Consider the following 548,253-nt stretch of genomic DNA (forward strand, 5'->3'; position numbering starts at 1 on the left):
ACTTCACGGAAGTAATTTATTAAAGGGCTTTCTGCAATGCCAAGGATAGAGTGTGGAACCAGTGACAGCAGAAACAACGAACCGTTTACCCACAGATGACCTCTGATTTTCTCTTCCTGAAGGTGGAGCCCTGAGGGAAGGCCGGCCCTGGTTCCCATCCTTGGCCTTTACCAGCAACTTCTCTGAGAATCTTGCCAATCTTTCTTATTTGTGGCCCTTCCCCCATAAGTCTCTGACTTATGACTCTTGGGCCCTGTGACCTCCTGTTTTGTCTCATATGGAACTAGAAATGGACATGCCAATCACCTAAGGGACTGTAGAGTGAGTGACAGGCTGCCAAGGTGGCGGCCTGTTCTTTTCTCAGCCAGGGTCAACTTGATGGTATTTGGCTCGTACAGGTGCACAGAACCCTGCCCAGAGGAAGGGCCCAACATTGATTTCATGCTCTGTTGTTCCTGTCTTGAAATTCTTAATCATTTTTTGAACAAGGGGCCTCACATTTTCACCACTAAGCTGGATCGGCCTGCCAAGGTAGGGCTACTCAAAGTGTGGTCCTTACGCCATCGGTGCAGCACTTCCTGGGAGCTCACTAGGGATTTAGAGTCGTGGTCTCTCCCCAGACAGACCTACTGCATCAGGCTTAGGAACCTGGGTTCCAGTATGTCCCTCTGGGTGATTCTGAGGCTCATGGAGGTTTGGGCAGCATTACTTCTCAATAGGTACTTGTCATCAGCCACCTCGCTCTCAGCCCTCCAGGCCCCATATGGACCTCCTGGGACTCATCCTGCCCTCGTGCCCCTCCAGGGAGGTGGAATGCACCGGCTGCAGAGCTAGCCCTCCCCTGCCTATCAGGAGAGTGATCGTCCCCATCTCCACCTGGGCAGCCGTGGGCCGACCAGTCCTGCTTAATTAAACAGGGAAAAGATCAGGTCAGTGCCAGATAAGCAGGCAGGAGCAGGACAGACAGAAAGAATGGACAGGCAGGGAGCTGTCAGCACCTGGCCTGTCTAGAGTGATTATTAATAACGATAAGCAGGAGAATGGGAATAATAAAGGACTAATGAACTGGCTCTGAAAGTGACAGGAGATGGAATCTGATAGGAGGCTGAGCCCGGGTGCCGCTGCCCTGGGAGGTGTGGTGTGGAAGAGGCCAGAGGAGCCTGCTGGGATTGTGGGGGAGGCTCCCCGGGGCCCTCTGCCTCCAGGAGGCTGATTTGGCCAGAAGTTCAGTTAACCTACATTTAGTCTTTCCTCCAGAAGACCCTGGGCCCTCATAGCTGGGACATTTTAAATGCATATTCCTAGGGCCTGCCACAGGGATCCTGAGGCCCCAGGTCTGGAATGGAGCCGGGCATCTGCATCTTGTGAGCCTCTCCTGGAGGTTTGTGGACTGTACTGGTTTTAAACCAGGGAGGGTACTTGACCTGGAGTCAGGGCACATTTCATGTCTCAATCACTCCAAAAGCCCACGTGGTAGCAGCTGCCAGAAGACAGACAGCAGCAAAGTTGGTCTGTGCCTTCCCCACAAGCTCAACAAGCTGGACCAAGATGCTACCCGCATACAGAAAGGAAGCGTGCACCAGAATTGTCCTTGTCAAGCTCTGGTCACCAGGCGCGGGTGCTGATCCGTGTTAACATCGCCATCTCCTTCAACCAGTGGACACACACTCGAAGTGTCCCGGAAGCCAGAAGGAAGAGACCTGACAGGGACTGGAGGAAACTGGAGCCCTGCTGGCCAATGGGTTGGGTATGTTCTTGGACTACCCCCATTTTCATGATGGCTCTCTACCATGACTAAGGCCCTCGCACTGCCATAGAAGGAAGAAAGCAAACTCTCTACCTTCCTGTCACTGCTGAGGTAGAGACACCACAGGCTCCTGGCAGCTATTGGCTCTGGAAATGTCCCATGACTCTGCTTAAACTCTTGTCAGATCCGTGCAGACACAGGCTAGGTGTCCTGATCTGAGGATGGATCAGGGAAGGTAAGCTGGACTTCCTACAGAGCTCACATGACTTCAGTTGTCCATCAGGCCAAAGTCCTGGTCATAGACAAAGGGCGCTGGCCTGCAAATCTGGACTTGAGTTCCAGGTTGAGGAACATGACTCAGGGAACAGAATCCTCAAGCCCAGCGCTCACAGTGGCCAGGCAGCAATGTACCCAGGGGTGGCTGCTGAATTACCACTGCTTCCAGGAGCTGTTGCTTTAACACTCAAGTCATTGCCACCAAAGGAACCAAAGCCCAGGATGGACACATCTCCTGCTTTTCTAGGACAAGCTGGGAATCCAAGTTTTAATAAGAAACCTTTCTGTTTTAAATGGCAGTAGGTAAGTAAATGATTACAAGAGTATGTAAGTCATATGGAACGTGCCCTGTGGGTCAGCAGAAGCCTGTGGGTCTCCAGTTTGTGACCTTGGGGTAAATGCCCACTGGCCTTATGGGTGCCTAGTGCACCAACAATCAGAAGCAATGAGTGACCATCACCTGCCCCTTCAGTGTGACCAGAACTAACCTTCGCTGGGGCTGGCTCCGGGCCAGCCAGATCTTAGCTCATTTAATCATCACAACAGGCCCATGAGATAGGAGTTATAGAGAGAGAACTGAGGTTCACAGAGGTGTGGGGACATGTCAAGGTCGTCTGCTATGGTGCAGAAGAGCAAAGAGGACATCTGGTATCATTGACCTCCAGCTCCCGAGGTGCACCAGGCACCCCAAATAGCATGCAGGGGGAATACTGGGACTGTACTTAAAAGAAAGTTCCTGATTCCAGGGTCTTTCCATCCAAGCAGGGGTTCCCCTCCCTACTGTCCCTTGCAGTTCATGGCAGACCGTGTGGCCACTGGGTTGCGTCCACTGCAACTAATGGTCTGGAAGGGAGCATTTTGCAGGCCCCTCCTGGTCTTCTCCCCCTCCTCCACCAGACAGGTGCTTTCTTTCCGAGAGCAGCAGAGGGGACTCGGTCCCTCCTCTCAAGGAGGGGCTGTGCACTGCAGCTGCAGCAGATGTTGCTGGGCGGGCTGGCCAGCCATCCTGCCGTGGGAGCCAAGAGCCCCTGCAGCACGGGAATTCTGGGCTAATGCTCAACCCTGGCGTGGTCCCCTCTCTCACTGACCCCTCCAGTCCAGGTCACCATGACAGATGCTGGGAACATATGCCGTGAATTAATTCACTCCGGCACAGCCACCGAGGAACAGCCTCTTCCGCTGTCGGCCTCCACCTCCCCTGCCTTCTGATTGCTACCTCGCCAGAAGAAAAGTCAGATTTTCCCTGCCTGCCTGGCGCCTCGCACCCCCTCCACTTCATAACCCTCAGCCCACCGCCAAAGGCACTGGACTCCCGGAGACCCCCCCCCCACTCCACATCTGGGCTGAGAGGGAACCCAGAAGTCCCCCCATCTTATCTCCAGATAGTTCATATCCCAGTTTTCTTGAAACGGATGGTGCTCATTTCCTTTTCCTGAGGACTCTCTCCTTTTCTTAAGGGCAGTTCATCTCTCTTTCAGGGGACGGAGTCTCTCCACCCTTCCAGTCTTTTCTTCCATCTAACTCAAATCGTTCCTGCTACAGTGGATTTTCTGAAGAGAAACAAACAACTGAACTTTGGGAGCATGTGGAGGCTGCTATTTCTCATTTTCATCTTTTTCCTCTGGTTGGAAACTTTTTCTGAAGGAGGCTTTGTGGGCCAGATGGTCTATGTTGCAACTAGGTTCTGCCCATTCCACACAAAAGCAGCGACGGTCCACATGTAAACCATGAGAAGAGCCTCGTTCCAGGAAAACTTCCCAGAATGAGTCAGGGGCTGGATTTGGCTCATGGCTGGAATTAACTGACTTCTCCTCAAAGCAAATCAACCCACCTCTGGTATTTCTTGGTGTACACACGAAGCTCCTTTGGGTCTTTCCTCTCCTCTGCACTTGGGAGCAGACCCTGGGGGCTCCACTTGCTATTCCTGCAGAAAGCTTCTCTCTCTACTCACTGGAGCTCCTTGGGGTCAGGACCGTATGTTATTTGGGACTCTGAACTCTTCAAATGGAACTTGGTAGAAATGCAAACCACCCAGTCTTCTACCTGAAGAATTTATAAGTTAAAGGCGAAAAAGTTCTCAAAACAGATAAATTCCATGACAGAATCAGGAAAAGAGGGAGGGATCAGGAGAATGTGCCCCTGACAAACCCAATAGTGAACTTTGAAAAACCTAAGGAAGAAGAAAAAACATTAAGTGAAAAATTAACCTTGATACCCTAAAGCACTGAAAGCCAAGCAAATGCAAAAATAAAACCCATGCCTTGGAGACGTTTGGTGGTTTCTTCTTAAACCTGAACACATAAGCATGCCATGTCTTCCAGCAATTTCCCTCCCTGGAATCAGCCTAAGAGATGTGACAGCATTTGTCCACGTGAAAACATGCACACGGAGATCATAGCAGTGTAGCTCATCATGGTCTCGACTGAAGCCACCCAACTATCCACCGACTAAGAAATGGTGGTGTTCGTGTGTACCAGGAAATACCATTCAGCAAGAAAAAGAACTACTCAGGAGGCTGAGGCAGGAGGATTGCAAGTTCAAAGCCAGCCTCAGCAACTTAGTGAGTCCCTTAGCAACTTACTGAGACCCTGTCTCAACAAAATAAAAAAGGGCTGGGGATGTTGCTCAGTGATTAGTGCCCTTGGGTCCAATCCCTGGTATCAAAAACAAACAAACAAACAAACAAAACTACTGATAAGTGTCGCATCGACTCAGCAGACTACCTATGGTGTGAGTCCAATTCTAGGAAATGTCCAGATACGATAAATTTATGGAGACAGGAAACACATCAGCGGTTGCCCAGGGCTGGGGATGGGAGCAGGGATTAACTGAAAGTGGACACAAGGGACTATTGGAGGTGATGGAAATGTTCGCCAGCAGCATTACCGTGATGGTGTACAACTGCCTGAATTTACTAAAATCACTGAATTGTGCACTTTCAATTATATATTTTCAATTTTATGATATGAAAATTATATCTCAATAAAGACGCTACAAATAACAAAATGGAACAAAACCTGGTGCAAACCATTGTTCTGTGCAGGACGGAGAGAAGCTGCAGGAGGGGAGACTGAGGTGGTTTCCCCAGCAAAACATGGGTGCCATCGCTATAAAACATCCGACGTGACTTCACCTGGACTCATTTGTCAATCCCATTCAGTTCAAATGCCCAATAACAGCAGCCAGTTTTCACTGGGCACCACAATCCTAAGAGGATGATGACTAGTATTATCCCATTTTCCAGAAAAGAAGTCAGGATCAGAGAGGGAAAGCAACGCACTCAAGGGTCCACAGCTCCTACGTGGCAGAGCTGGGACAGGAACCTCATCCTGCCTGATTCCAGAAACTGTGCTCTTTGCCAAGTTATTTGCTACCTACCTACCCTTCCTGCCTGTCCTCTGGCCACCAACTCTTTGGTCCCAAGGAGAAAAGCATGGTGCCACTGGGCATGCAGTAAGCTTCCTTGTCTCTCTGTTGCCAACGTTGGCTTGCATGAGGTCTCTGGTAGCCATGGGCCCACATGCCCTCCCAATCACTGGGCAGAGTGGCCTTGATGACGTGGCCTGATTTATACAAGTAGCACATTGTGGTCACTTGTCACTGTAGTAGCTGACCTCTGGAGCATGTAGTGGCAAAAGCCTGGCTGGGCTTCCGTCAAGGTGAACCAACAGCCAGGGAGAGAGTCTCAGGCTGAGCCGCAGGCCTGCCCAGTTGGATTTCCTTGGGGCTCTTCATCAGGAACTGTGAGTTTCCAGGGAATGGTCATTCCGTGCTGGGGCTTTAGAACTGGCTGCTCCGCCTGCCCTGTGCACTGGGCACACCTGCCCTGGCAGGGAGCTGGCGGCCCCATCCTCTTTTCTGCTGTGCAACAGGGGCCATTGCCCCGCTCCCCTGAAGCATCAGTCAGCTTTTCTGCCCCTCTGGGCCGACCACGCAGGGACATGCAGTAGTTGGAGGAAGGTCTTTGTAAGACTGCCTGGCACAGGCCCAAGAATGCCTGTGACACGGGAGGAGGGGACTCCCACACCCAAAGGCCTCTTCTGAGATGAGCCAGCCTCGGGCACGAGGAGGCAGAGCATCTCCTCTTCCCTGGTCCCTTCCACCGCAGGCACCAGGAGCCCCTGATACTCCCCAGACAGGCTGGGCCCCGCCCCCCTCCTGGCTTCCTGTTCCTTTTACTGGAAATACCAGTGCTTGGACCTTCACCCTCTTCAGCTCTCTGCACAACATCACCCTCTCCGGAGGCCTCTCTGACTATGCATTTGAAATTGCGGTCCCACCCCAGCGCGGCCTTTTCCACTCTGCCTTGCTCTTCTGCACAGCATCCACTGCCATCTGAGGCGCCTGTGTTTTACTTCCCCTCTGCAACATAAGCTCGATAAGGGAAGGGAGTTCTGTCTGGCTCTGGATCTGCACAGCCTTCTACAGAACCTGGCAGGTGGCAGGTGGCAATAACCTTTCATGAGGAATGCACTTCCCCATCAGGTCCAGCCTCTGAATAGCATCTCTGCAGCTATCAGCCAAACACACTAGGAGGATTTCATTGAGCCCAGCAGGGACTAACCAAGCCTACTCAGAGGTGACAGGAGCCAGCCTAGGAGAAGTGGGTAAGGAGCCAGTTAGTATGACATACGGAGGAGCAGCACCCAGACTCAGGAGCCCTGCAGGACACCACAGGGCTGGAACCTGCGGATACTTGTCTAGTCTGTCCTACACCTGAAGGCCATCTGCTGGGGAGGTTCTCTGAAGTCTGGGCTATGTGACACTGCTGGTTGTCACATAAGGAAGGGGTCTTAGGAGAAGGATTGGACAAATATAGATTCCAGGGTATCTGCTTAGAAGATACTTCACCTGGGTCTACTGTGCCTTACCTGGTCTGCTGGCTTCGTGCCCCTCTCCCTGGGGACAGGCCTCCTAAGCTCAGCCACATGGACAGGGCTCACACTGCAGGCCTGAATATACTCCAGGGACGAGAATGGCATCTGCTCTGGGGATGGTGGGCGGTAGCAGGAGTTCCTCCTAGGGAACTGCCCATTGTAATCTGCAGCACTTTCCTAAACCAAAGGCAGCAGGGGTGAACAACAACACAGGTGTCAAAATGTGCTGCAGTCAGGAAACTTGGTTCTGAATTCCAGCTCTGTACTGGATAATCTTGGGCAACCTCTTCACCTCTCTGAACCTTGGTTTCCTCATCTGTCAAATGGGACAACCACAGTACTTGTTTCACTGGGAGCACCCAACATGCTGAGCCTAGTAGCTGGCACGTAGTGAGAGCTCAGTAACAGAACTTGTAGCTACTACTGTTATAAAGGGAGGAAGGAGTCAACCCCAGTCACTTGCTCAGGCTGGCTGAAGACCTCCAAGGTTATCCAAGTCCTGAGGCAGTGGAATTTGCCAGTAATTAAGAGACCAGCAATTCAGCCCTTCTCCTTTGGGTTTCAGAATGAGGCAGGCTCAAGAAAAACCAGCCCAGATGGAAACTTCTCAGTGGCCACAGGAATCATTCCAAAGAGGGCCTGACTAGGGCTGCAAGTGGGACTCTGGAAAAGGAGGAAACAGGACCCCCAAGCCACTAAGACCCTGAGTTTATTAATTAACAGACAAGCATTTGCTCTGCCTGCTCCAAACACATGGCTCACCAGGGAAGGGCACCTTAGTCACACAAAAATAACCCCCCAGCGGGTTTTTGATGTGTGGAGCCTCTTTGTTTTTCTGAATTTTAATGAAGGGCTTTCTAGGCAGGATGAGAGAAGCACTCAGGGCTCCCTGTGGCCAAGGAGTGGGCCTCAGTCAGCTGCGGCCACCTGCATGGGCCTGAGCCAAAGCAGGGGCCTGGAGAGGCTGGCAGGGAAGGTCCCTGTCCTGAGATGTGTCTGGGAATAAGCAAGAAAAACAAAAACAAGAGCATCCGCTTAGGGGAAGGCTGGGCTCTGCTCCCTGTCAGCACGTGGTGGGAGAGACGGGAGGGTGCGGGGCAGAGCAGAGCAGCAGCTGTGTACCCAACGGTCAGAGGCTGGTCAGAGGCTCCCGACAACGGGTGGGGAGAGGGCTGCTCCTGGGAGAATGTTCTGTGGTGTTCTCAGGGAGACTCGGTTTGCCCCTCCCAAGGAGCATCTGGAAGGGGGCTCTGGGACCATGTGGCAGAAGGGAGGTGTGGGCCTTGGAGCTCAAGGCGTGGGGTACAGGCGGGTGGGGTCGGTGGTGGAAGGGAGAGTGTTATCCCAACAGCCACCAGGCCCTGAGGTGACCCTACTCATCACGCCCCCTGCTTGCTCCTCAGCGCCAGCTGCCTGGAAGACAGAACAAAGCAACAGTCCCGCCACAGGGCCCCATGGCGCTCAAGGGCAAGTCTGAAGGCATCATGCCAGGCCAGGCCCTCCCAGGACCACGGTGGGCAACTGTCTGCAACCTCCTTTAGGGCGCACTACCCGGGCCCTGTGCTGCAGGGAGAGAAGCTGCGACTGCCAGTGGGGGCCACTCCTCCCACACGGAGCTCTCCTTGGGCTCTTCAGCTCCCTGGAGCTCAGAGCTGCCCTCAGACTGCTCACGAGTCTTTCCAAGACGGGGCTGGAAAGAAACCGAAGAGGCATCCACAGAATAAAGCCATTTATTGCATGTGAATGACCCAGTGTGGTCTACTGAAAATATTTTTATTACAAAATATTCCATATAGAAATTCTCATCCGCTTGTAAGTTTCCTTGGCTTGAGGCCTACTGCATTGCTCCAGGTCTGAGGCAGAGATAATGCGTTCAGGTGTTCCGAGGTGGTCCTGGGGGGTCCTCCTTCTCAGTGTGCATCTGGTCCCACTCGGTGAGGAGCTCCGAGGACACCTCCGTGTATAGATGGTCCCAGTCCCAACCAACATCGTCCTGACAACAAGGGTATCACTTGGTAAGACAAAGAATGGCCTTTCCCCTCAATGGCAGTCACCTTCCCATGCATCTAGGCCCCAGGGAAGTGCAGGCCAGCCTGGAGGGACAATGGCGAGTGGCATCTGCTACCGTACCTCTCGTACTTCATGCTCTGGAGCCAGCACTTTGGTGAGGAGCTTCAGGTCAATCTCACCATCCTGTGAATGCACAAAAAGCCAGTTGGGACCTCAAGGGCGGTCAGGCAACAATCTCTTGTAAAGCAAGGACAGGGCGATCGAAGAACAGACCCAGGGACACGCCCTCATCAGAGTCAACACCTGAGGGGGCCACAGGGCCACTGAGAAAGGAGGAAAGGCTACATGCTCCACGCTGGGCAGTGTTGGCAGAAGGGCCACACCAGGAGGCAGTGCGGGTCCTCAGGTGAAAGAGGGCATGGCAACAGAGCAGCAGGGCCTGGCCCTGGGACACACTGGAGGATGGTGGGCCTGGGCACGCCACGAGATCCCTGAGGACACCACCTCCCAGGACAGTGGACAAGTCGCTGTACGGCTTTGGGGGAACTGAGAAATCTCTCTACAGAGGCTGTGTGGAACCTGCCCCTCTGTGCAGAAGCCGTTCCACTCACCAAGGTCTGAAAGGCCGAGTACTTCATGAGGTCATTGTCCAGGTCGCGGTAGGTCATCACCCGGTTCACCTGGATGCTGAAGGACAGGAAGTGTGAGGAGGGACCACAGGCAGGACAGGATCCAGGACTGCTGCTGGGCTACTGTGCCCAGAGCCTGGTATGCAGCTGGGAATGACCAGGGTGGGAATCAAATGTGTGAACTAGTTAGGAACTCGGGAGGGAGCCATCACCAGAAAGACTGCCTCTACACTGGGGGACAGCAAGGCCCTCTCCAGAGGGTGGCTGGGTGTGTTAATCTGTTCTGTTTCATTGCCAGTTTCTGACCTAACTGAACCTACCTCGGAGGCGATGCCACCTGCAAAACAAAGTCCTCCTCCTGCACTTCTTCCAGATCCGGGATGATGGGAATATCTGCAAGGAGAGGAGGAGGCTCAGCGGTCCACAGCACATGGGATCTTGCCAGCTTCTCCGTTTACCATGGATTCACCTTCCACACCCAGCTGGGGGGCTGTGCGCTGGGGGTTGAATGGAGTCTCTGGCCTCCAGGAGTTCCCGGCATAGAACTGTGGTACAAACTAGGGCACGCATTAGAATCAAAAGTGGAGCCAGGCGGGTGGCGCGTGCCTGGAATCCCAGTGGCTTAGGAGCTGAGGCAGGAGGATCCTGAGTTCAAAGCCACCCTCAGCAAAAGTGAGGCCCTAAGCAACTCAGTGAGACCCTGTCTCTAAATAAAATTCAAAATAGGGCTGGGGATGTGGCTCAGTGGTTGAGTGTCCCTAAGTTCAATCCTGGGTACAAAAAAAAAAAAGTGGAGCTTCAGTAATTTGTGACCCCCAGGCCTTTCCCCCATAATGTGCTGAAGGAGAACCCCCTGGTGGGGCTCATTCATCTGTACTTTTCCCTAAGATTTCTTCAGTGACTCTGATGCATGCAGCAGATTGGGAGCCTTGGGGTGATCTCCAAAGAGAGAAGGAAAGAAATGAGAAGAGCCTCCATTCTGTCCCAGACAGCATTTGGGGCTTGGAACAGAAGAAAAGGAAAAGGAACAGATGCATGAGCCTGGCGTGGTCAGAGACAGAACCGAGAATGTGTAGTGTCACAAAATCGTGTCATTGTGAGCACCACCTGATCATGACCAATACTAAGGCATGCATTAAGACTAGAAAGCAACCGTCACAGTCTGGGTCACAGCACTCAGCTGCATCTAAAGGACTTTTTACACCAATGATGCAACCTGGATCCCCAACTTTGTCTTGGTGTTCGGGGCTCCACCTGGCAGGCTGGGGAGAACAAACACCACCCAGTCTAATCATCACACTTCTCTGGCTGTCTCGCGGGGCTTCCTTCTCTGAGACACAATTAGAGACATATGCGGAGACCCGAGGCCAGTCCTTCTATCAGCCTAACAAAGTCACACACACAGACTGAGAGACGGTGCGTCACTTCATTGTGGCATCTTGCTTCAGCCAAAACTGCCTGCCCTCATGGGGACAAATTAACTCCCTAAAGAAACAGTCATTACCAGCTCCAAATGAGCATCACTGGCTGGTTGAGGGGTTTCGCTTTAACCAATCAGGAAAACAACTAAAAGAGGTGGGGCAGGAGAAAAGGTCAAGTGGGGTAAGAAAGTCCAGCAATTCCCAAACCAACTGCAAACACCAAAACGAGGAACATTCCAGAGGAGACAAGTGAAGACACCCCTCACTTCTGCTTCCAAGGACTGAGTTCTATTTTATTTCCAAAAGAGGCACACGCTCACTCCAGCAACAGCTGGGAAGACCCTTGTCACTGTCAGCCCCCTGGTTATTTAGACTTTGTGAGAGCTCTGGTCCAGCTCAGCCAAGTATACAGACGTCGGATTCAAGCTGCTGCCTTCATTACTACTTCTCACTACAGACTCACAGCTGTTGCACCTGGAAAAAGAGAGAGAGAGGGCAAGAGAGAGACGGAGACACAGAAAGAGACAGGCAGAGAAAGGAAATAGTGAAAAGGGATAAAAATAAAGAGAAATTGCTGATAGGGATAAAGAAGAGACACATACACCGCCCCCAAAATAATGAACCAGGTTCAGCAAGTCCAATGTCTATAAAGAAGCTGTTCAAGCTTAGATCATATCTCCCTGGTCTTGGAGAGAATTAGAGATGGAATTTGCTAATAATCTATTTCTGATGCTAATAGAAATTTAGCTTCTTTTCTCGCTCCCCTTCTGAGTGATTCATACAATCCATTGTGTGGGCTGCTCAGGCTGCTCTGCTCCTTGAGCCCAGGCTGTGTGGGGCTCCCTGGCTATGAGATGGCACAGGCCCTGCAGAGGGACGGGGGAAGCTGGCTGTGCCACGTGCCATCAGCAGTGTGACAGTTTTGGAATGAGCCAGTTAGCTGCCACTAGTGGCTCTCCCCGGTGTGGAGTCCAGCCTGAGATGAATATTCAGAAGTTGGTAAGGAAATGCCCCACGCTGAGTTTAGGGCCCAGGACAGGGTCTTCTCAAACTCCCCTTTCCCTCGGCAACTTTAGCATTTGGGTCCTGTCAGCTCTGCCCAGCTTCTCTGAGCTCGGAGGAATTGCACTTCTGCCCAATGTCCACTCTCACTCCCCGTGGACCTCCCTCTTGGTACCCACCCCCCTCCTCCAAATGTGCACAAAAGAATGTGGGGCTGGCCCATCTGTGACAGATCAGAGGTCAGCGCGGGCCTTGGCAAAGGGGCTGCTCAGAGCGGCGCTGGCGGGGCTGGCCGCACAGTGGGATTTCTCTCTAATTGGAAAGCCTGGTGCCCAGTAGAACCCAGTGAACCGCCTGAGTGGGACAGAGCCAGCGATGACAGCCAGGCCAAGGCAAGCTGGAACATTCCGGTGCAGTGACAGCTTGAGCCATCGCAGCAGAGGCAGCCCATCCAATTCCCCGCCCCCAGTGGAACAGGTGGCCGTGGAGCAGGTTTTGGGCAAACTTCAAAGAACTTCACAATTTTACAGTTTCTGATTTACAGTCGCAGACAAGTGTCTGCTTATGTGTACATGAGATGGTCTGGGGACCTGCTTCTCTCTGTCCCCCACACCCCCCCGCCATATCTACCATGAACAAACCTAGGAGAAAAGAAATGAACTTGATAAATCTGCTTCCTCACTAAATCACCCACAAGGGATGATCCAGCCCTGCTTCCCATCAGAGACAGTGACCTGACCGGCAAATGTGGCCTGGTGACCAAGTCTTGTAGGTTGGGAAGGTTAACATACAAAGCACATAGTTTTAACAGAGCCGATGAGAGGAATTGAGTACTAGAGTACTGGTACTGTTGAAAAGCTACCACTGTTTTTATTTTTTGCAGTGTCGGGGACTGAACCTAGGTCCTGGAGCACATTAGGCTCTTACTACAGAGTTACATGCCCAACCCATCTGCTGCTATTTTTAAAATCCTACTATTTTATTTTTAATTTATTTATATCTTGCATTTTAAAAAATTTGTTCTATTTAGTTGTACATGACAGCAGAATGCAGTTCAATTCATCAGACACAAATGAAGCGCAACATTTCAAATTCTCTGGTTGTACATGGTGTAGAGACACACCAATCATGCAGTCATACATGTACCTAGGGTAATGATGTCCATCTCATTCCACCATCTTCCTACCCCTCCCATGACCCCTCCCCACTTCCCCTTTGCCCAATCCAGAGTTCCTCCATTCTTCCTATTCCCACCCCACCCCCCCAATTATAGATCAGTATCCACTAATCAGAGAAAACATTCAATCTTTAGTTTTTTGGGAAAAATCTCGCGATTTTAAAAATCCAATAATTATATTAACTTTGTTCTCATTTCCCTCTATGCTGATATTACTCAAAGAACATTAACAGTATCAACAAGATTAATAAAGTAGGTACAGGATTCCCATCAACAGCTTAAGAGAGCAGGCTGGAGACAGGATGGCCCATTTCAAATCCTGTCTCCGCCACATACCGGTGGTGTGACTCTATCCTTTCTGAGCCTCAGTTTCTTCATCTGTAAAACGAAGATCATTACATTCACTTCATATGGTTTTTCAAAGTATCAAATGCAATAAACTTTGTAAAATACTAAGCACTGTGCTCAGTACATAATATTCACTATTCTTAACAAATACTATAATATTGTGCATCCAGAAAACCCAGATGCTCCTACCTTGACTTTCTCATTGAATCCTGCCCAGTCCAGTCATTTTTTAGAAGACAACAAGACTAAATCAAGATTAAGCAACTCATGTGAGGTGAAACCACTAATGATACTATTAATAATGCACCGCCAGGGCAAGGGTAGGCTTCCCTCTCCAAAGTGGCACCCACCCTACTCTGCACCCTACTCTTTTAAATGCAAAATGGCTTTGAAGACACATCCTCCCACAGTGGAGGGGTGAGGCAAGGCCTATAGTTAGGACACCTTTATTTTTGCCTAAAACTTAATGTCCTTTGTTCTTGGATAGTTCTCTCATTCCTATAACTGTAAATAAACTAAGTCCTCTCTCTCACAAGCCCTGACTTGCTCCTTCCCTCAAGGTCAAATGAAACAGAATGGTAAAAATGCACTCACCACAGAACCTGGAAATGCCACCCGCCATGTCTTACTAAACTAGCTCTGAGAAGGACAAGGTGGCCTGGTACCGGAACAGCCCCGGGGGAGACGGCAAGGCAAGAGAGCTTTGAGTGGCCCCAGTGCCCTGGGATGCAGGTTCCCCTCCTGTCCCAGTGCCACCCTCCCACCCAGCATCTGCTGTGTGGTCCCAGCTCAGACCCCTCAACCCAGAGTCCTTCGGGGCCTTGCGCTTTTTCCCTGCCCCTCGGCTCTCCTGCAAGCTGCTCCACAGGCTCCTCTGCCCCACTTGGTGCCTGGTTGGCCACACTCTGGGAGATGCTATTTGTCTACTTGTTCCCTCAGTTCATTCATTTGGGGAGCATCGGCTGAGCACCCACCAGGAGCAAGAAGCCAGGAGAGATGGTGCCAATAATTGGCAAACAGAACACAGCTTGCAGTCTTCAGGAGCACCAGCCAGATAGGACAGCACACACAAATAAACATCCTGCTTATGAATCAAAATACACAGTGGGAAAATTACACAGTGGGAAAGAAACTAACTGAATTCCACGATAGACAATACCAGGGAGACCTAACTGTTTTATTTTTCTGAAGTAGAAGTCACATGACAGGTTACAGGATGGGTGTTATAAATTCAAATGCTATAAAAAAGTTTAGCATGAAAATTTTCCCTTCCTTCTATGAGATCCAGTCATCTCATCTCCCTAGAGGTAATCACTCAATTTCTTATATGTTTACTGAAAAGCACTTATGCATATCATAGTATATATGGCCCCCCCTTTTTTGGTACCAAGAATTAAACCCAGGCGCCCTTAACCTCTGAGCCACATCCCCAGCCCTTTTTTAATATTTCATTTAGAGATAGGGTCTCACTGAGTTGTTTAGGGCCTCACTAAGCTGCTGAGGCTGGCTTTGAACTTGTGATCTTCCTGCCTCAGCCTCATGAGCTGCTGGGATCACAGGTGTGTGCCACTGCGCCCAGAATGTGTGTCCTTTTAGAAATGTCTGCAAATGGGATCAGGCTACTTATGAGTTGTTCTGAAACCTCTGTCCTTGTCCATATGTCGATGTATCTCATTCTTTTCTATGGCCACCTTGTATTATATTAAATGCTCCCTAATGCATTCAACCCAGTCCAGGAAGGGTGAATTGGGGGCGTGGTGTGAGGAGCCAGGCAAGGTCTTTGAGTGAGGGACAAAGTAGCTAAGAGCTAAAGGAGAAGCTGGATTGAGCTACTCAGGGGACAGCAGGTGCAGTAACTTGCAGCATTAGGGAACCTGAAAGCAGGCTGGCACGGCCAGGAGAGCGCTATATGGATGAGGCAGGAGCAAAGGCATGGGACCAGGAGAGAAAGGCCCTGCACATCAGCTGGGGGACTCATGCTGGGTACCTGATATAAGTGAGATCCCACAGAGGCAATTAGGGATGACCAAGGTGGACTCAGTATGGCAAGGTTACAAAGGGAAGCTCTGTTCATAAAAAATAATAAATCGGGCTGGGGATATAGCTCAGTTAATAGAGTGCTTGCCTTGCATGCACAAAGCCCTGGGTTCAATTCCCAGCACTGAAAAAAAAAAAGCGTTTGCTACAAAAAATTAATAATTAATCAAGAGAAAAAGGAAATGTACACCCCCTCCTTGTGAATATCTCTGAACCCAATGGGCAGAATTAAGAGCTCACTATTGTGTGCTTCTATAATCCATTCATGGCCACAGGTGCACCTCACTTTGCAGGAAGTAGGAGAAGTGAAATTTGCCTCGGCCCCTTGGCTGAGGGCAGAGACACATTCCAGTCACCTCTGCATTCCCAAGGGCTGGTGAAATACAGGATAACTGAGCAGAACTGAATCAAGAGAGGCCCCTCAAATCTGAAAAGTCACATGTGCAGAAGGTCAATCCCCTTTGTATAGTTCAGTTACAGTACAGTCCCAATGGTGCCTCGGTAGGAGTCACTCCCCAAGGTCAACCAAGGAGGATCCATGGAGACTTCTCGGATTTGATCACATCATGGCAAAGACTCTGCCTCACTTGCAAGCTGGGCCCATGGGGAAAGTCAGTGAATATCCAAGAAGCAACGGATGAAAGGGGCAGAGAAAGAGTCATTCAAATCTGGTGACTCTGGACCCTCTGGCTCTATCCCAAGGCTGGGCTGCACTGCTCTTCACCAATCTCCATGTTCTAGAAGCACGCAACAGAGGCCTGCTAACATGGGCAACAGCCCTGAGAATTTCTTTCAAAATGAGAGATCACCAAATAGGGAACTCATTTTAATACTGGAACTGCTGCCACCTAACAGAGTCCTTAGCAAACCAACACATGAAACCACAGAAATAAATAAGTGGTGCCCAAATAAACAGCAAATAGAAATGTACAGAAACACCCAAAGATCAATTACAACTGGTTTCAAAGATGCAAGAAGCTGCCATTCGCCCTGAAATATGTTCTTTGGGAATAATATCACGTGCGGGGATTAAGATGCTAACTACCCAGAGAAATCCCAGAGGGACCCTGTTCTGCTTCCGTGGCCTGACAGTAAAAAGCCGAGCTGCCTCTTCTGGTGAGGTGGCCTCACTGTGGCAGCCCGCACTCCCACCTTGATTGTTTGGGAAACACTGGAACAGAAAGGGATTTCTTAGGTGCACTCAGCTAGTCACAGGTGACCCAGGCTCTTCACCTGGCAGACACTAAAGTCCCACAGGAAGGAGCAAACAAAGCAGGCTCTGAGTCTGCGTCCCAACCAGGCAAAGGTGTCTCAAGCAGGAAGCCCCCTCCTCTGTGTCCCATCGGGTTCTAGTCTTTGATGATTTCCTTTTTATCTTTTTCTTCTTTCTTAAAAAATTCCTCTCGACCAGTGCTGGGGATGGAACTCAAGGCTTTGCGCATGCCAAGCTGGCGCTCTACCACTGACCTCGTGGGTGGTTTCTACAGAGCTACATAAAGTCTATTCTGTATCCCAGCACTATTTTTTTTTTGGCACCAAGGATTGAATCCAGGGATCCTTAACCACTGGGCCACATCCCCAGCCTTTTTTAATTTTTTTATTTGTTCTTGTTAGTTATACATGACAGTAGAATGAATGTGTTTTGATATATTATACGTATATGGAGTGTAATTCCCATTCTTCTGGTGGTACACGATGTGGAATTACATTGGTCGTGTAATCACATATACATATAGGATAGCAATGTCCAATTTATTCTATTATCTTATCTATTCCCATTCCCCCTCCCTTTCCTTCATCCCCCTTTGTCTAATCCAAAGTATTTCTATTCTTCCATACCCTCCCCTCTCCCTACTGTGAGTTAGTATCCACATATGAGAGAGAACATTCGGCCTTGGTTTTTTCACAGGGTCTTACTAAGTTGCTTAGGGCCTCACTAAGTTGCTGAGGCTGGCTTTGAACTTGTGATCCTCCTGCCTCAGCCTTGTGAGTTGCTGGGATTACAGGCATGGGCTACCGTGCCTGGCTCCCAGCACTTTCTCTCACCTTGTCGCCTTAGTAAACGATACAAGGGGCTGGCTTACCTTTCCTTTACTGGGTCCCTTAGGTGTTTACTGATGACATCTGTCCTCTCACTTCATCTACTAACTCAGCTCCCAACCTCAAACACCCTTCTGGGCCACACACAGTCTCCTCAAGCTTCTTTCTCACTTGGCCTTGGCCACCGCAGGGTGTCCATCACAGGCTGTGAGGGCTAACGGCCACCATTCACAGCCAAGTTCAATAACCAATCCACATGAAAGAAATTTGGACATGCCGCCTCATGACACCCCAATAAGAGCAGTCCTGACAAACCCCTAATTCTGGGCCAAAAGTCAACAGACAATAGCAGAGCTCGCGACCGAAACAAAACAACGTCCATATTTTTAGGAGATGGCAACTTTAAACTAGAGATCATTATGATTTTTCTCTGCAGCTGCAAAACTTTGTTTTACTGAATGCTGTTACCTTCTGCATCACGTATGGGGAATTTTAAACAGGCAAATGGAAGAAGGTCTGATTGAAGATGAAGTTAAGTGAAAGAAATTGGTCTCATTTAGCACATGACAGGATTCATCTGTGTTCCCAAGTCCACTGAGGTGGCATCATGGGCGTTTCATATTCATGAGCTGCTGCGACACTATGTCCCCTCATTTACAAAGAGCCGTGTTCAGCAAATTCTGTCCCTGTGGACGCCCCGTGCATTTCATGGTCTTGTCAGAGAGACATCAAACGCTCCAGTAACCAAATACCAGAAAATGGCTTTAATTAGTGGATCTCAATCGTATAAATAATTTTTTTCTAAGTGAAAAAAATGGAGAATTTTTGAAAAAGAAAAAGAAAAGAGAGAGCAGCAGGCAACAGGCTTCAAACACCCGAAGGAACAAGGGAAAGAGGCGGTCTCGAAGGAGCTACTGAGCTGTCCCCTGTGCTCCCTGGATTAGGGACGAGGGGCACAAATGCATCTCCAGGTCCCTGGCAGGTCTACCTTAGGAAGACTTGTCCCTTGTGCTTTTGACTGATTAATACTGGGACCTTGCTACATCTGTCTGGCAGGTGAGGAGAGAGTATGAAAGCTGTGACAGTGGCCAGAGAGCCACACTGCTCAAGTGGAGAAACAGGGCTGACCACACACACAGTCCTCAAGACAGAGTGGGACATGGGGGCAGGAGTCGTGCACGGGCAGCTCCCTAGGGAAGCCTGCGATGGGGAGACAAAAAGCAGGTGCCCGTCCTATGGTGCCAGCTTGGGGTGGGCGTTTACGTCTGTGTCCCATGTGCTGAGACACCTCTGTGCTCCTGCCAAAGTGAATCTCTCATGATGCTGGCGGAGGAGACGGCAGACCTTGAGAGGAGCAAGGTCAAAGTGGTTTTCCCTCAGCCCTCACACTGGGAGGACTCTCAGCGGACGATGGGCTGAGAGCACTGGCGTGGTCCCTGCCTGGCCTCTCCAGAGTGGGTTTCTGGCAGAGAACAGGGCCTGCTAACAGCGGTGAGTGGGCTCGGGTGGTGGGTGACCTCCTTACTGCACCTCCAGTGAGGCTGCAGAATGTTGAAGGAGCTATGGGCACAAGGCCATGGATGGAAATGTTCCCCACCACCCTGCCCAAGCCTACTGAAGGCCACGCGTGTCCACAGCACAGCCGGTCGTTGACCAGGTCCCCACCTTGCAAGCAATCCACAGCCAGCGCTCAGGAGGGACACGCGGGTCCCCACAGGGTTCTCTAGAGAGGGACTCCGTTCACCCAAGAGCCTTAAGTGATGTGATTCTGAGAAGACTTCAGTGTCACCTGCCAGGGTGGCCTCTGGGGACACCGTGAGTGACAACTGAAGGAAACAAGAAGCAAGGCCCCTCCGCGAGCTCCCGCGAGCTCCGAGCGGCTCTCTCCAGCTTCCATCTGCAGAGCTGTGTTAAGGACAAGGAGGGGGGAAGGACTTTAAATGGGACGGAGGAATGAAGTGGCTGGAAGGAACAGAAAGCTGCAGCTCCCCACTGTTCAATGAGGCCCAGGATGAATGACACGGTACTAATGTGACAGAGCGCCTTCTTCGGGGCGCCAGTCCAAGCATGTTAGAGACGGGCACATCTGATTCCATTTCATCCTCTTCATGTTTCGCTGGGAAAAACAAGACAAACTACACTGCTTTCATTCCCAATCCTCGGGTTTTGTATTTTTCCTTATATATATTTATTAAAAAAACGCTCCTTTGATCGGTGCCACCCGTGACACCCCCACATACGGAACGCTTCTGAGCGGTTCCCTCCGTGCAAGGCCACTGCTGGTGACAGCCAGCTGGTTTTGATCACAGCCATCCTGAATCGGATTTTCATAAGATAGATGAGGAGTCTTACTGCTGCTCTCTCTCTTATCAGATGAGAAATGGAGGGGGAGGGGGAGGCAGGGTCCTGAGGGAACAGCGCAACAATCAAGGGCTGCGAGGTTCTTTCTCTGTCCCTATGCTGCTGCAATTTTCAAAGGAGTTTGCCTCGGGCACTTTTAAATGATGGTGTCTCAATTCTGTAATCATCTTTCAAGAGCTTTCTCTTAAAGGGTCTTTTAGGTAAACCTAGTCCGTCAACCACACTTATGGACTTGGGAATCACATTCCCAGTGTGTCCTCCTGCGTGAGTCCATGTGCACCACACGCACAGCGACACCTGTGAAGAGAGGAAGGAAGATCCACCAGCTGCCCATCATGATTGCCTCTCTCTAGGGTAGGAGGATCCCGTCACCTCCCCAGATCTCTGCCTTCTCTAGGTTTTGCGGGCTCATGTCCTTCTTTAGAAACTAATCTCCATTTTGAGCATCAGAAGGAAAATGTTTCTCCAGCTGAGGGCTAGGTGATGTCCTAAGTCCAACCTCAGATGCATAAACATCCCTGTCCCCTCCCATCTCACCTGAGCTCACCTGGTTGTCAGGCTTCAAACTGAGAAAGTGAACCACAGCTGTGGGTCCAGGAATGTGTGAACAGTCACCAGCCATCCGGGCTACACCTTGCTGTTTTTGGACAAAGACTATTTGGTGCAACCTGTCTTTTTCCACGGCAGCCAGCATTAGGCTTTTTCTTTATACAGTTCCCATCACTTGAAAGAGACCTCGTAGGACACTGACCCTCTATCTCCTTCTGGTCAAATAAAAATCTAAGGAGTCTGAGATCTCCCTGAACAGTGCTTCTCCCCAGTGTGGGCCTGTGTGTTTAGGATGTCACCTGCTCTCATCCCTTAGCTGCCCCTCTCTTCACAACTTCATGGAGAAGTGTCCCCGTCCTTCCCCAAGGGCTGAGACCCAGCTCACAGCCATGCATGGGCAGCTATGTGACACTGAATGGGAGTATAACTCTGTCCTATCCTGATCCTGTCTTCTGAATTCATTGAGGACAGAAGCCAGGGAGTCACAGAACAAATACCCTGATCTCTGTAATGATTTCAGGGAGATGTAACTCTTTACTTCTGTTGGCGTTTACTGTCAGATGATTTGCTCTTAATCACATTCCTCCAAACAGACCACAGGCTGCTGATGGCGTTTTCCTAGTTCCTGGAGGAAGGTTATGCACGTGTGCGTGGCACAAGACTTTCTGTTCGTTCTTCCCATTCCACCTCTTCAGATGGGCACATGCAAGGAAGCTACTCACAGAAACAAAGAAAATGGGATCCCAGAGGAGGTTACTACCATCATGTTTTGGGCAGAGATGTAATGATGGTAATTCGGGGCTCCCAGGTGTGACCTAAGTGATTTCGGGGCACCCCCCACCCTGGGGCATAAACGCACTCCCCTCCAGCTCCATCAGTGCAGCGGGGGGTCTGGTCAGGACTCTGGGCTTTGCTGTGCAGCGCAGCAAAGGTAAGGAAGAACATGACTGAGCTGACCAGGAACTAAAACCAAGCTTAACACAGTTCTCCAAACTAGAATTCTGCCTTTTGTAGCGGAGGGGGCCAAAAGAAGACACCAAACCAGTCTCTATCCTACTTGCTGAATCAGGTAATTCCCAACATCTCTCCCTCCGGTGGACTTCCAGAAACCTACTCTGTGATGACGCACGCTCTTGTTAGGCTAGGGTCATATTGCCTTGCATCTCATCCTGCAAAATCCAGAGCCAAGTGAAAACCACTTCTCTCAATTAAAGAAACCCTTAGGAAGTCCATGTAATTTCTGCAGTGTCTTGCTCACTCTGGGGCCCTGCTCTGGTTAAACCCAAGCCCTTGTGACCTCAAGGATCTACATCTATTACGAGTTCATTTTTTTTTTTTTTTTTTTAGCTGCCAGGAACTTGGCTGTAACCACCTATCGAGAAAGAACTAAATTCAGATCCCTGGTCTAGAAGGTGTACCCCATTAGGAATCAGGAATCTTGGGTCCTAGATCTGCCCCTAATTGGCGGATCTTACACAATTGCTTGGCAACTCTAGTCCTAAGGTTCCTTACTACGAAAATGAGGTCTCTAAGACAGTTGGGTGTTCACTGGCATATATCCATGAGATTAAAAACAAAAAAACAAGCAAGACCCTGTCTCTTAGATTCATCTATGGTAGTCCTTCGAAATATTCCACAGTCACAGCCATGGCATGCAAATAGAGCACTACCCCTTTTGTAAAGCATCAGTGTAATAAAAATCTCTCTTCTATAATGCAATCAGCCAGCGATTCCACCTCTATCCATCACGGACTCTGTTCAGTATTCCCACCATCACCTGTACCACTTCCTAGCATCCTCTTACAGTCCATGCAGTCTTTCAAATGTCGCTCTCTCTGTGCTGCTGCTTTATTTCTTCTGCTGTGTCTCAAAGAGGTGGGCTGCGGGGAGCTATAAACATGGCACTTCAGAGCCCAGGCGGTACCCTGGGGAGCCTCTGGGCTCACCAAACCTCCCAAATTTCCCCAACCCATCCAAGCCCACAGAAACTCCATCCTCTTGCCTTAAAATAGGTTCTCTCCTCTGAAAGATTTGGCATAGACACAGGAATTCATTATGCAAAAGTAATCTCAGTGGACTTGATGGAGAAGAAAGGATAACAAGAAAGAGAGGACCGGTCAAACCTGAAAATTCTGTTTCCTGTGACAAGAGCTTTAACGACCTGGCCTCTTTAGCTTTTCTTTGTTCAGCCCAGACACTGTTGTGGACAAGACTTCACAGGAAGAGGATCAGCAGAGAAGAGGACACCAACGCGTGACTCTGAGAACCAGTGGAGGAGAGCAAATGTGCAACAGGGTGCTGGAAAATCGCGCAGAGGCTGCTGCTTCAGTAAGTGAGGCCGAAGAGCAGCCTGGAGCCGCTACTAGCCGAGTGAGGGCAGAAGGATTAGGAGACGCAAGACCACATGAGAACCCCAGCTCTGCGGCTTACCAGCACGGGTAAGCTGAGCAGTTAGCACAAAGCCACCCGCTAAACTTACAGGAATTTTGCATGTGAGTCTGCTGTAGTTTCAATCATAAACAGCTCTCCGCGTCTGTGTTAAAGGCTTGGTGCCAGGTTGGTGGAAATGTTAGGAGACAGGGCCGAGGAGGTCCTTAAGTCATTGGGGTCATTTCCCTGAATGGGATTGTGGGATCCTGTTATCTTTCTCTTTTTCCTGGCTTCTTGGCTCATGAAGTAAACAGTTTGCTCTGGCATGAGCCTCTTGCACTTATCAACCAACACCCCGCTGAAGGCCAAAAGCAATGGGCCTCATCTTAGACTGGAGCACCCAAAATCATAAGCCAAAATAACCTTTTTCTCATTATATGTTAATTATCTCAGGTATTTGGTTATAGTAATGGTAAACTGACGAAAGCCAGGTTGTCAAATACAAACATCAATGAAGATGAGGTTATACGATTATAATTAAGTTATATTAAAACCAAGATAACCGATCCTCAAACTCACCACTTTCTATATGCTAATATACTTTACTTCACCTGTGCTCTCGAAATTATCTACATACGATGTACTTACAGGGTGGAAATATGATGCAACTGTGACCTCCTAATTTTGTGGACACTGACGTCATGGTAGTAGCTTAAAACCAGCTGTGGTGGGAATATCTGCACCATAGAAACTGGCAAACACTAACAACCATGACTGTTTCTCTCCTGGAAAGCTGGCTGTTGATCTGCCATCACATCCTGGCTTACTGGCCATGTGACCTCAGTGAGTTCTTCAACTTCACAAAGCTTTGATTTCTTCCGCCATTAGATGGTGAGAATCACAGCGTCTCTCAGAATTGCTGGGGGGGGGGGGGTAACTGAAGTACTGCAGGTAAGGCACAATACCTGGTGCGTGGCAAACACAAACATTAACTGTCAGAACCACTTCCTACAAGAATGACTTCTTTTTCAAATTGCTTACCAGGATCCTATGAATAGAACCAAGCACTGACACAAGAGAGGGCAGCTTAATCCAGGAACAAGTGAGTGCAAACCCCCACCCCTGCTGCAATTCCTGCTCCTGTGCTTGGAAAGGGGAGACAGGCAGGGGTTTGAAAGACTTTAGTGACTAGTCCCAATAACTTTGAAGTTCAAAAACACAAACCTCTTTGAAGAAGCATTATTTAATAAAACATCAGTGGTACTTACAGTAGTTTAAATAAAATCAGGGAGGCAAAGGAGCTAGGTTTAGGAGCCACCTAGGAAGTTCCAGAAGCTGTCTTAAGCTTGAGAAAGGAATGCAGTACATGGTGGAATGTTCTAAGGGAGAATGGAGTTGAGACACCAGGGTTCCAATTCATCTGTCCTTTATTTTTTGTACTGGGGACTAAACCCAACAGCGCTTAACCATGAGCCACATCCCCAGTCCTTTTTATTTTTTATTTAGCAACAGGGTCTCACTGAGTTGCTTAGGGCCTTGCTAAATTGCTGAGGCTGGCTTTGAACTTGAGATCTTCCTGCCTCGGCCTCCCAAGATGCTGGGGTTACAGGTGTGCGCCACTGCACCTGGCTAACTGATCTTAAAGAATTCTTCTACTTTTTCTTTCTCAACATTAATGCTGTTTAGGCTCAGAGTGACTCTGATGTTTGCAAGAAAAGGGTTGAAGAATATAGTCAAGGGTTAAGCAAGGAATGAAAAAGAGCCCAAAAGAGAATCAGAAAGCCCAAGAGAGAGATGAACAGCGAGTGGAGGACATGGAGGGGTGGCGGAGAGATGGTCCTCTAGAGATAGCATATTTCCAATCCCACTGACAGCCCAGCACTTCACATCTCCTCCAGCCTGGCTGCTTGGCTGTGTTCAGCCACTTTTACCTATTTTCCCTGTTGACATGGATAGAAAATTGAGCAATTACCCTTAAACTCAGCTCTCAGATCATAGATTGCTACACTTGCGGAATTAAGTCCCAATTGCCCCTGGCTAGAAGTGGCTCGCCTAGGCTTGTCCTTTAGGAATTAAATACTTTTTGGTTGGCCAGAAGGATTTATTGTTCCTAAGGTTTTGAGATATTCAATTCTGTCAAAACTGTATCTTAGAATGCAAAGGAGCCCCATCTCCAGTGGAGCCCAGGCACGCCCAAGAGCCAAGACTGCTGGGAAGGGGATTCCACTCACAGCCCTGCACGACACCAAAGGGCCATGGTTAAACACAAGAATCACTGATGGCTTTTTTAAAATTTTAACTCATGCTTTCAGAGACCTTCTACTTTTTAAAGACATACTGTGGGGCTCACAAATTCTTTTCTAATTTGAATTTAGCTCTGAGTAAATGATTTGAAAGTTGAGTTCTTGTCTAATTGCACATTCACTCGTTGTTTTATCCTGAATATTCTTCATCCTTTTTTAAGATAAGGAATTTCCTTTCTTCTATCCACGGCCTCTCAATGCATTTTGTTTTCTGTGCTGGGATCAAACCCAGAGCCTCTTGCATACTAGGCAAGCGCTCTACTACTGAGCTCCGTCCCCAACCTGTGATGTTCTTTTGTTAAAGGTTCACATTCTGCCCCGAGTTTACTTTCTGTGAGCTGGTTTTAGAGCTGGCCTTCAAGAGGTTAGGGAGTGACATAACCTGGTCCTTGCTCTCTCCCTCCTCCCCACCCAGCCCTACTACCACCTCTCCTGAAGTTTACATTGAAGTTTGAAGGTCCCTGCTTCAGAGTGGCCTTCCCGCATCACCTGATCCACATCAGTCTTTCAGATTTTCTTTCTCATAGGGCCCTGCACTCTTCCTTTGGGGCACTCAATCACAATTGTGTGTTTGATCCCTACTTCCCTGACTGGATAAACTGCATGGGACAAGGACGGTGACGTTTCCTTCACCACTGCATCCCCAGAGCCCAGCCCTGCGCATCGCAGGTAGGAATGTTCAGCAAACAGTTGCTGAAAGAGTCAATGAGTGACTTCCCCAAAGTCACCCGGACAGGCTGAGTTCAACCCTATTCCAGCTCTGACCTTTCTCTAATGCCATTCAACCTTTCCATGACAGGAGTCCAGGGCCTTTGGACAAAGCAGGAACTTGATTCTCAGAATGGACGATGATGCCACTGAAAGATGGCCATTTCAAGACCAGTTTTACCTCCCTATAATTTTGGGACCTTACTGTCATGTTGGGGTCTGTCTTGTCATCTTTCAGCTGTTCTCTGTTACAAATTCAATGTCCCTGAAGCACTGCGATGGCGACAGCTGGGAGTGAGGCTACCTGGAATCATCAAGGTGGATGACTGCTGGTCTTTACAACTGCATCCAAGGCAGAGCATGTAGAGTGGCTGAAGACTTGTAGTTGAGGATGGATGAGACGCAGGCTTGGCTCGGCAGAACCAGTTCTCCTCTGGTCACCTGAATTCCCTCTTCACTCTCCAGCTGGAGTCTCCTCTCGGACCTGGCGTCTTACCTTGGGAGGCGTTTCTCATTTTTCTCTAGCTAACCAAGCCCTGCCCATCCTTCGGGATCCGGTACGAGTTCTTCCTTCTCCCTGAAGTGCTCTCAGCCCACAGGGATTTCCTCCTCTCCTCAGCTCAAGGCCATTAGTAACATAACCCACCGACATGGCAATCACTGGGGGCTGCCTTGGCTACTTAACTCTTGTAGTGCTTTTGATCTTTTATCTTCCAATAAGGTCCTGAGTTCCTTTACAGCAGAGGCCCATAAGGTCTTGTGAAGGACCTGCGGACCAGTTCCCAAAGGCCTAATCCAACTGGTAGATGCATTTCATTCTGTTTACAAAGTGCTTTTATAAAATTCTTTCTTGGGGGCTGGAGTGTGGCTCAGTGGTAGAGAGCCTGTTCACCATGTGCAGAGCGCTGGGTTCGATCCCCAGGACCAAGAAATGAAAAATCAGTCATTTTTTCGCCCCAGTTTTTATTTTTTGGTGCTGAGGGTTGAACTCAGGGCTTTGTGCATTCCCAGAGCATGCTCTACCATGAGCTGTGCCCCCAACCTGTCACTTTTCAGAGATACATTTGAAAACTTTGAGGATGTGCCCCCTCCCCTTCTACCTTGCCGTTTCGCAGGCTCAGATCATCCACCTGGACCACACAGCCATTGGGCTGACAGCCTGGCCGTGGTCTTGCCAACAGTCCCCACGTAGGACATTCTTGTTAACCAACATAGCACAAAGCCACCTCTGATCATCACTGACTCTTCCCCTTCTCAGTTTGAAGACACGCCTCGTCTACCTCCAAAGCTCTCTCCTCCCTGTTTTTCTCTTCTCTTCCCTGGGAAGCAGGAGGCATCAGTGGAGGGAGGCCATGCTTCTCTTTTCTCCGGAGGCACCAGGGGCTTGGAAGGAAGAGTGTGCCTTCCCCAAGGAAGAATGAGCTGCGTGTACCAAGGGTGAAGCCAGGGAGCCTGAATGCTGACAAGTGCATCTAGAGGGACATGGCTCCCGAGAGTTCACCATGAGAGACGGAAAGAAAGGAGCGAGGCTCTCTCCTCGCCAGACCAGAAGCCCCAGAGGACAGGGACTGCACCAAAACCTGCTGGCTTTCCTCAATGACACCTCCAAGTCTGCTGGTGGAAGGGGACCATGGAGGAGGAAGGAGACCCGACCTCTGGTCTTCATTTCTCCTTTGGGATTCTCACCCATCACCCACCTCCACTAATGTAAGAAATGATCAGTCCCCTCCCAGGTCCTTGCACTGACAACCTCGAAGAACCTGGATGTGACTTTTATTAAGAGAACCAGCAGGTTTCCTGACAGGTGTCCAAAGAGCTATTGAAAGTCTCCGCTGAGTGAGCGTCCATGGATGATTGAGGGGAATCCGCCTGGAGTCTCCTCGCCCACTGGATATTCCAAGTTCAAAGGAGCAGCCTTCATCAGCCAACCAAGTAATTCTCTGAGCAAAGATAATTCTAGAAACTAGCTATATGTAACATATGATTCTTACTGCATAATGGATTCTAAACATTCACAGAGAGTGAAGTGGACTAAGTCGAGTGTGAAGTGTGACATATGAACTGAGTTTCCATTAAAGGGCCCAAGCATGACTGCATGGAAAACAGATTTATGCTGGAGAAGAGGCATTCCTCCAGGAGGGGAGAGCACGTGCGATCTCTGACAAGGAAGGGTTTCATGCTTCAAGCCTCCAGCGCCCAAATAAAGGCCGAATCATGAATTTCATGTTGCAAGTTTATGAAGGGGGAAAAAAATACTAGAGGTGTTCTCTGAAAATAGGCATCTTTCTTTTTTCCTTCCTTAGTGAAATTGTTGTTAAGCACCCCATCAATCACTCGAGGCGCTCTATGTTATAAATCTGGAAACTGACATCAGTACAAATTAACTCATTGAATGAGACACCCGAAGCCTCTCTGAGGGTCCCAGCATCTGTTACAGAGACTAAGAGTGAGGGCTCTGGGGTTCAAGACCCACCTCTAAATCCTGGTGCTGCCATTAACTAGTTGTGTGACCTTAGAAAAAGTTATCTTTATCTTGGTTTGCTCATCTTTGAAATGGGGATAATGAACCTTTCATATGTCTACTGACAGGTGAACATACTATGGTATGTCCATACAATGGAATACTACTCAGCAATAAAAACAAACAGGCTAACAACATACAATAATGAGGATGAATTTCACAATCATTATGCTAAGTAAAAAAAAAAAAACAGGCACAGATGCATGTATACTTATGCTTTCACTTACATAAAATTACATAAAATGAAAATATTCTGATAAAAAACACATCAGTAGTGGTCTGAGACCAGGGGCAGAAGAGGGATGGACAGGGGCATGAGGAAATTTTGTCTTATAGCGGGAGGGTGATGGGAATGTTCTGTATGTTGATGGCGGTGATGGCTACATAGGACTTGTATATTGTCAAAACTTAAATTATGCACTTTGAATGGATACAGTTTACTATATATAAATAAGATATCAACAAAGATGATTTAAAAAAATTTCTCATGGATTTGTTTTGAGAATGAAACAAGAGAAAACGTAAAACGCTAGGCCTGGTTGGTGGCACATAAATGCTTGGTAATACCTGACGATGGTAATGCTAGTGGACACTGAGGTCCAATAGCAAGTGTTCTCTTGGGCGTCAGAAGACCAGAGTCTCCCTGAGTCCCACTATATTGTATAATAATCTGTAAGCCTCTATTTCTTAATATGTTTCCACATGGCAGGTTTGGTCAAGAGGGCCTACAGAGTTCCTTGCAGCACAACAATTTGCTTTTACAGTGAAATCTCTCATGGCAGCCCATACAACCTTCTAATAGCATGCATTTATCACGTGGGCAAACGGCGGCATTCAGAAAGTTTTGCTGTGACATTTAAGGTTACTCCTTGAAATGTACCATTTTCTATGATGATAAAGGTGGAGAAAGTAGGATTTCTGAAGTCCTTTCCAGGGAGTCGAAAAGACAGAGTATGGGAAAGCTGACTAGCCCTCCAACAGGACAGTGACTTTAATTGTTTTCATTTGGAAGTTTTGGCTGAAAAACTCTTAAAATCTTTCTCCTGAAATGTAATGTTTTCTTCCCTACATCACAAGTCTCTCAGTGTTTTGACAAATACACGAGCAACTGGGGACTGAAGCTATCCCAAGAAGACCCACAGCTGACTTGCAGTATGCTCACTCCTATGTGCCATCCCAGACTGGCCCGATCCTCATGCTATGAACTACCTGCCTTCATCACCATCTCCCTCTCCCTCGTTCAAATCTGAGACTCCAGAACCATTATTCTAGCATTATAAAAATTTTCTCACATGCTGCTCCTTAACCTCCTAACACTTTTATTTTGGGGGTGGGGATTGAACTCAGAGGCACTTGACCACTAAGCCATGTCCCCAGCCCAATTTTGTATTTTATTTAGAGACAGGGTCTCACTGAGCTGCTTAGCACCTTGCTTTTGCTGAGGTTGACTTTCAACTCATGATCCTCCTGCCTCAGCCTCCCGAGCTGCTGGGATTATAGGCATGCGCGACCACGCCCGGCTGGCTAACACTTTTATTAACATCTAGAGGAGGCCCTGTTTCCTTGAGTCCTTGGCACGTCCTCCCAGTCACCTCACTGTCCTGTGCAATTAATGGCTGAAGCAGCTGACAGTCTGTTAGGACAGTCAGATCAAAAGCAGGGCCAGCAACCACCAATCACCGAGCTGCCAGTTCAGGGCTGGCAGGACATCCCAGGTACAGGTCTGAGAAAACAGACTTCGAGAACAGAAATGCAGGTGTCTTAGTTACCAGGGTCACTGGAAATTATTAGGGATAAAGTCTGGCAGCGGAAAGGAGATTAGTGGCTAAAGCTAAAGGAAGAAGATCTGGCAAAAAGGAACGAGCTTGTCGACAGGAGATACTGAAAGTAAAGAAAACTGCGGAGGAAAGACAAGAGCATGCTCAGAGGCTTCCCCTGCTCCCACAGGTAGGCTGCCCGTCTCACCTCTAGTGCTGACTCTTCTGCTTTGGAACCCCTTTGGGATGAGATGAGGTGGAAGTACTTTTTCACATGACCCCTATACTCTCCAGTGCTCAGTCCTGATGTTCAGGGGCACCACAGCAAGCAGGTTGCAATCTTTCGTGTGCCAAATACTCACCCGGGCAGCTTAGCTAACTTAATTCAGTTCTCTGGCCCCAGTTAAGTGTGACTTGAACAAGGCCGGGGAAGAGAAGACTGGGAAGCTGTGCAGAGGAAAAGCTTCAGGATCCGGACTGTCTGTAGGTAAGCCATGCCTATGTAAGGTGAAAGGCCACAGGCTGGGCAAAGAATTAGCACCGGGAAAATGTGAGCTGAACAATCCCCAGAGCCGTATGGAACTGCAAGAGGCTCAGCTCCATCCAGCCAGAGGGGAGAGACCTTAGTGAAGAACAGGCACTCAGCAGAGACCCCTTAGTGTCTCAGTGTTTAGGGCTAACTCCAGACCTGCCCTATCAGGCTCCAAGACAATTCTCAAAACGAAGAGATACATTAACTGCCTACCAAAATAAATAGGTCAGTCATTCAAGAAAGACTCAGAATCCAGCCATTCAACACAGGAACATCCACAATGTCCAGCATCCAGTCAAAAACTACTAATTGTGTGAAGAAGCAGAAAAATATGACTTGTAATCAGAAGAAAAATCAGTTAATAGAAACAGGCTCAGAAAAGATAGAGACAATGGAATTAGCAGCAAAAGGACGTGAAAACAGCTACTATAATACCTATCATCAAGAATAAAGAAAACCAGCCAAGAGGATGGCGCAGGCCTGTAATCCCAGCTACTCAGAAAGCTAGGCAGGAGGATCCCAAGTTCAAGGCCAGGCTGAACAACTTAATGAGACCCTGTTTCAAAATAAAAATAAAAAAGGCTGGGGATATACCTTGGTGGTAGAATGTTCCTCAGCTTAACCACCAGTAACCACTCCTCAAAAGGAATAAATGAAGTCTCTAGAGCTGAAAAGTCTATTAGAAATAGTAATTCACTGAATGGGCTATTTTTTTTTTTTTTTGGTGCTTGGGGATTTGAACTCAGGGCCTCATGCATGCCAGGCAAGCACTTTACCACTGAGCCACATCCCCAGTCCCTGAATGGGCTATTTTAATAGTTGATTGGACATTAAAAAAAAATCACAAAAAAGAAAAGAGCAATTACACAGCAAGAGAACCATCCAAACAGAAGAAAAGGGAAAAGCAGACTGAAAACAAACAAATAACAGAAAAACCACTGCCTCGATGACAACAGTGTGGACAAACATAACTAGAGCCCCAGAAGGAGTGGAAGGAAAAACATACATAAAGAAATATTGGTGGGGCTGGGGCTGGGGCTCAGTGTGGAGCACTTACCTAGCATGTGTGAGGCACTGTGTTCGACTCTCAGCACCACTTATAAATAAGTAAATAAAGGTCCTTCAACAATTAATAAAACTATTTTAAAAAGAAAGAAATACTGGCTAAAATTGTTTTCTGAATTTGATGAAGATTATAAATCCACAGACTCTGGAAGTTCAAATAGAATAGACACATACACAAAAGAACTACATTGCACAGAGGGGAACAAAGACAGAACGACTACTGATGTCTCACCAGAAAGAATGTGGGACCAAAGACAATGAAGTAACTAAAGTGCTAAAAGAAAAAAAACAAAACATTAGCCTAGAGTTCTGTGTCTGGTGAAAAGTGAAGACATTTTCAGGCAGGAAGACGGTGCTGCTGAGGACCTGCTCCACCAAAAAGGATCAAGTTCTGAAGGAAACGGATGCCAGGGAGAAACCAAGATCTCCATAAAGGAGTGAGAAGTATGAAAACGGTAAATAAGTAAGTTTTTTTTTTTTTTTTTTTGTAGTCCTGGGGCTCAAACCCAGGGCCTTGTGCATGCAAGGCAAGCACTCTACCAACTGAGCTATAGCCCCAACCCAATATGCAGGCGTTTAAAAAAGCTTTAGTAACTTTAGGTTCCAAACATAAGCTCCCCTCTAGTAGGTTGCTTTGAGAGAGTCACACAGACTACATCTCTTCCCTTGAGTCTTGAACACAAGGTGATGCGGAGCCACAACCGCTGGCCTTTCTAGTCCTTATTTGTCCTTCACTTCCACAGTCAGTATTAACCGACTACTATGTGTCAGTACTGCAGATGCCAAGTGAATAAGTCAGAGTGTCTGCCATCAAGGAGCTTAGTGTCTGGGGCAGATGATGGGGAGGGGGCAACCAAGTCAACAAAGACTCAGAGTAGGACCTCCTAAGTGTACTCAAATCCTAGCAGCGCTGTGACCTCAGGCACTCTCTTGGTGCCTCAGTTCCCATCACTGTGAGATGGGGATGACAATGGTACTGTCCATCTGAAGAGTTGTGGTGAGGTTCAATGTTGTAACCTACAAACTGTCAGAACTGGCAGTGCTGGTGCCTGGTGCACACTGAGCACCCAGGAAGGTCTAGCTATTGTCGTTACGGTGGAGATTTGCCAAGGAGGCTGTGGGGGCACAGAGGACATCTGAGAGAGAGGATAGGATGGAAAGGGAAGACATTCCAGAGGAGGCGACACTTGGTTAGGTTTTCAAGGACAAGCAAGGTCAGTGGATAACGATGGGGGTAAAGTACTCCGAGCAGAGGCAAGATCATTAGCAAGGCATGGAGATGGGACTCTGTGCATGAGGAGACCATTGCACATGAGTTCAGCAAGGCTGCAGTCCAAGAAATGCCCAGGACTCTGTGCCCTCTCTAGATGCCTGACTTCCTGCAAGGTCATCTTACCTCCTCCGTCATCCATTCCATCCAGGCTGTGCCGTCTGAGGCGGTGGCTGCCCCCAAAAAAAGGAAGAAAAAGAGAGAAGATGATAAGTTTTAAACCCCAAAAGGAACTACCCATTTTTTATTGCAGCCACTGTTTCTCTTAGGTGGCGATGTCCCTACGCCAGCTTTCATCCCCCATCGTGGTCAGACCTAACTGGGCAACTGGCTCTGCCATGTATGGTTCCACAGCCTGCCTGATGCTCCACTCTGAAGGCCATCCTCACGCATCATGACATGAATGCTCCCTGGCCCCTGGAGGTGTGACATTGGTGGCCTTGCTTTTACAGTCACATTTATCTAGAAACTTCTTTTTCTTTTTGAGGTAAATCTGAGGAGGAGGTAAGGTTTAGCAAGCTGGCATTGCTTCTGCCTGTTTCTGTCAAGCTTAGGTCAGCATCCTGAGACGAGCACACAGCAATTCTGAGACCACTAGGTGGGAGAGATGATGTGGGCACCGATGCCAGAGTCCAGACCGTCAGCCAGGGAGGCAGCACTGTCCAAGCCCTTGACCCAGTATGCATGAGACCAGCCCCGGTCTACAGCCAGATTTGTGCTATCTTATTTCTAAATGCTGTGTTCACCACAGGCTGAAGATATAATGACCACCAGGGCTATGCTGTTGACAAAGGTCACCAGAGGATGCCATAGGAAAACTGGATACATACTCTTCTATCTCTTCTGAAGCCTTCCTCCCAAACCTGCAAAAGAGAAGATGAGGTTTCTGAGAACACACGAGTCTCACATTTGGGGTAATGTTCTGGGAAAGGGTTTCAAAGGTGGGGACAAATTAGTATATCACAGTGCTTTAATTATCTGATTCCTCTTTTTTTTTTTTTTTTGCCTTATGCTGGGGATTGGACCCAGGGATACTCTACCACTGGGCCACACTCACAGCCCTTCTTATTTTGAGACAGGGTCTCTCTGAGTTGCTGAGGTTGGCCTTGAACTTGTGATCCTCCCTCCTTGGCCTCCTGAGTAGCTGGGATTCTACCTGTGTGCCACCATGCCTAGTTATCGTATTCCTCTTTCTAGACCAGCCCCATAATCAGCACAAACAAACCACAGATGCTACAGCGCCTTGTTACTGCTTTATTCTAGCATAACTACAAGTGAAACTGTCACGATGAAGAGCAGGTTCAACAAGGACCTTAAAACCGAAATGGACACAAATGATATGGCACTCTCCTTTCAATAGTAACTGTCCCATTGAAAATCAAAGTGTTTTCTTATTTGGAGGTGGTAATTGTCAGCATGTCGAGCTTCTTGGGGGCAGAAGTTTAGCCTGTAGGCTCGGCCACTAGTTATCTGTGTCCTCCACCCAAGGAGTGCCCCCATGACATTCCACGAGGAATAGGCTGCATGGTTGACACATACCCAGTGGCACAGGAAACATCTGGGGAAACTGTTAGACATGACTGCTTTTCCAGCAGTGGGAAGTCCCTGAATCAGCTGGTTTGGAGAGGAAGAGCCTAGGACTATGCATTTTTTTTTCAAAAAAGTTCAGATAATTCTAATCTAAGGAGGTACTACTGACACTGTGCAAAACCCCAACCTAAAGTCCTCTAACTGTGGCTGGCAAATTACTGATGATGATAAAGCCGGGTGCTGTGGGCATGGTGATCACATATTTAGTCTAAAAATTCCTACAATAAGAGTTGTGTGTTGTTTAAATGAATTTTTGGGCCAGAAATCTAGCATGGCGAGCCAGGGTTCAAAGAGGTGGTGGCCATGTCCCTAGAGCCCAGAGGCAGGATGCATGAGAAAGCCCTTGACAGGGTGGGACCACGGACCTCACCAGGAAGAGCTGTCCTGAAGCCAACCACCAATTCCTGCAAGGTGTAAATGATTCTCCCTGAGAGTCTAGCCATAATTTCATTTTTATTAAAAAAAAAAAAAGCCAAAAATAAAATATATGCTAAGCCTGAGTTTAAAATAGAGTAACTTCCATGAAATATAGACTACATCAACTGGACTATTTAGGAAAAAAAAAAAAAAAAGGATGGTTGACACCAGGAGGGAGGAAAGAGTTGGGGGTTGCAGAGACCTCCCAGGCTGCAGCTTTTGGCTCTGGAGGGCAGAAGAGGGGCCCAGTGGCTAGGGTAGAGGGAGGCGGAACAGAGAGGGCAGCGGCAAGCAGCCAAGGCAGGCTGTACCAGAGGCCCTGGGCATCGCCCCTATTGCTGGGTGACATGGGATATTCTAAGGCAGGATGCATGAATATGAGACACCATGCAGATTGTCGGTGTATTCACATTTTTCACAAAATGCCTGTTCTAGTCAGAGGACCATTGAGCCAATGCTCCGAGCCCCCACGGCCACCTTCTGTGTGGGAGGACGAAGTCATCCTAGTTCCTGTCATGCCTAGAACCACTGCCTCTAACCATCCTCAAGTCAAACTCGCTAAGCCTACTTTTCAAATGACTTGGCCAACATGTCACGAATGGTGGAAATGCCTGAATGAAGAGGGGTAAGAGAAAAACAGGTAATGGAGGTGAGGCAGATGAGACCCACCCTCACTTTGTACATAAGGGACATACTCGGCTGTGACTGCCTTCAGGAGCGTGGCTGAATCGTTCCTTTCCTAAGCAATGTGCTTGGAAAAAGCAGTGGCGGTTTTGTCTGAAGGAAACAGTAATAATGACAGTGAATCCTTGGGGGGAGTCTCACGAACTGCCACTTATCCACCCAACACCCAAAAAGGGGGGTGAGTTTAATATTCATCTTAATTGCCAGAGAGCCCACATCCTGTTTTCTCCCCCTCTAGAGGGAGCCCAAGGACTCTGCCCAGACAGGAAGGAGGGAGCTCAAAGGAGTCTTCAGGCAGCTGGGGTTGTGGCTCAGGGTTAGAGGGCTTGCCTAGCATGCGTGAGGATCCCCAGCACTGCATTAAAAAAAAAAAAAAAAGGTATTATATCCATCTACAACTAAAAAAAATATTTTAAAAAAAGGAGTTATCAGGAATGGGCAGCAGGGCATCTCTTAGGTGGCATGCTCTCTCTCTGCCAGAAATAACAGGTTTGGGTACTTCCTCCTTGTGGACAGGGAGCCTAATGGGATAGAGCCCCTGCCTCTGATCTTCATCACAGATGGAAACTGGCCACTTCTGGACTTTACCCAGTGTGTACGAGAGTTTGGTTTGTTTATTGTTTTGTTTTAACATAAATTTGTTGCCCAAATGGGGAGATTTTCTTCATGAAAGTTCAGATTTCTGCTAACGCTGGTCCCTACCTAGGGCGCCCTCCCACCAAGCCCAGGACTAGCTCCGCAGCACTGAGTCTTGCTGCTGGTTCTCTCACAAGAGGCAGTAGGTGGGTGGAGAGGTTCCTACAGCTCCAGGGGATATCAAATGTGAGAAAAAAGGAGGCTGAGGGGAAGCATGTTTTGGGAGAATAGCTGGGAGAGTGTTTCTCTACAGAAACGTGAACACACAGACAATCTGCATGGTGTCTCAGAACAGAATCTGAAGTAAAACCCATTTCCGAATCACTTTATTTGTTCCCAGAGGCACCTGGGGCCAGCACAGTGACAGGCTCAGGAGACAGAGCATCTAATAACAGGTTCCTAAAGACCCCTTAGAGTCATGAGATAAATTTAGTAGATGGCCACCAGCCTGCTTTGCTTTTGCTTTCCTTCCTTCCTTTTTCTTTCCTTTTCTTCTTTTTCTTTTTTATATCCTAGAAAAGAGTGTACTGCAAACTGGATAAGCTTTTTGTTTTTAGTTTTACTCACAACCTAACATAATGTAGGGTGTATTTTTAATTATTGGTGACAGGTTAAAAACAACAATTAATGGCTGGGCGAGTGGCTCAGGCCTGTAATCCCAGCAGCTCGGGAGACTGAGGCAGGAGGATCATGGGTTCAAAGCCAGCTTGGCCATGGGGAGGCGCCAAGCAACTCAGTGAGACCCCGTCTCTAAATAAAATATAAAATTGGGCTAGGGACGTGGCTCAGTGGCAAGTGCCCCTGGGTTCAATCCCTGGTACACCAGCCCCCCTCCCCTCAAAAAAACCAAGCAAACAAACAAAAACCTAAACCAGCCTGCCAGGGGTGAGCCAGAGAGGGGTTTGGTGCTGATGTTCTGCTCCCCACAGGGGCTGAGGTAGGAGAACCGTGGATTCTGGGTCACCTCCTCACAGATGTACTTTTTCCCCAACTTGAGGGAACTGATGCTGTCACTGAAGCCCGCGAGGTCTGGTGGCGGCAGGCAGTCTATGGAGTGCAGGCCTGGGCTTCCAGTCCATTACTGCCCCCCAGGACCTCATGCCTGGCTGCCTAGAAGTGGCTATTAATGCTAGTAAGATCACCCCACAGAGACGGAGCACTGTTTCAGACCCTCTAGACTCCCACGTCTAGGACACCGTCAATTGAGCTGTGGAACAGAAGTGCAGCAGGATTCAGCAGAACCCTTTACACCCAGGGACCCTGGGCGCCGCGGAGGGGGGCTTCACCCAAATCACAGAGCTAGTTAGTGACGAGGCTGAAACCAGACTCCCGACTTTCACTCAGGTCCCAAACACGTTGCCCCCAGCTTTTTCAAAAGTGGATCCCGCCTGATTTCCCAGTGTCCCCGGGCACCCAGACATCTGTCTGGATTGACTGCAGCCACTCCCTTCTTGACTCCCAGAAGGCAACAGAAGGCTGTGACAACGGAAAGCTGGAGTCCTTTAAGCAGGTAGCTCTTAACCGAATCACACCTGGGGAGCTTCTTCAATGAACATGTGCTAACCACCCCCCCATAGTAATTTCCAGAAATAGGCCCCAGGCACTACTGTGAGACTCTCTGCCCTAACCTTATTTCAGATATGAGGCTGAACGCTCCAGTTGCTAAGCAGCAATCGGAAACCTACCTGCCCCCTCCTTCTGAGCCGCCTACTTTCTTTCCCCAGAAGTGTTAATGAACTTGGACATGGCCTGAAGGCTGAGGTGAGGAGGGAACAGCCAGAGCCCCCGAGTGGTCAGTGGAGGGAAGGAAGCCTCTGTTCCTGGATGCCGTCCTGAGATGCACACAGGAGCCCACGGTGCTCACACCAAAGCACAGGCGCTCTCACCGCGGTGGACCAGGGCAATTCACACCTGATTAGAGATGCGCGTTCACTATGCAGAATGTGTGGCTGGAAGGCTGCTGAACCAGTACTTTGAAAAGTTAATTAAGTGCCAGGTTTCTTTTTAAGAGCTCCTCCATCACTTGCTGATGGCTGTGGCCATTTTGCAGAGTGAGGCCTCACCTCTGGACACCGGGGGTAAACCTCCTCCCTCACCTCCACCCACTAGTTGCCTTCCTCCTGCGAGGGAGGCACCCTCCTGGTCAGTGGCCTGGCAAAGGGAAGTCATGGCCACCTCTGTGTGGTCCTTTCCAAACTGCCAAAAACACTCAGCCACAAAGCCACCCTGTGCTTTAAACATCGGCTCCTCGAGCAGAGGTGCTTAAGGGTGAGGGGTGGTCCTTCTGTAGAGTCCTGTCCCTCAGCTCAGCACTCAGCCAGCCCCTTCTTCTTTTCACCCCCATTTCTCTTTCTTCGGCTTGATGCAGTTACTCGCTCTTAATTTTTAGGAAAACCCACTCCCAGGCTGCAGCCGGCCTCCCCATAAACCTGCCAGAGAAGGAAGACGGTCAAGCACTGGGCTAAGTGATGTTATTTATACGTGCCTGTGGTTGGCATAGCTTCCGTCACACACAGTATTACACATGGCGTTTCTGAACGGTCACATTATCTTATTTAATTTGCTCTGTTTTACAGGTGAGGAGACTGGGGTTCAGCGAAGTCAACTTGCCCAAGGTTACTTACCTAGCAGGAAAAAAAAAAAAGCCCAGTGTTCGGAGGCAGGCCAGCGGCTCCACCAACCAAAATGCTCCCTCTAGACTCTACTTCCATTCCATCAATATTTTCTCTAATGGAGACACATTTCAACTTACATAGGGATACAGCTTTGTCAGGCCTCATAATACAGTAGTTAATGCTAGTTTAATTATTCTGTGTGATTTATTATGTACGTTATTATTTATAACATGACACCTTGAGTTATGGCAAAAAAAAGAGATCATGTCTGTAAGTCACCTTCCCCTCCATGTTCCCTCCTTTTTGCATTTCTTGTGCTTAAATGCAATCTCTTTCCTTGGTACTCAGTGACTACACTGACATCCATTTGGTTGGATAAGGACAAGCTTGTCCCAATGGTGTATCCCATGACCACAGCCCCATGAGGCCCAGTAGACTTCTGTGTGCGTGCATGTGTATGTGTGTGTGTATGTGTGTGCGTGTGTGTGTTTTTTACTGGGAATAATCCCAGGGGCAGTCTACTAGTGATCTATAGCCCCAGCCCTTTTGATTATTTATTTGACACAGAGTCTTGCTAAGTTGCTGAGGTTACCCTTGAACTTGTAATCCTCCTGCCTCAGCCTCCCAAGTAGCTGGGATCACAGGTGTGTACCACTGTCCCTGGCTTCTGGTGAACTCCTGAATCCTCAGGGTTCCATTCTGGGGCTCAACGGTAAAGATGTGAAAAAAATCCTCCCCTCCTGTGGAGTCTGTCCTTGTCACCCCCTTGCTGTGAGGGGTCTGTCCTGATCATCATGATCAAGAGTCCACACAAGTAGTCATGACCCCAACTGCAGGGACCCCACTAGCTTCTAGGGGAGAGGCCCTGAAGCACCCCAGATCCCTCGAGTACTACCACCTGGGTTATGTGCCAGAGGCTGAAAGGCAGTGCTAACGCAGACATCAACTCAGGTGAAATGTTCCTCTCGTGTCTAATGGAACACTGCAGAGATCTAAATGGAGATAAAGTACCATGGCTCAGAGGACAGCCGGGATGCTATCTTTATGCAGCATGACAATGTTCAGTGGTTAATTAGACACCGTTAACCTATTTTAGCAGGGGACATAACTGGGATAAATGGGGGGAAGTGTCCTTGAAGCCTTTTAATACCCACGGCACATACTGGACCCTAGACTCACCTTCCTGCTGCAAGACGGAACCAGCTTCGGATAGACCGAGTGCCAGATCCCTGACTGCCCAGGGGACCGCCCTCCTGGGCCCACTCCTCAGAGCTGCCGCCTCTGATCTCAGGGGAAACGTGAAGGGTTTGGACAAATGGTGACAACTACAACCTGTTGCGGACAAGAAACCTAAAGCAACACAGGGCACTCACATGGCCCATTGCGAAAAGAAGACATTCTTCAGCCAGGGGCCAAATTCATAAGGAAAAGCTGGCAAGGGCAGTATCAGAAATAAGATTAACTACTAAACTGGCACCAAAGCTACTTCACATTTTAAAAACATATCACTCCTCTGGAGGAAAGAGAGATCAAAATGTCATTTTCTTGCAAAGTTTTCTCCCCTCGTGATTATAAAATGTCCAATAAAAATTTCAACTTGCTCCTAAACCACGTTGAGATAAATTTTATCCAGGCCTAAGACAGAGAAGACAGTCCCAGATCACATCACTTAGCAAACCCCCAAACAAGGATCTTAATAAACTATGTGACCCACCAAACAAGCCTTTGCAAGGAAAACAAGAAGAGGAGGTACCTGACACTGTAATGGTGGCTACGCTACCCCTTCAGAGTCAGATTGTAAACTGGATGCTCGGGGACCCTTAGCTCTAAAGGTCCCCATTCACATAGTGCTGGTGAAAAGCCAGCTGTTTCTCATGAACTGAAGTTTTCTTGGCCAACAAATTCCTTCTCATTCAAATCTCTCCTGAAAGCTAAAGTGCCCACCCTTTCCCCCTCAGTTCCTAGTTCTTGCCTTTTATCTGTTTATTATCTAAAATGTATTTTCTCCTTTCTTTAATGACAAACAAGAATTCCCTAGCACCCAAATTTTGGCACTCCGGGGTTTTAGGACACAGTGGACCACATTTGGCTCCTGATGGCATAGTTCATCAATAAGGTATCTGGTAAAGAAATGAGAACCCATGTCTGCATCCTGAATGTAGACCGCCAAAGCCTGTCCTCCTGAAGAGATAGTGAATTACAAGGCAATTTCTGGGTGAAGTCTGCCCCCTGCTGGGTAGATTAAAAATAACATCTTTGTTTTGATTCAAACAATATTTATCAGGAAAAAAGGTTGAAATATAAGAAACCGTTTCAGTAGCTAAAAACAGTAATGGGACTATATAAAAATTGCACATACACATGCTATCAGAGAAAAGTAGCAGAGACAGAGAAAAAAGAGAGACAGCGCTCTAGACTTTACTTATCTCAAGTGAACATTATTTTATTCAGGAAATAGTTATTGGATTGCTAATTATGTCTTAGGCACAAATAGGAGGTGTGGGAATTGAGGATTTTTGCTTAGGACATTATAATCTGGTGGGAGAAAAAAACATTATAGAAATAACACTAATACCTCCATAAGCACACAAACTTCAGGGTCTAAATGACATCTACCACCATTCAAACTGCAGCTGCTAGAGTGGAAATGGGAGACTTGGATTCAATAAAGGGACCTGAAGAAAGCCCCACAGTCAGCGGGATGCAGAGCTGGAACTAGACATTAGGTTCACAGCTAAGCATGGCGCATGCCTGTAATCCCATCAGCTCCGAAGGCTGAGGCAGGAGGATCATAAGTTTGAAGCCAGCCGCAGCAACTTAGCAAGGCCCCTCAGCAACTTAATAAAACACTTTCTCAAAATAAAAAATAAGAATGGCTGGGGATGTAGCTCAGTGGTTAAGCGCCCCTGGGTTCAATGCCTAGTACAAAAAGAAAAGAAACTAAGGTCCACACATACCCCTTGGTTTGTGCTGCTGCCCCTGGTTCTACTATGCCCCTAACTTAGCAGGACAGGGAGGCCAGTGTTAGCAAGATGTAGTGGATTCCAGAGGACACTAGCCTCTCCAGTTGGCTGCTCTGGGGAGGCTTGTAAGAAAAGCTCCAGGAAGGAAGGAAACTACCTGAACAAAGGTCAGAGGCACGAAGGGGCCAGGTGTGCTCAAGCAGCAACAGGGGACCCTGGTGTAGCCAAACACAGGCACGGTGGGTAAAATGCTGACTCACATGAGATGCTGCTGCCCGCGAGTCTCAACTGTAAATATATACATTGATCAGGAATCGGGAGGGAGCTGCACAGCTAGGAATTAATCTTCAATGGATTCTTTTTCCCCCAGTTCAAGTCACTGAAGCCAATATACAAAAAGAGATTTCAATGAATAACGTGCAACTCATACGTGAACGTCACTCAGCTTGCTACTCTGCAGTGTAAAAGCAGCACAAGGGTTAAGTGGACGAAGTTGTGTGCCCCCCTCACAAACCCCCAAACAACAGGAGGCAAAGCAGCGGACAGCTGCCACAGGACACCATGGCTCAAACATCTGCTGTACTCAAGTGCCACCTTCAGGGATTCCACTCCAGTTGTAGCCTTTCTGGACCTACTTCCTTTTACTTTAATAAATGTATTTAAAAGAAATTTTCTTGAGGGCAGGTAGACATGAGATTTAACCCAGAGATGTTCTACCGCTGAGCCACATCCCCAGCCCTTTTCAGTTATTTTGAGACAGGGTCTCCCTAAGTTGCCCAGGCTGGCCTTGAACTTGTGATCCCCTTGCTTTAGTCTCTTGAGTCGCTGGGATTACAGGAAGTGTCACACATGACACCTGGCTTCAATTCATTTTTAATTGCTGGATAAATGGGTCTTTTATTTCTGGAGAGAATTTTTTGCTCACCATCTGAGAAACCTGTGAAGACTACTTCCTAGGTAGATTTCTTTCCTCTCTGTTGTTTTCTCTGCTCCTTTTTCACAACCTTCCCCGCCACTAAAGCCGCAAATACACTAAAATAGCCCAAGGGATGAGGTGTGCAAAGAGGAAGCACTTGAGCTACTGGGAGACACATGCTAGGCCAGGGATCAGGCAGGGCCATGGGGTGCCTCCTGAAGGCTTATGGTCCCTGCTGGTGAATTTCTGGTAAATAGAATGAAGGACACTCTGGCACTTCTAAACATGGCCTCTTGCATAATGACCACGGTGACACCAGGAGACAATGGCACTGCCACCAGTAACCAGCTCTGGTCAGGACAGCAAGGGTCAAAAAGTAAACTCACTCAAAAACCCGCTAGGTCAGACAAAACTCAGATCTGTGAGGGGCCTTCCTCCATTTCATGTGCATATTAAACCTACGATGCCTGCGTTGCTGCTGCTTATATTAAAACTGCTTTCGGTTATTTCTCGATAAAGGACCAAAAAGAAAAGGAAAGAAGTAGGTGTGATGTTCACAGATGCATTTTATTTTTGAGAGCGCGGATCCGTCAAAGGGAGAACAAGGAGATCATTCTGTCGGGAGAATTTTAACCAATGGCGGGCGCCTCCCATCCTCCCCTCCTGGTCTCTGGCTGCTCACGCTGCAAGGCAGCCGTCCCCCTCAGCACAGGCAGCTGGCTCAGGGGACACAACTTTTTTCCTTGAAAGTTTTTCTGTTCAATCAGATTGCTTCATATGATCAACATCTCATTTCTGTGAGGGTCCCAGAGGATCGCAGTAAAGGCGCTTCTATTCTAACAGCCTCGCTCTTGCACAAACAGTACGGTGCACGGCCGCTCCGTGAACTTGAGATGAATGGCCCAGCTCTCGAGGTCTGTGAAGGGGCAGGGATGTGGGATGTGAGGCGCACGCCACTCTACTAATTAGTTGTGTGACCTTGGGCAGCGGGGCAAGGTGACATTTAAGGGCCGTTTCTAACTCTTAAGATTCTATGATTCGGAGTTAGTAAACCTCCCCAGGCCTCATTCCTCCCTCTGCAAACAGAGGGGGCTGGACTCCGACACTGCTCAGGTCTCTGCCCAGCTCTGAATGATCACCAATCCTGCCCCGGACCCGCCTGTTCCCTTTTCTGACAGCCCCCTAGAAGCTCCCTCCCCTCACTGGTTTATCCTGCCCTAAAATTTCAGTCAAGCCAGGACAATATGCTTGTCTGAGCTCTCCAAGTCCATGTGGTGGTGGTGGTGGTGGGAAACAGGGAGGAACGAGAACGTGAAAGGAAGCCCTCTTTCCTTTTTCTTTTTTTGGTATCAGGGATTGAACGGGGGTGGGGGTGGGGGTTAACAACTGAGCCACTTCCACAGCACCCTCACCCATATATATTTTATTTTGAGACAAGAGTCTTGCTAAGTGGCTTAGGGCCTTGATAAGTTGCTGAGGCTGGCTTTGAACCTGCAATCCTCCTGCCTCAGCCTCAGCTGGGATTACAGGCATGTGCCATGATGCCCAGCTCTTCTTCCTTTTTGAATAGCTTTAGGGACAACAAAGTTAACTTGAACTCTCCTCCTGATTAAGAACTTAAGGCCTTTCCTCCCCAGCCCATCCTCTTCTTTCTTAGTTATGGCTGAAACTTGCTATAACTTTCGCAAGTGCATGGAGAAATCCTGTTTCCCTGACTCCTCTCCCAAACTGCTCACGTGCTCCTGACATTCCCACTGTTTCTTCCTACTTAATGTGACTCCAGTTCCCTTTCCTGCCACATAGCTGGGAAGAGGGCACCTGCTAAACCCTCCAGGCCTCCAGACACAGGCAGCTCAAAACCAATTTGCCTGTCCTCTGGGTCAGGGGGACTCAAACTACCTCAGCATAAGTCCAGAGTCGGCTGGCCAAGGTGCTCGTGCCCAGCTCTGCTCTAATGGGCTGATACCAGTGGTTCTGAAGTGAGAGGATGCTGTGGTTTGATGGCCACGTTTCCTCCAGGATTAATGATGAAATAAATTAGGTCATGAGGGCAGAGGGCTCAGTGTCTTACAAAACAGGGAGGGAACTCAGGAGGCCCTTTTGCCCTGTCTTCCTCCATGACACAGCAATGAGGCACGATATGAGAAGCAGAGAACAGTTCTCACCATACCACAAATCCGCTGCTGCCTCACCCTGCCCTTCCCAGCCTCCAGAACTGTGAGAAGGCAATTTCTATGACTCATCTGGGGTTGTGGCTCAGTGGTAGCGTGTCCGCCTAGCACACGTGACACTGGGTTTGAGCCTCAGCACCACATAAAAATGAAATAAAGATTGGGTGTCCACTACAACTAAAAAAAAAAAAAAAAATCACCCGATCTGTTGTACTCTGTTATAGCAGTATGAACACTCCAACACAGAGGGTCTAGGGTCAAATCAGTTTCACCATTTCCTAGCTGTGTGCTCGTGGGCAAGTCACTTAAACTCTGCAAGACTGGTGAGAGGACCATATTGAACTTCACAAGTTTTCTTCTAAGAATCAAATTAGTTAATTCAGGCAAAGCATTGAAGAGTGTGCTGTTGGTGTCACCTGATGATGGAGAAATGTTCTGTGAGATGCGTCCTCAGGCAGCTTCGTCACTGGGGAACAGCACAGTGTGCTTACACCAACTGAGTCAGCTCTGAAGTTACTAGGTGATATGACCTTCTAGGACTACTGTTGTACACAAGGTCTGTTGCTGACCCAATGTCAACGGTGTGGCGCATCACTGTACTTGGCACGCAGGAAGTGCTCTGCAAACCAGAGCTGCCGCTGCCATTACCCTCATCAGATCATCAGTTTATATTTCCTGTGCTTTAGCTGCTGTCTTTCTCCATGATCATAACTGAAGACCAGCCCCAGACAGATACTGGTGAGGTGTGTCAGCAGGTCTCCCTCGTACCTATTGTCTCCAGGGACCACCATTCCCCTGGCTTCAACACGCCCCAGTTACTGCTTGCTGAACCTGCCTGAGCACCGTCGGTCACATGCCCAGCAGCCTGCCCTCCCCACCTGCCAGCTCCTGCCTACAGACTCTTGTGGGCACGTGACACCTGCTGCCAGCTCCTGAAGCCTTGCCACAAGCAGCCACTGTTTCAACAGAAAAATCTACTGGACCCCCTCTCAGTTTTCCATCCCTGCTTTACTGTTTCTGCCTCTTGGGTCCCTTCCTTCACTTCAGCTACTTCTGTTTCATCCCTGTTTAAAAGGCAGCTTTTCTGGCATTCAGATTCTTTCTGAAGGATTCTCCACTTCTAGAAAGATTCCAGAATTAGGTGAAATTGCTCCTGTGCTTGTCAGCACAACAAACCCTCCATGTCACAAGACACAGTAGTTACTGTAGGACAGCACCATCCAGGGACTTCTGAATCTTAGCTTGATGGCATCAGATCACAAAAAACAGTTTGCCACCTAGCCCAAAGTCATCTTCCTGCCCTTTTATTCAAACCCCAATTTTGCTTGGGGTGATGATGAACCCAACTAAAAATATTCCATTCCCTTGCCTCTCACATTGTGGGGGGCATATGCTCTATTTCTGACCAATGAGAAAGAGGCAGCAGCCCCTCGAGCGTACGCCTGTCTCCCTCACTGACAAAAGCCAGATGTTTTCTAAGGGGGTGTTCTTCTCTTTCACCTCCAAGTCATTCTCCCTTTTTCCTCCTGGAAAACGGGGTGAGTCCTGGAGGGGCAGCAGTCAGCTTGCAATCATGAGGTCTGTGCATGACAAAAGCCACATACCAAGGACAGTGGGGCCAAAAGATGAAAGAGCTGGGTCCCTGCTGCCTACAGGGCTGCCATTCCAGCCCTGGTCTTCTGAGCCCTGGTCTTCTGGTTCTGATGCCTTCTGTATAAGCCTCTGCTGATGGGGTTTGGGGCCTACAGAAGACACAACCCCACTACACAGCTCGTCTGGTGGCAGATGAGAACCCCTCTCATCAAGCAGGAACAGGCAGCTTGAGAACACCAATCCCAAGCAAGCATCATGGGATAACCTTAATGCAGGTTTCTGCAGAGAAACCAGCGGATTGAAATGGGCACCAGGGAGTGCAACTCTCAGGATACGACTGAGAGACTTCGCCAACATGTGTGAGAGAAGAAGGCCTTGCACTCAGGAGGAAGAAGGAGGGCAGACCCCTCTGTAACCTTGCAGCCTAAGGAGGGGACAGCCGCTATAGGGAACGGCCATGAGAGCCTTTCAGAGTGTGCCACTGTGACTTCTAATAAGAAATATGTGTACCTGGTTTCCTGGCCCAGGGCTCCCCAAGTCCTCGGATTTCTGAAGTGAAGATAGCCTCAGGATGGAGGGCTGGTTGCCAAAGGAAACAGCTATGTGATTAAAGGGCTGGAACTTTCTTTCAGTCCCAGTTCCCCAACCTCCCTAGTCCTAACATCCAGACCTCTGGGGAAAGAGGTTGAGGGCTGAGTTGATCACCAAGGCCAATGACTTAATCAATCATGCCTATGTAATGAAGCTTCCATAAACACTCAAAAGGACAAGATTCCAAGAGTGTCCAAGTGAATGACAGAAAGGAGCATGCCTCATTCCACGGGGACAGAGGTTCCTGAGCTCATGACCCTTCCTAACCTCATACTATGTATCTCTTTGTCTAACTGCTCATTTGTATCATTTAAAAATACTGTGTTAGCTTTGTGTTACTATGACAAATACCAGAAAAATAAATTTATAGGGAGCTAAGGTTTATTTTAGCTCACAGTTTCAGAGTTTTCTGTTCATGATCGCTTGGCCCTGTTGCTTTGGGCCTGTGGCAGCACGATACATCATGGCAGGAGCATGTGGCAGAGGCCTTCACCTCATGGTAGTCAAGAAGCAAAGAAAATGACAAGAAGGGGCAGGAGACCCATTGTCCCCTTCAAGGGCACACCCACAATGGCCTAATCTCCTCCCACTAAAGGCCCTATCACTTAAAGATTCTACTGCCTCCCAACAGCATCATGGGCTGGGCACCAAACCATGCGCACATGGACCTTTAAAAGACATTCCAGATTCAAAGTACAGTAAACATGCTTTGAAATAAACCTGCAAAAGTATTTTCCTGAGTTCTGCAAGCTGTTGTAGCCAATTAATCGAACCTGGAGGGTCTGATGTTAACTCCAGGTGGTCAGTGCCAGGACTGAGGTTCTGTAGGACACTCGGCTGGTGTCCACTGGAGAACTGCCTGGTGTGTGTGGGACTAACCCCACACATCTGGTGTCAGAAGTGCAGTACTGAGTATAGTAGGAGAAGAGGGTTCGTTCTCTCATTTGACAGAGAGGATTCTACTTGGGGACAAATGGATTTCCTTTTACATTTGCAAATACCCTAAGATGGTGCCATGTCAAAAAGGCATTCACAAGAGGAGTGATAACATGTCCCCTGAATCACTGATCACACACCTATCCCCCACTTCAGTGGCAGCTCAAGGCCCTGCCTGCAGGCCCCCCCTCCACCCTGCCCCTTGGCCCCTTCTACTTCCCTATACAAACCTGGGGTCAGTCACTGTGGTGTGCTCATCCTAACACTCTTAACACACTGTGGTTTATCTGCACCTCCCCTCTCCTGGCCATGCCTGGAAGGCCTGTTCCCACCTCACAGTCAGCTACTTCATTTCCAGGCTATAACTTAGACTACAAAGACCTGTTCCCAGCAGCCATCCAGAAAGTGCGTGTTAGGTGCTCACACACACTTTCTGAGTCAGGGAAGGCCGTGAGACCACTTGGTTTTAGTACTGAGAAGACAGAGCTCAAGGATGCTGAGCTGGCTGCTCAAGGCTACCCTGTGCCTTGGCCCCTTTGCACGTCCTACCCAGGGCTCTGTACTATGCCCACTGCCTTTCCTTGTCCCCTTCTTTAAAGATGTCCTCCCCTGCTGAAAAGAAGGCTCAAAGCTTGATCTTGAGCTTTCTACTCCATGAAGTGTGGATAATGTGGGACTCACTTCCCAGAATCATAAGAGCCTACAGGTCAAAAGGGAACTTTGAGATCATCAAGTTCAAACTCCTTAGGGAACTTTGGGCCAGAAAGTGGGCATGATATGCTCCAAGATCATGCAACCCTGAGAGCCACAGCATAGGGCGGACGTCCAGCTCCTCCACAGGTCAGGGGAAACAGTGGCCCTGGCACAGGAGGGTGGCTCAGTAATAAGCTCAGGAAACAGCCTCACAGGACCCAAAAACAAGAGGCGGGGGCTGCCAAGGCCACAGAAACTAGTACCCGTCTCCCAAGTCAGCTGCCTGGGAATGGATCCAGTTCTTGGAGGGCACTGCAGTGTTACAAGGGAAAATTGTTCCCAATGCCTAATTGAACTTAATGACTAGCCTAATAAGCCTTTTAATGGCAGGGCTGGCATGGCCTTGGTTTGTGCCCCTAAGAGCTGGCTGCCTCCTTGCGTTTACCAGATGTGTGGGGTTAGTCCCACACACACCAGGCAGTTCTCTGGGGGCCTGAGTGGCTGGACTGCAGCTCTTGGACAGGTAGGCCAAGGGAGGTCAGGGAGGGCCACCATGGCTCTCCCAGCTGAGCTGTGTCAACTCATCCCATGGGAATGCCTGCTGAGGTGCCACCTTGTGTAGGGACACTCAGATGCTAAGGGGCAAAAAACAGGGGGTGGTGGAGCACCGAAGAGCATATCAGACTCACCCAGTTCCAGTTCTGGCTGGTGACTTACCAGCCCTGTGACTGTGAGCAAGTCATTTCACCTTTCTGAACGTCAGTTTCCTCATCTGAGAGCAGAAATAATAATAGCACCTACCCCATGGGGGTTGCTTTAAGGACCAAATGACTGTTTTTGAGGATCAAATGACTCCAGGGCTCAGCTCAGAAGTCACAAGAGAGGAGGTGTCTGTGGACTTGTGCTACTTGTGTGTGTGGTGTGTTCACACGTGTGTGTTCTTGTCTGTGCAACAAGAGGGCTGGCAAGATGTGAGCTATCCAGCTACAGGTTTGGCAGCGACGCCCCAGACGGCAGAATCTACTTCTGAGGATGAAACTGTCAATTCCCTAAAAAACAGAGCTGTTGAAAAAAGAAAACAGACACCATCAGAGGTTTGATCATGGGGTGCATGGGGGCATGAACAAAAAGAACCTTCATGTCCACCCAGAGGGGAGTAGTGTCTCCTACTATTATAGGAGGGATTATTATGGAGCAATTAGGAAAAGGAAGCATGTCCACATGCACCGAAGGCTCTCGAGGATGCACTCACTGCTAAGTGGAAAAGAAATTCAAACACAGGATGCAGGACACTGAATACGATCTTACTTCTATTTAAAAAAAAAAATACTTATTTTGGTCAGTACAGATAGATTTACAGGGGTTAGGTCCTGATAAACCGATTTGCAAGTGGAAAATTCATTTAACACACCTCACCTATGGAACACTATGGCTTGGTGACACAGGTGACACAGGCTGCGGGCCCTGTACTCTATGGGGGGTGGAGGGTGCTTGCTGCCACATCCCAGCATCACGAGAGGATTGTACAAATCCCTAGCCAGGCAAAGATCCAAATTCAAAATTCAAAGTACTAAAGTACTATTTCTACTGAATACATATTGCTTTCACATCATTGTAAAGTTTAAAATCATAAGTCAAACCATCAAAAATAGGGGACAATCTGTGCATCTGTTGAAGTGTGTAAAAGATACCAACAAGGAGAGAAAGGAGGTACTGGAGAACAAAACTGACCAAATTATACTGGTATAGTGTGTGCATGTACAAATCGTAACCATGAATCCCACTATTATACAAAATTATAATGCACCAATATTTTCTTAAAAGATACCAACAAATGTTTCTAGTACTTACTTTTAGAGAGATGGCTAAGAGTGGAGATGGTGGTTGCAGGTAAGTTCAGTTTTATCTGTCTTGTTTGAATTTTACATCATGAAAATTCTCAGTTGGCTTGAAAACTAAAAGGGACTTTATTTAAAAAAAAAAAAAAAATCAATGAGGCTGCTTCTAAGGAGTCCCCCAGCAATGCAGGGTTCACACAGACCCCAACCAGCTCTTACAGCAACACTAGAATTTGACAGGACAGGACACTGGCTCTACCCTCCAGTCTAGAAGAACTGCACTATGCAGCAGTCCAGAGAAACAAATGGAATGTTCCACCTCCGCCTTTTGACTGTTGTTATTTAGAGAGAGTTCTATGGACTGTTTATTCCTTTCCTGACACCAGAGACCCTTCAAGCTCTACTCTTCTACCCCTGGCTCCAAGAAACGACCAGCTCCAGTCACCAGGGGGCTTTCATTTTTGCAAAACCCGAGACTAACAGAGGCCAAGTTAAAGCCTTCCAGGGTCATGCTGAAAACCCACTCTAGAAGTACACCTGGTTTTCAACTGCAGTGAAGGTCAAGGGTATCTTCATGAAGAAAAGCGAAGGGCAGAGAGGAAGCTGAGAGCAGGCTTCGGGGGAAGCAGGAAGAGGGCCTGTGGCTGCAGTGTGCTGGGGCCTCCCCTCAGGCAACTGAGATGTAATTCTGCTGACTGGGTCCCTGGGGGGCTCAGCTGTCCTGTCCCTGGGGCACACGCACAGGCAGGTGTGCAACTCAGGTGCCACTGTTCTCTCCTCACTGCCTCCCTGGTGCCTCAAGTGCTTGCCTCTGCTCCGAGGAGAGGAGTGACAGGGCCACTGGTTAGGTAGACTGCTCCACTTTTCAGAGAGGCAAGCAAAGTATTCAAGTGCCACTGGAATCAGAATGCAGTTATCTCCTGCCTAGTCATTTAAGCAAATCGGTTTTGTGACACTACACAAGCCATCGAGGCCCTAAACTGTAATGAATACAGCCTAGCACACCTGTTTGTTCTGCACCAAACATCCCCATGTCAATCCAGGGGGAGTGGCATGAAAGTACCCCTCAAATCACACCAAGAGGAAAGATGATGCACACTCCCTACCTCTTCCCTAGCCTATAGGATCCCTAAGTACCACATTTAAAGCCTTTACGAAACTTTTCAAGGGTCCTGATATGGCTATTCCATGGGTAAGTACCGGAAGTCTGCCTTCTCAGCCTGGGAAATATCACCCCAACTGTCTGATCGTGGTCCTCTTCGTGGAGATAGAAAATTGTGACAAATAGACTTTCAATTCTTCTAATCTTGTTTGGTTTTTCATGAAAACCAAATAATCAAAATTGTGCTTATCAATGAAAATGTGAAGATCAAAGATTATGTTGTTTTACTTCACTGGGATTATGTTCTTTTACTTCACAGGGTCCCCCTCCTAATGACTGGAGATCCTAAGAAACATCCAAAATGCACTCACTGATCAAATTCACACCATGCACCTGTGTGTGCCAAGCGCCACAGACCAGAAGTAACGAGACACACAGCCCTTGAACAGTAACCAGCAATTAGTTACTTGTAATGCAAAGGCAAAGGCAGCTACAACTCCAGAGGGCTCAGCAAAAATAAAGACAAACAAAACTAGAGATTGAGGAGGAGCCCCAAGTATGCAAGGTTCACAGTGGGTCGCTCAAGGAGCAGAGCGCCAGGGAGCTTGTACTGTTCTTGCAATTTTTTTTTATGGGTTTGAAGATTTTCTAAATAAAAAGATTTGGGGATCTGGGAGGAGGAAGAGGCAAAACTGCAAGCATAAACTGTACTTCACACCACCAAATGGCTGATGAGAGGAAGTTCTTTACAGAAAGTTCTCTGTTCATAAGTGAAAATTAGAAAATCACCATCTGACAACCTTTCATGAGATCCTTTCTCTAGGCAGCTGTCACCCAGGGACACCACGACCACCAGGGGGGAGTCAGACAATGACCGTGAAGTACAGGATCCCGCACCCCAACCCCCGATCAATCACAGACTCGCTTAAGTGGAATAACCAGACACCTGTGCCCTCAGGAGTGCTGCAGTGAGACCCACACGGCGCCACCTACGGAGTACGCCTGCCTCAACAACGAGCCTCAGCTGAACTGCCAGTCTGACCTAGATCTAACCATCCATTTAAGAGGGGACTTGGGAGACAGACAACTAGAAGAAATGGGCCCAACCCAGAATGTGGGACACTCCACAGGACGAGTTTCTTACCAAAAAAAAAAAAAAAAAATCAATGGCACGGGGACAAAGGCAGCCGTGAGTGCTGGAGGATACAGAGAGCACGTGAAGGCAGATCACAACTCGAGCCAACACGCGGACCTTGATTTGTCCTTTTTGCAGCTCAACTTGACAGACATCTTTGAGACAATGAAAGTAACTGAACAGGACCTGGGTATCAGATGACATTAAGGAATTATTATTAATCTTGGTAGGTATGATAATGGCACAGTGGTTAATAAACAAAAACAGTCCTTATCAATTAACAGAAATTACCTCCCGTGTTAAAGGAAGGAGGGAGGAGATCAATGACATCGTTCAACACTGTCAGGCTCCTCCACTCACCACTGGCCTCACAGAGGATGATGGATCTTTCACCTCCATCCGTACATCTTCTTAAGACTAAATAACGATGCAGCCTCACATACGTTTAGCTGCGTTATTCCCCATCTTTCAAGTCATGGAGCCCTTACAAATAACAGTTAAATGGTGAACCAGGGTGATGGGCGAGACTTCTCACAGGCAGAGCTAACCAGCCCGGGGGTCCTGGCAGCACTAGGCATGACCAAATGGGCCCAGGGTAGATGGTGCCCGCATCTGGGCACTCCTGTGATCATGTGCAGTGTGCGGCTCATCGAAGGGGAAGCTCCAGTGACCTCCCCCTGTGACACCTTCCTAAGAGTCCAGCCTCTGTGGGGATGGACAGCCTGCGACGGAGCTGGTGTAAGAGGACAAAGTACGTGTTGGCCACTTGCTCTCAGAGCTGGGAGCCCTCCTGCTCACTGAGGTTTGCCTTTCACACTTTTGTAGCCTAATAAGAATTAACTACTCGCTGCTAAAGAGAAGGTAAAGGTTCTGACATGGCAATGACATAGATGGAGAGGACAGAAGCCCTTTAGTATTCTTGGAACATCTATGCCATTAAAAAAAGAGAGAGAGAGAGAAAGAGAGGAGGAGGAGGAGGGAAGGGGGGTAACCTCGGGACTAGCACCGGCAGTTCTCCCGCCATCTTGATGTCCTTGACACGTGCAGATGGTGTGGAAGTGGCTGGCACCAGAACAGCCCATGAGGAGGAATGAGCGGCCAATGGAGATTTATGTGAGGAGAGTGAGATGGACAAGGTAAAATTGTCAGGAGGAGTTGTTAGAAAGTAAAATATATTGTGACAATTCCACTCCTGCCGTTCATCAATAAACTGACAGATCATTTAGTGTCAATTAGGAGTGATAGATGGACAAGTCCCCATGATCCTGGGCCAAAATTAATGGCTGGGAGGGAGAGGGTGATTGAAAATGACGGCTGACATTGAGAGCAAAGTCCTCAAAGTCCCCGAGGGGCCATTACTTGCCTCATTCCCTTGCAGATCAATGCAGGGACAAACCCAAAAACAGACACTTTGAGACAAAACTTAATCAGACTACCTTTCCCTCCTCTCACTACCAAGTCTGGTTCCCTCTCATTCAGCTCTAGTCCCCATGGCCAAGTCAGTGACCCATCAATTGTAAGTGTCCCAAATCAGGCAACTTCAATGCCAAGGACAGCTGCTTCCAAGACAGAATCTTTGGCACAGCTATTACCCTGGTGCCAGGAGAAAGGACAGTTGGTGATTCCAGGTCCCGAGCCTTTCCTGAATTCAGCCTTTCCTTGTGTCTGGGGCAAACATAAGAGTCCTGGCACCCATGATCTCCAGCCAGTGAGATGGCCGACAAATGCCCAGTGCTCTCTCAGAGAGTGCTACACAAATAAAGCAAAGGTGTCCGGGAAACTCGCATTTTTAGGCTATGAGCTTCTCATCCAGATCCATGATCAGTCTCCCCACTTCCCACTGTGACAACAGAGCTGGAGACCTCTCTTTAAGTCTTACTTTCCTTAAAGACACCGGCAGAGTTGAATGGGGCCTACCTGCACTGCTGTAGAATGAATGTTGTGTCTGGTCCCCCCTAAATTCTTTTGTTGAAATCCTAACCCCAATGTGATGGTGTTTGGAGATGGGACTTTTGGGAAGTGATTAGGTTTAGATAAGGTCATAAGGGTACAGTTCCCATGATGGAGAGGCGGAAGAGACACCAGATCTCTCCCCCCATGTACAGGTACCAAGAAAAGACCATGTAAGATCAGAACCAGGAAGAGGTCTGTCGCCAAAATCACCACTGTGCTGCTGCACCCTGATATTAGTCTTTCAGCCTTTAGAACAGCGAAAAGTAAATGTTTGCTTTTAAGCTTCCACTATACAGTAATATGTTATAGCAGCTAAGACAGGTGCCTAGCACAGAGTACCATTATCATCCAAAAAAGGTTTGAGGTGGGTACACTATCTTCCCGTGTGCACTTTCTGAGAGTGAAAATAAGGTCACCATCCCCCAACACCAGATCTTAAACCAGAATGTTCTCCTGTCCTCTCTGCTCATCAGAAGTCATGCAGCTTGATCTCCATCTTCTCCTCCAGGTCCCACTTGGGCTTAGTGATTACCTCACTCACCCCGGCTCAGGATGAGTCCAAGGTTTATGGTCTCAGTAACTAGATAGATGGAGTCACTGTTTACTCAGAGTTGAGAGACTGTGGAGGTATAGTTTGGGGGTGGGGGACCGGGGTGGAAATTAAGAGGACCAATCTGGATACCTTAGGCTTAAATTCAAGTGGAAACATCACAAGTTTATTCCTCAGTGAAAACACTAAAGTTTTTTCCTGGATCATTCAGTTTCCTCTTGGAGTAAAATGCTTTTCTTTCTCATGTGCCGTTTCCAAGGTGTTCCCTGCCTGGCCTCTCAGACTGTGGTCTGTTCTGATGAAACAAATTTTGGAGTCATCAGTGTTAAGTTGACAGTTAAACCTGAGACTGGCTGAGATCACACAGAGTGAGTGTTGAGAGAGAAGGGAGGTCTGAGTACCTGCCCAAAACAGACAGGCTGAGACAAAACACATGCAGACTACCTTCCTTTCTCTCTCCCCCAGGTCTGGTTCCCTCTCCTTCAGCTCCATTCCCCAGGGCCTCCAACTCTAGAGGGGTCAGAACAGGCCCCAGACTGAGGTGGCAAACAAGGGAACACCTTGGGAAATAGCACATGCAAAGGAAAAGCATCTAGTTCCAAGAGGAAGCTGATTTGATCTAAAAAAATCTTTAATGTTTTCACCGAGGAATAAAAACTTGTGACAATCTTTGTTTTCTTTGACACAGAATTTGTCTTAGTCTATATTTCAAAGTGAATTCTAGATATTCCAAACACTAAAACCTCCTAATAACTTAGAAAGATGTGGCTTCTAAGATTCTCACTAGTATGAGAACTGCATTTGAGAGTTCTGTTTTTTCCTTAACACTAAAAATTAGTGTATGTTATAAAAAGAAAATAGTGTGGGACTCAATATATCATATGAATACACAGAAAGACCACAGAACAGAACAAGCCAAAAAGTAGACTCATGATTTATACAGTGATTTAGACTATGACAGGGGTGGCTTCTCAGATCACTAAAGGAAACACAGATTATTAAAAAGAAAAAAATCATCAGGGCTGGGACACAGTCACTCAGAAAAAGAAAAAACTGGATCCACACCTCATACCATATACCAGAATAAATTCCACATGGATCAGAGATGTGAATTTCAAAAATGAAAGGATATGGTTGTGTTCCAAAGAAACTTCTCTGATTAAAAAAAAAAAAAAAAAAATGGCAGGAAGCTTGTGGGCAATAGTTTGCCACTTTCTGATATATAGAAATAAAGAAGAAAGAATCTGAAAACTTACATATGTATATATGTTTACTTTTGGAAAAAAAAAAAAAGTATAGGAAGAAACACCAGAAACTTATAAAGAGATTACTCACAGCGGATGGATGGGAACCAGGTAGAGGGAAGAAGGGCGTGAGCAAGACTGAGGACACCTTGGTACATAATCTCCATTTCTGATCCATGTAAGTGTTTTACATATGCAAAAGTCAATTAAACAACTATGTAAACCTAATTGTGTATTAAAATTTGAGCTCTTAATCCAAATGAGAAAGAATTCAAGTAACTTCTGAAAGCAGCATCTAAACCTCTAGTGTGCTATATTTTAAGGACATGAAGAACTGCAAAGAAATCTTGAGCTTTACTTAGAGGTTTTTATTGGTATTTCATTAGTGATGTAATTACAAAACTACTTCAAGTGTGTGAAAGGACAGAGCCTATTTTCAAAAATGTGTTTCCCAGCTCTGTTCACTGAAGGAGCCTAGAAGCAATGCTGTCCCAAGAGCAATGAGCAGTGTGTGCTCAGGTCTTGAATTCTAAAAGTGTTCTCCACCAAAGGGGCCAATGCTCTTTGGAGCAGTGGCTGACTCAAGGACTAGACAAGGAAAATACAAAGTAAGTTTGGAATATGACTACTGTAGCAGAAAGCAAGCAGGTGCTCAAACACTAATAAGGAATAGCAAAGGAATAAAGGCCACCCTGAAGGAGTTCCCTGGTTAACCTGGGACAATCTGAGCATTAATCATTATTATTATGGGAAAAAAATGATGGAAATGAACTACAACACAATGAATAACAATAAAATCCATGGGTCTACAATTTTTAAAAAAAAGGTAATTCGGAGAGAATAATGAAAGCTCTTCTTTATTAAAAAACAAAAACAAAACCAAAAAACCCTGTAATTGATATAGAATAAATGATGGAATTAGAAAATTAACATTTTGCAATCTTTGACTGACTCACATGAATGGATACTAAAACCATTAGGTGAAAGATTGTAGAGAACAGAATTCAAAGCGGCACCCCACAGTGATTACTAATTATCATAAAGGAAAAAAAAGAAAACTTCACACTGGAGAGTTCTCAAGGTCACCACCTAAGCCAAGTTATCAAACTCAGCAACACCAATAAAGAACCAGTTTGATATGCCAAGAAGCACGCAGTATCACTCATTCTTGCCAAAAACCTTCAACTTGAATCTAGTCATGAACAATTTAGAGAAATGCAGAGTGTGAGACATGCTACAAGTCAGCTGGCCTGCATTCCTCAAAAGGGCAACATCGTGCTGAAGCTAGGGGCTGCGCTGAGGTCAAGAGAGACTAGAGACAAGCACCAAATACAATGTATGAACTCTGACTGGGTCCAGGACCCATAAACGACACTTTGGTGGGGAAATGGGGAAATTTAAATATAAACTATGTATCAAATATTATTAAATCACTATGCAATGACCTAGATGAGTTCATGATACTGTGATTATCTGGAGAATGTTCTGAATCCTAAGAGATGCATGCTGAAATATTTGGAGGTAAAATGTCATGACATCTACAACTTACTTTCAAATGGTTTAGGGGGGAAAAGTAGAGGAGAGGTGCTGGAGGAAGTAAGGGGAAAGGGTAGAAAGAACAGGAACAAAATTTTAATAGTGCTATTTTGAAAGCGACAACTGGAAAGAAATTTAATGTCTATTCTTTGAGAAAAATAAAATATATTCCTGTGTATATCATAAGAGAAACTGATGTGGAAAGAATCCCAATGATGTGGTAAAAAGTTTTTTTTGGCTTACCTTTCATTTAAGACTTAGTGCAAGGGATTAAGGACCAACATGATATGTAATCTTGCCTTTAGAACTGGACTCTGAACCAACAGACATTTAGACTGGTTCCCTCCAACTCATAGGAACCTATGACTGCACTCATTGCATCTATAAAATGGGACGAAAGGCAAGGACCAGAAAAAGTCTCAGCCTTCACAAAGCATTCTTGGTGTCAGACTGGCCTAGGTAAACTAAGAGATGGATTAAACCACAAGGAATCACAAAGACTCACCGCAGTGGAAACCTGTTCAGTCTGGAAGCTACCTGCTCTAAAATCCCTAAAAATCCACAGAGGCTAACAGAAGTGGCTAAAGGTAGCAGCCATCATGTCATATTCTAGAGGCCACTCTCTAGAACCACGTTATACGACACTTCCATGTTTTACAGTTGCAGAGCTCAGAGGCCTGCATTATTACCTTCTTATGCACCACTGTTAATCACAGGTACTAGCATCACACTTAGTGCTTTTCCTCTATCATATGTTCAAGCCTCAGAATAACTCTTCCCAAAATGTATTATTATTGCTACTTTATAGGGGTAAGTAATTTCCCCAAGTTTATACAGGTAGCTAAGTGCTGAAACCTGAATTTTAACCTAGGTGAGTCTGAACCAGATGTCCACAGTTTTAAACTTATTGTGATGCTGCTTCCTGTGGGGAAAACAGGAGAGATGATAACTGCCACATCTTGATCAGCAGGCAAATCCTGCCCTTTTGAGGGTGGGAGGAATGCAGGAAGGACATGTGGAAGCAAGTTGGAGGACTGCTCTCTCCTCACTCAAAACAAAGATTCTGAAATTATTTCAGAGACATGGATATTCATTCTAGATGGTCCAAGAGGGCCGGTTGCCACTCTAGGTCACGAGCGTTCCCAGATGCTTATAGTAGCTCCAGAGTATCTCATTCATAGTTATGTCCAATCCTTAACACCAAAAGCTAAGACTTTGGCAAAGTGATACGCCTATTCTTAAGGCTCTTAATGGAACTTGCAGTTAAGGAAGATTCCTGATACTCAAATAACCTTTGCTTTTCTTGACCTGGTATTGCTTCTCCCAAACAGATCCTTCTGTAGAAGGTCCTGCAACTCATTGGAGGGATGAAGAAATTGAGGCCAGATAGGTTAAAACACTTGTTCAAGGTCTCTGAGATAACAAATGGCACAGACAGGATTTAAAACCATACAGTCTGGTTCCAAAACCTGCGCCTCTCAACCACCACACTCTGCCATCTCACTCAGAACAAGGGATCAGCCTCTGGTATAAGCAGTAGAAAGGCCGGAAGGCTAAGCCACATTCTCACTGCATACATAATTTTCTTCAATCCTTATCCCTTATACTTATCCTTATCCTTACATAGGGAGCACTAGTATGTCCATCCAGAGGCTCAGCAATGGTAAACACTTTGCTCAACACCATCCAGCTATGTGATAATGGAATCTGCATCCTCAGCCCCACAATGCAAGCCCCATGCTGCTCAGATAGTGCTGCCATGTTCACTGTGACATTAGATTATTCTTCCCAGGAACTCTGAAGCAAGAAGATAGGTCGATGAGATAATACTGGATGGTCATAGCATCAATACTTGTGCTGCTTGCAGCAACAGCTTACAGTAAACACAAGACATCTTCTAGGCAGGGTGGTGGTACACTGTTAGAGTCTGTAAACAAGTCAGGATGGCTCCTGGCATTTTTCCAGAGAATTGTTAGAGTCTGTAAACAAGTCTGGATGGCGCCTGGCAAAATGCCAGACGGAGTGGTTTGTGAAGTAAAGCCAGCGAGCCATTAAATGTGGAGATTCCTTATTGGTTGACTGATGTATCTAGTTTATGCTAATTAAGATAAGCTATGTGGAATGTATATATACCACTCCTGTCCTACAATAAACGGCTCCTACTCCTGCTGTATCAATCTACACAAGTTGCTTGTCATCCCCCAGTTATTCTGCTGCAGCCGGACTGCGGCAGTACACCTGTACCATTCTCTGTGAATGAACAGTGTGGGGTGGACAAACTACAGAATTCACCCACAATAACTAACAGGCAATTCCATTCTGCTTAGAAAGTCAAGAACACAGAATGCTACCATATGAATGAACTTTGAAAATATTATGCCCAGAGGGAGGCAAGGCATAAAAAGAACCACAGACTGTATGATTCTATTGATAAGAAATGTCCAGAATAGGCAAATCAGAGTCAGAAGTTGATACTGCCAAGGGCTGGGAGGTTGGGGGCATGGGGGACATGGAAATTGACTACTACCAGATACAGGGTTTCTTAAGTGGTGTGATAAAAATGTTCTAAAATTAACTGTGATGATGGTTGCACAACTCCATGCTTCTTCGAAGAATGATCACATTGCACTCTGTGATGCGTGAATGATTGGTATGTGAATTGATACTATCTCAATAAAGCTGCTACAAAAAAATAAAGCAACAACATAGGAGTGACACCCGCGTCCCACCGGCCCACTGCCACCCACCCCCAGGAGTTGCTGGTACTCACTTTGACGCCTTCATGGAATCATCCGCCCAGCCGCCCAGCCTGCGAGGAGGCTTGGGAGGGGGAGCCTGTGATGAAAGAGAAGCCAAAATGACAGTCACTCGATGTGCACATTCAAATGTGGCTGAGGTTCAGGTCATCTAAACCAACAGTTAGCATATCAAAGCACTTCCCTGAGAAAAACACAAAAATAAAATGTATATGAATAAAAATATATAGTAAGCTTTCTAATTTACTATGAAAATCTGGGTGTTTTCAGAGCTTCCTGGTGGATAGATAAACTGGCACAGGGTTCATGGAGGACAATTCTCAGATGTGCACTGAAAGACTTAAAAATGCTCACACTTGTGTGTGTACACTGGGGCTGGAACCCAGGGCCCTATGTATACCAAGCACAGACTAACTGTAACACTGAGGTCTGCTCCAGGCTGCTCCTGTTTTCTTAGCCAGTGATTCTAATCCCAGGAATTTATCCCAAGGAAATAATCAGAGGAACATGAATGCTGCTTCAATGTATAGTTGGAAACAACCAAAATGGTCAGCAATAAGGAATTAAATGGTAGAGTACATATGAAAGTAATAAAGACATGACTGAGCCTTGCTTCGAAGACATAAACATAATTCGTGGGTTCAAAGTCTATTTGCCTAGAATGGACACATTCAGAAACCCACGTGCATGAATTCCTGTCCAGCACGTTTTAACTGAAAATACCAAGGGCACAACCACCAATCCACTGAGTCGCTTGAGGGGGGTAAAACAAGATAGAACATTGCCTAGTTTGACTTGCTCAGCATTTTCCCAAGACTGGTTTCTGAAATTGTCAATTTTCTTTTTCTGAGAAATTTATAGAATTATAACTGTGGCTCTCAGTCTAAGGAGGTACACTGATAAAAGGACTGAAGAGAGGTGGGGGAACTTTCTACAAAGGGCTATAAAAACACATTTTTTTTATTTTGTGGGGCTCATGATTTCTGGTGCAACTACAACAGCCATAGGGAATAAGCATGCAAAGGAGTGTAGCTGAGGTTCAAGAACACTTTACAGAAACAGGCAATGGGCCAGGTTTGGAGGGAAGGACATGGTTTGTTGACCCCTGGACTACATTGTGTGTCACAGAGGCCTTCTTTTTTAAAGTGGCTTAAAATCACACCTGGAACTTTTAAAGTGAATATCCCCTTCAAAGTGCCTTAACACCTTTATACTTTTGATATTTTAATTTTATACCAAGATATGTCTTTTTTCCTGCTTCTCAAGTAGCGCTCCAGCCTGCCGAGGATAGGCTCCATGTACTTGTGTACATGTACTCTGTGTACAGGCTGCCTGAGCCGCAGCCTGCTGGAATCACTGTTGCGAATCCAAATCCTGGGATGCCTGCATCCACTAAGCCTCTGGGAATGTAAGTAGCACTTCAGAGAAAACATGCCAAAGGCAGACAAGAGCTGCTTGAAGGCTCCCATATACGTCAGCAACAATACAAATATTGAAGTGGAAACCAGCTACTGTTTGACCATGCAGGAGGGAAATTCTAAGATGTACTAACTGATTATACCACTGCTTCCCTAGTCACTCCATAATCCTCCATCCATAGGCTGGAAGGGGAAGCCCTCTATCCCATAATTCCCCTTCACTTTTGCACAACTGACTGAGTCAGGGCTGTACAACACTCCATCAGAACCAGCTGGATTCCCTGTCCCAGGAATCTGGAGCTGAAGCACAGAGGCGAGGTGGCTCACACTGGAACTAAAAGGACCCTAGAATCCGAATAACCTAAGAACGCCACAAGCCAGAGCTGGGTGTAGGCAGAATCCAAGGACCCTGTCTGGAACTCTTCCAATGCACAAGGTACAGTGCTGGGGAGACAAAATGATAAAGTGAATTGAACTACACTTAGATCCCCTGAGTCTGGCCTGCAGTTATCTTTCCTGTGCTTTTGTGAATAATATCCTATACTTTACCCAAGGATAGGTCCATCTTGTGATAATGTAAGTAATGTCATAAATTGATAGCCATGTTTTGTTTGGCCACACAATTTTTTGTTTTAAATTTAAGCTACCGTTTATAATATGGAAGATTTCCACATAAAAAAGTCGCTTTCCAGCTTGTGAAAAACTGGAATATCCAGTAATGCTTGGGTTGAGCGGGAGCTGCCCCCTCTAGGCAGGACACGTGTACTGCAGTTTGCCACAGGTCCCACCCTCCCTGTCTGTCTCCTTCCTTACTTTTAAGTGACACTGCCATCCATTATTATTGCGTTGTGCTATTCTTTCTCTCTCAGTATAGAATTCTCTCTTTGTTCCTCCGAACATCTGAAGTGGGAAAATGAAAACTATGTTACATGTTTTGAAAAAAATGGGAAATGAGAAAAATGGGAGCGTGTTGATCTTTCTTACGTGTTCAGTGTGCAAACTGAAAGCACATCCGCCTTAGCCCTAGTCCCGTTCACTTACTGACACCTGGGTGTGTGGCTCCTGAACTAGATTCCCAGTACCAGGATCCTCTGCCTTCTTCTCTTTGCTCCAGATGTTGGGAAGGGCAGAGGAATCCAAGTAAAATCCATGGTGCCACGATGTGGGGAGTGTCCCAATCTATACAATGCCAAGGGTCCACAACAGGAGATGGCATGTGTGACTCCTAACACCACCTCTACCTTCTATAGTAGGGTGTGTTACAATGATAACAGGAGGAGCAGAGACTGAACTGGGACGGGATTGCAAAAGATTAGGCAGTATGGAGGAGGAGCACCGAGTAACCCCTAAAACTGGGGAGGATTCAATCAGTGACTCGATGTTAAGAGCTTAAAACAGTGCCTGGCACATAATAAGAGCTCTAGCTTTCCCATGATCACTGCCATCATTATTACTTATACCCACATGGGACAGAGTAGACCATGTGTAGTAAAATATGCAATCATTCGGGGGTGGGGGGGGGCGAGGAAAGACTCCTTTATGTCTGGCCTGATCTTGTAGTTACTCTACTAATGGGTGTCACGTGACTGACTAAGAGAGCTCCCTAAGAGTCTAAAAACCAAAATGATCTGCTTTGTCTCCTTGAACCAAATCCTAGGAAGCCATGGCTACTGGAGGGTGAGTGAAAGTCCTCTCTGCTTTAGGAAACACAAAGCCACATTTTCTTTCATTTTCTCCCCATTACAAAATGGTGCTGGCAGCTGCAAAAAGCTCAGCACATACAAGTCACTCCTTCATATCTGGTACAGTTTAATAACTAGTTCTAAAATCAGAAGTTTTCTTTACTAAGGACAGATGACTTCAAGAGTTGACATAATATTATAAAAATTGTGTAGGCTGCTAATTTTCATTTCCCCCAAACATCAAGAGCTCCTAGGAGAGGAAGCCCAGAAAAGGTACAAAAAAATCCTGAGCGAAACATGCTAGAGACTACTGGGATCCTCTCTGCTTACCCTACCCCACTGCCAGTAAGCCTCAGGAGGGCACTGAGGCAGGGGGAGATGGGGAGAGAGAAGCAGAACTTAGCTCTCTGCAAAGTGAGGCGGGGGCATCTAGGGAGATGTTAATCTCCTGATGGGGAATCCTTCCGTTCGTTCATGGTTTAGAATTCTGGGCCCTAGGCCTGGAAATGTTTCTGTAAACACTGGAAATGTTTCTGTCATGTCTACATACAGATGCCCTGGCTGGATGACGCAGGCTTAATTAATTACTATTGCCAAATTATAAAGGCTCTTCCCTAGAGTTCAACTTTGTTCCCTTTTTATGGAGTCTGGCACTGTCCTAACTAAAAAAAAAAAAAGACGACATCACCCTGTCCCCAAATGTTACTCAGTAATGAGGTCAAGGAGAGGTAGAATTCAGCGAGTACCAGGTAGGTGAACTCTGTGACTGGATCAGGATCAATCTGAAATCCAGGAGGACACAATGGAGGTGGCAGGTGGGAGGGAGGGAGGGAGGGAGGCCTGGCATTATTCCAGGGAAAGGCCCCTCCAGGGTCCAAAGGTGAAGCTGAGGTGGAGTCTCTCAGCCACAGGGCAGCTCTACTGACTTCTGCAGTTTCCTTGTCACCCTGGAGGACTTTACGGGGCCACTTTCTCCTGGGGCATCATTAAAGCAGCGCTCTGATGAGCCTGCACACAGCTTGCAGTGCATGACCAAAAGCTAAAAATAACTCTACCCACCAGGGAAGTCCAGACAAGAAGAGAGGCCAAAGAAGCTTTATGGGAACTGGGGCTTGCCCTGGATTGGAAAGGTAAAGGAGAAAGCATTCCAAAAGCAACTGGATCCAAGGGTAGAGTGGGACCAGGGGTAGCACGTACTTCGTCACCATCGTGGTGGGGGTCCCGGGAAAAACCGCTGGGCTGAGCCCTTCAACATCCATTACTTTTACATACAGGCCTTAAGTGGAAGCTGATGTAACAAGATCATAATGCGGCAGTTTGAAATTGAGTGCAAACGACCTGTTTGAAACAGAAGCAGACGCTGTTCTTGGTCATGTCATCAAAAAGGTCTGGTGGTTCCTTTAGCTTGGTCAGCCCCTGAATGCCTGGCTGCTCTCCTTAGGAACTCTGGTGATGTCTAGACACCTTGTTAGCTCTGTTCCCAAGAGAGTCCCAGGGCTCCCTCCCTGGTGCAGTCTGAAACACAGGACATACACCTAGACCAGACCACTGTGGTGACTCCTTCTAGCTGCCACAACTGCTGTGCTTTCTCTTCCCAGAGGTGGCAGACAGGATTCTGGGGACCTGCAGGGGCCTGAATGCCACCACCAGCTCAAAGGTCCCTTTTTGGACTGATGAGAAGTTAAAACCCTTTAGTCAGGGACCCTTCCATCTGAGACAGGGTCCTTCCCTTTCTGGTAGGGTCAGAGGAGACACAAATGCAGGGCTTATTTTTCTTGGGTTTGTGTGCTCACATTCTCTGTATACAATCTTTAGGGCTGTAACAGGGCATTTTCTTCCTGGAACCCATCTCCAGAACCAAACACCTGGGGGCACATTGCCAATTAGTTTCAGGGTGTGCTTTGGAAGAAACTGATTTGTTATCCCTGTAATAGAGAGGAGAGGGGGGAAAAAACTAGATAAGATTAGAGCTCAAATGACCTTAAGTGCCATAAATAAGAGAAGGCCCGACCCTAGAAAAGCACTGATTTATTCTTTAAATGACTCTGCTTCTGAGATCCAGGGGCACAGCCCCAAGATGTCAGCTGGAGAAACAATTTCCAATTCTGGCTGATTTACTGCCAGGTAACATTACCCCAACTTTTTTTTTTTTTTTTTAATAGAAAGAGTCTTAAAATATGCAACACCAAGAGGGACAGAAATAGGAAGGGTGACGTAGCCCTCGCAGCGCATCCCTCTGTTCTCTCTTGAAAGCGGAGTCACGTCTCGGAGTGTGGGAAATGAGCAGAGCCTGCCGGGGCTGCCGCCCGATGGACGGAGGGGGCAGGACCCTGCATAGCTCCTGAAGAGAGGCAAAAATGTGCTGCTCCAAAAATAAACAGGGGCAGGGACGTGGGCGAGTGAGGAGCTGCGAGCACGTGACCGCGGTCCTGAAATACCAGCTCTCTACAAAAAGGAGCCTGTGCGAGGCAGAGCGCGGGAAATTCAGGAAATGGCCTCTTTATATGGTCCCATCCGAATGGGCCGGGATTCAACCAACTGGAATGACCGTGTCAGAGGGAGCTTTTCAGGCCAGACTTATTTCTGATCTTTATATGGTTCCCCCAGATTCTTAAGATGCCTACACAGAAAAGATGCTGGCAGTGCCAAAAAAGGAGCCTTTTGAGTTTAGAAACTTCCCCCACACTCTCAGGAGTCTTGGAGAAACCCCCCTGTCCACCCCCAAAATATGAACCAGCCGAGAGCTCTGAATCCAAACGGCAACCTGTTTCAAAAAGCCAGTTCCAGCACTCGCATAAATTCCCCTCAGAAAGACATTTAGTTAAGCAGGATCCAGCACTAATGCCGCACCTAAATAGCTTCCAGCTTCTAGGGAGCAGACAACTCCCACGTTCAAACCTGGACTCCTAACTAAACACAAGCTTCCCTTTCTTAATCCAGAAGACAGATGACAGATGCTTACTAATGGGTGCAGACCACACAGGGGCTGGCACTGGCTCCTCCAATCTGTCCCATTTATTCATCCTGCCCCAAACCCTGGATCTCACCCAAGTCTTCCCACAGTAGATTTAAGGTTAAGGAAGGTAACGGATCATCTGAGCTTTCAACGAATCCCTGTGAGTAATCCCAATTCTCTCAAGTCGAAATGGATGCATCTTAATACAAATTGATCATGGATGGATGCTAAAGTGTTAGGTGAAAGATTGGGAAGAAGTGGGCATTCTAATAGTTACAAAGAACTGTCCCAGGTATCACATATGAGGTGCCAGGGAGATGTATATCATCACCCTACCCTAAAGATCCGACGTAGCAGCAAGCATTAATGAAGGGAAGTGACATCCATCCCTTGAAGTATACAGTGCCATCCAGGAAAAACTCTGACTGCAGTGTTCCACTGGAATCTAATCAAGGCTTCCAGGAAATCAGGTGAGAGGGGAATAAATTCAATGACACTTAAAAGAAAGAATAAGACAAATCTAGAATGTGTGAAATTAGTACCCCAATCTCTTCAAAAATTCAATGCCATAAAAAGGTGGTGGTGGTTGGGGGACTACTACTCTAAAGTAAAAAGAGACTGTAAGAGAGAAAAATGTAATGGTTGTAGTTGGACACAATGCCTTTATTTTATTTATTTATTTTTATGTGGTTCTGAGGATTGAACTGAGCGCCTTGCACATGCTAGGCGAGCGCTCTACAGCTGAGCTATGACCCAGGCCCCATGGTGTGATTCTTGATTGAATCCTGGATTAAAAAAAATATATACCTATAAAAGACATTTGGGTACAAATGGGAAAAATGAATACGGACTGCATAACATGATGTTAAGAAATTGTTAATATTGTTAGGTGTGGCATTTTTTTCCTAGGAAAGTGTCCTTTTTTGGAGAAATATGCTCAAGTGTTTAAGTAACATGATATCTGTAACTTTGTGGAAATAACTCAGAAAAATATTATACATAAAACATAACAATTATATTTTTAAATATTGTGTAAATTATAATTCAGGCAAAACGCTAGTAACAGTTCAAGCTAGGGGATGAGTGTATGCTGTTAACTGTACTATTTTTTTCTCCTCTTCTAATATTAGTGAAAAGATGAGCCGAATAAGAAAGAAAGTAGATGCATGAAGTTTAGGTTAACAAAAGAGAAAAAAGGCATAGTTGGTGTAAAGAAGGGCACCATTTTGATGGGTGTATCACTCGAGTGAAGAACTATTTGAAGAGGAAGACAATTTCCACTTAATTGTCAGGAATTCCTAAAAGTCTCAGCACCAGAATATAACTCTACACACAAAACCTCAGGTCTTAAGAGCCCTGCTATGACAGGAAAGATGGGAAACGTGCTCGTAGATGGAAGTGCCTCCCGCTTCATCCCTTGCAATTCGCTGCAGATGGTATTTTAATTGTCTACATACACATTGTGAAGTTTTGGTAAGGAAAAAATGTGGTAGAAAGAACACCAGGTAATCTGGCATCTAGACCCAGCTCTATGAATAACTAGCCCACGACACTGGGTTTTTCATGGCAGCAGGGATTCTTCCCAATCATACAATTCTATAGTTCTACAAGCCTATGATTTGTAGTATTTTAAAGACAGGAGAGGGCACTTAAGCCAAAAAAAAAGGCCAATGATGACATCTGAATGGGTATGAAGGAAACAGGAACAAAACAGAGAGAAGTCAAGGCAACAGAGAGCAATAAGAAAACAGAGACTTGATCAAAGGCCAGCAAGCCAATCTAGGCAGTGAGACAGCGCGTGTTAACGAACTCACAGTTAATAATGATAATAATGGCCAACGCGTATTGAGGGCTTGCTCTACACCAAAGCTCTAGAAAGATTACTTTGTTGAATCCCATGACTTGATGTGGTGGGCACAACTATATACCAAGTTTACAGATGAGGAAACTGCAACTTAGAGGTTAACTCACCTAAAATCACATCATTTGTAAACAGTAGAGCAAAGATTCAAACCCAGACCAGTCTGATGGTAGATCTTTACTGGATCAGCTGAGGTGTCACGAGTTCCCAGCAGCTATAATGTGTCAGCTAACATTGGCTTGGAAGGGATCCACAGCCACAGAGGAATCAATCTGGGTTGGAACAAAGTTCTGAAGAACAAGATAGCCTAGATCGGTACCATCCAGCCTGATGTGGAGAGAAGACTTGGGAAGTCCAAGATACAAAGTAAGGAGTATCTACTGATGGTATAGATACATTCAATAAGACAGGAGAACGAGAAAGCAGCTTGGGCTAACCCTTACCCTGTGGGTAAGGCTGACACTGAGAGAAGGGTTAAGGGCAGAGTCAGGATTAGAAAGTGATGCCAAAAATAAGCTGTGACAGCTGGAGCGCTGTGCCAGACTGTGCAGGGCTGGTTACAGTATAAATCTGTGCACTTGAAAGTTACTGGGTCCTTAATGCATGTCACAAGCCAGACTCCTCACACCCACAGGACAGTAGCTTTCGAGAACCAGGAACTAACTTGAGGGGAGAAGGGAGCGTACAAGTGGGAAGCAAGCATGGGAAAGCTGTAGTTCCTGAAGGTGCAGGAATTGGGGACAGGGAGGAAAAAGGGGACGGGAACAGTCCTGGGTTCAAATCTAGAACTGCCCCTTTCTAGCTGCACAGCCTTGGGCTGGTCACATCCTCACTAAGCCTCTTTTTCCTCATTTGTAAAATGAAAATGATAATGAGTCCTTTGGAGGTCTACTGAAAACCCCGGTGACACTTCCTGGCTCAGAGGAGACATTTAATGAATGGAGATGATAGTGCCTATTATCATCATCAGAAATAATAATAGTAATAACATGCAGACTTCAGAGAAGAAAGGCTTAATGCCTAGGGTTGAGACAAAGGGAAACTTCTGGTAGTCAAACATGGTAAAGTCTTTTATTTGGGCTGTCCTGCACATTGTTTCAGCCTAGGGATCTAATTCTTATCTAGCCTACATTCCCTAAAGAGAGAGAGACCCTTTAAAGTTGCCCAATCAAGAGAAAGAGCTGGGTGCAGCATGCTGTAATCCCAGCAGCTCAGGAGGCTGAGGCAGGAGATCTTGAGTTCAAGGCCAGCCTCGGTAAAAGTGAAATGATCAGCAACTCAGTGAGACCCTGTCTCTAAATAAAATACAAAATACAGCTGGGTATGTGGCTCAGTGGGCAAGTGCTCCTGAGTTCAATCCCTGGTATTCCTCCCCAATGCAAAAGAAGAGAAGGAAACCACAGCTCCTGCACTCACTGGGACATAAATGTGAGGCTTGGGACAGCCACAGTGTCTGGCAAATGCTCCGGTGGTGTCTCCCTTCCCCAGAAACATGGTAAAATAAAAGGACCCAAGCCTGGTGTCTCAGCACAGAATCATGGAATTGCCCGCTCTGTGTCACTTGTGGGTTAGGGCTGTCAGCAGTTTCTAGAGAGGCTGAATTGAAGAGAACAGATTTCAGTCCTGAAAATCAACCTTAAAATTCACCCTGGATTTTCCCATCTTGGATGGCAACCTCTTGATCTCAATTTCATCCCCTGGGCCCTTCTAAATCAGCTCTCCTCTCTTCCTCTTCTCGGGTCTACATACCTTCCAGACACTTCTAAAGACGCGCCCCGTCCCCCACACTTTTTGCCATTCAGCCAACATAAACATTCTTTTCAACTTTCATCATAAATCAAAACCTACACATTTTTGTCATTCTCTTAACTCCTTTCTATTTGTTAAAATTAATCCAGCATGTGTGTAGTCAGAAATGTGCACGATGTCAGGCTGTGAATTCTTAACACCCTAAGCAGCAACCCCTCCTGGCACCTGTGACTTCATGAGTTTGTATAAGCACAGTCTAGACTTGTTACCTCAACCAAGTCCAGAGCAGAATAAGTTGGAGCGAGTTGAGAGCAGCAGAAGAGTGCTGTAACCATGATGCTTTAAGAGGCTGATCTCGTACCAGACTCCTCGAGGGTGATGACGGAGATGAGTGGGGCTAGCTCAAAAGAACTATTAATGCATGGGCTGTGGCCCCCATCCTGTGAGACCTTGAGAGGCCAGGCTCTGTTTCATTTTATGCCACCATGTGGTGGGACCCAGGACGCTGAAGGTCTCACATGGCTATTTTTCATCTTGCTTCAGTTGTGAGAGCCCAAAGAGAAAACGCTGTAAGCACAGAGCAAGGTCAAGGCTGGCAAATCAGCACACATTTCACTAGCCCTACTAGGCACCATTTCAAAAGTGGCCCCAATGATCAATAAAATTTTTTTTTTACACTTCTAGAACTGGTTCTCAAGCTTCTAGATTTCATGAACTTGTCAATATTTCAAAACATAAATTTTTGTTTGCAGAGGTGGGGAGTAGGGTATGGATAGCTGTGTAGGGTTAACAACTTTTAATTTATTTTGTTAAAAACCTCTTTTAAAAACCACCATTTCGGGGCTGGGGATGTGGCTCAAGCGGTAGTACGCTTGCCTGGCATGCGTGCGGCCCGGGTTCGATCCTCAGCACCACATACAAACAAAGATGTTGTGTCCGCCGAAAACTAAAAAATAAAATATTAAAATTCTCTCTCTCTCTCTCTCTCTCTCTCTCTCTCTCTCTCTCTCTCTCCCTCTCCCTCTCCCTCTCTCTTAAAAAATAAAAACCACCATTTCAAGCCAGGAGCTGTCGCACATGTCTGTAATCCCGGGGGCTCAGGAGGCTAAGGCAGGACAACTGTGAGTTCACAGCCAGCCTCAGCAGCTTAGTGAGCCCCTGAGCAACTTAGCAAGAGCCTGTCTCAAAATAAAAACTAAAAAAGCTGGGGATATAACTCAGGGGTTAAGTGCCCCTGGATTCAACTCCTGGTAACAAAAACAAAAAACAACAACAACAAAAAAAACACCACCATGTCTTCTCACTATCACTTCATTAAAGAATGATTCTTCCCAATCTCCCCAAATTATAAAGGACATAAACCAGGATAAGGAATGGCCTCTAAATCCAATAAATTTAGTTCATGAAAAACTTATTACATTGTCCTTGTTTTCTTATTTTGGTAAATACTTTCTCATTTACCAGGGATAAACATGGTACAGTCTCTTTTTTTTTTTTTTTTTAGCTTTTCAATCAGTCCAAGCCAAAAGTCTAATTTCTCAAATAAGAAAGGCTGAAGGCCAGTTCTCCTTTACTATTCCCAGGTGACAATGGCCAGTCACAAAAGGCATGGACCACGTTCTGTCCCTTAAACCATGAATTTTACTACTCAGCAGGAGGCTGCACAGGAAGAGCTCTTTCCATTAAAATCGCACACTGCCAATCTCTTCAACTCTAGAGGACTTTTTAGATTAGCTTTTCAGAGTGCTCAGCATGGCATCTGTCTGAATGGATGCTTACATCCTGGTGACTTTTTCCTGGACTCTGGGCCTCTTTTGCATCTGTGTTGCTGATCATCAAGGGCACCACTAATGTCAGAATACTTTCTGACTCAGTAACTGATGTACCCAAATGTCTCTGTCATTAATCTCAAGAGAATGTTGATACCATCTGTCTGCAACAACCAGACTCATTCTTTTCTCACCAATATTACAACTTGAAAAAAACCCAGTGTATTCTGAAAGAATCCAAAAGCAATTGGCAGGTAATGGGGACTTATTTAAACATATAATATCTGAAATTACAAACAAATTTCAGACAGATTAGAATTATGAACTCTGAACAAGAGACACAAAACCACTATTTGAAGGCACTGAAGGACAAACAAAAGCAGGTAGAAATTGAAGGATTTGATCTTTGAAAGAAAAGTAATACACTGGGTAAAAATCAGTGTTTGAATGGATTGTCCCCCAAGTGCACACTCCAGTCTGGGTGACAAATGGCCTGCTAGAAATCAAGCAGAAGGGCTGGGGACGTAGCTCAGTGGAAAAGCATTTGCCTAGTATCATGCATGATGTCCCGAGTTTGATCCAAAACATTGCAAAAAAAAGGAAGCAGAAATCCTCAGTTAGCTTGAGAACAAAAGCTTCAGGCTACCAGAGAGGATAGAAAAAGGAGGAAATCCCAGGATGTATAGAAACACCAAATCTGCCTTAAAAAGTCCCCTAAAACCCTTAGTCAACACTTACAACTGCATATGCATGGACAAGACTTCGGGAAAGCAACTGCTGAAAGACCAACAAAATTTGAGCAGAGACTGAGATTTCAACTGCTGCTCATTGAAGGGGAGACAGGTTGGAGTTTGAGCTTCACCAGGTTAGAGGCACTTGGTATGTGTTCTGAATACACCACTAAAATCCCAGGAGGGTCACACCTTCGGAGAGAAGACCACGACCCAAGATGACGGAATCTGCTCTAGTACCAAATGTAAAACCAAAGTAGACCTGACTTAACAAAACCTAAAACCAAGCCTCCAAAAGTTTGAGAGATCCACAAATAATTTAACTACCTGCTAAAAGAAAACACTTTTTGGAGGAAGATAACATAATCTGAATTTCTACAATGCACCATCCACAATGCCTTGTGCACAAACAGAAATTATTAAACTTGTGAAGCAAAGGATAGTGTGACCCACAGTTAAAATAAAAACTGACCTCAACTGACCCAGATGTTAGAACTAAGAGTCAGGGCTTTAAAAAGGCTATTTTAAATATATTCAAAGACTTGAAGGAAAAGATAGTCACAATAAATGAACAGATGAGGAATCTGGACTTGAAGGAAAACATAGTTACAACCAAGGAACAGATGGGGAATCTAAGTGAGAAAAGAAGTTCTATATTAAAAAATGAAAGGAGGGCTGGGGCTGGTTGTGGCTCAGTGGTAGCACACTAGCCTGGCATGTGTGAGGCACTGGGTTCAATTCTCAGCATCACATATAAATAAATAAAATAAAGGTCTATCAAAAACTAAAAAAAAAAATGTATTAAAAAATGAAAAGAAAAATAAATGGAAATTTAGAAGATAAACATATAGTATCTGAAATGACAAATTCAATGGGCTTAACAGTAGCTTAAAGACAGCAGAAGAAATAATCAAGACAGATCAACAGAAAATATCCAATCTGAGAGAGAAAAAAAAAAGATAAAAGAGGGAACAAAATGAACAATACTTCTGGAATAAAAAAAAAATACAGGACAAACCTATGGGACAATTTCAAACAATCTAATATAAAAACTGGAGTGCCAGGAACAAGGAGAGAGAAAATGGGGCAAAAAGCTATTTGAAGAAATAATAGCCTTTTCCTAAATCTAGTAAAAAGTATCAGCCTACAGATGTAAGAACCTCAGCAAATCTCCAAAGAACAAATACAAAGAAAATCACACCTCAGTATGTCACAGTCAAACTGCTGAAAATCAGAAACAGAGAAAATCTTTAAAGCAGCCAGAGGGGTGAGAAAAGACTTACCGTATAGGTGAATAACGATGAGATACAGTGAAGGTCAGAGGTCAAAGGAATGGCAATCTTTAAGGTTCCGCAAGAAAAAAGTCTCAGTCTAGAATTCTATATCCAAAGAAAATTCTTCAAAATGAAGGAGAATGAGAACATTTTCAGATAAAGTAAATTGAAAAGTTGTTCTTGGCAAACCTATTCTTCAAGAAATGCTAAGGGAAGTTCTTCAAACTAAAGCGAAATGATACAATAGATGGGGTAGAGAGAGAAGATGGGAGGGGAGGGGAGGGGAGGGGAGGGGGGATAGTAGAGGATAGGAAAGGCAGCAGAATACAACATACACTAGTATGGCAATATGTAAAACAGTGGATGTGTAACCGATGTGATTATGCAATCTGTATATGGGATAAAAATGGGAGTTCATAACCCACTTGAATCAAATGTGTGAAATATGTCAAGAACCATGTAATGTTTTGAACAACCAATAATAAATAAATAAATAAATAAAATAAAGAGAAATGATAACTGATAGAAATGGATCAACAACATAAATGGTAAAATTTCTGCATTTAAAGTAAAAATGACAATTGTCAGAGTGATGTTTATAATGTAGGTATTTTTTAAATATATGACATCAATAGCACAAAAGATGGATTGGGACAAATGGACTTACACTGTTGTAAGATTCTCACATTTTGTGTGAAGTGGTACAATATTAACCCTGAGTAACTGGTGGTAAGTTAAGGATTCCTATGCTAATCTCTAGAGTAACCACTCTTATATAAAAATTATATAAGAAGCTATGCCCAAAAAGCCAATAAAGGAACTAAAATGGAATGTAAAAGCAATCATTTAAACACAGTGACATAATTCTCTATTATACTGAGTAAAATTATGTGAACAGAAATGTTTTAGTCTATAACTGATGACTTTCAACCTTAGTACCCCTCTCCTGCAAAGCATCACTATTAAAATAATATTTTACTATCATTCTGCTCCTTCTCAGTAATTATTGATAATTATTGACATGTGCAGAATGAGAAATCTAGCCTAGCTCATGATTTCGATGAGGCTTTCTTATGGTTCCTAAGCAGATTCCACATTCTCCATTCCCAGCACCTTGCCTCCAGGTCCTTGCCTTCCCTTGAATAGCATTGCTCTTGGAGGTCTTTCAAGTAGAAGCCTGCTCATTTCTTATCCCCATAAACCCCAGAGTCCGAAGACCCTACTCCTGCCTCACTCCCTCAAGTCCCTCTAGACCGTTACTCTTCCAAACTATTACAGAATATTCATTTTAAAATATATACCATTCAGCCAAACCAGCTCTCTTCTTCATTCCTGTCACTAACAACTTCCTGAGCACGTACTGGTCAAAAACTGGGCATCTAGCTCCCTCTCCACAGTCTCATCATTCTAAGCAAAGTCACTGATCATATGAACTGATGTTTAGCTCATGTTTAGCTCATCATATGTCTGATGTTTAGTTCCATGGTTCCCTGACCCTTTAAACACCATTGACTGTGCTGTTTTTTTCAAACCCAATTATAACCTGGAACTGCTTCATTTCTGAAATACCTAACACAATCTGTGAGTTCACTGACAAAGTTTCCTTTTAAAAATAAATTTATTTAATAATATAAGGAGAGGGTTTTTTTTTTTTAAGTCAATAATAATGTAAGTGGTATGTGGATACCAAAAACTGTAAAAAAGACAGTCTGGGAATGCCACGTTCGGGAACACTGCCTTGGTCCATACTGCACCATCCCTCATGACTGCTCCAACTGCATTCTACTGATCTCCCTGCCAACAAGCTCTTCTAGACTAGTCTTCTAGACTGTTCTCCAAGATAGCTGCCAGATTGATCTCGTAGGAAAAAAAGACTCAATAATATCACCCTCTGTTTAAAATCTTTGTGGGCTTCCTACAATGTAAAATAAACCCCGACTTTGCTCCCTGGAACATAGACCTATATGCAAATACATTAAACTGCTCACCATGCCCCAAATATACCAGGACCTGCTCTTGGTGTCACTTCCTTTCCTGTCACCCTAGCCTACTTTGAGGTCCATCCCACTGTGCCTAACCCCACTGTCTTTACTCTCCCCTAGAATCCTCCAAACTCTGGATGAAGCCAGCCACGTGCTCTCCGGGTATCAGCACCAGCCTGTTGAGGGGCATCAACATGCTCTGCCTTCCCACCACTGGGGCCTACCTCAGAATGGGCCCTGCCCACTGTCACAGATGTCCTTTGCCCTTCCCTCTCGTCAGAAAATTCCTATTCATTCATTTCTACCCATCCCATAAGTCATCTCTTCTTCAACTCCAAGGCAGGGTCAGTTGCTCCCTCTGTGTTCCCATTCTCTGATACAACTTTGGTGTTCTAATTATTAATCTAAATGTGCTGTGGCACACACCCATCATCCCAGGGACTCAGGAGGATCACAAGTGTGAGGCCAGTCTCAGCATCTTAGCAAGACCTCAGCAACTTAGTGAGACCCTGTCTCAAAATAAAAACATTTTTAAAAAGACTGCTGATGTAGCTTGGTGATACAGCTCCCCTGGGTCAATCCCCAGCATCAAATCATCATCATCATCAAAAGTGTGACACCTCAGGCCTCAGGTAGAATATGAACCTATCTTGGACATCTTTGTATTGGAAAATATATACTAAATATAGGACAAATGAATGAATGAATAAAATTCTTAAGTTGGTAAAAATATATATGAATGAATGAGCAAAAAGAAGTATGGGGGTTTGAGTTCTGCATTATCACTGGTTAAAAGAAAATGCAGACAGTCATTAAAGAAAAAAAGAAAAAGGGGAAGAATAAGGAAAAACAAAGGAGGGCTCAATGAAAGAGGAAAACCCAGAAAAAGATGCTGGAAGGAAGAGAGGAGGCCTTCATATCTGGTGGAGAACGTACAGATGTCACAACCTAGTTGCTGGATTCTTCCAATAAGCAATGACTGAGAACCCACTAGGTGTGGCTCTGTGTCGGGTACACATGGCCCCCTCTCTGACTGTTCCCTGAAAACTGCAGGGATCCCCACCCCCCATTGCTAAATCCAATAAACTGCCTTCCTGGTCCCTCTAGGGGGCGTGAAACACTGCTGACCCCTTCATCCATCTGGGCATTCACTTCCCTTGGCTTCTGCACACCACAGGGGCCTGGCTTTCTCTTCCTGTCTGCCACTCCACCTCAATTTCTTTCTATGATCCATTCTCTGGCCAAGTGTTCCTTAAATGTGGGCAAGCCTCAGCTCTGTCCATTCCTCACCTTCTGTGAGAAGGCCTCTTTGCTTACTCTACAAACTCAAGCAGAGAACTGGGTTTGCATGAACCACCTCAATGCTAACGACTTCCAACCCTCCAGCCTGGAGCCCAGCACACCTGAGTCCCACACACTGTAGCCTCCTGGGCATCCCCTATTGGTGGGGGTCTCATAGGCACCTCCAACTGGCACCTCCCCTGGATGCAACCTATCATCCCTTCTGCACCTGTTCCTCATTCACTTGGCCAGTACCTTCTCCGGGTACTGGCCAAGCATCAGGCTCAGGGGAAGCAGAACAGGCACTTTGGGAGCTTGCAATCAGTGTTGGAGATGGGCCTAAATAATTACACAAATGTAATTACACACTAGTTAGGGTGATAGAAAAAAAATGACAAAATACTACAAGAGTATAATAAGGTGACCTAATTTAAATGAGAGAGTAATACTTTTTTTTAAACTTTTTCCCCCCATGTTTTTAATTGGTGAATTATAATTATATATAATAATGCAATTAATTGTTATACGTGCACACAATACAACACTATAATTCAGTCAGTGTGGTTTCCCAGTCTTTCCTCTCCCTCCTCCTCGTTCGCGCCCCCTGCTTCCTCCTGGTCCCTTTCCTCTACTCTACTAGACTCCCTTCCATTTTCATGAGCTCCTGCCCCCCTCCCAAACCTTTCTTTTACTTTTTTCTCTCTAGCTTATACAGAGAGAAAACATGACTCTTGATCAACTTTCTGAGTTTGGCTTATTTTGCTTAATGCTCTCAAAACAAATAACATACTTTCATTCTTCTTTATGGTTGAATTAAACTCCACTGTGTATATATACCACATTTTAATTATCCACTCATCTGTTGACAGACACCTAGGCTGCTTACATAATTTGGTTATTGTGAATTGGGCTGCTATTAACATGGGTAAACAGGTATCACTGTAGTATGACGACCTTAATTTTTTAGGATAGACCCTGAGGAGTGGTGTAGCTGGGTCATGTGGTGGTTCCACTTCTAATCTTTTAAAGAATCTCCATACTGATTTCCATACTAAGTTGCAATCCCATCAATAGTGTAAAAGTATTCCTTGTTCTCCACAAGAGAGGGTAATGTTTTTTAAGTAAAGCTGAGCCCAAAGAATAAGTAGGAGTCAGTCCACCAAAGATGTGGATGTATATTTAGTGAACTCTTCTATTCTATGGAATTATACTATCCTAGGGAACTAGGCAAAGAGCTTAGCTCAATTACAATATGTTGACAGCTATGAAATGAAGCTAGAGATATAGGGAAAGTCCATACCACACAGGGCCAAATTTAGGGTTTGAAATTTTTGTATCCTATGTACGGTAAGTATCCATTAAAGGATTTTTTTCCCCTTTTTTTGTGGTGCTGGGGACCCAGGGCCTCATGCATACTAGGTAAGTGCTATACCATTAAACTGTATGCCCAGCTCCATGAAGGGATTTTGAATGTGAAATGGTTATAAGAGTATGTTAGCTGAACTTCAGGAGGGAGGGAATTGAGAGGAGACACCAGTTACCAGGCAACCACTGCAATCCAGGCGTGATCACAGTGGCTCAAACCTTTTCTCTAGTTCCACTTGGTCCCCTTAGCAGAATGCTATTTACAGTCATAGATTCTGAGATGTCTTTGCTCTGGGATCCTTGCCTAAATGGAAATCAATTTTCATCACCACACAAGTATGATTACCATGAAACATTTCAAAACCAAAAAAAAAGAAAAGATTTCTCAACATAAGCCAGTAGTCTACTCACTCCAAACAGAAGTCAACCAAATTCCAAATTCCAGTATGACAATAGGATCTGAAATTCTTGAGCACGTCTCAGAGGTTTTCTTGACTAGCAAACACAAGCACAGAGAGGAGCATAATGGCAAAGGGGCTGGTTTCAAACACAATCACTGACAAGCCCCACTTCATCATCTGTATGGTCAGTTGTTCCATGCTCTCCCTTGCCTCCAGAATGTGGCACAAGCTCATCCCTCTACTGGGAATATTCTTCCCGACTCTTCCCCTGTTAACATCTACTCACCCTTCAAGTCTCAACTCAAGCATGTTTTTTTCCTGAACAGCCTTTGTGGATGACCATGAGACTAACAGGGCTCACTGTGAGTCCTCCTTTATGTACGTGATCCCTCCACCTGGCACTCACTTCTCTGTAGGCCCCTAGATCAAGGCTGCGGAAGGCAGAGGACATGTCTGGTTGATCACTCAATTGCTACCTTTCCAAGCACAATGCTTGGCACCTAGAAAACTTTAACCCCATTTTCAAAGTGAATAAATGAATGAATGCCACCGTCTATCCAAAGACTCTAAGATCACAAAGGTCTCTCCTGCCCTCCTCATTTTTTACTTATCCGCCCCGAGAACAATAGGAGACTACAAGTCAACAATTAAGGGTTATATTTTGGAAAGTCTTCCAACCTCTACACAGACAGTGGGTTGTAAAGATGGACATGTAACTGGCTGATGTTAATAGAGGAGACAAATAAAACAGGTCTCACATGGCCCACAGAATCTCACCAAAAGGATTCTTTATCTAAATGCTTCTTGGCCCTAAGGGCCAGATAGTTCTATGAAATACAATTATCTCTGTATCTTGAACAGAACTGCAAATTTAGGATAAATTGGTAATATGTTCTTATTCTCATGTGTGATACACATAATGATGATAATAGCTAGCATGTGTTGGGCACTGTTTTGTGAGCTTTATACATTCTCCCATTTATCCTCCAACAACCCTGTGACATAAGTACAACTATTATCTCCATTCAGCAGATGAGGCACCAGGCTTAGAGTGGTTGAGAAACTTGCCAGGAGATACACCTAGCAATGGGCAGAGATGGGAATAAATACAGAATGATAATCTTTTCTGCTTATCAAATTAGGTAATAACAACAATAGTGACATCCTGGCAACAATAACTGACTGACTGGAGCACTGGCCTCAGCTCTTCATACATCTAACCTAGAGGTGAGGAAGAGACTCTTAAAGTGCTCTGTAGCATCCACCCTGGCACATGGAGGAAGCAACAAGAAAGTGCATTGTCCTGGGGCACCCAGCCCGAGTCAGAGCCAGGCTCAGTGCTGAAAGAGAATCTGAGGTGTCAACTCAGAATTACAGGCTCTCTCCTTGACATGACATTCCCTCCCACACAGTGGCCGGCCGTGGGGCTGGGTCAGTGATGTACATCTGCCCACCCCAAGGGAGAGTTCAAAAACTGAAGCATGCAAAGCCTGACATAAATATGAAGTGTGGAAAACACATTCCTTATGAACAGCTCCATATCAAATTCCCCACATCCCTCTCCGGTAACGTTATCAGAAGCATCATTCAATCTGGCTGATTGGAGAGAAGCTACGAAAAAGGCTGAAAAATGTGACCAATCAAGAGAGTTATTTTTGTGAGAAAGAAGAAAAATGTCACCAAAAAGGGTCAGCAGATAACCCTATTGGGCTGAAAATAACTGCCCAGCTGGCAGGCCAGTCAGGGAACAGGCAGAGGGTGAGGGACGTACTGCACAGCACCCAGGCGCTCGGGCTGAGCGAAGCTGCCGGGGGATGAGGAAGTTGGCCTAATTTGGGAACATGAGTCCAGCAGCATTTCTCAGATTCCTTCGAGAGAATCTGGCTAACTTTCAGTTCTGCGTCCTTGGAGGAAAACTGAGGGAATGGGGGTAGGGGGGACAGCTGTGACTCAAACACTGCTCTCTACAACTGGACGAATAAGGGTGATCAAATGAGAACTCCCCCCCACTGCAGAAGGTTCCAAGAGAGTAACCCCAAAGTCTCTCTGCTCTCTCCAAAAACCTCTGCACTGACAGAGGTTTACCTGGACAGTGCATTTACCTGGACAGAGTCAGAGACTGGCTGAGTAACACTGGACCCATCACCCAATCTCTCCAGTCCCAGTGTGCTCACAGGTAAAACAACAACGACACCTACTAGGTGAGCCCTCTGAGGCTTCGCTAGGATGCTGCATGTGTCTCACAGAGAGGCTGCACTGCTCCAGAGTACGCTATAGTTATAATTATCAACAAAAGGATCATCTACAAAATAAAAGCGAAACCAAAAAGGGATCTGGAGCCTAGTGAGGAATGCTCGTTCAATGACAAGCCTGCCCTGGACAGGCTTCGCCCAAGATTACTTCTGTCCACATAAAGCATAATGTAACGTTATGGTAGAGAATGTTGGGTGTTTTCCTAAAAGAGCTATATAAGAGCAGAATCATCCAAATCAACAGAATCGCTGGCGTAGGTAGGGGATTCCAGTGTAACTCTCAGAGCTGCTTTCCCTGGAGAAAGTTTGATATTGTAGACTTGTAGACAGGAATTATAACTATCTTCCAGAAAAATCCTCAATAACATGGATTATTGACAAGCTGAATTGCTAACTGAATTATGCTTCTGATGATCCAAGCCTGATTTGTGTGACAGGTCCCTCCCACCCCGCCAGCTACCACCACATACACAAAGGTGGAGTCTTAAGCTATCTTATTGCTTACCACTTCTTGGGAATAGGGTGGGGGGTCCATATGGTACATACTATGCTAAGAACTTTACCTGCATCTCCAACTCTGAGCTATTAAAATAATCCACAGGGCTCCTCTACCTGGTACTTCAGTGAAATTAAACAGTTCTTTGAAGTTTATAGAATGACCAACTAATCAAGAGACCTTTCATCCTCTCTCAAGGCAGAGGAATAGTTTAATTACCTGGGGGGAGCCACCAGTATCCTGTAGGCAGAAAGCACTTGTGGTTAAGGAGGTAGTCGAAGGGATGAAAAGGTAGAGGAGGGAGTTACCTGAACAACTCGAACAGGTATCCTGGAATCCAGAACATACAATGCTTTCACTGAACTCCACACAACTTTAAATTTAAAAACTTAAAGAGAGGAATGTGAATTTTTTAAGCCATTAAAAACAAGTCTTTTCTTTCTTATGTATGGAAAAAAACCAACTCTACATATAAATTCTATTTTTAAAAATTGTCATGAGTTTTGTATTGCCTACTCAATGGCCACTCTTCCCTTACCAAGAAACTCCAATGTTAGGATGTAGCAATATGTCCAGTTAATAACTCCCATGTGCAGGCTGGGGATGTGGCCAGGGTTACAGTGCTTATCGAGAAGGTGTGAGGCCCAGGTTCAATCCCCAGTACTGCAACAAACAAACAAACAAACACCTCCCCTGAAGCTTAACAGTAGTGGTTAAAAACACAACTCTAACCTAATAAAACTCTTGAAAGTTAGGGTAGTTGTAAAACTCAGTTCTGACAAGTGAAATGTGACTAGATGTCTACTTCCTGAGGCTTTTGGCTACTGTTTTCCTAGTGAGAAAGGGCAAATTTAATTAGCATGCACTTTAAACTCTTCAACTATTCCCTCTCTTCTTGCCTAGAATGCAGATCTGATCCCTAGACAAACATCGGCTACCTTGCAACCATAAGCACAAAAGTCACAAGCTCCAGATGGCAGAGTAGGAAGCTGGAAAGCTAAGGTGACACAGGACATCCTCCAGTGACTACACTGCTCTGCCCTCCACTGGACTCTTTGCTGTGTGAGAAAAAAAAAAAACAAAAAAAACTCCTTTTTGAATGAAGTATTGGAGTTGCATTCAGCTAAATTCAAAACCAATAGGCACCGAAGATATTTGAAATTAATCCAACCTAAAAGAGGGGGAGTTTTAAACTCAAGTGGAAATAGGAGCTGGGCAGATCGAATGAGAAAATCTCATCAGGTGTATTAAAGTAAGAAGTGGTGAACTGGACAGGGCTAGCTGTGTGTGAGTAAACCCCACCAGGACCGCCAACCAACTGCCACCATGTAGGAACACCAGCCCACCATTCCCACGGGGTCAGAATTTCAGATTTTCAAGACAAGTCCCAAAAATGGATTTTTGTGTGAAATTTCCCAATTTAAAAATGTTAACCAGGGGACTGGGGATGTGGCTCAAGCAGTAGCGCGCTCGCCTGGCATGCGCCCATATGGTGCTGGGTTTGATCCTCAGCACCACATACAAATAAAATAAAGATGTTGTGTCCACTGAAAAACTAAAAAATAAATATTAAAAAGAAATTCTCTTTAAAAAAAAAATGTTAACCAGGACTGGGGCTGTGGCTCAGTGGTAGAGCATCTGCCTCGCACATATAAGGCACTGGGTTTGATCATCAGCACCACATAAAAATAAATAAACAAAATAAAAATGTTGTGTCCATGTATAGCTAAAAAAAAAATTTAAAAATGTTAACCAAATTTTTAAAAGCTTTAACTCTGTACAAATCAACCAAAATATGACTGCAAGCTAACTTCAGCCTGAGGGCAGCTTTCAATCTCAGTGGAGAGTAAGGGCAGAATTAAAAGAACACATAAGTTCTAGAGAACACACAAGTTCTAGAAAAATAAATGGTTAGCATCATACTGAGCACTTCCGTGTCACATTATTAGGGGCTTTCCACATATTATCTCATTTTTCTTTCTAGCCACCCTACGAAATACATAGTTATTATCCCTATTTTACCAATGAAGAAACTGAGGCTTAGGGAGACTTCTCGTTGTGGGATTCATATGTGGCCCAGCCAGGACTTCAGGCCAGGTCTGTGATTTACACGCCCTTTGTAAGGAATACATGGATCACTGCTGAACAACCCAGGGTTAAATGAGTGACAATCCTCGGGACTTCCGAATCAGCTCTTAAAGAGACCCTGGTCACATTCTCTTTTTTTGCTGCCCTTTAATAAAAACAGCAAAGCTATCTAAATACTCATTCACTAATGTATTTAATAAGTGAATGGATGCTTACACAGTGCTTTTCAGTTTATTAAAGTGCTGTTAAACATGGGTCTCGCTTAATCCCTGCATCAACCCAGGAGTATTATTAGCACTACATGACAGATAATGAAATAGAGGATTCAGGAGATTAGTGGATTTGTTTAAGATCCAGGCAATTAGCAGTGCCCAGACTCAGCCCTGGTCTCCTGATGCCAAGTCCTGTGTTCTCTCTGCTTCCTTCACCAGGGTTCCCAATGCCACAACCTCACTTTAAAATAACTATTTGTTTGAAACTAATTCCCACTTCATTCTAGTATGTCTGACGGCTCCCAGGTACCACATTTACATTTTCATGGATATCTTCACAGACAATTAATCCAGTGAGAGGACAAAAATAAATACATCAAGTAGTATACTCAGAATTGGAATGTAAATGGGCACACACACAAGTCCTAGGATCTAATTTTAGAAAGAAACAGCCCCAAAGTCCCACAAAGCCCAGTGCATCTGGCCCCCTGGGAGGCTGCCTAAATCCTTGATTAACCCAGGAAGAGAAGGGATCCTGGAATTCTGCTGGCATTTTGCTTTCAGGGGCACTAGCTGGATGAGGAACAGAATGATTTTGAATCATGTGCTCCCAGAGTCAAAAAATAAAAAAAATAAAAAGGTAAATGTCTCTGGGGAAGTAAGTAGGTTTTCCTGAAAGGTTGGAACCCTGAAGGGCTCAGGCCACTGACTGTGAAGCTGTGTTCTCAGTGCACTGATTCTCAGCTGGGAAACCAGGGAAGGAGATGGTAGGTAAGCAGTGCCCATGACCTCAGCCTTAGAGCCCATCTGGGACAAGGGTCACCTTCAAGGGCCCATCAAGACATTCCTGGACACCTTGGCTTGTCACAGCTCTCTCACCTTACCATGACAGTGCTTATAACCTCCTTCACAATAAAGGAGACTTTTAATTAGTCTTTCTGGTTGCCAATGATGGAGAGAACGTAAGTTCTGTTGCAGCACAATCTTGTGACTTCTGTTCCCTGAAGTATACCAAAGTCCTAAATTGATACCCAGCATACAATAAGCTCAATGAATACTTGTTCGATAAATAAATGAAGGATCTGCTTTCAGAATGGATCTGCCTAAACTCCTGTGCAAGAAGAGGCTTCCTGCAACCCCTTCCCTGCTTCCTCTTTTTTTCTCTGAAGGGTCAGCTGCATACACTCCTGCAGTTCAAGCTGCCCAGAGATCCAGGCTGGGTTCTGACAAGTCTGCTTTTACCAGCTTCCTACTCACATCTTATGAGAGTACTTTAATAGGGTATCATGGCCAAAGTCACAAAATGATCATCCTCTGGCCCAATCTAGAGCCCACACAATGACTTTATATTTCCATATTCAGCTGCTAATTTCTAAAAATTTGCTGCTTTCATGTAACACTTTAGACTGACAGCATGTCTCATAACTCTGGAAGATCTGGCAATATTGATCTTGCATTCCCCTAGCATCGACCAGCTTCAGCTACACAGTGGTTACCCCTTTAGAGATGTCAGTGGAATGTATTCCTTATGAAAATGAAGAATATTCCTGCAGATCTGACATATCAGTACAGCATGTCTGTGCTGGGTACCTGGCACACTTTGCTCATGCACCTGCCTGGCCCATTAGGTTTCTCAGCAGGGGTCCCTCATTTGCTGTAAACCTATCTTGTATCTACAAATCCGGCAACTCAGAAGTCAGGGGTCCTACCATCTGGGAACTCTGTCTGGTGGGACAGACAGACACATAAAAAGATAATTAACACAGAATGTGACCTTCCCCAGAGGAGGTACTATGGAATTAAAAGGAAGGAGCCCTAACTTGCAGAATTTAGGGGACAGCTAACAGAATGGAGGGCCCTGGGTTGACTCTTGAAAGTCAAACAGAGGAAGATAAAAAAGGACTGTGAGCCAACTGCCCAAAATAGTGCCTGGTCATTAAAACGTACCACTCCTCAGGGTGACCCACCCTCCATGAAGAAGCTGGGTAATTTCTCATAATCCCAGGCCACTCAGAAAATTTTCCAGGAAACTAAGTCCATTAAATGATCCTCTTCCTGCCTGAAAACCGCACAAAGTATAGGTCACCGCTGAGAGTAATGTCCAGTTGTGTCATCACCCTTTCGTCACCAGCATGCCTCACTAGTGTTCATTCAGGAGAAATAAAAACCCATATTTCTACTGCATTTTGAAACTTCACAGTCCCTTGTTTCAGCTAACATTAAAAATTCTATACTAAGACTATGAAGAAATGTACAGAAACCAGTCTGGCCTTAAAGAAAACTGTTCCCCTTTCATTTCATGGGACAAATGTCAAGGATGGGAATTCCCATATCCAGATTAAAGGAGGGGCTGGCACTGAAGAAGAAATGTGGAATACGGAATCCTTGCTCATTAAGGAATCACTAAGTCATAACTTGCATTTCTGCATTTCTTCACATTTCTCTCTCTCTCTCTCTCGTTTTTGGCACTTACCTCACTGGTCAGAGTCACCGAGGCATTCCTGTCACTGAAGTGATTCTCAGCCTGAGCTGGCTCCTTTTGAGCTCGGCGACCCATCTTGGCCCCCTATAAGGAGAGATGAAGGGCACTGCTGGCCAAATGTCATTTGAACCACTATGAGGATGACAATTCTGGGGAGGTAAGCAAGGACTGGATTTAGGATGTTATGGTAGAGAACAATCTTTGACCTTAAAGCAAAGCAGCTGAGATCCATTCTACTTGATAGGGGAACAGGACATTCACAGGTTATTGCTCATGAGGTTTTCTTTTATAGCCATGAGGACTGCAAAAGCAAAATCACTTTTCCATTCAAAGAAATGTAGTTAGAAATGCCTGTAGACTGGGCAGAGACCCCATGTCACATGACTTAATGTCATAGAGGGGGTGGCCATGGCTTCCACGTTCCTAAGCAGAATTTTATGAAGGCCTAATATCACAGCTGAAAATAGTTATTAAATAGGCTTCTGGAAAAAATTCTAAATTCCATGGCAACTAATGCCAGAGAAATATAGAAAACATTTGCTTTGAAATATACACTAAATGGATTTGCATTTACAGACAGTAAGGGAAGTCTACTGCAAGAATGTTGAGACATCAACTTTGAAAATTAGAGCACCTTAAAATTCTGAGTCATCAAATGCACCATTTGCAGGTGTTTCCCAAGACCCTCCTCGTGTGGAGGTTCTGGTCTCAAACACTTCCCAATACACAAAAAGACTTGGAGACACACTAGTGAGTGTTGAAATACATATCATTTTAATTGCTTATTTTTAAAAAACTATTAATATAGGCACTTGTAGATCTCATTTAATGTGGCTTTGCTTGATTCTCACAATAACGTGGGCAGGGGCTAGGACAGATGCCATTTTATAAATGAGGAAACTGAGGCCCAGTATTAAGTGGCAGACATAAGTCCAAGAATGAAGTCTTCTGACTTCAAATCCTGGGTCTTTTCCCTGTGCCAAGCTGAGATTTGTTTGAGAATGTTCTAAGAATGAAGAAAGAAGTTTCAAGTTGCTGTATCAGAATTCTTATTCAGGGTTCATGCTTCAAATTGTAATGTCAATGGTTTAGGTTTCAGGGAGGATTGAAACATTTTTTTCTGATAGTAAGCAGCTCACTTTCTTTTCAAGGCAGACAATTCCATCCCTTCAGACATGGTTTCCCTCTTCCATTTGTCATAGTGTCAGGTATCTGAATACTGCATACTACATAAATACAGGGACTGTGTTAAAACAAAAATTCAATGATCTTGTCTCTAAATGCTATTTACAGATAGTCTCTCTAATAACTGTAAAATATTTTTAAGATTTTGAACTTTTTAAAGATGCTGTATAAATCCATAGGATAGAACACCACTTTATAACCTGTTTATATATATAGTCTGGGTTCCATCTTCCCACACAAAGACATGAGTTCCACAATGTTTTAGTCACTGCTGTGATCTAGGACAATACCTGAGATACGGTAGGGCTCAGACATTCATGGAAAGAATGAAGAAATAACCACATTCACATCCACGTATTAAACAAGTTCATATTTCAAGGCGGGCACAGTGGTGCACGCCTGTAATCCCAGTGGGTCAGAAGGCTGAGGCAGGAGGATGGCGAGTTCAAAGCCAGCCTCAGCAATGGAGAGGTGCCAAGCAACTCAGTGAGACCCTTCTCTAAATAAAAATACAAAATAGGACTGGGGATGTGGCTCAGTGGTTGAGTGCCCCAGAATTCAATCCCTGGTACCCCCTCCCTCATAAAAAGTTCATGTATCAAAAAGGCCTGGTGACCTAATATTCATTCTACTTAGTCAAGCAGGCTGCTTCACTCCAGACCAATTTGCCTCCCTCAGAAAAGTGCTCCTCTATGGCCCTGTGGAGGACATCCAGTGATATCTTTTTAATCTTGACTAATTTTAAAAGCATGCTGGGGGTTGTGATGGAGTAAGAAAAACACTAAATTTAGGTTTTGATGGGTAAATCCCAGCTTCAGGCAACTACAGCTAATCTCTTCTGATAACTTAGCACATGCCAAGCCCTGCAATGTCAAGTGCTTACCATCGAGGTTCAGAGATAATTTTTTAAAACCTACCAACAGCTTTATACTCCATCTGACTTCAGGGCCCGAGCACCCCTCACCACCATCCCATATGTTATAAAGTCTTGATTCCCCACAGGAAAAGTGAGGTAGTGCCCGCCTCCCCAGGGGGGTTACAGGGAGAGAGGCCCTGGCTTCCTCCCTTGCGTGCATAAAACGGGGCGGCTTTTACAAGAACTTCTGGGGTGAGAAGTGCCAAAGGAAAACCTGAGCATGGGTATAAGTGCGACTCTGGCCGGGACCCTCCTGTCACCCTCAGATCTGTCCGGTCCGGGTGAGTTCGCACTTGGGGCTCGAGGCGCAGAGATTTCGCATGGTCCCAGAGGCCAGCGGGGACAGGACCTGTTTTCTATTTGGGGGATTTTAAAGAAAGCAACCCCCGGGGGCGGGGCGAACTGGACGCCTCCTCCGGGCCGCAACCCCGTGCGGCTCGACTTGTCCCGCCCGCGCCGGGCCGGGCCTCAGCGCCTCAGCGGCCCCGGTCCAGCGGGGCTGTTCTTCCCCACCCGCCGAGTTCTGGTCCAAGCCCCCCGCCTCGGTCCTCACGGAGAAGGCCGAGCTGCGGCGCCGCTCCTCGCCCAGGTCCAGCTCCTCGTCCATCTCCGCGGCCATATGACGTCACTTCCTGGAAACCAAGCGTCCCATTCGCGTCCCTGACGACGACTCCGCCCTTCCAATATTTAAAGGGACCGCCGCGTTGTTCCTGGATTCTTCAGGCCACCCTCCAGTTTAAAGTTTCCTAAGCCTACCTTGTCTGATTTACAGAAGAAAGCTCCCGCTAAGACTGCTCCTGTGAGACAATGAAAAAGGGTTGTGCTTAGTAACTGTCTACATTTGTAACTCTGTTTAAATACATTGGTAAGTGCAAAGCATTACTGTTAAAAGTAGTAATTACTACTCTGATCCCTTCCATTTGTATCCCTTCTAGGTACAGAGGGCCTTCAGAGTTATTAGCTCAAGTGAGGGGCATAACAACCTGTAATCCCAGTGGCCTCCCTTTGTGGGAAGCAAAATAAATTGTATTGTTTCTATTTGACAGATGAAATCAAGTGCAATAAATGTTTTATAATGAATTACAGAAAATGCAATATATATAATATCTGTCTTCAAGAAGTTTATGGAGAGGCTGAACCAAAATATCAAGAACCTGGGTGATCTCATTTAATTTCAACAACCCCACAAAGCAAGTAGCAGTAATATTTCTATTCAACAATGAAGGACACTGAGGCACAAAGAAGTAACTTGAGGAAAATAACCTGAGTGCTGAGCAGCTGAGACAGATTACAGTAGGAGTATTTTTCTCCAGCATGTACTAGTGGGTGCCAGCCATTGTACTAGGCCAACAGTCAAGTTGAGTCTTCACTGACTCACACTTCATAAAAGATCCCCAAATCAACACTACTGGCCAGGTCCCTGGCACTGTTCCCTGAGATTCACTGATAATGGGCTTGTGGCTCTAAAAACAAGCAATATCCCCAGTTTGGGGGTAAGGCCTGGATGGCTTTGTCCTTAAAAAAGGAGGACTTGGAAATGGGAGTAGCATCCTTAAAACTGAATTGTGAACATTTCTTAAATATCCAGCAAATTTCACACGATTACTGGGTAGGATTATGAGTTAGCATTCCTAGTAATGGCAAGAACACGGGCAAGGACGTCAGAAGAGTCAGGTTCTCATCCAAGCTCTGCTAATAACTATGCAGTCAGGGCAGAGCCTCCTGGACCTCAGTTTCCTCACTTGTAATGAGAGGGCTTCTAAGATCCTTTACTTACTTACTCTGCTTCTTGGCGAGGATATTCTGTAAGATTTTAATCTGAAGCAACATAAGGTGCCAAAAATCTAAGACAGCCTGAGATATCTGCCAATGAATCACTTGTTCCCTTCTTTCTTGGCACCATATGAGGAAGAAGGGGTTCATCTTTGGATCTGTCCATTTCTTGTCATCTCACAGCTATCCCTCCACCACCTTCTAGTCAGTCTATAGAACTTCATGCCCAACTCCCCAACTCCCTGGAAATAAAAGAGGAACAGCACTCACCCTGAGTAGAGAGAAGCCCTATTATAAGACATTTCAAAACTTGATGAGCAATTGAATCTAATGAGAGGGGTGTTTAGAAAAACAGGTGCCAGAGCCCTATCTCTAGAGACCAACTTGGTAGTGATGGAATCTCTATACCCCATTAAGGTATAACTTCAATAATTTTCTTTTCTATCTGTAAGAATTAGCTCAAAGGCCTAGTAAGGCCTTCCCTGATCACCCTATTTTAAATTGCAACATTCCCCAACTTAGGTACTCCTTATCTTCCTTGCTTTATTTTTTCGGTGTGGCACTTATCTTTTATCTGAGTACATAATTTACATAATGATTTAGCTTATTGTCTCCCCACTGCCCCACTCCTGCCTCTAAAATATAAGCTTCCTGAGAGCAAGAATTTGGTGGTTTTTTTTTTTTTTTTTTTTTTTGCTCATTGATATAATCACAGGACAGTGCCTGGCTTATTGTAAACATCAGAACTATTTTTTCAAATTCCAGAGGCAGTGCAGTGGAAAGATTAGGTTCCCAGATTCTAACAATGAATCTAAATCCCAGAGTTGACACCTAAGAGCTATATGACCCTAGTTAGCTAATCTTTAAGGCGTCCGCACCTAGCTTTCCCTATTGGTAATGCAAATGAAAATCATGCCTATCCATTAAATATTACCTCCACTACTCACAAGCAGAGTGACGTTTAAAAAAAAAATCTCCCTGTGCCTCAATTTCCTCAACTATTAAACGATCCGCCACTGTCCTGGGGATGCATTAACATCCCTTGAATTAGTGATCTAGGAACCAGACTTCTCAGGAAGGGTCCAAGAAGGCTGGAGGGAGAGGTGGGAGAGGGGCAGAACTCATTCTCAGGAAAGTGATCAGAAGTCCTGGGTTGGGGAGGCAAAGGATGTGTCTTGCACTCCCTAAGCTGCTCGTGGGAACAGAACCAGAAGCTCCAGGCTGAAAAGAGCCACGAAAGCGGAGCGCAAGCTTCCCCTCACCCATCTGGGAAATGGGCTCGGGCCAATTGCTGACTTCGCGCTCGCTGGCGCAGCTCCCTGCGGAACCCTCGGCGGGGAGGGAGGCTGCGAACATCTGGATGACATTGCGGCGCGGAGCTGCTCGGGAGCCGCGGCTCCGGCAGGGAGAGGTGCACTTGTACGCACGTGGGGCCGAGAGGGAGGCGATCCCCAGGGCGCCCAGGCTTGTTTTTCTCGCCCTCTCCGACGGCCCCTTCTCCCGCCCCCGCCCCGGCCCTCCCGCCTGCCCGGTTCCGGGCCCGCCGAGCCTCCTTCACTGGCGGCCAGGCCTCGCCAGAGGGCACCCTCGGTCTTCCGGAAAACGCCACCATTTTTTCCATGACCCTGGAGAGTCTCCAAGCTTCAGCCGGCCGCGACTCCAGGCTTGTCAATGAGGAATCTCGGCCAGGATCGCCGCAGAGCCCAGGCCCCACTCCAGCCCCGCTCGCAGGTCGAGCATCACCCCGACCCAGGGTGGCACGGCCGCCCTGCCCGGTCCCGCGCCCCCTGCGGCCCCTGCCGGGTGTCCACCAGCCCAGGGGCAGCCGGGCACGGGGGACCGCGAGGGAGAGAGACGGGCGGAGGAGAGCATAGACTGACAGCTGGCCAGAGCGCGCAGGGGCTGGGGGAGAGAGGGAGGGGGCTCGGCGGAGTAACTTTCCAGAAAAACAGCCAACGTGTTGCAGGAGTGACTCCAAGAGGGGAAAAAAAGTTCAGTTACCACGTCGAAGAGAGGACTCGCAAAGTATTTTTCAAATGGGCTCGGCTTTTCCTGTGCCTGTTTAAAACATTAAAATCGTGCAGCAGAAGAGGCTGCGTGCGCTGGTCCCTCCCTCCCTCCCCCACCCCAGCCCCGAGACGTCATGGGAGGGAGGTATAAAATTTCAGCAGAGAGAAATAGAGAAAGCAGTGTGTGTGCATGTGTGTGTGAGAGAGAGAGGGAGAGGAGCGAGAGGGAGAGAGAGAAGAAGAAGAAGAGAGAGAAGGAGAGAGAAAAGGGAAGGAAGCAGAGAGTCAAGTCCAAGGGAATGAGCGAGAGAGAGGCGAGTGGCAAGGGAAGGAGAGTGCAAAGCAAGGAATGACCGCTTTCCGGAGCCAGCTGCAGTGAACTGTCTTCTATTTTCTTTTCCTTTTCCTTTTGATTTTTTTTTTTTAAGAGAAGCAGGGGACAGAAGCCATGGCCGAGGGAGAAGACAAACTGAGGTGCTGGTGACCGTGGGCGTCCAAGTGGATTACTGGGGCTGTTCTCCAGAGGTCTGTCCGTCTTGCCTTCCAGTGGCACATATCCCCACATGCCAGCCAATGAAGACAAGAGGCAGCGTGAACAAAGTCATTTAGAAAGCCCCTGAGGAAGTGTAAACAAAAGGGAAAGCATGAATGGAGTGCCCGAGAGACAAGTGTGTCCTGTCCTCCCCCACCTTTAGCTGGGCCAGCAACTGTGCGCCCTGCCTCTTCCCACCTACTCACTGCTGATCTGACTTTTGGGTATTTTTTTAAATATATTTTTTTTCTTTTCTTTTCCATTCTCTTTTCTTGTTCTCCCTCAGGGCAAGGTGAGGATTTTGATTTGGGGGCCCAGCCATGGTCCTTCTGTGCCTTCTTTAAAATACCCACTTTCTCCCCATCGCCAAGCAGCGTTTGGCAATATCAGATATCCGCTCTATTTATTTTTACCTAAGGAAAAACTCCAGCTCCCTTCCCACTCCCAGCTGCCTTGCCACCCCTCCCAGCCCTCTGCTTGCCCTCCACCTGGCCTGCTGGGAGTCAGAGCCCAGCAAAACCTGTTTAGACACATGGACAAGAATCGCAGTGCTACAAGGCCCACAGTCCGCTTCTTCGTCCTCAGGGTTGCCAGCGCTTCCTGGAAGTCCTGAAGCTCTCGCAGTGCAGTGAGTTCATGCACCCTCTTGCCAAGCCTCAGTCTTTGGGATCTGGGGAAGCCGCCTGGTTTTCCTCCCTCTTTCTGCACGTCTGCTGGGGTCTCCTCCTTGCCAGGCCTCGCCGCCCCCCTGGCCTCTCTCCCCAGCTCGCACATGAAGATGCACTTGCAGAGGGCTCTGGTGGTCCTGGCCCTGCTGAACTTTGCCACGGTCAGCCTCTCTCTGTCCACTTGCACCACCTTGGACTTTGGCCACATCAAGAAGAAAAGGGTGGAAGCCATTAGGGGACAGATCTTGAGCAAGCTCAGGCTCACCAGCCCCCCTGAGCCATCGGTGATGACCCACGTCCCCTACCAGGTCCTGGCCCTTTACAACAGCACCCGGGAGCTGCTGGAGGAGATGCAGGGGGAGAGGGAGGAAGGCTGTACTCAGGAAAACACCGAGTCGGAATACTATGCTAAAGAGATCCATAAATTCGACATGATCCAGGGGCTGGCGGAGCACAGTAAGTCCAAATGCTTGCTGGGTGTCTGCTGTGGAGGGGAGCCCCACGGAGGGGGCCTTGCAGTGGTCACACAGCAGGATGCCCTGGGGTTCACCAGCCTCAGCCTTAGGAGGTGTGATGTGCAGGTGGGGCTGGGTAGGTGGGTAGGGAAGGGAACAGCCATTCTGGTAAGAGCCGAACCCTTCTGGGAGGTCAGGAGCTCTGGAGCTAAGCGGTTTGCTCAACTCACATCACATCCTTATGATGTGATTTTAATTTGGAATTACATCGTGCCGCCCAGGGAAACATATGTGTTCTCACGCATGTGACCATATGGGTAATGGTAAGCATATGGGTGCCATTGAGGGGCAGGCCGGCTCGCTGTATCCAGCCAGAGCCCTTATGATTTCAAGAGCCTGAGCACCTCAGCCTTCTCCCTGCTTTTCACAGCTCATTGTGACACGTCTCCATTTCAGTTTTTCCAGCTCTTGGGAAGCAGAGTACCTGCTCCAAATGAATGTCTGTCAAGCTTGTGGAAGGCCAGGCAAGAGACAGCTTCTTATTTCCTGGGCCTTTGGTCTACCTCACACATGTGACCCATGTGAACTGGGAGGGGGCTTTGCACATATGTTCACATGAACTTGGACTTCAGGGCAATGCAGACTCTCCTGCTGTACAGTGGGCAGATTCATGTGTGGAGAGCAGGCCTTCTGGGCCGGTGGATACAGGACAGCAAGGTCATGGCTCTGGGTGTGTGGAGGAGGGCTGGTGGGCCTCTGGGTCTGCGTGTCATGGGGGAGCTTGGGGGGTGACTGTGGGGCCGTGTGTCTGGGATATTATGTCTTCCCAGAGGCTCCTGTCTGTGAGGAAGAGCTGGGAAGCTTCTGGGTGAGACGCCTGTGTGTGTTTGTACACGTGTGGAAGTCATGTGTGTTTACTGAACGGGGATTTAAAAAACCTCAATACAAGAAAGAAATTTGGCAGATGTTGAGAAACTGACAGCCCAGGAAAGAGGAATGTGAGCCACTCTCGGCCAGACTCGGGGAGCAGCTCTGTTTGCTTTTCCTACCAGCAGGTGTCCTCGCTGCCCTGGCTACCTGGGCCCTGGCCCACCTGGGAAGTGGGCAGTCCCCAGAGTGGGGATGGGAGGATGGTATGGAGACCTCCCTGGAGGGCAGTCATGGGGTGAATAGCAGGGGTCGAAAGGAACCTGTCTGGAGAGAAGGAACAGGAGAGGGTGCCATGGCTGGACCTGCTCTGAATGAAGGCCCCATCCCCAGCTGGCCCACAGCAGGCGGAGGAGCCTGTGGTTACTGGCGAGGGGTTCCCGCTGCAGTTTCCTGTGGCTGCCTGAAGCGCCCTTCCTTAGGATGTGGCTGTGATTGGGGGGTGGAGGCTGAGGCTGAGGCCGAACCAGAGCTCCCTGCCCAGGGTCCTCTGGGTGGGGCTGGCTATGGGTCTGCCAGGGGCCTGCAGTCCCAAAGGCTCCCAGCAGCTGGATGGCTGCTCCCTGGTCACACAAGGCAGGTCCTGGTGGCCACAAACATCAGAGGAGGGTGGAAATCTGAGACCAGCAGGAAAAGTCTGAGGAGAATCCAGGACAAGTGGAAGGACTCACACCTTCATGGGCCGGGTCGGGAGGAAGAGTCCAACGGAGGAAGGATTCTGAGTCATAAGGGCCCACCCAGCCTGGACCAATAATGGGCCAGATGGTTGCAAGGCTACACAGGTGTGCATGTACATCAATTTTGTGCCGAGATTCAAGGGCACAAAGGTGTCCTTAAAATGTGTATTTTTACATGTACATTGGTACTTAACAGCATGCATTGTGCAAGCATCACAGAGCCTTAGGAAAAGCCAGGACAGGGCCCTACAAGTGCTGGGCAGCTTCCAGGCTGCGGCACCAACCTTTACCACTGCTGCAGATGGGGGTGGCCGCGGGCAGCAGAGCAGAAGCTTGGGCTACCTCGGCACAGTGAGCAGGGTGCTGTTGGGGTGCTGAGGAAGAGCCAGTGCCCAGTGAGACACAGGCAGGCCATGGAGGCTTGCAGGTGCAAACAGGAAACAGGCCCCAGACTCTCTGCAGCTGTGGGAGGTGACCCAGAGGCTGAGCAGATGCAGGCCTGGGGCCAGCTTTGCAGCTGATCAGGTGTTGAGCCTGCCCTGGATGCACAGGCCCACTAATTATGAAGAAGGCAGTGGGCAGATGCAAATGCCCACCAGATGCCGAGCCAGAGGGAGGCATCATCAGAGGTGCAGGGGGTGGGGGAAAGGCTGTTCTTAACTCCGGAGGGCAGACGGGGGTGGCTCTGGGTCTGTGGGATGGCACTGGCAGGGCCCCCATGCCAGAGCTTCTACTGGGGGACAGGGTAATAAGATGGCATTCTCTTCCATGTTTTGTCACTCCCAGCCACCCCCTTATGTAGTGGGTGGGCACTTGGAGGGTAGTGACAATTGGATCTGGGGCAAGGGGAGAGGGGTTTCCAGAGAGGGAAGTGAAAGAAAGAATACTTTTCAGTGGTACAGAGAAGGGGCACCAAGGTAAGAGTGGAGAGGAGGGCTGGTCCTCTGCTTCTGCCCTGTCTCAGATCCCCTAATCTCCTACTTTGTAGATGAGGAGACTGAGACATGGCCCAGCTAAGCCATCTATGCACAAAGAGCAGGGCCTCTAACCTAGACGTGCTGCACACACAACACGTGCTATCAAGCACAAATGTACGTGTGAAAGACACTTTTTATGTCCACCTTTAACCTTTAGGCCCCAGTGAAACTTTGATTTATAACACAAACGAATCCCACATTAGCCCAAGCAGAAGGGGACAGGAGATATTGCCTTAGTAACTGGCAGATTGCACAAAGACAACTGGATTTTCCAGGAGACTCAGACTGTTACAAATGTTCTCCCAAATGCAATAAAACGGTTTCCTTTACTTAATGAAGAGTCTCAAGCAGATTAATTCTCAAGCCACATGAGAGTTGTTTCTCTAAGCCTCAGTTTCCCCATCTGTAATGCTGCAGTTGATTTCTAAACTCCCTTTCACCTGATAGAATTTTATAATTACATCTGGGTGATTTGCCTGAGTCTCTGCTGGGATGTATGGGCAAGGCGCCACTCCATAATCCTTTTCTAATTCTACAGGAGTTTGCTATGGAAAGTGAGCAGGGGCTTGTTCTGATCCACCTTGGGTGGGTGGGGGAGGGGAGGGGAGGATGCAGCCTTCCCAGTTCTGTGGTCCTTCTTACAATACATCATCAGCATAGGTGTCGTTTTATCTTCTAGCTTAGAATTCTCTGTGTCCAGGGGGAAACTCTTGTTCTAAGCCAAGGGCAGTGTGAAGACAGCCAGCAAACCCAAAATTCCTGAGCAAAGAGAAAATGCGGTATTTTAGCCTTTCTTTTCTGGCTGCTAACTATAGATTTTGGAAACTATCTTTTGGAAATTAGAAGGCATTTCATGTTGAAAGAACTCATGGGCCCTAAGTGCCCATGCTCTGTGCATGGTTATTCAAGGGTGGCCCCGAGGCAGGTGAATGTGGACTCCCAGGTCCCACCTCACTCTTACAGAATCAATCTCTGGGGGATATGGATCCTGAGGAATCAGTATTTTCATTGAGCTGAAGGCAGAGTCTTTTCTTTGGAGCAGGTGCAAATGTAAGTTCCTACCGAGAGGCAGGTAATGCACACAATCTGGAAGAAAAACCGTGATCTAGGCACCGTGACAAAATGCACAGGACACTTAGCCTCAGGGATAGGGATATGGATAAAGTAGTTGTGGCCAGGGGAGGGAGGGACCTGGGCTCCCCACTGTCCTGTTGAAAGAAGCAGCCACTGCTCAGCTCCTGCTGATTTTTACACTCAGGAATGTGGGTCCAGCTTGACTCCATCTTACCACTTTCCAGAAGAGCAGAAAATCTGGATCTTTCTGTGAAATCTCTCAACTTTTCACATGGGCTTAAAATGTTTACGGGCTTCTAATTCAAAAAATTTAAACATGGTACATTGGCTAAACAACACTTCTAATTCATTTAAAGGTTAATCCATTTAGAGCTTCAAAACCATTAATCCAGTGGTTTCTCAAACTTCCAGAACATCTGAAGCCATGGCACCCTTAGCAGAAAACTATAAACTGTGGTTCTCCATCCTGGCTACACATTTAGAATCATCTGGAGAACATTTTTTAAAATGCTGTGGATTCACCCTGTATAGACAGAACTGCTGGGCAGCAAGCCCAGACTCCACCTGGTTTTAAAGCTCTCCAGGTGGTTCCGCTGCAGAGATAGAGGAGAAGCACGGCCACTCCGACATACCCGGGCGGACATACCCGGGCCTTCACCGGACCAGCAGGAGTGACCTATATAGGCAGAGGCACACCTAGCGGCCCAGGTGTCTGTAAACATTTTTAAAGGCAGTTAAGTAAACGTGGATACCCCACCTGATGTTTTTTGCTTGCTTATTCTTTGCTTGCCCCCCTAAAGCAAAACAGAGAAAGTGGCATCCATGCATATCTATTTTTCTTGGTGCAATGGAAAAAGTTGGTCATAACTTAATTTGTAAACATAGACTCCCCTAGTCCAGCTCTTCAGAATGCTCATGTTCCGTGGAAAGTCTGGCTTAAGAATCACAAAATGGACTGGCCATTGGCTCTCATCTGGGGCACAGGCTGGTACTCTAGGCCCATTTCAAGGAATTCTGCAACATTTTGTTGATGATATTAGCTCTTCACTGGAGGACCTCCCAGGTCCCCTCCAAGTTCCAGAGTCTCTGCTTCAGTAACTGGGGAGTGGACAGAAGACCTGGGTTCCAGTCCCACCTCTGCCTCCTGCTAATGGAGTGACATTGGGAGTCGTTTAACTTTTCTGATGTTCGCTTTTCTCATTTGTAGAATGAGAAATTTTATATACTCTCTTTATTCTCAAGGGTTGTTACAGGGTCGTATGAGTTCATGAGAGCACTATAAAATGTATGGTGGTGTTATTTACACTCATTTATTTTGTTTATTTCCTTATACTCATGCATTCCACAAATTGTTTAAAACATTATTCGGCAGATGTATTTGTCAAGACCACACTTACATTTTTCTTTTCTCTCCCAGGTAATCCTGTTTTTTAATCACCAATGATTGTGTCTGAGCTTTGCTTACTAGTGCCAGTTCACTCATGTCAGTTAATCCATGTGTGACTCTGACCAAGACTGTTCTGGATATTCATTTCTTTATCTGAAGAGGGTCACACAGGATGATTTCTAATGTCCTTTCTAATCCTGTTGGAAACAGTGATAGAAAAAGATCCTTCCTACCTCTTGAAACCTCCTTCACATTCTCAGAAAGAAAAGTCATCTTGGGTACAGATGTATGATTGATGGGCAGGAAGAAATCAAGGAGGGGTGGTCACTAGGGTGTCCTGAGAACTCTCTTAGTGCCACCCCCCCCCCTTCCTCATCTTCTGACTTCCCACTGTGTGACCCCGCTCTGACTCTCCTCCCTGGCAGGTGCTATTTCCACTCCCTTCTCGTCTTGAGAGCAAGGTGAGCAGTGCCCTGACTTGCCCTTTATTCTCTCTTGCAGACAGTACTGGAGCTGCTGTTAAAACTGAAGCCAGACCGATGACAGCTCCTTCAAGACCCAACTCTGTCGGTCCTTGAGAGGGTCAGCAGACCCAGTAGCTTATCCATGTCCCGAGTTATAAACCTACCTATGGACTTAAACATTAAATTGCCCTCCCTGGGGCTGGAGGTGCATCTCAGTGGTAGAGTGTGTGCTCAGCATGTGTGAGGCCCTAGGTTCCATCTCTAGCACCAAAAGAAAAAAAAGATTGCTAACCCAGATTCCTGTCTTTGGTTCTTGCTGAGATGGTTTAGGGAATAGTTGGCAGTATTTGTTCTTTCAAGGTCACTTATTAATCAGGGATTCATTAGCTGGCATTCACACATTTGTTCTCCTCACATCTGTTCCATTCATTTTCTAAGAACCAGTGTCAGGCCCACCAGATGGCAATTTCCAGAAACACTCACTCATCCTTTCCTAAAGATCAGTAGCACATTTGCTTGTTTCCAGACTCTGATCTGTCCCGCCTTGTCCGTGACTTCCTAAACCACCCCTCGGGGTGATTATGATCTCATTCCAGCCATGTCCATTATGTGTGGAATCTGGGTCCAGGAGCTTGAATTTCAAGTTCTGGCCGTTGTTACCAGTTGTGAACTTTTTCTGTGGGTGTCGATGCTGCTCAGATCCTGAGATTGTCAAGTGCGCTGGAGTAGCTGGAGTAGAGGAGAGACGGGGCTTTCTCTCTGTGTCTGGGTCAGCTCTGATAAAGATCTGGCTCTGAAGGGTGGGAGAGAGCATCTGCTGCCTTCTGTCTGGTGGATAGGGGTGAAGAAGTCAGCAGGGTGACAGAGGCTGGCATGGCACGTGCCGTCAGAGACCCTTAAAGAGAAAGGAGCCAATGGCAGCTGACCCCTGTTCAAAGAAACCTGTGTTTCTGCCAGGACCAAGATGGTCTCTTTGCCATACAGACCCTGCTTCATTAGGTGGAGACCATGGTGCTGATTCTGTTTTTGTGTTATTCAGCATTAACTCTGCCACTTCCCATGGCTCCCTACTATTTTGGGATACAACCCAGCCTCTAGGTCTGACACGTGGGTCTCCCTACAGGCAACACGCACTCTGCTGTCTTGACCCTCTCACCAGCTGCAGCCTAGATGCTTTGGGTCCCTCCTCCTCTCCTGGGTTTGCTTTGCTCCCTGCCTCTGCTCCAAGTGTCCCTCCCTCCATGTGAGGTCTCTTTCCTTCCCATCCTCATGCTCTGCTGTTCCTGCAGGGCTCAGATTCCTGTCATTTCTTCCCCAAAGTGTCCCCTGCTCTCTTCCTCCTCCCATCCCCTGCAGCCTCTCTTTGGCATTTCCAAAGGCCCCTTCTCTCTGGTCCTGTAATTTGGGTTCATGTGTCAGTGACCTCCCTTGGATATTAATTCCCTGGGGGGCAGTGGCTGCATCCATTTGTTCTTTCCTTCCCCGTGTTAGCATCTACAGGGTTTGGCATGTCGCATTGCTCTCCAGTGTTCAGGAAGTGAATGAATGCCCCAAACTCACAAATGAGTCCATGAGCTAAGCCACTGGGGGGCGGGGGGACTGCTATCTTTTGAGAATCTACATTTTCTAAAAGAGCAGGCAAGTCTGGCTGAGAGCTTAGCAGATGCGGATATCCAGGCAGTGGGGGGAGGGGCGGTTGTGTTTTGCCATCCAGTCTTGGTGCTACGTCCAGGGTCTCTGAGGTCTCCCTGCTCCTCTCTCAGGACTGTATGACTCGAGGGTCACCAAGACTCTTTCTCCTATCTCCACTTTCAGGTCTCAGGTCTCAGACCTCTGTGGAGGTCACAGGTGGGACTGTGGCCACTTGCCACCTCTGCTGGCAGTGCACTGTTCTCACAGGTGTCACTCATGCTGTGCTTCTCCCCGTTGCTTTATCCCCTAGACGAGTTGGCCGTCTGCCCCAAAGGAATTACCTCCAAGGTTTTCCGCTTCAACGTGTCCTCAGTGGAGAAAAATGGAACCAATCTTTTCCGGGCAGAATTCCGGGTCTTGCGCGTGCCTAATCCCAGCTCCAAGCGCACTGAGCAGAGGATCGAACTCTTCCAGGTACCCTCCCAGGACAGAACCACCGACCAGAGTCAGTGCCTCTACCGTGTTCGGCTTCCACCAGGGCTCAGAGTTCAGCAGGTCTGGGTCTGAATCCTGGCTCCTCTGACCCTTAATTTCCATGTCTGTCTGTCATTAAGAGGACAGAACTCCCTACAGTGCTCCAAGGACATGGCACTCTGAAACTTTTGCTTTCTCACCTGTCTTGTGACCTCTCCTATGGCACTGTGTCCTGGCCTCAGGTACTGACCCTGTTCTCTGCCCTGTAGATACTTCGACCAGATGAGCACATCGCCAAACAACGTTACATCGGAGGCAAAAACCTGCCCACACGGGGCACTGCGGAGTGGCTGTCTTTTGATGTCACGGACACTGTGCGCGAGTGGCTGTTGCGAAGAGGTGGGTGGAACCTTAGGATGAGCATCTCAGGAATAACCTCTGTTCCCTTCATCTGTCACGAGAGGGAAGAAGACAGAACTAGGGGAGCCACAGATCTGGGCTCAAAGCCTAGATTTGCACAGATTCTCTGCATATCCACCGATTATCTACTCTACCTCTATGGCAGGTCCTGGGGGTTCCTCACTGAACAAGACAGGTGGGTCCCAGATCTTATGGGGCTTTCATTTTGGTGGGAGAGACATGTCTCAATAAGCAAACATATGGATGAGTAAGAGCTTCAGATAGAGTGCCATGTGATAATGGCCCAGTGGGTCCTATAGTGGCTGCTCAGGGAAGGTCTCGGTGAAGAAGGAGTTCCTACAGTGAGATCTGAGGGGTCACAGGGTCAGGATCAAGGAAGTCTCAAGTAAAGGAGACTGGGAAGCCCCAGCCCTTAGGAGGAAACCAGCTTGATTTGTTCCAGCAGCAGTGACAGACTGGTGTCCCAGAGCACAGTGAGCTAGGGCCCTGTGATTTAGGACCTGTCGGGCCATGGTAAGCTTTAGGACTTACTCCAAGTGTGATGAGACACCACGGGAATGCTAGAAGCAGAGCTGGAGATATGGGTGAGGTGATTTACTCACCCTTTTAAAGATCCTTCTGGTTTTCATGAGGTCAAAGGAAGAAGCAGGAAAACCAGTTAGGGACCATTGCAGCAACTCACATGAGGACAACAGGGGCCTAGATTGGGGCAGGAGGAGTGGAAATTGTATGAATTTGTTCCATATTTTGAAGATAGAGCCAATGGGGCAGGCTATGAGGACACAGGAGCAGTTGCGTTTGACTTCTAGATTTTTGGACTGAGCTATCATGTATTGGAATAGGAATTGGATTGGAAGAAGAGCAGGTTTGGGGGCGAGTCGTGTTTTGGCCAATTAAGTTTGAAAGGCCTGAGAGTCAAAACCCTCCGTGGAAATGTTGGTTGGGGACACATCATCCAGCACCATCCAATAGGTCTATCAAACCTCACGTGTCCCAAATCTCTTACCCACTCACCGTCACCTTCCCTGCATGCCTCACAGAGATGTTTGTTTTTTGATACCAGGGATTGAATCCAGGGGTGGTTAATCATTGAGCCACATCCTCAGCCCTTTTGTTTTATTTTGAGTCAGGGTCACACTAAGTTGCTTCGGGTCTTGCTAAATTGCTGAGGCTGGCTTTGAACTCTCTATCCTCCTGTCTTGGCCTCCCGAGCCGTTGGGATTACAGGCTTGCACCATTGCACCCGGCCTCACAGAGATGTTTGAAGGATCGAACGTATTTGAGAGAACTTCATGGTTTTCAACATGTTTTACAAGCTTTTATTGTGTCCAGTAAGGAAAGCGAGGTCCAGAGAAGTTAAGTCATCCAGCCTGGATTAGAACTCACGTGTCTCTTGACACCTGCTGTGCTCTCCCCTGACTTGGCTGGTACTCTTGGTTTGACTGTTCAGTGGGCAGAGGTCACATGTGGCAGTCCCATCTGCTCCTTCTCTCCCTCTTCTGGTGAGTTTTCCACTATTCTTAGCTGCTATAAAGCCACAATCCACATGTTGATGGCCAGAGTCCCTGAGACAGGTGGATCCTCCTGTGCCTGTGGTGTTTTAGGAATCTAGGGATTAAAGCTCAAAGGCAGAGGTCTGAAACTGCTTGGCCACCATATTGTTTTAAGTTTTAAGTTAGGAGATTTCATATAAAGCATTCATTTCTGCCTTTTTTTTGAAAAATTGAAAGTCTTCCTTGTAACAATCCACCAGAGATGAGTTGTGGCCTCCCCTGGGGGTGGGGTGTGCATCCTTCTGTCCCCACACTCGTGTTCCCCAACAGTGAGGCTGGCGGTTCTACTCCACACCATCTACTGGCATGGCTGGCTTCCTCGTGTGACCTGCCTGGGCTCTGCAGGCATCTGAGTTGGCAATCCTCCATCTAAGGGGCCTTGTTTTGGTGGCTGAATTGGCAGATGGTGGGTTGGAGATCCTGTCCCTGTCCCTCCTACCAAGCATGAAGGCAAGGCCTGGAAGAACCCACGTGCTCTGCTGACTGCAGTACTCACTGTTGGGAATTCTGACTCAGACAGCGCTCTGCTCAGAGCCCAGAGCCTGCTTGGCTACAAAAAGGAGGGGCTGGGGAAATTAAATCTCTTAGCCTCCTTGTCTGATCTCGATCTGCGCCACCTGGATTTCTTTGAAGCCCTGGGCACTTGGAGTTCTTATTTTCACAGCTGCAGAATTCAATGAGAAGTGTGCATTGAGAATGATTTCCATCTTCTGTGAGACATCAGAAAAGATCATTTCATAATAAAACCTATGGGTCCCTCACCCACCACTCCACTGCTGCCAATTCTGAGGTTAGTTCTTCATTAGAACCTTCAGTTCCTACTTAGACAGAATCTGCCCAGCCCTCTCCTCCCACAGGGGAATCAGCAGAGGGTTTTGCTTATTTGGAGCTCATGAATCTCTTCAGAGTTCATGGCCCCAAACCAGGCTGCAAATGGTTGGACAGTTGGTAGTATGCATTGATGAGGAACTGGGTCACACCTGTGTCTTTGGATTGATTTGGCAAGCATCTGAGAGCCTACCAGCTGTCCAGACTGTGTTCTGGGTCCCAGAACTGGTTGGAGCCCAATCCAGGATGCAGGCAGGGCCCAGGTCCTCATTTCCTGGGTTGTTACTCATATAATCTGCAGCTTCTCAGTTTCGGAGCCAGGCTGCCCCTAGGAGGCTGGGCAGGGAGCACTCTCAGCATCATGGCTCAGGACAGGTGGAACACCAACAAGCACAGTCATTTGGCATCTCGGTGAATGTGTGGACACGTTCCTCTGTGCTCTCTGCTGCCTGCTTTTCTCCCTTCCTGTCTCTAACAATTAGGAGTGTGGGATCTGGGCATCAGAACACTCAGGCTGTGTTTAAAACCTGGAACTACCACTTATGGTTGGATACTTTGGGCAAGCTATTGAATTTCCTTAAGCCTTGGTATCCTTATCTGTACAATGAGGAACAATAATTTCTCTTCCTAGGATTATCAGGACTATTATAGAGATAAAATGAGTCAATGCTTGTATAGTCTTAGAGCAGTGTTTCATATATGTGTAATGTTAAAAAATGGTGGTGGTGGTTATCTGCTCTGAGCCCTTTACCTAGATAGAGCCTGTTGGCCAAGCCAAGCCACTGTCTTGTGCTGACCACCTGTCCCCCAACCCCGACTGTCCCCAACACATCTGTATGCACACTGGCTTCATAACTTACAGACTTGTAGAACTCACCCACCTTAGACCACCTCGAGCAGGAAGTACGTGTATTGATAGGTAGCAAATTTTAACTCCTCCGGCCTCCTCTTCCAGGGAGAGGGCACTCCTTTGCTTCCCTCTGTATTCACTTCCTCTCTTGCTGAGTTTCTCTCTGCTCCTTGATAGAGTGGTCCTCCTCTCCACTTGTTTTACTCAGGTATTTTGCTGCTGTCACTAAAGGATCTGACTGAAACAATTTTAAAGGAGGAAAAGTTTATTTGAGGGCTCACGGTTTCAGCGATTTTAGTCCACAGAAGGCCGGCTCCATTCCTCAGGGCTCCTGTGAGGCAGCCCATCATGGCAGAAGAGTGTGACAGAGGGAAGCAGCTCATATGGTGATCAGAAGGCAGAGAGATAGACTCCACTCCCCTGATACAAATATATACCCCTTGGCCACGCCCCCAGTGAACCACATCCTCCAGCCACACCCCACCCTCCTCCAGACACCACTCAGTTAATCCCATCAGGGATCAATTCACTGATTAGGTTAAGACTCTCACAGCCCAATCATTTCTGCTCCAAACCTTCTTGTATTGTCTCACACGTGAGCTTTTGGGGGACACCTCATATCCAAATTATAACACCCCTCTAAGCTAACTTTCTGGAACGGAGATCTTCAAACTTAGCAGGTGTCAGTGTGTCCCAGAGGTAGCCCTGATTTGGAATAGAACAATTCTAGCTAGCCTCTGGAGTTTATAGGAGAAACGGTCTGTTTTTTTACCCGTAGGTCTAGGATGCCCAGGCCCACAGAATGCCTGCGAGTTACTGAGCTTGTACCGTTCTGCCCATGAGAAGGGTGCGAGGCCACACTGGACTCCAGGAAATCAATTAGCTCACTGAGATGCTAACCCTGAACCCAGAAGGCCCCATTCCTCGGGATCTTTCCTATACCTGGCAACAACTGGCTGCCACCCAGGTTCAACACAGCGTCCCTAATTGAGTCTCACTCACCCAGATGGATGCGATGCCAGATCAGACCTGCACAAAACTACTTGATCATTCAAACTTTTTGTTTTTCTTTTGTGATACTGAGGATTGAACCCAGGGCCTCACACAGGCTCAGTGGTAGGCAAATGCTCTACCACTGAGCTGCAGCCCCTGCCCTATTCAGACTTTCCATTCACTTCTTTTTTTCCTTCTACTCCACTCATCCTCACTTACTAACTGCCCTGCTTCCTTGATTCTGGTTGCCCAAACAGATGAGATGATCCCACAACCAACCTGAGAAAGAATCAGAGTTGGCCTAGTGCTAGAAAGTCTGTCACCAAACTCTGGCACCTCTGGGCTGCCTCATGCTCATTCTCTCTGAGACCCGTCATCTGGACCTTTGGCCGTGGCCCACCGTCATTGCCTCTGGTTTGTTCTCTAATTTCACAACCATCTTCCCCAGCTGTTCATCTTGGTAAGCCATCCACAGCCCCAACTTTCCCATCATGGGAACCAGGAACTTCAAGGAAGAAACACCCATAATGAGGTAAAAAATAACCCAAGTTATTTTTTCACCTCATTATGGCCTTGTTCTGTAGGGAAAATATGGCCAGGTGTGACCTGGATTTTCATCTTATCTCCTCTGGAATCTACCACTTCCTCTACACCTGCAACCGCAGCTCCAGTGGAAGAGCTGGCACCTTCCATTTGGACTGACTCTGCATCTCATTTGCAGGGGACCTGCCTCTAGCATGGATTCCCGACTTTTAATCCTGTGGCTCAGGCTTCCTCCTGAGGCCCTTTGAATGGAACTGGATCACTGTCTCTCTGCTCTGAAGCTCTTCAATTACTCCCTAGTCCCTTCCTGTGCCTGTCCCTTCCTTTCATCTGTGTTCAGCAGGTTAGCTTAAGTATCTCCTCTCCCACCACTGAGGTGGTGCTTTTTCTTTCCTTCCTCTATACTTGTCCTTTTGCCCCTGAGTAGATAAGCTACAATTTTCCCTTAATGCCATCCTTTGAAAATGGATGGTTATTACCTCTCTCCTTCGTGGTGCCCACTGTTTACGCCTCTGTTTGGTGGTTCATTGTGTAACAGAAGTATGTGGAACGTGGAAACGTGTGTAGGGCTCCACTCTGGGCTTTGGAAGGACTTCCAGTCTCCTGTGACCCTTCCTATAACTCCGTTCCTGTGAGTGCTATGGGAGCAGAGGCCCTGGCCCCACCTTGCAGGGGGGTGGGCAGACCTTCCCATCATGCAAAGTGCTTTCTCACCAGTGCCATGTCTTATTTTACAGAGTCCAACTTGGGTCTGGAGATCAGCATTCACTGTCCATGCCACACCTTTCAGCCCAATGGAGATATCCTGGAAAACATTCACGAGGTGATGGAAATCAAATTCAAAGGTAAATGTGTGTAGTAGGCTGGGGAGGGTAATGGAACGGGAGATGCCTACCAGACCCCAAGAAAAAGAAGCAGTCTCCTTCTCAGAGATGGCCAACGGTTTTTCACTTGAGTAATTCTGCTTTGCCCCCAAAGCCATGAGGGTGACTGTCATGGGAGGGAGAACACATCAGCCTCTGAAAGACCACAGGATGCTGGGGAGAGTGGAGAAGGCACGCAGGCCACTGTTCATTTCCTCAGAGCCTATTGTTAAGGGCTCGAGGCTGCCTCTTTGGTAGTTAAAGGAGATGCGGAATGTGAAACCCAGGGCCAGGTAGGCTCCACAAATTTCCTAAAGAAATTAACTTTGGTGGCTCTGAACATTAGTGCCCTCTTCCTGAGCTTTCCAGACACTGTGGCCCACCTGATCCTTGCCCAGGAGGCACGTAGGTTTGAATGATTGCTTCAGGGCTCAGGGTATTTGACCACTGGTGTTTGTGTAGAGGTCAGGATGTAGCTGAGAGTCACTTCTGGGTCTACAGTATGTAGACCAGGAACTTGGCCTTGTTAGTCTCTGGAGCGCAGGGAGGTACTTTTCCTCCTGTACTCCTATTTTGGGTAATGGAGAGACCCCTGTGGTCAGAGAAGCTTCTCTTGGCTCCTGGACCCAAGTGGTCCTCTTTACCTGCATGGCCTCCATTTCAAAGCCCTTTTTAAAAAAAAAAAAAAAAATTAAAGCCAGGGATTTGTCAACTTCATCTCAGAACCTCAGAGCTCAGCCCTTCAGAGTCTCCCCTCCAGGCCAGGTCAGGCTGAAACCTTCCCACTGCCACAGACACGTACCTTGTTCATCAGGCTTTTCATAAAGGGAATTTGAGATCCAGGTCTCCCATTTATCTTATAAACCAAGTGCCCCTTCCTGAGATCCAGGCCCCTCCTGATGGAGATAAGACCTCTTGAGTTTCTGCCCTGGCTGACAGCTGTTCTTTGCAAACTAGATCTCCAGTCAGTTTTCAGTGTTTTCCTTTTTAGATGAAACACGCTCTGATGGACTCGGGCTTTCTTCCCAGAGCTTGTTTGATAAGCTCTTTATCCTGGGCTTTATTATCTCACCTGAGTTTTACAAGTGCAAAATGCAAACACTCCCAGAACTACAAGCACAATGTGAATGTTCACAATCCAAATTGTTTCTTGGGCTTCCATTCAGCCTACCTAAATTGTGACACCTTGGATTAACCAATTTAGATTGGAAGAGGAAACTCTTAGAATTCCCCAAGATTCTAAGTCTCAGAATCTAAACTGACAACCTGTGTTAGTACCCGCCTGGGAATAAGGATGCTTCGTGGATCCATGAAGACTCCCAGGAAGCATCCCGTCCCCTTTGGAAGACCCTTGTATGGAGTGAACGTGGCCTGTTGCAGTGGCATCCTTACGTTGGGAACTTTTGATACCAGTTCCTCCCCCGAGTCATCCCTGTCCTATGGCGGGACATTAGAATGTTAGACATTAGAATGTCCTTCCCAGCAGACAGCCCTGCCCTTCTTCCTGGGCAGAGATGGGCTGGGATGAGGAAGCAGCCTCCAAGGGCTCTGCTTTCCTTAGACTGGAGATTGTCACCTTCTCTCCCTTCTGCAGGTGTGGACAATGAGGATGACCATGGCCGTGGAGACCTGGGGCGCCTCAAGAAGCAGAAGGATCACCACAACCCTCACCTGATCCTCATGATGATTCCCCCGCACCGGCTCGACAACCCAGGCCAGGGAGGCCAAAGGAAGAAGCGGGCCCTGGACACCAACTATTGCTTCCGGTGAGCCTGGGCCCCACGCAGACCTAGATCTGCCCCCTGGGCACAGGCCCCCACCTGAGCCTCACTCGCCCAGGGTCCAGGATGATGTTCGCAAATATCTCCAGGAAAGAAGACTGGAAATCGCTCACAAAAATCTTCCTGTTTTTCCTGGGAGCCTCACTGTTTTTCTGCAGCCCGACTCTGTAAGGGTCCAGATGCAGTAAAAGAGGGAAACTTCAAGGAGGACAGTGTTGTGAGAATAGTTTGGACTGGGAACACTTGGCGGAAGCCTCTGTGGTTTTGAGTTTTAAGTATTTGCAGGGTGTGTTTGTGTGGGAGAGATTAAGGCAAGGGTTTCCAGTGAAGACGTGCTCAGTTCCCTGGGCAGGCTCCTGGCGAGCTACTGGGTGGGGGGAAAATAGTGTCCATTTATAGGGGAAATCTGATCTAGAGAAATCTACAGATTCCGAAATAATTGGGGAGCTCCCATGCAGAGATGGGAAAGATGTAGGTTTCCCCCTTCTTCGGGAGCATGGAACTGCTGTAGGAGGGAGGTGGATAAAGCCTGCAGACTAAATATTAAAAGGCAGAAAAAGTTCACATCAGGAGAGGGTCTGAAGGATAAAGGACTTTAGCAATTGGGAGCAAGGAGTTCACACATGGATACAGGAAAGGCTTCAGAAGGGTGTGGAATCTGAGCTTGCCTTTGGGATGGGAGGGATCTGGGCATGTGGGGATCGGGCAGGAGCAGGATGGGGTCAGTCTGACTGGAGAAGATTCCTGAATGGAGTGGGAGGAATGGACTGGAGGAATCTTTGATGTGGAAACTGTGTCTTGTGAAAAACAACTGGGTAAATAGGGACGTTGGGCTTGGGAACAGAGGCTGTGGGAAAGGCAGGGTGGCTGTCACCACCTGTCTGAAAGCAGGCGGAGGGCTGCTTAATTACACCATTCAGGACGCGGCTTTCCTGTCTTCTGGCCCGCCCTACGTGGTACAGTGGCGCTTCATCCTCTTGCCTATGGCCGCAAGGGATTGCTGGGTCTTCAGGTATCTTGCCCCTGTTTAGGGCAAGGAGAAGGGGAGACGGAGAGGAGCCAGCAGCTTTCCTTTTCCTTCTGTTACTTTTATAACCAGATGTCTTTGCCCAGAACTTGCTTTCACGAACCCCTGCACACTTCTTATTCCTGTGGCTGGCCATTACTGGACCACAGGACCATCCATCCCTACCTGCTAGGGAGGCTAGGAAAACGAGTATCTGGTGTTCCAGACTCCATAATGGGAGGTGGCAAGGGAGAGGGCACTAGGGATGTTGATTGCATAGATAACCAGTAGTTTCTGCCACGGTTCAACCTTGGAACCCTCCAGAAGCCAGACTTTGTCCAATGGCGGCCCGAGAGGCCTGTGGAAGTACCAAGTTCTAAGTCGCAGAAGAGACCCGTTAAAGTGAGTCTTAATGCCCATGTGGCAAGGAGTCCTACCAAGTGGATTTCTGCAGGCAACCAAATCGGAGGGGCCCGTCACTCACATTTGTGGGACCTGGGGATCATGATTCTAATAGGAGGCTGTACCTTATTTTGGCTAAATGGCCTCAAGATTTAGTCTGAGCAGTCATCTCTAGTAGGATACAAGCTGCATAATCTGTGAGCTTCTTTCTGGCTGGGTGTGCAACAGAAGGGTCACGATAAGCTGTCCCCAACAAAGCGGACACGGCTGATAACGTAAAGTGAGGGCTCGGTCGTGTGTGGGACAGTTTATGTCTGTTTTGATGTGTGATGTAAAAGGGGACAGGGTCACTTTTAGCTCTTCACTTTTCCTTCTGTGGCATTTATATCTACCTATTGCATGGCTGAGATCCTGCTGCTCAACACAGGGAGACACCTCCTGGTCTCTTCTATACCATGTGCTTGTGTGAGGGATTCTGTTGAAGGCCCACCTTCAGTGGTAGCATGGAAGGATGCCAGGGGGAAATATGAAGGCATCTGTGAAGTTTCTCTTATTGGTGGCTTCCATTTAGGTTGATCTTCTGTTTAATGTTTTCTGTTGTAGCAACTTGGAGGAGAACTGCTGTGTGCGGCCCCTCTACATTGACTTCCGACAGGACCTGGGCTGGAAGTGGGTCCACGAACCTAAGGGCTACTATGCCAACTTTTGCTCAGGCCCTTGTCCTTATCTCCGAAGTGCAGACACGACCCACAGCACGGTAGGGAGCAGGGCACGGGCCATCTGGGCACTGGGGCTGAGCTGACCAGGCCACTTGTTAAAACAAATGAATGATTGAATGTTAAATGAGCAGATGATAATTTGGGGTGAGTAAAATCTCTTCATTAAAGGTTCTGGCCTTGTACCCTGGCCTAATTCTACTTGATCACATCCTGCCTTTTAAAATTCCCCCCAGAGCCTGGTGTGGTGGTGCATGCCTGTAATCCCAACAACTCTGGAGGTTAAGGCATGAGGATCGCAATCAAGGCCAGCCTTGGCAACTTAGCAGGACCCTGTTTCAAAATAAAAACTAAAAAGGGCTGGGGAATGTAGCTCAGTGGTAGAGCACCCTGGGTTCAATATCTACTATTAGAAAGGAAGAATCCTTCCACAGGTGCTGGAGGGACATAGCTCTGTGGGAGAGTGCAAGTGAGTATAAGGGCCTGGGTTGGATCTCAGCTTCAAAAACAAAAAGTCCCTACCTTAGTTTCAACCAAACTTTGTATTTGCTTTGTCTAAAGCTTTTGTACCAGAGAAGTTAATTATATGTCAGAGATGTGTGTACATGGTTGGCAGGGAATGTTGGGGAAGAAATGTCACCACTACCAAAGAACTCTGACAGCTGCAGTCTCTCGAATGTGCAAACATAGTTCTGAGAGACAATGTAAAGCATATTCTGAAGCAGCTCTGAAACTCCAGGAAGAGAAAGTGAGCAAAAGAGTTCACACCTCTGCAGCATGTCTTTCCTCAAGGGGAATTAAAATAGGGCAGTCTTCACAAAGCACGTTTCCCTATAGCTCATTAGCCTGCATCCTGTGTGGGGGCCCCGCACCCTGGCACTTCCTAAATGGCCCCTGCAGTCATTAGCGAGACCATTTTCCACCAGAGTGATCCTTTATAGTAAGGAAGACCAGTATAGGAGTATTTTCTTACCAGCCAAAAGACTTTCCTTATTCATTGAAAGTCCTCTGATAACTGTGATATGCTTAAACTGATAACCCTCAAACAGTGCATGTTCTGCATTCTGCCTTAGGGGATGGCCACAACTAGTCATCCAAACTGTTCCCACTAGTCCTGTTACGTAGCATCATCAATGGCTGTTCTACCACTTGCCCTGTCTTTGAGAGCTTGTAGAGTTTCCTGGGCTGCAGGCCTGGGGCGTGGCTCTCCCACCTCTAAATGCTGTTTCCCCAAACTCCAGGTGCTGGGGCTGTACAACACCCTGAACCCGGAAGCATCGGCCTCACCTTGCTGTGTGCCCCAGGACTTGGAGCCCCTGACCATTCTGTACTATGTCGGGAGGACCCCCAAGGTGGAGCAGCTCTCCAACATGGTGGTGAAGTCGTGTAAGTGTAGCTGAGGCCTGCGACAGATGAGGGAGAGCTGCCCCTGCCCGACTGCCCGCGCCTCGGGAAACCAAAGTGACAGACCTCACCTAGAGGCCTGGCGTCCACAACCCTCGGCTCCTGGCATTTGGCCAAGACGGAGGCTTCCTTCTGGAACATTTCTTTCTTGCTGGCTCTGAGAATCACTGTGGTAAAGAAAGTGTGGGGTGGTTAGGGGAAGGCGAACTCTTGGGGACACAGGTTTTCTGTGGTGCAGACAGAGGTGGTGGGGCTAGAGGAAGAGGATGGCAAGTTGACATGTCATGTGGCAATGGGACTTGGGTACAATAGGGAGGAGGAAGGACAAAGGATGGCTGGGTCAGGCTCAGACTGGAAGACGCTTCGGATCTGAGGTCAGCTTTGCTCATTGCTGTACCACAATCGCTCTAGGGGAATCTGGATGGTGTCATATGAGGCAAGCACTTTCCTTCAGACAGGTCACCAAGACAGAGTCCCAGAATTGCACCTGTACTACCTGGGATTAAGGACAATTTCTTTTTTAATTGTCGTTTCCACAGTCAGCATCATGGGTCATTCCAGGTAATGTAATATGGTTCCTGGGCCAGCAACTGTATTGGCCCCTGGAGATGCTGAACTCAGAAGCAAAGGGTGGGAACTGACCCTTTCCTGTCTGCCCTCTGGGTCCCTCCTCTTGCCTTCATCCTCAATCACATTTCCCCTTGGACATTTGGCTGGACACCTTCCAGGCCAGGGTGCACATATCTGGATTCTGGTTCTGTGCAGCCTCTGAGCATGAGGGGTTCCTCTCCTCCAAGTTCTCGAGACCTTGTGTCCACCTGGTCTTCCTGGAAGCTGGTGCCACACGGGAGGCATCTGGGGAGGCTGCACCACATGTGCCATGTGGTGACTTGGCCCAAGATGAGTTGTCTGAGGTATAAAGACAAGTACAAATATTACTCTCAAAATCTTTGTATGAATAAATATTTTTGGGGAATTGTGGATGATTTCATCTTCTGGAAGATTGTTTCTAGAACAGTAAAAGCCTTATTCTAAGGTATATGTCTCACTCCATTCATATCCTTAATGACCATTTTCTTAATTCTATGTCAGCCTCTTCTAATTAGTGGTAACTGGAATCTGGGCAGAGAATCTCTCAAGCATTAAATATATCGCTTAGCATGAATCTGCTGGACAGAGGGACTGTGCTGCCTCCTGTCACCTGAGAAAATGGCATTGTTGTCCGTGTGTCCCTCCTTGCACAGTATGTTATTCTCAGATACACACAGGCAGTAGCTCAGATTCGCAGAAAGCCTAGAATTTGACGTCCACATCACTGGCAATGTGAACCCTTGCATATGGAAATGTGGCTTCTACATTCAATCTAAATGACCAACATCAGCATTTTTGGAAATCACATCTCAGCCCCCCAGATCAGCTGAACATGAGAGAAACCGTCTGTGATCAATGGCCTAAGAATGAGGCTAATTCTGTTATTGGGTTGTCTAAAGGAGCCACCCAGGAGCCCTTTCAGACTAGGGGCCTCTTGTTAGGACTTTGGGAAAAGAACCACTAGTGCTCTTTTGAGGTCACAGATCCCAGAGCAAGGCAGAATTCGGCTATGGCACTGGTGTCCACCCTGTGAGTGTGCAGAGTGAGGAACCACCTAGCAGCTCCTAAAAACCACCTGCCCCCGGTGAGCTCACCTTAGCACTTGGAACAGTCTCTCTGAAGCACAGTTTGCGTGTTGAAGGATACACACCATAGGCTCAGGCGGTTTGTGGGTACAGGCCTCTGCCTTTCTGCTCCTCCGACTTTGGTCACCAGGAGTTCTTTTCTGGCTCCATGTGTGCCCAGCCAATTCTCCAGGCTTCTCTCTGTCTTCATCCTGTGTCTTTCACTGTCCTTCAGAGGGGCTATAATGTGTCCCTGCCCTAAATCCTGATGTGGGAGCGAGCTCCATCTTACCTTTGGAGCCAGTGGGGTAGAGAGGGTGGTCGAGGAGGCCAGCTGTAGCTGGTATTATCCCAAATGTCACAGTGCATTCACTTGTGGCTGCCATTCTCAAATTTCAGTGAGCCTGAGAATCACCTTTGTGTTTAGGGAAAATGTACAATTCCAGGCTGCAGCTCAAGAGCTGGCTTTATGAATGGGGCAGGGTTCAGGATGCCTAGGAACTGCATTCTGAAAAGTGGTGTGTTATATCCGACATTACTGGGCCTTATTTGGGATTTCAATAAGAAGCAAATAACCTTTTTGACCTTAGACTAAATCTCTGTTTTAATCCAACCTCATAGAAAACCATTAGCACAGCTGGTGGTCCATCCTAATGAACCAACACAACTAGATGTGTTTCCTGAAGTATCCCAAAGAAAACAGAACACACTGCAATTCCAAATGTTTTCTTTTCTTTTCTTTTTCTTGGTACTAGGGATTGAATCCAGGGGCACTTTACCACTGAATTATATCCCTGGCCCTTTTTATTTTAAGACGGGGTCTTGCTAAGTTGTTGAGGCTGGCCTTGGACTTGAGATCCTCCTGCTTCAGCTTCCCAAGTAGCTGGGATTATAGGAGAGCACCACTGCACCCAGCCCAAATATTCTTTGTCAGAAAGCTACTCCTCCATTAAGCAGCTGATAGGGATATGAGCAGAGTCTAGTGTCCAGCCTCCCCTTTCCACATTATCACTTACAGGCACTACAGACACTGGGATCAATGTCTCCAAAAATACATGCTAGTTTTGGGGAAGGGTACAGTGACATTGAAAAATGATACCTAGGATTGGGGATATAGCTCAGTTGGCAGAGTGCTTGCCTTGCAAGCACAAGGCCCTGGGTTCAATCCCCAGCACCACCACCACACATACACACACACACACACACACACACACACACACACACAAAGATACCTCTATTGGAAGAAGGCTTCAATAATCTGGTTTGTTACCAATAAAAATGAGGGGACATGGGTACAGGAAGGGAGGTCAGGAATCTGGTCTTAGCACCTGGTCAACACACAGCGAATGAAGAAAGATATTAATTTGAGCATTTAAGTCTGATTAGTTATGTAGCCAATTCCCAGTATCACAGTTGCTTTCAAAGTTCTTTTATTAGACTCATACCCTCTTACCCCTTTCCACAAGATTCATTTGGTGAGTTTCTCCAAATCCCTTATTTCCCAACTCTATATATCAGCAGGAGATTATGGAGGGAGGAATTCTAATTTGTCTCTTAACCAACTCCCAAACAAGTGAGCAGAGTTATGATGGTTCTCAAACCATGATCCAGGAGTCCCGGGAACATGTGGAATGAGACCTCAACCTGCACAGGCACAGTGCTTCAATGTGCCCAAACCTTTTTTTTTTCAGTCCCCGAGAAGTCAATAAAATCCCTTTTAATCTCTGTATGTCACTTTCTCTTTGGATTTCAATGCTGAGCTTATAGGACCTTGTTGTAGAAGGCCCAGATTCTGGATTCTAAAGTAACTCCCCAGGACAGCTAGGTCAAGCCTGTGGCCCGGTTCTCAGCCTGTTCTCCAGCAGAAGCCAGAGTGAGGACCTAGGGAAGGACAGCAGAGGCCAAGTGCCGCGTGGTCCAGGCAGAGCTGCTCTGTCCACATGGACTTTGAGGGAGGTGAAGGGCAACTGGACAGATCACATGCCACTAGAGGACCACAGGGGTGAGCCTCCAGCTGCAGCCTGGCTGTGGAGAATCTGTACACAGGGCTTCCCAGGTGCTGCCCTGGGGAACAGCCTGACCCATCATCTGCTGAAACACAAGTTCTTGAAAGCTTCCGTTTCTAACATGAAATTGAAAAAATTGTCCAGCAATGGAATGAAATGAGAAGTTGGTTCTATTTCAGTCTTGATTGTGAATACTGATTGTTGGGAATTAGTAAATAAAAAAAAAAGAAAAGAAAAAAAATAGAATTACTTTATTAATCTTAGAAATCAGTAATTCCAAAGGGTGCCTTTACCCTGGCTCATGTCAGCGGCGGGCCAACTTGCCTCCACGCTCTGGGAAACGGGTGATGTGCGCTCCCTTCCCCAGGAGCCCCAAAAGGGCAGAACAACTCTGGTAGGTACTGCTATTAGGGCTTTAAGCTTGTACAAAGCAAACAGAGCTCAATACTGCAACCTGGAAAAGAAGAGGAAGCAAGATGCGAATAGCCAAAGAGCCTCTTTTATATCATCTCTGTGTGGCAGCAGGAAAGGGACAGAGGAGACCTGAGCAGGCTGGGGGGGGGGGGGTGAGGGAAGGTGAAGACACACGTGTGCTCGGACGAGTAGAGAAGGCCTCAGTTGAACGTCCCCACTGCCAAGTTCCACCCAAACCCAGAGGTTCTGTTCTCCTGTTGTCCCAGTCAGTGTCTCGCTTGGCTGATGGCCACCATCTACTGCCACTTCTGCTTGAAGGCCTTGGGGACTCTGAGGCAGCAAAAAAATACTATGGACCCCTGGCAGCACTGGCGGATGCTTCACCCTCAGTCACGCGCCCAGGAGCAGTGGACAGGTTCTTCCTCTGTGCATTCGCGGTTCATCTGTTAGTGTGAGCAGGATCTGGAAAGAGAATGCCAACCACTGAGTGACCGGGAGAGAGCGGCTCATGGCTTCCCAGCAATGGATGGTTTTCCTAAAGAAGTGCCGCCCGAATGTTCCCCTGGAAGAACAAAACTCTTGTTTTAACCACTTTTGCTGGAAACCTTCCTAAAACATTTGATTTGCTGCTGCTTTTTTGATAGTCTTCTTGGTTTTGTGTTTTTCTTTCTCTTGTAAAAAACTGTATTTTAGCTTATCTATTTATTTTTAAGACTCCACGCGGCTGGAGGTGTGACTCAGTGGTAGAGCACTTGTGAGGCACTGGGTTCTATTCTTAGCACCACATCAAAATAAAGAAAGATACTGTCCATCTGCATCTAAAATAAATAAACCTACAATTAAAATAAACAAACAAACAAACAAATAAATAAAAGAGTCCAGGCCTCATTATGTTGCCCATGCTAGTCTAGAACTGCTGGGTTCAAGTGATCCTCCTGACTCAGCCTCCCAAGTAGCTGGGACTACAGGAGCTCACCACTAGGCCCAAAGCCTGGGCAAGACAGTGAGACCCTGTTTCAATCCATCCATAAACAAAGCCCTTGATTCTCAAATATGTTCATCTTTTCTAGAATCTCAGAGTCAGCGTTAGCATTTTGAGCTGCATGGAAAACTGTATGATTCCGTGTGTTTTGAGATTTTCAAAATCTTTCCTCAACATCAGCCTGTCAGATAATGCTGTGTGTTCTACCCCCGTGCCTGCCTCCCCATGTGTCCCCACCACCAACTTTAAGGAAACGGAGATTCCTCCTCAGCATCCCTGCTAGACCCGCTCCGGTCTTTCCCATTCCGACTATCCTTCCCTTGTCTTTAACAGTGTTTGATCACCACGTCCACGTGTCCCTAGGTAACGTTTGGTGGGGTTCTTAGTGGTTTGGGTTTACAGTGCTCCTGTGTCTCTGTCTCTGTGGCCCAGTACGCCCCTGGAGCCCCTGGGCACAGCTCTGGGTTTACAGAGGAGAGGAATGCAAGGTCATCCACCTTGCTTCTTCACCTCTCTAAATGACAGTCCACGCTCTCTGCGACAGGGACTGGGCTTCCCTCACTTTCTCTGCATCCCTTACAGGTAGAGAAAAGGCCCTGCTCAGTTTACAGTTTTTGGTGACTCAAATGAGTTTACATAGAAAGAAAAAATGAGTTTTTCGCATCTCACTGTGTTTAGCTGGCGTTTTCCTGCTAGGAAGGAGGCCGAGCCTCTTTTCAAGTGTCTCCTGGGCATGTGTGTCTCCTCCGTGACATTCGTGTTTCCTCCGTGACATGCCTGGAGTTGCCTTGTTTATTTTCCTGTTAAGTTATTATTGCTTTTTAAAAGCAGCTTTATTGGGAGAATTCACATATCATACAATGTGCTCATCTAAGGTGTACAATTCCACAGCTTCTACTATGTTTAGAGTCGCACCTTTATCACAAGTTCAGAACGTTTTCATTACCCTCCAAAGACACCCCGTATCCCTTAGCCATCACCCCTCTACTTCTCATGCTCCAGACTTAGGAAACCACTAATCGACTTTCTGTCTGTGTAGAATTCGCCTACTCTGGACATCTTAAATAAATGGAATCACACAACATACGGTCATTTGTGACTACCATCTTTCTCTTTCTCATAATAGTTATTTTTGGGGGGGTGGGTACCAGGGATTGAATCCAGGGGCACTTAACCACTGAACCACATCCCCAGCCCTTTCTATTTTTTATTTTGAGACAGGGTCTTGCTAAGTTGCTTAGGGCTTCGCTAAGTTGCTGAGGCTGCTTGGAACTTGTCGTCCTCCATCCTCAGCCTGCACCATGCATGCACCACCATGCCTGGATCACATAATGTTTTAAAGTTCCTCCACACTTTGATACACATTCATACTCTATTCCTTTTTATGGCCGAATAATATTCCATTGTATTTATATGCTACATTTTATATATCCATTCACTAGTTATGGACACTGGGGTTGTTTCTACCTCTTACCTATTATCAATTATGCTGCTATAAATAAACATTATGTTTAAGTTTTTATTTGAACACGTTTTCATTTCTTTTGAGTATAAGTCTAGGAATGAAATTAATTGCTTGGTCATATGGTAGCTCTATGTTTAACTATCTGAAGAAATGCTCAACTTTTCAAAAGTACCATTTTATAGCTCCTATATTTGTTATCATCTCTTTTTGATTCTAGTCATTCTAGTGGGTAAGAGTATATTCTGCTGTGGTTTTGATTTGCATTTCCCTAGTGGCTAACGATATTGAGAACCTTTCCATGTGCTTGTTGGCATTATATCTTCTTTGGATAAATGTCTGTTCAGATCCCTTTACTTATTCAAACAATTTTGTCTTTTTATTATTGAATTGGCAAGGTTCTCTGTATAGTCCACGTTCATACGTACATGACTGTCACATCCATGATTTGTTCTATTTTCCCCCAGTCTGTGTGTTGTTGTTTCACTCCCTTTGAAGCACAGACTGCTGTGTCTTTTTTACCTTGTTGACAATGCTTTTGCTACCACATCTAAGGAACTGCTTATTGACTTGCAGGAGTTCTTTGCTTAATATTTAGACACTGATCTTTTGGTTCTACGTGTTACAAATGTCTTCACCTAATTTTAAAAAATTGTTTTATGATTTATTAATTTGTAAGGAAATTCCTACTCAGACTGCATTTAGATATATACTTTAACAAACAGTCTTTTCAGAAAACAATTTTTTTGTGTGTGTGGGGTACTGGGGATTGAACCTAGGAGGGCTCTACCCTCAAGCTACTTCCTGAGCCCTTTTAACATATTTTTAAAATTTTGAGACTGGGTCTTGTTAAGTTGCCCAGGTTGGCCCTGAACTTGTGATCCTCTTGCCTCCCTCTCTAAGTAGCTGGGATTACAGGTGTGTGCCACTGTGCCTGGCTAGAAAATGATATTTAAAAAAAAGTTTACACTTCTGAACAATCTGGGCATTACAATAAATCTATGATGGTCAATTTAAAAAAAACCCACATTTTAAAAAATATACAATTTCAATTATACACACAGAAAATAGAGAGGTTAATACACTTCCTGTTCCCATCTAGCTGTAAGGGTCCCGGCCTGTTGCCTAGGCTGGCCTCCCACCCTGGTCCTCCGCCTCAGCCTTCTGGGTGGGTGCCCACCACTGCATCAGGCTAACAGTCTACCTTCTGGTTTCCTCTCTCTTTGCGTTGTTTTCTGGAACAGTTTCAAAGCAGATGCAAGATCATTCATTATTAAATATTTCGGAATGTGACCTTAATGGATACAGACTAAATCCATGGTATCTTTGTGGTATCTTAGATGGTCTTAACTCTAATAAAGTCGAATTTATCAATTTTTACCTTTACGGTCTGCACTTTTTGGTGTAATTTTAAGAAATCTTTCTTTATATTGTGGTCATAAAGATTCTGTATTATAATGTCTTCTAAAAGATTTATATTTTTGCTTTTTCATACTTACATCTTTAATCCAACCTGAGATTATATATTCAGTGTAAAGCTCAGATCTAATTTTTTTCCTATACAATTACTAATTGTCCTAACGTTATTCATAGAAAAATATGTCCGTTCTTCCTCTGACTGAAACACCTCTTAGTCTTACATTGCTTCCATTTAGGAATTAGTTTTAGATTTCTCTATTTTATGCCAACACCATACAAGTTATTTTAGCTTGATAATTCTTTTCTGAAAATTTTAAATTTTTTAATAGTTCACTTAGTTATACATAATATACAGTTTTTAACATAATTATACAAGCATGGAATATAATTTGTTCTAATTCAGCCCCCAGTACTTCCCCTTTCCATTCCCTTCCTTCTACTTGATTTTTTATTTATTTATAGTTTAAAATTTTTTCCTACTATCTTTCCTATTCCTATCCACCCTCCTTCCCTTTATTTCCCTTTGTCTAATCCACTGAACTTCTATTCTTCCCCTCCCCATTGGATTGTTGTGTGTTAGCATATGCATATCAAAGAAAACATTTGACCTTTGGTTTTGGGGGATTGGCTTATTTCACTTAGCATGATAGTCTCCTAATAAATCCATTTACTGGCAAAAGTAATAATTTCATCCTTTCTCATGGTTAAGTAATATTCCATTGTATATATATACCACATTTTCTTTATCTATTCCTCTGTTGGAAGGCACCTAGGTTGGTTTCATGGCTTAGCTATTGTGAATTGAGCTGCTATAAATATTGATGTGGCTGTGTCATTGTAGTATGCTGATTTTAAGTCCTTTGGGTATATGCTGAGGAGAGGGATAAGTGGTCAAATGGTGGTTCCATCCCAAGTTTTCTGAGGAATCTCCACACTTTTTACCAGAGTGGTTGCAACCATTTGCAGTCCCACCAGCAATGTATGAGTGTGCCTTTCCCTAACATCCTCGCCAACACTTATTGTTACTTGTATTCTTGATAACTGCCATTCTGATTCTTGTCATTTAGTTAGGGCAAGTCCCACATAGCACCCTACTTCCATCCCCATTCTTTAAGAGTATAAGAGTAATTCTTTTTTTCCTTCCATATAAATTTTAGAATCACTCTGTCAAATTTCAAAAAAAAAAAAAAAAACTTAACACTCCCTGGAATCTATAGATCACTTTTGTTAAGTAGCTACTCTGTTCATTCTGGCAGCTGTATAAACCATGTAAAGTTGAGATCAGTATCTTGACCCTCTATTGTACAACAGCAAGTGAGACCACTTTAACTCTGATCATTCCTCCCCTTGATTTACGTGGAATTATTTGGATGCTTGTACTTTCCTATTCCTCTAATCCATGAGAACATTATCATCATTTTATTGTCCTTATCTTTCCACATTCTTTGCTCATAATTCCTCCTGCATCTCAGACCTTTCCTCTGGTATCACTGTTTTCTGAATGAAACATGCTCTTCAGACTCTGCTTTGGGGATGGCCTACTAGTGACAACTCCTTTGAACCTTATGTGTTGCAAAATGTATCTCATCCTCACTCCTGAAGGGTATTTCTGTTTGAGGTACAGTTCTGGCTGGTAATTACACATTCCGTGGCTTTTCCTTTCTACTTACTATTGCGGAATTAATGGTCAATCAGATTGGCATATTCCTTGGGAATCCCCCTGCTTTCTCTATCTGTTCTGACGTTGTTGTCTTGCGTTCCAGGATGATGTGTCTTTTGTGATTCATTGCAATATGTATTCTTTCACTAGTTCTGGGAAGTTTTTAGCCATTATCTTTTCAAATACTGTCCCTTGCCCATCTTTTCTTTCCAGAACTCTAATTATATAGCTATTAAGCTTTCTCAATTGGTTTTCTGCTTTTTTTCTCCCCTGTGTTCTATTCCAGATAATTTCTTTAATTACATCTTTGAGTTCATTAAATCTCTCTTCAGCTGAGTCTAATTTACAATTAGGTCCACCCACTGATTTTTAAACTATAATAATTATTATATTTTTTAATTCTGAAAGAGTTACTTAGTTCATTTAAAATATGCATGGTCATAATATTAATCTCTTGGTTTTACTCATATTTGTATTACAATTTCTCTAGTACATGATAAAATTTCTCTAGTACATGATAAAATTAATTTTGCATTTTAGTATTTTAGTTTTTTCAAGTTCAATACTGTTATCTGTCGTTTCTGCTGGCTCATGGGTATTATTTCCTTGCTTGTTTTGTGATCTTAAAGTATAACCTCACATTTCTTAGAACTTTACCTGTGCAATTATTTGAGGTTTGGGTTTCAACCCAAACCTCAAATAATTCCCACAGGTAAAGTTATTCCTCTAGATAAAATACGGATTTGATTCTGCTAGATGCCTGGGTCCTTGTCAGCTTAAGACCACCTTAAACTAAATTTTTAGTCTTAAGTTTTCAGGATACCTAGAGAATATGAATTCATACTCCAGGTGAGGGCAGCCTGTGGTTACAGATTATCAGAGGAGGTTCCCCTAATCCCCTTCTCCACAGGCACCAAAGTCAAGATGGGCTATTTTCTTTCAGTGCCTGAAGGAGTAAAATGGAGTGAAAAGGAGGCTTCATTCTATCCTAGCTGTTTCAAATTCTCCCCCCACCCCTCTTTCCCAAGGATTGTACCCAGGGGCACTTAACCACTGAGATCCCCAGCCCTTTGTATGTTTCCTTTTGAGACAGGGTCTTGCTAAATTGTTTAGGGCCTCACTAAATTGCTGAGACTCGCTTTGAATTCATAATCCTCCTGCCTCAGCCTCCCAGGTCGCTGGGATCACAGGCCTGGCCCTGGTTGACTTTTATATGAAGACTGCAGCCCAGCCTTTGAGGGCCCATCCTTATATGATGGGTCTCCTATGACTCCACACATTGGGGTTTGTTTGTTGTCCCTAACACCTGTGGTAATTCTGATCCAGAGCCACTTCAATCCACTCTCTTGCCTGATAATCCAGTGATGGGACTTATTAGAGGAAAAAAGAAATACAGACAATTTCACATACTGCCTTTCTCCCACTTTTGTTAAGTAGCTACTCATGGCCTTTAAGGTCATGATGGTAGACTTGCGCACGTGCTCGCTCTCTCTCTCCTTTCTCTCTCTCTCCCTCTCTCGTCTCTCTCTCTCTCTCTCTTTCTCTCGGTAGGTCTTCAATACCAGCCACTAAAGTTCCCCATTTTCTTCATTTTTTGCCTTCAAGTCCTAGCCTGGAAATTAATTGATTGATTTTTTTCTTTCTTTTTTGGTCAGCTGTGTATGAATATAACTGTCCTTGATAAGCTGAGTTATGTTTATAAATAAATGGAGTTGCATCTTATTATCTTAGTTCTAAAGTCAATAAGCAACACAAACAAAATATATTCTGAGTCACCCTTAAACACCTCACAGCACCTATGAAATGCCTATACCAGTTTGGCCATTTCAGAGTCCTGTGAACCCCGTTTTCCTCTAGCCTGCTGCTGTTCTCTGGACACCTGGCTTGTTTTAGGGCCACAGTGAATGAACATAGTTTTAGACACTGTGATCGACATTCTCCAAGGTGAACTGCACTCAGGATCACCTCAACATGGAAACCTGTGCAGAATGCGCAGGTTCACACTTTACGCTCAGCAAGGAGAACAAACGCCCTGAGAGGAAAGGCAAAGACTCTTCAAAATGATCAAAATCGTCGTTTTTTCCAAGTTTGGAGGGACCATGGGAGAGATTTTGTCTTGCCTGTGGTAGCGGGGACTGAACTCAGGGGCACTCGACCACTGCGCCCCATCCTCAGCCCTGTTTTGTATTTTATTTAGAGACAGGGTCTCACTGGGTGGCTTAGCACCTCGCCCATGCCTAAGCCTGGCTTTGAACTTGCAATCCTTGTGTCTCTGGGGTTACAGGCATGTGCCACCGCACTCGGCTTTTATCCCTCCTTTTAAGTGAATAATAAATAAAATTAAAAATTTAATTTTAGATGGGCATGGTGGCCCATGCTTGTAATCCCAGCGCCCTGGGAGGTTAAGGCAGGAGGTTAAGGCAGGAGGATGGCATGTTCAACCCCCCCCCCCCCAGGGAACTTAGGGAGACCCTGTCTCAAAATAAAAAATATAAAGGGCTAGGGAGGCAGCTCAGTGGTAGAGCACTTGCCTTGTATGCACAAGGCTCTGGGTTTAATCCTAATATTGCATAAACAAAATAACTTGATTTTTAAAGTTACCTAAATGCAAAGACTTGTTTTGTTTCTCAAAATTGTCTCTACAGCTTTCCCACAGAAGGCCCGGGCAGTCTCTTCTGGTTTGATGAGAAAGGAAGTGAATGAAGCAATTTATTTATATCCTGAGTGACATTAGTAGAAAGGGACAGCTGGGGAGTGAGGGCCAACCTGCTGGCCCCTCACCTTCCTGGGCACCGCTCCAGTATGTAGGAATGAACAGGGCAGGCGCAGGAGAATCAGATCCATTTCACGAAACCCTGCCCGGGTGACACAAAGGCGCCGGGCACAGCTGCAAGGGGTTTGCTCAGAGCAAAGGCAGCCCCTGGGTGACACTGAAATGCAGCTTTGGGGCAGGGAGCTGCTGACCACAGCAGCACCGCAGAGCACAGCGCGTGTGTCCTTCCAGAGACCCCTTCAGATTGCTAACGAACACGTGTGGTTCACGACGCGATGTCAAAACCAACAAGATCAAGTGTCCAGCTATGGGGGAGGATTCGCTTTCTATTTTGCAAATGAGTTTTGATCATTTTAATAAAATGCAACTTTAAGGAATTCTACTATCGTCGTTTTTATACAATAAGCCTAATTCTTCTAAGAAAAATGCATATAACTTATTTCAGAAAATATATTTATTTAACTCTTACAAACACAAAAAACCTACATTTCCCTTTTCTGGTTCAGTTTCTTATTATAACAAAGCAGTGGATGGGCGTGATAAAATTACATACTGGAACACAGAGAGGTCAACTTTTTAAAAAACATTTTTTCCCATGCTGGAGATTAAACTCAAGGCCCCATGAATGCTACGCAAGTACTCTGCCACTGAACTACACCCCCTGCCTTTTAAAAATTTTTGTTTTGAGACAGGGTACCCAGGGTGGCTTTGAACTTGCCATTTTCTTGCCTCAGCCTCCCAAACACAATTGCACCCAGCTGAAACATGTTTTCTTTTTGTAACTATATTCAGATAGGGACTATCCTAAGGGCAGAGCAGACCATTTAAGATGTTTGACAGCTGTTTTGCATGAGGAAATTTAATAACTACACTTGATGAAAATTTAAAAATTGCAAGGCTGATCTAGATCAAAGTTCTCATTCTGTGATCTAACTACCATGGTAGTTTTGAAGCACAATCTACCTATCTATTATATTTGGTCAATATGTAATATCTAGATTTACCAAAAAATGACTCAATCATTCCAAGGAAATGACTTATGAGAACTTCTTTACTTTCTTAAGAAGATTAGTTTGCAGAGAGCTCTGGTAATGGAGAGTAGCACAGTAAACAATGAATGCAAGGGGCTTTAATCTAATTTCTGCCTTTCCCTTGTCTCACCTTGGGGCTTTAATACTACTAATGATCACTGTTTCCCGCTGTCTGTAGAAAATCTTTGGGGTTTTAGAATGGAGTCTTACACAGTTTTGAGTTCTAAAGAACAGACTGACATTGGTAGGGATTTTATCTGTTCCAGAACAATAACTTCTACTCAGAGAAATGTTCAGCCTGGTCTTCCCAGAGGAGATGCAGCACTGGTAGGTTACAGGGTGCTGGCTGCCAGTTCTATGGATCAAAAGAGCAAACCTTCAACTATGAGGAAGAGCAGGAGTAAGGAAGGAACTCGGACTGGGGTGGTGGCTCAGCGGTAGAGCGCTTGCCTAGCATGTGTGAGGCACTGGGTTGGATTCTCAGCACCACATGTAAATAAATAAAATCAAGTCCATTGATAACTAAAAATATATTTAAAAAAGATAGACTACTTAAAAGAAAAAAAGAAGGGACTCTAGACAGTGGCTTTGAAACTTTTTTTGGACTGTATAGTAAAAAAATACGTCACTGAACAAATGCATTCATATCTTTATGACTCAAATAGAATTCTCACACTACTTTATTATACACGGATCCTGGTGGTTTTCTTTCTACTCCATTCTGTTCCACTGGGGAGGTGGGGCAGTTGGTGACTCTGCCCCCTCCTGTGCTAGTAAATGTTTAAGGGCTTTAGATGGTAAAACAAAAGTCCCAACTCTGTGTTGTTGGCTGATTTCCACCCCAACTGAGCTCAAAGAACTAACGTGAAGCTTCTGAAGGCATAGCTGGGAAGGGACAAGTACCGCCACCTCTCTGGAGCCTACATGTGACTCATTAAATTCATTTGATGGCTCACTAGTAGGTCGGGTCCCAGGTTTAAGACCTACCATTCTACCCTGCATTCTACCATTTCCTACTATTCCAGAGGGAGTGAGAGGGGCCAGTACACACTGTAGGCAGGCAGGGCGTGGCTGGAGGAAGCAGGTCTCTGGGGAAAAGCCCTCAGGACTACACTTATCGGGGCTCCTTCCTCCCTCCCTGCATCTATGAGCAGAGCAGCTTTCCTCTGCCACACCTTTCTGCCACGAAGTTCCTGCCTTAGAGCCTCTGACCATGGACTTAAACCTCTGAAACTGTGAGCCAAAAATAAAACCTTCCTTCTCTAAATTGTTCTTCGCAGGTATTTGTCACAGTGAGGAAAAGCTGACCAACACAGGGGCCACTCTGGTCTCTACTAGACCGAGTTGCTAGTGCTAGTTGGCATTTGGTAGAAAATTAATTTTGGAACTATTTTTTCAAGAGAACCACAGAAAGGAATATGTAAGTCTCAGGTGAAAAAAAAAAAAAAAAGGGAAGTAAGAAATATTCCTCATGTAATTGTTGTGGTGAATAACTAACAATTATGTAAAAATTATAGCACCTGGGTATAGCAGGTGCTCAATAAATAGAGATTACCATCAAGATCATTTGATTTTTTTTTTCAAACTGTAGTAAAAAAAGGAGAAATAGAAAACTCAAATTACTGTATGAGACAATATAGCATGAGTTTAAATCATTGAGGAGTTTACATCACTAATTGAGGAATTTATAACATTTCTTCTAGGACTCTTAAAATTCCTATTTGTGTTGTTTAAAAGTGATCCATGAGTGAATTTTTTAAAAGGCCAAACAATACCCCAGGGCATTCTTTTAGCCTTGACTCTGGTCTCCACCACAGACTCTGCCTGGTATTAGGGTTTGAGTACGTATGTGTACGCATCCTTTGCAGGGCAGTCTATGCAGACATATGCATATATATATCTCAATGCATCTCAAAAATCATCCCTTATTCACAGAAACATCTACTTCACAAGAACTCTTTAGGTAGCCCATAGAAATGCCCAAACCCTAAGACACCTGCTTGGTGGTCTGGTGAGACCCTCCCCTCCTCTCTCTCTCTGGTTCCACAGCTGTTTTTGTAGTAAAGGTTTAGCAGTTTAGTGGGAAAGAAAATACTCTCGAGAGGAAGAGAAGAGGAGAGGGGGTTGTCTCTAAGGGGAATTGGAACCACACGCCCGCTTTGTTCCACAGTTTTAGTGGGGGGTTCCACAGCTTTTTGTAAGAAAAACTGAAATGGACCCTAGAATCAGCCTGTCATCTTGTTATTGCAACTAGGAGATAACAGGAAATGACTTCTTCCTCTCTTAAAATGAAGGCTCACCTACAACAGTTCCTCTAGCAGGAGTTAATTTATTGAAGCGTATTATTTGGAGATGTAGTGGTCTGAAAAGCAAAGGTAAGATTTTCCCCTGATATTAGCATCACTTAGGAAACACAAAAGAGCCCCGTTGGTGAAAGAAGTTTGACTTTGGCTGAGATCTGACAGCTGGGCCACATAGATGCTGATGGTTAGACAAACATTAGACAATCAAACGGACAATGTTACTAATTTTAGAGGCTACCGTGATTGGGAACCCAGTGTACTTACTGGGGAATCAGATGTCAGCTCGCTATCTCCACAAAGCAGATGTCCTCTGGATTCTTTGAACTAAAGCTTGGGGTTCAGCCATCACCAGTCTCTTGTCAAGTTCTTCCTATAAGTTCTCAAAGGCTTCTGAATATGTCTGCTATTTTATATTTATCATCCAAGCTAATCCACACAGCCCTTCATCATTTTTCTTACTCTTCCCTGGTTTCCTAAGCTGTCTCGTCTCTGGGGATCACGGCGTGCTGCACGCCCACCTCCCACCCGTTCCCATCTATCCCCCTTTATGTCCACGAGCCACGAGAATGATCAGTTTCTCAATCTCTTCTGACCTGTGTTCCAACAGCTGAGAAGATTCTCTTCAGTTTTACTTTCTGTAGTTTGTTTTATGAAAGCTATAAATTTCTTTGCACTCTCCATACATAAAATTATATTAGAGTTTGACTCCACTTTCTAAAACTTATGATACCCCTCCTCTTTCCCGTCTCTCCCGTGTGGTATGCACACCCCTGGCTGAAAATCACTGTATTACACTAAGACTTAAGGATTCAGTGGACCATTTCTCTTCAGCCTGGTCCATAAAATGCTCTTGTTCACTCTCAAAAAACCTCAACCTAAATGGTACGATAGTCTACAGATGAACCCAGCCAGGGTAGCCATGTATTTGGTGACGTTGAATCTACTTGATTGTATTAAAATTTCCAAACTGTTAATCTCTTTTATTTTTTGGTAGGGGAGCACCAGGGATTGAACTCAAGGTCACTCAACCACTGAGCCACATCCCCAGCCCTATTTTGTATTTTATTTAGAGACAGGTATTCACTGAGATGCTTAGCTCCTCATTTTTGTGGAAGCTGGCTTTGCACTTGTGATACTCCTGTCTCAGCCTCCCCAGCCACTAGAATTACAGGCATAGACCACTGTGCCCAGCTATGCTTTATTTTTGATTTTTTAAAAAACATGGCCATTGTGAGAGTATTCTATAGGACGGCCTCCGGTGATTCTTAACTCCTGGTATTCACACCCCTTGAATGTGTACTGGACTTTTCTTCTAAGAAAGAGAACCCAGAAAAAGTTTTGGGATGTTACTTCCAGAATTAAGTTATAAAAAGATTATGGTTTTGGCCTTGGCCTTGCCTCATGGCCTGCTTGCCCAGGGGAGACCAGCTACCATGTCACAAGGCAGCTGTATTAGTTTGCTAGGGCTGCTATAACAAAATAGCACATCCTGAGTAGCTTAAATAACATAAGTTCATTTTCTCTTAGGTTCTGGGCTAGAAGTCCAAGATCAAGGTGTTTCCCAGTTAGTCTTTGTCCTTGGCTTCTAGATAGCGACTTGCTCATTGTGTCCTTATGTGTTTTTTTTCTTTGTGTACCCACATTCCTGGTGTTTCTGTGTGTCCAAATTTCATTTTCTCATAAGAAGTCAGTTTGGATGACGACCCAGCCTAACAGTGGAATTTTAACTTAATCACCTCTTCAAAGGTGCATCTCTGAATACAATCACATTCTGAATATTGAGGACTGCAGCTTTGACATACAAATTTTGTGAGGACACAAATTCAGCCCATAAAAGCAGACTTTGGAGAGACCCAAATGGAAAGGGGCTTGCTAACCACCATGCCAGTGATCATACAAGCAGACGCCCACTTCACCCTTCAGAGGAGATCACACTCCCAGCTGACAGCAGGACTGCAACTTCGAGAGACCTTGGCCAGAGGTTCCCAGCTAATTAGGAAGCCTGACCACAGAAACTGTGAGACAATAAATGTTGACAGAACCAAAATTTTGGGGTAAAATTTTTTATGCAGCAATTGATAACTAATATAACCAATAACCTCACCTATCAACAACTACAACTGTGGAATTAACTGGAATTAACTGCATGAAGATGTGTCTACTTGAACTTTTTCATTAACTGGGGTTAAAGTCAAATATGTCTTTATTTCAAACCTTGATACAAATGAAATCAGTGTACTTTTCTGCCAAAAGTAACTGAGTCTTTAATGACTGAAGATTAAGACTGCTGTAGGTGTCACTTGATAGTAAAAAGGGCCAACAAGAACACTGTCACATGCAATACCTCATCTAGCTTTCACAGTGATCCATGAAAACAACACTACAACTACTTTAATTCATGTGTAAGCAAAGCATATAACATATAATAGGTCTTAAAAATTATTTCCAAATGAAAGTATTTCCATTTTACAAGGACAAACCTGAATCTAGAGAGGTCAGCTAAGGTGTGAGATTGCACAGCTGCTAAGTAGCAGGTGGGGGAGGAGAATCCAAATCCAGGAAGCTTTCTGCTCCACATCTCCCCTTAGGTATTAGCTGTCTGCATCACTCTTCCTTAAAGTTATGGGTAAAAACATGTAAGAACATAATACAAGTGTTTTGTTAACTGACATTTTTACTTTTTTCCAATGTGGGCTGTGCTGGGACGAACAAGAAGTAGACAGAAGCAAATAACTACATTCTTTTTTTTTTTTTTCAAACTTTTATTTGTTCTTTTCAGTCATACATGACAGTAGAGTGTATTCTGACATATCATACATACATTCTTGTGGTTGTACATGATGTGGAGTTTCACTGGTCACGTATTCATATATGAACACAGGAAAGTTACGTCGGATTTGTTCTACTGTCTTTCTCATTCCCATCCCCCGTCCCTTTCCCCATTCCTCCCTGTCCAATCTGGTGAACTTTCACACAACGGACCGGGCCCCATTGTGAGTTAGCATCTGCATATCAGAGAGAACATTCAGCCTTGGTTTATTGGGATTGACTTATTTCACTTAGCATGATAGTATCCAGTTTCATCCATTTGCGGGCAAATGTCATAATTTCATTCTTCTTTATGGCTGAGTGATAGTCCACTGTGTATATGTACCACATTTTCTTTATCCATTCATCTGTTGAAGGGCATCTAGGTTGGTTCCCTAGTTAGCTATTGTGAGCTGAGCTGCTATAAACATTGATCTGACTGCGTCACTGTAGTACGCTGATCTATGTCTTTGGGTATACACTAGGAGTGGGATAACTGGGTCAAATAGTGGTTCTATTCCCAGTTGTCTGAGGAATCTCCATTACTGCTTTCCAGAGTGGTTTCACCCATTTGCAGTCCCACCAGCAGGGTATTCGTGAACCTTTCCCCCACATCCTCACTAACATTTATTGTTACTTGTATTCTTGGTAATTGTCATTCTGACTGGAGTAAGATGAGATATTTTTCATACATTTGTTGATCATTCATATTTCTTCTTCTGTGAAGTGTCTGTTCAGTTCCTTTGCCCATTTATTGATTGGGTTATTTGGTTTTTTTGGTGTTAAGTTTTCTGAGATTTTTATATATTCTGGAGATTAGTGCTCCATCTGAGGTGCAGGTGGCAAAGATTTTCTCCTATTCTGTAGGCTCTCTCTCTTTTCATATTCTTGACTGTTTTCTTTGCTATGAAGAGGATTTTAAGTTTGACACAATCCCATTTATTGATTCTTCATTTGATTTTTTGCGCTTTAGGAGTCTTGTTGAGGAGTTTGGTTCCTAAACTGACATGATGAAAATTCAGGCACAGGGTCCCTGGTCTAATGCCTAGGTCCTTGAACCACTCTGAGTTTTGTGCAGGGTGAGAGACAGGATTCTAATTTCATTTTACTACATATGGATTTCCAGTTTTCCTAGCACCATTTGTGCAAGCAACTACATTCTAAAAATATTCAGAAATATGGGCACACATATTCTAGCTTGCTACTGAGTTCATTCTAGAATATTTGTACCTAACTCTCCTAGTGGATGTAATGCTCTTAGCTGATTAAAGACTTTTATGTACTTTAATAAGACTCATATACCTAGTCATATATGAGTGAAGTAGCACAGTCTCTTAATACCAAGGGAATGTGATTGCAAAAGTAAGCAGAGTTTCTGTTTCCTTTTAGAAGTCCAAGGGACAAAAAGAAGTATAGAAGCAGTTATTAAAACACTCACAGGGGTTGGGGTTGTGGCTCAGAGGTAGAGTGCTCGCCTAGCATGCCTGAGGCACTGAGCTTGATCCTCAGCACCACATAAAAATAAAATAAAGATACTGTGTTCACCTAAAGCTAAAAAATAAATATTAAAAAAACTCACAGTAATTTACAGGGAATGAACACTGTTTAGATGATCTTAATACTAACCAGAGACTTATGTGATAAATGTTAAATATTATAATATCAATAAAATTTATCTTTTATCCTACATTCACTTACCCAAAATCTACTAAATGTCCAGTGCTGGGAAAAGCATCGATGATGCAGAGGTGAATACCGTAATTCCTCATCTCTTTATAAATTTATATTGCAGGTAGAGGCCAGCAAGTCAAAATCAAATAAATCAAATAAAATATTCTATTCCAGAGGCAGGGTCAGGGTGCTTCAGGAGTGATGGTAAGAGACAGGATTTCTAGAAAGCAACTATCTTGTGCAACAGTAGGGAAGCTGGAGACAGCATGGCGGACCATCTAGAATGACTGGGATTTAAAGGTATGGCTGGGGAAGATGCGAAGACAAAGGGCAGACCACGAGGGCTTTGGTAACCCCAGTAGGAGTTTGCACTTTCAACAGAGGCTTGAAGACTGTTCAGTAGGGAAGCATCACAATCTCGTTTGTTTGTTTTTGGTACTGGGGAATGAACTCAGGGGCACTCAGCCACTGAGCCACATGCCCAGCCCTTTTTTTTGTATTTTATTTAGAGAAAGGGTCTCACTAAGTTGCTTAGTGAGCCTCAGCCCATTGCTGAGGCTGGTTTTGAACTCGTGATCCTCCTGTCTCAGCCTCCCAGGCCGCTGGGATTACAGGTGTGCAGCACCACACCTGGCCCAATTGTTTTTAAAGATCACTTTAAAAGCTGCAAGGAGGGGAACAGTGGGCTAAGACTGAGGGTGAAGAGATCAGTACGGAAAGCTTTTGTAGTAATTCAACAAAAAGTGATTATGCACTAAGGCACTGGGTAAAAAAAAGAGACTGGACCTGACATTTCAGAGTTATTAAAGGGGAAAGTATAATTATTGATAACCATCGGAGGTATTGGGGAGGGGAGGAGCTAGAAAGACTCAGGTTTCTGGCTTCTAGGGAGAGGTCACAGGAGGAGGGGGCTGAGGGGATGACAAGTTCAATTTGGGACGTCGTGCTTGAGAGGCCTGTGTGACCAGGAGATGCCTAGAGGTGGCTGGGATGGAGAGCCAAAGAGAAGCACGGGCCAGAGAAGGGCTGCTGTGTCCGTGTCTAGGAGTGTGGTGCCCCCAGAATTGGGCAGTGAATAACCTGCCTGGCTGGAGGTTCAGGGTGAGACTGTCCTCCATACAGGAGGTCAACTGGAAAGAAGGGAGAGGACCAAGGACAGGATCCTAGAGAATAATGAAAATTCCCAAGTAAGCAAAGGATGAGAAACACAGAAAGGGTGGCACAGGGTAAGCAGCATTTCTCAGAGGACTTGACTGTGGAGGCCTGTCGGTTATGAATGCACTTCGGGAAACATGGCTCTAACATAGCCGAGGACCCTGCGCCCACAGAGCTTTGGTGACCGACCTCAGGGCACACAAACAATAGCCTAGTTGAGATGAGAACCAGTTTTTCTGATTTTAAATTGGGTCCTCTTCATCACCCTGCTGGTATGCGACTTACTCTTTGTTCTAAACCCTTCACGGAGAGGGCAGAGCCTAACAGTGATACCACTGATCCACAGAAATTCTGACTTCCGGGATGTAGAGATTCCCTCCTTTGGTAGCAATGACAAGATGATCTCTCTGTGAGCCGTCAGCTGCTCTGTGGCCATGAAATAAACTGGGATGGTGGGGAGGGGGCAGGAGGAGGAGCTCCTGGGATGCTTTAGGATGCTTAAAAGAAAAATGGATTAATGCCGAGGATAATTCCTGAACAGACGTGAAACCGAATACTTCATATCACGATACTGCCCTCACTCTGGAAGGGAAATGAAATAGCAGGATTAGCCTGCGCTTCATCTGACCGTGCTTTGTTCCTTTCAGAACTCCCATGACCAGGGCACATTCCGCTTCCTGCTCCTCCCTTCCTACAGCAACTAGGGGAGAGCCCTGGGCGGGGAAGAGGCTTCCCTTCCTTCCACCCCTCACCAGGCACGGCCCTCCCTTTACCCCAGGACAGGCGGGTGCCCTGTCCAGGGCCATCAGGAAGTGGTATTTACAAATGTCATTTAGAATGCTGATATCGATCTGGGGGGAGGGAGAAATTACAGTTTAATTACAGTGCTCTCATACAGACCAAAAACTGACTCATAATATTTTTTCTTCTCTTCATAAAAGCCAGGTTTTGTGAGATGGATGAATTTTTAAGTAAAACCCTAACATCTTGATCAGGTAATAACAAGTAGAGCAGAAACACACACAGAGTCCACACCCTGTACATTACACGCGTGCGCATGTATATTTATATATTTTCCCATTCATCCAAAGGTGCTGGAGCTATGATCTAATAACCCAAGTGTCAGTGCATAAACTCTTCTATGAGTGACAAAAAGGACTGAAGTTTGGTTTAGCTAAGAAACGCTGTGTCCCTAATGATACTGGCAGCAAGGCCAGGATTTCAGAGGGAGCTAGGGAGCAGTCACCTCCTTTTCGGGACCAGGCTTGATTGGAAAGGGTTAGCCCAGACACGACCTCTGGTGCTCCCTGGAAATGAACACCAAGAGCATCCTGGCCAGCCAGGGGCTGGGTCATTTCAGGTATCTCTAAGAGTCACCTTTCAAAGCCCAAACCACTTGTTCATTCATATCACAATCAGGCAAGGGACTGTGTCAAAGGAGGGTTGCCCAGGAGCTGCAGAATTAAAGGGATTAACAAAGGGAGAGGAGCAACGGGTGGCAGTGCCTGCCTCATCTGCAGCTGCTCTTGTGGATTTGGAGCACGAGGTGAAGCTTAAGGGCCTGAAACTATAGTCAAGGTCCTCCTTGCCCTGTGCAACAGAAAGACTCTGGAGCCTGACACCTTTAGGTCGGGCCTAGGGACAGCTGCCAGCCTCCAAGTGCACCACCTTCCTTGGAAGCATGAAATGCGAAGGGCAACCTTGGGACTCAGGTCTCTCCGCCTAAGATCTTATAGCACTCGTACTGCTCAGGAGCTGGTCAGATGCCTGTTGAATTTATTAGCCTTTTAAGATTGAGATACATTTTACATCTAAATAAAATCCACCATGTAAAGCCTACAATTTGCCAGGCGCAGTGGCGCATGCCTGTAATCCCAGTGGCTTCTGAGGCTGAGCCAGGAGGATCGCGAGTTCAAAGCCAGCCTCAGCAAAGTGAGGCGCTAAGCAACTCAGTGAGACCCTGTCTCTAGATAAAATACAAAACAGGGCTGGGATGTGGCTCAGAGGTCGAGTACCCCGGAGTTCAGTCCCCAGCACCCCCGTCCCCCAAAAGCCTACAGTTTGGTGACCTGGGTTGTGTAAATCACCACGATCTAATTCTTAACCATTATTTTCATTATTCCAGAAAGAAACCCCACTTCCCATTTCTTTCCCTAATCCCAGTCTGGGACATTCACTAATCTACTTTCCGTTTTTATGGATTTTCCTATTCTGGATATTTTACACAGACATCATGTGGCCTTTTGTGACGAGCTTTACGTGCATGGCATAACACTTTCAAGGTCCACCCATGCTGTAGCCTGTGTCAGCACTTGACTCTTTTTTTGTAGCTGAATACTATTTCACTGTCTGTATATACATTTTGTTTGTCCATCATCTGGTAGACATTAGGTTGTTTCCACATTCTGGCTGTTACGAGGAATGCTGCTATGTATATTCATACACCCACATATACGTGGACATATGTTTTCATTTTTCTTAAATATATACGTAGAAGCTGTATTGCTGGGTCATATGAAATCTGTATGTTTAATTGAGGAACTGCCCAACTTTTTTTTTCAAAGCAGCTATATCTTTTTACACTGCTACCATCAATGTATGAACATTCCAATTGCTCGACATCCTTACCAACTCTTATTATCACCTATCTTTTGATTACAGCCATTTTAGTGGGTATGAAGTGGTATCTCATTGTGCTTTTGATTTGCATTTTCCCAATGGCACATGTTGTCTTTATTTTTTGTACTGTGATACAGCTACATCCCTAGGCCCTTTAAAAAAATTTTATTTTGCAACAGGGTCTTGGTTAAGTTGCCAAGACTGGCCTCAAACTTGTGATTCTCCTGCCTCAGCCACCTAGCCGCTAGGATTACAGATATGTGCTGCCAAGCACCTGGCATCTTTTTAGGTACCAAGTGGCCATTTATCTATCTTCTTTGCACCAACATCTATTGAAATCCTTTGTTCATTTAAGAAATTGGGTTACTTGTCTTTTGATTGTTGAGCTGTAGGAGTCTGGATTATATTCCGGATACAAGTCCCTTGCAATATATATGATTTGCAATGATTTCTCTCTTATTCTACAGACTGTCTTGAAGCACACAATGCAAAAATTCTGATGAGTTCCAATCTCTCTGGTTGTGTTGTTGCATGTGCTTTATGGTGTCATATCTTAGAAAGTGCTGCTTAGTCCAAAGACATGTTGATTTACTCGTAGGTATGTGTCTAGGAATTTTATGGTTTCAATCCTTCAGGTCTTTTATCAATTTTGGGTTAACTTTTGTGTATGGTGTAAGGTAGGGGTCAAACTTCATCCTTTTGCATGTAGATAACCAATGTCCCAGTGCCATTTGTTGAAGAAACCGTTCTCTCTACACTGTATTGTCTTGGCACCCTTGTTGAAAATCAATGTCCACAGATGTATGAGTTTATTTCTGGACACTTTATTCTACCTATCTAGTCTATGTCACACTGTCTTGATTACTGGGGCTTTTGTGTTCACTATTAGTTTTTAATGCTGTTTAAAACTCTGGCTCAGTACTGCTCAGTCGACTGCTATTTTGGATCATCCATGCTGTTCCAGGTCTCAGTGCTATTCTTTTTGGAGAACCTCCACAAAAACCTGAGTACAAGGAAGCTTTTCATTAAATGAAACAAGAGTCATTAAGAATCTCTCTCAGTCTTTTCTTTTTTCCTTTGGCCGAACTAGGGATTGAACCCAGGGGGTGCTCTACCACACGGCTATATTCCCAGCTATTTTCTTAGTTTTTGAGACAGGGTAATTTGTTAAGACTGGCCTCAAACTTGGCGATTCTCCTGCCTCAGCCTCCTGGATAGCTGATATAGGTGTACGCCACTGTACCTGGCCTTCTGTTTTTAAAACAGTTGTACTGTGAACAAAATCCTGAGATAAAACTTGGAGGGAGAATTTCATATGGTTAAAAATATTATGCTTGGGCTGGGGATGTGGCTCAAGCGGTAGTGTGCTCGCCTGGCATGCGTGCGGCCCGGGTTCGATTCAGCACCACATACAAAGATGTTGTGTCCGCCGAAAACAAAACAAAACAATATTAAAAAAAAATTCTCTCTCTCTTTAAAAAAAAATTATGTTTATGTCTATGTAATTTAAGAGTCCACATAATCATTATTCTGTTGCAGGATAATCAAGAGCAAGTAGTAAATAACTTATGTAAATAGATGTGGTGTGTCATAATTTTATGCAGTACCTAGAACAAACATCATTTTCATTAACATGCTTAGTTTGTTTTCCCCTCTAGGGCTCATTTTTTTCCATCTTCCTCATTTACAGTGGCCATGCTAACTCTTCTAGGAAGATGAGGATTCTCAAGTGTTTCTGAAATCTCCACATAATAGCGAACCCCCAAAACCCTGTATGCTAGGAGCTGGGGCTGGAGCAAACTAGGGTCAGGACATGGAGTTGGTCTCTGTAGCAGTAATGAAGCTGGTGGCAGAGGCGCTGCCAGAGCCATGCACTCTATCCGCAGGGGAGGAGACGCTGGAAAGAAAACATGCTGAGACAGAACCAGAGAGGCCTTCCAACAAGCCTTCTCCCCTTCTTGCTCAAGAAAAGAGCCCGCAGAGGCAGTGTGCCCAGCGAGAAGACCACCTCCCTGGTCCTCCCTGTTGCTAGGGAGAAGCAGGCAGGGGAGCCGTGCTGGCCAATGACATTATGTTTGTCAGAACTGCTAGGCTCCCAAGAAGCTTTTTAAAAGGAGGACAGATTGAGCTGGCATCTGTCTTTTGCCCGTCCCCTCTTCCTCCCTGGAACATGGACACAGTGCCAGTAAAAACACTACCATCTTATGACCAAAAACCTGAAAGCTGATGCTTTAGGGTTAGTAGAGCAGAAAGACAGGAGCCGGCCCGGGCGGAGATGCCTCTGAAGAGCCGCACCAGCCCTGGACTTCCTGTCTCCAGCTTCTGGACATGTGAGAAAAACAAGCCCCTGACTACAGACTGCCTTGGAGTGGTGGGGTGTCTGCTGCCTGCCTCCAAGGAATGCTCTCCTAACTCACCCAGGGGTGTTCCCAAGCCCTCCTGCTTTTGCTTTGCCTTCCCCTCCCCCTCTGCCGCCCCCCCCCCCCCTTCTGGGAGGCCTCCCTTCCTTGCTTCATCCACATCCAAGTTCCTTCGGCCAATCACAACTGCTGGCCCTAAAGAGGCGGCTCAGGAAGTGTGGGGAAGACTACCACCCCCATCGGGGCACTGAGGCAAAGGCCCACCTTGTGCTGTAGCCTCCCTTTTCCAGGTCTGGCTCCATTCAAATGAGGGAAAGTTATATGACTGGATTACAAGGCCAGCCTAACCAGCCACAGCCTCACACCGCCAGGACTCCCTGGGGAGGACAGGAGATAAGGACCAGACACGGTGGGGAGGCGGAGGCTGCCGCCTGACCAGCAGCTACTTAGCTCCATTAGGAAAGGAAACTGATAAAACAGAATCACCTCCGCTGGCCCAGAGTCTGGACATTAAGAGGCAGTTTATCAGAATCTGGAATAAAGCTGCCTGCATTAGAATTTTAGCTCCACCACCGACTGTGTGGCTTGGACAAATTACTTAACTTCTCTCAGCCTCAATCTTCTCTGATGCAAAATTGAGATAATAAAAACAATAAAATCCCCCATTTTTGTAGGGTGAAAGCATCGCACACTCAATCTGCAATCTTTTTATCTATTTATTGCTGTGTTGGGGATGCTAAGTGAGTGCTCCGTCACTGAGCGACATCTCCAGCCCAATAATCTATAATCTTCTTTAAAAATTCTGGCAAAATACACATAATGTAAAATTTACCATCTTGACCATTTTAAATGTAGTTTAGTGGTATTAAGCGTATTGACAATGCCGCGCACCACCCCATCACCCCTCTCTGGAATTCTTTGCTTTCAAAACCCAGCCACCCTTTAAGCACCAGCTCTCCACCTCCCTCTCCCCTACCCCCATCGCCACCACCCTGCTCTTAGTCTCTGGGCTGTGACTGCTGGAGCTGTGTAACAGGTTAGTGGAATCACATGGGGTCTATCTTTTGGTGCGGGACTCATTTCACTTTAGTTTAACGTCTTAAAGGTTCATTCATGCTGTCGCATGTGTCAGAACCTCTTTCCTGTATAGGCCCAGAGATACTCTACTGCACAGGGACACCTTCACTGCTGACTGCTGGCTTCTATGAGTAGTGCTGCCAGGAACACAGGTGTATAATATCGGTTGTGCCCCTGCTTTCAGTTCTTCTGGATATACACCCACAAGTGGAACTGTGGAATCCTATGCTAATTCTACCTTTTTTTTTTTTTTTTGTACAGAAGAATGAACCCAGGGGCACTTAATCATTATGCCATATCCCCAGACCTTTTTATTTTGAGATGGGTTGTTTTTCTGCTCTTAAGGTAATCTATAACCTTTATTAGTTTGTTTTGGTACTGGGGTGATCTACCACAGAGCTACATACCCTTTTTATTTTATTTTTTAGACAGTCTTGCTAAGTTGCTTAGGATCTCCCTAAATTACTGAGGCTGGCCTTGAACTTATGATCCTCCTGCCTCTGCCCCCCAAGTTGCTAGGATTATAGGCATGTGCACGGCACCTGGCAGAGGGAATCCATACCTTTATATCAGTTCTGCAATATTGATATTTTCATGATTATTGTATAGATGAGAAAAACTGAAGCTCATAGAGGTTAACTAATTGATACACTGTTGCCAATTGGGAAGCAACAAAGGCCACACAGGCGGGTCTAACTATAGAGTTATGTCCTTTCCATCCTGCATTCTTCTTACAGAACTTAGGTATTATTACTGACAATGGCTGTATGGCCCTGAACGTGAAGTTAGAGTAAGCATAATAGGTAAGGGTGAAATAAGAGGTAAGGGTTGAGAGAACATCAGTTTTGTTTCTGAGAATAGCATAAAAATATATCCATGATGACAAATTTTACACTGTACTCAACACTAGCTAGGATCTCTAATAATAGAATGTGGTATTCAATTTTAAGTAGTATACAATTTAAGAGACATCTAAAGAATTGGAAAGTTCACAAGGATTTAAAAAAAAAACAGTTCAGTGTGTTCTAAAGCAAAAGCTCCTTTATGTGATAAAATTGAAGAGTTCCAATTGGTATAGAGAAAAACAAGTGAAGAATAGTCTTTCAAATAAACTGAACCTCATTTTAACCCCTAATAGTGAGATCCTTGAATGTGATCTAAAACAGAAGACCTTCATGCTGGAATGTGCATTGTTAACAGGTTTCCAGTAAGGTTACAAATGCATATCAGAGGTTGTTACCTAAAGAGTAGGCACCAGTCTCTCATTCTTTTATAGTAAATGGTTTTACAACACTGTAAGAAACAGGATAGAAAAATTAAGTAATTTATAGGGAAAGTTATTCTGATTTTGAAGATTTTTTAAATAAAATAATGATAAAAGATGATAAAATAAAATGAAATGTTAAACTTCATGGTATAAATTCTAAGTCTCAAGGGATTTAAAAAACATGGCAAGATACATGTAATTATTTGAGTAAAGATTATTGGAGGAGATTAATTTAACTGGACTCTTATGACAGAAAGGATTTGCATATGTAGACAAGCATTCCAAATGCTAACACAATAAACAAAGGCAGAAATTTCATCCTACCATTTAGCTATATCTCTAGCCCTCAGTCAGAATTTCTTAAGCCCCTGCTATGGACTGGGCTCTGTGCTGGGGTTTCAAACACACCTCGACTTCCAGGGAATGACACAGTCAGGCAACCCCCGAAGACCCCAGAATGTCAGGAATGCCATGAAAGAGGTGCTCTCAGAGTTCTGATGGAGCAGAGTCAAAACCATCTAATTAGGTCAGGGCTGGAGTAGGATAGGGCTGGACAGGAGAGAAGGAGTTAAGGACAATCAGAATCAGCATGTTGGGGAGTGAGAGGTGCCCAGACCCTGGAACTTTCACCTACTTAACGGAGCAGAGAACAGCAGGCTATACAACAGGGTGAGAATGCTACTTAGTTTCCAGATGCTAGCTGTCACATGCTTCCCAAAGCATATAGATACATCTTCAAACAGCAAGGTGACATATAAGGTATCTGGGCCCTGCCCCAAAAGACAACCAGTTCTTGTCAAGCAACCCACTGAGAGAAGTCATATTTAATATTGTCTAAGGCACACAATTCATCGTCCTCTAAGTGATTGTTATCTTACCTGTGGATTGTATGGCCTGCAAAGAGATTTAGACTGCACTGGTTTTCCCCCTTTACAAACTATAATCATCAAGGTGTACTACACAATATTTTACCTTCTTACAGATAATGCTGAGAAGTGGCCATATGCATATGTTGCTCTGCTAGCTTCTTGAGGGCACTACTGCTTCATCTGAGGTACTCTAAAATTATGTAAAACATTTCCCTTGGACAAGAACTAGGAGAAAGCTTGATTTCCTCCTAGTATGTCTTTCTTTTTGATAGAGAACTTTTTCTCTGTATTCCCATTTATCATGTTCTTGTCTGCCTGGCTGTCAGGAGACTCAGAACTAAATTTTACCTCAATTCCAGTAAAATTTTATGATCTTATATGTAAAACAATTGAATTATTTTATTTTTTGGCCCTGAGCTTCCCTTTATATGTTACTATTTTATTACATGAGGTTTTATATTTTAAGACCATGTGCTAGAGATGAAAAGTATATGTTGTACCCATCTGAAGGAAACTGCCAGAAATGCCCAAACTAGCATCTTGGCATTCCCTAATCACACCGCAGTGGCACCAGGCTGACTGTCCCACCTTTCGGCCCAGGAGAGAGAGCTCTGAGCTCACCAGCAGCTGGAAGAATGAGTGAATGAATGATGGGAAGCAGTCTGACTGCATCCTCTGAAGACTGAAAGCAAAGGTAGAGTAACTCCCCCAAGACGGCAAGCCGCAAGTACAGCAGTGCTATTAACCTGGGCGACAGCATAAGCCAGCTGCTGAGGCAACAGATGACCTGGTCAGAGGGATGGACTGACAGAGTTGCCGTGCAGCCAGGAGAGCTGCAAATTATCCCAAATAAAGTCGCAGGTTTTCATGAGGTCTGGCTCTTGGGCTTTTTTCCCCTGTCTACAGACAATAACTTCTCTTGACAGAGGTAAATTGAGGGTGTCTCTCTTCTTGATAATCAAAAGGCTATTGTGGACAGCTCAAATCCTCTGCGTAAAGAAAAGGGTAAGTATGTGTACACATGCACAATAGCGATTTATTTTGGAGAACAGTAAGCAAGGATGACTATATATAAAACAAAAGACTTAAGAGGAGTCCTGTTTCTTTTTCCTGTTTTGCACTGGAGGTTGAGGCCAGGGGCGCTTTGCCACTGAGCTACATCCCCGGTTCCTTTTTATTTTTTATTTTGAGATAAGGTCTTATTAAGTTGCTCAGGCTGGTCTCAAACTTGCAATCCTCCTGCCTCAGCCTCCCAAGTCACTGGGAATCCAAGTGTGTGCCATCACACCTGGCAGAGGAGTCCTTATTTCTAAGAAACAACTACAGTTTCGAAAATTCCATATTCCAATATCTGGCTAAAAACTATGACCAGTTCATTACCTAATAATAATTGCAGCTCAGCCATCACAAGTTAAAAACTCTTGTCAAATCCCCAAATATCTTCATTTGTGCTTGTCACATGTCTTAAATTCCCTACAAAGCAAATTTGAAGTGAATGGAAGGGGGAATTTTTCAGTATACCAGAAATAAAAAGTAGTGACCTAACAGCAAGAAACAAGCAACAACACTAGAGCAATTTCCACCTCGATGAATTTCTTCTTCTTCACTTCATCCTATAACTGGGTTGATTTCTCAGCTTACAGCCTCATATCATACTGGGGACACAGGTTATGTTTTATTGATGTAGCTATGGGGGTAATTCACACATTCAAGCTGCTCCTCTCTGGAGTCAGATAACTTGATTACCCAGACTTAGGTTTCAAGAGCAGAGAGCCCCTTGATACCTACGGTGGTAATTGGAAATACCCACATGTTTGCAAGATGAGAACAGAAAAGAATAAGAGACTATTGTTTCAGTTTTACTAGTGATGCTCTTCAGTCTGAGAACTTGAAGGAGACTGAATCTTTTCTTTATAATTTGAAAGATTAAAGGATAAATATCAGTGCCGATCATGTCAACAGGGCAATATATACTCAAGTCATCCTTCCCTAAGCCCTGCAATTAAACACCTACACTCCTTGGGCTCAGTGCAAACTCTACAGATCAGGTAGGCAGAGTTGTAAATATTTCCATGTGTAAAGCTTGCTTTTTCCAAAGGCAGGCATGGCTTAGCATGCCATTTTCTTTCTTCAGAACTTTCAGGAAGAATTATGTCCTGAGGACACAAGGACGGTAAAGCAAAGGTATGTGGCTATAATAAGCATCCCATGAAACTAGCAGGAAGGTATGTGAGTCACAGGATGGACAGCCCAGAGGATGCACTGATGACCTGGATTGAGACATATAAAAGACTCACCGAGAGGGCAATGTAACCTGGGTTACTTGCCCAGTTCAGGGCTACAAGATAGGACTGGCTCTTCCTTCACTCAAAATGAGCGGATATTATACAGGACCACACAACTCTGCTACAAGATGTGGCGGTAGGTATGATCCAACAATCCAGGTGCCAGGCATTTTTTTCCAGGAGGTGTGTGTGCTTCTGTAGTGTAAGTGTAATTTGAGAAAGCGGCCACTGCACAGCCTCCTCTCTTTATAACAAAGTAGTAATTGTTAACAATTGAAGATTCATCACTCTTCTCTTGGGATTTCGCCAGCTCAGCAAGAGACAATATCAATTTTCAGATGTTATCTTTCTCAGTAGCCTATTTCTTAATCCATTTCAGAAACAGAGTTCCTTGGTTTTCTTTAAGGCATACGAATCTCCTTTGGGTGGGTTCTTAGAAGTCCCCTCCCCACAAACTGAAAGCCAGGGTGTCTTCTCCCCAACTCACAACCAGGTAGTTCAGCTACACTGGAGATTTGTTGCTAGACCTAGAAAGTTTACTAAATGAAATGAAGGAGGCCTCAGGACAGGAAAGCATGAAATGTCAATGGCAGGCAGCCAGGTGACTTTGCCATGTAGAAAGATCTACATCGTTCTTGTGTGGCTGCAGCCAGATCAAGGCTAGCAAAACACACATTGTTAAAACATCACTTGTGTAACCAGCCTATAATGAAGCGCTATGACAGTTGCTTAGAACTGGGTGACATTAACCTAATTTATACGTGTGTGTGTGTGTGTGTGTGTGTATTTTTGCCGGTTCCTGGTAATGAAAATTAAAGATGTTCTTCCTATTGATGTTTGTTTTAATTATGTGCATGTTGGATGTGGTAGGGAGAAGTTGGTGTGGTTGTAGGAAGAAAAGAGAAAGAAGCTTGGAAAGAAGTTGATTACACTCAAAAGTCCCAGAGAGGAGGTCACACTGCATGCCACTTGGTCACTGGTCACAGGAAATCAGTGTTGGTCAAAAGACAGAAGACAGAGTGAGGGGAGGGTCTTGGCCAGAGTCTTCACTGGGTAATATAAGACATGGCAGGCAAACAGGTTAGGATGGGCTCATTGGAATGATTCCAGTGGGCTCTGGAATTCCAGGGTGGTCTCAAGCTGCCCAGCCTTGGGATGACGAGGGCAGGAGAAACTTTGCCTGGTGTGGGAGAAATAAATAAAGAGGTGGCTGGGTGTACAGACTTGGGATTGGCTTGTTTTATATAAAGCCCGTGTTCATGGCCAGTTGTTAGTATCTCCAGGAATGAACTAGCTCTGTGTGGGACAGCCCCTCCCCAGTTGGTAAATCATCAAGAATACAGTTCAGATAATGGGCATATATATATGTAGTTTATAGAGCTAACATAAAGCAGTAAGACAAATATAGATCCTGAGTAAACAGAACCAGGTCTGCATTAAATGTGACACTTGCCTGGGGCAGCACACAGGGTCTCAGACAGGCTTTAGTTCCTAATATCCTTCAGCACTGTGCCCTCCGTTCTCTGATACGGACAAGCCATGTTTTCTCAGTATTCACGGCGGTTAGGCAAACACACTGCAAATCCTTTAATCTAACCCATCCACCTCCCTAAACCCATTTAAAAGAAGGTTCTAGGACTGTCATAACTGGCAAAGATACTGGTTTATGATTATGGCTGAAACGCACCTCTGTCATCTACACTGTGTTCATGACAAAAAGCAAGCACGCCTCAGGTGATAGGCTGTGGCCTCTTGGGGTCTGCCTCCTCACTCTGTAAGCCACCTAACTCCCCTGCCCCAGGAGAGACAGCCCATTGCTATCTGCCACACGCCAGGGTCATGGGCCTGCCGTGAGGACCTTCCAGTAGTGACTCTGGGCCATGGGAGGCTGGCTTCTAGCGTGCTCTGGCCTCTGCTCTGCCCTATGCACCCACGTGCTGTGGCTTGTTGTCTCCCCACCTCAGCCAATCCAAGGCCCAGCCTCAGCAGCACAGCTATGCACAGCGCAGGCTCAGAGGGCTGTGCTTGCTACTGAGGTATCCAAGTTGAGAGAGAGGCTCTTTCCCCAGGCTTCTTTGCAAAGATCCTACACTGCCAGGTACTGTTCAGGGTGGACTGTAAGAGATATTCATGAGAGAGGTTCAAGAAAAGAGATATTAAATTGTGGCAGGTCCAAGTCTCACAGCATTGGAAGCAGATGGACACGAGTACTTCTTGGCAGGCCATCAGTTTGGTTTGGAGCTTGATGTCACATTCATTCTTCTGGCTGCCAGTCTCCTGAAGGAAATATTGACCTTCTCACTTTAGTTTTCTATATCTTGAGTTGTTCATCATCGGACAGGCTGCTAAGTATCAGTATTAAAGGACCACTGGCTAAGTAAAACTATAGGCTGTCTTCAGTTTCTCTGGTACCTTCTGGTAGATAACCAAGCCATGGATTTGGTGTTCCCGTCTCTCTTCTCATTCCTTTCTGGAAAGAGTTTAGATGGGCTGGGGAAAGATATTTGAAGTTTTCTGATCCAATGTAAATGAACCCTGTGGTGGGTAAATAATTTTCCTCTTTCCTTTGCTCTCCTGGGGTATTTTAATGAATAATGCTTCTCAAATAAGTATATAAATATTCCCCAAGAGGTAAGGAGAATATTAAGCTCAAAGCATGTGTGCCATTAATATTTTGTGTGTAGGGGAGCGCAAAGAGCAAAGGAATCATCAGAGCCTTGAGGTTTCATAGAATTTTCTGGAAAGTTTTGAAGCCCACAGCTGGAAAGAAAATACTGAGGGCAGCATTAGTGAAGTGTGGATACAGCGTCACAAGATCAAGTTTGACAACTCCTTCAATGTATGAGTTTTTTTTGGATGGGTGTAGGATGGGGCTTACAGTTTGTTTTGCTGCCAATTATAGCATATGTTATTTAAATAACTCAGCAAAAAGCATAATTTATCAACCTCACCAAGATGTTAAAGAAAATTTTTTGTTCTCTCCTATCTCCCATTATCTGAAAGTCCAGTTCACAAAACTACCTAACTTTAGTTTCAAAGCCTTCTTTAATAAATATCCATTCTCTATCGAGACGATTGCAACTTGATCTTCAAAAGATCATGTTTCCCAATGTATTCAGTTACATTTTACCTGTGATAACTAGAGTATGGCTTCAGTTTCTTTCTTTAACTCAAAGACCCCACGTTAAAAAAAAAAAAAAACACAATCTCTAGTGATAGTAGAGAAATTTCTTACTGCCAGAGCGCCACCTACTGGTACATCATTATAGGAGCAAGCTATTTGTATCTAAACTTTGACCTATGGTTTTGGAGAGTTCTGAGCTTTGGTTTTATTAAGTCCCAACTTCACTGTCATTTTTCTTCTTTTGGAGGTGCGGGGGATGGAACCCAGGACATCATACATACTAAGCGCATGCTCTACCAGTGAGCTACATCACCATCTTCGTCACTGTCACTTTGAGAAGCTAACACTTCTTTTGACAGCTGCTGAGTCTCTTCCATAAAGTCAGAATGTGATAATGATTAAAATACGCTGTTATTCTTACTATTACCTTAAATTGGCCCTGACTTCACCGACTTTGTTTTTCTCTGTCCTATACCTGTAGCAAGGGCTCCAGATTGTGTGGGCAAGGGTTTGGATCTGGCGAAAATAACTTGGGGAGCTTCCAAAGATCCTGAAAAAATGGAAAAAAAAAATCCCTACTTAACAGTATATTTGATCTTGGCCCAAAGGACAAGAAGTAAAATCTAAAAGTATGTTATGGGGATCATCATTCTCACAGATGCTGCCACCCCACTTCCTGCCAAACACCAGAGCTGTGATCTCTCTTTTTTGCTTTCTAACAGTACGAGTGGGTCACCGACCCAAATTCCTGGGCCCTGGCCCTGGGGAGAGAGGAACATCTAGGGAGCAATAAAGGGCACAGGATGTAGGCTAGTCATTGCAGGTTTGTTTTTTTTTTAATTTTTAAATTTTTAACCTCTTATACTCAGATCCACTAGCTGCTCCACCAACTATATAATATATAGTGAAAAGAGTAAGAATCTGATAATAAAAATATGTCATTCTAACGAGAGCTGCCAGGTGCATAATTTTACTTGAAAGTTAAAGTAACTTCTAGATCCTTCAGGCTTAAGCTCCGCTGGCTTTGCTTTATATTGCATATTAAAGTAAGTTCCTTTCTCTTGTTGCCTATGGCGTACTTAGGGCTCGAAACAATGAACATTTAACAGGACGCTGCTTCTTACTTCTCGTCAATGAAATCCACCACTGATTTTCAAGAGCCTATTAGGTTCCTTATACTGACCAATAAGAGCTTAAAAATAAGAGATGGGGGCACAGTCCAGGAATGGGAGGGACCTCCACAGAAGCTAAGGGGCAGGGATGAGGGCAGCTGGTCTGGCTTCGGACCCTACAATAATGGTGGTTGACATTATCAAATCAGCATGAGAGAAATGTCAGTTATCTAATCTGTGGCTGTCTTCTATTTTCGTTCACTTTTAGCACTTCAGAACTCCAGAAGAATGCCATGGTTATAAAGAAGGAAAGCCAAGGACTTGGCTTTGGGCCAAGAGCCCTCACTCCAGCTTCCTTCTCAAATTTCTAAATTTGCTGACTTTACCCCTTCCCTTCCACAGCAAAATTAGAATATTTAGCGGAAGGTAAGGAAGTCTAGGAAAAGTAACCTGCACAGAGTATTCCAGGCACTCTGCTGGGCGCATCCACATTCACTACCTCATTTAATGTTTGCAATAAACAGAACATAAAGAGCCCACTGTCAGTTGGGAGTTGTTTTTCAATGGTGCCCTGGGATGAGCTACTGCCTTATTCAAACAGCCTGAGGAACCAGTCACACATCAAGCCTGGCTAGCCATATGGAGGGGAAGGGTCAAGCGCCAGGAAACAAAACCTGCTATACCCATGGGCTGTTAGCACCATGCTTAACCAACTGAGTCTACTGGACGAGACTGGGGCTAACTTTCTTTTGAAGACAGTTCAGGGATTCCTGTACAGGTACAGACTTCCAAAGTCCCTTCCTGTCTTCTCATGGGGGCTGTTCGCCCTTCTTCTAAGTTTAAAGAAAAATGTAGTGACTGGTAACCTAGACTTCTCATAGGCCACCTTTGGAACCTCTAGAATAATTGGTGAAATCTAACCAAACCACAGAAGACACAGGATCTGCAGCTGGACAATGATGTGCCGGTTACTTGCTAATCGTATAAATGACCACACCAGAGTTAGTCACTAACACTGTGAAGGCTAGATGCCGTGGGAGGTATGGGAAACACCTGACCCTCACTGTGTCATGATCATTAGTGCTTCTTTTAACACTTCTTGGTCAAGAACACCAGGGAAGTCACAGAAGAGAACATATCCAAGGGCATTTAGAGGCCCAGAGTCATCAGCTGACAAAAGCAGTCAGTAACAGGCACCCTAAACAAGGTAAGAAGAACAATCTGCTTGTTACTGCCAGGTGGATGTAGGGGCAAAGGTCAAGCTTAGAGGCCAGGGAGAAGTATGACTTCTCTTTGCTCCACGCTAATACCAAATTCAGTAGACTAGGCCAAAACCTACTAGGTAAGGTCACCAAGGTTAAGTAGACCTAATTTATGGTCAAGATGCTGCAAGCCTGACTCACATGACCTCTCACATTTCTAACTTCCTCGGCCAGAGGGCACACGGTGGTTCAGCTCAATTCTTGTCAACTAAACGGCGTACACATTAAGTCCTCCGGGTCTCCTGGAGCTGCCAAGCACAGTCAACTTCTCTAGTTTAAGCAAATTTGGAGAGCGGAAGGGGCTCTTAGAGCCTTTGTCTCAGGAACACCTTCAAACTCGCCCATGATTCTCATAGCCAGCACTTTTCTTCCATTTCAATTCCTGGTGGAAATTTTACTTCCTTAAAAATGAGTGCTGTGTTCTAAAGGCTGGAGATGTAACTGAGGGGTAGAACGCTTGCCTAGCAGACACGAGGCCTGGGTTCCATCCCAGCACCACAAAAACCAATCAACCAACAAATAACGACAAAAACCCACTACCATGTTCTAGCAATTCTTTGGGGAGGGTCATGAGTACATACCTATCAAATATTTCTTATATTCAGGTTTAAAATTTTAAAAGGAGAACAAATCCTTATACTCTTATCATCATATTAATATTACCTGACCTGGGTGTAGGTATAGGGCCTTCCATACATAGCACTTCATTTAATCCTCACAATAAGCCTGGAGGGTTATTTAATTATCCCTATGATACAGCCAAGCAGCCGAGCTTCTCAGAGATGTTGTGGTCACTTTAAGGTGCGTTATGTCAACCCCTCACTCACACTCCCCAGCCCCTCCCTGAACTCCTCCAGGGCTCCTCATCGCTGCCAGGGCAACAGCTCCGTACTTGGCTCCTAACGGACGCTGCCACTTCATAGCCTTCTCTTGCCACCACCAACTCATGCCTGCGTCCCTAGCCACGCTGATGGGAGGGAATCCTGGGCCTCTGCACACACTTCCGCCTCTTCTTAGATCTCCATTCCTCTCCTGGCTGAGTTGTCCACATTCAAGTCTCCCAAAAGATGTGGGTCCCAATACTGCCCAGCCACTAAAGTTATTAGCTGTAACTTTAGACATATTTCATAATCTGTCCCTTTGTTTCTTTAGTCATAAAATGGGGAATACAGTTCCTATATCACATCCCTGTTCAGTGAACAAATGACTTAAGACCTGTAAAGCATTCCCAGCTGAGCTGGACACACGGCAAACGCTCAAAGTTGTCTGTTATTCCATATGTCCCTAGTACTCATAAAGAACCGGGAGGTTACCTGCAGCACACTCCCTGAGGACGTTTCCGTCTCTCTGAGTCTGTGGTTCCCAGAGTGGACACTGTACCCTACACCCTGTGCGTACCTCAGGGCCTAGCAAGTTACCTTCTCCATAGTAGGAGCTCAATAATCAATAGTCATCAAATTGAATCAAAGTGATTTCATTCAATTTTCTGATTATTTAGTGTGTTTTTTATGAATTATTATTCACACAACACTAACCCTGGGCCTCCACTGCTTAGCTTACACCTAGGCTCTGGATCCACGCGTAACCTCCCTCAAGTCCACAAACTCCCATGTTCAGGGGACAAGAAGGTCCACCTCATGGACTGTTGTGAGGATTAAGTGAGAGATACATGTGGAAATATTAACAGTCAAATACAGGGCGTTTTTGCTAAATGCTGCAAATCTGATAGCATTCTACCAGACAGGCAAAAAATGCCTATCTAGGCTGTTGCATTATTTAAAAGGAGGACGGAACAAAAATGCTCGTCCCAGTGCTCGAAGAGTCTGGGCATTTGGTTATTTGAAACTGGAGCTCCGGTCAGAAGCAAAAGAGAGAAGATGCCAAGCTGCCACCTTCCTGCCACCCCTCCTACTGAAGGCCTGCTGGTCACTGACCTGTGGAGCTGGTGATGGGCATAAAGGCTGCAGAGTTAAGGCTGCTCTGGAGTCCGTTCAGCTGCCCTTCTGCGGAGGCCCCTCTGAAACACAAAGGAGCTGGGTCAGACCTAGGGACGGGAAGGCGAGGCCAAGTCCAACCAACTAAGGGCTCTGCCTCTTGCTCGTGGTGTTTCCTCTCACGCAGCTCATTCCTGGGCTTCTTTCAAGACTGTGTTCAAATGTCATCTGATCAGAGAGGACGTCTGTGACCCAGGGATACCCTTTTCCTGAACTCTTACACAAGTCAAGCTTTAGTGTCCATTTCTCCCCACTGGAATGTAGCTTTAAGAAAGCACAAGTGTGGGTCACTGCTGCGTCTCCAGGGTCTGCCACATGAGAGCTACTTGATAAATGGTTGTTTGGTGAGTGAAAACATTAAGTTCCTGGTGTTGACTTAGATAAATCAAAAGAAGACACGTTTTACAGACACTGTATTTCATGAGGAGCAGTGGAACTCACTGTCATCGCACCCACCATGGTCGTGTGGCACTGTCAAGACATCTGTGGTCCTCCCTCCCAGCAGCTAGCGAGAAGAGGCCAGGAATGCTACCAAGCATCTTGCAGGACACAGGAAAACACCCAAGCAAAAAATTACCTGGTCCAAAATGTCAACTGTGCTGAGGGTGACAAACCATCACAAAGCACCTCTGCTCACACCAACTCTGACAGGAAGCTGGACAGAGTGTCACTGGTTCTCTGTGCAGAGGGCCCTCAGTTACATGTCTCAGAAATGCCCTAAACCATGGCCAATCTCCTCGAGGCTCTTACAGGTCTCTGGAACTCTTTCACTGCAGTTATCAGATTATAATTGTGAAATCATGTACAGCGTGGCTCGTATCTGTCATCAATGCCAGAATGTGAGTGCCATAAAGACACGGATCGTATTAGCACTTCTGTATCTACAGGTCTCTAATGCCGCATTTTATGCCATATCAGATACATGTTTTTGGAAGGAATTTGACCCACTGTGCTCATAAATACATTTATTTGGTGGGCCCATCTGCCTTGATTTTTTAGTTGATATGTTCAAGTTTTACTTGGGAGATTAATAAAAAAATTACTCATTTTTTTTGTTGTAGTTGTTTTTTTGGCACTGGGGATTGAACCCAGGGACACTCAATCACTGAGCCACATCCCCAGTACCCCCCTTTTCACAAAATTTATTTATTTACTCTAACTTGTTATACACGACAGCAGAATGCACTTCAATCCATAATGTACATATAGAGCACAATTTTTCACATCTCTGGTTGTTCACAAAGTACAGTCACACCATTCGTGTCTTCATACATGTACCTAGGGTAATGATGTCCATCCCATTCCACCATCTTTCCTCCCCCTATACCTCCTTCCTTCCCCTCCCTCCTCTTTGCCCTATCTGAAGTTCCTCCATTCCTCCCATGCTTCCTCCCCACCCCCATGATGGATCAGCATCCAATATCAGAGAAAACATTTGGCTTTGTTTTTTTTTTTTTGGAATTGGTTTACTTCATTTAACATTATCTTCTCCAACTCCATCCATTTATCTGCAAATGCCATGATTTTATTCTCTTCTAATGCTGAGTAATGTTCCCATTGTGTATATATATCAAGGTTTCCCTATCCATCATCTACTGAAGGGCATCTAGGTTGGTTCTACAATTTAGCTATTGTGAATTGTGCTGCTATAAACATTGATGTGGCTGTGTCCCTGTAATATGCCCAGCCCTTTATATATATATATATATATTTAGATACAGAGTCTTGCTGAGTTGTTAGAGCCTCGCTAAGTTGCTGAGGCTGGCTTTTAACTCAACGATCCTCCTGTCTCAGCCTCCCAAGCTACTGGGATCACAGAGCCCAGCTCTCTGTTTTTGTTGAAGCAACACTCAATCTAATCCTTCCTCTTCCAACATAATTTTCTACTCATTCATTCACATAAAAAATACCCAGTATTCCCTGGACATAGACCATGTGACAAATGCTAAGGAGAAAACACACCAGCGGTGGGAGAGGATGAACCAGGAGTGTGATTTGGCTAGTGAGGGGACAAGGGTGGCCTTTCTGAGGAAATCATTCTTCAGTAGAGTCGAGATATTATGAGAAGGCACCAGCCCAGAGCAGGGGGCAGGGCAGAGCTTCTCATGAAACATACACCAGGATTCTGAGCCAGCAAGGGCCTAGAATGTCCCGGAACCAGCCATAGGTGTGCGTGTGTGGGTGGGGATAGGCAGGCAGTTTTTGCCAAAACTTCCTCAACAGAAATCACCTGAGTTACTTGCTTCCGGGCTCTTCCTGTGGAGACACTGACTCGGTGGGTCTGGGAGTGGGTCTGAGAAGTTTGGCTTTTTACAGCACCACAGATGATTCCCATCTCCAGCAAAGCTGGGGGGCGGGGGGCAGGGGGCGGCACATCAGGCAAGCTGCAATCTGGGGCCCAGGCGCGCCCCACCCCCACACTCTCCCTTTGAGGACAGAGAAACTGTGGAAGGAGAAGAGAAAGGAGCAGAGGGCTTCTGCCTTCTCCCACAAGCCTCCCCCAGGACAGCCACATCTGAAATGTTTATGCGTTTTATTTCAGTCCCATATGGGCCCATGAGCCCAAAGTACCTGCTGTCCGACATTTACTTCCAGGTCCCAGAGACAAAGGGAAAGTCCTGAGGGCCTAGGATGGGCTCCTTCCCTTGTGGAAGGGCAAGTCCCTCAGGGCTGCTGTGCTGTGGGGGAAAGCCCTGGATGTTAGCAGGAAAAGAGAAGCAGGAAGGCACACTCCCTGGCTCCATGGTGAACAGGCAGCTGCCTGAGGAGAGGTGACTCCAGGGTCCCCAAACTCTCTAGCCCTCTCTCTCCTTTCTGCAACTCCAACCCAGCCCTCACCCTCGCAGGCTTCATCTCACCTAAGGTCTCCTGGGCCCAGGTCTGCTCCCTCTTCCATCCTCCTTCCTCCCATCAACTCCCCCCAAACCCTGAGAAGCGCTGAGTTGCAAGTTGAATCTAATGATTCTATTGTTTCTTTCTTATTCTGGGAATTGGACCCAGGGGTGCTTTACCCTGAGCTACCTCCCCTGCACCCACCTCCTTCTTTTTGAAATAGGGTCTCACTAAGCTGCCCAGGCTGACCTTGAACTTGGGATCCTCTATCTCAGCCTCCTGAAGGATCTGGGACTACAGGGGTGAGCCAAAGTGTCTGGCTTTATTCTATTGCTTCAAACAGGAGAATCCCCCTTTGGTGGAGTAATGTGTCCATAGCAATATGAAGGGAAGTTCTTGAGTAAATTTTCCCTGGCAACACTGGTGTACAAGATGGTTCAGGTCTGTTGTTACTCCCTCAGGCACACTACCGGAAAGATGCTTTTGTTATAATAATATCATTTCCTTGGGAAAATGCACTCCAACTTCTGGACAACCCACTCCTATATGAGAACTTCTGAAGCAGGTTTGTTTGAGCTGCTCTATTACTTTGTCTGTGACTCTGCACCTGGGAACACCTGAATTTCAGAACATATTTACACGGGAAGGTATGGATCTATTTCCTGGATTGTCTTTTGGTCTGTTACTGTGTAATAATAGCATAACAGGACTACCTTTTTTCCCCCTGCTAGCAAGAGAATGAATCACTGATCCACTGGGCACTAAATGAAATTGGAGTCTGGTCTTGAGGGGCTGTGCTTATAAGACATTTATCTTTACAGTGAGGTCGGCGGTACAGAAAGGTGGGTGGGAACTGACTACAGGAACAGCGCATGTCCGTCTTCAGCTGTGTGGAATATGGGATGGCGCCAGCCACTGTACTGAGATTATAACTGTCCTTCTCTTAGTAGCTGCTGTGCAAAGCTGAATGAGAATTTGACGCAGCGGTACTCATTACCTGATGCTTCCTGATTCCAGTACACGTGGAATATGAAGAAGGGGCCAAAGGTGAACTCAGAAAAACTGGAGTTATAAAAGTATCAAGAGTTTTACAGGCAGAGATGCTGAGAAGACAGGACGGGAACAGTGCTATTAACTTTAAATCATACCCGAGAAGAGCAGTAAGACGTGAGCACCTAGCTTTTAAGTGCTCTTCTCGGCAATGGAGCAGGTGTCTTGGAGATGGAAAAGTGTTAGATGCAGTCAAAGGTTGAGGGCTATGTGCTCACTGAACCCCAGTGATGGTAATGGACCTAATCCTTCTCTGTCCATAATTTTTTAAAAAATATTTTTTTAATTGTTGATGGACCTTTATTTATTTATTTATTTATTTATATGTGGTGTTGAGAATCAAGCCCAGGGCCTCACACATGCTAGGCAAGTGCTCTACCAGTGAGCTCCAGCCCCAGCCCCAGCCCCTCTGCTCATGATTTCTAAAAACCGCTTAAGGGCATGCTGCCTGATTCACTGAGCCATCTAAGAACTATAACAAGTAACGTGTCCATGTGTCATAGCAACAAAGAATTAGGAAAATCTCCTTTACTACTGACACATGCCTTTTAACTAAGGTAGACCTTTCTTTGCTCACAGCTAGCACCTGCGGTTTTCTTAAATATTAAATATATACATCCTAGCCCAGAATTTGATTCCATGCCTGCCTACTCTGACCTTTCAAATTTTCTAACATCTAAGAAAGTGCCGGGAATGGGCATTATTCCTACTGAGAGGGGGCAGTTCTTCTGGGCCTTCAAAGAAATTATTCAACAATGAATTTCAAACAAATAATGTCCCTATGAAATACTGCCTGCATTTATCATTTTGGAAGATTTCTTTTGGTGAAAGTCTCTACGTAGGGTACACAAGCCATCTGAGTGGTGGCCCCAACATCAGGAGCACACCCCACAGCCGTCTCTACAGCCTCGGGGGTGGGTGCAGCGCAGGAGCCCCCTCACCATTTTGCCAGTGCGGCTTCTGGCGTGCTTTTCTGACATCTTCATGTCCTCGACCTGTGGTTTCCTCTGTCCTGTCTCTGCCCGCTGTTTTGATCTGTGGGAACTTTCTGAAAGTGACAGGCTTTCTTCGAGGCTGGCTTGTTCTTGACCTCGCCAGGTTGCCTGCGGTTTTTGCTGCGCTGTTTCTCTTTGGGCTCTTTTTTGAGGCTTTCCCCATCTCTGACCCCGGGGTACTGGTTTCTATTTCAACAGTGGAGTCAAAGCTTATCTTGGACTCTTGCCACCACACAGAGATGGCCTTCTGTGGAGGGCAGTGCTCAACTGTACACGGCGAGCAGAGGCCCGGGCGGTGGCAGAACAGACATGGTCGCATCTGTGGAGGTTCCAAAGCAACATCCCTGAACGTCCTCATTTTTATAAAATAATGGTGACAATCAGCCTCCTTCAATTCCCAAAGGAGAGAAGAAACCCCAAGAGTGCAAGGTACGCTAAAGAAACAAATGTCCAGAAAGGGAACAGTACCCTGACTTTTTTTTTTTGGTGAATGTTTACTTTTTGATTAAATATCTTCCACCTTTCCTACTCGAGCACCCGCCAGCACACAGGGACATGCATCTCTTCCTTTATCTATCAGTCCAGAGATTCTATATGCATCTCAGAGACCAACAACATGCCGATCCTTAGAAAATAACCACTGGAACTTTATTAACTACGGTTTGGTTCCAAAACCAATTCAAGAAACATTTAGTTAAGAGTTGTGGTAGATAAAACTCCATCCATTTTATAAATATTTAACACACTATCCATCCCACTGCATTTTTGGCTACATGTCTTTTTGTTCGTGAAGTTATTTACGTGGGCCCTTTCTTCCTGTGGGTTAATCTTTTCAGAGGCAATACTCTGTTGCTTTCTGTTAGTTTCAGTCATTTCTTCAACAGGTGTTTAGTGAGCACCTACCACGTACCAACAAGGTTTAAAGGGCTGTTATCTCAGGTTGCACCATGTGCCAGTTTGTTCAAGGCCATTTCTGTGTTTTTTTCCTTTTCTTTATTTTCATTAGTTTATTCTCTTGTCCTTTTACAGATTTTCAAATTAAATAATTAACTCACACATGTTTGATCTTTCTTGTCTTTTTAGATAAGTGTATTTAAGACTAAAGTTTACTTTTGAGGATAGTTTCGACTAGCTCGCCAATTTGATACACAGTACTTTCACAGCCCTTCAGTTCCAATTATTTTATAATTTTCACTATGACTATCTCTAAAGGCAGTACTTTATTTCATGAAGTTTCTCAACTTCTCCATCTTAAAAAATCTATTTATTTTTTTCAAATTTCGTGAATTCTGCTTAAAGAGCATGAATTATTTGATACCGATATTTTTAAATATACAGAGCCTTCACTTGTGACACGGTATGCACTAATTTTTTTTTATAAACGTTCCATGTTTAATTGAAATGAATACATATTCTCCCCTTTTGGGTGCAGGAGTCTATACATGGCTATCAATTTTGTCAGACTGTGAACTGTGACTCATAAATAGGTTATAAAATCAATTTAGGCACTCACAATCAGCATCTAAAGCATCAATAGAAAATACTGTTTTATTTCACATGCATATACATATAAGGTCTTTTTACTGGACTGTATATTAAATGTGGTTTTTCTTATTATGAGTGATGGACAAAAAAGATTAAAAGCCATTTCTGCATTTCAAATATCCAAATGCTCAGTAGCATTTGTCTGAATTACCTATCAGTTACTGATAGAAGTATATTTAAATAAATCATCCACTATGACAATTTACCCATTTCTCCCTATAACTGTGTCAGCTTTTGACTTATTTTGAATTTATAATATTAAGTGCATACAAATGCTTTTCTTTATCCCTCCTGATGCCTTTTGCTGAATTCCAGATTATTTAATATTAACATTGCTGTGCCAGTATCTCTTCAAATTAGTATTTTGTGGTTTGTATTTTTCCAATCCTTTGTTTTCCATTTTCTTGTGAGATCTAACTTTAGGTATCTCTCTTTGAAGCAGCCTATAACTGAACTTTTTACAAAGGTGCAATGTTAATGTTTATTGTGACTGTGCATATATTTCTACTGTTAGTTTTTCTTTTCTCTTTACCATCCTTTTCTTTTGTTCTCTTTGCCTCCTTCCACTAGATTCACAGGATTTCTACATTTCCCTTTCCTGTTTGTTTGAAAGCTATAAAGTTATTCAATATTTCAGTTCTGCCCTTGAACTTCACACAGACCCTGCTATACATCAACTATCCCTGAATGCACTTGGTTCCTGTATCTTGTCTTCATTGTCTTAAGGACATTCTATCTTTATGTAAAATGACAATTTTCATAGTTCTTAACATTTATTGACATTTCATAAACATGTTGTCCTTCACTATTTCTTGTCATCCAATGCTTCTGACTTCATTTTTACCTCATAGAGTCTTTATTACATATAAGTTGTCTTAGTGAAGGTCATGTGTGATCTCACAGATCCCCCAACCGAGACTGAACTCAAAAAAAAAAAAAAAAAAAAAAAAGTGTTTTCAGCCCAAATTATTTTTATTTTGCCTTCACTCAAGTGACAATTTGGCTATGTATAAAATTCTAGACCGAAAAATCCCTTTACCTCAATATTTGGCATTAGCAATTGTATTCTGCCATCTACTACTGTTAAGAATGTAGAACTCTGTGCCGCTTTGTAAATTTTCTCTTGGGTGGTCTTTAGTTTATTTTTTGTAGTAATAGGGATTGCCCTTTTTTTGAGTTGTAGAGGCTGGCCTTGAATTTGTGATCCTCTTGCCTCAGCCTCCTAGATAGTTGGGATACAGGTGTGTGCCACTCTCCTGGCTTCTCAGGAGGTCTTTAAGACCTATCGTTCCCCTCATTCCAGGGCGGGGGCCAGGTGGAGGTTGATCCCAGGGCATCCTGCATGCAAGAACTCTTATCCCTGAACTATGCCCCCAACCCCTAAGATTTTTCTTTATGCTTAAAGTTCTGAAGTTTCACTATGACATGTCTAGAGGTATACTGATTTGGGGTCTATGAATGATTTTTAGCTGAGGATTCATGTATTCTTCAATTCTGGAAAATTCTCAGTTACTGTACTTTCAAGTACTGCTTGTCTACAGGTTCTGATATTCCCATCAGAGCCCCACGTCAAGGTCCATAGATACTCCTATGAGCACGTGATATAACATGTCTGACCATTCAAAAACATTGATTTATCTATGAGGAATATTCCAGCCATGGATCTTGTTGGTCATCTTATTTAGTAGGACATTCATTCATGTTTGGAATTTGGGGCTGCAGGCTCATTTTTGTTGTTTTCATGGTGCTGGAGACGGAACTCACACATCCTGCCACCGGGCCACAGCCGCCCCTGCTCCTCCTGCTATCCCGTCGCTCTGCTCCCTTATTCCTCCCTGTCTGGAGCCTTAGTGCTGCCGCCACCACTGCCCCGACCTGGTCTGGAATCAGGTTTTGTACTGGCATTTGGAGCCCCTGCTTCAGTGCTGTTTAGAAACCCTGTTCTGAGGCCAGGCTGTGTGTCCCTGTTTCCTGACCCTGTGGTCCACAGTCTCAAACAGAGACGCGGCCTCGGGAGCTCAAGCCGGTTTCACCGTCTTCCATCAGAGAAGCCCCCAGCATCCTGTAGGGTGTTTCAGCCTCGGGATGCTAACATTGGGGCTGGATGATTCTTCGCAGTGAGGGACTGTCCTAAGCTTTGCAGGATGTCCACAAGCACCTTCAGCCTCTGTCCCCTCAATGCCAATGGCACCCCCAGTTATGACAACCAAACCTGTCCCCAGATATTGCCAAACATTCTCTGTGGAGAAAAATCATCCCCTGTTGAAAAATCAGTTTTTATTTTCAAACCTGGCTTTAGTCTCTCCTCCTAGCAGGGCACTTCTGGGCTCAAAATGCCACAGGAGCTGAACATGACGTTGCCCCTGCCTGCTTCCAAAGTAGAGTTCAAATTCTAAGGCCAAAGAGATATTTCCCTTATTTGAAAGCATGGTTATGCCCTGATGGGGTTCTTCTTTAAGCGTTTTCTCTCTCACTGGGGTACAGGAAAGCGTCAACTTATGGAGCCACCCTGATTAGAAATCACTAGGTCTGAATCTATTCTTTTGTTTGAAACTAAACCTTCACCTTCAAAGCCTAGAGTTATTAGTGTCCAGGAAATCAGAAGGTGTTTGGTTTCCATAGCCATGCTAGCTAGGACCGAATCACACTTATGAATATCAAGTTACTAACAACAAAAATGTGATTCTTTTTCTTTTTAAACTTTTTCTTTTTTTGTGGGGTGGGATACTGGTAGTTGAGCTCAAGGGTGTATTACTACTGAGCTGTATCCCTAGTCCTTTTTATTTTTTTAAAATTTTGAGTCAGGCTTTTGCTAAGTTGGTTAGGGCCTCATTAAGTTGGTTAGGCTGACCTTGAACCTGCACTCCTCGCTATAGTTGCTGGGACTATAGGTGTGCACCATGGAACCCAACTGTGATTTTATTTTTAAAAAATATTTATTTTTTTAGTTGTAGTTGGACGCAATATTTATTTATTTATTTTTATGTGGTGCTGAGGATTAAACCCAGGGCCTCACATGTGCTAGGCCAGTGCTCCACAACCCCAGCCCTGTGATTTCTTTTAATAGGGAATAACAGCATCAGCAAATTTCAAGTCCACCAATCTGCACATACTGGACATAATATGTCAGGGAAAAACACTATTTCATTTAATCCTATTAACAACCCTAAGATGTTTGATATATAACATATACCTTATATATAAATGTATTTTTTACATACATTTTGTAAACATATACATATATATGTATGTATACATATTCTGTAGTGGGAATTAAACCCAGAGATACTTTACCACTGAGCCATGTCCCCAGCCCTTTTTGTTTTTTTATTTTGAGACAGGGCCTCATTATGTTGCTGAGGCTGGCCTTGAACTTGAGATCCTCCTGTCTCAGCCTCCAAAGCTGCTGGGATTATAGACATGCCCCACTATGATATTTAACAAGTAATGAAACAGAAGCATAAATGTATCTCTAGGTAAGTCAATTAAGTAAAAGAGCCAGAATTTCAAATTCTGGGTGATTAACAATTGTATTCTACTGCCTTCCAAATGCTACTCTCTATAGTATAAATAAATTGTTATTTATTCATCCTTGAAGTATATACTTTGATTCAAAATACTGTCACTGCTGCCGCCACCACCACCACCTCTGCCTCCACCATCATCTCCTCCCCCAGCACCATTTCCATCTCTATTACCATCCCTGCCATTACTGAGAATTTGGGATAAATATAAGCTATGTCAGGGACTGGGGGTTGAACTTATCTCCTCTCTCTCAAAAGTAACTTTTCTGAAAGCAGGGGTCTTGTCTGTCCTGACAACTGAAGCTACCACCAGTACCTAGAGCAACGTAAAGCACAAGGCACTCTGCGTGGGTGAGTGTGTGTGATGAAGGGCGACCCTAGCCGTTGTCCTTAGAGAGACTTAGTGTGGACACAGGGAGAGGAAAAACCAAGTAGGAGGTAAATGTAGAGTCAGCTGAGGAGCTGAGAACAAGGCAGTGGGGAGAGACACGTCCAAACAGACTAAATCACAATCCTGAATAAAAGGCAGGACTCGGGTTCAGCACCTCTCCCGTGCAGGGAGGTGACCTGAGCACGTAGGAACCAAGGATGGTATAGCGTAGAGAAGGCTGAGGAGGTTGGAGGCCACACTGCAGGAGGCCGCATGTCACAGGAAGGACTCGCAAATTACCTGGCTGTTTCTCTGGAGACCTCTAAAAATTGAAAAAAAAAAAAAGTCTGAAGAATTATTTCAGAGATGACATTTAAAAATTGTACCTAGGCCTACTCATGTAGCCTAAATTTTTTTTTTAAAAGAAGAACCAATTTGGATAGTTTTAAAACTTCTACCTTAATCTACTGAGGTTTGCTTTTTCTTTAAGAAGAGCCAATTTAATACTTATAATCGTTCACCAAGGTTTTAAAATTTAGTGGCGTACAATTGTGCACAGTGTTCTCCAAATTTTTTCAGTTTTGCCTATACCTATTTTTGAAGATTTCTTTCCTCAATTTTGATTCTTTTGTTTTTCTGGTCAGAGGTAAGCTCATTTTCTCCTTCCCTGTTCCCCTACCCAAACCAAATGAGGCTTTGAACTTCACTAACCTCATTGCTTGCTCTTCATTTAATATTGCTTTTGCCTTGATTTCCTTTTACCTGTTTTCCTTAGCTTTATTTCCCTGTCCCTTCCCTAACTTTCTGAGATGACAGCTTGGGTAAGGCGTGGCGGGTGTGGCCTGCATGCGCACCACTGTCCTCTCATCATTTCCCTGGCTAACCTCCCTTTCTGGCTGGGATCAGAAAGGTTCTCACAGTTCTTTCCAACCTGCCATTTGCATCTTGGTTCATTTCAATCTTTCTATGTCTTCACATGAAAATGACTAAGGTTATGAATTTACCTTTGGGTATGTCTTTGGTTACATTTCGAATATAAATTTTGGTGTGTACTACTCTTCTTCTTTTTTTTCTTTTTGGTACTGGGGTTGATACCCAAGGGCTCTTAACTGCTGAGCCGCAGTCCCAGCCCTTCTTATTTTTTATTTTGAGGCAGGGCCTTGCTGGGCTGCTGAGGCTGGCCTTGACCTTATGATCCTCTTGCCTCAGCCTCCAGAGTTGCTAGGAATACAGGTAGGCACCACCAGGGCCAGCTACAATTCTTACTTTCAATATAGTCTGTCTTGATTTTGATCTAAGTTATTTAAAAGAATGTTTTAAAATTCTTAAATTATTTGGGCATTTTATTCAGACTTTTATTTTAATAATTAATGTTCAGAGAATTAGGTCTTATATAATTTCTTCTTTTTGAGGATTTAATTGAAATGTTTCAATCCTAAAAACTATTCCAGGGAAGCTCTGTAGGATACAAAATCAGGCATCTATTAATTTATTAATTACGTCATTCAAAGCCCTTTGCATCCTTGTGTTGGGTCTACTTTGCCTATAATAGTGACTACACATCTCTTTTTGGAAGTCATTTTTTAGGCTGAATCTATCTTTCTTCACAGCATTTTTATTTCTCCGTGTGCACTTTTTCCTCAGCATTTTTGATGTCTGCACTTTATTTCACAGGTTCAATGTTCTGACTGCCCGCTTTCTACTGACTCAGGCAGTTCTCAGCTCTGTGCAATCCTTCCTGGCCTCAGACTGCCCGCACTTTCTATCTGATAGCTTTTACTAGCTCTGCACATGAGATACGGTACTCTTAAATTCTGTTAAGAATACAAGTATTTCCTAAAATGTTATTTTCTTTTGTTATTTCAGAGGTTGGCAGAGCCTCTGAATCTTCTCCATGAGGTTCTTTTGATCTTTCAAGATTCTTCAATATCTGCTCATCCTTAGAGAAGAAAGCCTAAGTTTGCCATTAAGGACCCTGTTCATGGAGGACCTGATATGGCTTCTATGAAAGGCCATATAAATTCCTGCCCAAATCTTTTAAAGTGGGATTTTCATACTCAGATAAGAAGGGAAATGAGGGATGGGAAATATCCAGCAAGTATATGACCAGTTCAACAACCATTTTAGCATCCCAGCGGCAGGGATGACAGATTTTAATTCAAATGACACAAATATGAATCATAGAGGAAGATCCATCATCCACGACTCCCATGTGCTCTCCTCCCCACGGACCCATACACAACCTTGGCAACTGTGGCTTAGAGGTGGTTGCCGATACCCATCTCTCTGATGTTACTGTCCATGCCAGAAGCAAACCCTAAGCCATCCTAATGTCACCCCTAGGCCCATGGGAGAGCAGTAGAGGAAAGAGTGAATCTAAATGGCAGGCCTCCTGACGTCTTCCTTGGCCCAGGCCTTGGCCCTTGGAGTGGGAGGCTATTGTCTGGGGTGCCCCAGGTCTCCCACTCATTTCCCAAACTCTACTCTCACAGGAAGCTGCTATATAAAAGCCCTCAATGTTGTTCTTCAATCCAGTCCTTCCTGTGTAATGTCTAACAGGAATTCCCCTAATACCTCCAGCCTGAGAATCACACTAATTCTCCCCTCTTTTGACTACTTCATTGGTCACTTAAGTGGTAAAATTTGTATGCAAAGGGCAAGGAGTGAGTTCCTAAGTGCTTACTTTCTATTTTTCCAAAAGCAATATTTAGGATGGTTAATCTGTCATTTGCTGTACAGATGTTTTTGAGTAGATTGGTAGGGACTTTTGAAAGCAGCAATCTCCTGGGAAGAATCTGAGGTTAGCACAACAGGTGGTGTGTGTGACAGTTTGGGCCCAGCCACTGAATGCCTGTCCCTACACTGTGCCTTCAGATTCCTTTACCTTCCAACATGGAAGTTTTATGATTACATTTTAGAAATGTATAAGCTAGAAAACCTTGTATCTAAGGATGGATATGCCCCAGATGCAACCATATTTCTTCACACAACATATCATAAAAGACTAAAAGGCTGACAGACAAGGTTAATCTACAATATTGTATCTTCTATGCTCACCAACAACTTTTGGATCACTGTAACTCCTGAGTACTTTGCCCTAGTTTAATGACTCATGGATTATAAAAGATGTAACACACACAGTTATTCACCTGATGCTTATTTGTATATCCAATGACATGACCCTCTGAGCACCTTTCACCATAATGCTGATCTCACCAAAGGTTCAGCTCACATTAACTGGCATTTGGTTTTATTGGGCTGCATAGCTCTTGATGCCTTCCTCCCTCCTAATCCTTTGGCAAACACCACTGTCCTGGGTGCTGACACAGCGCAGCACTTAGCTTCTGCTTCTTTGGAGGGCTCCCTGCAGGACCTCAGATGAGGGCAAGAAAAGGCAATGCAAGCCCCATAAAGCAAGCACCGTCCTTCAGTCTGAATCCTTTTATCTTTCCTTTTTTTCATTTGTGCTAACGACTTGAAGCCAGGCCTTGCCCATGCTAAGCACAAGCTCTACCCGTGAGCTGAGCCCCCAGCCCCAGTCAGTGCTTCTTACACAGTTTCCTTTCTTTGGAGAAGTCTCCTGGCTCTTTCAACTTCACCTTTAGCCTCTGAGTTTTGTCCACATGCCTGGTAAACTTTAATCTCCTCAGGTTTTTTTCTCCAAATTTCCTGGAGAGTATGATTCCAGTTCTGAGAAAAAAAGGTCACTTCTGAGGAGGAGGGAGTTAGGTGCACGCAGGCTGTCATCCTAATTAGTTCCCAGGCTGGGCTAATTAGTTCAGCTGACTGCTTGAAAGAAACACCAGAGCGAGTTTTAAAAGGGGGACCGAGGTGGCTTCTACACTGTGAAGTGCTGCACACATCAGAGAGGAAACCAAGACAGGGTGCTGTGGAAATGGTTAAAAAAAAAAAAAAAAAAAAAAAAGAGGAAGAAGATGCAGGAGGAGGAAGAAGAGGAGTGAGAGGAGGAAAAGAGAATCTAGATCATTCTCTACACAGAATCCACAAATAAGACACACCTAAAGGAACTAATGAATTTGAGAACTATAACAAGAACTTCTGGGCTAAGAGGAGGTGAGGAAAATGGCTACAAAGCATCAGGATTAAGAGACAAATGTGGGGCTGGGGCCATAGCTCAGTGGTAGAGTGCTTGCCTAGCATGCATGAGGCACTGAGTTCAATCCCCAGCACCACATAAAAATAAAGGCATTCTGTCCATTTACAACTACAAAAAAAAAAAAAAAAAAAGAAAGAAAGAAAGAAAGAAAAAAAAAGACAAATGTGCTCTTAAAAAGGCTTTGAATAGAATCAACAAAAAACAAGTTATTTTGGCTAATTATCCAGTAGGGACAGTGGCTTTTTGTTTTACAGATGGGAAAATAAAACCTTTAGAGAGAAAGTGACTTGAATATTATCATACAGAAATAGGACCCCACTGTTCCGACTCTCAATTCCCTTTGCACCAAAATTCAAATGACATTCCATCTTTTATGTTCTATTGTTCTCCAAACTCAACCCTCTAGGATGTGGAAACTTTGATGCTGTTGGAAATTGCTTCTATCTGTCTAATGCCAACTTCTGTGCTAGGAGAAGTCTGAAGTTCAACCCCAAAACACAGGGCTTGGCATGGTCCAAAGCTCATTACAACTTCTCATTAGCTCTGTCTCCTGGGGCAGCTAAGGCATTCCTGAGTGTGACTCAGGACCACCAGTCAGAACTGGAGTTCCTGATGAATCTGAACTGAGCAGGATAAAGGCAATAATAAGGTCCAAGCCAACGAAGCAATACATTTTGCAAGAAGTAAAAAATTACATGAAAATTTCTTGAAACACCATCTTGGTATTAAACATAATAATACCTAAAACTTATTCAACACACATTATGTGCCAGGCACTATATTTGTACTTGACATTCATTAATTCATTTATTTTTCTTAAGATCCAATGAAGTACGTACTATTATTATTTCAATTTTAAAATAGGAAACTAAGCCACAGAGATATTAACTAACTTGTTATGCTGGCTAGAAACAAGAATCACTCTAGAACAGGAAGACTATGTCAACTGAGACTCAGTATCCTGATTTTCAGAGCCATGAAAAGTTTCTCTAGATTAAAAATCACTTCATTGATCCAAATAACAAATGGAGTTCACTTCATAGTAATGTATCAATGATAGTTTCATAGGATGAAATGTCCCAGGGCGATGCAAGACATCAACAATGGGAAAAGCTGGGGGAGGGGCGCCTGGGAATCTACTGTTCTTATAACTTTCCTATAAATGTAAAATTAATGCAAATTTATTTAAAAAGCTTTTATTTGGATATTTCATAAAGGGAGTTTTTCACTGAGTCAGTTCAGATAGAAAACTATTCTTTTTTTCCCCTGAAAGCAAAAAATATTTGAAAATATCTGTGGGGACTTGGTGAACACTTTACATTTAAGAGAGAGGACATTAAGGTCTCCGTTGGAGCTAACTGTGCTGGAGTTTTAAAGGCAAATTGGAAACTATTTCCTGGAACACCGCCTCACAGCATGCCTTTTGATATTTGGATTATATTTCTTAAATTCTGAAGAAATCTTTGCTTTTTCCCCCCTTCTGTGCATTTTTGATGCTGAGCTGTTTCCGGTTTTCCCACACTCCTGCCTGTCACAGAGAAGAAACCACAAAAATGCAGAAAAGCAAAGTTTGTCCAAAGAGCTGCGATTTCACCTCGGGAGGCTGAAGAGCTCTCCTGTGAGTGGGGGCGGGGGTGGGGGGCTGGAGGCAGGGACAGTGCCTTCAGAGGCAGCCATGCCTAAGCCTCCTCTTCACAGCAGGCCAGCTAGCCACATGGGCCACTTGGGGCAGTGGCAGAGGATGCACTGAGAGCAACCAACTGGCAGATTCCACATGCACTTCTGAACCACTGCTTTAGCTGTGGCTCTGGGACCTGCAGGGCAGAGGGTGCCTTTAGCATGCAGCGGATGGTGACGACACTCTGGGTTCTCAGGTGAGCCAGGCCTTGCACTACTACTTACATGTATAAGGTTTTTACCAACTCACCTAGGAAGCAGATACTCTTATTGTCCCATTTTTATCAGTGGAAAAACTGAGGCCAAAACATTAAGTATCTTGCCAAAGATGTCAAATCAGTCAAGTGTGGAGTGGGGAAGGGAGCCAGGCTGTCTGCCCCTGCAGGCTGCACCCTTGAGGACTTTAGTCTTCTTTCTAGGTTGAGAGGACACGCAGCTTCCTTTCTGTCTTGACACTGGCATTCAACCACAAACTGCGGCCTCCCTACTGCCCTTTGCTACTGCTTCAGAGAGTTCTGCAGTCTTTAAAATGCAAGTTATTCCTAGGACAGGGCTTGGTACTTAGCAGGCGCTGAGTAAATATTTGTTAGATAAATGAATAATGGCAGCAATATGATTAAACAGCCGCAAAAGATTGTTTTCAATTCAAATCCAGAATTTGATTCACCCTCCAAAGAGGAAAAACAGTAACACATTTTTTTTGTCCCAGGATTCTTTCCTACAACTAAAATTGAGCTTGTGGAGGACAAATGAACAGGAGCATTAATGAGAGCAAGAGAAAAGCACCACAACCTCAAGGTGTTCAGATGGTGAGAAATGCTAGTCCCTTCCAAGTATCTTTGAGAAGTCTCCTAGTGTTATGAACATGTAGGCTAGAACCAACGCCATGTACCTGTCTGCTTCCCCAGATGAAGAAGGGTTGGAGGTGGAATGAAGGATGATGATGACCTACAACAATTTAATTCAGGCATGGAAATTTTTTTTTTTTTTTTTTTTATAAAATGGTAGAAGAACATACAAGGTACTAGAAATATTGTCGCTACCCAGTTTGTTGAATAATGCCAGTGAAATCTCAATCCTTCGTCTTCCCATTCAAATGCTCAAACATGAACAAACAAGTGGGGCGGGGGGAAGGCATTGGCTTTTTTTTTTAAATAAAAAAATTTTTTTTGGTACCGGGGATTGAACTCAGGGGCACTTGACCACTGAGCCACATCCTCAGGCCAATTTTGTATTTTATTTAGTGTCAGGGTCTCACTGAGTTGCATAGCATCTCGCTGTTGCTGAGGCTGGTTTTGAACTTGCAGTCCTCCTGTCTCAGCCTCCTGAGCCACTGGGATTATAGGCATGTGCCACTGCACCCAGTAGGCGTTGATTTTTTTTTATGAAATTGAAATATGATATGATTGAGTAGAATGACTAGGAGAAGATGCAACAAGGAAGAAGTTTTCATTTCCTTTCTCCAAGCCCACAGTTCAGGACTCTTACCTGGGGCACTGACTATAGCTCCTGCCAGAGGCCAGCAGAGTTGGTTGGCAATGATCTTGAACTGTATAGGGAGCTCTCACCATAATCACCCAGGGAGGCTAAAAAATCAGGGGCTACTCCTCTCAGCCAGGGCACAGCCCAGCCATTGGCATGCTTTAATTATTTGTACCTAGTCTTTACTCTCCATCGGGTGTTCTTGTGACCCCCACCATTGAGAATTGAGCCCAGGGTGCTTTGCCACTGAGCTATATTACCTAGCCCTTTCTATTTTTTAATTTTCAGACAAGGTCTTAATAAATTGCCAAGGGTGGCCTTGAACTTGGAATCCTCTTGCATTCGCCCCTAGAGCTGCTAGGATTATAGATGTGGGCCACCACACCCAGCTGGTATTCTTGTTCAATACCTTATGGAAGGTTCCAGAGGTTAAAAGTACAATTAGCTTAAAATTGACATAACTTAGAAGAAACTGAAAAGTTTACAGTGAACTTACTTTGAAGCCCTCTGGGATGTGGCCTTTCTGAGCACTTGTTTATGATTAGATGGGGGTTTGGGGACCAGGGAGGAGGAAGAACTTGGAGGTGGCACCACTTTTTGTGGCAGAGTGGTTGGCTTCTGGCCACTAGGTGTGGCACTTGAAATTCTGCAGCCTGCACCGTTATTCATTGTCCATAAATTGGAGTTAGGTAGTGTCTGGCTGCCAAAGATCGCCTACAAGAAAAAGAAAAAAAAAAAAATGATCGATGGAGATCCCTTTCCCCCGCCACTTGCTGCATATAACTGCTGTAATCCTGAAGGAGGGCAAAGAGAAAAGGGGAATTGTTAAGTCATTTTTGAGGACAAACTTCCTCAGGGCTGTCAGTGCAGGTCCAGGTTCAGATAAGAGGAGTCTCCTGAAGCAGAGCTGAGGTGCTCTTGGGAGCACCAGGGCTAGGAATCCGGACACCCAGTACGAGGTGTTGGTCCCTATTCCAGATAATTCTACTGAAAAGCATTGGGTCTCTCATCTTGGCTTCCTTCATTGTTACAGTCAACAGATTTTTGAACGAATGTCTCCTGCTGAGGACCGAGTGCTAGAATTTTGATTCCAGCCTCCTCAGAACTCTGAAGGTTCCCGTGTTGGAGGAGAGGGAAGAAGCCCGTGTAGCCATGAGCGACCAGAGTGCAGAGATGAGGCCCAGAGCCAGACCACGCAGGGCTTTGAGCGCTATTTTTAGAATTTTAGCACAGTAACACCCTGTTGACCTAAGGATTAACACAAGATTTTTACATTTGAAAATGCTTTCAAAGTTAAAATTACAACATGAATACAATTCAATTCGCATCTGGTATTCAACAGGAGGGTGTTTTTGCTGGAGGGGAGGCCTATAAAGACCTGAAAACACTTCTAGACATCACAGATGTCTGCAGGATGCGCAAGTATACTTTCTTCAAGTAGGTGCTTAAAGAATTCTTACAACTTATTGACCTCATTAGAAATAGATTTTTTTTTGGTGTGTGTCATAAGTTTTGTTATTGGTCCTTCAATACTATTAATACTACCATCAATGCACATGAATTACAAAAACTTTTAATGTGAAGTCATAGTAAGAGAAAAATAATGTAATTGACAAAATACATGGCACTTTTTATTCATTTATTTTTTTGGGGGGGTGTACTGGGAATTAAAGTTGGAGGCACTCAACCACTGAGGCACATCCCCAGCCCTATTTTGTATTTTATTTAGAGATGGTCTCACTGAGTTACTTTGGGCCTCACCATTGCTGAGGCTGGCTTTGAACTAAGGATCTTCCTGTCTCAGCCTCCCCAGCTGCTGAGATTACAGGCATGTGCCACCACGCCAGGCCTACATAGCACTTTTGTGAAAAAAATATCCTAAAATTCCCATTGAGCTGTAGATACAACACGAAAAGAGAGATGGGAGAAGTCACTTTGGCATGGCCAAGCTTGATGGAGAATGACAAGATGATCTTAGGACACATTCACCTTCCAGACAGACCTCACCCATATTATTTTTGACCTTTATGAATTTTGTTAAAAATTCAGATTTAAAAGATGAGCTGGGTAGCTTTAGAAACATGTCAACAACCCTTCTCTGCTCATGCCTTGGGAGTCCCACTTCTGGGAAATGAGTTCAAAAGCCTGGCCTGGCAGGTCAGAGTGGTCTTGCATGCAGTGAATGTGTTTGACTGAAACACTTGACTCAGATCAAAGAGGTTTCAGAGGGAGAGGATCTGAACATTTTCAAACTGATCAATTGGACTGATGTGCCTTTACAAACTGACCCAACGAAGAGAAGAAAGGAAGACTCAAGGCCATGGGCCAGACCAGGAGGGCAGTGCTATCACATGTGTGTCCATGAGAAGCCCTCCCATGGTGCCCTCCCATGGGGCCAGAGGGCCAGGGAGCCCAGCTGCTCCAGCCAGCCTTCTTGAGGGAAGGGGCCAATTCTTCCAGTTCCACAAAGGTTTTCAAACAAACCTTCTTTTCAACTGCTGTTTCCATATCTGAGGGCCTCAAACTGTGTGGGAGAGGCTCAGTTGGAGGAGGGAGGCAAAACCTAGGCTGCTGTTTTCACCACAACATCCTAAAAAGTGGGCTCAGCTATGAAGAGTGTGTGGGTGATGCCTCATTCAAGATGGGAGGAGACTCAGGTGGGGACCTAAGAAATTGGAATGAGGGCCACACTGAGCTGTCTATAAATAACTTCAATGGATAAGTAATAAAGAAGGAAAAACTAGTAATAAAGAGCTCTTGGAAATAAAAATATTCTTTAATGAGTTATATTTTAATGTCATAGGAGAACTGCCATCAGTAAGAACATCTATTCAACAAATGTTCCCATGCTTACACCAACCATATTCCCAAATTTATTTTCCAAATTCATCAAGTTTTTCTTTTTTACAATACTTTTTTTAGGTCATCTAAATACAACTAAAAGAATAAATGAAAAGAGCAAGTTCAGAACAGGGAGTATAATAAGCCCCTATTTGTGTAAAAAAAAAAGAAGTGTATAAATAAACACACATACACAAAGTTAATATTGCACAGAACAATTCTGGAAGGATATTCAAAAAGTTGACAATGTCCATGAAAAAAGAACTGGTTAGCTATGTGCCAAGGTAAGAAGGGCATTAACTTCACTACTATTTTTAAAATTTTGTGTGCAGTTATTACACAAATAAATTATTAAAAAGTCAAGTTCTAATAACATTTAAGTAACAAATTAGCTCTGAATATAAGTGACAATATTCACAGGAAGCCCAGTTTCAACCAGCCAGGCACATACTCCCTGTCAGACTGGCTACAAGAGAGAACTGACTGCTCATAGCTGGCTTTGGAACCAGATTAGGTCATCAATGAACGGCAGAGAGACGAGGCTGAGGGAAAAAAGCATGGCGTTTCAGTTAACCGCGGGGCTCAAATATCAGCTCTGTTACTCACAAAGTGGGTTATCTCTTCAAGTTCCTTAACTTCTCTGCACTTTGGCTTCCTCATAAGCAATTATATAACGACTTTGCTGGATTGCTGGAGATTAAATGAAGATTACCTACGTAATTAATAAGGGTTTCTTAAGATAAATCAAAATACTTGGCAAATGCTCCACCTTCATTCCCTACTGCAGTTTATCAGGGGTTAGGGATGACATGAAAGCCTACCTATCAGTAATCATTTGTGAATGGTAGTTAGTTATGCATATTTTCAACATATTTTTCTAGTCTTATGATGATGCTCACTAGCTGTGAAAGCAAACTCTTAAAATGAAAACGTATGTTTAGGTTCCCAGATCATATTTATTCAATTCTCTCTGGCCGAAATAATCTTTTCCTCTTCTGAATGCTTATATTTTATTCGTATGTCTTATTCTAACTGGTATTGTATTCGGTCTGGTATTATAGCCACTTATCCATGTACTTTTCCCCTTTTCTGGACAATACGCACAGGAAATAGCTATATTTTATAGGGTTATTGATTTTGGTTTCACCCACAGTGGTTTGTATAACGCTCAGGTGCTTAACACAATTTATTCCAGGAAGGGGCAAAACAAAACAGTACACCAACTATTTATCTTTTTTTTTTTTTTTTTTTAAGCAACAGGTGAATTCCTCTACACCTAAATAGGGAAATGTGTATATGCATGGAAATGCAATCGTGTAATAAGACCATTCTCTGAATTTATATAGTACCTAGTGTGCTGTCTGTGTCCAAAACATAAATAAGCCCTCTTAAGATCCCCTCAAAATAAATTCATCTTCTTAGATGCAAATTTTGGGGTAGGACTTGACACAGTGATGTTCTATGTAAGGTCAGATGTCTCTTTAAACAACAAAAAACTTATTGCTTAGGAGACTGCCACCTGCCTGGATATCATCACTTTTCCCTTCCTAAAATACTGTTCTGATTCTGTCTGGATAATAATGTGTGTTTAGCTTCACACCCCCTGCCCCGCCCCCATGGCAGGGGGACACAATTCTGGTCAATGAGGTATAAACAGAAGTTCCTGGGTGTGGATTTTAAGAAAGTTTTGGCAGTTCTTCCCACTAGCTAGCTAGAGTTAGATAGGCACAGGGTTAAGATCCTAGGGGACAGAGACAGAAGAAACATGAGTTTCAGACGGCACCATGGTGTATTGGGGAAAAAACCCTCTCTAACCAGAGCGTGCGTGAGTGCGTGCGTGTGTGTGTGTGTGTGTGTGTGTGTGTGTGTGTTACCTGCAGCCAAGTGGAATCCTGATATGAGAACTAATTCTCAATCTACCACTGTCAGGCTTGTTTAAGCCTCAGCAGGCATGAATTGCATCTCAAAGCAAGTTCTCTTACCAAATACAGTAAAAAGCATCTAGATTGTGCCTTATGGTTTGGTGGCCATGCTGGAATACACCGAATGGACAACAAAGGAATCACAGCTGAATTCCATCTGAAACTGAAGAGTCAGAAATGAAGACAAGTCCCCAGGTGTCTCACCAAAGCGAAGGTTAATTGGGGTGGGATTGAAGCAATCAAATATGATAAGAAGCAGCTCAGGAAAACACTCAGGCAATATTAAAAGCAGATATGTAAGTGGGTGTATTTAGACTGGTTTCCCAGACTCCTCATACCCTGTTATTGGCCTCAACCCTGACACTCCACCAGCTAAAGATCATGTGAACTGTTTTGTCCCGATTCTTGAAAGGACAGAATTATATGATGTTCTCTGTATAACTTCTAAGAAATGTGAGGACTGAATAGGCAATGACCACAACACAGGGACACAGCTGTACTGTCACCACTCAGTGTCCTGGGAAAGGGAGCAGGATGAGCACTGGCCTCTACTTAAGACCTGATCTACATATGCGGACTCTGGCTGCTCTGCTGGTGTGGGAAAGCCGCAGGACAGGGAGGAGACTCAGCACCAGTCAGGAGGGTTGGCCTGGCCCCAGGCAAAGACTGGAAAGGCCCTCCCCTGGCCTCAGAGGGGTGCTCGTGGGTGGGAAGGAGGAATTTCTGATAGACAGAACACAGACTGCAACTTGGAAGGTTACAAGGAAGCAAGATCTGGGCTCTCCAACTAGAAAGATAATACTATGCAGAGATTAAATTCTGGAAGTTTTTTTTTCTCCTAATTCCTTCCAGAAAAACACTCCTTTTAGCCTTCACTTAGGCTTATTGGTGATGGAGCAGAGTTGGTTAACTCTTTAATAAAATAACTGTAAATTCCATTGTTGAGAATTAAGGGAGAGAAAGTAGCAAATGCTAATCTCTACTGTGCCCCTTGTACTCAGATCTCAGGGAAGCAGGCGTTTCTAGGTATCATGTGCCCGTGTTAGATTTTGTCCTAAGTCTGACAGAATTCCCAGCACAGGGTACACAAATCCCCACTGGAGGTTCCTCCCTGGCAGCTACGGTGTGGGGAGGGCGCATTTTCCTGAACACCTGAGCTACTACCCACTCAGCTGACCACGGCCAGGGTGAGAACTGTTGCGTGCACACACACCGCAGCTCTCCTGCAACACCTTGATGCCGGGGAAACTCAGCGCTGAGGCAAGGGGCAAAGCACGCTTCCAAAAAGCCTTTGTCTAAGGCAGCACGGAGCTCTTGGCCGTCTTCCATCCACAGTGTTTGTCAGCTGGGACGAGACAAGGGACTGAGCAAAAGAAACAGGGTACAACTTCTGGTGCTGCTACCATGCGCTGGGAAGTGCTATGACTTGGATCAGGACGGAGCAGAAACCAGAAGCCCAGGAGCAGCCGCTGCTCATAGATATACAAGCAAGTGCGCGCGAGTGAGTGTGGGTGTGTGTGACTGAGCAAGCGCAACCACACAAATACCCGAGGCAGAACACCGACTGCCAACTGTCCTGGAAGTCCTCTGGCACATCCTTCCATTTCTAAAACCAACTCCTACTCCTTCAGGAAGCAAGAAAAGATATTTCCACTTCCAAGAACCTACTGGAAAAGATGTAAACACAGGTGTTTACCTGGACAGAAAAAAAGTCTAAAACTATTATTCACCAACCAGCTGAAATCAGCATTGTTCAAAACATTTCTAAATCAATTCTAAACATTTGAGGAGCAATGAAATGATTAAAACCAGATATTCAAATATCTCATGAGCCTCAGAGTCCTTCACCCAATCAAGCCGAAGCTTCCATGGGCCACCTCAGAGTTGGTTTTTCATAGTTGGATGCATCTCGGGCTGGGTCGGGGCAGCGGGGTCAAAGAAGCCTAACTCCGTTCAAGGCAGAGGCTTGGAAGGCTCCTCTCCATGACCATAAGGCCCAGGGAAATTAGCCCTCAGACAGCACAGACCACCTGCCCTCAGCAGCTCTCTCCCCACCCAACAGATCCAGCCAGTGATAATCAGGAGGCTGAGGCTGACAGCAACTTAGGCCCAGGTGACGGTAGCTTTGCTTTGCTGTTCCTTTCTCGCCATCTCACTCTACGTGTGACAACATGGAGCACAATCACACACGCACCAGAGCCTGGAAGGCTGAGTCTTTAAAGCAACACTTTAGTTTCTTTAATCCATGTTCATCAGAAACAGCATTAAAAGTCATTTCTAATTCTACTCAGACCTACCTGTTAATAGCTGGACATTTTTCTGTGTACTTATTTTCCATATGTATTTCTGTATCCTTACAAAAAATGGGATCACAGACACCCATACACCCATTTTGAGGTCTGTTTTTTTTTTTTTTCCATTCAAATACCTATCTTGAGTATTTTTTCCATATCTCTGAAGGTAGATCTAGATCACTGTTTTTTTCCTCACTATTTTATTTGTTCTTTTTAGATATACATGAGAGTAGAATTTTTTAAAATATTTATTTATTTATTTTTATTTTTATTTGGTGCTGAGGATCGAACCCAGTGCCCCATGCATGCTAAGGCAGCACTCTGCTATTGAGCCACAACTCCAGCACCAAGAGTAGAATGTATTTTGACAAATTATTTATATATGGAGTATAACTTATTCTAATTAAGACCCCATTCTTGTGGTTCTACATGATGTGGAGTTTCACTGGTCGTGTATTCATATATGAACATAGGAAAGTTAGGTCTGATTCAATACTGTTCTTCCTATTCCTACTCCCTCCCTTCCCTTCATACCCTTTTGTCTAATCCAATGAACTTCTATTCTATACCCTACTCTGCACCCCACATACACTTATTGTGTGGTAGTATCTGCATTTCAGAGAGAACATTCAGCCCTTGGTTTTTTGGAATTGGCTTATTTCACTTAGCATGAGAGTTTCCAATTCAATCTATTTACTGGCAAATGCCATAATTTCATTCTTCTTTATGGCTGATTAATATTCCATTGCGTATATACATCACATTTTCTTTATCCATGCACTAGGTTGAAACACTGATGTGGATGCATCACTGTAGTATGCTGCTTTTAAGTCCTTTGGATATAGACTGAGGAGTGGGTCAAATGGTGGTTCCATTCCAAGTTTCCTGAGAAATCTTCATACTGCTTTCCATAATGTTTGAACCAATTAGCGGTCCCACCAGCAATGTGTGAGTGTACCTTTACCCCAAATCCTTACCAACGTTTACTTTTATAATTGCTATTTGGACTAGAGTGAAATGAAATCTCAGTGTAGTTTTAGTTTACATTTGTCTAATTGCTAGAGATGTTGATTTTTTATTTATTTACTTATTTTTTTTATTAGTTCTAATCAGTTATACATGCCAGCAGAAAGATCTTTGATTCGTTGTACACAAATGGAGCAGAATTTTTCACTTCTCTGTACATGAAATGGACTCACATCATTTCTGCAATCATACATGTACCTAGGGTAATGATGTCTGTCTCATTCCACCATCTTTCCTACCCCCACGCCCCCCACCCACCCTCCCCTTTGCCCCATCCAAAGTTCCACCACTCATCCCATGTCCGTCCCCCCCCCCCCCCACATACACATTATGGATTAGCATCCACTTACCAGAGAAAACATTTGGCCCCTGGTTTTGGGGGATTGGCTTATTTTGCTTAGCATGATATTCTCCAACACCATTCATTTACCTGCAAATGCAATAATTTCATTGTGTTTTATTGCTGAGTAATATTCCATTGTGTATATATACCACGGTTTCTTTATCCATTCATATATTGAAGGGCATCTAGGTTCCTTCCACAGTTTAGCAATTGTGAATTGTGCTGCTATAAACATTGATGAGGCTGTGTCCCTGTGGTATGCTGTTTTTAAGTCCTTTGGGTATAGACTGAGGAGAGGTCAAATGATTCCATTCCAAGTTTTCTAAGGAATCTCCATATTGCTTTCCAGAATGGTTGCACCAATTTGCAGTCCTACCAGCAATGTATGAGTGTGCCTTTTCTACCACATCCTTGCTAACACTGTTGTTTGTATTCTTGATAGCTGCCATTGTGACTGGTATGAGATGAAATTTTAGAGTAGTTTTGATGTGCATTTCTCTAATTACTAAAGATGTTGAACATTTTTTTCATATATTTGTTGATGGATTATGTATCTTCTTCTGAGAAGTGTCTGTTCAGCTCCTTAGCCCATTTATTAATTGGGTTGTTTGTATTTTTTGGTGTTAAGTTTTTTGAGTTCTTTACATATCCTGGAGATTAGTGCTCTATCTGACGTGCATATGGCACAAATTTGCTCCTGATATGTAGGCTCTCTTTTCACCTCATTGATTGTTTCTTTTGCTTTTTAGTTTGAATCCTTCCCATTTATTGATTTTTGCTTTTATATTTTACACTTTAGGAATCTTATTAAGGAAATCAGGTCATCATCCGACATGATGAAGATTTAGGCCTACTTTATCTTCTATTAGGTGCAGGGTCTCTTGTCTAATTCCTAGGTCCTTGACCCACTTTGAGTTTTGTGCATGGTGAGAGATATGGGTTTAGTTTCATTTTGCTGCATATGGATTTCTAGTTCTCCCAGCACCATTTGTTGAAGAGGCTATCTCTTCTCCAATATATGTTTTTGGCGTCTTTGTCTAGTATGAGATAACTGTATTTACGTGGGTTTGTCTCTGTGTCTTCTATTCTGTACCACTGGTCTACATGTGCATTTTGATGCCAATACCATACCGCTTTTGTTGCTACAGCTCTGTAGTATAGATTAAGGTCTGGTATTGTGACACTTCCTGCTTCACTCTTCTTGCTAAGGACTGCTTTGGCTATTCTAGATCTCTTATTTTTCCAAATGAATTTCATAATTATTTTTTCTATTTATATAAGAAATGATGTTGGGATTTTAATTGGAATCACATTGCATCTGTATAGCGCTTTGGGTAGTATGGCCATTTTGATAATATTAATTTTGCCTCTCCAAGAGCATGGGAGATCTTTCCATCTTTTAAGGTCTTTTCAATTTCTTTCTTTAGTGTTCTGTAGTTTTCTTTCTTTTTTTTTTATTGGTTGTTCACAACATTACAAAGCTCTTGACATATCATATTTCATACATTAGATTCAAGTTGGTTATGAACTCCCAATTTTAACCCAAATACAGATTGCGGAATCACATCGGTTACACATCCACATTTTTACATAATGCCCTATTAGTAACTGTTGTATTCTGCTACCTTTCCTATCCTCTACTATCCCCCCTCACCTCCCCTCCCATCTTCTCTCTCTTCCCCATCTACTGTAATTCATTTCTCTCCTTGTTTATTTTCCCATTCCCCTCACAACCTCTTATATGTAATTTTGTATAACAACGAGGGTCTCCCTCCATTACCATGCAATTTCCCTTTTCTCTCCCTTTCCCTCCCACCTCATGTCTCTGTTTAATGTTAATCTTTTCTTCCTGCTCTTCCTCCCTGCTCTGTTCTTAGTTGCTCTCATTATATCAAATAAGACATTTGGTATTTGTTTTTTAGGGATTGGCTAGCTTCACTAAGCATAATCTGCTCTAGTGCCATCCATTTCCCTGCAAATTCCATGATTTTGTCATTTTTTAGTGCTGCGTAATACTCCATGGTGTATAAATGCCACATTTTTTTTTTATCCATTCATCTATTGAAGGGCATCTGGGTTGGTTCCACAGTCTAGCAATTGTGAATTGTGCTGCTATGAACATCGATGTGGCAGTATCCCTGTAGTACGCTCTTTTAAGGTCTTCAGGGAATAGTCCGAGAAGGGCAATAGCTGGGTCAAATGGTGGTTCCATTCCCAGCTTTCCCAGGAATCTCCATACTGCTTTCCAAATTGGCCGCACCAGTTTGCAGTCCCACCAGCAATGTACAAGTGTACCCTTTTTCCCACATCCTCTCCAGCACTTGTTGTTGTTTGACTTCATAATGGCTGCCAATCTTACTGGAGTGAGATGGTATCTTAGGGTGGTTTTGATTTGCATTTCTCTGACTGCTAGAGATGGTGAACATTTTTTCATGTACTTGTTGATTGATTGTATGTCCTCCTCTGAGAAGTGTCTGTTCAGGTCCTTGGCCCATTTGTTGATTGGGTTATTTGTTATCTTATTGTCTAATTTTTTGAGTTCTTTGTATACTCTGGATATTAGGGCTCTATCTGAAGTGTGAGGAGTAAAAATTTGTTCCCATGATGTAGGCTCCCTATTTACCTCTCTTATTGTTTCTCTTGCTGAGAAAAAACTTTTCAGTTTAAGTAAGTCCCATTTGTTGATTCTTGTTATTAACTCTGGTGCTATGGGTGTCCTATTAAGGAATTTGGAGCCCGACCCCACAATATGTAGATCGGAGCCAACTTTTTCTTCTATCAGATGCAGAGTCTCTGATTTGATATCAAGCTCCTTGATCCACTTTGAGTTAACTTTTGTGCATGGCGAGAGGAGGGGATTCAGTTTCATTTTGTTGCATATGAATTTCCAGTTTTCTCAACACCATTTGTTGAAGATGCTATCCTTCCTCCATTGCATGCTTTTAGCTCCTTTATCAAATATAAGATAGTTGTAGCTTTGTGGATTAGTCTCTGTGTCCTCTATTCTGTACCATTGGTCCACCCGCCTGTTTGTAGTTTTCATTATAAAGGTCTTTCACCTCTTTTGTTGATTCCCAAGTTTTTGTTTTTGTTTTTTTGAGGCTATTGTAAATGAGGTAGTTTTCCTAATTTCTCTTTCAGCGGATTCATCATGGATGCATAGAAATGCATTTGATTTATGGGTATTGATTTTATATCCTGCTACTTTGCTGAATTCATTCATTAATTCTAGAAGTTTTCTGGTGGAGTTTTTTGGATCCTCTAGGTATAGAATTATGTCATCAGGAAATAATGACAGTTTGATTCTTCTTTTCCCATTTGTATCCTTTTAATTTCTTTTGTCTAATTGCTCTGGCTAGAGTTTCAAGAACTATGTTGAACATAAGTGGTGAAAAGAAGGCACCCATGTCTTGTTCCGGTTTTTAGAGGGAATGCTTCTAATTTTTATCCATTTAGAATAATGATGACCTGGGGTTTAGCATAGTTTTTACAATGTTGAGGTATATTCCTACTATCCTCAGTTTTTCTAGGGTTTTGAACATGAAAGGGTGCTGTATTTTGTCAAATGCTTTTTCTGCATCAACTGATATAATCATATGATTCTTATGATGAATTATACTTATTGATTTCCATTTGGTGAAGAAACCTTGCATCTCTAGAGTGAACCCTACTTGATCATGGTGCACTATATTTTTAATATGTTTTTGTATGCGATTTGCCAGAATTTTATTAAGAATTTTTGCATCAATGTTCATCAGGGATATTGTTCTAAAATTTTTTTTCCTTGATGTATCTTTGCCTGGTTTTGGTATCAGGATGATACTAGCTTCATAGAATGAGTTTGGAAGGGTTCCTTCCTTTTTTATTCATGGAATAATTTGAGAAATATTGGAAAATTAATTCTTCTTTGTAGGTCTTGTAGAACTCAGGTGTGACCCCCCTCTGGTCCTGGGCTTTTCTTGGTTGGTAGGCTTGAAATTGATCTGTTTAAATTGTGTTATGTCCTCTTGACTCAGTTTGGGTTGATCATATGTCTCTAGAAATTTGCTGGTGTCTTTGAGGTTTTCTATTTTACTGGAGTATAAATTTTCAAAATAGTTTATAATTGTCTTCTGAATTTCAATAGTGCCTGTTGTGATATTTCCTTCTTCATCACAAATTTTAGTAATTTGGGTTTTCTTTCTCCTTCTTTTCATTAAGGTGGCTAAGGGTTTGGCAATTTTATTTATTTTTTTCAAAGAACCACCTTTTTGTTTTGTCAATTTTTTTGAATTGTTTCTTTTGTTTCAATTTCACTGATTTCAATTATTTCCTGTTTTCTAATACTTTTAGTATTGGTTTGTTCCTCTTTTTCTAGGGTTTTGAGCTGCAATGACGGGTCACTTATTTGTTTACTTTTTCTTTTTTTAATGAATAAATTCTATGCAATGAACTTTGCTCTTAGCACTGCCTTCATAGTGTCCCATAGATTTTAATACGTTGTATCGGAGTTCTCATTTACCTCCAAGAATTTTTTTCATCTCCTCCCTCATGTCTTCTGTTATCCCTGCGTCATTCAATAGCATATTGTTTAGTCTCCAGGTGTTGAAGTAGCTTCTAGTTTTTATTTTATCATTTATTTCTAGTTTCATTCCATTATGGTCAGAAAGAATGCAGGGTACTATCTCCATTTTGTTCACAGATTTTTGAGTGAAAGAAAAGCAGGACACCCATTTTATTCTTACTTTCCTTTTGAAACACCACCCACATACACATGTGCACATTCAGGTTGTTAACAACTGGTGTTGCTCTTGAAGGACAGTGCTGTGATAAGCATCATGTTATTAATATTTTTTCACATATATTAGGTTATTGGCTTTAACTAATTTCCTTGAAGAATAGTCATCAGAAGTCTCCTTATCTTCAGTTTTAAAACTCTTCTTTATATTCCCCATTTGCCCCCAGTAAAAAAATGTGTCAATTTACACTTCCATCAGTATGTTTGAGAGGATTGATTTCTTTATTTGCCTTTGATAGTTCTGAGGAAACTGTGTGTCCCATGAAAAGCTGGGTCATAATTTGATGCTATTGATGTTTCTTTCCTTTTTCAATGATTATGTTGTCTTTGGGCAACATTTTACAGTCTACACAGATATTACTCTAAAGAATAGTCATTTTGTCTTGGTGTTAATATAATTTTTTATTCTCATACCGCTTTCTCTAGCAACTATGAACAAAATGATTGCATACAATTTTTTAATTGTCCAAGTAAGTGACTAATTAATACTCCGAGCCTGGAGCTTCTTCCAAGACATTTTCTTTAATGTTGTTTTAAGCAAGTTCTACTTCTGGCATGTAGTTTAACTATAATTCCCAATTTGAAATTATACTACTACGTATATTTAAGGGTGAAAGCAACACACTATCACAGAGAAACCTGCACACCCAACACTCACTATTCACATTATTCACAATAGCCACGATGTGGACGCAACCTCAATATCCATGGATGGATGCATGGATAAAGAAAATGGGATCTATACATGCCAAAGATTATTACTCAGCTCTTTAAAAATGGAAATCCTGTCATATGCTACAACATGGATGAACCTGGAGGACATTATGCTAACTGAAACAAGCCAATTACAAAAAGACGACTCCTACATTACACTACTTATGTGAGCCACCTGAAGTAATCAAATTCACAGACACAAAATTAGAAGGGTGGTTGCCAGAGGCTGGGAGGAGGAGGAAATGTAAGGCTGTTGTTCAGCCAGGACAGTTCAGGTAGGTACTGTGAATAAGTTCTAGAGACTGTTGTACAAAAATGCGCACAAGATTAACAACACTGCACTGGATGCTTAGAAAGCACTTAGAGGGTGGACCTGCGTGATTTGCCTTTTACCCTCATGAAAAATCTGAAGTGTCCCCAGAGGAGCATGTGGTAAAGGGTTAGTCCCCAGCATGGCACTATCAGAAAGTGGTGGATCCTTTAGAGATAGGAACTTGTGGGAGTCTTTAATCACTGATGGTGTCTCCTTGCAGGGGACAGTGGGACCCAGACCCTCCCGTTTGCTCTTTCCTGCTTCCTAGGCCCAGCTGAGCAGTTCTCCTCTGCCATGCCCTTCTGCCATGGCCTGCTGCTTCACCCCAAGCCGACCTTTTATGGCCAGAAACCTTTCAAACTGTGAGCCAAAGTAAACCTTTTCTCTTTATAAGTTTTATATATTTGTTACAGTAATGGAAGGCTAACATCCATAATAAATAATAAGAGCAACTAAGGTTTACTGAGCTTTTACCATGGGTCAACAGGGCTCTAAATCCTTTATATGTGAACTCATGTAATCCCCCTGGTCACCTGAGACACGTTCCACCATCGTCCCCATTTGCAGAGGAAACCAAGCACAAACGTGTCAGTACCATGACCAGGACTGCCGAGCTCTGTGAGTAAGCTGGGATTTGCACCCCTGGGTGTGGTTTACCAAGCTGCTGCCCTGATTTATGTATGCTGACTGCCTTTTAAGGCAAATGTATCTAAAGAAAAATCTATTTAATAAATCTCCTTTCCAAAAGGAAATCTAAAGCAAGCCTAGCAATGTTAACAGCTTTCTTTAGATGCATATAAAACCCAGAGATTTCGTTTACTTTACTCCAAATAGCTTTTTTAGAGAAGGCTAAGAAAATTTTGTCTCAAATATTTTAAGCAAATTTTTCTCACTAATTTTAAAAGTTACAATGTGCACATATGTATGTTTGTGTACACCATCCCTGATCCAAAATGCTTGGTTGGGTGGGGCCAGAAGTGTTTCAGATTTTTAACCCTTTTTTCAGACACTGGAGTATTTATATATACATAATTAGGTATCCTGGGGAAGGGACCCAAGTTTAAATACAAAATTCATTTGTTTTTTTCTACACCTTATACTCAGAAATCCAAGGGAAATTCTAAACAATATTTTAAGAGTTTCATTATGAAACAAAGTTTCATTTCAAAGTGTAATTTTCTACTGTAGTGTCATGTCAGGGCTCAAAAAATTTTGGACCATGGAACATTTTGGATTTTCATGTTAAGAATGCTCAACCTGAAATTAAAAAAAAAAAAAGAACACTCAACCTATATATGGATAATTTTGTAAAATAAAATATAGTAAAATAAAACAAAATATAGGAAAATATAGGTCTGGGAATGTAGCTTGGTGGTGAAGTGATCCTGATTTAATTCCCAGTATCTCAAAAAAAAAGAAAATATTAGAATGGTCCCAGATTGAGAGCTCACCTGGTTAACAAAAGAGAATTCAGTTTCATTTTCAATTGTCTGTTTTATCAATTATTTGTTAGTGACCATAGAGTATTATCTGTATATCACAACTCATATTCTTGTAACAATATCTGTATTTTATGTCTCTCAATTAGTAAAATAAGATAATTAGTAAAAGGAATTCTCTAAGTTCCCTATAACTTTAAATTCTAAGTTTATAGACATCTAACTTTTCTCTGTCCTGAAACGCACGGTTTGTTTCGTTTGGCCTAGCACTTCTCGTGGTTGGCCTACTGTGCAGATCTTAAACAGTATATATTGACCTTGCTGTTGTATATTTATTAAGTATTTTTGCTGTGGCTGCATCCATCACAAATGTTTCGTGTGTGTATGTGTGTTTGGCTTTTCTCTTTCCCTTTTTGTCTCCTTCTTCTGCCTATAGACAGAGAAAAACAAACCAGATCACAAACTGAGGAAAGGGAGCATAACTGGTCACCAGGTCCTGTAGCAAATCCCATTTTAACCACAGACAACAAGCAAGTTGGCTCCCCAGTTGCCTCTTTAGACAACCAAGCTGAGTTATGCATTTTCATCGATTACTTTGTCCCTTTCTTTGATGTGTGTGAGAGTACAGGACTGTAGCGGTCATGAAGCTGGAGTGGTATCACTGATTGGTGATACATGTGTAAAACAAGGAGAAAAGAGTCAGTTCTGACCAGGGGAGAGTGATAAATGGAATGGGCTCTGGAAGCCCTCTAACCTGGTTTTAATATGCGATTGGGCAGCAGTGTGACCCTAGGGGCACACTTACACTTTCCTCATCAGTGGAATGGGGTCAACACTGTATCTGGCCCACAGGACGCGATCATTGAAGTCCCAGATTCCAGAGGAACATCAATCTACCAACAGCTTAGAAAACAACCTGATGATAATCAGGGGACTTCTTTTACTATCAGCTATGAATTAACATAACAAACCAATGTCTACAGTGCAATACACTGGGTTTCACATTTATATGGTATAGAAAAAGCAAGCCTAATATGAATTACACTAATGTGTCTTTTGTGACAGTCACATTTGTGGACACCTGCCCTATTTCCTGGTAGGCTTTTCAACAAATTTAACAGAAATGAAATTAAAATAGTATTATCACTAACAATCACAGGGTTGAAAGGACAAAGTACTAACCAAAAAGGTAACACCCCACATAAGGCTCTGAATCACCAAGCCTGAAGAACATACTTTAGGATCTTGCACGACTCATTAGCTCTGACCATATAACTTAATAATAAAGTATAAGAGAGGATTAAATATGAGCATTTCTAAGATTTTTGAGCCTAAGACCCTTTCTTAAGACATTTCTTTGGGCTGGGGATGTGGCTCAAGGGGTAGCGCGCTTGCCTAGCATGCGTGAGGCACTGGGTTCGATTCTCAGCACCACATAAAAATAAAGATATTGTGTCCACCTAAAACTAAAAAATAAATATTAAAAAAAGACATTTCTTTAATTAAGTATTTGAGGTAATTGGGACAAACTCTAGACCTAAGTTTATGTGCACTTAGTAAAACTTTTGAGATTATGCACATGAATAGTAAGAGACTGGTTAAGACCCTTGAAAATAACTTTTCAAAGATAACTTCACAGGTGTCAATAGGTACTTGTTGAATGTATGAATGGCAACTTAAAATTGATGCAATAGTCTTCAATGACTGCTATTCACTGAATGTCTTATGATCAGGGAGGCAGGATATAGCCTGATAACCCAAGAGCTTAGATGTAGAGGCTGACAAACTGAGTTTAAATCTCTTTATTATTTATGTGACCCTGAGAAAGTTCAAAGAAGGTCTAACAACCTGTCCATGGTCATGAACTGGACAGGACCAAGATTTAAACTAAGAATTATTTGACTCCAAAGGTTGTCCAGAGTTTGCCTATGTCCAAAACAACTGAGGGTAGTTTTATGTGTATTATTTTATGTATTTTCAATATATTCTTTTTTTGAGAGAGAGAGAATTTTAAATATTTATTTATTTTTTTTAGTTTTTTTTTTTTTGGCAGACACAACATCTTTATTTGTATGTGGTGCTGAGGATCGAACCCGGGCTGCACGCATGCCAGTAGAGTGCACTACCGCTTGAGCCACATCCCCAGCCCCTCAATATATTCTTAATGGGTAAGAATTTAAAAAAAAAGTGGTTTGGCAAAATCAAATTAAATCATCCTAGGAAAAACCAGTAATAATAACTAAAAGCTAGAAACTAAGCGTTATATGAGTTCCTGAAACAGGCCAGGAGAAAAAACAAACAGAATAAAAGAACCAACCAGACAAACATGAAAGAAGCAGGAGGTTATGGCATTTGGGCCCACATGCTCTGGGACTTTAGAGCACGTGTGTGAGCAAGCGTGCACGCCCACCCACACATAAATTCGTCCCCTTGCCCACCCAGGTCTGACCTTTCCCTCTGAAACACCTCCTGCTGCTTGAGCAGTGCCCAGCCGCTCCCATGCTGGTGCTTGGATATAGAGCCTGCTGAATTTCTCCTCCTTCCCCTCCTCTCCACAACCCAACACACAGGGGCCAAAGGCTTAGAGAAACAGTGTTCCTTCCTGCAGGGGGTGCAGAATTTTTCTAGATATATGCAATGAACTTTTAGGAGCAAAATAACAAGACTTGGTTGGGTTTCTATGGGAATCTATGGGTTTCTATGGTGTGTATGAGGCTGTGCACAGACATACACACCATTAGAGGTTGCCAGGATGTGGAAGGACCCCTCGCAGGGAACACTGAGAGGCTACCTCTACTGGGCCCTGCTTGTTAGAGGAGCAGTCGCCTCCCTCCTAGGCTGGTCTGTAAACCTGGGCGTGGCAGGAAGGGAAAAGAGCAGACATGTGGAAGGATGAGAGATACTTGGGATGCAGTTTTCTCCTACCTTCAGTCACCTTACTCATGCTGAAAATTAAGTCTGCTAAAAACTGAAGGGCTTTGGAAAGAGAACAGAGCCGCTCAAGAACTAAACTGGTTTAAAGCGCTTCTCTCCCCTGTTGTCAATCAAAGAAACCAGCAGTTTTACCATGACCATCAAAATGTCCTTAATTTTCTGCTTTCTGGGCTCTTTCTTTGGTCTGGATGAGGCAGAAAAGAGAGGGAGGGAAGGCCCCGGTGGGGGGTGGGGAATGGGTTGGGAGCACAAGTGTAACAAAGGATCACTTGAACAGAAACTACTGAGTAATCGCTCTGGCCCGCGCCAAGAATAACATCAGCTCCATGTCGGCAATTAGAATCAGGTCAGCCGGGCCTCTCACGGACCCCAGCGTGCAGAGCTACTCATGCTGATGTCACCAGTAGTCACTGTTGCTCAAGCAGGGCCCCCGACTCAGCTGAAAGAAGAGTGTTTTTGCCTTGTCCTTCGGGGCAGGAGCCGACACACGATGGCTGTGCCAGTCTATAGCAGCCCCTCGCGGTCCCCAACAACCAAGACTCTGGCCTTGCCCCCCAACATCCTGAAACTCATCTTACATCAATTAATATATGAACAACACCTAGAATAGAACAATGCTTGGGAAAGGAACTTGGGATGCAGTAAGTGCTTATGAAGTGCTGGCTTGTTACTAACAAAACAGCAGGGAATCTGTCCTGCTATTTCTCTCTTGCCCACCCCGAGACTTGAATCCTGGGAGCTGAGATTAGAGAGCAGAATGTACCCTGATAAGAATGAGAAAAGAGGTATTTTGATAATTTATTTACGAGGATACTGTGGTCGATGAAGTGAAAAAGATGGCAACAAAGTTCTATAAAAATGATTGCCTGATATTTTATAAGGGCGACATTAAATTTTAACACATTCCGTTTTCCTTCCAAAAGACAGAAAACAAATAACTGAGGGAAGAAAATTTAATTTAAAATTTTAATTAATTTTTTTTTTTGGTATTTGGGATTTAATCCAGGGCACTTAACCACTAGGCCACATCCCCAGCTCTTTTTATTTTGAGACAAGTTGAGTAGGGCCTTGCTAAGTTGCTGAGGCTGGCCTCAAACTTGCAATCCTTCTGCCTCCGCCTCTCAAGTAGATGGGATTAGTTTTAACTAGCTCTTTAAGTAGATGTTGCTATAGACTAGGTGTCTGCAAAGTAGGGCCTGCAGGAAAAATCCAGCTTGCAGTCTTTTTTGTAAATAAAGTTTTATTGGAAGACAGCCATACTCATTCGTTTACATATTGTACATGGTTGTTTTTACTCTGCCCTGGCAGAATTGAGTAGCTGTAATGGAGACCCTATGTCCTACGAAGCTTAAAATATTTACTATCTGGCTATTTGCAGAAAAAGTCATGGACTCTGCATTGACTTAAAACAGTGTTTTTCAAATTGCTGAAGTTTCATCCATCAGGGCATAACAGCTCATAGTTTCAGTTTTGTCTTTTTTTTCTTTATCATGCTCTTCATCAAAAGGACTGGATCACACCCAATTTTCTTGTATCTGTCCTTGGATACCTCTGCCAATGGCTCAGTGTTACTTTCCTCTCACTTCCAGGTCACAGGCTCAGTCTTCTGCAGGGGTGGATTCAGGTCATGATGATTTCTGTATTTCTGAGTAAGCACAATGCTAGATAGAGATGAAGACCCAAACTCACTCTGTATCAGTGGTCAGAGATGCCCATGTTCAGACTCACAGCCTGAATCCGAGGGCCTGCTTGACATGAACACTTGCAACCAGCTGGAAAGCTAAGTGCTCTGATTAGAGGCAGAAGAGGATGGGCGAATTTCTTTGCATATAATGGGGAGAAAGGCCACATGATATTTCCCCAAAAAGGCCACATGATATTTCCCCAAACGTATTCAGGAGATCACTGTATGCAAGGCACTATGTGTAACAACAATGACTATATCATACCACCATACCATTCCATACCATACCATCCAAGAAGACCCCCTTAACATCCTGTTCCAAAAAATCATGTTTCTCTTCTAGATAGATGCTAGGTAACTTTTTTTTTGTTTTTTTAAGAAAGAGAGAGAGAGAGAATTTTTTTTTTTTTTAATATTTATTTTTTAGTTCTCAGCGGACACAACATCTTTGTTGTATGTGGTGCTGAGGATCGAACCCAGGTCGCACGCATGCCAGGTGAGCGCGTTACCGCTTGAGCCACATCCCCAGCCTGATGCTAGGTAACTTCGATTTTAATTCTGGTCACCAGTCTGAAACAGGAAGCTAACCAAATTTTATAACCTATATTCAAGGAAAGTGACTCCAATGTGCAAGGAGTTTATTAGAGAAGTACCATCTCTATCTAAAGGATTATCTCAAGGACAGAAATACAGGACAGACTCAGAATGAAAACAACAATTTGGTGATAATTCTCAGGCGGGTCTAGCACAGATAAGCTAAAACCAAAGGCTTAAAAATCTAAATGAGTGGCGTTTTTTTTTTTTCCTGTGGAGTGATTCTAAATATCCTCTGAAAAAAAGTGCTCTAAGTTACTAAATATACTTCATGTTAGAACATTTAATATCTTATTTGCTATTTAATTAGTTATAAACTCCTTAAGCTCACAGAATTTAGTTTCTCTAGCTCTCCCCACAGACCTAAAACTTCACCCTTACTCACTCTTACCTAAATCAGTTGTGGTTTAGAAAAACAGGGAGAAGGAACAAAATGATGTTATATACATATATAAAATCATGATGAATGATTTTCTGTTCCTTCTCCAGGAGACACGAGATAACTCCCTTCTTGGGAGTTCTGCCTCCTCCTTAAGATGGATATTCTGACAGATTCTAAAAAACATATTTTCCATATACTTCATAATTCAGTGAAACTAAACCAGTGTAATCCTCAGTGAAAAAAAATCCACACAAGAACAGCAGTACTCTAAATTTTCAAAGGAATGTGAGTTGCTGGAAGCTAATCAAAAGCATGAGAGGGACTTAAAAGTAAAGCAGTTTCTCAAAGTGAAAATCAGCAAAACTGCCTCTCTTTCCCCCAAACTTTAATGTCCTGCAAAATATCTCCTTTCATTTAAAAAAAAAAAAAAGTGTCCACTATTTCAAGGTACTGAAGTGTGGCTTAAAAGGGACCAACTGTCTGTATTCCCTGGAGCCACACGAGGGAAGTAAGGCTGAACAGTGAAGTCTCCACTATCCAGCACCTGATCAAGGTGGCACTCTCAAGGACTCAAATGACAGGAAGTTTGGAAGTGTAAAACACTTTAGGAAATGTTTGCAGATTTAAAAAAAAAAAAAAAAAAACAACAACAACAACAAAAAAAACTAGTACACACATTCCTATCTGCAATTGTGAAAATGCAAACTGGCTTACGTGCTTCTACTGTCCCAAAGATTTTCTAGATGAGGCAGTTTCTACATGGCAAAGGATAATGTTGTGATCAGAATGAGATGCCATATTCTACACTTCCAGATTGAAAAGTCTGGAAATTTCTCCTTTAAAAACAGTTTAGAGGGAATGGGGTTGTGGCTCAATGGTAGAGCGCACTGGGTTCGATCCTCAGCACCACATAAAAATAAGTAAATAAAATAAAGGTATTGTGTCCAACTACAACTAAAAGAAAAAAAAAAAAAAGAAAAAAAACAGTTTAAAGAACTATTTCACAAATGTTTGAATTTATCATTTCTCAATTATGATGTGTTAATTTACAGAGTAAATACCAGAGATAAAGGTAATCATATGATGAACTATGTTGAAAAAAATTAAATAATCCTATGTTATTCTGGATAGTAATGAAAAAAGTAAAGATACAGGGCATAATGATAATTAATTCACTTAGAGGATCAGAGGATAAAAAACCTTGGGGAAATGCTTCCTTTATCATTGAATAAGTCTTAATTCAGCACTAACTGATGTATACCATGAACTACATTTTTATAAAAAAAGAAGCAAGTGATAAGAGATCAAACTGATAGAAGGTATTTTTTTTCCATAAAATATAGGGAGGGCTGGGGCTGTGGCTCAATGGTAGAGCGCTTGCCTAGCATGTGTGAGGCCCTGGCTTTGATTCTCAGCACTGTATATAAATAAATAAAATAAAGGTCCATTGATTTTTTTAATCAATAGCTTCCCTATTTCCCTGTTTTTTTTTTTTAAACAGGGAAATAGGGAAGCTTACAGAATCAGTATTAATTCAGTTTAATACATCTGTAGAACATGTAAATGATTCTAATGATAATCCTGAATCATTAAGACAAAGCTAATTCTTAGTGACCTGACCTTTTGTAAGTCCCTTCTTCTTCTAAATGATTGGGGACATGCCGACAGATTAGTGTGATATACTGCACAGCTCCTCACACATATGCTCAGGGATTTCTGTTATTTCACAGACAGTGAGCAGGGAATGAAGATTTCACTCTAAGTTCCATAGCACAAGGATGCTTGCGTGTTGGGTCCTGTTAAAGTCCCACTGTTTAATAAAACATTGCCTAGCCTGTGATAGGCATTTGACAAAACATCTGTTGAATAAACAGCTGTCACTTACAGAAGACTGGTAATCTAACTTGTGACCATTTCCAAGTTATTTATTCCTTGATGGATCAATATGTACATATGTATACCAACTCTATGGAAGAAGAGAAAGAGTACATTTAGAAAGAAAGATGCTTAACATACTGGCTTTTAGGTATTTTGGAATTAGAGCCCTGGCAAGTTACTGAACTAAGAGCACATAACAGAAAGGGGAAAGACTACAACAGGGACTTTCGTACACACAAATGAAAGAACCGGGTCATGCATGGTTCCACATCATCTTCCAGTGAAGCCCATGTTACGGTTCCAGAACGGTTCTGAGAGGAGACTCCCTACAAACCATCTGCGCCAGCTGCTTTGGAAACCTTTCAGGATGTTAACTCTACATTGCCCGTTCACTCTTTTTTTTTTTTTTTTTTTACCAATAGAAGGAAGAGACAGCACATGGAAGGGCTCGTCTTGAATTACCTGGTGCCGGGCTCGACTCTGGTCCAGAAGCTGCCGGGACTGAAGTTTCTGTTGTTCCAGTTGCTGGAGAGCAAAATGCAGCTGGTAGCTGCCTGCCGTGGGGTGGTACTTGTGTTGGGGAGCCACCCCGGTAGCCTTGCTATAAGCGTTGTTCTCCACCTCGCCCTCCCAGGCAAAGCCACCTGTTTGGAGGCTCCTGAAGAGAAAAGAAAGCAGATTTCTTTGAGTGGCTGAGTGAACAATCCAAGGGGAAAGAGAGAAGTGTCTCAAGTATTTCTCCTTTACGGAGTCAGATGCAGTAGGAATTACCAATCTCTTTGTGTGACCAGTTATCTGACTCCTCCACTTGACCATGGTTCCACAAGGACAAGGACAGGGGTTGCTTAACTCCCCATCCTATTCTTAGCACTTATCGCCAGGCCTGGCGCACAAGCGGACTGTAAATATTGGCTGAATGCTAAATAACTGAAATAGTAATTTCATCCCCCTGTGACTGCCACAAGGACCTCCAAGAAGAGTCCAGAGAGCTTCAAATTCCTAACTGAAGGTAAAAACAGAGGTACAGTCATCTCTGTTAACTTCAAAAGTAAAGCGGTAAATTACACAGAATTCTCAAATTTTTAACCACCCATTTGTGAAGTATCCAAACTTATTATTCTAGAAGCTATTTCTATCTGAGCTTGTGTCCCCATTATGAGACAATATAACTGGAGTGAGAAGTCACTTTTTTCATCATTTCAAATTAACCGCAGTATAGCCCAGTATGGTCCCATCCAGGCTGACCTATACAGCCTATACACATGAGGAAGGCAAAGGGCCGGTGGCCTTCTTGACTGGTCAGTACCTACAGTACACCATTTAATACTCTGCCTGTATTCCTTGCCCAGATTGTTTTTTCTATTTGTTCTTTTTAGATAGACATGACAGTATTTTGACATATTATACATGCATGAAGCATAATTTATTCTAATTAGGATCCCATTCTTGTGATTGTACATGACTTGGAGTTTCACTGGTTCTTGCCCAAATTCTTAATCCCTAGATTCTGGTGACCATATCTGTACATACAGGCAGAGGTCTTCACAACTCTACGCACCTGTATCCCCCCCAGTCTCTTTCTTCCAGGTAGAAAAGTCCCCATTTATACCACTTTATATCCACGAGCACAGTTATTATTAAGACAAAACAAAAACAAAAGAAAAACAGAAAACAACAAGTTCTAGAGAGAATATGGAAAACTGGATCTTCTAAGCATTGCTGGTGGAAATGTAAATTGGTGTAGTCACTGTGGTTCCTCAAAAAGGAACACGAGATTCCCATATGACCCAGCAATTTCATATCCTCAGCGCTACACAAAAAATCAAATAACATAAAATCACTGATTCAGTAATTCTACTTCTATACATATCCAAATGAATTTAAATCAAACCAGAGAACTGTACACCAATATTTAAAGCAGCATTATTCACCAAGTCAAAAATTAAAAACAACTTCAACATCCATCAACAGATGAGTGAAGAATAAAATGTACAGGCTGGGGTTGTGGCTCAGAGGTAGAGCGCTCTCCTAGCGCGTGCAGGGCCCTGGGTTCGATCCTAAGCACCACATAAAAATAAATAACTAAAAACAAAGGTTTTGGGTCCAACTACAACTAAAAAATAAATATTTTTTAAAAAAAGAATAAAATGTACTATCTACATACATTGGGATATTAAATGGCTTTAAAAAGGAAGGAGGGGCTGGGGTATAGCTCAGTGGTAGAGCACTTTCCCAGCAAACATGAGGCCTGGGTTCAATCCCCAGCACTGCAAAAAGAAAAAAATTTAAAAAATAGAGAAAAGAAAGGAAATTCTGACACAAGCAGCATGCAATAACATGGATGGACCTTGAAGACACCATGTCACATGAATGCAGGAAATAACTCAGGAGCAAAAGGATAAATACTATATGATTCTACCAATATGAGGTAGGTAGACTAGAAACAAAGTAGAGGGGTAGTCGAAAGGGCAAGGGAATGAGGAATTCTTGCTCAGTGACTACAGAGCTTCAATTTTGGATAAAGAAAAATATCTGGAGATGGATGGATGTGATGATTGCCTAAGTGTCAATGCAGTAAATGCCACTGAGCTGTACACTTAAATGGTTACAGTGAAAAACTTTGTTACATATAGTTTAATACAGGATGGTTTATTTATTTATTTAGTTCCCATTTATTTTGACAACAACCCTATTTGGACTTTTTTTTTTTTTTTTTGGTGGGGATTGAACATAGGACTTTGTACATGCGAGGCAAGCACTCTACCAACTGAGCTATATCCCCAGCCCCTATGACTATTTGGTTGAAACTTCTCCTTAACACTTTGTTACTCTTCTCTGGACCCCCTTTTGGTTTCTGTCTTTTTTGGTACTTGGGATTGAACCCAGGGGTACTTTACCCACTGAGCCACATCCCCAGTCCTTTTTATTTTTTAAATTTTGGGATGGGGTCTCATTAAGTTGCTTAGAGCCTTGCTAAGTTTCTGAGGCTGGCCTCAAACTTGCAATTTTTGTGCCTCAGCTTCCCAAGTTGCTGGGATGCAGGTGTGTGCCACTACACCCAGGTTTGGACTTTAACTACTCTCTCTATATACACATATATTTTTCCTTTTTGAGTTACAGTGACCAGAAAAGTATATAGAGAAGAAACATTATAAAGATTCTCATAATGAACAACCTTAGACCAAACCTGGGCTTAGAGAAATGAGAGTGTGTCTTATTTGAGAGAATTGTTTCTAGTGATTTAAAACGTTGTATTATTGGGACTGGGTGTATCTCAGGGATACAGTGCATGCTTAGCATGCACCAGGCCCTGGGTTCAATTCCCAGCACCATTAAATACATAAATAAGCCTTTCTTATTCTCTCCTTTGGCATTAATGATTGTTTTGATGCTAGAGGTGTATCGACGCTGTGGTGAGGTCATGCAGAGCTCTCTAAGACTTGACCTGCAGCTCAGAGCACTGTGGGAGGAGCCCAGTCTACCTGCTGAGCCCAGGAGTGTGTGCTACTCTCTGCCTGTGGCCTTCCTCCTAACTTGGTAATTTCAGGTCTGTGCTTTGGTTTCCCAGCTTCTGTCAAAGAGATTTCCAAATACCCAGGAAAGAGTTTATATAATGTTACCTCTGGTATGTCACATCCTTTTCTCAGGGATGGGATGCTCAGTCTGACTCCCACATTTACGTTGCTCAATTACATACTATTGGCTAGTCTTCTTGGAGAACAGGACCAAAAAGCTCAGATTTCATTCATTAATTTGGCATGTGATCTTCTGTGATGCTCTGGAAGTGTCTCAATGTGCATGCTAGAAGTCACCTTTCCTAAGGGGCTTCTGGAGGTATGAAAAAATGTGGTGACCACTGATGGAACACAATTAAGCGCCTAAGTATATTAATCAAGTATAACCTTCACCGTGTAGAGTGTCGAGTGGGAGTGAAACATGGTTAGGAAGGGAGGAGCCAGAGGAACCTATTACCTCTTTTCTCATTTCTGAAGGAACAGAAGTTACTGAAGTTAAAAGAAGCAGACTGAGGGGCTGGGGCTGGGGCTTGGTGGTAGAGCACTTGCCTCGCACGTGTGAGGACCTGGGTTTGATCCTCAGCAAACCACATAAAAATAAACAAATAAAATAAAGATATTGTGTCCATCTACAACTAATATTAAAAAAAAAAAAAGAAAAAGCAGACTGAATAGCAAAAAGCTCTGTGTGAGCTGTAAGCAGAGGAGGGGCGTGGATGAAGAAAAGCTGGAAGGCAGGAGCAGGCCAATGAACAAATAAAGCACAAATGGAGGAAACAGGTGAAAAGGCAGAACCCTCCTTGGCCGAATAATTTTCAGACTGCTGTGCCAATTAGGGTAGGTACTATTCTGCGACTAGACTGAAACTGTTATTTTTAATCACTGGACCAAAGGTCAGAAACTTCATCAATAGTGATTGTGCTTCCATGCCTGGCTTGCTGGTTATAGAGGCTGCTAGCCAGAGTAGCAATCCCAACTCAGTGACCAGATGCAGAGGAGGTATGCAGCTATAAGGCTTATATCAGAATCCATTGCACAGGGCAGCTGGATTGGGAAAAAAAAAAAAAAAAAGTTTTAATAAGAAACATTCCCAGGAGGCATTTACTTCAATGCCTTCACAGTACAAATTAGAAATGGGAGCCTGTAACTAGGTCCCCCGGGTTGAGGATGATCATGGACAGGTTCTCAGCTATATGAACAGAGGCAGGGGTTTACGGATGTACAGCGGGCAGGAGAGTGGGCAAGAGAAGATCAAATAAGGGACTTCGGATAGGCAAAGTGTTCTTCCAACTGTACACACTGAACAGACTGGAACATCATAAACTTTTATAATGAAATCTGTTTTTAATCTCATCAGTAACATAAACTTTGTCTCCAAATCACAAAAGGATATTTCTCAAGCAAGTAGAGGCTTTTAGCAAACAGGCAGGAATATAAAAATTCCTGTGCTATATTTGGTGGGGGTAAGGGATGCTTAGTTGTGTAATGTAATAAGTACCTAAGAAACTCGATTGCTTTTTTTTTAATTTAAAATTTTTAAAGTTTAATTTTTAGTGCATATTAATTGTATAAATTAATGGGTTTGACCCCGACGTTTCCATGCATGCATATAATGTGCTTTGATTATATGTCTCTACTGGCCCTTTCCCAGTCCCCTTCCTTAAAAATCCCTCTTCTACTATTATGCTATCTTTTTCTTGTTAAGATTGCACATAAGAAAAAAAATATATAATTGTTCTCTTTCTGGGTTTGGTTTATTTAGTTTAAGTGATGATTTCCAGGTTCATTCATTTTCCTGTAAATGATAAAATTTAGATTATTTTTATGGCTGAATAGTACTCCATTGTGTATATATGTAGCATTTTCTTTATCTGTTCATCTGTTGATGGGCATCTAGACTAACTCCACTACTTGGCTATAGTGCTAATAGTGCCACAATAAATAAGGGCCTCTTTTTGGGTGGGTTTCTTTTCTTTATACCAACTCGATTCCTTCTGTATGACCAGGTTGGCTTGATCATATAGTAGATCTACTTTTAGTTTTTTGAGGAACCCCAAACTGTTTTCCATAGTGGCTGTACTAATTTAACATTCCCATCAATAGCATATAAGGGTTCCCTCTTGGCCAGCATTTTTTGTTGTTTTCTTGATAATAGCCATTCTGACTGGTATAATATTGAATCTCAATGTGCCTTTCTTTTCCTTGCAGTACTGAACCCAGTGGCACTCCACCACATAGCTTCATTTCTAGTCCTTTTATTTTTTGAGACAGAGCTTTGCTAAGTTACCCAGGCTGGCCTTGAATTATGATCCTCCTGCTTCAGCCTCCCAAGTAACTGGGATTACAGGCGTGCTTCAGTGTAATTCTGATTTGCATTTCCCTGAAGGCTAAAGATATTGTGCATTCTCATATATTTACTGTGGCCAGATGTACTACTTCTTTTAAGAAATGTCAGTTCAGTTCATTTGCCCACTTCTTATTGGATTACTTGTTCTTCTGGTATTAACTTTTTTGATTCTTTGCATGTTCTGGATAAGAATCCTCTGTCAGATGAATAAGCTGGCTGAGATTTTTTCCATTCTGTAGGATATCTCTTCACTCTGTTGACTGTTTCATTTGCTGTGAAGAAACTTTTTAGTTTGATGTACTCTCCTTTGTCAGTTCTTACTATTAATTCCTGAGCTATTAGAGTCCTACTCAGGAAATTGCTGCCTATAACAATATCCCCTGTTTGCTTCTGGTAGTTTCAAATCTTACGTTAAGGTCTTTGATACATTTTTAGTTGATTTTTATACAGGATGAGGCTCAAGATCTAGTTTTGGTCTTTTACAGGTGGGTGTCCAGTTTTCCCAGAACCATCTGTTGAAGAAGCTTTTGGGCACCTGTGTTGAGAATCAGGTGGTTGCAGGTGTTTCATTTTATTGGTCTGTGTGTCTATTTTTATGCCAACACTATGCTGTTTTGTTACAATGGCTCTACAATATATTGTGAAATCAGATTTTGCAATGTTTCTAAGCATTGAATTGCTTTGGCTATCTGGGGTCTCTTTTGTTTCCATATGAAGTTTAGGATTGTTTTATTCCTAGTTCTGTGAGGAATGTCATTGGTATTCTGATGGGATCTGCAGTGAATCTGCAGATTGCTTTTGGTGATATGGGCAATTTAACAACATGAATTCTGCCTATCCATGAACATGGGAGGCCCTTCCATCTTCCAGTGTCTTCTTCAATTTCTTTCTTCAGTGTTTTATAATTTTCATCGTAGAGGTCTTTCACCTCCTTGGTTAGGTTTATTCTTAGGTTTTTTTGTTTGATTGTTTTAATTCTTTGAGGCTACAGTGAATGGGAGTGTTTCCCTAATTTCTTTCTCTGAAAGTTCACTATTGGTGTATAAGAAAGCTACTGTTTTTGTATATTGATTTTTGTATCCTGATATTTTGCTAATTTTATCATTTTTTAAGAAATTTTGGTGGACTTTTTAGGGCTTTCTAGGTATAGAATCACATCATCTACAATAATTTTACATACTCCTTTCCTATTTTTATCCCTTTTATTTCCTTCCCTTGACTGACTGCTCTAAAGTTTTCAGGACTCTATTAAAAAAGAGTGGTTAAGAGTAGACATCCTGGTTTCATTCTTGATTTTAGAAAAAATGTTTCAAAAACCTGCTTGTTTTGAATTGTAGTGGGGTTACTTGGGTCATGGTATCTCACACTAAAAGCATAAACCTTGGGGATTACACTATACAAGCACTACAATGACTGACACAGGAGGCGATGTGTACTATAACCCGGGCTTTCCCTGATTTCTAGTACCTGAAGGTTTTTTGTTTTTTTTTTTTGATACTTTGGATTAAACCCAGGGGTGCTTAACCACTGAGCCACATCCCCAGCCCTTTTTATTTTGAGATAAGGTCTTGCTAAGTTGCTTAGGGCCTCACAAACTTGCTGAGGCTGGCTTTGAACTTGTAATCCTCTTTCCTCAGCCTCCTGATTATCAATTTGAGGGAACATGGAGAGAATCTGCAAAGTGCAAAATCTCCTCAGCATGTGGCTGGACTTCCCGTATAGACATGCTTTCAGCATCAAAATTTTCTGTGAGGGTTGTGATCTCACAAAAGTGGAAGGAAGGAGGTGAGATAGAGAATGGTGACAATGGTACACAGAGTGATTCTGCCATCCACTTCCCCAGCTTAGTCCACCCAGTCCCCACCAAACAGGAGCTACCATGTACACAGATGCCCTTGCCCCACTCGATGGGGTTTGGAACTCCATGCCTACATGTGGGAGGATATTACTGATATTTAATTAATGCAGGTCAAGGACATTAAATATCTAGAAATGCAAGGAACAGTCCTGTTTAAGAAAAATGTGTATTGTTCAAAATGCCAATGGTGCTTCTGATACAAGGCTATGAAAGATGTGCTCTCTGGGGAAAATCTTACTATTTCTTTTTCTTTGTTTAGTGGTAGGAACTGAACTCAGGGTTCCTCTATTACTGAGTTGCATCCCTAGTTCTTTTTATTTTATTTTTTTTTTAAATTTTGAGACAGAGTCTCACTAAGTTGCTGAGACTGGCCTTAAACTTTTTATCTTCCTGCCTCAGCCTCTTGAGTAGCTGGAATCGCAGATCTACCTAGAACCTTACTATTTTTTTTTTATAAGAAAGAATATTCATCTATTCCAATGGCACTTTCAGAAAATATATAGATATTTAAGGACACCAGAGGCTATATTTTCTTTGTCAATCAATTCTCAATCCTGAAAGAAGTAGTCTTGGCACACAGGAAGTGCTATAAATCCTAAGATGACAGAGGGACTCTCATGGGCAGTAGAAAGGTGCTGGCCAGAATAAGGAAGCCATGCCCATTAGATTAGAGAAGCATTATAATGTGGTAGGGATCTCTGTTGGCTTTTGGGGGTATTTCCAAGGACAAACTTAGAATGATTTTGCATGGAATAAATACTGTTCCATTACAAATGCCTCCCAGGGCAGCTGGGGCTGGCTCATAGTCACAAACACCAAATGGATAAGAAGAAAATAAGCAGAGAAGGCCCTGTGCATGGAAGCCTTTATCACATGTAGCTTCTCTGTGCTTTTTTTTTTAATTCTTAAACTTTCCTCATCTGCAAAAAGGAGATATGATAATAGTACCTGTCTGATACAAGTGAAAGTGCTAACCAATAGGAAGTACTTCAAAAAAGTACTACCCCTGCTAACACTACTATTGTTACTATTCTCTCCAACTCAATAATTCCATTGATGTTGCCAGAGAACTACAGTTTTCAGAGGCAGTATTTAAAAAACAAACTTAGCTGTTCATGGGCAGATGATCCTGTATTGCAAAGTTAGCACAATACAGTTGTCAATAGAGTAGTAGTAGTTGTAAAGTCAGAAAGGCTCCAAGTACTAAAAAGAAAAAAATGATACTCAACACTATTTCACTCCATACACAAACAAAATTTGAGGCAGACCACTGACCTTTCAACATAAAAGCTAGTGTCATAAAGTGAATGGAAGAAAATATGTGAGAATGTCTTTGTAACCTTGGAGCCGGAAAAGATTTCTTAAACAGAACACAAAAAGTTCTACTCATCAAACAAAAAAGTGATAAACTGCACTTCATTAAAATTAAACATTCTGGGATGAGGGTGTAGCTCAGTGATAGAACACGTGCCTGGGATGCAGAAGGTCCTGGGTTGGATCCCCAGCACAAAACCAAACCAAACCAAACCAAACCCAACAACAATAAAAACACTTCTGCTCATTAAAAAATGTCACTAAAAAATTAATAAGCAGGCCATACACTGGCAATACATACATACACAGGCAATACATACATGTGATAGAAGAAGTATAAAGAAGTTCTTATTGTTAATTGTTGGTTTCAGTAATGACAACACAGTTTAAAAATATGTACAAGATTTGAAGAGACATTTTACAAAAGAAAATAAGTAAATGTCCAATAAGCACATAAGAAGTTCTCAACATCAGTAGTCATCAGGGAAATGCAAATACCGTCATGCATCCACTAAGAAGTCTAAATCAAATGGACTGAACACCAAATGCTGGTGATCATGAGGAATGACTATAACTCTTATACACTACAGGTAAGGGTATAAAATAATATGATTGTTTCAGAAAACTATTTGTTATAATACTACTTCTAGGTTATTACCTAAAGGACATGAAAACATGGCTACAAAAACAAAACAAAACAACTATAGCTGGGCCACACCTGTAATCCCAGCTACTTGGAGATGAGGCAGGAGGACTGCATGTTCAAGGTCAACCTGAGCAATTTAATACGACCCTGTCTCAAATTAAAAAAAAAAAAATGAATAAAAAGGGCTGGAGATAGTGGTAAAGCATCCCTGAGTTCAATTCCCAGTATCAGAGGGAATTTTCATTGAATATGTCTTTAGAATTGTAAAAAATTGGAACCAATCCTAATGCTCATTATTAGAAAAGATAAACAAACTGGTCTATTCACACAGTGTAATACTACTCAAGGAAAAGGAATGAACTACTAATGTAAGCAAAAAAAAAAAAATGACTGTCAGAAACGTGTTGAGTGAAAGAAGGCAGACACAAAAAAGTAAACACGGTATGATTCCCTTTACATGAAGTCCAAAGAATAGGCAAAACGAACACATGGTGAGAGAAGTCAGGAGAGGATTACTGTACAAAGAAGCAGTATTGACCAGGAAGAGACATAAGGGAGTTCTGAAGTGTGGTGGAAATGCTCGATGTATTATGTTAATGGCGGTTATGAGGACATATGAAATTGTCAAAATGCATCAAATCGAACATGTATTTTTAGTTTATGTTATTAAACTTCAATTTAAAAAGACAAATATGCAAGAAAAAAGTTATAACATTTTCATTTATCTTTCATTGAGACCTTAGTTATTATTTCCTGTTCTGTGCATATGTTACTTTACTTTCCTGATTTTAGCTATGATAGTACCTTTGTGTATACCTTGCAATACTGGGATCCTATACCTGAGGAGTTGTTTCATTTCAGCACAACTGAACCCACATTTACTGGATACTGTTCCTAGGTGCTTAGGGAACACCGAGGAGAAACACACTTAGGACCTGCTCTCCAGAAGCTCATGTTTTGGAGGATTAACATCAGTAATGAAAGGGTTTGGGAATACACGGCATCTACACAGGGGCTTAAACCTAGGAGGACAAGGGTTATGTGAAAGTCAAGGTGAAGTGGCCTATATGACAGTGATGAAAATCATGTTAGTCTAAAAAATGAAACAATCTGGCCTGGTCTGCAGAAGTTAGGGGAACATAAGCAAGTGACAATGATTAACTCAGCACTACGGGATGAAAAGGAGAAACGTTGGTTCTGAAAAACTGAACCTGAGGATGTGACATGGAAAGTCCTAAGAAGGTAGAAGAGAGTCGCTAACATTTTAAGTAGTTAGAAAACAGTGCAGCGGTCATGATGGTCAAGTTCACAGTGTTAGGATCACACAGTGTAGGCACTGTGAAGAAAAAACAAAACTGCTTATAAAATGCATTCAATAAACGACTGAGAACCACTCTCCTTAGTGAAAAAAGTAAAAGTCAAATTGCATTTAATAACACTAAAATCAAGTACTAACAAGTCAAAATTTATAAGGTAAATCACAAAGTAAACGTAATGTTAATAACCGTTGTTAACTGTTGACTGCGAGCCTGGCTTTCTAGGCAAACAAAATTTGTGCCTTACATTATTTAAGAGGAATGAGTTAGACAGACCTGCCAAGAGTTCATGCTCATGGTGATAGATACTTTGGTTCTTAGAGAATCGGTGTATTGGAATTTCATTTTTAAATGACCTCTTTAGGCATAGTGAAGAAACTAATTTTTTTTTTTAACTTTTGACTCTGTTCCTTAAGACAAGGGCATACTCTACCTTTTTCTATATTGAATCTGTGGAGTTATATTGAGATTGTTCTTCTGCAGGAAGAGTTAAAGCATGAGACAGTATTAGAAATATTGAAAAGCTCAGAAATGATCTGGAAAAGCTATGTGAACTTGAACTTGATATATAATATTAGGTCAAAAGCACAGACCTATATGAAATTATCAGTGCTAGCTGATCTTATTGCTTGACAACAGGATAAAAAGACTTTAAAAAGCTTGAAATATTTTGCTTACTTGAGAGGATGAAAGGCTCTTGGGAAAGGATTAAATAAATAATCCAAGAAAGAGGGGGAGAGAGGAGGGGAGGGAGAGAGGAGGGGAGGGAGGGAGGGGAGAAAGGGAGAGAGAGGGTGAGCACGTGTGTGCAAATGTGTGAATATGATTTTGTTTGCATGAAAACCAAAGCCAGGGTTAGTGAGAGAAATCTGGAGCAGTGGAGGCTTTCAGCCCTGGAGCCACACCACAAGTTCGTAACTGGACCAAACCAGACTGGGAGGCAGCATCCTAGTGACCTAGAGCTGGGATCTGGAACAAGACTGCTAGGTTCAAATCCTGGTTGTACCACTAAGAGCAACATATTTAACCTCTCCATGCCTTGGTTTCCTCAGCTGTGAGATGGGAATAACCGTCAACCCCACCTCTCACAGGCTGGCCCCAGGATTAAATGTGATAATGCTGTAAAGCATCTATTACAATGCTGGCACGTGTAATAAATGTTAGCTACTGTTAACATTCTTCTTATGGAAAGTGAAACCAAACCTTTGGTTGGGATGGGAGTGGAGTGAAGACAGTAAGGAACAGAGGTGAGCAGTTCTGTTACTTCCCAGAAAGAAGAGAGGCAAAGAAGTTTTTTGATCCCCTATCAAGTACTGTGTCCATGTGGGGTAACCAGGGTAATAAGTGAGGGGAGTGAAACGAATGGATCCAGGATGTGTGATCAGGAGGGCAAAGTTCACTTGCCAATCTCACCTACCAGGGACAGGTGTGGCGCTGCAGCCCTGCAGGAGGGGACTCAATGGTGGAGGCCTAACTGCTATCAGCCAAGCCAGCTGGAGAATAAACTCAGGCAAGGTTCTGGCTCCTGCAGGTAAGTGTGGGTTTACTAAAGACATTCATCACAGGGAGGGCCAACTATTGGGGCCCTGGAGCACTGAGGACTGAGAGGGATCATCACACTCCTCCTCCTTCTCCCCAACCTCAAGCCTAAACTACCAGCAGTGGCCACACCCCCTTCCACGTTTGCAAAATGAAAAACAGAAGTGATTTTTTAAGGAACAAAAACAATGTATTCTCAATGCCTTAAACCTGAGAAACAGAAAAAAATTCTAGAACAAAAGTCATGCATGACCCAACAAATAAAGAAGCCTACTATAAACATTTGTCAACATTCTGATGCATAGAGTGATTCTGAATTATCTGCCGTATAACCTGCTTTTTTTTTTTTTTCATCTAGTGATAGCTGCAAACATTTTCCCACATGATAATATTCGGGTTTGACAGTTCTTATTCCATTGTTAGTCTCTGTAACACTTACTAAACCCTTAAGCTCAACACTTAAGCCTTCGTCACACTTGAGTTTTTGAACCCATGTGGAAAGGTCATGTTTTTTCTTAAGATTCATCATTCTAGTCTTTAAATTACTGCAAACCTGATGTCATCCAAAGTTTTTATTATGTCATGAAAATCCCACTTCTTATCATCTGAAAATAGGATTCATGTCTCTTCTAGATTCAGGAGTGTCCAACAAATGGTAGGCACCTAAATAAATATGAATGGATAAATGAATTCATTGATAAAAATGGTGAACTAGTGAGCCAATGACAGGAACTTACTTCCCAAAGTTACACTGATTCATGGTTTGGGTATATATACCCATTTAGTTAACAAATATTCTTAATGATAGCATTATTCACTTTTCTCTCTTGTGCTCACAAGATTCCATTATGTCTTGCTGAAACTCAGTTACAGTCATTCTTTTTTTAGTTGCCTGATCTTCTCTCACTAAAGTAATTCTACCATGAAGGCAAATGAGGTTAGTCTAGCAAGACTTATTTTTTTCATTAATCAATGCTATGTTTAAGTGATTCCCTTTCTCCCTCTCTAAGGCCTGCCAAACCATTGGTTTGCTAATCTATTAGATTTGGGCCTGAAATTGACAGCTTAATGATATATTCTGCATCTAATTTATCTCTCTCTCTTCCCTTCCTTTCCCAGTATATGAGCTCCTGCTTTGCACATTAAATTATCCACTGAACCACTATCACAAACACTAGAAACATAAATCAGGAATTAGCAATCATATGAACTGCTCTTCTTTGAACACAGCAATTCAACAGAGAAAATAAGAAAGCTTGACTCCTGATGAGTTTCACTTTCCTTGATGAATTAAGAGTTTGGGACAACGATGTGCCCTGAAAACTAAAACCCTAAATAAGAAGAAGATGTACATCAAATAGCACTTGAAAAATTGATCTTTCCCCTATTGTTTACTATATATCTTAGCAGAAAAGCTGAAGGCAGACTAGAATGACAAATTAAAATAAGGTGACTCAAAATCAACAAAGGAAAAAAAAAAATGTCAGAAGATACTAAGAACATGTGCAGGATCCAAGTAAGATATCAAGTTTGAAACACAAAACTACAAGCAACTGAGAAGAAAACTTTCCAATGATTCATTTAATAAACAGATTAAAAAAAAAGAAAAAGAAGCAGTAGTATGGGTGAAAAGATGTCGGGGGATATTCTGACTAACTGTACTTTGATTTTACTAAATAATTATGTGACAGTGTCATAAATTTAGAAGAACACACTGAGGTATGTCAAAAAGCTAGGATCTGATATGCCTGTCCTTTAAGAGTACAGTGCGATCCCAGCCAGCTGGACTTGACAGTGGATGCAGAATGCGAACCAGACTTAGGCTGTCTCCACACCCCTACCACTCCATGATTGATGGAATGGTCCCCAGGAGGAGGAAATAAGGACAAAGTTGGATTTCTTAGTACATCTGGCAGAGACTCTGGGAGCTAGCTTTATGGAACACAAAGCTAGATATAAAACCAAACCTCTCCAAAGGTTAAGTTCATAGCACTGTTCTAGAAGGCAATTTTGGATCCTGGGAGACGGCCAGTTATGTAGACTCCTTGGTCCTTTATCTATTCGTTTTCTGGATCTGAAAAAACAGACTGATCCTTAGCCTTATGAACAAGAAATGTCTTTGATCCAGCTCTTTATTTTGGCATGACCAGCATACCACATGAAGCCCAAAAAATGTAGCTGTGAGCTAAAAAAGAAGTGAGCGAAGAGTGACCTTTAAGAAAGCCAAAGGAGAACTCCCTGACACCAGTCCATTCAACAGTGAAGGCCGAGTCCAGCTCTGGAGGATTTTTATCAAATAAAGGGAAAAGTCTGATGCCTTGTGACAATAATGGAGGCACAGACAGGCACAGCTGGCCCCTGTAAAACTGACGGCCATCACCTTGCTTTCACAGCCTGTAGAAGCAAGCCAGGAAAAGCTTTTAGAGTGAAAGCTAATGTTCAGATTGTCCAGGGCAGCTGACGTGCCAGTTTCCAAGAACATCCACACCGAATCCTAGCCGGGTTCAAACCCAGTGCACACAAACAGCCTGCAAAGTGTCACAGTTCCTGCCCCATCATAGCAGCGGGGCTCCCTTCACTTCTCCCCTTTTCCCAGGAAGCGAAACAGCAGGCAACTTGGCACAGTCAAGGCCACAGCTTTTCTGGCTCCAGGAACCTGCCTCTGTCCCCTCCCTGAGACGGCCAAGGGAAATGAGAGGCAACTCCAAAAACTCCACCCTTCTTCTTCTTCTTTTTCTTTTTTTTTTAAAAAAACCTTTCCACCTGTCCTTTTTCTTTCCTTATAACTAAAAATGTTTTTAAATAGGGACAATACTGGGAAATCACAAGAATGGAGATTTCTTTTTAAAAAGCTATACGGCCAAAGTAGGGGAAATAAAATGTACACTTCTGGTTGAGTCTTTTTCCTCTGGCAGTACAGACATAACTGCTACAAGGAGCCCGTTCCCGAGCTACCTTCACATACAACCTACGCAAACAGCTAGCTCTTCACCACACTAGGCCCACGGCTTAGTAACCATGGCACATGTTTCTGTTATACCACAGGTAAACTGAATTTGCTCAAGATGAACTAGAAGGCCTAGTCCAAGGTCACGGTTGGCATGAAATAGAGGAACCTGTATTTGATAGGATCAGACCATGAAAACACACCATCCTGCACCTCAGCACTTGCACTGAATACCGTGTCATTGCCAACCCCAGGACAGGCAGCAGAACAGAGGACAGTGTGAGTGCAGTCCCTGGAAGAGCAGCAGCAGCAGCACCCTGGAACTTGTTAAACAACGACAACAACTGTGTCTCACTCCACGCCTACTCTGGGGTTGGTCCCAGCAAGCTCATCAGAGGATTCTGATACACCAGGAGAATCACTGGTAGGGTGATTACAAGTACAGATTCCGCCTCCTCGTTGCTGACTTTGAATCCTGAGTGCCACTGAGCAACTGTGTCATATTGGGAAAGTTATTTCATCTCCCCTGGGCTTAGTTCCTTCATCTGTAAAATGGGTGATAATAATACTCAACTCACAGAGTAGCTGTGAGCACTAAATCAGCTAACACATGTTAAGGTCCTAGAACACTTGCTGGCAAAAGTCAAAAATAGCTATTAAATGAATTGGGTGCATAAAGCAATTAGTTACTATTATTTGTGTTATTTTTGAGTTTCATGGGCCATAACACAAATTTCTCACAAACTAATATAAATTCTTGTATCCAATGGTAACTGTGCCCTCTTGGTATAGAGGCAGATCATTTTGGGTATGAATATGATAAAAGTAGAAATAGAGAATTTGCATTTTAGGGATTGAATTAAATATAAATCTGTATCTGTAAAGCTCAAAATTCAGACATTACACTTGCTGATGAAAAAATGCATGATTCATCTGTATGTGGCCTAATTCGCCATGCACCAAGTCCATAAATGATTTGGAGGCTAACAGGGACATCTTTCATTACCTCTTCCTTTTCACAAAAAAAAAAAAAAATGGTTTTCATCTAAATGCTACAGCCATTAAACCAAATATGCTTGCTAACCCAGAGCTGAAATGACACATGACAGTTAAGAGACGTGCTGACAAACACCTGTATGACTAGGCTATTGAAAGGAGCCAAGAGGACAGAACAATCCATGTTTCCACCTGCTCAGAGTCAACAGAGATCTACTGTATAATTACCCATCATGTAAAGTGGCCATTCGGATGGGCCTGACCTGCTGGGTCAAATCTATGAAAGAAAGTTATATTCAGAGCCAGCAAACAAAGCAAGGAGCAGTTTAATCCAAGTTATAAATACAAGACATATATTTATGGTCAGTTTCTCAGGTTATTGATGTTTTCTGTCCCCATACAAAGCCTTCTATGACACTGACCCTTATGAAATGTGGACAACTGCACAAATCCATAGCCTGGGATGAAGACATCATGAGGCTGAATTGTATGGCTCCAGCTACTACATTTCTCTTTACTTGTGTCCACAAAAAGATCATTTCTCATTCCACCAGGGCTGGTTTCAGAAATACTCCCATCTCCCTTCGCACATCATCATCAATAAACAGGTGTAACTAGTCCAGGATGCCACCGTGAAAAGACCAGTGGTGACCAGGAGGGATGTTGAGAAGCAGGAGATTTCACATCAGAAAGAACTGGTCTCCTGCACCATCACTCACTTGCTGAGTGACCAAGACAAATGGTGACCTCTCTGATGATGTAACCACTCATACACGAGCAGAACGCCGTCCATGTTACAGCCATGTTTTCAAGAATAATAGGATGGATCACACAGAGCCCAGAAGCTGGGTGCTCAATTAATGTTAGTGTCTTTTCCTTGTCTTCCTTTTGTTACTCTCTTTAACAAAGAACCCAATCTTATTACAAAATTAGGAAAGTATTTATGAGTGAATATCCCATGGTAGGGTACTTTAAGCACTGCGGCAGCCACGGTACTTCAGCACGTTCTGTTCCAGTCTTGTCCCAGTATGTTGTGATTGCTGCTGGCCACTGGACTAGGAACAGGACACTAGCTTTAGTTTTAGAGAGCAAGAGGAAGGGAACAACTTCCTAAGGAAGGCTTCAAAGCAGATAGGACATTTTACCTGGGTCTCCAAAGGTGATCAGCAATCCCAGGCAGAAGGAAAAGCAGTGAAAAGAGCAGAGAACAACAGGAAAGCCAAGGTGGCCAAATGGAAGGAGTTGGGGAGGGTGCATAGATGCTGTCTCTAAAGCTGGTAGAGAGAGAGCTCTCACACATTCTGAAATAGAAATGTCACTGGTCAAAACTGCCATTTAAGCACAGCACAGCACAGTAGCTTTAACTGGGATGTCCATGAACTCATGAAGAAGTTGCTGTCTAAAGGATTAGAACCATTAAGGTTTGGGGAATGCAAAGGGCACAGGTGAGTGTGGCGCAGGGTGGACAAGCATGTCTTTCTAATGTCTGATTCCAAGGTGAGCTCTTAAGATACCTCTTTTTTTGTTTGCCTCCAGGCCAACCTGTTGAGACAGCATTATTCCATTTTACAGATGAGAAAATTGATGCTTAAGGCTAAATACTTTCTACAAGTTCACATAAGAATTAAGCAAATAGCTGTTTTTAAACCTAAGTCTGTATGCCTCCACAGTAACACTGAACAGAAAAATCAGAACTTAAAACATCCCTTGCCAAAGACTTTCTAACAAACTACTCTTGTTGTAGACCTTTGTTTTAGAATACTAAAATCATTCAAATATCTACACAAATATATTCAACTGAAATTTGATAAAACTCCAAAACCAATAGAATGGAGGAACAATAACCTTTTTAAGACACTTGTTGTTAATAAATGGTGTTGGAAAAATTGCATGCCCATCAGCACACAACGAACCACAACCTAAATCTCATACCACCTATAAAATTTAACTCGGAATGGATCATAGACACCCAACCACAAAATCAGCTCAAAGATGACTTAAAAACTTTTACAGACAAGAGATGTTTCACATTTAGCTGTATGTAATACGAGGATCATGATAAAGAAGGGTAGGTGTTTTTCTTTTTTTTTTTTAAATATTTCTTTTACTTGTTCACCTTTGTTTTTACTTATTTTCTTTTACGTGGTCCTGAGGATCGAACCCAGGGCCTCGGAGGCGCTAGGTGAGTGCTCTACTGCTGAACCACAACCCCAACCCGGGTAGATGTTTTTCTTGCTTTAATCTCAGTGAAGGCTTTAACAAGCCAGGCAGCACAGTGGCGCATGCTTGTGATCCCAGCAGAGGCAGGAAAATCACATGTTCAAGGTCAGACTGGACAACTTAGATTTGGTTCAAACCAAAAAATTTTTTAAAAGGCTGGGGATGTTGCTCAGTAGTACAGCACCCCTGAATTCAATCCCCCAAACTGCAAACAAAACAATAAATGACCTTTAACCTTGCTAGAAGGTAAAGAAAATGAGCCAACTGGGTCACACAGAGGTCACGCAGCCCGCACAGCTGAGCACAGTCTGAGCATCATTGGCTCGCCAGTGCTGTCTGCTCTGTTGCCACCACTGCCCTACATTCAGTGGCTGTCCCTCTGAAATGGGAAATACTTGACACACACAAAAACAATCTTTTCTTTCTAGTGTAAGATGGACTTTGAAAGCCACGTGGACAAAGTTTGAATCTAGATGGAAGTGAAGGGCCAGCTGAACCAGGAGCTTCATTCAATACGCCCTTCCTTGGATGAATGGCTGGACCAAGAGGCAGATGACTGTGTAAGACATGGAAGTCACAGGGTCAGGCAAAGCCCTTCATCTCTGAATGGCCTTTACATCTCTGTTGCAGTGGCAAGAATGGACAACCCAGAGAGACTAAGGCCCAAGACTCCAATAATGCTTCCACTTCCCACTGGCATAGAAGACACCTCAGCTGGAGGGCTTTCAAATAACGGACTATTACCAATGGAAAAGGACCATCTGCCTGTCATGTGAGGGTTCTCATCTCCTTTTAAGTTCCCCTTGAGACAGCAAAATGAGGAGATACCATCATGGTAACTGGTAAGCCAAGCAGGGGGCCTGCTGTTCATAGGAGAGATTCTGGTGCACAGAGAGGGTTCTGAGCAGGCAGGTGCTTTTCTCTTCATCCTTGGCCTTGGCCTGCCTTCTTCCATCCACAGGGGCACGAGGGGCACAGAACCCGTCTGTGCACCAGAACTTCCTCCCAGCAGGCACTACCTCTGAATCTCAGTTGAAGGAGCATCCAGGCAGGGAAGGGTTAAGGTGTGTCCTGGCTGCTGGCTCTCCAGTATTATCACTTTGAAAAGCCGCAGCGTTTACAGGAAGAGTGTGAGAACGCCATGGTGTGCCCAGCCAACATTTGGTTCCCATTACCGTGAATAATCTCTTTCCTCCCTCCTCCCAACCCCCACCTTTCTCTGCTTTTTCCACATTTTATATTAAAAGTACATCAAACAGTTTTCTTCCTTCTTAATATTTTCCTTAAGCTTCTTTCACTCAGTTTTCTGGGTTCTGTGACTTTCCTGGTTATTCATTATTGAGGGAGGGAGGAGGATTAGGCTCCTGGGTGAAATTGGTAAAAAAAAAAAAAAAACAGAACCAGGAGAGAAAAGCACCTAAGAAGTGTGAGGGAAAGAAGATGCAGATTCGGGGATGCTTTCTAGCTTTAATGACATAAGAACAAGCCCAGAGAACCCTCCCCCTCCTGGCTGTCTTCCTGTCCCAAAACACCTCTAAGGTAATGTATCTGAAGACAGGTTCTCCTCTTAATTCCTTTATCAGTAAAAATGGGAGGTAACTTGTATACAATGGTCCAGGTAATAGCTGGAAAGGTCAATGGCAGGCCATGCAGGCCGAGGACAAGGAAAGGACGCGCTTCTGCCCTCCAGACTGGGAGTCGGGGATTGGGACGCCCTTCCTGTAGGCCAATTTTGACAGTAACTATAAAGATTCAATGTGAACATATTATTGATCCAACAATCCCACTTCTAGAAATTTGTTCTCCAGAAATAGTTGCACATGTGCACAAAGATATATGTACAAGGGATTCCCTACAAATGCACCAGCTGGCTACACCTGAGCACTCTTTAATATTTAATAAATATGGTACACTCATGCTCTGGAAAACCACATGGTGGCTAAAAATATTTAAGTATGTTTATTTGAACAGACAAAAAAGATGGAAAAGAAACCATAGGAGAAGACACAACAAAATATACAAATCAACCTTTCAATGCAGCTGTGCAGAGAAGACTTTACTTCTTATAGCCAGTATACGTCAGACTACCATATGATGTAGTTACATGAATGTGCTTCTTATGCAACTAATTTTTAAAGGCATGGATGTAAATATTTCAGTCTATCGAACATAAGATAAAATAAACCTGTATAACCCCCTGTCCTCCTGGTGTGCAGCCTGTGCAAAATGTCCTGAACCAGAAGAAATTTGAAAGTTGGGACATTTCTTAACTTCACAACATATACCAAGTCTGACTTAGGGAAGCAGAAAATATAAACAATGACTGGGGGAAATCCCCAGAAAGTCAGATAGAATGACAGTGAAATGGAGAATAGAGAGAAGAGATGATGACTTAAGAAGCCCCAAAGTTTTTGAGGACGTAGCCACGATAATGACAACAGTGAGCACTGATCTAACAGAACATTCTACTGCCATCACGGGAGGAAGGGCATGGTGCAGGGGGAGGGCGTAGAGTGATAAATCTCCTGAACAAAAAATTTAAAAATGGCAGAACAAGCATGACTTAGAAATATAAGGTAAATACCAAGAAACTGGTAAAAGAAAGTTGAGAGTAGTTCTACCTGGATCATGGAAATGAAAGTTGAGTAGCATTGGGGAAAGAAGGGCAAGGGATTCCATTGTCACTATAAACCTTCTAGAATTACTTCATTTTAAAACTGTGCATCTGAATTACTGTGGGAACCAACCTTCATGATGGGCCCTGAAGAGTCCCACCTCCTGGTGTCCGTCCATATCCCTGCAGCCTCTTCCATGCTGAATGGGGCTGGCCTAGGTTAAGCACAGGACGCCACATAAGGGCAACATCTGAGAAACCCAAACGCAAGTGCTAAAGCTATGAGAACACACAGGGCAAAAACTGCATGCCATGGGAGTTGGCCAAGTCTACTTCTTGGCCATGACACCAAAGACAAGGCAACAAAAGAAAAAACAGATGTGTACTCATCAAAATTAAAAACTTTGTGTATCAAAGGTTGTGCTGTTGACAGAGTAAGAAAGCAACCTATGGAAAGGGAGAAAATATTTGCACGTCATATATCCAATAAGGGATGATATACACAGAACACCTAAAACAACAGCAACAATAAAACAGCCATTAAAAAGCGGGCAAAGGACTTGAATAGATAATTTACCCAGAGAGGATATTCCAACGGCCAACAAAACCATGAAAAGATGCTCCGCATCACTATTAGGGAAATGCAAACCAAAATGCAAACCCAAACTCATACCCACCAGGATGGTGACAATCAAAAAGACAGAAAACAGAAGTGTTGCCGAGGATGTGGCACTGTGGGGAATGCAGAACGGGTACAGAAGCTAGGAGAAGCAGTATAGTGCTTCTCTATTCAAAATGGGAATTGTTCTTCAAGAAAACACCAGTGGCAGAGATGCTATGGGAAGGCCCAGAGGTCCAGGAAGTAGCCAGAGCAGCTTCTTGAGAGGGTTGGCACTGGCATCTAGGGCTAGGGCTGCAGATGCTTAGGCCCAGGCCTGAGATGGCAGAGGCAAGCCTGAAGACAAGGAATGACTCCCTACCACCTTGTTGGGCTGCCTGGTCAAGGACAAGATCATCAAGAATCGGAGGAGGTCTACGTCTCCTCCCTGAGCATGGAGGATTTTGAGATTATCTTCTTCCGGGCATGCCCTCTCCAAGCTAGGGTCGAAGACTAGGTCTGAGTAAAACCATGCTGGACGATACACCAGATTCAAGAAGTCTGTCGCTATGGGCACTTCAGGGTAAGTGCTCCAATGAGGCATCCACTGCCAGTTGCAGGGCCATCATGCTGCGCAGTGAGCCTACAAGGTGGCTGCAGCTCTGTGCTGGGGATCCTCACTCCCACCCCCAAAGGCACCAGCAACATCTCAGCCCCTGTGCCCAAGAAGTTGATGCTGAGGCCACAACTGTTGCACTTCAGCCAGGGGCTGTGCTGTTCTACCTGGCAACTTTGCCAGGGCCACCTTTGATGCCATCTCCAATAGGTATAGCTATATGACCCTTGACCTCTGGGAAGAGACCACATGTGCAAAATCTTCCTACCAGGCCATGGAGTAAAGACCTACAACTGAGCCTCTGGGCAGAGGATTCGAAATCCAGCTAGTGCCACCACAAAGAGTTTTTATGTAAGAAAAATAAAATTAATTAATCAAGCCTGAGAAAAAGAGTTTATCACATGATGCAGCAATTCCACTTCTGGCTATGTACCCAAAATAACAGAAAGCACGGACACAGATACTTACATGCCTGAATCATATGGGTATAACCATTCACCACAGCCAAAAGGCAGAAGCATTCCAAATGCCCAGCAGTGGATGAATAAGGAAACAAAGTATGGCACATACATACAATGGAGTATGATGTCCTTCTTAAAGAGGAAGTCAATTCTGACACGTTATTATATAGATGAACCTTGAGGACATGATGCTAATTAAGTGAAATAAAGTCAGTCACAAAAAGACAAAAGTTATATAATTCTACTATGAGGTGCCTAAAGTCGTCAAAATGATTAAAACAGAAAGTCGAATGGGGTGGCTGGGGTTATGGCTCAGTGGTAGAGAGCTTGCCTAGCACTTGTGAGGCACTGGTTTGATCCTTTAGCACCACATAAAAATAAATGTATAAAAATGCAATAACATTAAAAGTAAGAAAGTAGAATTGTAGTTTTTGGGGACTAGAGGGAGGGAAGACTGGGGTGTTAATGGGGAAAGAAGTTCAGTTCTAAAGGTTGAAAAGAATGATGAAGATGGAGGGCGGTTATGGCTGCAGAACATGTGAGTGTACTTAGTACTGTTAGAATGGACATCTAAAAATGGTTAAGACAGCAAAGTTTATGTTGTATTTTATCATGTTTTTAAAAATTTTAATGGCTAAAAGGTAAATTTCATGTCACATCGATTTTACCACAATGGAAAAAAATTAAATAAAAATGATGACATGTGACACATGTCACAGAAGACATTTTGGCTCTACCTTAATCCCTATTCAATCACCATTCTGTGAGGATGGGCAGCTGCTTGTCATGAGATCACACAGGCAGCATGGTGGTGAAGTCCATGGGCCTCCTGCCTACAGTTAACATGAATTCATCATCCACGTGAGAATGACCCCCATGGAGGCAGATCCTCTACCTTAAGTAACCTTCAAGTGACTGCAGCCCTCCTAGCTGATATTGTAACTGCAGTTTCTAGAAAAAACCTGAGCTGGAACCAGCCAGCTGCTTCTCCACTGCCAACCCACAGAAACTGAGACAGTAAATGTTGGCCGTCTTAAACTATCAAATGTAGGACTATTACATCCCACAGCGATAGGTAACTGATGCAATTAGATAAACATTTGAAAAGGGAAAGAAAAGTCAGATTCAAAGCATTGTATCACAGTGGTCTGCTCTCCTACCAGGGCTTAATTCAGGGTCCATTTTCATGATAGTCTATTGCTGGGTTATAACACAGCTCTTCACAAAAGGAAAGAGGCTCTCATTAGCTCTGATTGAGAAAACTTCTCAAGCATGTAACATTTGATCAGTGTGTAAAATATATTTGACTACCTTTTGGGGGTTACCAGGGACTGAGTCAGGGCTTCCTGCATGCCAAGCAAGTGCTCTACCACTGAGATACACTCCAGCCCTCTAACTACAGATCTATCTTTTTTGGTATATGATGGGGAACTATAGGGGATTGAACTCCGGGGCACTCGATCACTGTGCCACATCCCCAGCCCTATTTTGTATATTGTTTAGAGACAGGGTCTCACTGAGTTGCTTAGTGCCTCACTGTTGCTGAGTCTGGCTTTGAATTTGTGATCCTCCTGCCTCAGCCTCCCGAGTTGCTGGGATTACAGGCCTGGGCCACCATTAATACAGTGTTACAGCTATGCTTGTAGCAAACAAAATGCCTAGCCCACTGACTCCTGTGGCATGGTGTGGAGCTGGGTACATTTGCAACATTTCAGGAAAAAAGTATAGCATCAAGCTACAGACCACATGTTTATTAGAATATGAAGATACCTGGGGCATGAGTGCAGTGAGTCTAGTCAGGGCAGTAAATAAGTAGTGCTGCTCAAACACCCCACAGTCCTGCAGGGATGCCTCATAGGCACTGGAGACAATGCTCTGCCTTAATATTGATTCCACCAGGTAGAATTCACTGGGTTGAGTATTGTTTTGAATCGTTTAGTCCCTCTGGTTGTGCTGATCTAATTTTAAGTATGTGGAAGGATGACAACTGCTGAGATTGGCAGGCTTTGACTAGCAGAGCAGTAGGTATCTTACCAGGTGAAGCCAAAGCTCAGATACAAGGAAGCACGCAGGCTGAGCAGGAAAACTCCAGGGATGGTGCAGGACTCCTTGTGGTACCAAAGATGGGCTAGACAGAAGTGTGGTCAGTAGAAGTGTGGTCAGTGACTGTGGACCTAGGTATCTGAACTCATATATGAGATTAGTGGATGCTTTGTGTCAGTCACTACATCAAGGGACAGGTAGAAATGGGTATTATAGCACATGGCCTATCTACCATGTCCTCCAGAGGACGTGGTGGAGGAAAGGCATCAAGTTCTCACTTGAACACGTGACAGCTGCAGGCTGCCTGTGCCTGGGAAGTCAGTAGAAGGTGTACAGCTTTTTGGGTCACAACTGGGCTGCATCCAGAATGACAAAGAGTTTACTAGGTATAAATGATAAAAGGGTAAGATAATGAAGACATGAATATATTAAAAAAATATATTAAAAATAACAACAACAAAAACCCCCCCAAAAGCCAAAAATCAATTCCTGACTTCATTTGACACTAGTTAAAATGGCAAACAACAGGATACAGCCAACCCTCTTAGCAAGGCATACTGGGTTATTGCACATGAAGCCCCTACCCCGCTGCATTCCAGTCCCTCTTCCATACCTCTCTGCCTCACCTAGGAAAAAAACATTTTGCCCTTTGCAAAATCTGCCCTGGGCTTCCTCTGATACAGCTTGCTCTTCAAGTGTCCTTTTGCTAGCATGCTTTTTGCACTGTGACTATCTTCATAGTGACTACTTCTTACCCACTGGACTAACCATTACGACAATACATTCCTTTGTACACCCAGAGCCTGGTTGTGAGATGTCTGCTGAATAAACAAATGGATGAGTCGATGAACATTCCTCCATCAGGAATGGTCAACATTCCATCTGAAGAAAGGACACTAAGCTATGCATGGTGGCGCATGCCTATAATCGCAGTGACTCAGGAAGCTGAGGCAGGAGGATCCCAAACTCATAGCCAGCCTCAGCAAGTCAGTGAGGCCCTAATCAACTTAGTGAGAGCCTGTCTCAAAATAAAAAATGTATCAGGGTGATGTTGGCCTCATAGAATGAATTTGGAAGTTCTCCCTCCTTTTCTATTTCCTGACAAAGACACTTCAAAGAAAGAAAACTACAGACCAATATCTCTAATGAACCTAGATGCAAAAATCCTCAATAAAATTCTGGCGAATCGGATACAAAAACATATCAAAAAAATTGTACACCATGATCAAGTAGGATTCATCCCTGGGATGCAAGGCTGGTTCAATATACGGAAATCAATAAATGTTATTCACCACATCAATAGACTTAAAAATAAGAACCATATGATCATCTCGATAGATGCGGAAAAAGCATTTGACAAAGTACAGCATCCCTTTATGTTCAAAACTCTAGAAAAACTAGGGATAACAGGAACATACCTCAATATTGTAAAAGCAATCTATGCTAAGCCTCAGGCTAGCATCATTCTGAATGGAGAAAAACTGAAGGCATTCCCTCTAAAATCTGGAACTAGACAGGGATGCCCTCTCTCTCCACTTCTGTTCAACATAGTTCTCGAAACACTGGCCAGAGCAATTAGACAGACGAAAGAAATTAAAGGCATAAAAATAGGAAAAGAAGAACTTAAATTATCACTATTTGCAGATGATATGATTCTATACCTAGCAGACCCAAAAGGCTCTACAAAGAAACTATTAGAGCTAATAAATGAATTCAGCAAAGTGGCAGGATATAAAATCAACACGCATAAATCAAAGGCATTCCTGTATATCAGCGACAAATCCTCTGAATTGGAAATGAGGACAACCACTCCATTCAAAATATCTTCAAAAAAAATAAAATACTTGGGAATCAACCTAACAAAAGAGGTGAAAGACTTATACAATGAAAACTACAGAACCCTAAAGAGAGAAATAGAAGAAGATCTTAGAAGATGGAAAAATATACCCTGTTCATGGATAGGCAGAACTAACATCATCAAAATGGCGATATTACCAAAAGTTCTCTATAGGTTTAATGCAATGCCAATCAAAATCCCAACGGCATTTCTTGTAGAAATAGAGAAAGCAATCATGAAATTCATATGGAAAAATAAAAGACCCAGAATAGCAAAAACAGTGCTAAGCAGGAAGTGTGAATCAGGCGGTATAGCGATACCAGACTTCAAACTATACTACAGAGCAATAGTAACAAAAACAGCATGGTACTGGTACCAAAACAGGCGGGTGGACCAATGGTACAGAATAGAGGACACAGAAACCAATCCACAAAACTACAACTATCTTATATTTGATAAAGGGGCTAAAAGCATGCAATGGAGGAAGGATAGCATCTTCAACAAATGGTGCTGGGAAAACTGGAAATCCATATGCAACAAAATGAAACTGAATCCCTTTCTCTCGCCATGCACAAAAGTGAATTCAAAATGGATCAAGGAGCTTGATATCAAATCAGAGACGCGCCGTCTGATAGAAGAAAAAGTTGGCTACGATCTACATATTGTGGGGTCGGGCTCCAAATTCCTTAATAGGACACCCATAGCACAAAAGTTAATAACTAGAATCAACAAATGGGACTTACTCAAACTAAAAAGTTTTTTCTCAGCAAAAGAAACAATAAGAGAGGTAAATAGGGAGCCTACACCCTGGGAACAAATGTTTACTCCTCACACTTCAGATAGAGCCCTAATATCCAGAGTATACAAAGAACTCAAAAAATTAGACAATAAGAAAACAAACAACCCAATCAACAAATGGGCCAAGGACCTGAACAGACACTTCTCAGAGGAGGACATACAGTCAATCAACAAGTACATGAAAAAATGCTCAACATCTCTAGCTGTCAGAGAAATGCAAATCAAAACCACCCTAAGATACCATCTCACTCCAGTAAGATTGGCAGCCATTAGGAAGTCAAACAACAACAAGTGCTGGCGAGGATGTGGGGAAAAGGGTACACTTGTACATTGCTGGTGGGACTGCAGATTGGTGCAGCCAATTTGGAAAGCAGTATGGAGATTTCTTGGAAAGCTGGGAATGGAGCCACCATTTGACCCAGCTATTCCCCTTCTTGGTCTATTCCCTAAAGACCTAAAAAGAGCATGCTACAGGGACACTGCTACATCGATGTTCATAGCAGCACAGTTCACAATAGCAAGACTGTGGAACCAACCTAGATGCCCTTCAATAGACGAATGGATAAAAAAAAATGTGGCATTTATACACAATGGAGTATTACTCTGCATTAAAAAATGACAAAATCATAGAATTTACAGGGAAATGGATGGCATTAGAGCAGATTATGCTAAGTGAAGCTAGCCAATCCCTAAAAAACAAATGCCAAATGTCTTCTTTGATATAAGGAGAGTAACTAAGAACAGAGTAGGGACGAAGAACAGGAGAAGAAGATTAACATTTAACAGGGATGAGAGGTGGGAGGGAAAGGGACAGAGAAGGGAAATTGCATGGTAATGGAAGGAGACCCTCAGGGTTATACAGTGGAGGAGGTAGAGAGAGAGGAGGGGAGGGGAGGGGAGAGGTGGGGAGGGGGGAGGGTGGAGGATGGGAAAGGCAGCGGAGCACAACAGACACTAGTATGGCAATTTGTAAATCAATGGATGTGTAACTGATGTGATTCTGCAATCTGTGTATGGGGTGAAGGTGGGAGTTCATAACCCACTTGAATCAAAGTGTGGAATATGATATGTCAAGAAATTTGTAATGTTTTGAACAACCCACAATAAAAAATTTAAAATAAATAAATAAATAAATAAATAAATAAAAAATGTAAAACCACTGAAGCTCAGTGGTTAAGTGACTCAGAAAAAAAAAGGAAACTAGAACAAATGGGAGTCAGAGGGATCAAATGGAATTGTCACCAGAGAACCAGAAGCCCCTTTGTTCCAGTCCTTTTTTTATCATTCAGCAGATGTGAGAGAATTCACACAATCTTCCTAACTTCTCTGAGACTCACTTTTTAACATCTATAAACCAGGATATGGGTAGATGACATGGAAATATTAAGAATAATAATGTCCAACATACACATGGTCTTTAGTGGGGACTATGTAAAAGGGATTTTGTCTTTTTTTGTACTGGGGATTGAACCCAGTGGTGCTACATCCCCAGTCCTTTTAATATCTTTTATTTTGAGACAATCTCACAAAATTGCCTAGGCTAGCCTTGAACTTGCAATCCTCCCATCTCAGCCTCCTGAGTCGCTGGGATTACAGGTATGTGCCATTGCACCCACCTAAAAGGGCTTTTCCTAGTCACATAATTTTCATTTGCTGCTTAGAACATCCCTAGGAAGTAGGCATTTTATTCTCATTTTAAGACAGGAATACTGGGCTCTAACAGCTTGCCCTAGGTGAAATAACTGTAATGTGACAAAAAAGGAGGAATCCAAATTGGCTGCCTCTAAAATACATGTTCTTAATTTGTAGGTCATGATATTTAAATGTGAGGTCTCAGATATCTTATTATAAAAAAATTAGAGCTTCTCAAGCCATATGATAGTGCTACAAAAGGCAGTGCCTCTTTACTCCCCCTTTTCCTAAGATGGGGGTGCTTTAAGGAGACAGGAACATGAATATGCACCAAACAGCAGAGTCTTGGAATGGGAAGAGCCCTTCTGAATGAAAGGTAAGAACTCTAAGAAAGGAGGAAAACACAGGATGGGATGATAGGGAAGAGGGTGACTGGGGGCGGGGGGTTGGCAGCCTGGCAGAAGAGCAAGGACAGTGAGAGAAGAACAGCAAAGGAAGTTGGGAGTGCTTGGCTGGGGAGAAGGAGGGGCCCAGGGCCCAGATGGGCAGTGCTGTGGGATGCAGGTGGCTGAGATGAGGAGGGACAGTCCACCAGGAGAACCATTTCAGCTGAAACGATAAAATGGGATGATGTCTTGCTGCTGTAAGGACTGAGAGAGTTAAAAGAGAGCTCATTCTGGGCCTGACAGGAGAAGGGGGAGACTCTAAGAAAACAGTGACCCCACAGGTCTGCAAGGAGGAGCTTGAGTGCTGACAGAGCGATGGCAGGAAGCACCTGGAACAGACTCTGAAGGCTTTAAACCTGTGCCAGCCTACCTGAGTAACATGAGACTGAGCTGCTGACTCACCTGTGCGGGGAGATTAGCCTGTGTACATCGGCAACATAAACAGCTCTGACAGCAATAAGCGTTGATAATATGAAAACACCTAACCGTGTGTGGTGCTTTATAAAGAACGTTCACGAATATGATTCATCCAACTTCCACGAAATGCAGGCATTCTCACTTTCCATGTGGCAAAATGAGGTTCAAGTTTTGTTCAATGATTTGTTCTGAGTGATAGGTGATAGGTGGAGCTGGGACCAGCACAGAGGTCTTCTCATTCCTGCTCCAGGGTCCTTTTTGCAAAAATAAAATATAGTTTTGGGCTGAGGTTGTAGCTCAGTAGTAGCGTGCTATCTAGCACACGTGAAGCACTGGGTTCGATTCTCAGCACCACATTAAAAAATGAAATAAAGATTGTGTGTCACCTACAACTAGAAAATAAATATTTAAAAAAATATATAGTCTTTGTCTTTAACGGATATCTCAGGAGTATAAAAATAAAGGCAGAAAAAGATGGTTACCTATACAAAGGAACACACACTAAAGTCCATGGAGAGGGGTTCAGAGGAAGAAACACACTTCAGGGCAGCTCGGAAAGGCTTGGGGTGAATGGAGACTGGACTGGGGAAAGGGATTCCCCTAAGCAGAAGAGAGGGAAACAGGAAGCACTGAGTGGGATTTAAAGGGGCTCTGTACCTACCCAGCCCCCACAAATATACTGATTACAAGTGCAGTCAACACACATGTATTTCTTGTTGGCCTAGGTGAACAAGAAGGGTACTCCAAGACCAGCAGGATCTGGGTTATTTGCTGGGGGGATGCAGGTCATCATCTCATCTTCTGAAAAAGGAAGGAGCTCTAATGGCAAGCCTGATATCCCGGCTATCACAGACTTGTAGCACTTTCAATTTTTCAAACCTTATCACTATGTTCCCAAAATAGAAGAAAAAGGAATCTGCCTCTCCTTTGGCAGGTGACTGGAAAGGGACAGGGCTAAGAGGAAAATGGGATATTAAAGGGGCCATTCACAGCACAGTGAAAAGAGAAAGCCAAGAGGGTCATTTCGACCTCCTTCCTCCACAATTTCATACTTATGCTCCCAAAGTCCAAGCTCCATTGTACATACGATGCACATATCATAAAGAAAAAATGGGATATGGGAACACGGGGAGAGAGTCTGTGAAGCGCTGAAACAGCATACCTGGCAGCTGCTGAAACAAAACTTCAAAGATTTGGCTTCTTTGAAAAGCCATCAGGCAGGACCCCACCCACTCCCCCTGCTAGCCACAGCTTCCCTGGGAGCCAGCACACGTAACCACTTCCGCATGTTTGGCTGTTCCCCAGGGTTGGAGCAGCTCTAGAAGCCAGGGCAGGGCTGCCAGTCGAGCAGGTGGGGTTGGGGTGGAGGGGTGGGGAGAAGGCAAGACCTCCCCCAACATCTAGCCACGGATATCTTGGAAAATACAGGGCTAATGAGGCACATCCTCTGAGGCACCCCCACTGATTGGTTAGCCACCAATAAGAAATGCTCTGACCTTTAGAGATTTCCAAGGTATCAGTGTATACTCCTCCCAACACTACAAATTAGCTCAACATCAGCATCTGTGGTAAATCTTTAGATCTAAACAAAAGAGGCTCAGGATCTACTGAAGAGCCTAAGAAAATAATAAAAAAAAACGCCATTAGAAATTTGTTTCTTTTTATTTTTTAAACTATTGACAAAGTTTGGGTCATTATCACATCAATTTACACCAGCCATCTAGTAGTCCTGAGCTGCCCAATATGGTAACCACAAGATACCTGTGGCTTTCAAATACTTGATTTGTGGATAATGTAACTGAGAAACTGAATTTTTTCATTTTATTTCATTTGAATTAAATCTAATTATCTACACATAGCTCGTGGTTGCCGTACTAAACAACACTGGTCTTTCAGGCATCCACAAAACACTCATTTGAGCGCTCTGTGTGGCGCACACAGTAAGAAAGACTTGGTCTCTGGCCCTCTGAGAGCTTATAATCTAATATGGGCAGAAAGACAAGTATACACACAACCACTGTACAAGGAGGAGTGGCAATGTCTCATCAGAGTAAACAGAGGATATGAGAACTAGGAGATGGAAGCCTGTATTCCCTTCTGTATTCCCTTCACATTGACACTCAAATAGAGGACGCCGGAAGGCATATTCAATGAGGCCCAGAGAGGAGAAATCATTAGAATAGAACACCCGAGAGCTAGAGAGCTGCACATCAGAGGAACACAACTTCCTGGTCAATGAACATGAAAAGGTTAAGATTAACAAAGAATTATCCTACTCTGGGCTTCTCAAGATGGCAGATGCCCCTCCACTCTCAAGTATATTCTAGAAGTAGCTCTTAAGACTCCTGTGGGTTGGGCAGAGTAGAGAGTAGGAGTGGAAAAGAAAGGTTGTCTGCTTTTTTCTCTTCTTCCACAACCTGTCTCTGCCCCTCAGATTGGGGAGAACCTCTTATTTATAGGGCGCTTTTGATTTTGGATAACTAGAAAGAACTGAAAAAGCGTCAAAGGAGAAACAACAGGACCTAGTTACTTGGGAAGAGAAGGAAGGGAAGAGAGAGCAAGCGGGTGGGGAAAGGGAGGGAAGATTTTAAGCTCAATGGATAAGCTCTCTAGTGTTTAGTTCACTTGGACAGAAAGGGCAGCAAAGGTCCATTCTCTAGGAATTAAAACCGTGCACTTAGCCAGAGCTCCTTTTGAATTATGTCTCTTAAAAACATGAGTCCAGGAAATGAGGGACGAGGAGCAGAAAGGTGGGAAATGTCACTGATCTTCTTGGAGATCAGGAGGGCTGAGCGGAGCCCCATGGAACAGGCCAACCGTTCATCCCCCTATTTAATGTGTTCCTTATTATTAAGTACCTACAGTTTACCAAGGCACTAAGAATATCAAGAAAACTTAAAACTTCAGTGATAGAAAGCAAATAGTAAACTAACAGCTTAAAAGTATAGAATGACAGATGTGAGGATGTGGTGACAGGAAAATAGATTCATTCATTCATTTTTTTTTCGAATATTAACTTTTAGTCTTTTTTTAATAATTTATTTTTAATTTGCAAAATATATGTATATTTGTGGTGTACAAAGTGAAGGAATAAATATGCATTCTGGCATGGTTAAATTGAGCTAAGTAATTAATGCGCCTCACCTTAAATTTGTGTGTGTGTGTGTGAACAGTTAAAATCTACGTTTTTAGCAACTTTCAAGTATATAATACATTGTTTTTAACTATAGTCATCATGCTGTACAATAAAACTTGCTTATTTTGTTTTTCTGACTGTGGCATGTTAGAAAGTCTTTTTCTTCCTGAAAATTTTTGTTTAAATTATCCAAGTAAACATAATCTGTAGAAAATATTCAGAATAAATAAAGCAAACACTTGAGAAAAGCAGAAACCTAATCATGCCATATTCTCAAACTATGTTCTCCAACTTATCTGTAAGAATATTTTGCTTTTTCTCTGATTTTTCTATTAGTCTCTCCTTTAGTTGTGATATGGAGGAAAACAGATTGTACTGCACAGTAACAGATACCAAGTAAATGTGTAATCATCACCTAACTGATGCACATCAGCAATGATACTTCCTAATCCCCCAATACCAACTTTTAGTTACAGGACTAAGAAATATCCATTACAGGTAATAATTTCAGTCTATCACTTGAACCTCAGAGGGTTTTGACTAATTATTTCCAACAGAAACATCAACCTTCTCTCCTCTTCTTCTCTTCATCTGTCGGTAGCCTGAACACAACCTGGGACTGAGTGTGAACCCTGCCTTTAACCCTTCCTCTGTAGAGCTGTATCCTTCCGCTCAGTGCAGACCTTTTGGATCATGAACTGCAGTGAATTCCAATGCCCCTTGAAGTCAAACAGTTTGTACTTTACACACAAAAATGTTAAGTACACTTCCCTGCTGACCTGTCAACCCTAGCTTAATAGGAGCATGAATCAAAATTCTTTGATTCTTTCACAGATCCTCACACAGTGACAGGCACCAAGTAAATGTGTAATCATCACCTAACTGATGCACATCAGCCTCGTGGCTTCTCAAGCCCCGTCCACCCTTCTAGGTCACCTCCCATCTTTTTTTCCTTGAACTTTTTGCCAGCTTCTCCAGCTACAGTGATCACTTTCTCTTCTAAATTCTCACACCAGAGTATAATCCCCCTGTTCAACACTAAAGCACATATTCCTTTATAGTATTTACATTAGTAACTCACATGATTACTAATTTTCTTCCTAGAGGACAGGAGGAATCTTATCCAAAAGAGCTCCTTCAGAGCCCTGCCTAACACTTTGCATTTTGGAGATATTCAATAATTCCATGTTAACTCTGGGGGGAAATGTTATTTGAACAAATATCAGATAAAACTATTCCCCAGATGAAACATTTAGTTACACCATCTCTATTAAAAAAGAAAACTTTTTTTTTTTAGCTTAAGAGAGCTTTCATTTCAAATTTAAAATAAATTTGGTGGAGCAGGCAAGGGCAAGACAATTATATTTTAATGTGGAAAATCTTGAATAAAGCCCAGCTTTCACAGGATGTGGCTCAGTGGCGGGGCACTTGCCCAGCAAGGTCCTGGGTTCGAACCCCAGTACCTCCAAAAGAAGAAAACATCCAGTCTTCATCCTGTCACATGGAGAAAAAGAGCCTTCCAACAGCTGAGCATTCTTGTCCTCTTGACTGTAATCATGTCACTTGTTCTAACAATTGGTAAAAACGAAGAGCTGAGGTCCTGCATACATTCACTTGTACTCCAATAATTATTTTCTAGTGTCTTCTTAACCGTCCCCATATCCCCTGTGTTTTTATTATTTTATGACAATTGGGCAGACTTGGTTTGATTGTACCCATGGACTGGGAGAAGGGCCAGGTGAACTGATGCTTCCAGAGTGTCTCCACACCCGCATTCTGCGTGCATTCAGCTGGCTGGTGTTGGAGACTTGTGGCGGGGGTAGATTTATGGGGCCTGGGGCCATCCTACAGGGCAGCCACTATGGTGGTGAGCATCCTCCAGCAGCTTGCAGAGTCCCCTGAGACTTCGGTCTTCCCTGAGGAGGCTTGGCATCCCATTTCCAGACCCAATCAGGCAACACTTGGCCTTGGTGGCTCTGGTGCAGTCACCTCCCAGCCTGTGTGAACTGGCTGCCATCTTTTTCAATTATTTTAATCTACTAAATATTTAATAAAGAAGGTGACAAATATTTTGGAGCTTATAGCAGTGTTGGGTACCTTCCCAAGATGCGTAAGGCAATGGTGGGTTCAAGCAGCTAGTAAGAGGTCTGAGAGGCCTAAACAACAGGGGAAGGTCTTTCCATTTTCTTTGGTGTGAACCAGTGCAGAACATGGCATGCTCTCCTCCAACCTTTAGGTCCTTGCCCATTATTAACCCCCTTTAAGGCTTCCTTACCTGCTATGCTATGCTTTCTCATCTAAATTCTAGTCATATCATTAAGACTCATTTATATTTCATTCTCCTCAGAGAAAGACAGGAAAACTTTTTTTTTTTTTTTTTGGCATTGGGGATTGAACCCAGGAGCACCTAATCACGGAGTCACATCCCCCGACCCTTTTTATATTTTATTTAGAGACAGGGTCTCACTAAGTTGCTTAGAGCCTTGCTAAGTTGCTGAGGCTGGCTTTGAACTAGCGATCCTCCTGCCTCAGCCTCCCAAGCTGCTGGGATTACAGGCAAGCACCACTGTGCCTGGCATGTAAAACTTATTTAAGAAACAGTCCAAATGTGGTATTATTGTATTTGAAGCCAAATTAATAAAGTCTTAGCCTGATAATTAATGAAAACTACAAATCACAAATTTACTGCCTCTGAAGCATAAGCACACTCTAAATAAGACAAGAGCTCTGTTGCCTATTATGAATACCTGAGCCTGCAGGGGGTGGGACAGTTTGAACCTCTAAGCTCTCTGCTGCTTCTCTTCCAGCACTAGTCCTACTCTCACCTCCCAAAGAAAGTTGGCTCCTTGTTTAAATAAGATTTTCAGCTTAGCTTCTTTTAGTTATCTTTCTTTTAGGGGCATTTTAATGGTTTGTAATCACTAATATATAAACACTTGCTTCACACAATAAATATAAATATGATGACTGACTCTTAGTCTTAAGATTCAGCATTACTACTTTTTCGGCAATGATGCTACATGTGAGTAGTGACCAGCTGATTCTTTTTTTTTTAAGTATTGTTATTAGTTGTTGATGGACCTTTATTTATTTATTTATTTATTTATTTATTTGTTTGTTTGTTTATATGCCGTACTGAGAATGGAACTCAGTGCCTTACACATGCTAGGCAAGAGCTCTACCACCAAGCCACAAAACCAGCCCTGTGACAGGTAGATTCTGAAGTAGGTACCAAATTACTCTGTGTTGCAAATACTATATTCCAAGCAAGTCCAATTGAACATTTCTCTCTTTTAAGGAAGGAAGGAAGGGAACTAAACTTTTTAAAAAATATTTATTTTTTAGGGCTGGGGTTGTGGCTCAGCAGAAGAGCACCTGGCTAGCACATGTGAGGCCCTGGGTTTGATCCTCAGAATCACATAAAAATAAAGATTGTGTCCAACTACAACTAAAAAATAATTATTTATTTATTTTAGCTGTAGTTGGACACAATACTTTTATTTTATATATTTACTTCTATGTGCTGAGGATCGAACCCAGGGCCTTACACATGCTAGGCAAGCGCTCTACAGCTGAGCCACAACCCTAGCCCCGGGAACTAAAATTTATCAAGAACCTACATCAAAACTTTCCTCCTCAGAGCTGCTGCAGGGAAGATCCAACTTTTATTCCTTTTCAGGTGCTATAGTTCTGTTGTTTTCTTCTATTAAAACACAGATGCAAGGATTTTTCCTTTTAGCCTCTGAAAACTCTAAAACTTAAGGGGGAAAAGCTCTATTTTTTATCTATACTTAGTAATATGCGGGCAGTCTTTTAAAGAGAAAAAAGGGCAGAAGGGTGCATGAGATCTTTGGTTCAAGGTTCAGGAAAGCTGGCTCGTCTTCCTTCCAAAATTTGTTTAGTCAACACCAGGTAGCTTTAAAATGGACCATCAGGGTTTCTCCCTAGGAGTGGGAAAGAAAGCTACAGTGTCTTCTCACCAATGTGATTGTTTCCAAGCTCTTTCAAGGCTGGTAAAACACCATTAACTTTCAAGGATAGAGGCTAATAGAAAAAAAAAAAAACATTTAAGAAGAGAATTAAACTGAATTACAAATGAAGCAACTCTAATATATAGTAGGCCTTAAGTATCTGTAGGCGTCAACGAAATTTGGATCAAAAATATTCTAAAAATTGTGTCTGTACTGAACATGTACAAACTTTTTCCCTTGTTGTTATTCCCTAAATAATTCAGGATAATAGTTTATTAAACGGCATTTACATCATGTTAGTTATTACAAGTAATCTGGAGAGTCACAGTACATGGGGGATTGCGTAGACTATATACAACTACAGCATTTTATGTGAGGGACCTGAGATTCCCAAATTTTGTTACCTGTAGGGGTCCTGGAGCCAATCCCCTATGGCTACTGAGGGATGGCTGTAATTCCTGATTCTAGAAAGAGTCTTCTATGGAGCTTTGTCATTCAGGTCTAGTAAAACCAAAATAATCATCAATTTTTGATAGCTATTAAAACTGTAAGGGAAGCAGTTAAATAAGATGGAAACTTGCCTCTAACAAGGACTCATGCACCCACACACATGTTCATTCAGAGGAAACGTAAGGTAGTTTATCTTTAATATTTTGGGGTGAGTAGGAGGTGGCGAAGGAGGCAAACAAATCTAGAAAAACTGACACTGGTAATATAAAGCAATCCGCATTTTATTTCCACTTGTGGATAAGAAAGATCCACTGCTTTTACTGCTAATGCGAGGCCCCAAGTTCCCAAAGCTACATTGTCACAGCCCTGGAATGGTGGCCAGCCGGCCAGCTATCTTGGGCCCATTTCCTAGGTTTATTAACACTGCCTCAAATGGCAGGAGCCAGTCATTCTGGCCTGGGCACACTGATGACACTCAGCTCCCTTGGTGGATGAGGAGCTGGGGAACCTGTGACCGAGCCTGAAATGCCACAGAATACAGCCCTTGAAAGGGTACGTGACTGGCTGCAGGAGAAAAGCAGCACATGAATTTCAGACAGAACCAAACGTTTTACTCAGTGGGAAGAAACAGTGAGAGTTAAGACTCACAAAGAAGGAGGTCAGGCAAACTTTATTTTATGGGAAAGAACGAAGGAGACGGAGTGAAATATCACTTCTACAGAACTCTGAACATGAAAGAGCTGGGCTTTTTTTTTTTTTTTTGGTCCCCTTCCCCCACAAGTAGTTTCTTTTTGTGATTGTGCTCTTTGGCTAAAGAACATTGTTTATTTAACAGGATAAAGTACGAAATTATAAGCTCCAAACTCCTCCAGAGAAAAACTCTCCCAAAGCTCGACCCCCAGGATGGATGGAAAATATGAGTGTTTACTGGCTGGAACATGGAGTTGGGATGGAAATTTCAACATTCAGAAGATAGCAGAGAGGAAGGCCTGCTGTGCAGAGAGAAGCCACCCTTCCACAAGGGCCAGAGGAAAGGAAGAGTCTCTTGGGCCCATTCTGATGCCTTCCCATCACCCGCTGCACGGGCGCCTCTGCACAGTGCAGCCTGGTCCAGAGTGCTGCCCGGGGCAGGGGACTATTCTCTCTAAACTGGGCACCAAACTAAGTGGTGGAGCAACACTGCAACCCAAGCAAGTCCAATTTTAAGTTTCTTTCCTTCTTTTATTTACTTTTTTTTTTTTTTTTTCTGGAAAGTGAACTAAGGGTTATCAATATCCTACACCAAAACCCAGGCACTGTGCTGGCTAATTTCACATATACAACTCAACTTAATCTTTAACAACTTAATGAGGCAAGTGTTAATTATGCACATTTTTAAAAAGATGGGGAAATTGTGGCTCTGAGATGCCAAGTAACATACCCAAGGTCACATACACAATATCACAAACCCAGGTCTGTCTGACTTAATGAAGTCCTTTCCCTCTCCACCTCACTACATCCCAGCAAGTGTCACTGGTCACTTGCTTTTATGTTTTTTATTTTTTAATTTCAGTTATATGGAATTGGTTCAAGTTGGTGGCATGCTTTTAAAGAAAGAGAAACACTGCAGGACTGGTTCCAGAATAATGCCCTCACACATAGGGAAAGATCGGACCTTGTCGTTTAAGTCACTGTACAATTTTTGCAGAACTGTGGGGGCTGTCTTGGAAATTCTTCATTGTTTACCTTCTTTTTCTGTAGTAAAAAGCACATAATTTATATTTAGTACCTAATCATTTTTATGTGTATAGTCCAGGAGTGTTAAGTACATTTATATTGTTCTACGACAGGTCTCTAGAACATTTTCGTTGTGCAAAACTGAAACCCTATACTCATTAAACAAGAAGTCCCCCTCCTCACTCCCCCTAGTCCTTGGCAACCACCTTCCTGTGTTGTTTCTGTGCTCTTGACCACTTTAGGTACCTCACATGAGCAGACTCATATGTTATTTGTCCTCTTGTGAATGGCTCATTTCACTTCGTGTACAACCCAATTGTAGCCCATCACGGGGCAGGACTGAATTCCTACATGCTCTTCCTGACAATCTTTCTTCTAATTGTGCAATGAAATTGAGATCTTTGTTACCTGCTGCCAGATACTGTTCTCTAATTGCTTCATGTGTACCATGGATCCTACCTAGCACCCAACCTTGCATTGAGAACATGGAAATTCTGTGAGATCAGGAAATGCTCTATTTATTGCTATTCCCCAGCAGCAAACAATGCCTGACATACAGAAAATGCATAGGACACATTTTTTTTTTAAGTTGTTGATGGACTTTATTGTCTTTATTTTTATGTGGTGCTGAGGATCGAATCCAGTGTCTTACGCATGCTAGGTGAGCACGCTACCACTGAGCCACAACCTCAGCCCCATAGGGCATATTTTTAAAAGAAATTACAGGCTGGGGCTGTAGCTCAGGGACAGAGCACTTGCCTAATATACGTGAGGCAATGGGTTTGATCCTTAGCACCATATACAAATAAAATAGAGGCATTCTGTCCATCTACAACTACAAAAAAAAAAAAAAAGAAAGAAAGAAATTAACAAACCCGTTGTTTTTGAGAACTGACTCTGAGAAGTCAGAGACTTGAATCTCCAGCAACATTTGTAAGAAATAATCTAAAGGAAGGGAGAAGAGTATTAGCTCAACTGGAATCAGAAGCTCTGAAAAATATCTTCCTAAAAATTATGTATGGCAGGACAGCAAACTCTTTGATCAACTACTAAAGAGTAGAAGGACAGGGTAACATCAAAAAGGGCCCCAAATCTCTAAGATTTCCCATTCTTCCATAGAATTCAAAATTCTGACACACAGATGTTCACTGGAGAGTGGGAGCTGGCCAGGCCAGCAGCCATGCCCACAGAGCCCTGCCCTATCACAAAAAGCAGGAACCAACTTGTGGCTGCCCTCTTTTGTCAACTTCCCCCACCTTTAATATCGAGGAACAGACAAATCCCCAGGATGCGTGTGTGAAAAAGCCAGAGATGGATAAAAATAACCCAGTGACAAATGCTGAAGAACATACAAAGGGGCCGAAGCCAGACGTTCGTGGGATTCCCTGACAGCTCCATCCACAAGGAAGGGCTGGGCTGGAAAAAACAGGGCCTCAGGTTCCTGCCAAGCTGTCTGAGGCCCTGTCCTTCCCAAATCATTCCAAGCAGCAGCCAAGACTTCACAGTAACCCTTCCAGGTCTCACAAAGAAAAATGCACTCTGAACCCACGGAGGGCTCCTCACCTAGAAAACTCTCCTCCCTGGCACGGCCCCATTCCATGGGAGGCTGGCAGGAATGAGGGGATGCCGCAAACATCAGTTCTCAGCTCCTAATGACTCCCCATGTGCCCAGAAAACGGATAATTAAAAGGCAGCTCAAAGAATCCAACTTTTCTCATTGGCTAAAGAAAAGCTGAAATACCCAGGTATCAGAATCCAGAGACCGGAAACATGGCTTAAAGAAAAAAGAGGTCATAAACGTGTGGTACCTGCATCCTGGAGTCCCTGCTGTATAATTCTAAGCTGGCCTTGCTTGGAGGCACACCTCAGGCTTCTAAGCATGTGACTGCATTTGGCCCTAACTCCTCTCTCTTCTGGAGAATGGCCTGCAATTAATCTCACTTATTACCTCTGAAAGTAACAACAGAGGAATGGCTGGCCAAGTCCAACTCCCGAGTGTCTAGGGAACTGCAGGCTGCGTGGCCAGGCCTCAGACTGTCTGGGCAAGTTGTGGGCTCTTTGCCTTCCTCTCCCACAACAAAGCCTGAACAGGGACTCCAGACAGACCAAAGGAACCAGGGGATTTGAGGAGCTGGGTTGAGCTCACACTGACCCAATGGGAGACGACAGCCCTGAGGCTACATTTGGGGTGGTTTCCAACAGCGGGGGAAGAACAAGGTTTGTCTGGTGAAAACTTGTGTGATCCATAAAATTGAGAACAATGGCAACACCATGGGGAAATGAAAAATAACACTATTTGCAGAGTTCTCGTGAGTCACCAGTTTTCATTCCTGTGGCTACCAAGTCACTGAATTCTCCGAGACGGAGAGATGAAAAGTACAGCCAGCAGCGGGCTTCTCGCTACTTCCCATTACACTTCACAGGCAGCCTCGAGTTGAGTGAGTTAGCAGAGTTTATCAGCACTGGAATTCACTGCTGCATTTGTAGAAAAACTAGTAAGAGTACCTTTTATTTACCTAGCCCCCACTTCAGGGAGATCAAAGTGCTTTAAGGGCGATCTAAAAGCTCTCAAAATAGGCCAGTTTACATGTAAGTATGCCTACCCAATAAAAAGATTCAATGAATAGCTTAGGGTCACTTAGTGTCAAAACCAGTAATAAAACTCACATCTCTAAGCTGTGAGTCCCATATTCACCAAACTTAGTCACCCTCACTACAAAGGAAAAACAATAAGAGACTAAATAAATATCCACAAAAGAGGGACTTACCAGGTAGGAATGGAAATCAGAAGGAGCCCTGTGTTGGTGCCCTGGCCAGGGCCCGCAGCCCCTCCAGCTCTGGAAGGACTAAGGACTCTCTTGGGGCTGCTGGACTAAAACTCCCAAGCTGAGCCTCCAGCTGTCCTGGCAAGCAGAGGTCACCTGGGGGCAGTGGAAGATTCCCCAGGGCTATGGGGGACCCACTGGGACCTCACCACTGGCTGGAGGCAAAGAGAGGGCTGTTGTGGGTACAACTAAGGCAAAAAGGAAGCACCGAGGGATTTCTTGGGGTTGCGTTCTAGCTGCAAGGGCTCTGATGTAAACCGGATAGTGCGCCACTCCACCGCAACCCAGGGAGCACTTTGGCTGGGAGAAAGTCACTCCTGGTGCTGCTGTAGATCCCTGTAGGTCCACAGATCCCACCATACTGCATCTCACCAATAGCAGGTGCTTCCAAGAAAGCTCTCCACCCAGCCATAATTTTTGTTATCCCCTCATTCTATCTACAAGTATAAAAAGTGCTAAAACTCTTCTTCTCCAAAATGTGGACTTTTGACGTTCTGTTTACAGTATGGAAAATGCCTTATAGCCTTGTCAAACAGAATATTCAAGATTGTAATGAAAGTGTTCTCCATAGGAACAGGCTCTGAGTTTCACATGAAAATGGAATATTTGGAAACATTTATATAGAAAATAAAGCTCTATGGAATAAACAGAACTTTTTTATAACTTGTATTTCAAGGAATGTGGTTACTCAGAAGATTATAAATCACCAAATAAGACTTCTCTTGTGAAAAGAACTGTATAGAGGAAGTCCCATCTCAAACAGTTGTGCCCCTTGGTCTCCAACTCTGCATGAAAATTCTCAACTGAGATAACTCTTTGCACATCGACCACAATGACGGTGGCTCTGAGAGCCATCGTCCCAGGGTGAGATGCGATGTGCTTTTGTTTATGCTGCTTCCCAGGCAGAGTTTCTGGTCCCAAATCAGCTCCTTAAGAAGTTAATTCTGATACCAAGTGATATTTGAATAATAATCAAGTATTTCCTCCACACCCAGGTCTTTGGTCCCCCCTCCTAAGCTCAGGGCAAAGCAGCAAAGAAGAGAGAGAGGCCGGCACAGGGTGAGGACTCACTGGGACACCTGGGGTAGAGCTTTTTTATTTGGAGGGAACAAAATCTCCATGGCCAGAGACATCACTGGTCACATTTCTCTCCAGCTCATTAGACTCAGGGACTGATGCAATTTAATCTACTAAAGGAAGATGCAGTGAGAACTCACTTCTTAGATTTTTTTTATACAGGAATACTTAAAATATAGAATGAGACCAGAATTTAATACAGTGATTTTTTTTTTAATTCATAAGTTGTTTGCCTTATGGCCAGAATCTATTTGTATTTTACAAATTGCTACTTCTCTCTACATAACAGACTATTTCCTTCCCTCCTCCCAAATGGGATCAAGAACCTGTTTTGAGTTTAATTATATAACCTATATGAAAACATAAAAAACAAATATGTCCTCCAAAGGAAAAAAAAAAGAGTTCAAAGTCACTGAAACACAATGGAGATGTGGCTCAGTGACAGAGAGTCTCTGTGTTCAATCCCCAGTATCACAAAAACAAACAGGAGATTCCAGGAGGCAAGGATAAAATGCCAAAATTCAGAACATGAAAATGTTGACTGGAAGTAAGGATTAACTATAGCATCCATCCAGAAGTGATTTTCTTAACTACATCAGAAATTTCCTTTCCATTTGATTTTCTTGAAAGTTGTCTTACAAATAAAATGAGCATCCACCTTACTAGAGCTCAGAGTGGGAAGGGCCTGATTGCCTGGGACACAGCCCCTCCCATGCAACTCAACGCTATCTCCAGGGTCCTTCACGTACCTGCTTCCAGGGGGGCTGGAGTGGTTCTCTGTAGCGTGGGGGTCTGACTGTATGGACCATGTTGGACCAGTAGGACTGAGGACAGGTCGGAGGCTGGGGGGAGTTGAAGCACTGCTTCTGTTTATGACACCACTTGCCAAATTCAGGTTTGTTACCTAGAAATGAAGTGAAGGAAATAACCTGATTAAAAGTGTCATAAAAAATACATCAGAACAATCAAGTCTAAGAGATGCTGACTCATCTGAGCTGAAGCTGTGGCTGTGACAAAGGCACACAGGAGAGGATGGCTTCTGTGCACAAAGAACAAAGGCAAGGATGGCGACTGCCCTTGTAAGTGCACGTGGGCTTATTCTGCTCCTACTATGTGCAAGACACTGGTCTGAGCTAGGTGCTGCAAAAAACTAAGCCAAGTAATAAAAACAACAAGGATGACTGGGCATTTATTTACTCTGGCCCTTGTTTCCTCATCTGTAAATGCTTAATAGACTTTATTTATAAATAATGATTATTATCATAATAAACAAAGAACTCAGTGATTTATAAAAAAATGAAGTGTCAATAAAAATGGGCATTGACTTCCATAAATAATTTGTGAAAACATAATTTGCATAAGTGATTGGCCAATTAAACATTTTTAAACTAATTTGCATTGCTAAATGTAAATCATACAAAAGAAATGCAAATTAGAAAGATACAGTAAGTTAAAAGTACAATTTTTGTGTGTCACATTGCTAAACAGTAATAAAAAAGACATATACAACAATGACAAAGGGTGAAATCAGGTATTGTGTAATTATAAATTGATAGAATTTTTCTAGGAATCAATTTTGCAATATATTACTAAAGTACAATACGTGTATACTTGGATGCCATAATCTAGCTCTTAGGAGTTATAAGAAAAAAAATGCTGATGATTAATGACAGTGTTACAAAAGCAATCAATATTAGAATTTACTATGAGTCAACTTCTGCGTAAATGAGTACATCACACATATCTCATAAATCAACTCAAGTGTGGTAAAAAATACTATTATAACCCTCATTTTACACAGAAGAAAACTGAGGTTTAGGATTGCATGAGGCCTGGGAATGGGTGTGAGGAGCAGAATTTGAGCATGGTCTTTGGAGCTCCAGGCCTGTGTTCTTACTCACCACAGTGAACAGATATGGCAAAGCTTTTAATGTTGAAAAGGAGATCTAAATAGCCAACAATATTGTCAAATAGGTTTTCTCTTTCCATGTAAAAGGGTATTATTTATTCATTAACAGTTTTTGAAAAATAATTATACAGGAACATGCTGATAACTCAAAAAAAATTGTGATAGTTAAAAACCACAACACAAAACTGTATACCATAGGTGCAAACTTCCTTAACCATAAACACACACACAAGAGGGGAGGGGAGGGGAGGGGGAATAGTAGAGGATAGGAAAGGCAGCAGAACACAACAGACACTAGTATGGCAATATGTAAATCAATGGATGTGTAACTGATGTGATTCTGCAATCTGTATATGGGGTAAAAATGGGAGTTCATAACCCACTTGAATCAAAGTGTGAAATATGATATATCAAGAACTATGTAATGTTTTGAACAACCAACAATAAAAAATTAAAAAAAAAAGACTGGAAATAAAAATTCAGAATATACAGCATTTATCTCTTATTAGTAACTTATTTTCTTTCTTATAATTTACCTATATTATCCAAATTTTCTATAGTGGGCATTTATTGCTTTTATAATCCAGAACATTCTTACTTATTTTTAAGGTGGTGCTGGGAATCAAACCCAGTGTCTCACACATGCTAGGCAAGTGCTCTCCCACTGAGGCACAGCCCCAGCCCGAGAACATTCTTTTTAGTTATTATGACAAATTCATATGTGAGGAGATAAGCTTAAAACCTGGGCAGTGGTAGTGGAATCAAAGAAGAAAGGTTGGTTGTGAAAAGCATTTCAAAGTCAGATTAGTGGAGGATGCTGCAAGGGTTTTGACAGAAACTCAGAGAAGAATGATCTAGATTTAAATTCCAAGCAAAATGTACTCCTATAAAATGTCCTAAGTAATAATTTTGACATTTACAAATGAAAAGAATTCTAGATTTTGTTAATGACCTGAAAATTCTGAAGGAAAAAAATTCATTTTTAGTAACAGCACAGTGCTTCCTTCCTAGTTAGAGAAGTTGGTAAGTGAAAGAAATCCAGGACTATGTCTTCACACCAAAAAAACTCAAAATAATTTTCTTGGACAGAAAGCTGTTCTCCATAGGTCAGGAGCATCTGTGGAGGCTGGGTGTGGGACCCTCTGGCTGCTGCACCCTCCAGAGTAGACCAGGCTTTAGAAGAAGCCTCCTTAGCCAATCCCTTGGCATTCTGACCTGCTTTCTGCAGGTATCAGGTGCAGAAGCAAGGCGCAGAGTGATTAAAGGACAAGAAGATAGTCACAAATCACAGTAGTACCTCTTCCCTGGTCCCCAGTTTTCCTTTGAAGTATATCGTCTTTCTTCCTGGACCCTGGAGGCAACAGAGGTCAGGCCCTTAGACAATGAAAAGGCCCCCTGTGGGACTGACCCCTCTCACTTGCCTGCCCTCTGAACTCACACACCAGGCCTTTTAAATTAGATGTGATCTTGCTGTTTGGAGAAAAACTATCAAGTGAGAAAGGTCTTTATGATAACTAACAGCTGTGCCAAACACTTAACAAAGGAGGCTTAATAATGACTTATAGTGGAATATCAACAGAACAGAATGTGCACACTTTAGTATGAATGCTATTGTCTAGTGAACAAAATGGATAGGCGAGAACAGATTTGGTCATCTCCTATCTTTTAGCAGGGCAACCCCTAATTTAAACATCATTCTTTATTTCCTCACAGTTAACACTTGTCAGACACTCACTGTATGCCATGTAGTAGACGTCCTCACATTATCTTGATGTGTGTTATCTCATTTAATCCTAAGCAATGCCTCTGAAAAAGGTTTACTATTACTCCATTTTACCAAGGAGGAAATGAAAGTCTAGAAAGGCTGAACAGCTAGACCAAAGTCACACACCCACTAAGTGGGAAGGCCAAGATCAGAACAGAGAGTGTCTGACTCTGAGTACACGGGATGTACTTTCCCAAATGATACAGTTCAACATTTAGGGCCCTACAGTAGTGATCAGGCACTCTGGATTTTATAATCCACTTACCCTGTTACTCATGGAGGTAGATACCATTACACCCCATTTCACAGAGAAGAAACTAAGGCTCAGAGAGGTTATGGTAAGTAATTGACTCAAAGTCACATAATAGTTCTAGAACGAGTACAAGTTGTTGGCTGTAGGCCAACAATCCTAGTATAATCCTATTTGTCCTAAATTATTAGAGATTTTTTTTAAAAAACCCTCTGATATAGACCTCAAAATCCAGAAGCAGTGATTATACAAGGATCAGTAATACCAACTTTTCCTTCTTTCCCTCAAATTCAGTTGTCAACTTTTCCCCTTCATCACAGGACATTAAAAGAAATAAAAGAAAAAATCATCCTCATCAACTAATTTTGTTCCTTAGCAGGTGAAAAGTGGCATGAACATGTAACAAATTTTGAGTTACTGGATTTTTTTATTCATGTAACAACCATTCCTTATTTCATGGATAATCCAAGAACTGGCAGCTATCTTGTGACTCAGAAGGCTGAGACAGTAAGATTGTAAGTTCAAGACTAGCCTGGGGCAAATTAGCTAGATCCTGTCTCAAAAAATAAAAAGTGCTGGGGATGTAGCTCAGCGCAGCATTCCTGGGTTCAATCCCCAGTACCACACACACGCACACACAAAAGCTGGCAGCTGTTGTAATTTCTTTTTACAAAAAAGTAAAAAACACTACTATTAGTTTAAGAAACAGCAAAAGTGACTGTTTCAAGTCAGCTTTTTTTGCTGCTGTGACTAAAGGACCCAAAGAACACAATCGTAGGAAAGGAAGAGTTTATTTAAGAGCTCACAGTTTCAGACGTTTCAATCCATGGACAGCAAGCTCCATTCCTCCGGGCTCAAGGAGAGACAAGGCAGAGGAGCATGGCAGAGGGAAGCAGCTCACATAACCATGAGGAAGCAGAGAGACGTTTCCACTTGCCAGATACAAATATATACCCCAAAGCCACACCTCACCATTTCAGTTACCACTCAGTTAATCCCACCAGGGATTAATTCACTGATTAGATTAAGGCGAGAGCCAATGATTTCTCCTCCAAACCTTCTTGTGCATTGTCTCACATGTGAGCTTTTCGGGGACACCACATCTAAACTATAGCAGTGACCTCTACTTAGGAATGAGAAAACTTTACAGGATTCTTACCTCTTTCTCTCTATATATAGTATTTATGCTTAAAAAAAAATCAATACAAACCCCCTTCTTTCTGTAGTAAGTGGTTAACAACCCACCTCTCTACTCTATTCTTAGCCCTGTGGTCTGTCTAGAAGATACTACCACATACACCAGCCCTCATACCAGCTCTGCCTTCCTTCTGCAATTCAGGGCTGCCTTCAATGTGGCTCCAGAATCATCTTCTTTTTTTTTTTTTTATTGGCAGTAGAATCCATTTTGACATCATTATACAAGCATGAAATATATCTCGTTCTAATTCAGATCCCAGTACCTCTTCTTCCCTTTCCCTCTCCCCACCCCTGGGGTTCCTTCTTTCTGCCATTTACATATATTATAAAAATTAATTTCTTATGGGTGTGCACATGGTAAGATTCACTGTGGTGTATTCATATATGTACAAAGGAAAGTATGTCAGATTCATTTCATTGTCTTTCCTTTTCCCATCCTCTACCTTCCCTTCATTCCCCTTTGTCAAATTCAGTTAATTTCTAACGCTCTCCCTTGTTGTAAGTTAGCTTCCACATATCAGAGAAAACATTCGTTAGTTTTTGGGGATTGGCTTATTTCATTTAACATGATAATCTCCAGATTCATCCATTTATGGCAAATGCCGTAAAGTCATTCTTCTTTATGGCTGAGTGATATTCCACTGTGTATATATGTTTTCTTTATGCAGTTCTCTAAGTTTAGGAGAGCGTCATATAAAAGAAGGTTTTCTGATAATGAAAATTTTCTGTAATCTGCACTGTCCAATCCTGCAGTCACTAGCCACATGTTCTTAATACACACTTCAAGTGTGGCTGAGAAACTCGATTCTCAGCTTTACCTTGAAGTTTTAAATTCATTTTATTAGACTATAAACCTCCAGAGCCTTGATCAAGATCTGGATAAATCTTATGGGTACAGGTTTATACCTGCTAAACTTTACTTCACTGAAATTATCTCTAGATTAAACTAAGGAAACCTCTGATCCTTCCTTCCAGTTTCCCAGTCTATTCCAGATTGGGCAGGAGTCACTGAACTAAAATGGAGTCAAGCATTAATTTTGGCCCTAAAATCATCCTGTCTTAGGTGTCTATGCTGTGTCTGCTTCTCTGTCCATCTACATTTCTGCAGGTAACATTATATAAAACCAGCTTTGATCAGATGAAAAGAAAGTGATAGACAGCACTTAGGGGTACTAGATATGCAATAATAATCAAGATTTCATTGCTGCTGGGTGCAGTGGCACATGCCTGTAATCCCAGAGGCTCAGGAGGCTGAGGCAGGAAGATTTCGAGTTCACAGCCAGTCTGAGCAATTAGTGAGGTCCTAACGCAACTCAGGGAGATGCTGTTTCTAAATAAAATATAAAAAAGGCTGGGGATGTGGCTCAGTGGTTAAGTGCCCCTGGGTTCAATTCTTGGTACCCTCCCCCTCCCAAAATTTTCACTGGTATAGGATTTTTTTTTTTTTTTAAAAGGACAGCCTTATAGCACATAAAAAGACAGTGACACTTGCAAAATCAGTGGCTCATCATTTTTGTTAGTAGTATTAGGCTATTAACATGGAGGTCATAGCTATGGGATCTGTTGGCTTCTCTGGGCTAATAACTAGAATTTAGCCTATTAAATTTAGGCTGGCAAATGAAATTCATACGAACAGTCATAAATTTGTGTCATTGATCATAATAGGGCCTGGAAGACAAAGGACAGTTTAAAAGTCATTTTTATTCAAAGGATCATGCCCAGTTGATAATGGATAGACATCTTTATGTGCAAAGTGCAGCACACACATAAAAGAACCTTATAAATCTGCATTTGGAGCTTTAAGATCTTCTACCATGGTCAATGTTTATGCAACAATGATACTTTTCAGATTCTACTACAATAATAGTAATAATAACAAAACCATATTATCACTAACAATAGACAAAATCATAGAATTTGCAGGGAAATGGATGGCATTAGAGCAGATTATGCTAAGTGAAGCTAGCCAATCCCTAAAAAACAAATGCCAAATGTCTTCTTTGATATAAGGAGAGTAACTGGGAACAGAGTAGGGACAAAGAGCATGAGAAGATTAACATTAAACAGGGATGAGAGGTGGGAGGGAAAGGGAGAGAGAAGGGAAATTGCATGGAAATGGAAGGAGACCTTCAGGGTTATACAAAATTACATACAAGAGGAAGTGAGGGGAAAGGGAAAAATAATACAAGGGGGAGAAATGAATGACAGTAGAGGGGGTAGAGAGAGAAGAGGGGAGGGGAGGGGAGGGGAGGGGGGATAGTAGAGGATAGGAAAGGCAGCAGAATACAACAGACACTAGTATGGAAACATGTAAATCAATGGTTGTGTAACTGATATGATTCTGCAATCTGTATATGGGGTAAAAATGGGAGTTCATAACCCACTTGAATCAAAGTGTGAAATATGATATGTCAAGAACTATGTAATGTTTTGAACAACCAACAATAAAAAATTTAAAAAAAAAAACAATAGCTAAATTTACCAAATACTTTGTTGCAGACATTACTCTAAGCCAATTATATGCATACTGAATTAATTTTTAGGACAGCTAGCCCAGGAAACTGAAATTGAGCAGTAAAATAACTTCAAGAACAAATGTGTCAGTCCTCAGGTTCAACTCCTGGTCTTCCTAATGCATGACCTCTCAATCTTGTAGTTCTGACCACTGTATCACGCCCACTGCCTGGTACCACTGAGCCTTGCTACTTATAGTTTCAGTCTGTAGACCAGCAGCATTTGCTTTACTGGGAACTTGTTCAAAATGCTGAATCTCAGCCCAGCCTCAGTGAACCACAATCCACACTTAACAAGATCCACAGGTAATTCACTGCCTTGCAAAGCAGTCATTTTCTACTACCCCCTATTATAAGGTGGTAGAAAATAAAAGGAGAAAACAGGAAGGAGGAACCGTTCACTGCTTCCTGTCCTCTATAAACCCCAAGGGATCTTCCAACAAATAGCAGACATGCCTTTGATAGGGTGAGGACCAAGATGTAAAACAACAAAGGGAACGGGGTGAGAAAATTGTTCCATCAGGAACTATTTCTCAACTTTGTTCAGATGCTTAAACTTTAAAAGGAGTAGTAATTAAATATGTCTAGAATGCAAAAGTGGATAAACAGTTTTATAACAAACTTCAGAAAATTCTAAGACTGCTTATTATGCTGCCATGAGAAATGGTGACTATTAAAAAAATAAATAAAAGATATTTAAGCCTAAAAACAATGTGCTCATTTCCCTAAGCCTCCACCCGAGCCTTCCCTGGGCTGGTGTGCTGCATGAATGACTGTCTGTGGGAAAGCTGGCCACCAGGGCCTTCCTCCTCCTAAGCCTCGGGCCTGCTTGACAGATGTCTCTTCCTGGCTCTCCTCCTCTTGCTCTGCTCCCACTCTCCCGGAGCAGCTTATGCAGATGTTCCACTCCCCTTCCCTGCCTCATGTCCATTGCCACGGTGACCTCACTGCATTTTTTCTTTTAGTACCAGAACACTGTTTATTTTAGAGGCAGCCTTCCGAATAAGGCAGGTGAGCAAATATCTAAATGTGTGGGGTAGGGACACATTGCATGCATTCCATCTAGACAGGTGTTTAAATTATAGCAGGAATAAATACAGGTGATGGATTGAAAGGGGGTAGGAGAAACAGAGAAGGAGGCCAATTTCCGGTGCCTGGCCCGCCCAAGTGTTACTGCTTGTTACTGCTGTTTGCTAAAAGTAGCACTGCTGCCAGCATTATAATTAAAATATCATGGCATTGCCCCTGATGGATTCCCAGAATACACCCTCATCCACCAGACGCATAACCTTTGATATTCAAAGAAGGGCCAGGGACAGGCCCAACTAGATCACCCTCACTGAAGTTTCATGCTCTACAAATACTGCAGTCCCAAATGCTCAAAAGAAGCTCAAATGCAAAGATAATTAAATAAAGAATTACTATATTGCCTACCATAGGCAAGGCCTTCAGTGAAGTCCTAAGGTGTATACAGATAAAAATGTGGCCTCTGCCCTCAAGCCATGTAGGAATTAATAATCTAGTAGGCAGTACAAACCCTAAGACAAAAAGCAATATTTAACATTTCCAGAAAGTAGCAGTGCTAAGGAAATGAAAGAAGGCCTTTTCACTAGGCCTAAAAGGATAGGGAGAAGGAAAGGAGGAATTCAGAGACAGACAAGCAGGAAGGTTGAGAAATGGAAGGCTAATTTGGTGAAAAAAGGATGACTGAGAGAAACACCTTGAAACATCCTTGAAAGCCAAACTATTGGTTCTACCCTGGATCTAGTAGATGAGAGTAAGCTCCTCAAAGGTTCTCACAGAACAGGGCCAGACAGGAACTGTGGTCAAGGTAGGGAACACCAGTGCTGTTAGCTGGGATGAGCTGGAAGAGGCTGAGGTCAGTTGAGTCACAACAGCCAGGTGAGCCAGGACAAGGCTGAGACACAGGGCAGCTCTTGCTGATCTCCTCTCCCTTCCCGACCAAGCTAAGGGAGAGAGCTGAGCCTCAGAACTGCAGATACGGGTCTGTAATCTGATGGTAAAAACTCTTGAGTTCACACATTCACGGTTTTCTTTTCAGATCTGCCCTTTTTTGGATTATATCTTCCCATGTAGCTGGTAAGGCAATATGGAGCTGCCTGCTTTTCAAAAAGTGAAGGTCAAAATGTGGGCATCTGATGCCAGTTTTGGTGTAGGGGCAAAAGGGAAAATGTGTTTTTCCTTAGATTGATCTTCCCTTGCCTTTCTTTAACAGTAAGATGGTTTAAGAATCAAGATTAAAGGATGAGTGTGTGTGTGTGTGTGGGGGGGGGAGTGGCAGGAGGACAATCAGATGTGGCTTTAGGCCTGATGGGAAAGGAAGATGTCAGATCATAAACTTTGTAGCCCAAGTCACCACAGCTAGGGATGATACTGGAGTATGGAGCCAAAAACCTTACAGTAATTTACAGAAAGCCCCCACCCCCAGAAGATTCTCTGTGGGCATCTCCTCTTGAACCTCAAGGTAGTGATTCTGGATTCTAGCCACAGTTCTCTCTGGATCAGTGTTTAACAGCTATGTGTCTAATAACTTTCAAGCTCCACCAAGGAAAAACAAATTCAAACAAAGTGATATTTTGAGGTGGTGAGGTTTTTAGTAGAGGTTGAAAAAATAACAGGTTAATGAAAAAAATTAACCTCAAGTCCCCCAGCAGGGAGCCTAAGCCGCACCTGCCTCTGTGTATGCACACTCCATCTTTCGTGCTGTCAGTTCCTTAAGGACAGACACTCCACACCCAGCAGACAACAGTTCCACACTTCTCTTAGGTATGGCCTGCCTACAAATGTAGAGGCAAAAATCCTTCTCTGACCAGGACTCTGCAGTTAACACAGTACCAAGGTTTAGCACTGCTGCTTTGGAAAAACACAAGAGACAAATATATAAATAGCTGCGCCAGGAGAGGCAGAGGTTAGCCCCCACCTAGAAACAAAAAGCAGAAGCTTCCAGCCCTCATATTACACTCTTACATATCCTAATGTCAAATTTATTCCTCATAAAGGATCTCCCTCCACTGGGAACAACATCATCCATTAAATTTCTTCAACAGCACAGTGATAAGGCTGAAGATGGTGTGTGAGCTGTCATTTTTTAAAAAAAATCAATAAAAAATAACATTGTATAAGGGAAAAAAAGATGGTGTGTGCCATGTTTTGTATTATAATTGCAAATTTATTTATTTTTTTAAAATCTCACCTCACAAACCACAAGATGCTTTATGACTGGGGACTGTAACTTATTCACTGTGTCTATCTCAAGAACTTGGCCCAGTAGGCACAAATTCACTTACATTCCTTTAGTATCCACATGGGATTGGTTATAGGACCCCAGATATCAAAATCTGAGTATGCTCAAGTCCCTTATATAAAAATGATGAATGTTGGGGTGACCACTCAGTGCTACAGCCCTTGCCTACAGGCCTTGTGTGTGTGAGGCCCGGAGTTCAATCCCCAGAGGTGGGGGGGCGGGGGGCGGGGGGGGGAAGGTGAAATATCTATGTACAATTTGTGCACAACCTCCTGTATACTTTAAATTATCTTTAGATCCTATAATACCTCATACAATGTCAATGCCATGAACATTGTTATGCTGTATTCTTTAAGGAATAATGACAAGAAAAAATGTGTGTACATGTTCAGTACAGATTAGTTTTTTTCCAAGTATTTTCGATCTATAGTTGGTTGAAACCAAGGATGCAGAACCCACAGATACAGAGGGCTAAATGAGTGGGTCTTGCCCCAAGATATTCCAGCAAAGCATCTTGGCAAGGATCCTTCTACTCCCAAACACACACCCTTTCTGCAGTTAGCTCACAATTTCACAGTGAGCAGAAAAGTGGTTAATGTCACTGGAAGGCTAGCAAGGAAATTAGAGGTTCCAAATTACCTCTTTCTGCACAGACCACAAAGGAGACACAGCTTTGAAATTAAAGGAAATAAAATAATCAGTGACTAGAGTGAGGGGTAAGTGTTGCTCTTGCTAGTGTCTGGCATAATTTTAGAGATGATTTCTGCCTGGTCTTAAAGTCTTGGGCAAGGTTCTTGAATGAATGAAATAATAGCTTTGACATACAGATTTTGTCCCATGTCTGTACAATATGTATACTATATCTGTGTCTTCATGGCCCTGAAACTGCAACGGCCTAGCAAACCATTGTGATTCACTCAAATGAAGTTCAAATTTCATTCATCTTATTTATCAAAATGGAAATGAAAATTCAACGTCAAAGATTTAGTTAATGGCTTAACATAGGGACATTTGATGACATGGCGTTTCCAGTGCAGCTTTTAACCTTCTTGTAGCTCAATTTCCTCATCAAAACATGGTCCATAAAATCTTAAGACATCTTTCTCTTTTGGGGGGAGGGGGGACAGTAACACAGGGGTGCTCTACCACTGAGCTATACAGAGCTTTACTAAGTTGCTGAGGCTGGCCCAGAACTTGGAATACTCCTGATTCAGCCTCCCAAGTACCTAGAATTACAAGCTTACATAGAAAAATTTTAGATTTCTTGTCCAAGGAGATCTAAAGATGGTGTTTTACAAGATTATTTCACAAATTAAAGCAAATATTTTTTCAGACACCATCTCTGGTCTTGGCATCCTTTCAAGTAGTAAGGAAGAACAATAAAAATAATCCTCGTCTTCATGGAAATTACAGCCTAATAGGGACACCACTGAAATATATAAAGAATATGTGAGGCAAAGATGATTACAGATTGGTCCAGACTAATTTGTTGCTATTTATGGCCATATATTACCTCAAAGATTCTGGAGGTTCTAAACTTGGGAGTCCAAGTGTCCATGGGGCACCAAGAGGGAACCTGGGTATATGGGGGGAGGGGGCGTCAATAAACTCTTTCAAACTGAATACAAATTTCTAAGTTTGCACATTTTTTTCAGGAGGAAGAATGCAGCTTTAATTAGATTCTTAAAGGGAATACTTGGACTAATATAAATTTGTCTGATTCTATATTCACATTATTTTCAGAAGCATGCCAGTATCATTTGAGAATAATGTTCTCTGCAGTGTTTATATAAAGGCTCAGCAGAACATGACTGGATCAAATGAATATGCCGTGAAAGCGTTCGTTCCACCGGTCAAGAGGCTCTCAGTGACCGAGAAAAGGGAAATGCAGTGGCTGCTTTCCTGACTTGTTTCAGTGTGTGTCCCCAGAGCAAAGGGGAAGCCCTTGAATGGGAAACACCGCTCTCTATTCACTCATTTTCAAGGAAATGGAAAACTCAAAGTTCCATGTTGGCCCTTAGTGTAAGATTTCCATCACTGGAGAATATCCTTAATCAATGATATGAGAAGAACCATCCTTAAACAGTTACACTTTAAATACTCTTGCAAGGGCACTTCAAGAGCATTTATGAAGACACTAGCCACAACAACCAATAAACATGTTTTAAGGCAGTTTCAATTCCTTTTTGAATTTCTGTGTGCTAATAAAATGAACATCAAATTTACACTCCCATAACCATGAGATAAGGGTTATGATGTTAATTGTATTTTAAAAGGGGTTAGGAAAAGCAGGGAATCTCCAGCACCACCAACATATTAGCACCAAACTCACAGCATAGCTTCCCTCTCAACTTCATCACTTACAGAATACACATACACATAAACACGTTTAGTGCTCCACAATCCAGTAAGCGTTCCAGATTAAGATTTTTCCAAAGACTTTCCTGGGATGGGAACCTGATAAAATGGTCAAGTCTCTTTCAGATTTTGTGAGTTGATGTGGGCTGCTGCCTCCAGGATAAGTAGATCCACACTTATTGCTTCTCTGGTGATTAACAAAGGTGGATTTTTGCCTGCTCAAAAGAATTAGTTGACTATCCCATTAAATAATCTGATAAGGAATGATAAGAAGTTCACACAATACACAACTGATAATCTAGGCAGAGCCCCACATTTCTCAACCTGCTTCAGGGTGGGCAGTCATGAAAACCCAGAGGAAGTTCCATTCCCAGTCTCTGAACAGGCTCAAGCACTGGCGTGGCCACAACTCTGCAGCAATGTCACAGGAAGCAGCAGGCTGACAGCATTACACTCAGTCGTTTTAGTCTAATGAGAGGTTTGACTCTTGACTCAAAAAGAGAAAAAGGCAGGAAAACACTGAAGTAAAAGACATGCTGTCAGACAGACCTGACTTTGAGTCTTGTATAGTCTCTTGCCATTTGTCTGACCTTAGGAGAGTCACTTATGCTGCCAGCTTCTATTTCTTCATCTTCATAAGTTGAGAAAGAAAAAAAAAAAGTACTTTTCTCATGGGGCTAAAGAGATAATGCAGGGAAAGTCCCAAGTTCACGACTAATACAAAGTAGGTGTCTGATTAATATCAGCTGCATTAGCACGAAGGGCAGGGGTGGTATTATCAATGGAAAAAAAAAAAAAAAGGAAAGCAATAGTTTTAAAAGACAATGTAAAAGTTGATAAAAAGCAGAAGAGAAATTCTTTTCCATTTAGCAAGCATACAATGAATGTCTACCATTGAAGGCAAGGTGTTAGGTTAGAAAGAACTGCCACCATGTGGTTTAAAGCCAAACAAGAAAGAAGAGATGCAAAACCACTAACAGACCTGTTACAGAGAGTGACTAACAAAGGTGTGTCATTCTTAAAGAAAAGGGGGACAATAAAACATCATATCCTTGAATAACCTTTTCCATTCCTAAAAATCTAGCCAAGTTAAGGGAACAATGAAAGTGGGTCTGGGCCTGAATGTCCAGATATATACTGTCTTGAACATAGCTTTCTCTGGCATATGCTGGGAATCAGAGCGACTCAGTGTGATCTGTAGAAAGCTACTTTCTTTCTTACATCTCTGTCAGGACAGTTTGTCCTTGGGATACCGGTGGTACAAGCAAACTAAGCAAGCCAATGCTGATGATGTCAGTGCTTCTAAAGCCTAACATAAAATCACCTCTTTCAGTGGGGATTGGTGCAGAACTGAAGTAGAAAGGACATACCACTTATCCAGTCAGAAAAAATGCTGTGCAGGAGAAGAGATTTTACCTGGCAAAACACTATGAGGGATGGAGGTGCTATCTGTAAGCAGTTCTCAATGAAGCCTTATGCCTTATATCCTGTCTCCAGGTATTTTCTGTGTTTTTTTGGCAACCTATCTCTCTGCTCTGATACAAAGGCTATGGATTAACACAGGGCTAAAGGAGCACACAGAATAGAAAGACGACTTCAGGCTGGGAGATTAAGGGGTTCTTTTTTTTTTTTTTTTTGGTACTGGGGATTAAACTCAGGGATGCTCGACAATTGAGCCACATCCTCAGCCCTATTTTGTATTTTATTTAGAGACAGGGTCTCACTGAGTTGCTTAGCATCTCGCTTTTGCAGAGGTTGGCTATGAACCTTCGATCCTCCTGCCTCAGCCTCCTGAGCCGCTGGGATTACAGGTGTGCGCCACCAGGCCCAGCTAGGGAGTTCTTCATTTAATTATTCAAAAATATCAGAGCTCACAGATATAGAGAGCCAACTGTGCTACCCACTAGTCACATTCTGAGGTAGTAAAGGACACTGCCCTCAAGGAGTTCACTATCAGCCATACTGATACACACAGTGTGATGGAGAAACGGCACACATGTGAGTGCAGGGCCTCTATGCTGAGCCTGGGTGGAAGTGAACATCAGATGTGGTGACTGGGAAACGTTTTTCATGAGAAGATGGTGTGAACTAAGGCAGGGAAACTAACAGAAAGTCTAGCTGAGCCACACAGAAACCTGGGTGATAGGAGAGAGACAGGCAGCAGAAGCAGCCTGGAGCCAGATTCTAAATAAAGGCTTAGAATAACATTTAATAGCTTGGGCTTCACATCATAGACAACAGGAAGCCCCCTTGAGATTCTGGAGCAGAGGATTACCATGATCAGACTGGTGATTTACAAAGAGTCCTTCAGAGTAAAGACGAGGGTGAACAGGAGGAGATTGGCCCAGAGACCATTTAGGAGGTAATTGCAGCTGTCCATTTGAGAGATAATGAAGGCCTTTAACAGGGCAGTGAATGTAAAAGTGAAACAGAGAAGATATACAGCAGAGATACTGTAAAGAAAATGTACAAGTCTTGGCAACCGCTTGGACAGAGAGAATGAGGAAACAAAGAGGCACTGATAATCGCATCTCCAAACCCATGTCCCGAGAACTGCAATGCCTCTAACATAGAGAAGAAAAAGGAGGACAGCTAGCAGGCTTGAGATATGTCTAAAAGTATATTCAAAACAAAATGCATCAAATATTTTGGATGCTGGCAATACAAGTTAGGTGGAAATGTCTAGTAGGCAGCTGGAAATTTGGACCTGGCACTCAGCAAAAAGTTCAAACTAAAAGATGCATATTTGGAAGAAATCTACTGAAAGGTGCCACAGGAAGAGAAACTTTACCCCAGGAGAAACTAAAGAGAGAAAAAATAAAAAAGTTTATTAGAATTACAGCCTGAAATCCACAGCTCTGCTGGAGGACAGTCACAGAGAGTAAGGGGACAGTCACAAACAGCAAGGGAATATAGAGCCCAACAATCACCTCATCTTCTTCAACTAAGGCCTCTCTGTACATTTAGGTCTACATGCCAGTGGCTTTTAAAACAATGTTGAAAATGGAACCTAGTTTCCAGGGGGAAGAACTTTGATAAAGGAATAAGTTCTCAGAGAAACTGTGGAAGGGTAGAGAAACTTAGAGAACACTTCAGGAAGCAGGTGGTCAATAATAGAGCCATGTGATAAAGGAAGATGAGGACTAAAACCAGGTGACTGAAGTTGGCAATTCCAGGGTCATCCACAATCTCTGAGAGAGCTGGACAAATGTTAAGGAATAAAGTCAGTCTGCACAAGTAAGTGGGGGGGGGGCAGGGGGGTTGGAGCCAGAGGGAAACTGAGGACAGACAGCAAGTCATGTTATTTTAGAGAAGACAAGAGTTAGAAGAGATAAAAAAGCAAAAGAAAGGTTATTTTCAGGTAACAGGTCATGGAGTAAGCCAAGGAACTAAGGGAAATAGGAGATTAAAGTCTCAAGAGGCATAAAAGAGCAAGGGAACGAGACAGGACCCATTGGAGCTGGGCCCCAGGTAGAGAGGCACAGCTTCCAGGAGGGAGAATTGCTCTTGATACTAAAATTAGCCCCCCCCTCACTTTTTTTTTAAACGGATGAAGAAATCAAGGCCCAGGGAGGCTAAGTGTCTTGTTTAAGATCTCATCAACTCAAAAGCTTCTGCTTTTTCTTTGTACCCTTTTTTCTTTCTAGAAATGGGAACAGGTAATGTATATGGTCTGAAAGAGCTCAACTTTCTCTACCAAGAAAGAAAACAAACAAAAAAGAACTAAAGGTAGTAAAAGAACCACAAAACCAGAGCACACATGTGTAGTGTTCTACATATCCAGATACGCCAAGGAGGCCTTAGGCCAGTTTTGGTGGCCAGTGGCTGACACTTGTTATACACTGGGCACCATTTCTATGAGTTAGCTCTGTCTCTCCCAATTTCACCTCTGAATTGCAATTTCAAAACTGAGATTCTCACTTTGGACCCTTATAATGGTAGTTGCTGACACATAAGAGATGAAGGAGAGCTCCTCTGTGAATGACAGTGAACCAGTGAGCGCGTGAACCAAACGTTCCGAACCTCGGATACAGCCTGCTCCCGAACTAGGCAGGAAAGTATCCCAGAAAGAGCAAAGAAATGAAAGGAAACCAAATGGTTTTTTGTTCCCTTCTCCATCTAAATGAAAAATGTGAAGAGCAAAGAGTGTCTCCTCCCTCCTTGTATCTGTCAGCACATTTCCAGGAGGCCTGGCCACGTCGCGCGCGGCTGGCTGGGGAGCAGAGACTGACACAGCACACGGGTGCGCAGTGGGCCCGCCTGGGTGGTCTGCTGCTATCCCTTTGATTAAACTCCAGGCTGGGAGAGCTGGAGCTGCTCCTAATGATAGCTGGGTCCTGAAATCTCACACTCGCCAGCACAGACAGGGCCAGGGCTCCCTCGGACGCCCTGCCTCCCACTCCTCACCGCAAGGCTGGGCTAATTCGCCACATTCTTCTGCGCTCTAACAGCATGAACCACAAGGGGCCACGGCTGCTGGAGCTCTGAGAGCTGCCCTCTCTCTCCGCATGGAGTGAGATAGAGATAGGGAGACCTCACACCGAAGCCATGCTCCAGCACCCCTACATGGCCCCCACAGGCACAGATGCTTCGAGAAAACACTGCTCTCAGGAATAAACACATAGGTTGCCAAAAGATCCCGTCCCACAAGATAGCCAGCCTCTCACATGCCAAGGGAAAAGATTAAATCTGAATTGCTCTCTGCTCAGATTTCTTAAGATATCTATTGAATAATAATATGTTGGGAACATATACCTCGTCATATTTCAAATGTATGTATGCTTGCATGAACACTTCTTAAGTAGCCACTGCTCATGTGGCAGGGAAAGTTTGATATTCTTTTGTATTCTAGGCTTTATTAACAATTTTTAGGGTTGTCAGAGTACTCTTTGCCTGTGGTCTCCAGCTTCACCAGAGCACAGGGAGGAAAAAAGGTAACACTGCCTCATCCCCAGCCCACCTCCTCCCAAGTCCCTTGAATGATCCAGCTAAAGGGCAAGCAGCTGTCTCTTGGTGGTTCCCGCATCATCAAAGAGAAGAAGGCCAAGCTCCTTCAAGGGGCCTCTGAAGCGCCCGGAGTCAGCCCTTGCCTTTTGGGCACTTCAATCCCGCTACCCCTGCTGACTCCCCAGTCTCCTCGACATCACTAAACACAGGCATGCTGGTTTTACTCTGGAAACTGCTCTTTCTCTTCTTCTGCTACCTATTTGCTTACCTTTTAAGGTTCAGCTGAAGTATTACAAAGGCTACCTGGCCTTCTTCCCACTCCCACACAAGCTGGGTCAGGAATCCCTCTTGGTGGCTTTGTTGTTGTCTGGGAGCACCTGTCACGCACGTTCATCTGCTTCCGTGGCTGCACCCTAATGACACTGAGTTATCCCACACCGAGGACCATCCTTATGGCTTAGTCCAAAGGTTGGAACATTCTTAAGAGCTAAGTTAAAATGCTTCTTAATAAATAAATGAAACATGTGGAATAAAGTTTTATGGGAAATGCCACTAAATGCTTTAATAAGAAGTTGAAATTACAAGCAAAATAATGTAATTTTGTAAAAATATCCAATGATTTCAATTTCTATACCCATCTCCCAAAACAGAACAAATAATTTAAAATCAGCTTTCCTTATCTAGGAGGGGAAGATCATAACTCCTTGCCTAGAAAATCAACTGAAGGGCCGAGTTCAGGGACTATAACTAAAGCAATGCTCAGAGAAAAATTCATAGTTTTCAATATGTAAGCACCCAATTCAAGAAATAGGGGAGAAATAATAAAGAAATAAAGCACAAAGAATAAATTAAACCAAAGAATAAAATAAAGAAATAAGGAAAGCAGAAATAAAGAATTAGTAAAGATAAAACAAGAAAAAATTAATTGGAATAGAATGAATAAAAATATCCAGAATTAGTTTTGTGAAAAAAGGAGAGGGGGGGAAGGTTAGCCATTAAACCTATCAGAAAAATGAAAAAAGAAAAGAAAGCACAAACACAAAGTGGGAATTGAAAATAAGGAAAAGAAGAGGTAAAAGGAAATCAAAAGACTTTGAAGTGATTTCTGGAGACCGTTCTCAGATGGCAAGTGCAGAGAGGCCAGAGCTCCGAGCCTTCTGTTTGGAGCCAGGAAAGGTGTCACTCACCTCCATGAGCAAGAGACTAAGGAAACTTTCTTCGAAACACAGACAAAGGGAAAGGAACAAAGTATACCAGAGCCTTTTCACACTACTGTTATGGGTTCTTAACTACTTACCAGAAAAGGAACAATAACAGACAGAATTTCCCAAATTCCAAATTAAGAAATTGCTTTCTCTAAAGAAAAGGGACCAAATAACATACAATTGAGCTTTTCAATAACAAAGTTCATTTCATCCAACAACTTCCTCCTTTCAAAACAAATGAGAAACCATTTATTGCCGAAACCCTTTATGGTTTAAATAACAAAGTTTCCCAAGCATATGGCATTTAGACTTCAAGAAGTTTTTACACACTACCCTCACGACCCTGTGGTGTTTTCCCCACATCAACAAATGAAGATCCTGCGGTTGACAGAAGCTGAGTGAACTGCCCAACGTCACACAGCAAGTCAACGGCAGAACCCAAGTCTGCAGACAGTTAATCCAACTCTCTTTCAAACTGTCCACCCTGCTTATTACACACTGCAGCACCTCTCCGCCTGCACCAAGCACTGGTCACCCTATTACCAAGACTCAGAAAGTTAAGACTGACATCTAATGGCAGGTTCAGATTCCTACGAATGGGATACATGTGGACTTTTAGTTCCCTGGCACTGAAATTCCTTATGGATGAGAAAAACAGGCTCAAGGGGGATGACGTCCCACTAAGGACACATAAACCTTACACTCCCACAGGATAAGGCTCTTATCATTCTGCAGGCTTTGCAGTATAGCAAATGATAGGAACTAAAAATATGTTAAGCACTAAAACCGGCTATCTATATTTTCTTACAATCATCCCAAAGAAAGTCTCTTAATGTCTGGTGCTTCTAGCTATTTATTTACAAACTGAAAATACATTGCTGTCAGTGACCCAATGATAAAAGCATAGCAGATCAGAGGCCTTTACCCTTTCTCGTAGCCATTTCACACTTCAAAATTCCTTCTCCTTCTACCATGGTTGTGATGGTGTATTTCCTCGTCCCCTCATTCTAGCACTGAAACCCAGAGATTCACCTCCCATCGAGTTTCAACACTGTCCTGGGAAGTTCCTTTGCTTCCTACTCCACACTGGGCCTCCCCTCTAGTCCCTTCAAACTTCTAGGGATTTGAAAAAGAAAATAATTATTGCCTCACACAATTGGGATGAGGCTGAAGTAAATGAAGATGAGCAGAGTGGTCCTAAAGTTTTCACAGAGAACCGGGAGAGCAGGGTGGTGCCTTCTGTGGACAGGCTTGTGAAAGCATCATCAGCCATTCTGCTAGAAAGACTAATAATTTTACAAAAGTTATTTTAAAAAATTCTTTAACATTCTATTTATAGCTGAACTTATTCAAATCTGTCTATCCTGAAAATAGGTGCACCAGAGCCAGCAGCAGACATCAATGCCTGCAAGAGAAAGTCACTTTCTTTACATTTAAGGAATTGGTTTTAGCTTGTTACCAACCAATACTCATTCAAGAGGCACAGGGAGTAAAGTCAGGGAAGAACCGGCTACCCTGTTGATCCCATCTTTGGGTATGAAGAGCTCTTTGGCACTCCAGACTGTCCCTACCTGTTGCGTGAGGAGACTGATGTGGCTGGCTGGAGAATACTGCCTTGCTGCCTGCTTTTCAGCAAGTCGCTGAAGTTCAGCTGAAACCATACTTTGGCTGTACCGTTTGCCATATGAAGAACCATCTTCTCTCTCTTTCTGCATTTTGGCTACTCCTGAATGATGCTTGTTTGGATGGCATGAACCTGCTGAAAAGAAAAAAAAAAAAAAATTCACTGGCTTAGGAAAAAGCCCTGAAAAAAATTTGGATGATGACAGGGCGACATCAGGCCAAGAGAAACTTTACTGACCCCAAGGATCTTTAGCAATAAGGAGCAATAAACTATCCTTAAATGATCATAAAAATAAATACAAATCCTTACTATACCCTGGAAGTCCTTCCTATAGCCAGCCTTCCACACATTATGAAAACTTCACAAAGAAGAATTTTCATCCTAACTAGTGTAGAAGACCATTCCTAGAATTTACTGAGCTTAAAAAATATACTGGGCTGCAGGCCTAGCTCAGTGGTCAAGAGCCTGCCTCACATGCACAAGGGCCTCCGTTCCATCCCACCCACCACAGGAAAAGTCTTTGAAACTCACAACTCTTTGCTTTGTTTTTTTGTTATGTAACTACACTCGTCAGTAGTCTATGGCATCCACAGTCAAATCATCCACAATATTTCTCAAAAAGCTCAAAGGGAATGGGGATGAAAGAAAAACTGACTGCACATTCTCAAATGACTGTCCCTTTGGACTTAAACTTTCTTCTTTAAACTATTTTATCAGAATTCTATTATTCTGAGCACTGAAATTCTGGCAAAAATAAAATAATATAAAAATCAAGGTTCATGCTCCATTGATTATAAAACACATTTTATTGAAAAAAATTAAAAACCCAGAAAAGTAGGAACACCCTATTTTTCCTCCTGTCCAGTTATTCATTTGTTCATTTCATTCATCCATCCAATCATTTCATTTCTGTGGTACTGGGGTGGAACTGAAACTGATATTTTATCTGCTGTCTGGTATCTCATTTTGCAAATACACACAACTTACATCTCTATTCCACTACCCAGGATTTCTTGTCACTGTGAGCTGTTATAACCATGCAGCCAAACACACTCTATGTACACCTTCTGGTGTACATGCACAAGAGATTCTCTTGTGGCCAGGCCTACAGTGGGACTGTGAAGTCACAGTATAGGTGAGTTGTGAGTTTTCAAATTCACGTTATGACACTAGAATGGTATTTTTTAGATTCCCTTCAACACAAAGTAATTCCTGCTGATTCATATACTCTTCAACACTCAGTTTTGTCAAACATCTTTAATTCTTTCTTCTCTAAGAAGATATAAATGTCACTGTAGTCTTCATTTACATTTTCTGATTTGTAATGATGTTGAGCACGCTTCTTCTTTTCTGAGAGCCGTTACCAGTTTTCCACTGAGTTGTCTTTTTCTTACTGACTTACTGGAGTAGTGCTTTTGTTTCTACTATTGCTCCACACCACAGATCTTAAAGATGGTCTCTTTTATATTATTCTAGAAGTTTTAAATTTTGCATGCATGCATGCATACATGCTATGAGGCAGGGATCTAATTTCACTTTACCCACCTTCATTTATTGAGTAATCCCTCCTCTTCCACGGATCTACAGTGCATGTCTATCATAGATCAAAGTTCCATTTATCTGTATGATTGTTCCTAACTTTCCATTTTGTTCCATCGGTCATCTTGTCTATTCTTTTGTCAATACCACAGTCTTAAACATTATATCTTTATATTAGATCTTAATACAGTATTCCTCTACCTCAATTATCTTCAAGGAGTTCTCACTATTCTTGGTCTTCCTGCCTTTCTATTATCATTTTAGAATAGGCTTATCAAGTTCAACCATAAGCTTGAGATTTTGATTAGAATTGTATTGAATTCAAAGATCAACTGGTATTGAGTCTTCCCATGTATGTACATGGTATATATATTTTTTTTTGAGAGAGAGAGAGAGAGAGAGAGAGAATTTTAATATATTTTCTTTTTTTAGTTTTCGGCGGACACAACATCTTTGTTTGTATGTGGTGCTGAGGATCGAACCCGGGCCGCACGCATGCCAGGCGAACGCGCTACCGCTTGAGCCACATCCCCAGCCCTACATGGTATATTTTATCCACTGATTTAATTTTCTCTGATGTCATTCAAAAAAGTCTTACAAAATTTCTTTCTTTTTTAAAAATATTTTTTAGTTGTAGATGGACACAATACCTTTATTTTATTTATGTGGTGCTGGGAATTGAACCAAGTGCCTCACATGTGCCAGGCAAGCGCTCTACCACTAAGCCACAACCCCAGTCCACAAAATTTCTTTTAAAAGTCTTTTCTAGAGTGGAGCATGGTGGTGCACACCTGAAATCTCAGCTACTAGGGAGGCTGAGGCAGGAGGATCATAAGTTCAGGATCATCCTGGGAAAGTTAGTGGGATCCTATCTTGAACAAAAAATTTAAAAAGGGCTGAGGATGTGGCTCAGTAATAGAATGTTTGTTTGCCTAGTATGGAGGCCTTGGGTCCAATCCCTAGTACTGCCAAAATGACGGGGGGTAGGGGGGGAACCCAAAACCCAACCACTAAAAGTCTTTTCTAAAATATTCCCTAGATAGTGTTTTTTGTTTGTTCGTTTTTGTTTAAATAAATAATGTTTTTTTGTTGCTATTATTTATTTTTGCAGTGTTGGGGATTAAACCCAGGGTCTTGTACATGCCAGGCAAGCATTCTATCACTGAACTACATTCCCAGGCTTTAAGTAATGTTTTTAAAAAACATTTTTTTGTTGTTGTTATTGGTGGTGATGTGATGTATTTAATGCCACTGAAAGACTTTGGTTTGCAGTACTGGGGATTGAATCCAGGGGCACTTTATCACTCTGCCATATCCCAGCCTTTTTGTTTTGAGACAGGGTCTTGTTAAGTTGCTGAGGCTGGCCTTGAATTAGGAATCTTTCTGCCTCAGCCTCCTAAGCTGCTGAAATTACAGGTGAATGTCACCATGCTTGGCTGGAAAAACTTTTAAAGACAGTTAAAATGGTGAATTTTATGTTATATATATTTTATCATAATGAAAAAAAATGTTTTCTAATACTCTGTGGCTACTAATTTTGAAAACTATTGACTTTTAGTTTTGATCTTGCTCAAAACTTAAAGCTGACAGTCTTCTAACAGGTTAAATCCCACCCACTTGTTCATTTGATTCTGATGTATTTGGGCTCAGTTATCAAGGTTTAAATAGCATTTCTCTTGTTTTTCCTACATTTCTTGCTTATATACTCTCAGGGGTAGTTTTTTTCCTTCAATTAATTTTCTTTCTCCCCATAGGTTTAAGATTTACATAGTTTCATTCTTTTTTAGTGGTAACCATTGAATTTTGACACTATATATTTAACTTTTAAATAATATCTTATTCCCCTTCCTAAACTATTTAATTACTACAGAAAAATTTATCTTTAATCATTTACAGGCTATTGTTATTTAATGTATATTTCTATTTACATGTTGTCTATTGTTCTTTAACTATTCAAAATACATTCTCTGACAACAGCAAAAATATGCTGAAAGCCAATTATAAAATGCAAAGAATTCCAACTACCTAAAGATTAAACTATATGCTTTAAAATAATCCATGGGTCAAATATGAAGTCACAACAGACATAAGGAAATAATTTTGATCTTCCTCTGTTCCCTATTTACTCTTGGAAAAAATGGAAAAGAAAGGTTTTAAAGTTTTTATAATGACACAGAGAACTGGAGACACTAATCTTATTGAATTTCTCACATGGGGGAAAAAGTTCAAATAAGAACATTATTGATTACTATTATTAATGATTTTAGAAAACAAAATCATAAGAACAACAATCACCTGAAATCAGCAAAGATACACACATGTATATATCATTATTTGTAACTTACTCAAGTTTATGATTCAAGCTCCATATTACAATATCTTATTCATTTTAAATCCGGTATTGATTAACAAATATGGATTAGTTATTTATAAAACAAGGCTTAGCTATAAATTTACCTTAACATGTTTATTACTAAAGTGTTTAAAAACTTGACCAATGTTAAGATACTCCCCAAACTGATCTACAGATTCAATGTCATCTTTATCAAAATCCCATTAGTCTTTTTTGGCAGAATTTGACAAGCTAATTCTGTAATTTATATGAAAATGCAAGAAATTCAGAACATATTAAGCCACTTTAACAATGATGAATAAAACTAGAGGATGATTTTAAAACGTCTTGTAATGCTACAGTAAGAAAATGTGCTGCTGGCATAGACAGAAATTGAGACTCCAAAATAAATCTTCATTTGATTTATTTGATGAGTGTGCCAAGAAAATCCAATGGGAGAAACAATCAATACTCGATGGTGCTAAAACAACTGCATATGCAAATACGAAAGAATGAAGCTGGATCCCCATATGTCAAACCATACATAAAAATTAACTAAAGATGGATAAAAGCTCTAAATGTATGAGTCTAACCTATAAAACTCTTAGAAAAAAATACAAAGAAATCTTTGTGACCTTGGGTTAGAAGATACCTTTTCAGATATGACAACAAAAACACAACTGAAAGGAAACAAAACAAAGCAAAATATTTGACTTCCTCCAAACTTAAAATGTTTGTGCTTCAAGAAAGCAAAAAGACAACTAACAGATCGGGTTAAATAATATTTCTAAATCATTTACCTGATAAAGGACTTGTATACAGAATACATAAAGAACACTTATGACTCAACAAAAGGACGCACATCTCAACTTAAAAATGGGCAAAGACATTTCTCCCAAGAAGATTTACAAATAGCCAAAAAGCATATGAAAAGATGCTTAAAACATCAGCAATGAGGGAAATGGAAATCATAACCCGCCCCCCAACACACACACAAAGAGATGGGTGAAATTAAAAAGACATTAAATGTCAGCAAAGATATAGAGAGGGGGAAACTTGACTTAGAACTCCTCATACATTGGGAGTAGTAAAATGGTACAGACACTGAAAAAGAGTTCGTTAGTTCCTCAAAAAGAGGAACCATAAAGTTATTATATGACTCACCAATTCCATTCTAGCTATATAACCAAGATTATAAAAACATGTATCTGCATAAAAATGTATACACGACTGTTACTCATAATGGCCAAAAAGTGGGGAAAAAAAAAGAAAATCAAATGCACATCAAGTGACAAATGGATAAGCAAAATGTAGTATATCCATACAATGGAATATTATTCAGCTATAAAAAGGAATGAAGCGCAATACATACTATAACACAGAGGAAGTTTGAAAGCATGACAGGTGAAAAGAAACCAATGACAAAGACTACCTATAGCATGATTCCACTTATCTGAATTGTCCAGAACAGACAAATCTGTAGACACAGAAAGTAGATCAGTGGCTGCTAGGGGCTGGCAGAAGGAGGAAGTAGGTAGTGACTGCTAATAGGTATGAAGTTTCTTCTAGGGATGATGAAAATGCTTGAAAATTAGAAAATGTAATTTGCATTACTCTGTGAATATGATAAAAAAACCACTGAGTTATACACTTTTTCAAAAGGGCAAATTTTGTAAATATGAATTGTATCTCAATAAAGTTATTTAAAAATGAGGGGGCTGGGGATGTAGCTCAGTGGTAGTGTTTCCTGGTATGCAAGAGGTCCTGGATTTGATTAAAAAAAAAAAATAGGAGGGGGAAACTTGACTGATAAGCTGGGTCTACTTCATTGACGCTACAAACCAAAGAATTCTTAAAAGAGGGTATTTATTTGGTTCATTCCTGTCTTTAAATGCATTGAAAAAAAAGCGTTAATTTGTCTGATGTCAGGAATAACTACCTGAATAAAAAAAAAAACAAAAAAACGCATATAGCACATTCACAGGTCTAAGATTATCTGTGTGGGAAACTTCTGGACTAGACTTGACTTATCTCTTTTTCGGCACTACCTAAAAGAAGTCCTGTTTCATTTTTCTATCAGTGACTGAATGCTAGTGGACAAAATGCAAGACTTTTCTTTAGTCACAGCACAACAATTTAGCGTGTGTCCCTTTACCTTCCAAGAAAAGGCAAAGGGAAGAGACGGCATTCTTTCTCCATGGGGGCTGGGGACCTGGCATTGTAGGCTGCCTTTCATTTTCTCACTCACCTGCCTTTGCTGAGGAGGGACGAGACAGTTTCTGGCTATAGATGTGTGCAGCGCTTTGGAAAGAGGAAAAGGGGCCAATGGTGTAACTGCCTGATCGACAGCGTGGCAGGCCAGTGGGGCTTGGTGTGTTCTGTGTCCCAGGATGTATGGAGGAAGAAGCATTGTCAGGGACTGGGTTCAGTAAAATTGCTGGCTGATGAGGTATAGTGGGGATGGCTTGAGGAATGTGAGATAAAGCAGAATGGTGGCCAGGCCCTGGCGAGAGGGCAGAGGTTGTCATAATAGATGACAGATGGGTGTTGGGAATTTTCTGCAGAAGAGTAGCAGCAGGACCAGAGAAAGAAGTAGAAGTACAATTGGTATAGACTAATTTAGCCTCTTTTTCTGCTGAAGTGGTAAATCCTATTAAAACAAAAACAAACAGAACAAAACAGATCATTTTAGGAAAAAATGAACATATCATCTCTATAAAACATAAACATTTTCAAAACATCAGAATAATCTTAGCAGGAAACAGAAACCATGAAAAATACAGACATTAATGGATTTTGCCTACCAGAGACAACCTAGCAAGAGACATTTTAGTTTATTTTTGGTCCTTCCTAAAAACTGGAGTTGGGAATACCCCCACAAAGCAGAGTAGGCATGTTTTACAAACATTAGGACAGCAGGACAAAGCTCCTACAAGCAATGGCTAATTCCTCTCTCTCTTCACCTTTCTAGGAGAAAACAAAGTGCTTAGAATTCTAAAGAAAATGAAAAAAAATTCCTGGGAAGGAAAATAGGTTAAGTGTATTTGAGAGAAAAATTCTAGGGGAAAAGGAAGAACAAAGGAAAGGACTTCTCAGGGGTAATTCTCATGCTTTAGAAGCATTTAATATTTGAAGACTCTTTCTTTTAGAAATTTATCAGAGCAAATCTATATAGGTTTGAAATCACTCACGAGATAATTTATCAGAGTGAATTTCTGTTGCCTGTTGCTGTTTGGGTTGCTTTATTTTCACTTCTTGTATTGTCTCAGGGTGATCTGAAAGAAGAAATAGAAAAAATACTGAACTTAGGCTCTCTTACTAATCCATTATAACAAAATTTTGTTTCCAAAAATGTAACACAAGTACTGATCCATACTGTTAGACACTGTACATCAAGCCACACTTTTCCAAAGATGGACTCCCCGAGTGCTGCTGAGTGGGTAACCAATGCAATGATCCCCAGATATTGCCAACCCCAGTTCTGCCTCACTGAACCAGGGAAAGACACTTAAATCCAGAGCAGCCATCCATGGGCTGCCAACAAGTAGGACATGCCCAGAAAAGAAAATAAGTAAGGGCAGTCAGATGACTCTGTCAGGAATTTAGATGAGGGATATAAGAGACCAATTTGGTTGGTAGTGCCAAAGAAGCCAAGAGATCACAGTATGTATGGAGTGGGGCAGCTACCATGAAACACAAAGAATAGCCCCATTATGTGCTGGCATACTACCAAGAGAATACAATGACTCTATATTTTAAGGTCAATGCCTCAATTTTATTTAAGATAGGTTGATCAGTAAACTGAATACCAAAATCACTCATGTTACCACTGGAACAAATTAGTTTTTCTCTACTACAGAATTTTGAAACAGAACAGAGCTAATAATATACTTGGGGAAATATTCAAAATTTTTGTCAACAGTGAAGTTCAGGGGCTGGGGCTATAGCTCAGTGATAGAGCGCCTGCCTCCCACGTGTGAGGCACTGGGTTCGATTCTCAGCACCACATAAAAATAAATAAATAAAGATATTTTTTTAAAAAAGAGTGAAGCTCATACAAAGATTTAAGCTGGGACATGGTACATCCCTGTAATTCCAGTTACTCTGGGAGGCAAAGGCAGAAGGATTGCAAGTTTCAGACCAGTCTGGGCAACTTAATGAGACCCTGTCTCAAAATAAAATTTAGAAAAGGCTGAGGATGTGACTCAGTGGTACAGTGCTTGCCTAGCATGCACAAAGGCCCTAGGTTCAATCTCACTACCACAAAAATATACAAATAAACTAACTTTCAGAATGAAAAGATAAAGACTTATGAATTCAGTCCTCTCTAATACCACCAGTGATGGTAATTCTGTCACTATTCTTGCTTGCAATGAGTCTGGATACCACACTATCAAATGTTATTTTCTTTCTTTTGGGTACTGGGAATTGAACGCAGGAGCACTTGGTCACTGAGCCACATTCTCAGCCCTATATACAAAATAGTATCACCTTTGCTGAAGCTGGCTTTGAACTTGTGATCCTCCTGCCTCAGCCTCCTGAGTCATTACGATTACAGGCATGGACCACGGCACTGGGCTCAAATGTTATTTTCTTGACTGAGGCCTTCCTCCTGTACCTCTAGACATTCTTAACAGGTACAGACAGGTATAGACGGTCTTTGTAAACATAGTCATTAATAAATGAACCTTAGAATCTCAAATGACCCATCTGTACACGTGGGTGCTGCCAGGCCACGCTGTGAGGGCTGCCCCATTACTGCCAGGGGAGGGGTCAGTGCCCATGCGGGCCCCACCTCCTCAGGGGACCTTATTATGAGCATTCCTTGGCCTTCCTTCCACAACACTGTTGTTATAGGAGCTTTTCAGAGCTCTCATCAACTTTCTGGTAGCTTGTCACTGACCTCCATTCACCAGACAATAAACTTTATAAAGTCAAGGACTGTGATGGTTCTGTTGGCAACTACCAAAGTGCCTAACACATAACACTTGCTCAGTAAAAATGTACACACAAGGAATGAATCAACAGACGAATATGAAATTGGGAAAGCTCAAAGAGGCTGTGCTCAGAAGGGCTGCTAGTGATATGATAATTCAATTATGCAGTGAGTTAAAAAGGCTTTTCTGGATTAGCTTATGAACCAATCAGCTTTTAAAACACAGGGTTGAAGATGTAATTCAGTAATAAAGGGCTTGCCTACCACAAGTAAATAACCAACCAATCAAAAGGAAAAACCCACTAACATTGTTTCTTTGGGAAAATTCATTTCACAATTTTTTTGGGAGGGGTGGTGGTATGATGGTTGAACTCATAGGAGCTCTACCAATGAGCTACATCCCCAGTCCTTTTTACTTTTTTGAGACAGACATGGGCTGAATTGCCCATGCTGGCCTTGAACTTGTAGGTGGTATTACCATTCCCAGCTTCATTCCACGTCGAAAATGACCAACTTTCCTGGCTACTTCCACACCAGATTATGATAGCCGTAAGAGCAGGGAGGAAGTGTCCAATTTGCATCTGGTACTTAAAACACTATCAAAATTAGTATGTTTGTGTTCATATGCCTTATACTTCCACCTAGGTTTAAAAGAATCTTACCTTTAAAGCACAGAGCATTGTTTATCACAGAATGAAACCGCATGTTTTGATCATGATGATGTGAGCAAGAGAGTTGGTTCACATTTGATTTTAAAATCCCAATCACAGAGTACCTCAGCAGGGAGAACTTTTAGAAGCATGTGGGAAAATTCTGAGTTATCAATGCCTGAGGGAAAGCTAATGGCATTTGGGGTTGGGACCAATGACATCAGACATCTCACCAGGTACAGAACAGCCCCACACAACAAAAAATTCTCCTAACCCAAATGCCAGTGGTGTTGAGGGGGTCTCACTTGACAAGAATGAGAAACAAGCCTTAGGAGAGGCAAAGAGTGGATACTCAGGGCACAAACTTGGGAGTCAGGCAGACAGGGGTCTAAGTCCTGTCTCTGTGGTGAAGTTTTACATGGTTCTTTTAGCTTATTTTCTTATGCATCAAGAAGTTTAAAAACAAGACCTACTCCATGTAGTTTTAGGAAGTAAAAAATAAGACCATGTCCAACAGATTGTAAGATAAGTATTCACTAAATGTTAGCTAGCTATTCTTAGCATTTCCTGAAAAGCTCTCTGCTATTAATTATCATGAAAGAAACAAAAAACCCAGACCATGCCCGTCTTCTGCTCTGAGGACAGGAAGTGCTGTAGCCCATCTCCCGCTCCAGCCCCGTGCTGCAGTTTCACCCCTGGATGCTCAGCCAGCCCATCATTCTCTCCGCTCCCCTGCACCTCCACTTTTTCACCTATTCTCATTTTTCATTCAACAACCAGCACACTTACCACCTTTTGCCCCACTATCTGAATAACCGCTGCTGTTCTTAGAAGTTTTAGTGTGGGTACCCAGGAAAACACTTGCAGACTTGTTTTTTTGGGTATAAAAAGTCAATACCTCCTCCAATTCAGCCTCACTGAAATGAGAAAAAGTTTGGTCAGCACAGGAAATGTTCTGAAAAATCTTTCCAGTAGATTTTATTATGGAAACAGAATAAACTGGAGAAGGAAAAACAAAAAGCACAAGCTGAAAATATGTCACTAATAGATGGTTAAAAACGAAGTATAAATGAAGCCAATCTAAAAAATATAAAGTATGGTAAGGTTTTATTCATCCCACATGGAATTTTCTAGATCTGTACTATCTACAGTGGCAACCACTAGTCATATGGGACATTTAAATTTAATTAAAATTAGATAAATAAAGATTTTTTTCTGAATTACACTAGTCACACTTCAAGTGCTCAGAAGTCACCACAGAAAGGTTTACTAGACAACCATGCTCTGGGTCAGGAGTCACCAAACTTTAGACTATGGGCCACCAGTGTATAAGTTTATATATTTATACATATAAATAAAACACATATATATGTATATATGTATTTAAAAGAATATGAGAAAAATACTATTCATAGCTATGGAGTCTGAAACATTCATTATCTGGCCTTTTGGGTTGCCTATCCAATTTCTAGATAACTGATGCATCTTCACTGAAGGAGCTACTTATCATTTTAATTGCCTATGTCAGAATTAAGGAGGACCCACCAGTGTGACCACAGTAGGACTCTCTAACCATCTGTATGATGCAGGAGACTCAAATACATGGTCTCTAAGGTCACTTAGAATTGCTAAAATTATATGAACATCCATAAAATGGAAATTATTATAAGGAAACATGAGGCCTATCCAGTCAAGATATACATGCATGAATTTGGTAACTTCTGTAGCAGCTTCTGGATGGCCTTTTTCTTTTCTTTTTCCTGAAAACTATGTTCTATAGCTGGTCCTCAAATAAGCAAAGCATGCTTGCATTATTACAAAGGACCTACATTCCAATACACCAATAAGGACATAGGAAAACATTTCTATGAATCTCAGCATAAACCCCAAAGGTTTCCATAGTAGCCTGATGCCCACAAGGTAAGTACTTCAAATGACTACCAAGAGCTAAAACGGGCGGCAAACAGTGTAAAATACACTGCCTTTGCCTGGCAGTGTATTTTATTTGGCCCTTCACAAAATAGGCAAAGGATATAGTTGGTTAAACAACAAGCTGCACCATTCCTGTCTTATCCTCTGCTCCCTGGCATTTGAATTTATCAGTCCTGACAAAGGTATCCACAAACTCGCAAAAACTCAATAAAAGAAGAACTGACAATACCACATATTTTCCAGTAATCAATGCTCAATCCACAATCAATAGTAAATATAATCTCATTTATTTCCTTTCCAAATCTACATTAGTTAACAGTATATATGATTCATTTTTAATATCCAATAGTTCTGCTAGGGAAATACACATCACTTTTTAAAAGTTTGGATTTTCTTCTCTTTTATATCTTAGGGATTTTTGAAGACCCTGAGGAGGATCCAGAAATGAATCTTTTAGCTTTAAAAGTAGAGCTATTCTCTGGACCTACCTTCTATTTCTGTTTTTATAATGTTGATGTAAAAAAACCGTTTTTTGCTTTATTTCTATACCTGTTTTACCCAAAACCCCAAAACTGCAAAGAAGTAACAAATATTAATTATAGAACGGCCACAAAAATGACCTATTTGTCTGCTACGTTTAAGAGCATGGCATGGAGGCTGCACGGAGGCTACACGGAGGCTACAGTGAGGCCTATACAAGATATTACACAAAAGTCATTCTGTGCTGGGGACTGACACGGAGAGAGCTGATTTTCTACTGGTTTTTTCTCTGGACTGTGATTTGATAATTGGAGCCTAATTAACGGGGTGTGCAGTTAGTTGCCCTAACCTTGCATTTTTTTAGTCTGCACAACTTTCTAGTTAGAAAAGGTACTCCAGTGTGAGCTTTTACAAAATTTAAAACTATGTGCTTTTATTATCTCATCCTTTGGAAATAATGTCAAAGGACAAAATGGCCTGGCTGATTTGTATCAAGATAGACTTGAATACTGAGACTTTCAATTCCTAAAGGTTAATCTTAAGCAGGAAAAACTTGTTCTGTTGTATATAATTTAGGTATAACTATCACAGAGGTGAAAAACTCTTAATCCACTCAATGTAGGCAAATTTGGCCATCTCCACACATCAGTACATCAGGGACAAAGTCAGACCCAGAAAACACTAAAAGGCTCTAACTTCAAATTTCCAAAAGCTTCTCTCAGTACTTTTAGTGGTATGTACTTTAAAAACTGTCTAGATCTACAGCCCAGACACCCAGAGCAGTGTTTTGATAACTGAAACCATGACAACAGCAATGTAATTGGCTCAGATAGGGAAAGGCTAAGCCTATGAAATTTCTGCTCCTTCTGAGAGTGATTTCATTCATATCTGTGTGTCAGAAACAAGGGAATTTGGGGTATTCAATGAACAGTATGGAAGAAAGAATAAGGGTGGCTTTTATTAATCAAAAGTGTCTTCTACCTTGCTCGTCTGATGAAATCCTGAAAGTTTTCTGTATTCACCCCATCTTCCTCCTCCTCTTCAAGTTTCTTCTTTGATTTCTTTTCAGCCATTTGTTCTGTTTCCTATCCAAGCCCAACCCCACAGAAAAACAACAAGATAAAACTGACTCCTGATAAATGCACACTTCATCATCTAGTTTCATTGCCCTTGGGTTAATTGTTCCTTATAGTAAACACTTTTTATTCTTCCATGTACTTTTGCCACCTATAAACTTGATATATTACTCTTGGTCATTATTTCATGAAATGTTTTGAAATTCCCAAGTAAGAGTTGCTGAATAAATGTAAATTTTTACCATGGTTGTACTTTCTATTTGTAAGGCCTGTTATGAAAAGAGCTTTTGATAGGAACTTAGTAACATCTGTGATCAGACACGTGGCTTTAACAATATTGAGGCATTGCAGAGACACAGTATTTTGTTGCAATTTGGACAGGAAAGATGTCTTGGAAGATTCTCTTACACCAACTTCCAAAATAATGAATTCTCCCTCCCCCACCCCAACTGGTGCTAGGGATCAAACTCAGGGCCTTGTGCATTCCAAAAAAGTGCTCTACCAGTAAGTTAAAACCCCAGCCCTTTCTATTTGAAAAAAGGTCTCACTAAGTGGCATAAGGGCCTTGCTAAATTGCTGAGGCTGGCCTCAAACTTGCGATCCTCATGCTTCAAACTTTGAGGCAACTTGGATTATAGGCATATGCCACCATGCACAGCTCAACTTGAATAAATTCTTTATTCATGCAAGATACAACAGAATTTTCAGTAGAGCTGGAGTAAATTGGGTATATGGGTATGGAGGGTCAACAGTCTTCTACAATTACATGTAACTTTAGAAAACTCATTTACATTTTTTTAGGCCTCAGTTCTTCCTTCTGCAACCTGAACTATATAACCTATACCTTTTTCACTCCCAAGTAATATTTTTAATATGTTCTGAGGCTGTTGGATATAAGACACTTTGCAAAAATTACAATTAAATAGTGTATTTCTTGGGCTTGGTTGTAAAATGTTTTGGAGAAGAAAAGCTAACTCTCTGAAAAAAATATGTCATCATATTAAATTCACAGTTCCAATTCTCTCTCTATAGTCAACTTACCATTGTCTACAGGCCAATAGCAATAATACAGATGCACATATGTCAGAATTCATCTCGGGTATGACAGAGCTCAAAAGGAATGGAACTTCTGATAAGTGTTAACTATGGCCACTGGGTTTTCAGAAATAATAAGTAGCTTTTCAACCCAACCAGGTTAAAGTGTGGGATTCCTCTCCCCCTCACAGCAAGGCAACAGGGTTGATGGGGCCACAGAACAGAAGCTGGACAGAGGTGTACAGCGTGTGACTGATGATGTGTTACAACACAATGCACAAGACCCCCAGACTAATAACTTACCTTGTTGTACACAATGATAAAGTCACCTAATTGGTGGGCGAGGATTCTTCTACGTTCTAGAAGTGCCAATCGTCGACTAGGTAATACCATCCTCAGTGAATGCTGGAGGTTACTTGATGCTCGTTTAAGGAAACGAACAACCAACTCCTATGAAGTAAAAAATGGGGAAGGAAAAAAGTAGGGCTTGTGTTAATCAACAGAAGACATGCTATGATGGGATTAGACAATAGAGATGTCAGAAGAGGTCTGTTATACATCCTGACGAACAAGATCCAGAGCAAACATGTTAGGTTTAAGAAGGATACAGAAGGCAAAACAAAAGACTCTTATTTTCTTCTCTCAATAAGTTAACAATCAGAAAATCAAATGTGCAAAAAGATAGTAGTTGTTAAAGTACATTTATAAATGGTCCTATGATAAACCAAAGGGAAGATCTCACTTCTATTAAGGTGATCAAATGGAGCTTTTTTTTTTTAAAGAGAGAGAGAGAGAGAGAGAGAGAGAGAGAGAGAATTTTTTTAATATTTATTTTTTAGTTATTGGCGGACACAACATCTTTGTTTGTATGTGGTGCTGAGGATCGAACCCGGGCCGCACGCATGCCAGGCGAGCGCGCTACCGCTTGAGCCACATCCCCAGCCCAAATGGAGCTATTGAGGGAAGGCAACATTCAAAGTCAGTCTAGGAGTAGGTGAAATCATCAAAGATGAGAAAGCAGAAAAAGAACATAGAGGGCTGGGGGTGTGGCTCAGTGGCAGAGCGCTTGCCTGGCATGCATGAGGCACTGGGTTCCATCCTCGGCACCACATAAAAATAAACAAATAAAATAAAGGCATTCTGTACATCTACAACTACAAAAAATTTTTTTTTAAAAAGAATAGAAATAGTCACGCTTAGAGACAGAAAAAGAGGAGAAAGAATGGAGGTGGAAAACACAGGGTAGAAATGTTAGAACAGAAAGAAACACAGGAGAAAATGCCATGAGGGCCAAGGGAGAAAAGGGTCCCCTGTCAGGACTTCCTGAAGTCTGGAACTGGAAAGGACCATGACCAAGACAAACCCCTGATCTGGCCACTGCTGGGTAGCTTTGAGAGGACATCTTCCAGTAAAGAGGGAAGGAAGACATGCTGATGTGCACCAATAATGAAGGAAAGGGGTACACAGCAGACGCTACTGATTTAAAAAGTTTGGTGATAAAGATACAGTAGTTTGAAGGTGATGACCTTTTTTTCCCTCCCCAAATATAAGGGAGCTTCCAGAATTGGGGATTGCCAAGGGGGGTACAGTAGAAAGTCCTGAAGGGAAAGAAAGAATACATCACACTTAAGATGCAGGCAAAGGATTGAAACCTGAACAGATACTAATCAGATAACTCAGAACATCGCAAATGCTTCAGAGACTTTACAGGACCAAGAGCCTGAAAGCGGATGTCGCCCCATCAACACAATAAAATGGCTTTCAAATGATGGGCCTTCTGTGAGTTATGAGATAAAGAATCTCAAACCTAACTCAGACCAGAGAGGGCAGCTCTACAACTACCTTCCTCATAACCAAAACCACGGTCACAATTGTCACAATAAGTCTGGGTTTGCTCTCTGGATATATTTTCAAGAAAGACATCACAGAGCTGGTGTTAAATTTGTAGTGGTGAATTTACATATTCATATAGAAAGCCTCATAGAAATCCTGAGTGACTCTAAGCCAGCATTTCAGCAGTTACTTTCTTTCAAGCTATGTTTTTTCCTTCTTGAATTTGATTTTGGTTCATTGTCCTTCGGTGCCAATTGACTCCAGCACTAAGTGAACAGTCTCATAACCAGAGGGTTGGATTTCACAGTTCCACTCTGCTGTCTTTACTATAGGGTGGTTTAAGTTGCTATATTAAAACATTATTTTTTCACAGTGGAGCAGACAAACTGACTCTCAAAAAGGCAATCTCAATTTTCCACTTGGAAAGAGCAGAGCTAACATTTTCCACTGATGGTTGAAGGATTATTCACAACACACAAGTTTTTATCTCTGGGTTGTACTGGCTACTTGAAATTAACAAGTTGTTTTCTGGAATAACCAACATGTTTTTATAACAAGCCTCATATAAAGACTTGCCTTTTGTATGTGAAAGACTCAAAATTAGAGTAGGGTCACCACTGAGTGGGATAAAGGATGCAACTTTCTCAGACTTAGAGGCCCCTCTCTTTTTGGTGACAGATCCCTGTTGTAAAAAACGCTATGTAAGGGTTGTGGCTTCTTTTGTAAGTTCTGGCCTTACCAAAGAGTTTTAAGTTCCCTATCACTGTGATCCAGCAACAACAACAACAAAGCCTTCCTAGAATGTTAAACCTTAACATGTTCAAGTGATTGGTATACAGTCAAAATTACCACACAAGGTTGATTTCAGAAAACCAAGAATTTTATAAAGGTACAACTAGTAAAGAAAAAACGTTAAGTTAGAGGACAGTGTGTTCTGAGGGACTATGACAAGGTGGTGACTTTAAGTGACTCTTTTAGGACAAAAAAACAAATAGTCTATGACACCTGGATAAAGTGCAAGATCAAGGCAGGTGCAGGTGTAACACCTGGGCTCAAGTTGTTTCAGTCCACCACACAGAAGCTGGGGAACAACAGACCCTGCTTCTCTTTAAGTCTCTGTTTCCTCACCTATAAAATGGGGATGACCATGCCCACCTCAGAGTCAATAAAACATGAGGATGTTTGAGAAAAGACAGTAAATTGTTATTCTCTTTGAGGGTTTTACACAGGCCTTAACATCAAAGGATCAATCCATTTCCATTTCCAAATGAAATAAATCAATGCGCTCCCTAACTAGCATAATGAACCCGGCTCCAGGTCAAAGATTTGTGTCACGTCACATTAAAGTAAGAGTAATCTAGAAACTTTACTGTGCAATAATTCTTCCACCAGAAGAATATACAGAAGAGAAAAGCGGGGAAGGGAGGGGGAAAAAAGGAAAGGAGGAGAAGGGAAAATAAAAACAAAAGAGAAAGGGAGAATTGAAGGTTCCAAGGGGAAGAGCCTCACCATCTGTTCATCCTCTTTGGCAGCCCAACTGGCACTGAGGGTCTGACCTCCACTGTCCTTCGTCAGGCGAACTTGAACATGCTGGAGATAGGCAGAGAATGCTATTCGGGCCTGCACTTTGCTACAGAAATCCAAAACAACACACGGTTATGAGACAGAATGGTAATTCTACCAAATGTGTACCTGCCTCTCTCAAAGTGGCCTTTGATGATCCTTCCATTAGGATGGCTAGGAAATATAAAGCCATCATATATTAAATAAAGAGCCCCAGTTCTAAGCAATACATGAGGTTTAATTTTTTTTTTTTCTTATTAAAAGGATCAGAGATAGAGAATCCTATTTATACTCTCACTACTGGTATGGGGTGGGGGGGGCAACAAGAAGAGAAAAAACAGATTTCCTACTCATCGTGTTGTCTATTTGAACTTTTCTTTTTTCGGGGTGGGGAGGGTACTGGGGATTGAACTCAGGGGCACTTGGCCACATCCCCAGCCCTATTTTGTATTTTATTTAGAGATAGGGTCTTACTTGCTGTTGCTGAGGCTGGCTTTGAACTAGCCATTCTCTCAGCCTCCCGACTGCTGGGATTACAGGTGTGTGCCACCGTAGCCGGCTATTTGAACTTTTTAACATCTTTCTTGGGAGACTGGACAAAAGTTCTGAATCCTCACAAGAAACACTGGAATAAGGTTTTGTGTTTTTGTTTGTTTGGTTGGTTTTGGGGTGTGTGTGTGTGTGTGTGTGTGTGTGTGTGTGTGTTACTGATTCTTTTTGCATTGGAGGCCCTTGAGGACATATTTATCAGAGTACAAAAGTATGGATTTTGTTATGCCAACTAAGATTTCTCATGTGCTAAACCTCTGAAACAGGAAATTGATAAATCCTACAAAAGGAACTTTTGAGACCATATTTTAAGGTCATGCTTTTCTCAACTACAAGACAGGAGTGGCTAGAGCCCAGAACAAATGAATGAGGTCCAACAGAGTTTGGCATAGATAAACCAATGGGCTGGGACAAGCCCAGATGTTCAGTGAGGGAAAAGAAAGCCTTAGCAATAGTGACAAGCACCACGGCAACTTTGCTGAAGAATCCATCCTTCTGCCTAGACAAGGGAATGTGATCAAGCTATAGCAGGAAAGACAGAGGTACTGGGGAGACAGTGATGATTTTCACTTCAGCTGCTAACTGTGGCAGATCTGTTTTCTTTCAGGCAAGATTTTGGTTACTTCAGCTGATCGGCCTTCTGGCACTGTAGCCAAAATTACATCAGTGATGATTAGGGCCCAACACAAACTCTGTTTACAATCCTCACACATGCAGTCACTGGATGCTTTCTACTCACTGTCCCCCAAGATTAGGATGAAGGGTTTGTCCAGAGCAAACTGGAAATCCCAAGAGGGTCCGGGTCTAGGTTCTGTGTGTCTTTGCAGGATTCCAGGGCAAGGGAGTTGGGATGGGTGTCCATATGCTCTTTAGAGTTTCAATCATAAGAGCTTCAGAACATGGACTATATATATATAAATAAGGCCAAATCTCTGTTACTGCCAGGGATAATTTATGGGAGCACAATATGAATCTGAAACAATAAATTTGTATTTCCAAATGTTTTCAACAATTATATTCTTGTTCACCTAGAAAGTATATCTACTATTTCCCCTTCAGCCATCTCCATAAGCTTTACCTCCATAACAAATGATTTTCAAGTCAAAATACATTAAAAAGATTGTTCGCTTTGGGAAACAAATTCACATGTAACATAATAAGCAAAAAAGTGTTTTAGACATCTCCAAATGTAGCAGAATACTCAACTGCATCGATTGGTCCCTTTATATTAAAGCATGAAGGTCTTTTGGAGAGGGAATTATTGCTCATAAGTTGGTATTTCAATCGTTGTTTTGTTGCAAGTCAAATGGAAAAGTACTGAGATTTTCATTTCTATAAACCTTACTGAAGAGATGCCTGGAATGTTAATTCTAAGATTGTCTCAAAGTTGTTGATCAGCTAGTCACTTGCATCATACACCCCACTCCAGCAAAAAAGAAAGAATGAAAACCAGAAGGATTTAAAGCAAAAGGAACTTATTTTTAAAACCCAACAGGTTGTATAGATGCTCAGCATATAAAACATACAACAAGGAGGCTGTGCCTGCAGTCTCAAGCCCTTGACTTTGCCCCTCCCCAGACTTCTCACCAGCTACTGAGATGCCCCACAGGACAACAAGCAACTTTGGGGAACACAGTCTGATATCTGCTCATCTACACAAATGCACCCTGCAATTTTAACAGTTTACTTGTTGAAAGTGAGATCCCTAAGATTTATGAAGAAGTAATTTATTTCTATAACAGCTAAGGAAAATGTTATTGCTGGAAGAGAGCTCAGGATACAGTCCAGTGGTTTTCAGATGTTCTATTTTCAATTCACTGGAATCTTTTTTCCCCTCCAGAAAGCAGTTGGAAAAAGCGTTGTCTAACCCCACACCTTGGCTTGACAGGAAAGGAAACTGAGGCCTACAGAAGCTCTTTGACTTGCCTATGATCACATAATCAGTTGGCAGCACTAAAAGCCAGTGTCTGGGTATACTGATTGAGTTCATAAGACTTGAGCTCACGAATGACCTATTCTCATTCTCCATGACTCTGGAACAAACCTGAAATCTATGCCTTTGCATGCCAATGTCACCCTCCAGCCTCTCAGTATGAGCACTGGCCTCTAATAGAAAATAAAGGCCATCATGCAAAAACACCAACACCTCGCTGCTCTTTAGCGTCTACCTATTATTATCTTCCCACAGTCCTCTTCTTCTGACTTTTAGAAAGAGATACCCCTTCCCAGCCTCTTTCTACATTGCTTTAGGATCCTTCTCGGCCAATATATCCATTTCCACATCTCTAATCCTCTGTCTATCAAACCCCTCCCCTTAATCTAATAAGCTCCAGAATCCCTCTTTTACAAAGAATATCGCTTTCTCTTAGCTGGTTCCTCCCTGATGCGGTCTTACCTCCCTCTCATTGCCAAGCCCTTTGAAAAAGTTCCTTCACACTATTTTCTTGGTTCTTCAGCTCACAAATCCAGGAGTCTATTTTCACTCTTTATCACTACTTGAGTGGTTAAAGGCATCGTAAAGGCCCCAAATCTCCTCTTAGAGCTTTTCTATGTACTACTCCCTCCCACATGTATGCCTCTCTAATTCTAGGTCTTTTTACTGACTTCCTCATTAAACAGTGGTGTTCCCCAGGGCCCCATGCTCTTGCTTTTCTCCTTGCTGAATTACAGAATTGCTAATTCCACCAACTTGGAAGGCCTTGACCTACAAAGCTATACTTTCACTGTCTTCACTCTGTCTTAAATAAAACCCATTATTTCTTTATGAAATAACTCCTACATCCCTTATGATGACCAATGGCATCAACAGGTTGACAAATGTGAACACTTAAGAGATTGTCACTTGTACCATGAAATCCCACTAAGCCCATCCCATTCTCTCCATTCTTATAGCCACTGCTCTGGTCAATGCCTTCATCTTCCTGGTCCTGAACATCCCAACTGTCCCGAACTCACCTCTCTGACCTTTGATTGACCCAAAATGCAACTGCAATTTTTTTTTTTTTTTAAATTAGACTGGACAATCATGCATCTGTCTAAAAAACATCCAGAAAATAAAGCCCCGGCTCTTAATTTTGTAATTTACCATCATCCAACTCGTTAGTGTCATTTCTCTCCACGTTCTTCTGTCCACAAAATTCTCTGCTACTCTAGTATGTGTCTCATAGACACATCATGCTCATCCCAATTTCAGGACCTTGTATTTCCTGTTCTGCCTCAAGTATTCTGCCACTTGACATTCTCATGACTGACTCCTCATCATTCAGAACTCACCTCAAAGGTTGCCTCTCCATGCCTGACCACCACAATCTAAGTCAGCCTCTACCCAATCACTTGAACATGACACCAGATACTATCTTCAGAGTATTTCTCACCACCTGGAGCTGCCTTGTGTCCCTGTTTGCTGCCAGTATTCCCCACCAGACCAGACCACAAGCTCCACAAGCCTGTCTTGGTCCCCATCGTAATGCCTAGCAAAACTCTTGGCACAGGGCAGGTGCTCAGGAAGTATTTGTTAAGGAACCAAAAGAATACCTATACAAGTCTATTTATATAACTAGTGCTTATACCTAGTGCTCCCATATGGAGTTGGTGCTGCCCAAGCTTCCTGAAGCCCTATATTCATCAGCCAGGGCCTGGTGTGGTCTGCCTCCTCCATGTGCCTTTCTAGCCCTTCAAAGACTCACCATTATTCCTTTTTCTGTGTCCTAAGAACACTTTGTTCTTACCAGGGTACAGAGTCCCAGGTCCTTAAGGGTCTCCCAAACTCAACCCTGAACTACTTGAGCAACTTGTCTGGAACCTTGTGCTCTTAGCAACTGAATATTTGTTGGCCCAATAAGACCTGGGTTTGTGTCATAGCTCTACTGTGGACAAGGTGCTTAACCTAAGGCCCAGATGCCTTCACAATAGCAACGTCCAATCATAGTCATTAGTTCATAGGATTCCTGTGAATATTGAATAAAAAATGACTGTCAGGCCATTAAAAAAGAAAAAAAAAGTACCAGGTACACACCACAAATGAGCCACAATCAGTTTCACTATTATAATTACAAAAAGTCACTTGCCTTAGGTTTCCATTATCTTGCAGAATCTGCATCAGGTTGAACTTCGGCTCTGGCTCCTGAGTGTCAATTTTGCAGCCCTGTTCACCTTTATTACTCCATTCGGGAACCTTCATGGAATTTTCTTTGGATGAATTTTCTACCATAACAGTCAATGAGGGTGAATATTTGGCTTGATTTTCTCCAAGAGACCCTGCAGACTCCTCCTGAGAAGCTTCCTGCTCTTCATCTTCATTGTCTAATGCCACTTCTTCCTCCTCTTCACTCTCTGTCTCAGTTTTAACATTCATTTCAGCTGGTTGGGTAATCACTAAATGCGAAGAATCACTAATGTTGCTGAAAAAAGGATTAAGTTTTCCTCTCTCCCAATACCTTCCTTTTATCTTTGTAGTAAAAACCCAGTTCTAAATAAAACCACAAACAAGGTACAAAATTAGCAGCAACCACATGTCACTCTCTAATTGCATATATTGTAAAAAGAGATTATCTTCATTCAAGTTGATATTTCTCATCATATCAACAGTTTAAACAATAAATGAAACCCTCTCCTCCCCACAAAAACAAAACAAAACAAAAACCACCCAATTGAGTGATCTCTGTAGTGTGCTAGGGTTTTTAGAAAAGCACCTGTCACAGAGGCACAAGGAATATGGCTTCCTATGTGTTTACTCATCGCCCTTTTCTCCACTGCCTTGTAAGCTCTGGAAGAACCATATCTTTTTTATTTCCCAACGAAAGCCCAGTGACTAACATGCTGCCTGATACAGGGACTCTACAAGGAGGGCAGCAGCAAGGGCAAGAGGACATCAGTCCATAGTGAATTAAAAATAGACCCTACAACATGGGAGAATCTGAGAGAGAAGGAAATTCTCCTTTGTCTATATCATTTTGCAATTTCAAAGGATGAACTGGACTTACCTAATCAGCAAAAACCCAAGAGCACTGTTCAGAATTCCATTAAACTCAGGGTAACATCATTTCTAAAGTATCAGGTATTTGTATGATAGCGGAATAAGGGCAAGAGCCAAATGCTATATGCTTTGAATGGAAATATTTGTTTCCATTCAAAAAAAAATATTTTGAATGGAAGGGTCTAAAAATCGTTTTGAAATTAAGTTTCAGAGAAAAGTACTATACAACAAAAATGAGTGCATGTGAAGAGGAAAGTTCTGACTCATTAAGTGCCGACCCCGATTACATAGCTTGGTGAAAGCTCACAGGCAGGTACCTGGGTATTTTGGCCTCACTGCCCTCAATCTGCCACTCCGTCTTCTACGTTTTCGCACCTCCAGAGACAGGAGCTTTCTCTCGTAAAGAGCAGCATGAAGCTTGGCCTTTGAGTTCACACTTTCTACCTTCAGTTCTGGTGCTCCATCCATAGCCATCCTAGGGGAGAACAACAGGATAGCTACAGCCTTTGGAAAGTTCTCTCCTTCATCCCCGTTAACTGAGAATTCTGTAAGGACCAGGTGACTGGGAATGATAACTACAGTGAATTCTAAAAGGTTTCATAGATAAAGGGGAATATATGAATTCTATTGAAACCTCATTAATGGCCTCTCTGAATTTTTAAAAAGGTTCTAAACAAAAATCTACCTAAAGATAATGTTTAAGACTCACAGGGGAAGTGTCTCACTGAAAAGTTAACAAGACTGAGGACCTCACCATGTCTCAAGCGTCCCAACATGAGGTCCTGCTGAGGCCACTGCCCTCCTTTATGTCTTGCTTAACCCCAGGAGGAGGTGGGAGAGGTAGCAGAACTCTCCAGGTGTGGAGTGAAAGTCAGAGTTACAGTCAGAGGCACAGACAAGGGAAGGCATAGATGAAGGACGAGGCCAAACTCAGGTCATAAATGAGAAATGAGATGGAGAAAAGGGGCCGCTAGCAGGTACAGCACTCATTAAATAAGACAAATTTCAATTGGGAAGTGTTTGATTTCAAGTCGAATTCTGACAAGAACTGGATGAAGTACTGGGCAGACAGAGATAAGCAGGTCACAAGAAAGAGAGGGGGTGCTGGGTAATTGAGTCAGGAAAGAAGGATCCATGGCAGTGTCTGAAAACATGCAGCTAACTCTGAGTGCTGAGAACTCAGGACCTAACTGTTATTTCTGAACTCTCTAGAACTCAAAATATATTCCCTTTCAGGTCAAGGAATCATCCTAGTTCCTCTGGGAGTTTTCAGTTTCTAAGTGTGATGGAGAGGCTATTATCTTTTAGGCCAGTTAGAACTTTCTGGGAGGATGAAGAGGGCATTGAATCTTTTGAAAGTGTTCTCTTCAGAACAGGATATTGAGCCAAAGCAAGGTCCTGACACTGGGAACAGGTATGGGAAGTGGGAAGCTAATTAACAAACTTTCTTTCTTTCTTTTTTTGAGATGAGTCTCAAACACAGAGGTATGAAAATAGATATTTAGGAAGTTAAACAATAAAATAAATAAAATCATCCAAAGCATTTATTTAATAGTATCTGGCCAACCTGGTCAAATCTGATAGTTGTATAGGCAAACATTAAAACAGGCAGACATGACATTTCTATCCTATCCTATGTGCTCACAAGGAATAGTTTTTTAAAAAGTTAACGTGATTTAAAGTCTAGTAAGTTTATGCTCATGAACCAATGTCCACTAAATAAATAAAATTGTTTCTGCCTAAACTGCCAAAAACACCTTTCCTTCCTTCCTTTCTTTCTTTCTTGGTACCAGGATTGAACCCAGGGGCACTTAACTACTGAGCCACATCTCCAGTCCTTTTTCAAACTTTTTTTTTTTTTTTTGAGACAGGGTCTCACTAAGTCCTTAGGGCCTTGCTAAGTTGCTGAAGTTAGTATTGAACTTGTGATCATCCTGCCTCAGCCTCATGAGCTGCTGGGATTATAAGTATACACCACCATGCCCAGTAGAATGCAATTCTTTCAGGAAAAATTGATTTCTTTTAGGTAATTATCAATAAAAAGCTTCTGAAAACATAAATCCTAAAAGCTCAAGAGATACAGAAAAGCAATTATGAATTTCCTTCTCTACAGGCATTTTTAAGTATGAACTAAAAGATTCTGGATGTACAGATAAATTCCATAGTACAAGGGCTGGAGAAGATGGAATGCTGGGTAAAGGTGTGAATCTGACAGCTACTCTGGGTAACAGCCATCTTGTTGATCACTGGCTAATCAGTAATTCAATTCTCTATGAATAAGTTATAATATCTTTTAGTTATATCTATTTCATTTTATTTTTTCAATGTTTTATTATAAAAATATTTAAACAGAAGTTAAAATGAACATCGTACACCTACCCACCATCTAGTCTCTACAATGACTCCTTCACTGCATTTGTTCCATCGTATCTATATGCAATCATATATTCCTCTCTCCATCCATCAACCCATTTAATTTGCAAAGCATTCCCAAGTTTCAGACCAATAGTGCACTTTGCTCCTCCTATACATTTCAATTTACAATCATTACTATTTGGAATTCAATATTTGCTTTATGAGATTTTTTTTGGAGAAAAAACTTAAAAGAGTGAAATATCCAAATATTAAATGTCATTTAAAAAGTTTTTAACAAATGCCTAAAACTTCATAACCCAAACTCTAACATTACTATCAACTCAGAAATTTCTTGTGCCTATTTCCAGCCAATTCCTCCCTAACACCTGAAAGTCAATCGGTGATTGAGTTTTTCATCATGTTTTCATCATTTTACCTGCTTCAAAACCTTAAAACGAAAGGAACCATACAGTCTGAATTCTTGTGTGTAAAGCTTCTCGTATTCAATATGTTTCTGAAGTTCATCCGTGATAGGTATATCAGAATGCATCAACTTTTATTATAGAGTGGCAGGCATTGTCTGAACAGTCCAATTTATCTACTCTCCTGCTGTTGGACACCTATGTTAATTCTTGTTTTGGAATATTATGAGTAAAGCTATTATGAACCTATCTGTATAATCATTTTGTGATTATGTCTTTCATTTCATCTGGGTGGAGGACTCAAGAGTGGAATTTACTAGGCTTTATAACAAGACAGATGCTTTGTTTAAAGTGCTTGTACCAGTTAAAACTACTAAAGGTACGCTATCAGAATTGTTAGCTCTACCCCCTATCAGAATAATTATAATAATATAGCCCTTCTGTTCAGTGGTATATCTGGTTTTATTTCACAATTCTCTTGTGCACATTTTCATGAGCATCTTGGCTATCCACATATCTTCTTTTTGAAGTATATGTCCAAATATTTTACCCATTTGTAACTAGATGTCTTTTTATTATTGAGTTGTAGCATTTGGTAGATTTTCTAGATTCTAATTCTTCAACAGATACATCTGATAAATATTTCCATCCAGTCCATGGCTTACCTAATCATTTTTTAATAGTACCTTATGATAAAGTTTTAATTTGAGGAAATTATTTTTTGTTTATTGCTGTTATATCTGAAAACCTTTACCAAATGCAAACACAAAAATGTTCTATATTTTCCTCAACACCATTTTATATAAATAGCTTTTATGTTTATGTCTATGAATCACCTCTAATTTCTGAGACAGACAAGAGCTGAGTTCATTTAAAATATGATAACTAGTTGTTCCAATCCCATTTGTTAAAAGAATTCTGTAGCTGGGCACAGTGGTGTATGCCTATAATCCCAGCTACTCAGAAGGCCAGTCTGGGAAACTTAGCAAAACTTGGTCTCAAAATAAACAATAAAAAAAGGCTGGGAATGTAGCTCTGTGGGAGAGCACCCCTCCCTGGGTTCCATTCCTTTTCCTATTGGATTATCTCAGTTTTTGATATTTATTTATTTATTTATTATTTATATATGACAGTGGAATGCATTGCAATTCTTATTACACTTATAGAGCACCATTTTTCATATCTCTGGTGTATACATAGTATATTCACACCAATTCGTTTCTTCATACCTGTTCTTGGATAATAATGATCATCCACATTCCACCATCATTAATTAACCCGTCATTAATGCCCCCTTCTTTCCCCTCCAACCCCTCTGCCCTATCCAGAGTTTGTCTATTCCTCCCATGCTCCCACTCCCTATCCTACTATGAATCAGCCTCCTTATATCAAAGAAAACATGAGCTTTCTATTACAAATCAATGACCATATAACTACAGGCCTGTTTCTGGGCTATTCTGTTGCAATAATAAATTTGCCTCCATCTTGATTACTACAGCATTAAAATATTTAAGCCAGGTACTCTAAATCTTATTCAAGATTACTTTGGATTTTCTAGGTTCTTTGTATTTCCATATAAAAAGTGGGTCCATTTCCACAAAAAAAAAAGGTACTAGAATAATGATTAAGTTTGCACTGGATCTTTAGATCCAGAGAATGGGTACTTCAACAATACTGAGTCTGCTGATCCTAGGGCAAGGCATCTCTCTCCACTTATTTAGGTCTCTCTTCATGTCTTTCAGTACTAGTTTTTAGTTTGTAGCTTTTGGTCTATTTAAGTATTAAACATATCTCATTATATTTATTCCTAAGCATTTTGTGTTTTCAAATGCTAGTATAAATAGAATTTTGTTTTACTTTCTAATTACTACTAGTCAGTATATTAAAATGCAACAGATTTTAGTATATTGATCATGTGTCCTAAGACCTCACACTATACTACATGCACCTATATGTTCTTGTAATTCTTTTGTGGATGCCTCAGGATTTTACACTAACTTGATTATGTCATCCAAGAATGAAGACATTTTACTTCTTCCATTCCCATATGTATGTTTTTTGGTTTTTTTCTTCCTTGTTTTATAATATTGCCTAGGGCCTCTAGTACAATGTGAATAAAAGTGGTGAGTGGACAACCTACCTCCTTACTGATCAGCAGGGGAGGACTTCAATTTTTTACCAGGCATGACGTTAGCCATAGTTTTCACATATGGCCTTTATCAGATTGAAGAAGCTCCTTTCTGTTCCTGATTTGCTGAGTTTTTCTCATAAAATATGTTTTGTATTTCATCAGCTGTGGGTTTTTTTCCCCCTGTGGGGTTATCTAATAAAATAATCATTTAGTTTTTCTCCTCTGTGGTGAATTATATTGCCATTTTTCCAATATTAAATCTGGGCCAGGGATGCAGCTCAGTAGCAGAGCACTTGCTTAGCTTGCCCAGGACCTTGGAATCAGCCCCCAGCACTACCCAAAATCAAAAAAAAGTTAAATCAACCTTGAATCATTGGGGAAAATTTCACTTACTCATATGTAAATTTCACTTACTCATATCCTTTTCCTATACTGGTGGATTAGACTGATTTTTCCTCTCTCTTTCTCTCTCCCCCTCGGATAAGACCCAGGCTGGCCTCAAACTACTAGCTCAAGTCATCCTCCTGCCTCAGCCTTCCAAGTCACAAGGATTATAGGTGTGTACCTGTATCACCATGCCCAGCAATATTTATTACTATTCTTCAAAGAAACTTTGTGACTTTTCTTGTGAAGGATATTAGGATACTTTCTTCTTCTTTTTTAACATCAGGTTTTGGCATCATGGTCATGTTGGTATCATAGAAAGAACTGGGAAGGAGTTTGTGTAAGATGGGTGTTGTTCCTTCTTCACGTCACTAACAGAATTCACCAACAGAATTCACCAGTTAAACCAGTAAGTGTGGAGTTTTCTTTATAGAAAGGTTTTTCATTACAAATTCGATTGTCTGAAAGGATACAGTGTTCTGCAATATTTGTTTCAGGTTTTGTCAGTTTGGGTAAGTGCCCCTCACTGAGGAAATTTAGTCATTTTATCTAAATGTCAGAGGGTAATAGAATAAAGTAGTTAATAATAGTCCTTTAACTCTTCTTATGTCCATACAATCTGTCAGGACTCTGCTTTTCTCTCCCTGATAGTGGCACTGTGAGTTCTCTTTCTGTTCTTCTAGATCAGTTTATCTAAGGGTTTATCAATTTTAGTAGCTTACCAATGAATAAACTTTGAATTTTGTTAACTTTCTTTATTGTTTTTTTTTTAGTTATCTGTGCTCTTTAATATTTCCCCTCTTTTAAACTTATTTTTGATTATTATGCTTTTTCTAGTTTCTTAACATGGACATTAGATCAGTGATTTTAGTCCTCAGTTTTCTAACATTTTAAAGCTCTACATTTCCTTCAAAGCATTACTTTACCTGCAGCCCATACATTCTGATGCTATATTGTTATACTGAGTTCAAAATATTTCCTAAATTCCTGTGATTTCTTCCTTGATCCATAGATTATTTGGAAATATGTTGTTTCATTTCCACATTTAGGGATTTTTCTATTGTTACTGATATCTAATTCCATTGTGGCCAAAGAACATCCCAGAATCATTTCAATCCTTTTAAATATATTAACACTGTTCCATGCTCTGGCGTAGGCGCCACAGGCCAGCTTCCATTTGTTTACATCTCTACACCACCGAACCCCTACTGATGGTGACACAAATGAGTGCTGAACAAGGAAGGACAGAACTCACAGATCTCAAATATTCTTACTGGGTAAGATTCATTCTTTCTGTTCCCAACGCCAATCTGACAGCACTATGCTCTAGGAAGTATATTCCTGGGCTAAAAACTAGAGAAAACTTAGAAACTAAGTGTGACTTTCCTTTGGAAACAAACTACAAACTTGATTTACTTCAGTTTCCCCTTCATTAAAAGGCAATCTTAATGCTTTCCTTCTTTAAAGAAAAATTAGATTGATGCTTCAAAGGGCCTAGCTGAGAAACCAAGTTTCCCTCTTTGTTTTAACTCTTACAGGCAAAACAAAAAGCTGTGTATAGGAAGTTTCTTCCTCATTGTCATCACATTGCTATTTTTAAAGAGGTACAGCACAAAGAGGGTATATGTAAAGCCTCACACTCTCCATAACCAGAAGATGTATGTTTAGGCTAAGAGTTTTTGCGGTCATTGAAGTCTTCAGTGAGGCAAAGCCATCTCTGACACATTTCTATTTTCTGCCCAAATGAAAAGTTACAGGTATTTTGCACCCTTCGAGTTCCACAGCAAACAGAAAGTGAGTTCGGCTCAGTCCCATAAGGCACAGGGCCATACGCCTCAGAATGTCAGGACCGAAGCATAAGCTCTTATTTGAATCTAACATGGCAATGCTCTTGAAATCTCATTAATACTCTGGTCTCTCTCACATAGCCAAACAAGAATACGGTTATTATTAGTTCAAATGATATACATGTAATTATAAGAAAATAAATCTCAGTTTATAAAAAGTGGCCACAAAATACTTTTTCAATAGAAAACATTTTTATGTTACTATTCATATTGAGCCAAATTAAAAATGGTCATATAAAGTGTTATGCTTAGTCTGTGCATGGTCATACTATTATGCACATGGAAAGAATTCTCAACTTTTAAAAATCAGTTACCGTGTTCTTCCTGTCAATAAGCTTCTTCTTGGGTTTCCCCTACAGAAGTAGAAAGGACAACTGGGTTAGAGAATGCTATTCAGATATTCACTCTGGATTTCACACACACAAACATGCCTCCTGAACTCTTTTATTATAGACATTCAATATGAAATCATAACAGAAAGTGCACCTTGAGAGGAGAAGCCTACAGATCAGCTGAGAACATTCTCAGAGAAGAGCAGAATATTGTGAGCTGGAGGGAAGCTCAATAAAAAATAGAAGGAAAAAAACAAAGAGATTCTGGAGAAAAATGGTAACAATGACTTACATTTGTCAATCTCCTTACAAAGCAAATCACATTTATTCCTCTCCACAATCTTGTGAAGAAGGGTGTTCTTAGCTCTGTTTATATAAATGCTTCTGGAACCTGCCCACAGTCAGAACTTCAAGATTTTATATCTCAACCCAGGACTTGGTTAGTCTCAAACTCAGGGCTCATTCTACCTTCACTGAACTATTTCAGGAAAAGAAACCAAGTTCAATTCTTATGTGGTTCCACAAATTAAAAAAAAATTATATATACATACATACATATGTGTATGAATGTATAAAAGAGAGAGAGACAGACACCATCCACTGTCTCTAAACTAGGGTTGGGCTCTAACCACAGGAACCGAGTACCATTTTAAAGTTTAAATAGGCTTTCAAAACATTCTCTCATTGTTTCCTTTCACTTCATACATTTTATTTGTGAATGTGTATACTTAGTTTAGCACAATTTTATCACCCTTGAAAAATTCATGTGTCCACCATCACAAGTGAGCTGCTGAACTATGACCTCAGCCACCATAAGCATCCCCTGTGCTGCTCTTTCATAACTACACATACCTTCCTCCTACTTGATCTCTCCCATTAACTGCTCATTCTAAAACTTGTCATCTCAGAAATGTCATATACATAGAATCACTCAGCACATAACTTATGGGTTTCTTTTTAAGAGACAAATGCAATGCAGATTATATTTATTTTAAAAAGTAAAGTGAAAAGTTGTCTTTACCAAGATTTTTGTCTTTACCACATCTTATATTCCTGATATTGTCACAATATCATCAAAAAGTCTCAAGGCAACTTTAACTCCTTTGCTACATGAAAGCTTTCTCCAGTAATCTGTTATCATGGCTTCACATTATAATCAGTGGGGCAGCTCTTAGTAAGGACTTCCTTCTAGGGGTGGGCCAGGGCACAAATGTGATTTACAAGATTCCCAGGAGTTACAAATATGTAGCCAGGCTTACAACTAGGGCCATTGAGTAAGACACTTATGTAAGATATTATGTGCCAGGGAGACAGGCAGAGGAGTCGGTGGAGAAGGCAGGTGAACAAAATGAACTTATAAGAAACAAGAAGACTTAGTTTGAAAGTGCTTCTAACAACACAATTGGATTTGCAAGAGGAAATACATCAATTCAGACTGAAGAAATTTACTAGAATATATCAGAATCTGGAATAATGCAATTTCATTTTTTCAATCCCTGGTTTTGTGTGTCTGCCTACGATGTGGTAGATAGGTTCTTGATATAAACAAATATAACAAACTACCCACTCTAAAGGGCCAACTTGTTAAACACAAGTTAGCAAAAAGGAAATTACACTACAATCTGGAAAATTAAACCAGACTGAAGAGTAAAAGAAAGGATGAGAATACCGCCTCCTAGTCAAGGCTGAAGGGAAGAAGAAAATAGGAATTTAGTTAACAACCGAAGTCCATTGCAAGGGAAAGAGAGTTTGTAAGGATAAGGAATTGTAAAATGACAAGTAAAGACGGCCTCATTGGCCATGGGTTAGGCTAAAATGGTAGGCAAGAGTAAATCATGAAGGCATTCTTTACTGAACAAGGAAATTTATGTTTTCTTAATCCAAATTTCTAGAATGCTTTATAAGCAGGAGTTGTTAACTGGGACTTGAAGAAAGAATGCAGGGAATATAGCAACTTAAGATAGAAAAACATTATCTCCTCTAATGAAAAGGTTCCTCCATATAAATGTAGGAATCCATAGTAGTGAATTAGTGTAACTTTATTATCAAAAGAAATACATCTTTTCTTATACTACTTAGAATTGTGACAGGGATCTCAAAATACTATCAGTATTTTTTCTGTGAAGTTTTGGTAATTTTCAGGCCTGCTGTTAGGTTTTGCTATTTCATGTGTTAGCAAAGCACATCTATTATTATAGTCTTAAATTTTTTGATTGTTATGTTACTTGTAAGGGAATGCTTCCTAATTTTGGCTAACATAGTAGTCCCCAGTTTGTCTACTGTACCCTTCTTCCTCAGGAAACCCAAGTACTAGAAGATCCAGCCTCAGGCAGGGTCCATGTCAGGTCGGGAATCTCTCTAGATGACCTGTAAGAAAACCAGGCAAACCACCAAAGGGCCCAGTCCTTCTCAAGAGGACTGAACGGGCAGAGCTCACCAGATATTTGCAGATATGTGACAATAAAAACCAAAAAGAACAAAGTGAAAAAACAAAATCAATACAGATAAATTATATAATGCAAAAGCTAAAAGGAACTTAACTAAGACTGAGATTTGAAAAGAGTTCATATCCATAAAATTTGAAAACTAATTGAAGATAATTCTTGGATATCAAAATCATATTCTCCAAATAAAAAAGTAAATTAAAGAACTTCTCTTCTATGAGGATAATGAATTCAAAAAGCAAAGAACAATAACAACAAAAAAATCCAAAAAACAAAAACCTTGAGGATCAATTTAGAGTTTTAGAAGACAAGTTTCAAGAAATCTCTAAGAGTGAAAAGATAAAAAACACAATGGGATGTGAAAAAGTCAAGGATCCAGGGGGACACAGCCATGACGGCTGGAATCTGGGTCTCTGTTTTAAGAATCATTCAAAAAAAGATAGATATTTTCAAAATAATACGATTTCTCTGAATAACTCAGGTGCCAGGTTTTGATAATTACTGAAGAGTGTTCAATGCAGTTGTGTCTCAGGGGCCACTGAACTTTGTGGGACTAAGTGACGCCTGGTCACCATGCTACTTGAATTCCAGTGTCTGTTCTCCATCCTTTCCCTATTTTCTCTTGTGCACAGATGATCAGCTGTCATTTCCTACAAGTCTCAGTGAATTTATTTTGTAAATTCCTTTCTCTCCACTTTTTCTGATGTGGTAATTATAATCTCTTCTGGTCTAGAAAAACTACCTGTTCTATTAAAATTGTGCCTAAGGTCAAAAGGCAATGAGTAGGAATGGCATCTGTTAAGACTGCTCAAAGATCTTTATGGTTTAATTTTGGGTTTTTGAGAATGTTTCAAAGTGCTGAGAGTTACTGATAGATTCTGAAAAATGAAGTGTGCTACGTTTTCCGCAAGGTTTTTTCTATCACAGATTTTACAAACGTTTTGATAAAACTTCTTTCTTTCTTTTACATACACTTTGTCCTAATCTTGTGACCTAGTCCTAAATTTATGAGTTTAGCAAATCCCCACCTGTCCTGGAAGAGGCGTGTTGCCAGCATGTAGTTCATGGAGGTTTTGTGCTCGAGGTAGGACCTGAAGGACAAAGAAAGAAAGCAGTTATTGCATGAGCTTAGCTCAAGAGGAAAATATAGAAATAAAAACATGAACCAAGCACAGAAGGGACAGGTTACTTACATACTGTTCTAAAGAAATACGATGTTTTAAAAGTGGCAGGTGAGTAGACCACTGCTCAAGTTAAAATTATAAAATACCAGAGTAGCAGCAAGTAGAATAAATGAAAAGAATAAAGGAAAAGAACTTAACTTAGAAAATAAAAAGAAAAAAAGGGCAACATTTCTTGGGTTAATAAAAGGTGATATTAGTAAATTCAGAAAATGAATCTGAAAGATAAAGATACACATTACAGATGTAGAAATCGACCACATCACACATGTTGAAATCGTCAAATGAAGTGAGGCCCGGAGATGCAGAAAGGGCATGAGATATAGACAGGAAACTGTTTCTTTCTTTTTTGTTTTTGTTTTTTGTTTTTTTTTGGTACCGGGGACGAAACCCAGGGGCACTGGACCACTGAGCCCCATCCCTAGCCCTTTTTGTATTTTATTTAGAGACAGGTCTCACTGAGGTGCTTAACGCCTCACCGTTGCTGAGGCTGGCTTTGAACTCAGAATCCACCTGCCTTAGCCTCCCGAGCCACTGGGATTACAGGATGCAATTCACTCCTAGATACATACTCAGGAGACATATTCAAGAATATATATAGCACAGCAAAAGACCAGAAAGAAGTCAAATGACCTTCAACAGGAAAATGGGACAATTAACAGTAGTACAAACGCATGGTAAAATAAAATAAAGCACTGAAAAGGAATGAGGTATAGCTACAGGCAACCACATGGACCTTAGTATCATAATGCTTAATGGAAAAAGCAAGCGTACATAAAGCATGCCATTTTTTGTTTAGAAAAAGGTCAAAAGCATTTATAACAATAGAATTCTTCTTCTACACAAGACAGTAACTGCTATAGGACCTGCACTCCTAGCACAAAAAGAAACAACTGTCTTCAGATATCAAACAACCGGCAGCACAGAACTGTGATCCCTGATAGAGGGAAATAAAAATCTCCAGACTATATAAGAAAAGGTCTCCCAACAGTCTCCCAGAAGAGATGGTAGAGATCCGAATTCTAGGAAGCGGCTAGAGTTTTCAGAGAAGACAGCTACAGAGGAAAAACCTGTGCCTAAGAGGAAATCCCAAACAGGGGTCCCTAGAGTCCTCTGGTGAATATTAATCCACTCAGGCACAGAGTGCAAGGCTAAGCGAAAAGCAACTGTCAGAACAAAGAACAAAGCAGAAGCCAAACTCCCAGAGTTCACACAAGCCTGCAAGCTGAGTTTCACTAGTCAGGAGAGATCTTCTTATACATGGGAGTCACTGAGCAGACATCCCAAAGGAATCTTTAGTGGCAGAACTGTCCAAGATCTAGGAAAAAAAGGTATTCTCAATAAACCAAACAATGTTTAAAAATATTTGATTTAGTTGATCTACAAGTAACTGAGGTGCCTGACAGAAAACAAACAAACACTTCACAGATTTTAAGAAGGCAATAAAATCCAAACACTCAGATATGACATTTATAATGGTCAGTACCTAAGCTGAGAATGGTGATGCATGCTGTAATCCTAGCAACCTGGGATTACAAATTTGAGGCAGGATTGCAAGTTTGAGGCCAGTAATTGAGAAAGGTCTGAGCAACTTGGTGAGACCCTGTCTCACAATAAAAACTAGAAATAAACATAAAAAGGGCTGGGGATGTGGCTCAGTGGTTAAGTACCCTTGGGTTCAATTCCCAGTACAACAAAACAAACAAAACATACTCGCACAAATACACACACACACACACACACACACACACACAGGTCAGTATCCAATCAAAAAATTACTGTACATATGAAGAAACTGGAAAAATGTAAACCATTTACAAAAGGAAAATCAGTCAACAGAAATAGACCCAGAAATGACAGAAATAACAGAATAAGAAAAAGATTTTAAAAGTTACTATATTTATATGCACAAGAATCTAAAAGAAATCAAACACACACACAAACAAAATAAAAAATGAAAAAGAGCAAAGGAAAACATTAAAAAGAAATGGGAATTCTACAGATGAAAATAAATGATCTGAAATGAAAATTTCACTGGAATTAATAGATTAGCATTAATAAAGATTAATATTAATAAAATGAAGGCAAGAAAGGGAAAAGTCTGAAAAAATATAAACATTGATAAACTTGCAAAATATGAACCAATTTAACATGTAACCAGAGTCCTAGAAAAATAAAGGAAAGGAGGGAACTAGAAAAAAATTATTTGAAGAAATAATGGCCAAAAGTTTCCAAATTTGATGAAAACTATGAGCCCACAGCCCAGGAAGCTCAAAGAATCCCCAAAAGAAAGAAAGCTATAGAAAAGCAACCAGATGCCCTTCAATAGATGAATGGATTAAAAAAAATGTGGCATTTATACACCATGGAGTATTACGCAGCACTAAAAAATGACAAAAATCATAGAATTTGCAGGGAAATGGATGGCACTAGAGCAGATTATGCTTAGTGAAGCTAGCCAATCCCTAAAAAACAAATACCAAATGTCTTCTTTGATATAATGAGAGCAACTAAGAACAGAGCAGGGAGGAAGAGCAGGAAGAAAAGATTAACATTAAACAGATACATGAGGTGGGATGGAAAGGGAGAGAAAAGGGAAATTGCATGGTAATGGAGGGAGACCCTCATTGTTATACAAAATTACATATAAGAGGTTGTGAGGGGAATCGGAAAATAAACAAGGAGAGATATGAATTACAGTGGATGGGGTAGAGAGAGAAGATGGGAGGGGAGGGAGGGGGGATGGTAGAGGATAGGAAAGGTAGCAGAATACAACAGTTACTAATAGGGCATTATGTAAAAATGTGGATGTGTAACCGATGTGATTCTGCAATCTGTATTTGGGGTAAAATTGGGAGTTCATAACCAACTTGAATCTAATGTATGAAATATGATATGTCAAGAGCTTTATAATGTTTTGAGCAACCAATAAAAAAAAAAAAAAAAAAAAAAAAAAGAAAAGCAACCTGATTAAATGTGCCATATCGTTTAAACAGCAGCCCTCTAAAGTAGGTGTTATCATTTCAGTTTGACAGAGTGGGAGGCAGGTCTCCTGATACAGGTGACAGGAGACTTGCCCTCTGCTAAAGTACAGCTAGAAAGCTGAGATTCAAAGCTAGGACCTCCTCTCCCAGTAGAGCTTGGGGAAACATAAAAGGCACCTCTCAGCACCAGGAACACTTTTCCTTTGTGGATGTTAGAATCACTGGCCCCTGACCCCAGGTAAAACTAGTAGCGAAAAAAGGATCTGGACTAACTGCTCATTAAAAGGTCACACTTGAGAATTGTGAATTTAACTCCATTCTTGGTGATGAAGGCTCCTCAAAGACACAAGTTTCAAGTGAGGTTAGATCCAGCAGATCCAAATTGTCCCTAATGCCCTGGTTTATTGGTTCGCTAGTTACAGGCTGGTTCTTGGCATGAGGGCATACCATATGGCAGCTGCAGAATCAAAGGACAAGCTTCCTTTGTCCAGATCTAGCAGAAAGAAAAGAGGACCTCTCTCTCCCAGGCAGGATACTGAGGTGGCTCTGATTGGACAGGCCCTGGTCACACGTCCATCCCTGAACAACTCAGTAGCCTAAGAGTAAGCTGTTCTTACTAGTTTCCCTGGGTTACCTTTGGAGGGAGCCTGCCCAGACCACCTGTAGTCCACATGAAATTGGAGGAATATGTACCATGGAGGACAGTTAAAAAGCAAGTCTACAAAAACACAAAAAAGCAAGCTGAGGGAAAAAGAGACACTGTACACAAATGAATTATTGCACATTTCTCATAAGAAAAATGCAAGCCAGAAGGCCATGGAAAGACATTTTTAAAGTATACTGGGGAAAAAGTATCAATCTTAATTCTATAACTAGTCAAAAAATTCTTTTTAACATGAAAAACACCTGGGCGCAGTGGCACACGCCTATAATCCCAGAGGATGGGGAGGTTGAGACAGGAAGATTGCCAGTGCAAAGCCAGCCTCAGCAATGGCAAGGCACTAAGCAACTCTGTGAGACCCTGTCTCTAAATAAAATACAAAATAGGGCTGGGATGTGGCTCAGTGGTCAAGTGCCCCCAAGTTCAATCCCTGGTACAAAAAAAAAAAAAAAAATAACATGAAAAACAAATACTTGTCTTAGATAAACATGAGAGAGAATTTGTTGCCATTGGACCTACACTACAACAAATCCTAAAATAAGTTCTTCAGATAGAAGAAAATGATACCAGATAAAAACCTGAACTGACATAAAAGAATGAATGACACTGAAAATAGTAATAAATGTTTCAATTTCCTTAAATTATAACTCATTATTCAAGTCAAAACTAACAATCTACTGTGGAACTTGCATAGAAATAAAATATATGATAATGATAACACAAACAATAGGAAAAGGAAATGGAAAGTATATTAGTTGTAAAGTCCCTACATTATACATGAATTAATATAATATTATTAGAAGGTGACATTGCAATAAGTCAAAGATGTGCATTCACTTTAGGATAGTAGCCCTAAAAATAGTAAAACAAAGAGGTAAAAGAAATCAATTAATACAAAGGAGCAGGAGAAAATAAAAAGGAGACAAAATTATAGCAACTAAAAAACAAAGAGTAACATGGCATTTTTAAACCCAACCATATGTAAAATTATGGTAAATGTAAATATTTTAACATTCCAAATAAAAGGCAGAGATTAAATTTTAAAATCAAGACTAACCACATACCATCTATGAGAAATCCACCTTAACTATAAAGATAGAGATAGATAAAAGGTAAAACAAGGGGCAAAGATATACCATGCAAATACCTATATCAAAACAGAAGAAAGATTTCAAACAACCTAATGTTGTACCCCAAAGAATTGAAAACCCAAGAACAAACTCAACCCATAATTAGTAGAAGAAATGAAACAATAAAAATCAGAGTTGGTTTTCTGAAAAGATAAACAAAATCAATAAACCAGCAGTTAAAATAATGAAGAGAAAGACTCAAATCCATAAAATTAAAAAAAAGAGAGATATTACAACTGATATCAGAAATACAAAGGATCATGAGAGTATTATGAACAATTACAAGCCAGCAAACTGGCTTGTAATCTAGAAGAAATGGTGCTCTCCTGGACATGTACAGTTTATCAAGATTGACTTATGAAGAAACAAAAATGAAAACAGATCAGTTACAAGTAATGAGACTGAATCAATAATAAAAAGTCTCTGATCAAAAAAAGAGAAAAAAAGCCCAGAACCTGATATCTTCACTGATTAATTATACCAAATATTTAAAGAAGAATGAACACCAATTCTTCTCAAACTATTCCAAAAAATTCAATGATGAAGGAATACTTTTAAACTCCTTCTACAAAGCCAGCATTATTCTGATACCAAAACCAGATGAAAACAAACACACAAACTATATGAAGACAAATGAACTTAGATTCAAAAATCCCCAACAAAATGCTAGCAAACTGAATTCAATAGCACATTAAAAATGACCGTTTGCTATGATAAATTGGGATTCATTCCAGGAATGCAAGGATGGCTCAACAAATACAAATCAACAACTGGAAGACATTACCTCAACAGAGGCAGAAAATGCAACAACTCTTCTATGATTAAAAACTCTCAAAAAACTAAGTATAAATGAAATGTAAACACAGAAAACTCACAGCTAACATCATCCTGAACAAGGAAAAGTTGAAAGCTTTTCCTCTAAGATAAGGCTGCCCACTTTTACCACTTCTATTCACCACAGTAGTTAGTCCCAGCAAGAGCAAGTAGGCAAGAGAAAGAAATAAAAGGCATCTCAACTGGAAAGGAAGAAATTAAATTGTTTCCATTTGTAGATGACATGATCTTATATATAGAAAATCCTAGAGGACTACACTAAAAAACTGTTTGATCTAATGAACAAATTTAATTAGGTTGCAGAATTAAAAAAAAAAAAAAACCTCAACATATAAAAATCAGAAGCATTTCTATACATTAATAGTGAATTATTTGAAATACAAATTACAAAACAACCCTATTTACAATAGTTAGAAAAAAAGATGCTTAGGAATAAATTTAACAAAGAAGATAAAAGATCTCTATATTGAAAACTATAAAGCATGGATAAAAAAAACTGAATAAAAATAAACAAAGAGACATCCATTTATTAAGGAATTGGAAGAGTAAATATTGTTAATGTGTCCATACTACTCAAAGCAATCCCTATCAAAATACCAATGCCATTCTTCAAGAAACAGGGAAAAAAACTCCTGAAATTTGCGTGGACCTACAAAAGACCCCAAATAGGGAAAGCAATTAAAGGAAGGCCTAGTTGCTGACCTAATTAACTCCATTTTTCCTCTGACTTTTTCCCTCTGAGTTCTCCTGTAGTTGCATTGAATTCCAGAAACAACAGGCCTCACCAATAAACATCTTTATAAAAAGGAGCCAAAACCATCCCCAAGCAAGAGCAAGCCTCATGACAGACAACCCCATGATGAGATGAGCCCTGTAAGCAGGAGCAATTACCCCATGATGGAGCAGAGGTTGCCCCCCTAAGCAGGAATAATCATCTCATGATAGGAACCAAACTGCCCCTCAAGCAATGAAAACTTACCCAGAACTTCATAAAACCAGTCCTGAGATAATCATCAAGCTGACCCTGGTCTGACCAAGATTACCTGCTTTGCCAGATATGCTTCAACCTCTCTGCCCCCGAGAAAGGTCTAGTGACCTAAGATCTGTCTTTGAGACTTTATGAGCAAAGGCTATGCAAAACCCTGGCCCTTGCCTTTGTTCATAAAACCTCAAAGTTCCTGCCAGTTCCTCAAAGACAGATCTTAGGTCACTAGACCTTTCTCTGTTCTTCCCAGTGTGGCCATTTTAATTAAGGCTCCTTTCTTGCCTTCACCACTGCTTGTCTCCTCAATTGGCATTTTGGAATAGGCAGCCAAACTAGTCTGTTGAAATCCTTGGAATCAGAGCCTTCACCCTAAAATTCTGGTAACAAAATCTTGAGCAAAGGGAACAAAGTTGAAGGCATTATACTAATTGACCTCAAAGTAACAGTAACCAAAATAGCATGGTACTGGCATAAAAACAAGACACACAGACCAACAGAACAGACAACAGAGCCCAGAAATAAATCCACACACTTATTAGCCAACCAATCTTCAACAAAGCTGTGAAGAATATAATGGGGAAAAAACAGTCTCTTTAATAATAGTGTTGTAAAAACTGGATATCCACATGGAGAAGAATGAAGTTAGACTCTTCTCCTTTACCATATTAAAAAAAAAATCAACTAAAATGAATTAAAGATTCAAATGGAGAACTCAAAATTATCAAACTACTGGGGAAAAAAACTAGGAGAATCAGGCATGCTGGCACACTCTTATAATCCCAGCAACTTGGGAGCCAAGGCAGGAGGATCACAAGTTCAAAGCCAGCCTTAGCAATTTAGAAAGGCCCTAGCAATTTAGTGAGATCCTATCTCAAAATAATAAAAAGGGTTGGGGATGTGGCTCAGTGGTTAAGCACCCCTGGGTTCAATTCTCTTTACCAAAAAAAGAAAAACAGGAGGAAATACAGGTGTGCTGGCACATGCCTGTAAACACAGCTACTCAGGAAGTTCAGGCAGAAGGATTAAAATTTTGAGGCCAGTTGGGCAAATTAGCAAGACTCTATCAGTTTTGCTTTTCCTGTGTTCACCAATTATAGTTGAAGATTTCAACACTATTCTCTCAATAGTTGAAGAAACTAGAACAGATAGAGAAGATCTGAATCACACCGTCAAGCTCCACATGGCTGTGGAACACTCCATCCAACAACAGACTGCACGTTCTTTTCAATGTAATATTACATTTATCAAGACGAATGGTATACCGGGCCATACAACAAATCTCAGTAAATTAAAAAAGCTGTAAGTTATATGAAATCTGTTCTCAATAGAAGTAAGCTGGAAATAAATAACACAATGATTTCTGGGAAAACCCCAAATATTTGAAAACTAAATTGTATCTTCTAAAGAACCTGTGGGCCATAAAGAAAACCAATAGAGAAATCAGAAAGTATTTAAATAGAATTAAAAAAATCCAAAATAATGAAAATGCATGGCATGTCACTAAGAAGAAATTCAAAAAGGAAATTTGTGCCCTAAACATTTAGTTCAAGACATATTATAGACCTGAAATAAAAGCTGAAATTGCAAAACTCCAGAAGAAAACGCAAGAGAAAAAGCTTTGCAAAGCTGCGGATGGCACGGATCTCAGACAAGAAATACAAAGGGCCTCAGCCTTCATAAAAGGCCCTGCAGAGCATACGAATAAAAGTCAGCTTCAACTTGGAGAAAATATGTATTTTTCCGTGTATATATGGAAAGACTTGTCCCAGAAGTAGTCACATCCTTTGTAACACAATAACAAAAAATAAAAATGTCAATAGCATCCGAATACATGTTTCATATCATTAGACCTCAGAGGAAAAATGTCAAAACTACAGAGATACACTCAACTGCCTAAAGTTTAAAAAGTCTGGCAATACTAAGTATTGGCAAGGCAGGGACCAACCAGAGCTTTCCTGAATCACTGATAAATGTGAAAGGATGGTCAGCTTATCATACAACCCATCTATTTCACCCTGAGGCATTTGCTCAAGAGCAATGAGATCCTAAAAGTACATGGGGACTTGTACATGAATGTTGATGGCATCTTTCTTTATAATAGTTGAGAGCTGAATACAACCCATGGGGCTCATAATAGGTGAATGGATAAAACAGGCTACAGGACAGTCACACGATCAATGAGTACACACTAACGACTTATTTCTTCAGACAATACAAATAAATCAAAAACACCATACCAAACAAAAGAATCAGGACATAAATGGAGTCTTTCATATGAAATTCTAGAAAAATTATAGTGACAAAGCAGCTCAGTTGATGTCTGAGACCCAGGGTCATCATCATAATGTACATGAATGCATTTTGTTGCATGTAAACTAGATCTCAGTGATTATTAAAAATAAAAAACATACTGTTTAGGCACATACAATTTTTCAAGACAAGATCATTAGATACACAAAATTTAGGGCAATGTCTAACCCTGGGTTGGGGAACTAGTCAAGAGGGAGTCATGAGATTTAAAAAAGAAGGGGGAGGTGGGAAGGAATACCATACAGGTGAATAATTACTGTTGATGACCTAGTTCTTGTATTTTAAATAAGTAAAATAACAAAGGCACTGCATGGGAGGAATGATAACTGTGTCACAATAAATCTAATTCTATGGACTCAAAGTACAGATTTTTTAAAAAAGGTAGTCACCTCACCCATATATTTCCCATGTCTCAGATGTAGGAAATATGCGAATAAATCCACCTCTCCGATCATTTTCTTCCTTTACCCTCCGTAAAACTTTAATCTATATGGAGGAAGAGAAAATAAAACAAATACCTGTTTGTTTTTTGGTACCAGAATTTGAACCTAGGGGATCTGAGCTACATCCCAGCCCTTTTTAGTTTTTATTTTGAGATAGGGTCTCACTAAGTTGCTTTTAGGGTCTCACTAAGCTGCTGAGGCTGACCTCAAACTTGTGAACCTCCTGCCTCAGCCTCCAGAGTTGCTGGAATTACAGGTAAGCACCATCACATCTGGCTATAAGTACCTATTTTGAAAACTCAAATCTACGTGGCTATTGGACAAAGGAAGAGTTATCATCCAAGAATATGATGAAAGCACGCAGGGAGATATTAACTGCATTTAAAATGTTTTCTGAGCAGCTTCTTCCATCTTGAATCTTTCTCTTTTCAATATAAGAGCTTGTTGTAAATATTATTACTTACTCACTAATTTTCAGTGAGCCCTGTGGTAATCTACAAAGGACTGAAATGGAGTGACTTTACCTCCTCCATTGACAGACCAAGCACAGAACCACATAACTTCCCCGGCAGCTTCTCCCGGGCGGAGCCCACAAGGTTTTTCATTTCTGCATCACTGGCAGAGAGTGGACGGGAGCGCTAAGGGGAAGAACATAAAAGCAAATTAAAAAAAAAAAGTTCTCATTCTCTGCCTCATTTCCCTCTATTTACTCAACATCGTTATCTTTCCAAACATACATATATAAGCTCAAATCTGTAGTCCAGTTTCTGTAACTAATCTCTTGGCTTGAAACCTTGGGAAACAGATAACAAAGTTAAACTAGTAAAGTTAAAAGCCAGAAGAGAATACAGAATAGTAGAAAAACACTATGAGTGAGAGAAAAAAGAGCCAGGTAAAAGAAATGGTGTCCATGAGCTTTGTAAGCCAGCACCTACTCCTAATCTTGGTTTTAAAATATATCCAATATGTCAAGATATGGGAAAAAAAACTTGAAAACAGTCTCACAGAAAAGAAAAGGAAATGTGTATTTATTCCAGTAAGGAATTATTATTATTATCTTTTTTAGCACTGAGGAAGGAGAGAGCTAGGGGAATTGGGACATAAGACACAAAACCAAGGAACAAACCATTAAGCCAGGTTTTAGAACCTCAGGTGGGAATACTGAGATGAGATCGTCAGTGACGCAGAAGAGAGCTGCGAGGGAAAGCTTCAGCCAAGGAGACATGCGGCTGCCGGACTTTAAGAGACTTCAAGGAGGCTGTCACAAAGCCGTGTTCATCAAGGATCCCAACAAACAATCTGAGCTATTTCAGCTTCTGAATGAGGATCAGGGAGACCCGCTGACTACAAAAGTCTTAAGTAACTGATATAATACAAGCAGAGACACAGAAAGGCAGCAAGGGAAGTCAGATGGCATGAAGCATGATAATAACTCTATTTTCGAAATAGATCAAGTGGCTGATAAAATAACACATATAAATCTGCCTAGTAGAAAAAGTAAGAATTCAAGGACTATGGAAGCAAACTGCCTACTGGATTCCCAAAAGAAACTTCAACTAGGGAGAAGCAGCCCCAATGTATACAACAATGACTGTGTCCATGAGTAGACTACTTATGGATGTCTGTGTCCCCAAAATTCACATGGTGAAGTCCCTTGGATGTCACTTGGAGATGGGGCCCTGGAAAGGTAACTAGGATTAGATAATGTCATGAGGGTGGGGCCTTGGGCTATTGGGATTAGTGCCAGAGAGCTTGCTCACGCCTACAAGCTTTCCCCCAGGTACATATAAGACAAGGTCCCGTGAGCATACAGGATAGAACTACCTAAAAGTCAAAATAAAGTTGGAATAAAATATAAGTTTTGTTGGGACCTTGAATTTGTGCTTTCCATCACCCAGAACTGTGATAAATAAATTCCTGTTGCTTAACCACCCCAGTCTACAGCCTATTGTTAGGCCAGTCCCAACACACCGGTACACCCAGGTACATACAAAAACATGAATGGTTTGGACATAGGGAAAGAAAGATATACTGATTTTCAAAGCAGCAAGGGAGTTATAAAAACTAGATTTTTTGATAGAGACCTCCACAGAAGATACCTATATAAAGAAAAACCATGAAATCAACAGATGTCATCAACACGTGAAGACAGGGACTTTTAGCGGTCTAATTCATACTATGGTGGTTATCTCCACCATCTAGAGCAGTATTTAGCATGGAGTAGAGCGACAAATATTTGCTGAACAAATAAATGGATGAATGTGCTGACAAACAACTTAATCATATTTAGAATTAGAACTTGCAGAAAGTTTTAGGAAATACTTTAATCCCCTTCAGTCTCTAGGAATACATTAAACAGTATGTGAGAAGGTAAAAAGGGGAAAGTTTAATGATTTAGGAAGGAAACCAAGATAAGTAATATAATCATGTCTTCAAAAATCTTAAAGTATGATACTTACTTAGTGTATAATTTATAAAAGCCAAAATATTAAATGGAAAGGGTCAAGGACTTTTCTTGTGATCACAGCCTACTTACTGTTTGTCAAAAGATACTGATCTAGTTCACATGGGACAGGATGGCTCTGATCATAACACCACCTGAAACCACTGGCAGTGAACCCTCCAAAGTCAAGTAGCCTTACTCGATGCTATTTAAAGATCTTTTAAAATCATCTCAAATAATGTAAGAACAGAGTAGAGTACTCATTCAAATGATATAATAAAATAAAGATGAAAACAAAGGCAGAGAACTAAAAAAGGGGAGACGAAGGAAAAGGAGAGAAAAGAGATGGTTTGTGTCAAGGAGACACACTTGGAGACTAACAGTGAAGAAAACAAAGAAATCAGACTGCTATGAAAGGTTATCACAACTATCAGAAACAAAGACAAAAGAGTACAAATGTAAGCCATTCTGTGGTCTTGACCTTGGGCACATCAGATATAATAAATCACATGTTTCAATGGGTTGACTTACTAAATAGTAAGGCAATAAGCCCTCTCTGAACTTAAAAGAGACCTGTTGCCACTGGTTAGATGACACATGATTTAGACTACCAGGTGCCCAGATAAATTCTAAACTGCTAAATTACAGCCGAGGTAAGAATTCTGCCTTGCAACATGCATCAAAGATGTTAAATTATCCTGAGCAAAATGTATGATTCAGAAACCTACCAAAGAAGAAGTGTTTATGTATCTAACCATTATTGCTAAGGAAGAATTGACTGAGAATGTTAAACTTTTGAGACAAGGAACCCTGTGTCCCCACTCAAACCAGCAAGAAACAGATGTTGATTCAGAAAAAGTATTTTCTCAGCCTAAAGAAAGCTAGCAAATATTAGTAATAAGAACCTAATAAATATAGAATATTAAAAAAGGTGAGATCTTCTAAAAGATATCATAATCAAGGAGCAGAAAATAAAATCTGCTTGACAGAATACAAATGTAAAGAATAAAGAATTCCAATGCAGTTTCACCAAGTTTGGAATTCATCACTAAAACCAAAGGAACTAGAAATAGCTCAACTAATATGTAATACAACTTGCCATCTGGAACATGAAAAGGTAAACACAGTTTAAAAAGCAAAATGAAGGAGTGCTACAGTGAAAAAAAAAATAAATGAAAAGGACCATTTAATAAATCTGGGTAGATATGGACCAAAAAATGGGTTTCTAAGAGAAGGTTTAAATGTAATGATAACCAGAAATGGTGAACTGTGAAATGGTGGAGGTAACTAAGCAAGTAAGTAAGTAAGCAGGCTTGTGTTATAATAAAAGAGATCGGCAATGTCTGGAACTTTGGGATAAATGGACGTCAGCAATCCTGAGAGACATGCATCTTGTTCTAATGGAAACTGGCTTTAAAAAAACAACAACAAAAAATCCCTCCCCAAACCACTTGCAATTATGTCTGAAAAATCATGAACATCTGAGGAGGTACCAGAGGATTAAGAAAAAAAAAAAAAAATGAGGTACCAATCTTCAAAAATGTAGAAGTATGCTCCTGGTGATTACCACCTGGCAACTCTAGCAAGAACTCCTAGTAAAATAATGGAACAAATGTTAAAAGAAAAAAATCCATAGACATTTGGAATTTAATGGTCTCATGAATAGTAGTATGGAGACTGCTTTATTTATTTTAAAGCATGCTTTAAAAATTTAACTTTTAGGGTAAAATTATAAAAATGGAGACTACAGAAGATATATTTGATGTCTTTGGATTTTAGAGAAGTGTTTGAAAAAATTTCATGAAATGTTTATTCTAAATTATACTTCCACTCAGGGGTTAGTGCCATAATATAATGAGTACAATACACTGACAAAAACTGAAATTCAGTTAAAAACCAATTCAAGAGAATATCAACCTCAGTAAATGATACTTAGCATTATTGAGAATCTCCAATAATGTCTGGAAGAAAAAATAAAGAAATTAATAGATAGCTAACATTTGTGGGTGACAGCAAATGTGTAAGAGATTATTAGAGATTGATGAACATCAGAATAACTCTAGATGTTAACAATGGAAAAAAGAAAATCAAAATAGGACTCAAAAGTATGAAGAGGCTATATTTTCTGAGTATGCCCTGAGCGATCGGCACTATCCCAAATATTTGACATGTTTCATCCTTTCTTCCTCACCATACCTCCATGTGTGTACCATGCTCCCCACTGGGTGACGTGGGAACTGAGCCCCAGAGTAAAGGGAATGTGCCGAGTCTCTCAGCTAGCCGCGGCAGAGATCAAATCTGAACCCAGGCCTATCCGATTCTAAAGTCCATGCTCTTTGCACACTAGCAGGCAATGCGATTTCTGACAAGTGGAAAATCTGACATAGACATTTGAGGAAAAAGACACATGTCAATGGAGACAATAAAATAGAAAGGAAAAGGCAGGTGAGGGGCAACAGTACTAAGACTTCATGATGAAAATGTTCTTAGTTCTGATGGAACTACTATGGAGTTGAGAGCTTCACTAACAGAAAGACAGTGACAAAACAGAACACTGCCAAGAACGAGAGTCAAAGAATAACATGCTTAACGTTGACCAAATAAAGATTTTGTGTCATGTAAACAGTGTTCAAAGACGCAAGAGAAGCCTGGCTCTCCAGTAAGGCTACTGCAGCCTACTATGATTCAAGCAGTGTACCTAGATATAATGGGATTAAAATAGATAAAGGAGAATTAAGATCAGAACTATATATCTGAGATACTCTGACATCAAACTCAGAAGTCTCTGAAATAGTATTTTTAATGTTCTCCTTAAGCAGATCAGTTCCAGGGGTATTTAGAACATAAGCTCTTTAAGTCAACAGCCTTTTGGGGGTAGGGAGGACATGGATAGCACCTAGCACGTTTAGGACTTACTAAATATAAACACTACATATACTATAGTTTTGAACTCCACCATCTAAACCCATAACACATACTATACAATCAAACCAACCAGTTAGCAAAGAGAATACAAGGCATCTAGTTTTTTTTCATTTCTTCATATAAATCACTTTATCAGAAATAATAAACTGCATTGGAAAGTATAAATGCCAAAATAAGTATACTGGAGTTTTTTGCTAACAGTGTTGCAGTAACACACTTAAGGACACCTATCAAAAGAGCATCAAATAATAGAAAGAGGATTTGAACTTCTAGACTATTGCTTTAAAAAGATAAAAGACAAAAAAAAGATCTGCTTAGAAGAAAGTGATGGCTAATCTGAAATACTACTTATAAGAACAGTAAGAGAGCAAATGCTAACCATTCAGAGAGAAAGATATTTGCCTTTTTTTAAAAGGTAGCATCTGAAATACTAATCATGGCAGGTTTCTAAGTTTCGACTGCAAATCACTACATGTATGAAATGTCATCTGTCAAGAAACTCAAATACAGCCCAACACCCAATGTGAAAACACTGTTAATATTAAGCTACTAACAACAGTATATTTCATTAAGACATCTGAGTCAAACAAGTTTCATTTGTGAACTGTAATAGTTCCTTTCTAGAATATTTTGGTTAAAGCAACAGATATACCTCTGCCCTGTTCCTCATTTAAATTCAACTGTCTCGATCACAGCAAAGTTACCATCAGGAAGAGGACCCACACGTTCCCATATCCTCTCCTCTTACCTTCTATAACCAACAGTAATTGTGTGCAAATCTTTGTTTATTCTATCTCGTCTGACTCAATTGTGCAAAAAAGACAAGCACATAAATACATACCAAAAAAGGTTAAAGCTAAAAGATTTTCCATTTGAAAATGGGAATAAAATTTGAATGAAGTCTCCAAATGATCCAGAACTTACCTGCTTGGTGTATGATGATTGAAACTGTGCAGATACTGGGCGCTATAAAAGACAGAAAAATGGAATAAAGCCTTATCTTCTCCTAACATGCCTACATTTTCCATCTTCTACATCTATGATATGAAAAAGGAAAAAAACAATCTCCAAGCACAGACCAAAGGCAAGAGCCCCACACTTTTGTGGATGAAAAATTAGAGAATTTGTATTTTTCACACTTTCTCCTACACCATTTGCATTCCATCTTCAACTTCTCACCACCAAGGGCACAATTCTACCAAGTACTAAAGATCATCATCTCCTGACCATTGGTTTCAAACAGTACATGTACCTAGGCTATAGTTCCTTTAGCACCTGTCTGTAAATGCCCTATGGGCTGCTTATGGATGATATCATGCCATTACCTACCAGTTGGCAAAACAAACATTAAGTAGATTGCCTACCATTTGCAAAGAACTGCCAATAAAAAAATGACAGGCAAGCCAAGAGAAGAGTTCACTCATCCCAGCTTGTTATACAGTTACCCATAGAAGTGCAACTTGGGAAACTGTGTTAAAACTGGACAGAAACATTCACAATTCTTTCTATATCAATTTGGAGGCTCCTGCCAAAGATGCCATAGGAAATAACCTGCAAAGGAATGTGATTGCCCAAATTAAGCTTTCCCAATACACCTAGGTTAATCCTGTACTTTTTCTTATTAAAATTTTTTTAAAAACCCTTTGATCTGTGATGATGCATTCATCAAGTACAACTCTGCTGCCTTTATTTGTAATCCAAGATAATACCTCTTAAAATACAGTACACCCTGTTCCACATCACATTAATACTTAGGAAGTCTATTCCAGAGCAGGGGTCACAGTTGGACAGACTGCATCCGGCTCAAAGAAATGTTATGTTTGGCCTGCATAACTGTTTTGTTTTAATGAACTAATTGCTGATATTTAAAAGCAAGATTTCTGATTGCTCTTGACAACAGGAAGATCTCAGCCCCTTTGGCCCACACTGACGCGTGGCAGTGATCAGTTAGAGCACATTAGTTAAACAGGCACCCCTTTTCCGTGAGGCCCATGCTCTCCTACTCTATCACATCACTCTAGCTGCGTTACACCTGCCGCAGGTACTCACTGACATCATCTGCCTGTAGGCCTGGAGGTTGAGTTTGAAAACCCCGTTCTAGTGAAAAGTTCTCTAAATAAATGATAGTATATGAGCTTGGCAAACAGAACCAGCACCACTCTAAATAAGACCAGCAAGCAAAGGGAAGAGGAGCAGGAAGAGCAACGGAAGGAAAGGGAGGGAAAAGGAAAGGAGTGAAGGGCTGAAGTAAGGGTGTGAAAGGGATCAAAAGGACGGGAAAGGGGAGAAGAGGGAGGGAGGGGAGCAGGAAAGAGCCTACATCTAGTGAAGGAGACTGGACAATTTAAAAGCAATGAATCGGTGAATGCAAAACCACACAATGCAGAACAAGTAAGTAAGGCTGCCATGAGAAGTGACGGTCACTGAAGAGTGGGATGACTTAGTAAGAAAGTATCTCCAAAACTTCGGGAATGCGAGGTGATCAAACCCGATGCACAGAGTGGGGGAAGAGGGAGCTTTTACACGAGAAGAAAAATTAAAAGCAAAGAAATCAGCAGTGTAGAGACAGACAGGGACTGATGAGAGGACGGAAGGAGCAGAAGGAGGTTAGCTGATGGGTTTAAGTGGAACAAAAACGCAGAGTACACAAAGACCAGAGCAATGTGTGATCAAATGATGTTTCTGACTAGCCCAAGTTTCTTTGGGCATTTATTTCATTTAGCCTCAATCAATAACTCACAATCATTCAAGGTCCTTTGAAGAGAATTTCAGGTAGAGAAGATGCTATTTCAAGGGAGATGCTATTTCAAGGGAGCATCTTTGAAATTAGTCTGAAGATCAGAAAGAATGCAGTAATGACTAAGAATTCATAGGCTCCCTCTCTGTGCTTTGTTTATGAGTATGCCCATTTGGGAAGGGGGAGGTAACTTTTGAAAAGAGACATAAAGACAAAAGGAAAGGCATGAGAAAAAGAAGCCAAGAGAAAAGACAAAAACAAAGGCAGGGAGTAAATTTGTTGGAAAGCATAAGCTTTTAGCCACAGCTGAACATAACTGCCCCCTGTCTAGACTGATCCCCAATTCTCCTCCTCTAAGCCACCTCACCTCCATGGCACTTGGACTCCCTCATTTACATCTGCTGCCACTTCCTTGTAAGCCTCCCCTGGACTCCCTGCTGCTGAATTTCCTTACCTGAGGTTTCTGGAAAGGGTTTCTCCTGGAAGACTCAAAGATGGGATAAATTGGTCGAGTAGTTGCCCGCTGGGCAGGATCTTGGCACACAAATCCTAAATGGGGAGTGGGCCACATTAAAACCTGCCATTTTCTAAGATATTAGCAGATTTGGCTGCAACTGTAGATGCACAAACTCAATTACACAGTCATAAATATCACAGAGATCCATCATCAAGATGATTATGTTAGTTGGGTAGCTGAAAAGTGACTCTGATTTGAGAAAGAGATGTAGATTTTTGATGAATCCTGAGTAAATGTGTATATGGCCATTTTAAAACACATAGTTATTAATAAAAACAAGTTATTTCAAAGTGGTTTCCAGAAGTCTGACTAGAGAATGATGTTGTTTTTACTGGGAATCCAAAAGCAAGAGAGCAGTGTTGTCCTGCTACATGATCTACTTCTGGAAATGCCGAAGGTGGCCCATTGGCTACTCCCCAAACGGGCTTTGTACATTATCTATCATTTAAGAAATTGGACGTCAGCTAATTTCACTGACTTCCTAAAAAGAAGTGAATTCCCATCCAAGAAGAATAGAGTAGCTAAGTTTTATAGCACTTGCTGGTACATCAAGTACTAGTTCATCTCAAATACACATTATTATGTCTTTTTAGAAAATTTCAAAAAACAATAATAATAAATCCACATCATATCCACCTGACTGCCCATCTCCATTTCAAAGTTTTGGCTTATCTACTTAAAATGAGATTTCTTCTTTGGGCCACTTTGGTTATAAATACTACACCAGGGATCATATTGAGACCAGTAGAGACTGTCTAGCAGAAACACAGCCAGTCTCCTTTGTAACCAGGCTTCGTCCGTGGGTTTCACTTTCCCAGCTCAGAGAAAAATACACTTTCTGCAGATCTTTGCTTAATTCTCTGCCTCAGCTCATAATTCCTATGCCTCAGGTCTCAGCCTTAGTTGTGGTTCAGCCTCAGGACAGGATGGAGCCAGGGGGAGTAGAAACATATAAACACTTCCCTGAAAATATAATTTTTTGGTACAAAACATTCAGCATGGCTTAGGAACTGCCAGTTGGCAATACCTATGGAGCCTGACAAAATGGATGCTCTAGTTAGTTTTTATATGAGACTGTTTTGAAAACACCACTACTCACCTACAACAGTGAACATATCTGAAATCATGCTGGCTTTAATTTTTAGGTCCAGAGGTGCATCACTAAGAAAATAGAGAAAGAAAAGAACAATTGATAAATTTTATAGGTTAACAGAATAGCTGCCTTCTAATGGGTCCCCATATAGGAGAGTTTCCAAATGTTGATGAGAAGCAACATATAAAACACATCAAATCCATGGAAAAAGACAAGAACATCTGGGCAGAAGTACTAGAAATAAAAGCCTGGTGTTAAACTCGCCCTCTGTGAGGCAGGCCCAGCACCAACACATTGATTCCCTAACATGTAATCTTTTTATTCCAGAAGGTCTTATGCAATTCAAATTTTGCACAAGTCAAGAATATTGCTTCATTATCACCGTAGATTTTAAAGGCTTAGACTTTTAGTATGCTCTTTTACGAGTATGCCCATCATCCAAATTTTGTTTTACTGCTGCAATAGTTGAATCACATTCACATACAAGACAAGAAACTTTGGCCACCTTCATACTTTTCTGTTAAGTCTTTATTTTCTGTTTTAAATCAATTTTCTTAGGCTTGCAAATAATGCAGAAAGACACAACAAAACATACCAAAGTCCCACCAAACGATGCAGCAGGAACCCACACAGAAACACAAGCAACATGAACAGGAAGCAAAAGGCTGGCTTTGGTGTCCCTCCATGCTGTACCCGATGCAACACCCGGGGACATCTATCAGTGTCTAAGGTGCTTTACTGGGTAATCTGCAGAAGGCTGACTCGGCCAAAGTACAGCATATCATCTGCAGCATCTGTAACATCCAGTTCTACACCTTACTACCGAGGTGAAGCCAGATCTCGCTCCACTGGCACTCTGCCATTCCTTCTCATCCTTAAAATTCAACAGCCGGGTGGTCTTTGGCATAAATCTCTAGGGTTTTCTATTTAGATAAGTGTATAGCTAATAGAAATTCTGGCTGCAGAGGTAAGAAGAATCTTCTCAGTACTGAAAAATATGTGTCTTTCCTTCTTCTAAACAAGAATTGGTTTTTAAAAAAAGATTTTTTGAAGTTCTTAGACTTTAATTTTGGATGAATACCAGGATGTGGAGGAGGCAAAAGAACCAGGTACAACCTACATAAGCAGAGGTCCAGCTTTACAGTATATGTGGATTTGAGTCGGCATAAACCTTTGAAATAAAGAGAATATAATACCATATGTATTTCTTTATTCTTAACAAAAGACCTACCAAGATTTAAAAAAAAAAAAAAACCTTCAGGATAAAAACAAATGCAGAAATCACATTCCAGAAGTCCAATAAACAGTAAGCATATACTGCAACTGACTAGGAAAACAGGGATCCCTGGTTGCCAAAAAATCATTTAAAAATTTGAGCCTTCTCTATCTAATAACAGAGGGAAAGTCTTCTAGTGCTAAATGAAATGACCCTCCTGACCCTCGTTAAAAAGTGTTTTAGGGTCACTTGTACATTTGTCCTTTTCAAGTTGATGGAAATGACTTACCAGGCCAAAGAAGGAGAGAGATTCACTTCCAACAACCATGGCTTCAGAGTAGAATCTATGAGCACATCAAAGCCATATAGTTCTAGAAATACAACACAACACACAAGATCATTTAACACATCACAACTGCACAAAGATCTGAAAGGGTTGATCCATCAACTACCCCAGAATTCTAGAAACAGTATAAACAGTAAGTGGAAACAAAAGAAGAGAATCCTTCAAGTTCAAGACATTAATCAAGTTCTAAAGCTAATTTTAAAATATTATACAATTCCTGCTTATATCATCCACTCTATTTGTGTTCCTGAGTTCTCCATAGAGAGCAACCTGACTCCACAAGAGTTTACAAGCATGATGCTGCTATGCTCATGGATAAAAAACTATTGAGAAGAGGAATGAAGCAAGTGCATCCAGTATCGACACTACTGGGGACTACTCCAAACCTCCCTGCCATACTCTGAAAACAGAAAAATATACTCAAGACACCACTCTAGGGTCCTTCCATCACATTTTCTTAGACATAAGATCTTGCTTTTTGTAACCCAGGTCAAGAAGACATTTAAATGTAAAATATATTTATTATTTCCTCTCTCCTATGGTTTCAATCTCCATTTGAACACAGAAGGTAAAATAATTGGCCTGTAGACAGAAATTCAGAAGAGAAAAGATGAAGCCAGGAGTGGCAAAGCAGGATTGTGACAAACCATTTCATACCATCAATATTTAAGAAGGGGGGGACAGCCAAAGACCAAATTTCCATGGCTTCTGGATTATTTACTGATTTTCTTCTTCAGTGCCCCACCCAAACTATGGCAAGAAATAAAATAAGACTCTTAGATTGCCTGATTTCATTTAACAAACTCAGGAATGAAAGGTTAACTTTGGAGCCCTTCATATTATTACTAGTGAGATGCTCTCACTAATGAGATGAAATCACAGTGGTGTACCATCTTGATGTACACATACCAAACATGAGTCTCATAAGTGCTACAGACTTCCCAAACTTCCCACCCCAGGTCACTCAAAAGAAATTACACCTTTTCTCCAAGGAAAAAGACTAAATTCCTTACTGTGATCAGAGGTCATACCCACAGAACAACAGAAATTTTTCAGAAACTCATTCTGAAACAAATTTCATTTTATCAAGAAGGGATTTTGGAGGAGCTGGGGATATATCTCAGTTGGTAGAGTGCTTGCCTTGCATGCACAAGGCCATGGGTTCAATCCCCAGCACCAAAAAAAAAGAAGGTTTTGTTTTTGTTTTTGTTTCTTTTTAAGCCAGGCACAGTGGCGCACGCCTGCAATACCAGTGGCTGGGGAGGCTGAGGCAGGAGGATCATGAGTTCAAAGCCAGCCTCAGGAAAAGTGAGGTGCTAATAAGCAACTCAGTGAGACCCTATCTCTAAATAAAATACAAAATAAGGCTGAGGATGTGGCTCCGTGGTCGAGTGCTCCTGGGTCCAATCCCCAGTACCCTATTCCCCCAAAAAACAAGGGTTTTTGTTTTTTTTATTTATTAATTCTCTAAGAAAGAAAGAAAAAGAAAAAAATAAAAATAAACATAGACTTCTAAAATGATGGCCTCAAAGATTTCAGAACACAGGAAGTCTGAAGTTTTATGATGCAGTGCCGAGAATCCTAGAATGGGAACCTGGAGACCTAGAGGTCCATTGTAGAACCTGGGGAGTCACTTCTCTCTCTGACACTTCGTTAGCAACCTCTGGTTTCCTCTGCCTTCCGGATTAATCACTATCAATACCTGTATGCTCAGTGAATCTCCATCTGGTTTGTGCTGTGTGAAAACAAGAAGATATTTGTATTCTAAACCCTCTAGGGTAAAGTCTCCATGAAGGCATTGGCTTCCATAGCAATTACACAGGATTCCATTTAATTTGCAAACTAATAAAAAATTATATGAGTGTTTGAGATGAGATTCACCTTCAGGTAACTATATAAAATGTACATATCATCTACATTTTAAAATGTAAATAAAAGGAAACTCCTTTACCTCTCTATTTTGGTAGCAAATTCATACCTTTTATATCTACTAGAATCTTCTGAATATCTTGCCCAAACCTCAATAATGCCACAGGATATTCCCCCTTTATCCTGAGAAAAACCTTTTGCAATAAAGCACCGAAGAAGGCATTTAAAAGGAAAAACTTGACTGTATGTACAATCTAGAAGTCCTTGTTGACATTATATGAACAGGAGAGCACATTGTCTGATTCAAGAAAATAAGAGTCTCTTCAGTTTTAAAAGCTGAATTTAGTTCAGGATTAAACTATTTCATAAAGCAGCAGTAGTAATCATATTAGGAAGAACATAGTGAAAATAATGATCGATGCATATATTAATCAGGTTTGTAGAATCAGTCACAAATTAAGATATAGTTAGATTAACAATCCAGGGGAGCACTTAGCAACCACCACATTTACTTAACCATTTCCCAAAATCACAGGCAAATTACAGGAACCTCAGCGGAGACGCTGAGAACAAATATTTTGGGAAGTGAAAGAAAAAAAAATATGGCCTAAAGAGAAAGAACTCCCTTCACAGTGCTAAATTAATTTTCACTCCGGTGAATAAAACCTGTTGGTGCTAAACATTGTGTATGGGGAGTGTGCCAAACTAAAATATCTAACTACGCCTGTATCAGTCACGGAAGAGTGAGGAAGAAGCACAGGTGGCCATGTGGCACCACTGAGACACAGTGCAAAGCTCAGCTCACCTAAAAGGCTGGAGCCAGGGAAGAGGGAAGGGGCAGAAGACAGCTGCGTATCAGATTTCTCTCTTGAATAAACAACTCAGCTTAAAACATGAGCCTGGGTTCTTTTAACTAGGGTTGGACTTTTCTATGGATATTAAAGATTTTAAAAGGCAAAGAGAAGGTGGTGCTGAGAACATCAAGCTTTCTCACCTTTTCATTTTTGTGTGTTTAAACAGCCGGGTCTAGAATTTTAAAAATTCAGTATCCAGGATGAGATTTCCAAGTGTCCCTGTCATTGGGTGCAGACAAGCCAGGCTTTTCCTGTGCTAATAGTTCCTCTCTTTGTTCCTCTGTTCAGATCAACGATTTTCAAAGACTGTTGCTACAACCTTATTCAATTATTTCCCCAGGACAATTTTCCTTGGTAAGAAAAATTTCCTTCAGCCCCTAGCCAAACCAAAGCAACCTGAAAATGAGACTGGTGAGTGTAAGAGGCTGCTTCTCTGCACCTCTGCTTTACATCTGTACCCCTTTCTCCCCATTGCTTTAAACACGGCTTCTTAAAATAGCAACCTGCACTTAGCTGTCTGAACTCTCACAATGCCTATTCCCTCCCCACCCCATAAAAATTTGCTTATGCTTCCACTGTCTACTAATTGACTGTGATCACCAAAAAGCCCAAGCATCTGGAAGTGTCGACCACCTCCTACTAATAGGAACTTTCTTCTCCCTTGGGTTCCAGGACACTGCTCTCTTTTGATTCTCCTCTTATTCCTTCTCTCTGGCATCCTCAGATCTCTTTCCTGCTCAGTTCTATTCTCTTCTTGGGTAAGCTCATGTATTCTCACGGCTACAATTAATGATATGATAACATTTAACTATCTTAGTCATCTCCTGGATGCCAAATCCATAATTCCAACATCCATCTAGACACTGTCACTAGAATATCCCACAGGAACTCCACACTCAGCAAATCAGCACTGGTATCTTTGCCCAAAATTGTTTAGTTTCCTATCTTGCAAAAAGGTGACCCCATTCACCAGGCCCCAAAGCTAGAAACACTCTCCCTGCCACCTCCCAAATCCAACATGTTGCCACATTTCTCTTTATCATCCTTCCTCTTAAATCCATCAGATCTTCTCTATCCCTTCTAAGGTACAACTTACAATGATGAAGTGCACAGAGCTTAAGGGGTAGTTTAGTGAGTCTTGGTAACTGGATACATCCATGTAACCCACAGTCCCATCAACCCACACAGAACATTTCCCTCACCTCAGAAAGAGTCCCCATGCCCTTTCCTGGTATATACCTTGCCTATCACCCCTACTCCCGACAACTACAATTCTTATTTTTTTCACCACAGATTTGTTTTGCCTGTTCTAGAGTTTCCTATAAATGGAATCACATGGAATATACTCTTCTGAGTCTGACTTCTTTAATTTAGCACGTTTTTGAGGTTCATTTACATTGTTGTTTGTCTTAACGGGTTTATTGAAGTATGATTTATATATAGTAAAATTCACCCCTTTAAAGTGAAGAGCTTGATGAGTTTTGATAAATGTATACAGTGTTTAAACACTACCTCAGTCAAGACATATAGCAATTTTATCCCAAAGTTCCCTCGGGCCACTCTGCAGTCAATCCCCACCTCCCTCGTCCTCCAACAACCACTGATCTGATTTTTGTCTACTTTTGGCCTTTTCCAGAATGCCAAATAAATGGAATCAAAATAGTATTAAAGCCTTTTGAGATTGGCTTATTTCACTGAGCATTGTGCTTTTCGATTTATTTACACATGTCAATAGTATAATTCATTACTTTTCACTGCTGAGTAGTATTCTATAATATGGACAAACCACATTATATCCATTAAATAGCATTTGATAGTTATTTGGGTTATTTCCAATTATAGGCCATTATGAATAACGCTGCTATAAATGTTTGTGCAGAGATATTTATGAGAGCATACATTCTGTTTCTTCTCTCCTGGGTAATCCTGGGTAGGAACACCTGGTCACCCAGTGAGAGTTCACTACACAGTTACTGCACCTCTCACCTCCTAAGGCCTTTCCCTAGCACTAGTCTCTCCCCAGCTACAGTTTACTCTTCAAGGTCACCAGAATTATCTTTCTAAAAAACCATATCTGTCTGGGTATGGTGGCACATGCCTATAATCCCAGTGGCTTTGGAGGCTAAGGCAGGAGGATCACAAGTTCAAAGCCAGCCTCAGCAACTTAGCACAGCCCTAACAACTTAGCAAAACCCTGTTTCAAAAAATAAAAAGGGTTGGCTACTAGCTCAGTGGCTAAGTGCCCCTGGGTCCAATCCCAAGTACCAAAAAAAAAAAAAAAAAAAAAAAATCTATCACATTGAAATAGTGAATTGATCCAGCAATAAACACTAATGTCAGATTGGTTCCTGAAAATTTTTAAATTGGTCACTGCTAGTAATGCTGATATGCTAGTAATGCTGTAATGCTGTAGAGTACTCCCTCTGTTATAACTCTGTCATCTTGAGCTCCAGTTCAAATTATGATAAAAGTTAAAGAAAACAGAAATAATCTTATTATTCCCTGCTCAAAAGCTTTCAAACTATCTATTACCTGCAGATGAACAAAACTTGTCAGTCCTTTATAATCTGCTTATCTTCTAAACCACCATTCCACGGGCAAATCTAGTCACACTGTATACCATTTCAAAATATGCCACATCCTGTAGAGACACTGTTTCTTACTATCATATTCCCCCTTTTTGAGATGTCTTTTTGTGGCTCTCCTAAAAGTCAAGAGAGGTCTTTGTAATGGGGTCCAGAGCTGTGTATTCCAGCTTGTTCTGTCCCACTACTTGTTCTGTCATTTATCATTTCCTGTCTGCTCTTCCCCATCCCTTGAGGGCTGGGGCCATGTCTTATTTATCATTATATACCAAGCAGCCCACTCCGTAAGTAATACATAGGAAACAATTAGAAATAACAAATGAAAGAAAGAAAGAGAAAGAGAGAGAGAGAGAGAGAGAGAGGAGAAAGACTTAAGTGAAAAAAGTCATACAATTTTTGAGAAAAACAGTAAAATTACAGCTATTCCCCCAAAATAACCTGATCCACATGGCCTGAGAATAATATATGCCACTAATCATGAAGAAAATTAAAGAAATTCTCATTAAAAATTTTACATATTAAAAATATATTAAGGAAAAACTGGTAAAAGACGGTCTTAGAAGGGAAAGGAAAAAAAGATCTGATGGAGAAAATAGTTCATCCAAGGCCTCAGAGATTATTAAACATGTCACACCACTAATTTTGGAAACAGTCCACTAACCCTCCCCAGAAATAAAGTCCCAAATGAAGTTATAGTCCCAGAGGCAATGGAAAGTGCTGACATTAGCCAGTACTCACTGTCACTGAAATCCTTTTGTATAAAGGAAATTTTTTTCACCTTGGCTTTGGATTTGAGTTTAAAAGTGAAGAGGGAGGCCGGGCGGTGGCGCACGCCTGTAATCCCAGAGGCTCAGGATCACAAGTTCAAAGCCAGCCTCAGCAATTTAGTGAGGCGCTAAGTAACTCGCTGAGACCCTGTCTCTAATAAAATACAAATAGAGCTAGGGACGTGGCTCAGTGGTAGAGTGCTCTGAGTTCAATCCCTGGTACACCCCCCACGCCCGAAAAAAAAGTGAAGAGAGATCATTATAATGGGGTCCACAAAGAGAGTTTTGGAAAAATGCAGACCAAGATTCCACAGGAAAATGAACTAAATAAAACAAAAAGGCCAGAGCCAATTTACTAATTAGTCCAATAAATCAATACGGTATCTGGTTACCAGATACAAAGACAGATTGAAAGGACCATCTAGGAGAGGTTACTCCTGACTAGAGCAGTAAGAGCGTCCTTTCACAGGCCTGATCTACTAGGAAGGATGAGGTCATTTTTCCTGAGATTTAGTTACAGGAGAGCAGAGGAGAATCCAGGATATGAGGCATGCCAAAAGTGGCAGGCTCATCAGAACTTGTCTTTATGTGGGTGGAGAAAGAGCCAGAGAGACCTGGCTCTCAAACTCAGTTTTGCCATTTATTAGCTGCATGACCTAGGATAACTTCCTTAACCTTCCTGAATCTTTTTTTTTTTTTTAATCCTTGTTTTATGGTATCTGGTTGGTAATAAAGATCAACAATACTGTTGAGGACTGAAGGAAATAACCTTCGTTTGCTTGACAAACAGCAGGTACTTCCCATACCTACTAAGTCCCTTCTGCAGTAAACTTCCCTTCCCAACTAAATAGGACAAAGGGGTAAAGTGGAAAAGATAATCTTATCTTGAAAAGTGAACATTTGACTTTCATTCTTATTTTGTTGGAGGTCAAGTAGTTTACATTACTGGACAACGTGAACTATACACATTCACTCCTTGGTTTGTGGGCCTGCTCCCTTTAAAACTTCAGTTTACCCTGAGGAATCAACAAAAGGCCAAACCAGATTTCATTCAGCAAAGACAGAGGTACTGGGCATGGGTGGCCCTGAGCTAACAACTCACTGGACTCTGATCAAAACAAGGCCAGGCTGATAATTTCCCTAAGTGGTCTCACATCTGATCCACATGATCCCACTTGGTCACAGCACATGACTTTAGGCATCTTCACACACAAAGATAAAACCACTGTCAGCAGCAACATCTTTAGAACACAGCTAACATCCTGTTGTTTTTGGCTGTTTTTCTTCAATTGGTCAAAAAGGCTGTTCTCATAGTCAGTTATCTCACAGTGCCAAGTTCCTTAGAATATTTCAAAAGTTGCTATTTAAGCATATTATTTCATATGGTGGCATATTTTCACCATCTTGGAAGGCAGTGAAAGTTAATTGTCAAAAATCTGTTTTGTTGGGGTGGGCATCAAACATTGTATAAATGAAGTTTCATGATCAAGATACTAGGATTACCAAAATGTGACTTCTGAAGCCTGGTTCTTCAGGCTCAGTCTCTTTCATTCAAATTCCTTCATTTACTAGCTCTAAACCCTGAGGCACATGTTAATTTCTCAAGATCTCCATTTCTATATCTGAACTAATTATTTTCTAACGTCTTTCTAGATGCACCAATCTATGAAAAAGCACTAAATGACTACATTTAAGTCTATATATAAACACTGACAATATAATGCAATTATATATATGTACCATTACATGTAAATTTTGGTTTGACAGGGACAAATTGTTGATGGTAATTCACTGCTGAAGACGGCAAGAGCCGTCTTCAAACAGCAAGAGCTGGGGGAAAAAATTCAAAAAATATAAATAAAAGAATGAATGGGAATATTGAAAGTACCTGGAAACAGACATCGCAGATGGTGGGGCAAGAAACAACCACAGAAAAACAGAAACAAGATGGTAATGGAGTGCTCCTGGCAGAGATCCATATGATGGAAGGTCAGGGACAACAACTAAATGAGTATAGGGAACCCCATCTCGGGACTATTTACTTCTAAAAGCACCAACACTCTGTTTAAGCCAAAATCTTCTGGGAAGCTCTCAATTCCTGTTTATTCTAACACAAATGAAAGAGAAGAAAACAAAACAAAACAAAACAAAAACAAAAAGCTTACTCCTTGTAACTTAAATCCCAAGGGAAGCTAAGAGTCAGAGGGAAGCAAGGAGACACAAATACACACACGTATACAAAATCATATCTGACAGTGGAGGGGGGGTTAATGAAGCAAACAAAATCCCAGAGCTGACAGGAAGTGGAATTAGAACCACAAAAGCCACGAAGACAGTCAACAACTTAAAAAAGTCCAGATGCACTTAGTTTATAGAAACTGAACATGAGTAGGAAGGGGAATGGAGACCCACGCCGATCAAATGGACTTGGGGGATTTCACTGAGTCAGAGAAAGTCACTGCTTCTTTCACATCAAAATGTTCTAACAACATAAGGTAATAAATTCCTAAGGTTTCAAAAATTAATCAGATAATAAAACAGAAAAGCTGTCATGATTAACTGCTTAGAACAAAAGTTTTACACCAACAACTATGTGAAATTTATCCTCATATAAGAACCAAGTAGATGTAGAATGAAACTTATTTATTACTTCAATCTAAGATTTTGGAAGTTGGTGCTATATTCTATAATCCCACTCCCATCCTCAAACAGATTGCGATAAAATCTAAGTGTTTTAGGCCCTCACCAAACCAGGTACATTGGGAAGCCTGCTGTCAACCCACCAAAACGCAATTAAAGCTAGAACCAAGTACTCATTCAATGGACACTTCCAGGAATCTTCTAAGAAAAAGGGTTGCGGTTCAGCACTGGAGGGGAAAACCAATGGAGGGTTACTATTCTCAAGAAGCTGCCAGTCCAGTAGGAGAGATAAACACAAAGATGACTCTAGACGACACACAGGTGCTACTGCAAAGTTATGAACAGAGTGCTGAGGTTAGAGGATGAGAAGAGTCTAACCTCGACTAGCAGAGTTAGGAAAAAGGTTAGCAGAGGAGTGACAACTGGGTTTGTCTTGAAAGATGTCAATGAGCTAATAGATTAAAGTAACATGAGAAAGACCAACCACAGAACATATAAAGCAGGTGCAAAGGCAAAGGGGTACAAAAAGTCCTCGGAGGTCCACAGAAATAGTGAAAGATTTGGCTTGACAGAAATAGGATGACATAGGAAGGGAGACATGGTGACTATTAAGAATTCAAGAATAGGGCTGAGGATACAGCACAGATACAAGTAGAATGCTTGCCTCACATGCACAAGGACCTGGGTTCAATCCCTAGCACCACAAAAAGAAAAAAAAGAATTCAAGAATAAACTCAGAGACAACCAGGAAGTATACATGTAAACAAGACATCAAAATATGATACAGGCACGTACCAGCATGGGGGAGGAAATACAAGTGGGTGCTACGTTAAGCAAGGCTTCCAGAGGATGCAATGTAGAGCCGAGTCTTAAGAAATGACAATGTGCAAGGCAGACAGGACGGTTTTCTAGCTGGAGGGCAGAACTGAGACACCAAAGCTTGCTCAAGAGATACAGTAGGGAAATGCTGAGTTATAAGGTGTAACAGGGAAAACAGAATTCTAGAAAAGTCAGCTGTGATCAGATCCTTAGAGACCTTAAAGGTCATATCAAGTTTCTATTTTACTAGCAGAGTTAGTAAACTAGTGTTGGAAGCCATTTAAGAAGACATCAACCCTGGGTACACATTTTAAAAAGATACTACAACCTCTTTTTTCCCTGTGCAACTGTAGGTCCTAATCTATCTACAGATTATATTCAGAGTCTCAACAGTACCTTTATTCTAGTGCCTCTTGAGTACAGGCTATTATGATAATTCATTAAAGATATTAAGAAATATAATGTCTAATTATAAAAAATAATTAAAAATAATTTTTACTGAGTAGAGCATAAGGGCCAGACATGATGCCAAGCACTATGCATACATCATCTCATTTGATCTTTGTGATCCTCTAAGGAGACAAACGCCATCATTGCTGCCACTTCAGAGTTCAGAAAGCAGGATTAGAAAAGCTTGCTGCAAATCAACAAACTAGTAAGGGGTGCAAACAGATTTCAAATTAAGGCCATCAGACTACTGGGCATGGTGCCACATGCCTGTAAATCCCAGTGACTTGAGGGGCTGAGGCAGGACAATCACAAGCTCAAGGCCAGCCTTGGTAACTTGGCAAAACCTTGTCTCAAAATATAAAATAAAAGGGCCAGGAAATCCCAGTGCCAATAAAAATAAATAAATAAAAATAAATTTAAGAAAAAAAGAAAAAATTAAGGCTGTCAGTCTCTAAAGCCCATGTTCCTTTTTCTCCGTGTTTTTATCGGTGCATTAGAGTTATACATAATGGTGGGATTTGTCACTACATATTCATACACACATACGATATAATGTAATTTGGCCAATATCATTCCCCAGGATTTCCCCTTTCCTTGCTCTCCTCTGTCCCCTTTATTCTTCTGTTACCCTGCCTCCTCACAAGCAAGCTGTGCCTCTTACATCCTTATTGGTTGTACTATTCCATACCACACTTAAGCATCCTCCCTATTGGTGACCCTAGTGCACCTTACCATCCAGGCCTCGTGTCTACTGAAAGCTTATGTGACTTTAGAGACATCAACACTAGCAGTTTCTAACAAGTGTCTATCCACAAAGAAAGCAGATATACACAGGCACCCTCAGTGCTACCATCATGGCTAGTGGGTCAGAAGGAAAGGGGTTTCCTTACTTGGTGGTTGTGAACTGTTTATTTCTCCTTCTCTGTGCAATCAGGTTGAGGGTGAAGAAGAAGGAGAGGGGGGAGGAGGAGAAAGGAGAAAAAGCAGGAGGAGAAGGAGGAGGAGGAGGAAGAGGAGGAGGAAAAGGAACCCACTAGAAAGAAGACTAAAACAAAAAAGGTGGAGTCATCAGAAAATGGAAGAAAGCACACACTGGTACCAGCCAGAGCATATTGGAACAGTTCCCAGTCTGGCTGCCAAAGAGCTCTGGAATATATTTGTTAGTGCTGGATTCCTGTACAGTCCGTTGCAGACTTTTTCTGACTGCACCGACAGAGAGACCCACACTTCAGTTCCAATGCCTGCTTCCCACACAGAAAGCTAGTTACTCCCGGGGGAATTCCAACTAAGCTCACCACTGGCCACTTAGGAGAATCTGCACACACTACCTGAACTTAGAGAGAAAAGTGTGTCAAGTAACTCTCACTCTCAAAACATCACTAAGGCTCTCTACCCCAGAACCCATCCCAGGACCCTCTTCACTAAACACAGAGGCCTCTTTCAGAGCTCCTTACCAAAACAACTGCTGCGATGAGGGACAAAGGTTTTACAAGCTGTAGCAATAGCCAGCTCAGCAGAGATGATAGTCTTAATGATCAGATCTTCCACATGGGCCATCAATGCTGGGGGGAAAAAAAAAAAAAAGGTAAAAATGAAGAAAGACCTGGTTCCTAGCAGGACCAGATTCCAGGTCACAATATAATTGGAAAAGCATGTGTGCTCACTGAAAAAAAAACCTCTCTGAAGCAATATTCAGAATGGGCCTGACAGGGACAGGTATATCCATAAATAGGTTGACACAGTCAAGAATGGAAGTGTCTGGGGATACACTCAGGCAGCCTCCTTTGACAGAAGACAGAGACAGAATGGAAAAGGAGGCTCTGTCTCTTCCCACTCCTCCCCTACCGCCCTTTCTCTTGTAGACCGAGACGGTGTCTTCAGCACAGTGCTTCCCATTCTGCTCAAGGCTCAGCAATGGGCCCACTTTGATTCTAAGCCTTATATTCAAACTCCACTCTGCCCATTCATTCTCCAACTCAGCAACAGAAATGAGGGGTTAACTTAAGAGAAATTTGAACTCAGAGACAATGTAGAGGGAAGCAATTTATTAAAATGCTGAATTTAGTGAATTTAGTGACTTTATCCTTCCAAATTCACAAAGGATTAAAGTAGAAAGTTGCCTTCCAAACTAGAAACAAGATAAGGAAATGGAAGTTACATAAAGCTTGTCCCCAGTCTTGTGAATAACCAAGAACAATCATCCCACTGAACATCTCAGCAATACAATTTACTGTTAGGAGTAGGACTTCTGGCAAGAGGCCATGGTAAAGTTGTACAAACAAGAAAAGTCAGGAAGGGAAAAGATCTGGTACTCACCAGTTGTATCTCTGCCTTCTTGTTTCAGGTATCTAAGCATAGCACTCATACTCCATTTGTTCCCATAATCCTCTACTTCTGGATCATCACAACTGAAACAAAGTTAATGAATCAAGGTCACATGTGCAACTACGCCTAGCTGTAAAACAAGATTCTTTATGACCAACCTTCTTGGTCCTTTGAAATTTTTAGAAAAACACTCACTTTGCTGATTTCTTCTCACCTAATTTTTCTCAGTCTTTTTTGTTATGTATCCTTAAGTACCAATTTCTTAAATGGAAATTAAAATGCATATAGTTTCCCTTATTGAAAAGGGCAAGGGAAAAGAAGGCAAACTCTTCCTTAACCAAACAATTATGCATCATGAAAGAGTGGAAGAAACATGTGAAAAGATATAAGCAAAATTAAGAATGGTTGCAATAATTTAACAAAAATGGATTAACAACCCGGCCTTAGAAGTGAATGTCACTCGAGTCGACAAAACCACCCTGGGTGCCATTTTCAGACCAGAACTGAGTTAGGAGGGGTTAGTGAGCTAATCTAGCACAGCACTTTAACGAGCTCACCCCACACATGCTTTGGCATGTGAAGCAAGCTCCTCCTCTCTGGTGGTGGACTGGGCCTCTTTCCTATCTGCCGAGGCACCATGAAGGGAGAGTGCACTAGAGTGGCAGTAAGAGCAATGAAGAATCCCACTGATACAGTGTATGATGACAAATGGGACAGACTCCCACGGAGACTGCAGAGTCCTGCAACCTGGAACGTGTGCTTTGCAACTGCCCTCACCTCCAACCCCGGGTCCCACCTCACTGCATCTCTGCTCATCTTCCCAGGTGAAGGATATGACGTCTTCAACCCCCTAACATTGGCCACAGGATACTGGTCGGCCCCAACAGCTTCAGCACCTATTCCAGCACTTCCAGATACCTGCCTTCCTTTCTTTCTTTTAGTCTGCACAGAAAATTACTACTTGGATTTCTTTTCTGTTTTTTCACCTTTTGGCAAAATTATCAGCATGAAAGAAAAACTAAGCAAAAAGAATATTTCCACACAGTTGTGTTGGTGCTCCCTTCTACCATAATCTTTTCTGAGATGTCCTCATTTCTCGTTTTCCCATTTTTTTCCTGATCATATAAGCATTTGTTTTTGAAAATACATAAAAGCACACACAGAAAGAAAATAAAAATCACCCACCCACAGTCCCACCCCCTATATTTAAGTAGTCCATATCCTTCTCTCTTTTTCACCCCCAGCAAAAATAAATAGCTTTAGCTATCAGATATATTCATGCAAGAAACTCAGCTGCACATAATGTGCTTTCCCCCTAATAATACACAGTAATGAACATTCTTTATCTCTGATCCCGTCATACATCCCTCTTTCAAGGTTAAGTTTCTAGAAATGGAACTGCTGGGTCAAAGTGTACAAATATTTGTCAAGTTTTTGGTATGTTTTTCAAGTGTTGAAATGACCTCACTTGTTGACTTCTAAACATGCAATATGCCTATTAAATTCCCACCCCTAAGTCAAAGGAAGACAATGAAGAACACAAAATGATGTAAACATGTTTTAGTAGAGAAAGGTGACACTGCAGCAGGGCAAACAGTGGAGCAGCAACACAATCACAACTGTCACATGACCCTGGCAGCTTTCCATAAGTGTTACATGGACAGAAACCTAACATCAAGCTCCAGCGCAGCACTTCAACCTCCTACCCCTAAACACCCACAACTCAGTGTGCCTTCCCTGCTTTCTGGCTCAGACACAGCCAGTACCTCACATAGTCTCCACTCTTCTTGTTCACACTGTAGTTTGTCAGGTGCATGAACTGGTTCCTAATGTTCTTGGCTCCTTGGTCGTATCTCACAGTGGCAAACCTGAAAGAAATGACACACGTTAAAAGCCAGAAACAGAGGTTCAAGGACCCAGAATAGGGCTGAGGATCAGCAAGACCACAATGATAAAGAAAGGAGACATCATTATCTAAGAAACGCTGAACACCTCCCAACTGCCATCCCCAGGCTGTTTATACTAAATGTCACATGTTAATTCAATCCTCAAAACAACTCTATGAAGTAGGGTTTATTATCTCTAATTTATAAAATAGATAGGAAAACTAAATGTGACCTAGAGAGATGAAGCAACTTGCCCTGATCCAAAATCCATTATCTTAATCACCATAGATGCTGCATCTCTTATACAGAACCTTGTATCAATAGGAAGGATGAAAATTGAAAATAATTGTGCCCAATTTGCAAAATTATGTAAAGGATTCTATGGATGAATGGGGCATTAGCTGGTAAGGAAACATCTACTGAGTGTCCACATAGTGCCTGGTTCCATAGCATTCTATGGAGAAAAAGTACACAAAAAAGAAAAAGAGAGCAGCATAGAAATGTATGACGTAGAACTCACATCCATAGAAAGAACAGAATTGATGTGTACTAGTCATTTACAAAGAACAATAATGGCAGCATTAATAGTAGACAAAGCAGAACAGCATAAAAACGGGCACAGTGCAAGAGACTAATTCTTAAATTTGAAATGAAGGGAAAGGATAAAGAGATCAAACATGGAACCCACTGAAAACAGGGAAGCAACTTGATATCCTGGACTACTGTCAAAAGACGACCAAGGCATAAAATATATGTGCCCCTGAAGAAAGTAAGCAGGGAGAGAGAAAACTTTCCAATGATGCTCCTTGTCCACAAAAGGCCATTCAAGGCAAATAATTATGGTAAATATCAATCCCTGTTTACATACCTCTATAACCATATAACCCTCCCCTAAAGTGGTTTTCCCAAGAGACAGATGCAAGTGTGTGAAAAAAACCTGGAAGGCCACAAGTTTATTTTCAGATGATTTACAAATTATTTACATATGCTTACCCAGACTATGAAGTCAACATGAATTTTTACCACATTAAAGGTCAGCATTTAGAATTTTTCCTCTTCTCTATTTCTTCTCACCCACCCACTATCTCCGCTCCCTAATTCCCTGTACCAGAAATAAACAAGAGCCAAAGAAAGAAAAGTGAAAAAGAAAAAAAAAAAAAGGCTTAACTCAAAAACTAAAATAAACAAACATGAGGCCAGGAAAAAGGATGTGGACAAAGAAAATTTTGACTCGGCATGTATGGCTCAAGGACAAGAGTTTGACAAGCTTTATGTCTATGCTTGAGAAAAATCTCAGATTTTCCAGAAACTTCCAGGAGTTATCACTACTCTTCATCATGTCACATGTGGTGAGTAAAATTCACTTCTACATACAGACAGTGATTCTTTCTCCAAACGGAAACAAGACAACAACTCTGAATTCTTGTGAAATGCAAAGGGGCACAGGCTGACGCCCCAAGGCTGCCAGCCCTTGAGCAGACGTTTCCTCACAGTGACATCCTCCTCTCTCCCAAAAGAGCAATGAATTTCAGGGAGGGAAAATCAGACACCCTGACTTTGGGTATCTGATCTACCTTGGCAAGTGGTGCCTCTGTTAGGAAGACTTCTGTCGCTCCTGGCTCCTTTTTGCAAGAGCGTACCTCTTTACAAAATCACCAACTTCTTTCTCATCTTTCTTTCACAGGGGCATTTCATTCTGAACCCTGGCAAAGGTGAGATTACTAAGGTCACAGAATGGACTTCTACAGAAAGAAGGATTAGAGGGAGGGAAAAGCTTCAGCTTAGCAGAAAAGTTCTACAGGACAAAGGCACTGCTCTCTGTTTCCTAACCCATTGGACAGAGAAGAAGACCATACAGAGGAGAGGCAGGGATGTATGCTCACCCCCACCTCCCAACAGATCTTACAGCTCTCAGTACAGTCCCATTAAACAATCTTATTCACCTTAGATCACCATTTCCTTCAAAATGTCTAGACGAGAGGTCACAGTAGTCTCACATCTGGTCTACTAGTCAAGTTCTGATTATCTGATTGACCTACAAAAGTTTGTGTTTTGTTTTTTAACTTGAATTACTTGACCAACATTCCTTCTTGTAGCCCAATGGCAGCCAGTGTCCACAGAAAGAAATGGCCCATGGGGTTGGAAGGGAAACCCCAGGCAGTACAGGAAGTTATCTAAGGAGGGCACAGCCCCATAGGGCTCTAAATCCACACAGGGAGGGCATGTGAGTGGGACGATGGACCAGCAAGGTCAGGAAACTGACTACATTAGAGGGAACTAAGTAAATAAATAAATATGTTGAAGATAATGGAACACAGATTTCTCACTGTTGGATCTGAGACACAAAAATATAGAAAGCACTACAATGTGCCCTGTAGTTTTGAACTGGAATTGGAAGTACTAATATTAACCTCTATTTTCAATGCATGGAGATACAGAAATACAGATGTGAATGTGCACACGTACATATACATATTTGCACACTTCTAGGGCTGTCCACTGCAAGGCCCTAGGGTGATGAGCCTACCTAGCATCCAGATCTGCATTTCTAAAGACCATTCTCCACAACAAAGCAACAAGTGCTCCTTGGAGATATGACTGGTTCCAGGGCTAAATCAGAGAAGAATAACATGAGCCTAAAACATTTTATGCTCAAAGAAAAATGGGGATAACCAAAAGGGCAGAAAAAGCTAGCTTAAAGGGGCTCCAGTGGCCAGATCTGAGACAACTGGAGCACCCAATTAAAGAAACCAATTCAATAAAATAGGAATCTTTGAGTCTGCACTGGTATAAATAAATAAATGAATAAATATAAGGGAAGAGGAGAAAGCTTTTCCTTGAAGTAAAATGCCAAATGATAAAAGTAAAAGGAATGATAGAACCAGAAAACCATCATTGGATAATCAGTACCTCAAATATTCATTCAGGCAAGAAATATCAGTAGATGTTAAAAGTACTGAATGAAAAGCTGGGGGTGCAGCTCAGTGATAGAGCACTTGATTAGTATGTATGAGGCCCAGGCTTGATCCCCAGCACAACTACCAGGAAAAAAAGACTAGGTGAAATACAGAACGAGATTTTACCTGGTTTCAAAGTATCTCCTCATAAAATACTCTGAAGCGAAAGACAGTGTCATTTTGCAGCAGAGGAATCTGGCAGACACCACCTTAACCAAGCAGTCAACACTGAATAGTCATCATGGGCCATCAGATACCATGCAATGAGAACTACCATCCCTTTTGTGGTATTCTGGCCCCACAAATGCATAACCTAGGTTTAATCATGAGAAAATATAGACAAACCCAAATTGAGGGACAATCTACAAAATGACTGCCTGTGATCTTCAAAAATGCTGAGGTTGTGAAAGTTGTAGAAAGGACTTGCCCCAGACTGAGGAGACAAAAGCCACTACGACAAAACCCAACACATGGTCCTTGCTTGGGTCCCTTTGTTATAAAGGACATTATTAAAACAAGTACCATATTATGAAATGGGGTCTCTGGACACAGAATGAAAGGACAGTTCTTTATCCCATTTCTACAAGTTCAAAATAGTTTCAAAATTAAAAGTCTAAAAAATTAAGTTTTACAACAAAACATTTTCCCTTAAAAAAAAAATGGAAGTTCCTGTGATTCCAATATCAGTGACCTATTGGCACTACACAGCAAGCTCCCTTAGGTGGGACAGGTGCTCTCCCACTCTGCAGTCCCCACCTGGCTAACTGCCTTGAGGAAATGTACTTGTGAGCATTTAGTGTTGACCTTTAAACTAGACCTTCACATATTATTAAATTTCATCATATTTAGGTCTAAAAGTTTCAACAGTTTTTACTAGCAACAAACTAAAAGAGAAAACACTTGAATAGGTACCCCGGGACCAAGTCTTCAAATACTTACTTAATCTAACACAGGCTGAAATTTATAGGATGAATTGAGTCTTGAATCTCTCTTTTAATGAGATGAAAATTTAGGAAAACTCTCAACAGAATTTCACAGCCTTGACCTTTAAGCCAAGAAAAGGTGGTGGGTTGGGTGTGGGTGGGTACTACTTTCTTGGCTAATTCTGAAACCCTGGATGCTACTTGGCAGCATACTGATGAATACAGAACCGTATGCCTCTTTATTTTTTTAACCACCCTATAAACAAATATGGATTATCTTTATTCTGACAAATTCTTAAATCAAAAGCTACACTTTTTTTGTTTTCTAAAGTTTCTTTCTCAGTTGGAATCAAAACAATGGTAATAATTAGTCTAGAAATCAGATGTGTGGGTGTCTGAAGAAAAGATTTCATTTGACTTACAATTTTTCAACTTTACAGAGATGCAAAAGTGATAGCATTCAGTAAAATCCATACTTCAAATTTTGAATTCCTCTCTTCCCAGGCTAATGATACGCACCACAATGCCCTCTGGAGATGTTGGGCAACATGATGAGCTGTAGCCCCAAGCACCCTTGCCATCAAGAGGTCAGCAACCAATACTCGACGGCAGACCATGTGGCTAAGCTATGGTATTCAGCAGGTTAGGGTTATCAAATGCATTTTTGTTTATGATGGGTTTATCAGAACAAAATCCTCTAATCAAGGAGTATCTGTAGTGGGTAATTATAAGCATAAACTGAAAGTGCACCTGAGTTGCTTGTTTCAAGGTCTTTACCAACATGGGAAAACAAGCAGAGGGGGTCAGTGGGGTCTTATAAACTCTCTTCCCCTATTCAAAACCTATTTTGTTCTCACAATCTGATACCATATGCTCTTAAGTCAAAGTCACAGAGGTTAGATGTAGGACCTCCTCTTTGGTAGTTATTTTTCTACATTCACTACAAATAGGCAAACAAAGGGAGCAATGAGGCTGGCCGGAGAAGACCCTGGAGATTGCACCTGAGTTATTTCTCAGCAGGTGTAGCCATTCTGAGCCAGAGAGGCCCTGAGGAGGACGAGGAGGTGCACCTCAGGCAGCCTTGCCAGGAGCCACTGGGCTTCATCCTGGCTTGACCCAGAAAAATCTTATGGAAGAAAGCAAGAGGCCCAAGAGCTCTCTGATCTGCTGTCCACCAGCTGCAGCCTGGAGGCTGCCAAAGTGCTGCAGCGACTAGGCAGCGCCCAGCAGAGCCGTCTGGGAGGGGATTACGAGCCTGATCCTCTGTCCTCAGAGCCAGAAATGACTCAAACTTCACAAACAGCAAGGGTCTGCCAGGGAGGGTGACAATGAGCACTGGAAAGGGTTTCTACCCCTTTCTAGTGTCTTTCCCCCCACTTGCTGCTGTGGCAGATTCTGGACAGTGAGCAGCCTGTGAGGTAATCTGAATTCCTTGGCAACCAGCGAGTACCTGAATTCTTTTAAAACCACAGGAATCCAGCAGAGAAAAGGTAAATATCTCTGCGGAGCCAGTGTTAATTAGCAAGGAAGGCTACTGAAGAAGGAACTGGGGGTGGGGAGAGGGAAGGCAGTACAAATGTTTGGGGTCTTTTCTGCACTTCCACTGAATAATATGGCTAAGGCAGAAGAAAAAAAAAAAGCAGTTCTGTTTGCTAACTTCTCCGGGTCCCCTGCCTCAACTGGGGACCTCAACAGTGTGGGTGGAATGCTCTTGGTTCCCCACTGGACACTCTCATGTTCTCCAAGGTGCTACTGCTACCTATCTTGGGTCTCTGATAACATGGTTTTCAACTCAATTTTGTTTTGATTTTTTTTTTTTAACTTTTCATTTTCCCTATTTCAGTGCAAATTTGGCTATTAGCTTTGTTTCCAAAAGTGCTTTGTAAAATTATTTAAGCCCCATATTGGATCTACCAAAAGTTGTAAAATCCAGGACAGAGTCTTCTTAAGATTCCACTCTGAAAGGAAAAGGAATCTCCACCATTTTGGTGAGAGCAGCACCCCTCCTTGGAAACCGAGTGTCCCCTGCTGGTGTAAAACAGCAACATGCACAGGGAATTGGAAAGCTGGGTGCAGCTCTGGGGCACCACACAAGACCACAAAACACTGAATCAAACTCCAGAAAGGCAATTCCTTCTCGCATGTCTTCACTACTCTACCCACATAAAGAAAACAGTGAGAATTCTGCTTCCTATGTGAATAAAACAAGGACAACTGAAAACACTAACTTATAAAGAAACACACCAGGGTCTTCTTTTCAGTAAGTGTAAGAAGGTAAAGAATTTACACAAAATAACTTATTTCACAAAACTTTCTTGTGAAATGAACTTTCCATCACCTACCATTAATGTGAAGCCCCAAATAGAAATGATACGGTATCAGAGCCTTCCTTTCTAAAGAATAAAACTATTTTTGGCTCCAGTTCTGTCTCCTTAGGAAAAATTATGGTTTTCCTCGTTTAGCCTCAGAGTAAAAAGACCTAGTGATCTCACCCCAACCTGATTACCTTCACATATAACCCAAGATTACTAGAAGCTACAGACAGGAGGAGGTAGAGACCATTGCCGAATGTAATGGCACAGTGGAGTAGTCAAGTACACTCTGAGGATGGAAAAGAAGCAGGTGTGTGCCAAGGTACACAGTGAGGATGTCAAAGGAACTGAGGCCCACTGAAGTCACTGCACAGAACAATGTGCCCTCACAGGACTCTGGAAAACAGCTCCTCACACTGCCTTGGACCACCCTTTGGTAAAGTTTTGATACTCACCTATACTTTCTGGTAAACCTAATAACCAAAGCCTTGCAAATTCATGTTGTTTTGGGGGTCAGGCAGTCTGAGTATTTAAACAGCTGTTTTCCTATTATTCCAAGAAAAAGTATTCACTGATTGAATATACACATGAATAGATTATATATATATATATATATATATATATATATATATATAATGTATATAAACAAACACATAGGTATTTATACATTTAAATTCCTACTAGAAGCAAGAGTTACTCCAATTCAGTGGATTCTGGTGTCCAACACACAACCAGTAGCCAAAGCATTTGCATTTTTTGTAGTAAATAATGCTACTATTATTCTCTATAATAAATGTTAGTACTGCCCTCATTTTGTCCTCTGAACCATAAAGGTCTTAAAACTATGCCTACATTTTATCCACAGGGAGGGCTACTAATGTTGTGGGTGAAATATTTCTGGAAATATTACGCAAAACACACTACTATGATACTTGAAAAATGGTGCATGTAAATAATCTTGATATTCTTTCTCTCTTGCAGAAATCCAACTTTTGGTAGGACACAGTTTACTTGTAGGACCAAGGAGACAGGTGGGGTGAGGATGAGTGCAGGAAGGAGAGTGGAGAAGCTCTTGAGAGAAGAGGGAGAGCTCAGAAGTCTCAAATTACAAAACTGAAATCGGGGACACCTTATATCCTTGAGTGGAAGTCAGGGGTATATTTTTACCTTCTTTTTTTCCTAGACATTATGGGACTGTGGCTCTTCAACCTAGTCTGTCTGACTATACTCAAATGTGAGAGCACACATATCTATAAATATTATAAAAAAATGCCTTTCCTACAAAGACTTGATTAGAGCTACTAGTCAGCTCATGCTCAGATGCCTGGTCCAGGCATTTACCCAACTACTGGGAAATGTTTTAGTTTTCCCCCTTCTCCATTTTTAAGGGACGAAGAGGCCAGAACTATGGAATTCTGGTAGCCTCCCGTGTTTCCAGGGCTCAGGCTCATAAATCTTAAGTCAGGAATATGACAGAGCATATAAATGCTGTCATTGCCACCTAGAGGTAAAGGACAGACATGGCTCAGCCAGCTAGGAGCTTTGGTTAGTCCCTGCCCCCTCCCCAACATGCCAAAGCCATTACGCATAACAAGGATGCTAAATCTTAAGTTCTATGAGGGTAGAAACTGTACCTATTTTCTTTATCACCTGTACATAAATAGGCAGTCTTCTTTTATCTGTGCTATTTCCCATCTTCAAAATGTACTTTCCAAATACAGAAATGTGCACAGACTGTGATTTTCAGTTTGTCATGACTGCTGGCAGATGCAAACCGCATCCTAAACTGCTGTGTCCTACAAAGTCAAGGCCACTGCACATAAGATGAACTTCAGGGAACTTTTTAAAGAAAAAAAAAAAAAAACTTTTGGTTTAAAAAAAAATGTTTTGTGGGGGGAAAAGAACACAGCATAGCAAAGTCATGTACTTATTTTAAACTATTTATGGAAACACTACCACCAAGAAAATTCTGTGGATACAGGAAACAAAAACTCCAAATGATTATAACTCATACTAATTTTGTAAGTCTCATTACCTTAAAGCCTACAAGGCACCTGGAGAAAAAGAGACCACTGCAAAGTATGTAATTTGCATATTAAGGGGAAAAGGCAGCATACCCCTGAAACTGAGAGCATGGGCAGTTCAGCAAATGGATTCCCCATCCCTGCTCCGCTACCACCCAGCAGGGAAATCTCAGAAAGGGCCTACAAGTTCCCTCACTTTTCTAAGTCTCAATTTCCTCAACTGCAAAAAGCTATTAACTATAGGGTTGTTATTAGGATTAAAACAAATGCCTGATTTATGACAGGCAAATAAGTGTGGAATTTTATTTTTCTTTCTGGATATTCTGAAGAACAATGAAAATTATCTTAGTACCCTAGGGTCTTCCTAATAATCATCATTGGGAAAAAACATCCGTGGCTTCCATCTCCACTGGGAATTGTGTGCATTTACACAAACTTTGTGTGGACATGCAAATGAGGCTGAAATGTATTAGGACTGCTTTCTGTTACTTGAAGTCTCCCAGGGTTAATTTCCTGAGTTGAACATAACAGAGAAACAGCCTGATCTTGGAAAGCTCTTTGATGGATCTATTTTATTATACCCACCTGACCCTTCCACTAAAAACAAAGTCTCTCACCTGGCCAGCCCCTCTTCATAGAGATAGATGACCAGAGGATCGTAGGAAGTCACGAGCACATAGAGGCGCACGTCGAACTTGAAATCTAGAAAAAAGGTTGGATTCACAGAAAAAACAGTTCATTTGCTTTCTGCTACAGAATGAACAGGACAAGGTAACCAAGAACTATAAAAGAAAGACCACTCCTCCATGTAAAGCACACAGTGCCCACACCTTGCCTGGTGAGAATGAATAATAACTGTACTATAAATATAATGCTATGATATACATAGCATATATGTACATAAATAAATAGGCAGTTTTCATATATATGTATACACACACACACACACACACATATTGATTGATTGCCTTATAGCTTATAAAGCACTTTTTCTTATCTCACTTTATCTTCAGAATAATCCCTGGTAGTATGTAAGAAACCAGCCTCATCTCTGGAGCCATAGGTTCCAAGAATTTCATACTAGCTTTAAAAGATTTACTAGAGAAGACCATGAGAAGGTTAAAAAGTTTAGCAAGATCTAACCCAACCTAGGCAGGAGCTTAATCACAACTCACCGTCTATGAGCAGGGGGTTGTTAATGTAACGGGAGACCAGGATGTTCTCTTCCAGGGAAATCTGGTTTGGCTATTGAATAAAGAAAAAGAATGAAAGGATACAAATGCTCAGGAATTCTAATTTATAATAAACTTTTTACCCTTTTAAAAAGTGATCATGTGGAAAACTAAAACTCTAGGAAAAGTTTTCCTCCAAAAATACCCACATATTCTTTTGGCCACATAACATACAACTTTTATAAACACTGTGGGTATTCAATTGCAAAGGAGGGAAAATAAATTTACATAGCACTTCTCACACAATAAATACAGCCTAAAGAGCTTTAAAGATTTATATGCATGGTAAATAGCTACTTGCCAAGAAAATATGAGTTACTTAAAAATAAATAAAAGCTTGCCTCTTTTAAAATGTAAAAGTACAATGAAAATTTTAAAGCACAAGGACTATTTCTTTTCTTTTTTTTTTTTCTTTGTACTGAAGATTGAATTTAAGAGCATTTTAACACTGAGCCACATCCTGGTCCTTTTTGTTATTTATTTTGAGACAGGGTCTTGCTAAGCTGTGGATGCTGGCCTCAAACTCACTATCCTCATGCCTCAGCCTCTCAAGTCACTGGGATTACAGGTGCGTGCCACTGTGCCAGGTGCACAAGGACTATTCTTAAGTGTAGACTTTCATTAAGTTGTTTAGAGAACTTACTATCCTTGCTAGATCCCAGCATTTCCTCTGTGAAATGCAATGAGTGTTTGCTAGATTCGGTGAATGGCACTTCCCAAGCAACTATGTGCAAAGACTGAGCTAGATCTTTAAAGATTTCTTTAATAAAAAAAAAAAAAAGTTGTTTATATAATAGTGAGTGCGGTTGAACACTGTGTGAGGCATTGAGGTTACAGTGATGAAGAAAATAGATACAATCTTGCCCTCACAGAACTTAAGACTCAGTACCTCTACCCCCAGAGTTTAAATACTATATTACAATTATATTGCAGAGAGGTAGTGATATATTTAACTTAAAAGAACAAAAAGCAATAATTCTGTAAACACAAGATATTGGGCTGTAAAGTGGACCAATCTGGCAGGACCACTCAGGGAAGGCTTGCCCTGGAAGAATAGGTGCAAGAAGTAAGAATAGGTGCAAGAAGTAAGTGAGTGGGCACAAGGTAGGGAGGAAAGGACACCATCATGGGAAGATGGCATATACAAGGGCCAGCAGACAGGAGGGTAGGCAGATTCATGGGCCTGGAGCTAAGAAGACTAAACTGAGAAATAAAGGAAGGGATGGTTAGACAACTAGGAGGGAGGGATCCCAGAGGCAAAAGCAAATAAGTTTGAACTCCTAGTAAGAGTCATTTAGATTGAACATGGTAGGAAGCAGGAACACTGGAGTCAAAGAGCAAGATCAAAATATGTGAAATATAACAATTTCATGTGTAATTAGATTAAGACAGAGAAGTCGGTTGCAAGTCAATCCATGCAGGACAAAAGAGCTCCAAAGAGACGTGGCAATGATAATAATTACCATGATAACAGCTACAGTAGTAGCTAACATTTGCAGAAACAATTAAAATTAGGTAAAAGTATTTACTATGTGCCAACCTGTTCTAAATGTATCACACATATTATTTCATTCAATCCTCACACAACCCCATATTTTACAGATAAGGAAAGGATCAGAGAAGTTAGGGACCTGGCCCAAGTCACACAGCTAATAAGCAATAGAGCAGCATTGGAACCCAGACAGTCTGCTTCAGAGGTAGACTTTTAAGCACTACTCAATAGTCTGAGCCAAAATAATTATCCCCAAATTCAAAAATTTTTCTATGTCACAAAGCGTTTCTGATCCCAAATACTACTGTTGTTCATGAAATAAGGATAATTTTATAACCCACGACATTATTCACAACCACAGTGAGCAACCCTGGAGTTAGGATGATGAGTTTTCCCGCTGCTGCTGCCTCAAAGTCAGAAGGCAGCTTTCACATCCCATTTCTGTGTATCATATGAACACAATGACATCAGCACTGATTCACCCCTAGTGCACTCAACCACCCAACCATTTCCTGATTTCCTTACATTTCTTGATCAGTTTCTCACAAGCACTATCTCCATTCTGAGTCATCTTACAGAATAAGAAGTGATGCAATCATTACACAAAGCGGTAATCTACAGGCTGGGTTCCAAACCTAGAGTTAATCAATCTCAGCCGCCTTCCCCAGAGTAACACCTACAGGCCATAACAGACATATGACCTACTCACCTGTCCTCTGGACCAGAGAACACACTCCTAGGGTCTTCGTTTCCCATCATATCTACTTCCTCTCCTCCCATCCTCATTGTTCACATTTATCCATTCAGTTGAGTTTAGCATAAACCCTTCAGTTAACTAGGTAACTTTAATATTTGTTCTAATGTCTTTACCTCTTCTTTCTATCTGTATGAGGAATTAAATTTTAAGTTCTCAGAATAAAAGGATAGTTGGGACTGGTTTCTTTGGTAGTGTACATCGAAGAGGAACTAATGAAATACCCTCAAACCTACTTCCTTTTCATCAAACCCCAATTAACTCATATCAAATTATTTCAATTTTCAGCTAAAAATGTCCTTCCAAAATAGGCTAAAGCAGGAATCTGAATTGTTGGGGAAGTTGGAAACAGTCTTTTTTCCTCACTGGACCTTAAGATCAAAGTTCTCAGCATCTATTAAGTTACTGCAGAGTAGTACAGGACAGGGATTAAGACTGAATATATACTCTGGAACTAGCTAGACTTGAGTTACCAACTTGACTCTACCACTTACTAAGACAGTAATAACCACCCCTCATGGGGTTCTTCATGAAGATTAGATGAGATTATATTTGGAAGGCACAGTGGCAGGCACATGTTAAATATACAATCATTACTGCAAACTCAACGGTATCTATGTGTTCTAACCACTAAATCCCACAGTCTACAGCACACACATGTGCCATTCTACTCAAAGCAGTACACTGACTTATAATAAAGATATTCAAGAATTAGAATTTCTCAGAATGTTTTAAGGAGCGACAGCACCTGGCAGGCAGCAGGCACTCTCTACATACTTGTTGAATAATGAGAAAAAGAGGAAATAAGATTTAAAAAAAAAAAAAATACAAACTAATAGAAATAAGAGAGTACTGATTTATATTCACACATATAGGAGTGAAGACGGTGACCTCATCCTCTTCCAACCCTTCAGGATCTCAGGGATTATATTAATACTACATCTACCATGGATAATGTGCCAGACAAGGATGATGGAATTGGATGTCCATAATCAAATTCATACCTTCATCAGAAAACACCAGGTCTTTCCCCTCCTTGAGCGGAATGTACTAAATTGGGAAAACATGGCATTTAGTCATGGTTACTGAGGGAGCTGAAGCAGACGTTTTGCTCCTTATGCTGCACTTGGGAGTTAAAGGGCATATCCTTAATAGGCCACGCCACCAACCAGCCAAGACGTGTCCATCACAGGAGTCCACACTTGTCTCCTCAGTGTTACATGAAAGTCCTGCTTTTCCTGTCCTTTATCCTGTTCTACTTATGTTCCTAGTTGCTACTTGCAGATATTTTCCAAAAGGTTCTGACTACTACAGGAAAGCTGAAATAAGAGGCTCTTTCCCACCCGGGGGACGACGGGGCACGATGTTTCCATCTGGCTCTCAGGCCTAAATCTGTGCCTCCCCCCACAGTCCCTCGCCCACTCAGGAGTTGTGCACACAGACCCTTGTCTCAGCACACTCCCTCCCCTCAAATCTGAAAGGAAAGCAGGCAGCTTTCCTTGGAAAGAGTTACTTCATCCAGTTGGCTAATGGGTCACATATTCCATGGGAAAGGATCCAGGTATGGAAAAGAGGGGATGAGTAGGCCTTCTGGTAAGGGAGAGAGAAGAGCATTAACTACATGGTTTGTAGGTCTGGGTAAAAGGTGATCAAGTTCCAGTTTGGGGGTGAAATGGGAATCTGTTCCCATTAGGTGTACTCACTGCCAGCTCCCCTCCGGCCTGCTGGCACCCCCCCAGGCTTCTGTCTGGCACCTCCACTAAATACCTAAAAGAATCAGATTCATTCCAAAGCTTCACAGAGGGGGAGGGGCAAGATGAAGAAGGGTCCTGCCAAGCGCTTTGATCTGTGCAGGGGGTCTCAAGGGATTCAGTCTGGTGAGGGGTGGGAGGGGGAAAGACTCAGAGCCTGCCAAGCCTGCATTCTCTAAAGACATGTCATTCCCTTTATGAGCCTCGGCATCAGTGAAGAGTAAGGACCCGGGGCTCTTGGTCCCACCAAGGCAAGTTTAACTGTTCTATTCTTTATGATGTTAGCTTTAAAAGAACAAATCACTGGGGCAGAGGAGCATTCCAAAAGAAAAAAGTCCCAGAGGAGCTGGGAATAGATCCTATTCTTTTTGACTCATGTCTAAGAAAATAAAAAGCAAACTTGTACCATAGTTGACTTTCAATAGCAATTCCATTTGGCAGCAAAAACCCAAACCCAAACTAGCACCGTCTGAGATTCAAACAACACTGGAGCTCCTGGCGCAGAGCTGAAGGAGAGGCTGTCCAGACAGGAGCCTTCACGCCAAGGTCAGAAAGACAAAAAAAGAAAGCCAAGGCATATGACCAGGTTTTAGGTCACATGAGCACCAGGATAAAATGTCTCCAGAGTGAGCCAGGTCAGGTAACAGGACTTATAGCTGGGGCCTGGCACTGAGTAGGTGCTCTGTCAAAACCAGATTATGTATTTATTTAGCATGAAAGGTCTCGCCATCATTGTTTACTGTATAGTTTTGAGTCCAGACTGAATCTGAGGATTTTCCAGAGTGAAAGACCCCTCTGAAAGTTTGTTTCTGCACACATAGGAAATGTGAAAAGATAACTGGGGAATTTAAGATGGAGTACTGGCCACACACACGATGTGTCTACCCCACCAACCCTCCCTTCCACTAGAAGGACAGAAGGATATTTTTAAAAGAATGAATTGATAACAAGACTAGAAAAAAGCTAAAGGAGCCAGAACAGACCAAAGTTTAAGGAAATCCTGAAAGATAGAAAGCAGATGGAATCAGGTTGAAAAAACAGCGGAAGAAGCCTGAGCCCAAAATACCAGAGGGGAGAGATTGTCCCAAGGAGGCCCCTGCAAAGCTCCAAGCTGGCAGCCAACAAACATGAAGAACGGGTGGCCAAGGAACAAGAATCACATAATTAATTCACAAACAGCACTGGCGGCCTTTTCCTATACCAAAAACAGCAGCTTTTGTCCAGAGGATGAAACCTACAGATGGTGCTTTCAGGAGAACATCTTTTGTGGGTGCAGGGGGTTCATGGAGGAGAGGAGAACTTGAGGCCATCCTATCCCCACAGAAGCAAAAGGTATGCAAAGCAAGCAAGGCAGCTCTAGGGGAGAGGGAACTCACCAAGATCTCTCCACAGCCCCTCAAGACCCGCCCTGTTTTGGTGCAGGGAGAGGCACACCTTCGCCCACCCCTCAACCACATGCCCCTGAAGGGGAGCCTCACAGTCACCTTGCTTTGCCCTCACACAGAAAGCAGCCAGCTCTTGCCCAGGGAGGCCCAACACCTAAGGATCATTCAAATTAAGAAAATTTAACAGCAAGAAGAAAAACAAACTTAAAGAAAATTCAAGAACAATCCTCAGACAGATGGTCAAACTGCATCCATTCAACAAAGGCAGGCTGTTAGTTACAAAGAAAAAAATCAGCATTTCTGGAAACTAACATGATAGCCAATATAAAAATACAATGGATAAATAAATAACAAAATGCATAGTGCTAAAACTGGTAACCCAGAAGATGGCAACGGAGAAGACAAAATACTAAAAATGAGAAAAAAAAAAATCTGATGTGAAGGAAAGACAGAGAATGCTTTGAAAGGGAGTTGTAAAAGTAGAGACAGACAATAAAAGGATAATTTCCCCCAAATTAAAAGAAAAACACTATTTTCAGAATGAAAGGGTCCACCAAATGTCCAGGAGGAAAAGTTAAAAAAGAAAATGCCTGGATTTAAATATAGGTTAAGTTTCAGAGTGCCAATGCGTTAAAGTCCGTTCCTATTAAACTTAAAATTTCTACTCAACTTATAAAGGAGAAAAACTGAATCATAATTACTGAAGAGAACATATATAACCCTTAAATATAAAAATAAAAACTAATCAAACTTAAGAGATTAAGTTACTAACTACTGTGGTTAAGTAGAGAGAGTGAGCCTAGAGCTGGGAGTTTATTTATTCTATATAAGTATGAAGTTTTAAAACAACACTTAATGAGATTCTGCAAAGAATCAAGATAGTGAAGATACCGATACTTTTGAAACCTAATATGCACAAGGGTCTAGGTTCAATCCCCAGGATCACAAACAAAAAGAGAATAAGGAAGAAAAGCAGAAAAGGAGGAGGAAGGCGCAGCAGAGGCAAGGATGCCACACCCACGCAGGGTTAAGTGGCTGGATACCTCTGAAAGCAGGAACCCACCCGCTGCTCCATTAAAGGTATGAGCTACCAACTCAGTGCTAAGGAAATAACATAACAATATGCTACTGAAAGCAGAAAAGAGAACTCTACTCTGCTGACCAGAAAAAAACAACAACAAAGGCTGCCTTTCCCTGTATTTGATCAAGTGACTTTTTAGCCCTGGAGGAGTATTCTGGCCCAGGAAGGTTACTGCCAGCAGGTGAGCAACAGCCAGCTCAGGCCACCCTCTGCTCACTTTTGAATGCAGATTTCAGGAGGAAACCTGGGCTCCTAAAGAGAAGGAACCACGTGAGTACTGGGTCTGCCATCTTCTACATACTTACATTGTTGATCAGGTAGACGCCCCGCCCCCTAGAAGAGGCCACTGGTTTTACTATCCAAGGTCCCCGGTCCTTTGAATATGAATCTGCTCAAATATTGGGAGATAAAAAAAGGGGAGAGAGAAACAAAGAGAAAGAAGGAACATGAGTTTATTATCTTAAGTTTCCATAATGGTTATCTATTCAGGTACCCAAAGAAGCTTCCAAATTTCTAGCTGGAAGGCAGTAGCTAAAATTATCTGTAATTTCGGACTAGTCTTAAAAAGTAAAATAGCCAGAAGGGGAGAAGGAGAGGAGGAGGAAAGAGGATAGCAAAATTACCCACATAATTATTTCTTCCACCATTTCCTCTCTTTCTTAAGTAAGAGGATGAAAACAAGGCCAAATCTCTGTGTTGAGTCTATTACTGTCACTAACCACCTTTGGGAATCTGAAATTCTCTGTTAAACAAAGGACCTTTAGCAAACAGTGACAATGCAAGTCAAAAGTCAGATCTCCTGGTATAGTTACATTCCTCAAATAATTTCTCAAAGCTTTCAAAAAAAACAATCCCCTTAAATTTAGCAAAGTGCAAGGGATGAGGACACACAATAATTCAAAGGTGGGTACAAGGAACCATTTGCTTCCGTCCTTCCCCAAGTTCACGTGTACACTTTAAACATCTTTGGGTCATGAGAAGAAAGCAGACAATTGATAATAGGAATCCCAAAGGCTTGCACAGGGGTAGGGAGTGGGGGCAGATGGCTCTGTCTTCCACTTGGGGAATGTCAGAGGACATGGGGAGGAGAGGACTGAGGGTGCTGATGAATTCTCATATCCCAGCCTAGAGAGAGGGGTATACTAGCCCTCTCCAGTAGGGGCTGGGGCTGGGCGGCAGGGGGTGGCAGGGTGGGGGCCAGTGAAAGATGGAAATTAATGTGTTGTTGTTTCTTTATATTTTTCTTTCTGTGAAAGAATAGACAGGAAAATAATAGATTTGTGAAGAAATAAACTTGCAAATAAATACAAGTGCTTCAGAGCAGATCACACAAAACTTCCTTTTTCAAAGTACCTCGGTTGCTTTACATCAGAGTATTACCATTTTATCTAGAACACAAGAGCATAATCCCAATAAAGTTCCCTAAAGTTTATGTTTCTCTGGTTTGAGTTATTAAAAGGCAAGTGCATCCCCTGTGTGCTTATTCACAACTCTCCTCCCCCAAATAAGCACACCACTTCCCCCTGTCCTGAATGGGGCCTGCAGCAGGCAGCCTGCGCCAGCAATCCCAGGACAGCTTCCCTCTCTGGGTCACTTGCCAGCAACTACTGCCTCCTTTTCTTCCCTCTCCCGGCCAAATAGTCTCTTCGAGGCCTCCCAACAGGAACTTGACTTTGTTAGTGCTACAAACCATTTCACCAGAAGAGAAGTCTCTGTCCACTTTCCCCACCTTCCCCTGCCTTTCCCTGTTGATGCAATTTAACAGAATTAGAAAAAAACGTGTACCACACAGAATCTAAACCTCAGAGTTCTTCTTCCAGAACTGAATCCACTACTCGTTCTAGTCATACACATATGAAATGCTGTATGTGTAAGATTATAGAATGCTGCATGATAGTAGCAAAAGATTAATTAAATATACTATATCACATCCATGGGAGGTCAGCAAACTGTTTGTAAAAAGCCAGATGTAAACATTTTTGGGCCCTGTGGACCATGCACACTCTCTGCCACTGTAGCCTGAAAACAGCAAATATGTTAAAAAAAAAAAAAAGGACGTGGCTATGTGCCCATAAAACTTTATTTTGTACAAACTGAATTTCATACAATTTCCACATCAAAAATTTTGTTTTTCTTTTGATTTTTTTTTCCAATCACTTCAAAGTGTAAAAATCACTCTTAGTTCAAGGGATGCCCCCAAAACAGGTGCACAACTGATCTGACTCAAGGGCTGTAGTTTGCAGAAGCCTGATCTATAGAATATTAAACATGCAAAATGAGAACAGTATTAATTAACTGATACAGAATGATTGCAAAGATAGTCTGTCAGTGAAAAAAGCAAGGTGCAAGACAATGTGAATTTTATGCTCCCCTCTGTTCACACACACAAGCTATTTGCTTGTAAATGCCAACAATGTCTCTATAAGGACATGATTAGAATTAGGGAGAACTAGGTGACTAAGGCACAGGAGGAGAAAGGCTTTTCACTGATTGCTGTTTTATATATTTTATATCATGAATCTTTTAAAAATACAATTCATATAATTTTAAAGTCCCGCTATAGAAGACAGGTTTATAGTTAGAGAAGTCAAAAAGTCAAGTCTCCATAAAATAAGGCCAATGAGTCTATTTTTTATTGTGCCATTTCCCCCAGATTTTTGAGACAATAGACTGACTGAACACAGGACAAGCTTTTAATATTAAAGCAAAAATGTAAAAATTTTCTAAGCTCCGTTCGTTAATTCAACAGCTCTAAGTATCCAATTTGTGTCAATCAGTTTGCTAAGCAAGAGTCATATAGTAGTGGGCCTTTGTCCTCACAAAGATAGACTAGCAGAAGGACAGCCATGAAATAAGTAATTACAATGACTCACAGTGAAGAAGTGTCTGGTGCTATAAAAATGGAGACAGCATGCCCAAGAAGGGGAAGGTCCAGCCACATGCGAATGTTCCACCTAATGTGTGTATAATCAATCTGCTTTGTGAACTAGCTTCATTACTGTCATGTTGTCGAAATTCTAAATATCAAAGACTTGTCTTCTATGCTGGGCTTTTCACCTTGGTTTGTGATATTTCAGAATAAGGATCAATTTATTTCACAAGTGCTAAAAATGTGAGCAGGAAGCAAGAAACATTCAAGGCAAAGGCAGAGCCCAGGACTAGAGTGTCTGCCTGGATGAAGATGCTCTAGACAAGCTCTGTAGACTTTCCAGTGCCTCGCTGTCCTACAGGGGCAGCGTGCTCAATACAACAGAGAAACGAGGCAGGAGGAGAAAGATCCTTCTACCACCAGCTTTCCAGTATATGACAACACAGGTAATTTGTGTGAACTGCCTACTCTGTTCTTTAATAAGGGGTTTCATCTGATTTTCTAAGACTTCTTATAACTCTATAAAGTTATGATCTCAGAAATTCACTCACTGCTTTGAAATCCCAGGTATCTGTAATGAATTAGCTGATATCAAAATTTTGCACAGATCTTAAAATCATTTCTCAGCCTCTATTCTAACAAGAGATGGCCACAGAGTATAATTCTGGGGGAAGTTTGACTTTTATTTTACTGGTGTCAGCCCATCTTCTTTCTGCTTAAAAGCTACCCTTTAGGGCAAGTGGCTGGAGTTGGTCAGGTTCTTCGGGGTTATAGACCTTCAGTTCTTCTAAACACCACACATAACTGGCAGGGGAAGCAGGAGCCTGAGAAGGCCTGCGGTGTATTCCAATCCCGAGGCTCTAATTACTGGGAACAGTTTAGGGAGTACCCATGCTTCTACATCTCTGGACACAATGGCCGGTGTCTGGACTAGATCTCTGCAATGACAGATTTAAGGTTTTCTCTTCTTAGGACAAAAACTTAAGTTCACAAGATCCCCTTGGTGATATCCCTAGTGTTCCCTGGCAACCCTCATGTTCAATCCTCATCAATTTTCATTCAAAGCCCCTACAGGAACCATTTCAATCCCTTTCTGCCCCTTGCAGAAACCCAAGCCCTCCTGCAGGCCCTTCGCTCTTGACACAACACCTCACAGTCCTCCTCAGTAAGAAGCTGGGAATCCCTATCCTAACCCCACTCACCTGCTTTCCTCTCCCTCTAAAATTTTATCTGGACCAGCCTTCTTCCTTCCCTCCCATTAGGGAAGACACACACCTCCTGCTCCACAGCTCACTCTTCTATTCAAGCTTCCCACAAACTCTTTCCTACTCCTCTAGACCTCTGTCCCTTGCTCCTCTTTCGTCTTTCTCTCCTCCTTGGTTCTCTGTGGGGACTCTTCTTTCTTTTCTCTCCCTTTAGTAATTTCTTCCATCTGCAATCTTCAGAATCTATGTCTCTAGCCAAACTCAAAGTTGATTTAATGGCTGCCATACAGGCACTTCAAATCCACACCATATGTACATTTAACACGCCTCTTGTCCTGTAACCGCTCCTCCTTCATGTGCCTGGTTATGTCCCCTTGTTAAAGACTTAATGATCCTGTGAGGACCTGGGTTCAACCCACAACACCATCCAAAAAAAAAAAAAAAAAAAAAATCTTCATGATCCTGGCAGGACAGTAGCACAAGGCTGAAGTCCAGGCACTCTGGAGACTGGCAGGAGGACTGCTTGAGCCCAAAAGTTTGGGCCAGTCAGGGTAACTTGGCAATCCCCTAGCTTTCTCACACTCAACCTCTGAGGCATCCTAGGCCCTGCCTCACCCTCACAACTAACAAGCCTCACTATCCTCCACTCTCCCGCCACCCGGCTGCACAGTGGAGTCCACACACTGAACATCCATGTGGCCATGTCACCGCCACGGCTCTTAAAGCAAGTTCAGTCTGTTTAATCCCCTTCCTTCTCAAAAAATCTTCTACTGCCCATACTCAATTAAACACTAAGGCTCAGGAACACAAGAGTCATGGAAAAATGGAATTTCCAAGTGGAATATGCTAGATGGACACCAAAGGAAAAGAAGGGAACTTAAAAGAGACTTAACCAAAAATGTCTCCATGAAAGAGAAGGTGGTTTTCCCCTCTAATATTTAAAGTTGGCCACACAATCTGATGCTGTTGGATTTCTCTCAAATGGATTTTAGTGTAAAAGGCAACAGATGGTGGACAGGTGACACAGAATGCCTGGCATGCTGGGAAGACTGAAGCCAAGAAGATTCCTCTTTACTTCATGTCCTCCCGTCCTCTCTTCCGCAGGCATAGTACATCTGCACCTGCGCTGTGGTCTTTGGGTGGCGACAACAGTGACTGGTTTGTACCAGGCATCAAGGAACCTCAACCACTTGCCTGCACTTGTGGAGTCTACATGTGGTAGCTTTGGGTCAGGGCTGTAATAATGCTCCGTGTTCTAGTGACCTTCTGAACTCATGTTTGTTAAAAAGTAGAACACACATGAGTGTGACTGACAGGCTGGAGAATCCCCTGCACTGAGAGCTCAGACTGTCAGTCACCCAAAGGCACCATCCCCTCACCTCCACAGAGTAGCAGGACTTCAGCAGAGTAAGAAAGACCAGGGAAGAAGGCTAGGGGGATTAAGACGAAATTTAGGCTTTCATAGAGAATTACTCTGGACTTGTGGAGTTCATATCTGGAACCATTTTATATTGTTGACATGTTAGCTGAAACATATTTGCACTGTCGTGTTTACTTCATAATTTTTTACTTTTGTTACATAATAATATAATTAAACATAACATGAAATAGGAAATAATATTATACATATTTACTAAGCACCTATCAAGCAATCAAGCAAAAATGATCCTCCTACCTCAACCTCCTGAGGAGCTCGAATTCAGGCATGCACCACTGTACCCAACAAAAAAATTACTGACTACAAATGCTCAGCTTTGAGTGCACTATAGCTGGAAAATCAACTTATTTATTTGGTGCGCTATATGACGCATTTCAGAGCCTTCTATGCGCCAACAGTGAACTGCCAGCCAATGGTCCCCACTGGAGTCACAAGTGGTATCAGGGTTCCTGACTGCTCTCTTCTTCCAAAGGATGAACACCCATCAGATGCCCCAATCAGACTGGCAAGCCCAACAGAAGAACCCAAAGCCAGGGAGACTAGGAAGAACTCTGTTACTCTCCGTACCACTTCCTCCATTCATAAAAGAGGAAGTCTCTCTTTTGGACTTATTGAGAAGAAACTTTCTGTTTGTCCTGTTTGTGTGTCTCCCCTGACACTCCTCACAGAAGTACCCTTTCTCCCTGGTCAAGCTGGGAGTGATCACTGCAGGTATGCCACCCAGGGTGTCTCGCAATGCAGCACTGGGATGGACAGATGGCATCTGAAGCTTGACTACCACAATTCCTACTTCCACCACGTGCAAGCTGCAGAACTTAGGGGAAATTCCTTCCCAATATATACCTTTGTCTCCTCGTCTCTAAAACTCCCTCAGAGTAAAGGGTTTTAAAGAAGTACCTAGTAGAAAGGCAATGTTCATCAAGTGTTAGCGACTATCATGTTAACTATTTAGACTCTCTCCACAGACCTGCCTCAGACCTTCTTTGTATTTCTGTCTCTTCTGTGCATGAAGCCTACCCTTAAGAGTCAGGCTGTGCCCGCAAGGAGGATCTGAAATAGCCCAGCTCTTCGGCCTGGGTCTAGGTAGATAACGTTACAATGAGGCAAAAGAAATAAGAAGCCAATTTTAGACCTGGATCTAGGTCAGATGTTCCTACATCATTTTACCAGTAATACAGTTGACATTTAAATCCCTATTTGACTTCTATGTGTACTTTTTTATCAGTCTGAATTCAAAGTAGAGAAGGTGGGTCTCACTGGTACTTCCAAAGCCTAACATCAAAAGATATATGATCTTGTACCTCAAAGAACATAAATCACACAAATCCAGAAATCAATGTGCTAAGAACAATGCTTAGATGGCAAAAGAAAAAGAGACCCCAAAAAAGGAAGCATTGTGGTTCATATGCAAAAGTATCAAGTGTCTACACAGACACTGACTCTCTTTGGTAAAGAGACAAACAAAGTCCCAAGACACGGTACACCTATGACACCAATGTGTCCTTACATACATTTACCAAGAGTAAATGTACACGTGCACAATCAGAATAAAAATAGTTTTAAAGTTATCTCTGCAACTGTTTTACTAGAGAACCACAATTGTTTAAAGACTGAAAAGCCCCAGGTGGTTGACATCATGAGGTGTCTCTAGGGTAAATGTGCCCCAAGATCAGGCCCAGGGGTTGGGGCATTCTCAGCCAAGCACTTACTACAGAATTCCGCGTACTCAGCTGGCAAGAGGAAGGTCTGAGGAAGGATGTGGAAAGCCTTGAATCCGTGCGTGTGCTGCATTCGAATGATGTTTTTGTACAGTCGGTCCTTCCGTGTTAGTTCATAAGACCTAAAAACCAGAAAAGTACTTCCATTTCAGTAAATTATGACTCAGAGGTTTGCCTATTATCACATTCAGAAGCGTTCATAGTTCATGGTTCTGTAGCATTACTACAGATATGTCCCAAATCTATCACTTTGTTAGGTGTAATAATCATTTTCATTAAATGAATTTTGCTGATAAGATTTATTCATTAAGATATAATTTATGACCAGGTGTGGTGGCAGACATTTGTAATCCTAGTGACTTGGGAGGCTGAGGCAGGAGGTTTACAAGTTTGAGGCCAGCCTGGGCAACTTAAACCCTCTCTGAGTGGTAGAACATTTGCCTAGCATATATGAGGCCTTGGGCTCCATCCCCAGTCCAACAACAACAACAACCAAAAAAAAAAAAAGAAGAGGAGGAAAAGAAAGAGATATAATGTATGTACAATAAATTTACACATTTGGTATATAATTCTGAGTTTGAACAAACTCATACCATTAGATGATGATAATCATTGTCAAGCTACAGAACAGTTCCAATACCCCAAAGTTGCCTCAAGCCCCTCTGCAGTCAATCCTTTTAGTCAGTGCCAGACCCTGGGCTCATGCTTTCTGTCCCTGTATTTTCACTTCTTCCAGAGAGTAAAATAAATAGAATTATATGCTACATATCCTTTCAAGACTAGCTTCTTTCCTATGCCCAGTTCTTTTTATTTTTAGAGAGAATCTTGCTAAGTTGTTGAGGCTAGCCTTGAACCTGTGATCCTTCTGCCTCAGCCTCCCAAGTCACTGGGACTATAGGCATGTGCCCTGTGCCAAGAAGTTTTTATAAGCTTTTATGTGAACATTTTCATTCTTTTAGGAGTGAGACTTCTAGGTAGTTTAGTTATCTACTGTATCAGTTATCTGTTGCTGCATAATAACCCCAAAACATAGCAGCTTAAAATAACAATGTACATTTGTGATGTCACACAGTTTCTGTGGGCCAGGACTGTGGGATGATGAGGCTGAGTAGCTGTGTCTCAGTTGTCCAGTGTTGCGGTCATTGGCTTGATGGCAGACAGAGGAACCACTTCCAAGATGACTCAATGGCACTATAACTGGGACTTAGAGGCTGTTTTTGCTAAAAAGCAATGACTCTTCACTTGGGCCTGCAGGTGTCCAATAAGTAACTAAAAGCATGATAAAAGCCTCGCATCTCTGCCTTCATTCTGTATCTGTCTCCTTTGCTGCCTTGAACTTTGGGTCAGATTCCTGCTCAAATCTGCCCACAGACTTGTTAATCACTTAAGAAGTGGCTGTCTAAAAACTGGTAATGCAAGGTTAATTTACCTAACCTCTCCATCCCATGCCAAGGCTGCAGGCACCAAGCTAAGAGCAACTAAAGTATTTTCAAGGTTCCAGGAACAGAAAATCTTGCAGGTAGATAACCATGATGGAAAAGAAGGCTGTCCCCCAGGTGTTCCATGATGGGAATTGAGGTTGTCCCCCAAGTGGGAGCAATCATCTCGTCATGGGAACTGAACTGCTCCCTCAAGCAAGAAGGATGATTTCCCTGGAGCCAGCAGAATCCCTCAGAGCCTGACCTGAGAGAGAGATGAACCTGACCACAGTGTAACCAAGACTCCCTGAGTACACAAACTCCTTGCCCCCGCCACCTGCTGCTTCTGTCCTTCATGATATAGTCCTGAAGCTTTTGTCAGCACCCCAAAACCGGGATTAGGACACAGGTCCCTGTTTCTTCCCGGTGTGGCCACTAAATAATAAATTCCTTTCTTGCTTCACCATGACTCTCCGAGGACACCCAGGGCAGCAGGTGGGTGACTCTGATCTATTGGGACCTCTAGCTTAGATAACAGGGTGGCACTGGCTACTGGCAGGAGGCCTAGGTTTCTCCCTATGTGAGCCCTCCACAGGCTGACCGCCTTCCTGACATGACAACTGGCTTCTCCCAGACCCAGTGATCCAAGAAAGAGGCTGCCTCTTATGACCTAGTCTCAGAATGACACACAGTCACTTCTGTCACATTCCATTCATTAGAGGCAAGTCACTAAGTCCAACTGACACTCAAGAACAGAAAGATTTAGCTTGACGTTTTGTGGCCGTGTCAAAGAATTCAAGGACACATTTTACAATCACCACATATGTTTAACTTTCTAAGAAACTGCCAAATGGTTATTCTGAGGATATTGGAAAAACAAGCTCAGTCTTTCCTTCCATACTCTGAGATATAGAGGAAATACCAAAGTGTTTTTTCCTATTCTCCACTCTCAATTCAATACAATCACTCAACATTTCTGATACCAGATGTGCGGGGGATTTTCCCCACATACTACAGCAGACACTAGCTGGGTGTCTGCTAATTCAGTTCTATGCTGATTCTATGTCCCTGGATATAGCAACAGACCCCACAGGTTGAGGTCCCAGCCCTACAGACTGCACCTCACTTCCATGCTAGCTGCAAGCCCCAGGTTGTTTTATCTGTGTTTCTGATTGGCTATAGATCAGGACTCCCAAGCCCCTCTCCTTTGGATTTGATTAATTTATCAAGAGTGGGTCAAAGAACTCAGTGAAATACAGTCACTAGTTTTTAAAACGGATAGCACAAAAAATAGAGATGAAGAGGGGCCCAGGGTGAGGGGTGGGCAGAGAGCACTCCTCCACTCCCCTGCTGTTCCATCCTCTAGGAACCTCAGCGTGTCCAGCTATCTGGAAGCTCTCCAAACCCAGGCTTTGGGACTTTACTGGAAGTAAAGCCATTTACTGATCAAATCACTGGTGATCAACTTAACCTTCAGCCCTTAGCTCCTTCCTGGAAATTGAGGGGCAGTCTGAAACTTTCAACTCTCTCTTTTTTGGGGGGGTGGGAGTGGGGGGGTTACCAGGTATTGAACTCAGGGACACTCAACCACTGAGCCACATCCCCAGCCCAATTTTATATTTCTTTAGAGACAGGTTCTCACTGAGTTGCTTAGCGCCTCTCTTTTGCTGAGGCTGGCTTTGAACTTGAGATCCTCCTGCCTCAGCCTCTTGAGCCACTGCGCCTGGCTAAAATTCCCAACTCTCTAACCATGCCTTGGGCTTCCTATGACCAGTCCCCATCCTGAAGCTACTAGGGACTGCCAGTCACCATTCAATTCTTTAGCATACAAGAAGTATTTTAGGAATTGTACATTAAGAAATAAAGACTTAGATCAAATATATTTCAAAATATTCGTTATCCAAAGTAGTTGTACCATTTTGCATTCCCACTAGTGACATGTTAGTGTTCCAGTTGCAATGCATTCTGCCCAGCATTTGGTTTTGTGGGTTTAGGGAGTGTTTTTGGTTTTGTTTTTTAACTTTTTTTCTTTTTAGATGTTGATGGTCCTTTCTTTTATTCATTTATTTGTATGTGGTGCTAAGAATTGAACCCAGTGCCTCACACATGCTGAGCAAGCGCTCTACCTCGGAGGCCCAGCCCCAGCCCCAGCCCTGTGTTTTGCTTTTTAGCCATTCTAATGGGTATATATTGGTACTTCATATGGTTTTAATTTGTATTCTAATGACTGAACTAACAAGGTACATGTATCTTCTTTTAAGTATCCATTCCAAACTTTTGCCTATTTTGAAAAACAGATTGAGTGATTCGATTCTCTTGCCTCAGCTTCCCGAGTCTCTAAGATAACAGGTGTGAGCCACCATGCCTGGTTTTTATTACTGAGTTTTAAGAATTCATTATATATTTGGATACAAATTCTTTATCAGACGTGTTTTACAAAGATGTTCTCCAACCCATGGCATGTTTTTCCATTTTAAGAGTTTTTTCAAAATGCAGATTTTTAATTTTGATGAAGTCCAATTTATCCATTTTTTATTCTAATTGTTAACTTTTCTTTTCTTCTAAGTTCTATTATTGTATCTTTGCATAACCCAGTCATAAAGATTTTCTCTCTACACTTTTGTTTATATTTTAAAAACTGCTTGGAGTAGGAGTACTGGCATTGAACCTAGAAGTGCTTTACTGCTGAACCACATCCCCAGTCTTTTTTTGTTGTTAATATTTTTTAGTTATACATGGGCCCAATATCTTTATTTTGCTTATTTATTTTTATGTGGTGCTGAGGATTGAACCCAGTGCCTCACATGTACAAGGCAAGCACTCTACCACTGAGCCACAACCCCAGCCCCATCCCCAGTCTTTTTTATTTTTAATTTTGAGACACGGTCTCTCTGAGTTGCTGAGGCTGACCTCTAAATTACAATCTTCCTGCCTCAGCCTTCGAAGTCACTGGGATTACAGGTGCTAAGTAACACTATACCCAGCAAATTTATGTTTTGTATTTAGGTCTATGATCCTTATTTCAAATGAGCTTTTTTGAAAATTGATTTATGAGTATAAAATCTATTCTAAAACAGATTTCAAATACGAACACAAAAGACTGCATTTTTGACTCTTGAAAAATATACTCAAAATCTCATGTTATAAAAATTTGTAAAAGTAAGTCTAGTTTTATTAACAAAAATCTATGCCTATACACTTCTACAAATCATTATGAAATATTTTAGAAATGCTGTGTGTTTTGTTTTATTTAATTCAATCTCAATTCCCTAACAGCACAAAAATATGGTTTATTCAGATACTGAGGAAAAACTAACATACCAACTAACAGTTTGCAAAATTAAAGCATTCTGGAAATTTTTATGCCACTGGTATCTATAGATGTAACTTAAGCAATATGCCCTGACCAAAAAAACTCTGAAGTAATTGCAAGTGAAAATGCAAACTGAGAAAATTCAAATACTAAAATACTAATTTCTAAGAAGTTTCATTGATTTATTCTTAGAAAAAAAAAGTTGAACATATTTGAAAAAAACAGGAAATAAGAATATGAAACATGGTTACTTAATCCATATTTACTTGTTATATAACTATATGGAACTCATATCATAGCCAATATCAAGGGTTTGATATGTCCCTCCTACATAAGGCCCAAGAAGGACTTTAATTTTGCACTACACCAATCTTTGGTACAGTAAAGTCCTAAGTGAAAAGCCCCACTGAGAACTACATCATGGAGAGATGAATATAGAAGGTGTAAAAGTAGTTTTAAAAAGCAAAGATTTGATTGGGGTAAATATATCGAGGGTATACTTTTGGGTACTTCAAAAAAGGCATTAGCCTCAACTCAGAAGTCTACTTTAGAGTGGTCTCCACCTCCTCTACCACCACCCCACCATCCCACAGTGCTGGGGATCAAAACCAGACCTCATGCACACTAGGCAAGTACTCTACTACCGAGCCACATCCCCAGCCTCCCCAACTGTAAAACCATGTAGGAAACTTTGTCATAACCATAAAAGTTTACTCCATCTATTTCTGAGTTCAAAATTTCTCACTGTGATTTCAAAGACTGCTTAGTCAAACCTAGGTATCACAAATACTTTTTTCCTTACCCATGTCTTCTTCGGAAATCTGGAGAACAGGCACTCAAATTTCAGTGTATAAAAGAATAACCGAGAGAACTCCTTAAAAATCTATGCCCTAGACCCTGCCTCAAAATATTGGAATGGAGCCCAGGATTCTGCACTTTAAACAAATCCTCCAGGTGATTCTGAGGCCCCCACACTACACCACTGGTTTAGTCTACAATAATAGTTTCCAAACTTCTCTGAAATAAACAAACATATTGCTTTTTAGAAGATATAGATTTGTTGGTGTCAATTTTCTAGGGTTGTAAAGTATCTAGAAGATGATTCTTAGATACACACCTTCTCTGAAGATGATGATTTCCATGATCTATAGAGTGATCTGAGAATGTATCATTCTAAAACATACCCCAAGACAGTGTAATGAATCAGACATAAATTTCCTATGTACATATTGAATACACCACAGTAAATTTCAACATTGCATACATCCACAACACTGGGATCCTAATTAGAATATACTTCATGTTTGTATAAATATGTCAAAATAGACTTTACTATCATGTATACCTAAAAACAATAAAAATAGATTTGAAATTTTTTTTTAAAGTACTCCAGGTAATTCTTATCATTAAAATATTAGAAACAAAGAGCCAGAGGATAAGGGGAAAAACAAAAACAAAAAAAAACTTGTTCTCCTACAAATACCCTATTAGTGGTGTTCAGACGCTCTGCTTGGTACCTCCTCCATAGTTAGGAAACCATGTATCATATCCTCTCATGTTTAAATCAGTGTAACGGGTTCACTCGATGCTTTGACTATATCCCTTGCGAATTTGAAACTTACATGTTTTTTTCCCTTTCCCGCCCTCCCCCACCTTCTCCTCCCTGATCTTCTTTTCCCTAACCTTCTGCTTCCTGATCTTCTCCTCCCAGATTTTCTTTTCCCTGACCTTCCTCTCCAAACTTCTTTTCCCTGATCTTCTCCTTCCTGATCTCTCCTCCCTAATCTTATTTTCTCTGAATCACCTCTTTAAAAAAACCCAGTTCCTGCTGATGGGAAGAATCACCACCTTTGGGACAGAGGTCCTCTGTGTTTATTTCTCATTTGCTAGCAAAGCAATAAACCTTCTTTTTCCTTTTTCTTAAAACCATGTCCTCTTTATTGGATTGGCATTGGAGACAAGGACCAAGCTTTCAGCAACATCAGCCTCTAGGATTCTTCATCACAAATTTTAAACTGTTCCCAAGAAACTGATGAATTGTAAATAATTTTAAAGTAAAACTATTAGCACAACACTTTTAAGTGTATCCAAGGAAATCTAAATAAAATAAAATATTCAATACCTCCCATAACAATTTTAAAATGCTATTAAGGAAAAAGCTCAGTGAAGTTGGTCAGTAATTTTTACTTTTTAAAATACACGTTTTCCTGAAGCTAACATACAGAAAAGGACACAAATTACAGGTGCAGCATGACAAATTTTAACAAAGTAGAAAAAACACCTATGTAGCTACCACTCACACCGAGAAGGGAACATATCCAGTCACCAGAAGCCTCCCTCTCTCTACCTAGGCAGCATCCAGTCTTCCATTCAATTCTCCTAAGAACATATTTAACGCTTGTCTTTACATTATACCATACTTTCTCTCTAGCAAATGTATACATTTTGAAATTAAAATCTCCTTTGATCATAAGGCTTTCTCTGGTTAAACACTAATCAGTGCCTAGAAAAGCTTGCAGTGAGATAAGAACCCTAAAAGAATGCGATAATGAAGGGAATGGAAAGCGGAAGAGGACTGGCCACTTCACTTATCTCCAACCTTTAGGTGAGGATCAAAGCAGAGTGACCTTGGTTGTAAAGCAGAAGAATGTGCTCATAAAACATCTGAGAAACTCCACCTGCACCCATCCTATGGATTCCCCCAGCTTACAAGCACCACAGGGCTGTCTTAGCCCAGTCTGTCTCCAAGGAGGAACGCATCAGCAATAAAATGTCCAGAATCTCTCCCTTGACTCCAGGTTCTTTCTTTTTTTTTTTGAGAATTTTAATATTTATTTATTTTTTTTAGTTTTCGGCGGACACAACATCTTTGTTTGTATGTGGTGCTGAGGATCGAACCCGGGCTGCACGCATACCAGGCAAGCGCGCTACCGCTTGAGCCACATCCCCAGCCCCTCCAGGTTCTTTCTTTAGGATCAGTAAATATGTGTGTGTGTCTGTGTGTGTGCGAGCATGTGTATGTATATGATTATCATTGCAAGTAATGTAGTATACATCAAAACACCCTAAATATTAAAAATTTTAAATTAAGTATATTACAGGTTGACCATCCTTAATCTAAAATCCAAAATGCTCCAAAATCTGAAATTGTTTGAATACCAACCTAGTACCCAAGTGGAAAATTCTATACCATAAAACTGGCTCATACACAAAGTTTATTGTTAGCGTTGTTGTTGTTATTATTATTATTACTTAGGGTGCTGGAGATTAAACCCCAGGCCTTGCACATGCTAGGCAAGTGCTCTATTACTGAGTTACATCCCCAGACCAGTTACATCATTACTCAAAATGATTTAAAATATTGTATAAAATTACTTTTGGGCTATGTATGTTTATTTATGAAACAAATAAATTCTGTGTTTAAACTTGGGTACCATCCCCAAGATATAAAATAGAAATTTGTGCAAAACAATGAAACATTTAGGAACTGTCATAGATGGGGAGGAAGTCAAGGATACATGATGACTGTATGCTAACGTGAGATCCTTAAACAGAAAAAGAGTAGAAAAACTGGTAAAATAATAACATTTGTAGTACAGCAAATATAAGGTCCTTGCTTAGCCATCTTATTAAGTGACAGCCATCATTTTAAGGAAAAAGTTCAATTTCCCGCCCTTGGGTGGTTCTAAGAAAGGTTCACCACTCCCTCACACCAACCCAACCTTAACCAACTGTATTAGGACCAGCCCGCCCAACTCTGATTCCTGAGCATCCCCCATAAAAGTCCCAGAACTCAAGCTTGTTTTGCCTCTTCTCCTGTAGAGAGATGGCCTTTATTTATCCGCTCTGACAAACTCGTGTATGTATCTCTGACTGGTCTCTGTCTTTAATTTCTTGCTTACCTGTCTCTCATTCCTCGCTTTCCCTTCAGTCAATAGTATTCTATTACTGTTAATTTCTTAGTTTTGATAATTATACTATTCTTAGGCCAGCTATTATCACAAGAAATTAAGTTTAAAAAAATAGCAACTCTTTATAATATATTTCCAACTTTTCTGTAAGTCTAAGATTAAAGTTGAAAAGTTTTATTAAGAAAGTGTACAATATTTAATACTGCTAATAAAGTGCTTGAATTTCTCTTGCATGTGAGTTACAAGAATTTGTATTAAAACAGGAAGGATATAGCAGAAGTCACAAAATTACTGCAACTAGAAAATGAATTATCAATGTTGCCAAACTTCCAAGTATAAAGCATTCAAAGAGCAGTCAAGGAAAATATATGTTAGAATTTATATTACTGAGTCCAAATTGAGATGAAATTTCTACACAAGTACAGGAATACTCAAAAACTATTAAAATAATTAATATACTACTAATATGAATTAGGAAGGCAGACTATAGCATGGGCTATTCTAAAGATTGTTTAAAGACCTTTTTTAAACAGATGCATCTGCTCTACTTCAAGCATGCAGTCACACATTTAGAAAACCAAATCCAGGCACCAAGGAAGAAAATTTAAGGTTTAAATTATTTTCTGCCAATGAAGTTCAGACATAAATAAAAATGGAACTTACTATGAAGACATACAATTATCCAAGACTATGAAGAAACCATCTGACAAGAGAGAGTACAGGCCAATATTTACACACATTGCATGCACAATAAAAGAACTGAAAAACCAAGAAACAGCTTCGTATCATGAACATGAGGACAAAAGCACATGAGAGAACTGAAAATAAAACTGGTTTTATTTGGGGTACAAGCCCTGGAGATAAAATAAAATGTAACCACTGACCAAATAAAAACTTTCATTAGATCTGCATCTCTCCATTAGATCAGGGAGACTGGCTACCCTCTCCATCAGGCCACATATCTCTCCATGAATGCTGCTAGAATAAGATAGGGTTGCAGCATTAACTTTCTTGTCCTTTCTCACAGATGCACATTAAGAAACTGTTCACATAAATACAGCTAACCCACAGGGTGCATACTAGGTGGCAGGCACCACCGTAAACACTTCACATCTTGATATATTAAATCCTCACAACCATACGTATTTGCCTGCCATTAGCACCTGCTTTTTACCAGTGAGGAAACTGATGCCCAGAGAGACCACTTGCCTAAGGTCACTTGGCAGATCTGGAATCTGAACCCAGATAGCTGGCTACAAAGCCTGTGCTTCTATCCACAAGGCATGTCTCTGGAGGCTGCCTTAACAAACACAACCAGAAAGAGCTTTCTATAGCAAAACAACGCAATTATTTGAATTTCTTCTTAATTATATGTCAAAAAAAAAAAAATCACAAAACAATCTGCCATTATAACTTATTGACAACTAGATCATGGCATCTTTAATTCTGTTAAAAGCAAAGAAATGGAAACCACATCATGGAAGAAGAATGTGTTATGCTATTGCTAGAATTAGACATTAATTATTTTGTACCTTTGTTTGGAACCCTGGACATTTTTACACCTATGGACAATGCATCATAGTAAGATACCAGATGAGCCATTCTTTTATAAAAGGGGAAGAGGAGATAAGAAAGGAGAACACACCCACCACAGGTGCTTTTGAGAAGCTCAATTTGGGGACTGCAGTTGTAGCTCAGTGGCAGAGAACTTGCCTAGCATGTGTGAGGCACTGGGTTCAATCCTCAGCCCCAAATAAAAATAAATAAATAAATAAAGACGAAGAAGAAGCAGCAGCAGCCGCAGCAGCTCAATTTGTGCACTCTCGCTCTCTCTCAGCGTGCTCTCTCTCTCTCTCTGCCTCCTGAATGCCATGTGAACAGCCTTACTCCACTAGAAACTCACTACCATGATGTTAAGTTTATAAAATAAATCACAGGTTATCCACCAAAAAAAAAAAAAAAAAAGAAGAAGCAGCTTTCTCTTTTAAAACCACCTATGCCTCTACAGTCCTTGAAAAGTGTCTGTACCTGCCCAAGGACTGATGTCCTAGACCAGATTTCCTTTCTTTTCTTTTTTTTTATACTGGGGGTTGAACCCAGGAATGCTTTGCCACCAATGAGCTATATCCCTAGCTCTTTTTATTTTTTGAGACAGGATCTCACAAAGTTACTTAGGGCCTTACTAAGTTGGCTGGGGCTGGACTCAAACTTGTGATCCTCCTGCTTCAGCCTCCCAAGTCACTGGAATTACAGGCACACATGACCATGCCTGGCCAGTTTCTTTCTTTCTTTTTTTTTTAAAGAATGTAACTATCTCTGCCAGCCACGTGTTCCAATGTTAACTACCTCTAAATGCAACAAAGCAGCTACAGGAGCATTACCTGGGAAAGTGATTAACCTTTTGTGCTTCAGAGAGGGTGCGAAGTAAGAAGGGCTTCAGGTGGGATCCTGTCCACATCAAGTTATAGTCAGTGCTGCTTGGGTGAACCTGTGGGCAGACAGAAACATGGAAAGAAAAAAAAAAAAAATCCTTTCCAGGAAAAGCAATAGTAGGAAAGTCATATTGATTTTCATCTAAAGAGAACTCACAAGGTAACCCAATTAGTATGTGAGCACTGTAAGAAAAGATTGTCACAAAACACAAGATAATCATGTTTAAAGAATGAGAAAATTGGGGAAATCCTAGATGCACAAAATAGAATAAATTAATCTCCTGTATAGAACTTGATACTATCTCATATCCTCTGGCATATCAAAGTCTGAGATCAGGACCCAACCCCAAAACTCCTTCCTCAGACTTTCCTTATGCCATTACAGATACATGCTGATCAAAACTAAAACCTTACAATAGTCAACCAACTTAGACCATTCATTTATTCATTCATTAAAATTCCTATGACCCTTCATTAAATAATTAAGAACTCCATACCTATTATGTAATAGGACCATGATAACACTGGTGATAAAAGAGCAACAATACAGAATATAAATGGATATGACAATGTCCCCCAAAATATCTCCTCTTTATAGAATAAGGAGAGATCTCAATCTGAGTTATCTCCTTATTCTATAAGGAGCTAGCAATCAGACTTCCATCATTATTCTCAAAGTATCTAGAGTGGAAGTCTCTTGAGCATTTTTACCTATCCTTTTTGATAACAACATCCCAATTTCCCATGTTTCTTTGGAGGAACGACTTATGTTTCAAAGGACCTGCCAATCCCCCACAAACCCTCTCCCCAAGTTAGTGGATTTGTGTACCAAGCCAGACTGAAGTCCAGTAACTTCTATGGCCATTCCTTGAGGAAATAGAGATTCCTGACCCTAGATCTCCAAGGCTGTCCTGGTCTCCCTCTTTCCAAAGACTTGACTTTGGGCTTTTCCTCTGATTCCACCAGCCACCCTCTGCATACCTTTCCTATAAATCCCTTTTGGTTAAACTGAGTCTGTTTCTGTTGCTTGCAATCAAAGAACCTTAACTGGGTAACAGACAATTCCTTTATGGGCAGCTCTGCCTCTAGTTGAAGCCTAAGAACATTAAAAAAAAAAAAATCCTGTGAAAATGCTTTCCATGTATTATAAGAAGAAACTGATAAAACCACTCAGCAATTCTATCCAATTCTGCCATCATCACTAAGCATGAGAACCAAGTACTTTTCAGAGCTAGCTCTGGTAAATGATACGGTTAGATGGCTAGGATTTTCAGCTTTTAAGCAGACCAAGTGAGATAGTAAAATTGAGCTTACTTCATGAAATCCATGGGCTGTCAGAATGCTGCGTACCAAGCGACTGTCTGTTCGCACAATCTTATAAGACAAATGATAGCGTTCTAAAGAAAAACAGAATCAAGAATCAAGTTCAGAAAACTGAATATCAACTGTAAAAATAAAATGAACTGTAACATGACGGCTTGCTTAAATATACTCATTAACATTATACTCCTACTCTTAATAGTACTACTAAAAGTTGAAAGTATCTGGGATCAAAGGTCCTTACCCTGAGACTCTTTGGGGTTCACTAATTGGATAAGAGGTGAAATGTCCATCTTTATTTTTGCCAGTTTCTGGTTGAAATTTAGCAATGCCTTCAATGAGGAAAATGGACAGCAAAGCACATAGTACTGACAGCATCTGTGAGCCTACCCCCAACAGATGTCAGGCATTCTAAAACTGCTTCACAGTTGTTACAGTTAGCTCAAAATATCACTCATTCTCTCACAGTATTTATGAATCACCCAAGTTAATTCCACTAGATGTGTTATTCAATGCACTGATTTTTCAAAATACATGCATACCACAATTTTTAAAAATATTTTCATTACTATATTTCAACACAACTGATTTCTTTTGAATCACTTATAAGAAAGTGAGAAGGCACAATGGCTTTCTTTTGCTGCTATAAAAATTGCCACACTTGGCAGTTTAAACAGAAACGCATCATTTCATAGCCCTGGAGGTCAAAAGTCTAACACAGATTTTCCCAGGCTCACACTAAAGAAACAGACATCTATGTTCCCTCCTGCAGGCTCGGGGCACCATTTGTTTCCCTCCCTTTTCCAGCTTCTAGTGGCCACCCCATTCCCTCATTTGTAGCTTATGGTCTCCTCTTCCACTTTCAAGGCAACAATTTCAGGTTTGGTCTTTCTCATGTCGCATCAATCACCTCTTCTACTTCTACTTCTTTCTTCCCTGGTGAAGAACACTTATCATTGTGTTGGGCCTACTTAGACAATTCAAGATAATCTCCTTATCTTAAGGTCATCTGGTTAGCAACTTTAATTCTCCTTTGCCAAATAAGGTAATAGTTGACAGGTTTCAGAGATTAGGACATGGACATACTGAGTGGGGGAGAATCCAGGGTCTACCCCTGGCCCCCAAAGATTCACACCTTTCTCACGTGCAAAAGACATTCACCCTATCCTAACATCCCTATCAACTCAAAGTTTAAAATCTCATCTAAATTTATCGCCTCAAAATTTCCAAATTTCATCACCTAAATAAGTAAAGCTGGGACTCTGGGTATCATTCAACCTGGGGCAGAATTGCTCTCCATCTGTGGACCTGAAAAATAGGAACAAGGTATTTGCACCCAAATACAATGGAAGTACAGCACAGAAAACCAGCTCTAGATATTCTTGTTCAAAACAGGAGGAAATTACTGAGCACAATGGTGCACATCTATAATCTTGGCTATTACACAGGCTAAGGCAGGAGTTTCCCAAGTTCAAGGTCAGCCTGGGCAACTCAATGAGACCCTATCTCAAAATAAAAAATAAAAAGGATGGGGGAAGGTAACTCACTGGTAAGGAATCCCTAGGTTTAATCCCTAGTACCTGAACAACAACAACAACAAATTAAAAACAATAAATAAAAATAAAAAGGGCTGGGGACATAGCACCCCTAGGTTCAATTCCCAGTACCATAAAAACACCAAGGGGAGGGGTAGAAAAGTGAATGGAAAAAAAAGGAGTCACAGTTCTCAATAATTTAAAAATCAAGCGAGGCAAGCATCATTAGATTTGAAGACCTCAGAATAATGCTCATGATTCACAGGTCTATCCTCTGAAGTTAAGGATCCATCCTTGGATTTATCTTTCCTTTTCCATAAAAGTTAGCACATTTTTGCAGCTAAATAATTTTGTCATCTGGTTTCTTGTCTATAGAATGTGGTGGCCCAACAGCCTTCTTTCACTTCATCCTTAACCATTCTTTCATCTCATCTTTCAGTCCAAGCTGGCAGCGTATTTTCTGTTATAACATTCTAAACAAGCTTACAGGTCCCCTGTGCATGGATTCACTCCATTAGACAAGAGAGTACTGCACAGATCTTCCCTAGATAATTTCATTTTCAGGCTCTCTTTCTGCATCTTCAAATACGGCAATGGCAGGACTAATCCTTCTCACATCACATCTCTCTGACTCTCCAGCTTCTCTCTTCCACTTTAAAGAACTCTTGAGATTACATAGGGCCCTCTTGAATAATCTCCTTATTTAAGGATCATCTGATTAAGAATCTTAATTCCTTCTACAACCTCAATTGCCCTGTGCCAAATAAAGTTATCATATTCACAGATTCTAGGAATTAGGAGGTGGACATCTTTGAAGGACTATTATTCTGCCAACCCCAGAAGGGAAAGCTCTTGTTCACCAAAAATCAAGCTAATAAATTGAGAAAGAAAGATCAAAATGGAAAATCACCACTTGACAAAACCCCTAAAAGATTCAAACAAGAATCGGTGGATTCCAATAGGTGAGAGACTATTGGGGAATTGAAGACACACACATCTGAAAATATCACTACAGAGGATGCCCTAACAGACAACACACCTTTATGACAAAGCAATCTCAAAACACTATCTTAACCAAAGGCTCAAATCTGCCTTCACCAATGATGCAAAAGAATAACATCACATGCTTCTAACAGTGACACACTGAGAAGGATACAACTTCACTAAGTGATATTCCTATATATGTTTAAAAATCTGAACCTAGGGGCTGGGGATGTGGCTCAAGTGGTAATGCGCTCGCCTGGCATGCATGAGGCACTGGGTTCGATTCTCAGCACCACATAAAAATAAAGATATTGTGTCCACCTAAAACTAAAAAAAAAATAAAAAAATTAAAAATATTTTTTAAAAATCTGAACTTAAACATATGGCAACAGTCAGAAAAGGATAACAATCCAATTTAAGGATTTATCTATAAAATACCTAGCCAGGAATATTTTAAAAGGTCAATTTCATGAAACTCATACAGAAAAGGTCTGGAAAACGGCTGTAGATTAAAGTAGACCTAAAAAAAAGACAATTAAATGTAATCTCTGATTAGATCCTAGACAGAAAAACAAAACAAAGGTTACAAAGGATAAAATTGAAGCAATGTGAATGTGCACAGGGACTGTAGTTTAAAGAATGGTAGTTTACCAAGGACAGATTACTCTTGTTCTATGGAGATGCCCTTATTCTCAGGAGATACCTACTGAGGAACATTTAAGGCCCGGGAGTAGCTGAACTAATTCTCAAACATTCTTTTGTTTTGGTACCCCAGTGCTCTTAACCATTGAGGCACATCCCCAGCCCATTTTTGTATTTTATTTTAGAGACAGGATCTCACTAAGTTGCATAAGGCTTCACTAAATTGCTGAGGCTGGCTTTGAACTTGCGATCCTCCAGCCTCAGCCTCCAGAGCCACTGGGATTACAGGCGTGCACCACTGTGGCCAGCTTAAATGGTTCATTTTGCTAGCATGGTAAACTGTTCATAATTGGTGAACCTGCTTGTCTGAAGATTTGCAATTTTTCTAAATAAAATGTTTAGAAGAATGAAAGAAAATTGGATCTTTTCATTAAAATGGTTATTACTAACATCTCCATTTTGGCACATGCAAAAGCCAAAGCATCATCAACTATGCAATTCCTGCTGGAAGCTAGGAGTACCCCGAGTCTATGTGTATTCTGCAGCCTCTGCCTCAGTGCCTGGCTGTGGGGAAGATAAGGGTGTAGGGAAAAAAGGGTGGCTACCTGAGGACTGGGAGAGAAGTGGGAATAACAAGAGAAAGTGTATGCTTCTATAGCCAAAGTGCCAGGGTTCAAATCCTGGTTCTACAACTTCCTGCCTGTAATATTAGACAAGTTACTTAATTTTTCTACATTTAATTTCCTCCCCTGTAAAAAGGAATTAATACTATTTATTTCATAGGATAAATGTAAAGTTTCAGAACATTATTGCTACATAGTAAAATTATTTTATATATAAAATAGCTATTGACATATAGTGTCATGCATAGTATTATGTAGCAAATAAAAAATTAAAAGCCATTAATATTCTTTCACCTATTTATCCCAATATAGAAGAAAATTGCAATCTCCACCGTACTCAGTGGCAGACCTGATTCTCACAGTGAGTAAGCACTATGCAGTAACCAACCACCTAATCAACCCCTACCACCTCACCATAACCCAGCTCAGAGAAGATGAACATATTCCAAAAGGAGAGTGCAAGAAGAAAGGATGGAATGAGACATGTTCTACATCAATAGCCCTCTGTGTCCAGTGCTAGTTAGTAATATATCTTAGACCAGAGGTTATAAAATGGTGACCTAAGAAAGAGACCAGGACTGCATATAGGTCTGATTATTGCTCAATGTGGTTTTAAATAAAACTGAATTAGTAATTAGTTGATAACCTTTGAAAATTGGAAGAATTCATATAAAATCTAGATTTTTGAGCTTTTCTTGAAAAACCTGGCAACCTCGGTATGACAGCTAATTTTATATGTCATCTTGACTGAGCCCTGTTTTAAATGTCATCCTGACTGTTTATGCCTAAACATTATTTCTAGGATTGTCTGTGAGGGTATCTTCAGAAGAGATTAGCATTTCAATTTGCTGAGCAAAGAAGACTACCCTCCCAAGTGTGCATGGGCATCATCCAATTCACTGAGGGCATGAACAGAACATGAAGATGGTTCAATTTGCTCTGCTCCAGGTCTGCCTGAGCTGAGACAGAGATCTTCCCTGCCCTTGGCACTCCTTGTTCCCAGGCCTCAGACTCATACTGGGATCTATGCGACTGGTTCTTTACCACTCAGGCCTTCAAACTGCATCATCAGTTTCCATAATTGTATGTGCCAATATACATATTAAATACCTTCTCCTTCCTCTCCCTCCCTCATCATGTTCTATTGTTTCTATGTCTCTAGAGAACCCTGAAAATACACATTAACTTTCTCTATCATGGCAAGAGTCAACTGAAGAATTACAAGTGCAAACCAAACCTGCCCAACTGCCCAACGAAGAATCACCTTATTCCACATAAAAACAAAAGGCAGGACATGGTCTCCTTCATCACCTGCAAACTGCCAATGATCCTGTTTCTGATCTCTGATCAAGCAAGCACCACTTCAGTTCTACCATGAGACTATGGAATTCCTCTTCCCCAACCACTCACATGTGCCCTAGGAAGCAACCTGGAGTGCTAGGACCTGCGGAAAGTTCCCGGATTGACTGTAGTAAAGCAAATAAAAATAAGAAACCAATAATCCAACTGTCAGCACAGAAGAACCTAGGGAGTAGTCAAGGTCCCTAAGGGGTTTAGATAAAAACAGCACGGGAAACCAGAATGAAGATAAAACTGATATATTGGACTTTTAGAATAAAACTATAACCTCTTAAATTGACAACATACTGTAGCTGTGCCCTAGTATCAGAAAAGTAGGTCCATACCAATGTTACTCAATACAGTAGTCATTAGCCACATAAGGTTAATGAGCATAGAAATGTGACCAGTTTGACAGAGGACCGAAATTTTTTATTTTATTTAAACTTAATTAATTAAAATTTAAATTTAAAAATTGAAACTCAATTAAGTCAGTAGAAAACAAGGACTGGAGCAAAATGATAAAGTACATGATTAATATACACAAAACCCTGGGTCCAATCCCAGCACAAAAAGAGAAAACAGTTATTAGAAAATATCTTTGAAACAACCTGACTAAATGAATTTACTTTTTCAACTAAAATCTTTATGAAATCTCAACATAAATCAAATATTTACAATGAAAATTTTGTACCAAATTAAGATATACCCAAAATGCAAAATACATACTAGCTATAAAATATCTTTATTAATGATTTTTATTTGAAGTAAATATGGGAAGAATAATATTTGAATATATTGGGTTAAATAATATATTATTAATTTCAACTTTCAAATTTAATAATACATAGCTTATATCATACTTCTATTGCTTATCTACAAGTACAAACTTATTAAATAGACACAGAGACAAATTATAAAAAGATGCTTCATTCTACAAAAAGCTTACTTTAAGTTGAAAATACCTCTGTTGCCTCTAAAACACAATCTTAATTACATGTTTGAAGTACATACAATTTGGAGGAAAAAAGTTTATAGTAAGAAAAGAGTCATCTTCTTAGATCAGTTCACAAATAAAGCATGAGAAAGCATACTATACCAAATTATTAACAGTGATTTCAATAAATATTTAATAGATAAACAGAAAAAAAGAAGTTGGCACCTAACACTATGAAATCAACAGAAGGTAACTAATGCCCCAGATAACTTCTCAAGGGATTTAACTACAGGCTTAAGATCTGAGCAAATCTATGTACCATGTCAGCTGGTTAAGAGACAGAGAAAGGGGAAAAAAGTTGAAGACCAAAAGTGTACAATTCAGATAAGCAAATAGGTCATTCAAAATTGCCTTTTCATAAAAGATGAAGAAAATTATTAAACCTCAAGGAACTAGGAAAGATAGAGAAAAGTTTCATGTCTTTTTCCCCCTAATCACGGGAATGTGTAAAGAAAAAAAAAGCAAAGATTTATAAATTATAGAAAATAGTAATTGCTTGAATAGCAGGATGATAATATTTATGAATAGTGTTTTCCAATAAATGATAGGTATTCTAAAAAAGAAGGTTCTGCTTATTGTCATAGGATACATAGATTATTTTATGTGACAGGAGACCAAAAGAGGTCTGTGTTGTAGGGATTATTAACTTCTGTTGTTTTTTTCCCATCTTAGATATTTGGGCTCAAATTACATTCAGAGGGAGCTTCTCAACACAAGCTTCAGTTACTCAGGCTTCAGAGAAAACAGGAATGAGCCATGTCCCTTTAAGTGGTAACCTAGCAACTTACTGAGGGGATTAGAACACAAGGACCCTTGGGGAGGAAGAGGATTCAAATCCCAAAAGCAGATTCACAGTTCTCTGAACTCCTGGATTATCATGGGGTAACTGCAGACCTTAAAGCCATTTAAAAGTAGAGCAGATCCTGTTCATCAAGTAGAGTGAGAGGCACAAGTTCTGAGTGCCCACCATGTGCCTGACATTAAACAATCTCATTTGATCCTCACAATGCCTGCAAGGTAGAAGTTATCCCATTTAACTAATAATGAAACTGATTAAAAGAGTTTAAGTGACTTGCCAAAGACTCATAGCTAGTAAATGTCAATCATTGAGAACCCAAGTATGGACTCTCTACTACACCAAATGATGGTCCTTATCCATACTGTTATAACCCGTGAAAATAGACTAACCCCAGGACTCACAGCACAGCTTAGTGATTTACAAACTTCAGTGCACTCCCTATCAACCTCCCAATGGCCAATTTTACAGAGATAAAGCTGATCCTAAAATTCTTATACAAATTGCAAAGAATTACAAAGGACCCTGAATGGCCTAAACAATCTTAAAAAAGAACAACAATATTAGAGGCCTTTGTGGAAGCAACCTAGATCCCTTCAATAAAAAAAAATGTGGCATTTATACACAATGGAATATTACTGAGCAATAAAAGAGAAAAAATCATGGCATTTGCAGGTAAATGGATGGAGTTGGAGAAGATAATGCTAAGTGAAGTTAGCCAATCCCAAAAAACCAAATGCCGAATGTTTTCTCTGATATAAGGAGGCTGGTTCATAGTGGGATAGGAAGGGGGGAGCATGGGAGGAATAGAGGAACTCTACACAGGGCAGAGGGGTGGGAGGGGAAGGGAGGGGGCAGGGGAATGATGGTGGAATGTGATGGACATCATTATCCAAAGTACATAAATGAAGACACGAATTGGTGTGAATATACTTTGTATACAACTAGAGGTATGAAAAATTGTGCTCTATATGTGTGATATGAATTGTAATGCATTCCGCTATCATATATAAAAAATAATTTTAAAAAGATTAAAAAAAAATTAGAGGCCTTACACTTCCCTACTTCAAAACTTACTACAATGTATTAGTACCCACACAGGATGCTACCAGAATAAGGATAAATGTACAGAACAATGGCATATAAAGAGTCTAGAAATACATCCATAAATCTATGGTAAATTGATTTTTTAATATATATTTTTTAGTTGTAGATGGACACAATACCTTTGTTTATTTATTTATTTACATGTGGTGCTGAGGATCAAACCCAGTTGCCTCACACATTCTAGGCAAGCACTCTACCACCGAGCTACAGCCCCAGCCCAGTCAATTTATTTATTTATTTATTTATTTTAGGGTATTGGGGCTTGAATTCAGGGGCACTCAATCACTGAGCTACGTCCCCAGCCCTATTTTGTATTTTATTTAGAGATAGGGTCTCACTGCTAAGCACCTCGCCATTGCTGAGGCTGGTTTAACTCGAGATCCTCCTGTCTCAGCCTCCTAAGCTGCTGGGATTATAGGTGTGCTCCATCGCCCTCGAACTAAATTAATTTTTGATGACAGTGCCACAACCATTCAATGGGGAAAGATGGTTTCCTCAACTAATCATGCCAGAACAAGAATGAAGGTGGACTTTTACAAAACACAATATTAAAAAAATTAACTCAAAATAAATCAAAGACTATTTAGCTTAGGGTTAGGATTGTGGCTCAGAGGTAGAGCCACATGCATGCACATAAGACATTTCTCCAAAGAAGGCATACAAATGGCCAAGCACATGAAAGCACACAAAAAGATGATCACTGTCATTAGTCATTAGGGAAATGAAAATCAAAACCATAATATCACTTCATACCCACCAGATGACTATAATCTATAAAACAGAAAACAATAAATATTAGTGAGAATATAGCAAAATTGGAAGCCATTATCATTTTGGTGAAAATGTAAAATGAAGCAGCTGCTGTGGAAACAGTTTGACAGCTCCTTAAAGTTCAACAGAAGCGAGGCACAGCGGTTCACACCTGTAATTCCAGTTTCTCAGGAGGCTAAGGCAGGAGGATTCAAGTTCAAGACCAGCCCCAGCAACTTAGTGAGACCCTGTCTCAAAATAAAACTTAATAAAGGGGTCAGAATGGTAGAGTGCGCCTGGGTTTGACTCCAACTACCACAAAAAAAAAAGAGAGAGAGAATTATCTAATAATTCATTCCCGAGTCATACTCAAAAGAATTGAAAACAGGTACCTGAACAAAACCTTGTCCACAAACCCTCAAAGCAGCACTATTCACCACAGACAAAAGATAGAAACACCAAAAATATCATTTGATAAAAGGATAAATGAAATTGGTATATCCATTCAATGGAATACTATCCAGTCATAAAAACAAATGAAGGACTGATACATGCTCCAACATGGACCAACCCTGCCAACATGCTAAGTGAAAGAACCCACACACACAGAAGGCACAATTGTATGATTCCATTTCTATGAAATATCTAGAGTAGGCAAATCCATAGAGACCAAAAGTAGATTAGAAGTTTCTGGGGGCTGGTGGCATAGAAAGTGACTGCTTAATGGGTGTGGGCTTTAATTTCTTTTTTCTTTTTGTTTTCTTTTTTGCAGACCTGGGGGATTACACCCAGGGCTTTTTCATGCTAGGCAAGCCCTCTACCACTGAGCTACACCTTACTTCTGGGATAATGTCTCAGACAGTGGTGATGGTGCACAACATTGAGAATGTACTAAATGCCAATGAAATGTGCAACCTAAAATGGTAAATTTTGTCACACATAATTTATCACAATTAAATATATATATACACACACACAAACATGCATGCACATATAATTTAAAAAATTTTAAATAATCTTCAAGTAACAACTTAATAGATTTTTCTCATGGCCAAGGCCTTGTCTCTATCCATACGTCATACTAATGTTTTCCAAAGTTGTCAGGAAAGTTGACCAGCTCTGCCCTCTGTGGGAGAGGTTATACCTACCTCCAATTACTCGAATATTGTTGTCCTTTGTCAGAATGGCCTCAGCATGGAATACCAAAACTGGAATTCTCCTGCAGCCTCCAGTCCACATGATACATGGATGATCCCTACAAACATAACAAAAGTCTTCAATAATTTTCAGCTCAAAATCTGAATTAACTTTAAGCAAATTACTATGGTTTGATGCTTAGCAACTTTCCCCTTCTTTCTAGAATAAGAACCCCAAATATCCTGTGGAAAAATCACTCATCTTCAATTCTTAGCCAGGGTTTTCAGAATGACTCTTGAGAAGGGATGGACCTTGACTGGTTTCAGCCAATGAAGGAATGCGATCGTTCAGTTACAGTGATTGGTTCAAAGATGGGGACATAAACCAATTATAACCCATGAGAAAGAGACATGTTCCCAGTCCCTGACCCTTTCTCTTCCACAGTAACTACAGGTGATGGCCTCTCTTTCCAAGAGCAGAATAAGAATGAGAAGTCTGGCACTGCAATGGTCATTTTGTGATACTGAGGGGAGAGCCCAGAGCTGTCAGTGAAGAAGGAAGTCAGGGGAGCCTAACTGACAGGAGGAGAGAAATGAAATCCTGGGTAATAGTCAGAGCTGCAAAAGCAAATCTTGCCTAAATACGAGATATGAATGCCCTGTCTTATTTAGGACAACTTGAGTCTTACTGTAATCCATTGCATGTGTAAAGAATAAAAACTGATATATTCCCAGTAATTTATATACCCCTTTAATACTCTATAATTCCTTTTTAAACCAATTTGATGTCCCATCCTAAGATTCTGGGCTACAAACCCTAAATTAAAACAAGAATCTCAATTAAAATCATATTTAAAAAAACATACAGTAAATGGGAATATATATATAATTCTTCTACTACAAAATCATAAGGCTTTTTTCTCTTTCCCTATCCTCAATTTAATCATCTTAGATAGATGATATTTACTCATGGATTAAGAAATTCTTTGGGTAGGAAAGTAGGAAGGGGGAAAAATTAAAGGAACTGAGTGGCCAGTAATGAAACTAAGAACTTTCATGTCATCCCACTTACTCCTCTTGTCCATACGATGAACTAGAAAAAAGTGTCTCAGAAGTTCAGTAACTTGCCCAAGGTCATACAGCTGCTTAAGTATACAGGTCTTTGAACCCCGGTCTCTTATTCTTTATACCCTTTGCTGAAAAATCGTATCTCAGTGAAGTTCAGCATATCGAGCACCCTGAACTCAACTCTTCCGGAATTTAAACGAATCAATTCCTTATTTGGAATAAGATTCATTTAGCCAACAATCACTCTAAAAAACTCACATGACCACACCCCTTAACAAGAGCCATACCACATATCTCAGGGCCAACTCACATCCTTCCAATCCAATCTGAATGCACAGGTACCAGGCAACTAATCTTAGAGGTTTCAGCAGCCTGTAGACTTGGGTTGAGCTGCCATCAGCTTTTTAGTGAAGATAGCAAAGAATGCCATACCTTGTTCATTTTCTGTTTTCTAGAAATGGAATGTAAATGCTAATTGTTTTTTAATGTTTTTCTCAGTTGTAGATGGACACAGTAACTTTATTTTGTTTTACTTTTATGTGGTGCTAGGGACTAAATCCAGTGCCTCATTCGTGCTAGGCAAGCACTCTAAGCCACAACCCCAACCTGCTAATTGTTCTTGTTCTTGGTCATGGTACCTATCTGTGAGAAATGGTGTTTATAGGATCCTTTCTTTCTTTCTTTCCTTATTTATTTATTTGTTTGTTTGTTTTAGCAAGGATGAGTTTTGGTGGTTTGCTCGATTTTTAACTTAAACACCTGTAAAATATGGGCTCAGACCAGATGATTCCTATGATCTCTATAATTTTTCCACCATATTTTCATGTCAGTGGATAGAGGGAGCAGATAGGCAGCCTGCACTATGAAGTCTTGGACAAAAGAACTTTGGAAACTATCCAAAGTTCCCTGTCAATCTAGCACTAGCTACAAACTGGCACCACTGTGCCTTAGCACTTACAAACAATGGATGGCTGCTACAGTTAAAAATGCCCGACCGGATCAGCAACACAATAGACAGACACACAGCTGGAAAGAGCCACCGCCCTGATTTACAGTCTGTAGGAAGCCATATCCCTGACAGAGAAATCATTTCATTTATAACCTATGGAAAGGTAAAAGTAGTAAATCATTAGTTCACCATGGTCAACTGAAAAACACTTAAGGCAGATGTTAAATTGTCACTAAAAACATGCTCCCAGCAGGTAGTACTAATGGGAAGTAAAATTTTAAATGACTGGGAAACTGAACATTGGGACCTCACAGGTTCATTCACATCAGAAACTGATAATATGAAGAAAATGCATTTTCAGACATGAAAGGACAAAGAATTTTCAAGACTAATTACTGAAGAAGACCAGTTCTATGGCTCATTTTCTTGAAAGTCTAATAGTTGGTTTTTATTTATTTATTTAGATGCCAGAGATTAAACCAAGGGGCACTTGATCACTGAGCCACACCCCATTATTTTATATTTTGAGACAGGGTCTCACTAAATTGCTTAGGGCCTCACTAAGTACTGAGGGTGGTCTTCAACTTGTGATTCTCCTGCCTCAGCCTCCTGAGCCTCTGGGATTACAGGAATATGCTGCTATGCCCCCACACATTTTGGTTTTTAAGAAGCTATTTCATGAGGAATATACACTATTCACTCCTGGGACCCAGCCTACATAATTCAAAGACAGAGATATACAGCAGGTTAGCACTCCTGCGACTGTGACCTCTTCGTACCACTGCCCCTGCTAGCAAGGCTTCCACACCACAGCCCACCTCAAATGTCACCACTTCCATAGAGCTTTCACCACCAGCTCCTCCAGTCCACGACCACTCTCTCCTTCCTGAACCCCTGCAGCAGTCACTGTGAAATTGTTTATTGTTCATCTTTTAACTGATTTAAAATCACTTTTCATGATAGAAATTAAGATTACTATTTTTTCAGTGACTAGAGAAACCTTATATTGAGTTCTTATATGAAAATTTCTACTTCTACATATAAATATATATTTGGGATCCCCAAGCAAAATACAGAATAGCCTCTTTACATTTATTATTTGAAATAGTGCTATGTAAAACAAGGACTTCTAGGATGGTTTCTAACCCTAAAGTCCAGGACTACAAGGCGTTAATACTTTCATAAAGCCTAGGGATCTGAGTGGATCTTACTTACAGTTGTCTAAGGACATACATCTCTGGATCAAATCAACATCATTATGCGACTGAAGGCCTTCTAAGTTTCAAAACTTTCTCAAGGTAAACCTATTGTGAATAAAATTGCTCACATACAAGTGTCCAATAAACAAAAATAAGCTGATGGAACAAGAAAAAAAGTCAAAATTCAATAGTAGAAGTCTGAAAGAAAGAAAAGCAAAAGGTCCAAAAATTTGGATGGGGTAAAGAGAAATAACATCTATATTTTCAGTAAATTCTATAAGAAACTTAGCCTTTCTCAACTAGGAGTATAGGCAGGAAACCAGAGGAGTACTAGCAGTGTCTGTGCCCTTCCTCTAAGCCCACTAATAAGACAGTAATGAAGTAAAGGAACAATCTTAAAAATGGAAAGACCGATGCTTACTGCAGAAGTTAAATTTTTTGTGGAGTAAAAGGCCACACTCTGAAAGAAAAATGGCACAAAAGGCCAAGTAACCAGAGGGAATTACCCATTTAATTATCCTGAAAGAGAATGACCCAAATATATTGTTAAATTCCTATTATTTTCTATGACCTAACAATGAGGAGAAGTCTTTCCTCAAAACTGTATTAATGCTTCAATAGTTTTCTTCAAATGCTATTAAGTAATGTAATCTTCTACCCTATAAAAAGTCTATCATAAATTCAATGAACCAGTTAGAATTTTGTCTTACATTTGTATGGTACTTTATGTAATTTACCAAATAATTTCTCACATATGATTCTATTCGATCCAAACCACACCCACACAAAATAGCCTGGGAGATACTATCCTTATTTTTCAGGTTACACAGCATACATATATCCAAAAGGATGCAGAGTACATAAGGAAAAAAAAAAAAGATATCTTAACTTTAAGACAAACTGTCTCTATATTCTGTGTCAAATATTAAAGGAGGCAAAGCAGCAAAGCTTTTCAAAATCCAGGAAAGCTAAGTCCCTGAGGAAATTTCTTGCTATTTATAAGGCCAAGTTTAATAAAGTAGAATATCTTCTAATTAAATAAGATATCATACTTTAATCTCCATATTAAATGAGAACAGATGAAACGAAGCCCTTATCATCATTTATAGCAGCTGCACTTATTTCTATCATTCATTTTTATTATGAAGATCCAACGATCAAGATATTTGGACTCTTACTAAAAGAATTCAGGAAAGCAATTGTGGTTCAATGTAAGCAGAACAGACTATAGAATCTAATATCCTGCCCCAGAGTTGCCATGGTAAATTATATGACCTCTTTATATTACCGCCACTCTATCATTGAAAGGCTTTTGAGAAAACTAGCAAAACAGTCAACATCACAATTTGGAAACCTACTTTTATTAAATATCTAAAAATTTGAGTCTCCTTATTGGATGTTCTGCTCAAAAGTGCACCAAAAGCTACTACCTACATTTTACAACATCTAGAGCTGATATTCACTCATGAACACAGAAACAAAGCCTTATCTCATTTCTGATATGTGATGGGAACTAATAAAATCTTGATCATCTCATGATTATGGATAAAAGCTAAAACCAGAGCCAGTCAATAGCAATAGAAGAATACTGGGTTGAACATATGAGTGAAAGAAACTATTTTCCACCCCAAAGGTAAAGGGTCAAAGCAGGCTTGCTGTTACTTACTCTTGGCTTACCACCTCCTCATCCTCTGAGGAAGATGCTGTTTCCTCCAGGTCCCGGGCCATCACAACTGGCATTTCCTTTAGAGTTTGTCATGCAGTCAGCAGACAGGGGCCTCAGAGACCTTTCCTTGCAGATTCACTGGATCAGACAATTTGGGTGGCACAGATTCCTGCAAGAAAATCAAGTGATCTGAAACATAATATAGCTTTCTCTTTCTTGATTTTGCTGGTGATCTTCCAAATAATGAAAAGGAATATATTCCTAAACAGTGCCCAACCTCCAGAATCCTACCTTCTATCACAGTGCCTCAAATATGCCACAAAAATCAAGATTTTTTTCAAACATACTGTCTATGCTCTGTGTAGTTGTAGAACTTAATTAAGTTTATTTCTCTCCCTTGTCTTTTATATACTAAGTCTAAGGTATACCAAAGCAGAAAATCCACTTCACTTTTAGGGCAATCTGAGGTAGGCGGCTGGTTCCGGAAAACAGATTCCTTGCCAGACAAATCCAACCTAGGTTAAAAATAAAAATTAAGACTCAAGTTTCCAGACCCTTGTGAATTTATTTAAACTGTGACAAGCACACAGGCTAGCTGCTATCATATTTATAGTAAAAACAATTCACCTGAACTAAAAGATTTATGAATATAATCCTCCTAATCAAGGGTCATATAAATAGGTGGGGAAAATTTTTCAGTGCCCTTCCAAATATCCTTAATTATTCCTCACTAAAAATCACGAACTTTGATCTTAATCTTAAATAGGTATTAAGATTTCCTAATAGTATTAGGAAATTCCCAATACTGCATTTCTAACTTAAAAAGATTTTTAGAGGAAGGAACAGAAACTACAAAGAAAATAAAAATGTTTAAATGACCATAATCTCAATACTCAGAGATAATAATCTCGTGTCAATGTTTCTAAAATATTTGGACTCTTACTAAAAGAATTCAGGAAAGCAACTGTGGTTCAATGTATGCAGAACAGGCTATAGAATCTAATATCCTGCCCCAGAGTTGCCATGGTAAGTTATACGACCTCTTTATATTACCACCACTCTATCATTGAAACTTTATTTTCCTAAGCATTTATATAAACAGTAAGATTGTCAATAAGACGAAAAACACCCACCTGGATAAAGATTCCTACAGATTTTTCGCAAAAAAAAAAAAAAGCGAAATATCTAACAACCTTAGTGACTCTCTTCAGGGGATTCCAAAAGGGATTCCCCAATCTTTTCCCAAAATGTTGAGAAGTCCATTCAGTTAAAACAAGCCAAAGCTCCAAGAGAGGAAGGCATGCCAACCTTTGCCGGGCTCCTGCAGAACTAGGAGAGACTCCGCGCTCGGAAATGAAAGGAGTCTGGCTGAAAGGGAGTCCTTGCCATGAAGGGTCTGCCCTCAGCTCATCCCAATCCCAGGTAGGTCCGCGGGTGCTCCCCACGGGGAAGGCGCGGACACTCTGCAGCAGCAATTCAGCCTGGCGCGCCCGGAAGCCAACAGCTTGCTCCGGACTCAGGGGAAGTGCAGCGGACGGCGCCCGCCCAGACCTGGGAGCGCACCTCCCAAGGAAGGGGAGCAAGCCAGCGCAGGCGTTTACCTGTCTCATCTTCCCATGGCTCGGAGCAGGCAGGCGGGGACCGCGCTCTGCGCCTACCTTCCTCCTCCTTCCCCAGCCAGGCTCACGGCAGTCGCCGACGGCTGCTTCCCCCGTTACTACAACAACCAACAAGCAACCGCCCGCTCGGAGCCACTGCGCAGGCGCCGCCACCCGGCGCTGACAACGCCCGGCTGCGGGCGCTGACGGATGTCGTCACTGCGGCGCGGCGCGGGCGCTGAGCCCTGCTGCCGAAAGAAGGATGTCTTGGCTCCTATTTTCCACTCTTGTTTTCTCCGCCCCTAAAAGGTTGATTCCAAATCCATAATTCCGCCACGCTCAACAGGAGGGTTTACTGAGTGAGCGGCGTACCAGAGGAGAGGCTTAGGCAGCGGCTACCGCTGATTGGCAGCGAAGGGGTTCACTCCCTATCTCCTGCTCCAGCGTATCGGGAACAGCCAATCAAAGAGAGGGCTGACCGTAACGACCCAATCCTGAAGCCCGGCTGAGGACAGGGGCGGGGACAAATGGCTCAGGTGGACTTGCGGCTGGAGCAGTCCTGGGGGAGCTTATTTGCTGCTGGTTCTGTGGTGCTGGGGGTCCGATCGCCAGGTAGGAGAACTTGGAGAAGGAGCTTGAAGGTGTCTGTGTGGCATCTGATTGGGAGGATTTGGAGAGCCTGGGATAATAGAGGTTGCCAGGGGGGTACCTTTGGGGGAAAGGGGTTCGAGAGAAGATGACAAGGGAGAGTCAGGAACATGGAGTAAATTGGGAAAATGAAGGAATGGATGAATGAATGAGAAGCCTCTGTGAACTTAGCACTGTGCAAGGAGCCTTCACTTTTTCTCATGTAATTTCTATAACCCTTGAGGCATATATCTGTATCTCCCTTTTGCAGATGAGGAAACCGAGTTGCAGAGTATAAATGACTTGCCCAGGGCCCCATAGCTACTGAATGGTAGGGTTAAAATAGGAATTCCTCTCTCCTGACTCTTAACTTTTAACACCTATGCTGTACTGGGCCGGGGAAGAATTGAAGATAAATGTTGTATACTCTGATAAGACCCTAAAGCTTTAGGGAAATGGGATTGAGGAATTGGTGGAGCAATTCAGAAATGGCCAGGTTCTTGTCTTCAGCTATCTGCTGGGATTTCTAAGATTTATGAAATGGGAGTCATAAGTTCTGCTGAAAGGGCGTGGCATGAGGGCATCCATGCAACTTTTCTAACCCCGGCAAGAGACATGAAGCTCTAATTGAGAGGGGGTGAGGAAATAAAAAGAATAGGTGATTCATGGCCCAGGTTGTAAATGCCAGTGATGTCCAATAGACACCTATGCACTCAGAATTTGGATAGAGTCCTCCTTTGTAACACACATTTCCCTGAGGAGCTCATCAATTCACTTTTTCTTCTCTAGAGCTCTTTCTTGATTGGAGAAATCAAGAAAGAAATCACACTGTCTCAGGCAGTTGCTGACTTAAATAACCTATCTCAGCTGAGTAGCATGGAACTGTACTGAAACTCTACTGCCAAAGTGTCAAGGAAGCCCAATATTTTATTGTCACTTCAGGCCCAAGAAGTTAACCAGACAACAGAGAAAACTTGGACCAAAAGATAATAATGAATATGGGAAGAAGCTGTTCTTTATTAGAACTTCTTTATCTGGGATGCCTTCAAGTCAAACTGATTGAAATCACTATTCAACAAGGGTTGGTCTAAGATTTAAATATTTGGTCTAAGCTTTAAATATACTTGAAGACAGAAATGGATATGGTATGTTTGTCTTCATCAAAAACAGGAACATCATCAAAATATTCTCAGTGAGATAGTTTAGCAACAAAGTCTAACAGATCTCCCTGCCACATGTTAGCTGTATAACCCCAAGCAAGGCACTTATCTTCCAACTCTCATGTGTAAAATGGAAGTACTAATAGTATCTGTCTACCTTGTTGTAAGGATTAAATGAGATGATATATGTTAAGTTCTTGGCACAGAGCATGGCACAAGTGCCCAATAATTGATGGCTATTGTAAATTTTCTTACAACCCAGTACCAAGATTGCTGTTTCTTTCTCCATAAAGTCACAGCAGTTTTTTTTTTTTTTTAACTTTTAAATTGTCCTAGTTTATGAAGCATGGTATATCTGGGAACCACAGTGAGAAAAACCTAATGATATAAATAGTGCCATTATACCACAGGTTCCACTCAATTGTATAAGGGTTTTATAGGCTTCAAAGAATCTGTCAACAATATCCAGGCAGGTGTCTGTAGTGGACTTAAAATCAATCACTTTTAAGCCACTTGCATGACAAAGGAATGGTATGAAAAAGTAAAGATATAGAAGTACTGATTCCAGCTAAGAGAAAGAAGTTCTGATTTAGGGTATTCCTGTATTTTGGAGAAAGTACTTAGACAAAGATAAGTACTATGTCACTTATTGAAAAGTATACAGTTCATTCGCCACTCTTAGTGTGACTAAGTATTGGGACCAGTTTCCATAAGCCTCACACAGAGATCCATTCTGTTACTTTATAATAATATAATAACATAATAATAATGATGTTTGTTCACCTCATTTTCTCTCCATTTTATCCTGGCAAATTGGTCATGTCCACCCACTGTATTATGGAACCTTTGTCACTTTGATTTAAGGTAAATATACACAGATATCAGGCTAACCCTGTGAAGTAAGAGTAGTGTGTTAGGAAAACCAGGGGCGAATGGATAGAAAGAACTTGGAGAGGAATTTGTGAAGTGATTGGTCAACTAAGCTCTGAACAGCCTTCATGTGTGGAATACAAGCTAACCACAGAGGTGAGAGGGCTATGGTTAAAGTGGACTGACCCTCATCGCCTCATGTCTTTTGCCTTTGTTTCCAAGGCAGAACACCTCCTCTGGTCTAAGGGAGTCATGAGCCGTTTCCTGAATGTGTTGCGAAGCTGGCTGGTTATAGTATCCATCATAGCCATGGGAAACACACTCCAGAGCTTCCGGGACCACACCTTTCTCTATGAAAAGCTCTACACTGGCAAGCCAAACCTCGGTAAGAACTCAAAAAACTGCATCCTATGTGGGAGTGATCTAGCTTTGGTTCCCAAGGCAGGCTGTACATCAGAACAACCCAGGAAACTTCAAAACAAATCCAGGCACCTATTTCTCTCTCCAAATCTAATTAATGAGCCTGGGAGAAGCTCAGGAATCCAGTTTCTGAAAACCTCCAGGTATTTCTGATGCTTTGGTAGCCATTAGAGTTAACAAACCATAGAAAGCACTTGACCCTTTCTCCCCAAGCTTCCCTGGATACCTTTTTGTTCCTTTTATACTTCCCTGGGCAGTTAGGGTGTACAAAAATGTTTATTAGAGAAAGTGAGAGAATAGAGTTGCTTGGTGACTCTGGGATGCTCCACTCAAAAGACATCAAGAAGCTTCAGAATCCCAGCGCCCTCTTCAGAAATCACCTGGTCCATGTTCCATGTTAAAGGTGGGGACAGTACTATCCAGGGTCTTCCCAGGCAGCGACGTAGTCCCTGAACAGATTCCCCAGATCCCTTCAAAGTGGTCTTCCAGAATGAAATTTCAGAATAGTGGCTCTCCCCAGTCCCGAGCCTCTCTGCAGAGAGCATTTTTACACTATAGCTTGTACTTCACCACGTGGGTGTGTGGGGTACTTGGAGCTATAGCATTATTTCACAGCAGCTGTCAGTTCTGTGTCACACTAACAGCTAACCCAGATTCCTGCTCTGACCTAGCTCATCTTTCTGCCACATCTAGGTATAAAATGAAATTAAATAGGCTAAGGATCATTTTGAACAAAGCTCAAATATATTAGGAGTAAAGAACCTGCAAAGGAAAGCAGGAAATTTCTGGGTTTTCACCTTTCAGGGCTGCCTCATGGAAGCCTATATAGATGCCCAGGATTTTAGAGGTCATCTGGTCTAGCACTTTGATTTTAAAGTCGAGACTGAGAAGCGCAGAGGTCATATGACTTGCTGTACAGCTGAGCAGAACATATATGTCAGGAGAAGGGGTGGAAGCTGCCTGCGTCCAGTGATTTGGGGGCTCCTGTGGTGTTCTCCTAATGGTACCATGCTCTGGACTGTCCCATTGAATTTTACCTGGTCCTAGTCTGGTTAGGCCTACTGAAGCATTCCACTTAAGTCTCTTACAAATGAGAGCAAAATTTCCTCAGTCTTCTCTTTGGAAAAGCTATCAAATTATTTACAAAAGGATGTAGTTCTTGGGCTGAGGATGTAGCTTAGTGGTAAAGCACTTGCCTAGTGTGTATTGAGACGCTGAAACAAAAAGAAAAAAGGTAGCCCTCTAGGGCTAATGCTAGATATTTGGTTGGCATATGGAACTTTTTCTTACTACCAACTAAAGGTGCTCAATGCTGTGAATTTGGTAAAGCCATGAACCTTTCCAAAGGCTAGAAAATCCCTGAAGCCCAATTAACATGAAGAGATCTTTCAGTCATCAGTCTTGTCCCTTGAAATTTCTCTTGCTCAGGAAGGGATAAACCAGCAAAGGAAGTATCTTACCTTCGCTGTTTGGCATTTCCAAGCCACTGGATGCCTTAAATTAGTGGCCCTACATTTGTCACCCGAGCAGGGAGTTTCTAGAAAATACCTAAGCCAGTGCCCACCTCTAGAGTGTTTGGTGTAATTGATCTGCCACCTGGCCCTCAGTAACTTTATAAAATTCCCTCAGTTGATTGTAATAAGCAGCCCGGGTCAAGAACCACTGTTATGGGGGAATATGACCATACTTTGAGGGAAGGGTATTTAATGCCTCAGTGCCAGAATGAAGCCATCCAAAACAGAGTGTCCCCAGCAGAGCCCAAAGAAATAGCACTTTATTTCACTACCAAATATACAGAAAACCAGTCTGGTTTGGGCTTTGTTCAAACAACATAGATCTGGGTTCAGAAAGAGATCCAAGGATTTAGGTCTCACTGTATCTTTTAGGTATCTAGATTGGTGCCAATATCTCTGAGATCTCTCCCTGGATCAGTCTTAAAGTCTGTGGGTCTGGGTCCCAGGCATCTCGTTTTAACAGACCCATCTCACAGCATTCCCTAAAACCTGTCCTCGCCCAGTCTTTCTGGGCTTCCAGGCAGAGAAGACAAAAAGTGCTGTATCTAAGAGTTATTTGCCTAAGTGGGTTTTTTGTTGGGTATCCACTCTTGGCAATTCCCCTTCTAACTGTAGACATCTGAAGAGGATCTCAGCAGTCCTCATTCTGGAATTCCTTCTTTCCCTTACTTTTAGTCCCCAGGTATGACACCAGAGCCTCCACTCTGCCCAGCCACAGGGAGGTGAGGCTCAGCTATCTCCTATGAATATCCAGAGTGTGGAAGGCACCCCCCCCTTATCAACACTCTTGTTTTTTTCTACTACACAGTAAATGGCCTCCAAGCTCGGACCTTTGGGATCTGGACCCTGTTGTCATCGGTGATTCGCTGCCTCTGTGCCATTGACATCCACAACAAGACGTATGTAAGGGAAGGAAGAACTTTAGCATCCTTTTGTTGAAAATCAGGTGCTAGGCATGTTACCCTCTCTGTTGAGACCTGTTAATCCTTTTACTACATTAGCTTAGAGTGTTGCTGATAAAAGGCCAGTAGGGTCCATCCAAGAACATAATAGGCCTAACAAGTTTTCTTTAATATCTGAAAAATCTTTGGAACTAACATAGCAGACTGGCAGTGTTGTTATCTAGTGGTCTGCATCATATCCCTCCATTCCTTTACTAAAGAATCTGCCTTTCTTCTGCTAAAGACGTAGAATGATGTGCTCTTTTAGCTTCCGTTTGTTGTTATTGTCATCTTGATTTATTTTGCAGAGCTGTAGATCAGTCCCAAGACCTGGTGCATGGCAGGCAAATGCTCTGCCACTGAGCCACGATATGATCTTTTTAGAGTAACCACCCACACATAACTTTCTCACATTCCTCTTGAAGCAGCAGGAATGATCAGAAATCTTGATGTATGAAAAAAGAGGAACCACAAAGTAAACTGACATGCTTTTACAGAGTCAGTGGTTGAGGGTGGGGGAGAATCCCCTTGCTGCCTCTGTGGGGACCAAGACAAGGTGCAGAACAATCTCAGGCAGGCCTAGCCTCCTGTCTAGACAATGCCATATCCCGCTCTAGCCACTGGAGGGGGCTCAAGCTTTCCTCAGCAATAATCATCCCAAGCTAGGTGAAAAACGTGTGCTCAGTTCTCTGGGTGAGGCTGTCAAAACAGCCTCACTCGCAAATATTTTTGTCATATCCAAGCTCTCAGCATCTGGGAAGAGAGAAGGCAGTAATATTTTTTGAATCCCCTAATTGTGCCAGGAACTTTCATGTACATGACCTTGATTAAGTCTCCTCCTAACAGCCCTGGATTCTCATTCCTGATTTTGCAGATCTGAATATTAGAGACCCAATTAATTTAAACTGAGGAAGACTGACTCAAGTGGGATTTGAATCAAGGGATTTAAGCTCTCCAACTTTAATTTTTTTTTTTTAACTTGAAACTGTGGTTTACTTGTCCCAGATTGACACATATTTTTGGAAGCAGTATGGTTTAGTGGAAACGTCCCAGGACCAAGAATGAAAATAAGAAAATGTATTCTGGTCTCGATTTTGTTGGTAATTAGCTTTACAGAAACAAGTCCATTATTTACTTTTCTCTGCACCTTGGTCTCTTCATCTATAAAATGATAACAAATAGCTGTTCTACTTCTCAGGGTGACAGGGAGGGAGGATTGAATAATCATTTTAAAGACCTTTATTATGGCTGGGTGTGGTGGCGCATACCTGTAATCTCAGCAACTTGGGTCACTGTCTCAAAATTTTAAAAAGGGCTAGGAATGTAGTTCAGTGGTAAAGCACCCCTGGGTTCAATTCCAAGTACAAAATCAAAAAAAAAAAAAAAAAAAGAAGAAGAAGAAGACCTTTACCATGATGAAGAATTGGTGATAGGAAAAGAGATCAACTTCTGTTTCTGTGCTCATAGAGTAAGCAGAGATAAGTCTTACTTGTCCTTACCTCTGTTCCCCAGGCACCTCTCCCATTTTCCCAACACGGGACAGCTGCGAATGCTGACTTGCTATTTCTGGTCCTTTCTAGCCTAGGACTTTGATCCATGCATTTCCGACGTGCGTCTGATACTGTTCCCTCTCTCACTGGAGACTCAAAATCAACACACATGCGTACATGTCTATTAATATATAAAAGCATGTACCAGAATGATAAAAACCAGATTTAAGATATTGACTACTTCTAGGGGAGGGAGAAGGAGGACAACAGGATCAGGGTAGGATAAGGGTGCACAGAATGCTATAATGGTTAGATATAATATTTCATTTCTTAGAGAAAAAAGTTTCTGAAACAAAAATGTTCAAATGTTAAGATTTGATGGAACTACATATTAGTTAGTTGCACTGGGGTTCATTATAACATGCTACCATCTTTTTAATATATTTGAAGTATTTCCTAATTTTTTCCTTAATTTCATACTTCAAAAAAGAATATCAGCAATCCAAGAGGTTCACCAGCCAGTTGCCTGTCTCTTCTTCATCTCGGAGTCAAAACTGAAGAACAAGCTCTTACCCCAGGGGTCCTTGAGTCCTCCCTCTAACCACTTCTGTAGGCCAAGACACAAAACAACTGGCTGCAAGTGAATCTAAAAGCCCCAAGATGTCTTACTCCTTCCTCTCAATTCCAGACATTCGTTCTGTGTCATCTATCTTTTAAACCCTGACCGGCACAGGGCAGACATCTACCAGGTGGGCTTAGACTAGACAGTCTGCCAAATTGGACAAGCAGACTATGTAGATGTGATGGTTCACAGTGGTACACACGGCCTAGGGTTGCCATAATCCAGGGTCTGCCTCACTGTAGCCGGTTTCTCTACCTTGCTATGACTTGGGGACCCACTCTGAGTGCTTGGACCATTCTCCTCCCAGATGAGCCACAGAGCTACCTTTAGTTTCAAAGCCTTTCGTTTTATCCTAGGTGAGAACAAATTGAGGTGATCATGCAGCCAGGTGTTTCTCAGGAACACGCATCCTTTCTCCTCAGCCGTAGTCACATGGTTGTGTATCAAGTCTGACTAATACTTCCTGCCATGCTGCACCAAACAAGCAGTAATGTCCGTTCCCATTTCTGTCTGCTCTCTTGTAGCCTCTACCACATCACACTCTGGACCTTCCTCCTCGCCCTGGGGCACTTCCTCTCTGAGTTGTTTGTATTTGGAACTGCTGCACCCACAATTGGTGTCCTGGCCCCACTGATGGTGGCAAGTAAGCACCCCCCCCCCCCCAGGCCTCCCTCAGCAACTGTCCCAGCATCCGGGCTGGTGCAGGGGACAGGTGCATGGTAAGAAGGCCCCTTGTTTACATCCCCACTCACCTGTCTCTGTGTTCAAGGTTTCTCCATCCTGGGTATGCTAGTCGGGCTCCAGTACCTAGAAGCAGAGCCAGCATCCAGACAGAAGAAGAGGAACTGAGGCCACATCGCCACCTCCACCTCTCTGTCTCCCCTTCATTCTCTGCTCTTTAATTTCTTCTCTGGGGCTCCATCCTCAGCCCCTTTACTCACTTTTGGCCTTTTAAGTTGAGGTTTTGCTTTTTTTTTTTTTTTTTTTTTTTTTTGGCATTTAAAAACATTTAAGACATAACATGCACACAGGGAAGTGTACGACATGTATGTACAATTTAAAGAATAATTTTAAAGTCAACATTCAAATAAGCCACCCAAGTCAAGAAATCACCTGCCCCTCAAAAGCCCCCGCTGTGTGTCCTCCCCACCTGCAGCCTCCCGTAGGCTCCTTCTTCCAGCTTTCTGCTTTTGTTCTGCTTTTTTTATTTTTTTGCCCTTTTTATTTCCGTTCCTCGGTTTGGGTCGTGGTGGGGATGTGAGAACTGTGAAACCTGAAGCTGCTGCCCACCCCGCGCAGCTGTGACCAAGGGCTGCTTCAAGGGGCTGTCCACACACTGGGCTCCTCTCTGCTGCTAGACTCTCAACTCTGAACCCGCCAAGGACAGGCAGTTCTTCTTCTGTGTGAGCAGGACTGTGGCTCTTCTTTTACTACAGGTGGGTGAGGGTTGGAAGAGTCTGGGCTGTTTTTAGACCTTCTGGTCAGCTGTATTTGTGTAATGAATTTTGTAATAAATAGTAAAACCCTCGGCTTTGATCAGTTCTCGTACTTTGGCCGAGAGCACCACAGCTTTCTGCCTGATCAGGTTCACCACAGCTTGTGTCCCAAGTTATACTGGGGGCCTCCAGCTCCTTATTGTCACTTGATCAGATCTCTTGTATTTCTGAGGTCAGATCTTCCTCTTCTTGGATCTTCAAGATTCTCTGTTCACAGGGCTGAGATTGTGGCTCAGTGGCAGAGCCCTTGCCTAGCATGCATGAGGCCCTGGGTTCTATCCCCAACACTGCCAAAAAAATTAAAATATGATTCTAAGTTCATATTTCAACCTCAGGACCCTTTCTTCCCTTTCTGGATCTTCCTAAAGAAGAAACAGATGACTGAAAACACAGAAACAAAGTAGGATTAGGCACCATAGAAGAAATAACTGGATTACCATGAAAAGGAACCAGCTAGATCCCGAGGGTGATGTACCAGAGTAGACAGTGGCCCTCCACACCACCTGGTGAGCCTCCACTGGCTGGGCCCCCCACACACTGTGTATGCCAAAAAGGCCACTCGATATTTCAACAAATATTGATTGAGTACTTTTCTATGCCAGATACACAGGAAACAGAAATGAGCAAGATGGCAATGCCTCTGCTCCCGTGAGCCTCATGTTGTAGCCAAGCCAGGCCAGGAAGGCAGAACTACCGATAGAAGAATGCTAGAGAAAACAAGCTGTTTTCATCAAGAAGGGGTGGAGGTGGTGGACGTGGGAGGATCTCGATCACCAGAAAGGTCCTCCCGAGGTGGGGGTTTCATCTCAGAGTTGAATGCTCAGGAATCAGATGTCTTCAGATGCAAAGCAAGCAGTTAGGGTAGAGGGGGCAGGTAGGCAGGGACAGTCTTGTTCAAGGAGTTCAAGGAGTAAGATCAGTGTCATGACAGCAGGATAGATCAGAAAGGGAGGCTTGTAGGACTAAGAAGGATGTTCGATGTTTCTACCTAAATACTTTGGGAATTCTCTGTCGGCTCTTTAAGTGGAAGGAACAAAACCTACCTTCAACTAGCTTAAATGTAAAGTTAACCTGACTGACTGGGATTATAAGCTTCAGGAATAGCTTGATCAGGACTCTAGCTCCACTTCTCTGTTTTTCTCAGTTCTGCGGAGCTGCTCTTCCTTCCTCCCCAGGCTGGCTTCCTTTATGGTACCAAAAGGGGGCGCAGTAATTCCAGGCATCACATCTCCAGGACACCACATGTAGAAAAAAGAGCTGTGTGGTACGAACTCTTCTTTATCCACTATTGTACGGAGACAGCAAGAGAAGCAGCAGTCCTAGAGTTAGCATTCCAGTGTAGACCTACCTGGAGACCAACTAAGAATGAATGAATGATTTGGGTCCTCTAACTGTCATAGAAACGTGATTCATGTAAAGGTAAGATACTAAAGAGATGGTGCAGGTAGAGAGTTTAGAAGGCACTATGAATAGGAGATTTCTTAACAACGCCAACTTGAGTTCCTTCCCAGATCATTTAAAGTAGAATCATAATGCTGTCTCTCTAGCCAAGAATTGCTAATAATGGGGTGCCACAGTGCCGGAAGTACAGCACAAATCTCTAGGGAACAAAATGTACAGAAAACTGAGAGCAGCAGCCATCTCTAAATAACAGTTGTAAGGGAAAGGAACACAACTGGATGAGGAGTGGCAGTAAGCAGCCCAGCTCAAAAGAAAAAAAGAGCAGAAGGACAGATGCTAGGCCCCAGCTGTGGACTCCGGCCAGGGCAAGCTGGTGTGTGGCTGGGGTGACTGAGAACAAACACTTCAGCGATCCTTTGAGGCAGAGCCAGGAACAACAGTGAGCTGTCTTACCAACGGTCACATTCCAGCATATACACAGGAGGAAAGAGGTCAGGGTCATGCTGGCTGTTGAGTTGCAGTGTCCCAAGTAGGCTGACAGGGACCTTCACAGTCTTTTAAAAAGCCACCAGGATAATAGCACCCATGTCAAAAGAGGTCACAGATACTCCTCCTCCAGCCTCCTCCCTGACCCCTGCACCTTCCCCACCTCAGGCTCTGATGTGTGGCAACCTCATGGAGACTCCCCAAAGCCTTCTCTGCCCCAACAAATGACCGGACAGATCATGTGAGAATCCTTTATTGCTTTAAAACATCTGAAATTACAAACAGGAAATACAAATGTGGTTTTTTTTTTCTCAAAAATACAGCAATGGATTCAGTAAACATGTTAATACATTTTGAGGGGTTAAAGAATACACACATTCCTCCTGTCAAAAGGCACATCTCCCTTTCACCCCAACCCTCCCTCTGTCAAAAGTGTGAACTTTTTATTACATAGGCAGTGTGTTTCTCCTATTGCTTGAATCTGTGTACACACACACACACACACACACACACACGTCTGGCTCCCCTCTGGCAGTAGTCCAAGCACCCCAGCACTTCAGCCAGCCCCGGCTGCTCTGACATACAGAGTCCAGGGCAGTGACCACAGCAAAAGAGCACAGTGGCCATGGTTACAGCTGTGAAAGGCATAGGAGAAATTACCAAAATTTCTCTTATTTTCAGAAGACACCACTGAAGCCCATGAGAGAGCCAGACAGCAGGGCAGACAGGAGACAGGTCGGCTTAAATTGACTTGAAGGGACACCCTTTAAATTTAGACTGATAAACATTATTACAGGAGGTGGAAGAGGGGTTGGTATGCAAACCTATCCCCATCCGAGGCGGGAAATGTGTCATTCAGCAGCTCGATGCCAGCTTCGAGAAGCACCTTTCCTTCTTCCCTCTCATCTCTTAGAGTCAGCCTTGGATTTGTTGGAGTGGAAGGATCAAGATTAGTTTTCAGTAAAGGTTAGAATCAGCTGCCATGATTGCCCTCCCTCAGGATAAAACAGGCACTTGGGCTAATGTCTGAGTGTGATATCCAGATGAAGGTAACTGGGTGGCTGGTGACACCCACAAGTCCCTGCATGAGCCCTTCTTTTGGAGGAAAAACCTCTTTCCCATCTCAAAGTTCTAGAGTTGCCACAGGTGGGTCCCCACAAACCCACTCAGAGGGCAGCCCGAGCACTGTCACACCCAGGGAATCAGCCCTCCCAAATCACTTTCTCTTTTGTGTCCATGACAAAGTGACAAAGTTTCTGTCCAGTTTATTGATGTTTGGTCTGATAAGGTCTTAGGAAAGAGGGTTTGGAGATAAATCCCAACACTAGGCCAGGAGACCTGAGGCCAAGAGTCCTAACAGAGCTTTCCTGACCAAGGTTGTCCACACGGTGCTGCCCTCTCAGGGAACTTGAGTGGTCCATCTGAGACCCAGGAATGACCCTCAGTCAGAGCAACTTGCCCCTCCTTAGTAAAAACTGGGCTTCACGTGAGGGTCTTAAAACACTAGAAAAAGTTAATATCCTGAATAAGCTTTCTTCTGTGATAATTTTGCAAGCATTCTCCATGAGGGATGAAGGCGATGAGGGAAAGCCAGAGTCCAACACTCTCCATCAGTCCCTCCCACCCAGCACCAGCACCCAGGACCTAAAAGGAGGGGGGATGGGAATCCAGTGTGCATTTGGTGAAAGGTACACTTTCCCCCAACTAAAGCATTCGGGCTCTTGAGTGGGCTCAGAAGGCAGAGGTGCCGCCATGTAAGGCGCAAATATTCCAACTGATTCCCTCCACAAGCTTCTCCAGTGAAGACATTTGTGCTGGCAATGAGAGCTGAGCTGAAGGAAGAGGTGGGGTGTTCGTGATCCCTGAGTGGCTGCCACCTCTCTCTCTCTCAGAAATGATCCTCCGACAGGATGGTGGGTGCCTTGCTGGTATTGTTCTCCTCCTCCTGGACTTTCTACAAGGCAAAGCAAGCACGCAGCCCTGTGGGTAAAAGGCATAGGACTCCACCCAGAAGTGACTAATCAGTGAAAGTCCAAGAGCCAGAGGCCACTTGGTGCATTCCCTACAGCCAACAAAGGGAACAAGAAAACAAGCAACCAGCCCCTACTAAAAACGCTGCCCAAACACACCCGGGCCCACAACCACCATGGACCACAGACTCACTCTCGGGACTGGAGCAGAGAAAGTGCACTTTCTCTCCCCATTCTGACAGCCCAAAACACTTTCTCACTCCGAAAATTAGCTCTCCAAAGCACCAGGTCTGCAATTGCCTTAGAATTTCCAACCATCCCTATTTGGAGGCAGCCCCCAGGATGAGGGGCATCATTACAATGTATGGAGAGTAGATGGCACAAAAAGAAAATATTTTAAAAGGCAGCATGCCTAACTGCACAGATAAACTCGATGGCTGTGTATTTATATCTTGTGCCTAAGAAAAAAGACTTCCAAGAAATTTGGTCTTGGTTTTATTGAGGAGGAAGAGCACAGGGTCATTTATGGGGAGGAGTCTTCTGGGCTGTGCTTGGTACATAGATATGGAATTAAATATGGCCTGGAAATATGGCCTGGAAATCATCCCGTGGGGTTCAAAATGCCAACTTGGGCGTTTGTCTGGTATTCGAAAAAAGTGCTTTGCCTGTTGTCATTAAAGCCTTGGGCACAGACACAGCACTACACACTCAAAGCCCAAAAGAGCATGTGTAGGCCAAGCTGGGCCAGGATCAATTGAGCAAATGGCGCTTTCTTCCCCAAGAGTGTCTCAGGGCCAGTACACAGCAAGGACCACTGCTGTAGGAATCAACCCTTCCCATTCTTACTCTTGCTGGCCTTTTGCACCAGCTCATCCAGGCTTGAGGAGCCTTCATTCAGGCATAGTCCAACTCAAGTCAGTCCATCAACCACTTCTCTCTCTCTGATACACATGCACATGCACACATACACACACACCTGCAACTTCCACATCCATCACCTTGGAATTACAACCAGAAAAAGTAGAGACAGAAGAACAGCTATTGGCTATGTGATGGAAGAAAAATGGAAGCTTAAACCAAGAAGATAATCACTGGTTCTATCACTTGTTACCTAAACTATACATCTCACTGATGTATAGAGAGAGAACAGATGTGGCTAGATCTGACAACACATATCTGCAGGTGTCTGAATTACACAGATCACCATGGGGTGTACAATGACAGTGACAGCCATGGCTTCCTTGCTGGTGTTAGTACCAGCCTGACTCTGATCTCCCCTTCATACTGAGCATTCATAAACGCTGGTGAGATCCAGATACAGCATCATGTATCCAGCAACACAAGATACTTGTGCATCATTACCAGAACTTAGGGCTCCTGTTCCAACCCCATGTTTCTTCTCCTACTCAAGAAGACTGAGCCAAGAACTCCAAACTTGATTAACAAACCTGGGCCACATGTACAAGGATCTGGCTGCAAGAAGAGTACAATATTGGAACAATGAAATAGTAAACAAGATGGAAATATATATATATACACACACACACACACACACACACACACACACACTTAGAGAGAGATGAAGTTGTGATCAAGTGTAAATATGTGGAGTTTGTCAAGCTATGTACAGCAAACAAACAGAGTAGTAAAGGAAACATACAAGCAGACCCACAGATGACGGCATGGAAACTGACTAAAATGCTCCTAAGGTACCTCTGGGAGGTTGAGTCTTAGGTTATTTCTAATTTCTCCTTGTTTGCCTATATCACAGCCAACATAAACACAGACTTTTTTAAAAAGCAACAAAATTCATGTCAACACAATATATCACATTCCATAGTGAAAACTGTTCATCAAAGCAGAAGATGATTGTTAAAAAACAATCCAAGTAGCTCCCAAGTAGCTGGGATTACAAGTGTGCCCTACTGTGCCCAACTCTGCCTGCCAACTTTAGAAATGTGACATCAGAAGACAAATAGTAAAGTACTGAAGATTCTCATCTATCTGCCAACACATATGCTAACATGCTAAAAACATCTCTTGCACAAAACCATTTTGGTGCTAGAAAATTGGCAAAGATATCTCAAAATAGCAAATGCTCAGTATTGGCACTCCTCTACATTGCTATAGCAATATACATTGGTAGTATTGACAGTACCTTTCTAGAGAACAATTTAGCAACACATATAAAATCTTAAATATGTGCATGACCACTGGTCCATCTCCCAAGGAAATACCATACACATAAGAACATGCAGAGCTGGGCACAGTGGCACATGCCTGTAATCCCAGTGGCTCAGGTAGCTGAGGCAAGAGGATCATAGGCTCAAAGCCAGCCTCAGCAATTTAGCAAGACTGTAAGCAATCTAGCAAGACCATGTCTCAAAATAAAAATTCAAAAAGAACTAGGGATGTGCTGGGCATGGTGGTACACATCTGTAATTCCAGCAGCTCAGGAGGCTGAGGCAGGAGGATCGAGAGTTCAAAGCCAGCCTCAGCAAAAGTGAGGTCCTAAGCAACTCAGTGAGACCCTGTGTCTAAATAAAATACAAAATAGAGCTAGGATGTGGCTCAGTGGTCAAGTACCCCTGAGTTCAATCCCTGGTACCCCTGCCCCATCAAAAAAGGACTGGGGATGTGGCTCAGTGGTTAAGCGCCCCTGGGTTCAATCTCTGGTACCAAAAAACACATGCAGGCTGGTGATGTAGCTCAGCGGTAAAGCATTTGCCTGCCATGCATGAGGCTCCAGGTTCAATCCCCAGCACCGCAAAAGGAAAAAATAATAAAAAAGAACATGCACAAAGATTCCGTTTCCAACATGTTAATTAGCATAGTGTTTATAGCAATGATTCAAAAAATATTAATGTGCAGACAGGAACACTGTTAAACAATCATGGCTTATCCATACACAGCACACTGTGCAATCATTAAACATATGTTGTAGAAGACTAGTAGCCTGAGAGTGTTTACAGTAAGTAGAAAAGAGGATAGATTTTGTTCCTGTTTTAAAAGGGAAAAAATTACATATATTTGTATAAATACACACACATATGTGGATACAGACATGAAATAAATACAAACACTAGGAGCATCTCATCTCTCTATAATGGAATTATAGGGTGAATTTTAAAATTTTTTTCCCTTTTTTTTATGCTACCTCTGTAATAGGTTGGGGTTTTTTTTAAAGAAATATCCTACTTTTATTCTTCCTCATATTTGAAATTCCTTTCAAACTTGCTCAGATTTGAGACCTAACATTTTGGTTTAAAGTGGCTCCCAGCTGATTAGAACAGGTAGGAAACACTTCTCTGTTCTAGATCATTCTCCTGGTCCTCTCCTTTCCACCACCACCAGCTCCTGCTTCCTGACTTGTCCCTTGCAGAGCCTTAATGGCAACCTACTGGCTCCATCCCCATGGCCCTGCCTAAGGGCTGTCACATGCCAGGAGTGCCACTGCCTTAGGGCACACACTGCCATGCCAGGCTCCACTTTCCCTCCCTAGTCACTGACCCCAGGCTGACAGCAGCAGAGCCAGGGACTTGGCTCAGGATCCGAGGGGTGGGTGCTGCTCAGGAACTGTGACCACAGTGACATGCTCTGGGAGCCACAGCAGGGGAGTCAGGAGGAGGGTAGGAAACCCAAGGGCTCTGGAAACAACAGCAGAAAAGCAATTCCAGGACACAAAATGAGGACACCTTTGAGATGCCATGATTGTAGGAGGTGAGCTGTTTCACAGCTACCACAAAACCAGTCCCTCTGGGAGCTTCCCTGGGCCCCACTATGCGGCCATGTCTGAATCACGAGCTCAGAACCCATATCTCTGTCTGAAAAAAGCTCCCATATACTCACAGTCTCAGGAACTTCTTTGTTTGCCTTCTGCCTCCGGAGGTCCGCCCTAATGAATGCTGAAGTGGAAAAAAAATAAAGAGTGACAAGTCATGGAGATTAATGGTCATTTTTCCACAGAGGGAACCCTCATTTTTGCAAGGATCACAGGTATCCCAAACTACTTCAGATCCTCGAGGGAGCAAGGGGAACTATCAGCTAATGCCAAGAAGCCCCAAGGATCACTGCTATCCCTGAGAGGTAGAAAGAAGTCCACAATGACACTGGCCTTCACTTAAACGCCACTGATATTTGTCAGGGACACATATTGCTCTAATCACAACAATCCTCCATGTACAGGTTAGGAAACCGAGGCTCCTAGGGGTTGGTCTACTTGCCCAAAGTCAGCAGCAGAAATGTCAGTGTCAGTCTGAGATTTAAATATGGGTCGTCTAGCTCCAAAGTTCATGATCATTCCAGCAAAACATGTCATTGCCTCCCACACAGCTTCCTAACAAGCCTCCCATCTGGGCTCCTGCATGCATATTCCCCATCTGCATAATCAGTCAAGACATTGGGGTCCCAAATTGCTAATGGCCTGGCCCCCAAAACAGCCTGAACCTCATCTTGCCCTCAGACCCCAACTCACCAGTGAGGGCTGCTCCCAGAGAGAGGAACACACACAGGAAGATGTTCCCAGGCATGGTTCCATAGCTGTTGATGATCTGACCCTGGGAAATGGTGAAGATGATCCCAAATACCTGGAAAAGCATAAGGAAGATTGGAAACGAGGGCCCTGCCAACTAGCCCATTTTAGGGACCTGAGCTGCCGTGCTATAATGTCAACACAGGCAGGCAGGGAACAAAGGGGGAACAGGAGCTCAACCTGTGCAGACACGTTGAGGAGGCCCGATGACATGCCCTCCGACTCTGGATACGTGAGCTCCACGGCGAACTCAAACCCCAGCGGGAGATAGCCGGTCATAAAGAAGCTGGAGAGCAGATCAGAGAAACGGGTGACGGAGAACCCCCAGAACAAGGACGGGGCACCCACATCGACCCTTAGATACCCTCTTCCGCTTTGTCCTTCCCATCAAGACAGCCCAGGCTCTTAGGTGATCTGGCCATCCCCCCCGACAGAAAGGGACATCCCTATAGACCGAGAAGTCCCTACACATGCCTTATGCTCAGCAGGCCTGTAGTGTCCCAGGCTGCTTCTCTGTTTAGCCATCGAGGACAGGGTCAGCATTTACAGAAGGGCACGGATGCCTGGTTTGTTTCACTTTGACTGGGAGACCCTGTCTTGGGCACACACGCTCTGTGTTGGAAGTGGAGCTTCTCCATGGCTTTCTGGGATCTGGGAGGAGGCACTCAGAGTCCTCTTTATGTTCCTCCAGAGAGTAGCAGCTGAAATGGACTGAGGGCAGAGATGTCTCTGTCTCAAATGCATCATACACACACATGCTGCCCGGAGGAAAAGAGCCAGGAGGTATGACTGAACACGGGCCCTGTGTAAGGGTACTAATCAATATTTTTTGCATACAACAAGCCTAGAAATTTCCAATTCTCATTCCCTATATCTGCACTACACTTCTTATTTTCATATCCATTCTCTCTCAATCCTTCCTCCAGGAGGCAGGCCACACCCATTTTCATTTATAGATGAGGACACTGAAGGTCAAAACTGATAAGTGAGATCTAACAGATGGTCCTCGCTGAACTGAGACCCAGACCCAGAGTTGCTGATTCCATGCCCAGTGACCCCATGTCGTCCCAGGCAAAGCTAATAGAGACTGTAGACATTTCTTTCCTAGGACCCCAGAGGTATTGAAGGACATATTTCATGCTTCACTCCATCCCAAGAGGACAGACAGGCTACCTGGAGTGCTATGTATTTCCAAGAGCACTGGATGTCTTCTGAAGTCACTGAGAAGGCAGCAAAGGGGGATATATTGCACCCTAGGACCCTGGCAGCTCTAGGAGGTATGGGATGGTGTTTTCCAACTAAACGGATCAGGGGTGAAACTTACCCCAGGGTGCCAGCTGTGAGGAACACTACCCACAGGTGTCCCAGGCTCAAGGTGAACGTGTACACCACCATGCCCACCAGAGTCATGATGTACACCACCAGGGTTGTCTCCCTTTGAACAGAAGCAAAGAACCGAGTCATATACTTCCAGCTTTAGCAGGATTGATCATTCCACGAGTATCTGTTGGGTACCTCTGCTGTACGTCAAGCTCTCTACTGTGATCCGGGACAACTACTTTCATAAAACTTTCTGTCCATGAGGCCCATGAGCATGGAACCAAAGATCACATAAGTGATCATTTAATCATATCACGGTCGACGCTACAAAGGGTAAAACCAGGCAAGTATGAAGCCGCCGAGCTGTAGGCTGCTCTCTTCCCACAGAAGGCTCTCAGCAAGCTGTTCCTCAGCTTGTCATTTCCTACTCTGAGGCAGCAAGAGCACAGCCCTTTTCCTCACTACTTCTCACCAGAAAAAGAAAAAGAAAGAAAGAACCACGCAGCAAATACCAGCCACAGTCAGGTGACAGTGATCCTCAGGATCATCCCAAAAGTTGCTTTTTAGCTTTATCCGAAGACCCCCATGGCAACTCTAGGCAGTGATCTGACTTTCAGACCCTCTGTCATCAGTAAGTTCTTCCTGTTGCCACTGACACAGCCCCGCAGTTGAATCTGAACTACTCTGTTGTACACGGTGGAATTCAGAGAGAACGTTCTCCCTCACCCACCCCGTTACCTTTCCCTTTATAGATCCCCTCAGAAAACACCCCCAGCAAGACCTGGTTCAGCCCTGATGTGCCCCTTCATGCCCTTCTCTCTCTGCGTCCATCACCCAGGACTGTGCTGTGACAGACCCTTCCAGGAGACCCCACTCGTCTCCCTGTACTGCTTCCTGCAGGGCTCAAGCTCCACACCATTTCTGACTTCGTGCCAGGAACATCAGAGCCCAGAGGATGAGCACTTATAGCCTTCACATGTTTCTCCTGGAGTCAGAGTCATGTTGGGGCACCAGCAGGCATTTTATGGAATGTCAAACTAATACCTACATTTATTGGGTATCAGATTCTGCAAAACACTTTCCATATGTACAATTTCAACTCAACCCTTACAAAAATCATGCATGAAATGTATGACAATCCCTCATTGTACCAAAGGGGAAAGAGATTACTCAAGTTACTTGTCCAAAGCATGGATTGAGTAAATGCAGAACTGGGATTTGAACTCAAAGCTGGATTTTAAATGTCAGCACTTTCTACTGCCACTAGCAGGAGTAACAATCTACTATGTAGTTGCATCTTTGGAAAAGATGGAGGCCAGAGCCTCCAAAGGATGCCACTTCAGCCTGGTGCTTCAAGGCACCTGCTGAGGTCAAGGAGCCTCGTCCTCTCTTCACCCTGCTCCCCTTCTTCTGATCCCACCCACTCTGCAGAAAGCAGCATCATGGATACCACTCTTTCTCAGTGACTCCACAAATTCTCCAGATACCCAACTTTTTATTTGTTTGTTTCTTGTTGGGCTATGTTTGTTCAATCACAGATTCATCTTAAACCACTAACCAGTTTAGAAAGATTATTTGTAGGCACAGCCTGAGATAAATGGGCCTCACTACCCAATGTCCAGCCTCCAAACCAAAGTGGAACCTTTGAGAGAAGAAAACTGGCACCGAAATGCCAGGGACACAGAGTCCCTCAGCCACCAAGAGCTGTTTTTTCTCTGCCTGGGTAGTAAAAGAGGGCAAAGAAGATCTCAGGCTGACCGCTGGATTTAGACATCAAATGACACTAGGAGCTGGCAATGACTAATTTCCAAAGAAGGTTGAGAAAGTGTCCCTTCTCCCCAGTCCTTTCATCATACTGTCTGATTCATCCAAATCCTCTGGCTGCCCACACCCCAGACCCAGCAGCATTCCATCCCACTCCCACTTCTCCTGCTACAGAGCAAGTCCTGGAAGAAGGGACACTGCTGTTCTCTGGCTTGGGGATGGCCTGTCCTCTCTGCTCTTGCTCCTAGAAGAATCAAGCAACTAACAGATGGCAGAGACGAGATGGCAGCCAAGTTCCACCAGCGGTAATTAAGCAGAGCCAGGCTCCTCGTCAGGGTGAGCCAGGCAGCCACATCCCCAGGAGTGACCTCAATTGGCCTTTGACTAGAGCAGCCAGAGTGGGACCTGGTCTGACCAGAGCCTCACAGAAGCGGATTTGTGGGGCAGAAAACAGGTCTGCCACTGTCTGTCGCCTCCAGACCCTGGAAACTTGGAGGATTTGAGAAAGCTGAATGCCCCACCCTGGCGCAAGACACCCTGGCAGCTGCCCACCAGCAATGGTTACTGAGCACCCAATGCATGGGAGCACTGAAAAGCCCCAACAAGATGGGAAGAAGGGGCTGGGGGTGTGGCTCGGTGGTAGAGGGCTTGCCTGCCATGCCTGAGGCCGTGGTCCACCCCCAGCATAGGAAAAAAGAAGAAGGAGTAAGAGGAAGAGGAGGAGGAGGAAGAAATCGGGCTGCTGTCTGCTGCCAGGAGTACTTTGTCCCATTAAAGTGGGACACCCAGCTTGCTTCTGCTTTTTATAAGTGCAGGTTCCTCTACTGTAAGGCATCCACAGGGTAGGGCCAGGAATCTGCAAGGCACAATTTAAGCCTTTAAGGACAGCTCTGGGCTCTCAGAAAGACACTAGACATTCAGGTCCAAAGCACCTCAGGATATTTACTGGCAAGGTATAAACAACTGCAAGACTATATTCTCTGCAAACTGGAGTGCACACAGAGCACCTTGGTGAACCTCCCGGGATCCACAAAGAGCTGAGTTGTGGGAACACAGTGGTGAAATCATCTCTTTCTCTCCACTCTTTGGAGTATCCATAAACTTTCCAACTGCTGAGATTTTTTTCCTATACATTTTCATTTGTCCTTTATCTGCCCCTTCCACGGAGTTATGTGGGGATCAGAGGTGGCAGCTAGGCTTCCTGTCTGCCCTCTCTAACCCTTCTGAGATACCCCCAGGGTGGATATGAGAGCCCTCACTTTGTAAATGAGTAAACTAAAGCTCAGAGAAGATGCGTTTCAACTGTCTGCTGGACTCCCTCAGACTCCCAAGCTGCCACTCCCAAACCTTCTGTTGCCAATGAAAGTGGTCTTTTCAAAAGATGGGTCCCCAGTTTTCAGGCTAAGAGGAAAAGTCACTTACTTGTAGGTTTTGGACTTATCCAGCCAAATGCCTGAGATCACAGCCCCCAGCATCCCTGCAATGACAATGGTCAGGCCGATTCTTCCAGCATTCACTTCTTCTCCCTGGGGAAACCCCAAAGATCACCCAGTGATAGGACAAGACACAAGATACATGACAATGTGCAGTCAGTATGGGACAAGAGGGTGAAGTCAAGCAATTCAGGCTCTGGTCCAGCCTTTATAATCATCATAAAGTATCAGGTCAAAATGCCTTGTAAGAAGATGATCTGGGAGAAGAATCCTAGAATAGTTGTTCTTCCTAATAACCCCGGCTATTATAGTGGATGCTGGGCATGGTGGTATATGCTGGTAATCCCAGCAACTTGGGAGACTGAAGCAGAAGGGTAGCAAGATTGAGGCTGCCTTAGCAATTTAGTGAGAACCAAAGGAATTAGCAAGACCCCACCTCAAAATAATAAATTCTAAAAGGACTGAGGATGTAGTTCAGTGGTAGAGCACTTGTCTTGCATAAGCAAAGCACAGGGTTCAATCCCCAGTACCAACCACACACACACACACACACACACACACACACACACAAAGAGAGGGAAGATTGAACTTGAACTTTGGTGTCCCTAACTCTGGGACACTCAGTATCTCTTTCCCAACAACTAGCCCTCACTGTTTATGGAAGCATTTAAAAAATAGTTTCAGTTGAGCAACTAAGAGCTTAAAATTAAACTTTGCCCATATATTACAAATTAAACATTTTATGTGCATGTGTGTATTTCTACTGTGTTGCCAGGTGACATGTATAGACTTTACATATATTATATGTAACAAATATGATATAAATATATATACACATATATGTTCATACACAGATATTATTTCTCTCTAATCCTAAAAAAAATCTTACAAGAATTATGCTTCTTTTGCAGAAAAAAAAAAAGAGAGTTCAAAGATGCTAACTAGCTTGTCACACCATCACATATCTTAGAACTTTCAAAGCCAGGGTCGAGACCTGGGGGCCGTATCTCTTCAAATCTCATTAGTAGACCCCATACCAGGCTGCCTAGAGTCAAGAGTTAAGCACTGCCCCAGCCTCTGCAGGGACAGACTTGGAAATCCTACCATCCCCAGGCCCAACATGCTCAGGGAAGTGCCTCACCGGGTAGTGCAGGATCACCATGCGATTCAGCAGCGTGGACAAGGCGTAGAAAGCACCAGCATTCAGACCTGAAGGAGGAAGAGAGAAACATAGCATCAGAGCCAGCCATTGCTAACTTCTCACTGCCAACCATTAGGGAGGTCGCAAATCTTCCTCCCCATGGCCACTGTGATTGGTGACCAGAGAAGAAAAATTCAGGGCAGGTATGAAGCTACTCTGCAGTTTTTCTCAAATGCTTCGAATAAAACAAAAGTCAAAACTGCAAACTTCCCTCGGCCACATGCCTTTTCCTACTCTCTTTGACTTACCCCAAAGCACAGGCTTTGTACACAATGACTCCCGTGTATTCCTCTCTTAAGCTTTGGCCAGCCCTGTGCAGTCAGCAGGACTCCTGGACCCCTTCTACCTCCTTCCGGTGACTCTTTCTCCTCTCCACACTGCCCCAGACCTCGCCCCCTCTGAAATCTCTGCAGGTGGCTTCTCTCCTCTTTCTCCATTCCTTCTCCAATTTCTTCTTTGATTCAATGTCACACAAGATCTACTATGTGTCCGGGTGCAGTAGCGCACACCTGTAATCCTGGCAGCTGGGGAGGCTGGGGCAGGAGGATCATGAGTTCAAAGCCAGCCTCAGCAACTTGGCAAGGCCCTAAACAACTTAGCGAGACCCTGGCTCTAAATAAAATATAAAAAGGGTAGGGGAAGTGGCTCAGTGGTTGAGTGCCTCTGGGTTAAATCCCCAGTACCAAACAAACAAACAAAGAAAAAAAAACTAAGTCTTCTATGTGAAACCAGAGGACACCCTAAAGAGCATTGACTTGTCATCCTACTTTATCAATTTGATCCATAAATAAATAGAACACATGTCATATACTGTAAGAACCTATATTCTCAGAGAATGAGGTTATCTGACCAAAGCCACATAACGAGCCATAGCTACCATGAGACTGGATCCTTCCTTCAGTGATGGTGGCGGTGACAAGGATGGATGGTGGCAGCAGCACTTCCTTGTATACTAGACTCTGCGCTGAGCACCTCACAATCCTTACAACTACCCTAGAAAGTGGGGAGTATCACCACCCCCATTCTGTAGATGAGGAAAATGCCCAGAGTTAAAAAAACAAACCCAGTCACTCCATAATGGCCACCAGGGGTCTTTTTAGCTTTAACAAAACACTGAGGCTCGCAGGACAACCAATTGAATGTCAGCACACTTGACATTCAATTCACATAGAAGGGTGTAATACAGGACACATAGCTTGTAGGCAAGGCAGCCTCGGGAGTTCCAGCCCACAGAGCCCAGTGCCCGCAGGCATCCAGAAGCCATTCTCTTTGGCCCTCCAGGTCTTGGCTAAGGTGTAAGGAAAGGTGCGTATGCCAACCTAGTTTACACAGGAGACACTGTTGCTTAATTCCACAAGCATAACGTCCAGGGTCCCCCTAAGGGACAGGCCGTGGAAAGAGTCACTGTACTCAGGGAAGTTCAAAACATGGCCTCCTACCAGATATGACAAAGTCTCCCTGTCCACTGCTACTACAAGAGATCATTTTCCCACATTTTTATTGGTTCACTATAGTTATACATAATGGTGGGATTTGTTGTCACATATTAGTCCATGCACACAATATAACAATATAATTTGGCCAAATAACTCCCTAGGACTTCCCCTCTGCCTCTTCTCCTCCTACCTCCTGGTCCCTTTCCTGTATACTACTTATCTCCCTTTGATTTTCCTGAGATGCTTCTGCTTTCTTTTCCTTTTTCCTCTTTAGCTTTCACATATAAGAGAAAACATATGACCCTTGGCTTATTTTGCTTAACATAGTGTTCTCAAGTTCCATCCATTTACCTATAAAGGATATAATTTCATTTTCCTTTATGGCTGAATACAACTTCATTGTGTATATATACCACATTTTCTTTATCCATTCATCTGTTGATGGACACCTAGACTGGTTCCATAGTTTGGCTACTGTGAATTGTGCTGCTATAAACATGAACATGCATGTATCCCTGCAGTATGCAGAGTTTAATGCTTCATGATAAATATGAGGAGTGGGATAGCTGAGTCGTATGGTGGTTCCATGCTGAGTTTTTTGAGGAACCTCCATACTGATTTCCATAGTGGTCGTACTAATTTACAATCCCGCCAACAGTGCAAAAAGTTTTCCTTGTTCTCTACATGCACAAGAGATCATTTTTATCATAAGCAATGTTGCCTAAATGTGGCTGATATATTCTCTATATCAGGTTCCCAGGGGAACAGTTACAGAGTTAAGTGAAGGTCAAATTTTCATGCAAATTGTACAGAAATTTGCTTTCACACTGCCACAATCACACAGGTATTATGTGATGGGGATGGATATGAACCCATACCCTCTGACTCCAGAGTCCTTGATCTTAATCATTCTACATCCTCTAAAAACTGATTTTCAAAACAAATATTTCCCCAAGGCAGTCACTGAATAATTTCCTCCTATCCCAGCCTCTCCCATCAGGTCACCCAACAATTCGACAAGGTTGAGCTCAATGCAGCCTCCTGAACAACACAGTGCTGCAGTGGGCCTAGACGTGTCATCCAATGTCACTGTGTCCATCAGGCTGGCTGGCAGTCAGGGTAAGTGAGGCTCTCAGCAACAGCTTGCTTTCTTTCTTTTTCTTTTTTTTTTTTTTTTTTTGGTACCAGGGATTGAACTCAGGGGCACTCGACCACTGAGCCACATCCTCAGCCCTATTCTGTATTTTATTTAGAGACAGGGTCTCACTGAGTTGCTTGGTGCCTCACTTTTTGCTGAGGCTGGCTTTGAACTCTGAACCCTTCCTGCCTCCGCCTCCTGAGTTGCTGGGATGACAGGCATGCAGCACCGTGCCTGGCCTCAGCAACATCTCTTTAGCTAGCATCTCCAGCTAACCTTCATATCACACACCCAGCCACTTAGAATTCCATCTCTGAGTCAAGAGGGCCCAAGGGGAAACACACCCCAAAAGTGGTGTGGGTTGGAATGTGGGAAAGGGAAGGGGGAAAACAGTCTCCTGCCCTGTTCTTGCCCTTCCTACTCCTCCCTTAGCTGCTTGTCCTTGCCTGACCCTGCCAGGGATATTCCAAGTGAGCCTCAGTTTCAGGTGAAGAGCTCTGGGCTTGAAGCCCCAGCTAGGACCAACAAGGAGGGCAGCATCCACAGGAAGCTGAGGGAAGGAAGTTATCCAGGAAAACTGAAACAAACAAACTAACAAACAAATACACCAGCATTTTCATGACCTTGAAAAAGAGCGAGGGAACAGAATCCTGAGCCCGCTGACCAACACTACGAAAGCTGAACGGTTTGACTGAGGCTCCATGGTTTAGTGAAATAGTTCCCTAAGCGGGGCCTGTGGTCTATCAGCACCCTGAAGAGCTGCCAATCTTTCCTGTTGTCTCTGTGTCCCGCCCTAGAAGAGTTAGAAGTGCATGTATGTTTTCCGACTCAATCTTTAGTCTAGATGTCCCTCCCCATATTGCCAAGGATTGCCAGACGTGGTTAAACAGCAGAAGTCCACTCCACGGCCCCATCCAAGGGGTTGGGCATGCCCCCCAGGAAGAGCAGAAAGAGCAGAAGGACACACACACTCTGCCATGCAGGCACACCTGTTCCAGGAGTACAGGGGACAGGAGTGAAGGTGCCTGAGATTCAGGTCTGACTACGCAGGGCAAAGTGAGCCTGCTGGGTCAGGGCAGAGAAAGCGTGATCCCCCCTGACAGGCCTGGCCGCTTCTGCTGTCAGCCACTACAAATGTCTGCATTGAGGAGAAGGTTTTCAGGAGGCAAAAATGGCTGTCGTCACCCTGCATCTCTTTGTCAAGACCGGTTTTTGTTTTTCTTTTCTTTCTTCTTATTTTTTTTTTTAATTTTTTTTAACTATTCCAGAGATGAAATTGAAATTCCTTGAACTTCAAAAATGCAGAATTTTGGTCCCCACTCTAGACCTACTGGATCAGAATCTCCTCGAATGGAGTTTAGGACTCTGCGTGTCAACAACAACAACAAAAGAAAAAAAAGAAAAAGAAAAGGAAGAGAGGAAAAAATAAGAAAGAAAAAAACAAACAAACAGGTATTTCTTGAAGTCCCTGGAGTATGGGAATAAGTGGCCTCACCAATATGGAAGATCAAAGACCAGGGCCCGGCTCCCAGGTGGTGGTTAACACGGAGGCAGCTGGGAGGGAAGGGGCTTCAAGACCATGAGCCTCGCCTCAAGCAGCTACTTTAGGGGCTCCCCACTCCACTGCAAGACAGCATTTCCTGCCTGGAATGCTTATAAAAAGCAGACTCGCAACTGCACTTTGAATCTGAATTTCCAGAAGAAAAGCAGGGGATGCTATGCACACATTCAATCAAGCACCCCAGGGGAGTCCATCCTCAGGGAAGCTTAATGTATTAGACAGCTTTGCTTCACTGTGAAAAACTACCTGAGATCATCACCTTTTAAGAAGGAAAAATTTTTTTGGCTCATGGTTTCAGAAGCTTCAGCCTGTGGTCTATTGGCCTGTGATGTGGGGGCCTGTGGTAAGACAGTACATCATGGCTTGGAGCAGCCGGTGATATAAAACAGCTCACTTCACAGCAGCCAAGAAGTGAAAGACATATAGGAAAGAACCAGGACCCCAAGGTCCCTATCAAGGGCATACCCCCAAGGGCCTAACTTCCTCTTACTGGGCTCTACCTACTAAAGGTTCCAGCACCTCCCTGTGGAGCTACAGGCTGGCAATCAAGCCTTCAACACGTGGACCTCTGGTGGACCTCCAGATCCAAACTACAGCACTTGGGAAACATTAATCCCAGACCCTCTGAGTTCTGTGTTTCCTTTTTGTTCTTCCTCAGCCGGTGGTAAACACTAGTTTTAAAAAAGGCCACCTCAACCTCAGCAAAGCTCCAGGGAATCTCAACAAGGATTTTATACCTGCTTCTTTGCTGTTTTTGTTTCTTGAGAAACAAAAACATGCTGGCCTCCAATTCACAATCCTCCTGCATCAGTCTCTCAAGTATCTGGTATAAGGCAGGCTCCACCATGCTTGGCTACACCATTCTTAAGCAGGATCTTAGGACACAAAGGTCCTTTCCTAGGCCCATGTTGGTGGGACAACAGGAAAATATTGGAGAGCCCCCTAAGGGAAAGGGAACCTCAAGGAGAATCTCCAAGATCAGATGCCAGACACTATGGAGGTAAGGTGGGGATGGCAAGAAGACATGGAAAATGCTCCCTTTGAGGACATTCTCTAGAAGGTGAGCCAGTTCACCTGGCAGTAATGCCACTGATGAAGAGACATCCAAGGAGGCCCTGTGAATGCAAGACCCAGAGATACAAAGAGAAGGAAGCCCAAGAAAGGTTATTCTCTTCACCCCACAAGACAGCCCTGCCTTGAACCCAGATGCTGGTAAACATGTGGGATTTCTGGTGACAGCTTGGGTATATCTGCATTGCCAAACTGGGAGGAGGGAGGGTGCTGACCTGAGCAGGTGGCAGTTTATCACCATGATGGTTCAGCAACTGAGCACAAACCCAGCCTCTGTATCTCTTCCCCTCTAAGTTGCCTTGCCAGATTTAAGAAAAAAACATACAATCAGTACACCTAGATGAATTTGGACTTCAAAGAAATGAATGATCTTTTAGTGTAAGTATACCCCCAATATAGCATGGGAGATATTATAGTAGAAAGTATTTGTAATGTATCTGAAATTAAAACTTGATTGAGTGGCTTTTATCTTACCTCTCTACCCTACCTCAAAAGTTGTGGTCAAAAGTATAGGGCAAAGCCCAACTGCTGGGCTCTGGGGTTCTTCTAAAGCCTTTGATTGCTGTTGCTGCACCCTAGTTCTGAACAGCTGACTCCCAGCTTGGAGAACCATTTGGAAAACTACTGCGAATGCCATACTGGACATATCAGCAGCTGCAGGAGAGTTGCCCCCCACTCAGTGAAATGTAGTTCAGACCAAGGAAAGAATGTTGGAAGCCAGCAATCCAGACTCATGCTGTGGTCTACGGCCTTACCACCCTGAGTGTGCCCCATCTTGTCTGATCTCAGATGCATGCTGTGCATGGCTTTATTCTTAATTGCTTTAAAAGTGTTCACTTCACCCACACACTTCAATGGGAGGAAAATCTCATTGCTATTTTCTCGAGGGAGAGATGAAGGATGGGTATAGAATGGGTGAAGGTAGTACACTCAGCAATTGGAAGAGATAACACCAAAACTCAGACCTCCCATTTCTTATGAGCCAACTCTGAACTCATGGGTTGAGGCTTCAGGCTCTTATCTCAAGACATGTCCACCTCTGTCCAGCAAAAGTACTCACAAAATGCTATCGTTTGCTTGATTCCTAGCTACACGCTGTTAAGAGTGTATAATCACAGGCTGGGGTTGTAGCTCAGTGGCAGAGTTTGCCTGGCATGTGTGAGGCCCTAGGTGCTATCCCCAGCACCACATAAAACTAAATAAACAAAATAAAGGCATAGTGTCCATCTACAACTCAAAATATTTTTTTTTAAAAAGAGAGTGTATAAAAAAAGAGAGCGAAGTGTGAATACTATATACATTTTGAACCATTTTTGTTCTTCAAAGACTAATCTGAAACTGTAGGGAGTATAATGGTTTGGATCTTAAATGTCCTTCAAAAGTCACGTGTTGAGGGTTGGTGTCAATCTGTGGGACTATTGAGAGGTGGTGGGACTTTGGGGAGGTGGAGCCTAGTGGAAGGAAGTTAGATCATTGGGGGCACACCCTTGAAGGGGATTTTAGAAATGAAGCCCCTCCCCTCTCTTCTTCTCGTCTGTCATGAGGCACGCAACTTTGCTCCATCATGTGATTTCCCACTATGAGGTTCTTCCTTGTCTCAGGTCCAAATGCAATGCAGCACCCACCCCCAGAATGAAACCTTCCTCCCTTTCTTTTTTTGTGAGGCAAAATAAATCTTCCCTTTTTTCTCACCTGCTCCCCCGCCCCTGTTTTTTAATGGCAGTGGAGATCAATCCCAAGGTCTCATGCGTGCAGGGCAAGCACTCTGCTACAGAGCTATACCCCCATCTCTTTCTTCCTTTTAAGTTTATTCCCTCAGGTTTTTTTATCACAATGATGAAAAGCTAACACAGTAGGAGGTTTGGAGCAGTTATGTTGTGGGAGATATCAAAGCATCTTAGTTGAATTTAGGGAAGACTTGTTGGTAACGTTTGTTTTAATTTGGAGCTAATACAGTGGAAGAAGAAAGCAAAAATTCTCAGTTGATTAATTGTCAAACACTGCCTTTATATGACCTATAAACCTTGGATCTACTGAGACTGAGATCCCATCATCCCCAAATCCCAAACGACCATATGGTTGTTCCTGCTTTTGAAACCTAGAACTCCTGACCTTCTTCTAAGAGGTAATCAGCCTGCAGGAAAACTGAGGTGAGCAGGGACAAGAGCATACCCCTGGCTCTGCCCCTAAAAGGTTCCTTTCTGTATGGGGAGGCAAAATAGTACAATGGTTTGCGTCAGACAGAGAAGTTTAAACTAATCTCTATTAATTTGCTAGTTGTCCTATGGCAGACAAGGGACTAAACATCTCAGCCTGTCCTTTTTTTTTCATGTATAAAATAGAATAAAATACCTATATGTCATAAGTTTGTTTTGAAGATTAAATAAGATAATGCGTGCAAAGTGCTGACCATGATGCCTGACACCAGGGCTTGATAAAAATATAGTTTCAAATCTCTGACTAAACGAAAGAATCATTTCCTTGTTGACAAAGAACTCTCTGTCACCTAGTTCAATCCTCTAGTGTGGAAATAAGACTATAATGAAATACACACAAAGATCCCAGTTAGTTTAACTCACTCTCAATGGAATAATCCCAGGCCTTTGAGAAATTGGCTGATAAATTCTATCTATGCACAACAGAGTCAAATGCTTCCAGCCTCACAGCAAAACACATTTCTAGTTTACTACCACTTCAGTTTACCACTACTTCAGTTTATTTTCACTCCTTTTTTTCCTCTCCTTCTGAGACTTCCACTTTGCATATGTTGGTATTCTTAATGATGTCTCACAGTTCATTTTTCTTTACGTGTGTGTGTGTGTGTGTGTGTGTGTGTGTGTGTGGTGTGTATTGAACTCAGGGGCATTCTACAGCTGAGCTCCCCAGACTGCTTTTTTTTTTTTTTTTTTCCAACACAGGGTCTCACTAAGTTTCTGAAATTACAGGTACGTGTCACAGTGCTTAGCACATTTTTATTCATTCTTTTTCTTTCTGTTCCTGGACCAGACATCTCATTTGACTTATCTTCAAGTTTGTGGATTCTTCCTTCTTCCAGTTCAAATCTACTTTTGAGCCTGCTGGAGAACTTTTTATTTTAGTTACTGTATTTTTCAACTCCAGAATTTCTACTTGATTCTTTTTTATTTCAGTCTCTTCACTGATATTCTCTATTTAATGAGGAATCATTTTCATACTTTTATCTAATTCTTTAGGTATGATTTCCTTTAGTTCTTTGAATTTACCTTTAATAATTGATTTACAACATTTAACTACTATGTCCAATGTCTGGATTTCCTAATAGTTTTTGCTTTTCTATTTTTCCTATGTATAGGCCATACTTTCCTGTCTCTTTGAATGTCTTATGATTCTTGGTTGACAATTGGACATTGTAAGTCTGTTTTGTCTCATACAGCCACTGTAGTTTCTGCTGTTATCTTAATGATAAGCTAATGATTAGACAGAGATTTACTTAAATGCTTCAAATCAATAGGTTGCCCACCTTTGCCAAGGAACTCTGTGTAAGTATTTGGTGGGGCTCACCTTCAATTCTCCAGCAACCAATTGACAGCATTTTTTAGTATATGTGCTGCTGAAGTGAGCACCAATTGACAACTTTGCCTTAGCCTTTAATTCCTGCCTCTGTAGAGCCTTGAAGCCAGCCAGAGGTAAAAGTTTAGAGTTTTATCAGGTCTTTCCTGTGCATGAGCTCAGCATATGCGTGTGGACTTCCAAATTCCTAAGAACAAGTCAGAGCTTTTCAAAGCATCTCTTAGATGCTTCAGATCTCTTTCTTAAGATTTTTGGCCATATTCTTGTTGGCCAACACCTATATTATCACCTCAGGCAGCTGCATTGTTAAACAGTGCCATTGATTGTTTTAAATACCCTGGAAGTAAGGCTTTTCCCACCCACAAGATGCAAGTCAGATCAAAGAAGATAAGTCCTGTGAATGGGGCTTTTTCTATGGACCTGTTAAATATGTCAACTACTGGTAATTCCTGGGGATGGGGCTTGCAAGAGTCCTCCACACCTATTTTGCTCCCTCCAGTGGCCGGAAGGCAGCTAGTTTGCACATCTATATGACTACATGGCTATGTAGCTGGTTTTCACAAGCACCACAGATCCTGGAAAAGGGATTGGAATAGGACCCAGGAAGACACAAAGCTCACTGATATTCTTGCTGATATCTAGCCCTTTTTCTTGTATAAACATCACTCACATTGTTGGAAGCCTTTGGTTCAGAGTGCTAAGCAAAGTGATTTTGTCAGGTTTTGCCAGTGTTCCTGATACTTTTATGGAGGAGAAGATTTTCTAAGATCTTTACCCCCACCATTCAAGAAGTGCTTCCCTATTTATTTCCTGTGTTATCATTTAACCAAATCAATAAGTAAGAGTGTCCAGAAGTTCAGGATTAAAATTATTCTGCCCAAGGAAAACCACACAAGCAGCCAGCCATGCGAGAGGGAAGCAGGAGGAGCTGCTTAGCTCCCCACAGTGTGGCCCAGAGTTGAGCCTCTCAATGAGCAGAAGCAACACTATTTCTGGGACATTTTGTTTTTGTTTCTTGCTTTCATGGGTCAGTGACCTGGCTCTGCCATCAACAGCCTCCAGCATTAAAGACCTCTGAAATGGGACCACTGCCCACCTGGCATCATTATCATAATCTTCAGCCACAGAAAACATTTATTAAGCACTTATCTACCCTGGAATCCTAAGGTAGGCCTCCAATATCCTGTTGTCAGATTCAATAAGGTTTATGGTGGTCAAAGGTCAATAGACTCCAGATATTTAACTCTAAAAAAAAAAAAAAAGAAAAGAAAAGAAAGTTCTTGGAGCCATGAAATCCTGTCTGGAAGGGACCCCCAAAGGCCATTTGCTTTCAGTATCCAATGACAGCTTGCAATTCCCACCACGCATCCCCATACGGAGTGGTTGGTCCCTCTATGCCTGAATAATTCACAGTGATGGGCAAACATACCTTCCTGAGTTGGACATCTCTGAGGGCTGGAAACTTTGTCTTTATCTTATGGATGAATGCAGAGACACAAGAACTGAGAAATTTGAGGATATGAGAAATGGAGAACTGAGACTTTTAAGACTAATCTGGTCATCTAGAGCTATTGCAAATGAGAAGTCACATAACTTTTGTGCATGTCTGAAAAATTTAGGAATGCTTCTCTGCTGGGATGGCAATACTCTTATCTAGTGTCTCAGCAGATGAATACTTTGAGATAAAGAGAATCAATAAGCCTAAAATGATGGGGCTGGGGCTGGGGCTCAGCGGTAGAGCACTAGCCTAGCACGCATGAGGCCCTGGGTTCAATCCTCAGCACCACATAAAAATAAACAAGTGAAATGGAGATACTGTGCCCAACTATAACTAAAAATAAATAAATAAATATTTTTTAAAAAATAAGCCTAAAATGAAACTTGGGCACAGCTCTAGGAAGGAATACCTAGGCAATTATGAACTAGACATGAAGAATGCAGGTTTCAGAGTTATGCAAACCTCGATATGAATTCTGGCTCTGCCACTGACAAGCTTATGACATTTGTTGACTACTTAATTTTAAGTTTAACCAGTAAAGTAAGTGGTCAAATGAGGGTTGGAGCTGGGCGTGGTGGCACACGCCTATAATCTCAGCGACTCAGGAGGCTGAAGCTGATCTCATGTTTGAGGCCAACCTCAGCAACTTGGTGAGACTTTAAACAATTTAATGAGAACTTGTCTCAAAATAAAAAATAAAATGGGCTGGGCTGTAGCTTGGTGCCCCTGGGTTCAATCCCCAGTAAAAAACAAAAATAATTGAAGTTCGAATATCAATACAATTGGGTAGATCTATAATTTTCCACTTTTTTTTTTACAGTAGTGGAATTAAACCCAAGGCCTATGCATGTTAGGCAAGTGCTCTACCACTGAGCTGCATCCTCAGGCTTTTAAATTCTTTTTCTTTTTCTTCTTAATTTGTTGTTGTTGTTGTTGTTTATTTGTGTGAGACAGCGTTTTGCTAAATTGTCCAGACTGGCCTTGAACTTGTTGTCCTTCTGCCTTAGCCTCCCTAGTAGCTAGGACTACAGATGTGCACCACCAAACCCATCTGGTCTCTAACTTCTTGAACTAAGAGTATTGATTAATAGACTAGCACTCATCTGAAGACAGACATTCTTTAGCTGGATGCATGGGGCTCCGTCTTTGCCATTCTCAGTTCAATAGTCTCACTGAAGGTTGGAAAGAAGATACAGAGACCACCACGCTGGCAAGGCAAGCCAATATACCAGCCTAAAGATTCAAGTTTATCTTGCCAAAGACCAAGAAAATGGATTGAAAGAGGGATGATGTCTTGCATTCAGGGAAAAAAAGGCATCAATGTTACAAGATGAGGGAAGGTTGGGTGAGGAGCAGTTCCTATGAAGATGTATGATGCATGCACTTATTCATTCATTCATTCATTCATTCACGGCTTCTGGAGTAGCCAGTTGAGGCTGGCTACCGCAGAGGAACTATAAAATGAAAGACACAAATCCCCACTCACAGAGTTCAGTCTATTGAGGCAATAGACTTAGAATTTTTTTTTAAAAGAAATGACAAGTATTAAGATATAAAAGTTCCAGCCAGGGACAGTGGTATACACCTGTAATCCCAGCAGCTCAGGAGGCTGAGGCAGGAGGATCGCAAGTTCAAAGCCAGCCTCGGCAAAAGCAAGATGCTAAGCAACTTGGTAAGACCCTGTCTCTAAATAAAATACAAAAAATAGGGCTTGGGATGTAGCTCTGTGGTTGAGTGCCCCTGAGTTCAATCCCCACTACCCACCCCCACAAAAAAAAATATATGAAAGTAATAGCATGAAAAGAGAGGAAAGGTCAGCTATTACTGGTTTACAGAGGTGATGCTGAGATGAGACCTGGAGGAACCACAGGCATTTGCCAAATCGCCTGACATGGCAAGGAATGGTTCTCCAGAGTGGACCATTCAGCATGTGCAAAGGCCCCCAGGCATGGCTGGCTCTTCTATCAACCTTGAGCGGTGTCACATGCACATTTGAGATTTGGAAAGAGTAAGGCGCGAAGGCTCCTCAGGCCTCTCCTCTCCCATTCTCCGGGACCCACATGCACCTTACCATAGGTGATGACGAGCAGCACAAAGTTGAGGTTTTTGAAGAGCCGGACAATGGAACTGAAGTACGAAGCATCAGAGGACGCTAAAGCATAGCTCAGGGACTGCGCCCTGCTGGGGGGATGTTTAGGCTTCTCTTTGAACACTGAAAGGAAAAGAACAGAGATGAATGAAAGTTCCTGGGGTCCCAACCCAGCAGAGATGGCTCACATTCATCATCAGAGAAGAAGCCAAGAGAACCAAAGAAATTTTAATTCTTCAGCTCAATTTTGACAGCTGTTTTTCCTCATCTGAGGCTTAGCACGGAGTCCTTCGATCACTTCATCTTAATGGCCTCTGGAACCCCAGGCAGTATCCAAAGATCAAGAAATCCCCTAACAACCAGCAAAGAGCATAGCACAGAACACCAAAAAAAAAAAAAAAAAAAAAAAAAAAAAAAAAAAAAAACACAACAGCATCACACGGATGGAAAAGAAGCAAAAACTGAAGCTTTGGGATCAGTGAGCTCAGATAATGGCTTAGCTCCAGAGCTCCTCCCAAGGGAGATGGAACAGTGCTGCCCGGTCGCAGATCCTGCCCAGTGGTCGCCACGGAATATTCCCCTAATAAGCAAAAGGGGTCTTCTTCCAAAGGAAGAACCTAGAGTCCCTTCCCAATTTTGCCAACTCTGAATCAGATATCTCATGTAGGAGACAAGATTAACGCTTCTTCTTCCAGGATAAGAACTTGGATAAAAAGGGCTAGAGAGGGACTGTGGGAAAATTGGTGTGACCACCCTGGGTGCCATTCAGTCCTTGTGAGGTGGGGGTCAGTTGGACTAATTCCTTGGCTGAACTGGTTCCCAGGCTGAGTCTAAGCAAACCCACACATGGCCCCAGCCCCATTCACACCCCTGGGCACTACCCTGAAAGATCTATAGACTCCCCTGTTAGAGGAAGCTCTGAAAATGAGGTTTACTCTCTTGGCAGATCAAAGGAGCCCCCATCCGGAAAACACTCCAGCCCTGACCTCAGAGCCCTACTTCCTCCTCCTCTGGAATTAGTCCCAGAAAACTTCCACCCGCTGGGAGCCCTACATCCATTGTCTCCCTGCTCACCTCCCCTTCCATCAGGGAAGAAAGCCAGGCCAAGGCTGCTAGACTCTGCATCAGCAGGTGTCATCTCAAGGATCTGGCAGGTAAACACTGGAACTCAGATAAGATTTTTTTCCATTCTCTACTTAATTAGCTACTATCTATGTTTGGTAATAAAACACCAAAGCAGAAACGCCCTACTCCCCAGGTTTTCAATCACTGCAAACTGGACCAGACCTGAGCACATTAACAGTTTAAAACTCAAAGTCTAGCTGAGGGAGTGGCCTAGGCTCTATCATTCCTCCTTGATCTCATCCAAAGCTCCTCTTCTTCTTACCTTCCCAGAAATAACAAGGTCTACATTAGCTTTTTTTGTTTATTTGTTCGTTTGTTTTTTAAGTGCTGGGGATTGAACCCAGGGGCACTTAAACACTGAGCCACATCCCTGGTCCTTCTTATTTTTTATTTTGAGACAGGGTCTGGCTAAGTTGCTTAGGGCCTCACTATGTTGCTGAGGCTGGCCTCGAATTTGCAATCCTCCTGCCTCAGCTTCTTGAGCCACTGGGATTATAGGCAAGTGCCACCCAACCTGGCTCTACCAACTTTTAAAAGTCACTGGGCAGCCTGTTCTCATTCTGGATTCAGAGAATAGTTAAATGAGGTGCACAATTATACAAATGCCTGACTGTGGAGGGGAGGCTAGCAGGCAGGAATGAAACCTTTACTGTATGAGATGGAACTTGTGGGGCATCAGGAAGGGAACTGATTAACCTTTAGAAAGGTGACTAACTGGAATTGCAAACTTCTATTTTGTTGTTTCTGAAATTATCACAGCCCAAGTAACACCACTCAGAAGAAAGCAGAAGACACAAAATTCTATTGGTCAAATATCACAATGATTAAATGCACATGCATATAAAACGTTCCAAGTAGTTCTCAGAGGTTGGTGGTTGGGATTAACTCATATCAGGAAAAATTAATGGTCATTTATTTTTTTAATAACTTTATTGTATTTATTTATTTTTATGTGGTGCTGAAGATTGAACCCAGTGCCTCACGCAAGCGAGGCAAGTGCTCTACCACTGAGCCACACCTCCAGCCCAATTGATGATCATTTCTTACTTAACACTTTCTTGTATTTTTCAGATTTTGCAATAATAAGCATATATTATTCTTATAATTTAAAAAATATTTTAGTTATACATGGGCATAATATCTTTATTTTGTTTATTTATTTTTTTATGTGGTGCTGAGGATCAAACCCACTGTCTCTTGTGTTTGAGGCAAGCCCTTTACCACTGAACCACACCCCAGCCCCTACTCTTATAATTTTTAAAAAGCATTAAAGAAATATGGTTCCCAAGTCATCTCAGGTTGATCTCTGAGATGATTTGTGTTTGTGGATTGATTTCTGCTTTCCTTTTTATCTTTCAGAAATTTAGAGTAAATTCAGACAAGCTTAGATTTGAACCTAATCTTTGCCACTTAGTTGATATTTCATCTTGAATAATTTATTTAACCTCTCTCAAGTCTCATTTTCTTCTTTGTTAAATGGGACTGAAAACAGTACCTCATTTCCTGGGGTTGCTAAAGACTCAATGAGATCAGGCTAATTCTTAGCCCAGAGCCTGTGATCCTGGGGGTTCTCACTTGGGTTTCATCGGGGACCAGCAATCTACCCAATTCTTCTGCTGAAGTATGATGGGCTAGTTACAATTGAACTTTCATTGCGCCTTTAATAAAGTGCACAAGACCAGCTAGCACTGTATCAGGGACAACTGGTCAGGCTAAAACATTTGAAAACCACAAGAAGCCTGGTCTCTAGTTTCTGTGAATGTCCCTGGTTGTTAGGGTCATGCTCACAAGTGTCCCATCAAGGTTGACAGAACCTCCCTGTCCACCCCCCACCATGAGTCCACTAGTGACCTTACCGATGATGACAAGGATGAAAAGGAGGGTGGCCACGCCTCCTATGATGTAGAACATGATGCTGATGTGGTAGGCAAGCTGGTCCTGGTCTTTGATGTTGGGTACCAAAATAGGAGGGACCAAGAACCCAATCGCAATTCCAAGCTAATGAAGACAGACACAATCAATCAGTTACCAATGGCCAAGAGGTGACAGTGCATATTTAAAGAGACTTCTAATAAGAAGCATACTTCCTAACTTCCAGTCCTTTCTAAAGCCCAAATAGGGATTATTTCCACACCTCAAGATGACAGAGACGTCTCTCAACTCATGCATACCTCTGACCCTCACTATCAATTCCTATGGGGAAAATGTTAGAATTGAGGATCTCTGCAGGCTGGCACTTCTCTGTCTGCAAACTAATGAATAATGTTTTCCATATTCCCATTTCTGGGATAGAAAGTAAAATAATGATGATATTTTTCCTCTTATGCACTAAAGTTTTTAGTTCATTAAATCTGTTAACCTGGAGCTGAGAGACCAGCTGGGAAAAGTTCTACACCCTACCACCACAGGAACTGGCATTTAGCAAAAGTTGGAAAGATAAAGCTATTGCCACTTTCACAAACACTTCAGTTCTTGTGTGAATAAGTTAGCAGCTCTCAAATCATCTGTAGTGTGAAGTCACACACAACTGCAAAATGGCGGGCTCAGTGGGCACACAAACACACATATACTATTCATACCAACAAACGCAAACATGTCCTATCAGAGTTGGAGTCCAAACTCCAGTGACCTGGTAGATAACATGACCCGGGTGTTTCTGAGGTCAGAAGTGACTGACTAGGATATAACACCCCAAAGTCCTTCTGCCACCAGAAGCAATGGAAAAACAGCTTGCAAACTGAGACAGGTTTCAGACTCCAAGAGTGCAGGAAGATGATCCATTTTTTTTTTTTTGTCTTAATATCCCACTTTGCCATTGTATTGGAAAGGAACTGCAGATAGAAAAGAAATTTACTTTCTGTCACACCACATGTGAGCATCTTGACTGTTTTTCCCATCTGTCAATCACTGCCACTCCTGATGATTACACTGGGATCTTATCTCTAGAAGTCACCATAGCTGAATGTAGGGCTCCTTATGCAGGATATAGTGAGTAAATCAAGCACATCTTTAAAATCACTACTGTGTGAGAAGTACTCTCCTAGATATTTTAGGAGGTACCAAGATATAGAAGGGAGGTGTCTTACATAAGGCAGGTTCCTTTCAAGGCATTCTATAATCTAGTGGAAGGCAGCAATTTAAAAGTAAAACACGGGGATGGTGTGGGGTTGGGGAGGTGGAGGAATTTTGATTGGGACAAGGGGAGGGAGAGAAGTGGAGTGGGCATGGGGGTAGGAAAGATGGTGGAATGAGACTAACGTCATTACCCTAGGTACATGTATGACTGCACATGTGCAACTCTTCGTTGTGTATGACTAGAGAAATGAAAATTGTGCTCCATTTGTATACAACGAATCAAAAAGCTTTCTACTGTCATGTGCAACTGATGAGAACTAGAAAAAATAAATTTAAAAAAAGTAAAACACAGGCGTGGTGGTTCACGTCTATAATCCAGTGGCTCCCGAGACTGAGGGAGGAGGATCACAAGCTCAAAGCCAGTCTCAGCAAAAGCAAGGTACTAAGCAACTCAGTGAGGCCCTGTTTCTAAATAAAATACAGAAAAAAAGGCTGGGGATGTCTCAGTGGTCGAGTGCCCCTAAGTTCAATCCCTGGTACCCTCCCCCTCCAAAAAAAAAAAAAAAAAGTAAGACACAAAAACAACGCAATCAGCCACATTTATGATTTGAAATGATACGATGCTATTGTTTGGAAGTTCTCTTGTAATCCTCCATCACAACCCTGTTAGTTATTAGAGGAACAAACAGAAGCTATGTGAGGTTAAGCTCCAGAGGTCAAGGAGCTCAGGGCTGCCCAGCATTGAGGTAAGGAAACAGCTCCCCTGGCTGCTCCGCGACACCCCCGCCACGAGGCCTGGCACTAGGCCTTGAGAAAGGTCCAGGTGTGCAGGGTCTGTGTCCGTGGACCTTCCTCTCGTCCTCAGTTACTCAATGAGCAGAGTCAGGCTTCTGAACTGCTTGTCTCTAACGCTGGGAAGACCAGCCAGAGACAGAGGGGCAAGTACAGCCTCCTCCATAGCTTCACTGCCCACTCTCTGGCCTCCCAAGCATTTTGCACAGTTTTTTTTTTTTTTTATTAGTTGTTCAAAACATTACAAAGCTCTTGACATATCATATTTCATACATTTGATTCAAGCGAATTATGAACTCCCATTTTTACCCTATATCCATAATGCAGATTCACATCAATTACACATCCACTTTTTTACCTACTGCCATACTAGTGTATGTTGTATTCTGCTGCCTTTCCTAACCTCTACTGTCCCCCCTCCCAAGCATTTTGGATTGGAGACCTGAGAGTTAAGGAGCATCTTGGAGGGTCCCACTGGCAAGAATGAGGGGAGATACCGACAGCATCCAAGGCACTTGGGCTCCTTCCTTTCCAAAAGGAGGATAAAAACTCCAAGACCTTGATAGCAGAGGACCTAATCCCCAGGAATCTTCTGCCCTGATAAATAAACCCTTCCTGCTTCCTCAGGATCAAAAACAAACACGTCACGCCTGATACCTCAGGGCTGGACTCCGTTCACTCCATCTGCACCGCAGGACTGGGCAAGTGCTGCTCCGCCCGGAGTGGATGGAGCAGAAGGCTTGGGGACCTCAGCAACTGTTGCTGGTGACAACACTGTTTCAGGCTAGCCTTTCTAAAGGAGGAACCTGGCTTTGGAGATCCTTTAATGACCAGGGTGTTGGTGCTGCTGCCTCTTTTGTTTTCAAAGACATTTTTTTCCTGCTTCTTTATTCAGGGAGAGCCCATGGCTCTGTTTGCAGTTGCTAGTTCCTAGACCTGTCCACGGGAAGTACTTAGCCATGCTAGATGCAAGGATGGATGGTTGGGCTGATGGGTGGATGGACAGATGAAATTCGTGGAAAATCTTGTCAACATAAAGCTGGGAATGATATGATGCTATAGTTTGGAAGTTCACACACCTCTGCCCATTAGGACCCAGGATCTCCCTACCAACCACCTTGTACCTACAGTGGTAAGGGGGGACATGCACGTATGGAAGAAGTAAGTCCTGCCAGCTATCGAGCACTAGTATGTACCAGGTATCTAATGTCTTTTATCTTTTATTTTAACCTTAATAACTTCATAAAAAAAAAAAAAGAAAAAAATGAGAAAAGCAGATGGTCAGTACCCTGCCCAAAGTCACACAGGGAGATAGCAGGACAGCTGGGATCCCAAACCAGTTCCATCTCGCCCAGGGACCTGGGCTTACCTCGCTGTTCCCACTAGAAGTCCATACACTCATGCACTTGGTCTATCACGTGTTTGATGAGACACCCCGGGGGTTGAAATCAGAGACCCGAGGCCAATAACAACGAATCCCAAGATTTGGGAGGAGGCTGCTCCTGGGGGGTGGTGCTGGTGCCTTTTCTGAGCCACAGAAACACCCAGACCCAGGTGGGAAGTAAATCACTGAATCGCCACTAAGCAGGTTTGAGTTGACCTATGTCCTGGCTCTGGTTCTAGTTTTATCATTCTCAACAAAACACAAGGTCCTCCCTGGGCACAGTGGCGCAGGCCTGTCATCCCAGCGACCTGGGGAGCCAAGGCGGGAGGATGGCAAGTTCGAGGCCAGCCTCAGCAACTCAGTGAGATCCCATCTCAAGCTCAGTGGTAGAGCACCCCTCAGTACCAAAAACGAAACAAAATAAAGTCATGGACAAAATGCAAAATTCAGAATCAAACCAAGTCACAGTCATAGCTCTTCAGAAACTTTATTTTTTTTTTTTAACTGTTTTTAAAGTGCATCTGGGATGTCTTCCTTCTTACAGGTCCCATAGCAGCAGTTTCCCAACCTGGCCTGGTGACAGAGGTCACCAGCAGTCCCTCTACCGCCATCATGGTGCAGGTGGGGGTGTCAGGAGTCCCTGTATTTGCACAGGCAGGACATCCTTATCACACGTCACAGGGGTGTGCGAGATGCGGCCTCAGAAAGAGTCTTGCTCAGGCCTGCTAACAGCCTCCCTGTGGCTCTGCAGTCAGTGGTCTCTGGGAAACGTGGTTGGACCATGTTCCTCCCTTGCCCAACACCAGGAGGGACTGGCCTTTGCTTTTAAATTAGGGATAAAAATCCTAAACACAAATCCTAATCTACAAAATTCTGCCCAGGGGCTCTGTCTGCTGGCCAGCCCCTTGTCATCTGCTTGCTCCTTGGGACCCTGTTATGCCAGTCTCCTTTCGGTCTTTCAATCATTCAAAGCCTCCTTGTACCTGAGGACCACAGGGACTTTGTACTAGAGCCTCTTCCTGGACTGGAATGACTTCCTGGTTCCTCCAACAAATGAAGCTATCTTTCAGATCTGAGCTCAAGTCACACTTCCTCGGGGTTTCCCTATCAGGTCCCTGCAGAGGTAGTCTTAGGTTTGTATGACTGTTTCATTATCAGCAGATTAAGCTCCCTGAGGGCAGGGTTCACAGTAAGGTCTGGAGCGTAGAACATAGTTTAACTAACCACAGTAAAATGCGTGGAAGTTTCCATGAAATGTCTCCATCTCATAAGGATCCCAGAAAGAGGGGTCATTGTTCTAGTTTTATAGATGATAAAACTGAGGTACAGAAAGGTTATGGAACTTGCCTAAGGTCACACAGCAAGAGGCGGCAGAGCTGGAGTTTTGACACACAGCAATTCTGAATCCTGAGCTTGGAAGCTTGCTAACCATAAATTTATTTCACCCCCGAAGAAAATGTTTAACAAAAATGTGACGAACAAAGGAATAGAGAAGCAGCCTGGGGTACTCACTCTACTTCTTTGCTGGCTTTTCTGCAAATTCAAGGATGATAGCTAAATGCTGTGGCCATACCAGTAGTCACAAACATTTCTAGGACAAATGTCACAGTTAAAAACACATCTATGTTGCCCAAAGCCTTCAGGTGACAGGAAGAAGCCATACTCGTCATTCTGGCTCATCCATTTAATGGAACAAGGAAGAAAACTTAAAAAACCATCAGACTACATTGGGGGTAAGATTTCCTCACCTAGTTCATTACGCAACCAACACACATGTCCTATGAGCTCGGAGATTCACAGAACCAATGTCCCCATCACCACTCCCCATGTACTGTCCCCATCCACGATCAGCAAAGTCCTGAATGAATCTCAACTCCATCAGAACCACAGCACAAAGCTGCCCTCCCGCATCCTGGCTGGTCCTAGGATCAGGCCATCAGGGAGCATCCCAGGCTTCCACAAAAGGCGTGGGGCCCTGAGTCAGCATGGTGGGAGGGCTTCAGTCTGAATGGAACAGGGAGAGAACCACTGGCCCCCATCTGTTGGAGTTCCAGGTACTTTATCCTCCTGACCTAGGTGGACCTGCTCTTCGTAGGAAGGATAGTAGAATAAATTGGACATTATGACCCTGTGTGCACATATGACTACACGATCAGTATAATTCTACACTGTGTACCATCAGAAGAATGAGCAGTTATACTCCATTTATGTATGATGTATCAAAATGCATTCTACTGCCGTGCATAACTATTTAGAACAAATTAAAAAGAAAGAAAGAAAGAAGGAAAAACAACCTCAACAAACAGGTGCTCACTTCCCAACCCCATTCCATCTCTAGCCAACTCTCCTCCAGGTGTCCTGGGCTAATTAGGGAAAGATAAGCCTACCCTCGCCCCTAGGGCTGGGCTCCCTAGGGCTGGGCTCCCATCCGCTCATCCCTTTTCTCTGGACACAGTCACTGGGTTGGTCTGAGCATGTTCCCTGGAATTTCAGGGCTCCCAATTAGTTCTCTGCTGAGTCAAAAGTGTCAGCAGTTCTCGTAGCAGAGCACCTTGGCTAGAGGTCTCCTTAGGAGCTCATCTGGATTCTTTCTCTTTCTTTCTCTTCCTCTCTACTTCCCTCTCCCCTACCCCCCTCTCTCTCACTTTCACCAGAGATTGAACCCAGGGGTGCTTAATCACTGAGTCACATTTTCATACCTTTTTATTTTTTATTTGGAGATCAGGTCTTGCAAAGTCCCTTAGGGTCTTGCTAAATTGCTGAGGCTGGCTTTGAACTTGCAATCCTCTAGCCTCAGCCTCCTGAGCCTCTGGGATTACAGTTGTGCACCACGGTACCCCCCTGCTGTGCTATTTTCCCACAAAACCAACACCTCTCTTCCTTTCTAACTTAACATTTAGTGGAGACAGCATCACAGCAGTAGAGTGGTTAAGGATGTAAACCTTGGAGTCCAAAAGATATGAGTTCAAATCCCAGCTCTACCAGTTACTCGTTGTCTGATCTTGGCCAGTTAATTCACCTTTCTGGGCCTGTTTCCTTTTTCACAAAAGGAAGGAAATATGTTGCTTATAGGACTTGCACTCACCCCCTGTAGAAAACCCTGGCTTTTCTACCCCGCACGCTCCGGCATAGCAGTGACCACAGCAGGAGAGACTGGTGGACTCACAGATGTGCTCGGTTCATTTGGGGCCATCCTACGAGCCACCTGGCCTTGGTTCTCCTCTTCTCCAGCTCCTTCCTTGTGCTCTCTCTCCACTCCCTCAGTCCTCCTGGGAAACTCATCTGTCTTTTGCATCTACTGTCTCCCAGACCCTCCAGAGCCCTCCATCAGCCCCCTTTAAATGCGCATCCTCCCCCTTCAGCCTCCCTGCCTCCCTCCCAAGCAATAGCAATCTCTCCTCCAACCAGCCTCAGTTTCCTTGGGGCCATACTGACCACACTGCCCCTGCTCAAGATCTCCAAGGAGCTGGGCTCTCAGAGGAAGGAAGGAAGTTCAAACCTCTCAGGTGATGGCTCTGGCTTCCTCCACCACTGCCCACCCACCGTCCCTCCGACCCCTGTGGGTCTCCCATACACCAGCCAGAAGGGACCAATGGAGACGCCAACCCCTTCATCCTCTAGTCTATACCTTTATCCAAAGTTCTCCCTACATGCAGGGTCATGGAAACATATGTGCAATTTATAGTTTTTGAACTGTATAAAAATCTCATTTCCATTCCATACACAAACTTCCAGAGCCATGAGACTTGGCCCTGGAGTCACAGGTGTGCAGAGCATGACCACTAGCGCTCCATCTCCCAGGACCAAGTCCATGTGGGAAACTGCACAGAGGTGAGTCCCCCCCCCTACCTTGCCTGTCCCCACACACTGAAACACCACCAAGACACTTGATATGGCCGGTCTGCATTCTCCAGTACAAAATTCCAGAGCTGAAACTGCCTTGCTCTTCCCCTTAGTTAAGGTCACTTAGATGTTAGCAAATAACTGATTGGGGACAGCGGCACACAGACAGGGGCTCCGGGATCCAAATGCAAGGAACAGCTCAGAGTGAAGGCCCCCAACAAGGCAGGCCACCTCGGACCTGTGGGGAGGCTTAGCAGGGGGTCCTGGCACTGAGTTCGTGGATGCCCCAAAAAGAAGCAAAGGAGAAAGACGGGGGTGGCTCCTGGAGCGTTGGACACTGAAGAGCTGAGAGCCCAGGGCCTGAGTTTAATCATGAGAGGCGTCCCAAGAGCCAGCCAAGAATGCCAGACGCCCTGAGGGACACACCACGGCAAGGGGTACCGTGCACAGGAAACCTGCTCATATGACTGTATTATTTAAATCCCCAAATGGAAGCCCTTGGCTGCTGTGAGAAGGCCAATTTGGGATTAAGGAGGCGGCAGACCTTCAGGAACAAAAATGAGCCCATTGTTCAGGGAGAAATTACTCCTGAAAGGGTTTACGGATTTAAGCTTGGGTCTCTAAGAACTTGGGAAGCAGTTTCCCAGCTAATCAACTCCAGACGTCCTGAGAGCTCCCTCCAGGCACAGATTTGTCCCCTGAGTTGTGATTATGCTGGTGGCTTATGCTGCCTTGGTACTGATGGGTTCCCTCAATTCTTTCGGTGGGAAGAGGTTGAGGAGATGCAGGAAGCAGCAGATTAGGACAGCCTGCCATCATTGACCTGATTCCAAAGTCCTTGATGGTGAATGCCACAGTAGAGAGATACCCTCAAAAAACTGACATTCCAGTTAGTTGCGGTGGAATGTGGTAGAATTTTCCTGCAATTCCAGCTACTCAGAGGCAGAGGCAGGAGGATTACAAATTTGAGGCCAGCCTCAGCACTTTAACAAAACCCTCAGCAACTTAGCAAGACCCTGTCTCAGAATAAAAAATAAAAAGGGCTTGGGATGTGGCTCAGTGGTAGAGGACCCCTGGGTTCAGTCCCCAGCATCAAACCACCACCACCACCACCACCACAAGTCTGACATCCCTCCAGGCTTACAATCTCTGTAAGCCTTAAGATTCTGTAGGTCAAGTGGCCCCCTAAATCTAGCTGTCAGCAGAAGCCGTGGTGAGAGGGATCTCCAGCCCTCATCTGGTTTGTTTTCCATGTGGACAGACCGTATGGGGTTCTTGTTCTTATGGGGTGCTTACCTTGGTTTTGTTTCTTTTTGTGTGGGGTGTCCTCTCCCCGACTAATCTGTTTGCACCTTGATTAACATTCCCTTGTGTGACCTCTTCCCATACCACGTCCAGCACAACACCAAGAACTGAGAAAGCACTCAGAAAATATTTTCCTAATAAAGAAATGACTTTGGAATGGTGCAAACCTAAGTATTTCCAGTCTCCTGTATAGCAGGAATAGCACCTGCTCCCAGAACGCACCTGTTCCCAGAATGCTGCACTGCAAGAGTTTACCAGCAAAAGAAAGCAGATGAGAGATGAAATGACTCATAGAAGCCCTGACATAAGAAGACCCCACAGTTTGGGGCTCCCCAAGATCAGACATGGAGGTCATGGGAATATGGGCTGATCAACTTTCCACCCTTGAACCTACATTCAATATTTATTGAACATCTACTGCATTCTAAGCATCCGAATAAAAAATAAGGAAGGAGACAACAGATGCAAGAGCTCACTCTCACCACGCTTATACCTTGATGTTGACCTACAGCCTTGGTGCTGGGTCTCCTCCTCATCTTTGGGGATGCAAAGTAGCTGAAGAGCAGATACCCTGCGCTGTAAACAGAGAAGATGCTAAGTTTAGGGGACAGGGTCTGAGTTCTACAGGGAAACTTTCCTGATCAAAAATTAAAAAGTGAAATTTACAAAGGGCTTTATTTTCTTTTAGCTTTATTTATTAATTTTATTCGTTTATTTTTCACTGACCCTGATTTTTTGGGGACATACTAGGGATTGAATTCAGGGGCACTCGACCACGGAGCCACATCCCCAGCCCTTTTTTTTTTGTATTTTATTTAGAGACAGGGTCTCACTGAGTTGCTTAGGGCCTCACTTTTGCTGAGGCTGGGTTTAAACTCACGATCCTCCTGCCTCAGCCTCCCAAGGTGCTAGGATTACAGGTGTGCACACAGGGAAGCAATACAAGGCGGCCTGACCCTGACATTTATGCCTGCTTTCAATCATCCCCAACTCTGGAGCTTCCTGAAGCACACATCCCTCCTTTTAAGGGTTAGAACTGTTCTCGTGGGGGACTCCACGAAGTCTAGGTCTCCACAGAGCAGCAGTGAAACCTCCTGTGCCTCCTCTTTCACCAAGATCACAAATCACTGTTGTTTTCAACACTCAAAGGTCCTTCCAGCTGACCATGCTGACAGCCACTGGCCACAGGTTCACAGACCTTTTCCACAACTCAGAGGAAACATGAGTGAGTCTTTGAACCACCCAGGAAGCCGGGGGTCGCATCATGTCAGTCTCCCCCCACGTCTTTCACATCTGAAGTAGGCAACTTGAGAGGCCCCATTCAAACACTGTGACGTTTCCCACCACCAGACACCAACCTCACTGCCCAGCCCAGGGACAGATCCTGCTCAACACCACCACCCTCTGCCCTGAAATACACCAGCCCAAGGGAGAACCGTCTCTTTTGTCTGCAATGCAGTCATGTGACAGTCAAAATTGCGAATCCTCAGAGTTCTCTAAGTCTAGCTAGGCTTTCTTGGCAAAAGTCCTCCTATTCTGATTTCCAGTGGTGAACCTCAGAGCTGTTGCTTCATGAAACGCCTTGAATGAGACCCAGTTCCTCTTTCCTTTTCTTTTTTCTTTTTTTGTACTAAGGATTGAACAGGAGCACTTACTTAACCACTAAGGCACATCCCCAACCCTTTTTTATATTTTTTAGAGTCAGGGTCTCTCTGAGTTGCTAAATTGCTGAAGTTGTTCAATTGTGACTTTGAATCCACGATCCTCCTGCCTCAGCCCCTGGAGCTGCTGGGATTACAGGCGTGCGGCACCCTGCCTGGCCCCAGTTCCTCCTATTTGAATGTGCACCTCCAGAAATAGATCGGGTGGCTCCCATGTGGCTTTTCCCCAAGAAACTGACTTTGTAAGTTGAACTAACCCTGCTTCATGATTGCAGAGAGAAATCTGGAGAGAAAATGAAACCTAGAAAAATATTAGTCATCCAAATCCAATACTACCCAGGAGCACAGCTTCTTGTTATTTAAGGAGTCCTCCAGGGACCTCCTTACACAAAAACATATCCCTGTGTCCTCCTCTGAGGTCCCCTCCCCTCCTACTTTGCCTGACATTTCCACCACTGCTGACACCCTGAGTGACGACCTCGCAGTTCAATCTCTTCTCTTAAATGCCAACCTGAGAGCAGGAGCCTTCCCTTTCTCATTCATGGTTGGATCTCCAATGCTCAGACTGCTTGGCATGCAGTAGGTGCTCAATGAATGAAGTATCTGTTCAATGAATGAAGTAGCCGGGCGCAGTGGTGCACACCTCTAATTCCAGCAGCTTGGGAGGCTGAGGCAGGAGGATCGCAGGTTGGAAGGCTGCCTCAGGAATTTAGTGAGGTTGTAAGCAACCTAATGAGACCCTGTCTCAAAATAAAATAAAAAACAAAAAGGGCTGGGGATGTGGCTCAGTGGTTCAGCATCCCTGGGTTTAAACCCTGGTACCCACCCTCTCCCCCGCCAAAAAAACATAACAGGCCAAGGGCAAAGGGCCTTTGCTCAACGGTCTCATTGGTCATGCTGTGTGCCGTCTGTTAGGGTGACACAGGGAAGCAACACAAGACAAACAGGATTCAAAGGGAGAATGGAGCGATGGCCAAGAATGGTCGGCCAAGGGCCTGGGGTGCTGTCTGTGAGGGACAGAGACCAGGCCCAGGATCGGGTACTCTAACAGCGCCCATGGATGTTTGGTGAGCTAGCATGGAAGCCCAGGCCAGCCAAACCTAGGGCAGATAAGGGAGCGAGAGGAACTGCAGAGAGACTCCTGCCGAGGAGAAAATGCAACATCTTCAAAAGAACTCCGACATTTTCACTGGGGCTGTCCAAACTCTCTCTCTCTCTCTCTCTCTCTCACACACACACACACACACACCACCACCACCACCGTCCCTCACATACACCACCCTCCCTCACACACACCACCCCTCACACACAGCACCCCTCACACACACACACACCACCCTCCCTCACACACACCACCACCCCTCACACACAGCACCCCTCACACACACACCACCATCCCTCACACACAGCACCCCTCACACACACCACCATCCCTCAAACACACCACCATCCCTCACACACACCACCCTTCACACACACCACACCTCACACACACCACCCCTCACACACACACACCACCACCCCTCACACACACCACCCCTCACACACACACCACCACCCCTCACACACACCACCCCAGCCATCATGACACTGATCACTGCCACTGGCTCACTGTGAGGGGTTCAGAGAAAACTTGTTAAGACCAGGTCCAACCTCAACCCTTGGGACTTCTCACTCCCAGCCCCACCTCCTGCTGGTGGGGACTGAATCAGGTCTGTGTGGTGCCACCTCAACCATTTTCCTACACCGTAGAGAGGGGCCATCCCAGGCACAAAGAGATGTAAAAATGGCATCTTGACACTCCTGGCAAGAGGCCCTGCTACAGCCAGCTGTGACCATCTTGGAATCCAAAAGAGCAAGAATGCTCTGCAGGACTCCTGGACTACAGATGACGGCTCAGAAGGATCAAGTGCTGCCTCCTCCCTTTACTGATGCGAGGGTGCTCGGGAACAGGAGATCTGGGGGAGCCTCCTGCAAACAGAATGACCAGAGCTCATTCTGAACAAGGAGTGGATGATAAAGACAAGAGCGCCTTGCTCACTCAGTGGGGGGAGTGGCACCCATCCAAGGTTGCACTTCCAAGACAGGAAGGACACTGTGTGTGCAGGAAGCCCTGCTAGTTCCTGTCAAAGGGCAAGTCCAAGGTCTCTTTTCTTCTCTTCTCTCTCTCTCTCTCTTTTTTTTTTTTTTTTTTCCAGTACAAGAAAGGGCACTACAGGTCAAGATATGCACAATTCTTCACGGTTTTCAAGGCACCTGCCCATTGGCTGCTATTCTGGTCTCAAACAACCTATGAGATCAACAGCAGGAGGCCCAATGGTCCCTGGGAGGACCATGTTTCTGCTTTATACCAGAGTTTAAGCAACTTGCTGAAGTCCAAGAGTTAATCAGGGTCAAGGTCAATATCAAGACTTCGGAGGCTCCCAGCCCAGCCCTGCTCCCTTCCCAGGGAACCTTACTGAGCTTCAACAAGGCACCCAGAAGCAGCCTATTCCAGGAAGACACAAGTCTCAGCCTTCAGAGGATCTGGGGTCTGAGGAACGGGCTGCTCCTGACCTGACTCTGGAATGTCCGGTTATATCACACAGATATCATAATTTGCCACGTGCCTCTTATCAAAGTTCTTTCTGGACAGTGAGTCAGAGAGCAGCCCAGCGAGAGTAGAGGATGAAGTGCCTCCTGAAGCCAGCGATCTGGGCCCTGAGAACACCACGTCCTTTCTCCCTCCGCAACAGCCTTGAGAGAATCAAACTTAAGCCAGGAGGGTCCTCCTAACTCCACAAAAGAAGGTTGTTGAGGGGCCTGTCCCAAGGCCACCCAAACAGACCCAAGGCTGAGGCTGTCTCCTGGGAACAGGACAGCAACACACAAGATGCTTGAGGCTGGTGGGGAGCCGGAGGACAGGAAGGGGGGCTCCAGAGAACCAACCGGGTCTTCCAGGCCCCATGGGCTCCCAGCTCAGCCAGCCCCAAGCAGGGAGGGGCTTGACCACCTGCAGCTCTTCCCAGGACCCACTTCAAAGGCTTTAAAAATTAAGAAAGTGGTAGAGGGGATGTTCTCCAGGGGGTCAGGCCACACATAAAAGGTGAAGATGATTAATTCTTGAGCGCGCTGGGCCAAGCTGTCCAGCTGTCCTTCCCTCTACCCAGACCCCATCCTCCGGGGCCATGGTGGACATCAAGTCACAGAAAATGCTCTGGAATTTTCTTTCCACAAGGTGGAGATACAGCCTCCAAGGTTGAAGCAAGAGACACTAGAGGTAGAGAAAATGCACCCGTTGCAGGCAGCCGCCTTCCCTCCTGAGTGCCAGGCATGGCCTCATCAGGCCCGCGTCTCCGGGATTCAGCTACTACAGGGCAAGCTCTGTCTGGAAGCTGTGATGCTGCCCCCACCCCTAACTCGCCTGCAGAACGAGTGGACAGGTAGGTCTGTTTAGGTTCCCACCTTATGACACCTGAGAGGAGCAGCTGTTCACCAGAACCTCAGAGACAGCAGGCGAGATGCCCTGCGGGCAGAGAACCCCTGGAAGCTGATGCCGGAAAGGAGCCTGTGGAACAGGAGTCAGGGCGGCGGGGAGACGGACACGGATGTGGCCCCAGGAGCTTTCACACAGACACTGCCTCCCCTGACCTTGTTCCTATTCCAGGTACTGCCCAAGAGGACAGGTGTCCTGCTGGAGGCCACAGACACCGCTGCCGACACACCTGGTCCAGCTTCCCTGGCTTGTACACCAGGAGACCCCAACTTCTGTGAGCACCAGAGTCCCTAGAGGAGAATCCAAAACACAGATTCCTGGGTCCTCCCAGAGAGGGGATTCTCTGGGTCTGCCCTTGTGCCTAACAATCTGTTTTAATGAACTCCCAGGCGGTTCTGATGCTGGGGGGTCATGGACCACACTTGAGAGACAATTGCTGTCCGTGGACCCAAAGAAGGAATTCAAGAGCTATTTCTCAGCTGGTGGCTTTCCCGGGTATCTCAGGCAGGGAAGGCAAGGGAGGCCTGAGCTCCCATCCAGCTCCTCAGGAGAGAATGGTCCCCAGGGCACTCATATGGGTGGCTTCGTAAATACCCAGGACAAAGGTCTAAGGAGATCTGGACTGCTCAAGGGGCAGCCACTGCCCGGACAAACAGCCCAGGGGAACAGGCCTGTTCTAAGATGAATGACTCATGGCTATTCCTTACATTTCAGGGAAGATGGTCACAGCAGATAGCTTTTGTATACAGTGGCCTGCAACCTCTAGAGCCAGAAGGGAGATCCAGCCATGCCCATCCCATCTCTTACAGGAAGAAACCAGGTATTTCCAGGAAAGGGGAGAAAGCCAAAAAGCAACGCCTCTGCTTGTTTCTGTACCTCTTCCTACAGGACCCCACAGAAATGTCCCATCCAAAGCCATTTCTGGGACTGAAAGGAACTTGTGTTGACCTCCTCTCTGAAGAAGGAGTTGGATGGAAGTCAGAGCAAACGCTGCTCCCTCCTGAGGCTTGGACACACACTCATCCCCAGGAAGTTGGTGAAGACGTGAAATCCAGCCCCACCGTCTTCTGCAAAAGCAGATGGCACCGGCTGCAGCGATCTGCCCCCTGCTCTGGCAAGGCATCACCTTGAGCTGTGGGGGATGGGGTGAGAGGCTGAGTTCAGATGCCTGTAATAAGGTCAGAAAGCAGAAGAACAGCAGCATCAAAGCCCGCAGGGTGCCCTCCTCGGCTTAATGTCTCACCACAGGGGGGACAAAAGGCCTGCAGTTCTGCAGGATCACGGGAATGGAGATGCTCTGTTGAGTGATGCTTGGCGCTAGGTAGGAGGTGGGAGGCAGAGAATAAAGAAAGGAGAGGAAACACCAGCTCTCCCCCTGAGCCCACGGTTCCTTATCATCCCGCGGACTCCAACCTTCATCCTGCAGTCCCCAGGAGCCCATTGATGTTGGTGGTGGGGGAGTGGAAGTCAGGGGAAGGACATCCTGTTAGCCGGGCGTTGCTGGAAAAAGATCAAGAACCAGGCGGTGGAAAGCAGCTGTGTATACTTGATAAGCCTGGCGCCCCCTTCTTGAGCAGAGTCTGGGTTCCTGACCCTACAGTCTGCCCTGCAGGCACGGGACTGACCCTGTGTCTGTGTCAGCCCAGGATCCCCTAAAATCTCATCACAACAGCTCTCATCACCACCCTCTGGGAAAATAGTACCATCTCCCAGAACCTGCTCGGCTTGTAGTCTGAGTAGCTCTGGAAAGGAACAGTGTACTGTTAAGAAATTTCAGGAATGGCCCACCCTCTGCTCGGCCACCAGCTCCCTGTCACTTGGCTCATCCATAATCAGGTCAATCTTCACCTCCTCAGGAAGGCTGTCTTGTTTGTCTTTTGCCCCCCACCACACCACCCCATTGCATTCACACCTGGGCCGACGCCCACATCCCTTAACTCCTATGCATCCCTGGCCACAAGCCTCCCACCGCGAGGCTCACTGGGTCCTCCTCTGCTTGTGGATCAGGAGCCCACAGACAACAGAAGCAATGACCTTTATTGATGATACTACCGAGAACGTGAGAACATGGGTCCTTCATTTAACATTTCTTATCTAATAAACTCCAATAGCTAATTGCCCTTTATAAACTGACCCATTGAACCCTCTCCAGCACCTTCTGCTGTAGTCAGCTTGATCTCCATTTTACCAAAGAAGCCGAGAGACTTAACGACAGTTGGGGGCACATAGCAGAGATAAAGGTGGTATTATATGCAATCCACACTGTATGGAGTTACCAGCTCCTTCCAGTGGAAGAATAAGATCTTGAGTGACGTGGAGTAGGCCATGCACACCTGGTCAGTCTCTCCTCCAAAGACCTGAACTCTCGGTTAACTGCCTGCTCACCTTAAAAACTTCCAGGAAGAGAAAGCCTGCTAATTCATGCATCTGAAAGCAAACACCAGTCATGCCTAAAACCCTGCTCCTCCAGTAAGTTTCCCACTTGGTAAGAGGAGGAGGGGGAGGAGGGGAAGAGGGAACAGGAGAAGAGATAAGAAAGAGGGAAATAAGATAGGTGCCAGGAACCAAAGGTCAGTGAGTCCACAGGCGCAGGGAATGCATTCCTCAGAGCATGAAGGCTCCTGTGGATGATGGAAGAGGGGGGCCAGCTTTAACTGGAAGAGGGTGTGTATGGAACTGACATTTTAATTTTTATTTATTTATTTATTTGTCCCAGAAACTCCCCGAGATTTGGGAGGCTGAGGCAGGAGGATCCCAAGTTAGAGGCCAGACTCAGGAACTTAGTGAGGTCCTCAGCAACTCAGCAAGACCCTGTCTCTAAATGAAAAAAAAAAAAGGCTGAGAGTGTAGCACAGTGGTAGAGTCCCTGGGTTCAATTCCCATTTTTTTTTAAGCAGTTAAAATGGCTAAAATATTAAAATTGTATACTGTGTATATTTAACCACCATTACAAAACCTTTTTTTTTTTTTTTTTTTTAAACTGGGGATTGAACCTAGGAGCACTCTACCACTGAGCTACATCCCCAGTCCTTTTTATTTTTCAATTAGACACAGGTTCTTTCTGAGTTCCTCACTAAATTCCTGAGGCTGGTCTCAAACTTTCCATCCTCCTGCCTCAGCCTCCCAAGTTGCTGGAATTACAGGCACCCAGCTTAACTGGGCTCTTCAGTAGCATTCACATCATTATGCAACCATCACCTCCAACTCCACAATTATTTTCATCTTCTCAAACTGAAGCTTTTTTTTTTTTTTTTTTTGGTAGTCCTGGGGATTGAACCCAGGACCTTGTGCATGTGAGGCAAGCACTCTATCAAGTGAGCTACCTCCCCTGCCCCAAACTGAAACTTTTTTTGTTCTTTTTAGATATACATGATAGTAGAGTATATTTTGACGTATCCTACATACATAGAGTATAACTAACTTCCCATTCTTGTGGTTGTCCATGATGTGGAGTTACACTGGTCATGTATTCATAGATGAACATAGGAAAGTTATGTCTGATTCATTCTTTTTTCATGTCTTTTCTATTCTCATCTCTTCAGTCTAATCCACTGAACATCTATTCTTCCTTACCCCTGACCCCACCTTGTTAGCATCCATATATCAGAGAAAACATTTCACCTTTGGTTTTTTGGGATCGGCTTTTTATTTCACTTAGCATGATAGTCTCCATCCATTTAGTGGCAAAAGTCATAAAGTCTTTCTTTTTTTCATGGCTGAATAATATTCTACTGTGTATATGTACCGCGTTTTCTTTATGCATTGTTATGGTTTAGATGTGGTGTCCCCCAAAATCTCACCTGTGAGACAACACAAGTAGATTTGGAGGAGAAATGATAGGGTTATAGAGCTGTACCCTATCAGTGAGTCAATCCCTGATGGGATTAACTGAAGTGGTAAGGTGTGACTGGAGGAGAAGGGACTTAGGGTGTAGCTTTGTTATATATATTTGTATCTGGAAAAGTGGACTGTGTCTCCATCTCTGCCTTCTGATCACCATGATGTGAGCTGCCTCCCTCTGCCACACTCTTCTGCCATGATGCTCTGCCTCAGTCAAGATCCAAGGAATGGAGCCAGCCTTCTCTGGACTAAGATCTCTGAAACCATGAGCCCTCAAAGAAACTTTCCCTCCTCTACAATTGTTGGGAGGGGTCCTTTAGCACAGCAGTGAAAAAACTGACTAAAACATCCATTACTCTGTTGAAGGGCACCTCGGTTGGTTCCATAGCTTAGCTGTTGTGAGCTGGGCTGCTATAAACACTGGCGTGGCTGCATCACTGTGGTGTGCTGATTTTAAGTCCTTGGCATATGCCAAGGAGTGGGATAATTGGGTCAAACAGTGGTTCCATTCCAAGTTTTCTGAGAAATCTCTACACTGCTTTCCAGAGTGGCTGCACCAATTTGCAGTCCTACCAGCAATGTATGAGTGGACCTGTCCCCACATCCTCACCAACACTTATTGTTGCTTGTATTCTTGATAAGTGCCATTCTGACTGGAGTGAGATGGAATCTCAGTGTAGTTTTGATTTGCATTTCTCTAATTGCTAGAGATGCTGAACATTTTCTCCTATATTTGTTGATTGATTGTTATTTCTTCTTCTTCTGTGAAGTGTCTATTCAGTTCTTTAGTCCATTTATTAATTGGGTTATTTGGTTGTTTTTTTTTGGGGGGGTGTTAAGCTTTTTGAGTTATTTCTATATCTTGGAGATCAATACTCTGAGGTGCAGGTGGAAAAAATTTTCTCCCACTCTGTAGGCTCTCTCTTCACATTCTTGATTATTTTCTTTGCTGTAAAGAAGCTTTTTAGTTTCATACCGTCCCATTTATTGATTCTTAATTTTGCTTCCTGTGCTTTAGGAGTCTCGTTGAGGAAGTTGGTTCCTAAGCCAACATGATGAGAGGTCGGGCCTACCTTTCTTCTTATAGCACAGGGTCTCTGGTCTAATGCCCAGGTCCTTGATCCACTTTGAGTTGAGTGTTGTGCAGGGTGAGAGATGGGGTTCAATTTCATTCTGCTACATACGGATTTCCTCAGACTGAATCTTGATACTCATTAAACAACACCTCTTCCCCTGGCCCTCAGCAGCCTTCACCCTACCCTCTGTCTCTATTAATTCTACTGCATAGTTGGAGTATAATAAAAATATTATTTTATCTTTTTCCCCATTCCTGGCATGGTGTTCCAAAAATCCTTGGAATTTCCTGAGTGATAGGAATGTCTTGTTATTCCTGAACAGACCCTTTTGCAAGAGACCTGAGTTCGTGGGACTGAGGTGACTTAGATTAAAGCCCCTAGATAGTCTGGGGATGGGGCAATTACCTTTAAAGAAGGAGGCCCATCAATTAGCAAGTGAGAACTTCTGGCCCCGCCCCCGCCCCAGCCTGAACTGGATAAAACCTCTTGTCCCAGGAGCTGACATGTACCAGGGTGCGGCACAGAAACTCCACACACATCCTCTCCCCATTCCTTTCCCCACCACCTCTCATCATCTGGCTTTTCCTGAGTTGCATCCTTTCTAATAAACTGGTAAATATAAGTCAAGTATTTTTCTGAGTTCTGTGACTTGTTGTAGCAAATCAAACCTGTGGGCCCCCCAATTTATAGCTGGAGAGTCAGAAATATGGTCCCTGGAACTTGCAAAGAAGTCTGAAGTGGGAGAAGTCTCGCGAGATTGAGCCCTCAACTCATTCCAGTGAGTCAGAGTCAACTGGGTTGAATTAAATTGAATTGTAGGACAGCCAGCCTGCACCCAGAGAACTGGAGAATTGGTGGAATATCAGATTGAAGAAAAAACAAACCAACAAAAAAGCCCCGCAATACCTCATATAAGTAGAACTCTATGGTATATTTTGTGACTGGCTTAATTTACTTCACATGATGTTATCAAAGTTCAATTTCCTTCCTTTTCAAGACTAGATAATATTCAATTGTGTGTACACACCACATTTTTTCTTATTCATCTGTTGGAAGGATGGACCCTTGTGGGTTGCTTCCACCTTTTAGCTGTTGTGAACAATGCTGCTATCAACATGGATCTACAGATATCTGTTGAACTTCCCGCTTTCAATTATTTGGGGTACGCTTTCAATTATTTGGGGTACGTATGCCCATAGTTATTCAACTCTGTGTATGTGTGTGTGTGGGGGAGGGGGTGCTGGGATCAAACCCAGGGGCTCACACAGGCTAGCTAAGTGCTCTCCCACCAAGCTACACCCCCAGCCCTGGTTATTAAACTTCTAAAGAGCTTCGAAAAACTGCCCTGCTGCCCTCCACGGTGGCCTCGATACAGAAAGCATTCTACACTCCCACCAGTGATGCATGAGTGGTCCAGTTTCCTCACATCCTTGCCAATCCCGTTTTTTGTAAGTAACAGCAGCTTTAATGGGTATGAGATAGTACTTGACTGTGGTCTGATTTCTATTTCCCTAACATTGAGCATCCTTTCTTGTAATTACTATGCATTTATCTATCTTCTTTGGAGAAATACTTATTCAAGTTCTTTGCCTTTTTTTCCCCTGGTGGTGGTACTGGGGATTGAATCCCAGGACACTCTACAGATGAATTATATCCCCAGTCCTTTTTATTTTGAGAAAAGATCTTGCTAAGCTGCCGAAGGGAGTCTCAAATTTGCAATACTCCTAGCCCCATCCTCTGGAGTCATTGGGATTATATGTGTGAACCTTTATCCATTTAAAAACTGAGGGCTATTTTTTTGGATTTTTTTTTTTTTTTTGTACCAAGGATTGAACTCAGGGGCACTTAACCACTAAGCCACACCCCCAGCCCTTTTTATGTTTTGTTATTTATTTATTTATTTAAGTTATAGATGGACACAATATCTTTATTTTGTTTTTTTTATGTGGTGCTGAGGATCAAACCCAGTGTTTCACAAGTGTGAAGCAAGCACTCTGTCACTAAGCCACAACCCCAGCCCCTTTTTTTATGTTTTATTTTGAAACAGGATCTCGCTGAGTTACTAAGGGCCTCACTAAGTTGCTGAGGCTGGCTTTAAACTTAGGATCGTCCTGCCCCAGCCTCCCAAGTCACTGGGATTATAGGCTTGTGCCACCACACCCAGCATTGGACTTGTTTTTGAACTACAGGAGTTCTGCGTAAATTCTGGATATTAACCTTTTATCACATGTAAAACCCAGGGAAAGCTTGAAGAAACCTGTTAGGGAGAACTTGACACAGGCAACACATTTTTAAACATATCCTCCATCTTGGGACGGTCACCCACGGTGGCTCTAAGTCAGTCTAAACCCCTGGCAACACTCCATCATAACACAAGAAAGGGAAATATTATCTGGGACTGAAACCTTGAGAAACACCTTGTTCAACATAAAACAGTGACCACCACAAAGACTGAAGGTGGCCATCACAAAGACCCTCCCCTGATAACCCCCTAGCAATGGCCTGACCACAAAATCCCCCAGTCCTTCACTTTCCTTTTTTTTTAGTCCTTCACTTTCCTATCACTTCTCTCTTTATTTCCTTCACTGGGTCCTTTCCTTACAAAACCCTCCAGCTTGGCTTGTTTCATCACCATGTCGGAGGTCCCATGGTTATGCGATATATTCCAATGGGTGTTGTTTGGATAACTCCTCGGACATACGGGTCCTCATGGTAATGGTTGCCCTTCAGGATCCCGGAGGTAGCCCAAGCTGGTTGAAACCACTGACACTTCCCTGTGGCCTGCACAAAGTGTCCAATGGGTGACTTTTGACATAAGAGTCAAAACTCCATCCTGCACACATGCTAAGGTTGCCATTTTCGGAATATGTGTCCTCTGAAGGGACAGGAGGCCTGACTGCACATTTGCAGATCACTGATCACGTCTTCTCCTCTAATCACCTTTCCCCATGCCTCAAACCACCCTACTTCTTAAATACCCCTAAGACCAATGGTTGGGGAGGTAGATTTGAGACTTGGGCTCCATCCAGCCTCTTCATGTCTGACCATCTCATGAATCAACTGCCTCTTTTCTAATTCTTGTTTAAATGATTGTCATGCTGTGTGGCAATCAAAAGGGCCTGGCTAGATAACGAATAAATGGTTTGCAAGTATTTTCTCCTGTTATCTCTCTTTTCATTCTGATGATGGTGTCCTTTGATACATAAAAATGTTCAATTTTGTTATAGTCCAGTTTTTCTCCTTTTAATATACAAGAAATCATGTCCAAATTCATCGTCATAGTTTTCACCATTTTTTTCTACACATTTTATGGTGTTAACTTTTGTGTTTAAGTCTTTGGTCCATATGACTTAGTTTTGAATGTGGTAAAAGAGCCTGATTTCATTCTTTTGCATGTGGAGATCCAGATTTCTCAGCATTGTTTGTTGAAAAGATTGTCTTCTCCCCCAGTTGAGTGGACCTGACAGCTTTGTCAAAAATAACTTGATTGGGGGCTGGGAATATAGCTCGGTTGCCTGAGCAACCAAGTGTTTGCCTCATATGTACAAGGCACTGGGTTCGATCCCCAGCACATCAAAATAATAACAACAACAACTTGATTAGATGGACAAGGTGGCACACGCCTGAAATCCTAGTGACCTAGTGACATGGGAGCCTGAGGCAGGAGGTAAGCCTCAGCAACTGAGTAAGATCCTATCTAAAAATAGAAAACAAAAAGGGCTGGAGATATGGCTTAATGGATAAGCACCCTGAGTTCAATCCCCAATTCAAAAAAAATTTTTTTTTCTTTCTTTTTTTTTTGTGAAGTAGAGAATTTAGTTTCATCTCAAACACTGGTTTCTGGGTCCAATATGAACTTGAGGATGGATTTTCAGTTTCTACAAAAAAGGGTCATTGGGAATTTGGTAGGGATTGGATTGAATCCATAGATCACACCACATTGGGTAGTATTGACATCTTAACTGTTTTCTAAATTGATGAATGCAGAATGTCTTTCCATTTCTGTGTGTCATCTTTAATTTCTTTCATTGACATTTTGTAGTTTTCAGCATACAAGTTTCCCACTTTCTTGGTTTATTCCTAAGCTGTTCCCCCCACCACCCCACGCTGTGGTGAATGGCATTGCTTTCTCTCAATTTCCTTACTGGCTTGTTCATTGTAGTGCACAGAAACGCTGTTGTATTAAAACAGATTTAAATGTTGCAAATTCAGTCTTTTGACTCCCTCCAGTTTGCGGAGGGGAACTGAGAGCTGGGCAGCACAGTGTGGGGGGAGAGAGTGGGACACTGGGAAGTAAAGAGATGTGACATTTCTACCATTTTGAATTTTGAATTTCTGCCAAACAATTCTTTTTCCTCGTTGGGTGGGCTTGGTTACTGCAGATCTCTGATTTTTAGAACTCCTATCATGAAGTTACATCAGCCAGTTCCTGGTTGTTTAGTTAATGTTTCTAGCGGGGGAGAGGGGAGAGCCCAGAGTTTCCCGGTCCACCATCTCCCTGTATCACTGAGTCTTAGTCCCCAAGTAGTGTGTCTTCAAGGCAATATTTATGGAGCCAGAGACAAGGATGGGAGGTCATGAGAGATGGACTGGATAGGATTAGGGTGGAAATAGGTGTCCTGAAATCCAAACTGAAGACTCAAACTGGACCCCACGGGATTAACAGGTATCGCCACACAGCCAAGCCGGAGAGGCTAAGGCCAACCTCTCTTGATCCGAAGGTGAGTAGCTCAAGCTCCCCACTTCTACCTGGACATCACACACAGCATACAGCAAGCACATCAGCCGTAACCAGGCTGTGGCTCCAAGCAGGAGAGTCCCTTCCCCTGTGCTGATCTTCTTCCCACTGGTTTCAAACAAAAGTGTCTGATCACGAGTGTCCCCTGGGAGCTATTTGGAAATATAGGAACCTGGGCTCCTGCCCTAGGGAGTCAGTCAAGGAAGCCCAGGTGGGGGCTGTACTTTCACCCAGCCCCAGGGGGAGGCGAATCACTGTCACGAACAGGACTATTTCCTCTCAGAGCTGCTAGCCCTGGGCTGGTTTCTACCTGCTCATTTTTTGGTGAGGGCCTTCTGAGGCAGGAAAAGGCAGAACAAGAATTCAGTTCCACGTTTCTCTCCAAAGACATCGCATATCAGCAATTTTATCTGACCCACATTTAAAGATATATAGAACATAATTTTTTAAAAATAGTAATGTTTGAATTAGTTGCCAGCATTTTATACAAATTTTCATAAGCCAGACACAAAGAGAGGTTTCACATGACTGCATTTTTTTGAGGCACCTAGAACAGGCAGAAAGGAAAGAGGCTCCCAGGGGCTGGAGGGGGCGAGGAGACACTGTTCAAGGAATACAGAGTTTTTTGTTGGGGCTGATAAAAAATTTTAGGTACAGACAGGGACGATGGTTGTACAACACTGTAAATATATTTAATGCCACTGAATCTCACATTTGTGAATAGTTAAGATGATATTATGTTTTTTTCTATTTCAGCATGATTTACAGATTTCACCTAGAAATCTGGATTCTGGTTTCTCTCTAAAGGAAAAAAATAAAAAGAAAAAAAGAAGTACCAACACCAGGTCTTTCATAATTGGTAGGAGCTGAGGAGACACTGCCTCTGAATGGGTCCAGGCTCTCACCTTTGCTGGGACCACACCACACTCACATGTCACCTTTACTTACTTACAAGACCTGGATGACTCCCATGAGCATTTGAGAGGCTGGTCCCCAACATACCCCATTTCCTTTGGTCACCACCCCCTTGTTCAGATCTCCCAGCCACTGCCTCTTTCTGTCATCCCATGTATACCGGGAGTCCAGAAAGCAGTCGGTCAAGGCGGCAAGTACCTTAGTGCCGTTGATAGAGGACAGACAGGTGTGAGTGGTGGGAACATGAGTGAAGGGAAGAATTCTATCAGACAGGCCCACTGTGCTGATCCCCACGTGTTTTCTTTACCAAGAAGCAATTCCCTGCAGTCCTGCCTGGCTTAAGAGGACAGGCTATGTCACATTCCTCAGCAAACTACCTGTTACCTGCAAGAGAAATGCAGGCTCAAAATAATGCCAATAAGAGCAAAGGGGGCGGGGGGGACTCTGGCAATATTATCCACAGATCAGATCCCAGAACTCAGGGAGATGAGGACAAGTCCTCCTAACCATAAAATCTGTATGAATGTATGAGAAAGAATCCAATTAGAACCAGTCGGCATGAGCCAAGTGACCTAGAGTTGTCACGGCAGTGGGGACTTGAAAGTCTGATGTCATCTTGCCATTAGTCAAAAGTCAGGAGGTGGACCTGGGCAGGACTCTCTGGAAACTTCTCTGGGATCTCCAATAAAACTGGAGTGCAGGAGAGACACACTGTCCCTCTCTTCTCTGACAGGACACACTCTCCCTTGAGAGTATCTCCTTTTCCTATCTTTGTCCCTTTTCCTATCCTTTTAATAAACTCATGCCGGTGACTCTGAGCAACATGTCCGAAATCTTTCTGACTTGATTGCAAGAATGGTGGTGGGGATGGGGGGCTCTGCACCGCTTCAGTTTCCCAGAAGGCCCCAGCCCCATAACATCATCACAATGACAACCAACGGACAGGAACAAGAGTTTGCTTTCACTTCTCCAAACTTCACTAAGACCCTGAAAGACCTCTGACATTGGGAGATTCAAGAACGAGAAGCCTGGGACTAAACACACCCGAGTGGCTGTGATTTTTGGAACAAGACTAAACTTGTTCCACCTGCCTCGTGGCTGTGGCTCCTGAGCCAACCTCAGAACTTCCCAGACTCTCGGTGCTGCCATGTGACCAGCCAGTCCAGCAACCACAACTTCCTCCAGGCTGAAGGCACCTGCCTGGCGCCCATCCTTATCTGCCAGAAGCTGATTTCCACTTCTGAAATACCAAGATTGTTTCGGACCTGCGTGACCAGCTGGTTACAGAGCCAGTCCACTCATCCCTTACCAGGAAAGGTGGCCAGTCTGTAAATTTCCAAAGACTTAGTAATGCAAAAAATGTAAAATAGCACATTAGTCATTTTATTACATTGATGACATGTGAAATGACATTTTGGATATATTGGGTTAAATAGATCACTCAAACTAATTTCCTTTGTTCTTTTTTGCTTTTTTTTTTTTTTTACATTGACATTTTTAAAGTAGCTTCCATGAATGGCTGGCATTCTATTTCTATTGACCAGTGCTATTTTAGACAGTCAGCTGTGGCTTCTATAGGATTGGTTTTGTAAACGTCACTATATTTTCTTTACCTCCAAAAGCAAACTGATTATCTCTGGGTGGCACTGTGCTGTGCTGCCCAAGGGTCTTTGGGGAGGTCTCTTCCCCTCTGTGCTACAGGCGCCTCCTCTGGGCAGAAGCTGACCTTGAAGATCTCCTGGAACTCCTACATGTCCTGCACCACCAGGCTCTGAAGACTCTAGCACAGGGCTTCCTTTCAACCCTGTTACCAACAATGTGTGCCTGTCACTCAAAACCCCACACAGATCATTTCCCCTTGAAACAATACTACAAGTGTTGCTAAAATATGTCAAGCTGTTACCACCTGGGAACAACTGGTCAGAGCCTACCAAGAAAAAGGAAGCGCCTCAGTTGAGGTCTGGAGGCTCCCCTGCCCTCTCTGCCCCAGAGCATCAGGGGTTCACTAGCTGCTTCTTTCCAGAGACTGCAACCCCGCCATCTTGACTATGAAGTGCTACTGTGCTAGGTCAAAAGAGGCAAGATCAGCCCCTTAGCAGTGACTGTAAAAGAAAAGGCAAAGCGTTAGGCCCTCAGATTTGGGAGAAAACTGCTAGAAAGTGTCACCCTGACAATCCTTGAGACTCAAGGGGCAAAATTAGAAATTCAGAATCCTACATTTAAAATTTTTTTAATTAAAAAAAATTTTTTTTAGGTCTGGGGATGCAACTCAGGATCCTGGGCATGCTAGGCAAGTGTTTCACCACTGAGCTATACGCCCAACACACCACCACTTAATGTCAATATTTTATCCACATGAAGACTCAATATGGGCTTCCTGAGGCCTGGGGATACAACTCAGTGGTATAGCCCTTGCCTGGCATGTGTGAGGCCCTGGGTTAGATACTCAGCACTGCAAAAAACAAACAAAACACTGGCTTCTTCACATGAATTTTGGAGGTAGAGGTGAGTTCAAATCTCTCCTTTATTGCTTGATAGCTACAGGCCCTGGGATAATGTTACTCCACTCATTTGGATCCCCATTCCTACATATATAGCAATCAAAGAATTGTTGAAAAGATTGAATAAGGGATTTTTTAAAAACCTTGCATATTGTAAAAGTTTAATAGCTATTAGCTTTCTTTTCTCTTCTTCATCCTTTCCCATAGCAAATGGGCAAAGAAAATACTAAAAATCTCAGGGGAAAAAAAAAAAAAGAAATCTTCAATTATGACTTTGTTTTCACTTTTTAAAAAATTATTTTATATTTTGGTATTGGGGATTGAATCCAGGGGGATTCAGCTTTAGCACAAACCCCCAGTTCTTTTTTTTTTTTATTTTTAATTTGATCCTCCTGCCTTAGCCTCCCCAGGCTTTGAGATTATAGACGTGTGCCAAAGTACCCAGCCTGTTGTTATTTTAATCTGATTCTGGATGCCTGGTATAAATTTTGAATCTGGTAGAGAAATTCTGTGGAGACAGAGATTGTCTTTACAACCCTTGCCCAGCATTTGGAAAAAGATAGATATTAGGTAAATGCTACTTAAATGAATGTTGGATTTAATAGAATCCACATGTGGAATATATAAGAAACATTAGGTCAGAATTACCAGGATGTGAAAGTTGTCGGAATCAAAATGGAGTCACTTGTGTCAACCCTAACACAATAAAGTAAATAAAGCCAGGAGGATAGGAAGGAAGGGTTATTGTGCAAGATTGCCTGATAGTAACTATGCCAAAAGACTCTGCAGGACTACAACCTTACACAGAAGCCACCACAAACTTATACAAAAAGTACTTCTACAAGGACATCTGCCCAGCAACCATCTTCAGCCTCAGACTGATACCACTCTTGTTATTGATGATTGTGGCCAAGGACTATTGTTATAAAATATCTGATGTAATCTTCATTTTTATCTTTAAAAACTCCTTCTTGTCACCCAATCTCATTGAATATGCCCATGGTTTATCATATGCCCAAACTATATTTCCATAGTTTGGTATGGACACAGCAATGCTCTCCTGTTCCCCACAAAATACTTTCCCCAAATAAAACGTCTTTGGACAATCTCTCTCTTCTGACTTTTTATAAATTTAGATTGAACATGGTCAGGAGTTACGGTGATCTGCACGAACAGGGTCAAAACAAAGTTTGCAGGCCACAAAGAACTATTCTGCGGAATGACTTGTGAATCTGTTTAGACAACTCTTTTTTTCTAAATTGCAAAGCTCAAGGTACTCTGTCCAAATACTTCTCCCCCATTCGAAGGTGGTTTACTTAGAAAAAAGCTGAAACCGCTCACAGAGAGACAAACACACTCATGTGTCTGTGAGAAAGCATAAACAATTTGGGTTTTCACATTGCTCAACTGAGCACAGAGGATTCAGCCTAAAAGGATAAACTAAATAGATGTTTGCATGATGTAAACAAGACACGCTGTCAGAGTGTTTTAAAATGTGAAATTCTTAACATTTCCTGACCCTGTTGTGGGTGGGGAGTGGAGTAGGGAATGAGTAACTATTTCTATTAAATTTTAAAGGCACACCTCGTATTGAGTTCCTTCACAGGTGTGCAAGAAGGAATGTGAAAACCCAGGACTTTGTATTTTTGGTTGACAGAAGAAGTGTTAGAATCTCTGATACAGAAGGTGCCAGGTCAAATGAGAGAGCTTCTCCCAGCTAGCAATACTGTCATTTCCAAACAGTAGGCTTGGGATTGTGGTCATGTTGTGCTATTCCCATTCTGCTGCTGATAGGGTGACTTAACTCTCTGGAAGGTTGAAAGCTCCTATCTCTCTTCCCCTAACTTTATTCTCCAATAAAAGAAAATCCAGGACTGCTGAACCCACTATCAAGACTGCAAATGGGATGTTAAAATCCACAGTCACATGGCCGTAAAGGATAGGAGATCAGTAAATGTCATTCTCAATATCTACTTTTAAATTTCCCCAAATAAAAGAGCTATCTGTTTCCCTTCAGGGCTTAAATCAATTCAATCTTCAAAACATTCAACCCCATAGGGGAAAAGTGGGGAAGGGATTTTTTTTTTTTTTTTTTGCTTGTTTATGGGCTAAAGGTGGCCTCTCTGTTTGCTTTCATTGATGGTTTATGCTATTACCGAGTGGCAGAACTCACACTGGTTTTGTAAATTGCATTCAACTCACCTTCCTGCTAAAGAGAAACAGAATGGAGATTTGCCTTTAGAGAAATTTTAGAAAACTTCTGTCCCAAATAAAAATTTTCTAAGTGTAAGATTGCATTTTTCTAAACGAGACAACAGGTAGGTGCAAACAGGCCTATGAGAACTGAGGGTTACAAGTCACTTGCTAAACAACCAGCCAGGGCTGCCTGTGCTTGGGAAGAAGCAAGAGTTAGAGGCAGTGGTCCTGCTATAGAAGGACCCCACAAGTATTTGCTTCAAATATTTGGAGAAGACAGATTCATAGCATGCCCTGGATCAGAACTGCCCTGAGATGGAAAGATTGGGAATAATTCCCCTTCCCAAAGAAAGAAAGAAAGAAAGAGGATTAAGGGGCTGGGGTTGTGGCTCAGAGGTAGAGCGTTTGCCTAGCACAGGTGAGGCCCTGGGTTCGATCCCCAATACCACATAAAAATAAATAAAGACATTTTTCAAAAGTGGAATCATCTTAATAAAGAAAAACGATTAAGATATGAGTTATTTATACCAAGAGACTTCTTGGAAATACAGAGCAAGATTTCTAGTTCATGGTACTGGACTTGGGCGTAAACACCAGGGAAGGAGTTTGGCATGAAACATTGTCTCTGTTGTCCTGGCTTCAGCTGTGTGTAAAAGAAGGTAAGAAAAGTGCCAAGCACCCCCGCCCCATGGTCCTGCAGTTTTGCAGCATAGAGGATGCCGCACTCTAGGAACGCTTGTTGGTCCAGCTAAAAACTCCTGCCAAATTCTATGACACCCAAATAGTCTGATGCCCAGGGCCTGTGCCAGAGAGAAAGAGCAGCATTCCTGAAATCACAGGTGGAAACTGGTGAACTGACACAGGTTAAGGAGTGACACCATCAAAGCAGAGTGTCACCCACAGTCACAATCACCCCATCACACTGCCAGGCATACCCAGCAACCAAACCACCCAGAGTCATAAAGGCCCCTTGGTCAGAAAATTACAGCCTCCTGCACGGTTGGGCCCAGTTAGATACAAACTAACACACTCGATTCCCTTGGAAAGATGCCCTCTCCTTTGAAGATCCATCCACTCACCTGATTGCCAAAGACAGCCACGGAGCAGGCTGTTGAAACCTCATTAGCCCCGAACCAGACTGAAGCGATGCGGGAGGGCATGCCCAGGATGAAGACTTGGGCAACGGAGCAGATGACCTGGCCCAGCACAGTGACCGGGAAGAGGTGCGGCTTCAGGCTGCCCAGCTTCACCCAGGCTCCCAGGCAGTTGAGAGCTGAGCCAGTGAGGGCGATGGTGCGCAGACCAAATTTCTCCAGCAGCCAGGCCACGGGCAGGAGCAGAGGGATGTAGGTCAGCATGTAGCACATGGACAGCCAGTCGATGGCAAAGGCACTAACCCCGTAGAAGTGCATGAATATGTTACTGATGGAGCTGTATTGGATCCACTGGAAGGCGTTGCACATGGAGTAGCAGCTGAACACGAGCACCACAGCCCAACGGCGCTTGCTCAACTTGATCACACTGAGTTCCTGACATGAGCTACTTGGGTGGTTCAAGCCACCAGGTTGCGCCGAGGTACTGGGGTGCACCGAACTGCTGGGGTGGGCCGAGACGCTGGGGTGGATGGAGACGCTGGGATGGATGGAGACGATGGGATGGACCGAGACGCTGGGTTCTGCCTGGAGAGCTTTCTCCAGCACAGGGGGATCATTGAGCTCCTCCAGGTTGGGATTTTCATTCACCATGGCCACAGCCTCCCCGGGAGCTCTGACAGGTGCTGACTCCGGCACTCCGGTGGGATAATGGCTGATGGGAAACTTGCTCAGGAGCGCAACCGTGCACCACAAGAAACGGAGAGCCGAGCTGTGTAAAAGCAGTGGATAGTGCTCCCTGCACTCACCCCCAAACTCCTGCTCTCACTTTTTCTTGGATCTTGGTCCCCACCCGCGGCAGCTGCTGTCCCCAGGCTGGCCTCAGACGCGTCAGCCCGCTCCTGGCTGTTCCTGCCTTGGGCTCCTCTAGTTGTTCTTGGTCCTAGTAAAAGTTTGCTCCTCGGACAGCCACTTCGCCGGCTCTGTTCACTCCGGGGCCCGATCGGGGCCTCGCCCCCTTGGGCGCACGTGACCGCCCCGCCCCCGTTCCGCCCGGCTTCCCCCACCCCGCTAACTCCCTCCCACCCGGTGTCCCCTGCCTTCTCGAGCCGGCCCGCGGGGCAGCTCGGTTGTTTCGCCACAACTTGCGGGGTGCATTCCTCCCCCACGCCCCAGGCGCCATGGAAACCGCCCGGTTAACTCCCACCCCTCCGCACAGCCTCTGAAATTCATTCGTCCCCCTCCCAGTGAACCCCCACAAGAAGATCCCCTGCGCTCTTCCGAGGTAAGAGTCTGGGGACGAGTCCGCACGCCCAGCCCGCGCGCACGGAGACCGGCGTCCCCACCGTCCCCACGGTGCACTGGGGAATCCAAGACGGATACCCAGCTTTCTCCCTCTGGGCTGGCCTCCCGACCCCTGGCTGAGCCTTCAGTGTAAAGGGACATTTGTGGCTGCGCTCCTGGATTAAAGGAGAGATGCAGAAAACTCGCTTTTCTTGTTGCTTTCCCGAGAACACGGTCTTATCTGGGGGAACTCATATTTGAACTTAAGTAGGGCTATTATGTCCTGATGGGTCTCTGCGACCTCCAACGCGGGGACCTGGAGTGGTAGGGAGAGGAGACGTCGGCGAAGTCGATCGACGAAGCTGCGGACGGTGGGGAACTGTGTCGCTCCGCGCTGGCTCTGGGCGTGGTGTTGGAAACGGTCTTTGCCCCCAAGTAGCCCTAGGCTGCCACCTGCCGGTCCCAGGCCATTCCAGAGAGTAAACCCTCACCTAGTCGTGGTCGGACGTGCAGGCCTGCAGCCTTCGTCCATTTCAGCCAAGGCAAGTGACAGTGATAGAGGCCCAATTGTCCCTGGGCTCAGACTCTTGACTCAGCGACTCCTAGATGTGCAACTGCAGATAAAGTACGTCCCCTCTGCACCTCAGTTTCTTCATCTGTGCAATGGCGATGATGAAATAGTGCCTACCTAGAAGTGTTGCTTGAGGCTCGAGTGAGTCCATACAGGAATGTGTTGAGAAAATTCCTGGCAGATGAGTATTCTGTGAGTCTTGGCTATCCTAGCAAAAAGCTAGTATTTGTTACACTGTGCTAAACAGTAATGCATTATCTCATTTAAGCATCACAATGACAGGTCATTATTATTGCTTGCCTTTTTTTTCCCCTCCTTTGGGTGCTGGGAATTGAACCCAGTATGTGCTGAACACAGACTGCACCACAAACCAAACCCCCAGCCCCCATTTTACAGATAAGAAAACTGAAGCTCTTAGAAGTGAGATAACTTCTTATTTAAGGTCCCATCTGCCCTGGAGAGCCATGATGCTCATTCAAGTCTATAATCATTCAATCTATAACCCAGGTCTTCAGGTTGGGTGTGTAGGCAGTGTTGAGCATCCCCAGGAACTTGTTAGAAGGGAAGACTTCCTGGGGACCCCAGACCTCCTGAATCAGAATCTGAAATTTAACAGATCCCCAGGTTATTTGTTTGTTCAAACATTAAAGTTTGAGAGCCCTTGGGTGCTGTGGCTTCATTTTTGTTTTCTTTTTTTAAAACTTCAGCCAAACATGAATAATTTAAAGCCCTGGGGCAGTGGTTCCAACTTGGTTTGCACATTAAAATCACCTGAGAGAGGGCTCTGGACATAAGGGGTGCCCAGGCCACAGTCCAAATCAGAATCCCTGAGGGTGGACAGGTCATCCAGATCTGCAACCAAGTTGGAGCCAGGCTTGGTGGGTTAGAACCACTGGTTCCCAGGAGAATGAGATTCACTCTTTTTAGTGAAGCCCTCTCCCTACTGAGAGGCTCCCCTTCACTTTTTGGTAGAAATTATAGAGCCTTTAACTATAATGGAATATTTGAAGAGGAAATATATACCCATCTAAGAATTTCTATGCTAATTTTACAGTCTGTATTCTCAGAATTCCTCTAGTATTCCCATCTTTTTGCAGGGAGAATAGAATCTGTGTTCTCTTGAGACTACTCTCTGCTCTTTTTTTTTCTTTTTCTTTTTTTTTTTGGTACCGGTGATTTGAACCCAGGGACATTTAACTTCTGAGCCACCTCCCCAGCCCTTTTTAATATTTTATTTAGAGACAGTCACTGAGTTGCTTAGGGCCTCGCTAAGTTGCTGAGGCTGGCTTTGAACTCACTACCCTCCTGCCTCAGTCTCCCGAGCCACTGGGCGGTATAGATTCTTAACTCCACTTTTACAGATAGAGAAACTGAGGCTCAGAGAGGGGGGCTGTGTTCCTCAGAGTTCTACAGCTAATGAGTGTCAGAACAAACTAGAACAGTAAGGCAGGTTGTCCTTCCATGTAGTCTCTTCTGTGCACTCTTCCAGAGCAGTGCTTTAGTCTGGTGGCAAATCTCAAGGGTCTAACCTGGATTTCAAGAAATATTTTGGGTTGCTTTTGTGGTGAAGTGGATCGATTTGCTGTGAGCACTGGGTTGGGTCTACTCAGATTTGGAGCTCTGTTCTGCCATTATTAACTTTGGGATCTTGGGCAAGTTACTTAATCTCTTTATCCTTCAGTTCTGAATCTATCAAATGAGGATTTAAAATACCTGTCTCATAGAGTTGCTATGAGCATTAAACAAGATAATGTGTATAAGTTGTTTTCAATAATAATGATGATGATATTTCAGCAGCCACCAGAACTGTGCAGATGCCTGGCTGGTTCCCACCACAAGGTGGACAGTTACATAGATTTTAGGAAGAACTGGGCACGGTGGCACACACCTGTAATCCCAGCAACTCAGGAGGCTGAGGTGGGAGGATCACAGGTTTGAGGCCAGCCTCAGCAACTGAGTGAGATCCTGTCTCAAAATAAAAAATAAAGAGGGCTGGGGATTAACTTAGTGGTAGAGTGCCCCTGGGTTCAATCCCCAGTACCAAAAGAGAAAAAAAAAAAATTAGAAATATATTACTAATGTTCTGATAAAGAAATATTCCATATTAATCCAAATGAAGAAACATTTATTAAGTGCTTACTGTGTGTTCTATTTATGTTTGTTCTATGGGAATCTACAAGTACACCTTGAGAGAACCCCTGGCATTGAATTCCAACTTTCCTGGTCCTCTGCAGGATGGTTGCAAAGTCTGCCCCCTGCTGGCTAACATCTTGGCTCTAAAAGCAGGACTTGAAGTAAAAAATGTCACACTCTTCTTGTTACCACAAGCTAACCAGGGGCTGCAGATGCAGGAGGCATAGAGCTTATCAAGTGCGGAGGAAGGCTAAATTTTTAATGAAATGAATCAAGTTGAGACACTGGCACTTGCAATCTGTAAGGTTGACTGTAATAGTTTTGCATGTGTGATTTAGATTTGGAATACTACATGCTCAACAATATTCTGTTTGCCTTATCTCCCATTCTTTCCACAGATATATAGTTCTCTAAGGACTCAGGTATATCTGGAGCATTTAATGAGACAAATTAGATAGCACATGTCCTCTGTATGTGTCTGTAGTACCAAGTTAAATTACACATCATCATGGAATTTCAAAAAACTGGAGACAAAGAGAAGATCCAACAAACTTTCAGAGGGATAAGAAAAATTGGTTTCATAAACTATTTTCCAAAAAAAAAAAAAGAAAAGAAAAAATAGGGACAAAATGTCATTAGGGGGCTGGGGTGGTGGCTCAGTGGTAGAGCGCTCGCCTAGCACGTGCAAGGCCCTGGGTTCAATCCTCAGCACCACATAAAAATAAACAAAATAAAATTAAAATATTGTGTCCAACTACAACTAAAAAAAATGTCATTAGAGTTATCAAGCCTAGAAATGGTCCATTAGTGGAACAGTGCCTTCTGAGGAAAGAGTATTTCCTGCCTATAATTCTGTACCCAAGCTATCAAAAACTAAGTATGAAAAAGAATCAAACATGTCCTGATGTGCAGAGTTCCAAAAATGGGGACTGTCTTATCTCCCATCTCAGAAAGCTGCTAAAGGATATGCTCCACCAAAACAAGGGAGGAAACCTAGGAAGAATAAGATTGAAACAGGGATTCCAACACAAGGGACAGGTGACAGGAAGATTTTTCCATGCTAAAGGAAAAAATCACAGGTGGACAGCAAGCAATATGCCAAGCAGAAGAAGAGGCAGCCTGTTCAGACTGAAGCTGGTCTGAAGACTTGAGGGAAGATTTATTCAAGGTGATATTGGTGGTATTATTTTTTTTTAAATATTAAGAGGAGGTTTCCACAATTGGGGGAGAATGAGGGATTGAACTAGTGATAAGAGCCATAAATATAGCTGAATAAATGGCAGAAAGTCATGATAAATTTTGGTGGAGCTGTGGAGGAAAGGAGAAATAAAATCATGGTATACCTTAAATGACTCAGCTGTTCATAGCATGGACACAATCAGATCATGTGAAAACGGAAGGTCACATTATATAGACATCACCTTGGGTGATCTGACTTTTTTGGGAGGGTGGGGGAATGGGACCGGGCACACGTGTGTGGTGGTTGTCTGCCATATTGGAAAGGCTGTGTCTTGTGAACACTTAACATGGCAAAAATCAGGAAGCATCAGTGTACTCGTGCTACTTGGAGGTAAATACCAAAAGAATCATGGAGCTGTAAGCAGCTGTCAGAGAACAGGAAAGGGGGATAGGAATCTGGTATTTTTGATAGGTGACTGTTTCTCTTTAAACTATGCCTGATTCTCATTTTTTAAAAACAAAATAACCCTCCACATTTAAAAGTCAAATCAGATTAGATGGCGGTCTAGCTGCTTTCACTAAGATGTCTCGGAGTGTGGTCAACTCCATCCTGGATTTGATAATATGGTTGCTAAGAGGGACACCAAGACTCCAACCCTGGAATCTCAAAGGAAGGGATGTCCCCTCCTTTGTGACCTGCAACGCTGCACCAGGATATCACCACCTCAGAAAAATCGATGTGTGGTCAGGGGCCTTAGTAGCCACATCCTAATCTTGTTGGCCCTTCTGCGACCTTTTTGTTATTTTAAATATCTTTCATATTTAAAGAAGATTCTAGAAAGTCTCATCCCTTCCAGTTACAACTCAACTCTGTCTGGTCATCCAAAGAGGCATGCTGCTGTCTGCTCCTCTGGAATCCTGTGGATGGACGGCAGCTGGCCCACAGTCATGGAAACCCAAAGCCTGAGAACCTCCCTCCTCACACTCGCCACCCACTGGCTCCTCACCTTCCCTCCTCTCCCTTCCCACCACCGCCATCTTAGTTCTCTGTCACGGCTTCTCACCTTGGCCTGGCCACTGCCTCCTCCTTGTTCTTACTCCTTCCATTCACCATCACCTGTTTCTTGGGGCTTTCCAGTTCTCTTCAGGTCTCTCCCCCTCTAGCTCTCAGAGGGCTCCCACTCCTCAGCTTAGCACACAAGTCCTTTGTGACGTCGCTCTGGCCGCATCTCTGGCCACCACCCACAACCCCCTTTTGCTCCGGATGGGTAGAACCAGCCGCTGCTCCACCAGTGTTGGGAAGCCACCGCCCGGCCTGTGCTCCTCAGTGCAGGGCCTGCCCATCGCCTCCAGGAAGCCGACCCCATGCCCAATCGTGATCTAGAAGCTTCTTCCCCACGCGGCACGTGCACCTGATAGGAGATCCTGCCATCCTTTCTCATAAATGCTGATCGACTCCAACTCGCCCACTTCCTGTGAGTTCCATTCATGTTTAAACCCCAACCTTAGCTCCATATCTGGCTCACAGAAGGGACACAAAGGACTGACTTGACTTCTCGGGTACATTTCTTCAGGGAGATGACCTCAAACAGACGACAACATGGCCCACTTGTTCCGGACACTCAGGTCTCCTTTCTTCCTTTTGTTTCCTTCTGTCTTTTCCAGGGTGCCTCCCCCGTAGTATTTGGGCCCCACTACCACCCTTCACAAAGCCCAAAGGGTGGGACAGTTGGGAGGGCCTCCCTGTGCCAAGGGGAAGTCTGGATTCCCTCCTTGATCAGATCCTCTCAGTTCAGGGCTTTTCTGAGTCTGTCCTTGAAGGGATGTGCCCAGGGCCTGCCCAGACCTGAGGGCAGAGGAAGACCTGCTCTCCTTAGGAGACAGTCGAGATGAGGACTCCTCCCTGGACATTGTGTCTAGGACAATGAAGCCGATTTCTCAGATCCCTGGAAAGACAGGAGATTCTGGAAAGGCCTTAGATGGAGTTAGTCCTTCACTAAAGAAAAGGCCCAGGGATGAGGGTCCCATTTTATTTCCTCAGCTGGGTGTACTGGAGTGTTTAGGGCCACCCACTTTCTTTCTTCTTACCTTTTATGTATTTTAAGTATTAATTAGAAAACAAAGATGTTGCTCCCAACTCCAGATATGAGAAAGACCTAACTAAAACACACCAGTCGAAGAGGAAGGAGATATTTAAATGGTTTGGTTTTGCATAATCTATAGAAAGCCCAGTTTGCATAGCCGACCAGAGGAACTACTTTGTGACAGCTACATTTGTTGGTTGTCAGGGGAACAGTCAGAGGTATGTGGATGACAAAGCAGAGGGGCACTGACTGACTGGGCAGGGTCATTGGGCTGGAGCCATCACTCTGGAGAAAGGACAGACAGGCTCTTCTGGCTCAGCCTCTGAGTTTGTCAGGGATTAAAGGGTAAACCCCAGACCCCAGGGAACTGGGTGGGAACCATTCATTCATGAACCTCCTGCAGGCCAGGCCCTGTGCTGGGTGAAGGGGAAACAAACCCAACAAAGATGAGTTTCTTGCCCTCAGAGATCCACGGACTGCTACTGTGAGACTGGATCATCACTGGGAGCACAGTAAGGGCCATGGTCAAGTTCCAGGCTGGCTCATGGGTAGACCAAGCGAGGGGCAAAGGGAGCTTCTCAGGGAGAGGTTTGGACAGCGTCTTGAGCAATCGGTAGGACTTGCCCAGACCGTGGCAGGTATTGAGGATCTCGTGGTCCCTCCTGCCCTCGAGGAGCTTGTGGTCTAGGTGGAGGACGAGTGTCAAACACTTCCATACACAACTAAGGAAAATCATGGTCGGTGCGGTGAGTGTTGGTGACAATTACAAATGTCCTAGATCTTAAGTGAGATCTTTTTTTTTTTTTTTTAAGAGAGAGAGAGAGAATTTTAATATTTATTTTTTAGTTATCGGCGGATACAACATCTTTGTTTTGTATGTGGTGCTGAGGATCGAACCCGGGCCGCAGGCATGCCAGGCGAGCGCACTACCACTTGAGCCACATCCCCAGCCCTTAAGTGAGATCTTGAGGGAGGGTGGAGCTCCCTGGGAGAGATGGCGCAGGCTGTAACCCCACAACTTAGGAGGCTGAGGCAGAAAGAAGGATCCCAAGTTCAAGGCCAGCCTCAGCAATTTAGTGAGGCCCTGTCTCAAAATTAAAAAAAGGACTGGGATGTAGCTCAGTGGTAGAGGACCCCTGGGTTCAATCCAAAAAGAAGAAGGAGAAGGAGAAGAAGAAGAAAACTCATTTGGCAAAAAGAGGGCAAAGGGCATTTCTGGAAGAGAGAACAGAATATATGAAGGCCCTGAGCCAGGAGGGAGCAGGGCCCTTGGAAGGAGTTGACCCAAGCCAGTGTGGCTGGATCAGAGTGAGGGAAAGAGGTGAGAAGAAGTGGGTTGGCGTAGGCCTTATTAAAGGGATTAAAAAAAACCAAAAAACTCTATCTTAAGAGCAAAGGGAGCCACTAGAGGTCGGAAGCAGGTAAGAGACTCATCAGAATTGTCACTTGGCGAGATTCTGGTTATTCTGAAGAGAATCCAGTGGTGGTGGGGACAGAGAGACCTCTTGAGAGGCTGTCATGGTCACCAGGTGAGAATGGATTCTACTTCAACAAGAACAGCAAACAGGTTAGAGAGGGGTGGGCAGGTACGGTGGGCTCTGGGCTTGCACTATGGAGTACAGGTGGGGAGGTCAGAATCAGGACAAGACCTGCCTGGGTTTCCGGGGGGACTGTCAGGGCAGATGGAGCTGCTACCCAGAGGGAGACCTGCAGCAGCAGCCTTAAAATCTTACAGAGAAGGAAGTGAAGTTGCAGAGGAATAGCGCCTGGGAGAGATTGCTGGCTTCCTGTTACACTCCCCGCTGAACTTGACGGTGTCTTCCACTCGTCCTTACCACTGCCTCAGTGGCTCCCGGACGAGGCCAGAGAATCGACTTTAAATTCTGAGTGTGGATTCCCACGGAGACCCAGGAGTCACATTTGATGGAAGGAAATGCGTGCAGAGCTCCTCTCGCCTCTGTAGCAATTGGCATGGCCATCCTGTCCCCCTCGCCTCCTCCAGGTGAGGGTGCTGTGGGTGGGGGCGGGGGTGGGGCTGCTCTGATTCACCTGAATCTGTGAATAAGTAGAAAAACGAGAAATAAACAGTTCAAAACAAAACCCAAAGGGAGATGGATTCCTTCTAAGCTCTTCCAAGCCAGCTGTGGTGGAAGCCCCTGCTGCCCGGTGCCAATCAGCCTGGGTGGTCCTTGAGAGCACCACCTGGGGTCTCCCATGGGGAAACCAAGGGTGCTGGCTGTACCCGGCTTTTCTCCAGTCACTTTTTCTATGCACTAGAGAGTTGGTGGTAAATGACAGGAGCCCAACTTGAACCAGCCTAACCAGAGAGGGTGGTTTCGAGAACACTGAGATGGGGGAGGGAGATGGTCATAGATGTCATGGAGGAGTTGACGGGTCTAGTGGCAGGAAGGGCAGGGTGTGGCTGAAGGCCCTGGAGCAACCAGAACCTAGGGATGCAATATGCTCAGGACTCTTGCCTTCTCTGATTCTTCCTGACCGTCTGCTCCCATCGTCCCTCTTCCTGAAGACAGTCTCCAGAGGACAGTCCAACATGGCAGCCAACCCCACTGGATATCATCTCTTAACAGTTTCAGCTGCCTGGGAGAGACTGCGCAGACATTTTTATCCTAAATGCAAACTCCCCGGTGCCCATGCCCAGCCTCATCAACCATAACTTTGGCAGCAAGGGACTTATATAAGAACAGGGCAGCTCCCAAAAGCTGTTGGAGTGGAACAGGGGCAGGTCTCAGAATGAGATCAGCCATCCACCAGCCAGATAAAATGATGATGCCTTCCACTACCTGTATGCATCGAGAGTCGAGTACCTTTAGAAATGAGGCACCTACCACAAAAGTTGTTACACCTCTTTTCTTCTTTGGATCGTTTGTTCAAAGAAATGTGAATCTGTGCTCCTGGGTCTACATCATTCATTCATCTCTGACTTAGAGTTAACTGTTTTCTTGTTTTCCTTTTAAGCAGGGATCATTTTTTGTTTGGTTTTCATTGACAGAGTCTTTACAAACAAAGCTGCAACATTCTATCAAAAAATAAAATGAAATAAATGAAATGAGCACTGTTCTGCCAGTGCTTGGTGACATCATCCACTTGAAAGGACCATCTCATTTATCACGGTGTGACTCAGGAGCATCGCCACCTTCAAGGGCTGCCTGTATCCAGAATTTCTCATGCACAGTGATCTGTGTGATTCTGAAGATGACTCAAGAACCCAAACGCAGCTTCGTAGCTGCAATTATTTCTGCAGATACAATATTTGTACGGATCTCAGTATGACTGTTTTCCTTTCTGGTCTTTCCTGACTTATTTTTCATTCCCTAACTTCCTGTTTCGTCCCCAGTGCTCCCAAGAACTCATTTATCTTTCCAACAGGAGAGCATGTTTCTGGCTTTCTGACCCCCAAAGTCCAGACTGACCGACCTAAACTCTGCTTCTGAGCAGGGGTCCAGACACCAGTGTTTTGAGATCATTTCAGGTGGTGTGGGGATGACTCAAGGGTGGCAGCTGTCCAGTCCCAGGAGGACAGGCTGCCCTGTCTGGGGTGGTGGGACACACTCCTAGCACCCACTTCTTCCCATCCCTAACCTTCACCCTGAGTATCTGGCTTACCTCCTCTGATCCCTCCTCCACACCTGTCTCCACCTCCGCTTTCTCATCTGTGTGCCCCCCACCTCCCACCGTCCTCCCCTTAAGCTATAGTTTGGATATTTAATGTCCCCAAAGGCTCCTGTGCTAAAGGCTCGTTCTCCAGCTTGGTGCTATTGGAAGGTGGTGGAACTATTAATAGGTGGGGCCTAGTGGGAGGTCTTCTGGTGACTTGACGGGATAGTGGGACCCCAGGTCCTTCCTCTGCCTCTTTTCCTTTGCTGAGGATTGAATCCAAGGCTTCACACGTGCCAGGCAATTGCTTTTTCACTGATCTGCACCCCTGGCTTTGCTCCCTCTTTTCCTTCTCTTCCCAATATGAGATGAATGGCTTTTCTCCACTGCATGCTCCCATGGTCTCCCTGCCATGATGTGCTGAAGCAATACAGGCCCCAGAGCAGCAGGGCCAACTGAGCAGGGACTGAGACCTCCATAACTGTGAGCCCAAGGAAGCCCTCTGCTTCTATAAACTGGTTATCATAGGTATTTGTTACTGTAATGGAAAACTGACTAACTTTAGGGCCTGTTCCTGAGACATGACCCACATTGCACCCAACTCCTCAGCATCCCTTCACTGGACTACACCTGCCCAAAGCAACTGGGCCAAGTGACCAAGGACTGAAACATCTGAAACCACGAACCCGGATGAAACTTTCCTCCTTTAGATAGCTTTTCTCTGGTATTTTGTCACAGCAATGAAATGCTGACTAACACACTCTGGTTAATAACAATTCGTTGAATATTTCAAGATGACTGGTAGAGAGGATTTTGAATGTTCCCAACACAAAGAAATGATCCATGTCTGAGTGATGTATATGCCAGTTACCCTGATCTAATCATTGTATATTATATACATGTATTGAAATATCACCCCAGAAATGTATACAACTGACTGTGTCACTTACGTTTTTCCAAACATTTAGAAATACGTTGACTTTAAAGATTAAGTGAATAACAGTAGAGATGTTTCACGGAGGCCACAGAAATGGTGGCGATGATATGTTGACTGAGTTAGAGAGATAAGTGTAAATCGAGATAGGAAATAGTTACCAGATTTATGTGATGGCAACGGCTGTGTTGTATAATTGCTCTGTTGGTGTGGCCCAGCTCTACCGGTGAATCAGGTAACCACAATGTGAAACTACTGACACAATCTGTTTCCATCTCCCCACAGCCTCGGTGGCACATGGCAGGGACTCATTCTCCCTCATGTGCCTGGACCCACGTATCATCTCAAAACCTTGCTTCCCTCTGTATCCCAGACACTCACTTCCTTTGGAAGGTGACATAGCCCTACCATCTCCAGGGCTGTCAAAAGGCTGCCTGTGGCCAGTGGGTTGGACAGGTTTGGGGCATCAGAAAGGTCTTGACATGGCCACAATTAGTGAGGGGTGGAAAGAGGGCAGGGATGGGGGGTGCTGGGGTAGTGATATTCATTCATTTATTAGCTTAGCAAACATTGTTGTCCTAACTGTGTGTCTGGCACTGCTCCAAGCACAGGGGACGTCATGGTGAACATATTGACAGTGTCCTGAACTTCTTGAAATTCATAACCCCTGTGGATAAGACAGTCCACAGAGCTTGCACAGTATCATGCAAGGTAGCAAAATAGAGGGCGAGACAGTAGTTAGGGGAGACCTTTCTGGGGAAGAGCAGTTTGAGCTCAAGCAAGGGAAGAAGTCACATGGAGGTCACAGTCAGGACTCTGCAGCCGGGAGGCAGGTCAAGTCTTCAAGAGGAGACGCTAGGGGGAACCGGCCATATGTCCACTTAGAAGCCAAGGGACTCACGAGCACCCAGTGTGTAAAGCAGGAGGACTTATGAACACACTCAGCTTCCAAATGTGCCCCAGGGTGCACGTGTACACCCAGCAGCGACAGCAGCACCCCCTGGCATGAAGCGGAGGGCAGTTCCGTGACCTAACGTCACTACTCAGGACATCTAACTCGGAAGAAGAACAGGGACTAGTATTTTGATGGCTGCAATTTGTTTTTGAGGCCAACGACTCTAACCACTCAGCCAGCTGAGCCTCCACTGAAACCCAGACAATCAAGATAAGGTTGGCATCAGACATGATAGAAATCATGGCACGGCACATTCTATTTGGTTTCAGTGCATCTGCCTCCCGGATTCCCCTCTCTTACCCTCACTCCAGTCTCCAGCTATCTTATTCCCTCTCTAGTCTCCTGTGAATCAGAAAAACTAGGAGGAGGAGTGGCAAGTGAAAATTCTGTCTACAGTGTGAATGGCTGATATGACAAAGTGTCAACTCTCACTAGGAGCATTTGCTTTTGATTCTAACAAATGTTGCAAGTCATAGGAACAACGTTTTAAGAATAGGATTTGAGGCCGAAAGAGGTCACCTCTTTTTAGGAAAGTATATGTATGTGGCAGGGGGGGTTAGGCTGGGATTGGGGCAGGTTCTTATGTCCCTGGGATCCTGTTCCAGGGCCCCCAGTCATCTCTCGAAAGAACTCATCTCTCATTTGCTGCTCTCCGAGGGCACTTGACACGGTCACTTTAGCATGAGAACATTTTGTCAAAGGGAAATTTTAGCATCTTTAAAAAGCTATAAAGCTTGTAATCTTTCACAAATTAGTATAAAGTAATGCACCCAAGTCTTCCTCCAGTTCCAGACTTTATCATATCCTTCATTATCTCTCTTTCTTCCTGCTTACCAGCAGTGACATGCATCAGGTGACAAGTCGGAATGTCCCCTGAGTCAAAGATCTCGCCTCACCTCAAGAGAGCTGACTCCCTGCAGGTACAGGGGACTCCGGGCTCACTAAATTGTAACAGCTGAAGAGCTCTTGATGTCTTCCAGCCTCGCTCAGATCCAGGCTGCTGCCCTGGAGCCTGCTTTCTACCAGCAGCTGTGTTTCTTGAGTCTGGGGGGATGGCTGTGTTTTTACCCAGGGGTCTACCCAAATTTAACGAGCACACATGTATTTTATAAAGGGTAGAGATGGACGGTTGGTGTAAGATATTCAAAACAGTCCAATGACTCCCCCAGCAAATGTAAGAAATCACTAATTTGTAGATCTAATCTATATATCTCAGGTTAAAGAAAAATTTGCTTTATAAATGTCACCTGATACCCGCCCTTGCTGTGTGCACTGTGTTGATATTTTCACTATGGGCAACCAGTTTAGATCATACAAAATCAAATATAGATTTCTTGACCCAAATACGAGCTTCAGAGGCAGTCTTTGAGGACTTCGCAGAGAAGTTGCTGATTCATTTTGGGTGGAGTGAGGCACGTGTTTTGCGAGACCGTTGTGCTTTGGGGAGGTGACCCTTATTCTCCTTCTATAAAACAAACATAACAAAAATTTGGATCTAAAACAAACAAAAAAATATTTAGCCTTTGGCTTCCCTGGTTCAGGTGAGCTGAGGTTGAGAGAAGAGCCAGAAAGAGCTGTAAAGTGCCCGGGTGAGAATTGCTTCTGCTTCTCTGTCACCTGTCATGACCGTATTGCAATCAAGACTGAAATCATTCCTCAGCCACACGTTTCAGATTGAGGCAACTTCTTACTGCCTTAAAGGTCAAGAAAGCCAATCGGCTGACACAGGCCTTTCTCCCCTGCCAGTCTGCCCCCGTTGGCGGTTGAGTCATCTTGTCTGGATGCCTGGGCTGACAAAAACAGGTTTCAACAGGTGAGTCCACTGGCAGAAGCAGGGTGGCAGAACAGCATGGTGGAGCAGGGCTGTTGTGTTGGAATCTGGGGATCAGGTTGGATCCCCGCTCTGCGAAACCATGTTGACCTCATCTGGCTTTGGATGAAATTAGACACCGCTGCCTAAGAAGGTACCAGGGAGATGGTTGGCGCTTGACAAATGGAACCAAACGGGACTTACACTAAAGACCGAGGGCAGCCTAAATGGGGATGTGATCCACTTTGACCTTCACAGTGAAATGCCTTCAGAGGTTGTGTATGGAGACCAGGTTGATCCCTGAACCCATGGAGATTTGTATCCCTGCCATTCATTCACACAGCCGTCCGTCTATCTATCTACTTATTTATTTGTTATCTTTGCAGTACTGGGGGTTGAGCCCAAGGGTGCTGTACCTCTTAAGCTACATCCCCATCCCTTTTGTACTTTTTAGTTTGAGACAGGGCTTTGCTAATTTTCCCAGGCTGGTCTTGGCCTGGTGATCTTGCGTCAGCTTCCTGAGAGGCTCAGATTTCAGGCATGTGTCACCGCACCCAGCTCACATATCTCTTTAGAGCTGTGCCCAGGGAGACACTGTGAAGAAGCCCAAAGAGGTGCCAGCCCACAACTAGAGTTCAACGGTCTATCCAAGCCTCAGCCAAAGGAGTGGTTGGCTACCAGAGGTGGACCTGTGGAGAGGTCCAGTTCTCTCTAAGATGCAGAGAGGGATGCGGAGGGAACCAGGTTGGTGGGTCTCCACAGTTCCACGTCCTGACACTAGGTGGCAGCATCAACCGAGGACGGCCGCTCTAGTGGTTTGGGCTGTGATCTTGGGAAATGCGCCCCTTCTGGGCTCAGGCTTGCTGTGCAGCTCTGACTTTGGAGGCAGCAAAGATAAGTCTGAGTCCTGTCTCCACACTTGGCTGTGTGACCTTGGGAAAACCCTTTAATCTCTTGTGATCAAGTTTCTTATCTGTACAATGGGAACACTGTCCCTAAAACAAGAATACAGAAAATGAGGTAATGATCAATGGCAGTCGCTATCCTCCCTCGCGAGAAGCTTAATGGCAGAGTCCCCTTCCTTCTCCATGCACCACTCTTAGTTTGGACCTTTCTCTTTCAAGAGCACCCAATGCTTATTTCTAGTAAGCACATAGATAAATATTTGGGGGTGGGTGAGTGAGAAGGCAGGGGAAGGTCTGTAGTGTTATTCTTCTAGAATAGACTCAACTTTCCCTCTTCCTTCCATTCCTCCTATACTTTCTCTTTCTTTTTATTTTCTTTCTTCTACCCAAGGTGTCTCTGTGTGTGTGTGTGTGTTAATTTTATGTTTTTAAAAATATGTAAGCTAACCACCTGCTCTATGCAAAGCCCTTGGCTAGGCAGGGACAGGTGGGGACCAAAGGGAGAAGAAAGCAGAGTTATAAAGACACACTGGTTGGGGCTGGGGATGTGGCTCAAGTGGTAGCGCCCTCGCCTGGCATGCGTGCGGCCCGGGTTGGATCCTCAGCACCACATACAAACAAAGATGTTGTGTCCGCCGAAAACTAAAAAATAAATATTAAAAATTCTCTCTCTCTCTCTCTTAAAAAAAAAAAAGACACACTGGAGAGCCCCTTCTCCTGAGGTGCTCACAGCTCCCTAGGTGCTAAGCTGATATCCAGGTGGTATGCACCCAGTGCAGCTGAATTGATTGTCAGAATATTAAAATAGTTCCTCTGTCAACAGCCCCTGCCCAAGTGCCCCACCATGAGCAAAGCAGAGGCAAGCTTTGACCCTGCTCCAGTCCATTCTGATTGCCTGGCCTGAATTTTGAATCTTGCCCCTGAACAGATGGGCTGGTATATCAGCCAACTTTGTGTTGCTATAACAAAATACCTAAGGCAGACTCCTTATGAAATAAAGGGAGGTTTATTTAGCACTCATAGTTTTGGAGGTTCAAATTCAAGGTCAGGTGGCCTTATTTTTTGGGGTCTCTAGCAATGGCAGGAGCACATAGTGGATTGAGCAGTCACATCTTAGGAAGATATTCTCTTCCTCTGTGGTCCAGAGGACTGTTCTTTGTGTGGTGTTTGTGTGTGCAGAGTGTGGGACATGGGCAGCGGTGATGCAGTCAGAACAACTTCCATTGCCCATCGTCATGGAAGCAGAGCTTTGAGTAATAGAATGGAGACTGAGGAGTGGACTAAGGTGGATCTGCTTTGGCAGAGCCCCGTTCAGGACTCCAGCTTGCCTTTTCTGTGATCCTGGCCCTTGCCTCTGTCTGATAGGTGACATCTAGACATAAGACTAAAAGCTGGACAACAGTGTAACTAAGCAGACACAATTCTCTACCCGACTTCCTCACACTGGGGCTCCTGTCCTCAATTCCTACCATCTCCATGGGAATGAGTCCCTTCTTTTAATTTCTGCTCTTTGTGGTGTGTGTGTGTTGCTGGGGATCAAACCCAGGGCCTCATGCATTTGGGCAAACACTCTACCCCTGAGCTATATCCCCAGCCCTTATTCCTGATCTTAAAAGTTCTGATTAATGCTTACTGTCCTTATGTGGGTCAAATGTTTATTTTTAAAAATAGCATTCCATTGTCAGAATAAGAATCATCTTGGATATTACATTCCTAGAAGGTGGGCACCATGCTCCATCCATCCACCTATCCATCCATCCATCTGGCTATCCATTCATCCATCCACCTATCCATCTCTCCATTTATTCATTCCACGAATATTTATTGAATTCCCACGTGTGGCAGGCTTGATGCTATTGTGCAAGGAACTGAGAAGACAAAGATGGGCAAAATGGGAGCCAACTCTGCCCTTATGAAACTTGGGGTCCCATCACAGAGGCAGATGTTAACCAAAGAGCCACACAGATCAATGTGAATTTCAGTCCATTTATGGTTATGAAGTGAGACCAAGTGGTGCCGTGAGACCACGTGGTCATGGGGTTCTGAGTTAGCCTGGAGATCAGACAAAACTTCCCTCAGCTGATATGTGAAGAAAAGGTGGAAGTTAAAAAGATGGATTGGGAGTTAAGACTGAACAGCAGGAGCTGTGTTCTGAAGTGGAGGGGGCTAGAGAATTGGGGGAGCGGGTAGAGCCCGTGCAGAGGAAAGGAATAGAGTGAAGAGCCCGGGGACAGATGCTGCAAGGTCTCCAAGGTCCCAGGGTGTTTCTTCATTTTAATAGTTACCTTGAGTGACGCTTAGACCCAAATCATGCCAGCATTTCATGTGGGTAGGGCTGGCTTCACTTAGAGAAGATGTGCTTATGGGGGTGGGGGTGGGCTGGGACCACCTGGTGCTGATCTGATTCTCAACCCCAGTGACACAACTATAAAGAGCTGATCTCTATCAACAGGGACCTGTCTATGGCTGCAGATGGTTTGGAAAATATGGTCGCTGTCTTCCAACACCTCTAGATAGAAGAGTGAGAGATGATGCCTTTAGCTTTTCAGACATGGATGCTTAGGAGAAAAAGATAAAATCTCATGGCTGTCCCTGGGTCTCCACACTTTAGTATTCTCTGTATTTGGCCAGGGAAGCTTATTAAAAATGAAGACCGTGGGCCCTACCTGAAGGACGACTGAAAAGTCAAAAGAGGTCCAGGAAGAGTTAATGAAGCTAGGTGTGGTCCAGGTCATGACCTCTCTAGGCTGGCCAAGGCACGGGGTTTGTTTCCAAGGGAGAAGGGATGGAGAGTGTCAGGGTAGGTTGGTGGCTGATGGTCCAGCGCTCCCGGAGCTCTGCAGCCAGCTGCAGGGGCTCTCAACATCTGTGCTACTAAGGCTGGAGGCTGGATCTGTCTTTGCCGTAGAGGCTGCCCTGTGCCTTCCAGCACGTTCAGTAACATCCCTGGCCTCTACCCATGAGGAGCCAGCAGCAGCTCTCTTCCAAGCTGTAACAACTGAAAATGTCACCTGACACTGACAAAGCCTCATGTGCATGGTGTGTGTGGGTGGAGGGTGTCACCCCTAATCGAGAACCCCTGAGCTAGGGGAATTGTTTAAATCCTCTGCTTGGTCCTTGGTCCCTTTGGCTCCTGCATTAGACAGAAGTAGGTTAAGTTGCATTTAAATTGAAAACCCAGTTCACAGGAGTGTCACCGAATGAACTCTCTCCACGGTCACTTAAAAGAGGTCCAGAGGTTGGCTGTCTAGAGCTGTATCACCATCCCATTTCTTCAGGATTATCAGGGACCTGGAACCTCTTTCCTTCCCGTAAGCATTGTTTTCTCATAGTCTCAAGATGGTTTCCTCACCTTTTAAAGAACTTATCCTTCCCATAAGCCCTACCTAGCAATTTCTGCTGAAGTCCCGTGAGCCAGAACTGTGTCTCGTGGCCATCTCTAGCTGCAAGACCGTCTGGGAGATGTGATTTTTTTTTCCATCAGGGCACATTGCCATCAAAATGAGGGTTCTGAAGTATGGAGAAAGGAAAGGTCAGCTTTGGGAGGGCAAGGATCAGTCTCTGCCACCTCTCCCAACCTGGGTTTCCAGGTGCAATGCCAACTCAGCAGTCTCTCTATAGGAATCTTCCAGAGGAAGCCCAGACAAACCACCTGAGTAGCAGTACAGATTTTTACTAAATTCTTCCAAGGCGGGGGTGGGCGGGATTCCTTATCTTTGCCTACCAGTGGATTGTTGAAACCAGGATCAATTACTATTTTGTTTTGTTTTGTTTGTACTGGGGGTTGAATTTTGGGGCACCTAATCCCTGAGCTACATGCCCAGTCCTTTGTCTTTTTTGTTTTGAAACAGGATCTTGCTCAGTTGCTGAGGCTGACCTCAAATTTGCAATCCTCCTGCCTCAGCCTCCCGAGTTGCTGGGATTACAGGTGTGCACTGCAGTGTCTGGTTCCAAGATTGGCTTTTTATTTTATTTTCCTGGAAAGGGACTAATTCAAATTACATATCCATTGGTCAAAAACCAAGATATTTTGAAGAGATCTGTCTCTGGTCCCTTCCATCTTCCACTCCCCTGGTACTCACTCCCACAAGGCCCCAACAAGAACTCCATTAAATGCCTCCTCCACGTACTTGCTATGAAGCTTCTGAGGCCACCGTTAGGAACCCATTCCTTTGGGCCAAGCATTGCTGTCCCCAGCTGCCTCTTGATATGCCAGTCCTGTCGATCAGAGATAGAAGAGTACGGAGTCTTTCCTACCTAGGCCTCTTTCTCTCTTTGGAATTCCTGAGCAGCTTTGGGATAGGTGAAACCAGTGGAGGAGAAGGGGACAAGGTCAGAGGATAGTGATAGCCTGTCTGACCTGAAAAGAACTGGGACACTCAGCTGTCTCGCCTCCTCCACCGCAAAGCCGCAGCCACAGCCACAGCTGCTACATTCAGGAGCAGTGCTGGTAAGTGTGGGTCCAGCAGACGGCAGCCCTGTGACCTCTGGGTTGAGAGTGTCTCCCTTGTTCTCCCCACCCACGCTTCTCAACCTGAGGACCGAAAACCTGGCTTTCTGGTAATTTGCTTCGGGGTTCACTCAGGGACTTAACGCTGCTAGTCAGATGTGAACCCCAAGGACAGCAGGTGGGGAAACCAACATTCCCCAGAAGCCCTCAGGTCAAGGCAACTGATTGACAATGAGGGAGGCTATTTTGCATCCATTTCTTGCTCCACAGGGCCTTCCCGTAGCCTTGGGCTTTCTCGGGTGACATTGCTGACCTAGACTAGTGTGACAGATTGGCAGCCCTCTGCAGTACTATCTTCAAATTCATGCAAAAAAGTCCCTGCTCTGGACTTCCCGACACTAGGGGAACAAGCCCTGGCCTCCTCTTGCTGCACCCTTCCCACGAGGCAAGGAGTCCTTAGGACCAAGAAGACATAACCACCCAGAGCTCTCTGTCTCCTCTTTAGACCATGCCCCAGAAGCCCAGAACACAGAATCCCCTGAGTTGTCCCTGACCTGCCTTCCTAGAGCTATGGCTCTCTTCCCCAGACACTTCTTCTTGAGGGTGGGTCAGGCCACTGGTCTATGCATCCCAGACCCAAGGTGGCCAAGGGATGGCTATCTGTGGGGGTGGAGATGGGTAGAACCTGGTATTGCAGTCTGATGTGACCACAGACATGAACTTGAGGCCCAGGAAGAGCCAAGGGAGGGACAGGGAGAGGGCACACTGCAGCCTGAGGGCTGTCTCTCCCCTCATAACCTCGTGTCAATAGAAAACGCAGCACCCAAGAGTTCTCAATTCAAAGCTGGACTTTCAGGTTCAGATGAAGTTATCTTTGACCAAGAGAATGTATTTTATTGAGGATTTGGTAAACTTGGTTTATGACATTTAAATATTGAGATAGGATACGTGGTCTCTATTTGTACTCTTGCCCTGGGTCCTGCAAAGGGCAGGCTTGACCCACCCACATATTTTGTGGGTTTGCAGAGTATTTTTAAAATTGGGAGATTTCAGGATGGGGTGTTGTAGTTCAGGGGTACAGTGCCTGCCTAGCATGTGTGAGACCTTGGGCTCCATCCCCAGCAACAAATAATAATAATAATAATAATAATAATAATAATAATAATAATAATATAATATAATAATTTGGATATTTCATGTAGAAATTCTGATTTAGATTTTTGTGACAAATTGGAAGAAACAGCAACCGCTGTGCCTGAATTCCCACATGGCCCCATGGAGTGAACTCTACACTCCATCCTCAGGTCGCCACACTCTCCAGCATTCCCTATTGTCCTATGTCCAGCGAGTTCCATGCATCTACCGTGTCTGCCTTAGGGCATTTGCATGTGGGTCACCTGGCCCGCCAGGAGGAGGCTGGGATGACAGAACAGCCCAGGTCAAAGCTCTGGAAGTTCAAGTCTCTACTCAATGGCTGCAGCTCCAATTTCCCCGTGTCGAGATGAGGTCAGCATTGGCACTTGCCCTAGCCTCAGCCGTCTGCCGTCTCTACCAGGCTGATCAGAAAGGAGAAGTGGAACTTTCTGGGGTCATTAGAAAGTGGAGAATGAAAGGGGAAGAGGAGCCCTTGCCGGGTGATGGGAACGGTGCACGTGAGCTCTGCATCTCTAGCTGTTCCTGGTGTCATTCAGAAGATGCCCGACACAGGTCATGTGCCTTTGGCGGGGGTTTCTGGGGGAAAATCACACAGGACAGCAGGGGTGGGAAGAACATTCTCTGACTGGAAGGAAGCTTGCCCTTGAAAAGCCAGGTCCTGGCAGGGCTAGCTGTCAAGGCAGCTGGGCTCAGAGTTCCAAAGAAAAATAAACTCTGTGCAGTGCACGTAACATCTGGAGTGATGGGCTACTTTGCTCTGCCCCTTAAACAGAGGAGGTGGGAAAGAGCTAGACAGAGCGTTAACACCAAAAAACCAGGTCCCAAAGGAATGGGATGCGAGAGAACCTCCTCTCCGCACACCCCAGTCCACACTGAGTCTCTGCACTGGGAGAGGAACCCCGTGTGCTGTTTTGTTGGGAGACCAAAGGTTAAGATTCCAGATTCAACAATAAGTGCTGGTGAGGGTGTGGGGGAAAGATAACGCTGATTCATTGCTGGTGGGACTGGCAAATGGTGCAACCACTGTGGAACCACAGTATGGAGAATCCTTAGAAAACTTGGAATAGAACCACCCTCTGATCCAGCTATCCCACTCCTAGGGCTATACCCAAAGGACTTAAAATCAGCATACTACTGTGATACAGTCACCTCAATGTTTACAGCAGCTCAATTCATAATAGCTAAACTGTGGAAGCAACCTAGATGCCCTTCAATAGATGAATGGATAAATAAACTGTGGTATATATACATGATGGAATATTACTCAGCATTAAAGAAGAATGAAATCATGACATTTACTGGTAAATGGATAGAGTTGGAGAATATCATGCTAAGCAAAGTAAGCCAATCCTAAAAAACCAAAGGTCGAATGATTTCTCTGATAAGTGGATGCTGATCCATAAGGAGAAGGGGCAAGGAAAGAATGGAGGAACTTTGGAATGAGCAGGGGGGAACGAGGGGCAGGGAGGGGGGGTGGGGAAGATGGTGGAATGAGATGGACGTTATTACCCCTATGCATGGGTATTATTGGACGAATGGTGTGACTCTACATCATGTACAACCAGGAAAATGAAAAGTTGTGCTCCATTTGTGTAAAATATAAATAAATTTTAAAAAAATGATTCCAGATTCTCCACAGGAAAGAAAGCGAGTGTTTAGGGAAGGTCTTTGGAACCATCTCCCAGTCTCTGAATTAAGGGTCTCTGCCCACTCCCCACATCCTGGACATTCATGGGCAGTAGCCTTGTCGGTGAGAGCCCCAGTGACTGCAGTCTGCTTCCAGAGGCCTCCTGGTCAGGCTCCTCCCTTGGCTGGGCCACAAGGAGGCCAGGTGACCACATGCTGGGAGCATCTCTTTTTATTCAGGCCATGGTCTACAGGGTTTAATCCAACAGCCCAACACTGGCATCATCCAGAGGTGAGGGGAGACACCGGGTAGAGCAGTCTGGAGTTGAAACCTGACCTCAAACCAGCCAGCAGGCTGAGGAGGCTCTGACCAGGGAAAGGGGCCAGCTCCTTCTTCCCCATCCCCCTAGCATGGCTGCCACCAGGGAAGGAGCCTGCAGTGACTGTCCTTCCAAAGGGCCAATGGATGAGATGGGGAGTGGCTACTGGGGCAGAACGGGAAGCCTGGCAAAACGACCCCTGTGGCTTGGTCCCCAGCTGGTCAGCAGAGGCCGTATATGCGGGCAGGCCCCCCCGGGTCTCTCCTGGGCACTATTGTGGGCGTGTGTGTGGCAGGCAGGCCTGCAGGCGCTCAGCCTGGGGGTCTCTGAGCAGGGGAAGAGGAGCACCTTGGCTTCAGATTCTGCCCAAACTAAAGACAATCCTGTTCCCTGAGCCCCTCAAAGTGCGCAGGTGCAGCCTCTGGGCCTCGAGGAGACGGGCATTTCACAGACTCTTGGTCGGCACTTTCTGAGGGAGGTGGAGGGGGTTCCTGTGAACAAGGGTGACCGGCCAGCTTGAGCCTAGGAGCTGCTTTCGGGTTACTCAGATACCTGGCTCTGGGCCTGGCACATGGCACCCCCAGGACTGGGCCGCATGGACGGGGCCGGCTGGCCGGGGAGTGCTGTGAGGGAGACAGTGTGTCCCCCTGGCCTCCATCATCCCGCGGCATCTGGCACAGAGTCTTCTCCTGCTCACAGTTAGAGAATGAGGCCGGGTGTGTGGGGAAGGTTGGGGATTCGGGAGGGCACAGAGAGCAGATGTGGGGAGAGGGTGGAGATGCGTTGAGAGGTCCCCCTCCTCCCGGGCAGACTGACCAGACAGAAAAGAAGAGGCATTCGCAGAGTCTTTGGAGCTCTCGGAGTACTTGAGACCGAGAACAAAGAGAGGACCCCAACCCCACAGCAGGTAGAGTTTTGAGGGACAGGGTAATAGAGGGACAACTGCCTTGTCCAACTGGTTTCTTTAAAAACGTTTATTTAGAAAACTCACCCTCCCCTGCCCGCCTCCCTCCATGCCTGGGACTCAGGCCTCCTTTTCGTCACTGACTCGGGCCTCCACCCACTTGGAGGTCCAGCACACACCGGGTGGCTGCCACCTGCTGGGAGGCCTCACACCCCTCTGTCCACTACAGTCCTTGTGTCCAGTCCCCGCCTGGGCCTCTGTCACTGGGTCTCCAGGTGGAGAGTCGGCTCTGAGGGACAAGGGCAGTCTGGCCACAGTCCGTGTGTCCCTCCTGAGGCCTGCAGGACACCAGGGGTGGGGGGCTCTGCTCTCCCCTGGTCTGCAAGCTCAGGGCTGGAAGCGCGGGGAGCTGACGTGAGGCTGGTGGAAGGCATGGGCGCTGTAGACCACCTCGGGGGGCGAAGGTGTGCTGGTGGCCAGCACCGAGCACAGGGGCTCATGGCTGCTCAGCACCGACGTGAAATACTTCATCTCCTCCGTGAGCTGCTTGATCTCCTTGCGCAGAGCTGCGTTCTGCTTCTCCAGGTCCTCACTCTCCTGTGAGGAGAAGGACCAGCGTTAGTGATCAGGGTCAGGGAAGGCAGGGCTGGCAGGCTGGGGAGGGTGGGGGAGGCCAGATTCGTTTCTCACTAGCACAGCCACAGAGAAGGGCATCAGAGGGCTCTTGTGCATACGTGAGAGTGTGCACATGTGCATGGACGTTTGTGTTTGTGCGTGCACCCGTATTAGTATGTACGTGTGTACGTGTATACGCATAGATACTGGATTGACCCACTTGACATTGCTGATACTTGTCTGTTTTGACTTCTTAAAAACAGCAATTTCACAAAACGAAACCTTAGCCCATTTTCTATTGCTATAATCAAATACCTGAGGATGAGTAATGTATAAAGAACAAAGGATTTTTTTTTTTTTTTTAGCTCACTGTTCTGGAAACTTGAGGACATGATGCCAGCACCCACATGGCTTTTGGTGCGAGCCCCATGCTGCTCTGTGCAAAGAGGAAAAGTGGACGGGCAAGTGGGTAATGGCAAAGGGACACGTGTAGGCGAGAGAGGGGAATGCTAGTCTTTCTTTATAATAGTCCACACTTGGAAACCGGTCCAATCCCCTGAAAGTAGGAAAAGAGTTGATCCCTCTTAACGACCTAATTCCCTCTTGAAGGCCTCACCACCTCTCAACCCCGTTGTGCTGGAGACCCAAGCTGCACCTGAGCTCAGCGCCTGCACACAGGGTCTCCTGAGCGTCTGTGGGTTGAGAGTGGCAAGTATGTGCCGAGGGGAATTGTGTGGCAGCCCGGATCCTGAGGAAACGCAGAGCAGCTTGTGAGAACATCTTGTACCAATTCACTTCTTTCCGTCCCCTTACGCAATATGTTCCCCAAACGTTCCTAGCATTTCCATTCAGTCTTATAAATACACTCCATGGCTGACTGTCTACTCTGCCCAGATTCTATAACATGAGGGTCTCTGTAAATATTAAAGGGTCCAAGACACCTATCATGTCTCATTCCACTCCTATATACCCACCAAAGGGTTTTCAGTACACTAGTCTCCTCTTACCCTGAGGGGATATGTTCCAAGATGCTCCTAAAACCCGACATGTACTGTGTTCAGCACCTACTAGTACTCTACATAGCACCCAACATATTCTATGCTTTTTTCTATACATATGCACACATGATATGTTTTATTTATAAATTAGTCCCAATAAGAGATTAGCAATAATTAATAATAAAATAGAACCATCATACCGACATACTTGAATGAAAGTTAGTTAAAATGTCTGAATCGCTTATTTTTGGAATTTTCCACTTAATATTTTCAGACCACAGTTGACCGTGGGAAACTAAAACCACAGAGGGTGAAACTTTGTACAAGGGCAATGAGGAAAAGACCTGTCCACTCAGTGTGTCCGAAGCCTGTGTAGAAACAAAGTCCTTTGTCCAGAAAAATCTTTTCCCAGTTGCTCGGGGAAATCATCTGATATATGCTAACCAGGAAAGCCCAGGTTAAGGAGCGCTGATTCCTGAATACATTATTATTAAGCCAACAATTGAACTCTGCTAATTAACAATCACTGAGAAACAATCCCACCTTCAGAAAGCCTGAGAATGCATTTCCAAAGTGATTTTGAGGTTCACCTTCTGTGACTGAATCCTGCAGGTCCACTCTGCTAATTAAGACCCCCAAGAAAGGGGGTGTGGCTCTGGAGATACCAATAAATTACATTTCAGTTGAAAAAAACAACCTGGTATTTGGTGACTAGGTTTTACTTTTCTAGTGCTAGTTGGTTTAGGTCAGTATTTCCAAAACTTGCCATATCACAATTAATTTGAGGGCTCAATTAAAAAAAAAGCCATAGTTACAATCCTTCCTGAAATCTAGAAACTGGGGTGTTAGTGAGTTTGAGATTTGGAGGGCAGGGGTCTAGAAATCTGAGTTTTCAACAAGTATCCCAGTTCATTCTAATGACCAGGCAAGTTTGAAAACCCTCATTAAATGTGATATTAAATTTGTTTTAAGCTGGGGTTGTGGCTCAGCGGTAGAGTGCTCGCTTAGCATGTGTGAGGCCCTGGGTTCAATCCTCAGTACCACATAAAAATAAATAAATAAAATAAAGGTATTTTGTCCAACTACAACTAAAAAATATTTTTAAAAATTGTTTTAAGTGGCTGGGCGTGGTGGCACACGCCTGTCATCACAGTGGTTTAGGAGGCTGAAACAGGAGGATTGCAAGTTCAAAGCCAGCCTCAGCAAAAGCTAGGCGCTAAGCAACTCAGTGAGACCCCATCTCTAAGTAAAATACAAAATAGGGCTAGAAATGTGGCTCAGTGGTCAAGTGCCCCTGAGTTCAATCCCCGGCCCCCTCCCCCAAAATTTTTTGTTTTAAATATCCAAGCACTTATTCAAAGTGCCTATTTAAGTACTTGGCACATCATATGGACTCTAGTGTTTGTTGATTGACTGGCTAACAACATCAATTGCTGGCATGAAGAAGTTGGCTCAGAAATTTGGTGGGCGGTGATCAAATGTAAAATAACTTGACTTTTAAAGTTTGCCCTAAATAACCCATCGAGAGCATGAGAGAGCTAGATGGAATTCGTCAGTTACGCTGCCCATCATCTGGCCCCACATCCCCCATGGGTTCTTTTTTAAGCCGCAGAAGAGCATACACATGCGGGCTTGCCCATCATCCAAGTTTTTGTCTGTTTTCGTTTTGGGGTTTTTTCGGGGTGCTGGGGATTGAACCCAGGGCCTTGTGCGAGCTGGGCAAGTGCTCCACCGCTGAGCCACAACCCCAGCCCTTTCATCTGTTTTGAAGGACAAATGCAAACACTTTCAGCCTGAGCCTGACATTTCCTGAAGGAGGCTCTTAGCTAGAAAGTGTGCCTAGGTCAGTGCAAGGAAACCCCCCTCTCTAGAATGGAGATGGGGGACACCAGAAGCTGGGACAGGTCAACCTGTTCCCTGCACCACTGCTTGTTTCCTGGCACATCCCAGAGGAGGTCATCCCCCCTTTACGGAAAGGTAAGATGAAGCAGTAGCTGAGGGGGGGGTGTCGGTAAGACGGGAACTGGGGGCCGGGAGCCCTGGCCCCTTGCTCGAGCCCTTTTCCTCGCCCCCTCTGAGAGTTTCCACTGGTGACAACATTTACTGTAAGTTTGGTGCTCTGAAGAGCCTGGGCAAACCCCAAGGCAGGAGGGAGGGGCGGGTGGGCCGGCTCTGACCTCGCCACCTAGAGGCAGGCCTGGCTTTCGGGAAGTGACAGCAGGCCCTTCCTCCCTCCCAGGCAGGGCCCAGCGCTCTCTCTAGATTTCTCCTCTGCCCACCCCAGCCCTGAGCATCCCAGAGGGCTAGAAAGCGGCATAACCACTGCCCGCGACCCCTGACCAGAAAACAACCACCCGTGACAAGACACTTGTCTTTGCCTTGGGAAGCCAGAGGGCTTCCTGCTAGGGCCCCAGAGGAACCCGCCCTGCCAGCCCCCTGGGGCCGTGCAGCAGCCAGACTCTTACACAGAGCTCAGGCTGCACTTCCCTTGCGGGAGGAAGTGGCTGATCTGAGGCCCCCGTCCCTCCACATTGCTGCCTGCTGTCTCTTCAGTCCACTCTGACACCCCTGGGGACAGTTTTGCCCTGGAAAGGACTCGCATGACTAAAAAGGCAGGAAAACAGACGGTGGACGCCCAGTCCCTTAAGTTGCCCGCGTGGGCTGCGAACCCAGAGCTCAGAGAGCGGGAAGAGGGAGGGAAAGTGGGGCTTCTGCTAGACAGTCAAGTAGTGGATGCAAGGACCCCGGTCCAGGGAGGGCCAAGGGGGCGTGGTTGGCCTGTGCTCCTACCACACCCGAAGGCTTCCTCTGTGGGACTTCAGAGCATGGTGGGCAAAAGTCTCCAGAGACTACTGAGAGTCCTCAGCACCCTGTGGTCTCCCAAGAGAAAGCCGGATCTTGGTATTGGTGACTCTGAAACACTTGCATGAGGACCCCAAGGTGGCTCACCTGGCCAGCTTCTCTGGAAGAGAGCTATCTAGAAACCACACCTTCCTCCAGACAGAGTGAGGGTCCATGGTGGACTCCATTGGTGGTTACCGGGGATGGGGATCCGAGATCCTGGTCCTGGTTTGGTGACCCTGAGTGATTCACTTTCCCTGTTGATTCCCAGTTGCCTCAATTTAAAACAGGAAGACTGGATCAAATCAATGAACCTCAACCTTCACCATACCCTGGGATCCCCTGGGCGTTAGCAATGGGCGTACGATGCCTATTCAGATTTCATAGTTCTGGGGTGCAGCCTGGACATGGGCTTGGTAAAGGCTCCCCAGGGGATGTGACAGGCAGCTAATGTTGAAACCCACAGAATCAGAGGATCTGAAGGCTCTTTTTAACTCTCAAACATTTCAGATTGCCAATTTGCTACCTGAGCGTATCCGCATACTAGTCTCTACCCAGGGAAAGGTAAGCACTACCTTTTATGGTCTCATCTGCAGCATTGTTCTGTTCATTAGAAGTGAGGCGCTAAGTCCAACCCACATTTGAAGGAAGATGCAGGAGGCTCCCTCTCTGGGAATGATCAAGAATCATTTGGGCCAGGCATGGTGGTGCATGCCTGTGATCCCAGCAACTAGGGGAGGCTGAGGCAAGTTGGAAGCCAGCCTCAGAAACTCAGTGAGACCGTCTCACCATAAACATTTTTCAAAAACGGCTGCAGACGTAGTTCAGTGATAGTGGGTTTAATTTCCAGTACCACCAAAACAAAAAATTAATTGAATAAACCTGATAAAATTTGATAATTATCTGGAGGCCTCAGTCCCACGAACTTACTGAATCCATCTTCTCTCTTCAAACTCGTGCCAATGTTTACGATTCAGCTTCGCCTGTGGCGTTACCTGTCGCCCAGTGACACTTCTGTCATGAACCACAACCAGCTAAGGAGGAGGCTTCCTTGGGCCATGGGAACATTCTGGGAAATCCCCTATTGGAGGGGCTGATGAGGGGGGTCACTTAAAGAGCTTTCAAATGATGGGGAATCCCCAGGCACTTCCCTTATACTCAGGCAACCAAGTTGGGACGAAGACTAGGGACAGGCTGGCATTTCCAAGCTGGGCTCTGGCCCAAAGCTCTAGCGGGGACTCCCCAGGCCTTGTGGGTGGGCTTGGTCCTCCCTGCCAGCTCTAGATTAGTGCCTTGACCTTCTCCTTGTACCTTCTCATCACAATTTCCAGAAGGGCCAAAATAGTCCCTGTGTGTTTCCTCCTCGACAGAAGGTGCTGTCATCTATTGGTAGGGTGACCTTTCAGCTCACACCCACACTTAAATTAGAGAGTGGTATTTGAAGTTGGTCCTTCCCAGCCAGGTGTGTGTTGGATCTCATCAGGTGCCACCAGCCCCTACACATCAAATGCACACAGAGGTGGGGCCCGCCATTCTTGGAGAAGGCTTCAGATGGAAAGATATGACACTTTCCAAGCAGTTGGGGGGATCTGTGACTTTATCTCCTGCCATTCCTGGGGATATTAGCCCCAACCCTTGCCTCTCGCCCTGAGAGGAGAGAAGAGGAATTGCCAAACCACAGGTCTTCACACTGAATGACCTATGTACCTATTTTGGAGAAATCTTCATTCCTCTAAGTGCCTTTGTCACTAACAGATGTTTAAGCCAGAAGGGCCACCCTCAGGGGCCTGTATAGAGTCACAGGGTTAGGAGGCTGTCACCCTATTCCTTGGCTTGTAGACTATGGTTTCATTGACCTAAAACGCTGGTTGGCCAGCTCAGCACCCCTCCTGAACTCCCTCTCCCTTACTTTCCTCTAGAGACACCAGAAAAAGAGTCACTCAAATACCCAGCTTCCTTTGCAGTGAAGGTGGCCATGTAACAGAATTCTGACCAAAGAGACGGAATCAGAAGTACAGGGTGGGGCGAGGGGGCAGGGAGCAAAGCTTCCCTTCCCCGTGAAAAGGCCAAGCCTTGCAAGGACACGAGGTCACCCTCCTTCAACACAGATGGGTGCCTGGAAGTTCAGCGGCCACAGTGCACCTCGGGGATGAAAGCCAGGAGCCAAGATGACTGTGCAGAGCGAGGCGCTGGGTGCGCCCCTGTTCTAGCCTGCTCTGGGGACTTCTGAGCCTCTTGTTATGCGAGAAAACCAAACTTCCACTCCAGGGCTGTCTATTACTGGGACCAAATGCAATCCCGACTGGTACCTCCAGTTAGGGAGGTTGTCACCAGAGAGCCCAGTTCTAGAAAACCACAGAATGACTAGGAATTGCCATTAGAGCAAAGGTTTGATGTGTTGGTTTGGTTTGTGCCATCAGGCCTCTGGCTCAGAGTATCTGGGTAAATGCCAACAGAGTTGCCCACGGGCCTGCTCCTGATTCAGGCTGCATGCTGCAGTCACCTGGAGGGCACCAAACAGTCTTCTGGACTTCACCGTCCCCAGGTTCCAATTTCATTGTTCTGGGCTGGGTCACAGGAAGCCAGATTTTAAAAACGCTTCCCAGAGGAACCTCTTGTTCAGCCAATTTGAGAATCATGTTCTTAGCAGAGACCTCTTAAAGATAATATAATAATGACAGTGTTTAACTTTATTGTATGTATTTATATATTTTTATTTTATAAACAAAATGCACTGTGCACCCATGCACACAAACACACACTCTTTTCACACACACACACACACACACACACACATACACACACACGGGATTGGACAAAGGGGTGCTTAACCATTGAGCCACATCCACAGCTCCCCTGCCCTTTTTTGTTTGTTTGTTTGTTTTTAAAACAGTGTCTTGCTAAGTTGCCCAGGCTGGCCTTGAACTTGTGATCGTCCTGCCTCAGCCTCCCAGTTTGTTGGTATTATAGGCATGTTCCACCAGGCTGATTTTATATTTTATATTTTTATTTTATCAAATATATTTTATTATATAAAAGTATAAAATATAAATACAAAGAATTTTAAATAGTTGAGAGAACACTTCTAAGTTAAACATTTTTTTTCCTAAAAGAAAATGCCCATTTAGACACTTTGTTATTCTATCACTACTGTATTTGGTAAATACAATTTCTAATAGTCCAGCAGTTCATTCTTATGATGGACAGGCAAGAGGTAGGGAACCTGGTCAAATCTCAATAATTATAGTTTTATCATATTAGTTCCCCTTGAGTTCTGTGAGGGCAGGAGCTACTGCTGTTGTCTTCACTGTTTTGTCCTCTGTGACAAGGACGGTGCCTGGCTCATAGTAAATGTGCACTAAAATCATGTTCATTTGACTGCCAACTTGGAACCTGTGATCATTTACCCAAACCTAAGAAGTACCTATGAGAAAGTATACTAATTAGACTTATGATATCTACAAGGGAATATCTGACCCAATATTCAAGTATGTTAATTGCTTCTGCTTTATGACTTGGGATGGTTACAAAGGAACTCCACTCACAGAACTCTGACATCATTTCCCCAGCTTGAACTTGACCTTCCCCATCCCAACCAGACAGACTCAAGCACTGTGGTGAGAAGCCACGACAGCGAAACAGCTGGCGTTCCTGAAGTTCTTATAAACAATCAGAAAGAAGGGCAGCATGTTCACGCATGAGAACATATGGAATGATGAATAAGAAAAGGCTGGGCTCTCCAACCTAAGGCCCATCTCCTGCCTCACATCTTTAGACTTACTTTTCTTTCCAATGCAGAAGAGAAAATATAGCCTTGCTTTGTTTTTAAATTTGCTCTCACTTATCCCAATGAGGTGCCATTGCTTCCCATTTTGTAATCAGAATTTAGGCTGAGAGAAATCTCCAAGCCAGGGTTAGAATCAACTTTGTGGACCCCCCCCCCCCCAATCCAGTCCTTGCTTCCACTAGCTCAACTGCCTCCATACGACTTCATTCCCACTATCTCTGCTCCACCAGGCGTCTTTCTGATGCCTCCCCCTGGGCTTGGCTGCAAGGTTCTGCTGAAAACTCCCTTTCCCCAGATCCCTCCACCTCTTTTCTTTTTTGGTACTGGGGATTGAACCTGGGGCACTTGATCCCTGAGTCACATCCCCAGCCTTTTATTTTGAGACAGGGTCTTGCTAAGTTGCTGAGGCTGGTCTCAAATTTGTGATCCTCCTGCCTCAGCCTCCAGTGTGTCTGGGATTACAGGTGTGCGCCCCCATGCCTGGCTGACCTTGCTCTTTTATTTGCATTTGATTTCCAATTTTAGGGCCTCGGAACAGCCTTCCCTCATCACTATCGCATCCTGTCCCTTAACCACTTTCAACCTTGCACTATTTCATTTTCTTTGAACCGTTTTTCACGTGGTGTGCTTAATGTGTTCATTTATTTTTCCGTTTTCTAGACTTGAGGTTGAATGTAAGGTACATGAAATCAGGGTCCCAGCCTGTCTGGTCACTGCTACTATATTCTCAGTGCCTAGAACTGACCATACCTGCAAGGAGGAGACAGGAAATACTTGCTGAGTGGATGAATCAATTCTGCAGACAGACGTGAGCTCCTGGGCTGGGAATAGGGCTCTTCATGAACAACGTTCTGCCACTGCCACCCTCTTAGTGAACAAGAAGGCCTGTTCTTGCACCAACCGAGGACCCAGAAAATCTCTAAGTTACAGGGTCCTCAGTTGCAGGACATTGCCTATTGGCCCTAGGGATTTGGGCCCTCAGCTTGGATTTGAACTTGATCATTTCCTTTGAATTTCCATAAGAGCTCTGGGTTGCCTTCCTTGGTTCCCCGAAGTCTAGGGTATCTAGATATTTCCTGGGACTGTCCCAGCTCACACTTGCTGCCCTGGTATAATATTTCCTAGTGCCCTTTTTCACTCTCAAAAGAGTTCCTATTTGGAGGATAAATTATAAGGTCTCCCACCAAAACCTGACCCCGAAATTCTAGCTTAATGATATCTTTTCTGTTCTCTTAGTCAGTTTCCTCCAGAGTTCCCTGGACTCTCTATTTGGCCATTTCCTCCTCCTCCTCCTCCTCCTCCTCCTCCTCCTCCTCCTCCTCCTCCTCCTCTTCCTCCTTCTTTTTTTAACATAAAAATGCACAGTATGTGGGAGCTGGGGTTGTGGCTCAGTGGTAGAGCACTCGCCTAGCTTGTGTGAGGCACTGGGTTTGATTCTCAGCACCAGGAATAAGCAAATAAATAAAAATTAAAAAGATCCATCAATAACTAATAAAGAATATTTTTTAAAAATGCACAGTATGACTACATTAAAATATATTTAAGAATTAAAAACACCAACTAACCAAATCATATTATGTACATTTATAAAAATGGCAAAATGAACCCCATGATTATATAAAATAATGATTTACCAATAAAAAATAAATTTTAAAAATTGGAAACACCCATGGTCCTGGTCCCCTAACGTACCTGCTTTCATTTGTACATACTGTCATCTTGTCCTTTTAAATTAGCATGCCTACTTATTTTTACAAAATCTCAACCATAGTACATATACAATCAGCGTTTTGCTTTCTGTTGTCACTTTGGCACTCCCACACGGTAAGTACCTATAAATATTATTTTTAATGGTGATATCATGAAATTGATGATCCACAGTTTACTTAAAATGGTCTTCTAATGTCGGACCTTTTGGTTTCGATCACCATCTCAGTGGCATAAACAATGCTGGAATGAACACCTGGATGCGTTTTGGATTTTGTCTTTGTTCAATTATTTTCTAGGAACATATTCCTAGGTGATAGATTATCAGAGCAAGGGACAGACAAATCAATCCTCCTGTCACCAGAAATCAATACGTGTTATCCATTTCACAACAATCTCGTGTCAAGAGTGTCTGGAACTGACAGTATCTGCACAGAGCAGTGGCTTAGTGCTCTAAATTTAAATCATTTCTTTTTGCCTACCATCTTTATGAAGGTTTCTTAATTTCACTTTAATGTTACAGTAATCAATAACTAAGGAGGAAGAGCAACTTTCTCTGCATCTGTCTCAATGTAGCATTCTCAACCACAAGTGATTTTCCCTCCAGGGGACATTTGACACATATTGTGAGTATTTTGGGTTGTCAGAACAGGGGGAGGGAGTGCTATTGGCATCTATTGGACAGATTGTAGATTTTACATTTTGCAATGCACAGGATAACCACACGCACACAACAAAGAATTACTGGACTCAAAATGTCAATAGCCAAGGTTGAGAAACCTTGCCTTATTGTGTATCGTTTTCGTAATCAGAATACAAAATCAGGTTATTTTCATTTTGGTAGGAAAAATGTTGTGTAAGATTTCAGTTCATAGCCTCTGCCCACTTATTGATGGGAGTCTTGATGTTTTTCTTTAAAAGATGTTTTTTTCTCAGTATAAATATTAAGTATTTATTTAATTTGATGCAAATATCAAATCTCCCCCAAATCTCATTGTCCTTTTAATTTTGGGTGACTACTTTAAAACCTTTTTTGAATAAAGAAACCTGCAGGCTTCAGCGCCCCTTGACCTTGAGCTCTCCTTCTGGTCTCTCGCTGTTTGAGTGTTCTGGAGATGCTGAGAGCCCAGGCTGTCTGCGCATCTGGTTGATGGCCTAGTTCTCAGCGTATCCTTTGCAAAAGGACCTGTGGCATCAACATCACCCACCTAGCAAAGCTCTGTCCAGCAAAGTAGCACAAAACAAAAGTAGAACGATGGGGAGGCCAGAGGTTTGAGTTCCTGGGTGTCCTTGAGAAAGTTTCTTCGTTGGCCACACGACAGGTTGGCCTGAAAGATCTCTGAGTTTTCTTTGAATTCTATCATTTTAGGAACAAGCAGTATGACCATAACCATTACCATTCCCTTTAATAGGCCTCCATGTGGGCCCATGGTGAGCCCTTGTACTGACATCCCACCCTCTTCTTGTGGGTCTTGGGCTTCCCTTTGAGCAGCCTGGGCTCTTTGGGGAGAAGAAAGGAAGCCTGGCTACTGCTGGCGGTGCCCGGGGAGATGTCTCCTGAATAGCAGCTGTCATTTTGTGACCTGGGCCCCGTGATCCTTTTAAGACTGACTTCTTTATGGTCTCCAGATCAGTCCTTCCCCAAACACCCTACACTTCGCCCCCAGATCTGTCCTCCGGGGGATAAGCAGTCAGTGGTGAATTGCCTTGGCATGTCTTTTTCCCCAAATAAAACAGTCAAAATTTTAGACTATTTTAGACTGCTTCTGATTTTTTTTAAATGGCACGCATTCATTATAATTTTAAAAATGCAGAAAAGTACTCAAGGAAGGCTACTGAAACTCAGCCACTCAGAAACAACTACTATTAGCATCTTGGAGAATATCCTTCCAGACATCTCTTTATACGTGCAACTGTTCCCCAAACCACAGATTTAACTCACATGAACAGGATTATACTCTACATGTTCTTTGTAATTTACTTCTTTTTTTTTTAACTCAATGCTACCCCACTGACATCTTTTAAATTGGTACATACAGATCTTCATGATAATTTTAGATACCAGCATAAAATTCTGTATAAGTGTATTATAATATGCTAATCCATTATTGTTATCCAGCTGCCCAATTTTATAGCATTATCAAACACTTTATTAAAATGTTTACTATTCATTCCGGGCATGGTGGCACACCCCTTAATCCCAGTCGTTTGGGAGGCTGAGGCAGGAGGATTGTGAGTTCAAAGCCAGCCTCAGCAACAGTGAGGTACTAAGCAACTCAGTGAGACCCTGTCTCTAAATAAAATACAAATAGGGCTAGAGATGTGGCTCAGTATTTGAATACTCCTGGGTTCAATCCCTGGTATAAAAAAAAGTGTTTACTATTCACAAATACTGGTAAACTGAGTATCCTTATATATAATTTTTCTTCAATCTCTTGTAAGTGGAAATAGTGTTTCAAAGGTTATTCTCATGTAAGATGTTAATGTTCATTGCTATACAACCTTCTCAAAGAACGGTTTTAATTGATATAGGGACATCTTTACTTTCTTGGCCAGGCCTATCATTGACAGATGGGGAAAAGTGTGAATTTTGGAGGACATTGTTCTAAAAAATAAAAAAACAGAAAAATAAATTCAGGTAGAGATTCCAAGAAGTATAGAGTCGAGGAAGATGAACACATCCTCATGAAAGACTGGAGAAAGAGGCAGTAGGGGTGGGGAAGATGGGTTCTGAAGATGCAGCTAGGTAGCCTTGGACAAGCTGCCTAACCTAATGTAAAAAATTATTAAATAAGGCTTTGGTGCAGGTCGAATGAGATACTGCCAGCCGAGCACTCAACACACAGTGCTTGATACCCAATCATGCTCAATTATTGTGTTTTTAAAAAGAAATTGATAGCAATGGTGGCCCAAGAGAGGTGTCTCTTTTTCATGGATGCTTCACTGATTTTACATTGAACGTTTTAAGGGTAGATCTATCCAGAATATTCCTTTGGTATTTCATGGACCCATAACTTCTCTATGCCAGTAAAGATTAGGCATGGTCTCCCAGAGAGAAAAAGAGCTCTAGGAGTGAAATAGGACCACAAGCTGCCTTCTCTCCCAGGGCTCCCCAGAAAGCCAAGAACAACAGTGCCATTCTACAGGAGGCCCATGGGTAACATCTTTACTGAGTTCCTTCATTACTCAATTTCCCTCTAATTGTAAATATTGCATTTCTCACAACATTAGCTCAAAGATTTGTTATTGCCTAATGTACACTCAGTATTTTTCTGTTGTATATGATATTACAATGTATCCAGGAACTTGTAAACCTCTCTTTTCCTAAACAAGTGTGAGATTCCTTCAGGCACCAGCCCCATCTAAAGGATGTACCTGGGTCCCCAGCTCCCAAGTTTGGCCCTGTTACTCTAACTTGCTTCCAGTTCCACCCTCAAGGCCAGATCTGACTTCCAGTAGCACATCTCTGAGCTAAATTTGCCCACAGTCCCCATCTCCTCTACCTTTAGTCTCTTCACGAACCAGGCTGCTTCTCTTTTTTTTTTTTCCACCCACAGAGGATTCATCCCAGGGCCTGCGCCTGCTAGGCAAGCACTCTACCACTGAGCTACATCCCAGCCCTTTTCATTTTTACTTTGAGATATGGTCTGGCAACTTAGCCCAGGCTGGCCTTGAACTTGAGATCCTCCTGCATCAGCCTCTGGAGAGGGGAGGTTACAGGTGTGTGCCACTGCACCTGGCAACAATACTTCTTCATTAATCTCAATTCTCTTTCCCACTGACTCAACAGTCATTCAAAATCCTCCATGCTGCGAGGCTCCCAGGAGCCACTACAGTCAACTGGGATGGCTACACAACGGAAACTGGTTTGCCTTCCCTGATGGTGGCTCATCTAGTACTGTGGACTTTAGGGTCACTCACTCAAATCCCAAACAACATTGGGTTCTCTTGAAGGACTGAGATATTGATGTAGGAAGTTCAAGGGTTAAAATGCCACAGTAGAGAGCTGTTTGATGGGTGGTATCATAAGTAGAAAAGAAAGCATTCAATGCATATTTAGCATTGATCAATGTCAAGAATTTCAGTACCTATATTATAAAAATAAAAGCAACTGATTAAATAAAAAAGATTTAAAAAGGAAAGTATCTCTCTCTTAGACGTTTATTCCCACTTTTCAGAACAAAAAAACCAACAATTTTTGGGGTAATCTATTTGAAAATTTCTGTTTGTACAATTATGTACAAAGAGTTTTTCTTGTTGCTAAAAACACAGAGTGGAAAAACCAGGTGCCATATTTACACTTTTTTCCTTTAAGAGTATAGAAACTTGATAATCTTTTCAGATCAGCACATTCAGGTGAAACTTATTAATAGCTCCTCAGTATTCCACTGAATGGACAAACTCTAATTTACTTAAGCACTCCTTTACTGATGAATATTTAGCTTGCTTCCAGTCTTTTCTCTAAGAAACAACGCAGCAATGATTATCTTTAAATGCACAGCGGTGGATAATCTGTGGACGTGTTTGTGCGTAGACTCCTTGATGCTGACCCACAGGACATGAGTGCTCATAATTGGAAGGGGCATGGTCAAGCTGCCCTCCACTGGGGGTGCACCAACTGTACTCCTACCGGCAGCATGTGATGGTTCTGCCTTTCCATTGCCTTGGCAACATCATGATTTAGCAGCATTTTATTTTTTGCCAATCTGGCAGAGAAATCTCACTTTTGCTTTAATTGGCATTTCCCTATATAAGTGAAGTCTAGCATATTTGCACGTATTTATTTGCCATTTATCTCTCTCTGGAAGTCGCCTATTCATAATCATTGCTCATTTTTCTTTGGGGTTGTTAATCATTTTCCTATTCATAAGAGCTTTCATATATTAAGTAAACATACCTTTTTTGGTCATAAATGTTACAGATATTTTTCCCCCAGTTTATCATTTGCCTTTGAGTTAGCATGTAGTATTTTGAACTATATAGAAGTTTTTTCACTTTTTAATGCATAAAGTTTATATATATCAATTTTTTTTCCTTTGTAGTCTCAGGAGTTTTTATTTTATTTGAAAAAGACTTCTTCAGGCTAAGATCAATTTTTTAACATGCATGTTTTTTTTTCCCCCAAGTTTCTTTCTTTTTTGATTTAATCTGTCTCTGTGTGTTATATAAGGAATGGAGGGTCCATTTTTTCCCCTTTTTCCCAAGTGATGAGTCAGTTGTCCCAACTCTATGGAAGAATTCTGCCCTCCCTCAGGGGAATGAAATGTCATCCTGGTTGTCTTGAATTTGTTCTAATGTCTTAGGAATTGTCACAGATATTTGGCTCTTAAATTTTAAATTTGTTTTTGGGTCTGTTTCTGTAATCTGTTCAATGTTCTGTCTTTTCCAAATCGTTTCAGCTTAGTCTGCTAATCCCTCATTCCCCTTCTTCTTTAGCATTTTCTTGGCAATTTTCAGACGGTTCTTTTTCACTGGGGATTTAGAATAGCTCATCTAGTTCTTCCCCAATTCCCAGAAGACCCTACTGAATTTTTATTGGGAGTACATTAAATTTATAGATTAATTTAATGAAAATATTAACTTTACATAATATACATCTTTCTATTTAGTTTTTGAATTTTTAAAAAGTCATTTAGAATCATTTAAATTTTTTAATTAAACCCTTCATGATTTTTGTTAAATTTATTCCTTTCTCAAACATTTATTTTTTTAGTCGTAGGTGAACACATACCTTTATTTTATTTTTACGAGGTGCTGAATATCGAACCCAGTGCCTCATCCATGCTAGGCAAGCACTCTACCTCTGAGCCACAACCCCAGACCCCTTTCTCATATAATGGTGGTGGTTGGGATTTTTCCTTCCATTAAATTTACTAATTTGTTATGGTTTGCATGTAGGAAAGGTATTACTTTTTATTTTAATTTTGGAAGCTGTCTGTATTCTCTTATTAGTTCTAATGGTTTTTCAACTGATTATCTTGGATCCACTTATTTCGCTGCTGAGATTTTTAGGAACTAACTGGGCAAGTCATGCCTTTCTTCTTCTAGTTGACATCTGTACTGTACCTAAGGGACCCTACAGTTGCCCGTGGGAGAAAAAGAACTAAGTATGATGGGCACTTGTGTGAGACATCAAACTGAAAGAGAATCAAAACTGTATGTAGACTCTGTTTTTGTAACAATTACAAAAAGAATCACTTGATCCACTATGCGTCACCTTGGTTCATTTTGTAACACAGTCATCACTAAATGTTCTTTCCCTCCTGTCATTTTAAAAGGAATCAGTGTGTGTTGGTGGGAGCCATGAATAGGACAGCTACTCAAATGTCCAATAGCCAGAATCCCTTACTCTCACTGGAGAGATGAGACAGTTGAAACCAGGAAAACAATGTCACCCCAGCATTTGAGGCTAGACCCCAAGACAAGCATGGCCCTTATTTGATACCATAATTTCTAAAGCCTGGTCTGCAAAATTTTGGATGAGTCCTTCAGCTAGAGAAATTCGGTGCCAGAAGATTTCATGTATAGCAAGCGTGGAAAGGGGTCAAGGGCAAACCCAGCCGTGAAACCCGACTCAGGTGGTGAATAGAAGCTTCTACCTGAATTACAAATGTGATTGAGAGGACAAGGTATGGGAAAGAAGGGCGTCTGTTGACCAAGAGGAAATGAACAGTGCAAACCACGGCCAAGCTCTCTGTCTGATGGTGAAAATTTACATGCTGCTGCCCAAGCTCCCACCTGAAGCCAAGAAAAACAAATTGCATTGACAGCAGTCCACAGGCTTGCTGCGTAGACTCCATTGTGATCTGCTCACTGGGAGAAAAGTGAAGATGAATGTTGTGGTGCTCAAAAGAAAGAAGTGGGTGAGGAGTTTGAGCTCAGATGTGGGGAGAATGAGAACATTCTAGAGATTGAGGCTGGGGTGTGACGGTAGATATGCTGACCCCATGACTGGAGGCTCCATTCACCTACAAGTTCCAGAAATTACCCCCAGGTAGTCACAACCAGTATAATTAGGCTCAATCTTTTGGTTCTGACTCTTGATTTACAGAGGACAGCCGAGTCAGAGATGGAAACCTTGCTGCTGCAAAGAGGCACATGTTTCTGCTCATTGGTATGCACCCAAGGGGGTGGACGGACACCAGGGGGTTAGATTTATAGGGAGATGGGGTGCAGCTCAAGATGAGGGGGGGACCTCTCCATATGTTAGAAGAGAGGGAGCTATCTAGCACTAGAGGTTACAAGATCCTTTTCTTAGGCATCAAAAGTGCCTGAGCTGGGTGTGATGGTGCACGCCTGTAATCACAGTGACTCAAGAGGCTGAGGCAGGAGGATAGCAAGTTCAAAGCCAGCCTCAGCAACATAATGAGGCCCTAAGCAACTTAGTGAGAACTAGTCTCTAAATAAAAAATTTTAAAGCGGATGTGGCTCAGTGGTTAAATGTCCTGGATTCAATCGCTGGTACCAAAAAAAGAAAAAAGTGTGCCTAAACTTTTCAGCCTTAAAGAAATCTCTCAACCCTGAGATTCTGTGAAAATCTGTGTGTGTGTGTGTGTGTAACTTAGTTGTGATTTTTTTTTATCTTACTTCTTATACTATTAACTATTATTATCAATCTTGTAATTAAATTTTTGGAGTATTTTTGTATGCCAGGCACTGTGTTGAGCTCGTTTTCTGCACTTCCCTAGGAAGTAGTTACTGTCATTTCCCATTCTATAGATAAGGAATCAGAGTCTAAGGGAGATTGGGAATGACTCTAGAGTCAGTCACACAGATAATAGATAGCAAGTGGCAGAGCTGGGATTCAAACCCTGTCCTCTGACCACCGAGCTGCTGACCTCTATTTATTTTCCACTTCTTTTTTTTTAAAAAAATATTAAAAACATATACAGTTTATAGTAGTTTGCCTGTCTCAGGACATTGTAAACTTGTACAAAAAAAAAAAGAAGCTTTTAACCTTTTAAGTTGATATTTATTTGTTTGCTTGGTTTAAATAAGAAGTAGACTCAGAGAAAGTGATGGATCGTAAATGTTCACGTTTAAAATAGCAAATGGGAGTATTTCCACGTGACTCTAGGCCACAAAGAAATCAGAGGGAGCATGTCAGTAGCAGGGATGCCAACAGCTTAGCATTTAGACTGTTGACCACAGTTAGTACACACTTGCTGTTCATTCATTTTTTTTCCAATTTGACACATATTTATGGACTTAAAATTGTTAGCTTGCAAAGGAGGATATACCAACTACATTTCAAATAAAGCAAAAGAACCAATCAGAGAGGTTGGTGCAGCCTATTCTTGGTTTCCTGACAAAGATGAAGAAACATCTTTTGTTCCCTTTAAAACTATATATTATTATTTGTCCTGGGGATTGAACCCAGAGGCACTCTTAAGCCACAGGCTCAGCCCTTGTTAAAAATGTTTTATTTGGAGACAGGGTCTCACTAAGTTGCTTAGGGCCTTGCTAAGTTGCTGAGGCTGGCTTTGAACTTGCCATTCTCCTGCCTCAGCCTCCCTAGTCACTGTGATTATAAGCATATGCCTGCACCTTGGGCAAAACAGTATCTTAGTCTTGATGAGGTAAAAATAGTCATGCTAATTGGTCAGGTGCCATGCTAATCATCCAAATAAATACAAGCGTATTCATTTTTTGGTACCAGTTGTACTTCTTTTTACCATTGAAAGAAAGTACTAGATTATTCAAGATATGGGAATGTTTCTGGAAGGACGGGAAGATCCAGTTGCTAGAGGAAGGAATGAGGGGATGGAAGAGGAGGGAACCAGTGAAGTAAGAGCTGGTCAAACAAAGAACCAAGTAGAGGCAGAGTCAAAGGGGGAGGGGAGGATGGGGAGATGCCGAGGAAGCTCTGCTTTATGAAGCACACAGCCGGGAGTCAGAAGCACTACTAAGACCTTGGGCCACCAGTGGAGCTGCCCCTCGGCCCCACCCCGTACCCTTGTGCCCAAGTCGAGAGTTCAGCCTGCTCTAGAAAGGCTTGGATCAAGAGGTAAGGATGGGCACTAGACCAGATGTTTGCACTTGAACTTGTATCTTTCACATGGGGATATCATTAATGATAGAAATTTCAAAATAGAACTTTAATGATGCTTAGAATAAAGGAGTAAGATGTAGCATTCTGTGGACTTCCTTGTCCCAAATGCAAGGACATTTGGGTGGTTCCCCAGCTGCCTTCCAAAGGGATGAGACTTTGTGTGGTCCTAGCACTGTAGGATAACAAGCTCCCCAAAGCACTTAACATCTCAATTCCTCCCCAAGTCAGTCCACCTTCTGCTCTCGGTGGCTTATGAGGACGGAACTCTCTCTGGCTATCCCCTCTCCAAGCCAGTGATTCTGTCTTCCATCCTACCCAGCCTCTGGGCTTCCAACACCCAATGTGTCCACTCCTTGACTCTTCCCAGGGAGAAAGATTCATTTCTCTTTCAGCCTCTGGCATATTCTCTGCTACAGAATTTTTCAAATACATCACAGGAGAGCTTGTCCTCCCCACCTTAAAGCCCTCACCCTCCTCTTACTCTCCCCACCTACACATCCCCACACAGACAGAATCAAAGCTGTGGTCCAAGGGTCCATGGGTTTGGAGAGCAAAGCCCAAGCTCTCAGCACTCACCAAGTGCAGGGTGTCAGCTTTCTGTGTCTGCCTCTGTCGGCTCTTCTGGGCTGCAATGCGATTTTTCTCCCTTCTCTGAACTTTTCTTACATCGTCAGAGGAGTCCTAGGAGGTAGAGATAATGGGAATTAGGAGTTTGCTCTTCTCTTCTGAAGTAAGGTAGGCTTTTGTGGTACTTGGTATCCGCCCATCCATCCATCCATCCTTCCATCCATCCTTCTATTCTTCCACCCATCCACCCACCCTTCCATCCATCCTTCTATCCTTCCACCCATCCATCCTTCCATTCATCCTTCCATCCATCCATCCATCCTTCCATTCATCCTTATATCCATCCATCCTTCCATTCATCCTTCCATCCATCCTTCCATCCATCTATCCATCCATCCAACCTTCCTTGTCTTCATCTCTTCATGCACCCATCCATCCCCTTATTTTCCAAAAGCCTGCAGCCACAGGAGCATTCTTTTCCATACCCTGTTACACATCCTCAGGTCTGTCTATGTCTTATTTGGCCAAAAACTATAGGAAGAAGCATGAGATCTCGAGGCCTCAATGGGGCTGTTTTGAGCAACAATGGTGAAGCCAATGAAGGCAGTGTCTGTCGCCTCTCCTCCTCTTCAGGGCTGCTCCACCCTCACCCTCATACACACACACACACACACACACACACACACACACATTTCTCCTAGAACCCCCTTGCTGTTCTTTTTGGCTGTTTTCTTTTCTTTTCATCCCCAAACCTTGTTGAGCATCTACTATGTGTCAACTTCTGCTCGAGTGTTTTCAGAGGTGCTCTTGTTTAATTTCCCAGTTCTGTGAAGCGGGCGTCATTATTTCTGTTGTACCCGGGAAGAACCTGAGGCCCTATGAGCTGGCCCAGGAGCTCACAGTAATCTGGGAGTATCGCCCCTTGCGGTGCTGAGTCCAAAGCCTTCCCAAGACCTCCTCACCACCAGTGACCTCACTGTTATGTATCCCATGAGGTCTTCGGCCACACCCGGGGGGGGCAAGGGCCCCAGCCCAGAGCTTTTCTTTTCCTTCATTCCCTTCATTCTGCTCAGCCAGTTTGACATTTCCCACGCCCGGATCAGAACGCCCAGTACAAAAAAAATATGCCAAAAAGAATGGACTCATTAGGGAGGCTGCCTGCTGTCGGAGGTCAAGGGTGGGTGCGCGGGAGGATATGGACCCCGGGGTGTTCTCTAATTACACCCTATGATGGGTATGTCTTCTGCTTGGCTGGAGAGGCTGGCTCCAGCTTTCTCCGCGATGCGTAGACGCCTGAGAGAAGCCTAGGCAGCTCCCGCCGGGCTCCCTCGCACCTCCCTGCTGGCCAGAGGGCGCAGATCCCAAGCCAGACTCTGCGCTCCCCAGCAAGTGCCGCACTCCCGGGTCATTGCCGTCGGAGGGCACTGGGTGAGATAGGAGGGCGTGCTTTTCCTCTAAGGGGCACGGGGACCAGATTACCATGGAAGCCATGAGTAATTTCCTTCCTAAGAAAAGTACAGCACAGACTTCCAGGCAGTCCCAGCCACTCCGATACCATCTTGAACTTGGATGGTCTGCCCTCTAGAGGTCTCCACCGGGACTTCTCTCTCGGGTTAGCTGCTAAGGATAGATGCTCTCTATCTGACATTTACCTTCCTTCGTTTGGGCTGGGCATTTTGAAAGCCCCTTGGATATCTATGTTAAGAAAAGAATGCAGTTGTTGAACCTCAGAGGTGGGGAAGATTTTAATCCATGAAGATAGATACGTTGGAGGAGAAGGACAAGGACTTCCCTGGGGCGGGATGTTAAGGATGTGGCAAAGAGGAAGCCCCCAGGAGCCGTGAGGTGAGTAGAGAGCCCAAGGTCTTGGCAATTCAAGCTGAAAACTCTTGACTTGGAAATCAATCTAGATTCTAAAATCTCCCGGAACCCCTGCCTCAATTCCCTCCTTTCCCAGAGCTGAGGTAAGCTACTAGCAAATGTCTCCAACAGGTTCCCAGGGCCATCTCCCCTTTATTTCCTTCCTCTTGTCCAGAAGCCACTGAGTAAAGAGGCACTGGCTGCAGCTCCAGCATCTCTCTCCCTGATGGCAGGTGTGGGGACAGAGGCAGCACCTCAGCAGAGATCGCCCTGCGCCAGGTTCCTTCTCCTCCCGTCAACTTGTTCCCAAAGCCCACCTTGACCCCTTTGCTCTCATGCCCTTGTGACTCTTCCAAGGAAACGACACATCCAGGATTTGGGCTGTGCAGGCAACTTAAGGCTCCTCTGGTCACTTTTCCAGTGCCGGAGAGAAGAGTGGACCACTTCCTCTGAGTTATTTGACATTCATCCTCCCCTTTGCTACTTAGAAAGCTTCATGGGGGACACCTGCAAGGCAGGGACAATGGGCACCATTGGGGAATGGAGAGGAAAAGGGGCTTTGGCAGAGCAGAGGCCACTGTGCACGGCTTCACTACAGATGCCATGTCTCAGTCTCATAGAGTGTTCATGCCACAAGCCACTTCCTCTCTCTGCAGCTCCCTGAGCAGGACAAGAAAGACTGCCCGGCTTCCTGCCCCCCAGGAGAATCCGAGGGTAGGAGAGAGGGAGCGGGGACCCTACCTGCTTGCCAGGGGGAGGCGAGCGGCTGAAGCTGGAGTCGCTGCTGTCGGAGCTGTGTGGCATGGCTGAACTCTTCCGGGCTCTCACACACGGCCCCAGATGCCTCTGGGCTCTCGGGTCACCAGCTGGCCTCCCTTCCTGGCTGTCCCTGGGCCACCAGCCCTCCACCCTCCACAGGTGCCTCCCCTACTGGCCCTGCAGCCACCTCTGACCCCTGCGTCCTCCTTGCTCTGGGGTGCAGGGGGACTGCTCCCCACAGGGACATCTCGCTCACTTTGGGGCTTGCGCGCGCTCTCTCTCTTGTGGTTTCTGGTAATTCATGCTGGAAGTCACGTGGGCGGAAACTTCAACAAGTTAGAAGGTAGTCGGAGAGAAAATACATATCTGGGAAAAGACCCAGAATTATGTGAAAGAAAAAAAAAATACACCGAACCCCAGAAGCCTTCTGACAGTTTGCAAGGCAGAGCAGCTCTCTTCAATTGATGAAGATAAAAGAGAAAAACAGGCCGCAGGGAAAATCCCCAGCCAGAATGAGCAAGTCAGGCTGCTGTCAACATGGCAGGGAGGACAGGGCAGCCGGGAAAGAGTTTCCGTTGTCACACGACTTGATTTTTAAACCAAAATAAAACGGCAGGGCTGGGATTTCTTTCTGGTTTTCTACTGAAAACAGCTGTCCACCCTGTCTTGGGCTGGGCCTTTCTCACAGTCTAGCCAGCCTCAGGGTGACCTGGGGACAAAGTGGACCAGGGGCGCTGTTCTTTCTTGTCAATATAAGAGGTTGGGTACATCTGAAAGCCACAAGGGAACTCTAGGAGGGATGCTGGAACCCGTTCATGGCCAGTTCATGCTGGAACCTCTCGGCTGGGAGCGCATGCCCTCTCTAGAGAAGGGTCCTGAAGGACCCTCCCTCTGCAGGAGCTCAGGATTGGCCCTGACTCTTGGAGTCAAGGTCACCAGTTCAGAGCCCAGAATGGAGAAAGACAGAGAGAGGCACTGGACCTGGAGTTAGACTCACTATAATTTGAATTCTGGCTCCGCCCTGTTGTGGTCTCAAAGCTCAGACAACTCGCTTGACCTCGTGTTGTCTTTGTCCCTTGTGGAAGATGATAAAACCTGTCCCTCCTATCTCCCACGGATAGCAAGGAATGAGTAATAACTTGGATTAGAATGTCCCTCGCAATCTATAAAGTGTGCTACCACGGTGGCCGTGACTTATAGTGTATTGCTACCCTTGTCATGAGCACATTTGTAGAGTTTTCAGTAAGCAATCCAATTCTGACCTGAGCATCTGAGCTTTAAAAATAAAGGGGGGGGGGGGAGACCTTGTCTTATTCCCCGTGTGTCTCAAAGACAAATGCTGGCCTTGCTAAATATTAAGATTGACGTTGTAGTCCCTAAAGTATTTGGGTATCCACTGGCTAAATTTTTTTATTATTTTTAAAATTTGTTTTAATTAGCTCTACATAACAGTAGAATGCATTTATATACTTTATATACATATATATATATATATCATGTATATGATATATCTATGATATGTCGTACATAAATAGGGTATGATTTCTCATTTTACTGATGGTACATGTTGTAGAATCACATGGGTCATGCAGTCATATATGTACATAAGGTAATAATGTCTATTTCATCCTACTATTCTTCCTATCCCCATGTCCCCTCTCCTCCCCTCCCTTTGCTCCCCTCTAATGTAACTCTATTCTTCCCTAGTGTCCCCCGCCCCTTCTTGTACCATTGGCTGAATTTATGCCCTAAGACGATAATGTCTTAAGCATAAATTGACCAAAACAAACTTCATTCAGAAGGTCACTGGTGCTGTGGATGCAGCAGGGTAGGGAGTTTGGGAATCTTAGGGGTCAGTGGTTGCTTTTTCTGTGAGGTGGTCAGGAAGGACCTGGCAAAAGGGTGACATCTGAGCAGAGACCTGAAGGAAGGGAGGGGTGAAGGGTGTGAATGTGGAAGGAAACAACATCCCAGGCAAGGGCATCAGCAAGGGCATCAGCAGGGATTCGTGTGCTTGGGGTGGTCAGGTCATGTACAGCCTTGGAGGCCACTGGAAGGATTTTAGCTTTTGTGCTGAAACAAGTAGAGAACCAAAGAGGGTCTGCCCTCCCATCCGACTCTTATTCTCTACCTCAGCTACTGCATTTCCTTCATAGCATTTCCTACATTTTATAATTATTTTACTAGTTTATTTATTTTCTTCATTTGAATGTTAATTCCATTTATGAATTTCTTAATTATTTCAACAAGTATTCATTGAGCACCTACCACATACCAGACAATGCTGTAAGTACTTTGGATAAGTTAGTAAGGTAGTCTAATTTTTTTTTTTTTTTTTTACTTTTTCTTTGAATGAGATGGTGTATCAGTTAGCTTCCACTGTGTAACAAAGCAAGAAAAAAATCTTGATGGCTTAAAACAGCCATGTTTTTAGCTTATGAGTCTGCGGGTTATATAGAAGGTTCTAGAAGATGGGACTAGTCTGATCTCAGCGAACTGATAAGCTGGCTGATAACTGGCTGGTCTGAGATGGCCTTTTCTTGGGCAACTCTCCTCCACATGGTCTTTCTCCCCCAACGGTCATGCCTGGGCTTGCTGCGTGGTAACTGCAGGACTCTGGGTCAGAGCAGAAGCATCCAAATCTTCCTAAGGCCCAAGCTCAGAACGAGCAGAGATCCATCCACCACATTCTTCTGGCTGAAGAAAGCCACAAGGCCAGCCTGACGCAGGGGACTGAAAAACAGATTCCACCTCCTCATGGGAGACATTGGAGGAATGTGGCCACGTCTGCTGTCCCCCAAGGTGGGAAGCCATGGGAGGTCTGAGAGCAGAGGAGTCCTGTGTTCCAAGTGAGGTTTCATGGACGACTCTGGACACAGTTGAGATTTTACTGTGGGGAGAAAAGTGGAAGTGGGGAGAACAGCTAGGATGACAGCACTGATCACCACAACAACCGAAGCAGGAAATGATGGTGGCGCAGACCAGGGGGTGGTGATGAAGGTGAAGAGAAGACGCCATGAACAGTCCCAGGACTGTGCCCCTTGTCTCACTGTCACATGTCTGGTCTCTAGGAGAGGCCTGAAAAGAGTTATCAGTAAGAGTGCTCAGATTTAAGGGGCTCGGGACCTGCATTGTCTTCTATCTTCTCTCAACCTGGGTATTTTGGAGCTCTTTAAGGACAATAAGGATCACATCTGTGTTTTATTCAGTTTCAATTGACATTTGTTTATCACCTCTTAGGTACCAGACAGAGCGCCCCCACTTTCAAAGAAAGAAGGGAAAATAGTCAAATAACCCAACATCTGTGTCATAATGTACCGATGACGTTCTCCATTCTTTGAACGCTCTGTCATTCAACAGTTAATATTGGTTGAGTGAATGGCTACTTGATTCTGTGGGGTCCTGTCAATATAGTGATTCAATGTTCAACAGAGACTAATGCGGAGAGAAATGCAAAATGATCACCCACTTAGAAAGACGGGTCTCACTCAATAATATTACTAATAAATTATTTTTATATATTTAAGATTAAAAAATAATAAACACTGTTGTGTACCCTATTCAGCTTAAGAAATAAATTCTGAGCAGAGCTTAAGATTCCTGTACACTGCTTCCTAAACCCATGCTCTCCTCACCCCAGGTTAAGCCGTAATCTAGAATGTGGTCTTTGTCATTCCTGTGCATTTTTCTATATTTTGAACTATATTTCTTTATTTGAACTCTGTCTGTAGGTATAACTAAGCATCAAGTATTGTCCTGCATAATCTTAAACTTTTTATATTGTTAAGATTTCTTATTTGGTTTCCAATACACTGTTTGAATAATAACAGCAGGGCTTGGCCTATAGGCATCCCACAGAGATTATTTTGGAGAATTCCATGAAACTACCAAGGAGTAGTTGTGATATACCCAGAATAAGTCCGATAATATCAGCTCAAAGCCAAAGAACCTTACTAAGGTATATTTACTGAATATTTGAATCCCTGAGACTGACAGCATAAGCCCCATCCATGGCCCTGGTACAAATTAGAAAACAGGGCCAACTCTAGGTAAGCAATTGCCTGCTAACAGCCTGGACAAGCTCCCATTTGAACAGTGAACCACCTGCACAACTATATCAGCATCCCTGTCATGTATTACCATGTGCCAGGAACTGCACATGAATGGATACATTTAATTCTCCTATAGTCATAGAAGGTAAGTACTTTTGTCTCTTCTTTCATTATATGGATGTGGAATATTGAGGCAAAAGTAGCAGGCACAGTGGTTTATGCCTCTAATCCCAGAGGCTCAGGAGGCTGAGGCAGGAGGATCCTGAGTTCAAAGCCAGTCTTAGCAAAAGCAAGGAGCTAAGCAACTCCGTGAGGCCCTGTCTCTAAATAAAATATAAAATAGGGCTGGGGATGTGGTTCAGTGGTCGTGTGCCCCTGAGTTCAATCCCTAATACTCCTCCTCCCCGCTCAAAAAAAAAAAAAGCCTAAGTAAATTTCCCAAGGTCATACCACTGGTAAAGTGGGTAGGACCAGGACTCAAACCCAGACAATCTATCTCCACAGCCTGTGCTCTTAAGGACTGAACTCTAACACCTGTCTTTTCACTCTTTCCAAGAACTCAACTGAGCAGGTATTATAATTAGATTCTCCAAGCTGTAGATGTGACAGATGAAGCACGGAAAGTCTGATAACTTGCTCAAGGTCACATAGCCAGCACTTGGCACAGCCAGGATTTGAACTCAAGCAGTCAGGTATATTTGAGCAAGGCTCAACAGCCATGGTGCAGCCAACTTAATTCTAGAAAAAAAAAAAAAAAAAGCCAAAACCCACCACATCTCCAAATCTCCTGACACTAGTCTATTTTATTAGGCTTGCAACTCTTTAACTGCAGTAAGGTAATAATGTTGTGGTACCAGATAAAGCTGTGCTTTGTATGAACTTTGTGGAAACCCAGGCAAGGAAAAGGAAGTTCAAAGGATCTCTCCAACTGGGACTAACGAAGGGCAGGGGAGTGTGGGGTGGGGAGGACAAATGAATGGAAATGCCTGAGTGGCCTCAAGTTTCTAAAAGAAGTAGAGTTGGGTTCATTGTGGGTGACAGCCTCCTCCAAAGTTTCTACACAGTTACCACAGTTACCGCAGTTGAGTAAGGCAGAGCCTCCAGGATTAAATTACCCTAACACTTAGCAGCCTTAAACAACAATCTCCCCTTATCCATTCAGGTCTGGGAGGTCAGGAATCCAGAAACAGCTTGGCTGAGTGGCTCTGGATCAGGGCTTCTCAAGCAAGGTCGGCTATTGGCTGGAGCTGTCTCATCTGAAGGCTGGACTGGAAGATCCGCTTCCAAGATGGCGCACTCACACGGCTGTTGGCAAGAGGCCTGGGCTCCTCCTCGCATGCATCTCTCCACAGGGCTGCCTGAGTGTCCCCACGACATGACAGCAGGCTTCCCCCTGCATAAGTAATAGAGAGAAGAGAGGGAGAGGTATATATTACTTTTTGTGATCCCATCCTCTCTGCTTTGTTCTATTCACTAAACATGAGGCACTAAACCAAGCTCACGCTGGAAGGAAGATGAACAAGGCTGTACATGTTGAAGGCGGGAGTTTTAAAGAATTATTTGTGCCAGGTATGGTGTTGCACGCCTGTCATCCCAGCATCTGGGGAGGCTGAGGCAGAAAGATTATACATTGGAGGCCAGCCTGGGCAACTTAGTGAGACCTTGTCTCACAATAAAAAACAAAAAGAACTGGGGATGCTTTAGTGGTAGAGCACCACTCATTCATTCCTCAGTACTTAAAAAAAAATGTATTTATTCGTAAACTTTTCTTAAAACGCCGGTTTGGCAAGAAAGAAAGAAGTCCTACCTCGTTTTTTTTTTTTTTTTGTTTTGTTTTTTTAATTGTAGTTGGACACAATACCTTTATTTTATTTATTTATTTTTATGCAGTGCTGAGAATCAAACCCAGTGCCTTGCACATGCTAGGCAAGTACTCTACCGCTGAGCCACAACCCCAGCCCCCTTACCTTGTTATTTTATGGTGCTATTTCCTATAGCTGAGAGCAACAGACTTCATAGCCAGAACCACCTAGAGGCCCAGCTCTCTACTTACTCCTGGGTGACCTCAGCAAGTTACTTAATCTCTCTGTGTCCCCTTTCCACGCCTGCAAAATGGGAGAATATAATATCACCAACCCCTTTCAGGCTGTATGAGGGTTTGAATGAGTACACGTTGGTAGAGTTCTCTAGAAGTGTCTGGAACACGGAAAATACAGTGTGAGTGTTTTGCTAAATCCAAAACACTCTTTTAGCACTCTAGCTGAATATGACTAGCAGCAGGGAAACTGCCCTCCCCAGCAGATTGAAATGATCTTTCATCGGGGTGACCTCTGTAGCACAGGCGGTCGCCAGTCAGAACAAAACCTGGTCCCTGCTGTGTCAGGCAAATAATTGGTTAGTTGTTGTATCAAGGTGAGGGCGGCCCTGAAAGTGGGAAGGGAAAGGGAGGAAACTCCAAGGGTTTAGGGATCTAGGTGTCAACCTGAAGGTCAGTGTATTAGTAATTGGCACCACACAACAGCACCTATCACATCAGCCTGGTTTTAAATCAGCAGGATATTTTGTTCATAAATGGACTTCTTAAGGTCATGGTCATTGAACCCAGGGATGCTCTACCACTGAGCTACTCCTCCAACACTATTTTTTCATCTTGAGACACGGTCTCACTAAATCGCCCAGGCGAGCCTTGAACTTCACCCTCCTGCCTCTGCCTTCCAAGTTGTTGGGATTACCATGGCAAAAATAGATATATATTTTTTAAGTGCAGCAAACCTACTCTGTTCATTCCTGTTCAGTACTGTCTTTGGCTATTCCTAGTGCCAGGACAGGGACTTTAGTCCAAAGCCCAGTGAATGAGCCCATACACAAGACTTTGAGAGCTAACCGACCGATGTTTTACAAGAGCAGGGAGACTCTGGCTGAATCTTTAGGAAGTGAGTTGAGTGGAACTGAGCAGAGCAGAAACTACCCAGAGAGTCGGTGGTGTGCCCCCTGGGCAGGCGAACTAGGTACTTTTCCTCCCTGAGAATTATTTCAGAAGCCAGGCTTTGAAGTCTTAAGGGTTGGTTGCTACTATTTAGTTATTTGAACTAAAATAATAAAAATCCCCTAACTGCTCTAATTTTTTTTTTTCAGCGGGGGGGGGGGGGGGGCAGTTGAAAAAGCACATTATGGTGTATCTTTACTGCTTACAAGATGGCGAGAGGGGATTTTTCACAAAGTTTCCCGAACCAGTAGGGAAAACATGTACCTGAGGGCAGAGCTCTCCAGGAAGAGGCCAGAAGGAGTGGCCAGGTGATGACAGGGAAAGTCCCCCTGTGGAGTGGCCTGCAGTCCAGCCCTCTCTGGCTTTCAGATCAGATGAGGACTTGCAGGAAGCTTCCAGGAGGGTGTGGCTGCCCTCCACGAGGCCAGCCCCAAAGGGTAAAAGCAGGGTTTTTTGACATTTTGGCCAGATCACTTGGTTGTGGTGGCTGTCCTGTGCATAATAGCATGTGTAGCAGTGTCTCTGGCCTCTACCCTTAGGTGCCAGTATAACCCCCAGTTGTGAAAATCAAGAATGTCCCTGGACATGGTGAGGTGTCCTGTGGGGAGGAAGGTCACATTGCCCCAGGTAGGTACTGGGTTGAAGAAGGGTGCATCCAAAAGTTCCCTCCTTCTGTCAGTCTGGACCTCGTGGCTTCCTCAGAGCTTCCCGCCTCCAAGCTCAGGAAACCTCTGGACATCTGTACTTGCTCGTGCAGTTTCTGGGGTCTCCATGGTTGTGACCTGCTTCAACCTGTGAGCATGGCCATGCTGATAGCAGAGCCTCTGGTCAGGCCCCCAATGGACACAGGGCTGTTTCCAGAAGGGTTGCTTCTGGGTTCCCCTCTGAATTGCACCTTTCAGGCAGGAGGGCAGGGGTCGAGGCCTCTCCCAGGTTGAGAGAGAGGCCACTCCGCTTTTTAAATTTTCCACCAAATTAAAAATGAAGACATATCGATATGAAGCAACAACAACAACAACAAAAAATAAATGACATGTTTTAAAGCTAGGTGATTAAGGGATTTACCCAATTATTAATTTGTCGCCGTCTGGAGGCGGTACCTACCGTCAGGCAGTGAGAAGTAGCAGGGAGGCTGGGTGAATCCCCTCTTCTCTCAGTCCCGGCTGAGTGGCTCTGGCCTTACTAGAGGAGGGGGCTTTGAGAAGGCCAGGCCTGAGCCAAGTGACTCCTCAACATCCCTCCCTCCCCCAACGCTTAGAGAGGCAGGGCCAGGGGAGAAAGTGGGAACAGCGAAACAGCCTCTTAGCTTCATGTTTGAATAGGGAATTCAAATGTGCTGGCTCTGCCACTTTGTAACCATGGGGTCTTGGGCTGTCACTTAACACTCCAGGCCTCAGTTTCCTCGTCTAACTTGGGAATGCATGTGCCACATCATAGAACTGGACACATTTAAATTGCTCCGTGCAATGATGAGTGCTTGGTAAGCATGCAGTGCCTATCAGCTGTTCCTGCTGTTCTATTAATTTTATTTGGCCTGAATCAAACTGGGCCCATCCCAGTTCAGTGTCGTATCGTATCAGTAGCAACTTTCTAAAAAAAATCCTCTTTATTCAGTGTCCCCCCCCCTCCCCCTGCCAAAATCACCCTTTTCACAGCTTCTGTGCCCTTGGACCCTTTCTCTCTTGAGGTCTTTCTCTCTTGCTTAGCCTCACCTATGACCTTCACCCCTTCCTTGTGGACCAACTCTCTCTCTCCCTGGTCTTCGGGGCTGGTCATGTGCAGACAGGGTTAGTATCTCTTACCTGTCCCACCTCTTCTGACTCTACAGGGTGAAGGTCCAGTTGCTACAGGGTCCAAAGATGCCTTCACCAAGGGCAGTTTGTCATCCATTCACTAGGGGACAATCGGGTTTCCAGGCTGGGTGTTGTGAATGACGTGACCGTGCGTGTTCCTGTCAACTCTTGGAGGACAGTGCTGTCATTTCTGTTGGGTCAAGGGATTATTAGTTCCATTCACTCTTACATAGATTCTTTTTTTTTTAATTTCCTTATGGAGATTCTTTAGGATTTTCTCAGATAATTTTATGTTGTCTGTGAATACAGACAGTTTACTCTTCTTTTCCAATTTATTTCCTTTTTTAAAAAAATGCATTTGCCTTTTGTACAGTTTGATGTTGAATAAAGGTCTTAAGAGATTAGCATTCAGTCTTTTATCATTAAATATAAAGTAAGTTGCAGGGTTTTTTTGTAGAAGTCCTTTAATCATGTTGAGGAAATTCCCTCCCATTTCTAAGTTGCTGAGGGCGGTCTTGAATGTGTGCTGAATTTTGTCACTGGACAAAATGACAACTACCTGTTCTGAATCTATTGATATAAATCTATGGTTTTTCTTCTTTATTCTCTCTTTATGATAAATTATAATGGCGGTTTTTTTTTCTTAAAAAGCCACTTTTATTGCATATATCCAAGATGTGCACCTGGATATTTTGATACACTTATTTTGAAAGACACATGCATAGTGAAGCAATGACAACTGATTTTTAAATGGTAAACCAACCTTGTATCCCTGGGATGTATTTTACTTGCTCATACTTCTTAGTGTTTTTTAAAGGTGAGTTATAATTCACAAACCATGAAATTGATTCTTTTAAAGTTCAAAATTTGGTGTTTTTTAAAAAAATTTCACAAGTGTTATACAACCATGTACAACTATGCCTGCTGACTAATTTTGGATTGAGGATTGAACCCAGAGCTTTGTGCCTTCTAGGCATGTGACAAGCTTTTTTTTTTAAATCACCCCCAAAAGAAATCCTGTTCCTGTAAGCAGTCATTTCCCAACTCCCCACATCCTGACTCTTGGCAAGCACTAAAATACTTTCTATTTCTTTGGATTTGCCTATTGTGGACATTTTATATACATGAAATTATATAACATGTGGGTCTTTTATGGCTGTCCTCTTTTGGGGGGGCTGTACTGGGAATTGAACTCAGGAGCACTCAACCACTAGCCACATCCCCAGCCCTATTTTATATTTTATTTAGAGACAGGGTCTCACTGAGTTGCTTAGCACCTTGCTTTTGCTGGGGCTGGCTTTGAACTCTCAATCCTCCTGCCTCAGCCTCCTGAGCCACTGGGATGACAGGCATGTGCCACCACACCTGGCTGTGGCTGTCTTCTTTTACTTACTGTTTTCAGAGCTTGTCCATGTTGTACCAGGTATTAGTACTTCATTCCTTTCTATGACCCAATAATATTCCATTGTGTGGATATGCTACACAGTCCATTCATCAGGTGGTGAATATTTTTTTGGGTTGTTTCCACTGTTTCGTTCTTACAAATAAGGCTGCTACAAACATTTGTGTACAAGTTGTTGTGTGCACATCTGTTTTCAGTTGTCTTGGACATATACCTAGAAATGGAACTGCTTGGTCTCATGCCACTCCATGTTTAACTCTTGAGAAACGACCAAACTGTTTTCTACTGCAGCTGCAACTGCCCCATTTTATGTTCACCCCAGAAATATGTGAGGGTTTCAATTTCTCCAAATTCTTACCAGTACTTGTTATTCATCTTTTTGATTATAATTATCTAATAGGTGTGAAGTGGTATGCATTGTGGTTTTGATTTGCATTTGCCTAATGACTAATGATGTTGAACATCTTTTCATATACCTGTCATCTATTATAGATCCTCTTTGGAGAAACGTCTATTCAAAACCTTCACCCATTTGAAAAATCCACCGTGTCTTCAGGGGCCAGCATGAGCACCTGCCAGAGCCTGATGGAGCAGCTCAGGCTGGAGGTTGGGGTGGAGAGGATCATGGTCTCTCCAGGGGCCTCAGAGCCTCATCACTACAGGGTGCAGAATGGCTGCCAGAATGCTCTGCTGGTCTGTGTTCCAGTTGGAAGCGACCCCTGCCAGGAGCCCAGATCCTGAGCCTTACTATGAAGAGTGCAGGGCAGCAGTTGGTGGAGGAGGCCCTTCAGACACAATGTGATGAATGATGCCTTTAAGTCTCAAGAAAACCTTTTTCTCCAGCCAAATGACTGAGATATTTCAGACCTTCCCTGTGGCTGGTCCTGCAGCCAAAATTCTACAGAAATTTGTGATTTTCCGCTCAAATAAGGAAACTGACTGAAGGAGTGGAGTTTTAGATAATAATGGCTCAATTCTTGGTAAAGTGCTTTATATGAAGATAAGCAAAAAAAACTTACCATTCATCAGGTGGTGAACTGAAATATTTTATTGTTCTTTATACAAATTCAATTTTAATATATTAAAATTCATGACTTAAACCTAGAGTATCATGTATGTTTTATTTGTTGGATGCTTACATTTTAGGAAAGAAAACATTTTCATTTATTTAAAAAATGAATATTTGTAATTTCTGGTTTCTAAGATTTTTATACTACAATAAAATTTTTTCTTTTATCCTGAATTTGCAATTACTAAGTAAAGATAAGAAAGTATAAAATTGGAGGGAAGAAAGAATAGGCATTACTAATTCAATGATGACTTAATTTTTCTAAAGGAAGAAAGTTGTTTTATTTGTAACACTAAACATGGGAGATGTTTCTTAGCAAACTAGTTTGGAAAGGTTATTGGTATGATGTATATTAGGTTCTCCCATCTTGTGTATTGTTATGGTTTAGATATGAGGTGTCCCCCAAAAGCTCATATGTGAGTCAACGCAAGAAAGTTTAGAGACGATACAATTGGATTATGAATCTTAACCTAATCAATGCATTAATCCCCTGATAGAGATTAACTGGGTGGTAGTTAGGAAGTTAGGGTGTGGATGGAGGAGGTGGGTCATTGGGGGCATGCCTTTGGGGCACATAGGTGGTCTATGGTGAGGGAGTCTCAGTCTCTCTCTCTCTTTCTTTCTCTCTCTCTCATTCTCCCCCCCCCCCCACACACACACCTTCCTAGTGCAATTTTCTGAGCTGCTTTGCTCTGTCACACCCTTCTGCCATGATGTTCTGCCTCACCTCAGGCCCTGAGGATTGGAATCTGCCATCTATGCCCTGAGACCTCTGAAATCCTAGTGGCAAACAAACTTTTACTCCTCTAAAGTTGTTCTTGTCAGGTCTTGTGGTCATAGCAGTGAAAAAACTGACTAAAACACATATGAAACTGATAAAATCTCTTTTTAAGTTCCTTTACCTTATAGTAGTGGTTGCAGTTTTTTTAAAATACTACATTGTTTCATGTCTTTTAAAAAATGTTTAAAATATGGCCCACATATAAACATTGCAAATGGCTAAGAACAAAGAAACATGAAAATATTACAACTTTAAAGAATTCTTCATGTCACAGCGTTTTACTTTGATGATGTGCCTTTGATTTAATTCGGGACATTTTTAGAAGGATACTTTGTGTTTGTAATAATTTTTGAGGCGCTTGGAAATAAATTCTGCTTAATTCATCATTTTCTATGATGGCAAGAAAAAATGGGTTGGTTTCTTATTGTTGAGTTGTGACAGCTTATAATATACTCTAGATAAGTAGATCTTCATTAGATATATGATTTGCAAGTATTTTCTGTGGGTTGTCTTTTACTTTCTTGACAGTGTTTTTTGAAATGCAAAACAAATTTTTGTAATTTTGATGAAATCCAAGTCATCTATTTTAGTTCTTTGTGCTTTTGGTGTCATATCTAAGGAATCATTGCCACACTCAAAATCACAGGGACCCACATTTCAGCTAAGAGTTTTGTAGTTTTAGGTCTTACATTTAAATCTTTGATGTATTTTGAGTTAGTTTTTGTATGGTATGAGGTAGGGATCCAAATTCATTCTGTTGTCTTGTATATCCATTTGTCCCACCACAATTTGTTGAAGAGGTTATTCTTTCCCCATTTAATGGTTAGGACACCCTTGTCAAAAATGAATTGACCAGAAATGTGAGAGTTTATTTCTGGAATTTAAAACTTCTTCTATTGATATATGTTTATCATTATTCCGGTTTCGCTCTGTCTTATAGTAACTTTCAAAATTGGGTAGTGCAACTGGGTACCATGGCACACCTGTAATCTCAGCAGCTCAGGAGGCTGAGGCAGGGGGATTGGAAGTTGTTAAGTGCCCCTGGGTTCAATCCCTGCTACCAAACACACACACACACACACACACACACACACACATATATAGTAGGGGGAGTATACCACATAAATTATAGAATCAGCATGAAATTTTCTGGGGAACGAAAAGCAGCTGAAATAATATAAATTGTATCAGCTCTTGTAGACCAATTTGGAGGCACTATCCTCTTACTATTAGCTTCCAATTAATGAGCATGGGAATATCTTCCTATATCTTTGGGTCTTTACGATTTTCCCTTGATGTTTTGTAGTTATTTATGTTTTCAGTTTGCACTTTTCTGGCTAAATTTTGCCTGCAATATTTTATTGTTCTTTATACAAATTCAATTTTTATTATAAACAGAATTATTTCATTTTTTGGATTGTTTATTGTCATTGTACATGAATATTATTGAATTTTGTACATCAATCTTGCATCCTGTAGCCTTGCTGAACTTGTATATTGAATCCAACAACATATACATTTTTATTTGTTAGTGTATTCATTTATTTAGGGGAAGGCTTCTGTCTTCCCTAGAATTTTATAAAGTATGTGGTTTTCTATTTCCTTGTTGATCTTTTTTGTTTTCTGATTGTTATATCAGTAACAAAAGTGAGGCATCAGATTCTTCAAATATTATTGTTGAGTTGTCTATTTCTTCTTAATTCTGTCAGAATTTGCTTCATGTGTTTTGGGGACTCTTATTTTATTTAATATTAGGATAGCCATCCAACTTTATTTAGGCTATTATTTGTATCATAAATATCTTTCCATCCTCTTATATTGAAACTATGAGCCACATCCCAGCCCTATTTTGTATTTTATTTAGAAACAGGGTCTCACTGAGTTGTTTAGGGCCTTGCTTTTGCTGAGGCTGGCTTTGAATTCATGATCTTCCTGCCTCAGCCTCCTGAGCTGCTGGGATTACAGGCATGGCTAAAGTGTGTTTTTCATAGACAGTATGTTCTTGGTTCATTTTTAAAAATCCATTCTGCCAATCTTTAATTTTTTATTGAAGTGTTTGATTCATTCATATTTTATATAATTCCTGATAAGGTAGGGTTTATATCTACTATTTTGTTGCTTGTTTTCTATGTGTCTTATGTCTTTTTTGTGCTTCTAGTCTTCCATTACTATATGCTTTTGTGTTAAACAGATATTTTTCGTGTACCTATTTATTTTTTATTATCTATCTATCAATCTATGTATCTATGTATCTATCTCTCTATCAATCATCTATCTATCTATTTATGTATCTATCTATCAATCATTTATCTATCTATTCTAGCAGTGCCAGGAATTGAACCCAGGAACTTGTGCATGCTAGGAAAGCATTGTACCTCTGAGCTATATTCCAGCTCCTAGTAGATCATTTTAATTACCTTGTCATTTCTTTTACAATAAGTTGTTTTAATTAGAATTAATGGTTATACATAGTAATTGGGCTCATCCTGACAAACTCATACATTCATGGAAATAGATTTCAGTTCATGACCTCCCCTTTTCCCTCCCCTTTCTCCTCCTGCCCTCCCCTCTTCTCCTTCCTCTACTAGATTTCCTTTTGCTCTTTTACCACATGTTTTGCTCTATATTCTTAATGATTGTCCTGAGGATTACAATAACATAATAAGCTAGTTCGGGTTAATATACACTTTAATATTAAGTTTGCATATTATTAGTTTCAACAACCTATACAACTAAGCTACTATATAATTCCATTCCTTGCCCCTCTTTTGTACTAATATTACATGAACTCACCACTTTATATGATTACCAACATAAATTTATAGTTATTGCTTTATGTAGTTATCTTTTAAATCAGACTGGAGAAAAGAAATATGATAAACAAGATAGAAATTTATATTGTCCTCTCTATTTATTCATGTAGTTACCTTTACTGGTGCTCCTTGTTTCTTTAATGGGTTCAAGTTACTGCCTAGTGTCCTTTCTTTACATCTTGAAGGTCTCTCCTTAGTGTTTCTTACATAGCAGTTTGGCTTGTAATGAATTCTCTTAGCTTTTGATTATCTAGAAATGTCTTTCTCATTAATTATTATTAATAATATTATTATTTAGTTGTACTGGGGACTGACCTCAGGGGTGCTCTACCACTGAACTACACCCCCAGCCCTTTATATTTTTACTTTAAGACAGAGTGTCACTAAGTTGCCTGGGCTGCCCTCCAACTTATGATCCTCCTGCCTTAACCTCTTGAATATGGGATTAAAAGTGTGCACAGCTACTTCATTTTAAAAACATCTTTATTGATATATAATTCACATGACATATAATTCACACTTTAAAGTATATAATATAATGGCTTTGAGAATATTTACAGAACTGTGTACTCAACACCACAATAAATTTTAGGATATTATCATTACACTAAAAAGAAACTCTGGTCTTCTTAGCCATCACCCACCACCAAATTTCCCATCTACCCATCAACTCATTCCCTAGGCAACCATTAACCTATTTCATCTGTAGATTGTATATTTATTGATTTAATTTATTTTTGGTAAAAAGAACCAACTTTTTGGCTGGGTGTGGTGACACATGCCTGTAATCTCAGCAGCTTGGGAGGCTGAGGCAAGAGGATTGCAAGTTCAAAGCCAGCCTCAGCAACTTAGCGAGACTCTAAGCAACTCAATGAAACCTTGTCTCTAAATAAAATACAAAATAGGGAAATATAGTTCAGTGGTTGAGTGTCCCTGAGTTCAATCCCTGGTACCCAAAAAACAAAAAGAACCAACTTTATATTTCATTGGTTTATTGGTTTTTCTCTATTTCTTTGTCTATTGAGTGTAGTTGTAGTTTATTCTTTTGGTTGATGTTGTTATTCCAGGGACTGAATGTACTACAACTGACTTATCTGTTCAATTGTTGATGGAATTTTGGATTGTTGATATTATGTGCCTAACATTGTAATTGTATTCTTTAATTATTTTTCTACCCAGGAAAACTGACTCACATCCAATGAGTAAAAATTTATTGTTTTCAACATACTCAATAATTTCTGATTTTTGTCTCAGTTACTATAAGGTCAAAATATTAGCACTTTGATAATCAATATTAGTGCTTTCACTTTTCAAGTTTTTGCCCTTTAAAGAACAAGGCAATGAAATATTAAATAACTGCACAAAAGAACTGTCATACCAAGAGTCAAGGCTGCAGAGACTGAACTGTTGGCTGGCAGAGAAAAACCACCAAATGCCCCACTCCTTTCTAATTCCCACCAAAAGCACAGCAAAGAAGTGGACTAAGGAATTGACTCCAAGCAAACTTGACAATGGAAGAAAGGGCATGAGCACCTTAGAGAGTCTGACGTATTTTTAGAAGACTAAAAAATGTTGGACATGTGCATCCTTTAGCTGATGAGCGAAACTCCAGCTTAGCACACAAAAGGAGACTGAAGAGAGCGGGTGGTGGGGGGAAGAGACACAGAGAGAGAGGAAGACAATACAATGGAGAACACCATTAAAAATGATGCTGTGGGCCTGGTGCGGTGGTGCACGCCTGTAATCCCAGCTGCTGGGGAGGCTGAGGTAGGAGGATTATATGTTCAAAGCCAGCCTCAGCAAAAAAGCCAAGGTGCTAAGCAACTCAGTGAGACCCTGTCTCTAAATAAAATATATAAAAGGGCTGGGGATGTGGCTCAGTGATCAAGGACCCCTGAGTTCAATCCCCGGTACCAAAATCAAAAACAAAAAAACAAACAAAATAGATGCTGCAAAAGGATAATACAAAGTTTAATGATACACAAAAATGTTCACAGTATATTGATAATACAGTAAGTCGATTATATAATTTAACATTACATATTATATATTAATACACAACATTAAACTAAAAAGTAGGTTAAAACCAATATATTAATCATGCTTGTATTTTTCATAAGAAAATACATATATCCTTAACTGGGAGACCATATACCAAAATGTTAACATTGATACAAACAGTTCACATGTTTTCTCTCGTTGCTGTGGTTTGAATGTGTCCCCAGAATTCATGGGTTGAAAACAGTCACCAATGCAACAGTGTTGGGGTGGGGAACACTAAAGGGAGGTGTTATCTCTGCCCTCAAAGGGCTCGCAGGAGCCAGTTCACTTTCTTAGACTTTTGCCTTTCTGCTTTCTTCCATGTGATGGATGACACAGCAAGAAGGCCCTTTCCAGAAGCCATACCTTGATATTGGACTTCCTCAGTCTCCAGAACTGTGAGAAATAAGTTTCTGTTCATTATAAACTACCCAGACTCAGGTATTCCATTATAGCAATACAAAGTGGACTTACATGCTCTTATGATAACAATAATAAAAATGACGTTAAATTTTTAGTATCTACAAGAGACTAGATTTTAGAATATTATATATTCCTTCCTGCCTGCCTACCTGCCTGCTTTGCTTGCTTTTTTTTTTTTTTCACTACTAAGGGTGGAAGCCAGTTAGACAGTAGCTCCACCATTGACTGAGCAATAGCCCCCTGCCCACCTCTGTGGCCCTTTGTGTTTTAGTTTTGGGAGAAGGGGTCTCTGCAAGTTGCAGGCTGACCATGAATTTCTGATCTTCTTGCCTCAGCTTCCCAAGTAGTTGGGATTACAGGTGTGTACTACAGTTGTGTGCATCTGTGTTACAGGTGTGTGCATCCAGTTTAGAATATCAGACGTTTCTAAGACTGTGTTTGGGAGGAAACGGCAGCAGTATGGATGCACTGGTGGTTTATATAGCCTATTAAAACTGGTGAAATTGTACAAAATTAGCCATACTCACGTATTCATCTATCGATTTTTCTCAATTCATATCATAAGGAAGAGTGTCATTAAGCTACCTACTTGGCAAATAGAACGTGCTGTCTTAACTCACATGGTCTCCATGTTTGAGTATATGTGTTTCTACATCTACATTATCTGTGTTCCTTTTTTCTGACCTTCCAACTTTCTTTTAATCTACTCTCCCCCACAGTGGAGTTAAACATCCTTGAAAATCTCAGTGTCGAAGTTAGTGGCCAGTGCCATGGAGCCTCACTAAGTGACACTAGGGAATGGAAGGACTATTTTTTTTCTTTAAGTCATTCTTTTAGACATAAAATAATGCACATAAATAAAAAGTTTTTAATGTATGTATTTGTACACAGAATCTGGTAGAACTGAATTCATTGTAGAATTAATTTAGAGGACATTTTATTTGTGTTACCACCCTAAAAGGAGTCAGGGTAAAAGAACAGACCCTTTGTGCTCACTGTCATCCTCAAGGATACAACTAAGAAGATACAAAATTATTATTCCCCTCTCATTCTACTGGTTGGTGTAGCTTGGAATCATGGTAGAATTAAGGGGTTAGGGGCTGAAATGCACCAATGAATTCTGCAATTCTCTTGTCATATAAAAATGACATATTTCCCACCCAAGATGGACTAAGCCCATGTGCTTGACATGGAATACAACTGAAATGACACGGAAGGCATAGAGAAGAACAAGTCCAGACCAATGCTTAGTAATGGAGCGAGGAGTGTGAGCAGGCTAGAGACAGTCTGAACAGTCTCTGGATCACAGAGAATGGAAGACCACAGTGAGAGGGAGACCACCATGGGAGGAGCTTTGACAGAAGTAGTAGTGTGCAAGTTCCCAGAGCTGGAGTACGAAATGGGCAAAAATAAAGGTGAGTATCCAAGTGAAATCCAAAGTGGTGTCATCCAACACAATAGCCATTAACCACGTGCAGGTGTTGAGACCTGGAAATGTGGGTAGTCTGAACTAAGGCACGCTGTAAATGTCAAATATAAAATACAGATCAGATTTTGAAGATTTCATATGAAAATATCATATATTTTGTTGAAGTGAAAATATTTTTGGATATATTGATTAAATAAAATGTTATTAAATTAATTTCACCTCTTTTATTTTTAAATGTGACTATTAGAAAATTTAAGATCGTCTATGTAGCTTGCATTATATTTCTATCAGATGGCATTGGTCTAGAGGAAAATCTGAGTAAGTTTCCCACACATAATCCACCTCCACCCAGCAGGGGTTACCTTTCTGGCAAAAGTAGAATATTCAGACTAAAAATATTTGACAATTTTCCAGGGAGTGACTTTGATTCCTATTACACAGGTTAACGTGTGTATGTATGGGTATGCATGTGTGCTTGTGTATGTGTGTGTGTGGTTTTTTTTTTGTGTGTGTGTATGTGTATAGTGTTGGGTCTTGTATTTCATACTGGAAAGTGAGGCCTGACAGATTACACATTCCTTCTACCTATACTGAACTTACATCAAGAAGTCTCTTAAAGAGACAGGTCCATACCCAAGAAATCTATGACATCTCCCTATTTTAACCTAGTCCTTTAATCCTACATGTATTGGACAACCAAGGATCTTCAGATATTTTAAGGAAATGATTGCACAAAAGAATGGAAATATTGCTAGGTGCAGTGTCACACGTCTGTAAGAAAGCTAAGCACAAGGGTCACAAATTTAAGACTGGCCTGGGTAACTTAATGAGATCCTGTCTCAGCATGTGACTGAGTGGTAGACCACTTGCCTCGCATGCCCCAAAACCTGGGTTTATTCCCCAATATGGCCAATAAATATTAATAAGAAGAAGACACATACAAATAAATAAATTATTGGTTTTGAAAAAATAGAGCTAACTAATTTTTAAAATTTCTCTTCTCATAAAATAAGAATAATCTAAAATCAGAGAAAAGAAAAAGTACCTGGAAATTACAATAAGCCTATTGAAATGAAAAATAATTTGGAAGAGTTGGGATAAAAGGTAATATAAAATAAAAAGGTTCACCTGGAAAGTCAAATATTTCACAAATAAGAACTCCAGAAAAAAAAAGAACAGAAAAATAGAGAGGTTATGATGAAATAGCCAAAGAGAATCCCCCAAATTGAAAAATGACACATCTTAAAATCTAAAATACCAATAGAACAAATGTCTACATGCCCGTACTTAGACGCAGCTTTGTGAAATTTTGGAAAACCACAGATAGATAGGAAAACAATCCTGAACACTTTCCCAGAGAAGCAACAGGTAACTTAGCAAGGAGGGAGATCCATTTGATGTCACTCTTCTGGTGAAGCAGGACCAGGCAATGGATAGTGATTGGACAGAACAAGGTCCCAACCAATGGCATAGGGAGCTCAGGGGGAGCCAGGTGGCCCTTCAGAGTGGCCCCACTGAGGCAGAGGGTTGACTGGGCCACTGTAACCTACGATGCATATTGACCAGTCATGGACGTGGGTGCCCTCTGGAAAGCCATGAAATCTTGGTTGAGGTATCTCCCCTCAACCAAAAGCAATCCCTGCAGAGGGGCTCAGCAGAGCCCGTTAGCTACCAGCATTTCCAGAAGTGGGGCACGGAGGACCCTGGTCCTATAAGGGTCAGCACACCACAGATGTGCCACAAGGGACAAGGAAGTTTACCTGTGCACAATTTCCTCAACTTACATGGTGTGAGCAAGATGTACTCTAAAGGTGATGAACCAAGAAGTAGATATTTAAGTCTATTGTTTAAAGTCATAAAGGTTCCCATAGACTAAAAATATAAATTAGGAAGGGGAAAATGAAATGAAATATAATTGAGTTAAATTACTAAATGTTAAAAGTAAGGGAGAGTCTTTCCTGAATGTTTAAAATAGATGACAGAGGAAGAGAGGTATAAATATATTTGAGAATACTGGATACAGGCATCCGAAGAATAAAATCCAGATATTATTTTAAAACATTGATTCTAGTGATTAGGTCTTGAGGAAAGCCTGGAGATGTAGAAAATGTTTATTTTTTTCTTATCCTTTTTGTAACTGTGAAATTTTATTACCATGTAGAGCAAATGAACCATTTTTATAGTAGTTAAGAATAATAACAAAAATGAAAGTTCACCACATTAGGAACCAAATGGAAAAAAGTATCCCCCAACCCTGCCCCTTTTTTGCAGTACTGGGGATTGAACCCAGGGGGCGCTCTACCAATGAGCTACATCCCCAGTCCTTTTTATTTTGAGACAGGGTCTCCCTTAGTTTGTGAGGCTGGCCTGTGATCCTCCTGCGGCAGCTGCCCAAGTCACTGGGATGACAGCCATGTGCCACCACTCCTGGCTAAATTTCTCTTTTTATCTCCTCCCAACAGATAAAATATACGGGTTCCCTCTGGCTTCTCCCGTCTTATTCCTAATCAGAAAGTACTGCCAGGAAAACATAAAATGTCCAGACTTAGAAAGAATCCTACAGGATTTTTTTTTTAATTTCATTTTTAACTTTTTATTTTTGAACTAAAATTAATTCTTTTAACCTATTTAGTTGTCTAAAATGACCTATCATCTGCTTCTGTACGACCTGCCCTACCGTTTTGAGTAAAATACTATTTTGCACATTCTTGTTTGGGTTTCCTCCCGCCTTAGTTAGCAGAACCTAAAAGAAGAGCAAAGACATAGAGATTGGAGCTGAGCCCTTCCTGCCTCCTGCAGTGGAGGAGCCACCGGGGCTGGGAGTTGGGCCACTCTGTCCAGTCCCAGCTCTGCCCAGCCTATGAGTCCTGAGTGAGCCACTCCAAGGCTCATCTCCTCACCTGTCAAGTGGGAATAAAATAGTGGCACAGGTGGGTTTGTTGGCAGACTGAAATGAGAAGATGACCATGAAGAGCCTAGCGCTGTGCCTGTGGTCACCACTCCATAAAGGTCAGCTGTGTCGGTGCACTTGTTGCTGCCGTTGTCACAGCTGTCCCTGGATTCCTCTGAAAAGCTCGGGGAAATGCCATCTGCAGGCCTCATGAGATATTTCCTCCAGGAGGAGATCAGCATCACAGATAATGTTCCAGAGCCTCGAACAGTCCCCGTGGTTTCAGGGCAGAGGCAAAGAAAACAACATCTGACCCAACTCTAACTACAGTGTGTGTGAATTTGTTTTTTTTTTTTTTGTGTGTGTGTGTGTGTGTGTGGTGTTGCCGACCCAGGACCTCCAGCATGCTGGGTAAGTGCTCCACCACTGAATTAAACCCCCAATCCTTCTATTTTATTTTGAGACAGTGTCTCACCAAGTTGCCCAGGCGATCCTCCTGCCTCAGCCTCCTGAGCAAATGGGATTACAAGTGTGCCCCACCACGTCCAGCTCTAACTAACTTAATGATATTGAGAACCCAAGCCCCAGCAAGTTCCCCTGACTTGGGACAGCATGCTGTCTCAGCCCTCTGCTGGTATAGACGGCCTGGTCTCAGGCAAAGTTTGACCGTGTCCTGATGTGTTCAGTGTCCAGACAAAAAGATCAACCTGCTTTACCCCAAAAGACGGACAGGAAGACAGCAGCTTAGATCTACATTTTCTGTTGTCAGCCCTCACAGCCCTTAGACTGTAAGATACAAGTTCCAGCATCAGTAGCATGCTGTCATAGTGGTACACATTTCTAGAAATGCAGACTGGAAATTGGCAGGTACAGGGGCTGGTAAGTCTAGGCTAAGGCAATGAAGAGCCTGGTCTGCTGCTGAGGTTTCTCAATCTGAATCACACAGCACAGAGGTGACCAGGAGTGTCTATGACAACTGGAGCCACAGTTACACATCTGGCTGAATCTGAGGAGGGGAAACAGTGTCCCAAACTCTCCAGGGACTCCTGGTCTCGTCTGTAGAGCTGTTCTCTTAATACAAGCCATGGGGTGTGTTGAATATTTCTATGTATATTTATTTTTACCTCTCAGGAAAAAAAAAAGATAAGAAGGAAAAGTTATAATCGTGTTTAATAGATTGCGGAAGAGCCAAATCTCTATTTTGTAAATAAATATGTGTACTGCTTTGTAAACAATTATACATACATAATTTTTTTTCTTTGTTGCACACTCCAGATTAACAGACAGACTGCATGACCAGAGAGGGGCGGAGATGGCAGAGTCCCCGTGGTCATTCTTCCTGCAGGCAAACTTCCCAGCCGGAGCCAGGGACCTAATGTGTTTCAGCTTCTTGTCCTTGACAACCCCCATTTTCTTTCTCAGTTCTGCTCTTCTGTCTTGTCCCCAGCCCCTCTGACCTAGTCATCCCTACCCATCCTTGGCTCCTCCCACTCAGTTGCTGTCCCCACTAGGGAACATTCCACAGCACATTCCCAGATGTTCCTGGGAACCATCACAGCTGTGTATTCTGTATTCGAGCGTTTACACCTCATTCTGGGAAAGTCTCTCTGCACGTCTGCCGCACTCACTGACCATGGGCAGAAGTGTCTCCTCTGTCTCTGTTCCTCAGCACCTAGCACCATGGTGACCCAGGGGGTTCTTCATTCTCATCACAGTGCCGTACAGACTACGGACTAAAAATCTCTGCAAAGAAGGATTCCTTTCTGTCTTCTCCAGAGCCCCATTTCTTCGGGAGCAGGAGTTACACTGTGTCCTTCAGGCCTCGGGTTTCCTCTCAAGACAGGGAAGGAAGTTCCCCCGCAGCAATGTGGACCCCTTCCGAACTGCGGTTCCTCCAACTTGAAGCCTAACCGAGGACTTCCCCCAGCGGCTCCTGCCGGAGGCCAGGTTGAGTGAGCTCCTTCTGCAGAAACTCGATAACATCAGAACAGCGAGGGCTCCAGGCAGCAGACTGTCCTTGTGTGACTGGCAGAGAGGCCTTCAACAGAGGCCCAGTCCTCCTCCAGGCGGGCACGCCGGCTTCTCAGGCCATCTGATGCCCCATTACCTTCTCCATCCCTGCACACGGACGGACACCCCCTCCAGTTCCCTGAGCTAATATCACCTGGGTTCAAACCACCTGAGGAGCACCTCAAAGTTGAAACTCCAAAGAGGGAAAGAGACTCTATGGGTCCCATTGAGCCAGGAGTCCTTTCCTGGGCCCCCCAGTCCCTCGCAGGAGGCTAGGGAATTCTCTAACCCACGTGGCTGCCAGGGCCCATTCCTATGGAGGGGCTGGAAGGTTCTGAGACTGGGGGATTGTGGCTGAGCACTCACTGTCAGAAGTGTCCTCTGTAGGAAGTAAAGAAGAAAGCAGAAAAGATATAGAAGCTAAGTTTCTATTTAGTGCCATGTGCTTTAACAGACGTCTTAAAAACAAGAATGTGCAGAGGACTGGGTCTCATCCAACACCCCCTCCCCGATAGTCTTTGTGCCAGCCCCCATGGGAACTCTGAAATGAGTCAGAAAGTAGAAAAGACGCATGTTTACCTTTAAGGAGCCATCATTCGGGATAGTCGCAAAGGAGCCTGCAGTGACCTGCAATAGCATTAGAAAGCCCGGTTCCTTCTCCAAGTCCACTCCATCCACCCCTCAAGGCCAGATTGTGGCCGTCCTCCTCCTCCTCAGTGAGCCTTCACTCATCACATCAGCCTTGGCGTAGTAAGGGACATAGTTGGTGTGGTAAAGAGAACCAGAATCGGAGAGCCATTGCCAGGGACTGGTCCTATCTCCGAGCTAACTAGCTGTGTGACATTGAGGACACCATTGGTCCAGCCTCAATGACCTCATCTATAGGCTGAGGATGCTTGATCTACGGTGAGCAAGGCTTTGATATTCTTAAAACTTTAAGAGTCTATAGACAAGTTACTTGGAACTTCTACTACTTGGAACTTCTTTAGAATGTAAAGTCTACACAAAAGATACCTTTTCTGATTGTTTTATTGGGTGTTGGTTCAAGGTGAAAACTGCAATGTGGTGGATTGGTTGGAAGCATGGGCTGTGAAGATGGGACTTGTCCATGCTCCGCAGTACCTTCTATTTGGTGGAATGATCTAGAACAGATTGCCTGGCTGCTTCTGGTGGAGACTCAGGCTTTGCAAAAGCAGAAGACCTCCCACCTCCAGGGGATTTGTGCGCCTGGGAATTTATCAGCCCTGGATGATCCAAGTAACATCTGTGTTTTCCTTGTTCCTTCTGGGATCTTGACTGGCATCTTGGAACCAGGTTCTGCATCTCTGGAAAATTGAAGCCGACAACTTCTGTCACTGGTACCAGGATGGTTGCCAAATTTGGAATTACAATGTTAAATAAATTCCATCAAGAATTTAGTGTGACGTCTTGGAGACTATGGGACTATGGGACTAGAAATCTGCCGCCTCCCATTACCTTAGTGTATGAAGACAGATGAACAGAGGTCCTGAGTGTTTTCTAGTATCTTAACACTCTAAAGAAGATGAAGGAGAGAAAGAAGAAGAGGTAGAAGAGGAGAAGGAGAAGGAAAAGAGGAAATGGGAAAAGATTAGAGGAGGAGGTAATAAAAAAAGAAGAAAATGGCACTGAAATTCGACATGAAGAAAATAAATCAGTTATTAAGCTCCCAGGTCTGGGTGACTAACACAGAACTGCTACAACCTCACTAGTGAGATCTTTGCATATTGATGATGTCGCTCTTTTCTGTGATAAAATCTCTAAGTGTCAAATGTCAGCAACTGGAGGGGCCTTGAAACTCCTCAGAGGAACCGTATGAAAGGAAATCCTTTTACACTGAGATTTGGACTGTCTCTTATGCCCATCTCTACACAGACCTCATTTGAAACTGTTAAATGAAATAAAGAAAGATTTACAACCATCTCTGGTCTAAGTTGCTGTAACAGAATGCCCGAGACCAGATAATTCATAAAGAAAAGAAGTCTATTTAGCTCATGTTCTGGAGCCTGGAAGTCCAAGATCAGGTGGCCACCTTTGGTGAGGGTCTCATGTCAGAACATGATAGAAAAGCATATGGGCAAGTGGGTGCCTGCAGAGAGACAGAACATGGCTGATGGCCTGGCTTTATAACAGCCTGCTCTCTAGGTGACTCATCTATCAGAATGAAGGGGATTCCTTCATTCTGGTGAGCAGCATTAACAACCCAAGTACCTTGTTAAGACCCTACCTCCCAACACTATCAGTGGCAATCAAATTTTAACATGATAGCCAGGAGTGGTGGCACATGCCTGTCATCCCAGTGGCTCAGGAGGCTGAGGCAGGAAGATCACAAGTTCAAAGCCAGCCTCAGTAACTTAGTGAGGCCCTAAGCACCTTATCAAGACCCTGTCTCAAAATCAAAAATAAAATAGGCTGGGCATGTTGCTCAGTGTTAAGCACCCCTGGGTTCAATCCCTGGTGCCCCCAAAAACAAATTAACATGTGATTCAGGGGGACAAACCACATTCAAGCCATGGCATCGCCTGGCTCCCTGGGGTCAGATGGGCTGGACTGAGTCACAGATCCACCACCTGCTACTATGTGACTTTTGACAAAGTATTTAATAGTTCAGTATCTTGGTTTTCTCACCCCAAAAAGGAGGATGTTACCGGTAAACCCAGCACGGAGCTGTTTGCAGGATTCCGTGAGTTCACACCTTGCATGCACTTGGGGCATGACAAGCCATCACTGATATGACTGCAGGTGGCATCCTGTAAGTCTGTGTGTGCCTAGGGGTAGGGCTGGGTCACAGTCATCATAGACCTTCACAGTAGTGCCACCACAGTGTTGGGCACTCAGCAACTGCTTACAGAATTGGATTGATGAATCCCCAAACCAAACTGCTTCTGCCGTCTAAGGGTCCTAACTTAGTGAGACTGGGAGGATCCCATTGCATGACAAGTCTTGGGACAAATGTCCAGTGATCTCACCAAGTTCCCTCCCCAAAGCCAAGAATAACTTTTGACTCCATGACTGATCTTTTTTGCACATTTCCTTTCACTGGTCAGAGAACTGAGGCTCGCCAAAGCCACACTTTACAACCGCAAGAGCTCCCAGCCACCCATGTCCCAGCTCAGCCTCTCACCCGTGCAGAGATGCACCCGTTAATAATTCCCCAGCACGACAGTGTGATAGTAAAAGGGCCTCACACTTTTATCTGCCTGTGCCCAGGTCTAAACACTCCTCTCCCAGGAAACATAGTGGGCAGCTGAACTGAATTCCCCAGGGACCCTCTGGTGGTTATTCCCAGGGAGCAACAAGGATGAGGTGTTGGGGCAGTGGAGTCTCCCCTTCTTGGAAGAGAGAGGACAGCCTTGCCTGCTACCATTCGCTCGGGCCACAAAAGAAACTCAGCTCTATTGAGACCACCATTCTCCTCCCCCATCCCCAAGTAAAAATCCTCTGTGGTCAAAATGAGCATCGGACAGGGAGTGAAGGCCCTAGTTACAGAAGAAAGGGGCCATTAAAAGATGATCATAGAAGACATCTCACTTAACCAGACTTCTTTTAAAATAAGTAGTTCCAGTCTGGGGTTATGGCTCAATGGTAGAGCACTTGCCTAGTATCTGTGAGGCTCTGGGTTCTATCCTCAGGTTGCAAAAAAAAAATCTTAAAATAAATGTTCTAATTTTCTTTAATACAGTAACACGTGTGTGTGTGTGTGTGTGTGTGTGTGTGTGTGTTAGAAAAATTCTAAAAGTGCAGAATTTATGAAAACCAGAAAGATAGATGCTTCTTGAAATAACAATCTCAGCTACCATTTAATGAGAACCTATTATCTGCCAGTCCCCGTGCCAACAGCTGTACATTCATAATTTCAGGCAGAGGATTCCTCTTTAAAGATGAGGAGTCCTAAGAAAGAGGAAGAGTGTGCAGGTCTTGGAGCACTAGACCCCAGTGAGATCTGTATTCCAGAAACTTCTCTGGCTCACTCAGGTCAAGTCTGGCTGATTCATAAAAGCAAGAAGGAGAAGGAAGAAGAGGAGGAGGAGGAGAAGAAGAAGAAGAAAGCAAAACAAAACAAAAAATCCCCCAGGTTCCAAAGGAGCAATGAGTTTTAAAAACCAGGCAAGCCAATAGCATCACACCATGTTAAGAGCGAAAGAAAAAATTAAAACCCTTAGTTAAGTTATGATTAAACTAGGAAGATTGGGATGGAAGGAAGCCCAGGAAAATGAAAACAGTTTATCGGAAGCAGTGCTAAGATTACTGGAGCTTCTCTCCCCACGGATGAACATTTCTGGTATTTGGGGGTGATGGATGCTCAGTACTACAGAGAAATTGGTTTCAAATAGGCCTGTGCAGGCTCGGGTGACAGGCCGGTGCAGTGGGGGTTGTCACCTGCTGATAAACGCCCAAGAAGAGAGTGTGCCCCCAACCTGTACCCCCAGCCCACCTCCCAGCCCTTTCTCGGTATCTTTGCCCATGGCTGAGTGTGTGGAGGGAGAGTTTGGGGGAAACCCCTTCTCCAGCTCAGATTGGCTTCGGTTGTTTTCAAAACTCACTGCAACTTTGCTCCTTTGGAACCTAGGGTGTTTTGATTTTTGTCTTCTTCTCTCTTTTATGAATCAGCACGGAATTGACCTAGGTGAGCTACAGAAGCTTCTGGAATGCAGATCTCACTAGGGTCTAGTGCTCCTGGACCCACAGGCTCCTCTTCTTTCTTGGATTCCCTGACACAGTAAGTGGAACAGACCTGGGTTTATTCAGCCCACACCCCAAGCAACCTGGCCTGGGCCCAGAGAGAAGAGTCCAAAACCCCCTCCCTTAGGCGACCTCCAGGGTTCCATAATCTACATGCCCTAATGGGAGGAGAGGTCGGCACACATGAGAGAAAACATTCAACTCTTGATTTTTTGAGAGTGGCATATTTCACTTAGCACGGTGCTCTCCATTTCCATCCATTTATCAGCAAAGGCCATAATTTCATTCTTCTTTATGGCTGAGTAAAGCTCCATAGTGTACACATAACACAGTTTCTTAATCCATTCATCTAGTCCTATCAGGGGATTAATTAACTGATTAGGTTAAGGCTACAAGCCGATCATTTTTCTTCTAAACTTTCTTGCATTGTCTCACACATGAGCTTTTGGGGAAAACTGGATTCCTCCTGCAAACTCAGCTTCCCTCAGGCACCAGGAGACGAGTCCCATCTCACCTTAAAGAGCCCCAAACAAGTTACCCTGCAGAACCATCCCCTCGTCCCATCCTTCTCCCGACACAGTGTCCCCTCCCCAGCCGGCAATGAGAATGGTAGCCTGACACACGCCTTTGTTAAAATGCTCTGACATAATCTGTTGCCCCTCTGAGAGCATTTTGTGTCACTAGACTCTCATATACCCCCCAGGACATTGTGTTTAATGATCCCATTTCACAGAAGAGACAGAGGAGGCTCTTCAGTGGAGAACCATGAAGAGACTTGCCAAGGTCACCAGCAAACGGCACCAGACTGGGGTCTCATTGCCTTGCTAGACCATCCTCTTGCTTGTGAAACAGGGTTTACAGTTACAGTGTGTAAAGACAGTCACTTTGTTCCTGGACACTACCTTCATCTTCACGGCAACTTCTGGGAGCAACTAGGCGAGCTCAAGGGATTGGGTCTGAGAGGTGCTTGATCCCCTCAAAAAGAGACCAGGAGCTAATCACAGTCCCCTCCCCATTCCTAATCTAGTTACAGGCCAAGACTCAAAGATCCCTGTCACTAGGGGGAAAGAAGGAAGAAAGAAATATTTTAAAAACACTAAAAAAAAAAAAGTCCCCAAATAAAGACAGTTTTTAGGAAAAACATCAATGACACCCTGATCTTGTTATTCCCAGATTTCCAATGATCTACTCTCACTGCACTGGTTTTTCTAGATTGTTCGTTCCTTCCTCGTACCATGTTCCCTTTGTAAGCGACTGCAAAGACTTGGGGAAGTAAACAACGTATAAATCATAAACAAATAAGTGCAATTTATCTTCTTATCATTGTGGTGGTGATTTGTTCCCTAAGTTCAAAGCCAGGCTTCATTGGGTACATGTGGCGGAAGAGACCGAAGGAGAGTTCAACTGTGTGGATCCTCCTTGGGGGCCAGGTGTCAAAGCACAAACAACCTGTGACCACACACGGGGTCTCAGTTCCACTCTTAAAGAGCAGAAGCCCCAAACTCAAACCTCAGAGGGCTTTCCACCCCTGGGTCGGGACAAGCTGTCCCCTGATTCTGAAACTCATTGACAGTGGGGGTGTGGGGGGAGGAGCCAGGAGACCACTGTCAACCACTTCCTCTGCCCCCCTTCACCGTTCTTCCCAGACATTATCCACTTAGCAATTATCGAGCACCTGCTCGTGGGAGGCTTCATGTATGCCAGCGTCACACAGAGCCTAGCCCATGCCCTGGAGCCCACAGTCTAAGGGGGAGACAGAGGAGGAGACAATTCAACAAGAGGAAGTACAGTAGAGGGGCTTCAACCCAGATCTGAGGAGCCAGGTGTTCCTCCCAGGGGAACTAAAATTTCAACCAAGACATCAGGCTGTAGGAGACATGGACCAGGTGGGGCAGAGACTAGCTCTAGCTCCCAGGGCCTTGCTGCTGCCTTCCGGGCACAGGGTTAGATGCATCTCCCAGGCTCCCTTGCAGAGAAATGTGACTATGCAACGGAAGGCAGGCAGTTGAGAAGTGCCACTCCAGGCTGGACCATGTTCTTAGCTCACTCACCAGCCAGAAGCATGGGATTCCAAAGCTCTGGAGGAAAGCAGAACCACAGACGGTGGAGCCTGGATCCCTGAGTCACCCCATGGAAGATGTGCCCACCAAATGAGCATAAGTATGAGAACCGGCATTTATCTATTAGAGAACTTGGCATTGCCTAACTTATAACCAAATAGGAGTAGGGGATAGAGTGTTCCAGAAAATTTATTAATAATATATTAGTAAAAAACCAACCGCCAGGCACAGTGGCATACTCCTATAATCTCAGCGGCTGGGGAGGCTGAGAGAGGAGGATCGCGAGTTCAAAGCCAGCCTCAGCAACAGTGAGGTGCTCAGCAACTCAGTGAGACCCTGTCTCTAAATAAAATACAAAATAGGGCTGGGGAGGTGGTTCAGTGGTCGAGTTCAATTCCCCGTATCCCCCTCCCCCAAAACAAAAATACACAACCTAACTTTTCCAAGGCATCAGTCAGCAAAATGGATGGGAATGAATGGGGGCTTTAAATCAATGGATTCAAACTCTGACCCCCTGTTTCCTTGTTGAGTGATTTGGGGCAAGTTAGCTACTCTTTCTGGATCTTAGTTTCCTCATTTCTAAAATGAAGATAAGAATACCCCTCTTTAAGGGTTACAGTGAGTATTAAATAAATAGCACCTAGAATGGTTTCTAATACATAAAGGGCTTATCAAACAATGAGTCTCTTACTACTAACTTTATGCATTCTCAGAATGAGATTTGACTAATCATATGCTTTGGTAACTGTTAACAATGAAAATAAACAATTACCGGGAATTAGTTATGCTCCAGTCACTGTTCTTAGCATCCGCATGTGTACATTAATTTCACTCTGGTGGCCCTATGAATGAGCATTCCCCACCTCCCACCATTTTATAGATGAAGAAGCTGAAGCCCGGTGACATTAAGTCACATGCCCGAAGTTTGACCATGGTAGGCCTGGCTATAACTCCTATGTTGCAGATGAAGAAACAGAAAGGTGGAGCCATTGTCTCAAAGCCACACAGTGCTCAAGGTTGGGGGTTCTAGTGCCAGCCATTGCTCAGTGATTCTGTGTCAGTAGAGCAGCCTGCTTCTTCTAACTCTGTGAGAAACACCATCCTTTGCATTCCAGCAGGTGCTCTGGTGGCTTTGGTAATAATGACACTGAGAAAAAAACAAATACTGCTCCTGCATCAACTGTGACTCAGCAGGTGAACCCACCCCAGATCCCCACGAGGATGAAACTCAAGCCTTTTGTGTAAAACAGGCCTGAGGGAAATGGATTGTTCATGTCATTTCCACAAGAGTTTTAAAAGGGCTCACGCTGGAACACCCTTGTTGGGTTTCAAAAGGTTGTCAATCTCAGAAAGAAAGAACAAAGCAAAAACAATTCTAAGAAATGGGGTTTCCAAGGGGCAGACCTAAAGTACAGAAAACTGCCCAAGGAAGAGGACTGAACGTTGAACTTGCTGAGGCTCAAAGTAACCACCAGAGGGCAGAAAAGACATTGGTCAGTGAAGGCAGAGGTCAGGGTCTGCTCTTGGGGAAATCATCTTCACGGGTGGGAGGTGGACAGGAAAAGCAAGAACGGGCTTCCTGTGTCACTCAAGGAGCATCTCCCAGACTTGGGGTCCCAGCCACTAAAAAAGACTGGGCTCTGGACTTGATCTTCACAAACTATAACCAATGCAAGGTAACTGTAGAAAATTTGGCAAGTACAGAAATAAGTGAATCAAACCATTATAATCTTACCACCCAGAGAGAATTACACTAATGTTTTTATGAATATTCTTCTGGGTGGACATAGAAATACATTATAGATTTAGATAGAAATGATCTTACACATTTTTTTTTCATGAAACTGACATTAATTGCTATATAAAACTTGGGGTCCACTTTCAAAAATCCAATAACAAAAATATGTATCACTACCTAAATGTATATAATTTTTTCCCCAAGTGTCCCTCACTTGCTCACCTATGGGCCCCTTGAGGACCAGTCCCCAATGCCCCCAGAACAGTTGTGAGAGGCTGGCACACTGAGGGGTGGGCAGTCAGGAGCAGTGTCCTCTCCGGCCATTGGTCACTGAGCTGGGTCTACTCAGGGTGTGGGTCTCAGCTTCCTGTAGCCTTGCAGGAGGGGAGCTTTCTAGCTCAAAAATACTCCACCATGTAGGCAGGTGCTCAGAATTCGTTGAATTTCATCAAAATGAGTCAGACTGAAGGTGTGAATGAGTGGCAAGGCTTCGGGAGTTACCACTTCCTGGTTCCACACTGGTACATGGTCCTTCAACCCCAGACGGAGGCACCACCATGCTGGGGAGGAGGCAGCAGCACTGGGCAGGCCTTTGTCTTTGTCTTTGGGTGGGACCGCCTGTTCCCAAAGAAAAATGTCAGCATCCTTATTGGGCCGCCTCTTGCTCATTGCCAAGTGAACTTCAAGCCTAAAAACCCACTGAAAGCGCAGTGATGTCTGAATTGAGTCTGAAATGAGACACAGGTGTTCGCCGGACGATGGGGGATACCCTACCACCTGGATTTATAAGCCACACTTCCTTATTCACACGAGTAGTTGGGACACCGCCGTGCTTTGGAACAAGATGAGCCTGGTTCTGAATCTCAGTTTCATCTTATCCTAATTATCTGTCCTTGGGCATGTCACATACCCCCAGGCATTCTAGTTTTGAGAAAGTGTCAGGTGCTCAGTGTGGCTGGGGCAGGATCAGAGGGGGCAGAGCAAGGCGGTGGTGGGAGGATGACCCTGAGGGCCACAGCAGGGAAGGCTACCAGGAGCCACTTTGAGGCTCTAGGTAAGGATTACGTCATACCACGGTGAATGACATTAGCTGCTTTACAATTGCACAAAGGTGTTAAATTGACAAAGGGCATTTAAGACATCTACATGTCATCAACATTGATCTCATTTATTTGGGTGAACTTTATTGGCTTCCAGGGGCAGCCCTCCTCCACAATCCACCCCAGCCATGCCTGTGACATAATTCCAGGAGGTGGCCGTCGAAGTCTCTTAGATGGATCATGATCATGTCCGCAGCTTAGATGGTGTGTCTTAATATCAAGCCCAGCCAGGTTGGGATGAGTTGGCTGCTACAGGGGAGAGGGGAGGCAGAAAGAAGAAAGAGAAGAGGCCTCCTAGCAGCTGAGGACACCCAGGTGCTGAGCAGAGAGATGAAGTCTCTGCCAGGCTGAGGGCGCCTTGCAACCTCCCTGCTGTGTCTGAGCCGCTTGGAGCCAGGCAGCTTGCTCAGCCTGCACCCCAGCTTTCTTCCAAGCTGCCTCCTGGGCTGTGGTGGGTAGAAGGTGCCTTGGAATGAGAAGAACCAGGCCTGGGGGGCTCGTAGAGGGGGTCTGAATCCCGCCCAAGTCCCTGACAGTTTTAGCACTGGACCTGCCGAGTGAAAAAAAAAAATTTACCTACTAATTCTTAGGTTACTCTGAGAATTCAATGAGGTCCCCAAGCAGTCCACACATCCAAACTAGACTATTGTTATTTAAATTAATTTTTTTTTTCCAGCTCTCCCACTGGTCTGAAAGCTCCTTGGAAGGCCAGATGCAGGGTGGACGCGTCCTGTAAGCCTGGTAGTAAGCACACTGCTTGGGGCCCATGATATTTTCAGGAGCCCATGAAAAGCTTTTAATTTCTTTTTAAAATCAAAAGAAAAAAATGATTACAAGGCAGCCTGACTATATTTATCTTTATCTCAGTGCAGTTCTAAAGATATGAATTTATTTTTAATGGAGAAAGCAGCTCACTAGAGCAAAGTGCGTAAGGTTCACGAGGCCCTGAGGACATGGGTTTGGAGTGAGATAGGTCACTTGGATCCCCATTCTACCCCCCCTAGCCGTGTGTCACCTAGGGGAATACCAGGTTTTCCTGAGCTCCAGTTTCTTCATTGGAATAAAGGACCCTCTGAGGACTCCTACTCTCCAGCACTTTGAATTCTACTGTAAGCCTGTATTCCATGTCTGTCTCACCCCCCCCCACCGCCCCCAGCTGTGAGCCCCTGAGGGTGGGGCCCTGCCTATCTTCCATTCCCACATTTAACTTCTCCTCCTGTGTCCTTGTTGTGCTAAATGCTGTAGGCTCGGGACCTTAGTGGTCAAGGGATTTGCCCCAGATCTCACTGAAGGCAGTGGTGGGGACCTCGAGGTTGAAACTTTAACTCTGTCCTCCTGCTCTGAAGCCCAGCCCAGAACCTGATGGGAGAATGGGGAACAGAAGCGAGCACATGGAGGGGTGCACGGCCAGAGGGTGCTCCCACTGTATGCAATTCTAAAAAATGAAACGAAGATTTATCCTCAGGTAAGTGGCTGTGAAATCCGGGAGGCAGGGGTCCTCGGGAAGAAGTCTTCTTAGTAGACAAATGTTTTCCATTCAAGAAGTGGAAAAAGTCGAGGTAGAGAGAGCACGGTGACCACATCAAACACCACAGGGATTCTCCCCACAGTGGGTCACCCTGGGAAGTCGGTCAGCTCAGTTCTCCCTGGGGTGGGGGAGCCCTCAGACTCCGCAGCGGCTCCCCAGAGCTCCAGGGCTGTCCAGCCTCACCCTGAAAAGACCCTGTGCTTCTCAGCCAGCCCCTCCCTACTCCCCACTTCGGGCTACTCTCCCCTATCCAGAGGAATTGGGGTTTTGTTCTCCCATTTGAACTTTGTTTTTATAATTATCTCTTCTAGTTACAAAATAACACACATATCTTCATCTTAGAAAAAAATGGAAAATACAAATAAACATGCATACAAAGCCAACATCATCACAGGAAGAGCCTTGTTTAATATTTTGGTTTATTTCTCTCTAGCCTTTTTTTTATTGCATGTGAATACATATTTGCTTCTGAAATATTGAAGTCATATATAATATTGTTTTTTAACTGTTAGGCAAAAGCTTTAAGAAACACCATCAACAAAACAATGAGTGATATTATGATTTAAATATACAAAATAAGATGTCAATTTGGGATCAGCCTTCCTTACTCCCTTCTAGATACCCAAGGCTACCAAAGAGCTCAGAAAATAGGCAACAAGGAATCAAAAGTGAGACCTTTGCCTCTTACATGTCAGAAGTCGACGGACTGAACTGTGGTTTCTTTCAAGTGGAAGGAGAATCTCAGAAGTTCCATGTGACACTAGTCAACTATTCATCTAATCCGTTTCCCTTTCCCCAGGCACACACCTTTCCCATTTTTCTTGCAGTTAGGTGTGAGGATGTGGTTGAGTTCTGGACAACGAAATGCAAGTGGAAATGTGTAGGAGTCATCTATTGCTGTGTAACAAACTACCCCCAACCTAGCAGTTTAAAACAAGAAACAATCTCTCCCAGTGCTGAGAGCCAGGAATTCAGGAGTGGCTCTGGCTCAAGGTCTCTCATGAAGCTGTAGTCAATATCGTGGCCCGGGATGTGGCCTTTGAAGACTTGATGGAAGCTGGTGGGGGATGAGGGTCTCATGCAAGATCACTCACATGACTATTGAGAGAGGGGGGCTTCAACTCCTCCCCCCACCAGCTTATCCATTGGATTGCTTGAGATGTGGGTTCTGCTCAAGTGACACTCCTCCCTGACAGAGGACAGGGGCTGCAGTCCCTATAACTGAATTTTGAAAGTGATTTGCTATCACTTCAGCTGACACACACTTATTGGAAGTGAGTCACTAGGGTCCAGCCCATATTCAGGGGGAAGAGAATTAAGCTCCACCTCTCAAAGGAAGAAATAGCAAAACATTTGTGGCTATATTCTAAAACCAGCACAAGATGTTATATGCCACATTCAGGTCTGGCCATTAAAACCCCTGTTCAGCCCTCCTACTCTCTCTCTCTCTCTCGCTCTCTCTCTCTCTCTCTCTCTCTCTCTCTCTCTCCCCATCTGCCAGAAAAATGGAAAGGACTCCGAGATCCTACAGGGAGGCAGTCACAATCTGGAAGAAGCCTGTGTCCTTGAGTGATGGCAGAGAGGAGAGCTCCCTACGCTGCTACCCTGTGGAATTCATTGGAGGAGAAATGAACTCTTATGTGAAGCCCTTGTGATCCACCTGTTAGAGCAGCTATCTAAACACAAACGAAAAAGACGTCTTAGTTTTTGTCTTTAGATGTGCGTTCTATTAGGAAATAGTTTTCTTCCAAAATAACAGACCTGTTTTATAGAACGGATCCCTTCCAGATCTCTTGTACAGAGAGGTCAAGAGCCCTGACCACAGAGAGAAGGAATCACATTTACTAAGAGGATCAGACACAGAAAGCCAGAGACCAACAGGGTACCACAGTCGGTGCAGGAAGCTAACGAGAAAGGTACCCTGGGAGATCTGCAGTGAGCACAGAAAAACCCTGACAGAAATGAGTGCTTCAGAACGTAGCACTCCTGTATAGTGGATTTCTGTCCTAAAACACAAGGGAAATAAGGAAACGAAAGAAGGGCAAAGTGATTTGGCAACACCCTCATTTGAGGAATGCATGCTACAGAAACAAAGGTGTGGATACATGAAGCATCAATGTACAAAGAAGTTCCCTGTGGTCAGTTTTATAACCATGGTGTGTGTCAGGGGAACAACCTAAATGCCCCTTGTAAGAGTTAATTTTATGTGTCCAACCTGACTGAGCTATGGGCACCCACATATCATGCATTATTTCCGGGTTCCTCCGTGAGAGGGTTTCCAGAAGATGTGAGCATTTTTGTTTCGTTTTCACTATTTATGACAAATATTCCACATTCACAATCGCCTATTTGAGACAATATTCAGAGAATGGAGTCATCTTAGGAGTGACCCTTGAGCAGAGAGCATCCATTGAACATGCTTGTGACCTTGTCAGCCTTGGCCATGTCTATCTGGATGGACACGTGGTCCTTGGCACCAATGATGTGGTTCCTCATGGAGCATTTCTGCTGTACATACAGGTCCATGAACTTGCTGGCCTCAGTTCTGCACCTGCAGCCATACAAGCATGAGCAGAGAAAGCAAGATCAGTGTATGAGTTAGTGGACTTAGTAAGGCAGGTGGTTCCTCCAAAGGTGGGTGAGCATCATCCAGTCTGTTGAGGGCCTGAAAGCTACTGGTGGAGGAAGGGGGTATTAACCTCTTTTCTCCCCTGCTCACTGATGGAGCTGGGACATCTCATCTTCTCTTAGACTGGGGTTCACACCACAGGTTCTGGTTCTCAGGCTTTGGAGTTGGGGCCGATTACCCCACCATCTTTCCTGGGTCATCTGCTTTCAGATGGCAGATTGTGGAACATCCCCTAGGTGGACATATGTGTATTTTTATATATGGATACACACACAGTTCTTGCTGGTTCTGTTTCTCTGGAGAACCCTGAGTAATATATCCATTGGTCTGGGACTAGTTGAATAAAGGATGGCTCATACATCCCGTGGTGAGGGTTAGTTACAGCAGGCCTGAAACAAGCATGAACTGGCTTACTGAAATGAGAACTCTCTCTGCAGAACTGACCCCTGGTCAGGATATTAAACGTACTGATTAATACTGTTGATTTGTAACCATGGGTCTGAGGGGTTTCGGGGTGGTTTGTAGGAACTTGTCAGTGGTGTTTATTTTTATTTTCACTTTGCTCAGCATTGTTTATTGATAACAGTGAGATTGATGATTTGTATCTGGTTTGGGAGGAGGTCTTTACTGGTGGGTCTAGCAACACAGCAAGCAGTGTATCTGCAGGAAGAAGCCCTGGTGGGAGCTTCATTTGAGATTCTTAGTTCAGGGTGTCCATGACATATCTATGATCCCAGAGAAAAAGTGTGTTAGATGTGGTCCTTCCAGAGGGGGGAGCCACTAAAGTCTGTATGTGACCTCTACAGACCCCTTGCTGTCTAATATTAATGCGGCAGCTGCATTAAACAGATGCTTTACCTTCAATAGACAGGTTTATAAAGGATTGCCCATTTGGATCCTGTGACTATTTCTTAGCAATCAAATCCTGCCTGAGGACGACTGTTAGTAGCCAGAAATGAGAGCAGTAGTGTTTTCAAGAAAGCATTAGATTTACGTGTACAGCCTAGAAGGAGGTCCATGATGTACGTCAAATATTGAATTTCAGACTAATGTGTAAAACTTGATTTCGTCTTTATTTCCTTTAAACATGTGATGCTATGTACATACGTACATCCAGAAACGTTTGTAGAAAATTAGGGGAAATTAAGGAAGCATGCACATCAAGTATAAAGGAGTTACCTTTTAAGGAGTGGAGAGATGGAATGGACTGGAATGTCTACTGCTATGGATGAATATTCATGTGCCCTTCTAAATTCATGTTGCAACTGAATCTTGAGTGCAACAGTAGAAAGAGAGGTGGCCTTTAGGAGGTGATTGTCACAAGGGCTTTGCCCCCCAAAATGGAATTAGGTGCCACTAAAAAAGGTTTGATAGGGGTAGTTTACCCCTTTTGTTCCCTTCTGTCTCTTCCACCATGTAAGGACGCAGTGTTCCTCCCCGCTAGTGGATGCAGAAACAAGGCGCCATATTGGAAGAAGCAGCCAGACCTTCACCAGAGACCAAACCTGCCCACAGCTTGTTGTGGACTCCCAGTCTCCAGAACTGAGAGAAATAAATTCATGTTTTTTTATAAATTACCCATCCTGTGGCATTTGGTAGGAGCAACACAAGTACACTAAGACAAAAATTGCTACCAGAGAAGTGGGGAGTTATTGTTATTAAAAAAAAAATTCCTAAAAATGTAGAAGTAGCTTTGGAACAGGGTAACAGGTAGAGGCTGGAATAAAAGTTTTGAAATGCCTATTGGAAAAAGCCTGTGTTATGGTTTGGATGTGATTGGGATTAACTGAGTGGTACCTGAAGGCAGGTAGGGTGTGGCTGGAAGAGGTGCGTCATTAGGGGCGTGCCTTTGGGGTTTATATTTTGTATCTGTGAGTGGTCTCTCTCTCTCTCTCCCCCCCCCCCCGCCCCTGCTTCCTGATCATCATGTAAGCCACTTCCCTTCCCCACACTCTTCCATCATGATGTTCTGCCTCACCTCAAGCCCCAGGGATTGGAGCTGGCTGTCTATGCACTGAGATGTCTGAAACCATGAGCCTCCAAATAAAATTGTCCTCCTTTGAACTGTTCCTGGCAGGTCTTTTAGTCACGGCCGTGGGAAGGCTGGCTACAACAGCCTGTATTGGCACGAACAGAGCATGAGGGTGATTCTGGTAGCATTCAAAGGAAGAGAGAAGCTGTAGACAGCCTCAGTCTTAGGGATCAGTTAAGTGGCCTCAAACAGAATGCTGGGAGAAATATGTTGTGGGATCCAACTCTACCTGCTAACTGCTCGAAAGCCAACAGTTAGGAAACAAGAGTTGCTGGGGAGGAAAGCAGATTTATTCAAGAGTCAGCACCCTGAGAAGAAGTGGGTCCATCATGCTCCCACAGAAAAGAGAACATCTTTGGGGAACTGAGGTACACAAAAGGGATTCACAGGGAGGGAAAAGAGGTTCAGTGGGACAACAGGCAGGAGGAATAAGTGTGTTTGCGGGGGGGGGGGTTGTCATTCCAGGAGTGAGACTTTTTTTCTTTGGCCACACGTGGGAATCCACCTTGACCTCCTGGGACTAGTTCCTGTGATTCTTCAGATAAACATGATACTTTTCTGCAAATCAAGGTCATTTTAAATATACTGATACAACCCAAAGGTCACCGGAAGTTCTGGACTCCTTAAACATAAAGTACGATTATTTAGCAGCTAAAATCATAATCATTTAGGTGCCTCTTTTCTTTATTATTTAGAAACCCAGGAAAAGAAAAGGAGGGAAGTAACTCTGCCAAGGACAACTCCTTAAGAGCAGCCACTGTTACGAATGGACAGCAAAGGCCATTCTGATGAGTTCTTGGGTGGAAATGAGGACTATCTTCTTGGAAACTGGAGAGCAGGTTATCCTTGGTATAAAGTGGCAAAACAAAACTTGGCTGAATTGTGTCCACCTCCTGCTTTGTGGAAAGCAGAATTTGAGTGATGGACTAAGATATTTAGTGGAAGAAATATCTAAGCAAAGCGTCCTGGGTGCTACGTGGCTTCTCTTAACTGCTTATAGCACAATGCAGAAAGAGGGGAACAATGTAAAGATAGAAATTGTAATCAACAGGGAAGCAGAAAGTAAAGACTGGGAAAAGCCTCAGCTCTGCCAGGTACAGAATTAAAAAGCATGTTTAGGAGAGGAAGCCAGGGTGGGGCCAAGCTACCCTCTAATACCAAGATTAGTGTGGCTGGAAGGAAGCCGGGTGGTTTTCATCTAGACCATGGGCGATGACCCCCAAGGCATTTTGGAGATCCTTGAGGCTGCAGCATCCACAGGCCCAGTGAGTCAGGACCTTGAGGGCAGACAGATTTCAAGAGAGGTGCCTAGGGGAACCGTGGGACCTTGGTGCTCACTGCCCAGGGCCACCCAGGTCTGCTTCTCACATTTTGGCATGGTGCCCCTTGGCAGCCCCAGCTGTAGCTAAGGTGGGCCCAGGTGTGGCTCAGGCCACTGCTCCAGAAGGCCCCAAGTGGGGAGGGTTGATGGTGTTCAGCTGGTGCTAACCCTGTAGATGTGCAAGGCCCAGGGAATGCTGAGGCATGGCGCCCCCACCAGGCAGAGACCTGCCACAGCGCTGGGCCACTGCAGAGAGCCCCCATCAAGGCAATGCAGAATGCAGCCATGGAGGAGGGCCACCCAATGACCCATTGTGTGATCAGCCATAGTACGATCCCAGCCTGGGAGAGCCACAGACATGTGACTCCAACCCCTGAGAAGTGTCTACTTATGAGAGAGGGATGGGGGGGCAGCATTGGAGGTACAGTTCAGTGGAAAGTCACTTTGCCTAGCATGAGCAAGGCCCTGGTTCTCTCCCCGCTACCACAAAAAGGTGTGGGGGAATCATAAGCCTCTTAAAATTAATATTTTAATATTAATCTATGACTATTTTAGGGAGTTTTAGGTTTACAGAGAAATTGAGCAGAAAGTACAGTTTCCATACACTCGACTCCCTCTCTCCACCTCCTCCCTGACAGTTTCCCTTATTATGAATACATTGCGGTAGTGTGGAAATTGATTACAATTGATGAGCCAAGATGATACGTTATTCTTATTAACAAATCCATAGTTTAAATTATGGTTTTCTCCATGGTTACGCAGCTCTAAGGGTTGGACAAATGCAATAGTGTCTCCACTGTGACAGCCCCATGCACAACAGCCTCACCACCCCAACAACATTCTGTACTCCACCTCCTTCTGCCCCACCTCTCTGAGTTCCTCACAACAACTTACATTTCTTTTCTTTTCTTTTTTTTTTTTTAGTTGTTGATAGACTTTTATTTTATTTATTTATATGTGGTGCTGAGAATCGAACTCAGGGCCTCACACATGCTAGGCAAGTGCGCTACCGCTGAGCCCCAGCCCCAGCCCACAACTACTTATATTTCTACTCTCTATATATTTTTGCCTTTTCCACAGTGTCACATAGTTGGAATGATGTAGTGTATTATCTTTTCCACACCTGCTTCTTTTACTTGTTTTCTCCATATCTACATATCTACTAGCTCCTTCCTTCTATCCTTCCTTCCTTTCTTTTTTTTTTTTTTTCCTTCAGCGCCCTATCCCCAAGCTGTACCTCTGGCCCCTTGGAGTTTTTTTTAATTGCTAAATAATATTCCATTGTAAGAATGCACCAGTTTGTTTATCCATTCACCTACAAAGAACATCCTGGTTTCTTCCCATTCGGGGCGATTATGGACAGATCTGTTGTGAACCTCTGTGTGGACATAGGTGTTCACCCCACTTGGGTAAATATTAAGGAACACAATTGTTAGGGTCTGTAAACAAGTCAAGATGGCGCCTGGCATTTTGCCATAGGGAGTGGTTTGTGAAGTAACACCAGCGAGCCATTAAGTGTGGAGATTCCTTATTGGTTGACTGCTGTATCTAGTTTATGTTAATTAAGATAAGCTGTGTGGAATGTATATATACCCCTCCTGTCCTACAATAAACGGCTCCCACTCCTGCTGTATCAATCTACACAAGTTGTTCGTCACTCCCCGGTTATTTTGCTGCAGCCAGACTTCGGCAATTGCTAGATTGTACGGTCCTAGTGCATCTGACCCTGCCAAGCTTTCTTCCAAGGTCGCAGTGTCGTTTTGCTCTCCCACAAGCAATGAATGAGAGTTCCTGTTGCTTCACATCCTTGCCAGGATTCAGAGTTGTCACCAGAGGGGGTCTGAGGAGGTCATGAGAGGGGGACAACCACTCAGAATAAAAAGAGTACCATCACAGTCAGATGCTGAGAGGCCCAGAGAGTTACTCTTACATGTTGAAAGGGAAAAGCAGGTGACCTTGAGAGTGAGAGGCACTTTAGGGGTTTGGGGCTCTTCTTTCAAAGGAAACTTAGTGTGCATGGGAAGGTATGTGAGGGTGACATCCGCCCCTCAAGCTGGGTGATGGCAGTTTGGTTGTTCTCAGGATTCTTAGTTGACACCTTTTTCCCTGGATAATGTTGGGAAAGTATCCCGTTATAGGTGTCCGGGGAAGTTCCCTCTGTTATAGACTTTTACTTGATCTATTCTAAAACCCACATGTATTAGTGGGCTGATATTAACAGTGCACAAGGTGATTTTCATCAGTGGGTGAATTTCCAGTAGCTTAAAGATTGTGAATGAAGATTTGTAGATTTCCCAGAAATTTGGGAGGGATAGGCCTGGGAGGGAGAACTGGTCTGGGAGAGAAGTTCCGAGGAACTTCAGCACGAGGCTTTCAGATTAAATTTCTGGTCCCCCTTTTCCTTCTCCTTTTAAACTTTCCTTGATTTCTTTTCCATCCTCATGTGTGTTTGGGATTTTAGCCCCTCTATTAAGTATGTAATAATAGCTCACTTTAATTAACAATTCCCTCATGATATATGCTGTTGAGCATTTTTGCCATCTGTATAACTTCTTTGATGAGGTGTCAGTTTAGATCTTTTGCCCATTTTTAACATTAGGTCGTTTGCTTCTTTATTGAGTATTTTGGATATGTGTCCTTTATCAAAATGTAGTTTTTTACTAGGCGTGGTGGTGTACACTTGCAATCCTGGCAGCTTGGGAGGCTGAGGCAGGAGGATTGCGAGTTCAAAGTCAGCCTCAGCAGCTTAGCAAGGCCCTAAGCAACTCAGCAAGACCCTTTCTCTAAATAAATATTAAAAAAGGATGGGAGTGTGCCTCTATGGTTAAGTGCCCCTGGGTTCAATCCCTGGTACCAGAATGAAGGAAAGAAGGAAGGAAGGAAGGAAGGGAGGAAGAAATAAGTGTTTTTGCAAATATTTTCTTCTAGTCTGTGGCTTTTCCTTCTATCTTCTTAATCATGGGTCATTTTGAACACTTTTATAATTCATGTAAATTTTGAAATAAAGAATAGAAAGATAACAGGAACAGCCTGGCAGAGTTTAGCCGCCCCTGCCTGGCCACAGGGCCATGTAAGTGTCAAGCGAGCAGAGATTGGCTGCACAATGAGATCCACACTTATGTGTTAGACTTGTAAATAGCTTTCATCTTTAGGTAAGTGATATAGTAAATCCCATTGAGTGTTTATCTATGATGAAAATGAACCCCTTTTTTGGAAGTCCTAATTTCCAGCCTGTGGCCAGGGCAGGGTCATGGACTCCAGGGGCCCACCTGGGTCTCCTGCTCCTTGGGGGGAGCCCAATCAGCAGTGGTGTCCTCCGCAGCTGCTGCCTGTGCCTCCAGCTGCCTGGTGTAGGCAAGGGTCTGGCCTACCTGACCAGACCTGAGAGGCTGAGAGTCTCCCTTGTGCTTATCTCTCTCTTTCTCTTTTTTTTTTTTTTTTTTTTTTTTGTGGTGCTGGGGATTGAACTCAGGGCCTTGTGCATGTGAAGTAAGCACTCTACCAACTGAACTATAGCCCAGCCCCCTTGTGCTTATCTCATAGGACCCAGAAGCAATGACCTTGGACATGCATTCCTCTCAATTCCCCTTCCTTTCTAAGGAGGGTAGGGAAATATCTGGAGCCTGGGCTGCAGGCTGCTTTAGAAATGCAAGGGTGTCAACTACTACAAGGGACTGAATTTGAAGGAAGCCTCTGCTCCTTTCTATGTGCCTTCAAAGAGAATGTACTTTTTAAAGAAACCTTGCATCAAGTTGGAGTGTTCAGAAGCTCAGATCCCCAAACCCTGAGGACCTCTTCCCAGGCAGCATTATGCAAATCTGGGTTAATGGAAGGGTGGACTGAGTCTTTATTTCAAGCAGTGAAAGGCAGAGAAGAATCATAGTCTTCCCACTTAGGCTGGAAATACCATTGTAAATAGGCCTGGGGAGCTGTGGGAACTTAAATCTAATGAGGCCTGCGGCTGGTAGATCAGGATTTCCTCTCTCAGGAACTAGAACTGGGTGACTGTATTGGCAGCCAATGAGAAAAGGCTACCACCAGGGGACAGCCTCTGGTCACCTAAAGCAGTAACTAAGGAATGGCGGAGAAGAATGGCTGAAGCACTGTTGGGCTGGGGGAGGCCAGACTGCTGCCAAAATATTAAAATGCTGACAGAAGAGCTGCCCTTGGTGAGGGAGGAGAGTAACCCCTGGGGGAGAAAAATGATAAGATGAGAAAATAAAATATGATATTATGCATAATAGTTTTATTTGGCCAAAAAGAAAAATATGAAATCATGTCATTTGCAGGAAAATGTATGGAACTAGAGACCATCGTGTTAAGTGAAATGAGCCAAATTCAGAAGGTCAAGAGTCATATGTTTTCTCCCATGTGTGGAAGCTGGAGAGAAAAAAAGGAAAAGAAAGATAGGGGGTGGGATCTCATGAAAATCAAGGGGAGATCAACAGAGGTCCCTTTTCTCTGTTGAGGGGGAAAGTGCTGGGGAGAGATATTGGTCAAATGACATTGTTATCCTGTGGGCATGTACAAATATGTAACAACAGAGCCCATCATTATGCACAACTCTAATGAACCAACCAAAAAAGATGGAAAGTTAAAAAAAATAATAATAAGATGATCCCCAACCACGATGCACACCCAGCGTAGGTAGGGTTTTGTTTTTCATCAGAAGGAAAGATGCACAGGTCACCTGACCCAGGTGGCAGTCTCCAGCTGTCGCCCTAGATCTGTCCTGAGCTAGCACTTCCCAGGGGGATCTGTCTGCTTCCCTGGAGACTGTGCCTCCCTTGAAGGCAGGGCATCTCTTTGGGTCCACATTCCACATTTGCTGACCAGCCTGGAAGGAGCTCAGTGAATGTTGGTTGAATGGAATCCAGTGGCGCCAGCTGTCAGGCAAACCTCCTAGCTAAGCCTATTCCCTCATTAATAAAATGGGACTTCAAGTTATACTACCTACCTCACGAGACTTCAGCAGATGCCAAGCACTCAATACAAGTTAGCGTCTGTCCTTGAGTTCATGGGGGAGCCACACCATCTGCTGCAATCGTGCACGATTTTTATTTATTTATTTATTTTTGCAGTGCTGGGGTGGAACTCGGGGCCTCACACATACTAGGCGAGAGCTCTACCTCTAAGCTACACCCCCAGACCTCAGAATTTCTTTTTGATGATTAGATAATATGAGCCCATAGAGCTTTATAATCATTATCTGACCTTTAACTCAGAAAACAATGAATCAGGATATTAAAATGAAAGTCTTGACTGAGACTTCAGGCACAATAGATGTGAATCCAGATCACTGTGTGCAGATTATACAAATTTTAAAGAGCCAGTTCCAAGACAACTGGGTCCTCATCCAGCTTGAGCATATTAAAAGGGGCTCTCTGAGCACGGAGAGGTAGGGAAGGCTTTGCACAGCAATCTCTTTGGAAAGAGCCCAAGTCCTCGCCTTCACCAGGCAGGAGGGAGGGACTGTCGCCTCCTGACCCTCAGCCATGTGTGGGGGCGACTTCCACAGGGATTCTGGAAGAAGCGGTTGTACTGGGCTGTCCCGATACTCCAAGTGTCTCTAGGCAAGAGATGCCAAGTGCTTCCTGAGGCCAGGTGTGGGCTCTGTGTGTGGGCTGTCCTGGGTTCAGTCCAATAGGGCCATCTAGAGGATGCTGGGGAGAAGCTAGAGCTGAGAGGATCTCCAGGGGCTGCCCAGATGGAAGGCCATGTGGGAGAGAGGTCCCCGGAAACAGAAACCTCAGAAGAGCCCTCAAAAGAGCCCATGAAAGACAGAAGCCTTGGGTGCCCATGTTTTAAATGCATGCCAAAACAAGGGCACCTCTGGCCACCCCAGAACCCTGCAGTCAAAGGACCGGAGGCTATTCCTAGCCCTCACCACAGCTCCCTGTCCTATACCTGGGAGGGGTCAGAAACCAGGCAGTCATCTTGGGATGGGGGAAGGGAGAAGCGGGAGAGGGGCAAGGGGAGAAATAGAAAAGAAACAACCGAACTGGGCACGGTGGAGCACGCCTGTAATCCCAGCAGCTGGGGAGGCTGAGGCAGGAGGATCGAAAGTTCAAAGCCAGCCTCAGCAACAGCGAGGCGCTAAGCAACTCAGTGAGACCCTGTCTCTAAATAAAATACAAAATAGGGCTGGGAGTATGGCTCGGTGGTTGAGTGCCCCTGGGATGCCAAACAGTCAGAAACAAGACTCCTGCCAAGGAGGGGAGGTTTGAATGTGAAATAAAGTTGAAGGTTTCTGTTCCCTTAGACTAGACCTTTTGATAAACAAATTTAGACTTAGAGTGGCACAGGACTGTCTCTCACTTGAGAGCGAGAAGAAAAGTCTGAGACTTACTGAAATTTTCATCTGGGCCAAGGAAAGATAACCCTCACTGGATAAATTTCAAAAGGACAGTGGGAGATAACATCAAAAGTTATATTTTAAGCCGGAGCTGTGGTGCACACCTGTAATCCCGATGGCTGAAGAGGCTGAGACAGGAGGCACTCAAGTTCAAAGCTAGCCTCAGCAAAAGTGAAGTGCTAATCAACTCAGTGAGACCCTGCCCCTAAATAAAATAGGGCTGAGGGTGTGGCTCGGTGGTTGAGTGCCCCTGACTTCAATCCCTGATACGGCCCCCCGAAAAAGAAAGAAAGTTCTATTTTAATCGATCAAGAGATGTACATTCAAAATATCCAGCCCCTATGCACCATGGACACCTATAGCTTCACTGTGTCTGTAGTTAGATGGTACAGGGGGCAGAGCAGCTTATATGCAGCCTTTCCCACTCACTAAGCAATGGGTTAAGAACTATTCTGAAGTGTTTCTGTATGTTGCCTTGAAAATGCAAAGAGGGCCACTGGCCCCTTGGTCTCTTTCTTTGTGGGAAGGTTCAAAGAGCAATAACTTGTCCTTCATTTTGAAGGAGGCCCCAGGCCTCTGGATTACTGGCAGCAGTATCCGATTTGGCTCCTGCACCCAGTGTCATATAGGCAGTTAGGTTAGAGTGCCTGCCACTCCTGCTCTGCAAGCCTGATTGGCATAGTGACATGGACACAGTGGGAGCAAGAGGAGGCTGTGGAACATGAGGCAGCTCAGAACTCCTCTGCATTCTCCAGTGGTTGAGAGCAGGAGAGGTTGCCGTCCTCACACTCAACAGGGAGCAGTACCTCTCTGCCTCTCCATTTAAAAGTGAGCTGCTTTTGATCCTCCCTATAGATGGGAATTGAGAAGAATGCACCTCCCAAGCAACAGAAGTTGCACTCTGTTCTGATAATAGCAGGCCTGGCTCAGTGACAGCGGAGGTGAGGTCTATAGTAGTCCAACTTCGCCCACGACAATCCACCTTGCCTTTTCAGGGATGAGACAAATTGAATCCAACAGGGACTTCAGGGCCCACAACCATGTTTGATGCTGGTGCTTTTCTCTGCAGTTGTGTGTAGGATGCGGTGCCATTTCTGATCTGCCATCTTAGCTGGGGTGGGACAGTTAGGTGCTTCCACTCAGCTTTTCCTATCAAGTGCCTCTGACTCCACTGTTCAGGGAACAATGGAATGGCTCTGCAGCGCCTAAGCATTTCTGTTGCTTTAGCGCACCCAGGATGGGGAGCCCTCTAGGGAGGAAGTGACGGTAAGACACCACGGGGCTCACGGTGGGGCAGAATTGGGCCAGAGCACCTTTTATCTACCGACCTTCGTAAACCAGGACAGAGGATTGCAAGTTCAAGGATAGCCTCAGCCACTTAGTGAGGTCCTAAGCAACTTAGCAAGACCCTGTAATAAAATAAAATATAAAAAGGGCTGAGAATGGGGCTCAGTGGTTAAGGCTTTCAATTCCTGGAAAGAAAGAGAGAGAGAGAGAGAGAGAAACCAAAGCGAAAGAAAACCACGACAATGTTTCAGGTATCCTCATCCCACATCCCTAGTGTTAGAGATGTTGGGACTCCAGAGTTCCCAAAAGACCCAAGAATTCCCTTTCCCCACTGCACGGTTGTGCTCTAGGGAAGGATTATTGAAACACTGATTGAACATGCGCGCTGGTAATGCAGGGCTTCTCCAGGGGGTCCAGCCTACCCTCCAGCACTGGGTCTCAGTGTGTAAACTAACTTAGACCCAGATGTGGATCAGGACTTGCTGTCTGCCAGGTGATTGTGCCCTTCGCCCCTCTGCCAGGCCTCTCCCATTCTGGAACTCCACAGTCCCCACTGATCCAAGGGAGCCCAGCTCTGTGGCAGCTTCTCCTCCCACCAACTCTGGCTGCAGAGGTAACCGACAGTACAAGGCTTTTCCAAGGTGCGGGAACCCCCTCACCAGGGTGTCATTGTCACCTGAGTGAAAACTCTTCTGGGCCTCCTGAAGAATAGGGCAGATGATGGGTCCCCCAGGATCTGAAAGCAAGTCCTCCTGGACCTTCTGACCCTCGCCTTAATTCTCTAACAAGGCAGGTCCAGCATGTCTAGCATCTCCGGCTTGTTGGCTGTAGCTTAGTGTCATAGGTCAGCTTCTCTACCTGGAGATTGAGAGGGGTCCTGAAGACGAATACATCATGTTCAAGTGCAGTCTTTACAGGGACTCCCAGCAAGGTGAGGCCGATCTCCTCCAGTAAGGGGTAAGGGGCCAATCCAGAGGCTTCCAGGGATTCTGGGAGTTTCAGATTCTCACCCACATGCCTCTATGTCAGGTCTCAGGGTTCTACATTATAGAGATTTCTTCAAGGAAGGGCATTCATTCTACTCCATGGGCCTGGTGCCCTTATGATCCGATCCTGGGCCTCATCCTCAGCACAGGATTCCCGGGTTGGTAGGAGACAAGCAGCTCCTCAGACACCGTGGGAAGGGGGCATTCTGCTTCCATAGCACGTCTTGAGTTGGCAGTTGATTGAATCACGGTTTTCATTTTGTTTCTTGAGGCTTGCAAAACAGATGACAAAGAGCAACTCAAGCTTCATAACTCACTCCCATACCACTCAGGGGCTCTGTGTCACATCTCAATCCACAAAGGTGACAATCTGCACACTGGTGCTGATGCACAAGTCAGGCATCATACCCACCCACTATCACTATCTTCTGACCAGCAAAAGTCAGAGCTCCAAATATTTCATCAGAGAGCTGGCTGGGTTTTTTTGTTTTTGGTTTTTTGGGGTATTAAAGATTGAACCCAGGGGCACTTAACCACCCATCCACATCCCCAGCCCTGTTTTGTATTTTATTTAGAGACAGGGTCTCACTGAGTTGCTTAGGGCCTTGCTAAGTTGCTGAGACTGGATTTGAACTCGAGATTCTCCTGCCTCAGCCTCCAGAGCTGCTGGGATTACAGGCATGTGCCACTGCGCCTGGCTGGAGGGGCAGCTTCCTAGGGTCAATTCTGATTCCAACTGTGTTAGCCTCGCCATCCCCAAAGCAGAATTTGAAACAAATGCTCAGGTGGATTTGGGAGGGATCCCAGGGAGCAGAAAGGACAGACACTGAGCTGGGCTGCGTCTCCAGCTCACCTCTGTGGGACTGTCTGAATCCTGCAATCCTTTTTGAGGGACCTGAGGAGACACATCTCAGAACCCTCCAACTGGAAGACAAAAAAGCATTTAGTCAAAGTCGACTTCTACCCCAATTAGTCACATCGGTCTACAGGCATTCACTCCCTAAATTTCCAGATTGTGAATGTGTGCCACAGGGTAGTGACAGACATCCCCCAGTGCAGGTAGGCACAGGCTGTGCACCTGCGTGGAGGCACGGCCAGGACGCACCTGTGTGGTGTTGTGAGCCTGTTCGGAGTACGTCATGTGATAAAGCTGGAGTGGGAGGATCGTAAACGGAGTGTAACTGGTGCGCACGACAGGCCACCCCCGTGAGGGAGGACTGTCCTTCAGAGTATTAGAGGCTGGTGCTGACAGTGATTTTGCCACCAGTGGTCCAAAGCATCAGGAGTCGCCTCTTTAGGAAGCACCCACACTGCCAGTTTAGGAGCCAAACAAGAAAATCAGTTTCAAAATTTCAGCACTGTTTTCAGATAAAAGAGTAAGACTAACATTCATCTCATCGTATTTAATGTGGATCTATGTGTGGGTCTGCGTGCTGTGCATATAGATGTACAACCTCACTTAGTCTGTGAGTTTGTACATCTGTCTGTGTGTATTGTGTGCGACAGGCATCGCCGTGCTGGCCACAAGGGATGTGCCACCCAGGGACTTGATCCTCTTGGCACTTCCATGGGAAATAGCCTATCTTGCCAGGAAGTAGGAAGGGTCATAGCTAAGAACCTACAACTTTTAATTTCCTGTGTGGTAGGCAGAATAATGGCCACCCCAGAATTGTCCACGTTTTAATCCCTGGAACCTGTGAATATATCACACGAGCAGGGGGAATTAAGGCTGTAGATGGAATTAAGGTTACTAACCAGTTAGACTTAAAGAGATGATCCTGAATTATTCTGGTAGCCCCAGTGCCATCACAAGGATCCTTTTAAAAAAAAATAGAAGAGAGTGGGTTCTGGTGGCATGGATGTGCAATCCCAGAGACTTGGGAGGCTGAGGCAGGAGGATTGCAAGTTTGAGGTCAGCCTCAGCAACTTAGTGAGATGGCGTCAAAAAAAAAAAAAAAAAGCGCTGGGGATGTGGCTCAGTGGTAGAGCACTCTTGGGTTCAATCCCTGGAACTGGAAAAAAAGAAAAAGAAAGAAGAGGGAGACATAAGAGTCAGAGTGATGGGATGTGAGACTTGAGCAGCCACTGCTGGCTTTGGAGATGGAAAGGGGGCATGAACCAAGGAATGTGTGCCCCACCCCGGAAGCTGGAAAAGGCAAGAAAATGGATTCTTCCCCTAGAACCTCCAAAGGAACATAGCCCTACCTATCAATGCCTTGATTTTAGCCCAGCGAGTGTTGTTCTAAGCCATTAAATTCGTTGCAATAGCAACATGAAATAGATCTACCTGTGACAACTGCATCTAGTTCACGGCACCTCTGAAAGGTGCCACGGAGTTGCATTTCTCATGGGGATGGGGTTCAAAAGGCTGCAGGTAAGGAGGAATCTAGAGTCTGAATCAACCTTGAACCTGCATTAATTGCTCCCTGTAGAGCTCAGGGACTGGGCGCCCCTAAACTAGAGCAGATCAACACTACCCAAGGTGCCCTCCCCACAGGACGCCCTCCCCAGGGCCACTCAACTTCTTCTACACCCTCAGAGTTGTTTCTTTCTCCCTCCAGACAGCCCTGGCCTCCCAACAAGGCTGTGAGCTAGCTGAAGTAGCCCATGTGCATAGCCAAGCACAGAAGACCCTCAAGCATCTAGGCCTCTAATTAAATGTGCATAAATTCAGGGACCGTATGCTGCAATCCACTGTAACTTCAGACTGATTTTTTTTTTCTGAGTTTGCTAAGGAAAAGAATGGAAAATATGAAATATTCTATTTGTACTGTGGTTTGCTCTTTTTTTAATTAGGAAATGAACCAAATGTACAGAGGAGTGTGGAGAATATAACCCACATCTGTGTGCATATTGCCCACCTATGACAAATTCTACTGTTATTCTACATTTGATGACAACTTTTTTTTTGAGGGGGGGGCAGTTACTGAAGATTTAGCCCTGTGGTGCTTTACCGCTGAAATACATCTCCATCCTATTTTAAATTTTTAAATTTTGAGGCAGGGTCTTGCTGAGTAGCGATCCTCCTGCCTCAGCCTCCTTAGGAGGTAGAATTATAGGCATGTGCTACTACACCCAACTGATGACAACTTTTAAAATTAAATGAAATATTATGCATAAAGCAGAAACCCATGTGTCCTACTTATCCTAGCTGATGCTATCCCCAGTCCCTTCTCCCCCCCAGGAACACTCCCTATCACTGATTTTGATATAACATTCTTGTGCAAGCTTTTATACTTCTATTACCCAGAACTGTGTGTACCTTTAAACAAAAAGTATCGATCTGCATGTTTAGGAACATTACATAAATGGTATCTGCTATTTGCTTCCCTGGCCTCAGCTGGACATTGTCTTTGAGATTTATCTACACTGATACCTGTATTTGGTTCATTCTTATAATGGCTGAATCATATTCAGTTTTATCAAAACACTACAATTTGTTTATTCGTTCTTATATTCATAGGCATTCAGGTTGTCTCCAATTTTTCTTTAATAGAAACAAAGCATCAATGATCAATCTCGTACCTTGCTTTGCCCTGTGCTAGCCTTCCTCTACGTACATACTTAGGAAGTGAACGGCTAAATCAAGGATACATTTAGCTTTAGCATTACTGGTTAGTGACAGACTGCTTTACATAGTTGTCACCACAATTCCCCCACTGGCAGTGTAGGTGAGTTTCCTTTAATCCACATTCTGGCCAACACAGATTAGTTTCTGTCCCCTGGGGGCTAAAGAGTCTTGTCCTTCTCAGGCCAGGGTGGCACATATCCACCCAATGCATTCTCATAGGAACCATGGGCAGAGGTGACACAGGTCTTATTTATGACCATCTGGCAGGAGGGTACCCTGAGGCCCAGAATGATGAGCCTGAATGGACCCACGAGCCTTGGATCCCAGGCATGCATCCCACCATGGGGACCAGATACATGGTGAGAACACAAACTCTGCACCCACCTTCAGAGAATAAAAGCTATTCAAAAAATTTGTACTGGGTGGCAAATATCAACAATTATACACAGTAACAGAGGACAAGGAAATTGCTATTTTTTTGGGGGGGACTTTTCATAAAACACATCCTTTCCTTCTTTGATCCTGACAATACCCCTGTGAGAAGGACTCAGATTATTACTGTCCCTACTTTACTGATAAGTGAGGTTCGTAGTAGAAGATTGGATCGTGAGGGCTGGAATATAGCTCAGTGGTTCAGCGCTTGCCTAGCATGCACAAGGCCCTGGATTCAATCCTTAGTACTGCCAAAAAAGCAATTCCAATGATTGGATCTTGAGTCCCTTTATCTTAGCAGCATGTCAGCTGGAGATAGACATCTGAGAATCAAGGATTCGGAATATATACTGGGAGCACAGGCAGGTCTGTGACATCTCTCCTGGCCTCTAGCCAAGCGCCCTGGCAAGGTCACACCACAAACTCAGAGCATTTCTTTACCTAGTGACACCTGAAATCAAACTGTAACATCTTGACTCCGGCCCCTAGCAGGCCCGTGGATTTGGGGAGCAAGGCACTTGCTTTCTATGCCTTGGTTTTCTTGTCTGCAACATGGACATACAGCCCTGGCCTCCCAACAAGGCTGTGAGCTAGCTGAAGTAGCCCATGTGCAGAGCCAAGCACAGAAGACCCTCAAGCACTCGCTGCCACAATGAAGCTGTGACTGTGACTTCAGCTGCCCTTGGGAGGGGCAGCAGGCCTGGGCAGGAGGAAGACACCACAGCAAGACAACCCAATGTGGCTCACTGATTCTGGGGACAGCCCATCCATACAGCCTAAGAAGCACACTAATCTGGAGAGGCTGGCTCTTGGTACCCATGCAGGGAACTAGAGGAGCCACAGCCAGGGGCAGGCAGTAGTCCTACAGGAGCATCTGCCAGGTCACCTGAAGGCCCTTGTAAGTCCACGACTTCATTCTTCTCTCAGCTGAACAATGCAGAAGGATTACAGCTGACGGTTCACTGCACACAGTCACAGCTGAGTGTGGGCGGCCTGGGCTGTGCCTGAGGCAGGGATCAGGGAAGCCCACACCACACACGGTGGAGGGAACCCGAAATGCAGAAGCAAGGGACCAACTGTGTATCCTGACCTACTTTCCATTTTCACCCATCCCAGAAGGCCCTGTCCATGATTTAGGAAGCAATCCAAGGTCACTGGTGGACTAGACACCAGTCCTTATCATCAACTAATTTCCTAGCCCCAATCATGGCAGAAAAACATGTGGTTAGAAGATAGGCATGTTGGGATCCACTCTCAGTTCTGCCTCTTTTTATCTGGATGAACTTTAACCTTTATAAGCCCCCGTTATAGAGGAGCTAAAAGCACCTTTCCCACCTGTCCATTCAAGCTGTGGCAGCACATGAGATAAGGTACATGGCATTTAACTAGCCATGTGAATGGCATGGAGCTGTTCCTGCTCTGTGAAGAGGCATCGTGCTGTGGAGGTGAGAGGTGGGTGTGCCCCTGTCTCACGCACACATTTGCCAGGAAAGTTGGTTCACTCCACGATCCTGAGACAGGCTGAAACAATATCC

The 548,253-nt window shown here is 43.3% G+C and overlaps 6 protein-coding genes, 1 non-coding gene and 1 pseudogene across 17 annotated transcripts; 4 read left to right on the forward strand and 4 right to left on the reverse strand.

Annotated features, from left to right (window-relative positions):
• Positions 1 to 8,614: 8,614 nt before the first annotated feature.
• Positions 8,615 to 89,640, reverse strand: Ift43 (intraflagellar transport 43). 2 transcript variants are annotated; one of them, XM_027931455.2, is made up of 9 exons: positions 89,573 to 89,640; positions 86,910 to 87,002; positions 60,934 to 60,998; positions 33,831 to 33,863; positions 33,127 to 33,173; positions 9,860 to 9,932; positions 9,522 to 9,597; positions 9,031 to 9,093; positions 8,615 to 8,893 (listed from the first exon to the last, which is right to left on the reverse strand). In XM_027931455.2, exons 1-9 carry the CDS (start codon positions 89,636 to 89,638, stop codon positions 8,774 to 8,776), a joined length of 636 nt encoding a protein of 211 aa, XP_027787256.1. In that variant the 5' UTR covers positions 89,639 to 89,640; the 3' UTR covers positions 8,615 to 8,773. The 2 variants fall into 2 exon arrangements, with proteins under 2 accessions (XP_027787256.1, XP_027787257.1); XM_027931456.2 differs by lacking the exon at positions 89,573 to 89,640 and adding an exon at positions 87,125 to 87,658.
• Positions 89,641 to 92,445: 2,805 nt separating this feature from the next.
• Tgfb3 (transforming growth factor beta 3) lies at positions 92,446 to 114,466 on the forward strand. Of its 2 annotated transcripts, none has more exons than XM_071607646.1 (8): positions 92,446 to 92,523; positions 93,238 to 94,457; positions 101,905 to 102,068; positions 102,338 to 102,467; positions 107,993 to 108,100; positions 109,713 to 109,884; positions 111,911 to 112,064; positions 113,265 to 114,466. In XM_071607646.1, the coding sequence occupies exons 2-8, from the start codon at positions 94,106 to 94,108 to the stop codon at positions 113,421 to 113,423; spliced, it is 1,239 nt and encodes a 412-aa protein (XP_071463747.1). In that variant the 5' UTR covers positions 92,446 to 92,523; positions 93,238 to 94,105; the 3' UTR covers positions 113,424 to 114,466. The 2 variants fall into 2 exon arrangements, with proteins under 2 accessions (XP_071463747.1, XP_071463746.1); XM_071607645.1 differs by lacking the exon at positions 92,446 to 92,523 and having other exon boundaries at positions 92,683 to 93,557; positions 93,919 to 94,457.
• Positions 114,467 to 116,189: 1,723 nt separating this feature from the next.
• Positions 116,190 to 116,262, forward strand: Trnaa-ugc (transfer RNA alanine (anticodon UGC)). Its single transcript has one exon. It is a non-coding gene; the product is annotated as a tRNA-Ala (tRNA).
• A 1,062-nt stretch (positions 116,263 to 117,324) lies between these two features.
• On the reverse strand, positions 117,325 to 378,714 carry Ttll5 (tubulin tyrosine ligase like 5). 8 transcript variants are annotated; one of them, XM_027931594.2, is made up of 34 exons: positions 378,578 to 378,714; positions 376,977 to 377,145; positions 372,107 to 372,213; positions 362,181 to 362,263; positions 360,816 to 360,922; positions 349,784 to 349,914; positions 342,868 to 342,950; positions 336,043 to 336,112; positions 335,485 to 335,569; positions 326,532 to 326,633; positions 324,757 to 324,848; positions 323,895 to 324,002; positions 312,400 to 312,481; positions 310,901 to 310,962; positions 309,739 to 309,833; positions 307,472 to 307,513; positions 301,704 to 301,817; positions 301,131 to 301,222; positions 291,680 to 291,742; positions 288,190 to 288,228; positions 281,054 to 281,211; positions 279,829 to 280,135; positions 275,159 to 275,279; positions 272,120 to 272,266; positions 270,687 to 270,790; positions 268,083 to 268,210; positions 264,899 to 264,982; positions 263,956 to 264,357; positions 257,784 to 257,971; positions 237,553 to 237,707; positions 193,931 to 194,126; positions 170,824 to 171,041; positions 152,676 to 152,758; positions 117,325 to 117,964 (listed from the first exon to the last, which is right to left on the reverse strand). In XM_027931594.2, the coding sequence occupies exons 2-34, from the start codon at positions 377,048 to 377,050 to the stop codon at positions 117,942 to 117,944; spliced, it is 3,945 nt and encodes a 1,314-aa protein (XP_027787395.2). In that variant the 5' UTR covers positions 377,051 to 377,145; positions 378,578 to 378,714; the 3' UTR covers positions 117,325 to 117,941. The 8 variants fall into 8 exon arrangements, with proteins under 8 accessions (XP_027787395.2, XP_071463752.1, XP_071463750.1 ...); XM_071607651.1 differs by lacking the exon at positions 170,824 to 171,041; XM_071607649.1 differs by lacking the exon at positions 152,676 to 152,758.
• A 122-nt stretch (positions 378,715 to 378,836) lies between these two features.
• Positions 378,837 to 387,749, forward strand: Erg28 (ergosterol biosynthesis 28 homolog). Of its 2 annotated transcripts, none has more exons than XM_027931584.3 (5): positions 378,837 to 379,186; positions 381,458 to 381,616; positions 383,974 to 384,064; positions 386,743 to 386,861; positions 386,988 to 387,749. In XM_027931584.3, exons 1-5 carry the CDS (start codon positions 379,102 to 379,104, stop codon positions 387,065 to 387,067), a joined length of 534 nt encoding a protein of 177 aa, XP_027787385.2. In that variant the 5' UTR covers positions 378,837 to 379,101; the 3' UTR covers positions 387,068 to 387,749. The 2 variants fall into 2 exon arrangements, with proteins under 2 accessions (XP_027787385.2, XP_027787386.1); XM_027931585.2 differs by having other exon boundaries at positions 379,105 to 379,186; positions 381,454 to 381,616.
• A 2,089-nt stretch (positions 387,750 to 389,838) lies between these two features.
• Flvcr2 (FLVCR choline and putative heme transporter 2) lies at positions 389,839 to 447,833 on the reverse strand. The gene is made up of 10 exons (XM_027931650.2): positions 447,168 to 447,833; positions 417,144 to 417,285; positions 414,145 to 414,285; positions 401,761 to 401,828; positions 400,609 to 400,712; positions 397,427 to 397,537; positions 396,283 to 396,388; positions 396,046 to 396,157; positions 395,421 to 395,476; positions 389,839 to 391,555 (listed from the first exon to the last, which is right to left on the reverse strand). The coding sequence occupies exons 1-10, from the start codon at positions 447,831 to 447,833 to the stop codon at positions 391,490 to 391,492; spliced, it is 1,572 nt and encodes a 523-aa protein (XP_027787451.1). The 3' UTR covers positions 389,839 to 391,489.
• A 23,323-nt stretch (positions 447,834 to 471,156) lies between these two features.
• Positions 471,157 to 493,582, reverse strand: Batf (basic leucine zipper ATF-like transcription factor). Its single transcript, XM_027931696.2, has 3 exons — positions 493,273 to 493,582; positions 490,681 to 490,785; positions 471,157 to 471,701 (listed from the first exon to the last, which is right to left on the reverse strand). Exons 1-3 carry the CDS (start codon positions 493,333 to 493,335, stop codon positions 471,492 to 471,494), a joined length of 378 nt encoding a protein of 125 aa, XP_027787497.1. The 5' UTR covers positions 493,336 to 493,582; the 3' UTR covers positions 471,157 to 471,491.
• Positions 492,296 to 504,627, forward strand: LOC114089750 (guanine nucleotide-binding protein G(I)/G(S)/G(O) subunit gamma-10 pseudogene; annotated as a pseudogene).
• The last annotated feature ends 43,626 nt before the right edge of the window (positions 504,628 to 548,253 follow it).

This window comes from Marmota flaviventris, chromosome 2 (assembly GCF_047511675.1).
Source record: "Marmota flaviventris isolate mMarFla1 chromosome 2, mMarFla1.hap1, whole genome shotgun sequence".
NCBI classification, from domain to species: Eukaryota; Metazoa; Chordata; class Mammalia; order Rodentia; family Sciuridae; genus Marmota; species Marmota flaviventris.

What these genes read in the sequence shown, in the direction of transcription:
- Ift43 (XM_027931455.2), bottom strand. Translation starts at nt 89,638, where the DNA reads ATGGCCGCGGAGATGGACGAGGAGCTGGACCTGGGCGAGGAGCGGCGC. An exon ending in CAGGTGGCATCGCCTCCGAG is followed by an intron (nt 9,598 to 9,859) that starts GTAGGTTCAGTT and finishes CCTGTCCTTCAG; the next exon opens with CATCCAGGTGAACCGGGTGA. An exon ending in CAGAGCATGAAGTACGAGAG is followed by an intron (nt 8,894 to 9,030) that starts GTACGGTAGCAG and finishes CCTTGTTGTCAG; the next exon opens with GACGATGTTGGTTGGGACTG.
- Tgfb3 (XM_071607646.1), top strand. Translation starts at nt 94,106, where the DNA reads ATGAAGATGCACTTGCAGAGGGCTCTGGTGGTCCTGGCCCTGCTGAAC. An exon ending in CGAGTGGCTGTTGCGAAGAG is followed by an intron (nt 102,468 to 107,992) that starts GTGGGTGGAACC and finishes CTTATTTTACAG; the next exon opens with AGTCCAACTTGGGTCTGGAG. An exon ending in GACACCAACTATTGCTTCCG is followed by an intron (nt 109,885 to 111,910) that starts GTGAGCCTGGGC and finishes TTTCTGTTGTAG; the next exon opens with CAACTTGGAGGAGAACTGCT.
- Ttll5 (XM_071607647.1), bottom strand. Translation starts at nt 377,050, where the DNA reads ATGCCAGTTGTGATGGCCCGGGACCTGGAGGAAACAGCATCTTCCTCA. An exon ending in AAGAGTGGAGACTATGTGAG is followed by an intron (nt 324,849 to 326,531) that starts GTACTGGCTGTG and finishes ACTTTGTTTCAG; the next exon opens with TTGTGATGATCCAGAAGTAG. An exon ending in AGATAGTGGGGCAAAAGGTG is followed by an intron (nt 264,983 to 268,082) that starts GTAAGTGTGCTG and finishes TTCTTCTTTCAG; the next exon opens with ATCACCCTGAGACAATACAA.
- Erg28 (XM_027931584.3), top strand. Translation starts at nt 379,102, where the DNA reads ATGGCTCAGGTGGACTTGCGGCTGGAGCAGTCCTGGGGGAGCTTATTT. An exon ending in GCTGGGGGTCCGATCGCCAG is followed by an intron (nt 379,187 to 381,457) that starts GTAGGAGAACTT and finishes TTTCCAAGGCAG; the next exon opens with AACACCTCCTCTGGTCTAAG. An exon ending in GGCCCCACTGATGGTGGCAA is followed by an intron (nt 386,862 to 386,987) that starts GTAAGCACCCCC and finishes TCTGTGTTCAAG; the next exon opens with GTTTCTCCATCCTGGGTATG.
- Flvcr2 (XM_027931650.2), bottom strand. Translation starts at nt 447,833, where the DNA reads ATGGTGAATGAAAATCCCAACCTGGAGGAGCTCAATGATCCCCCTGTG. An exon ending in GATAAGTCCAAAACCTACAA is followed by an intron (nt 397,538 to 400,608) that starts GTAAGTGACTTT and finishes TTCTGTTCAAAG; the next exon opens with GGAGACAACCCTGGTGGTGT. An exon ending in ACAAAGAAGTTCCTGAGACT is followed by an intron (nt 391,556 to 395,420) that starts GTGAGTATATGG and finishes TTTGCCTTGTAG; the next exon opens with AAAGTCCAGGAGGAGGAGAA.
- Batf (XM_027931696.2), bottom strand. Translation starts at nt 493,335, where the DNA reads ATGCCACACAGCTCCGACAGCAGCGACTCCAGCTTCAGCCGCTCGCCT. An exon ending in CGCCTCCCCCTGGCAAGCAG is followed by an intron (nt 490,786 to 493,272) that starts GTAGGGTCCCCG and finishes TCTACCTCCTAG; the next exon opens with GACTCCTCTGACGATGTAAG. An exon ending in AAGCTGACACCCTGCACTTG is followed by an intron (nt 471,702 to 490,680) that starts GTGAGTGCTGAG and finishes TTCTCCTCACAG; the next exon opens with GAGAGTGAGGACCTGGAGAA.